The sequence below is a fragment of the Tinamus guttatus genome, unplaced genomic scaffold, assembly GCF_059628265.1.
Source record: "Tinamus guttatus ecotype Peru unplaced genomic scaffold, ASM5962826v1 Tinamus_guttatus_pri_ptg000434l, whole genome shotgun sequence".
NCBI classification, from domain to species: Eukaryota; Metazoa; Chordata; class Aves; order Tinamiformes; family Tinamidae; genus Tinamus; species Tinamus guttatus.
In genome coordinates, this window is record NW_028288968.1 from 1,629,842 (window position 1) to 2,202,715 (window position 572,874).

Genomic DNA, 572,874 nt, shown 5'->3' on the forward strand with positions numbered 1-572,874 from the left:
ATAAACTGGGGGAAAAGGCGAGGCCGCCATGGCGCCCGCGCGCCGCCGCCTCAGAGCCGCCCGCCGGAGACTACAACTCCCACGAGGCCCCGCGGCGCCCCCGCGCGCCGCACAGCAGCTTGCTGCCTCCTTGCCCCGCCCCTCCGCCGCGCTTCTATTGGGTGGCAGCGCCGGTGCCGCTGGGTTCTCTCTGCTGATTGGTCGCACCGCTGCCAGCAGGGGTGTTCTCCCTGCCGCTGTGAGGGAGGGGGGCTTGCAAGATGGCGGCGGGCGAGGCGGCCGGGCGCTACCGGAGCTCCATGGGCAGGAGCAAGGACCCCTCGGGGCTGCTCATCTCCGTGATCAGGTAGGGGCGGCCCCGCGGCGCAGCCCCCTCGCCTGCCGCCGCCGCGGGACGGGGCCGCAGCGCCTCGCCCTTCCCCGGGCCCTTCCCCGGCGGGAGCGGCCGCTCCGTGGTGGCCCCGGCGCTGAAGGAGCGAGGCCCGCCCGTGGCTGCGGTGTCATCCCGGGCCAACCCAGCGCGGATCTCTGCTCCAGCTCTGCCCCTGCGCTGGAAAGTTCCCTGGAGTCCCGAAGTGCAAGTTTTTCCCCTTTTGAGGATATGATGGGGGAAAATGCTGTCTCAAAAGTACTTTATGGCCTTACAGGGGGTTAAAAGGTCAAGAAAGCTGTGTCTGGTCATGTCTGACCTGTTAATGTTTCTTTAGTCTTACTCCCGCTTTCCTTTAGAAGGTAATACTGCGATAGGCTTTGGAGCCTAGCAAGCACCTGCCTTCTCTTTGCTGGTTTTCTGCTCTGCCTTACTGAAATACTGTTAAATACCCTTAAATACTGCTCATAGCCAGCAAAGAGATGGCTGCTTTCCCACACTAAAGCTCTGAAGAGCTTCCCATGGGCTTGCTCTGCACACTTGCTGCCCAAGGCCACGTTGCTACTGTACCTTAAACTTCCAGTGCTGCATCCATGTCTTTCCAAGATTCTGTAGTCACTGTGCTCCTCCAAAGAAATATAAAATAATTCTGTATTAGCATGTGTTCCAAGCGGATATTAGAATCATTTATGATTGAGAATGTTTGGTTTAAAACCCTGTTCATCATAGTTTTGGAAAGTCCTTTTGGTCTCGCAAAGCTTGAAGTAGGTAGCGGCTCTGAGAAAGGCTGCTGTTTCACAGATGGGCCTGGCATTGACTTAATGTTTTCATGCTTGTGACTTTAATAAGTTGGTCACAGGAGGTAGCAAAGAATCACGCCAAGAAAAAAGAAACAAAGTGATGCGCAGGTTGTGACTTTCTTTTCCATCTCAAGTATGTGCAGTTCATGAGTTTTGTAACAAAAATGGAAATAAAACCCAACTTGTTTAGTTTTGGAGTTATATAGTTAAGGTGAACTGTTTTGCAGATGAAGAAACACGTATATAGTTGGTATGACCTCATATAGACATAAGGCATTGCAGTAATGGTAACAGAGTTACACTAAGAGCATTTTGATAACTATTTATATTTTACATAGCCAATGGTGAAAGAAAGAGATGGGAAATCAATGGAATGTGCCCAAGTGTGTGGCTGCTAAAATGGAGCGTGTTCTTCTAAACTCTGTATCTGGGCCTGCCTGTATTGGGGTGTAACTGTTGGTGAATTCATGTGGATATGATCTCACATGGCAATGTTATTTCACATAAATACTTGTGGAAAACTGTAATCGTTTAGTCTTATAACCAGGATCCTTTGCTTTTCCTGGGTGATTGCAGTCTATTTTGGGGCAAGTACAAACCGTGCAGGTTTAAAAGGTGTCGTGCTTAGTGTTACTGTATCAGCCGGAGTCTGCATAACTTGGAGAGTTGTAGCCAGCTGATGCTCATTTACAAAACCTGCACTGAGTTGGTGACAGGGTGACTGATGCACGAGCATTGCTGCAGTGTGGAACTTACCTGGAGTGTCCCTGGAGTGTGAAGGGTGACTGCAGAAACTCCTATGAAGAAAAGAAGAAAGAAACGATGCTTAAATTAAGTTTTTTGGGGAAAAAAAAAAGCTTTGGGAAAAGATCACTGCTGTATTTTTCATAACTTGCTGAATTCTTTAAGATTACAGCATTTAATGATGCGTTGGATATCAGTGAGGTCAGTTTTTGATATCAGTAAGTAAGGATAATGAAAGTAGTTTTACTTTCTGCTTTTAGGAGTTTCTCTTTTGGTTCTCAAAACCTCAGGTTTGTGATTTCAATTTTTCAGGGTTTGTTTTATTTATTTGCATTTTTTTCTATAACTTTCAGCAAAACCTGAAGTAGTATTATAGGGCCTTTTTGTGAATCTAGATCTTTATTTTAACAAATCTAAACTTGTAATTACATTTATAATAAAAAAATGAGAGTGAATTAATATTACAGTGTTCTCCAAATAAAATATCATGTTTGTCTAATTATCTTTGGCTTAGGGGCACTGATACCTTGGGTGATTTAGGTTCCAAAATTTTGATATAATGATGAACTTATCAACTTCATGAAATTAGAATTATTCAATACACCAGCTTGATAACTAGAAACGCAGAATGTAATTAGACTTTGGTTTGGATCTAAAGTTTTTTGTGGTTTTTGAAGTGTAGTGTCGAGTTAGACCACGAAAATTTGGAAGTACAACTGATTTCAAAGGAAGGAAGAGCTATTGGTTTAGCGTATTTCTTGCATATTTTGCATTTTTGACAACTTTCTTTCCACAGCGTTTGTGCATAGATTCTCCTGCCAGTTCTGCCAATTGTTGTGGTTTTATGCTTGAATTTTCCTGTTTATTTGAAGGACTATTTATGTGCCTTTTGTTCCTGTGTGAAAGGCCTGTGAAAAGAAACAATGTATGAGACTAGTAAGACTCTGTGCAACTGCTGTAAACAGACAAAACCAGAGGGGTTTCTTCAAATATTATGATAGTTTTACTCAATTATAGCAAAGACGGGATGTTTTCAAAAAGAAACCCTGTTTAGGTCAATAATATCCATACAGCATATTTGTCTATAAAATGATTTGAAAACTGATGACTGACTGCATTTTAGGTAGGACTTTATTAATAAAAAGGGGTAAATTTTGATATTTACTCATGCTAAGTAGTTTTCTCTTCATGAGGCTAAATAATTTCCTCGGATATTAGATGTAGGGAATTGCAGCTCCTCTGACTTCTCTAGGACTTCCAAGGAGCAAAAGAGTTTCAGTGGGTAGTAGTAATAGTTTTATTTGGGGATGGTTCCTTGCAAATCAATGGAGAAATAATATTTTTGTACAAGTTGAGGCACTGGCCTTTTCCATTAGGAAGGCCCATGGCACACAGGTCAGTGCAGTAGTGAGTGTGACGCTGCAATGTTGGCTGTTTCTCTGTCACACCAACTGGCCACACAGTTTCAGAAAGGAGTGTGAGAGAGTTTCTGAGATCACCAAACCCACCCTAACACTCTGAAACTCTGTCTCGTACAGCTTAGAAATCCTGTGTCATTCTCCATCTCTGAGGTATTTTCAGCAGCCTGGTATGCAGATAACTCTGAAATGAAGGAAGACCCAACAGGAAAGGTGGTGTCCCTTTCACTCCCTATGAATTGCCAGTTTATCTTGTTGTGTTGGGGATATATTTGTTCTTTGGAAGGTGTTTCCTGTGAGAAAAACCTTTTTGTACCGATTGTATTTGCGCCTTTACATTCCCACTTTCCAAACATGTACTGTTTCCTTGAAGTATGAGAAGGTTCCTTGAAGTTCCTTAAATACAAGATGTTTTGCCAGGTGGTGATGCTGACCAGGAGCTTTTGTTGTACAAGTCTAATACCAGTCACGTGGGCCTCGATACCATCTCTTTAAAAGTAGTGCAGACCCTGGAGAAAATTCTGGTCCTCTGCTGGAGGGCAACTCGGGGAATATTTTTATCCTTCCAAGGACAAGCATGTGTATGTATATTGATTTTTCTCAACCTTTTGTTTTGCTGGTAGCCCATGGAAGCAGCTTTTGTACTCTGAAACAAGCAACCTGGCATTTAGCAAATGCTATTTTTTTTTTGAGAGAGAGAGAGATCTTGTCACATTTTTAATTGGTGGATGTGTCTGCCTTTTATTTATCGTTAGGCATTTTTCTTTCCAATTAAAGGCTGCTATTTTATAAGACTGGCCTTTAATAGCTGCTTTAATTGGGAGAAAACAAACTTTAGCAGTGACTCCATAAGACCTTATTGAAATCTTTGTGCCAGGCTTTCACGGTGGCAAACACACACAAGACAGATGTCAAGGAGAACTAAAAGTGAGGCAAGATATATAGTGCATTACCCACTTTTATGTCTGCAGAAGTTCAAATTACAGGCAAAAACCTGAACGTATTTTATTTTTTCTTCACATGTGGAATTTTTCTTCTTCGTTGTAATGGTTTTTGACCATTATTTTCATTACATTTATGGTGAACTTTGTTAAATGGATTCTTACTAATGACCTAGCATTTGATCTTCTCTTTCTGTCTAAAGCAATAGAGCTGATGTTCCACCTTGTAATGTATAACGAGAAAGACAGATATATAGCTATTGCCCTCACTGTTACATTTGGGAAATAGCTGCTGCAAGAAATAAAGCCGAGTTATTCTGATCCGTAGGTACTGTAATGGTCTCTTAAAACCACTTTTATTGCTAATGGTGTCTTGCAATGCTTTGAAAGTAACAGTTCTTCTACAAGACAAGTAGCTTGGAAATTCGCTGCGAACAAGGTTTATATGGAATACTATGGTTTTAAGCTATTAATTTTCCTGAAATGATGTCAGGGCACTTGTGTAGAGTGTATGCATATTCAGTAAGTGTTGTGTTGTAGCTCAGATACAGGCACTTGTTTATTGTTAAAAAGCAACAATATGTGAAGGCTTAGAATGAGACCTTATCTTGTTAAAACTCTAGGTACTTATTTTTCAGCTTTCATTTTAGCTCCGCAGAATGCAGTGTACAGAGGTGGAGTTTAGCCTCCCCTTGTAAAACAAGGAAGCAAAAATAGTCGGTTTTATTAATAAACAGTTGCAAGTTCTGCGGCTTTCACTCTTGCAAAGAGCCTCCCACAGTGCGTTGGTCCAGTGCAGTGCCCAAACCTCTGAGCTAATAACAAGTTTCCAAAGTCATTTCTTATTTCGTGGAGAGCTGCAGTTTTGCCACGGGTGGTGCGTGAGCTGAAGGGTGGGCTGCTGGCATGGTGGCTCCTGAAGGCTGCTTATCTTCTAATGCTCTGGAAAATATCAATATTTAGAGCTTAAACTTTTTCTTGAGGGTGTGGGAATTCGTGCAAAAGCAAAGCTGGCTCTTTGCATCTAAGGTTAATTTAAAAAAAAAAAATACTGATTCACTACCTGTGTCTATCAGAATTGTTCTGCAAGACGGTGCTTGTGTTGCTCGCCTGAGGACTGACAGCATAACTGGAATTTTCTGAATCTCTCCACTGTCTGGCACAAATTTTCCAAGATGGAAAGTAGTTTGCAGTGGTGGGTTTGGGTTTTGCATGTGCAGGGAGCTGGTTCTCTCATCTTAGCGTTTGGCTGATGCAGCTAGCTGAAGAAGTCAGATGCATCCTCTGTGCTGGCATGGGGAAATTTGATTAAAGGCTGCTTAATTTGGCAAAACAAAGAAAGTTCTGATGATATTTATTTAAACAGCTGAAGGCTGCTCTGCCTTTTCACTAAAGCTATTGTGTGCAAATCTGCAAATCCTCCATAATGAAAAGATCATCAATTTCTGTTGAAAATGTTCTGAGCAACTGTGTAAGCAGCATGAAAGATTAATAGAATGTAATCAGAGGAGGGAAATGTTTTAAAATGCATTGTTTGTTTTGTGTGTTTAACAACAGTTTGAGGAGTCAGTTCTCTTTCTTGTGGTGAAAGAGGGAATTATTTATTTTCATTTGCAAATCTGAGACCTGCGTATCTGGAAGCTGGGTACCCTGTGCGCCCCTTGATGAGGATGGAGAGCACAGACCTTAGGATTTCACCTCCTTTATGAAAAGAGGAAGATCCTTTGTAATTTTATAGTCTGTTCTCATACTAGAGTTTAATACTTCATTTTCCTTGTCTGTGGAGTTGTAGCGTGTGGTTTTTGGCTACCTCCTGTCCAGCATTTCATTGTCTCCCTGAATTGCATGGTTTCTCTCTTGAACGTTTTGATACATTTCCTCAAATGAAAATTTTGTAGGAGCAATCCACTAACCCCTGAAAATAATGATAGAATGTTTAGTTACCAGCTAAATGTTTCTACCAGCTTAAAATGTTAAATACACTCTAGGAAGAAGAAAAAAAAAATCAAAAGGTGTCAGACTGTTTTTTATTTCATAAGGAAGCAACTTTTTTGCGATGATTTCAATAAGACTCTGTGGGGATTTCAAAACAGGTATTATCAGACTGCATTTTGAGGTTAAATAGTGCTGCAAGCTGTAGATCACCCCATTTGGGACTTAAACTAAAGACAACAGTTTTCAATTATAAAATTCAAATAAGTCTGTTTAATGAAGCTCTGGAAAATTATAGAGCAGGATAGACAGTGGGCTGGAATACAGCTCTTCTGCTCCTGGGATGCTGCACCAAATTTATTCCTTGTGCCCTGTTGAAGTGCAGCTACTTACGGGATATCACCCGCTGGCACACGGGCCATGGCACAACATGGGATACAAGAAAATACTCTTAACTGCTACAGACAATATTTTTCTCCTTATACTTTTATGTCCACAAAAATAAGGATTTTTTGGGGGAAAGAGAAGGGAATTTTAGCTATTTTATTGTTTCCTTTCTTAATGTTTCATTTTGTTCTAATTAGCTCACTGTCTAAATAAAGATAGATAAAGGAAGATACTGAATAAAGTGTCGCTGGTAAAGATCATCAGAATGGGTAGCGGGCATTAGGTGCTGAGGTTTCCTACCCCCAGGAACTTTGCGTTCCTGATCTGGGTCTCCATGGGCAGCTCTGTGGTTGCCCTCCAGATGTGAGGGCAGTGCAGGTGCCCACTAAGGTTTAACCTGGGAGAGTCAAGCAAATACTGTAATTGGCTGTTGTCATGGTCATCCAGCAGAAGCCTTTTGAAAAATAACTCGATTCTAATAATGTTTTTCTTTTCCTTTTCAACACAGAAGTCCCCTAGGAATGTTGCAGCTGTTTCCTGCATAGAGGAACTTGGTCTTTCTAGGCATCCACAGGGTTCTACTGAGATGATTTGTGCTGCTTCTGGCAACTCTTTTATTTTCTCCAGGAATCTTTTGTTGGTCACAAATTAGTTGCCTGTGTTGGCAAAGACTGTGCTATTTATTTATTTATTTATTTATTATTCTTTATCTCACAGAGGCTTTTCAAGATTTGATGCCTATTTTAGGTCATTGGTATAGTGTAAGTGGGAGGGTGGAACACCAACACCTCCTCTAAGCTTCCTGCCTAGCAGATGATTTTGATAATTGCAGTGCTGCATGATTTGTTTTACTGGTCACAGCGATGCAAACATATCTGCTACATCATGAAAATATTGAGGATAGTTTTTTGTAGTCTCATATGCAGTATTGAGTACTTTTATCTGCAGATTTCCAAGAAGAACAGTAAGAATTATTATTCTAACTTTATTTTCAGCTTAGCCAAAGTGAGCCAGGCTTTTCACAAGTTACAATTTCCCGACAAGGGGTGGATCCACTTGTATCCCTTGAACTTCAGGTTTTGCCCAAGGTTACAGTCTGGCTAAGAGGTTTCTTTACACAGCACGATTTCTGATCCTGCAATCTTTCTCCTTGCTTAAAACAACCCCAGTGGGTCTCCCAAGTTGGCCACACTTGCAAATTGTCCTTAGCTCTCACCAAAGAAGCTTTAAGCCAAGCTGTGTTCTGTGTGTGTAGATACCACAGGCTCACTGTGTCGTCATAGGATCAAATCTGTTTTGAAGTGAGGAGCTGGTGGGTTTAACAAGGTGTGTGATGCAGTGCAGAGCAAGGTGTATGTGCAGGTGGCACAAAGTTTACTGGGAAATGCTGGGAAAATTGGAGATTTACCTTCTCACATCAGTGCTTCAGCACATGGTTCAGTTACACTTAAGTGCTCATCTTCCTCATCAGGTAAAAATGTTTAAAGTTGATTTGCTCGGTATTTTTTTTCCCTTTTGGTGTAATGAGCGTTTTTATTTGAGTAAGCAACACAGAGCAGGATCCTCACTGAAGACAGGTGAACTGCATGCTTAAAGAAACCTGATCTAGAAATAATGGAAGATTCCTCCTGAATTTCCAGATTGCAGCTGTTCATCCTCTCACGTTCTCCTCTAACAGCAAATGTTTGCATGTTTGTCTGCTCTGATTTTGGGAGACGGAGCATGTGGGGCTCTACAGGAACTTTCTAATGCTGCAAACCCACAGCAGCAGTGAAAAGCAGCAGGGCCTAAATGCTCCTCTGTTGCAAATGGGGTCTCGTATCCCCACAAGAACTGCCTGACCTCTTGCAGGTGCTAAATTAACATTAATTTTCTAAACTGAATATTTGCAGGCTCACTATCAGCTTTTTTCCTTGTTGAATATAAAATATGCACAGAAACATGATAACCGACTATAGCGGCTGCTCAGACTGACCTCCCAAAGGCTTTTTTGCACCAGGATCTCCCAGTACAAGCACCACTTCAAAACTGCCCGTGTGAATCTCAGTCTGCCCGAGCTCGGTCATACAGGGACTGAGCAGACTTGTGCGTTTAATTCGCATCTTGGCTTATTTTGTGGTGTTTGGTGGGTGTAGATGAGCTGTGCGCACATGGGGCAGCATGGATATTATACCGAATACTCACCCAAGTTCCTTGGAGCTGGGGTCTGTGCTGTTAGACCTGTTGTGGGTTTGGAGAGCAGCTGAAGCTCGGAATCGCCCCGGTTCGAAGGCAGGTGCATTTCCTCATAGCTCGCAGCCCATCCTCTCTGTCCATCACTGCTTTGCTCCCGGAGCTGCCTGTTGTGCCGTGTGATGTGGAGCACAATGGCTCTATTTTCTTCTGTTGCTGCTGAATAGCTTGGTAAACATTGTGTTCCTTCAGTTCACAGCAATGAAAGAAATTTATTATCTTGTGTTATGGGCTGTTTTCTTCTAAATCATCCCTGTTTATGCCTCTTTTCTTTTTCTGCATGGTTTCAATGCTGAAGAGTTGGCAACCTTTTTCTTCCTCCTTTTTCTTTCTCACTCACCCCACAAAAGAAAGCGGCTGCAGCGCACGGCGGGACAGAGCTTACGGAGGCGATGGGCTTGTGTAGCAGCTCTGAAGTCCAGTACCCTGGTTCTTGGTCAGGGCTGTTAAAAATACTGACTTGTCAAAGCAAAAAGAAATGGCCAACACTGTTTGTTGTGTGCGAGTAACTTGGATTACAGTTTATGGAGTCAGTTGGTGCTAGTTAGCTGCTGTTGACACTGTTTAATGTAATTTCCTCTCTCCCTGCTTAATGTGTTGTATGTTCAAAGAACTGTAAATTCTTTCTACCATAAATAACCCTATAGGCTGCAGCATTTTCTGTGCTCCAGAAATGAGACTTGGTGTGACTTTCTTGAAGCTGCTTAGTGTTCTAGTAGCAGAAGTATCTTGTTTTGTGGCTGAGAGAAAAACATTGAGTCTCTGAAGTCCTAGGAGGAAAAAAAAAAAAAATTAGTGACTCCAGTAGGTTCTGTGGCTGTTTCTAAATACTGTGTTGGGCTGTTTGTAGATGAACAGTCATAAAATTCTGGGTCCTGGTGTGTCTGAAGTGCCCTGTTCCTTCTTCTATAGCGCTGGGGTAGGAGGATTCTTCTGGAGCCAGGGATTCCTCCAGCATTCCAGGACATTGCTGAAATGCTAGAGATGGGAATTGAATTTGATCAAAAAAAAATATATTTACCTTTGGTAAACAAATACTTCTTTCCTTGAGGAGCTGTTGTAGTGAGTGGATTAAGGTTTTAAGCATCTTGCTGAATGATGGTGCTTGAGGACTCCCTTGAAGTCTCTCTATCTATTGCCTGTGCTAGTTATTTGACTTGTGTGCTGAAAAACAGAGATGAAAAATATCTGCGATAGAAAGATCAAATTCTACTGAAATGAATAATCCTAATGGACTTTTTTTTTATTAATCTAATTCCAGTGTAGATTCATGGACCTTGGGGGAAGTAAACAAGATTTGGTTTCTTCTTGTATGAAATATGTTGTACATCCCATGATAAAAACGTTTCAGAGATCTTCTCTGATCATCTTCCGTCCCATCTACCTTATGTGGAAGGGACTCTGGAGAATGAAGCATTTTGCGTTTGATGTAATCTGTGTTTTTAACTATGTAAAATCAGAAGTCAATGAGATCTGGCTCAATGAATTTTTGCTCTACCGTAGCATAAAACTGTCTCTTAACAGACTAACATCCAGTTGGAATTATTCTAATCCTATTGAGCTCTTGCTAATGAGAGAGACATCTGCAGCCATCCAGCTGCCAAGTGTAAATTACAGGTATCTCACAGGAGGGGCGGGTTCTCGTTTAGAAAAACCAAAATGAAAAATCAAGCGAGCTGAGCAGGGAACCCGACTGAAGATCCTCACTGAGTTCATACCCTATGCAGACGTGGTACCCAGATTGCTGCATCTTATTTTTGTCATGTATTTTAAATGCTTTTGCTCTGCAGGAGGTTTTAAAAAGCTGATGTATATTTATCATTGTGTCATAATCTGCTCGTGCTTGTTACTCCCCCTTCAAAGTTCTCCCTGCAAAGTTCCTTTCCCAATTTTCATCATTTCTACTTGGCAAACAGCGTGTTGACTTTTCTTCTTCCTTGCCACACGTTTTAATAGAACTGAAGCAAGCAAAGATGCCCTTGGCTTACTTTTCTGCAGTGTTAGCAAGAACATGTACAATCTCCGGAATATTAAGTATTCCTTGCCTCGCTTTTTGCTGCGCAGAGCTAGACCAGCTCCCGCACCAAGGGGCGTAGATGAGGAATTCAGGTGTACAAGCTAATGTTTCAAATTCAAAGTGACTTTGCTGTGCTGTGGAGTTACAGCTGCTCCTAGTCTGCAATGATTTAATGTCATTTTGAAGGAGGGAAATATTGGAATTATTGGAGTAGGGAGAATGCAGTCTGTTAGGTTTGGTTTAAGTAGGTAAAATGAGGGTGTAGCCAATGAATGCAGCAACTTGGGAAGAACAGGAGCAGAATGGTCCTAGTAGTGGCTGTGAACAGTTGTAAGTACTGGTAGTTCTTGCAGATGCATCCTGGAAATTGGTACGTTATAGACGTGGTGGAAACAGAGGCAAAGTTTTAATCTTTTCCCTAAATAATAGATTAAAAAAAAAAATAAAGAATAGGAAAAACCAGAAAAGGCATTCTCAGTTTTCTGGCATGCTCATTTCTGGCGTTTTGACTTGAAATGACATCATTTTGTCTTATTTATGTATTGCCATTCAAAACCATTAAAAAAAAAGGGCTAGCCTTTCTCTAAGTGCTGTTTGCGACGTCTTAAGTACGTGGGCATGGGATGGATCACTTGTGTCTCCTCTTCTGTTCCCTGGCTGTCAGTGCACGTTCCTGTAATGACTGGAAATAACCAAGTCCTAAAATGGAAAACAGACCCTTCTGAAACACCATATTTTTTCAGTAAAGGAAATAAAAAGTGGTCTCTGATGTTGATTCTTTTTTTTTCCCTAAGATCTTCCATGTGACTTTTATTGTCTCTATAGAGGAATCATCTACAGATATTTAAGGCAAACTCGTGCTGGGGCTTGTGTGGGGAAATTTTTAGGCTTGAGTTCTTTGTTACACAAAGAATTAGTTAGATCTTCTGGCATAGTAAGTGGTCCCTTAATGCAGAGTAAAAGATACTAAATTTAGCTAAGTTTTCTGGGGAAAAATAGGTGTGATATTTTTTGTGATGCTTGATTCCGCAATATTTTTCCCCAAACAGGTAATTACAGAAAACTACAGATTCCCACTGCAGGTATTAAGTCTAGAAAGTTTTCCCAGCTGCCCCATCCAACAGAGCCAGCTGGAAATCTTGGAGCAGAGCAGTCGACTTGGTCTGGAGCTTCCACTGGATTCCAGGGAAGCAGCAGGCTGGGATCGTAGCCTAGAAATATATTAATTTAAGAGTCTAATGCTCTTGTCCTTGGGGAGTGCAAGTCTCTAGGATGCATGAAGCAGTTCTGCAGCACAGTCCACAACTCTTCTGAGGAAGTTACACTTTTAAAAAATGATCTGTTGATTTTCACAAGTGCCACTAGTCCTAATACTGCATGATTGAGTGAAGAACTGGTGTGCATTAATATTAACTTCTCGGTGCTTTCTGCAAACCTCACTCATGTCCCCTGGGAGCTTTTTCTTACACTGTTGCGTCTCGACCTTCTTGGTGTCACCTCAGAGAACGACTTCTTCTCCATGGCCCTTTTTAGATGCCTTCTACGGGAGACCATGTGCCCGTTACCCAACATATGGGCACAGTAAGTTTTACACAGCAGAAAGTGCTTCCTTTCTCTCCTTCTCAGTATCCTTTCTGATGAGAACCAACATCTTTTGAGGACCCTAGGCTGCTTCTGCATGTTACCTTAAGTTCTCAGAAAACTGTAAACATGGAGAAAGACGTAACTGTACAGCCGACATGCCTAAAATGAGGTTGGATGGAGCTGGACTTTGATCCCTCTGTATTTCTGTTTCTTGATATGCACCAGTAGTGTTTTCATGCTCCTGGCTGGATTATGGATTTAGGGAGAGGTCTTTGGAGCTTAGAGGGTAGTGCTCACCAAAACAGCCTATTTCCTCTAAAGCTTGATTCTCTCGGAGGTGATTCCACCTGTTTACTGTGCATATAAGTGGAAAAATAACAAAGTGGCGATTGAAACTAATGTTTAGTTGGTTTCTGAAGCTCTGGTTGTAACCTCTAATTGCTGGCTGTGCAAATGTCTAGTGGCTTTAAACTTTTTATTTTCCCATTTTTTTTTCATTTGATGCAATTGCAAGGTCAAAAACAACTGAGCAGCACAGTTATAACCTGCATAAAAATCTGAATATGTCAGGAATTTGCTGAAAAGCCTCAGTTGGAGAGGAGCTTTAAAGATGTTTGCAGTATCCTCTGACAGAACAGGATCTTAGTCTTCCAGAAAAAAATCTTTAGCTGTTGTTTCATCCTGCCATTCCAGACAAGTAAGTCTTGAATGGGGTTGGTAGACCAAGAATTTTGAGCTTTTGTTTATTTTTTTTAATTGAACTAAAATTTTCGAATCCCTGAAATAGGCCCGTTTTGTTCAGCTTCCGTATTGTCTGTACCGATCCGTGATTCTCCTGCAATCCATAACTCAGGTTAGAGAGAATCGATGTTTTCTTTAATCACCGAGACGAGCAATATTGTTTAGTTTCAAGCCCAAACAATGTGTCGCTTCCTTAAAAGAGAAATGCATTAACGTCTAGTGTGTAACCATGTCAAAGAAAATTCCTCGAGGAAAGATAAGCAGTTTTGCACAAATACAGCATGTTCCCCTGCAGGAACTCCTAATGAAGCCAGATTTGCTATTGAACAAAGAATTTAACTTCCTATTAATGTTACAGAATGAACCCAAACTTCACTGTGTCTCACAAGTACTGTATATTTAATACTGTGGTGTTAACTCCATGGTTAATTTTGCTTTCTAACACATTTCCAGGCGTTATTTTGGGAGTGTTTGCATGACCTCTGCGAACACAGTGCTGGAGTGCTTCGGAAGTACTCTGTGTAATCACAGCTTGCTTGTTTGAGCCAGTCCCCGTTATATCCCAGGTGAGAAAGAGAAACTGGGGCAGAAGGACACAGATCTGTCTCCTTAGCCTATTCTGCTGAAATACAGAGCTATTTACATTAGCTTAAGCAGAATTTAGGGCTCTGCAGTCCGAGCTCTGGGTAATTCATGCTCTGCTCTTCAGGTAGCAGTCTGCAGTGTAGGAGAGCTGTAAGGCTATGTCAGAAGTCTGCGGTCCAGCAGAGGCTTTAATCCAGATTTCTTAATGCCAAGCATGTTTTCTAACTGCTGTGCCACTGCTCTTGCTTTTGTTGCAGACCCTTTTTTGCATGATATTAAGGTTCTTACCATGTAGTACATAATAAAAATACCCCTTTTTATGGGAGCCTGAATTAAGACACAGCTAAGACTTTCGGAGGCATTAAAAAAAACACATAATGGCAATAGAAAGCAATCTCATTTCTGTAGGTATCATGAAACACGGCACTTAAAATACCAAGTTTTATGCCCCAGAGGAAGCTGCAGTACCAGTCTGAGGTCTGGCTGGGGTCTTGGTGCTGTAGGTTCTTGGAGCAAGAAGACAAGCCCTGTAAAACGTGCAGTATTTGGGAGAGGCAAGGACGAAGCGAGGAGTCTGTCCTCGTAGTCTGATGCACAGCAAAGGAAAGAGGATCTCTTCTCATCTCCATGTGGTATCTGCTAAGGCCTCCTGCCACCGCCATACGAGAGTGAAAGGGAGTGTGAAAATTGTTTAACATAACACAGAACTAGAGAACAGTGAGCGCTGGCCCCGATCTCTGGAGATCATCGGGTCCAAGCCTGTCACTCAAGCAGGGGCATCCAGAGCAGGTCCCCCAGGAGATGCACCACGTGGCTGCTTCATCCTGGGTCGGGACACCTTGTGACTTCAACTCCTCAGTCCTCCTTTGCAGCCGAGTAGGACAAGTGTCCTCCCATCTTGCCATGTTCCATATGGCGGGACAGATTTCCCTGCTCACTTGAGTGTTCTTAGCTGCTCTTTTTAGGATCACGATCCTCTGCGAAATGGCGCTTTTTTTGTTGTTTTGTTTTGAAGATGGAGCCCTTGAGTAGGTGGCACAGCCTGCTGTTTCCCTTGGAAGGGAGGAATAGCCGTGAAGTGGAAATTTCAGTTACATCTCTATTGCCTTGCCGAGAGAGGGGAGCATTTCTTGTGTAAATATGAGGTTTTCATTTATTGGAGAGCTTTTCCACTTGAGTTCTTGCTTCTTTCTGTATAGTACTTCAGAATTCAATAAACTCTATAAAATAGCAGCCTTTTTTGATGTCCCACTGATTGTCAAAGAAGATACTCTTGACTAAAACCATAAGAAAATATATTTCTGGCCTTTGGTGATTTAATTTTCACTGATATGCAAGTAATTATATCTTTCTGATCATTATTGTAGATGACAGGTCACAGTTACTCCAAGAAAACTTGACATTTTCTTGCTTCCATGACTGCTGGAGATGCTGATTTCAGCTTGATTGGGGCCTAAAATGAAGGCCAAGGCGGAGGGTGAAGGGAGAGGGAGCAAGAAAGAGGAATTTGGCCTTGATCCGTAGGTAAATCTGAGAAATCTGCAGTAGTTGCAAGAAACTTTTCTTGATTTACTGAATTTTCAAGTATGCCTTGTTGAAATCTCCAATTGCGTTGATTCAAAACAAAAACACCCTACACCATTTGCATTAGATGATCTTACTTGGAGGTTAAGGAAAGAAGCATGAGGGAGGAACACGATGCTTCTTCCCTCTACTGGGGGCATTTTGGAAAGCAGATTGAGTGCTGCAAGGAATAAGCAGGTTTATACTGTGTTTTCCTATGTACCTGTATTATTCCTGGTGTACTTCTAGTAGGTGAGTAGTAGCAACTACAGAACTCCTAGTGGTTGCAAAGGTCTCTCAGTCTGAAATATTAAGTTTAAAGCTGAAATTCTGAATCAACAGATATGTTTCAGGTGTTACATTAGCCCATATTAAAGGGTGTCTGGAAGTAGAGTAGCTAATTGATAACTTTTCATAAATTTGTGGTGTAGTAAAAGAGCTCTGAAACATTCGAAAAACCAAGGATTCAATAAAAAGCTTGTGATTTGGGGGGGTTGCTTTTTCAAAGTGCGTTGCTCTCTACTAAATATTGAGCAGGCACATTTCCTAGAAATAATGCCCCTCAGTGAAGACCAATAATAGGGCTTGTAGGCAACTTCAGACTATTCCAATCTTCGTAATCCTTTTTGTCCTCAGGACCCTCTCTACCAGCGACGATGTCCAGGACCGCGAGACCGAGAAGGGCCGCCTGGAAGAAGCTTACGAGAAGTGCGACCGGGACCTGGACGAGCTCATCGTGCAGCACTACACCGAGCTCACCACGGCCATCCGCACCTACCAGAGCATCACGGAGCGCATCACCAACTCGCGCAACAAGATCAAGCAGGTGACCACTAACTCTGTTTGCGTGGCCCCCTTTGCATCCAGCATCTAGGTGCTCTTCCAGACATGTAGGGTGAGCAGGTACCAGGTTGTGCAGTTCTTGCCTCTTTTCCATGTTTATTTTTAGCTTACTCATATTAGGATGACGTGAGGACAAGGGGTCACGGGTGCAAGTTGAAGCCCAGGCAGCTCCATGTCCATGTGAGGAAGAACTTCCTTGGTGTGAGGGTGCCAGAGCCCTGGCACAGGCTGCCCAGAGAGGCTGTGGAGGCTCCTTCTCTGGAGATGTCCAACCCGCCTGGATGCCACCCTGTGCCCTGTGCTCTGGGTGTCCCTGCTGGAGCAGGGGCTGCACTGGGTGATCCCTAGAGGTCCCTGCCAACCTCAGCCATTCTGGGATTCTGGGATTTCACCTTTCAAGCTGTATTTTTCCCTTCTTTTTCCAGCTGCTTGTAATCAATGTGAACTGAACTAAAAATTGAATCGAGAAAACACTTTTAGCCACCAGCTATGAAACAGCTGCTTTTTGTGTCTGTCCTGACGTGGCTACAAGTAGATCTGGTACTAAAACAGTGGTCCCGGGCTATGTCTAGTTTTCCATAGGGTCTCTGCAGTTTGAGAACGCAAGCAATTAATAAGTAAAATGAGAGGTGGATACAAAGAGCAAAGCTTTGTGTTCCTTTCTGTTCGTTTGTTCTCTGGGCATGTTGCTGTTGGGTTTCTGAAGTCTAGGGGCTGCTAACCTAACGCCTGTGCATTTAATCTGTTAAGGTCTTTATATGTTGGCTTCCAACTACCTCTTAAATAGATAGTCGGGGTGACTCATCAGCCTGCTTTTTATTTTTCCACAGCGAATATGAATTTTGGTGCCTTTTCCTTGTGCAGCTCTGTTGTGTGACTGTGCATGAACTCTGTGCCGCTAGATCTTGCTGCATTTCGAGTGCTCACACTTGAGTCCTGTGCCAATAAATAACTCGGGTCCTCTTTGTGGGCTTGCTCCATCTGCTTGCTCTCTGCAGCAAGAGATGATTCTTTTGTCTCCTGTTTATCATTTATTTCCTCTGCGGTTCGGTGTACCTAAACTTTGCAAACCAGGTTCAAAAACATATATATATTTTTAATTTTTGTTTTTCCGGGCTCGGTGCTTTAGGAGCAATAGGCTGCCACCATTCTGGGAATGTACCCTGACCCTTCTGGCTTTTGAAATCCATTTAGCATTTTCAAAAGAGAGTGAGGCCATTCTGACTCTTACCAGGGTAAGAGTTCCTTTTAGGATTTATGCACAAAGCTCAGCAATTGGAAAGCAAAGATCAATTGCACTGAATTTGAAGTAACCTGTCCTGTAACCTCTTTTCATCCAGTTTACTAAGCTTTACAGAGGTCAAAACCAGCATGTACAGGTGAGACCTTTTGGTCTCACCTAGGGGAATGACTGTAAGAGGGTGAAGGACCTTTTGATACTTAAATTTTCTTATTAGTTTTGATCCATGGACATAGAAGTAACTTTGACCTAACCTCACGAGAGGCACCAGATCTGTCTTGTCACCAATCTGTATTATAATATTGAGTCCCTTTTGATGTTCCCCTCTTGTGGGAGGTGGATGATCACATAGGCGTCATCCTGGATTAGGAATCACTTTTGCAGCAGTGGTAGATACATGTAAAAATCTGAATTATCTGCCTTTTCTTTGCATTCAGTTCTTCTACGTGTTTTTTTTGGGAAAGCCTTACTGAGGCGCTGAAAAACTGGATTATTAAGGAAAAGCAACTGGACTTGCCAAATTCTATTGATTTACAGTTTGGTCCTTTCCTCAACTCCCTAATGCAGATAGAGTTGATCTGATTGCAAAGTCAGAATAGTGTGAGGCTCCCTCTAGCTCTGTGGTTTTGTGGGTTTTTTCGCTTGTTCTATTTGAAACAAAAATACTTCTGGCAATGCTAGTGTCCCTAATCTGGAAAAAAAAAAAAAGATTTATATTCAATTATTAACAGGTAGAAATGAAAAATACTGTGTTAGTCAAAACAAACTTTTGGGTCACCTTTCTATTTTGTCACAGGGGAACATTTCAGTCCCCTGCCAGGGATGGCTTTGAATGTGTCTCGGACCAAATTTTGCACTGTGTAGCAGCAGTCAAGTGGTGACGATGTGCGCTGGGTCCATGAAACATTTTAAATTAAGATAAAGAATAGAGCTGAAGTCTGAAACACACTCTGGTTTTTAGCCTGCTTCTGCCTTTGTAGCAAGTTCTGCCGCTCTCACATTGGCTTTTCCGTTGGCTGGGAACTTGCTGAGTTTCATGGTTTCTTTCGGGAAAGACATTGCAGAACGTTGTGTTATTAAACTGTAATCTCAGTTGCTTCCAACTCTTGATGGAGTCTGGCTTATGAGGCTGTTCTTAAGCACTGTGTCTTGGTCTGTGTTTCGGTGCTTTGCAAAGTGCCTTTAGATGGACAGGGTAGGGCTGTTGAAGCGCTTTAAAGACCCAGTGTTTAAAGTTGAATTGAAGGGCCTGCTTTGAGTCTCTCCCCATGTGCAATTCAGTGAGAGTTCAGCTGACAAAAGGTTAGACCCTGAGTATTCCTAGCTTATCATGGAAACAAGAGCCGTGCGAAAGCAATGTGTGAAGTTGTGTTAATTGCTTTCGTATTTTAATATGTGGTTATTGGTTTGCATTCTACAGGAGAAGCTAGGTTGTACTGACCTTCTGGTAGGATATTTGGAGAAATTAAAAGCAGGCAACGTGGATTTGGTCTAGAGAATGGCAAAGAAAATTCCTTGATGCTTCTCCTTAGGGTGGGATGGGACAGCATGGGCTTTGCCTGTTTTTCCAAGTACTGTGATGGCTTCCGTGTCTGATGGAATTGCTGAGATGAACTATATCTTAACTGCTGTTCTGGTGAATCCTGATTTCATGCCAGCAAAACTGGTGTTGCCTGAGGTAGTGAACACTATTGGGTAGTCAGGTTTTGTTAAAATGAACTCGAAACTTGGAGAAAGGGCTAGGAAATGTGGTATGGGATGGAACAGGCAGATGGAAAACGTTTACAAGAGGCAAGTTAGCAATGACTTATTTGCTTTTACTGAACAAGGTTGTTGCTGGATACCTAAATACTGAATTTAGAGCTGGAAAAACTGCAGTAGAGTCTTTGGTTGTGGTTAGTAGCAACATACATTTTTTTCATGTTATGATATTCCAGTTAAATTCTCACTGGCAGTATAAAGTTGAACTAAAATGCATTTCCTTTCAAAAGCAGTTCCTGTTTGTATTTTGTTGTTTTCCTATTTGTACGTACTGTATGACTGCTCCTATATCAAGGAATAACCAGACAGTGCATTCGGATTTGACTATTGCCTTGTGCTGCTTTTGTAATTCCTCATATTGAATGTTGGAGTAAACTGATTTGTTACCGATTCCAGTACGAGGAACAGATTAACTGATCCTTGGATGTGCTGCTCGTAGGTGAAGGAGAATCTGCTGTCGTGCAAGATGCTGCTGCACTGCAAGCGGGACGAGCTGCGCAAGCTGTGGATCGAAGGGATCGAGCACAAGCACGTCCTGAATTTGCTGGACGAGATAGAAAACATCAAGCAAGTGCCCCAGAAGCTGGAACAGTGCATGGCCAGCAAGCACTACCTCAATGCGACGGACATGCTGGTAAGATGTGGTGCCTCGTGCTGGGCAGCTGCCCCCCAGAAACACACTCGTTATCTGTCTGATCATTTCCAGGCAGATGTGCTGGTGTTTTTGCCTTTTTTCCTTAGTTTTTTCTCCTCTGTCTTGTTCTGTCACCCATTGCTTTCCCATCCTGGAATTTCCATTTATGCCTTTTCTCTACTTGCTCTTTTCTGACATGAATTTGGGGTCACTCTTATCCTGTTTCATTATTTCTTGTTTGTATTTTCTCCTTTTTGAAACGATCCTCACTTGTTTACTTTGTCCCGATCCTGATTCTTTCCATAACCAGATGGTTCCGCATCCATTTGGCCTGTGCATAGGATTTCTTCCTGCTTTTGCAACCTGGTGTTTTTCTCTCTACTGACTTTCTGTGAACACTTTCTCTGATCTCTCTGCTTCTTTTTAAACATCCTCTTGACTGCATTTTCTATGCTACATCATCTAAACTCACTGTCCTTTATTTAGAATGACTTTCCCAGACACCTGCTTCGATCATCATGTTTCTCCATATCCTAGTAATTGCCTCAAAGCTAACTCACTTTGTGGAAGAACAATTCCATTTTTGTCCTATTTCATCTCCCAAAAATATGGTCACAAGTTTGGTCAACTATTCAGAGAGACTGTTTTTTTTTCTCTACTCTTCAGCTCTGTTCACCTTCTTTTCCTCTGTTTATCAGAATTCTTGATCCTTTCTTGATATTTCCAGCTCTTTCTCTCATCTTTCTCCTTCTCTTCAAGTGATTCTCTTGTTTCTTGTCATTTCCGTTTCTCTTACTCCACACCTTTCAATTTCAGTCTTGTGTTGGAGAGGGAAGTTTCTTAAACCTCTCTAATAATTGCCCTTTTCTTTCTTCTGTTCTCTCTAAACTCACTAAACATGCTTCCTTGCCAGTCTTTAGTTTTTTCCTTCTGGAAACTGCCTTATACCAGTAACTAAAGTCTTTTGAAGTGAAAGTTAACGAAAAAGGGATACGTTTAATATTCTGTATTTCTTTTTCAGATAATCCCTTGTCAGAAATCTTTTCATTGCCTTTTTTTCTTTTTATTATGGTCAACTTTGCTGTCCTTTGTATTTCTGTGCCTGTTTGCTTCTTTTTACCAAGTCGTTATTGAGCAGGATCAAGAGCTGGTAATCCTAGTGTTGTCATTCCTAGGGTGAATAATCTCCCTTAATTCCCTTCTTTCTGGCTTCACTCATTTTACCTTAAATGTGACTTTCTAAAACTTGATTTTTCCCACTTTCCTGTGAAATATCTTCAACAGTTGATACCCATTTTGGTGATGGCTGAAGTAACCCTGTGTGGATTTTTTTGTTGCTGTTATAATCTCTTGCCTGAGTTCAGCCATTCTTCACCTTCCTGTTCTCTTCTGTTGCTCATGCTTATTTTTCATGCTACATCTAGTGTGATCATATTTCTGTAATTTAGTCACAATGTTCCCTTTCTTCCTTTCTAAAATCATCTTCCAGGAACCCTCTCAATCTTATTCTTCTTAGATTCTCCCTTTCCTTCTAATTTTGTCTAACTATTGTCTTACATTTTCCCACCTAATTGTAAGGATTAACAGCAATGGCAATCCACATGTTATCCAATTGGTGCTTCCTTTTCCTAATCAAGATCATGTGCCAAATAGCTAGTAAAGAATAGTTGCAGAAAGGCCAAGTAGTCTGATTTAGCAGTATTTTGGAGGGACAAAAAAGGTCAGAAGGAAAATTCCAGAGGAATAATTAATTTTATGTCTGGATTATAGAGTATTACTGTTAAAAGTCAAGTGTATCAGTAACTTACCTGCATTTGGAGCTTTTTAATGGTTAGAATTTGCTGTGGACTCATTAGTTTTTGCCATTTTCTGCTAAGGCTGCCTCTGCCATGCTGTGATGTTGTAATCCCTCACTCACTGCTGGCTAATTCCCCTCTCCTCTCTGCTCTGAACATTGTGTAAAATAATTCTTAAACTGTCAGGGATGCTGGGTGTTTATAGCTCTCTGTCCTTTTGTTTCCTTCCTCAAGGTAAACAGCTGCTCATGGCTTATAAAAAGCCCAAAATGATCTGACAAGGAGCTTGGATCCCTCACGTTGAAATTGGAGCACTGATTAATAACGTTGCCTGTAGCTTTGTGATACGTACAGGCAAAATTAGACCTTTGCAGTCATCGTGTTGGGCCGGTGCAAGCCCACTAATGGCATAATTTCTGGTTGCTGCATCGCCTTTCTGCAGTCTGTCCTTTGTATTCCACTCACATTAATTGAAGTAATTTTGCCACTGAAGCGTGTTTCAAACCTCTGCATTTAAATTGAAATTTTAATTCCCTTATTGTTTGGAAAAGACAGCTGAAGATGGCTTGTTACAGGTTTCATTATCACTCAAAACACTCCAGCTGCTGGTTCTAATGTGCAATGACTGAGTAATGCTGGAAAGAATTATTAATATAAGAATGGCAGCTTTCCCCAGTGAACAAGATGCAAAGGTATTTCGTGACAGCTTATATTTATATGAAGTTTTTTTTTTTAAAAAAAAGCCCGTTTTCATTTTTTTTTAATTATTATTTATTTATTTTATTGTATTTCTGATTCAAAATCCACCAAGAGTAACACAAATGAGCTTTCAATATGATCTGTCCAAGTTCTGGCATCTTTATAATATTCACTGCTGTTAAGCAGGGGCAATAGGATCAGTTTTGCTGTAATTGCAGCTTATGGAGCCTGTGATTAAAAGAATCTGCTTCAAATCTTATTTGAATTATGAATCCTTGGAGGAATTATGGGATCCAGAACACATCCAACCCCTGTCAAGACCAAATAATTCTCCATTAGCTTCAATTTTGAAATCAAGAATTGGAGTAATTTTGATCTGAGGCTAGAGGAGAATGTGGTGTGTGAAGAAGGTGCGTGCGGGGTGGGCACTGGGGATGGGGTCGGAAGGAATCCCACATGGAGAAGACACATTAGGAATGGGCACACTCATCCAAAGCACATCCTGAAGTCATTCCCGAGGCCTCGTGTTTCAGCAAACATCTGGGAAAATCATTATGGCCAAGTTCGTGTCCGATTTCCCCCACTATTGGGTAAGCAGCAGTAAGTTAATTAACTCCAGCAGTGCAGAGGCCTGTGGTGTTGATCTAGCTGCTCAGGCTCTGCTGTTGACCCATGAGCTACCCATAGGGAGGGATTAATATTTTCCATTTGTTTAAATAAACCAAGAGATTAAATGCTAAAAACAGTGGAAGAAGGAAGTGTTGTTGAATCAAGTAATTAAAGGTCATGTCATAATACAACTGCACGAAAATTGCTTAGGCTGCTTTCTTTGCATTTCCTGGCTTTTAAATGTCTAGTTCTGCAATTTTAATGAACTAATATTACTTTGGCAAAATATACAGAGGTTTTTTCTTACTCTTTTTTAAATCTTTTAAATCTAAGAGACTGTGAAGGAAATTCCAATGAGGATGGAGCTTATTAGATCAGGTAATAAAACAGAGTGAAGCCGCAGCAGGACATCAGTGAGGAAGGAGTGAGGGTGGCTTCTGTAGCCAGCTGCTTTTTTTGTATGTATTTGTGGGGCTTTTTTGTTATTTTTTTTTTTTTATTAGGAGAGTATAAAGCAAAAAATCATTAGTATAGGCCCCTCTGTCTGGTGTTCCCTTTAGTTTGACCTCACATTTAGTCCTGTTAGAGTGAGGGACGGGTGTGCATCTCTTCTCATGGGAGCATCCTTCTCCTTCAGTGGTGCACAGCTTTGGCCCAAGAAATAAAAAGCTGACATGGCAGAAATTTGTTTCTCATAAAAGTTGGCCAAGAAACCCTCCAGCACCTGCTTTTCTTTATTTTTTTCCTTTTTATCCAATGTTAAGGACTTCTGTTTTCAGAACATGCCACTTCTCCCTTTCTGCTCTCTAATAGTGAGTAACAACATTGGGCTTGGATTCAAAGCAGCAGGTTAAAAGGTTGAGAAGTTTCCCCAGGAGCAAAAATCCCTGTGCATGTGCCCATGCACATGTATTCACCTTCTCCCTTCCCATCCCGTGCTCCAGATCTTCAACTCAATAACATTCCCCACCTTTCTGTGTGTTTTATGCTAATGTCCTATAGGGGATTAACACTTTTCCAGGGTGTTTATTACCCTGGACATGGTTATTGAGACGAGTTTGCTTTTCCTCATGGGAGATTGTGACCTGTTGCTTTCCTCAGTGTGGTATTTGGAGAGGCTTTCAATTCAAAAATACCGTGTAGGGAGCGTATTTCTTACAGGAAAAGTAGTCTGGAATATGACATTTAAAACAAAATCACAACCCAATTCTCAGTATACGTTTTATTTACTGTTGCCTTTCCGCTTGAACAATGAAAATCAATAAGAACAAACTTTCATTTTGTTTCTGCACTTACTGCACTAGTGGGAGGCAGGTACTGCTTTGGGACAGTTATATTTAGGAATTAACATCTTAAGTGAAAATAGGAGATTCCTGCCTGGCTTGCGATTCTGCAGATATGGTTTAATATAAAATTTAAATGTTGGCCTCACTTTAACATCTCTTTCTTTTGTGTTACAAAAATAGTAATATTTTTCCCTGAAGCCTTTCTCCAGAGAACCCAGCGTCTTCTCAGTGCTGACGCTGTTGATTTTAAAAAGCCTTTCAGGAACCAGCATTAAGGGCTCGTGTCTTGCTTCAGACAACACCGATGTGTCCAAGTCTGTGATTAGAGGACCTGATTTTTTACTGGTTTTAAATGAGGGGCGGACTGCACAATTTCTGATAGCTTTATGGATATAGTGCAGCAAAAAAAGCAAGCAGATTTGTTTCCATGAGGTTGATATGTGGATAAGGTATTTCTAGGGACTTGCACACAAATCTGGAAGCCGTGAGCTTTGGTTCCTTCTGTGCAGCCCTGAAAATGCTGCACCTTCACCCAGGTGCTAAGCAGATGATTAATATTATTCTTTTGCCTCAAAGAAGCATTGGAAGGCTTAAATCATTAATTTTGGTGGGTGATTACAGTTCCTTGCATGAAAAGCATTGGTGCTGCGTATTGTTAGAACATTTTTCACCGAATTTGTTTGTCCTTTTTTTTTTTTTTTTTTTTCTTACTTCTCTTTTCTGATCTTTCTTTTTAAGGAAACATGCCAGGCTAGGCTTAAAACCATTCAAAAGTGGAGGTTTTCTTCCCCTTTTTAATTGTCTTATCACTTTTTCCTTAATATACTTATCAATAACTCTATCTCATTCCTTTTTAATGGAATTCCCATTATCCAAGGCAGTCTGCTGCATTAAGCTGTTAGCTTCATTTGCATTGCCACGTGCTTGACCTCAGCCCCTCGGCTCTTCGTTAATGCACCAACAAGCACTGATACCTCTCGGGAGTCCTAACGTGTGGCTCTTAGCTCAACTAATAACAACCACTCATTTAAGCTGATGAAAGTTTATTAAATAAGAAAACAAGCTGTAATGAAGGGAGACTCGAGGTGTCCAGCATTGAGGGTGAGAGCTGCAGCCGCGCCGTGGGCGCTCCATGTAAGTCTGTGAATTGAGGCTGGTACTGTTGGGAAGGAGCATTTCTGCATGTTAAATTAAATGTTTAAGCTCTTTGCTGGAGGCTGTTGCTGTTTTGTGATGGGCCCTTTCTTGGGGGGCCCTCCAGGCAGCTCTGGGGTTTGGTGGTTTCGTTTCGACTTCCTTTTTCGTTGATGAACCTGCCACTGTTACATAGCTTCAGGTTAATGTTTCTTTTGCCATTGAGATGGCGAATTTCAGGTGTGATTACCTTTATGATAAAACTATTTTATGGATTTTGCTGACTTTGCTTTACTGAGATAAATACCCTTTTTTTTTTTTTTTTTTTTTTTTTTACTTGCTTAAAATTTGTGTTCGAGTACAGCTCATGGTTTTTCCAGTGATCACTCGTCTTTCCATGGACCTCGTTCTGCCCATAGTAACCTAGTAAAGCACATGCTGAGATCTACTGGAGATCCAATGGGTAATGGAACAATATAAAACATAAATCTCTAGATGACCTTGATTGCATTATTAAATGCAGCTTTAAAGCTAGTGAATGGTGGGTTGAGAGGTGGAATAGATTTAGCTTTTACTAAAGCATTTGAAACACTTGGGGTGGTTTTAGCCCAGAAGTTTTGCACAGAAGTTGACTGATACTATGGCTGCTGAATTGGCATGATGCTACCAAATAACTTTGAAAATTGTCTTGATGGAAGAAAAAATGTTAAGTGAACAGAGAGGAAGACTTGTGCTGAACAGCTCATGAATGACTGACACAACATGTTAGTAAATTAACAGGCACAGAGCTAATGAAAAGAAGTTAAAAATTCTTGTAACACCAGAGAGATGGGACACAGGGAGTTTGGAGGGCTTGAAACAGCATCTTGAAAACTGCAGGGAATGAATGTGGAAAACTGCAGGCTGGTATGAAATGAAAACAAAAGATTCCTACGTTCTGCTTTAATGCATTAGGACCCTCTTGTTTGAGATATCGTTCAGGTAGAGACCGTTGGGAAGGAAGCAATCTGAGTCTCGGAAAAATACACTTTCCTAATGTCAGTTGGATCTAAAGGAGGGTGAGTTAAATCAGAGACAAAGAAATATGGAAATAAGAAGCAGAAAGGAATTTACCCTCAAATTTGCCCTGTTGCTTTTTGAAGCGATGTAAACATTTGGCTTTAGCAGCATCCCTTGGTGATGAGCTGGGAATGATGAACGGAAAGCAGCTCAGGCAAGTCCATGCTGTGGATAGACACTTGGTGGCTTTGTGCAACTCATTTGGCTGTTGAGATGGCTCAAGTTCTGCGTTGGAGCCCAGGTGACCAAGTTGGGGCCTCCTCTGCTCCTGTGCGGCGCTTTGGGTTTCGACACTGCTACGAAGGCTCCGAGGGACTGCAGCAAGAGGACAAGGAAGTGAAATGAGTGATGGGCGACAGGGCGAGGGAAAACTCCAAAGAACTCCATTTATGTAGCTGACACAAAGAGCAGTGAGCGAGGAACATAGTTCTATAAATATTTTGTAGTTCGTGGAGGAAAGTAATTAGTTAAGGTGGGTCATTGCTATTTACATAAGTGCTTAGGAAAAACAGAGTGGTTGTGTTTTCCCTTCATGTGTTTACAACAGGTTTGTCTGTGTGTTTTCATAAAATAGCAGCAGTGCTTTTAGCAGTAAAACATACCCGAGTAGGATGTGGGGAATAAGGAAAGCAGTGCTTTGAGGTATGGAAAGCACTGCATCATCTTGTCTCTATATGTATTTTATAACATTCACATTTCTAAGCAAATTGTAAGACTGAGGAACTCGGGGTTGGTTGATTTAGAAGGTAACTTGTGGAAATCAGTTTGCTGGAGCTTGGTTCTTTAGAAAACCCTCTTCTGCCCTGGTAAGGCAATAGGGATGAACTGTATCCTTCCTTCCTCTTCGTGTACATGGTTTTCCTCAGAATTGGGTGCTCTGCTCTCTACCAGCTGCCTTCAAATGGCCACATTTCTGTAACGAAACATGTAAATTGCCCTGTCCTGTAGCAATTTGGTATCAGGGAATTCTCAAATCCTGGATTTCTTAAATGCATCCTGAGTGCCAGTTTTTCATGTGGTTGGTTATTTGGATGCCTGCTCTGCCTTCAAAGGCAGCAGCTGTTCAGCTTCCTCCTAATTCACCTTGCCACCGGAATATTGAGCAAATTCACAGGTGAAATACAGCTTTACTTGATAAAGACCTGCGTCAAGCTTTTAATTAAGAAATATGAGTGCAATTTCAGAGTAGGCTTAGTCAGTTATTTGTTAATTATATCCAGCACTGGAGATTCAAAACCTCAACAACCTCCTGCTTTATGGACGTTGTCCCCTTCTCCCCACGCTCCATGGGAAGCGCAGGGGATCTGTGGGCAAAACAGCCTTGACTTGGGGAACTTGTGCTTAATGTTTTGCTAGTTAATACAAACTTCTGATCACTGGTGTGGATATAGAGGTAGGGGGGAAAAAGACTCAGGTAGACACCTTTCCTCCTCCTCCTCTTGAAATTATCACCCGTTACATTATTTGAATAGACACCATCATTTTTAGCTACTCCCTTTTAAATGTCAACACGATCTTCATCCATCCAGCTGGGCAGCTGAAATCCTCTAGGCTGCTGCTGTTTATTTGCAGTTTTAATCCGAGCGTGTTCTTTTTCCCCTTTTGTTATACTGTTTGTATATGACTTTTATATTTATTTTATATTTTTCAAATTGTGACCTATAACATCGTTTTCTTTTAACCTTTCTCAGCTTCATGTTTTCTTTTCCATACAGAGAACAGGCTGTTATCCCGAGTGCGAAGTCATCCTGTTTCCTAATCTGAGCAGCCATTACTCTGTTTCTCTTTTTTTTCCTTTTCCTCCCTGAAGAGGAGCTGGTTGAGGGGGTTCATTTTATTTCTGCTCAGAGACTTCCAGGAATTGTGGAGGTCTAGAATTAAAAATGCGTCTCCTTCCTTCACACTTCCCAACAACGCTGTTCTGAAGCCTAAAATATTCTTGAAAAGACTTTTAAGGAAACATGTAGCTTAAATTGCAAGCAGACTGGGGAAACTTTGGCCAAAATTGGAAGGAAGAAGAGTTTTCACAAGTACGTTGCTAGCACTTGGTGTATAGTGTATTCCAGAATGCTAAATTAAGCCCCTCCAAACTGGCTGGCAGACAAGTGTTTGACTACTTTTTAAAGCAATTAAGCTCTGTGTGTTCCCCCTTTAAACAAGCTGCAGAATGTTCTGTGCCACAATTATTTTCCCATAAACTTGTGCTTTTTAGGTGATGCTTCTCTCTCTCTCTCTCTCTCTCTTTTTTTTTTTTTCTTTTTTTTCCCCATTGATCCTTATATATCTTAAGGCCTCTGCTTATAATTGTACTTTACAGATAAACAAAGTTTAACTTCAGAAGTGTCTACTGGGTCAGCTACCCCAAGGTCTGTTGTAATAGAGGTCATATTATTCATCCAGGTAGGGCTCTCAGTGGGAAGTCTGGACTTTTTTAAGATTAAATTAAAAAAAACAGGAGGGGAGGAATACCTACCACTTTCTCTGGCACTATTTGCCCTCAGAAAATGTCTTTTAGTGAGGAAGAGATTGGAGTTATTGGTTGCCTTCCCCTTCCAGCTCTTCTGTCTCTTCTCCCTACTCCTAGCAAAAGCAAAACGTTGGGGAGATCTCCGTGTGCGGGTACCCAGCCACGGTGCACCCCTTCCCCATCACCTCTGGATTTTCATTTAGGAGGAAGAGAGGGACTTAGAGATGGAAGAGAAACTTAAGGCTCCTCAAGCACTTTGGCTGGGAACTCAACCCGCCTGTATCTCTTCTGCCTGTCTAACTTTCAGGTTCTCCCAAAAAAGCTGCTATTCCGTTGTAAGTCTTAATGGGAATCCGGTAGTGAAGTGAAAATGCTTCCCCTCTATAAACAGTTCTGTGTTTATTAGTGCTTTTTTTTAGTGTGAATAATACATAATGTATAATAGGACTAATGGGGAAAAAAAAAAAACCTAGGAGACTACTTTGAAGATGTAGTCTAAGCTGAGGATGAGAAGGGAGAAAAGTCTAATTAAATGTGATAGTTTCATGTTCTGTGACATCCTTAATCTTCATTATCCAACTCCAGGCCTGCTCCTGCAGTCTGCAAAAGCAAAATGAATTGAATTTGAGGCTGTTCTGCAGAGTTTCTCTCGGTTGCACGTGGTTGTTACTGCCACTGAACTGCATGGCCCACATACTCTCTTGCAAGAGGTTCTGCCTTATTTGCAGCAGTATCTACAAAAATAAAGACCCAGAAATAAGAGGTTTGTTGTAGAAATAAAGATTCTCTTTAATTAGAATAACCACTGCTGGCCTGCAGAACAGCAGTACAGTTTTAAGGAATATTTGTGTTGTGCTGCTCCAGGTTTTTACCTTGTTCTGGTCTGCACTGGAAGTGGTCCCTCACTCCGCTATCTTCTTAGCAAAGCTTGAGGTGAGAAAAGATGAGGACAACTAGCTCCTCTGAGCTGTGTTGGGTCACTGTCAGGTACACTTGGACTTTATTTAAAGCTAAATAGTCTCCACTAGCATTTCCATGTGTTCAGCAGAGCCAATATTATTATTGCCCTTGCTCTTCACCTAGTGCTTCCCCTTCGTGTACATCCACGTGAGTTAACTCTTCATCTCTCACTTTTGGATCAGAGCATGCCAATGGTAACTTGGTTATTTGCTAAAAACAAGCAGCAGAGTTGCAAGAACTGCTCCTTCCCAGCATGCTGGAGTGAAACATAAATCTGTTTTTTTTCAGAGTATTTTTCACATCTATCTTAAGACTGTTTTTAATTTTGTGCCTGCTTTGTAGACGTCTCTGCATCATTTTTAGTTGCTTAGGTTCCTGCTCTATGGTAAGTTAAACAGCACACAAATTACAAAAAAAAAAAAAAAAAAAAAAACCCCATGAGATGGACATTTTTTCTAACTGAAATATAATGTAGGGCACTGTTCTATAGCTTGGTTCTTGCCAGTGCTTAACACATCATTATGCAAATGAAATTACATGAGGGGAAACCTGCTTTCATGCAGTGTCACTTCCATGAACTTGGACGGAGCCTCTGGTTATTTTCCAAACCCAAACTGTTCTGAACGTAAGAGCTTCTCTCTTGAGCTCCCTCTCAATAATTGGTGGTATTGGGAAATAAAATATGGGAACGGAAAACAGTGGTTAAATGGGGGTTTGTTGGAGTGGGGCTGCATTAAGGAGCATCCCCAGCCCTTTGGGAAGGGCCATTTCTTAAGGATGCAGCTTCCAGCTTTTCCAGCTGTCAATACCGAGTGTCCCAAAGGCTATTAAAAAATGCAACCCAAGCCCCTGAAAGTGCTGCTGTTTCTGGAGGAAGAAAATTCAGTAGATACCTTTTTTTTTTTTTTTAATTAGCATAGGAAGTGGTTGCAATTTTGTTTGTTTTTCTGAAGGCCTCTTTGAGAGCTGTCTCTTGATTTTAATGATCAGTTTTGAGAATAACTAACTCAAACTGGGAATTAGCAAACAGCTGAGTGAACTGAGCCGCCCATGGAAACTGTAGTTTTTCACTGCATGGGTTTTAGCTGCTATTTTCCTGTATGTCTTGGAACGTTTACTTCACACCTTTTTCTTCTTCATTCCCCATTCTTTTCTTCTTTCCTTGCTGTACTTTGATGTCTGGGCTTCCCAGTTTGATAAGCATTGGTGCTGATTTTGGTGGTGCCTTGGTGAAGGGATCTCCAGCTGTTGTGGCTGTGAAGCACCTTCATGACCAGGACTTGGGGGTTCATTCCACTTGCCCAAGCAAGAACATAAAACTATTCCTCATTCTTACTTCTACCAACTGCCAGCTCTGGTCATTCATGAAGAGAAGTGGATTTTGCAGTTAGCAGGGGCTTGGCAACGTTCTTCAGGCAGAAGGAAGTACAGTTTCCTCCTAGACACTACGTTTTGCATTCAAAAACTTGACTGACTCAAAGCTATTTTCAGGGTCATTCTTGACTCCAAGCAAGCCAAATAACTCAGTGCTGATCTATGTTCTTCCACTATCGTTAATATTTACTGCTGTTGAGGGACCAGACCTTAGCTTGGCTGTCTGCTGACTGTATCTCCTTGCTTTGCATTTTTATGCTTAGCTGACAGGTTCACTACCAACTTAAATCCTGACATGTAAGCAAATGTCTTGTTTCGGTAATAATATCTTGGATTATGAGGGGAATTAATTTTCAAAATAACCCTTTAAATCTCACTTTCTGTTTGTGCTAAGGGTGATGGTCAGTGAAACCAGACAGCTTTTACTGTAGTGACTGCTTTCCTTTTTAAGGTATAAGTGGAAATTAGTTAGGTCTTTCATTCTAGTGCCAGGTAGATGTCAGCTGGTTGACACTGGAGCGTGTTGGCACATGAACTATGGCCAGGTTATTGTTGCATGCCCAGATTCCTGCCTGTTGGTCTGTAATTTCTGTAAAATTTTTCCTCCCAATTTGACACGTAATAATTAAAATTTTTAAAAAATATGTAAATAAAAGTTCTATAGATTTGAAAAGTACTTTCATGTAGCAGTAGTACTATGAACTAGCAGGAAGGTTCATTAATCTGCTGAGATGGTTTAAATTGTGTAGCTACATGATCCAGCACTTATGTAGGCCAGATGACGAGGAGTCCTAACCTTTTTCAGGTATGACATAATATCACTTCAGGCAAATAAAACTTAAGCCATTTTTCCTCATTTCCAGAAATGAGAGTCATGTTTTGCTGATATTGCTGTAGTGAAAAGAATAAGGATATCTGAACATTGTTGCTGGTGTCTTTTCCCAGCATTTTTCCACTTGATAATCCTCTTTTTGTGTGCTTTGATTTTTACCTAACAGTGTTTAAAATAGCTCGCTTTATACTTAATGTTCAAAATGTTTGAAGAATGCTCATTAAATGAGTTGTTTGGGTCTCTGATCCCTTCTGTAAGTTGGCTTTTCTTGTGGGAATATAAACCAAGAAATACGTAAACTTTTTCTACTCTAAAATGGTGTTTGGATAGAGTTGTCGGGGTGTTCAGACATTGCTCTAAAGAGAGGAAAAAAATCTGGAGGTATTTGGAAAGACCAGAAGAGAGGAGTGTTAATCAAAGATGAAACGAGTTAAAAATTGTCATGTGTCTTCCAGGTGTCAGCAGTGGACTCCTTGGAGGGTCCCCTTCTCCAGGTGGAGGGTCTGAGTGACCTGAGGCTGGAGCTTCACAGCAAGAAGATGAACATGCACTTGGTCCTCATAGATGAGCTGCACCGTCATCTTTACATCAAATCAACTAACCGAGTGGGACCACGCAGCAAGGAGAAAGGGAGAATCAGGTTGGTTCAGTGTGATTTATTGGAGGCTAAGAAGGGAAGAAGGCAACACTTCCCCCTTCACAGGCAGAAAATGCCACTGACTTTATGCCTCGTCCTTTCATTTTTGGGTAGGTTGGCAAGCAGCTTCCTAGCACTCATGGCTGTGAAGAACATAAAAAAACAAAATATGTTGATATGCTTTTGAGCGTGAGAACATTCTGTTCCAGTTCTGCCTTTGCTTAGTGATTCTGTTGGGTATTTTTGCTGCTTCCCACAGGATTACGGCAAGGTCGGTTCCTCTCAGCAGGCTTTTCCTTCTGTGTTGCATTCACCTGCCCTACGAATGCCCTGATCAGGATGGCTAAGGTGAAGCAAAGGGAAGAACCTGGGGAAGAATTGCTCATCTTATCTAGCAAGTTGGCCAGGTCTAAAAGACTTGTAGCTAAGCACAAGGTTCCTAGTCAGAGCCTGCTCTGTTCAGGTGTCTGTGACAAAGATGCTGAAGGGACTGGAGCATCTGTGGTGTGAGGAAAGAGTGAGCGAGCGGGGCCTGTCCAGCCTGGAGAGGAGAAGGCTGAGAGGGATCTGAGCAACATGGACAAACACCTGAGGGGAGAGTGTAGGGAGGATGGGGCCAAACTCTTGTGTGTGGTGGCCAGGGACAGGACAAGGGCTCATGGGTGCAAGTTGAAGCCCAGGCAGCTCCATGTCCATGTGAGGAAGAACTTCCTTGGTGTGAGGGTGCCAGAGCCCTGGCACAGGCTGCCCAGAGGGGCTGTGGAGGCTCCTTCTCTGGAGATGTCCAACCCGCCTGGATGCCACCCTGTGCCCCGTGCTCTGGGTGTCCCTGCTGGAGCAGGGGCTGCACTGGGTGATCCCTAGAGGTCCCTGCCAACCTCAACCATTCTGGGATTCTGTGTGATTTTGTCTGGACAGTGTTGGCTTTATTGGGAGTGTTTTTAAGGTGTTGAGACTCCTTATCTGGTTGGTGCTTCTCATCAGTAGAAATTCACTTCAAGTACGTTGGGTCTCGTCTGGCAAATTCTAAGTTTGAGGGGAATAGAAAAGTTGGTGGGAAGAAAGGGTAGAAAAAAGCTTAGGACTGTAATCTTTGCAGAGTAGGGAAGGTAATAAGGGCAGGGAGCAGAGAGGAGACATTATCATATTATAGAGGTGCAGAGAAAAGATAATTTAACATTTTATTATGAGGAGAAATAAAGCGCTAACTCGAAATAACAGGAGAGATAGTAAGTTGCATTAAAAAAATTTAGGAAAGAAAGTACTGATTGAAGTTACAAGTTCTGGAAAGGAGGGTTGTTAGCAAGTCCTCGGTCTCTTTCTTACTCATCCTTTTAATTAAAAAAGACAAAAACTTTGCTGTACCTAAAGTGCATATTTGCTAATTAACTTGCAGTTTCGTATGCCTGCTACAGGGACCCTTATCTTTTCCTTGTTTTCTCTCTTTGTTTTTTCCACATTCCCTGTTGTGCACCATTGATATTTTGTAATCTGAACTCCTGGATCAAGAACAGCCTCATTGCTTCATTTTAGCCTAGACTGGGGAGCAGGATGCAGTTAGGATAGAAATTATTTGTTAGGTTCTCTCCAAGTGTGTTGTATTTACCGTTGCTGGGTTGGAGGGCCCAGGCAATCCCTTTCCATTTGGGATTGTGGATGTGTAGAGGATGTGTGTGGTTCTGCCGCAGGCCGGTAAGATTAGCCCTCGACTGTGCAGGGTTTGGGAAGTGTTCTGACTTCTAAGGGAACTTCTCAACGTCATTATCGGAGCGTTCTCCGCTTCCTCAAAAAAAGAATTTCTTGCTTGTGTTCCCCTGCCACGTTCAGCTTTCTGCCTTTCATGTGCGGCCGGGGCAGCATGACGCATCCTTGGCACATAACACTGTGAATTCCTTATGGAAACAACCAAGTGGAAAGCGTTTCCTGTCAGAGTATGAACGTCCCTTTAGAGAGCGATGTGTGTAGGTGTGTGCAGAGCAGGAGTTTGAAGGGCAGAGAAAGGATGGAGGCCTTCAGTGAAGGATTAAGTGGTTAATGGAACCACTCAACGTGTGGTTTCTCCTCCTATTAAATTTGAGAGTCTGTGGGTGTCCAGAGTTTGTCTTTAATCTCTGTGTTGCTTCATCATTGCTTTGTGGATCTTCGCCTTCCCCCTCAAAAATATGTATGTCCATCCACTTACATATATCCATCCGTGGGCTTGTGCTTTAATTTAGATTTGGTAAATCTTTAGCATCTAAACTTCTCCTGTTTATATCTCTGTCTTTATTGCTTAGACTCTCAAGTTCAACAAATAAATGCTCTTCTAATGCACCAAGATTGCAAATAATAATAAATGGTTTGCTTTGCTGTTTTTGCTCCTGCACAGTTCCCTTGTGAAAGATGCCTCTTCTGTACCTCTCATGGATGTTTCTAACTTGTCTACACCCCGAAAGTTCCTTGACACCTCCCAGTTTGGCACTCCTGGAAGCTCCAGCAGTGAGTACTTCATCACATGCATTCCTACTATATGTAATTCTTTACATCTCCAGATGTTCTTGCATACAGTAATAGGCATTGATCCTCTTTTTGTAGACAAGAGATGATGAGAGGTCCCGAGACAGAAAAGATACCAAGTGATTTCCCCATAAAACATGGGAATGGCTTAGCCAGGGGTAGAAATGCAGAAGCATTTTGTTGGATTGGAGCCAAAAGGTCAACATTTTTCCTTGTGGAGACTTGGAAAATCTGATGAAAGGTCTGTCTAAACACAAGGTTATCCTTGTGCTGATCTTTGTATATCTGTTACATCGATGGATGTTAATAGGTGAAATGCCCAGCCTCACTACCTCTCCTGTATGAGGATCTGAAAATACTGCACAGGTGGGGAATTAAGACTTTTATTGTTTCACGGGATTAAAAAGTGGGGTTTTGTTTAACACAGGAATAAAGACCTAAAAATGACCTCCATATAACTATATGGAGGTTACTCCACCTCCATATAACCTCCAAAAAACTTCAAACATTAGTGCATTTTCCCTCTTCTTCCCATGGGGTCAATCTTTCCTTCCCTTTTTATCTTTAATTCTTTTGTCCATTTTGTGTCTGCTTGTTTCTGGTTTTCTCCTGCCACATTGGCTTCCCAGTCTTAAACCCTTGGGCTTTATTCTTTTCTGGTTTTACTCTTGTACTGTCTACTATTGTCTACTATTGTCTACTATTACTGATTATTTTCCACCTAGAATGTTAATCCTCTCTATAATATACGTATACATATACATATGTATGTGTGTATTTTTTAGAAGTCTTTTGGAGCTGATAGGGATGTCCTGTGTCTTTAGAGGGGAATAGACTGCAGGAGATGTAGCTACTGAAGAGTGGAAATCCTACCCTTTCTTTCTTGGTTGTTTTAGTGTTTTCTTGTTTGATTTATATATATATATATATATATATTTTCTTGTTTGATTTATATATATATATATGTATATATATATATATATATGTATATGTGTGTGTGTATATATAAATATATATACACATACACACGTGTATCTATATATATACACACATATATATATGTGTATATATACGTATATAAAAATTAATTACTAGCATAATAACCTTAAACAGACTTTGAAAATGTTTTTATTGGCACTTTCCACCTTTTGAAGACTTTCACACCTGGCCTTTTCTTACCACATCTGAGGTTGGCGCTGGTTCGTTATTATCCGAAGCTGCCCGAGAAGCCTCGTTTCTATCAGTGGAACCAGCAACCAGTGGAAATCTATTTGTAAAGATGAATACTTATTCTAGTGCGGTGTAGCCAGCCACTGAAGTTTTATCTGCAAAGGAAAGTCTGAAGAAATCCTACTTTTTACATAGTCTAGGGCTTCACAAGCACTGATGCCCGTCAACCTGTTTAGGTGCTGCCTCTTGAGCAGAGGCCGGTTCAGGTGCTGTTTTCCAGTGGAAAAGTCTTGTGCTGACCTAGCTCTGACTGCCTGTGATGGTCTCACCCACCAGGATCATGACAGTGACAGCAACAGGAAAAAACTGTGGTGTTCAGTAGAGGGACTTAACAGTCTTTGGTTACAGAAGCCTTCAAGGATGCAGAACCACAAATGTTCGACTTTGGTTTTGAATTAACAAAACTTCTTGGAGGTGGAATTAAATTAATTTCCAGGTTTTGATAAAATGTATCCAGAATGAGTTAAAAATAAGTCTGGACTACCCACATGTACACATTTTTCTAAGATAATTTCTGTAAATTGTGAGTGATTTTGAGTTACATGAGGCAGGAAGGTAACCTGGCATGTGGAGGATGTCTCTCCTGTAGACAGAGTGCAAAGTGCAAGGTAACTTGGTTAGATTCCCTTTTGTTTTGACACAGAGAAGCCTAAGACGTTTTTCTACTATCTCTTATTTACAGGCGAATATGGGACCCTTAATTAATATATTATCTCAGGTTAGAGTAGGGAGGTTTGGGGTTTGTTTATTCTAGCCCGTTCAGAGACCTGTTCTTACACAAATAGTAAGACTGTATTTTTAGAATGGATTTTCCTTTCTTTTTATTTTGGTGGTTCCCTTTGCAACGTGCTAGACGCTGTTTACGTGTGTAGTAAGAGAAGGCTGATTTTTAGGAGCTCGTGCTAGCAGAGCAAGAAGTGGAACTAGCATTCCTATATGTTTTGTGACTCATTTGAGACTTCCCTGAATCTGCAAATTCGAACGTTAAGTGCTTGAAGCAGTATTGATGGTGTTACAGATCACTTAACTATAAACCAGCGAAACTTAAGATAATTTATACCATGTTTGAATGAAGGTTCTAGGGTACACGCAGCAAGGAAGACCACAGCGACGTCTAAGAGCTGGACTGTCTCGGAGCATAAAATAGCACAGCCTTAGATCCCAAATGCCTGGAAATAAGGACCCCGATGGCCTCATCCGGAATCACTAGAAATTCGTATAGGTCAGTTGAGGATCCATCCTCAAACTTCTTGTTTCTGCAGATCTGTTCTTGCTGTTCATGCCCAAAACACTACAGCGATCTCTTACCTCCCTCCTCCTTTCTACCCTTCTGCAAAGTGCTGGGCAGATGTCCCTCAAACTGGGAAAGATGCAGGATGGAACAGATAACATTTGATTAGTATAAAATATGCGTATGGTTTTGCGTCAAGTGCACAATGTACTTATGTATATTTTCTCCCAGATAATTTTATTTAAAAGCAACCTTTTCCAGGATTACAGAACTAGCAGAAAATTTAAAACTTATGCGTATGCATAACAAAAGCTGTTTCTGCCTTTTAGTCATTTAAGTTCTTTGGCTTTTTATTGAGGAAACAAAAAAGTGGCCATGCATATTAATGCGTGTCGTTATAAAGCACTGACTCATTCGACCCATCTGAGCAAAGAAGATGCCAAGATTTGGAGTCCCTTTCTGCATTCCCTTCCCAGGGGAGATGCTGCCCTGTGCTGTAGAATCTTTATAAGGAATTTAAAGCAGATCCTGCAGCTCTTAGGATAAACAAAACCTTCGGTAACGTTCACCTGAGGATTGTAGGTACGGCGGCGATTCACCAGGAATAATTTTTCCCTTTCTGTCGGTTCGGAGTAATAAATTCACTTCTAAGTTTTATTCTTCTGCTTGGACTTTTTGTACTCTGAGGAGTATTTATGAAGGTTCCTGTGTTGCCAGGGCCTTCCTGGAGCCATAAAATGTGCTCACCCAGTGTTACCAGCAGGGCCAAGAGCTCTGTTGAGTGAAAAGGTTGGGGTGATTCTTCACAGGCACTCAACAAAGCACGAGCTGAGGGGGTAACGAGGAATATTGCTGTTGACAGGATAGGTAAATTTTTATCCTATATGGAGCAGATGGTACATTCAGTCACCTGTGCATCCCAGCTGTAAGAGGAAAATGTGACTTGTAGGTCTGATGGTTCCAGGCTCTGTTTCATTAATAACGTAAGTGTATCTGTGTTGGCCAAAAAGCACGAAGACCTGTGAAGTTACCTGTGAAATACCTCATGGAACCACAGGTTTAAGGGCCCACTTTAAAGGTGGTTGTGAAAATGCCAGTGTAGGATTCTGTTTATTGTCACAATTGCCTTTTTTAAGCTTCTTTGTTCCTATTACCCTCACCTGGGGATCTGATAGACCAGCTGGGTGACTTTCTCCATCATCATTAGTACTGAAAGCTAAATGATCCCCTCACTAAACCCCAGTTGTCCCGTTAGCCATTTGCCATTTGCATAAATCCAAGCGAGAACTTAACTGGCAGGTGATGGGAATCCCACAGTGAGTCTAATTCCTTCCCTCCTCCATCATTGCAAAGCTGCATAAAAAAGTCAGTTTCTTTCTGATTGCCTTGAGGTATATTTTTATCCAGAGGCTATTGAGAGGCAGCCTGTAGTGTAGTTTAAGGAGGTTTTTTCAACAGCACAACCAACACAAAAGCCTCTGGCGTAGCATGAAGAAATCCATGCTCTCTCTTACCGGCCCTCGCCAATGGATCGTGTTCTGGCTCGATGGTAAGTGAAGATTCACGTGGTTTATTTGTGTGCCCCCTTTTGGGAAGGGCAAATCAAGGAGACTGTCCACGTGAGGAAAGCCCTTAGGTCTGTCTTCCTGTAGAATTGCTTTAGGTTTTCTTATGTGCAGTTGCCAAAGAGATTACAGAACTCGCATGTGTTTTTTTGTTTGGAGACTCAGTTTTCATGTGGGCCTGTGTCAGGAGGAGGTTGAACATGGGGGCTCATGAAGTCGGCCTATATAATTCCCTCCCAAGAAATGCTGTGGTGGATTTGGGAGAGTAGCCATGTCCAATGAAAACGTCCCTGTTTTGAGAGCTAATGTCCTAGAAATTGTAGGTGGAGCTGCGTGAACAGCAATTTTTGAAAAACAAAATTTGCCTTTGGCTGAGAGGATATTCATCTCTGAGACCCATTTTCTTTTCAACTTGGCAATAAAGCAGATAAAATGGTCAAAATCTCGTAAAGGACTTAATTTTTAAATAACTGTCCATTTGTTGTCTCCGTAACAGGCAACAAACAAGGGTTCAGCACCAGAAATCAGCAGCTGAAGTTCCCTCAAATCTCAAATTATGCCTTTGGGACGCTATGAACTTGCATCCTGTTCTCTAAAAGGATTGAAAGAAGGAAGGGTATAATCTGGAGAGACATAAATCATGAAAAATAGTACATAAAATTTTACTAGTTGCCCATAAAAGCTCCCAGCTAATGAAATCTTCTGTAATAAGTAGCAGCAAATTTTGGCCATTCATTGGAATGAAAAACAAGACCCAAGAGCTGTTTCTGTAGCTCTGCTTAAATGAGTTATCAACGGTGACTTTTCTGGGGGTCAGACTGGAGCTATTAAAGTGCCTCTTGCAGCAGGGTTCGTTCTGGGGGAATGGCAGCCATACCAATTAGGGCACCATCAATTGGAGCAGACGTTTTTATAGGGCATCATCAAAGCACGGAGCCGTCGGGGAAAATTCCATCTTCGTAACTGTGGAGGTTAGTGGAGGTGGTGAATCAATGATGAACATGATGCGACGTTCTAGTGATTTACATTTAATGTGGATTTTGATTGCTTAAGCACAGTTGTGTGTTTTCACATGCACAGCTCCCTTCTGGAAAAGGGAGTATTTCATTGCAGAGGATGTTGCAAAGAGTGCTCCAAGCAGAGAGCTTGAGGTCGTTGTCTTGGGAAGCTACTGAGAAACCAAGTTTGAGTTCAACCTTGAATGGTGTTCACAGTCATTTGATGTCATCTTTGGATAGAATTAAGCTGTAAGAACCCCTTCAGATCAGGAAGTGATGCTGAAAGCTAGCTGGCCAAGGAGCACAGTTTAGCTATAAGCATTTAAGTTATATATCGTGCTGATCCTCAAAAGCCTCAGTCCAATGACTAGACTTTAGGCAGCCTGAACCTGCTACTGGTTTGCGTGGGCAAAGAGTTTACATGGTACAAGGCTTCATAGCAAGGATGGGACAGTAAAGCAGCATGTTGAGGCTGTTTTTGACATCGCACTTAAAATGTAAGTTTAAAGGTATGAGTATGGGGGAGAAGAGGAAGGAAATATTAATAATTTACATTTTAAATTATTCATCGACATCACATTTTCTATCCCCTATAAGAATATAACAAAAATGGATGTTACTAGAAGTCCCGTGGATTTTTTTTCTTGGCATTTTCCAGGTTTATTATTTTGTGGGTAATATGAAGCTGTTTTTAATTAAAAAGTAGGTTATTTTTCCCCTTGTACTCTTTGATGAACCAGAAAGGAGAAGAGGTTAATCAAATCTAATAGCAAACGCCCAATTTACAGTAATTAAATTATTCTTTGCATGTTTACCATGATTATTTTTATTAATTTTTCATGACTTCTGTAGGTAAAGTGTGCTCATGGAATGAACAATGATCTCACCTCTTTAAAGGAATGTGTATTTTATGGCTAGCAATGGATGAAGGTAGAAAGCTGGGAATAGAGTCTTGACAGTCTTGGACTTGTGGCTTGATGCGAATGAATGGCAAATGGCCAAGTTACACTGAAACAGAGAATTAAAGATAGCTGAAACTTTCAGTCCTGAAAGCCCAGCTGCAGGGGCCTCCTCCTTCATCTGTGGGGCTCCTCTGCCCATGCAGAATAATACATGGGACTGCAATTTTAATGATGAAATTCTGTTTAAATAGGTGTCTACTTGATGCCTTTTTCCGAAGAGGGTAAGGGGCAAGGGGAGCCTTGTGGTCAGATAACTCCTTGATGGCATTAAATGTTTGAAGGGGGTGCCTATGGTGGGGAAAAACAGGGTAAGAGGAGCATTTCCAGTTGCAGGGGTTGGGATCTTGAAGGTTCTGAAGACAAATGGGGCCCCAGAGCTCTCTAGGATGTCCAATAAGCAGAACGGGTGGGAACCAGGTCCCTACTGTTCTACCAAAGGATCAGATGGAGCAGAATTTATAACGAGTGCATTGCTGCTGGATGCAGAAGTGTTCACTGTACTTGTTTGAGATGTGAATCGAGGTCCTGGCTTGCTAAGGGAGGTCAACATTGGCTTGCCCTCTTTGCAAATACACATTTTCATCCCAGATTGCTGCCTCTAGTTCCCTCAAAAGCAGTCCTGACATTTGGATACAGTGCTACTACTTCCCTCTCTGCTTCTCTTTGTGTGATATTAATAATCTGTAGCCCACCTAGAAAGGGGCCACAACGTAATGCTGGGAACTGCTATCTGAAAGGTTGTTTGGTCAAGGTTCAACGCATCAGACTCATAACTGCATGGGTTTTTTTATGGAAACAGTAACTCAAAGCTTTCCTTCCTCTGGCGTGTCCAGTGTTGTCGCGTCGGCAGCGATCGTTCCACAGAGCTCGTGTTTGTGTGCTGTGGTGTTTGGAGCCGAGCAGGCAGGAGAGGAGAGCTCCATGCAGGGCTGCCTGTTCATCCTGCTGGCCTGTTCAAGAGCTATTAAGGTTCCTGTGTGTTCTAAGCATCACCTATATTATTGTTGCTTTTGCTTAATCACAGCATTCTGGGTGTCTCCACGTGGTTATCTAACCCATGAAGTACCCAAAATTACATTTTTAAATGGATTTTCTTTATGACCTAGCGAGGTCTGTCCTTACTTCGCCACGTTGCTGCTGCTCTTGGTTGCTATCATGCCAAATCCCTAGCAATTTCAGCTAGGGATGCCCCCTTTGGGCTTAGGTTGCCCGAGGGAACCAAATCTCTGCTGGAGAGGCTGCTGCGAGCTCCCGCAGAAACAGGCAGGATCTGTTGATGCGTATGGACTCTTAGGGACGTTGTTTCCTCCGTTCCAATGTCAACTTTGGTCTTTGGTTCTGAGTGTCAGGTCTTTAGGCAGCTCTGGGGCTGCCTGCTCCTCCTGACTGCCATTTTCCATTCCTGCCGTGTCATTTGAATCCTTCTGGTGGATCGCTTGATGTTTGTTAGGTTCTTGGATGACTTTAGATGTTTTGATTGAAGTTTAAGGAGGAAATCTGTTGAGCAGCAGGAGCCATGCGAGTCATCTGCCACCCAACAGCCCTCATGGGAGTTGGGCACCAGCAGGATGAGGCAGCGGGTGGGTTGCAGTTCCCATGTCAGGCCCAGCTCTGGTGAGTGGCAGAGCTCCATGATCCACTCTTTGTGCAGGTTGTCCACGTCCTGCTGCCAACAAGCCGCACGACTGCGGGTCTTTCAAGATGCTTTGGTTGGGTTTGCCTTGAAGACATTGACTTCCTGGTAGGGAAGCCACCTAGCAGCAGAATTTGTCTTTTCATGGCCCGGTTACTCCAGGAGGGCCCTGGCCACAATATCCTTTCTAATTTTTCCAGCTTTTCTTTTCTAGAAGCCTTGCTCACAGATTTGAGTAACTTCATCAAGCCCTTGACAGACGTAATAAAGCAGAACAGGATAACATCAAGCCATCCCTCACTTTGGCAGTGGAAACTTTGCCGAATCCATCAGCAGTCTGTTGAGCTAGATAGTGTTCATAATGAAAATCCCTGTCGTGGGAAGAGCTCTGCGAAGAAAAAGAACTGGCTGGGGATTCAGGGCTTGGAGCCCTCTTAATGTGCAGCCACGTTCTGCCCTCACGGGTGTCTGACTTGCTGCAGGCTGCCACAGTTCCCTAGTTGAGTTTTGAAGAGGTCAAATTTGCAGGTTGTTGTATTTATGTAGAGAACAAGCCCCAAGCAAACACAACCACCCAAAAATCCAAGTGCTGATGGTTTCTTGCTTTACTCCTTGGTCACTCAAAGGAGCAGGAGTCCGATGAACACAGATGGGTTTTGTATACTGTTTCTATATGGTGTAAAGTGTTGTTTTGTATTATTTAAGCCTTGGATTATGTCTTTTAAAATGTATTCCAGTGCGAGAAACGAGTCTCCTGGAAATTAAGGAAGATGCAGACCTGGATCCGGAGGAGAACAGCACTGTCTTCATGGGCATCCTCATCAAAGGGCTGGCCAAGCTGAAAAAAATCCCTGAAACTGTGAAAGCCATCCAGGATCGCCTAGAGCAAGAGCTCAAGCAGATTGTCAAGCGCTCCACGACGCAGGTGGCAGACAACGGTTACCAGAGAGGGGAGAGTCTTTCGCAGGAAAATCAGCCCAGGTAAGGAGGTCTCAAGCAGTGAAACTTGCTGCAGGAGTAAGTCTTCGGGGAAGGTGTGCTATCTGTTGGTTGCCGTATAAAGGAATGCCTAAAATCTTTAAATAGCAGAAACTGGAAATGGTTATGTTTTCAGAAATGCATCTCCTGGAAAGGCTGATGTTCCTTGAGCACCTGAAGTGCGTGGGGATTAAGGAAGTGCATCCCAAAATGGGAGGTATTTCTGCTTCTCAGCTAAGAGTGTGGAAAAGGGAGATATTCTCTTCAGGGTCAAAGCATAGAAGAAATTCTTTTGGCTGAACAGATGTGTTTAAAATGCTGATCGAAGTTGGAAGCACGAAAGAAGCCAGCATAGCTTTACTATAAGAAATAAATAATATTAAAAAAGCTTGGTGCCACAACAAATACCAATTGCTGCCTTGTGTTGCATTCAGTCATGACTTTACACTGGTGGTAATGCCTAAGGAATTTAAAGTTCATATGTAATATGACTTGGAAAGAGTCAGTTCAGTTATTTGAAGTTCAGCGGATACAGGAGCAGGGTTTTGAAATCATCTGTGTAACCAGTGACATTGGTAAATATATGGCTAAGCTTCTAATTGATTTGCAGCCACATCTACATTAGTAGCAAGGGACCTGAGAATTAAATTTCTGCTCTTTTTTAACAATAGCCTTCAGGATTTTCTAGAACTGTTTTGCTGGAAACAAAGCTCTTTATCACTTTAATCTGAAATCTTAAAATGTGATACTGCATGTTACAATGAGCACTGTCCAGAAAAGAAAATCCCCAAACAAAAATGTGCTTCTTCACTGTGTGGAAACTTGGCAGTGGAAAATCTCTCCCAGGGCAAACTTTAGCTGGGTGAGCACTTCTTTGTTTTTCAATTTCTATCATTGCTGTGGAAAAAAAAATCCCGTTTTGAAGAGTTCATAGAGTTCTGGTGCTGATATCTCAGGGAAATTGGAACAAGCTTTTTGAGTGGGTCTGAAGACAGGATTTTAGTCCCCAGTGCCAAGATGGAGCATAACTTGTATCTGCTACCTGTTCTGTGAATCAGTCTGGAGAGGCCACGTGGCCAGAGGCTGCAGGTTAAAATAGATAAATTGAGTCAGGTCACGTTTTAATGATGTTAGCCTGCCCCAGAGGGCTGGGTGAAGCGCAAAGAGCTGTAACAGGGTTTGATGTGGCATTAGTAGGGCTTCCATGAGCCCTATGGCAAATGTCTCGAATTCTTGTTGAGTAAGGAGATAATTAGAACTGTTTCTAAACCAGAATTGCTTATGAGGTTGCAGTAAGCAGGTGAATCCATTTATATGGACAGAACGGAGAAGAATAATTTACAGTATGGAAACGTATCCCGCCCCTTGAATTAGCCCCCATTTTAAGTCCCAACTAAATGACTTTTTTCCTCATCTCCAAAACAAAACAAAAAACGAACAGAAAGGGTCTCCTCCTGTGCCACAAAAACTCTGCAAGACCCCAGATGTGAGCCTCAGTGCAGCTCCCAGATCTGCTTAACTATTTATTAGCCACAATACTTGCCTGACCTCAGTATTTGGCAAGTAAACTGCTTTTCAGTTGGCCTTAACCACGTGTGAATCATAGAATCATAGAATCCTTAAGATTGGACGGGACCTCCAGGGATCATCTAGAATGGCTTAGTCTCCTTCATATCACTGTGCAGCCACAGTACTTTGAAGGATATCCATGAAAACTCTGAAATTTTGTAAATAAAATGACTAATAAAAGCTGACAGAGAAGCCTGAAGCTTCATATTGAAGCTTCTGCTGGACAACTTGTACTCGGATCATTACGGATGCACCGCACAAGATCCATTCGGTTCTTCTTTGCTCTCTGGTGGCTCCCAAAGGTTGGTTCATGTGTTTCCTCTATGGAAAGGATGATGTCTCCATCCCCTTGAAGTCTGCTAACCTGCTTGTGGAGGTCCTGGTGCGATTCCTTCATGGAACTTGCAAAAAAATACATAGAGTCCCCTCGTTCTGTGCCGGAGAACTTGGCCAGGTGAGTTTCAGGGCTGGTAATGACCATCTGGATTCCAAAATGGTCACTCATTTGGGTGATTGCCTTCTACACTTGTGTATCAAGACATTTTGAAATATTGCTCCAAGTTTCTCAGGTCAAAAGATATAGATGTATATAGCTCTTAGGGTGTAATATATCTTACACACTGTTCTGCCATGGGCATCTTGTCCTGGGCCTCTAGATTCTATAATCCTCTCCTGGAAAAACAGTCTAGTTGGAGAGCTACTGTGGAATTGGGAAGGCTCCCTCACTGAATTGGACTCCAGGTGACAAATGATGGCACTGCCACATCTGAAGGATCTTCCTGGAATGACAGAATGATACTTTGCACTCATGAGGCCCCAAAGGGATGACTTGCATGTCACTGTGGTGCACCTGATTTTTAGGTTTTCTTTTCAGTGGTGCAAGGAAATGGGAGCGTGTCCTCATGAAACGTAGTCCCAGGTGCTTTTAGCAGGAATAGCAGGGGGGCTGCACTATAGATGTTCTGATCATATGGTAAAACTTCTGTACTGTGAGGGTAACCGAGCTCTGCAACAGGTTGCCCAGAGAAATTGTGGAGATAATCAACATCCTTCTTGGAGTCTCCTTCTCTGGAGATCTTCCAAACCCCCTTGGACGCAGTCCTGTTGCACGTGCTCTAGGTGACCCTGCATGTGCAGGGAGGTTGGACTAGATGATCTCTAAAGGTCCCTTCCAACCTTCACCATTCTATGATTCTATGATACTCAAGAGCTGCCTGGATCCAGTCCTGGGCAAGGTGACCCTGCCTGCGTCAGGGGCTGGACAATCTCCAGAGGTCCCTGCCAACCTCCACTGTTCTGTCACTGTGGTGGTTCTTCGGAAGAAGCCTAACTGAACACCAGATGTTTATCTGCAGGCATAGATTGCTATGAATATCAGCCCTCCTTGATGTGAGTGTTTACTCCTGTGAAACAGGAATGATGTGAGGGATTAAGACCCAGTAGAAAGTGGTGATTAAATGTAGGAATTGCTGTTGACTTGATATCGAGTGGCTTGTTAGGACACGTGTATAGAAGTCATTACGTTGGGTGGTGGGACCCTCTAGGGTCCTCCATAGAGGAGGTCGTGCTGCAGTGCTTTGGAGTGAATCCTGGTGTGTGTCAGTGAATTTGGGGGCAGCTTTTGAGTTATGGAAGGTTATTGCCTTTAGAAGACTAGGAATCTGGAAGCATGTTTACCCAAAGTCCAAATTTAGGGCAAGATTTTGGCTGGAATAACTTGTCTTTATTTTAGTTGAAAATCTGGCCCATGAGGAGCTGTCGTGCTACCCATTCCCAGTGTTAGGATTCAATGCAGTATTTCATTTGAATTGAGAATTACTTGCCTTTTTACCAAATCTGGAGGCTGTAAAATCAATACAAAAAACTCTGTTTGTGCCAACACCTTGACCAGGCAAAGGATGTTCTTGTGGGTGAAACTCCTGAGTTGTGATTAGCCACCTCGGTGAAGTGTCAGCGGTTGCTCTGCATCAAGATGTTCTTTCCTCCTGGGACAACAGGAGCTGCTTCTGAGTCTCTCAATGTGTTTCGCATATTTTGTGGCTAAGGGTTTGTGAGCCTGCTGTGACAAATGGCCTCAGCCAGGCTCCTGTCATTGTGTGTGTGTGTGTGTGTCCTGCTTGGGTCACTCGGTGCCACAACCTGTACACATAAAATCCAAGTCCTTTTGTGCCACTCGGCTTTCTAGGCTGCCAGTCGCATCCTGGCTCTGTGTCTCGGTCGGGTCAACTTGTTCCAAAAATACCCTAATGGATTCAGAAGATATTTAGAGAAAAGGGAGTGAGGACAAGAGAGGAGACACTGGAGAAGCTGAAAAGAGAAGTGGAAAAAGGTGTTGGTTTAGAGTGGAGATTGTAAAGTGCTGGTAGTGAGATACAGTGAAGGATGCTTTGGGGAAAGGTTTCCCTTCTGCCAATCTGGAACATGAGAACAGGAAAACATTAGCAATTGAGAACAAATAACTTTTTTAGTGTAATACTTAAGTTTACTGCCTATTACTGTTACTAAAGAACTTAAGTTTACTTAATAACTATTTAAGAACAATAAACCAAACTCTTCAAATTGTGCAACTAGTTCAGTTTGACAAAGTCATGCATTCCTAGGACGACTAAATTTGCATTAGTAGTGTGGGATTTTAATGGAAATAGTGCCTACACCGATGAATTTTCTCAAGAGCATATGCTTAATTTGATCACATAAGACATGTTTATAATTAAAGCTGTCTTTGGTGGCCCACCCAAAGCTAGATACCAGTTCCTCCAACTGGAGCCTAGCAATTTTCCCAGATTCTTGTACATCTGGGTTCCTCCTTTGGTTTTCTGGCTTCGGTGGCACCAGCCTCATGTCCTAGCTGCTTCTCTACCCATTCATGCAGAGACTGTCAGAGCAAAAGCTCTCCAGCACCCTTGAATAGGGTGAAGATAATTGCAACGTGCAGCTGTGGCTGCATCGTGGCCCATCTCCTCCTATAACTTGTACCATTAGTCAGCACTAGTAAAGGGGCAGCGTTTTTCAGGGAATGGGGAAGATTTGTGGCTCTTCCCACAGGCGTAACTTCATGGCTTGATTTTTTGAACATGTTATTAGAATTTATTAAAAACAAAAAGTGGTGAAGAATGACTTTTCTTCCACACTGGACTTCATATATTGAAATTAACTACTGTTAATATTGATAGTAGCAGTCTTTTCTGCTTTAGCATAGATAGCTACTATTCTGCTTTCTTTAACATCTTCGTGATGTTAAATCCTTCATAATAATCATTTCATAATCCAGAATCAATATCTTATATGTGGTTTGTGTGTGTGGTTCCACCACTCATTTTTTCTGGGGAGAAGCAGGTAATTTCTCTCTGTTTGTTGCTCTGTCTGGGGGTTTGGTCAGCCCTCAGATAATCATGATATCAAATTGCTAATTGTAGTAGCTAATGCAGCTAACCTGTCCTTGTTTCTCCTGTCTACTCAAGTGGAACCCACTAAAAATCAGAAACTCAGATACACAGTACAAAGGAAAATCCTCAGAAATATTTAGGTAGTAAATTTAAGCTGGTTTCAGCTGAAAGAGGTCACCAAAATGCCATAGACTTGCTGTGTTATACCCAGTATCCCTCTCAAAACAGGGTATAACATCAAAATCTTCTGAATCTGACCCACTGCTCAGATGTGCTACATGACATAGGGTTTGCAATGTGCTCTGATAACTGAGCAGAGGTTGTCTTGGTGCTTTATAGGTTGCTCCTGGAACTGCTCGAGCTTCTCTTTGACAAGTTCAACGCTGTGGCTGCTGCTCACGCCGTCGTCCTCATGCACCTGCAGCAGACGGTGGCGTCTCCTTCCAGCCAGCACGATGGTGATATCAAGCTCTATGACATGGTCGATGTGTGGGTGAAGATCCAAGACGTCTTGCAGGTAAGGAGCCTTCAAGCGGCCAAACTTTCAGCTTGACAGCTGTTAGAGCCAGAATACCACAGAAAAGAGTGTTGTCACGCTCGAGGGAGAGCTGTGCTGCAATTAGACTTTATTGAGGTAAGTGACCACATTTATTACAGACAAACTCCAGAGAGCTTCAGTACCATTCACAAACTTTCTGTGGTTTCTTCCTTATGGCCCATGGAAAGGTGGTTCCTGTTTTCTACCAAGGGGTTTATCTGGACACTTTCAAACAGTAGAGATTTTTGTTCTGTGCTGCTGTGTCATGCCAGTCTTATAAAGTGTCCCAGCTCCAATGGCCTGCTGTCTCCTGTAATTAAGCCTGAGTTACAGCTGGTTGAGATGACTGCACTGAGGCTGCTGCCACTGGGTTTTCAGGGAAGTCTTATGTGATTCTTGATGCTAAAGCTGTGCATTGCTTAGGGAATATTCTGGTACCAGGCCTAGCACTTTAGCATGAGAGTCTCTTGCAAGCAACAGAGCTATCGTCTGTCATGTGTGCCCTCATGGAGATGTATACGTTATTGTGGGCATTTTTAGTTTCTTTGTGTGTTTTTTTGCGGGGAGGAGATGTTTGTTTACTTATTTATTTGGAATTACCTTAGTATATAGTGCACAGATGTACATCTCGCCCAGTGTTTGATGGAGGAGGTCAAAGAAATGAGCTTGGCATTATTTACAAGTGGGGACAAGATTTATGATGGTGACTTCACCTCTGGCCTGTTCCTGAAATCTGCTCTCTGGCTCCTACACTGACCTGCTTTTTCATTACATGGGCCAGGTCTGCTTTCTTTTTACTCTAAAGACTTGTCTGACTGCACAATAATGTACTTTTATTTTTTTTAATGGATATGGCCAATTTTGAGCATGCAGTATATTTAGGTACTTCTTGGAAATGGCAAATATGACATGGTCAATGTGTCCTTTGAATATGTTCACTGTCTCCTTACCCACAAATCTGCCTAATTAAAGGAGTTAGTGATTTATTCCTGGTCAGTCTTCTCCCTGCATAGATATGCATTTTCTACTTGGTCTTGCAAAAAAAATTCAAGATTGGGACTCCATGGACAGAGGTTAATGGTGTTTCTAAACAAAGTAATGCCATAGAATTGAAGCTGACGAGCTCTATTAAAGGTAAGAATTAAATTTAGGAACATGAGGAAGAGGCTCAGCATAAAATATCTTCTTACTCCAACCATGTTACCATCATCCATGAGATCCAGAAAAACTTTAGGGCCTTGGTGACTTCTGCAAATCTCACTCTAGGAAGAGGAGGCCTGGGAGTAAGAAATCCTCTAGGATGTTATCTACAGCGAGGCAGAATCCCAAGGCAAGTAATTTCCCCTTATCAGTGAGAGTTTGTGAAGGTCTCATTCCTCACGAGTGGGGAAGTCAGGAGGGAATTACGCCAGCTCTTGCAGACACTGATAAAACTCTGTACCAGGAGCATGTGTAGCTGCGTACGGAGACACTAAATGTCTTTTCTGCACTAGGAAGGAAGTATTTGGTCAAGTTTCTCTTGTACAAAAACCTAACAAACAAAATGCAGCAACTCACCTGTCTGTAAGGATTTCATTGCTACTGGTCTGGCGTCAAAGATGTCAGTTATAAAAGCTTCCAAAGAAGAGTCACTGATAGCTTTTTCAATGCACAAAAAAGCAGCACTTTAAACTCTCTAATCTCCTGCTGTTTTAGGGTAAGGAGATGAGCATTGACTGCCACGGAAAAGAGACAATTTTCCCATTCTCTCTTCAGAATCTTGTGGGTTTTCTCTTTTAGTTTCCTAGGAGTGGATTTCAAATTTCTGACTTTTTAGTACAGGAAAACCTTTGAGTCGAGGGCTAAATTATTTCTATCCTGTTTCTGGAATAAGATTTTTTTTTTTTTTTTCGAGGGGAGACCTTACATTTGTTGCAGGAGGAGCAGACTCAGTTTTACAGGTATTTGTTTAATGTGACAGAGGTTGGGGGAAGAAGAAATTTCTGAGGAAGTGGGTTAGTGGCAGACTGCATCAGAAAATGCTGCAGTGTATGCAGATTGTAAAGAAGGAAATTTATTCATGCTGCTACAGTATCTCCTGACTCCGATTCCCATGGATAAGCTCTTTCACATGTATATTGTGCAGCTCTGCGTGTGGAATATGTTATAGCTAGGTTTATCTCTTTATATTTCCATACATAAATAATAACGTGCCCTCGCAGTGGGTCGTAGATCGTCCTTTGTGGAAAATGTGAGAAAGTTGTTTGGAGCAGCCTCTTTTTTGCTGTTTTTTTCTCTGGATTTGTGAATATTTTCTAGTGATAGCATGAAGCACCGTGATGCAGCGTTAGGTAGGTGGCACAGAGTTGTGCCCTGTTAAGGTATTGAACATACAGATTCATTGTGTTTTGATGTTCTGTGAGTGTGCAAGTGCTCAACTCATCAGAACAAAAACGGAGCAACCTTTTAGAGCTGAGTGCCAGAGTGCTAGAAAACCTAAAAACCCCAAACTTTTACCAGCTCGTTTGCCTTTTTTAGCCCTGTCTTTGGATACCACGATGAGAGCGGGACGTCCGTCCGCGCTGCGTAACGGCAGCGTTTGCTCGGTGTCCTCAGAAGCGTCACCTTTCCAGGGCCAGGAGGATGACCCTGGCACTGCTGTCAGTGCAATGCCCTGCTGCTGCTGCTGCTAGAGACATTGCCCAACACCTGGGACAGGGGTGGTTCACGTTGGATGTTAGGAAGCATTTCTCCATGGAAGGGGTGGTGAAGCTTCGGAACAGGCTGCCCAGGGAAGTGCTGGAGTCACCGTCCCTGGCAGCGCTCAAGCACCCTTTGGATGAGGTGCCTGGGGACATGGGTCAGCCGGCAGGGCGGGGATGGGTTTGTGGTTGGACTTGATGACCTTCACGGTCCTTTCCAACCATAATGGTTCTCTAACATCTCCACATGCAGCTTGCAGGAGGGATGGTCTCCTGGATTCAGTTCCAGGTACTACCGTGCACCTCCAAGGAAGAGATCTTGTTTCTTTATGGAACAGTGGTATTTGTAACTGACGGATCTTGGCTTTTGAAGAACAGCCTATAGCTGTTTTGTTGCCTTTTTTAGGAAGACAAAGGCACGTTTAGCCCCCTTGAGTCCTCACGGAAAGCTGCAGAGGGTTTGTTTCCACAGCAGAGCAAAGCCGGCTCCGCTGCCCTCCCCTTTCTTCCCCCTCCATCCAGGGTGCCTCCTTTTTTCTGGCAGTGTAGTTCACGCTGCAGGGCAATAAATTAAATAGGAGGAGATGGTTTGACTAAAAAAGGCTCATGTTTTCTGCTGGCTGCATCTTCTGCCTGCTCAGGTCCCTGGACGTGGGGTGCTTCAGTGCTGACCCAGAGGGACGAGGGGGAGCAAGGAGGGAAGGTACCAACTCATGCCAAGGCAACAATTGGCTCTTGCTTTTGCCTCGGGGCTCAGCACGGGCCTGGCACAATCGCAAAGTGCTCAGGAAGATGGTTTTTGGTGTTAAGAGCAGGGGCTTCGGAGTGATACTGAATAGCTCTGCCGTCATCGTGCTGCTTCTGGCTGCCCGGATAAACAAACGTGCATCCCGGGACAGGTACCCACATCTCTCTCTGCCGAGGCTCCCTGTTTAAAGCATGAACAAACTACTGGGAGACACTGCTGGCATTTGCAAGGTGAAACAAGGTTCTTGGAAGCGCCACATTAGCGTTAACGTGCCCTAAACGTTGGCTGAAATGTCCGTGCAGAAGGTGAAACCCCTAGAGCACGCGCGGAGCTCGATGATAAATGTTCAGAACCAAAGAGGCTTTTCTTCAGAAAGCCCCTTTACGCAAACCAGCGGTGTTGTGGTGGCCCTCAAGATAACGTGTCTGTCGGACTTTTTGATCCCCGTGAAATGGTCCTTAGCACGTGGAACTGGAGCTGGTTCATCTCATTAATGTCCCCCCATTTACCCAGGGTGGGTGACGTGGAAGCGCTTTGCCTGCAGCATTTGTAAAACACCATCCCAGTCAAACTGGGATGTGTGAGAAGGGGAGAGAGACTACATGAGACTCTCCAGGATGCTGATATTTAAAATTGCAGTTTAAATAATTACAGACTCTGCCACTTGGTACTTTTTTTCCCTGTTTCTTCCCTGAAATGCACTCAGTGCATGTACTGTTCCAGCGCAGCTATAAGTGCCACAGAACTTACATTTTGTGGAAATCTGTGCTACTAAGAGCACGAAGCTCTGAGATGAAGTTCATGGTCTGAGATGAGTGTTACCTTTGTTGAATTGAGGAATGGACAAGGCAATTTTGCGGGCAGGTATTACTTTAAATATTGCTCTTACTAAACTTGCTTTGGGAAGGGATGCAATGTCCTGCGTCCCCTTGGTTTGAAAATACTTTATAGACTTGTGCCAGCTTGTTTCAGTCCTCCTTGCACAGTGCAGAGCAAATAATTTAACTCCTTTCTTGGGAAACTGCACTAGATGAGCAGGGTGCCACTGCAGAAGGTTGCATGACTGCTCCTGTGTTACAGCTTTTATTTTCAGAGTGATTTTTTTTTTTATAATCCCAGAGCTGTTGATCCAGTGTGTTTCATAAACACTAACATTTACTTTAAAGTTCAAAGAGATAAAGCCCTGCATAAAAATGAATTGTTTGGATAATGTACGGTGACTCGCAGAAGAGGTCACTGAGCTTCCTGTTGGGGAGATTTAAAGGAGATTAGCTTGTTTAATGAAATGTTTGCAGGTATGCGAGCAAGAAGGGAAAAAATACCTTACCCTCCTCTGCTCAGGCTGTAGAGCCTCGAGCTGCTCCGTGCTCAAAGGGCTTTTCATTTCAGATGGACTTTTATTCTTTTCTCTTTAAATAGTGGAACAAGCTTATCAAGATACAATTTTAAGGTTGCTTCTTTTGGAGTTTAGGCCTAAATATTTAAGTAGCTAAATTTACCTAAGTGAGCTAAAAGCATATTCGTGCTTTTTGCCTGAGAGATTATGTTCTAATGGAGGAAAAAGGTGAAAAAATACTTGCAAAGAGCCTCATCATTAGGTAATTTCCAAGTCATCTCTCTCAGTTGCTAGGTTGAGGGAAAGTCTTGTCTGAAGAAAATATGGAGATGCAGAGCAGGGTAATGACTTGCTCCCTACTTGGATATTTGACAGCTTGAATGAGAGCGGTGCCTTTTGAAGCCTTGCACGCTGATCAAATGCTTTCTGGTGTGTATAGTTTGGGAGCACTGGATTTCTTTTTTTCCAGCCCTTTTTCCAGCTGCGTCACCTGGAAGTCTGTCTTCCACACGCTGAAAGGTGACAGGGGATGACGAAGAAGATTGTGAAGAGGCCCTTGCCCTCGATGTGACGTCTTTGTTTCAGATTGCCAGCAGGAATCTGGCTATTTTATATAAATGTATGAAACTTCCAGCCTGTAAGGTACTGCTCAGTGTTCAGCTTCCAACTTTAATTAATGAGACAGTGTAGAAGAAACGGAGGCAGAGCTGGAGGTTTGGGCAGAATCTGAGCCATTTTCCTACATTCTTAGAGTTACTTGTTAGGCCTGATGTGCCTTTTTTGGTTGCTATCAGTGTCCACTGCTCTTTATTCATGCTGTCAGCTTGAATTAGGAGCGGCTGCGAGTAATTCATCAGCATTTGTAGACATGTTTTATAGGACTATAAAACCACGTCGTCTTTGATGTGCTGAGCTTATTCACACGTAGTCCCTGTGTGACTCGCTTTAAAGTCACTGAGACGTACTCTTACCAGCATCATAAAAATCCTGGGAACAGAAAAGGCCAAATGCTCATCATGTCCTCGCTGCAAGGAGCCTAATCTGACAGCGGTGCATGTGGGACTCATGCAGGCAAATTCCTGCTAATGCTAGAGAGTTGCTGTGATATCCTAGGGAAATGTTTGGAAACTGGTTTGCTTGAAAGCCTTTCCGCTCCTGGGCTGTGTGCTTGTCGTGTTTAACGTGCGTGACACTTGCAGAACAGGGAGGAAAAATCCTATTTTTTTTCCAGCTTTTGCTGTTTCTTTCCTGCTATGAAAGTGAAAGATCTTTTTATGGGTGGACCCTGCTTTTTAGTTTTCCCGCTACAGTAATTATTTGCAATGTAGGGAACTTCTGAATTGCTTTAGTTAGTGGACAACAGAAAATTAAGAAGGAAATGTCACTCTTCCGCCTCACTTTGCTCACAGCCAGCCAGGGTACAGCTGGGCTCCTAGCAGTGAACCCAGGGCAGTGAGGCCACTGGAGGGAACAAGCTCAGTTATCAGCTGCCACACGTGCATGCATTGTGTTCAGAAGGACATATATGAATGTAACTTTCTTCTTTTCCTCCCTTTTCATTCTGCAAGGCATGTGTTTATGCTCACGCACACACATTCCTCTCTCCTCTCAGCCTTGCTCCAGGGCCAGCAGAGAAGGTGCCGAACTGATGGAGATCTGCCTGCGAGGACCACCCTGTGTGTGCAGGGGGACAGGAGCAGCTCCTGGGCAACCTGAGAGGCAAGTGTGAGCCCACAGGGAGACCAGCTGTCCCTGCTGCAGCTCTGGACACACAAGTGACACTTGGAAATAGGTTGTGTATCACTGTAGCACACACAAACACTTTAGGAACATCTTCACAGCAGGCTTTTCATCACCAAAGACCCTTAGTCGTCTAATCTCTCCAGGGTGATGCTGCTCTGTATTTTACACGTGGGGAAGCGGATGTGTGAAGGAGGAGAGGAAGCTGAAATGGTTGCAAGCAGCTCTTCTTCCTGGTGCCCACTTTGAGGCAGTGAAACGGGGGCAGAGGATGTTGCGTGGGGTTTTCTAGTAAGTGTTTCTGACGTTACAGATATCAGCCCTGCTGAAAATCAGGATATGAATTTGCAGAGCTCCCAACACTCAAGAATTTGAACATGATTGTTACGCTGAAAATCTTGAGCTCTGGTATTTTATCCATCTTGTACATTCTTTTTGGTTGCTTTGTTGATCAGCTGCCTTTCGGAGTGGCTTTATTTAGGAACTTGGCAAATAGCTTGCAGGCATTTTTGAATAATATGTCATCAGGTTTATATATGCGTAACCTTTTAATGGGTCGTGCCCACTGTGATTAAAGGTAATGAAGACTTGAGTCTCAAGTGGCTGGACTGCTACTCTGTTTAGGGTATGTGCGGGGCTGGGAGGACGACTTAGTGAGAAAGCATTTAAACACAAAATCAACCTGCATATTTCCATTTAATTACCAAGTTCATGTTTATTCTTTGGCTTAAGCAACTTTTGCTATCAAAGGATTTTACCGAGTTAGTAAGAAACACCCAGCAGCAAGAGAACATAGTCTCCCTGTCCATAGGTGCTGTGCAAACGTGTAGGTACAACCCAGCAGCAAGTGCTCGAGGAGCTACCAGTGACTCGTGGCCTGAGAGAGGCTGAAGAACACGAAGCCTGTAACCTTCATGGTAAATGACAACCCGACTTCCAGTGAGACCAACCAAACAGCTCTCACCCCCAAATCCTTTCCTAACACTCAGATATTCTGGTCAGAGCATCGCGGGTCTGCGTTTTTGGACATCTCAACATGCATTCGTAAAAAAAAATCTGTCTTATTTTGTAGGAAATCAGCATGGGAGAAACTATCCCATCTCCATATTCCAGTAGGTGAAGTGAGAAAGAAATTGGAACTACTTTTTTTCATACCTTTCTTTTCGCTTGTTCTCTTTGTGGGAAGTGCTGGCATAGCACTAACAAAATGCCAGTACGACATAGGCTCCAAAACACCCAGTTCTCTATTAAACATGTTCTGATATTATTTTTTAAAAGAAGGGAAAAAGGTACTATTTTAAAATTTAAATTAGAAAAAATGAATTTGGGTTCCTAAAGGGAACAGTCTGCAATCCCTTTCGCTTTTGGTTGGTTTTAGACTCTTTGGAGAAGGTGATGGATTTACTGATCAATAACTCTAGTTGAAGCTCCTGGTACATAAGTGTAAATGGGCCTGTTGATTGGACTCTCTTGTGATTTGCACCACCAAAAATCCAGTTTCAATGTGAGGTATGCACTTCTCTGCCTTATGAAGTGAGATGCTGATTTGCCTGATAATTTAATGGTTATTTCTCTAACCGGATAGCATGTAAATCTAGGTATTTTGACTGGCCGAGAGCCAGCAGTAGCTAATGGAAATTCAGGTAGGGATTTGCATAAATTTGAACCAACTTTACAGTGTTTATTCAAAGACCCTTTTCCCAATAGATTGCACTCTTTGGGAATCCCAGCCCGTATGCCTACACGGAATGTGGCTACCAAGGCAGGATTTACAGAGATTGAGGAAAAAATCAGCTGGATGGCAGCAGAACTCAAATCCTGGACTTGTGGGAACAGGAAAAGGGGGTTGATTTGGTCAGTACTACTTAGCTTGGAGTAAACTGTTATTGTGACTGGGAATTCTTTCCATGTTGGCCTGGCTGCTACATCAGAGTGAATGCAGAAGGGGGCAAGTGATGCTGGTGGTTTCTTAGTAGGCCTGGTAGCCCAAGAAAGTGGTTTTGAAAATAGAAATAATTTCAGTTAGTGAATATGCCCTCCCTCTGTTTGCGCTTCGCCTTTGCTTCTGGCAAAATTTTCAAGTGCAGCCATTGAACAGCCATGAACGGACCCGGTCGCAAAGTCTGAAGATCTTGGAGAAGAATCATCTTTTTTTTCTTAAATTTTCATTGGATTTTGTAATGTTTTATTCACAACTTGAAGGCTGTTCTTCGAAATCTGATCCCTAGAAGACTACTGCATCGTCAAGAATTCAGCTGAGGATCTTCTGTTACCACTTGGTTTTCTCCGAGTAGTAAAAATGGTATTGATGGCACTTTCTTTTTACAGTCACCATCTTCTATCCGCAGAAAATCTCTTGTATCTTTGAGAAGGAGCAGCTCAAAAGTGTGTCTGTCTCTACTAGACCTGCCTTTTTTGCCAGCTTTGTGTGTCGAGTTCCACGTCCATCCTTGTCAAGGTCTGCGCACGTCGGAGCCGGTGACATCTCGTGCATCAGTTGGCCGTGCAGGTTTGCTCATGGAGATCCAGCCCACTAAACTTGGCAAATGACAACACAGAACTTCAATTTTGTCTTATGAACTAGCTTGTTGTATTAATTAATGATCAGTTATGTCTCAAAGTTGCCAAGTTGTTGAAGTCTCCGGTTTCGTGCGGCAGCTGCAGGCGGTGGTGACCCTGTGGGGCATTGGTGGTGGCCCATGGACGTGCCCTTTGCTTCTCTCTTCTTGGGTCTTCAGCTGTGCACTCTGTGTCAAATTTTGCAATGCTGAAGACTCCTTTGAAGAACAGGCAAGACCCCTCTATCTATAAAAATGCACAATACATATAAAAGTAGCAGCATGTGGATTCTGGGACAAATACTAACTGCTGTTCTTAAGCAAATGACTGGAAAAGACATTAACCGTGTCCGTGCTAGGAACTGTGGAAACCCATTTTCACCTGATAAAATGGGGAATGAGGGAATTAGTTAATTAAATGGGGCCTGTATACAGTTGTTCTACCCTTAGTATGTAATTAAATGCCTCGTAAAGCTCTTTGGGGTCCACATTTACTGAAAGAGCATGAAGAAACGTGCGATTGAGGGTGCACTCAGTGAAGCTGTGAGCTGGAACTTGATTAAAATAATAATAAAATGTGTTGCATTGTTAATTCATTCTTTCCAGCAATAAAAGCCGGAGTCCCTCTGCTTTCCATTTATAGGATAGACTTGAGAAAACATCAAAGAGCAGCAGCAGGAGAAGGGAATGAAAAATACATGTGTGCTCAGTGCAGATGCTGTGGTTTTGAGTGATGTGGCTTTGGTGGTTGTGTTTACTTGGGCATTGCCTTTTATTTTTTAGTACGAAAGTGAAACTTAGTGTCACTGATTTCTTTTTAGCATGCTTGTTGTGAGTGAAATGTTGTTTCCCAGAGCATTTTTTAAATGGAAACCTTCATGGTGACCATATTATTCCTTGCTGTGTAGTCATGGCTGAGAAGCCCAGTTGATTTCTATAAAAATAACTTTGAAACTATGTACAGCTTAGTATTAATTTTTCTGTAGGTTTTATGGAGCCACCCGACGAATTTCTGGAATGGACAAGGTTTTCCACAGGAGCCAAAGGCAGTTAGGATCTAACTCCCTTTGCAGTCCTGTGGGGTTTTGGCATCTAATTGCTTTAGACTCTATCGAAAATCCCAGATCTAATTTTGTATTATAATGTCATGATTTTAGAGGTGTGTGTGGGGAACTTCCAAGAAAAACAACATTTTATGTAACTCTATTTTCCTTTATTGGACAGAGGAGCGGCTTGCCTGGCCATGCTCATAGCTGAGTCCTTGTGTGCAGCTGCCTTAAGAGGTGGTTGGTAGGAAGGAGCAAGGACGGTTGGTTGGAAGGACGGTTTAGAGGAGCCTGGGTGGAAGCATGAAGGAAGAGGAAGGTTTTTTTGGTGGTGATGTGGGTATTTTTTCTCTCTTGTGAGGTCCATCCTATGACCCTGGTGCAAGTCCCAAGACGGAAGTGGGAGCAGGATCCATTCCAGCTGCAGAAAGGTTAATCATGTCCTTAATTTTCCCTCCTAGGCTAAGCAGTAGGAAGTTGTCGCATATGAAAAGCAGAATAATCCAAATCAGTTCAACCTCCCGGCAGGATGGTAAATAGATAAATTGGAGGATCCCTTCAGCAAAATATCCCAAACTTTTCCCTTTTTACTTGCAAAAAGGGCAATGAAATGAAGGGGTGGATGTACACACGATTAGCTTGGGCGCAGGAAAAGGACAATCCCACTTAATTGCAGTGAGTTTCTCAGCCGCGTTACCTGCCACGGTGATAAACGATGGGGCCTCTGAGTCGTTCCCCCATGCTAAGCTCTGGGTAAAGTGCCTTAATTCATTGTGGTGTCTTTCCTTTCCAGCCCACCTTCGTCCGAATGGTGGAAAAAATAAGATGTTACCCCAGATGTGTGGAGGTGAGGACTGTGTGGCTGCCGTGCTTGGAAAACTCCTGTGCTCTAACCAAGTGCTGCGAGTGGCTCCCTCTTAATATGTGTGGATACTTGTATTTAACTAGTGATTTAACTAGGGTTGTCCTTGGCTTTGTCTGCAGTCTCAGATGGGTCTGAACTCTCCAGTTCCATCTGTGCAAGGCAGTAGCCTAGGTCCATGGTTTTGGTATGTGCTCCTTAAACCTACGTTGCTTGTAGCTCTTTCACTATTGTGCAAGGACCAGCAGTCCTATAGTTTTTGTATCTATTTTCACTCTAGAAGCACCAACTTTTTCCTCTCTGCTGTGAGGATTCAGTTGGATGCTTTTGGAAAGGACATCCCCTTTTCCAAGGGGACAGGCAGAAGTGGAAGGTTTCTTAGGCATTCAACTCAACATAATCCATGCTGGGTTCTTCCCATTTCCTCCCACCCTTTCAGTTCTTCATCACTTAACATCTGTTATTATTAGGCAGTAGATTCATAAATGCATTTCAGGTCATCCCCTCATTTGGTTTCTGTGCCACCACGCTCTTAAAATAACTAGCAATAAGTATTAAAGGGGATGGGACACATGCATCAACAGTGACATTATGAAAATCATCTTCATTGCACAGCCAGGTTTTGTTTCTGCTCCTGGTAATGGAAAACAGCATGTTGCAGTCTGAATTTTATAGTTCTGGTTCAGCTTTGTTTTGGGGGGCAGTTTTGAAGAGAAAGACATCTCTGGCTAACTTGGTGCTTGATTTGGTTTCAGAGCTGACTGTAGGATCAGCAATCAGTTAGAACAGTTCAAATAAACCTCTGATTTTCTTTGTGCTTTTAATAATTATTATTTTCTGATTTTTACATCTTAAAATCTTGGGGTTATTTGGAAGGATGAATAAAGCTTCCACATCTCTAGGTAAGTGTTGCTTTGCTGTATCTTAGTAGACTCAGGCTGAGATGGGATTTGTAAAAATTTGTACTGTGCTTTACAATTGAGTCTTTCCTTAATTATAACCACCCATGTGATTCCTTTAAAATCCATGTTGTTGCAAGTTCGAGGCTGGTTGTTTTATTCCTGCCCCCCTTTCATAGCAACAATTCTCATGGCAAAATGTCCTTTGGCTTCATATTCTTCAGAGATTGAGTCTGAAAAACCTTCTTTGTTACTTACGCTTCATATTTACCACTCTGCCTATATTCCTTGTACTTATATACACGACACTTTCCGAAAACTAGTTCAATATTAATCTGAAAGTTTATTCTGACAGGCTTCAGTGTCTCCTGTAACAGAAGCAGAGCGATTTCCTCCTCCTTACGGTTCCTCCACCCAAACACGTATTGACCTTTTCTGCAAAGTCATTTCAATGAAAATCCAAACATCAACCACCCAAGTGAAGCTGTGAATGAGATGGAGACTGATCTCTAGGGTCAGAAACCTGCGTCTGCCCTTGGAGAGGTCTCTGCTGGCCTCTTGTATCTGCCACCAGTGTCATTTTAAGGCCACGGGTTCAGGTTGAGGTGGGTGTTGGACATTCCCCTCTCTTGCCTTTGGTTTTTGCATGGAGTTGTATAATTAACAACTTCTGTAAAAGTTGTTCTTCTTTAAAGCCTGTTCCAGGGCCCTGGCACCCTCATAGGAAAGAAGTCCATCCCCACATGGAGATGGAACTGCCTGGGTTTCAATTTATACCCATGACCCCTTATCCTGTCACTGGCCACCACCAAGAAGAGTTTGAGCCCATCTTCTTTACATATTAATTCATTTTTTTTCCCTTGCCTGGGGAACAAGAAAGCAAGAACTCAATTTTAAAAGCTAAATATAAAGAGCCATTAAATGGCCCCTATAGCGTCAACCACGCTGCAAAATAGACAGTGCAGAGGCAGCATTAGGTGAGCAGATGGATGTATTTCTCAAGGTAGTTGTTCAAAGTAGCCCTGATTTACCAATACCAAAATAACCTCTCTGTTTTTATTCTGCACAGCAGCCTGCTCTGCAAAAGTAATTTAGGCTTGGGGTAAACTGCTTAAGTTATGTGCAACCGTGTGTGTCCTTGGCAAGGCAAGAACAGGGGCGTGGGGGTTTTTAAGTGGGGCCTCTTTGTGTTTTATTTTTAATCTTAGAATAACCTGCTGCTCCTCTGTATCGCAGCACGGTTTCATCACGTATATGCAGTACCGTTTGTAACCCTTCCAGCTTTAAATGCAGAGAGGCAGTTTAATGGAAATACGATTAGAATCCTGATTTTGAGTGGGAAACCCTCCCTAGTCGAAGGGGAGTGGAAAAGCAAGGGTAATTTTTGAAAAATGTTATGAAATTGCTGCTATCTTGTGGACAAGAGACCTTTTGAAATGCTGCTCTTCTGCTTTCCCGTTCCTTTCAGTACGAATAGAGTTTTTCACTCCACCAGCTTTCCTGTCACCTCGTATCCGAGCTTTCCACTTGCTGAAGCTTTATCTTTTCACGATAGTCCTGGCCAAGGTATTGAAAAGATGAGACTTCTTGAAGGAGCGTAGGATATTTAAAGATACTGTTGTGAGGGCAGAATTGGAGCTTTTGGAGCTCTGCTCGGCCTGTGTCACTGTTCTGGAAAAGGCTCTGCATGGGATGGCAAGAGCTGCCAGGGAAACCCTTGTGCCATGCTCCCAGCAGCTGGAAGAGCCCTTCATTCATTTTATTCCCAGTGCCAACGTCAGGATCTTGGGAATTGTGTCCATATGATGCCAGGTGAGGAGGAAAAATGGGGCAAGGAAGACTGATCGTTGGGAATAAACATGGCCTGTTCTTGCATGTGTTGGGCCATAACTGAAATCCTCTTCGGGCTTGCTAAAACTTCTGGTTCCGCTGGCCGTGTTTGCAACATAAAACCAAACGGCAGCAGCCCCTCGGCGAGATCCTGATGATCCCAACATTTAAGCCCCCGCTTAATTGGGCAGGCGCAGGTAGCCCGGCCAGCCTGGGAGACCACACTTGGGTAAGTGCTGGGCGAGCAGAATCACTTAATGATTCTGAAAAGGTTTCCACAAAGTGTTGTTAAACCTCAGCAGTGCTAACGCTCATCTTTTTTTTTTTTTCTCCCCAGTCTTGACAGTGGTTCATTAATTAATGGCATCCTCACCATCCCTTCTGACATGAAATTAAGCCCAGGATTTTAGTTTCTTCTCAGCTGAGCTGACTCTGCTTTCGATCTTCATTAGGATGGTCCCATTGCCCCAGTTGGTGGCCTTGGCCTACAAGGAGCCTTCGGCTTCGAGACCCCCTTCTCTTCCTCACCTGCCTTGTTCTGCCCCCGGGGTTCCCCATCTCCCCTCTGCATCCGATGAGCTCTTCCCTCCTTCCCAACCTGTCCATCCTTTCATGATCAACGCTGCAAACCTGTTCATACCGTAGTGGTTTGGCTCCGCTTTACATACGTCCAAGGCCTGGCTCATGGCCTTGCTGCCATACCTCCCAAAATGCATGTTGCAAACCACAAAATGCTCCAAAATCCATGTTGCAAACAGCTCTACAGTAGCAGGCAACTCCCTGCTGCTGCTGGTCGCTTGCATCGTTCTCTCAAGGAGCAAGAATATCTTGTATTTCAATCTCAAACGTAAGTTCTGTAAATCTCCCCGTTACTCCCTGGGGTTAACGGGCGCTTTAGGCTCCTCTTGCCTGACATGGCACTTGCAGCAGCCGTTAGAGATGCAGCCTTGGACAAACTGCTTGGGTGAAGGAGGATGGGTAGTTTGCCTTAAAATATGTGCCGAGCTGAGGGCTGTAAAGGCTCTTGTATTGAATATTTGCATTCACCAGTATTTCATTTATGTAGGCCCTTCATTTTGTTCTGGAGATTCCATGTCCTTTTAGATCATTATTTTCTTCTCTCTGGTTGATAAAACAAATTGCCATTTTATTTTTGAGTGTCAGGTGGATGCAGAGTCTGTTTAGTAGCTATTTTGTTCCTTGTTTTTTTTTCATTCCCCAAACTCCTGGCTTTCCGGGACTTACTCTTTTGATCCTCCTTGCTTCTGCATTATTTTCTGGAACGTTTCCTATTGATTTTCCATGGTGATGATTTTTCTCTTCCGAACACAGTTATGAAGAATTGAAAGTAATTTGGCCAGGGAAGGTTTTGTGCTTCCAAAGATCTAAGGGACCATTTAAAGTCTTTTCTGTAATCAGATTTGAAGAGGTTTGATATTCTTGTTTTGCTGAGTTGCCAATTTATTAAGATCGATTCATGCATTCCTTCCTCATTTGGAGGCTCTGTTTTTTGCAACACAGGAAAATTGATTTTTTAATCAGGAAAATTCTTCAAAATCGTAAAATATATTTAGTATTCTGGTGTGGGTGTCCTTTACCAATCCTCCACTAAAAGCAAAGGATTCGGAGAACTCATTATGGATAAATTGGTCATTGTCTTCTCAGTGAAAGCCTTCATGTACGGACCCTAGGGAGAACATTGTGACGTGGATGGATATTTATGAAGGAATATTGATCTTCTAGGTCTGAATTGTTAAGTGATTAATCTATTCCGTGGCATAATTTGAATGCGCTCACTCCAGAATTCACATCAAAACTTGAATGCGTTCTGGTTAAATGCATCGTTCACAACACAGAGCTAATAATTTAGAAATTATCCATCATTATCTGCTTTTTAGACTCATTGAGCAGCGCTTGGGCGCAGCCTTCGAGGATGCTGCCCGGGTGGAGATGCCGGTGTCGTCAGTGAGGTCCTGCTCCAGGTCCCGATCCGCTCCGTGAGTGCTCGGCCCCAATCCAGGGAAGCAATTAAACGTATGGCTCGAGCAGGACTGTGCTGCTTTAAAGCCAAGCTGGTGCCTAAGTGCTTTGCTGGCTTGTGGCCAGCCTGCCCAGCACCTTGCAGGGCAAAGTTGCCCTTTTTGTAATCAATTCAGGGGAAGCCTCTTCCAGAAGGTGATGGGAGCACATTTCTATGAGCTTTACAGGGAAATAACCCAGAATCTCCAAAATTCAGGGTGGTTCAAGGGAGTTTGGTGTGTTTACTGCATGTCCCTGTCACTTGTCTGGACCTGGGGACAACGAATAAGGTTGTCATTTCTATTCTGCTGTTTGCTGACTTAGGCAGTGCGATCCTTGGATAACAGTCCATTATCCATTTAACAAAATCCATCGTGTTGGGGATTAAAACTGTCACCCCTCTGGAAGCAGAAGCTTGGGAATCCCGCTGGAGCCAGGCACCTGTGTCGGTGCTGCAGGAATAACAACATCATTTTCCCCTTTGCTTTCAGCCTCACGGATATCCGTGTGCAGTGAAAACGGGGACGGGATTTTTAGGCCGGAGGCATCTCCTTGCTCCAAGAAGTTGTCTGTGCTCCCGCATTACCCTCATCCGAGCTCCCGTGGAGCTCCTGTTCCCCTAAGTAAATCTCCCCAAAACCCCAGTGCAGCCTGAAGCCCAGGGACACCAGACAAGGCGTTGGAGGAGAAACACCCACGTTGTTGAGCAACAAGTCTTCAATTAAAAAAAAAAAAGGGGGAAAAAAAAAAGTTAAAGACTTTCTACTTTCATTTTTTTTAACTTTTTTTCTCTCCAAACTGAAGGATTCTCTCCCCAGAATGGAAGATTTTTTAGCCCAGAGGTTACTGAGTTTCCATGACATTCATTTCTGCTGCGCTTCAGACGTTCTCAACTTAAAAAGCTGACTTGGAGCATGGTACAGGTGGTGGCAGTTTGATTGAAACGAAGCATTTTGCAGAAAAAAACTCGCTGCAGAATGTAAGTAGCAATTAAAGAAGGCCTAAGACATCTTCCTTCTAATAAAATCTGAGACGAGACTGCTCGGTGACCTAGCAGATTAAGAGCACAGACTGAAGGGTATTTTGTTTGCTTATTATTTTTTTAGAGAGAGAAAGATGAGGTTTTTATTTAAAGAAAAAATGAATAATGAGCCCTTTCAGCAAATATAAATTAAATATGCAGTCTTAAAGGTAGTGGGAAAAATGGTGAATTCTAATGCTTTTTTTTTTTGTATTTTTACAAATGAAAGTGTCTAGACTAGGCATGAGTCTTTAGTCACAGAAGCAGATGAACTGCGTATTGTGTGGATGCATCTAACTGTCATAGTTAATTCAAGGAGAAGTATTTTCTTATCCCTTTGAAAATTGGGTAAGGATAGAAGTCAAATATTTGCCTTCAGTAGTAGAGTAAATATTTGCTGTCGTAGCGTCTCCATCAGTGTACAAACCACTCGCAAAGAACAACATATTGCAGGAAGGAGGGTGCCTGAAATTACACAAAAATAAAGCTGAAGCAACTGAATGAGAAATAGGTACCAAATAAGACTGAGTTAAATAATAAATTAGGTGGTTGGGTTCCTTGTGATAGAGAAAACCAAGGTAGAGGGTGCATTATGCCAAGGTGGTACAATAGCAAATGTCAGTGGAAATGTGCAAAGCTGTTTGCAGACTCTCCCCGAAAGGCAGACGCTTTGTAGGAGGTGCAGGAACATGTCTTCATCTAAAGGATTTCTCTGACTAGTGAGATAAAAATTCAGAGTGGGGAGGACCACATAACGAGACAAAAATATTTTACTAAGTGTATGAGCATGTTTTACTGGGTGGTGGATTGAGGAACAGAAATGGAGTGTATTTTGGGGGGAAAAAATCAGATACCAGTGCATTTTAAGAAATATATAGGAGCCTGTGCCCTCTGATGATTGTTATTTAAGTTGGTTAAGTGGAAGAGTCAGGCTGGACGTGAAATGGTGAAATAGCCCTATTACTTAGGAAACATTCCTGAGAAACTAAATGTTTTTTCTGAAAGCAGTTATTGTTTTTGATATGGCAGGAGAGGGAACTATCTGCTGATTAAAGAATGCAGAGGATTTGGAGAGAACTTTGTAACTAATTTGAGTTCAAAGGGAGGATGTCTTGAGACTTTTTCACAGGGAGGAAAAGTATGAAGTCAATGAGATGCCAGGGGAAAAAAAAAGAGCAATAACAACCAGGGAGAAGTGATCATGATGGAAAAAGGTTAACTGAAGACCACAAATAAGCACAAAAACCACAAGGCTCAGCAGAAAACAGAGAGGTCTGGGTGTGAAGACAGCAAATCTTTGCAGGTTAGTTGGGATAAGCAGAGACTGAACTTGAAAGGCATCTAAACAAGCTGGCAATGTGTATTGAAGGGTAAAATAAAATTATTTGTGCAGCTTCCTTGGTTTTAAATGAGCCAGACGGGAAGGTGGGTGTTATTTTAGAAAGCTCAGTTGCAGCCCGCTCGTAATGTGCAAAATGTGGGCAAAACTAACAGGATGCCGGGGTGCATGAGGAGGGCATATCAAATTAAATGTGATATTGGCTTTGGAGCAATCAATGCTGCAAGCCTCATCTGTAGTGCTCTGCCCTGAATAGTCTGCGTTCGTCTTAAAGGATATTGCAGAACTAGAAGGGATTAGGAGAAGGGCAGTGGGAATCATAGCACTCATACAAATTTCTAGATGAAGAAAGATTAAAAAAAAAAAAACAGGTTTGTTTACCTTAGGGAGAAAATAAATAAGAAGTAACAAGATAAAATAGTGGGTGGGATAGGAAGCGTAGGCAGCAGCTCCTGTTTTTTCCTGCTCTGGTTTCACGAAAGAGAAGCTTCTAAGGGAGTTAAGAGGCAGGGAATAAAAGATAGTTAAAAAGTAGTAAGATTTACATGGACCTATAATTAAACCGAGGATTTGTTGCTTGAATCAGAGCTCCCTTTGCAAAGATCCATGATCATCATTTATTATCTCTTTATGGGTTAAAAATGTCCTGAGGAACTTGGGCGCTTGGATAGGTCTTGGGTCATAAAATATATATTGTAACAGACCTTGTTTGCAACAGGAATAGTGTGGGCAAATTAGGCAAATTAATGTAACTTGTTATCTACCCGTACTTGATAAATGTTAAAGTAAATAGAGAAATTGCATCCGTATATTTAAGATGTTTCTCCATGCATGGACTTTCATCTGAGTCTGTGTATTCTCTCTCTCCTTACTATCCATCCCTCTTCAATACCATAAATACATTTGAGTCTTGAGGAATCAATACTGGAGTTAAAAATGGGATACATCTATTGAAGAAAATGCAGCGAAACCCAGCGTTGCAGGACCTGTAACTTAATGACTGAATCATTCTTAATGTTAGATTTGCACATACCTTCTTTAATGCCTCTTGACAGACTTGACTTGAATAGAGATAAGTTGATTTTCAGCAAGGAGGGGGGAGTATTGCACTCTTCATAATCTTAATTCTGGAAGGTTAATGCTGAATTAAGTTTGACAGAAGTGGCCAACATGAATCTGGAGCAAGAAGAGGAAAGAAAAATATTAAAAAATGGAGGACTGAAAAAAAGGCACTGGGATATGCAATATATTGTAGCAAAAGCTGAAAAAATACAGTTTGGATTTGGTGTCTGAGTGAGAGCTGTGCTTTTGTGCTGTCTGTGTTTCAGTCCCTAAACCCGAGAGCCCCTTCCTAGGTGACATTTGACTGACAGATAAAAGCTGAGCTTTGGAGCCTTCTTTGGTGAAGATACCTTGCCAGGTAGCGAGATAAAGTGCCTGTGAGCTGAAGATTTGTGTGATAATAAATGTAGGGAGAAGAGCGCGGCGGCGGGTGACCGCGGCGTGGGGAGAGCTTCAGCCAGAGCTTGTCCTGTGTGGGATGGAGCGAGCCGGGCTCCTCGCACCCCGCTGTTAGGGAGCAGGAAAGGAAACGAGTTCTGGGTCGTGCTGGAAATGCAGGAGCGCGCTCGGATCTTCCCAGACAGCTCGAGAGGAGGAGCCTCGGGTACAAACTGCAAGAATGGTGGATAAAAGTGAAAGCAACCATGGGACCACTCTTTGTACAGCTCAGTACTTTAAAGGTGGATGTTGTTTTATAGCTTGAAAACATGCAGTGCTGCTCAAATTCATTGATTTTTTTTTTCAATATCTACATGTATTTCTGGTCTTCACCTCATTTTTCTTAATTACACATTATCTGCACCTCTGGTTCTCCTGCAACAGTAGTGACGGCCCCCAGGTGTAAGCAAGGATCCTGCTGGGCTGTCACCAGCTCTTCTCCAGTCTCCCATGTCTGTTAGGAACCCTGCTGAATTTGTGGAGGATTTCTGGGGTTTATTTTTGTTTGTTTCTGTTTTTTCCCCTTCTTTGGGTCACCTTCATTATTCTGCCTTCAGCTCTGGGTTAATCCCAGTGCAAGATGGTACGAGGAGAGGGCGAGTTGCTCTTGCTGGGTGCCAAGCATGAGCTGTCACTGCTTTAATTTCCTTGTGCAAGCAGCAGGCAGGGCTCGTGGAGGAGGGAGAAGCCGTGGGCGGCCTCTGGCCTGGTGGCAGGAAGCCTTCTGCTGGCATCTCGTGGGCTTTAGCTCGTAACCAGCTTGGGAATGGTGACGTAGATGGAACCGGAACGGGTGGGATGAGCAACTGGGGGGTGAAGTGAGGAGTGATGAAGGCTCCGTTACTACGGGATTCATCTAAGGGCTTCCTCGAGTGCTCTCTGGGCTTTGGTGGTCTTCAATACTTTTGTTAATGGCTTAATGCACTAGCAGGTCATTAAAGGTGAGGATGGAAGAAGGGGCTTGGCAGTGTTTTGGGAGACGTGATTAGATGTGATTAAGCTAAAAGACCAGCTGCAATTGCAAACTTGGTAATTTCCAGGTGTACCAAGTGAATGGTTGGCCATGTGTCTAGAAAACACATCCCCAAGATGACTTATGGGGTTCAGTGGTCACAGACTGCTCAAGGGCCAAGTATCGCACTGTGGAGTGCGAGGGGAGCACGACCTGGATGGAGAGTTGGAAAAAATCCTGCTCCACTCATTGGTGAAAGGAGTTCAGACTGAGTCCGGTTTGGTCCAGGCTGGACCGTGGTTTCCAAGGAAGGAGTTGAGCAATTGGAGAGAATTCAAGGACAACCTAGGATTGTTCGAGGAGAAAATGACTTGAGGGACAAATGGAACCAACCCCTTCGTGTAGAAATGGGAAGACACAAGGCGTGGGGAGAGCTGTGGCTTTTAAATACAGCAAGAACATGGAAAAGAGGAGGGGAATCATCCGTGTTTCAGGACATGAGAGGGTAGGAAGTACTGGGCTTAAAGACTGTCAAGGGAGACTTAAATGTTTCTTGTGTTAATGTCTAATCTAATGGCCACTGTATGAGGCAGTGGATGATTTAGGAATATTACATGTCACTTCGCGTGCCTAAAAACTCCCAAACATCTGTCAGGCATGAGCAAAACTGGTTCTTTGGGGCATGGGGACAGAGCAGGTGGTCTCCTAAGGTCTCTCCCTAGACTGTTCTCTGAAATTCCAGGGAAAGCCCTGGGATTATCGCTCTGCCCTCGAGAGCGATAGCTGGAAAGCCAGAGCCCCCATCCACAGCCCCCTGGATATCGGAGCGTTGCGGGCTCCCCCTTGGATCAACACGGTGAAAGGAAACATGGAATTAAAGCAAGGGGGAAGGGCGCGTGGTGGGTTGAACTCCGCACTTCTGATTTAAGTGCCAGAATTAAAATCAGCAGCTCCCTGTGTGGTCTCCTTATTTGTAAGACTTCAAGTGACATTAAAATTGGATTAGTAATGAGCTTTCGGTTGAAGGACCAGTATTAAAATCAAGGGAATCTGAAGGAGGGAGTAGTTTCCATGTAAAATCCTCATTTTATAGCAGCAAACAGTTTGTTTACATGGCTGTGAGCAGAGCTGCATCTTCTTCCCGTTAAAAGCTTTCTCCTCCCAGCTCTGCAGCAGCCTCTTCTTGATTATAAATTATTTACACCCGGGCTGTGATGCATTAAAAATTGGGAAAAATAAAGGTATATATTAGTCTTCCGTCTGTGACCGTTAGGATCGGGGGGAAGAGCAGCAGACTAATGAAAGGGAATAGCGAAGCACTCGGGAGCGGCGGCTCCTCCGTGACGGTGATTGCAGGGCTGCACGTTGGTAAAGCGCGCGACAGCTCTTGGAGCTGGCCCTGTTGCTCTTTCTTGCTTCTCCAGCACCCTCCTTGCTCAGGCTTGGCTCGTCCTGACTTTTTTGCCTTTCCCAAGGCCACGGATAGGGTGTTCTCTCCTCAAGGCTGGTTTTGGCTCTTCTCGGCAGGACTGAGAGGCTCCGGCCGTGATCCAAGCCCTCCTGTCCCACCACAGAGCAGCTGCTTGGCCAAAACCGCGTCCGTCTGGTGGCCCTTGATTGAGGCAAAAGGTGGAGGAGAGCGGCGTGGTTGAACAAAAACCATCCTCTGGGCTCTTTGGTTCCTCATCCAGGAACTTATTTCCATCCCATGCAACTCCTAGGCCACCCTTTTTATCACTTGCAGTTACAAGAGACAGATCTCCTTGGCACGTTGTCCAGTTGAGGGCCGAAACACCCGAGCAAGTTCTGCAGCTTTCTCCTTCCATCCTTTTTCTCTCATTTCTATCAGTTTCTGTGGCCTGTTTCTTTTTTCTTTTTTTTTCTTTTTTTTTTTCCACTTTTATTTATTTATCTATTTTTACTTATTTAGCAAATTCTGCTCTCAGGAAGCCGTGTGCACTAAAAAGGGGTAGGGAGAGCCCTTTTAAGCATCATCTTCCTTAGCCATTGAAGATAGACTGGTGTCACACATCAAAACCCAGGTACCTCTCCTAGCTGCCAATGTTATTAGCTCGCAGAAGTCAGTAAACTTTCAGACTCCCTCGTGAGTCACAAATGTCTTAAAAATAAAACCCTCACAAGTAATTACCTGAAATGCAGACGAGCTAATACGGGGTTTGTCTGTTCATTTCTGCCATCATTTCTTAACAGCTCTTGTCTGTGGTCGGATACCGTTCCGTACTTTATTTTTTTAGTATGTGTATGTGTTAAATGAGCTGTGGCATAACTTGACACACGGATTCTCCGCGGCGCCTGGAACCTGTTGGATTTCCATGTGAACATAAAGACGCTGGTGATGGCAGGTAGCGCTTTGAACAGCAGGGCCGAATTCAACAGCCTGCCTTTCCGCAGCGCTCGGGAAGCCCGAGAAGGTGGGATTCGCTGCAGAAGGGGCTGCTTTTCCTTGGAGGAAGCCGCAGGGATGCGGGCAGGGATGCGAGGCGGCTGCCACAGCCATCTGCTTCCTCCTGGCTCCACCCTGTGGCATCAACCTGCCACTTCCCTGCGCGTTGCGGTGACTCCTGCTCGCCCAGGGCTTCGTGGCGGTGGCTTTTCGAAGGACTAAGGTGCTCCACAAACCCCCTCTGCCTTCACCGTCCTGGATATCGCAGCTTGTGGCCTGCTTTCCTCCGTGCCCATCCCTCCCTCTGGCGTTGCCCAGGTCTCACCGTGCACCAGGAAAGCGAATGTTCCTGGAGGCCAAGCTGGACCCTGGAAGCAACGATGCAGCCCTCCCAGCCAGGGTGTATTGCATGGATTTTTTTCAGTTTTCAACATAAAAAACAAATCCCCCATCTCCATTGCACAATTGCACCCTCAAGAATCAGTTCATTAAAATGCAAGGGTCTGATACTACCCTTAGGATGTCAGTGAAAGCTGCTATCACAGCAGCAAGGACCAAGCTCCAGGATTCCTGCTGTGGAAAAGATGGGTGGATTCATGCCCTGATTCTCAAGAAATGAGAGGACATTTGCAGAGCTGCTTCTGTAAGAAAAAGGCTGGACAAAGTTGTCAGGGTTTTCGTTGGGAGGCTCTTTCTGAGCAAAAGTACTAGATTATCATTTGCTTTAGAGAATATCAAAATGCAGAAATTTTTCTTTCTGTTTTTTTTTTTTTTTGAGCTTTTAGCTTTAAAATGGATTGCTACTGCTCTTGCATTTATCCTGTCCTTTGGCAACCTGCAGGAAGGCTTTTCCTGCTTTTCCTGGTGGGAACGTGGTTGCATGGGAGATCAGAAGCCACTAAGGGACTCCAGGAGCGCTTGGACTCCTCCGCGTAACTGAAAGCCAGGAATGTGGGTCTCGCTGGAGAAAACTTACCTAAAATTTTATCTGGGCTGAACACTTGCCCGGTCAAATGCATTTCAGCAAGGTGCAGGGCTTGTTCCCGGCCGAGAAACGCTTTGGGAGTGGAGCTTTGGGTCGAGCGCGTCGTGATTTGGAGGCCGTGGATGGGATTGCAGCAAGGAGCCCTCATGGGCCGTAGCTGACGGTGTTTTTGTGAGCAGTGGAGTGGCAGATACTCCCGTCTGGGGGCACGGAAATACCAGAGCTCACGTGGTTTTACCTTTCTGTGGTCGCCTGGCCCTTCTTGCTGTAATCCCAGTGCTTCTGCTCTGTGTCCAGAGTAAGAAACCCCTGCAAGGGCACATCCCTCCTTGAAGCTAGTGATGCTTTTTTCCTAATGCCGCTGGTTCCTGATATCATGCGATGCCGGCGTTGCTGCTTAACTCCACTTGCTGAGCTCCTGAAAGGGACAGAGGGACGTCCAGGAGTCTCCTGGAGTGGGACACGCTCGGGACCTTTGTCACCTGTGGGACACTGGCTTTGGTGGCCTGGACCTCATGTGGAGCTGCAGGCAAGGAAGGAGGGACAGCGATCCCGAAGGGACCTGAAAAGGAAGGGAGGGCTCGTGCACAAGAGCTTTGTGCAATTTCATTTTGTTTTTTCCTCCTTTTCCCCCCCAAACCTTGAAAATGGGAATCTTCTCTATGCCATGAGCTCCCCCCTCTGGCATCAGTCTATCAGCAGTAACTTCTAAGACCCTGCAGCTTCTCCAGAACCCTCCCTTTCCCTAGAAGAAGTTGAGGGCCACTTTGTGATCAAGCCTCTGAACGAGGGCAACCCCAGCACGCGGCCGGGATGGAAAACGGGGCTTATTGTAAGGGCGACAAAGAGGGTCTCTGCTTCTGATGTCCTTCAAAGGCGCCAGCAGCCGGGTGGCTGCTGGGCTGGTGTCAAAGGGGACCGTGCCCTTTCATCCCATCGTGGGGGCCTGATCCCCTCGAAGCCCCGTTTGCTGGCCCTGTCCTTAGCTGCTCTTTTGTGCAAACCTTTTCACCCGACTGATTTTGTGGGCTGCTTCCTTCTTCGCGGGTGGAGATGCGGATCAGGAAACGCTCACCTGTGTCTAAGGTATCAGGGAAAGGGTTTTTGGTAGCTCGTTATACAGAGCTGTTTGATACTGCACCGTATTCCTGAAAGAGCCTGTGAAAGCAATAAGGTCTTAATTTCTTCAACTTAATTTTGACAGAGGTTAGAAGATTGGGAAAAGCTGCTGATTTACACGTTCTGTAAGTTCATGCAGCTTCGTAGCCCTCTTGCTACATCTGCTTAAGCCGTTTATAAATAGTAGAGCAACAGCACTAGGTTTAGCTATAGCAGATTTGCTTTTTAAACTTTCCTTAATCCTCTTTTACTCCTCCAGATTCGCAGCCCTAGTGGGTAAATCGCTGTAACAGCTCCTGCTCCAGCTGTGCATTAGCAGAGGTGGGTGGAAGTTTCCTTCTCTCCCTCCTTTTCTCAAGTCACAGCGACTGAGTGTTTAGTTGGACCGCAAGAAGAAGAAGCAACTGGTATCTCTTTAATTAACTGGTATCTCTTTAATTAACTTTCCTTGTTCCTAACATCATCCCTTTCCTCTTGTTTTACAGTACTTAAAGGCAGAGCCTGTCTCTGCAGTTTCCATTGCTGAATTTCTCTTTTTTTTTGCCCCTGTGCCTGTATTTTTGTGACTGAGTTGTCTATCCTATGCAGCATTGCTCTAGTGAACTGGTGGTTGCTTTACTGGAAAAGTCTTTCCTCCTAGGATTCGGGCTAAATGCTAAAAAAGTGCTTCAACCCTGATCTCCCCTATTAAGGATGAATTCTATGAGAAGTGAGCGCAGTTTGGCGTCTGGTTATACCAATATTCAGATCCTCCTAGTCCTTAGTCTCTGTGAATTGCCATGCACCGTAGGGTATGAAGATATGTGCTAGTTTGCTTGTGTTCATAGAATCATAGAATGCTTAAGGTTGGAAGGGACCTCTAGAGATGGGGCAAAGGGCCGGATCCTGCCCGGACCTGGCAGTTTTAGAGCCACAAAACTCCCAGGACTCGTGGCTTGGCGCTAGCGGAGGATTCGGGACATGTTTCTTCCATCCGGGTGTTTCTTCCGCGGAGACTCCAGGCGTTTTCCGCTGCCCGGCGCCGCAGGGATATTGCACCTTTTTGTCAAGTGCCTGATTAAGTTTGACATTTGAAAATAGAACTTCACGCCGAAATAAGTACTGTACTTCTGCGTATTTAATTAAGATGTTTAGTTCCTGTCAAGTCTGGTAGTTTCTCTTTCCTGTTAAGGGCAATCCGTCTTCGACTGCAGGAATTTCAGAAACCTGTACTTAACCTTTAATCGTCGTTCCATTTACATAGAAATCTGATTAACAACTTTTAAAGTTCAGGAGCTGCGAGTAAATGCAATTAAAGCCCTTTTGGAGGCTGTTATTAAGAGCTGGCATTTAATGAAGACCGAGGGCACGCTGCTGTTCCCGACGCCGCTGTAGCGGGATGTCTTCAGCAATTAGCTGACGGCCCCAAATACACGGAGGCTGCTGTTCCATCCCGGAGTTAACACGGCTGGTATTTAAACAGCGTGTTCCCCCTCCTAGATGTATAGCTACGTACCAAGGATATAAATATCTGGGTTCATAGCTGTACGCGTGCATAGAGAGGGATGGTTTGTTAGCGATCCTAGGAGATATAAGTTGTTGTCCAGAGTCCAACAGGGTTAACTTGCCAAAACTGATTTTTTTTTCCAGCCAAGCCATGTGTAATATTAAGCCCAAACCCCACGGGCTGTTTCAACGGGTGCTGTAGTGGTGCTGCAGAGGCAGCCTCAGCTTCATGGAATCACAGAATCCCAGAATGCTGAAGGTTGGAAGGGACCTCTAGAGATCATCTAGTCCAACCCCCTGCACACGCAGGGTCACCTAGAGCACGTGGCACAGGGTGGCATCCAGGCAGGTTTGGAAGATCTCCAGAGAAGGAGACTCCACAACCTCTCTGGGCAGCCTGTTCCAGTGCTCTGGCACCCTCACTGTTGGGAAATTTTTCCTTAAGTTCCTGTGGAACTTTTGGTGTTTCAGTTTCCGGCCGTTTCCTCTAGTTGTGTCGGTGGCCACCAGTGAAAAGAGGCCGGCCCCATCCTCCTCACTGCCTCCCTTGAGGTACTTCTAGACACTGCTCAGGTCCCCTCTCAGCCTTCTCTTCTCCAGCTGAACAGGCCCAGCTCCCTCAGCCTCTCCTCATAGGGCAGATGTTCCAGGCCCCTGATCATCCTTGTAGCCCTGCGCTGGCCTCTCTCCAGCAGCTCCACATCCCTCTTGTCCTATGGGGCCCAGAACTGGACACAATACTCCAGTTGTGGCCTCACCAGGGCTGAGTAGAGGGGCAGGATCACCTCCCTCGACCTGCTGGAGACGCTCCTCTTAATGCTCCCCAGGATCCCATTGGCCTTTTTGGCCATGAGGGCACCCTGCTGCCTCATGGTCAACTTGTTGTCCACCTGACACCCAGGTCCCTCTCTGCAGAGCTGCTCTCCAGAAGGTCGGTCCCCAGCCTGTAGTGGTGTCTTTGCTATGCAAACATGCCCCAAAACTCTGCATTTTGTCCAAGGAAGTGAAGAATCCTGAGTGACACCCCCAACAGTGCCACAACCCCCGTCGTCCTGTCCTGGTGCTGAGGGCCGGCACCGTGAGCAGGGAGCAGCCTCGTTACTCCAGTCGTTGCTTTTAGCATAATCTCTATTTGCAGAACGAGGACGTGTCAGGAGAAAATTAAACGCCGTCCGTTTGTTTTATGACCCAGTTATTCGAGTCGACTCTTCACAGCTTAAATAAATTTACCATCACTATTTGTCCCTCCCGTTAAAATAAATAAAGCAGCCGAACCACAAGGAAAAAGGAGGGAAAAAAAAGACAGATTGTCTCCCTTTTGCAAAGGGAAAATAAGTGAGTTTCAGCAAAGGCATCGTGAGGCTTTCTGCATCAACCCGAGGCCAAGCTTTGGAGGAGCCCTCCTGATGGGACACGAAAGCCCTTGGGGCAGCTTGCAGCCAGCCTGGGGAGGTAAGACGAGGAGCAGCAGCTCTCCTGTGCAGCGCAGCTTAGAGCAGCTCTCAAAAAGTTGCATTTTCTAAAGCAATTTGGGGGTTTGTGACGTCGCCTCCCTCCCAGGAGGCAGAAGAGCAGCCCCAGAGCTGCGCTAATGGTGGCGCTAATTGCTGATTAGCATCGCTAATGAACGCGGCGGCAGGGGCACCCTTAGCTAAACCGTGCTGTGGGTTTTGCCGCTTCCCCCAAAAGGAAAAAAGCAAACAACAAGCAAAGTTTGCTTCCAATAATGATAAATTGGGCAATGCCTTGCAAGAATTAGTTCTCGAAGGGGTTTTATTATTGCCTTCTGCTTAAATTAATTTCACGGGCAATGAGGATTAGATAAAGCAGGTTGTACAGCATTAAAAAAATGCTTTATTCTTTCAACTTCCTATTGCTTTGTCCACAGTAGGTGCGTTTGGGCCCTGTTCTCCCGAGTTGACTGCTTAGCACCACTCATGCAGAAAGCTCGGTGGTCATAAAGTGCTATTGAACCTCTTTTTGTTATATTTTGTAATGACTGCAGCCCCTCAATAAGAAACTCGATACTGAAAATTGTGGGGTGGTTAGTTATAGACTAGGCTCCCGCTGAATCGCGCTGCTTTCCTTGCCTTATTTTGGGGCTTTGCTAGTAGTTACCTCCACTCTCCAGAGTCGGAGGAAGGGCATCTTTTTTTCTACATATTCTACACATAAAGAAGTGCATGGCACAGTAGTGCATCCTACTTGGAATCCCAGGTATCCTCAGGATTCATTTACAGTTGCCCTTGTTTCCCCGAAGTCATCTGTGGTCGGATATCATCATTTTGGGGTTGTTGTGTCCTTCCCAACGCCCACATTGTCACCAGGTGCTTCCCCGTTGAGCTGGGGAAGCTGTGGTAAAATTTGTCTGCTGTGGGAAGGGCTCCAGGGAAGCAGGACGAGAGGTTTCCCCCAGGACAAGGCTGTCTACCCAACACAAGCGTCGATGACGGCTGGTTTCAACCCTGTGTTTTGGAGGAAGTGGCGATTGAAGGAGATGGGCAGCAACGACGCTTTGAACATCCGTGGTTCTTTCATCCATGGTTCCTCCATCCGTGCTTCCTCCATCCATGGTTCCTCCGTCCATGGTTCCTTCCAGCACCCCAAGAGCCAGCACAGGGTGGCCAGGGCTTAGGGATGATCAGGCCAAGGGGAACCCCTGTGATCTTCTTGTCTGACCTCTTGCATGACTCAAGCCGTGGTCGTTTCTTGAATTAGTTTCTATCGGAATGAGGGCGCTTCCTTCTGAAAGGCATCCAGCCTTGACTGGGATGGAGAGAGGCAGTGATGGAGAAATCGCTGTAACCTTGGGTTCGAGACGATAATGACGCTCTCCAAACGCATGTCTAACTGCTAGTCAAAGCCTTCCCAGCTCCAGCTTTCCCCAGGCTTTGGGTTTTTTTATAAATTCATTAGCGAGGGCTTTTTCCGTCAGTCCTGTGCAGTGTTATGGGCTCGCGGACTGATCTAATAACCCCCGAGCCTGCTCTTTGCTAAGCTGATAAGACCGAGCTCCCGATTCTTGGCGTTGTGCTCCCAGTCTTGCCTTCCAGCCTTTTAATAACCCTCGTGCTGCCTCTCGCCTCCTCTTGCTGTGTTCGTGGGTGCCAGGTTTCGCACACCCTTCTGCCTGGGAAGGCCGAAATTTTCACTCCTGTCAGATTTAGCCATTTTTCATTAGTTAATTCATTTCTGTTGCCACAGTGGTAAACTCTCTGCTATTAATTACCTTCAATGTGCCCCAATCTCTGGGAGCTGCTGCTTTATCCAGTGGGCCCACAGCTTTTCCCTTCCTTCTTTCACCTTAAGCATAGAAATCTACCTCTGGTGATGCTGAAATTGCTTGATGGCAGTTTACCCCCCAAATTAATATTTTTTTTTTGTGTGTTAATAGTCTGTTCTCATTACTATTTATTGTTCTTCTCCTTTCTCCCTGAAAATAGAGACAGGAACAAGTCATACATGTGCTTCATTTCTCTGATGAAGCTTCTTTAATAATGACTGCTTTCAGAAACAGGATGGACCAAAGTTAAGATGAAAATTAGAAGATCTCTAACGAATAAAAGAGAGAAAAAAAAATCTGGATTAGGCTTTCACTTGAAATAGAGAAGACAAAAAGGGAGAAAATAAAAAAACAGGATTTGTGGGACTTTGCGTAATTTGGCGTTGGCGATTTCCATGCATCCTAGTTGGGTGTCACGGATCTTTGCGCTAGCCTGCTGATTTTTCCTTAGTGGATGCTGTGTGACTCTTGCTTTGGCTTTGTTCTCAGATGCTTTGTGGAAATATAACCCTGTCTTTCCCAATTTATTTAAAACTAAACTTGTCATCTCATAAAAACGCCAGTTAGCCAGGATCTGTTTTCTGTAAATCCATCTTGATGGACATTAATTGTGTTATTATTCTTCAGTTCTTTCTTAACAGAGTCTTCCATCATCTGTTACTTTGTCTCAGATCGATACAAAGTTGGGAGGCCGGTAATTGCCTTGGTCATTCCATTTGCCCTTGTGCTGGTCTGGGGACTGGGTTACCTTTCATTTCATCTTCTCCCAGAATCCCAGAACAGTTGAGGTTGGAAGGGACCTGTAGGGATCACCCGGTGCAGCCCCTGCTCCAGCAGGGACACCCAGAGCACGGGGCACAGGGTGGCATCCAGGCGGGTTGGACATCTCCAGAGAAGGAGCCTCCACAGCCTCTCTGGGCAGCCTGTGCCAGGGCTCTGGCACCCTCACACCAAGGAAGTTCTTCCTCACATGGACATGGAGCTGCCTGGGCTTCAACTTGCACCCATGAGCCCTTGTCCTGTCCCTGGCCACCACCCACAAGAGTTTGGCCCCATCCTCCCTACACTCTCCCCTCAGGTGTTTGTCCATGTTGCTCAGATCCCTCTCAGCCTTCTCCTCTCCAGGCTGGACAGGCCCCGCTCGCTCACTCTTTCCTCACACCACAGATGCTCCAGTCCCTTCAGCATCTTGGTGGCTCTGCGCTGGCCCCTCTCTGGCAGCTCCACGTCCCTCTGGTCCTGGGGAGCCCAGAGCTGCCCCCGATGCTCCAGGTGCCTCCCCAGGGCTGAGCAGAGGGGCAGGATCCCTCCCTGGCCCTGCTGGCCCCGCTCCTCCTGCTGCAGCCAGGAGCCCATTGGCCTTCTTGGCCACGAGGGCCCGTTGCTGCCTCCTGGGTAACTTGGTGTCACCCAGGACTCCCAAATCCCTCTCTATGGAGCTGCTTTCCAGCAGATCAACCCCTAATCTGTACCGATGTCTGGGGTTGTTTCTCCTCAGGTGCCTCTCCTCAAAACCTCTCTAAGGTTTTGGAACCCCCAAAGCTCTGAACATTCACTGAAAATCAACGTTATGGCCTAGAGGGCTTTTTGGACAGGTTTAAAAACAGACATCCGTATTTTTCATGTAGCTCTGGAGTCATTTGTAGCTGCTGCTCAGCAGCTTCCCAAGTTCTCGTTGGGGTGCATCGGTGTTTGACTATTCAGTTGTCACTTCACTGTTGTTGCATATAAGGAAAATTTTGTGAATTATCTTCCAAAACGTATCAAAATTCAGATTTTTTTTTGCCATAAATGTCTTGGGACCTGCTTAGCTAACGCCTCTGTTTTTCTTGAGATCCTATTGCTGCTCAAGTCAGCCACCTTGAGGTAGAATTGTCTCAAAGAAGAATTAATGGCAGAATGGTAGTATTTTAGGAAGAGATCCTAGGTTTTTGAAACAGTCTCGTTTTTGTGCTACAGCAAGCAATTCACCCCACAGCATCCATCTTAACTGAGAATACGTGAAGACGTGAAATATCTTTGAACTGATGGCATGGAGCATTTTCCGAGCTCAGGCTGCACGTACTGATGGGACCTTTCAAAATCTGAGAATTCAGTTCGGCCTCCAAATCTACAAATATTGCCTTTTTAATAAAACATTTAATCTTAATTTTCCTTCCCAAAGGGTGGTGGGGTGAAGAGGGCTTCGTGCTCTCGCTTGCTTTGCTCACGTTGATGTAAATGTGCTACACGGATGGCAGGATTCAGCCACTGAGCAGCGAGGCAACAGGCCTCGTTGGAGATGAATGGGATGTTGCAAACTTTGCAGTCACTCATAAATCTTGCCCTACGTGTATGTGATTAATGTCTAACAGAGTTTTTGATTGATGGCTGAGCAACCACCACGAAAGCGTTATGGGACCAAATCATGAAATCCTTTACGTTACTGTTAAGGAAAGCTCCCGTTTGCTTTGATAGGCAGAAAAGTGCCTGGCTAGTCTTTTGTTTTAAGTGGATTTTGAAGTTCTAGCTTGCTGCAGCTTTTAATAAGTACATGATCAGGCCACAACTTCCCCTGCTGAATTAGGATGCTTATTAAAGTGCCATGGAAGGAGTGACAGCAGAGCAGCTGGGCACCTTGGGCCATCTTGGCCAAATAACTTGGAGTCCCTGTCTTCAAGCTGACTTGCTTCAAGCAAGTAGCTAGTGAGATTTTAAACCTGTCTCATGTTAATAGTGTCCCTTAAAAAGCAGAAGGGTTTTGCTGTGGTTGGGCTGTACATTGAGGACCTCTCCCTTAATGTACGACCAAAAGGGAGAGAAGTTATCATGGGTCTCCCCTGCTCGTAGAGGTAGTGATCTTGTTCTGAAGAAGCTCTGCAAGTGTTGACTATGGCACAGCAGAGCAAGATCCGACCTGGTGCCATTTCCACCGTCTCTGATTTTAGTAATTCGAGTAGGTGAGAAGAAATGGGAATACGGGAACACAGAGTTAATTGGTAAATTACTGTTAAAAATCATCACGGCGGTTGTTGTGCCTCTTACCAATAAGGGCGCGTTTCAAAAGCTTGGGCTCTGGTAAAGGGCTGAGGTCCTTTTAGGAGTTCAAATCAAGTTGTTTTTGTTCATATTTTTTCCAAGCCATCCTGAATTGTTTCTAATTAGGGGCATTATATCGTTTGCTTAGATGTTTATTCCTATGTAATTTGTTTACCGCACAGCCCTGGTGAATTCTACATTGTTGTTAGAGGTGAACACAATCGTAATAGTCTCCACATAGGTAAGATTTTATGAGAATAAGTGTTGAATTTCTGAAAGTTGTTTTTTAAGGGGGTTGTTTTTAATTTCATTGTCTCTCAAGATATAAATGAATACTTGGAATCTGTCGAATTGGTCAAGTGACGAGAAGTGTTTTTACCACGTTGGTGACATATAGGCCACTAGGATCTCGTTTCTGAAAATGAAGCTTGGGTTTTGGTGCTAATTGCAAACCTTAAACGTCTTTTATTACTTTTCCAGCCTTCAGCCCTCTAGAGTACACGAGGATCCTTGCTGTTCACGTTGTGTGGCGACACTGTTTTATTCCAAGCTTTACCTTCTTCTCCCTTCTGTTTGCAGATGCTGCTGACAGAATACCTGGATATGAAGAACACGCGCGCGGCCTCGGAGCCGTCCGCCCAGCTCAGCTACGCCAGCTCCGGCAGGGAATTCGCAGCCTTCTTTGCCAAGAAGAAACCACAGAGGCCGAAGAACCCCTTGTTCAAGTAAGTGCTGGCATGATGGTAACACCAAACTTTTGCTGTCTCTGGAACCTGGAGCATTGGACAACGCTGGTTGCTAGTAGAGTTTTGCAGTGTGGGCATGGGACAAACTTTCAGATGAAGACGTAATGGCCAAAGCTGAAGCCTCAGTAAGATCCCTGTTAAGGATTCATCCTTGTTGTTCGGCATGTAGCTCTCTCCGTGTCTCTTCTCAGGGCTGGGATCCCCTTATATTAGCTCCTATAATGTGTGCTGTAATACTTCATGCCTGTCTTTGTCCCAGTTAAAATCAAGTCGTGGTAAAGAGGATGATAAAGAGGGCTGGACAAAGAGAATTAAGATAACTGTGTAATTGCCAGATAGACTAAGCTGCTAATCCTATCACTAGTGCTTTTAATTTGGAGTGCTAACGGGGTTCAAAGTGGAAGGAATCAAGTGGTTGGGAGGGGAGTGTGAGGGAAAGGATGAGGCCAGGTGGGCAAGGCAGAGGTTTGGGGGAGCTAATCCGACATGCAAGGGCGAGGAGCATCACTGAGCAGCCGTGAAAACCTCTTGTGCTTCCCGCTCTCGCAGGATTAACTCCCTGTTATCACCTCCTCTTATTAGAAGGTTAAATGTGGTAGAGAGGATTCCCGAGGTGTCTCCTGACCGCCAGCCCAACCCCTGCTTGTTGCCCCCAGCCCTTTCTTATCACTCCCATGGCTTGGGAATTGCGCTCCGTGGATTTGCTCCGGCTTGCAGTTGTCTGGAGCCAGGCAGAGCCGCTCACCTCTTGTCACCAGCTCTGTTTTCCCCTGCATTTGCGCCGTTCGCGACAGAGGCGTGAGGACGTTCCGTGTCACCCCCGGCAATTTGAGCCTGTATATTAGTTTGTCAGCAGAGAGTGAAGACGGGTGTAATTGCTTAAAGTGAAGGGGCCTAACCTCGCAGGGAAGAACGTGTCCCTTAACCACTGCTGGCCGCGTCACCGAGGCGCTGCCGCCACCTCCGTGACAGCGGCGCTTATTGGGATCTCTCACTCGGTTATCGCTCTTCTGTCAGCTGTCACCGTATCTCTGGAAATCTCTGTCGAAATGGAATTTCTCAGCCCGCTGAGGGATGTACATGTTTGATGGAGTGTTATCCTCGTCTCCTCTCCCGTCTTCCGTGCTGTTCTCGCCCGGCTGCAGGGCTCTTTTTCTTGCCTTTCCATTAGCGATGGCCAAATCGGAAGCGCCGTCCACTTGTCATCAGCCTCTCCGCATTGCGGCCCCTCGCTGCCTGGGTCTCCTAGGGCAGGGCTCCACCTCGTGTTTTCCTCACGGATCAATGGAATGTGCTTGTCCCATGCTAACTTTTTGGAAGCTAATTTTATAAATACCAAGCACCGCTGCTGGGTGGGGGCCTGAACGGAGGAGCGTGAGCAGCAGGAAGAGTCCGGACTCCTGAATCGTGTCCGTTTGTCCAGAGATAGTAGCAAGAGGCTTTGGAAGAGACTGGGATTTGCAAGAGACTTTGAATCATTGTTTCCCTATCTTTAAAATGAGTAGACTTCTCAAAAGGAGAGTCCTGACGTGCAGGGTTGTTTCATGCTGTGTGTGTTTAGGTTGGGTTCGCAAGGCAGAAGTCAGGCTTGGAAAGGAGTGGATTGTATGAGCAGATGTTGAACACCCAGCACATTAGTCTCCATCTTGGCCTCAATTATTGTAATTACCTGTTAAAAATAGGTTTTCTTGTTGGGGGATCAGCACAGGGAAAGGAAGGGATTACACGAGCAGAGGAACTTATGGAAATACGAACTTGCTGCAAGAGCAGAGGAGGGGAAGATGGAGGAGTGAAGTGGATGGTTGGGGGAATGAGATGAACGGGAGAAGATCCAGCAACAAATGTCCATACAGTGAACCCAAGGAGTCATTTCAATCACTCTACCAAAATAACATTGGTGGCAGTGGGAGGAGCTCGAGGTTTATTGTTTTGCTTTGCCTTGACCTGAAGTTTCTGCTTTGGATCTCTGGGAAGAGATGGAGAAGATCCCTGGAGATCTCTGGGCCGTGGTGATAATGTTGCATTTAACATCTCGCTCTGGGCAAAAGGCAGCGCCTCATAAACACAGAGCCAGGAATTTATTGTTAGCTTAATTAAAGTGTTAGCTGCGTGTTGCGTTTTGATAGATTGTTATTAGTCTAGTTGCAATAACGCTAACGCACACGGTCCAAATTAATACAGAAGAGCCTCATTAATAATAGTACCCTAAAAAAAATCTTGCTCATGTCTCTATCGTTTTCTCTGTTTTGATGCTCGGTGTCCCCCTGGTTGGTTGTCGAGGCTGAAGGGAGTCAGTCCTCAGCAGAAGGGTGCGGGAAGGGGTCTCTGGCGAAGCACCAGCACCCGCAGGTCCTCACCACGAGTGTGATGTCCCCGGTGGGGTTTTCTCCTCCCCAGTCATGGGTCCAACCACCTCCGGCCACAGCCGGAGCAACCGGAGGCCCTGGGGTGTTGGGTCAACACGGGGCCTTCTTCTAGCAATGGTCAAAATTGCATTTTCGAGGTTACACAGATGGAAAACGTTTGTCTTTTCTTGCGCCACTGCTCGTGGAGGCTTGGAGCCACAGAATAAACGATCAATATTTTATTGCTCCTTAGTCTCCAGGAGAATATTAATTTTTCATCAGTGGCTGCATTGATATGCCAGCTAACCATGGAGAAAGCGTTAGTTCATGGCTTTGGGTGGGATTTGAGCAGCTTTGGGCCGTTGCTGCTGGGGAGCCTGTGTGCAGAGCTGCCCCGGTCCCAGGTGACCGAACAGGACACGTCGGTCATGGAGCTTTGCAGGGAACATGAGCTAAGGTCTGAAATGGCTCCAGCACACAGGGAAGCCCTGCTTGTTTAGAGGGAACTGGGGCTCCCAAGAAAGACACTTCTACAGCTGATTGACTGGAAACTTCATTATTATTTTTTTTTTAATTACAGGTTTGAGTCCTCCTCCCATGCGATTAGCATGAGCGCCTATTTGCGGGAGCAGAGAAGGGAGCTGTACAGCAGGAGCGGAGAGCTGCAAGGTGGGGGAATGGAGAGCGTGTGAGTTTGGCTAATTCCCTTCTGCACGAGCTGCGTGTGTTGTCCATGCTGTGTTAAAGAGCAAAGACCCTTCTGAGTTGCCACAACACTGGCTAAATGTCAACAGATTATAACCTGTGTTCATTTATTATTGTGGAGCAGCTGAACTTCTTGCTGTTCCCTCTGTACTTCCTGCAAAAGGTCCAGGTCTTAAAAGATACTCATAAGGGTTGGATGAAAGCGAGCTCACCTGCAGCATTGCTTTTGGGTACTTAGAAGTGCCCTCTGTCTGTCTGCTTCCTTATCTGCAATTTCTTTTTACGTGTTGGTGCCAAATGTGCTACTTCTGCTGGATTGTTTTACCATCTGAGCTCAGTCATCCCATTTGAAGGCCTGAGTTTCTATTCCGTGGATTAAGTGATCAAATTTTTGTACAACACTTAAAGGAGAAGGGTTTTTGTGCTAGCTTTTAATTGAGGATGTTTTAAATTTTCGATGGTTGTTTTTTTATACCAGTTAATTGAGGACGTATTTTAAAACAGCTCTTCCTGGGTCCAGGCCTTGTTCCCAACGGGCACAATCTGGATCACTCCAGATTGGCTCCTTATTGAACCAAGAGGGACCTCATGGTTCCTCTGGAGCGCTCTCCAGAGGGTGCCAAAGCTGGGGCCTGGGAGGCACAAAGGAGTAAAGGAATTGGGGAGGACAGGGACAAGATAATATCACCCTTTAGGGATGAATGGGAAGAGCTCAAACGTGATGCAATAAGTGACAAAAGAAATCCACGTAGGGAGTCCATGGGGACAATAGATGAGATGACTTTGCAAAGAAATCTTTGCCGTTTCACCATCAAGAAAAGTTTCCCTTTGAACTTTATGTTAAAAATGTGCTGCCGTCTCTCCCTATTATAAGTGGCAGCTCCCTTTTAGGGAGCTCATTAATCCTCCTGAATCCCAGGCCACAGCAAGATGTGCATTTTGATTTTTTTTTCTCTTTTTTTAACCCTTTTTGAAGGAAAATGCAATTTATTTGTTCAAGCGGGCGCCCAGAAGGCAGGCGCCTGCCCCGCCGTATCCACAGCCGTATCCACAGGGATGAGTTTTCAGAGGGTGCCTTGCTAGGGAAACTTTTCCTGAAAAGATCTTCAAAGAAACATATGTGTTTTAAAAAAAAGTTTGGCTCATGCTGTCTTCTTGAAAGCAGAATTTAATTAGAATAGTCTCCAAACGGCTGGAGATGGAGCGATGCTTTTGCTTTGGACTGGGATCGTGTGGGGCATAAGGCACACGTTACCCCTCCGCGGGGAAAGGGCCCTGCTGCAGGTGATTTAGAGGGGGAAGGATTAATTCTTGGGTCTTTTCCATGGAAATTGGAGGAGGACAACTGATACCTTGTGGTTTTTTTCCTCTAAGCTGGACCTACAAATTCTGTCTCCTTTTGGGCTGACGTAGGTTGTGGGCAGCAGGATGGTGTCAGAAGCAGCTTCTTCTCTGCAGAACAGAAACGATTGCTGTTGAACTTCCCATTTTTCTTCTTTTTCCCAAGAGCATGCATCTTGGCCATATTCTAGCTGGAAAATTTGCATTTTCCTCCATAAGAGCCCTCCTGCCATTTGTTTGCCTATGGTGTTCTTGATACCATCTTAATAAATAGGGTTTGATATTGCCTTAAATAATAGGGCGATATTTTAGAAGCAAGTTCTTGGCATCAACAGTGCAATGCCTGAAGCCTGGCTGACTCTTAACACTACTCCTGCGTTAGCCACGACGCGGTGCTTGGCGCTGTGAAGCTTTGTGGGTGACGGGCTGTGTTGCAGAAGAAGCCAAACCCGAGCTCATTTCATCTTTCCTTCCCATTCCATCCAGGGTGCCCCTTCATTGGGTGGTGTTTCCAAGGCCCAGGGCCGCAGCGGGTGCACGTCCCAGCAGGAACTGTGGCCTCAGAACGGCTGAGGGTGGCAGGGACCTCCAGGGATCACCCAGTGCAGCCCCTGCTCCAGCAGGGACACCCAGAGCACGGGGCACAGGGTGGCATCCAGGCGGGTTGGACATCTCCAGAGAAGGAGCCTCCACAGCCTCTCTGGGCAGCCTGTGCCAGGGCTCTGGCACCCTCACACCAAGGAAGTTCTTCCTCACGTGGACACGGAGCTGCCTGGGCTTCAACTTGCACCCATGAGCCCTTGTCCTGGCACTGGCCACTCCATGCAGCCACGTTGGATACTCATGGTCCCTGCAGGCTACAGCATGATGCCCTGCGAGAAATCACTGCTTGTGGGGATGCCCGTAGTGTGTCCAAGCCCTGGAAATGTTCACTTATTATCCTCATGCCTTCAGTGTTTGAGAAGTTGTGCCCTCCGTATTTCTTTCTTAAAGTGATTTATTCAGTTTTCATCCAGAACACTCTCGTGGAGGTGTCTGCTTCTTGCTGTTAAACCTCGTGAAAATTGGGAGTGAATTCCCTTTGCCTCACTTTTCTTAAGTCTGAGTTTGTCAGAGGTGCTTTTAAAATTCCGAAAACACTTTTAGAGTTTAACTTTCCCCTTGGTGGCTTTAGTAGAGTTTATAAACTTACATCTATTATATAAAGTCTAATATGTTTAAGGTGGCTAGCAGCTCAGCTGTGTTTGTTATATATAAGATTTTTTTTGCCAGCGATGACTTGTAGAAACATTTTTATTATTTCTGCATCTCTTAACATTGACCACGTCCATCTTCTGAATCGTAGTGGATCTTGGTGGAAGTTTGGCCCTCGCCTGAGTGGTTTGGGGGGAAGTCTGGGCTTTGGGTTACACGTCCATGAGCTGTTCCACCACCCTTGGTGCAAGGCTGGATGTTCCTGACTCGTGAGGCTCGCAGGAATTATTTCTATCCAAAAGGAACTTTGCTAATGGAGATTTTGCCGGCGCTGAGACACAACGTGGTGGCAGACGGTTCCCGAGCTGACAAGGCCTAAGGGCAGGTCTGGGGAAAACACGAGTGTTTGTGGGTGCTTCCAAATCCGCTTTGGGAAAAGCCCTTGGAGACGCTGGAGTCATTTAAGCGAAGGAGGGGATGATATTTGGCCTTGTGCTGCTCCCCGTGCCGGGCTCGGCAGCGGCATCGGGTCAGACGGGGAGACTCGGGCTCCCCTTTTTCTGCTTTCCGGTATTAATGCAGTCGTGCAGTGCAGCCCGTGTGAGCTCCCTGCTTATTTCCTCTGCGTGTGTTTTTTCTGCTTTAGCGGATTAGCTGCACTGTCTCTTCAAAGGCTATCCAATCAAGGAGGGGTTATTAAAACCGGGGTGCTTTATGACTGAGAATTAATTAGAGCCGCATTTTCATGCAAAACATCCAATTTTTTGATTAGCAATGGAGCAGGGCCGCAATTAACACTCTAGGAAGCTTAAATTTCCAGCATTTTGAATCTCAGGAAATGAGATTATCAAACCGGGGTCAGGCACTTGACAGAGAAAGGGGGATTACGTGTAAAAAAATAATTTGTTTCTTAATTTTTTTTTTTTTTGCCTCTGAGATTGTTATTAAAGCTGCAGTGAACCCGGGAGGAGGACGACAAGGGGGATGCCCAAAAGGGGAGGCAGGAGAAACCCTCTGATTCACTGTGCAAAGAGCTGCCCTCGTCCCAGCAGTCACACAAACCTGCCAGCCCGGGGTTTGCAGCAGCAGGTTTCAATGGGCTGGTTGGTCTTAGCCTCTTTAAATAGGTGCATTTGGGGGGGTTTTAGGTATTTTATGTATTTGTACCTTACAGGAGGAGAAGGGATGCTCTTAATGGACACACGGCTTCGTCTCTGCTCCTTCCAGCAAGGATGGGACCTGCACAACGGGCAAAGCTATTGCATCCTTTTCTGTGTTATTAAGGGATAAATTATTAAGGAAGCTCAGTCTGATCTTGCAGCATCAATTTATCCATAACAGGTTGGACCACGTCCAGGTATAGCAACATAGGCCTAAGTTGTGTTCTGCTCCCCTATTGTGGCCTTCCCAGTGCGATCTGATCTTCAACTCCAGCCCTTTTGTGTTTTGGAGCCTCTTTTAGGGCTACTAAATCCATCCTCAGCCTTGGCTTCAAGCTCTTCTTCCTTGAATCTTTGGCCCCGTGTTACTCTGCTCACAGCAGAACCAAGTGATTCCAGTACTGCACTGTGTAGACTGTCAGGTGTCACATTCTGCCTTTCCTCCTCCTTTAGTATGAAAAACACAACCACAAGGATGTCAGGATCCTGGAAATCAAAGCTGATGGGATCAGCTATGAGCTCCTTCCCCAGCTTTGATTTTCACTCTTCACGGCTCTTCCCACGTCAGCTCCTAGTGTGGAGGAACTGAACCATCCCGGGTTAATTCCATGAGTTACTTATGTTCCCAATACCTGTTAGGGAAAGCCCATAGGTTTTCATATATCTAATTGTCCCTAAATCAACTTTATCTGCATTGGTGAGTATCTTTCCTCCTTTTTCCTTCGTGTTATCCAATGCACATGTTTTTCTTACAAGATAAAGCCCGGGTCAAAATATTATAAATAATGTTTTCCTTTTCCAAAAGCTGGTGGAAACTTTTCATCAATAAAATATCTACGATACAGTCAATTAAGTGCTTGTTTCACTGCTCTGTAATAATTTATAGTTAGCTGGTGTGGAATTTGACTTGCCAAATGTGAAGCAGTCATCCTGTTCCTGTGGGACTGTTGGTGACCACATTGGCCAGAATTACAGTATATATCCTCAAAGAGATTTATATATTAAGAGTTCCTTCTAGAGAGATTGTTTCAGGTTGAACGTAGAATTCACTCTGAAGTTGATATTTTGCATTTTATAGCTCCATTATTTAAATCTGACGTGATAAATCCTGTGATCTAAGACGCTCCGAGGTGCTTGTGCTTTGTGTTGAAGTCTTGCTTACATGTGGTTTTTTGGGGAGTTTCAGCATCCTACAGAAATTTGCCCAGATTCATTCTTTATGCAAGTCAAATTCTTGTTTACTCGTCTGCGATTTCGGGAACTTTGTTTTCACAAAGTTAATTAGCAAAACAGTAAATACTGTGCAGAAACATTGCTTTTATTTCCCCTATTTGATAGACTTGCTAATCCTAATTTAGAAAAAGAGTGGAACTGAGTTGTCTGTGGAGACTGAGCTACTACAACTTGCTGTTTCTGCTGATTTTATGTTCCCCAAGCTGAGACCCCTCAAGAGAGTCATGAGATATCCCGAGGGCCTGGGGATGGCACCAGGTACCCCCAGGGTGAGGGTGGGCACAGGAGCAGTTGCTCTTGCCCTGCTTTAGAGGCAAAGATGAGTTTCATCTCTATCATCCTCATGCCCCTGCGCGGTATTTGAAGCCCCTTAAAATGTGAAACCATTATTTTTAATAATAATAAAAAATATATACCTGGGACAGCTCTATTAGCATTTAGATTTTCTCTCCTTTTTTTTTTTTTTCCTTCACTTTGACTGATGTCCATATACATTTTTTACACCGAAGATTTTTTTATCTTGGTAATGTTGAAATGCAACTTTGCGGTGCCGGAGGAGTGGGCAGCCCTCGAAAGCCCTGCTTTCCAGGGGGGTTAAAGCCATTTAGGTGAGCATGAATTAACATTTCCCTTGTCTCGCAAAGGTCACCCGTTAATTGAGATTCACCGCGTTCTGCCCCAAACCTGGGTTCCAGGAGACCTCTCCTCGCAGAGGAGGCACAAATTGGCAGCATAATCTCATCAGAGGCTTAGGTTATATGGTAATAAATCATTCAATTCGAAGCTAAAGAAGCTGCCACGGAGCATAAAACACACCAGATGCTTCAAAGACTCGTATGGCTTCGAGTTTGAGTAACAGTTGGGGGATCCGTAGATGTCTTAAATTTCGCTTAATAAGGACAAACTGTTGGGGGAAGAAAGTCATTCTTTCTTAATTAAAGGATGGAAATATTACTTATTTGGTTCTATGTTAGCTGCCATCCATTCTATCTATACCTTAAATATGAATTTAAGGTGTAATGTCACAATCCTGTAAATCTGTGTATGGTGTTTCAGAATTTATCGCAAAAACAATCGTATATCCATTGTGCCCTGCCTTTCCTAGAGGGATAAATGTGTGCTGAGAAGGTGATTCCCTTCTGCAGAATTAAGATGTAACGTTAATCAATAAAGTAACATGATTTACAATTACGAAGGCGCAGAGGCTAACAGTTTCTGAAGTGCTGCTAGGACTACGTGTGTAAATTCTTGTCAAAGTTTTTACTTAATGTGTCCTGTCATTATTAGAATATTTTATTATTTGAGAGTACCAGGAATAGGATATTTTTTTCCACGTGGGGGGTGTCGTAGGAGAAGGTTTTGCATCCAGTGATAATGTGAGTAAACAGGTAGGCAAAAGCATTTGTGTGGAGGCTGGAGATGGAGAGAGAGAAGTGCGTGTGAGAAGCACCAACACTTCTAAGCCTCGAATCGAGGCTTTTAAATCTCTATTTATTTATCCATTTATTTACTTATTTGCCCCCTCTTTTGGAGCTTGAAAAGAATGAAGCTTTTTGAAGATGCTTGGGTGCATCTTGGCAAAGGTTTGAGAGGACCGCCAAAGGGCGACCACCTTTAGGACACGTTATAGCACAGACCTGGCCCTTAGACTACGTCGCGCTCGTTCTGCTGTTCGTTGACTCAAAATCTGCTCCCTTTTCCCTTTCCCAATTCTCCCTCCGTTTTTTCCTTCTCTTTTCATAGCAGCTCAGCACATCAGGAGCTCCATCCCCTGTAAGGACCTGGCTGGTGAGCCGTTACCCCAACGTTGTGTTGGTTTTGATCAGAGGGGATAAGGGTATGTTTTCCATCTGCTCTGTTGTGACAGTGATCTTTCAAGCCACCAGACATGAAGTTGTAGCATTCCTCCAGTTTAACAGAGGAATATTACTGTTTTTCTTCTGTTACAAGGGCCATCAGGGGAGGAAGTGGTAGGAGGACATCATGTACATGTTGGATACATCTTTAAAGGGACACATTAACGGGGAGGCAATTGAATGACCGATCTAATGCTGGGGAGACTGTGTCTTCCTCCAAAACCGTGCCGGGATCAAGAGCTCTCCAGCTAAGACTGCTCTTCATGGGCTTCGTGATAGGGCCTGTTGTGGCCAACCGCTCTGCTCCTTTTTCTGGACATGCCCTGGGCCAGGGCACTGCATTAAACAAGGAGGAAAGTTGACTACAAGGTCTGCAGTGACACAGGTTAGTGCTGACCCCCTTCAATGGCAGCTTTGTCTGCCCTTCCTGTGGATTTCTGGGAATCTCGGAGTAATCTAAACATGCAAGATACATGGTGAAGCAGAAGGATATTTTGGAAGGGTTCTCGTCTTTCTGTTCTCACTGTCACCAAGCGTATGTGTTTTTAGACAAAACGAAAGTAATTTCTTTGCCTCCCTTTTCCCTGGAGCATTTTCTCCTGTTAAGACAGGAATTTTAGAGAGTCCCTGTGCTGCTCCCTCTTGACGTGGCTTTTCTGTTGGGCTATGGGTACTTTATCTCCCAAATTCCTCACCCAACCTCCTCCTACAAAGCCCTATTTTGACTTACGGTATTGGATCCCTTTTTGTCAGGGGTCCCCAGGTCCATCAAATGACTGGAGTTGTCCGTAACAGGATCCTTGGGCAGAATTGTTGTTGAAAAAGATGTCGAAACCAGATGTTTCTGGGTGTTTTCCCCATAAAAGACATTTACAGCTGTTTGAGGGACTGTGTTTCAGGTTTTCTGAAGAAGTACAGCCTAGTTCTTTTTTTTTTCCCTCTAAATATTGGGTATGGCAAATGCTTTCTGAAGAACTCATTAGTGTTTTCAAATTTCATTATAATTACTTAATCGCATAATAACAAAGACTCGATGCTCAGTAGCTGGGTTCTTTTGCGCGATATCAAAAATATTCCAAGTGACTGGGGCCTTGGCGCGCATCTGCGCTGCTCTTGGGGACTTCTAATTGTGCCTTAATTATTATTAGCAGCAATTGCAGGGGCTCCCTTGCAGGAGCGCTGTGTTCACTGCACCTCCGGGCTCCTGGAGATGTGTGAGCAAATGGAACAAGTGGCATTTTCTTTGTGTGATTAATGAATATGGGAGGGATTTCCAATGGCCTCTTCCATCAGCCTTAGCTGTCTATGTCTTTGATAATGGGAGATATGTGGATATTATGTGGATAAGCTCTAATTCCACTACTAATTGGTCGATAAGGTACTCGGTGCTTTTCCCTCTGCTAGGTAAGACGCCAGCTCAACTTGACCCAAAGTTGAGTAAGTGGCTCATGGCCTGTGTGTTTGAAAGGACAGCAAGAAGCCCAGGGTCCGTTGCCAGTCGTATGAAATAAGAATTAGTGGTTTTTTAGTTACTGCTGAAGTGTGAGAACCCAGCTGGCAAAAAAGTTATGTATTTTTAGCTAACGACTGCAGCACAAGCAGGCGAACTCGGCGGCGTGTAGGAGTTCAGGGCCTGCACTGTCAGATCCTTCCTATGGTGCCTCTACGTGCAAGGGAGTTACTAGAATTTAAAGAGTTCTTTTTCCAGTGTAACGTGCCCAAAGCAAGCAAAATCCACTTTGTTTCAACACATCCCTATTATTTTTTTTTTCCGTGTGTCTTTAGTTATCTCAGCCTGTTAGGACTGTGCAGTTTCTCTGTGACCTTGTGGAAGCCTAAAATAGAGATTTACTTGAGCAAACCCATCATTTTTAACATCCATGCTGTGCAAATATTGTTCAGAATTTGATGAGGAACTTTACAACTGGAGGAACCGTTATGAAAGACTGAGTTAGAAAAGATAAGAGTGCTCAATGTTATACTCCGAATGTCCTGGCGTTATCCATGTTTCCCCTCAGTGTCTCTGGGATGGATCTGAGCAGAGCATCGTTTCTGAAGGGTCTTCCAGAGAGCTTTAGGTGTGTTAAAATTGTGCTTGGAATAGAGCAAGGCTTGGGAAATCTAATAAGGAGCCTCTGCACTGAGTTTGTAATTGTGCCTGGAGCTTGGTTTTCATGGCTGGGTCGTTAATGTTAAAGTAGCTAAAGCCTTTTTGGAGGGTCAGGGCTTATATGCACTAGAGAAACGTCTTTCTTGTGAGATTTATAGATACGGGGAAAGGAGATGGGAGAGAAAAATCTGCAAAACTGTAAATTACCCTGCGATCATAAATCCTCACACCCTCTATGGCAACAACCTTATGTTGCCAGAATCCACTTAATTATTTTCATCATTACTTTTTTATTTTTCAAATCAATTCCTAAGTGGAGCAGGGTGCTGCAGCAGGCAAATATTAAGCAATTCACCAGCAGTGGCTTGTTGTACGATTCCCCTCTCCGGCGTAACCATCTAGGAGATATTTCTGAGCGCAGCCTCCAGCTCGGCAGCGAGATGCCAACGTGCATCCTGCAGCCTTTTGCTTTCTAATTAGAGCAGAAGTGCTTGGGACTCGATTAGTGCTAATAGCTGGCGCGGGGACGCGAAGGGGGACCACTGCATTGCCAGGTCCCTTTCTGGCCCCCTTTCTGCTCCCGTACTGGTTGTGTAAATACACATTTACTGTCCCTGTTTGGTGGCCTCAGTGCTGCCCTGGGTATTCCCAGTATCCGGAGGAGGAAGAAAAGCCCCCACAGAAGTCCAGACCCTGCAAGCGTCGCAGATAAGCAAAGAAAGTCAAATGTTTGTTGAGAGGTGTGATAAGGAGCTCCGCTGTATCCGAGTACCCCTTTGCATTGCTCTTGCAAACACAGATGTCTGGCTGTAATTTTTAGTTTCAATAGAGCAGTTTAGTGTTATTACATTAACCATCCCGGATTGAGCACTTATCTATCCTGTTGTATTGTGCTTGCAATTATATAGTGTCTTATTGCTCTTACATTCTCTCAGAGCCTGTTTGGAATATAGAGTAGTGTATTAAAGATAAAAGCCAAGGGTGGTTTTTATTGAGATTATTTACAGCGTTTTCTCTTGTTGATGTTTTAGGAGCTTATCTCATTTTTAAAAGTTCATATAATGGCTTTAGGGCTTTATCTTGGCTTGCACTGTAGTTAAATGCTTTATAGTCCTTCTTATTAATTATCCTCACAGATTTGATCCTTTCTCAGAGCTTTCAATTGCCCACTGTAATTGGCCTTCACCTTTACATGACAAAGACACCTGCCTAATTTCAGATGCTGTGATTGCGGAAAAAAAAAAGAAAATAAATGTTATTTTGTCCCATTGACAAAATACAAAAATAGGGACCTGAAATACAGCGAATATCTCTGTTTAAGGTAGGAGGAGATCAAGGGGCATCTGTGGTATCACGTTGGCTGTAGATACAAGAAGAAACATGAAGTGAGGGACTTGAATTGATGGCAGTGCCCTTGCCTGGTCTGTTCATGAAGGTCCGAGTGGTGGGAGAACGTGATAGACAAGTTCTGCTCTGAAGGTCTTCCCCAAAACACCCCTTCTCATGTGTCTTCTCTTACTTTTCACACCACTGTTCTTATGAAGCAGACATGAGGCAATAAATGTTAGTTTTCATATTGCCTTCCACTGGTTTAATAATGTATCTTCCGTTAGAGTTACTTATATTGACACTCGCGTTGGATGTTTTCGTTTTGCGGTTCCATTCTTTAGATGGAGCCATCACAACGTTCTGCTTGTGCCTGCTTGTTACAGCAGCTCTTCTAACAGCCAGTTATTCGGGTGTTTATTTTGTAAGTCTGTTTTCTCCTATGTTCCACTAAGCCGTGCTCTCCGTGCGACACCTTTGAGACCTGTGCTCTTCTCATGATATGCTGGCTTTTACAGAAATGTGTGCATTTCAGGCACTTTTGGATATACAGTAACGGTTACCTGCATTAGGGACAAAGCTTTATACTTTCACGGTTAACAGAGCGTGGAAAACACAACTTGGACACGGTCCGGAAAGGCCTAGGTAAGAGAACTGCCGTTTAGTTTCTATTTCACATGGAGCCTGAGTTGACTGAGAAATTCTCAAATGATTTTTCATGGGGGGAAGAGTTGCTATTGGGTGACTGCTTTGACGCTGGAAAGTCTTTGGCTTGCGTCTAAGTGATAGCTCTTGAGTTGGCCTCACCTCATCCATACTGATATATGCTGTGCTTCAAGGAGTGCTGGAAGGGCACAGTGCTCATGTCACCACACCGGGGTGATCTGCTATAATATATTTAAGGTTTTAAGTCAATCCTTGCCAGCGCTCGCTTGCTAACAGCACCTGGCTGTTACGTTTCAGGATGTGAGGAGTCTGTGGAAGCTCCTGCTGGCCTTGGGCAGCACCATCCCAAAGGCAGCAGTGACTTTGTGGCCAAGATTCGGTGCTCCTGCTCTGCTAATTGCAAAATCATCTTTCCGAGCTCCTTATGGAGGAGCAGGTGAAAGTCATGATCAGTTCCTAAATTCGGGGCTTGCAGATGAAGTGTGTGTGACAGTTGCATATACAGCCCCGGTCCGATCTCCATGGGCTTTTTGGTGTCACCTTGGGGCAGATGCAGTTCTCTGGCTCACCGTAAGCAGAAAAACAGACTCCAAAGCTGGAAAAATGTGAATTTAGGAACTGCTTTATTAAATATTCAGATCCTCTAGAGATATTCTGAGAGCCCCATGAATCCTATAATAAAAGACCAGGGGGAAAAAAGAACTTGGAGATTTTAATTGTATTTTTTTGACTTGACTGCCATTTGCCATAATACCACAATCTATACTGACTTAACAGGGATCCTAATATTGCGTTAGTGTGATTTAACCATCAGACATTTGTTTTATTTCCTTTTCATTACTAGGAAGCTGCCCTAGGCTTTCTTTGCTGGCTGGTTAAGTAATGCAAAGCCCATCTCTAGTGGCTAAATGGAACCGATCTTTAAGCAAAATCCACTGTCGATTGTAGCAGGTGGGATTTTTGTTTGTTTGTTTGTTTCTTCAGTAAGGAAAATGCTTCATTTAATGCCATTTTGTCTATTTTTCAGTCCTTTTTCCCTTACTGAGTGTTGGAGCTTCTGAATCAGTCCAAAACGAGCCTAAGCCATGACTTACCCACCAAGAAAAGTCATCATAACTAAGCGAGGCCGTGCAATTGAATTAAATGCGAGGAAGGAAGATTGAAACCTCTTCCTCTTCAGCTTAATGTGCAGCTGATGCAAATGGCAGTGGCTAAGCAAATTAAAATACATTTTGATGAAAACGTGGCACGCAGGAATGATAGGTTTGATTGTCTCTATAGGAGTTAATGACGCGGATACGAAGCGGAGTGAGAGGATGGATGCGCTGGGTTCGAAACTGGGGAAATTAAGCGGGTTAATGTCAGGCCTTGCTGCAAGACTCCATTACTCGGAGCCCCGAATGCAGAATATTACAGTTTGCTAATGTGCTTAACCCGCTTAATGCTTTCTGATTTTGCATATGTGGAAAACAAAAATATGGAAGTATTTTGATTTCACTATTTTTTGCCTCTTCTCAAAGCACGGATGCCATCCTTTTTATTTATTTATATATAGCTGGCAGGGTATCAGAGAAGTATATTTAAGCCTAGTACAAAGTCAGTGGAGAGAGTTCTGTTTTGCTGGTGGGTTTTAGGCCTTCCCACACACCAGCGCAGAGCCACGAAGATCCTGAAGGGACTGGAGCATCTGTGGTGTGAGGAAAGAGTGAGCGAGCGGGGCCTGTCCAGCCTGGAGAGGAGAAGGCTGAGAGGGATCTGAGCAAAATGGACAAACACCTGAGGGGAGAGTGTAGGGAGGATGGGGCCAAACTCTTGTGGGTGGTGGCCAGGGACAGGACAAGGGCTCATGGGTGCAAGTTGAAGCCCAGGCAGCTCCATGTCCATGTGAGGAAGAACTTCCTTGGTGTGAGGGTGCCAGAGCCCTGGCACAGGCTGCCCAGAGAGGCTGTGGAGGCTCCTTCTCTGGAGATCTCCAACCCGCCTGGATGCCACCCTGTGCCCCGTGCTCTGGGTGTCCCTGCTGGAGCAGGGGCTGCACTGGGTGATCCCTAGAGGTCCCTTCCAACCTCAACCATTCTGGGAAAACCAGCTGGATGATGTTCAGTCTGGTGCCGAGGCTGTGAGCAGGAGAATGAGGCCATGTTGATCTTTCTTTGAACCTTCAGTTAGCTCCTGGCATAAATTACTCAGCAGTGAGCTCTGCTGCTGAAACACTCCTATAATTTTCTGATGTGGTTCATGACTTTGCACTCACGGAGCTTTTGAACGTCTGCAGTCCTAGTGCTGCTTCAGAGTCAAGCAGGAACTTTCCCATTGGCCGAGCTGTTGCCTTCTGCTTACTGTAGGTTAAACAGATTGGGAATTAAGGTGGGATTCTCTTGGTTTTCAGAGGAAGAGAAATCATCTTATTTCGTCTTCAGTTGTATTGATTCAGCATGACTAAGTGCCAAAACCAGGGACTGTATCGTTTTCTTGGGCAACATCAGTAATAATCAGAGTTCAGCGAACAACAGGACTGTTAAAGCTTTGCTGCTTTTGCATGAGTATTTCAATATTGGAAATGTTTTTCCCATTTCAAGTAGTTTTGGTCATCCTACATGGAGCAACACTGTGTCAGACACTGACCACTTTCCCTAGAGATCAGGGCTGATGAGAAGTCGTCTTCTCGTCGTGTTTTCCTTCACTTATTAGAGAGGTTGACAGTGTTGAATCCCAATCCGTTGCTTTGTTTTAAAAGATGCTTCTGTTTTATCTAACCTTGCGGATCCTTAAAGTTAACCTTAAATAACCCTGCCTATTAGTTTTAATTATTTCCGATTGCCATATGTCAACAGATTGTGGTTTGCTTTATTTCCTCACTTGCGTGCTAGCAAGATGCAATTGTGAGTGTTCCTCAGTGCATTTTCTTTGTGAATATACCTGTGCATCAGATAAATAGCTAGGTCACAGATGCTATTTATAATTTCTTAATTTTCTGAATACTGATACAGATATATCGTATTTGTATTTTGTCAGTATTATTCCTTCTGTTATGCAACTCCTCTTGCTGGGAACAAAAATAAGGTAAATAGATTTGGACTTACTGTTTCTTGTGCTGTTGGCCACAGTTGGCAACGACTTGGGTGAAACTGTAATCTTTGTATCCCCAAATTGCAGTGTGAACAAATGAAAACATAACTTTTACTCCATGCAGGCAGAAAGCAGTATTTTTAAAAGGGCTTGTTTTTTTGTCACTTAATGAAAGTTAAATAAGTGGATGGGAGTAAACCCTTGTAGCACGATTACAGTGCCAAACAGAATAGGCCTTTTTTAGTGTCTGGCTGCAAAGACATTCCTTTGAAAAGAGAATAAAACCCCATTTTTAATAAATAAGGCAAACTGCTGGTTGTCAAGAATTTAAAGTACGCACCAATGCTTCCAATAATACCAATATAAATACTTCCTTCTAGCCGTTAATTCCAGCCCTTATGCTGAGAGGCAGCCCTGGAGGCAGCTGCTCCCGTCTCCCGCTCAGCCCCGGTCACCTCCCGCTCCTGCCCTCGCCGGCTTTGGGATCCCAGCCCGGAAAAGCGGCCCCCTGCGCTCCCGCAGAGCAGATGGACAGAGGAGAAACCCTAAGCAACGTGGCACACACCATATTGAGAGCTGGAGGAAAACGAGCTTGTCTTCCAAGAGTGTCATGCGTTAGGACAAAATGCAGCTTTCCTTAAGCAGTTTTGCTGGCAAAGGGTTTTCTCCTGTCACCTTTTTCACTTCTTTGATCATCGAGTCCCTGGTTGCTCAATGAGTTCCTGGGAGCTGCGTGTGCTTTGACTGTGCTGTTTTCCACTCCCATTATGTACCTCCAAATGGACACTGGAATCCATTAGTTGACCGTGATCTTTGCTTTTCTCCACATACCAAAATGCCAGTTGGGGCTTTGGAGGCTCCCAGCAGAGCTTGTCTGCACGGGTGGTCAGTGCTGGGCTCTTGCAGGGATGTCCCTGGCTTTTGGAGCCCAGCTGCTCATCTTGGGCTAACGTTTTCACAGAACAGATCAGCTATGGAAAATTATTTCCACGTAATATTCCACCAAGACACCTCATTTTTTTTCACTTCTTGGAAACTTCAGGGTATCAAAGAAGAAAAAAAAAAAAAGAGATTTTTGTTCTTTGGTGCTAGCAAACATGGCTAATTTCTAAGGGACAATAACTATATTTGCTTGGATTTCTATTTGATGTTTACATCTGACTTTGTGGACACTTCTGATTGCATTTACTTCTCATTTTCTAAGGAGGGGCCATTTGGTGCTGTTAGTGTTATTGTATCATTCTCTTTTTATCTTCCATTTGAAATAGCTGTTTAATTAATAAAACAAAAACACCTAAGCCTTTAGAGTGCATATGCAGTATATCCTGGATTCCCTGCGGGAGAACTGAATGAGGGAAGAAGTTCCAACATCCCACAGCAGAAAAGTAAGACTAAAAAGCCCTGTCAAAGGCTCTCCATAAATAGTGCTGAGGAGAGGGGGAAGGAAAGGGAAGAAGAGCTTTCCTTCCTATTCCTTTCTCTTATAATCATCTGTACTGTAGCATCAGTTCAAACTGGAGGAGGGAAAAACAACCGCAGAGCTCTTCATTTTCTGTTTCTCAGACTTTCCTGATGGGGCATCTTGCTCAGCTGATCGCCCTGACAGCTCCTCATCCAGCAGATAAATGAGGGTTGGGTTATTTTTGTTTCACTCCAATGTGCTGTCTGTGATGCTGTTAATGCTTCATGGCAGGACACATTCCTGCTCCGTCTAATGCAGGGAATCACTGAAGTATCCAGGAGGCCCTAGAAGCAGATCTGAGCTAGGTGATTTTCTCTGCTTGTTAGCTTATATACAAAATGTAAAAAGGAATCTTCTTGCTTCAGAAATTCTGGAGGATGAAGCCAGGTATTCGTTGAGACAGCCAGCAGAGAGAGGCTTTGCAAATCGAAGGCCTAAGTAATGTATTTCTTAATCTTTTGTGTCCTCCCTGCTTGTGGAGATGACCCTGCTGCTCTTCTGAGTGGTCTGGTACAGCTCAGTTCACACCAACACATCCCTTTCCACCCTGTGGTTTCCTTTTGCTCTTGATAGGATAGTCAGTTGTCTGCTATAAACCATGATTGTAAAATGGTTTTCAGCAACTTGCACGTGAAGATTTGCAAAGCAAGAGTGACAGATGGACAAAAATAGGTAAGTCTAGCACACTTATCCATTCTAGTGGTGTTAATACTCCTAAATGAACTTAATGAGAGTCTTTGAGTATTGATAAAGAGGAATATAGCAGGGACTCCTTTAGACTCTTCCCAGATCAGTTTCGTGGCCCGTGGAAGTTCTCAGCTTCCAGCTGCCCCTTCCATCAATGGTTGGTTGGAAGAGAGGCTTGAGTAGGTCTCCAGTTCAGTCCCACTCTGGTGACAGCAGCAGACACACACTGGTTTTAAACCAAAATAAAATAATGCAGACCCAGAAAACAACTAAATACCTGTCCTTCTGACTGCCAATCTTCTACTACCTGCCTTGCTGTTATTTTGATCTGATGTGCCCTATGTTGCTGTAAATTCACAGGGATGCTGAGCTGTCCGTTGGCAAAGTCTTGTTCCATCTGCCTCTGGATATTTGCCTTTTAGTTTTCCTTGCTTACCTCTGCATGTATTGATGTGGGTTGCAAAGAATAACTGATTTGGGGCGAAAGAATCGCTTTAACACTTCCAAAACACCTGGTGATGGGATGCTGAACCTTCAGCAGTGACTTTAGCTGTCTCTTCTGCTGTTTAAAAACATGTTTCCATTTTATTCTTATGCCACTTGCTGTGACAAGTGCGAAGATGTTACTTAGTTCCACTTCAGCTCCTTTGTCAAGTAGGAGCCGTGGAGTCCAGTGCTGGAATCAAATTGGTATCAAACAATTTACTAATTACCTAGCTCCAAGCTTATCGAAGGGCACGTTTAGAAATATATTCTCCATGCCACTGAAAGCATGAGGGACCTTGCTGGGAAGCTCTATTTTTCCATTGACAATATTCAGTGCAGAGAAACGATTGCGTTATATGTGGCAGCAGTTTTTAAAACAGATTTCTGTCCCAGGTAGATCGGATGAACCAGGTCCATAAATTCATATCGCTCTAATTACCATCTTGGCTCTGCTCACCCCACATCCATTCCGGCCTGGTTTTAGTAGCTGCTATTGCAGGAACCGCTGGAGCTTGGATGTGAGGATTTATATCCCCAAAGCAGCTTGGAAACCCTGATTTCTGCTGTTCCAAGGCGTTAGCCTCCGACCCTGTGGATCCGTGATATATTAGCTGCTAAAAGCATCCTAGCACTGACACGTGCAGGGAAGGGACGTGGTAGAGCGATCGCGTTTTCACGTTGGGATGACAAGTGATTTTCAAACAGGGAAGTCCAGGGGATTATTGGGAGGTTTTCAAAGCTGGTAGCAGTGAAAAGAATGAGGAGAAGTGGCACCTGTGTTGGGGTGGTGGTGGTACACTCATGGTAGCAGGGTTTTCTTGTGGTTGAAGAGCCTGCAGAAATCACCAGGGCTGTGCAAGGCTACAAGGAAGCCTTATGGTTGTCAAGTCTTTAAAAACCTTCGAAATCCGACAAAACTAGTGGAGACTTAACTGCTTTCTGAGGCAGAGTTTGGGTTTGCTTGGTTGAAAGGCTGAAATAGAAATCAATGCAGGGTGTCACTGCGGTGGAGAGAGTGGCTCTTGGGGAGGGCTTTGGGCTTGGGACTTGAGGACCGATTCTGCTTCTGCCAGTGCCGGCGTCACACGTGGCATCAGGACCAGGACATGGTCCAGCCCCTGCACCCTTGTCCCGTCGATTCACCTTAATGTGTGTGGAAGAGTCCAACCCTAGGAACCCCATGAACACCCTTTCAGCAGCTTCATTTAACCGTCTGCTTCTGGCTTAGTGTTAACTTCCGAATTCGTAAAGGACTTTTTGGCCAAGGGGGAGCTGCGGCTGCATTTCAAGCCTGAAAACACTAATCCTGAATTTAAGCATCTTTATTAATATCGTGGTGGGAGTAGAAGCTTAGAGGCTTGCTGCCATGTTGAAGGGACAGCATGGAGCTAGTGGAGGGAACCTTTAAACGTTGCAAATTCTATGGTGTCTGCAATAAATACGGTTTAAAATCTGTAAAAATGAATCCCTTTACCAACTTCTAGAAAACAGCTCCCATCTTGCAGCAGCGCTTAGCAGTAATACAGTAGAGCACAAGGTGCCAAAGAGCAGTCGAGGCCGCTGACTCTGGTTTTGGAGGAACAAATTGGACAAGGTTCTTCGCTGCATCGGTACTGACCGATGGGGAGAGCTCCCGTTCTTGCTTCGCATTGCATGAGCCATTCAGGGCATGTGTGCCCCAAAAATTAGCCTCTTCATTCAGAAAACAATATTCAGGAGGCAAAAAAAGTGCTCCGCCTGGTCCGCCAGCGTGTGTCTGTGTGGAGGTTTTTGCATTATGTCGTTCTGAGCCTGTGATTACACCGGGGCCGCTGGAGAAGCTCTCGAATGCGGCAAGCACAAGTCTAATTATTTTGTTCACTAGAGGCAATAATTGGCTTGTTCAGAAGTAATGAGATAATTCAGATGTAAATTCATTTTTGAGAGGGGAATTTTAATAATGGATAATCTAGGAAATTATATCGTGAATGAAAGAATACTTTGTTTATAAAAGGAACACGGAATGTAACTACAGAAGGTTAGTGACGTTTCAACTAATTCACAGCTGGAAACTAAATCTGGAGATTGCTGTTGACTGCTGTATAAATGCTGTATGTTCTGAGATGTTAGCATCAGGCTTTTAACAAGACTATTATCCTATGAATATGCATCTTTGGCATTCCCAAAACTTTGCTAGGGACAAGATTGGTGCTTGAGGAGAGTAGAAAGTTGAAGTCTTTGAAGGAAGTTCATGAAGAACCTTGCTGCATGTGAACCTATGGAAATGGTTTTGTGACCGGGATATCCAGTTCTGAGCTGGTAATGTTTTTTGAAATTATTTTTCTTGAATTATTCTTAAGCACTCCTGTGACATTTCATAAGCCTTTTTGGTGGTTCTCTATGCGTTTCCCATGAGACACAATGTTGGACACAAGACTCCAGCTTTTGCAGAGGTGGCTTTGGCTCTGTTTCCAGATCCGGCATTGACTTGTTCTGAAGCCTCTCATATTTTATGGATTTACATAGAAGATGCGTTATGAGGTGACAGGCCTTCAAATGGGGGGAAGGCAATTTGCTGTTTAATGACCTTGTTGCACATCAGCACGTGGGTGACCTGCTGGCTGTCGATGGAACACGGACAGGAGGACAGAGGAACACCCAGCAGGTAGGGACCAACCTCAGAGAGTTCCCTCGAACTTCCAAAAAGCAGATTAAAGCAAAAATAAGTAGTTTTGTTTTCATAGGAGCAAAACAAAAATAGGTGAATTGAGCAGTGGGAAGAAGCTTTGAGACGATGCGGTGAAGGACACCCTGGGTTTAGTCTCAGAACTCTCTGTTTCGACTTTCCTTACTGTTTCTTCCCCCCGTGTTATCCTTTGCCTCACGCTCTTGTTTCTTGGTGCTTCAGAAGGGCTTGAGCTGCGAGTTAGATGTCAAGCCCCTCTGTTTTGTCCTGTGCTGAAGAGCCGGGGCTAATTTTAATCAAGCCCGAACTGTCATTCCGGTTCATCAATGTCACATTAACATCATTCCTGTTCATCAATGTCACATTAACAGTAAATCTGAACTCCCTGATTATTAAAGTGGATGGAAATCAGAGCTCTGTGTGTGGCCAAATAGCTACTCGTCAACTGGGTCTTTTGATGGGGCCTGATGGTTTAATGCAGGCCTTAATCAAGGGCTTGTTACTGTTTTCTCTGCTGGTTTTTATCCTCATGCCATTGAATTGCATGAACACGTGCACATATTCCCCATTTCTCTTTAACATAATTGATACCACAGCTCAATCAGAAGCCTGGGTTTAGGCTAAAGCACGATGCTCATATGAAGTGCCGAGGCCCTCAGTGTTAATGAGATGAAATATTTAAAGATCCCTTTGGAAGATTGAGAAGGTGGGCAATCATTAGAGAAGGAGGGAATGGGAACTCGTGTCCAGTGCCAGGAGCCGTTGTCCGAGCACCACGCGCTGTGTCCCTGGGGTCCATCTCCATGAGCAGCCCAGGTGGCAGCTGGTCATTGCTCCTACAGCTTCCCTCTTCTCTGTGCTCTATACCTGCCCGTACAGTGTTTCGGCTAAGGCCGATGAAGGTCTTCACTTGGACTCAATCTGTCCAGTGAACATCCTCGGACACAGTATTATGTAGAACCTAAACCAGATTTTTTTTTGTAGATTATAAGCATAAGTGCAGGGTGTTGTTAAATACTCCTACTGTTGCTATACATGGAATTATTCAGCATCCTCAGGCATTTCAGGGGAGGCCCTAGGGCATTTCAGGGGAGGCGCTTGGCCTGCCTGTGGGCCAACCATGCATCCTCTGAAGAAGAATTGGTCCTTTTCCCCTACACTTCTGTTGTATTGGCCTTAATTAATGATTGGTGTGTAGAAGTCTTGCAAAAGTGGAGGAAAGAAGACCATTGGGACACATCTGCCCTGTCAGAGTTAGGGTTAACCCTTAGTCATCTCCAATGGCAGCTCCAAGGAGTTTCCGTCCCCTTCAGGTGCCCTGGGACTTGGTTAAGGGTAATGTCACACCTCCAGCATCTGATTTCTTAGTTACATGCTCAAAGGCAGCATGAAAATGGAAGGAAAGTGCAGGCTCACTGTCCCACCAAGAAAGCAGGACCGCACGTGTGTTTTGGTGACGGCTGGTTCCTGTGCGTGGCCTTCGTTAGAAAGTCCTGGATTTAATTGGGAGTCTTAAACCAGAACGGCCTGGGGGATTCCTTAGGCTGAGGTCTTGCTTCCAGTGCTGGTGGAACCATCTCCTTAGGGCTTGGCTCAGTCCTTTGTTTCCTCCATTGCGTTTCTCCACGTTGGTTTGTGTGTAGCAGCGTATCCAAAATCCCAAGAGCGAGTTGCTTGTGAAGAGTTCAGGCTCTCCTGAGCTTGTCTGAGGAAGCAGATGGCAAAGGCTGGGGTATTGATGAAGCTCAGTAGGGCCTTGGAAGAAAATGAAAAGCAGGGTGGTGGGAAGAGACCTGGAGCTGGAGAACTTGCAGTTCTTGATGTAGGAACAAGCGACCATTCTGGACAGGTATTGCTGAGCTTGCTTTATGCTCTGAAGCTTCTCCTGGCATCCAGATCCCCAACAAAAATGAATTGCAGAAGCTGCTGGCAAAACCAGAAGGGCTTTGTCACACAGCCCCATCTCGCAAAAGGCCACAGGAGGTGAGGACATCGCGCTGGTGCCCTGCGAGTGTGAAGGCAGCCTGTAACTGCAAAGGTGGGTCTAACTCTAAAACTGGCTTCGCTCTGGGTTTTTTGATCACCCCCCAGCAATTTTAAGGCTCTCTATGTCCTGGAAAGCGTAAAAATGAGGGTGAATCTGCTGCCTTTTTTGTGCTGTGAGGAGCCAGGGACCTGTATTTCAATGCAAGGTGCTGCTCCCAAAGAACAATTGCTTTTGGGTGAGAAATGTGTGGCATGAGACTTCAGTTGAACCAGATTCCTCATATAATTTTCTGTCTTTGCATTCATGAAAGAATAGCGTTTGGCTGCGTGTCTCCTTTCCATTAAGCTGTATCAGAGTTTAAGTTCCATTTTTATTATTACATTTTCATATGGTAGGGAAAAATATGGATTTTGGGGGGATTATTAATCACTGAGTTGTTTGTGAAGATTTCCTAGAACGCGAGGGGAATGAGCGCAATGGTACAGTTTGCAGACAAGAATAATTTCAGCTGTTTAAACACAATTACATCTCTGCTCCCTAAGGAAAGTGTTGAAACAACATTGTAAGTTTAAGAACAGCTTCATTTTTATAAATATTTCTTTTAATTGCCGAGTTGAAGTTGTGTTTATTATCCAAAATTCCCAAGGCTTTTTGCATGCAGTTCAATCTCCTTAACAAAGGCACAATTTAGTTAACGTATATTCATCCTCCTGGTTATACTCTATTTTTCTAATCTCCCTTAAACTCATTTAGTTCCCGAGTTTCAATATTTTGTGCTAACTACCCTGTTTTTCCTTCTCTGCCAGCTTTACGAGTTAACAAAACTACAAGATAACAGAGCATTTTTCTTTAAAATGCTTCCTTCTATAGGAGATCTTGAAGTATTTTATAAATGTTACTAATTAATTATTGTAATCCATGTACAATGTATCTTAGCATTAAGACCGTTTTATAGAATATTAAAAGGAAGAGCCGAGAAAGGATTTTTTGTGCTTGGGTGTTCACCCATCCATGTTGCCCAAGGGCCTTTGATGAACCAGGCAAAATCCACAAGGATTCCCTGTGGGGCTTGAACTGCTTCCCGGGTTTGTTGGATGAGGTCGTCTCTTTTTCCCTAGGGATCCTGCTGCAGCAGGAGGAGCGGGGCCAGCAGGGCCAGGGAGGGATCCTGCCCCTCTGCTCAGCCCTGGGGAGGCACCTGGAGCATCGGGGGCAGCTCTGGGCTCCCCAGGACCAGAGGGACGTGGAGCTGCCAGAGAGGGGCCAGCGCAGAGCCACCAAGATGCTGAAGGGACTGGAGCATCTGTGGTGTGAGGAAAGAGTGAGCGAGCGGGGCCTGTCCAGCCTGGAGAGGAGAAGGCTGAGAGGGATCTGAGCAACATGGACAAACACCTGAGGGGAGAGTGTAGGGAGGACGGGGCCAAACTCTTGTGGGTGGTGGCCAGGGACAGGACAAGGGCTCATGGGTGCAAGTTGAAGCCCAGGCAGCTCCATGTCCATGTGAGGAAGAACTTCCTTGGTGTGAGGGTGCCAGAGCCCTGGCACAGGCTGCCCAGAGAGGCTGTGGAGGCTCCTTCTCTGGAGATGTCCAACCCGCCTGGATGCCACCCTGTGCCCCGTGCTCTGGGTGTCCCTGCTGGAGCAGGGGCTGCACTGGGTGATCCCTAGAGGTCCCTGCCAACCTCAACCGTTCTGGGATTCTGTGAGAGGATGGAATTGAAAGGAATCTCTGTCCTGTTTCCCAGCTGCAGCTGGCAGCATTCCCTGCTCTTGCTCCAGCACTTTGGGGTCCAGGTTTCCTGTATGGGGATTGCAGATCCCACATCCCAGAATAGTAGCAGAGGAGCGGGATGGTCCGAGCCACCTCGTAGTGTTGTCTTCTCCACCAGGTGACATTTCCCAGGTGTATCAGATGCAACAGGCCATGAACAGATGCGATATGACAGACTGCCCTGGTGTAACACATCGTTTTCTGAATTCCCTTTGAAACCTTTCCCAAAGGATTCAGCAGCATCATGACCTATTTTTGGTATCGCTGTCTTGAAAGAATCAAATGCTACTACTCGTTGCTAATCTGGGATCTGCCTTATATAAGAGCTACTAAAATAGTTGTGTAGGAGAAGTCAGAAGTTATGTTTGCTTCTTCTTCATTACTCCTCTGTTGCTCCGAATATGGTGCTGGGGGAACAGTTCAGGAGAAATCCATGTCACTGCTCAGGTAGCACCTTGGGATGCTACCAACTGTTCCACTCAATTCGAGGCCTGCGGCAGTTTCTTTAATTCCCTCTTTGTGCAGGAACCATTTCCCTAAATTCTCTCATTCCAACACCTTGATTTTTGGTGCGTGCCCATTTCATTTTTCTTTTTTTTTTTTCCTTCATCATTAGCAGGAATTTCTGAATACATCTCCTTGCCGCAAATTAAATGAGGTTACAGCTCAGTGTCCCTTCTGTACAAGAGCTTCAGCTCTGCTTTGTGTCTTTAATCTTTGAACTTTGGCTTTGTCCTTTCGCTTGTTGTTCGCCGAATGCTTTGGCACCAGGACAGAATTAAAAAGCACTTTAGTTGCTGCTGAATGGTAGGTGAAGTTGAACCCCCCTCTTGAAATGGAAATTAAAGCACCGTCTTTTTTGCATTCCTTTTCTTAAGCAACAGGATATTGATCCGCTGGGTTGAAGTCTTTAGAAAAGTGCCCTGTTATCTTCCCAGTTTATTTTTCTGGAGGAGCATGTCTTGGTTATCTTTGCATTTAGTGCTGTGAAAGAACATGGAGATCAGATTTAGGTTATTAGGGGGATAAATCTTGCCCTTCATTCCAGGCTTTCTTATTCTGCCTGTACCAGTGATAAAAACAAGGGGATCTGAGGCTGGGCTTTGTCTGGAAGTGGGGTTTTTTATCAGTGGAAAAGGTTCCTGTTAAATGCCTATTTGAGATTAAAGTGAGATGCACGAAAACCATTGATGTGCTAAACCCGAGCAAGTGAGTTTAGCTCCAGTTCTGAGTCTCAACGCGTCGTCTGCCGCTTTAGGTACCAATCTCTGTGCAAGATCTCCATGCAAGCGGGATGCCAAACCTTATGCATAGTTAGATCCCAAAGTTATCTGCTCCGGGAGTGCAGGGGGAGCCTGCGGAGCCTGCAGCGTTGGACCCGTTTCAGGCCTTGTCGTGGCTTTGCGGTGGCCACGGCCTCGTGGACGGTGTTGGCTGTGAGCACTTAGAATCATAGAATCACAGAATGCTTAGGGTTGGAAGGGACCTCCAGAGATCATCTAGTCCAACCCCCTGCACACGCAGGGTCACCTAGAGCACGTGGCACAGGACTGCGTCCAAGCGGGTTTGAAGATCTCCAGAGAAGGAGACTCCACAACCTCTCTGGGCAGCCTGTTCCAGCGCTCTGGCACCCTCACTGTTAAGAAATTTTTCCTTAAGTTCCTGGGGAACTTTTGGTGCTTCAGTTTGTGGCTGTTTCCTCTAGTTGTGTCGGTGGCCACCAGTGAAAAGAGGCCGGCCCATCCTCCTCACGGCCTCCCTTGAGGTACTTCTAGACACTGCTCAGGTCCCCTCTCAGCCTTCTCTTCTCCAGCTGAACAGGCCCAGCTCCCTCAGCCTCTCCTCATAGGGCAGATGTTCCAGGCCCCTGATCATCCTTGTGGCCCTGCACTGGCCTCTCTCCAGCAGCTCCACATCCCTCTTGTCCTGTGGAGCCCAGAACTGGACACAATACTCCAGATGTGGCCTCACCAGGGCTGAGTAGAGGGGCAGGATCCCCTCCCTCGACCTGCTGGAGACGCTCTTCTTAATGCACCCCAGGATATGCTGATAACAGCATATTAAAATCCTTAATGATTCGCTGCTCCCGCGCTCTGCCCCGCTCCGAAACGTTCCCATTAGTGCAAGAGTCAAAACCAGCTCCTGTACACACCACGTCTCCTGCAGTATTTCCAATCGCAAATGCGGCCGGGGCTTAAAATTGAAATTCTCGAGGTCAGCCAGAGAGAGAGGGAAAACACAGAGCCCCTGAGTTGTTGGGAGCTCCTGTCGCACGCGCATCGGGTGCCAAACCATATGGCCCTCCATATGGGCACTCGCTCTGCCTTGGCAGCACCTGCGGGCGGGTGGATTCTCCAGCGCTGCGTTTGCCCCGGAGGTAAAGCGAAGGGAGGACGGCAAAGCAGAGGCAGTGCTAAAGCTCCGCGGGTTTGTGGGGTTGCTGTTGTCGCAGGAATGACGAGGAGAAGGGAAAAATAAACAAGGGTGTTTAGTGAGTGGCAGTGATAGAGGAACGAGCGTTTCCAGCACCGCCTCTGCAGGAGTGAGGTGGGTCTCGGGAAAGATAAAATCCTGCCTGTTTTGACTGAGCTTCTGTGTGTTCGGATGCCTTTAAAAGCAGTAATGCTAACTGGCTTGAATGTGTCTTCATGGTTGAGAAATAATGAAAACCACTTACGGTTTTGAATAGCAAAGTAAGCAGTAGCAGTGCATCCTATGGATGATTTGCAATATTGCCACTCTGTCAAGGGAGCTGTCTTTAAAAGCAGATGCTTGTGCATAATTCTTGCTCCTTTTTGTGTTTTGAAGCTGCTGTGTTTGGATGGTGTAAAGCCGTGTGTTCACGTTGTGGTTATCCGCAAGGATATTTAGCTGAGCACCCGGGTGATGGGATGGGCAGGCACCTTCCCTGCGTCGCACGGGGCCTGCTTGGCACACAAGGCCAGGACCCCTTGTCCTGTCTTGGCACACGAGGGAAAAGAGTCATGATAAAACACCCCCGTGCCCATAAGTGCCCCCTCGGGCATCTCATCTTAAATCTTTAATCTTTTAAATCTTAAAGTCGGGTTCATTTAGACCCATGTATTAGGGACAAGCAACTTGCTGTTGTAATGGGAGAGCTTTTAGATGGCTTTGGGAGCTCTTACCAAAACTGCTTTTCGCTTCTCATAGGTAGAGAAAAAGTTACTGGTATTTTCAAAGCATCCAAGTTGTCTTTGGGTGTTGATGAGCGTTTTATCAAAGTGGTTGTCTTTGGGTGACGATGAGTGTTTTATGAAGGTGAGGCTCCAAGGATCTCTATAGCAGGGATTAGGCCCTTTCCAGTCCCACAGGGGCAGCTGTGACAACTGTGACGTTTTGGTTGACATTTTTAAGTAAGGAATCTGGAAATGGGCACTTTCAGCTGCAGACAGGAGCAAGCAAGTCAGCAAGTAACCCAGGAGGCAGGTCCTGATAGAACTTCTCTGTGTTGCCTCCGCGGCTTGGTGGGATCTTCTGTGCTTCTCCCTTCTGCTCAGATCAGGTGTTTTCAGGTAATTGAGACACTCTTCTTGGCTGGACATTCCCTACTGAGCAAAAGAGAAGTCCCACCAAATTAACTTCATTTTCATGTTGTTCTTTCCAACCAGTCTTCCAGATCCACGTCTGGGCCCCTTTCTCCTGTGCGGAGGCCGTTCAGCCTCCTCCCCGTGCCTGTGGGGACCGTGTTTTAATGCAAGAGCAGAGCTTGTGCATGGCATCTCCGGGATGTTTTAGCTCTCGTGATGGAAATAAACGCTGCATCTCGGTGGAAAGCACCGTGGCGTGCGCTGCTGCCCATCATTAAATCATTAAAACCCCGTTGGGCAGTTACCTGCACTCGTGAGCTCACCACCAGACGGGGCCTTCGTGAATCGACGTAGCTCTGAGGAAATGCAGGGCCCTGACAGATCACCCCGGCAGCACTTGCAAACAGCCAAGCTCTCGAATTCTTCTCCATAACGAGTTTTGTGCTGCCCCATAAAATATTCATGTTCAAATAGGTTCTAAACTAATGATCTGCGGGCGGCAGTCGCCGGCATTTGCTGGGAACTCGCCTGCAGTTAATGGCTTGCTACAAACCGGCCCTCCTGGCTGCTTCCTGGCACTGATTCTTATCCTAAATGGGATTTCCAGGTATATCCAGGGCTATTTCTTCCCATTTCCAAAAGGCACTCCTTGGTCTTCTTGGGGCACCGTATTTCTAAAGCCAGGTTACATATTTTGCAGGTGCCGTCGCCGTGTTTTTTGTCGCGTACAATAGTCTGACAAAACTGGCAGTATTAACTTGGAAAGTATTTAGAAATCTCTTCTGGTGAGTCTTCACATCTCACAGAAAAAAAGTAAATGCGCTCTAGGGCACCATTACTTCTTCCCATGTTATTCCCAATGAAACTCTTGTAATCTCCCTTTGAGAGATTCAGGTATTTATGATATATATTAAGGTGCAATCTGTGGTTGCCCCAAGTTGCCTGAAATTGCTTGTTTCGCTGTTCCTTTCTGTTGCTGTTTCGACCCGGTGTCACCAAAGGAAGGGTGTGAACTTGGGGGAGCAGGACGCTCTCCTGAGCTTCCTGCACCTGCAAGACCTCCTCGGAGCTCTGCAGCTTGTGCAACTTAAGCTTTGGTTTAACATAAATAATGAGGAGGGAAAAAGAAATACAGGAAACAGAGACTTGGAACTGCTGAGAAACCCAACTTACTGGCAGCTCAGCTGCTCCTAATGGATTTGCATCACTTGATGGACATCGACACAAACGTCAAATGATAAAAGGCCCCTCTCACCCCTCAATTGCCACAAAAGAGCAAGGGAAGCTTCGTTAAGATTTTTTTTCAGGTGATTTATTCATTCATCTTGTATGAATTTCAAATCTCTAAGGCTTCGGGGGGAGGTAGGTAGAACTAGCCACATGGTTAATTTATCTGGTTTCCGTGTAATGCAGCGATATGTGCACGGGGGGCACGGAGAGAAGGGTCTGTGACTGTACAGGGTGAAATAATGAAAGTTAAATGCAGTTTTACATCATGTAAATCAGAGCACGCTGAAACTTCTACTGCCATCAGCCCCTGTTACATCGCTGCTGAAGTTTGCACGTCTTCAATATTTATGAAATTAAGGAGTGGTGATTATTAAAGGGAAACTCTTCTCAGAGCAGTGCAGATTAGTGCATGGGTAATTTGTTTCTGGGTCTACTTGACTATATATATATATATGTATAAATTATTTTTTCCTTCAAACAATGCTTGGCTCATCCAAAAAGCAGTAAGTGGTGGGACTTGCATCCATCATTTGAGAAACCAGAGGACAGCACCCTTATTTTGAGACTTGGGAGACCAAAAATGCACCTCTTCCCCTTTGTGATTTTGTATTCCCGAGTGCACTTTTTTCATAAAGCCCTGGTTTCCCGTATGCACTCTCAGAAATGCACGTCCCTCTCGGAGCACTGCTAGCCTGATGCTTTCCTGCTCCATAAAAGATGATGAGTAGAAGGTAATAACTGCTCTAGTGATCATGGCTGTGTTTCCAGGTATTTGATCACCAGCGTATCAATGCTAACTTCTCCAACATCCTCTTGATTTGGGCAAAAATAACCCTGTCTTTTCAGAAGGAAGGCAATGAATGTTATCGTACCAAGAGATGAATGTGGATTTGGAATTCAGCTCATAGCAGCTACGCTACAGGTTTAGCCCCATTTTCTAGCAAATGAGTCCTGTCGTAAAGGAAATGAGTCCTTTCTGCTTGTTCTGTCCTCCCTCTTCTGCTTTGTTCAAAATCAGTCTTGATTTTGAACAGGTTTTTGGAAGAAGAAGTGAAATAGCATTTAGGTATCACTATTACAGGGGTCGGGCTTGATTTTTTCACATGTTGAATGTGCTCTACTAGAGTGCAAGCAGGTAGTTTTGGAGTGTTCAGCGTGGCTGAAATCCATCTAATGTGTGATTTTCCTCAAATCTCAGTTGGTTCCCTCACACACGCTTCCCCAAAAGGATTTTTTTTTTGATGTAAAATATGAAAACATATTCATTTACCCATGTATGACATGAAAACCATTTTGGGCATGTTTATAAGTCCTGCTTAGCCAAATAAAGCTGGACAGTTGTAGTCAGGAATTCAGTGTTCACACATGTTACAAGAGGCATACATGTTCTTTCCCCTTCCACCCCAAAATGATGATTTCCTTTTAGTCGGTTGAGGTTTTCTGTGTTTTTTTTCCTATGTTTGTTTGTTTGTTTTCCCATTAGCCTGACTTACTACAACCCTTAAATGCATCAGTGGCTGAATCCCCATCACTGTCTTGTTTCCACTAAGGTTCCAGCAGGAATAGTCCCGCGTTGGAGGCTCGTGGATGCTCCTTGGCATGGGATCGATATTTGTATATAGTGTTTAGGGTAGTGCAGGACATCGTGCATTTCAGTTCCCATACTGGCCTTCTTAAAGCAATCCAGAGCTGGATTTAATTGTTCTACCTCTTAAAAGGGCTTTCAACTTTCATTCCTTGAGTCATCCCTTTTCCCCTTGCTGATCCCTCGTGGCATAACCGAATACTTTCCTAATTAAATTTAATAATGGAAAGAATTACTAATGAGGCATGTTGTTCTGCTGGGAGGGAGCATGGTTGAGGCTGACACGAAAACAAAGGAAGAAAATATTGTGCAAATTCGGTGAAAGTTCTCCAGACTCATCCAAAGCACCCACAGGGAAGGGTTAAACATTGCATTAGATCTGCTCCACACTCACTGGAGTGAAAGGGACTTCCAAATTTTATCCTGAGAGCCTGCAAGAAAAGGAAGCTTTGTGTACCAAGTCCCAAGAGTTTTCAAGAAAGTGGATCAATTTGGTTCAATTGTGAGTGAGTGTTCTCTTGCGAACATCTGTGAACTGTTGAGTTTGATTGCCTTGCAGCTGGCTCTCCTTGTAGGCTGGAGGGTTTTTTTTTTCTTTCCTTTACTTTAGCAGCTCGTTTCTTTTTTCCCCTCTGGTTTCCTGGTGTCACTGGGTTTCTCGGCATGTTAGAAAGTAAATAACAACACACGTGCACACACGGCCCTTTCAAAAGCCCTGAAGTGGCCTTAGGTGGTGGCGCTTTCTTCCTGTAGGCAACGTCTTAGCGGTTGAGCGTTGATGGGCTCCAGCTGGCTGCGAGGAGGAGGATGAGTGTGTAGGATTTTCTGCATCCTAACCTTTGGGGTTTGTTTGTTTTCCACTTGTTCGTCCTGTTTTTGTTTCTTTTCTGGTGTTTTCTGTTGAGGTTTCGATTGTTTCAGAAGGGAAGTGTTGTGTAGGCAGAGTTGGGTGGTAGAATGTGACTTCGAAGAGCAAGAAGGAGAAAGGCAAACGCTTTGAGCTGATTTTGCTTTTTGTCTGGCTGAGATCTGACGGTCCATGTGTGGTATTTTTGACACCTTCCAGTCCCATAGAATAAATGTAGAAAAAAGAATGGGTTTGTTTGTAGGGCATTTTTTAATGGCCTCAATATTGTCCACTGGCAGGGATAGCACGATTAGGTGACAGTAAGAGGGCACAAAGTGTGACTAAGGCTAACTGTGGCTAACCTGCAGAAGATCTGTGAGTTCAGATGAGGTCCAAACCCGCCTGAATGGCCTAACTTGTTCTTTTTATTATTTCCCCCACCAAAGCCCTTCGTCTGTGCGTTAACTGTTTATTTATTTATTGCCATTTATTGAACTCTGAACATTCTGTAGACTGAGATCAGGGATCTTAAAATACATTAACAAATATATTGTTAAAATCACATTTTTTTGAATTCTGCAAAATCTGAACTAGGAAATTAAGTAGGAAGCACCTACCACTCTGAGAAGTAAAATCTTTATAGAGAAGATTTAAAACCAAATATATATTTATGTATAATATTTTAAAGAAAGAACACTCCCAAACACTTGATGAAACAGTTTGAGAAGTCCATGGTGTTGTTTTGCCAAAGTATTCACTGTTACGAAATGAAATCAAACTTCTCATGTGCATTTTGCAGGTTGGAATATAAAGACAAATAGAATATAATAACATATAAGGTATATTTAACTGACTTCTTTCCTGGAGGTTGATATTTCCAAGGTGGGATGCAGAGGGCTGCCCAGGTCACCAAGTTGAGTTCCCTCCCGTTTGCCGCCACATCTTTCGGGTCCGTTCCCAAACTCGTCAGCCTCCATCGTGGCAGTCGGTAGGATCCTCGTCCAGGCTGTTGCATTGGGAGGAAAATCCTCATCCTCGATGACAAGGAGCTGTTTTCCAGTTCCCGTCTGGAACTTGTTCAAGCCCAGTTTAACACCAGCTTGTTCTTCTGCCAGGAAGGATTAAGCCCTTGGTGAGAGGGACAAAGAGCAGCTGGTGCTTTTTCTTTAGGAGCATCAGGCGATGATAGAACCTGGGGTAGATGAACTGGACCCGAGGGGAAACTGGCAGTGCTTCAGTGGAAGAAAGCAGTTGGCAGACCTTGGTTGGGTTGGGTTGAGTTGGTCATGCTGGAAGACCATGGACCTAAGCAGTCACTCTTGGATGAGGTGGGATAGAAGTGACGTACCCAAGAGCTGCGTCACCGCGTTTGTTATTTACTCCGATCTCTTCCAAATCCCTCCCCGTCCCAAGCTGGAAGCTCACGCTTAATCTGAGGGCGTTTGGGTTGATCCCAGCTGGTGCCGGGGCACCCGGGAGGCTCCTCGCTCGGGTTCCGGTGAGGCAACCGGCGCGGCCCAGCGGCCGCTCGCGGTTTGGGAGCGTAACGGGGCGACGCACAGGAACCAAAGAGGACGAAAACAGGAGGAAGATGATCAATGCCAAGGGTGAAATAATGTTCTGCTTTAAAATCACTGCTTTATGGGCCATGCATTTCTTTTAATAGGAAAATAAACCAAGGAAAAGTCAGGGGGAAATGTCTTGTAAAAGCAGGCGGTGGTGAGGCCCAGGCTGATGAAATAAAGTTGAAAGGGAGATGAGAAGAGACTATGGGATGAAGAGAATAAAAATGATGCAGAAAGGTGGGAGAAGAGAGGTTGTGGGTGATGTGTGTAGGTGATTTTTGAGAATAAACCATGAACGCCGTGATATCAATGAAGGAGATGGAACCTTTTGGACAAGACAGCAAGGCCTGTCAATAACAACAAAATTCCTGTTTGGGTCTTGATCTCTTCTTGTGCATGTCTCGGTCGAATGCTCGATCTGGTTTTACATTAGTAAAGGAGAGTGGTGTAAGAGATGTCAAGAGAGAGCAAAAATTCTTAGGGGAAGAAAAAGGAAATATAGAAAGGAGACAGAGCCCAGAATAGATGCTCGGATGTTGCAGATTTCTGAAATCCATCTGAGCTCCTAATTCAAAAAGCTGAAATGAGAGAAAGAAGGTGTGCCAGTGGGTGAGAGAGAGAAACTGAGGTTATCCGGAGCAATACCTGGATTTCTTGGGATTAGTTTTAAATTTCTTACTGTGACAAAATGGATATTGTGATTTTTGAATATTTGGATACTGAAGAAAACGAAAAAGAAAAAAAAAAGTGTTTTAACTCTGATTTATTTCCTACAAGTGTCTGCTTTTGTGTCATTTCATTTAGATGGTTTTAATGTAGCATTTGTTTTCTAGCAGGACAGCATGGGGTAGAGGGTCTGGGAGATGACCTGATCCCTGGTAGAGCTTCCAGATGCCTTGAAGTGGGGAGGATATCGTGCTGCTTGGTGAATACCATTATTTTGGGTATAAATACATATCACTAGGAAGGGGGCTAGTGAAGAAAAAGATTGGCAGATTACCAGTTAGGAAAAAAAAAAAAAGGAAAAAGAAAAATAAGGAAAAAAAGTTCAAGATTGCTGAAATTCGTCAAAAAAACGGTTTGTTTGGAATGAATATATCTGTGGGCAAAGCAAACAAACACGCTGAGTACTGGAGGGGATGGGAAGCGCTGCCGTCGCAGCGGCCTTAACTCAAAGGAGGAGCCGGTGCCTCGACGCTTTGTCCTCGCCTTCCCTCTGTTCCAGTGGAATGAAAAGCTGATCCTCGGAGTCCTAACGACCACAGCTTTCTGGAAACGTGAAATTACCAGAGCTCATTAATGCTGGGCTCCATCATTCATCAAAGCGCTTCTTATGCCTCATGCTGGCTCCTTTTCTTTCCCACTCTTAATCTTTCTCTCATTATAACGATGTGCCTGCCCTTTGGACCTAGCTGCTTCCAAGGAACTGACGCCTGCAGGGATATTATTTGGTGCAGATTTGTTAACTCTTTAATAGTAGGAATGTAATGCGGGAGCCCGCGGTGGGAGAGCCACGGCTGCTGGAAGCAGCTCTGCAGAGGGAGCGTCGTGGCAAAGAGCAGGGTAATGAAGACCAGGGCAGTCGTGCACTGATGAGAAGAGATTATTTGTGCAGACACCCGATAAACTCCTAGTCTGGCTGCCAACCCATTGCACAAGTGCAATTAGAAGGTGTTTAAATGGGTGTTTTGGCCAAAAAAGCCCTGCTTAGAAAGGGATTTTCGACAGGGTTTTTGGAAATCCTGGTTGCTGTTTGAGCCGTGTTTTGCAGCGAGGGAATCTCTGACCTCTCTCTGTGGTGGCTGCCGGTTTCCTGATGTGCTTCCACCTTAGAATCCAGCTTCCACAAGCATGGATAAATCCAAGGCTCTTTGGAAATTAGCACTCGCAAGTTGTTTTAAAAGTCAACCCCGTAATACATGAGCCTGTGTAGAAGGTGCTACCTAAGAATCATTGGGAATGGTTAGGCCTACGTTATTCCGAGACCCGCCCGCTCCAATCCCGCTAACCACTGGAGAGGACCATGTTTGTCCTTCCTAGTCTGGATCCATCTGTTCTTGTCTTAAATTCCACTTGCATTGGAAACTCGGTGGGAATCATCTGTGTTTTTGTCATGCAGCGCCTGGCACGCTGGCATTGCCGTCGACATCTAGGCTCTGCTACTACTCAACTATCATTTTTAATTACTTAATTAGAAAGCATTCTATTTCTCATTTAGTATTTGCCTTAGTATTTGACAATATTTTGATAGCAGATGTTCATAGCTGGCGTGTCACAATAGTTGTCAAAAAAAAATTCCCTGCTGGCTTGCAAAGATGTTGTAATGAAGTTCTGCAGGAACAAGATTGGAAGAGACGCTATTTAGTATTGCAATTAATTGCCATTAAAATATACTAAACACACAAACGCGGGACTGGAGGGGATACTCGTGTTACCCAGTCTTGTGCTCTGCACCACACACATACTCATCAGGTTGGTTTGCATTTGTCCTTCTACGAGAAGTGGTCCAGAACATCACTGCTTTGACATTTGTAGCCATTACTTTGATCTCCTCTCTGGAGATCATGGTCAAGTTCCATTTCATGTTTTAAATATTGTCTTTAAGTGATTTCTCCTCTTCCCTGGTGTTTGCTTCCCTGATTTTTTTCTTTAATTATGCAGACTCCTCGTTTTCTCACGCAAGATGTGCTGTTCCTTCTCCTGGCATCCTGACAGCCTTGGTTCCTCCTCCTCTTTGAATTAGTATTCCAGATGATGTCTCACAAGTTACTCACATAATCTCCATGGTCCTTGCTGGTGCTAGTTCCTCTGCTGCCTCTTCACTCACATTTACTCTTATGGCTGCATCCTCTGGGTGTCTCCTTGTGCTTCTGTGATTGACCAATATGCTGGCATTTGTCCTCAGGAATTTCAAGCTGATTTGTCCCCAGGAATTTCAAGCTGTTCAGTCCCCACCTGGTCACCAAAATTGCTGGTACCTCAGTGCATTTTCAGTATGCAGTGTCAGGTTATGCTCTGCTCCTCCAGTTTGCAAGGGGAGCTGTGTCCAACTCTCCTATGTCCAACTTAGTTCATTATCCACCCCGCATTCATGTTCTCAACGTTGATCTTTTCTACCTTGGTGATATCTTCTGCAGAGTAGGATATGTTCCCTTGCCAAATAATCCATGAGAACTCCCACGTTGGATGAGATTTTTATTACAGGTTTGTTACAGGGAAGATAGATAAAATCAAGTCTGATACTGAAGGCTAAATGGTCATACTCGTTGTATGCCTAGTCTGCAGCCTTCACTCTTGAAATTATGGTGAAAAGCTGGACAAACATGGAGCAGGGCTAATTATGGCTGAAGGATCCAGAAAATACTCTTTACAGAGGCTTTAAAACCACCGTCTCTCTACTATCTCCAGAAAAAGAAATAAAGAGAAGATGAAATACATTCAAATGGAAAAAATACTGGATATGAAAGACTGTTTTTCTCTTTTTTTTTGGTGCCAAAGATGTAAGAAAAAACAGTAGCTTGAAGCTGAAGTGAGATATATTCAAACTAGGTGGAGTCTTTAACAGTAGGGGTGTTGGAGCTACAGCAGAGCTTTAAGGGAAAGGCAGGCTCTCTCTGAATCCTGCCTGGAGACTGTCTGGATATTTAGCTAGAAACAATGTATTGAGTAAAACTGAATGATCTCTTATACATACAGGGCCAGACTAAGTGTCCTAGTGACCCGCTGCAGCCCTAAACTCTGTAAATCCATTCGGCATCCCGAATTTCCGTCAGGAAAGGCTGAGGATGTTAGTGATGCTGGGCTTTGTAACTCCTTCAACCATTTGTTCTCTCATCTGCTCTGCTTTTTCTTTCCCCCTGCTACACAGCAGCTCAGAGCAGTGAGACGATACTCCAAAGCAGGGGGTAAAATCTGCACTCTTCCATCTTCTCATGGGAAGACCCCACTGCTCATGGGTGGCATTTTCAAAGCCCCTGCAGCAGGTCCATGCTAATCTTCTAGTGCAAACGGCTCACAGCATTAGCTTCTTTGATGCTCCTCAGGTGACTTGCCAAAAGCGCCGTAAACTCGCCCCAAGTTTTTATTGCCACCACCTTTAAGATCTGCGGAAAACTGGGAATGGGGCAATAACGTGTTTGTGATCATCTATAAAAATGCAACTCCTGCCCTGGGGAGCACCAGGGGATGGCTGGAAGATTTTGACTGATAGTTGCTACCTCGGCACTGCTCCCCTGCTCAGGTGGACCCGTCCCGTTGCCCATACAAACAACCTGCTCTCCTCTTCCTCAGCTTGATTCCTCTTGGCAGCCAGCCTGGGTGCAGTTGACAGATTATGTCTGAGAAGGGCTTGGGTAATTGCTCGTTCTGTTCAAGCTCTTGACTCTGTCAATGACAGATGGTCACGCTGAATGTTTAAAACGTCCAGGACCTCTGGATGATCCTTCAGTTTCCAAGCACCAAACTCAGCCAACATTTCTGTTCTCTATTAGGAGAAGAATTTAAAATATTTCTGTGAATACTATTTTTTCCCAAACACTTCAGGCATGCTTCTCTGAGTTTGTACTTTTCCCGAAACATTCTCTCTTGATTTTTTTTTTCCTTCTTATTAAAGAAAGTCTCAAGATGTTATTACAGACTGGCATAAGCAAGTGCCAACTGCTCCTGCAGACTTGCTAACAAATTTATTTTTGCCTGGGAATGGCACATATGGCCCAGAATGGAAATATTAGGGTCTGTAGACATTGTGAGGCCTGGCAGATAATGCCTTAGAAGAAATAGTATTTGAGTTAGTCATAAATTTCATTTTTATTTTTATGGCTGGAAAGAATTCTCTTTTTTTTTTTCCCTCTAAAGTGATGGTCTTCAGCCATCACTGCCCTGTGACAGTTCTAGAACTGTAAAAAGGAGGAGTCAGGAAAATAGCCATTTATTTATGACATCTTTTTAGTGCAGTTTAGTAGGTGCGAAGAGGGGAGGCCAGCTTATGTGACCAATCTGCATTTCATGGAGCACTAACTGCCTCCAAACCTTGGTTTTACATGGGTTGGCCGACTCAGAGTGAAAACTTGGCAGGCTCATTCTACAGAGCAGTGCATCCTTTTTACAAGGCTTGTAAAACCAACCTTAAATGAAGACATACCCACTCTTAAATGCTTATTTTTAGCTTTTTTCTTACAGGCGCTTTGAAATATCCATCACTTTTGGATTTTCCAGGTACCATCTTGATCCCACAAAGTCAGAAAGCAAAACAGCATCTTCTTGAGCTCTAATGGTTTTGTAAGGGTTTCTTCACCCACCTCTTCTTTTGATGCAATAGACGGGGTGACCTTGTGGCACAGTTTCCCCCAAAGTACAACTGGATCCATCTACCTTTTCTGCGTGTCCATAATATCAGGTACCTTGTGCTTGTCAAGAAGTCCTGGTAATCTTCAGAAACACCTCCAGGTTCTAGCAGGGAGCCCCTGCAGCAGCGGTGGCAGCGTCAGCAGGGAGCAGGACGGGCAGGTCTTTCCTGGTGCTGCTATTTTTGCCCTGCAAAGCGTTGCAGGGTCTGCTGTGATCATCTCCAGCCACTCGATTGCAGTGGATCAGATTTGTGCGTTCGTTCAGCTAACGCATGCAGCAAAGGGGCTTAAAATGAAAGTTGCAAGCTCTTCTGATGGCTCTCTGCATAATTGTCATATCTGCATAGGCGAGAAGGCAGCGGAAATGATTGCATCCAGCAGCCACGTCTAAAGGAGCGAAGGTTGTTTGGAAGATCTGGAGGGAGGGGACTGACGCAGCTAGGATGCATTTAAATCAAATCAGAACATTAATCAGCATCTTGTTATGGTTGCGTCGTTCGCTGGGGTTAATTAGGGGGAAAAAATTGTAACAGATGTAGGAATTTGGAAGGATAACTCAGTATGGCTGGACCAGAGGATGGGTGAGTTTCTCGCTGTCGGGACCAGCGCGCGGTGAGAGATGGAGGTGGCATCAAAGCTGGAGATGCCGCTGGCCAGGGCACCCTGGCAGCCCTCGCTGTTCTCCCACTCATCATCCATATTTGTGTGTGTGTGTTTGGGGCTTGGGTCTTTTTAAGAGTTGTTTGGCTCTCTTTCTCCCTGATTTCATTGATGAATAGTGTTAATCCAGGTCATTCTTTGCTTGGGATTTCCAGGATGCAGTTTTTTTAATTTCTTCATTTAGTGGGAAACTATTGGGTCAGGTGGAAGTCATTTTTTTCCATCTCTCCCCTCTGCTTTGTTTTTTATTTCCTTGATGCTAATTTTGGTGAGTGAAGGACTTCTTAGGTTTCAAAATGGTTTTTAATGAGTGTTTGGGTCCATAATGGAGTGCTTAAATCAGCAACTGCTGCAGAACCTCCATAATATCCTGCTGTTGGCAAGAGGAACCTGGAGGCAAGAGGAGCCTGGAACTAGACATGCCAAAATAAGCGTCCAGGTGGGAAAACTGAGGAATATTGTGTGTGTGTGTGTTTTCTCAACATTTCTCAGCTTTTCGTCTCCTTTGATCGGTTAGAAGTCCAGGGCTCGTCCCGCGCTCAGGAGTGCAGCATCACGGTGAGATGCTCCTTGGTAGCCAGGCACATCTGCATGGCCCAGGCCTCCTGTGTCCATGGGCACATCTGGAGAGCAGTGGGACGTGGGCAGGACTGTCCTGCTTCCTCTTCTGGAGCTTCCTCGGTACCTTTTGAGGTCCCTTTCTTTTGGTGCATCTCTGTGGCCGTATAGATGTGCTGTAACCCACTTCTGCTCGGATTCTTTAGCTAAAATGCTGAGTAAATCAACTGAAGAGTTTCATTGTTTTCTGCAAGACTCATATGTGTGATAGGATTATCAAAGGTAATAGTAGCCTTCAGGGGAGGAACTGATGTGTATAAAAATACCCATTTTGAAAAAAAACCCCTCAGTACAGGTGTTGAAGCGACATTCTGGGGAGCTGTTATTGCGATTCCAATTAGGACGGTGAAACCAGCCGTTCTGCTGCTCACCAGGAAACGTCGGAGCCTGCCAACTTCAGCAGCTCATGCAGACGTTGGCAAGACGGCACCGAAACGCAGCGGCTCTTGGCCTCTTTCCATGGCATCCTTCTTGGGAAGCTTTGTGTTGGAGAAGATTTGGGATCTCTGTGAGGAGCCCTGTGAACCCGCTCTGTGGAGCGACCGCCTCCAGGCCACTGTAGCTTCTCCAAATGACTTGATCTGCAGCTTGGGATCATCAATCGCGGCTTGATGGGCTCTGCCATAAAGTGAAGCTTCCAGCAAAAGCTGCTCCGTTTCAATACTCTACCCTTCCTTTCTTTAAAGTAATTGGAAGAATTGATTAATTTTTGGATGTTAGAAGGACGTACCCATCTGGCTTACCCACAGTCTACCATCGCGACCAAAGGCTGTCATGCTCAACCCACCTCTGACAAGTCAAGTGACACCCAACCAAGGTTAAAAAACAGATTTTTTTAACAACTTGCATCAGATTTAACACTTGCATCTAGGTGGCAAAATGGTTTTCTGTAGGAAATATTCCACATTGGAAGGCCACATTCAGGTGAGTCAACGGCCAACGTACATGAAAGTGCTTTTGAAGTCTCCCTTTCTCCAAGTTCTCTGCTGGTGTGGAGCAGATGCTCCCTTTCCACAGCAGTCCTCAATTTCACTAGATCATCTATTAATAAGTGAACTTGCTTGATTTTGAGTGCAGAAGTGGGTTTTGACCATTGCTTGAGTTTTTTTGCAATGTTAATAGATTTTTGTTGGGTGAAAGGTTGCCTTCTGTCAGCAGTTGTCCACTCCTATCTGCCGTCCCAAATTGTCCTTCACCGTCACTTGGAATCTCCAATTCCATGCGGGATCGTATTAAGCAAAAGGAGGAGAAGTTGTAGTGACCACTTTTCTCAAACGCTGCTCATATTTAATTGGGCTTCTGTATCCTGACGTCCTTTGCTGACCTCCGGGACTCTTGCTTTCTTGTCATGTCGTTCTTCAGAAATGTTTTAATGACTGCCGATCTTCAGAGTGACAGCGACGGCCACCGTGGTGGTGGTGAGGAAATAACGTGCCGAAACTGGGTAACCTTTGGCACGGGAGTAATAGAAAAAGGATGAAATCCAGTAGCGCTAAATGCAAGGTCATGCGCCTGGGGATTAATAAGAGAAATTTCAGCTCTCAACGAGGAGCTAATCAATTGGAAATGACAGAGGAGAAGAGCTCGTGCGGGTTGATTACAGAATGACTGCGAGCTGCCAAGGTGATGCAGCTCCGAGAAAGGCAAATGCAACCCCGCAGAGATTGGGAAGTATTAATGTCAGTGTCCCAGCTCTGATTAGATGTCATGTGAAATTCTGGATGTGGTTTCTGGCCACCCATATTAAAGAGGAGGGAAAAGAAAGACTGTCTCCCACTGCTTTCAAAAGTTGCCTGCAAGGGGATCCAACTGCTTTCAAAAGGCATCAGGCACCTGAAGGAGCAATTGGCTGGAGAGCGGTGTTGCCATATGGACAGATAGGAATAGGCCGGCCAGAAGGAAATTTAGTCTGGAAATTGGGAAAAGGGTTTTAGCAAGTAGAGAAATGAGGTCTTGAATATAGAAGACCTGAAACTTTTAGCATATATGAGCTTGAGGTAGGAATTATATGAGTTTGAGCTAGTTACGAAGGAGATTTTCAGATTTATCAGTTGAACTTGATGATCTTGGAAGTCCCTTCCAGCTTTTTTTGTCCTCATTTGGCTTTGGGTTTTTAGCTTGGTTTATATTTAAATAGGGGCATTTCAAAGCCATTTTTGGAAAGAACAATCCAAAGTTTTCAGTTGTTGGTCATAACTTTACAAGACAGCTCATGCTGTGGTCTGTCATAGAAACCAATATGTTTTTGTTGTTACTGGAACGTTTGTCAGGTCTGAGAAATGATGAAATCTTTAATAACTTTGTGCCTGCTTGAGTTCTCCTGGGCTCGTGCTAAATAGCAGGTGTTTGAGGTGCTGTTGAAATGAACTTGGAAACAGAAGATGTATCATACCAAAAAAACAAAAAGGAACCAAACCGAAAGCAAATAAAACATTCTCCAAAACCACCCAAATCAAGAGAGGGAGATTTCTTTGAAATAGTCCATAATTGCTGTGCCTGTAGCTTGGAAAATGTTGTCCACATTCAAGAGCGTTAGTGAGTCTGGAAGGAAGGAGGAAGAAAAACTCCCAAAGAACCAAGATTACATAAATAATGAAAGAGCTAAAAATGCTCTGGTTTTGTAATGTAGATGAAGGCAAAGTGTCATGACAGGAACACATTTACATATTAAAATTATTTAATTATCATATCTTGCCCTCTAAAGAAGTGAGCATGAATATGCATACGAACAATTAAAATATTAATGGCAGACTGATAGTTTGCTTTTCGGTCTCCGAACAGCCGTAAACAATTTTATTTACATACAATAAAGAGAGGGGAGGTTGGAAAGTCTTTGCCGTTTTGTTTTGGGGTCGCGTCTTGCCTCCCCGCAGGCCTTGGACGGGATCTTCCTGCAGTTGCTCCGTGGGAGGGTGTGACTGGAGACTTGTAGATCCTTCTGCTCCAATCCCAACCAAGCTGCCTCCAAGCAGAGCTGCTGGGTGCTCCCATGGGCTCGGAGCAGGTCCCGGTGGCAGGTGACCTGTTCCGGTACCAGGTCCAGTCTGTTCAGGTGTCACACGTACCTCTGCCTAGGCCATCTGGACCACACAGCTTCTTCATGCAGCTCTTGGCCGCTTCTGATGACGTTCAGCAGCTCCCGTTGTCCTCATGTCGTGTGTTCTCCTATGCCATGGCAGTGCGTGGGCTTTGGTATCCTCAAAGCACTTAGCTCACAGCCATCTTCTTGGCTTGAAATTAAGGAAACTGAAGTTTTAAGTGGTGTCTGAATGTGTGAGTGAATATTTCCAGCCAGTTAATAGTCCTAAAGAAAGGAATAAAAGTCTCAACATAGTAAAACGTAACAGTTGCTCCAAATTATCCAGCTCCCCCCTCCAGCTATCTTCTCTAATAATTCAATTTGCAGTGACTTTCTAATGAAGACCAATTCCTTAAAAGCAGAATAACCAGAATAGGAGGGGTTTGGTTTTGTTTTTAGTTCTTGATTTTTTGGAGAAAGAATGACCTCCCTTCCTTCCTGCCATACGTGTTTTGTGTTACGTGCATGGATGGTGTGCACAGAAGGCAGACCTCGTTTTCCTACCTGAATTCCCTTTGGAAGAGGCTTTGCTAGTGCTGCCGGGCATCCCCATGGATGAGATCCTTCTTCTCAACTCGACATGGAAACACATCCACTCCCCTCAACCTCTGCTTCAACAACAGCTTGTCCTTTTTTAAGGATATTATTACACAAGCACATTGAAAACCGTAGTGTTTCGTACAAACATGCTGGCTAGCAAGGAGTGGCACGCGCTTCCAGTTCTTATATCCTATTTTATTCTTATTATCCTATTTTTATAGCATTGAGGCTTAGGAAGAAGGTGTGGAGGAGAACTCGGTAGCCACAAGCACCCTCTGGGTTTCAGCAGGGAGAGCCACAGTGGCACCACGTAGGAAACGACCCGGTCCGACCGCAGAGAGGCAGGAAAGGTTCTGCAAGGGGTAAGAGAGAAAGGCACTGGGATATTTTAAAGAATCTCCCTGGTGAAATTCAGGAAAGAGAGAAAAAATAAAGACAATATTAGCTGATAAAGAGTTAAATGAAATCCTTGACAGCTCAGGCAGGAGGCTGCACAGACAGTCCTGCATTTGTTTTGAACTTTAAAAAAACAACAGTCTGATTAGTTGGAGCAGGTTTTCCCTGCGGGAAGACCATGCAGTGTGATTCCATTACAAAATATAGTGCTTGGAGATGAACTGAAGTTAGTCTATTTTTTTTTCTTTCCCCCCTCCACCCTAAGGGATTTGACATTTCTGTTTCTTGACATTTCTCTCATTGTGAGACTCGTTTCTTTGTGCCTTTTTTTTTTTTTTTTCCTTTTTTCCTCCCTGATGAAATTGTAACTGTCTCCTTGAAGCCCGGGATGTCTTTTCTTGGGGGTAGAGCTGGTAATGGTTTGAATTAGTTCAACAAGCAGATGGCTGTGAAAGCAGCGACACGGCGATGCTTAAATGTGTAGCATTGAGACGTGATCCATTGCAAAAGTAATAAAAAAAATAAAAAGTCTCTTAAACATGGAGCCTTTTAAAAGTGCCATTAAGAAAGCAAGTTATACAGCAAAAAGAGGTGCAGAAATAGGAACAGGTTTCTCAGTGCTCTGGCTTAGGGTGTGTTAAGTGTGTCAAAGCAGAAGCTGAGCACATTTTATTCCTGTAGCCCATTATTTTAAGAATAATGGATGTTTGTAGGATTTTTTTTTCCTGATTTCAACCGTTTCCCTCCACTGCTCTTTCCTGCACCCGTTGCAATAAGAGGCGCCGTGAGAGGCTGCGTTGCTGCTTCGCAGGGAGCAGAGCGGGTTACCCCGTTATTACTTGTTTTGCCCGTGGTGTGTAGCTTTATGAAGTAGTTTCACCAGTAAAGGTATTTTACCCTTTTTGGGGGGTAGTTCTTGGTAGTCCTTTGCTGCTGGAGATGGGAGACGAGTCCAAGTGCACCCACAGCCTCGGTGACAGGCTGAAAGCGAGTGCTTCCCAGCCGTGATCTGGCTACTCGAACACTTCATCTAGTCAAGGACTGCGATATATTTCTCAAATGTGTCCAGGGCCACCTGCAGTGAGAGGCATGATCTTCATGCCCAAATCCTATAATTTTCATTGCCTGGAAAAAAATGCCGGAAAACTGATCCTCACCCCTGCACCAGTCTGGAAGGTGCAGTGGGAAAACAGGCTCCCTCCAGCCACTGCCGCCGTCGGATGCGGCTCCCGCTTGCCGAGGAGGAGCTTTCCAAGCAGCTTCCCTGGCTTTTTGAAGCGGAGAGGCGAGGGCCACAGCAGAGGGGCACCTCTGAACTGCCGACTCCTGCACTCCTTTCAGGTGCAGAACAACTTCCATCTATTTTTAAAGAGCGGCTGGTGGATGTTCCAGACTGCACTGCTACGCGGAGCCTCAGGGTTCACATCTTAAGTTTCATGTCTAGGCAAGGAGTCTTAAGTTTCACGTATATAAAAACATACGGAAACATCTACGGAAAGGACAGGCCCTTCTTCCTCCTTGGGTTTGTTGTATTAGATTCAGCACGATTCTGACATCCTCCCTCCCGTGAAATTATTGCGTATTAAAGTTTCCCAGTTTTCCTTGTGCTAGCAGTGGCCTTGATTAAGCACAATTTTAGGGTCACACCCTAGAACAGCAGCAGTTGCAAACCCCTGGCTGTGTTGGAAAGAGTTGTGACTAAAGTGCTGGCTGTTTCCCTGCAATCACTAATGTCTTGAGTTAGAATCACAGAATCCCAGAATGGTGAAGGTTGGAAGGGACCTCTAGGGATCACCCAGTCCAACCCCTGCACACGCAGGGTCACCTAGAGCACGTGGCACAGGACTGCGTCCAAGCGGGTTTGAAGATCTCCAGAGAAGGAGACTCCACAACCTCTCTGGGCAGCCTGTTCCAGTGCTCTGGCACCCTCACTGTTAAAAAAAAAAATCCTTAAGTTCCCGTGGAACTTTTGGTGTTTCAGTTTCCGGCCGTTTCCTCTAGTTGTGTCGGTGGCCACCAGTGAAAAGAGGCCGCCCCATCCTCCTCACTGCCTCCCTTGAGGTACTTCTAGACACTGCTCAGGTCCCCTCTCAGCCTTCTCTTCTCCAGCTGAACAGGCCCAGCTCCCTCAGCCTCTCCTCATAGGGCAAATGTTCCAGGCCCTGGATCATCCTCGTAGCCCTGCGCTGGACTCTCTCCAGCAGCTCCACATCCCTCTTGTCCTGTGGAGCCCAGAACTGGACACAATACTCCAATGTTACCCATGTTTTGTCGGCGCTTGAATTGGGTGACGGCTCCTCGCGGGGGACGAGGAGGATGTCGGGGCGGCCTCCAGAGCAAACCCATTTGGCATTAAAACGCGAGAAGCAAAAGGGAAAAAAAGGAGCAAAATTAACCCGGGCGTCTCGAGTTTCCCGTCCCGCTGAATCAGACGCTTTTGAAAATCAAATTCATCTTTGAGTGGATTTCAGGCGAAACAAAGAGAAGGGGATGAGGAGGCAGCGAAACTCAGGGATTCCGGGTGAACGGGTTGAGAAATGCTGCCTGACAGGGCGTTCGGAGCGAGCCGGGCCTTCCCGGAGGAGCCGCTCGCTGCGTCCTGCGCACGGGGATGGCCGGGCTGCTCCCCGAGGAAACCCCCGTCGTTAGCGGGGAGCGTTCCGCACATTGCTGGAAAACCAATTAATTCGCGACGGAGGAGGGCGGCGGGAACCGAATTTAGGCCTGTTTGGCCGCATCTCCACGTGACGGGTTTGCAGCCTTGTCAAAACTTGTCAAAGATTGGCAAATTTATCTTCATTAGGGCTGCGGCATCGTTAGTGCAGAGAAAGGATAGGGCAGCTTTCTTGTACAGCGCTACCAGCATTAAAGCATCAGTCCCACTCATGGACAGATTGCAAATCCTCCGAATTTCCTTGTTTTCCTCTCTTAAGGCATAGCTGGGCCTCTTTGCAGAGTATTTTTAAAGTATTCTGCATTCCTTTGTTTATATTTGTATAATATCTTCTTGCAGAAGACTTTGTACTGCAACACTTTATACTGTTTTTAATCTCGTTTTATCTAGTAACAGCCACGATTTGGTCCTGCTTTAGAAGCAGGGGAGCAGAGGTGCAGCCTTGTCCCAGGTCATCCTGTTCATGAAGGCCTGGGCCGGGATCTGCGCTGTAACTCCTGCTTCCTACACCTAAAACGGCCGTGAGTTTTAAAGTATTAAAAAGGAAATTTGGGAGGCTTTCGAGACCAGATTTAAGCAGTTTGTAAGAATTCGAACAATAACTGACTGTGTGTCGGGACGGATCTTTGTCTTATTTCACTCGCTCTCTCTGCTCTCCTCTTTTTTTTTCCTGAATAGAAAACATGTCAGGAATATAAAATATTCAGACGGAGGCTGTTTGCCGCTGCAGGAGATAAGATGAAGAATGAAAGCTCTGAGAAGGAAATAGCTGCAGACTGAAGGCAGGGTGTAAGTGATCACAGTTCATTAGCTCGAGCATGTTTACCGGCTTGGGCTAAGGATTTATGCTGCAGCCCTGCTTTGGAAGGGCTTACATCTGTACGCCCCGGTTCTGGGGAAACGGGCAAAATTTGTAAATATGCAAGCTGACAAATCCATTAATCAAAACGCCTGCTGCTGAGCCTTGGCATAAGAAAAGGAGGAGGAGGAAAAGTATGCGTTTTAAGGAAATTTTGCAGCTGAAAGGAGGCTTTACATATGTGGCTGACACGCTGATCGAATGATAAAGTAGAGTTAAATTGAACCTCAACCTTTCGTACAGCCTGTGAGAGTGAAGGCACTCTACAGTTTTTCAAGGCAGATGGAGTGTGAGCAACTAATAAATCAGGTTTTGAAACATTAAAGAGCAACTTATTTAAATGCATATGGTGTTGGATCTCAGACACGACAGTATAGGAGAGAGTAAAAGGATTGGGCATGGGAACATCAGCAGAACAATGTGCAGCAGCTACGTGACTGCATCCAAACCACTTTCTCGTAATAAAATTCCAGCAGTGCTCAGGTTTTTGAGTGGGTCCCATCACCTTTCTGTTTAATGCAGAGGATGAGTCTGAGCAATGAACTTTCAAGCAACAAGAAAACTTTGCTGTTCCTTTTGCTCCATCCACATGGTTTCTCTAAAAGAAACGGTTAAAATTTCGATTTCCATCCCCAGCTTGAGCAAATGAACTGTGGAAACTGCTTCGAGGAACACGGTAGAGCCAGGCCTGAGGTCCGGGTGTGTAGCTGAGCTAAACGCAGCACGAGCTCTGGGTTGCATGGGGTGCATAAGCTGCCCTTTGGTTTCTGGCTTGGTTTTGGTGCTGTTAATAGCAATCTGTATCCTCATGGATGGGAACTCTACACCTCCACCAAATAAGTTGCCATCCTGTTGTCCTCGTGATCTACAAGGTTGTGAGGGAGCTCCCTTTGCATGGAGAGAGACAGTAGGGGACAGCATCGTCTCCCTGGCCTTTGGAAATGGCTTCTCCTTCACCGTGCTGTGAAGCCAGGTCTGCTCCCTGGATATTAACGTGAGCTACAGCGCTCATCCCTTCTTTCCCAGTTTTAGGATTCAAGAAAATAGGTTTAGAAGATGTCCACAGAGAGGAATATGGTGAAAATTTGCTAAGCTCTTTGACTGAAGCTGTCTGGAGCTCGTCAGGTCCTGACTGTCCTGTTACAACTACAGAGCAAAAGCTTGAAGTGTGTTTGGGGAGCTCTGCATCTGTCATAACCCCCAGGCAGAAGAGCCTTGTCCATGAGACAAACTCAGATTGACGTCAAGGAACCTTGACTTTCCCCAAAATATTTGTTGTTGTCCAGGGAAAGCTGGGTATGTTGGAAAGCTGCCCTGCAACCCCTGTTAGAGCTCCCAACTCCACCTCTGGGAGAACTGCTAAGGTTCCCATAAGGAACTATGACAGAAAGGAAATGGATTCCATAACGTTAAAGGCCCTCCTTATTTTCGCTGACATCTCCCCATTTTTCTGCTTAATTTCCACCCCACTGTTAAAGAAGAAAAGCATTTACACAGTAACAGAGCAATTCTACTTGGTCACAGCGGTGTTGGTGTCTCTTCTGCAGAGCTTAGTGCCTGTGACAAGTGATGGACAGACTGGAAGCCAGGAAGACTCAGCTGCCTTTGAGACATTAATCATTTTGGGGATCTTTTCCTAGTGTCACAAAGCGCTTGCCCCAAGGACCATCAGCCAGTGTTTTACAAGTAGTTAGCCCCTAATTCCCATTGATTTCTCATCTCCTCTAGTGCCAATGTTGTCTTGCCTCTGATCTCCATTAATAAAACCCCCAAGGCTTCAAAGATGGTGCTAGAGAATGTAAAATGTAAAAGGAGTCGCAGGAGGAAAAATGAACCTGTCCCTTGCTAACACAGGGAAGGAGAGCAAATCAAGAGGGTTCCCTGCAGCAGCTAATGGTGCTTGGTATATTTGGGTGGTTGTGGTTTCTGTCAAGACATGAAGACTGCCTACATGTTTGCAAAATGCACTTATTTACTGCCAAGCACAGGGGAAATCGTGGTGCCTGATAGGATTTGAGGTGTATCAGGACTGAAGCTCAAATGCTTTAAGACAGGTACAGCACTGAAGCAGTTAAGTAGGTAACACGGTACCGTGCTCTGCAGTGACATTGTAGAACACAAAATGAGTGTAAGAAATGTCATCTTTTTAAAGTGCTCTTATTAGACTGAGAGCTTTCGCTACTTTGTTCTTATATATAAAAAAAAACACTTTACTACTTACTATGAGAAGATTGACTTTAAAATTGACTGATTTTAAAAGGTGCGAAGAGCCTCCTACAAGATGCTGAGCTGCCTCCTCACCGATGTCTTCATGCCCTTCAAGAAGTATATGAAGAGCGAGGAGCGTGCGATTCCTCTTCAAATACGATATTGAAGAGAATAACTTCCATACAAGTCTCAGACCTTTATAGAGAAAATGATTTCAACAAAAAACTAACTAGAGGAAAAACAAGCAGTGTTAACTTCTTTGGGTTGTTTTTGATTATTTTAGTAGTAGAGAAGTTAACTCTACAAATGAGGAAGTTGGAGGATATGTCTCAGTATGACGGTCTTTGTCGCAAATGAGGATCAGACTTTTCCAATAGACTTGGCAGCTCTGATTAGAGGAGACCACCAGTATGACATTAATTGCAGAGTTAGGGGCTGCCCATAAACTTGCAGTGTTGCCCAAAGATTTATCCTTAAATGAGAAAATAAGACTTGTGTGATGTGAGGTAAATAACTTAAAACCTATCTTTGTTACTATGTCAGTATACAAAATATGTATTTGCAAAGTGCACACTGCTTATCTTTAGCATTTCTGTAATGTGCTTCAGTATGTTTTCCATTATCCGAGTACAGATATGCTGCAAATAAGTAACTTCGACTTGAGTTACGTCATTGCAGAAAGATCTTCTGAACCTGTCACTTGAAAAAAAATAAAAACGAAAGAATAACAAAATCTTTTCAATTTAGACTGGCTTTTAGTATTTGTGTTGTCTTAGTGGATCAGCACAACATAATCTGCCTGTGGAATGCAATGACCTGCTCAAGAGGAAATTTCAGAGTGTTGTCAAAGAGTTTGCAGTATGATTTACTGGCTTCTTCCTTTGCTCTTTATTTAATGGAAATATCTTCTCCTTCTTTATCACTTTTGCTACATGGAACAAGACACTTGTCTCTCCCTTCCCTGCAGTGTTCAGAAGATTCCTTGCGTTTCCCTGGCACAGGACAACTTGCCTGTCCTTGGTCAACCCAACCACCTTGAGATCCGCGTGTAGAGACCGGGGTGTTAGCAGTGACCGTGGGATATCGCGGGGAAAGTTTCTCCTATGTGGTAGTAGACAGAATGGAAACCTGGAGGCACTGTTGGTGTTTATTCAGGTTTGAAATGCGTGCACAGATTCTTGCTTTCTTGGTAATCGTATGTTTTTTCCTGCTGTAATGTGACATTTCAGGCTCCATTTCAGCTACGTTGCTAATGGGCCCGTCGCTGACTCCCACTCCCAGCGGCGCTGAGGTGGGCGCACGTCTCTGCTAGCTCGGCACAAGGATATCATTAGCGATGACAAATTTCTCCTCACCTCAAGTTTTCCCTTTTTATTTTTCTTTTGGGCTCGTAACTTACTACCAGTCAGATTAAATCAGCAAGCTGGAGCTCCTGAGAAGAAGCTGCTACAACAATAGTCCTTTGTGAGAGCCGTGAAACACGTAGGGTTTTTTTCCTTCTCTAGTGGTATGAAATGTGGCTATTGTAATTTTTGCCTTTAACTAAAAAAAAAAAAAAAAGTGAACAAGAGAGCTGTGTTGTGTGGTGGTGCTGACACAACACCGTGTACTCAATCCAAGTGGTCCTTGGAGGGCCGTGTTTGTTGCAGTGTTGAAGTTGAGTGAGAAGTTGAGTTAAAGTCTTCAGGACTCACTCAGATTTAGGCCCTATGGCTCCCATTCCCTCATGAATTCCCATGGTTTTCCCTCTTCCTTCATCTCCTACCTCTGCTTCTCTGGAGGTGAGATGGAGTCACTGGGTTCCTTCTTTGCAGACTGGGTGAATAATCATCTGTCATTCTGCCAGAAGAGCTCTTGATATGAGTCGATAAAGACACTAATCCCTTTTTTGTTTGTTTTGGAGACATCTGTTGGCTCTCCAAGCCCAGAACTTCCTCTCAGGTATCACCTGCTTATGAGATTGGCCAATATAGATGCACATTTGAGACCTTTATGTAGTCAGGAGACGTCTTCACTGGAGGTTTCCACGTCTCTGTGCAGGCAAAGCCGTTATAGCTCCCTCTTGCTCCAGCCTGAGCTTTTCTCCTCTTGGTATCATTGCAAACTTCTGCTCGGGGTGTTTTGGTCAGCGGCAGCATTGCTCGACCAGACTGTTTTTAATGTTGGGCGAGAGCAGCTTAGCTGAGAACCCAAGAGACCTAACGGCAATAGATCACTGATGTTAGAAACAACTGTTGTCATGTTGTGTTGCTATACACAGGGCATCATTGGGAAATAAGTTTATTTTTCACGGTAAGATATTTTGCTACAAACAAAATTACTTTTCATTGTAGTTTCTAGCTATGTGCAGCGCATTTATTATTATTAATTGAAAGCTAAGCACAGAAAAGATACAAAAAGCATGTTTTTCTCATAGCGCTGGTGTCCTCCTCTTCCCAAATCTTGCATAATGTGGTCGAGAAGGTAAGACAGATTGTTTGATTCCTTGCTCTGGAGTTCATCCCAGTCAATAATATTGATTAGTGCAGGGTGACTTGGTATAACAAGAATAACACCCCTTCCTTAATTTGCGCCTGTATTTCCCAGTTCGTGCTCAGTGGTTCATGCTTGGATGGATTCTTCAATAAGTCAGTCAGCGACAGACCTCACTGGAAATTGGACTGACATTAATAGGGGAAATGAATAATTTTCTTTTCCTAGAAGCTGTGTGTGTCTATTTTTTTTCTTCTGCCTTTGAATTTTGTCGCACTGTGACATTTTCGACTTGAACTGAAACCCCCAAATTTCTATTATTTTCTTAAAGGGTGACCTCTTTCTTCTTACAGTCAGTAAAGATTTATAAACTCTGTCGCGGATTGTTTCTTTGCACTTAGACAATCCTTTTATTGTTATAAAAAGTGTGAAATAGCTCAGTGTCCTGATTGCACCTTTGGTGGATAGTGTAGGTGCAAACATCTGTGGTTCCTATGGGTCATTCCTCTCTAACCCTCTTCCGAATCCAGACATGCAGAGTGGTCTTGTGACACGGCAGAACTGCATCCAAAATACGTTTGCTAATGTGTGTGAATGGAAATACCTGGATGAACAGCGTCAGCTGTGCAAGAGTCAAGGTCCTGACCAGTCCTAAGACTTTGTTCTGGGGTTGCAAACAGGAGGATCAATGAAATGAAGTCATGCAAGAGGTTTTTTTTTACGGATTCATTCACTTTGGAAAGGAGATTGGAGCCACTTGTTGCTTCTGATCATCTTTTCGCTCTTTCCAACTCAAGACATTCTCCTTATTTTAAAGTACACAGTTGTCAGGGTCAAAAAATTGATCTGTTGGTAGTGTTTTGCTTTCAAGTTCTTTGCCTCTTCCCTGCCTATAAAGCTGTTGTAATAATGTGATTAGGTCCTGTATTTATTATTAATCAATTGTTAGTGGAGAGGTCACGTGCCAAACCAAGATGACTTAGACATTGCTCTTGCCCAAGTTCATATTTTTATTTTTAACCCCCTCAAAAAACATTGATGTGGTTAATTGCCAGGTTAATTCGGCAGGTACTATCAGAAAGATGGTCAGTGCTTTGGGGATGGGGGCATGACCACATACACAGGCATGTTGTGGGCCGAATTGCTGCTGATTTCAAAATCAGAGAGGGTTTTTGCTGCTATTACACTTCCTTCTGAATAACGTGGGCTTAATGACAATTAAAAAGAACTTGTCTTCCAAGGAAGCAAAGGGTCGCATCATCCATCAGAGGTGCAAGTGCCTCCTGCTGAGCAGACCTCCATGAACCACAACTCTTGAAACCCTTTCCAAGCACTGTGGGCTTAAAAATAGGTATTACCCGCATCAACAAGACCTTGTCCTTCAGCTTGTGGGGTAGATATTCTTGGGCTTTTGAGCTTGTTTAAGCATGTGCCTGTGAAAGTTAAGAGCTATGGAGCTCAGATTTGGGCTCTTCCAAGGGCTGTTAAAGTCTTTTTGGCATCATGCTGGATGTCCTCATCTGTCATTGGGGTGGTGCTCAGAAGAACTATGAAGTTCAAACCTCTTAGTGATATCTGGACACCTCCCATCGGTGTGGTGGGTTTTGTGTTGGCACCTCATAGGTAGTAAATTGAACCTTGGACCAACTCAGAATAGTGTTTAATGCAGCTAGAAAACTCTTCTCCAACCCAAACTGGGTCCTGTACCCTAGGGGCTTTTCCCTTAATCTGCTTAATCAATCTTTCTGTAATATTGTTGCTAACTGGAAAGAGGAACCTAAACTATATAAATATTAACTATATTATTCCTACTACATTAGAAAAGCTTCCTCTGAGTGCAAGATGAGAAAGGTTGGTATCTTCAGGTTAATTACTGGTCTTTCACTAGGAATGAAGCATTTACAGGCAGACCATAGTGTTTAATTATCACTTATTATGTAAAAATCAATGCACATTCAGGTTTTATGAGACGGTTTGTTTTATATTCTTTTCAAGGAGGACCAGATGATAATTTAATTGAAGGCAGCGGATCCAAGTTCGTCTGCAAACCAGGAGCCAGGAACATTACCATCATCTTTCATCCTCTGCTCAGGTAAGGCTTCCTCCACATTTCTATAAATGTGAATAAGTGGAAGTCACCTACTTCATTAGCGGGCACGTCGCTGCTTCTGAGATAGCATCTCAGAGCAGGATGGGTGCACACCTGTATTTTGGGGCTTTGACGTAAAAATGGTCTTCACATGTGTAAAAAGCCATCGTTGGCCGAGCTTGTTGCAGACGTCTCCTTCAGAACTTGCTCCAGGTGGGATCTCTTGCCTACCTGACCAACAAACGACACAATTTCTTATTGACCCAGGGTGGGAGAAGTTCACACGTTATTTCTCGGGGTCATTTGTGACTCCTCGGGATTAAAACATGTGGAGGAAAACCACCCTAGTTCATTTGTGAAGCCCAAGTTGACTTTCTGATGAGGTGGCACCAGGCATTGGAGGAGTCTTCACAAGAGTGTGTGGTGTGGGGGCATGTTAAGACTTGTTATGTTCTTCGAGCTCCTTCCTTGCAAAAAGGCTACGTGCACCGTACGCCCTCCATGTATTGCGTAATGCCTGCAATAAATCGAAGAATTTTGTGAGCACATTTTGTTTTCCCCCCAATCTGTCTTAAAATGAAAGCAATGTTGACAACAAATGTATAAGCTGCTGGGTTTTTTTTTGGAAGGAAGCTATGCTGCTCATTTAGTGAACTAGTAATGATAATTACTTTGCAAGTAAACTTGTAAAAAATAACTTGCTAGAGCATAAATGATAGATTTCTGCTGTTTTATTATGAGAAGAGAGACAGTGGTTAGGATGCAGTATGTTAAATGAGAGGATTACTGTGATATGGTCATCTTTAAGGACTTAGGTATAAACAGATGGGGCTGTTGGGATACTGCTGTTTTTATTGACGAGGTGCTTTATATTGGTTTAAGAATGGGTGAAAATACTTTTTTTCTCTCTCCCTGTTCACTTTCCTGCTGTTTTTCTTTTCCCTTCTGCTGTTGCCATCAAACACGAGTACTATGTTTTAAATACCGATTTTCACAAACTTGAGTTTCATTCCTGACTTGCAAGGTAGACAGTGCAAATAGTGGGTTTCCTAAAAAAATCATTGCATCAAGATTAAGGTATCGGAGTACAAGATAATTTTCACAGCGACTATCTGCAACATCTTAGTCAATGCTTCGTCACATCAATACCAGCTTGAAGAGAAAGAAGATGCTTTGTGACTGAGTGAGGTGAGTTTGGATGCAGGTGAAAACTTTTAATTATAAAAAAAGAAAAGAACCCAAAAAACATGATGTTACCCCATGATAAGCAGGATAATGTTGTTGCAAGAGTCCAGGCTGCCGTAGTTTTAATGCACAATCCTAAACATTTCTGCATCTGCTGTAAATCAGTGCTGCCTTAGAGCAGGGCTGGGTTGGGGGATACTCGCAGTTTAATTCAGCACAGTGTGGAGGGTTGTAAGCAGACTGGCTCATGTCCATCAGTGTGAATTTATCTATTTATACATTTATTTAATTATTACTTCTGTAAGGTTCATCCCCTTAGTTGTGGTTGTGAATGTACTACTCAAAGGGTAACCTGCTTGGCAGGAAGGTGTGAATTTTTCCATAGTTATTTCTCAAAGTAAAATTGCATTTAACTCTGCAATTAATATACTAAAAAAAAAAAAAAACAGTCTTTTGCTGCCGCGTGCTTTGCTGTTGTCTTTCCAAAACCCATAGGAAAGCACAGGACAAACTCCTGCAGGCGATTTTCCAAGCTTTCTTTTCCTGGGATTCAGGCAGAGCAGTGCGGCAGATTGCATCCTTTGGGATGCAGCTCCCTAATTCCCACTGAGTTGAGATGCTCCCAACCTGGATTCATCCCTTGGGGTTTAACGCAACCACAGCACGCGTGGGAAGTGGATAGCGGTATTTTGGAAGGACAGTGGGTAAATTCCTGAGAGAATCCCTACAAAAACTAATTGCATTTACAAACCAATTAGGAATACACAGAATTTCTGTTAATTCCGTGCCATGGGCAGCATCGGATGTAGAAATTACTGAAAGGATCTGCAGCCCATCCAAACCCCGAGCGATGCCCGCGGTTGCATTCGCTCAGTGGTGACGCAGCAGATGGGGGAGCTTCTTATTTCTTGATTTCAGACGGCGTCAGTTCCTTTTCTTTACTGATACCATCATTTTTGCTTTCCTTCCACCTACATTAATGGGGATAAAAGAGCAATCGCTCTCTTATTAAATAAAATAGAGGCAACATCCTCCTTCACGGGAATAATCTCAGGCGATGGGAGTTTTCCATCACTGCCTGTTGATACCTACAGGCTCTTCCCCAGTCTCTCCCAGGCTGCTGCAACTCAAATTTCCACCTATCTGGAAGGGAGGGTGGTAACTAAGAAACTGTACCTCCCTGATACACCTTTTTATTAGTATTTGGACAGCTCTAATAACTAATTTGTTCTTAAATGATGCTGCAATATCTTGTAGTTGGGTGCTGCAAAATTAATGTTAGATAATATATAGAATGTACTGCTTTGGAAGCAGCAGGAATGTGCAAATTCAATTAGTTTGTTACTTATGTTTTAGCATAGTTTAAATTGTGTTACATGATACCCGGTGTGCTAAGGAAAGCATGTGCAAATTTAGCTGTCAAAAGGCAATGCATTAGTATTGAAGAGACAAAAGTCAGGCCATCTTGTGGCCCAAATAATGCTAAGAAATGAGAGACGTTGATTCTTAGCTCTTTGAAATGAAATGTTTGATTTCAGAGAAATTAATAAAACCCCTTAAATAGGTAACCACCTGTATTACAAGAATGCTGTTTCTTGAGTCTTGCAGTCTTGGCTAACAAGACCCTTACGGGTGCTGATGAGTGTTTTGTACCTGTCAATAACAGGAACGAGTGCTTCTTCTGGGTAAATCCTTACCTCCCTTTTTCTTCTCCTTTGACAAGCTTTGACAAGTCTGGCTAGCTGAATCATCAAGGCACATTTCAAAAATAAATAATTAAGAGCCCCTTGTTGTCCACGAAGGACATGGTGGGGAGGCAGTGGGGAACAGCTTGGCCTTTTGTGCCTGTTTTTATTATTTTTAAGGGCTTTAGCAGAGCTGACAAGTGTCTCTGCGTGCGCCTGATGAAAGATGACAGGTTAGAAGAACCCGAAGGTAAAACTGTTCATTTGCTATGATGAAGAATAAAGCGACCACCTCCTGTGCAAACCAAAGCTCTCCCCCACCATCCCCACCGAGTCGGGTGCGCTGATGTTCTTCATCCATCCATGCTTCATCCATGCGGGCTCTGAAGAGCCTCTACCGAATTTCACATCTCTCCAGCTCCACCTTTCCCTCAGGGGAGATGTCGACAGAAGGGACGTGTCAATTTGGAGGTTTGCAGAGACTTGTGCCAAATGGTTGGGAATGGTGTGAGTTCAGTTCCATAATAATAGCCTCTGGTCAGTGTTATGGTGGTCAAGGAAAAGAAAATACAAGGTCATTTAGTTGGTTTCTTAATGGGAGCATCATGGAAGCTCTTCATGTTCTCATGGAGTGAGGTTGAAGACCCACATGTTGCTGCACACTATTATGTTCATTATATTGTAAGTAGAGATTTATGACAGTTTAGTATGAGTTTTTGGGGACTTGCTTATATCTTTTGAGAGGCCACGCTTGAATGGCTGTACCCAAGAGTCGTCTACTGACAGGTCTCAAGAGGCACCAGCCATCCTGGTGCGGATGTGCTCCGCTGCCCCAAAGCCAAGGAGGAGCAGCAGATCTGGGTGCCGAAATGTGCAGAACCTGCTGATTTCCTGCTGTGGTGTGAGGAATCGTGGGGTTTCTTCCTCCTGGAGAAGCTGCTGCTGGACTGCAAGAGGGCTGGTTTTGGCTTCTCTGCCTTGTTGCGCCTTTTCAGCAATGTAACTTCTTGCAACCTGGATCTGTGTAGGAGATCCAATCAGACCAACCAACCTGGCATCTAAAAGACATGCTACCGTGGTAGAAAATGAATCATTGCAGGTATTACACACTGTTTTAACAGAGCCTCAGTTGGACTTTGATGGTAGACCTTCCTTGTTTTTGAGTCTGCTTGTCACTTTTGCACACTGTCAAATAGTCTGTTTGAGCACTTCCTTGGTGTCAGTCCACAGATGTTTCTTTATTCACTTAGTTTTGCTATATCTTTGCCATTTGTCATATAAATTGTGTTAAAAAACACAATTGCGTAAAGCCAAACTTCCGCTCAACCAGATCAGACGTTTATCATGTGGTGCTTGGACAACTTAATTCAAATTAGCTCATCAGACTAGGCATGACAAAGTCTTCTATTATGAAGCTCCCATGAGACCTGGCAATAGCAATGACGCTTCCTGAGGGTCCAAAATGAGAAGCTTTGACAAACCGGACCAAATATCTGAGATGTCTTATGATGTGGGATATGCCATGTAGCTTCAATGGAGGAGAAACGGCGGCTCCACGGCCTTCTGCAGCTGGCCTCTGCTGAGTTGTAGTAGTGCCAGATAGCAGTTCTTTTCACCATTTTTCTTCTACATTGATTTTAGAGACTTCTAAGTCCTCATAGATACTTAGTTAGGTCTAATTTAGCTTTTCTGATCTATTGCTTTCATGTTCTACTTCTCCCTATAGGTTGTCCCTGGATGCCATGCTGGGTTAGCTCCCTGGAATTCCTGCTGTTTGGTTCTCATTCTTGGTAACAAAATTCATAGCTTTCAGTATGAGTTCTTGCTAGCAGCTGAGGTTCAAAGTCCCATGTTCCTAGTTAGAAACCTGTCTGTCCCAAGTACCTGCCAGAAACACGGAATCACTTTTATGAGTATTACAATACTTTTTGTAGCCGGTGGGTGATGGTGGCGATGACTGAGATGTAGAAGCTGTCCTTGTGTGGGTTTTACAGGTGCCAGCAGATCTATGGAGTAGTCTTGAGAAGGAAAAGGAGAAATCTAAGGGAAAACCCTGAATTACAGGGATTTATTCAATGCCTTGGAGTATTTTGCTGGACCAAGTGTTCTAACTGAGAGTGCTGTCTTAACCATCAGCCAGCTCTTAACCATGCAGCCAGCCGAAAGCTCTAAAGACAGCTCAACTAGCACATTTTCCAAGCCTAAAATGGCGCATTAAAAAAAAAAAATTTTCCATAAGAGAATTTTAATATATCAAAAATTCCTTGTTTTTTTTTTAACTTGGACTCTGTTTCCAGGTAAAACCGCGTGGATTAGCTGATGTCTAGCTAATTGTAGGACTTTGCTAGGATGTGCTCATTTAAAACATCTCAGGTCAGTCGTAAATTATAAATCGCCCAGTGGTGCCTCGTTAGCAGGACAGGTGCAAGAATTTGATTGGAAATGGTGAGTAACCTTCCTTCGTTATTGGAAGGTCATTTTAGCAGATTGCAGATGAGATTGAAGGGAAAAAGCTGGTACAGGAGAAGCAGGAACCAATAATCATCAGGTTTTCCCCCACAATTTTTTTTCTGTCTGTTTTATGGACTATTCCACAGAAATTTCTAGGTGTTATATTCATTAAATTAGCAGTTAAATAAGGTTGAAATGCATGTTGTATGCATACAGGTTTTCAGATTTTCTTTATTCTTTCCTTTTTCCATCCTTCTACCAATTGCAAACTGGATGGGAGAAAAAGTACTTAGCAAAACAGGAAGAGGATAGGGGATCTGTTTGTTTAAGTACAGAATGACTAAAACTTGGAATGTTTTTTGAGGAACAAACACCAAGATCTGCTCCTACCGCTTCTGCTGTGGGACACCATGGAACTGTCCAAGCGCAAGGTAGGATTCTCCCATGCAGGAGTCGTGACATTGGGTTCTTCATGGATTTATGGAAACCTGTCCAGAAAGTAGCTTAGTGAGGACGTTATTAAAATCCCAAATGTAACGGGAACCTCAAGGAGGAATCCAGTGAGTGGTAAGTGCAGGTTGTAGCATGAGGCTGCTGTGGTGGTTCCCTTCGGGAGGGAACCGGGGTGCTCACAGCCCTGATCGCTCAAGTCGGGGCTCTGCTTTTTGTTTTAGCTCGATGGTTCTGGTTTAGTTTTTGCAAAGCTATTTGAAACCTTCTGATCTGCTGTTTAAAGTGCTGTGGTCTAGGGGAGAGTCCAGTGTGTTGCAGCTGTCTTCCCAAACAGAGCATCAAGGTGAGTTTTGATCCCCCGAGAGACAGCAAGAGGAAAAAGTGGAATTTCCAAAGTGCCATTTCTGTCTTTGATTTCCAAGAACGAGATTTAAAAAAAGCTCAAGTGCATATTTCAGTTATTGCCATGTTCAGTTGGATGAACAGAGCTAAAAATACTGCTTTTGAAGTAACTTCACCATTAAACTGCATTTTTTCATTTTGCTGACTTTTGCCATGGGAATTACAATGTGAGACCCACTTTTGTACCCCTCCTTTTTTTTTTTTTTCTTAATTCTCTTTAAATTCTCTCTATTTTTTTTAATAATTTTTTGGTTACTTTGGAGCCCAGGCTTTGAGAATATCAGCTTGATTAGCAGGAATTGCACAGGGTGTAACACCACCTCTGTAGCTCCTTTAGACTGAGGTCCTGGAGAACCATGGCACTGCGGGAATGATTTCAAGGGCACTGGAGAAATGTTGGCCCAAAGGACAGATAAATGTCACCGTCGGGCCCTGGTTGTACATGGAAACTCTGAACAGCTCTCAGAGCACAGTGCAAAATACAGCAAAATGCATTTGCTTCAGATGCTGAGTGGTAGTGCAGTAACATAGTCTCATTCAGCTGAGTTATTTAAAGATTATTATTTTGCATTTTTATTTCCTTTTTTTCTTATTGTAACAATTTCATCATTATTTATCAATATTATTATCTTTAAGGGGCTGTTTGGCTAGTGTGTTTGGAGTGTGACCCCAGCAAAATCAAGTAATGTCAAGTTTTAAGCTGCAAACAGCATCAGGGAAAAGCAGCACGTCTTCTCCACCCCCATCTCTGTTTTTTAAGCAAACAAGCTAAAAAAAGGAAATTAATATTCCTACTCTCTGCCCCCTGCATCCTTCATTTTTAACATTTAAAACAGAGCTTAAACTAGGAGGCAGTATGTTGGGAAGGACTGAAGAGGAAAGTAGTAGTTCACTGAACTAAAACCTACATAGCAATGACTTAATTCTGACAATGACTTAATTCTGACCATTCCTCAGGAGTTAACAGTTTTATTTGCAGTTTGGAGTAACCACTGTTTGTTTGGCCATTTACTTTCTATTTTTTTCTCCTTGACTTTTTGCTTGTTATTACTGACTTTAAAATGTAAATCTGAACAAATTCTTGGTCTTTGTGAGCTCATGATTTTCATTCCTCTGTCTCTGGGTCTTACCCCTAACTCCTTAAATGTTTTGAGCTTCATTTGAGTACATGGGCACCGTTCAACAGTCCTGTTCCCAGCGAAGATCCGCACAGTGAAATATCACTGGAATTTAATTTGTGGGAGAAATGGACCTTTAAATTCAGTTCTTGCTTGTGACGGCAGCAGCACGAGGTTTCGGGAGCCAAGTAGGACCACTTAAGGTCAATGCTTTGGTTCTGTTTGCAGCTTCAGCTTGGCAGGTTTCTATTTTTTTTTTGTTTTTATTTTTTCTTTTCCCTGCAGAAACACTGCAACAAATGTGACAAAACAGAGGATGCTAAAAGCTTCGCTTTCCACTCTTCGTAGTGGCTTAAGAACCAACGCTGGCAATAACACTTAGAACTAATGGAATGGTGCTACCAGGGCCCCTAAACGGTGCCGTGGTGCCTGGGAATGGGAAAACACATCTTTTTATTAAACTTTTATATCAGCTGCCTCCGAGGGCTTCTCACAGAGTAAAAAGACAAGAAAAACAAGGGCTCACAGGGCTACCTACTCTGTAAAACGCAATGAGGATCAGACATGGACCGAGGCTCTCAGTGGCTCTGATCATTTTGGGTGACTTTTTTCGGTTATCTCATTAGCTCTGCGGTAAGAGGAGAGTGTTTCTGAAGTGTATAGATAAAATATTAAAAAAAAACCAAAACACTTACACTCTGTAAGGCTTTGTGACATTGCTAAAACACACAGAATTCCCCCAGAAATGGCCTGTTCCTTGGTTTGGGGTCCTGTAGCACCTCTTTACACTTTCTGAATGGAAAGGAAGAATTGAGATTGCCTAGAAATAACACTAAATATGACAAGACTAAGCCAAGTGTCCCATGTGATTCTTTCTAGTAGGTCTGCAGATCTCGGGGGAAAAGTCACCTTCCTGCTTCCTGATGAAGACGAGTGACAGCAGTCGGGGAGAGCCACGGCCTGCCCCATGTCCCGGCAGCAAATAAACCCAGCACAGAAAATCAAACCTGCCACGTGGAGCAGGAAAGTTTCAATTCTCTGCCCATTAATATTGCAAAAGGAATGGCGTAAAATCATCCTCTTTGGGTTCATCCTTTTAAAGGTGGAGTCAAGGCTTCAGACTGGGTTTGTTTTCTCATTTTCCTGTTGGGGAATGTGCTGTTTGTCACTGTAATTCCATCCCTCTTGGTGAAGAGTGCATGACTGCTTTTAGCAAAATGGATTTGCTCTGAGCATCAGCCTGGGCGGAAATCATTAATCTGAGTCAAAAGCAAATTGTTGTTAAGAATTAATGCCTTGATAAGAATAAATTAATTGCAACAAATAAGTCCATGGTTAGTTGCTATAGTTTCTTTCTCTTACTCACACATGTCCTGTTTATGCAATGCTCTTCTGCCTCTATCTTTAGTTATTACTTCATCTTCTTCCTAGAGAGAATTCTGCCCAAATCCTCAAGATGCTTTGAGTATTTGGGGTTATTTTCTGTTTTTCCTTCATCCGGCTCAATCTTTCTTCCTGCAAGAGGTGCCAAACCCATCCTCCATGTGCTCCATCCATGCTGATAAAATAATTATTCCAACCTCAAAGACTCCGCTGCCCTTTTCCTGCAGTCCCAGACAGTCCCTTCTCGGTCCTGTGGCTACATTTGTTTAGCACATAATTCAGTGCACTTGTTGCCACAGGAAGAGTTGTGGCTGCTCCCACGAGATGCCGTGTGAAATGCTCCGTTTTCGGGATGCGACAGGTAGAGATCTGTCCCATGCATCCCCCAAGAGCCTCCCAAAGAAAAGGTTTGGCACCTCTCCCTATTGAAAAATAAACAGAAGTTGTCAAGGGCTGAGGACTATTGTTGGAGGAAGTAAAATGGGTGCTTATTATCGGTTTTAGATACGCCCAGGCCAATAGTTAAGTGTTTTTCCCTGGTTAGTTTGATGAAAGGCGGTAATGGATTTAATTGCTGGTTGTCATTTGTAATGCAGTATATGCAGTATTTGAGTTATTCTGATAATGTGTTGTAATTACCTACCATCAAGCGTTTTACAATGGCAAAAACATGATCTTTGAAGTAACGTAGCTAAGTTCTTTGAATTAAAGGCAATAGCTATTGAGAGTACAATATCATTTAAAAACATCAATCAAGTCAGTTAGGTAAACAAGATGAAGGGTTTTTTTTTTTTTTACTTCTTTCATAATTTTTTTTCTCTGCCCTTAATCCTTCCCAAACTCTTGGCAGAGTAAGCAGACTGCCTGAAAGGCTGATAAATAAAAGCTGTTTTGAAGTTTTGCATGCACGCCTCCAATCTGAAAAGCGCTGTGCCATCCAGAAAGCCTCCTTGTGTTTAACTCCAATGGGACAGCTCTTCATTTGAGCCGTGCAACCCCATCAACCAGGAGATGAAAGCTCTTTTGAGGAGCGCTGTCTGGAATTTGCCTTGGGAAATGGCCACGCTGCAGTTGGTAGCCGGGGTGAAGCTTTTGAAGAGGTCCCGGTTGGCCTTGACCACATCCATGCAGATGCAAACCAACTGTGTGATGTTGAGGTACCAAATTCGTGGACGTTGTTGCTTGGATTCTAAGCCTCGTCTGACAAAGAAAAGGAGAGCAAAAGAAACCTGGAGTCTAACAGAAGGACATATGGCTTCTTGTGACCTTCATGTCCTGTTGGAATCTGCATGTAGAACGCCCAAATTCTAGACAATGTGTGATCAGCCAAATTGAATTTTGATGAAACCATCTTCTGTGGTCCCGTAACCGCTGCAGAAGTCAGTTTATAATTCATTGCCACACTGCAGATTTGTAAGGATTAACACGAGTGAACTGTCACCTTTTCACATTCTTTCTTAATATAAAATAGAAGTGTCCCTCTAGGTTAGTCACACTCCACACCTATTCAGATATGAAATCTAATATTTGGGTAACAAAGCACCAAATGGAAGAGGAATTCAACCATGCATATGTATATTCTATAATTTTAGTATACTTCTTGATTGAGGGATTGAAGTTAATTAAAACTATGAGCATCTTTTTTTTTTCCACAGGGAATTGTGTGTTAATGTGCAGTCTTATGACGAGGTTCATGTCATTGGAAAACTGTGAAATTATGAGCCAGATTTTCCACTTGCCCATGGCATTTAAGAGTTGGTCTTTCTTTTAATTGCCAAAAAGAAAATAAAAAGACCAGTTGTATGACAATAATGACAGTTTTCTTCATATGAAAAGGAGATGAAATTAAATCTTTCTTAATGATTCCTTTAAATTCCTGAAGCGCAGGTAGATTTTATCTAAGACACATCTCATGTTGTGTGTTGGCTTTCTGAATTTTAAAAGCAATTTTAAATACGTTGTTTTCCTCTCCTTTTCATATAAACTCAAACTGGGATAACCAGGACTGACAGTAGATTTTTAGAGAGCCTAATAGGCGTAAATCCCTCTCTGGATGAGATTAGCATCAGGCACGAAGAACCTGGCTCGGGGAGAGGGAGGATGTCAGCGTTGCCAACGGGCACCTTCAAAGATTTCCCTGCGTCCGGTGGCAAGTCCCAGCAGCCCAACATGGACAAAAAAGTCAAATTGTCAAAAGCCATTAGTGCCTGTCACTTCATAGACCTTCACACTGGAGTTCCCCCTTTGGAACGATGTTTTTCTCCTTCTTCAAGTAAGTAGGACGATCAGATGGTGTACAGAAGCAGCTGAAAATTAACCCGTTTGGCGCTTTCCAGGAATCTTTCATTCCACGTTGTCTCTTACAACGTGAAGATTTGGCCTCTCCTTACAGGCGTCTCCTGCACATGTCTTTCAGTGGGTGGATTTTCCTTTTCCCTTTCTCCCAGTGACAAAGTTGTTCTGGCAAAACACCAGTAGATTCGTGGCAAACACCTTGGATCTCCTTTCTATCATGTCTTCTGTTCAAGGAACACGTTAAAGCTCCACTGTAAAACTAATTCTCTTCTTGCCAGTACATTTGCTCCTCCAACATACTCAACCTTTCCAGTGAAGCAAAAGTCTGAGAGACTCTTTTATATCTGTACAAAACATGTACTCTCTCTGAGATGAATGTTGGGAGCCTCATTTAATCTGTTGCTTCAAGATTCACAGATTCGAGGTGCTGCCACTACTTGAGGCTGTTGAAACCATGGTTCATACTGAGTTATTTTTATAGATGCTTTTTTTTTACAAGTAGTCATACAGAAATAGAAAGATTTCTGCTTAGTTCATATACATAGAGTCCTCAAGCTCTAAAGAATATATTACTAATAATTTGGTATCCTAATTAGATGCCTAATTATGTTATGTAATAGTACAGTCTTTGCCAATTTCTGATGGCTTTTACTGTACTTATCTTTGCTGTTCATATCATTTTAAGCATGTCTAAATTCTTCCTTTTCCTGTCTTGGGGGGCTTTCTGCCTTATTTATTTATTTATTTTGGAGACTGACATATAATTTACTCTAAAAATAATGAAGCAAGTAATACAGTGCCAGTTTTTGAAAGACATAAAACCAAGAAGTATCCTCTGGAGCACATGAACTGGAGACACGATGCAGTCGCAAGTGTCCTAAGTGGTTGTGGCCACATAGAGTGTTGATGTTGCAACTTTGGATTTTATAATAATAGGGACAGTATCATCCTGCAGAGCTCAGATTCACTGAGGAATGGGGAGAAAAAAAAGAGAAAAAAAAAAAGGAAAAACAAGAACATGAAAGTCGCCTTGGACTTGGCCTGAAGGTGCTTGTTTTGCAGTGCATCTTTTGACATTTTTCATAGCCGTGTCAGTACAATTTGGGGGGAAATTCCCACCTTGTGTGACAAGCCACCCCAGAGAGGCCAGTTTTGTCACAGGCCATTAATGTTCATCGTCACGAAGCGTAGCGTGGCCGTCTCCCCCGTAGGGAGCTCCATGGAGATCTGCGTAGGAGGGATAGCCAGGAGGCCGAGGGCTAGAGAGAGACGTGAAGATTCAAGCTCAGGGGTCGCCTCTGCCGCGCAGCGTCTCGCAGCAGCTCTTGGCCCAGAAGCAGCTCGCGAGGCAGGCGTGACCTGGGTGTCACTTTGCTTTGAGTGCAAAATGCCTGTTTTTTGGAAATAGATGAAGCCTGCATGCTTTAGGGGCAGGAGGTGGGGTTGGCTCATGTTGAGTTCAACGGTGCACGAGGGCAGGGATGTGCTCAGGTGGCAACCTCAGGCTTTCATGCTACCACTGCTTCCCTGGGGAACAGCAGAGCTGGGCAGCTGGAGAACTGCTGCCATTGCCAATTCTCTGTACTTCCATCTCAAGGCATGCTTATATATATAATTTTTTGTTTGTTCTGGTCAGCTACTTGCTGTCTGGCATCACATTTCCTCAAAATGCTGCCACCACTTTTGATGAGTTGCTCTTCATTTTGTGTTATCTTGCCGAGTTGTCTCACTTGCCTACTAGAATCAATGAAAACTTTGAAACAAAACCCAGGGCCTATCATATTCAAGATTGATTTTATTATATTAGCAGTCATTGTGGTAATGGGGTCCTGATAATAGCCCTTCTGCTCTGTTTTTCTGCGTCTGCAACAGGATGAATTTGACATACATTGAATTCTTCTCATGGTTGAGAGTCTTTATTCATTGATGGGCTACGAGAAGGTACGGAGCCTTTCTTAGTTCAAGAATCAAACCAGCTTTATCCTAAAGTCTTCAAGGAGCAGTGCCATGACGTGTGCATTGCAGAAGATCCCTTGGACTGTGTCATCAACCCTCAAGGAGCATTTGAGGCCCTTGCAGAGTAGAGGGATGGTTGCAGAGAGAACATTGCCCAGGAGACACAGAGCTCTGAGTTTCTCCTCTGGTCTGCTCCTGTTGTAGCAGGTCTGGAGCAGATCTGTGGTTAAATTTGCTTAAATTTCACAATTGCATGGAAAAGATAGTTCTAAAGACTAGTTCTCCTTATTCCCCTTCTGATTTTACTGATGCTCTTAAAGTAATATGATCCAGTCTTAAGTTCCGCTCCTCTTTTTAGTTGCCAGTCTGATCTTTGATGCTTTGGGGGTTTCTTATCCAGCCCTTCATCAACTTTCAAGTCTGTTGAGCTTTGCCTGTAGATATTGAGGCAAGTCAGCAAAATTTAGATATTGGTGGCATGTGGTGCGACAATTTAAGTGACCAGAAAGGACAGTTTCCTTTAAATATTCTCAGAACAACCCTGGTTAGCCTAAGAAAACAAGTTAATGTAACATGGCTTTAATTACTCTTTTTTTTAGCCAACATGTTCTTAATAAACTACCCTGATACTCAAAACTCAATAGGTAATGAAATTTGTACATTTTCTTTTAGTTTACTTATAACTTCCATGAGAAATTTACTCTTGCATTGTATATCAAATAGGTGGGAATATCAGTTCCCAGCCTTAAATTCCGTATACTGGTAAGTACAGCACAAATCTGCTTTTTCACTTCTGAATTGCACAGAAAGCTGAGAGCACCGTCTGATTCTCTGCTTATTAAAACTAATGTCAGAAAGGACATGACCTAATTATCTGATTTCCATTTCTCCCTCTACATGAAGCCTTTCAGGTTTGTGGGGTTTTTGTTTCTTTTTTAATGATTTTGTCAATCATCTTAGAATTTCCATAATTTCTGTCTTCATGGGAGAGGACAAAGAAGCAGGTATGTGTCTCATAATTATACGATGACATGCAAATAATGTCCCCTAGGTAAAGAATCAAAGATCCATTCTCACGACTTCACTGATACTGATAAACCCTAAGGAAACTTTGGTTAACCTCAGACTATGTCAGTCCCAGGGTTGCCTAATCATAACTTCTGAAACATTAGCAGCTATTTAGCTTTTGCCTCGAAGTTGCTAATCCCATTTCTCATCTCAGTGCTGCTTTTTTTGCCTCAACACCAAGTTGAAGCTCGTAGTTCAAGGGCAAAAAATAAAGCATTTTGATGGGCCTGTCTGGAAGGGGCTGGGTACCACAGACTGAAACGTTAATTGTATGCAAAGGACCTTTGGAAATTGAGAATTTGTGGCAGACCTAAAATTTTCTAATGAATCTAATAACGTTTAGGTCATCTGGAGATGCTGTGGATTTTCTTCCAGTATGCTGAGGTTGTGTGTAGTTATTCTGTACAGAGTAGAGCATATGAACCATGTTTATCCAGATCTGGCTTTTGGGCAATGAATTGCATATTTATAAGGTCTTCAAAAGATTAATACAGGAGACCTCATGAAAGCAAACGAACATTCAGCTTAGTTTTACTACATCATAATGTTTTCAGCATTCAGTGCCCTTTAAAATAAGAGCTTTCTATTTATTTATTATCTTTGTTTTTATTTATTTTATTCTTTTTTACCATTGAATGTGTTGTGTATCTAGTTATAATGGAACTTATGATCCATTTTCAAGACCACCAGCTATATTTTTAGAAAGTATTTAATTATACAGAAAGGTGTTTGTGGAGCAAGGGGAACTGAAATACATAGAAGAGGAAAAGGTAAAAATCTCAATTAAGCTTTTTAAGCTTTTTTATCTCTCTCTCTTAAGACAGTAGAACCGATAGCACTTGTGCTTTTCAGCTGTCACTACAACTCTCCGGTCAATGTTTGGAATATCCAGAAATACTAAATGATTCCAACTTCTAATTATTTTTTAGGCCTGAATAAATATATTTTAAGTGTCATGTTAAAGTAGGGTGCACAATTTTCATTTCCGTTGGCTGCGTTTCACAACAAGTCAGAAAAACAAGGCTGCTTTGGGGCAGAAGCTGCTCTCCAGCCCTGTAGACGTGGGGCACCAGCAAGTCTTACATTAATCGTGTCTGGATGAACCACGTCTTTGTGCTGCTCCTTCCCCTCCCTTTGAATCGCCCCTTGGAAATCTTCCAAGAGGAGATAATAGGGGCTGGGGCACGAGGATTTTAGGTCTGAGATCAAATTGTGCGTAGCCATTAACAGGCTGGTAGGACATAGGCTTTGAAAGGATTAACCGATTGTCAGAAAGGGCTGAAATGGCGGCATCGCCCTACGTCTGTCCTCTCCCCCGAAGAGCGGAGCGCCTCAAGCCTTTGAGGCATCGGTGGGATCTCCGCGCCGTCTGTTTTCTGCTTTACAAGCCCTGATTAGCAGGTGTAGCCAGTTCTGGACACCCTTTGTTGATGGTACATGTCGTCTTGGCCCGGCAACAATCGCTAAGTGATCAACAAAACTCACTCCCCGGTTGGGGACGGCGACGGCAGCAGTCACAGCCTGTCACTCGGCGACATGCGGGCGAAATCCTCCCACTCGGCCCTTTGTAAAGCTGGGCTTCAAAGAAGAGGGCAGTTCGAGCCCTGGCTTAAAACATGCTTGGATAACAAGTCTTCTCTTCCACCGGCTTCTCCGCCCTTGTGTATCCTGCGTAAATCCCTACCATTTCACAAGACTTTAGGGCATTTCTTATGTGTCTTTCCTTACCTGTCTGGCCATGCAGGTACAGCATGATGACATGGTCCATCACCGAGTTCCCTGTTCCTTTGCTGCCCCACCAGCGAGAGCAGGATAAAAGAGAGGAGAAACAAGCCCCACTTCAGCTAATTTGCCATTGGAAGAGTTGCAGATCCTCCTCTCTTTAATGTCAGGGCTGTCCTGCCGGGACCTTGTACTGAGATGGATGAGGTTCCCCCCGCCATCTGTTACAGGAAATACTGACCTGACCTTTGAAAAATTGTGTTAACATTTATAAATTTTGTTTCACTGTGTCAGAGGGGAGAGGTGGTTTCAGCTGGATGGGGAGCACTACCCACACGAGTGATGCCATCATCTTTTGAGTACCAACATGCTGCAAACTCCTCCCATCGTCATCTCATCTAGCCCTTTCCCATTCATCCTGTCTTTATTTACCCGTCTTTGTACTACAAGTTAATTTGATAAAGTGTTTTTTATAATATAATATATAAATATAATATAATCTGCCTTCTGTGGGGATCATCTAATATGCATCCTACAACTCTCTCTGAAGGGCAGCCTCTTTTATCATTGGCCATGGGATGGCTGTGGAATAACCTGTTCCCATCCTTCGGCTACAGAGAGAGCCTAGACAACTTAGACTTAGACATTAAACCTTGAGATATTGGAAAGAAAGCAGATAAATCCCACTTGTGTGGTCTAAATATGGTTTATTCCCTCAAATAGTGTTGGAGGGTAAATAGACATCCCAGTGACTAATCCTTGGGACAACAGCAACATTTGCTCAAACAGCATTTGCTATTGAGGTGAACACATTTCATAATTTCTTTAGGCATGAGAGAGCTTTAAATAGTCTGTGTGAGTATATATGTGCGAGTATATATTTTATAGGGGTAATTTGTGCAATTTTAAGTTAAGAATAATTAGAGAAAACCTCCTTGTTGCGTCACGGTAAGTCTAGTGCAACAGCGGGACCAAGATATCTCTGGGTCTGCAGGATTGCTTTGGGTCGGGTTGGTCTGGGGAAATCCAGAAGGATTTTGGGCCCTGGTCCCCCAAGGACCTGGCGATGTTGTTCACAGCTCTCCTGCTGGTGCCACCCGGGCCATCGGCACGGTGGTTGCCTTTGCCCCAGGAAGGTCGTGTTCCATGGGGACAGAATGTTTGGAGGTGGAAGCAGTTGTATCCCTGCCTAGGTTTCACCATGCTCCTCTTTCCTCCCAGTGTACAGGATTTTCGTCGCTGTTTCATACCTGCTGTCTAATAAGAACGGAAATTAATTTTCCAGGAACGCCACCAAAATGATGATTTTGGCCCTCTTGAGCAGCGGGTGCTAGAAACGAGCCAAGGAGGGGAGTTTTTTAGAGTGTCCCTGTCCTCTTCCGCGCATGTGAAATGTCTCTGTTGGTGACAGGGGAGCCTGGCTTTATTGCAGCCGTATTACAAGGAATGTTACCCATGTCTTTATAGAGTGCCTATTAGCAGCCTTTTCCTGATGTAAGAAACGGCTCCGGTATGCGAACGCGAGCCATTTCGATGAATACATTTAGCCCTTTAATGCTATTTATTTACTCCACGCGATAAAACATAATAAGATAAATAATGGGTCCCGCAGGAGCACGGGGTGCGTTGGTGATCATCCTCTCGGCAGGCGGACGAGCTCTGCTCGAGTGCAGGAATAATGATCAAAATATCGCAGCACTCCCTGGGATGCCATTTATATACCTGAGTCTAAGAAAGGGAGAATTACAATGCTCAGCAGCGCTGGGCTCTGAACGTAATGAGCCCGAGAGCAAGGAATGGACGGAGCCGTATTAGTTAAATCGGGAATTTGGAGGTCCCCATGGTGAGAGCCATGAGCCATCTCCTGACCCTGCGGTGGATGACCTGCCATTGGGTTCCCTTGGCGTTCTTCTCCATCAAGCAACATCAAGGGGTGGTTGAGGTGTTCTGCTGCTTTGGGATTGTGGTTTCAAAGTTCCCAAAACGAAGGCTAAAATGTGTTGGGATTTTTTGTCCTTATATATAGAAATATCGCAGCCTGAGAAGTCATAGTGAGCCAAGACCTAAATGTCCAAGACCTAGATGTCAAAGCTAAGATGGTTTCATGCAGGGCTGGCAAGAAATATTTTCTTGAGAGAGTTGGTAGGTGCTATCCCTGTCAGTCCTGAACCATGGTTGGTTTTTTAGGATGGCAAAAGATGGCATATTCCTAAAAGATGGCATTCCTAACAAAGTTGGGAGCATTGTTCATAGCATGCTTGGAAGGACCATGGGGATGGCGTAGACAGCAGCCCCGGTGCTGCTTCCTCTGGCCTTGCTTCTCAGCATAGCTTTCTACTCAGATGGAAATATCAAAGAATTTTGCGCTCTCTGTTTGGGCTTTAGGCACAGGGAGATTTAAAGAAAAAAACATGAATAATAGACTTGGTGAATAACAATTTTTAGAAAAATTGCACTCCTGATACTCTTGGTGTAGTTATGCTTTTCGCCTGAAAGTAGTAATAACCACTCTGGAAACTGTTCTCCCTATTTCTTGATCAAACAACTGAAAAGTGCAAAGATAAAATGCAGAATAAAATGGTAACGTGATAATGGAGTAATTTATGCTTCTCCTTTTAATGTACTTTATACACTGTCAATAATGCAGCACAACCCATACTTTAAAAAGGTGTGTATATATATATTTTGTAATCACTGGTCTCTGCACATTAACTTTAGCTGTTTAGCTGTTTAGTCTGGCCCAAATTTTGACTGTTTCACAGACTTTGCCTCTGCACTGTTTCCTTGGCACCACCTTGGAGAAGGTTGGATTTGGTGGGTACGTTCAGGCAAGGAAAATAACCCTATGCCAGAGCATAAGAGAAAATAGAGCCCAGCTTTGTCTGCCCCCCGTTTTGATTCCTCAGGGTTTGCAGGACGCCATAAAGTCTCCCTGCGTTCAACAGATCTCAGCAGAGCATTAGAGATGGTGGAAAATGAGGGGTGTTGGCTGAATTTCCCCTTGGCAGCAATATTTCTGTTTTCAGGTGCATGCATTTGCTTGTTTTCAGCAAAATATCAGCTTTTTCGGGGAGAAAACGCATGCAAACAGAAACGTGCAGGATAAAATTAATCCCCAAGAAAAAAACAACTTGAAAGATAATTTGTGACCGGTCGTAGTCATCAAACTGGGTTGACTCCACACGCAGCAGATGCACCACAGAAGAACGGGGATGATTTTGATGAGGCCCTCTTCCAAGCAGGCCCACACTTAAAGAAAACCGAATATCATTTACATATCATTCAGACGGTTGGAATTCCCAGGCGATCGCAGGAATATCTGTCTCCAATTCGGTTTCTTTTTCATTTTGGCTAAATAAATCCTTCCCTGTGAGCGAGAATAGAGCTTTCTGCCTCCTTTGCTATGCAGGAGCTATCTCACGTAACCTGTTCGTGCACATGAAAGGCCTTTTGCAGGAATAGCTGCAATTGGTTATTTCTTACGTGGGGGAGGATGGTATCAGCAAAGCCACCAGAGAGATCTCATGTACACTGCTCTGAATAAAAGCAGCCGGTTGCTGCCTAATGAAAGGAGAAATTGGAGACCCCCGTGCAGACTGATTGCAGTTACACGAATGCTTTTGCCAAGATTTCTACCTTCCTGGGCAAAATTTATTCTTTTTTTTTTCTCTGCAGAAAACCACTATTTCACTATTGCAAGAATTGTTTGGAGTAGAGAAAAGGGGACCAAAATCAACTTCTGGGCTAACCAAATTAGTCTGGGAGTGCAGTGCATTCCGTAGGTCGGTGAGGAGGACGAATAGAGAGCTGTGAAACTCCTTGCTTTACATGCATTTATTTAGAGAAAAAAAGACAGCTTTTTGTGGAGAAAAGGGACCATATTTCCCAGTTCTCCTCCTTCCTTACATTTCGTAGGTGACGCTGATAGTTCTCTAATATGTTCATGTCATCTGCTTCTCTTATCTCCCAGTTAACCACAGGAAAACACACTGTGCAGACCTCCAAAAACCATAAATATAGGACAGCAAGAGCTGTGCTACTCTCACCGAGGAGAAATTGGGTTAATTCCCCAGCTTTTCCTGCCCGGATCTGTAGAAGCTGGGATTAAGTGAAGGTCAGAGACCCATGTCAGAAAAAGGGGAAGCAGTTCGGGCCTGTACACAATTTTGGCCTATATGACCATCACGTTATGGAATATACCTGCTTGAGATGTAGAATATAAAGGGAGTGAGATATAACCAGCAGGAGAAGTTGGACTGATCAAACCCCTTTGTATGGACACAGCTGCTCCTATATGGCTGTGCAGTTATTCTCTGTCTCCCAGCATCTAATGTCTTCATAAATTTAACATTTTCAGGCTTTTTACCCCTATTTTTAAATTTAAAATTGCATCGCTTCAGGGCTGATGCTTCCTTGGGTAATATTATTGTTTCTAATATGCCACTGGCCATATGAATGCTTTGCAGCTTTGAAATCAATCTCTGCGTTCCGGCGTGCGTCTTGCTTACCCTTTTCCCCCCTTCGTGATTGATGTTAACTGAATAAGCTGCCAGCTATAGAAAAATCATTTTGTGCCATTGATTTGATTTAACTTTATATTCTGAAATACTTCACTTGGTTTAGGAAATTAGAATTTCACAAATCTGAAAACTGCTTCTTTTCACCTGATCTACAGCTCTGTGGATGCATAGGGGAGACAGATCTAGACCTTTCCTACTTGTGGCTTTCCAGGGGCTTTAGCTGCCCACAGAAACCCTAATTAGTGTTAAGAAGACCTGATTTTAATTAATCGTGCTTGGGAATAGCAGCCCTTGTTTCAATGTTTTCCCCTACCTTTAACTGGTACCTTCAATCTCAGCTTTCACTTACTTACATTACTTTGAGGTTCAGTTTGTTTTTAGGTGTTTTCCTCCTCCGTTTGCGCTAATATTCCATGACAGAGAGAAACTTTGGAGCCTTATTTGCTGAGGCAAGCAGCAAATTTTTATTTGTTGATGAAGAAAAAGCCAAAATGAAGAGATGGGCCTTGAGATCTTCCCTAAAAGTGAACAAAAGTAGCTCTGATGGATGAGCAAGGACATGAGATCCCAATTCAGACCCTCCTATGAAGTATCTGCTGGCATTGCTTTCCTCTTCCTAATTTAGGAAAATTCTCCAGGAATCACCGGTGCTGATTGCTCAGAAGAGGGAATAATCTTTGTGGTTGCAGGGCTGCAACTACTTCCATCTCCTGAGATGCAACCAACCTGGGAAAGGCTGGATGGAAGAGCGCTGTGCAGAACGGCAGAGGAAGAACCACTACAAATCCTTGGAAATATTCAGGATTCAGACAGGAGTGTAACCAGACCTTTCCACAACTTAGAAAAACAGAAAAGGAGATAGTAGCTATAGTGAGGAGAAAAGCGCAAGCCTGAATTGTAGCCACGAGCTCTGTGAAATGTGCTTGGAAGAAACTGTATTTTCATGTCTAGTGGGAAAATGCCCCTGTTTTTTACTGATGTCTCTGGCGTTTTTATTAACCAGGTTGCTCTGTAGCCCAGAAACCACAATCTTCCAGCTGCGTGTTTCTGTACATGCAAAAATACATGTATGTCCTACACTTTTGCTGAGTGGCAAACCAGAAACACAAGCCTACGTATCTCTGGTTACACCGTCCATGTGACAATTAAAGCTTTTTGAAGGCCGTTAGATAACCCACAGCTACTTCTTATATAAGGTGGAGTTTGATATCCAGAGTGCCTTTAGCTACTAGTTGAGTGAATTTGGACTTCAATATTGCCTCCTGTTTACTAACTCATGGTGGATTGACCTTGGAGTCAGATCCTTCTGGAGTTACAATAAATGTATTCCCGTGGAATTAAAGACATTTAGGCTAGCAGAGGATTGGGCCTGAGGGGCTCAAGAAGCCGCGTGTTGGATCCGGATCGATGTTGCATTACAATGAACAAGAAACACGTAATGCGGTTGAGTTCAGGAGACGACGTTTACACCGGGGTCACTTTGTACCACACAATTTTTCTAATATTTAACAGATAGGAAATTAATACCCCAGCAAATGGGAGGCGCAAAGGTGAAATCCTGTGATATGGCTTCAAATTGACATTCCTTCTTCTTCAGCAGTAGCTGCATCTTATCCTTTCCGTATTTTGTGTTTTGGCCTTATGAAGAAAACATTTCTATGAGGGAAAATAGATGAAGGGATATGTCCTTCTGGGCATAACTAGGTGAAAGAATCATTAGAATAACCAAGTTGTATACTTGAAGCTCTGGTGGTGGAGCCTGTTGACTCTCAATGGCTTTGCTTAGTCTTTCCAACTCTTCCAGCTAGCTCTGCCATGGCCGATCCATCTGATCTCTGATCTCCTTGTGGCTGGGAGATGCCACCAGAATATTTCCAGCAGGTTATTTTGTGCTTTGTGCTTTTTTATTTTCCTCTGTAGACCCTCTGCAATGTTTGTCCATGTATCATTACTGCAGGTGGCATAAAAGGCAATGATCTTCATTTATTTTCCATAAGAGAATTTTCAATGGAAACTAAAACCAGCTTTGGTACTTCATCAATATTGGAATTAATATCATAAAATGTGTGTGCCTGGTCTCGAAGTGTAAAACAAAGACATTTCAAAGCAAAATAATGTGTGCTTTTGGGTATATGTACATCATCACTGAAACCCTGCTTATTTGCAAAAAAACAAGAATTGCACCTTTTTATTTGCTGGCTTTATTTAGTGCAGTTTAAAAAACCAAAGTTGTTAAAGAATATCGTTTGTTAATGAACATTCGAGGCCATACGACCTGGGTAAAACTGTTCCCGCTCTATCCATGCTGCTTGTGGCTCGGGATTTGATCCCATGTAGCTTGGGAATGATCCGTGAAGCGAGCCCCATGGTGCACAACCTGGGGCATCCGCAGCTGGGCAGCTTCTAATAGCAGCATCGCGTTGGATCTGCACCGCGGTGAACCCTCAGGAGCAGCTTTGCAGGGCAACGAGGCTCTGTTTTTCCGCCTGCCTCCTTCATTTCGTGTTTCCGTGGCTTAATAACATCTCGGCGGCTCCTGCGGGAGAGAGAGGTATTTGGAAAAGGGAAGGAGGGAAAGGGCGGGCGGCAGCAAAACCGTCTCCCCGGGTGTTTTGCCGCGGGTCCCGGCGGATTCGCGCCGCTGCTTTGCATTAGCGGTGACAGTCGTGAGATGATTGCTCCTCCGCGGGGACCGGCGGCGAGCGGAGCGACGCTCCGTTCTCTTGCTCATTATTATTCTCCGTGCTAAGTGGCACGGTGACTGGGGAGCCAAAGGGCAGAGCTGAGCACTGGTTTTAAGCTAATAAAGTTGTACGGAGCCGGAGATGAAATTGCTGAGATGAAAGCTTGCTGCCAAGGCGGCTGCAAGCATCTGCTTGGCTTTTTAGTAAGCAAAAGCTGTATTATTGTCTGCGTTGGCTCTACTCAATCTGATGGAAAAATATTTACTTTTCCTTCTAGTAGCTGTCTTGAAATTCTGCGTAGGCAGCTTTGTCTTAGAAGGCGTTTTCCTCAGAGATCCCGGATTTCTGGTCTTATCCCTCTCCCCTGTCCAAAACCTGAAACTGTGGAGAAAGGGCCAGCTCTGAAGAATTAGGTGACCCTAGGAAAGCTCCCGATAATCCCTTCTCCTTGTGTAAACCAGCAGGATCTTCCCCTGGCACCCAATACCTGCCTCTCTTTTCGGCTTAGTTCAATAGTCCTGGTGTTGAGAACAGTCTTGGTTGGCTTCATCCCATCGTTCTTCACCCACATTGACGTGCATCTAGGTTGCCTGATGCGCCTTCTTTTCAACCCTTATAAGAAATGAGTAGTTTAATCCATGTCTGATGTCACAAAGCTTTATACCAGCTAATAAATCACCTCTCCCTGGTATCTATTTATTTATTTTTTATAAGTAGGCCCTGTTGCAGATTAGCAAATTGAGACAAAATGGCCAAATCTCGAGATCGGGAGGCTCGGCAGCAGCAGAAGCAAAACGAGCTCCAACATCTCGCCTGTCGGTGGGAAGTTGCCCCTGTGAAAGCACCAGTGATCTGAACCTGCTCGTCTGTGAAATATTCACTAAGAGAGGCAGTCCATTAAAATCAGGTTTTTATTTATGTATTAAAATCAGTTTTTTACTTATGTAGTTGCATTTTTCTGAAAGCGAAGTCATTCCCATTGTGGTAAATTGAGGGGAAAAAGTGCTTTAGTAATAAGCAAGATTTGACAGATTATAGTACCAGTTTTACAGATTATGATACTGATCTTCCAGTTTAAACTGGCAAATTTTGCTATAACTGCTATGCCGGTGCGGCATCATTTCAAATTTACATTACCTTGCACAAGAAAGGGATAATTTCAGGACAAGGGTTGAAATGCAGTGTAACATATGGTTTAACTCATGCTTTGCTATACGAGAAAGTAATTTCTGCCCAACTCGTGTTTCCATGAGATGATTTATTTCAAACCTGTGTTATTTATTTCAAACCCAAATACTGTATGAATGCGGTAGAGCTTATCTTCCCGGACTATTCTGCGCTCCCACAAACATTTTATTAATGTAGCACCCCAGGGATCTGAAAGTTCGTTTTTCCCAAGGCGCTAAAGGAGGAGCAATGAAGGAACAGCGCGTTACATCAGCACCTCTCCATGTGCACAGGTTTCACGTTATCGTTTTAATATCCCATATTGGAGTGTGGTATTTAAAGTAAATAGATACCCATTAATTTTACAAGCAGACAGAGTTTATGACTGCTTATTTTCTCTCTTATGGATGTAAGTGGCACAGAGGGGGTTAACCCAGCGTCTTTTTTTTTCCGTACCAGACTAGGGAATTTTCTTGTTCCAAGAAGTGCTGCAGAGAGCTGTGGGCATGGTCTCTCTGATGGAGCTGTGATACTGTGAGACGAAGGAGCATATGTACGTAGGACCTACCCAACCACACTAGTAACATATTCTGTAATTCACAGTAAGACACCAGTAACACCCAAAAAAGCAGTAAGGTCCCTGCTGCCCCAAGCAAGACTTCCCATGGGGGATGCTCCTGCGCTTTGGGGCTGCACGGGTTCCTTTGGGTGAGTTTCTGCAGGTCTAGATATCAGGAGAAAACTGTCCCAAAGCTTAACTTTTAATCCATCTGCTTCGCTCACGGGATCCTTAGGTTGCAGTTCCCTCTCTTCCCCTCTCCGCTGTTTTTGCGGGATTTTCAGTCAAGCTGCATGGACTTTCTTCCAAAAGTTCTCCATCCGGAGGAACCCCAGCCACATGTGGTAGGGCGGGAGACTTGTGGTGGCACCACCAGAGCTTCCCATCAGCTGAGCTTTGGTGATGCCCTTGGTGCACTGAGCTCAGCATCTGCCTCCAGGCAGCAGCACTTGCTTGGGTTAAGCTCTCCACAGCAAGAGAAGGGCTCTCAGTGCTGGTTATTCCTTGGGCACAACCTTCTGTTTTTCAGCATCTCTTTGAAAGTGTAAGAATGAAATGTTTTCTGTGTGTGTGTGTTATTAAGGAAGAGCTAAAACTCAGATCCAGTCGCAGTTCCAGAATCCCAACCTGAGGAATGAAACTGGTGCTGGCGATTTACTCTTGGCTATCTGTGTCTGGGCAGGTTTCCCTTCCTGGCACAATTTTAAGGCTCTTTTCAGACAGATAATTTATAAACTGTTTTAAAAAAAAATTACATTTCCTTCCCTTTCTGTTAAATCTGACCTGTTTTGGATTTTTAAGCTAACATTGACCTGTCTTGTCCCTCTGAACTAAGAAAAAATTGCCCGAGTTGCACACTTACAAACGTGTGAATGTGCACACCGTGGTCAGGGGGTTCTGAGGGTGAGGAGAAGCTCTCGACCTCTTGTTTATGTGGAGATGATGTAGCTGGGGGGCTCTGGGTGTGCTTGGACGAGCAATGCCCATGCTCGACGCTCAGGTTGATGCATTGATCACGAATTATTGTCTTTGCTAAGGCCTCGGGGGTCACTTTGCAAAGCCTGGGGTGTGGATATTCATTTTATAAGAACAGCCAAAGTGGGGTCTGCTTATATAAAGAATTAAAACTCAACCTAGACATATATCTTTGTGGAGATTCAAACAATGCAGCTCTTCAGATGCGCTTCCATCCCGGCCTTTTTCCAGTGTGGCAGTAGTGAGCAGCCCTGGAACGCAGCCCATCTCTATTTACAAACTTTTGTGGGTTTAAGAGGTTTGCAGGAAAAGATAAAATGGGAAAGGTTTGCCATTTCTATCCTGTGCCTTTCTAAAATTCATTCTGAAATGATATCCTGCAGCATGCACGGACGCAGAAATGAAATGCAGGGGACGGTGGTGAGGTTAAAACGACTCTTTCATTTCTTGTTTTGCGCCCTAGCACACAGCAGTGAAAGGGAATCATTACTGTATTAAATCTTTTAACTCCTCAACTTTATTCTTTGCTTGCTGCAGGTAACTAAATAGATTGCTGTGGTGAAAATCTTTATCGTGGCTTTGATAATGTACTACGTGCTAAGCTATAATGTAGGGGAATAAACACTTGTGACCTAGTGATCTAGCTCTTATCTATGGTGCGGTTTACAGGGGGGAAAAAAGTGTGTTGCTGGCATTAAATGCTCTCATCTTTATTCATTTATTTTGGGATGCTCCAGCCTAAGGGACTTGCCACGAGGAGCACTTGCAGAGCCTACGCTGGCCTACACCAGGCTCTAGAAGCAAGGATTTGTTTTAAGGTCCGTATAACACCGTTGTCCTCCTTCACTGGGAATGGTCTTCGTGCTAGAACAGTTGGATTGCTGTTGGCTGTAACTCTTGGCGAGTGCTAGGAGAAGTCTTGGTAGTTGCCAAGTCGATGCTGCTAATTCAGAAACCCTACCTAGACTGTTTCAATGCCACTTAAAGCCTGAATTGGCCAAACGAAGGTTGGTGACTCTCTCCGAGTGTTCCTGACAGCAGCAGGGCCTGGGAGCCGCCTCCCTGCAGCCGTTTGAGCTGCACTAACGGTAATTATTGCATTAACTTCTTTATGTTTGTTCATTCTTACCCTGAATTGAGAAATGAAGATTAGAGGCTCGTCCTTGATGAGGTTTGCAAATAGACAGGTGTCCTTAGAAAGACATTTAGGGCAATTATCTTAGAGCAGTTCTTTGCTGATGGAGAGAAAATACATTATTAAAAAATAAAAAGATAAGAAAGGTGGGGTGGTTATTTTGCTAATGTACTGTCATTTAGTATAGCTAATTTTCTATGCTAGCCATGATGTTGCTTTGCTGCACCTATTCTCTCCCGGTGCGCAAGCCAACCCTTACAGCCCCAGGCTAGTGTCTGCTCTCAGTCTACATTTAGATTGATTTTGCTGGCAGCAGGGGAATTGAGATTTTCACCTGAATGTTTTCTAGATGTGATTTTATCCAGGGAAATTTTCCCGGGTAGCTCTTTGCCTTTTTAAGGAAGCTACATACGTCTCTGTGAGGGCAGCTTGGGGCATCGCCGTGGCCGGTGAGCACGAAACGCGGTGGCAGCGGAGCGTATGGATCATTATGTCACACTTTGATCACGGGCCTGTGGCTCGCAAGAAGCAGATTGGACTAGCAGAGGTTCAAGACCTAACACAGAGCAAGGCCAAAGGTGCCGTGATCCCCCAGAAGGAGAGAATGAATCTTTGTGAATCTTTGCCAGGAGGCAGTAGCAATTTGTTTTCATGTCAGCTAAATAAGATGGAAATAGAAATTGCATTTTATTTGTTTCCTTTTATATTAGTGAGGCTGTCCGCTTGCCTTTAAGTCACTTTGGGAAGATCCCCAAGGGTCGACGCCTTGCAGCCTCCAGAGGCAACTCCCTGCTGCTCCATGGCCAAGAAGTCATCACTGCTTGAGGTCTGCGTAACAGCACAACGTCCTCATGAGCTGCCAGGGATCCCTGAGCTGCTGTTTGGCAAACAGATCAAACATGTTTTGTCAGGGCTCTCTGCCCTCCAAAGGAGGCATTAAATCTGGAGCATCTGGAGCTTTCTGTGAGAATCTGCTTGCTTTTCCCGTTCATAGCTTCATGCTGTCCATGTTGCAAAAACCCAAATTCTGCCTTATCCATCTTAGCTTCTCTGCTTTGCTAGTGAATATGCTTAAATTTCCTGTTTAACCTCTGTGCCGTTTTCCATGCTGGATCGTCCTCATTACAGTTCGTGCCAGCTCCACATTCATTTCCCTGTAAAGATGTAGAAATAACAATATCACAATATTGAGCAAGCTCATCCCCTCGCCCGTCCCTCATTCCTCTCCAGTTGGCAGCTGAAGGCTGAGGTGTTTTCAGGGGCACCCAAGGGGCACAGTGCATGACCATCTCTTTTCTCAAACAACTTGGTTGTCCTGAGCTATCAGATCACCTTCCCAAAGGTACCAGGGTGCAAGTCTTACAAGGTGGTGCACTAAATCTTGAAGGATGAAGTCAAAGAAGGACTCTGCACTTTTGAGGACCGGTCTGGTGTCTCTTCTGTTGTCTTAGCCCAATCTTCCTCATCTGTTTGTTCAATACGTGAACATGAAAAGTGTAAACGCCTTTGGCAGTGCAAGCGGTTTCTTACTTCTTGTGCCCCGTCTTCTGTTCTTTGTATTTCTATCGAGCTCTGCAAGGTAACAATATTATTCCCTCTTCAAATCCTGCCATCGAACTGCTTTGGATTTATTTACCAAGGTATCCACCCAGGCCTTTGGTGTCCACTCATCACAGGAGATCGGGAAGTGCCTGAGAAGTCCGTAGATGTTGGGGACGGGTAGCAAATGGGAGGACTGAAGAGGAGAGACTTTCTCCTGCTGTTTTAGATACAGAAGATCTGAGTGTTCAGCGTCTAAGCACTTTCCTCAAGTGCTTCAGGGAGGATTGGGATTTGTTTCTGCTGTTGTTTCTGTAATAAGAATTATTATGTTAGTCCGCGATCCATGTTTCATCATGATGAGGACCTGGAAAGCTGCTTGTCCAGTGTGTGTGTGTCCAGGAGGCCAGTGGCTTTTTCTTTAAGCCCTTGAAGACTAAAATACAAGTGCTCTAAAAAGGAGATTGGCTCCTGGGAAACTTTGCATGATTCTCTTCCTTCTGGAAACCTCTTTTTCACATTACCTGATCCATGTAGCCATCAGGTGATTCCTGCAGCAGCTTGTTTTGCTTTACAAAGTGGTCCTGAATGGAAAACCTTGTCATTTTGCAGGATGCTATTGGGGAGCTTTAAATACTTGCACAATTCCTAACTGGAGGAGTCATCAGTCTAACAACATGCTATCAAAAAAGGGGGATGGGAAAAAAAAAATGAGCCGTGTTGTTGATGAAACACTGGGGGATATGATATACAGCCAATGTATCTATTGAACAAAAGCAAGAGAAAATGAACTGTGTTATTTCTCACTCACTTATTCTGTCAGTGATTGAGGCATTTCAGAGCACAACTGGGAAAATAACAGGTTGCTTTCGCGACGGTAGAAGTTTAACAAATGCTCAGTCACTCATCCGGCGTCACTGGCATTGTCGGGGACAGCTTGAGCGCGCGGTGTCGGTGCCGCCTTCGCTCTTCTTACCGTACGCTCTTCACGTGCAGCCTCCTTGTGCTGGAGGACTGAACGGTCTACACGGAGACCTGTACTGTACTTGGGCTCAAGTGCAAGAGAGGATTTGGGGCTGGGCTGGAAGCCAGGGCTTGGTGGGAGGCCTTTGGTTTCATGGCCTCAGGGCTTGGCAGAACCTTTTTTGTGGACTTATTGCACTTGAAGGAGCTTCCTCTATGCTCTGTGGTGTGATACAGAGGTGTCCTTCTCTGGAGATTCTCAAAACCCTCCTGAACATGATGCTGTGCAACGTGCTCTAGGTGTCCGTGCTCATGCAGACGGATTGGACTAGATGGTCTCCAGAGGTCCTTTCCAACCTCAACCCTTCTGTGATTCCAAAGGCAGAAACACTTAATTAGTTGCTAATCATCTCCCAACTGGTTGAGTCTTCTGGCATTCAAAAGAGGACGGCCTATTTCTAGGAAGACTTTTATCAGAAGATCACGAAACACGTGGCAAGTTGGGCAAGTTTTGAATTTTGTCCCTTGTTTTTTGTGCCTGGAAAAGCAGAAGGGTGGGAGAAGTGTAAAATGCCCCACACAGCCAGAGGTAAAACGTGCATCTCCTGGCACCAAGCAAGAGAGCCGACCTCTATGGACCTTCTCTGTGGCCATGTGGCCGAAAGCTGCTCAAGTCTTTGAAGGCAATTGCTGCAATCAGAAAGAAATAACACTTTGATTTATGGCGTGTGTGAGAGTGAATGCGGTATGTGGCCTAAAACTGTTCAGGAGATGACCTTTTCTATCTATTTTTGAACATAATGCCCAAAGACGATTTTCTCCACCTTATCTCCTCTGGGCACTACCTGTTAATTTCTCACGTGCTTGCAGCAACACAGAAGCAGATTTTCTTTCTGAATGTGACTATTTAATGTAGAAAATGGTGTGACCTGGAGACTGCTTTGGCCACCATCCACGTGACGCTGTTGTCAGTCCTCAAGGCAGTGGAAGCAGCAGCAACAGCAGAGGCAAGTAAAGCAAACAAAAAAATGAGCAGATCATATTGAGCAATGGTCACCTTGATATCATCTTTCCCTAACCTGTTGGCACGGTACTGTTTTTACTTGCTTGCACTCTGATCATATCATAGGAGCTCCAGGTGCCTTCAGAAAAACCTCCTAAAAGCAGAAGTCTGTGCCCAAGCCACGTAACCGGTGTAGATCGATGCTCGCAGATATTGCAGCAGAGTCCGACCCAGTGGCCCAGCTCTTCAGCCCATCCTTGGCCATGTGTAAGTGAGTACGGACCTTCTCAAGATAAAAAATAACTATAATCCAATCTTCCAAGGCTTGCAGTCTTAATTTGTCCCATTATAAGAATAAATCTCCAAGCAAACACATACAGCCCAACTTGGAATTCATTTCCTTTGGGAAACATTGTCAGTTACTTAAAATCCAGGGCTTGCTCATATCAGTTGGGAAATGGCAGGAGCATCTCAGAGCATCTCATTGCTTCTGCAAACTCAATTTTTTTTTTCTACATTGATTGCCATAGATCCCTGAGAGGAATATCTTACATTGTTAGAAACATTTTCTTTTTTCCTTCCTTTTCTCTTGTTCTCATTTGTTTCGGATTCCTGTGGCTCGCTGCGTGCAAATCAATATAATAGTTGCTTGGTTCTGATTTAACATTTTTAGCTTTGGATGCAGACACTTAGTTATCTCCAAAAAAGCTGCTTCGCTCTCAGTAATTTGTCGACTTGTCGCTGATGCCTTGTGAGCACAGTTTGTACTTTTAACACTTTGCTCTTGGTTGCTTTCCCCTCTTTCATGGAACTTTCTCCGTCTTTGGTCTCTTTCTTGTATGTTTTTTTTACCCGAAGTAGAGTGGTGTAGAGCCAGTCTTCCAACATTCTTCCTTATGCAATAATTCCTGAGGATTTGCTCCATTCTGGAATATTCTTTGAAGCCAGTGATGCCACTTCTCTGGTCTTCTCTTCCCAAGAGTCGTCAGCAACAGATACTTCATGAGAAGGTTGGTAATTCCTTCTGCATAAAGCCAGAGCTTGGATTAGCTCAACTTTCTTTGCCTCAACTTTCTGTACCTCTTGGCCATGTTTTGGGTGCAAAGAGACCTCCACCCATGCAACCTCTGTAGCTGGGGGTTGTAACCTCAGGGCCATCAAGGTTCAAGCCCTAGTGTGGTCAGTCTTGCCTTGGCCAAGACTTGCCTTTTCCATAGCATCATTGGCTGGATCAGAGAAGCAGGAGCGTAGCGAAAGCAGCAACTGTCATCCGGACAACAGCGGCAACAACGGATGTGGTAACCTTTCATTTCCCATCCCATCAGATAAAGCAAAGCATAATCATCTCATCAGTTGAGGGAGAAGAGTTATGGACTTCCCTCTGATGTATTGTCTCTAGATCGCTTGCCTCATTTGTTACAGGTCGATATTTTGCCCACTTGATATGGAAGCCTTGCAGAACATGGGCATTTAATTCTGCAAGCAGTTCCATTGGCATTTCTTTAATAAACTCTCATAATTTATAGACTGTGTTTTACATCATCTCCTCATGCCCCCAGAGTTTGTTCTAGCCAGCTATGAAGAAATGAGCTATTGAGTTGTTACTCTTCTTGATTAAGTCAATAAAAACCATTTGTCTTGCTAAGTGAGTAGCTCCATTTGGCCTGTTGTGCAGTCCCCAGTTTCACAGTTTTGGGGGTGAAAAACAATATCCAAGATGATGATTAATTACCTGAAAATCACAACTGACCAGCCAGTTCTTCAGACCAGCTGTGCTTCCTAGTGCTTCTCCCTGTACTGTATGAAGACGCTGCAGTCAACACAACAGCTACAGCCGCAATTTCAAGGTGATGATCCATAACTATTACATGATGATTGCTCTGAATGCTAAGGAACATTTTGTTATTTTTAGAGGATATGAACTTTTTTATTAGTGAAAAATAAAAGGTGCAATGTGAAAGCTATCCAAGGGACAAGAGAGTAGTTAGATGAAGCAGTGTTTCTGTTTTAATGTCTGTGGCTCTTCAGCTGTGGTTTGAAGCACTGGGTTTTGGGGAAAGCTTGGTTTGGAAGTGATGGAGCTCCTCAAGCCATGCTTGAAGTGCTTGGGGATCCCACGCCACAACTACACCTGGCTCCCAGCTCTTCCCATGGGAATTGGACCAAGCCACAGGGAACGCAAGCTTGGCAAATGATAAAAACCTGTTGGGTAGTCGTACTCATTGGCCTGAGTCTTCATGTGCTGAATAACGGCTTTAACTTCAATAAAAAAGAGACTTACAGAAGCAGAAACTCTTCCAAGCCTGATGGCAGCAACCAGCAAGTCACAAAGATGTATTTTTCCGCTATGAACTGCTCTTTATTCCATTCGTAGTTCAGATCAGAGCTCCTACAAGTTGGTGGTTTTATCCAATTAGCTGGATAAAACTCGTGGTTCTATCCGTGAGCTGGTGTAGTACAAGGGATACCGTGCAGGCTACGTTCCTGCTGTTGAAGGACCGTTGAAGATCTAATCGTTTTTTCGTGTTCCCTAATTCTGCTCTTCACAAGGAGAAAAAGGCTATTGAACCTTAGCAGCAAGTCCCTTTGGTTCACTTGGGGCCTCACCCTTCTCATGGCTTCACAGCAGAATGTTGTCCAGGAGGTGCAAGCGTGGGATGTGAGCAGACACTCTTCAACACAGGAGAAGTTTCGGAAGGCAGAAGCGTTGCACCACATCCTTTAACTCTGGGGCATCTCTTCTGGTGGAATCTCCTGAATCCCGTCCGGACGGCGCTTGTCGCAGAGCCGGGATGTTCTTGCACTGGCAGCGTTTGCAGTCGCTGACGCGCGGAGCAGTGGAGCCCCAGGAGCTTCGTTTTAATCTCCAAAAACAGCGCCCGAGGACCGTCTTGCTTCCCCCTTGCCATGCTGAGCCCTGGCGAAGCGCCTTGGGCATCCAGCTCCCTCCCTGCCAGAGCAGCAGTGCTGAAATTCATCTCTAAATTGATAAAAAAAACTCGGTGTTTTTGCTCCTGTAGGAGATTTCCCATCGGATTACATTTTTACAGCTGTGTTGGACTAGCCTCTAGGCCTCTCTGCTTGCTGCATGAGCGGCGGAGTATTTAGCGGGTGTTGGATGGAGCAGCAACGGCCGTTAAATTGAGATAATTTTGTGTTTTCCCTGCCTAGGGCAGCTACAAAAGCCAGAGATGGAGACAGCGCCGTCGATGCAGCTCGTATTTCCATCCCCTATCGTGGCAGGGTCTGGCAGCCTGCACGGGCTATAGGAGAGGGTGTAGAGCAAATAAAGCAAACGAGGAGTGAGGGGAGAAGAGGAATTAGTCCAGTTTTCCACGTGGGAAAGGAAGATATTGGGTTTGACCGTGCAGAGCGCTGGCCAGCCCGGGCCTTGAGCTAGCAAACAACCCGAGCAGCCGCTGATCTTTAATTGCACTTCCATTATCCCGGCTTTAGGAGGGAAATGGGAGCTGAGGCCAAGTTTTCCAGGTCGTTCCTCCGCACCCACCAGCCTCGTTTGCTACCGTGTGGGCAGCGCGTTTGGAGGCAGCCCTGAAACCCCTTTGGAGCAAACGGTGCTGACTTCTGAAGGGAGCAAGCTGCATTTAGGTCCTTATGTGTCCTTATTGCTATTGCCTTCTAAGAAAGCTTCCAAATCTGCTTTTATCAATGCTGAAAACAGTGCAATAAGCAGAGGTGCAAACAGTGGAGCTATTAGAAACGTTTGGGGTATGCTGGAGCGTGAGGGAAAGGGGAGAGATCTATGGACTCTTATCATGTTGCTCATGTTTTTACAGAGCAATCGATGGAGATTTCTGCAGCACATCACGATGCAAAATGCCGCATAATATTCCACTCCCAAATTGTCCCAAATTGAGGCATTTGTAAGCCCAGCCAGCTTTGTTTAAATAATGGCTTTGCCACGTCGCCTGTCTCATTGATTGGGTTATTTCTGTGTGTCATAGCAAGAAATATGAATTTGTGTCAGCCTGAATTGTGAGTTTACATATATTATTTAAGAGCTGCTCTTAGCCTCTCCCTCTGTCAATCACCATCTACTTGGAGCCAGGTCTTTTTTCCTTTATTTTTTGCCAAGTCCAAGTTTACGTTTTTATTTTCTCAAGCAGCAACTTTAAACCAGGTGCTATTTTTGAAGCAACATTAATACTGATTAATAATTAAGGTTGATAGGAGTGTGTGCAGTCGTGTGCAGCACACCAATAGACCTGGAGCTGTGCACAGAGTTGAAAATAAGGGCTGGAAGAAGCAATTCGTTCATTTTTCCACCAAAAAAAGGATCAAATTCAGGTTGTGCACAGAGAGATCCAACCCGTGAGCGAGCAGGTGGGAGCTTGGGACCCGCTCTCTCTGCGTTCATCCTTTGCATAGTTTAAAATACTTCTTCCAAATTAATTTCAACAGCTAAGGGATTTGGGGGGGACCTGTGGTGTTGTTACTATGCAGTTCTCCTTGTAGGTTTGTAGGAGGTACTGGAGGCAGCTCACCAACTAGTCCAGAGGTCCTGCTTTTTTGCAATTTCTCTCAACCCTACAAATCACCAAAAATATCACCAAGGCAAAAAATTGACCATGCTGCTTTTATATGCACGAGGTGTGGAGTTGAGGTGAGTCTTGGCTAGTGAAGATAATCCCTACTATTACTCAAAAGGGTGCAATCAAGGGATTATATTTAAATGTATTGAGCAGTTTCAAAGCTCTTGGAAGCCACCGGGGAGAGAGAAACTTCTTTGGGGGCAGTTCAGGAGAATAGGAGAGTTGAGCCTGTCCGTGCTAACCAAGCCATGGTGCATGGTTCCCTAATGAGCTGCAAATCCAGCTCATAATAGTGTCAACTTTATCTACACTGGAGGCTTTCACTGTTGGATAAAGCAAGGAAAAAGACCCTGAGAAGAGTAAGTAACTCACAGGAGATATTCATTGATGGACTCATCGATGGGCATGTTGCCAGTCTTGTCCTTGTAGGTTTGTAGGAGGTACTGGAGGCAGCTCACCTGAGGCAGCTCAGACAAGTTTTAACCACACTTTCTTTAAGACTATTTATATATACTAAAACTAATTCTGGCTTCACTGAATCTCAGATTTTGGAACTCTCAAACCCAACCAGCACAGCAAATCACAGTTGAGATGAAGATTGTCTTCTCCTGCCTGCAACCTCAATGTTTCTTTGACCAACAGTGCTAGAAGGTGGGACGTGTTTTTGAAAGCAGCTTGCAAAGGTAACGCAAAAGAATCCTTTAATGATGGACCATCCCTGAGCTAGGGGCTATCTGTGGCTGTCATGAGGAATCACCTATCTCACAGCTGTGTTTTTGTTAGAAAAGCTGCACGCAGGATGAGCAAAATGAGCTACAAAGCCAGAGGTGATGCAGCCTGATGGCTTTCTCTATCACTTCCATAATGGAAATCTTCCCTGAGGCTCTCAGCTGAGCAGAATCAGGCCCAGAAATCAGTTTTGGATGGAGAATACCTTAGAAAAGGGAAAAATTATAAGAAATCGCTGCCTCTGAGCCACTGCTGCACACTTGCCTCTATCTAGCATTTGGAGATGCTTCGATAGCAGAGATTCTCTCTTTCTAATTGCAAACATCATAAAAATTCACTTCTTTTGAACTAAAAAGCACATTACGCTTTGCACAAGAGCAGGGTTCTGCAGGATAAACCTCCTGCCCAAATTCCTCCTTTGCTCTTTGCTTTAGTCTACCCTGTGGTTTCGCAGCATTTGCATTTGCTTCACTAATACAAACGAAACTGTTGCATTGGGGGCCTTTTTTGGAAGGGCAAAAAGTTTTAAGTTGACCAAAAAAGAAAAGTTAGTAATTGAGTTACATTTGAATTTAGCTTTGTTCTGTAACCAAACAGAAAAGGTCAATATTTTGTGAAACAAAGGGGAAAAAAAATCTTTATGGAAGAATTTCTGTATCTCAAAAATGTGTTTTAATGGTAAGCCATCCTAGTTAGGGCTGTGACCTGGGAAGACCTGGGGCAGCTGGATTTCTTCTCCTTTTTCCATTTGGTTTTGTGGTGCAGTGGAGACTGACTAGCTGCTTGGGCAAGGACAAATGATGTTTCTTACAACCTCATTAAATATATAGATATATGGATATATAGATATATAGAAATATAGATAAAACCAGAGGAGCAGTAAAAGAAGGCTGTGGAATCACATTTTATAACACGGCATTTAAATGACAGCAGCAATGGGAATCTTGCACCCCAGATAATGCCCCTTAGCTGTGCAGAGGTCCCAAGGACACATGGCAACGTTGGGAAGGGTTTTTTGCTCCTCTTTTCTCCTGGAGCAGTTTGTGCAACCCTGCGACCCTGGAAGGAGAGATTGAAATCTGGTTTTGTCTGATCTTGGGAACTGCCAAAGTTAACAGCTTTCAAAAATAAAACTAAGAAAGGGCTATTATGCAACCCCCATAATTGACATTCTGTCACAGCTCACATTTTATTTCTTTTCTTGAAATTCAATATATGGATTTTGATCTGAACCATTTACCAAGCGCTGGTGACTTGCTCCCTTTGGCTGATCGAAGATGAGCGTGTCGGGAGGGATGGGGAAGAAGGGCAGTATTTTTATTTATTCACTTGTGCATTATGTGAACTGAACCGTGTCCTAGGATGACTCCCATCAGCTGCACGGGTAGCGCTTGAAACCCTTCCCCGACTCCGGCCACCCTTACGGGTCACGTACGGTTTTCCAAGGAAAGACGAGGCTGAAATGACTTTCATCTTCTGGGGTCGTTATTGCATTAGGTGAGATGAGGGCATTTGATAGATTGAATCTTCCAGGAGGTTTAAATAAGAAGTGGCACATTTTAAATGAGATCTTTGGATGGACTGCACTTGATAATAATTTATTGGCCTTTCTGTGTGTGTGTGAATTTGAAACAATTGATATTCTCCGTGCACAGCCCTGGCTTCAGCACAGGGGTACAGACATTTGTCTTGGGCTCATTCTGACTGTGGGGAATGGAGAGATAAGATATTATACGTTATTTCTTTTTTTTTTTTTTTGGTCATACCCAAAACTGGTTATCCAGACCCAGAAACTTTCTTTGAAGCACACTGGAAACTCCCTTAAATTGGCTTGAAGTCCTCCCTCTGTGGTAGGAGCCATACTTACGTCTCATTTATTTAACATCACTAAGATCTTTCCTTGGTCTGTATCAACCTTTGTAGTCATCGTTGTGCTCAGATCCCTCAGCCAGCTTGGTCCTGTGGAAATTAAATCATTGGATGTTCCTCATCCTTGTCTGACCAGGGCCTCCCTGGCATACTTCTCCATCCCCTGAATTGTTGACACCAGGTGTCCTTAGGTTGTTGGCAAAAATGAAAGATATAAGAGAAACTGCAGATAGGAACTTACTATATTTGGAAATGGTAATGATTTGTTCATAGTCATATGTCACCACATTCAAAATTAATTCCAGAGAGTCATTGTTTTGCTTATAATTGCACTTACAAATCACTTTAGACTCAGGGCCTGTGGAAGTACCTTGTGGTTATTTTGACCTCCTGTCAAGGGTGTGTTTGAACAATATACGGCCAAATTCCGTGCTGGTTCAAAAGCCACAGTAGCTATGGTGGTGGCCCAGGGTAGAAATCAAGAGTTTTATCAACAGAATGAGTGGGATGAGTTGTTCAAGTTGAAACAGCTTTTTTTTTTCAGTTATTTGGCAATAAGGTCACATACAAGAGCTGGAAACATGGTAAAAACAGCATAGTTGGATAACTGCTTGGGTTAGGGTTTGGGGTTAAGAGTTTGGGGTGGTTTTGTTGTGGTGATGGTGGTTGGTTGAACGGCCTTTGTGGATTCTGCAGCAAGATATTACCAACCTTGTGCCTATCAAGGAGCTTCAAAGCAGGCTTTGCTAGATATGAAAGTGCAAGATACCGGTTTATCTGAAGATCAGCGAAGCCGGGAGGTTGCCTACAGTGAGCTTGGGATCAGGGCCAGGCAACACAGAGTTAATTATAATCATCACATTGCTAATGAACAACCCAAAACATCTCGTCCCTGTTGCTTTGTCCTTGATGAGTACACGGCTCCCACTCGCAATGAGCAGCGTGCTGCGGCCTGGGGAACACACAAATGTGCACGTTGCCCTCCAGCCTTCATATTTCCTTCTTTCTTCCCTTTTTTTGTCCTTTTCTATTCCTGAACCTTCAGCAGGATATCGCACTGTCTAATTGCATTTTGTTTTTCACGGGCTGCCGTTCGGATTGCAGCGGCACACGGTTCTGCGAGCTCTGTCGATACTAGTGTAGTCACAGGAGGCGATCAATAAGAAAAATTAAAAAGGAGTCATGGTAATTAGGCTAAAGCTGCTGCTTATGAGTTTTCGATAATTACTTTAGCTTCCTCCTTTTCTAGCATCTCAAGAAAATGGGGTCTGATTGAAGGAGTGGATCTTGCTTGACTGAGGACATGTCAAAATTCTGCCGAGCCAAGTGGGAAGTACAATTAGTGCTTTTTGTTTTTGCGCATAAAGGGGGCTTTTCAAGGAGGCAGGGAAAGAATAGCCTTGATTTTAGATGGTGCCAGCTAGCAGCTGTGCCATTCTGTCTTACCTGGTTGGCCTCATTTCCGAGCCCCCGACGTTCGCTCCCCTGGCACTGTCCCAAGGGCTCGTGGTGCTCAGCAGAGAGGTGAAAGCATGGAGGAGCGTGTTGCTCAGTTCCTCTTGACTTGGCTAAAGCTAAACTAAAGTTTCTGAGAATACTCATGTCCTACAATCATGGTCTGAAGCTCAGGAGAGATTCAATAAGTCCCGTTATTCAAGTAGTCTTGAATTCATCATGGTGGAGAAAGACCTCAGGTCTTCGTCGCTCCATCAGCAGAGGACTTTGAAGACTATGGAGGGCGTGTGGGGAGCCAGGTCCCACATCCAACATGCCCTAGGGAAGGGAAGAATGTGGAGGGCAGCATGTCCCAACCAGCTCCTGCCTCACTTGGAGAGCCAGCACCAACCTGGGAAGAAGGAGGACTTCACAGCTTGAAGACCATGGCGTATCTTAACTTGTCAGGTCTTCCCAACCCTACTGCAGCTCTTTTGAAACGTGATGATGGCCTGCAATAAAAATGGCACAAATTGATAAAAACAGATTGTTTTTGCACCGAGGGAAAGACTTTTTCACAAGTGAAGGACATCGCAGAGCATCCCACAGATGTCTCCCAAGGAAGATCCGTTTGAGCTTCAGCAAAGCACTGGAGTGGCCTTCGCATCCACACTGGTTTGACTGTGCTAAAAGCAGCCAAATAAGGAGCATCTGAGCAAAGTGTGAGACCTGGGATCCTCCCGGCTGCCAGGCGATTTCCTCAGCCCCTAGAAGCAGAGACTCTGTTTTCGCTGCTCCGCTTCAGTGTGTGAGAAGCGCTTAGACGTCCTTCCCTGGTCAGATTGGGTACGGTTTTCTACCTTAAACGCACACATTTGTAGTCACACAGATAGCGGGGAAAAAAAGTGTCATTATCTTGCACTGTCTTTGCTCTTTAGCAGAAATTGTCTTGTTACTCCGGGGTTCAAGACCGCAGATCGTGTTCATGAATCTCATTTTTGGAGCAGGTTGTACTCCAACAGCATCGCTGCACTGGAGAGAACAGAGCAGGATTTTTTTTTTTTCTTTTTTGTAATAGTTGAATTTATCACACTTTCTTTTACCCCCTTTCCAAAAGTTCTTTTTTTTTTTTTTTTTTTAACATGGGAAGTGTTGGAATTAATTTGGAAGTGCTAGTGAGGAGTACTGGTAGACACAGCTGCAAAAGCACTAGGACCTGCAAAAGCCCCCAAAGAGCTGTCAGCGCTTGGCTCTTGCTGGAGATTTTTCAGATTTTCCTCCCCCCGCCCCAAATGCACAGAAGCTTTTTGTCATTTCTCAAGATTCAAGGCAGCTTTTAAAATTGGGCGCTCTGCTCGTGCTGTGCTACCATATGGTGGTGACCAGGCTTTCCTGCTTGCTGTCACTCTCGCGACACGGAAGAGTCGTGGGGAAGGAGGCGGAATTGCTGCGTTGCAATAACTGCACATCCAAACTACGGCCCCCTCTCACCCTCCCTGTGCACTCACCAAGGCAGAGGCCACGAACGGGCTGAACGCTACAGAGGTGACATTCAAGATGTTGGGAGTCCCTCATTTGTAAGATTTTCACATAACTCCATCCCTCAGTTTCTTGCTTTCCTTTATCTGGCAGTTGTAATAATCAGTCAAAGCCTCTGAGCATTTAGGTGCTTTACAAAAGATTGTCCCCAGGACCTTTTAACTTAGGTATATGTAATTGAAGACAAAAGGTGACAAATAGGTGGATGTTGTCACCGCAGCTGCGCCATACGAAGAAATACTAGGTCAATATTTTGGCCACTGATCTTAGGATCCTAAAAGGTTCTCCCCCTTCCCTTTGAGATCTTCTTATCTTTATTTGCAGCAAACCATAAGACATAAGATTAAATGTCATTCTCTTCTGTAAAAATGTTTTTATTGCCAGGCACTTTCACATTTTTTTTCTGGCTTCTCCAGCAGTCCTGCAAGCCATGATTAACTCCAGCCTTGATGAACTCAATGCACTCAGAGAGATCTTGGTGAGGGAGAGAAGGGACATTTCTTAGGTCTTGCCATAGGGTTGGTTACAAGTTAGAACATGCTCCAAATCTATGCTCTTCCCGGGCAGTCAGTGACCAAGAGCTCTCCAGAACTGAATCACTGCAAAGGGCAGGATGACACTTCAGTCCATTTGGAATTGGCTTTTCTTCATTTTCATGGATGTAGCCAACGCACAGAGATGGGAGCAGAAGTAAAAAGGTTGTGCAAACTGAAGAGCATGATTTGACCCGGGCAAAGGCAGACTTGAGCTTGTTTGGTTTTAAAACCATCTGCGAGATGGAGTCAATTTGAAGGTAATCTTTCCACCTATATTAAACTAAGATAGCAATTCTTCTTGCTCAGTCAGATAAATGGAGAGCTTTCGCTCTGACCATAAAATCTGGTTCTCTGTGGAGTCTCCGCTATACATAATCAGATTACCCGGTAGTCATGAACCACAGAGAGGATAAAAGCTCTTGGATAATGCGGGTTACAAATATCACTCAAAAGGTAAGCTTTAATCCAGTAGTTCTGGGGAAAATAGTATGGCCTGAGTATGCAGGAGGTCAGGTAAGGTGTTTCTCTTGGTCTCTTAGAGCCTCGATCTGCAAATTTAGGTAAAGGAATAGGCATTTCTGAAGGAAACTTAGTTTGTCCTTGGAGCTGGTCCGTTATGGGGTGATATCTGTATCGTGGGGTGATATCCTGGATGATAAGCAAGACTAACCCAAGATTCCCAGCAGTGAGGGAGCCTGGCTATTTTAAGATGATAAAACAGGCCAAGAGTTATTTTCAACAGTAAGTCTAGGTCTTTGCTGGATTGAGTTACCTTGTCTTTGTTGGAAGTATCGTGTTTTAGAAGCTTGTAAGACCACAGTTGGTGGTGGTGACAATTTACAGGCACCCAGAGTTAATGAATTAGGTGTTTTGAGGCATAATAGAAGCTTAAAAAATCGCAAAATGGCACAAGCTTTTCTCAGTAAGACAAAAGATGAATCACAACTATCACCACTGCTTACTTTGTATACACCAGAGTGCAGTTAAAATTTTGTAGGCAATTAATTTTGAATTTTGCCAAGGTCCTGGAAGTCATTATGTCACTCTCATTTCTCAGGGAAATACCCAATAGCCTATTTCATTTTGTTCTTCAAATCTTTGAGGTGCAGTTCCCCAGCATTTCCTTGCTTTTCCGACTTGAAACCTGGAATACGCTCGTGCCAGGCAAAGGTGCTTTAAGGCATCTCAAATAGCACTGGTCATCCAAGCCTTGGTGAGTGAGTTGAGCTTCTAGCTCTTATGTAGCAACCTACCGTGTCTGAATCTGAAGCTAAATTTACTTCTGGTGACAATTTGGTATTTCTGAGCTAAATTCTCAGATACAGAGTTGGAAACAGTTGCAGAAGGAGAAAATAAAACAAGAGATCCTACTCTTGTGTGTCACTGAAGATCTTCAAGGTTGAACACAGTGATTGCCCTTTGTAACTAAGACTGTGTCTGGTTTAGCGAGGAATTCATCTCAATTTAGATAGATTAGTAGATTAAAACAGCTGGTGCTAAGGACCCTGCTGCTATTCTATGTGTGGTTTGAGAGTTTCGTTCTGAACTCTGTGTAGTCTGGTCTTCTGCATCAAACTTTCCTACCTCTCGTGCTTTGCAGATATCTGAAGGACCAAGCAGCGATCCAGTCCCTGGCGTTCTCATTAGCTGCGTGAATGTGTTTTGTGCAAAGCTTATAATTTAGTTTCTTGTAAAAGCGATCTGGCGTGTGCACACCCAAGTAGCAATGCGAGCAGGACCAGCGCACGGGGAAGGGGGACGCTGGGGGATTCACTTCAAAACCACATCATGCTAATGGGGACCCTGTGTCTGCCTCACTGCCTTTCAAAATGTGCCTCCTTTTGGAGTGGCTATTGGATGCAAATAAGGCTTCAAAGCCCACCTCAAGATGCTGCAATTTCCCTTTTAATTTAGTGGACAGCCTGATCGGCAGCTTTGTTGTGCTCTTTGCATTAGGCAGGACAGAGATGAGCTCTTTTAAGCTCATCTCCAGCGATTCCCCTTTGATGTGCAAAAAGGTTCTTGCAAGCCTTGTTCTCTTGTCATGTTTACCTTTTCAGACCGGGAAGGCAACCGAATTGCAGCCATACGCTGGCAGGAAAACGTTTTGCAAGTTGCCCACAACTGCCATCACACATCGCAGAGCAACAAAATTTGGGATTTAGGAACAGGGTTCCTGAGGGTGAGCTCCTCCGCACTGCACAGTTATCCAGGCATGCACACCCTTTCTGCACAGAGGTGAAGGAAATACGTGCTGGCCAGGACACTGCTGTGCATTAAAGACTTATCTGTTTTCCTTCGCTTGCCTTTTCCCACATGTGAATGTCCTCTTGCATCTTTGCCATGGGTTATGGCTCCTTCCACCCAACGCTGTTCAACAGACCCTTCAGGGACCTTTGCTTTGCCTGCAAATTAAAGCATGAAAATGTTTTGAAGGCCGTTTCATTCTCCTGCTTACCAAAGCCTCTCTGCTGTTGCTCCCATGGAGCATTTTCTTGCCTTTCTCCTTTGCCAACCAAGTGACGTTTATTAGCATTTGCATGGTTGTTACTTGTAATTTCATTGCTGTTCCTGACGCCTGCACGTTATAATTAAATCATTTCAGATTGTAGTTGCAGTGTGAAACAGCTGCAGCAAATTACAGTGGAAAACATATGCTGGAAATATGCAGCTCCAATTAGCTAAGTATGTGGGATGCAGAGGGGGCGAAAAACTCATGAAAACAGGAGGCCTGGAATAGGTTGCAGCTTCCCTGCCTCTGCTCTCTGCCTAGATGCTGGCTGTGGTCCTCATTAGTTGCACGAGGAAGGGAACAGCCTGACTCCTTGTGTTACATGTGACACAGCAGTTGTCCCGGGTCTTTTTGGTCCAGGCTTTTAGCTCTTCCATCCTCGTGCACAGAAAGGCTGGAAATGGGGTACAGCCGTTCCCAGCCTCTCAGTCAAAGCAACGCTGCGCATCACGGATGGGAACATGCCCTCGGCATCTCCCTTTCCTTGTTTGTGCCATTCCTGTGAAGAGAGGGATGGAAGAGAGGGGATAGAGCATTGCTCCAACCTGACCCACAGGCTGGTTGCTGCCACTTAATCCCGTCATTTTGGAATGATGCTCTATCCACCTTGGGATAACCGTGACTGTGACCCAACTGTATGCCTAGTTTCTTCCCTCTCTCCCATACTGACCTGGATACATAGACTGCAGTTGAAAATGTGCTTTTAAGTTGGAAAAAGCCGTACCTATGTCTGTGGGATTGGGACAAGCTGAGTTCAATGGCCAAGTGCTGCTCCTTGTCCCTTCCCTAATGTGGCATAGACAAGGTGCTGGCAGAGGCAGGACAGAGTCTCCGTGGCCTTGCTGCTTCCTGCCCGTTGTGTGGCTTTGGGGATGGCAACTTCACTTGCCTTTCCTTTCATTTGGGGGCCATTTCAGGGCTGTGTGTTGAAAATGGCTCCCCCAAGCCTAGAGGATCCTTTCTTGCTATCTTGGAAAGGGCATAAATAGGATTTGCCCCTGGTGCAGTGCAATACTTGCTGTTCTTCAGCATGCTTTATGATCGTGGATCTTGTGTAGCTGCAATACGAGCAGTGAAATAGCCCAGAAGTTAGGGTATTTGGGGTTTATCCACCACGCTGCTGTTGCATTTCCTTCATGATGTCTCTTTGCATGTTTCCATGGAAAACTGTGCAAACTGAGGGTTAAACTGCTGTGCTGCATGTTTATGCCATGGTCCTAGCTCGCACGCACTGTGCTTTCTCTGGTGAAAGCCGGGCTTTAGAGATGGATTTTTTTGGAACAAGAATTTGATGCTGCTGTAGATTATTGGACATAATAGCATTTGATGACTTTGATTAAGCAGCTCAAAACTCCTCCTTTAAGCCTCCTTTTGGGAGCTTTGGTGAAAGAAGAAAGAAAAGAAAGGAATGGTTTTAGAAGTGCAAGAGGAGGAGGAAGGTGCTAGTGCGCGTTAGCTGATCACAGGATGGCTCTGAGCCGCATGTGGTGCAGCTGTGAAAAAGGCAAATGCGATCTAGGAAACACTTGCATTAGAAAATTAATGAAGTATTAATTAGACGTGTTAACACTGTTACAGCAGACGCACTGGAAACCCTCCCTGCGATAACTGTGACCAGCTCTGATTACCCGTCTTCAAAAAAGGTGCCAAGAAGAGCTATTAGCAGGAACAGAAAGCGCCTTGGAGAGGAGCAAACTGGAAGGGGGTGCCCTGCTGCTTATAGCAAAGGCTGCCAAGAGATCCCTGCTGCCCTCAAGCACGTGCCACGGAGCAGGTGGAAGTCACAGGTCGGAGGGGACATATTAGTGCTAGTGGACAGGCACCTTCTCAAAGGGGCAATGAGGTCCTGTCTGGTGAGTCCAGCAAATTTATATCAATAAGACTATGCCCAATATCTTGGATATTGATTGTGCAGGATCAAAGCTTTCCTCATGCTTTCTTTTTAATATCTTTGTTCCTTAGAAGACTTAATTGATGCATTTTCATTTGAACCTGACCAACTTCCTTTAAGTTTTCCTTCATCACAAGCCGCCTGTTGTAAGTCACCTTGTTCCCTCTGCCACTGCAATATTCTTTGCTGTCAAAGTCTGAGAGTGCTTTGCAAAGAAGTTATTGACCATCAAAAGAGGGCTGTGACTCAAGTTTATGTATGTGGATTATGAGACGTCCATATTCAGTGAATGGATCCAGTTGTGAAGATACGGGAGTATGACGTGGAGAGGATGCTCTAGTGATCCAAGGAGACCTACCTAGAGAGACCTAGTTTGTTTTTTTAGGATTTTGTTTTATGTTTGGCTGTTGGTTTCCTTTGGTAACCTTAATCCATGGCTTGGTTTTCCAGTGAATAGTACTAATTCTCTTCTCCTTAAGTGATGCATGGGCTGCGTCGCACAAGGGTCTGGTCATGCAGCACCTCAGCTCTGCTGCTCGCACCCTTGATACCCGCAAAGTATCCGACCTCCCTGCAGTCACCAGCAGTTACCAGAAAGCAGTTAATCCTACTTTCTAAATTCATTTCTTAAAGCAAATTAATATCCCAGTTCGCCTTGTGATATCTTTTCCATTTCCTCTACCCTAAGAGTGGATTCCTTGGGTCCGGCATCATCTCCTGCCATTCCAGCGTTTCAGCTCCAGCCTTATTGGGATTCTGCAGACACAACGCAGCTGAAACAGCAATTTCCAGAGTCTTTGGCTTTCCGATAAGTGCGTCTATCTCTTGCTTTGGTTCTCCAGTGTGTTGTATCTCGGGATGCTTACATCCACGTACAGTAGCCGTTACTGTCAGCAGCTTTTTGCATTTTGTTAAATTGCCTCCAGATCCTCTGATTCCTTTAATCACAAAAGAAGATGCTGACATGATACGTGTGGCAATCAGCATGTGGAAAACAAGCTAAAAAGCAAGTGACGGCAGCTTGCTCGCCGCAGATGTCAACAGTTTTGACATGCGAGCGCTCCAGTTTTGACACGCACTAATGGAAAACATCCCGCTGGGGTAAAACACCGTTAGCACCTTGCGGAAAAACGCGGTGCCCGCGAGACCGGATCGCGCGGCGCGTTTCCCAAGTCCTCGCTCAGTGAGTTTGGTGCCACTGGGAAGTCTGGTCTTTGACTTTATCAGCTAGGGAAAAAAAAAGGAGGAAAAAAGATCCCCGCTAAATCACTGCACTCAAATCCTCTAGGCACAACGGCAATACAAATAATAAATTAAGAAATAATGAAGTGCAGAATAGCGGCGTTCAGCTCTAGGCTCCGAACGGAGCGGATAAGCCGTGAGTTTAACATTAAGGATAAATCCTTTGGGGCTTCAATCTTCGCTGGCTGTCGAGTGTCAGCAAAGAAATTAGCATTTTTGTTGTTGTTGTTTACCTCCGAAATTTAGGAAGAGCCAGCAAATGAACAAAAGATGCCCCAAGGAGCTCTCCTGGAAACAGTCCGCCCATTGCAAAGTCACACAGATGAATTGATGTAATTAGGCTCTATCGTACCCGTTCTGCCGCGACTCGTAAAAGATGTTAACTGATGCTGTTTGGGTATTGCAGATTTGTTTCAGAAGTGCCCATGTCTCCTCCCTACCTCCTAGGCCATAAAGAACTGTCCAAAACACAGAGCTTATGTGTACTTTGTTGTCCCCTCTCAATTCTCTATTTTTATTGATTAAAACTGTCTGTTCAGGGGCTGAATGTAGAGAAATGGAGCTCCACAGGGGAGAGCAGCAGGAGTCCTTTTTTTGCACGTTAATTCAAATCTCCTGTTTTCAAGTTCAAAAAAAATCTTCTGCTGATTTTCAGCTTGTAGTTTCTGTGTTGGAGTGGAATTTTTGAAGTGTTTTCAGATCAGTGTAAAACCCGTCAGCCAGCCCCTAGAAATGGACACCCCTCAAAAAATACATGTGAAACTCCTGCAAGATGCCTACTCAAATGTTCTTAAATGTTTATGGAAGAAAGAGTTTTCCTTTAAAATCTTGATTTCCTTCTAGGAATGCTAGATTGCTGACTATGATGTTTCCCCACCTTTGGAGGGGACCCACATGCAGGTTGTGGGGTGTTTCAAGAGTTGTTTTAGCAAAGTTCTAGAAGTACCTTGAGAAAACACCATGCCCATGATGGCATATTAGAAGATGAGATTGCAGGACCCCTGTTCACGTAGACTTGGTAGGATCATTGCGTAGGCACTGTGAAAACGCTGGGGAAATCCACGTTGCTCTTGGCATCCTACTGAAGAGTTTGTACCTGTGGGTCTGTATCAATGAACTGAAATGCAGGAAATAGGGCTTACATGTGAAACAAAGAAATCTTATGATGAGAGTCATCCAACGTTGGACCAGGTTGCCAAGAGAGGTTGTGGAGTCTTCATCCTTGGAGATATTCCATACCCAACTGGACATGGTCCTGGGCAGCCTGCTGTAGGTGACCCGGTTGGAGCAGGTTGGTTGGAGGCGATGATCTCCAGGGCACCCTTCCAACCCCAGCTGTTCTGTGACTTTTGTTTTTGTGGGTGACTTTGTGTCACTTTGCATTTTCACGGCTGTCAAAGCCAGATAAAAGGAAGGTGATGACAGGTCTGGCCTTGGATTCTGCTCCTTTAGGGGAACAGGATTTGTAACCTTTGTAACCTTTGTAACCCTGAAGGCCAGCACTGTTGATGAACATCAAATGTTCACATCCAGTTATGGAGGTCATGGAAGTGATTCCCCGGGATACATGCAGAATCATCACGTGTCTTTTCCCATGGAAATCCTGTAGAAGGAATGAAGTCAAAAACTTCTGAGATTCTGTGGCTTTTTGGGGATCTGCACGTGTCAGTTGGGTTGTGTAGGGCCTGGCTTGCAGCTCTTGTGCTCCGAATCTTCCAAAATTGCTCTGTAATCAGCACGCAAAAACTTTGAAGATGCCAAAAACAAGTTGCAAGACATGGTACAATTGCTTTGTAATGCGTCTTGTTATGCTGGCATATTTGTTTAATTAAATTCCATGCTAATTAGAGCCGTATGCACTTGTGTTAATTATTATTTGCTTAACACAATCAACAGTGTAATTCTTTTCGGAGAAGCAGCACACTTTCTAGTTAAATTAAATTACTGAATTTTTTGTGGGTGCTTTTGGGAAGAATGGTTGCTCCTTTTATTTTTTTAATGATGGTTTGCATTCCTTAACATGAATGAAATTCAATTTCAACACAGTAAAATGTAGCATAATATATTATATTTTTAATTGGTGATTAAGCAAAGGGAAGAAAATCTGTTTTGATTTGTGCCTCGTCATAAAGATGTATATTTTTCCTTACTGGATTGCAGAATTGCTTGGGTTTGCTATATATCACCCACCAAGGTCTATTTTCCATCTGACAAAACGAAGTACATTTGTTTTACTTGCCACAAGATTTTGGAAGATGCTTTCTCTTGCTAGAAAAATGTAACCCAGAGGAACTTTCAGCTCTTTACTTTGTTTTTTTATTAAAAAAAAATCAGTACTAAAAACTGTATTATACCACCAGGGACCTATTTCATTTTTTAATCCTGTGCCTATATCAGCTCTAATTCTGACCTGTGAATTTATATTTAGTCCATAAAATTGGAAGGAAAGCGGTAAGAGCTATTTTTATCATGCTCCATAAGGAAACTAATAACCAGGTTTTGAAGTGTTTTTGAAACTAGATGCTGCACAACATGGGTAGAGCTTTTTGTATACATACACCCACACGCATATGTGTTATCTTGCTATATATATTGTAGATGTAGAGCTCCAACCTCATAGCCTTGACTCTGGTTGGTAGTTTCTCATTTGAACAGTGAGCCACTGATCAATACAGCAAAACCCTGTTTAGCACTGGGCAACCATTGAACTGCAATATATGAATTTATTTATATTAAGCAGGAAGGGGGTATGAAAACAGCAGCTGAATGGGCTAATGTGGTAGGAGCAGATAAAAGCGATAATTCTTCTCAAGCAAGCTATAAACACGGTCCGGATTATTTTGCAAGATAGAAGGGATTTATTCTCATCCTGGGAAGGGCTGGGAATGTTTCTCTGCATTTTTTGGAAAGGAAACGTGCCATCGAGTGCGATCGGTATCGGCTCCAGCGGAAGAGCAGAGTGTTACTGAGCACAGGGGGCCTGTGCAATGAAGCAAGGTTCTCCCTCGCTCCTTCCATGAGTGGCTCGGGAGCAGCATCTTTCCTTCTTTGGCATTCACTGTCATTTTTCAGTTTACTACAAAATTGAGGGAAAGAAGAGTTACTCAATTTATACATTTTTTTAGCCTGTTCCACCCAAAAGCTACCCAATTGTATATATTTTAATCTTTCATTTTGAAGAAGCTGGCCTATGACTTGAGGTACCTTGGAAATAGAGTATTAAAACGAGCAGGGATTTCAGAAGAATCCTTGATAGCATTAATGAGAACTGCTGGAAATAACCACCTTTAAAAAGGAATGAGACTATTTCACTAGCATCTCATCATGAAGGAGAAATGAAGTAAATACAGTGAAAGATTTTTTTCTTTAGTGTAGACCTGCAAAACTTGCCCTCAGAAGGTCCCTGTGCAAGTTCCAGGGCATGGAGCAGCAAGGTCAAAACTTGCCATAGCCATCATGAGTCTATACATTAGTTGACTTAATTGCTGAGGTGGACATCCCAGCTGTCCCTGACACGTCACCAAACCCTCAGGAGGATTTCAAGCTTATTTCTCTTCAGTCAGAAGTCAGAAGAAGAAACTTTGCTGCCAGGGGCACCACATGTGAGTAAAGTTGAGGTGAATAACCGCATTTTGTAGGTTGTCCACTAAGAGCCATCACAAAACCCCAATCAAGCCTGCTCTGCCTGTGATTTTGTGTGGAGGTTGCTCAAATGGTCTTTGCTTAGCGGAGGAAGGGAAATATTCTAGGCCCAGAGGTTGTTGATAACTTAAGGACGATGGATACTTTAGTCTAGACAAGACGGAGGAATTAGGTATATTAGGAAGGCACCGTGTGTCAGGCTTTGCTTCAGTGGACATGAAAGGTTGGAGATTATGTTTTTTTTCAGGGAACAGAAACTAGAGAGGCAAGTAAAAGCCTAGGTTCTGCTTACCTTCCAGAACCCAAAAACATCAAGACAACTGTAGATTCTTCACCTGTTCTTAGACCCAAACCTTCTGGTTATATTTTCCATGCCTGAAACTTTCTTCCAGGTATTGAACTTCCTTAAATATCATTTTAACTGTCAAGCTTGGTTTAAATTTTGTTTTTTCCCTTTCTTTGACGTGATGTCAACACTTTTATCATAGAAAGGACATCAAGCAGCTCAGCTTTTAAAGAGAGGCTACTTACCAGGAAAGTTTTAGGCGTATTGCTTTCTCTGATGGACTCATAGGATCTTTATTTGCAGCATATAGTACTCTTGGCCTTGTTTTACAGATAGACCTGTCAGGTATCTTAGCTACTGATGGGAATCTGCACAGAGCAGGGACCTGAACCTGGGCCAGTGACAAGGAGGTACCTTCAAATCCCAGCTCTGGAAGCTAGAAAAGAGCCCTGGGTGTCTCTAAAGAGAGGCAGGAAGTTTGCAAAGCTCTGAAGAAAGACCAGATGCAACAGGTTTGTGTCTATCTTGGTGCTTTTTGAGACAAGTGCTAATCTAGAGAGATTGCAGATGTAGAAAACCAAGCTCTTTGGTTTCAATATCAGTCCTTGGGACCCTATAGGTACTTTTTTTTATATCAAGCCTTAACTACAGTGAAGTATTATATTTACAAATACCAAACCGAGATGTGGAGCAAGGGAGCTTCATGCCTTAGTGATTAATGGGCTCTCTGGTGTTCCCCGAGTTGTGTTTTCTCGGATACTGGCTCTTCCTTTCTGCCTGCAGGCTGGATTTGAATCTCATTCCCCTTCTAAAACCAACACCTGGAACGTGCCGCTGCGGTACAACACATTACACCAACCTGGGCATCTGGGGAGCATTGAACGTTTATATAAAACTACGAAGCTCATTTGGACGGACTTTTTGCATTTCTGCAAGGTGAAGGTTCAGTGTCTCCTCAGGCAAACGTGCAAGATGAAGATGGCTCATTTGTTGGGGAGGTGAATGGTTTGCCATCTATTTGGTCCCACACGATGCATGTCAGAGCCACTTAGGCAGAATTAGAGAAAATCTAGTTATTTGAGACAATGATCACATACACCCTTTAGATTACGGTAATGAGACTTTAACACTAGGAGCTATTTTCTGGGCATCTTTCGTTTCATTATCTCAACATCCTCTAATGACACTGTGTTTTGGTATATTTTCTACCTCTGGGAAAGAAAAACAGCTGAACTGAGAAATACTCACGGATTACATGTTTTTGAGCATTTCAAACTTGGTATCTTTGGCCTGCGCTCACGCCGGAGGTTATTTTCTAGCCTTTTACGTAGGGTTAGAATGAGTGTTCAGCTCCTCATTTTCTTTTGAGTCTGTGTTCTGTGGCTGGAAGGGGAAGGTCCTACAGAAATATCCTCATCTGTTAGTTAGACTGTACAGCTTTCAGCAAAAGTGAGGGATTTCTCTAAAAAATTAAACAGATGGAATAAAAACTCAGAGTGTGTGGGATTCTGGAATTAATATTCCCTATGTTGTAGAAATACCTGTGTTTCCTCCAGCAGGAGGAACCTTTAAGACTTAGCTGGGTTCCAACATCAAAATGCGCGTCGCAGCTGAATCGGGAATTGCTGCAACTTGTGTATAGGACAAAACAAAACCAAAACACTCCTTCCAAGAGGAACCTCTCTTAAAGCATGGGATTTCATCCTGTGACATATTTCAGGATTCATGCCTGCTTCCATGTCACCAGATCACACAGAATCACCGAATGGTTGAGGTTGGAAGGAACCTCAACACCAGTCATCTTCTAGCAGGTGACTTTGCACAGCCAAGAGGTAGGAGTCACCAGGAATTTAATGAAGAGGTTTCCATCCAGCTCTTGCACTGTGTTACCCCACACATGCGGTGCTGACAGAAACATGGATGGATTAATTTATACTTGCTCTAATTAATAAGAAAGAGAGCTAAGGTCTGCCCGTGCAGTGTACCAGTGAAAAAATAAGCTCCGCAAGTAATTGTCGTGGTTGTTTAAGTATAATTGTTTCATTAGTCATCTAATGGTTTTGCAGACAGCTTCCACTTTCATGTCATATTTGCCTTCTAATCCTTCTCTTGATGGCTGCCACACAAGAAGAAAGAAAAGCAACAGTCTTAGTCCATCATTTGTTCTAAATGCGAGTACCAAAGAGTAAAACAGATTCAGGAATGGGAAGGCAAAGGATGTTTAATAAGACACCAAAATTCATTCACCCGCTCGTTTCAAGGGGGTTTTTAATATTCTGGAGCTAAATTAGCGGATCCAGCATAGGCCTCAGGCTTTGACATGTGTTTTCTAATGACAGTTAATTAGAGGCTGTCGGCAGCAATCATAGGCTGTCATTCCTAATACACGTCTCGCAACGTGAAGGACAGAAGAGCTTCCTCCCCCCTCCTTGCCCTAATTGAAATCGGTTGCTAGAATTAACGACGAATATATGAGATGCTAGTTTGACAGCTAATGCAGACGTTCCCCCACGTGCCAGGAAGCAGGACTCTCAATCCTTCTGTGTGTGCAGGGTTTGTGTCTGGGTCTACCAGAGTGAGCACAGGGAAAAGGATGTGATTTCCTGGTAGCACCGAGGAGCATCTCTCCATCCCTGCCATCCTCAAGCTCTTGTAGAGGCATTACTTGACAAGGAGCCGTGGCGCGATCAGGAGATGCGTGGTGCTATGGATCTCCAGAGGTTCTCCTCTTCTCCTCCACCATTGGGTAGTCGTTATCTGAGAAGATTTGGGTCAAGCTCTTTAAAGGAGGTAATTCTGTTGTCTGAAATGTATTTTCTCCCAATCACACCTAAGCAATCCCTCACAAATAGGCACGCCGGTCAGTTTGGGTGTCTCTCATACATCGTGGTCACGCTCACAAAATGCAGTTCCCTGTCAAGTCATTCCATAGTTATTCCCTTTTGAGAAAGGTCTCACCATATTTGTAATAGTAAAGACTTGGGACTCCACCTTCAATGCCTGGAGTAGACTTTCCATGTAATCCAACAATGTACTAGTGCAGGTTTCCTGAAGATACTAGTTTCCATAGGTCACAGCATTTGAAACTAAATATTGAGAGGTATCTAGATACTGTTAGGAGTCATATAAAGAGCAATAATCAGCTTATGCTGATCCTGGCAGCATCACGGCGGGTAGCTAAGTGCTGTTCAGCTGTTACTTGGAGAATCAGGTGCAAATCAGTTGAGATTTAGCAACATTGCAAGGAAGAGAAGTCTCTGCTTGCATCTGGGTTAGAGCTGCAGATTGCTGCCCCTGTACGTGGACGGTTGGACCATGCTGTGTTTTCAAAGTTGATATTCTCAGATAACACAAGATATGGGACAGATCTGATTCAGGAGCTTAAAAAGCATCCTAGTGAAGCAGTAAATGCCAACCCTCCTTGCCTGTCACATATTGCTGGCCTTTGCCAGGTGACCAGGTGGCTCCACGAGCAGCCCCATGGTTTGGGAAGCCAAGGTGCTAGATCTCTTATTTTGCCCATCGTCTGGTCATATGAGCAAGACCGGTGACTACCGTACAGGAGCGGCGCATTGATGGACAAACAAAGCAAAGAGGCAGGACATCCCTTGACCTGGTCTGGAAACTGCAGAAACCTGTGGGGACCTCCAGATCTTCAGCTGTGGAAAAATGAGCTCTTCCTTCTATCTTGCATTTTCCCCATTGCCAAGGTCACCCTCTCATCCCAGATGTCTAATCTTGCTCTCTCACTCTTCCTACTATTGTACATCCAGCTACCAATGAGTTGTTCCACCAAACCCTGTTTTCATGTGTTTCATGCCCCACTTTCTGTTGTGGGATTCACAGATGTTTGTCTTGATGCTGAACTGATAAGTCTTCCCTGGGGAGAAGGGATTTGAGGACTTTGGACAGGATAGTTGGCCTAGCTGGATTCCTAAGCTCCAGGAACCATCCACGAAACCTGTTTTCAATTTTTATGTCACCTGAGGAAAGGTTGGAACTGTTGCTTCAAAGCAGTGATGCTGACAAGGGCTGCGTCTCTTCCTGTAATTGCTTTATCTAATCCCTCATTAGCTTGTAATACGGTTCCTGTCATGTCAGACTTTTTAATTTAAATAAAATGCTATCAATATTTTGCTTCTAACTTATCCCCATCCCAGCAGCTTCAGAGATTTATAAATAGATTGTTATGGCATTAATTAGGATTTCATGGTCAGGCCCTGTATCTCAGCAGAAATGATGTGACTTTGCCCCCACTGCACCTTCAGACAAGGAATCTACAAACATCCCTATCATGTCTCCTACTGCTTTAGAAGATTTGCTATAATAGAGGGATGATAAAGCAATCAAACAAATCCTATTTATGTGTCCCTGTGAGTATAATTCATGCATCCGTGAGCACCGTCAATGGAAAATTGCCTTTGGAGTTGAAACTTCCATTCCAGAGTCACGCTGTAAAGATAATTTTGGTTTTGTAGGATACAAACTTTTGCTTTTTCAAAACCATGAAATTTATAGCCAGTTGCCATTTCAGCACACAAACAAAATACTCAAATACAAAGTATTTAATGTCCTTGTCTATAAATTGATATCTTTTTAACAGCTTACTCAATGCTGCTGACTTGTACATCTTGTCCTGGCTTCTTAGTGTCTCAGACGTGCAATGCTTTGTGTGCAAGTTTCTTTTTCTGTAAACTTAAATAATGAAAATCATGATTGCCGATTGATTTGCTGGGAACTTACAATGTCAGTAGTTTTCTAGCGACTGCTACAATCCCTCCTTAGACAGTGTTGTCATCAGTTGTTTCTCTAGAGCCCACGAGTCAAGGGCTGACCGCAAAGACCGCCCAGGAAAGGTGGTGGTTCCTTATTCTGCTGCTGTAGAAGCACCAAAAACATGATTGCTTCCCTGGGAGCTCAATTTTGGAAAACTTCTGGGCCTTAAATGTGCTTTTTGAGTGTCTCATGACAGACTACCCCTAGTCTGAGGGACACTTTGGCTCTTGCTACTCTGTGCCCAAGAATCCTGCATTGGGAGAGGGACTTGGTCCTCCCATAGCCGAGCTGGGCATTGAGCAGAGAGTGATGGGCTGCCAACCTTTTATTTCCATCTTTATCAAATAGCCTTTCAGACCACATTTGAGATTTGGCCAAATATTGAAAAGAATTTTTTTTTCTCCAGTGTGTCAACTCTCATCAGCAGAGAAGAATTAATCATGTTAAGACTTACGGATCTAGGGATGGAATAATGGAATGGAAGCACGTTCTTTGAGAGCATGCAGTCTCTTGTATGACTTTAATCATCCTTTTTTTCCCTCTGTACTTAATTTTTGGGTCCTCTATTTCTTAAGGTCATAGAAAAAGAGGAAGGTGAAAGAAGAGAGCAGCGAAAAGGATAAAATATCAAGCATGTTATTTTTTAATTAACTTTTCTTGACTTCTTTCAGGCAGTGCGCTACAGTCAACATAAGGCTTTGTAAATGCAAAGAGTGATGAAGTTTCTTTTTGGATTGGGATCAAGTGTCAGTGTCTGTTTAATGTTGAATGTGTCTTCTGTTGAGCTATAAATCCTTTACCTTTCACTATGCTGCACTGTGATTCTCAGTGAATGAAAAGGGCAAGAAAAAATGCAAAAAGTTCTCTTTTCAATTACTTTTATCCAAAATTGGTTTTCTTGTTTGTAGGGTTTTGTATTTTTAACCAGACTGGACTTTTACCTTGTTTGTGTGCTGTTTTGTCCAGCTGCCAAAGAGCAGGATCGAGAAGATAGTGTGAGAATGGTGATTTTTTTGGTCTTGATCTGGAGATTCGAAAATCACAAAAGACAGCCTTCCTTTCCTGAGAGACCCTTAAATGCCTCTTGCACGCAGTTCTACCCCACTTTTTGAATATAATATCATGCCAGCCCTTTTGGCTGTTGTTTTCATTGCAGAAATGCAAGATGTAGTAAACACCTCTAGGTCCAGAAATCATTCTTGATTTTGCTGGCCAAAAACACCCTTTAGCCTAGCTAAGATTCCTGCATAGGTCTGGAATTCAGTTAGACTGATTTCCCTTACTGGCTCTTAAACTTTTTGTAGCTTGTGTTTTATCTGGGCATCCTTGAGCCATGCATGTCTTCAGTGACATTTAGGAGTGAAAACAGGGAAAACGGAGCTCCTTGATTCCTCTTTCCAGGCGCTTTTCTTCCTTCCCTGGCTGAGCCATATAGCAAAGCTTGCAGCTCCATCTGGAGAGCTGACAGCCGAGGCTGCTTCTCCAAAGGAGCTTCCCAAACTTCTTCCCTGAGTCTGCAATTGCACAACATCACCAGGTCTTGATTACGGCATCATTACGAGTTTATTCCAGCATCTGCTGGAAAAAGTTGGAAGGCTAAAGCATCCCATTAAAGGCAGGAGAGCGTTGGAGGTGCTCCAGGAGAGCTCCAGCAGCTCCAGGGTGTGGAGCTGCTCCAGGAGAGCTGGTGGGGACCTCCTTGAGCATGGTGCCTTGTAGGAAGAGCAGTAGGCTGGTAAGTAAGGGGGTCCTTTCAGGTCAGATTTGACCCCCAAAGTAGTTTTTTAAAAAAGCCAGTTGCAATCGGGGCTATGTATGTGTATATGGATATGTGCACGTCTGCCTTTGTCACCTCTGCATGCTTATTTTAAGCAGTATATATGTTTTAAGTGTTGCATACATATCAGGCAGTGCTCCAAAGCAAATAATTGTTTGTGCATGAGGGATAAGTGGTGGACTTGAACAGAAATCAAAGTTGAAACTGAAATTGATTTTCCTTTTTTTCTTTGCAAAAACAGAGAGAGAATTAAGCAGCCTAGAGTAGTGCTAAGTTGTTGTGTAGTTAATCTCTCAAACTCAATCGTCGTTGCTGACATCAGAAGCATAACTAAGGAAACGTGTATGTTGAGTGGGTTGCTCTCAATAAGACAGTGCTTCCTAGGCAGACAAAAGAAAAATTGCATTATGCAAAAAAAAAAAGAAAAAAGTGACAATATAGGCTATCAAATCCAGTTATCCTATTGAATGGATTCCCTACCTAAGTCCCCCAATTTATGTGTCACAGGAACAATTCATTTTAACCTCTGGTGAGAATGAAGTTTTTAGTTCTTTCTGTCTCTCTTTTCTTTTTAACTGCTCAAAATATTGATTCTCCAGACATAGTTTCTGGGCTCCTGTAAGGGAAAAGATACCCAGCCCATTTTCTGTCTGTCTTGGACCTTCTGGGCCAACAGAACTGAAGACTGATTTGCAAAGACCAAGCAGGTCTGTGTACATGGGAGGTGAAGACTAAGTCTACTGTATAGTTCACAGAATCCCAGAATGGTTGGAGGGTGGCAGGGACCTCTAGGGATCACCCAGTGCAGCCCCTGCTCCAGCAGGGACACCCAGAGCACGGGGCACAGGGTGGCATCCAGGCGGGTTGGACATCTCCAGAGAAGGAGCCTCCACAGCCTCTCTGGGCAGCCTGTGCCAGGGCTCTGGCACCCTCACACCAAGGAAGTTCTTCCTCACATGGACGTGGAGCTGCCTGGGCTTCGACTTGCACCCATGAGCCCTTGTCCTGTCCCTGGCCACCACCCACAAGTTTTGGCCCCATCCTCCCTACACTCTCCCCTCAGGTGTTTGTCCATGTTGCTCAGATCCCTCTCAGCCTTCTCCTCTCCAGGCTGGACAGGCCCCGCTCGCTCACTCTTTCCTCACACCACAGATGCTCCAGTCCCTTCAGCATCTTGGTGGCTCTGCGCTGGCCCCTCTCTGGCAGCTCCACGTCCCTCTGGTCCTGGGGAGCCCAGAGCTGCCCCCGATGCTCCAGGTGCCTCCCCAGGGCTGAGCAGAGGGGCAGGATCCCTCCCTGGCCCTGCTGGCCCCGCTCCTCCTGCTGCAGCCAGGAGCCCATTGGCCTTCTTGGCCACGAGGGCCCGTTGCTGCCTCCTGGGTAACCTGGTGTCACCCGGGACTCCCAAATCCCTCTCCAAGGAGCTGCTTTCCAGCAGGGCAACCCCTAGTGTGTACTGGTGCTCCTTTGGGGCTCCTTTAGCATGCAGGAGGGCACAACCATGCTTCAAATTCTTCATCTAAGCCTAGGTCAACCCCTTTTGCTCCTTCCCTTCCTTCATGGCCTTTTTTCCCATGGTCCTGTGAAGTAAATAGCTTCCAAGGACATCAGAGCATGTTCAGTAGCACCACATCCTGCCAGGTAGTGACCTGTGCTAGTCGAAGGATTCAATCATGTATTTTTTCGCTCTCCAGCTCCTGTCGGTTCCTTCCTCTCTTTGTAAAGCATCTCTCCTCCTCCCACCCAGCTCATCCACGACCGCCGCAGTCCAGGATGTTGTGAACGCTGTGTACTCTGCAGTCTAGAGGGAGATAAGCCCTGGTAATCTGCAGGAAAGGAGATGGAAAATCCAAAGATACCTTAATGTACTTCATATAGCGCTAAGTGAAGATTTAAGTTAAGATGTACCGTGTGCTGCTGCACTTTTATTGCCCCGCTCAAGATCAGATCCTCTCTGCGGATGCAGTGGGGAGATTATCCCTTGTAACTCTTAATTTTTTTAAAAAATGAAATGCAGCAGTTGAGCAACGCCAGAGATTATAGAGATGCCAGCAGAGAGAGGTGTCCTTATTTCCATCAGAAAGGAATAAGCCGCTTATTAGCATTGGGAGGGGGATCCTGCTCGGTTGTGTGCGTGTTGTGGCAACTTAAGGAACTTTTCATGGGAAATTGGGGCTGATGGACACTGAAAACTTAGCTCCTTAGGAGGAGACAGTGCTGCCCCAGACAGCAGTGAACACATACTGGAGCATAGTCTTATAATAGAAATAATCTTGTCAGATTGGAAATATGGATTAAAGAGAAAAGTTGGAGTGCAAATTGGCAATATTACGCTTTTTCAAAACAAGAGAATTCGGATGGAGATCTATGTCCAGGTTAGAAATGTGCCCAAAGAAGGAGTGAAATAACTGGAAGGAGTGAGGAGAAGGGTAGCAAGAAGAACATGAGCTTTTACATGCGACCTTAGGAGTAAGAGTGGAAAGATGAGGATGATTTATCCTTAAAAAAATAAAATAAAATAAAATAAAATAAAATAAAATAAAATAAAATAAAATAAAATAAAATAAAATAAAATAAAATAATATTGAGAGAGGAGAGGGGAAAAACTATTCATCAAATCCGGGAAAGGTTCCTGCAGGAAGGGTCTGTGTGAGCAGCGTGGATCTGAGCTTGGCTCTTCTTGCCAAGGAGACACCAGTCAACATCTTTTTACATCGGCTTTTGTGCAATATTTGGGAGGGAGCAAGGGGTATTGTACTTTTTTGTGGTCTTGATGCCTCCGGTTGATCAAAGTCAACTTAAAAATCTGAATACAAATCTGAGACAACTTAAAAATCTGAATACAAATGAAGAGTGTAAACGGCCTATTTTGTAATCCTTACAAATTTTAGATTGACTTCATTTGAGTCTGACTCATTCGTTAATATTGAGGACACCCGTGTTGTGTGTCAAGTCCTGCTGTAGTGTTGTGTGCGTAGCAGAGCTAGTAACAGCCTTTATTTTGAGAGAAGTGTTTAAGAAACAAATGATATCCCTATCCATACTTGATCTTCTAGGAACAATGTCTCTTTTATTTACCTTTTTTTTATTATGCTGCTAGGAGGGCTGCCTCCTCAGAACTGAATTCACCTGAGGTGGTGCCACTAAGCTGCAATGAAGGGTGAGAAGGAGCATCCCAAGGATTGATTCCCCCACCAGCCTTGACCAGTCATAAGGTATCATGACCCATTGAGGTCCATTAGCAGAGAGGTCCATGGACTAACAGTTTTGAAGCCCGAGTTGCAAGTTCACAGGAAGGTGTCCTGATCAAGTCGCAAATGGTGTCTGCTGTCGCAGGAATGTAAGGAAAGATTCTCATCTCTCCAGCTCTGCCTCCACCACCAGAGCTCCCAACTTGGTTCCCTTTCCTGGAAGCGTAAATTCCTGGATATTTTTGCAGAAAGATGAGACTTAAAGCTGCAGGGGGTGAAACAGAAAGGGCATCTTCTCAGTCAGAGTTTTCCATGTGAAGATCTCACTGGCAGAGTGCCTTAGCGTTTGCTTTCAAAAGCAAATTGTACTTCGGGACATCTTGATTTCTGGTGTTTTGCACTGAGTTCCCAGAAGCCTCATTCTCAAAATACGGAAGATTTAGGCACTTTGTGAAAGCAGGCCCTTTTTAAGGTGCCTTGTACATGACACCTCAGATCTCTGAAAATGTTTTTCTTTACAAGGAGGAATTTGGCAGCCCCCGCTTGAGTTATTATTCACACTGTTCAAGCACTTTTCACACTCTTTTGCAGAGAAAAAGATGAAATACAGAAAGCTGAAATGATTCACATGAGCTGCCTGAGCTGGAATAAGTATTATGCTCCTGATTCCTGCTCCTGCTCCTGCTCTTACAATAGAGGAAAAGAAAATTGGTGAAAAAAAATATCCCAAATAAAGCTGTTGTAACATCCACCCTTTTCAGGAACTCGTAGAGTCTTCATTGTTAGCCTTCCTTTAGTTGTACTTTTTACCCATTTTACCTATTTTTGATAATTGAAAAAGTGCGAGTTGCAAGAAAGGAATATGAAGAGAGTGAGCACAGTTTACAACGCAGTTAGCCAGCACGGATTTACCGGAAAATGCAGCCGTGTTTTGTAAGGCTGAATGATGTCTACTCGATTCTTAGTATTTTCTTCCACTTATTTCATCTTCCCGAGCTCACTGGACTCACTTTGAGATGATGTCCTGCCCTGCAGGGCTTTAATATGTTCAGTGACTTAAAGTTCAGACTCAATGCCTACCTCTGTTTCTGTAAGAAATATCCTTGTAAACTAGTAAATGTGGTTTTGTATTATTATTATTTTATTTATCACAAGATCTCTAGCTCCTCCAGGCTGGCCGTGACAGGAGCTGGTTGTCGCTGACCACCAGTGTCTGGTCTGGCCAGTGATGGGGAGAAGAGGGTTAAAACCAGCCCCAGGTGGACCCATGACTGGGCAGGAAGCAAAGCCACCATGGACATCCCACTCCTCTTGAAGAAGACCTCAGGGTGGTGATGACTTCCTTGGAAGCTCCTTCTCTTCACACCCTGTCAAGGCTGAAGCCATGAGCTATAACATCAGGAAGGACTTGGAGGGATGAGCATCACACTGGGGAAAAAGGAGTAGATATTAGTAAATCCTCACATATAGTAAACTTCAGGCTATTACAATTATTAATGAGGTTTTCCTTTATTAATTAGACAGTGTAGTATTATTGTAAACAGACTAATAAGAGCATTTTGCTGTATTTTGATAGTTGACAAACATATAAGGGGACTAACAGCTGATGGCACGTGTGTGCTGGTCCCTTTTGCCCATAACAACATTTCGAATGTGACACCATGAGCCAATACCAATGAGTAAAGATTGGAAGCCAGAAAGCTGCTATCCCATCTCAAGTGGAGCAGCACTGGCTGGGTTAAACATGGGTGAAAACCTTTTTCTACCAGCTCATCTGTCAGTGTTGACTCGTGGTAGCAGGAGAACAACATCATCTATGGAGCCACCATCAGCACGACCATGCGGTCAGCGTCTTGTCTTCATGGCATTGTGTGGAGAACGTCTGTCCAGCCTTGGTAGCATCTTGCCAGCATCTCGTGGCCCTGAGTTAAGAGCACAGCAAGGAGTGTTTTGAATAGACAGCCGGCATCCAGTTCTGCATTTGGGCATGAAGATAATTGTGTCCCACTCTAAAATGTTGGTCTCTCTAATCTGGTAATCTGTAATCCAGAATCTTGGTGCTCTTCAAACTGTTCTGACACCATCTTATACAATTACATGTTTATAAGACCAGCTGTTCCTTTGTATGCGCAGTATATGCGCAACTTAATTACAGGATAATAAAACTTCCACCATAAAAACATAAAGTGATGTGGACCAGAGTCAGAAAGTAGTTTTCCCAATGATAGCACAACCCGTGTATGTTTACCCGGTGGTTTCCAGCAGCTTTGCTTGCTTTATTAGACTAATAAATCACGTGCCTTTCCTAAGGATCGCTCTGTCTGGGGGCAGAAAGGATCTGTCTGGGGTACCACACATCATCTGCCAGCAGTTCCTTGTTTCCATTTTTTTAAGATTGGGGCTAAAGCATAAAATCATGTACAAATGGAGCTATGCGGGGAATTGGTTTAGTTAGTGTGATTTCTGGCGTCATAAATTGTGGAGGGCATTGAAGCGAGTGTCCTCACCCTTTGGAAAAGAGGGATGAGATCCGTAATGGAGATACACGGTGTAATTTGTCCAGTGCCTCCAGCAGCAGTTGTTGGATGAGGATCTGTTTCCTTCCTAACCATCAGTTACTGCCTTGGCCCAACCCCTGAATGCTGCCTGAGATGGATGATTGGAGGCAAGTCAAACTTATCTGGTTTTCATCTGTATTTGCTCTGGATGCTCGTTCTGTTCTCTGCAAACGTGTTCTGCAAGCATTTCTCATAAAACGAACCCAATGAGACTCAGCGCAGCCCTTCGGATAAATAGCAGTGGCTACTGAAATTGTGCTGCAATTTCACTTCCGTAAGTATCTTCAAGGGCATGTGGCAAACTTTGCATCATGCCTTTTTTTCCGCAGCGTTGGCTCGATAGACAAGGTGCCTGCTTATTAATGACTAGAGCCTGCAGCACAGCTGGTTCTTTGATCACTTTTTCTTGCCTTCCTAAATAGGGAAATTAGTGTGCCCCAATTGAGTTAAGTTTCTCTGCCAACTTCCTAATGAACGTGATTAGGGTGAAACTGCGTAGAGCTTTGCACAGCCTGCCTTGATTTGTCATCTAGATCTCAAATGTGCAATGTGTTTATGTTGGCTGCTGTTTGTTAGAGCATCTCTGTGTTCCCGTGCAAATAGCTGTAACTTATCAGTAGCTGTGGTTGGCACCAGATTCGGCAAGACGTTGAGCCTTCCTCTACGATGGTGTGTGCTTGGAGACAGTGAGAAGGTACAGTAGTTGTGCCAGGGTTGCACTTCGAAATTTGTTTATGTTCTTGCTTACTGGGAGGAATTAGCATTGTGGATAATATTGTCTCCTAATTTCAGCATGACTGGGGCTACAGAGCACAGCTAAAATCCAACCCAGTTCAATGGCAACGAGATTATGTCTCTCTGCACAAAAATCCGTAGGGATCCAGTTCTGATCCCTCTAGGTTGGTCCTGCTCAAGGCAGCAAAGTCATCGTTGCTTGGCTCTGTTTGATCCCTTAATTGATGAACGTCGGGAGCTGAATTCTCTGCAGCAGCTGGGGTGTCCTGGGAGGTCAGAGTGGAGATGCACAGAAGGAGCCAGCGCATCTCTTTGTGGGGCAACACAATTCTCTCTAGGGCTGTCAGGCTGTCGTCTTTCCCTGCTTCTCAATTCACTTTGCAGAGCAACAGGTATTCACTACAACAGCAAGCTTCAGGGGAGACTTCATATTTATTTACCTGATTGCTCCTAATTTTGATGTGGCCCTGGGCTTGCAGCGTTTGTGCTCAGAAGAAGGAAAAACAGGCAAAGATGGGCGTCCTACAGAATACAGATACTCCTTAATCAGTAAGGAACAGAACAATTTAGAAAAGATGGTGCTGCACTTAATGACTGTGTTTTTTTCCTCAAGCCAAGGCCATAAAATTGTTATCCTCATTAAAGAGCTGTAAAGTTGCCTGCTTGAAGTGGCTCAGCACACTCATGCCTGCTGCCTTCTAGTGCAGTCATCCCTGGCTGCAGCCCCATGTTTTTGATTCCTGGTGCCTTCAGGACACTATTGTCCATAATGAGATGGCAGAAGTAGATCCTCTTCAAGCTACCAAGGGAGCTTTTATGCTCAGTGATGAAGAAAGCAGAAGGGAAGCCCAAGTTGTTCCAACACAGGCTCCCTGGCTCTGAGTCCCTCATTAACAGATCAAACTTTTTGGTGGTCTGCATGTTTCAAGGTCTCCTTGGAAAGTCTTATGGTCTTGTTGCTAGACCTATTCCGTGCATGCGGCCTGTTCCCATGTGTTCAGCTATCGGCTCTGCTTTGCCAGTTTCCTTTTTTCCAAGATTCGCCTCTTTTATTTACCCCAGTATTTTGTGGAATCAAGTTTTCCTCACCAGGGAATCTGGCTTTTTCGGGACCACAGGACGTCCTTCTGGATTACTCACACTTTTTCCTATCCAAATTCTTGAGCTACATCACAGTATACATGGGAGTGATCTAGGAATTTGCTTTGTTCTTTATTTTTTGACAGAATTTATTTGAGTTAGACTTGTCTGCAAATGGGTCCTGCTGTATTTATAACTTCCCTTTCTGACTCCTTTCTCTTTGCAATTCCTTACCTCCACTTTGGCTACTAGACAGAAAACTTAGATTTCCTCACTGTCAAAATCCACCTCTTCTCAGGAGTTGCTCTTTACATGCGCAGTTACCTTAGTCGCAGGTGGCTGTTCATCTACACCTGATATGTTTCAAGGCCAAATCTTTGTTGAGACTGGTTTGAGCATCAGAAGGTGCCAAGGAAGGTTAAGTGGTGAGCACTGGGTAGGGCATTCCTTGGTGTATAGAAAGTCACTGCTCTGCTTAGACCTCCTGGTTGGTGGTTCCTTCTGGTGTGGATGGGACAGTGTTGTCAGTGTGTGAAGAGAGCAAGTCCATGAAAGAGTAGATTCATGAGATACCCAATCCCATAGGTGCCCCAGGTGGAAATCAAGCTTGCGATCTTTGGGACTGAGCTTTCCGTTTGCCCGGATGAGTTCTTGGAGGACCATCTGACTCAGCTGCTGGGCTGCACCCAGTAGGCACGTCGGTGGCCCCTCAGGCATCTGGGTGGAGGTGAAGGACCTGCCATCTCCCTGCTTAGTTAATGGTGTGTCAACGCATCCCGAATCGGAAGACATTGGCTTGGGAGACACAAAGCCGGTTATTAGACAGTTTGCTGATGGATTGGAAAAAGCAGGCAGAGGAGCAGAAGACTGCAGCAAAGCGAATGCAGTTCCGTGTTGTTGCAAGCGCTCGCCACGCGCAATTCGCGCCCTCCAAAACCTCGGCCTGCCTGGAGTTCTTCCGAGTTTCCATCCGCTCCAAATCCATCCTTGCCTTCTCATTACAAATCATTATAATGCAATCTAATAAAACAGTTTGCATAAAGATGGTGCCCATTTATAAAGCTGTCACCACAGCTACTCTATTAATAGAGCCATTTTAAAGATTTATAGGCAGCATATGTTACTTTTTACAGGGACCAGATTGAGAGCTGTGGGGTTTGAGCACGAAGAATGTGCCACCAGATCAGATTTAAAAATAATGCAAATAATAAGTTTATTTTCTAAAAGACTGTTGTGTTTGGAAGATGCAGATCTCTGTGCCGTTTCTTTTCTTTTATCACAGTATTTGAGAGATGGTCAACAAAGTGAATGCGCCGAGACAACAAAATAAATAAGGCTGAATAATAGGGAAAGTTAGAGTTAGCAAGGTTCCTATCTGCACTGACTCTAATGGGATGGCTGTATGTTTGGGCTCTGTCAACATCTCTGTCTTGCATGATGTTGGATTTTATATGCACTTAAGGAAACCTCCCAATATTTCTAAGAGGTAAGGAGGGATTTGTTTAGGATTGACGGGCAAATTTGTTCAAAATTATAATACCACTTAGGCAAACCCATGTTTCTACCCTGTGTTTTCTACCCTGTACAGTGCAAACTAGGCATTGGTAGTGAGGTCATGATGTGAAAAGCGAAGCGTTGGTCATACAGTGAGTTAAAACCAGAGCAGTGTCGGGATCACCCGGGTCTGTCCATTCCTGCCCAGCTCCACACACGAGCCAGTGCCTTTAAGCATCCGCGTGCCCCAGGTTCACGTAAAATAAATACGCTGCACAACTTCTATAGAGAGGGAGATTGATTGACCGTGGTGAGTACATTTATCTTCTGGCTTCTGCAGAATTGGATTTAAATTACAAATGGATCGACAGCGGGTAATTTAGTTCAGTGGTCATTTTGGATTATCATCTCCATCAATGAAGCAATAGTATAACGTGGAGGCAGCTGGCCAGCTCTGCTCGGCCTCGGTTGGGTTTTGGGCTGGTGGTTTGCAGATGCAGAGGTTTAAGAGTGCCCACTCAGAAGTGGTGTTAGTCTGAAGCCTTCCTCCAGGTCAGTGTAAAACTGAAGCCATCATCATCATCAGATGCTAAGTCATCAAAGCCGTGTTTGAGGTCATGGTGAGGTCTGAGTGACAGAGACATGTTCTTTGCTGTCCCCAAGATCGCGAGGTGGAAAGAACTGTTTTCTTGTGGTTAGCAAGTGGATAACACTGACCCACATTGACGTCAGAAGAGGTTTTGTCTTGGTGCTGTGGAGAAAAAAAATCCATTAGGCAACGTGTGGTAGGATCTTTAGGATTAGGTGTGGTAGGATCTTTAGGATCTTTAGGCTGAAGCTCTAATTTAATTCTCTTCTTTGATCTGATCTACAGGGCCTTCACAAACACACAGAAGCAGTTGCATGGAAAGTCATGTGTCTCAGGGGGAGGCAAGTGAAGTCCATGGGGCTGCTCTCATGAGGAGCCACAGACTTGCTTTGGTGGCCCATGTTGCGCTCACGCACTGAACCAACAAGGTGCTCCTGGGAAGAAGGTTTATGGCTTTCTCTGCAAACAAACTCCTCCAAAGCCCAAGGTCCTTCCACTATTTCCTAGCAGGAGCATTGAGAAGGAATTGTAGAGGCCAAACAACGACCTGTTTTGGTTGCAAAAGGCCAGCAAGGCTTCTTTGCTCAGTCTTTGAGTAAAGAAACATCAGGGGAACCTTGGTTGGTACCGGACACTGCTCTAACTCAGCTCTATACTTGCGCTTGCCTCACTGGCCCAGAGCTGTGGTTGGACTCGTGATTCTCTTTTCGGGACCATCTTCATCAAAGGCTGAACCAACGGGTCTCACACTCAAGTTACTCATCCCCTTGGGCCTGAAGGACAAGCAGCATTATTGTGTGTGCTCTCAGAGCATCCCTCTTGGGTTGCCCAACTCTATGAATGCCAAATTCAGGCCTGTGGCACCAGCAGTTGCCTTCTTTCATCTGCAGAAGGGGAAAAAACATCCTGCAAGGACACAACGCAGCATGAAGTGCAGTGTCTCCATTTCTGAGTGATGAAGCATAGCACCGTACAGTATATTTCCCCATATTTTGCCTGGGATGGTGGTGTTTATATCCATTTCACAGCTTTCCTTTTCTCAGTAATGGTTTTGAGTTATGCCAGCTTGTTCTGTATAAGATGAAAATAAAATGTGAGGAAGGAGACTTTTAAGCAGGTTCCCCAGACTCTGAAATGGAGCAGAAAAACGTTTTTGCTTGAGGCAGTGATGGTTAACCAAGATTTTTTGGAGACTGCCAGGGCTCAGATGCATCCTGAAGTAGCAAAACTTTGAGATCAGGCAAGAGAGAGGCATTTTGAAGCCTTAGATCTAAACACGTCTAGCTCTGCACCTTGCGGTCCAAATGCAAGCTGATATTTCCCTCTGGAGACATCCACAGAAATTGCACTTGTTCTGTCCTGAAATAAAGTGCTGACTCAGAAAGCAGTGGGTTTTGGGTGTTAGATGAGCCCGAAGCAGGGAATGTTTTTAGTACTAGTTGCTTGGTAAATTGTAATTTCTTTATGGACACAAATGCCTGTTGTCCAGAACAGCATCCGGGCAGCTCCAAAGCAAGGATGTATTTATTCTTCTATTACACCTGTATGGGAAGGAAAGATTATTTACCTGGATCTCCTGGATGAGCACCCAGAGCACAAAGAGATTCTTTAAGGCTCTGGGGTTTTTTTTATTATTTTTTATTAAAAAATAAAATAAAGTTCTGGACTTTCTCATAGGCCGGTGCCAAAGCTGACAGCAATATGGGGCATACCTAGAAGCCTTGAAACTACCCAAAACAGATATTTCATGTCAAAGACGGGTAGGTTTCTTTTTGGATGAGGCATTTCTGTTTGGGTAGGTGACCAAGGACTGAGGTGACCACTGGTGACAGGGAGGCCCATCAAAGTCCAGCCCATGTCTTCGTGCCATGAGCATCTACTCCAGCAAGTGCTACCAGGAAGCTGCATTAAGCAGAAACCTTGATATTTTATCAAAAAAATAATGCCCCAAAGTTGGTGTTTTCAGTTAACAGTTGTCATTTTTCTTAAATCTTACTTTCCTGGCTGTTTTCTACAGTATATTTTAAAATAGGAGGAAGCTAATGTCTTTTTTTACCTGCGGGGAAGCTGGTCAGATTTGAAATACAGCTAGCCTAGCTAAATCTCCAGTGAGCATCTTATAGCTGTTTATACTCTTTTAAAATGCATAATTTAAATATATACAGTTATAATTATTATTTTAATCATATTTTGGGTCACCTGGAGAAGAGCTTCCTTCCCGCTCTTGTCCCCTGCATGTAGCTGCCTCAAGACTGACTTCTTATGGAAGCTGCAGTGATATCGTGTGTACAGCCAAGATATTCATCACCTACACACTCCTCCAAGAAATATCAATTCAAGGGTAACTGATAATGTAAGCAAAATAACTCCCTGTGGTGTAAGTTTTATGCAAAAATACTGTGTGTTCTGTTACTTTAGTACCCACCTGATTGATCTTCAGTGACGGATGATCTCTGGACTGGTTGCCACGGTGGATGTTATAATTTAATTGAATTTACTCTATGATATCCATGTGTAATAACTGGTACCTTTGGGCACCGCAGGAGCATCTCTGTATCTCACTTTGGCAGAGAAGAGAGGAGAGGATGGAGTAATCTGAGGAATGAATCAAAAATAAGTTTTAATCCACCTTAGTCCAATTTATTCGAGCTAGATAATTTTGGGGACCATAACTGAAACAAGTGCTTCAAAGCAAGCTAGCCACAAGAAGGGCACCCGTGGCACCAGCTTGGTTGGACGTAGTGCTTCACATCACCTCCCTGCTTGGCCACGTTGTCACCATGGCAGTAAATACAGATATGAGAGCTGTGCCTTGCTACTTGTCAAAGGGTTGGGTGGAAGAACGTAGCCTTTGACTATGCCATCTACCAACCATCTTCTAAAACCCTCTGTGTTTGGGTATATGGGCTTCCTACTCCACAAGTGGACAACCCAGGGTCTTCTAGGCATCTGTCTAAGCTTGAATGTGTCTTCAGAGCTCCAAGAACCTGAGTCTTTGGGTGTTTCCCCTCTGTTTTAGCTGCCTCGAGACTAGGCAGCTAGTTTGCAATTTACCACTCTGTCCATAATAGGGATCCAGTCCAAAGGATTTCTGATATTTCCCTGATATTTTCTCACTTTTTAAGCTTGCCAAAATGTTACTTCTGGCAACTTGAAGTTTTAATCACTAAGAGGTCAGGAGAACAGTTGAGGATCACAGAAAAATAAAACGAGCTGAAATGTAAATTTACGGTGAATATCTGTAAAAAAGTCTCACTAAGGTTTTGGAATATGTTTTTTTTTGGCTGCCATTCATTTGTTTGAGGAGAGAATTTCAGATGCTATTAACATCATCATTAAGAAGAAGAGAAGTTGATGTTAGGCACTTTGAATGACTTGTCTGCAGTTTCTTGTAATGTTATTTTGTAAGAAATCATGTAACGAGAAGACAGAAGAAAGCCGAGGGAAGGTGAGATTTGTAGGTTTCTAAATCAATCCATGTCACTTTTTTAGGTTTTATGTTTTTTATTATATGCTCTCAGCCTAGGCAAGACAGTCCTCATATGCAATTAAGTCGTGAGTTAGAATGGATTAAATTTTCTGAAATAGCTTGCCTTTTTTCCCCCCCCCTTTTTTTTTTAATCCAAATGACTGTCATTTACCAAAAGATACCTCATTTCACCGCGAGTGCTTTTCTGTCTAAGGGGAATGCTTAATTGTAGCCACAAATCACCTCAAATGCTTTCATAGGAAGATAAAACAAGTTAAAAATTGTGCACCACTTTGAAAATGCAGGCTCTGTATTCAATATGAGATGCAGATTTCTGGTTTTGGGGTTTTTTTGTTTATTTTTCCCCACCGTCTGTCCTCAAGAACTCCATCCCGGCCAGACTCTTTGTAGAAGTGTCCCCAGGAACATTGCTATCCCCATTAGGTGTTCAGATGATTCCCATTCCTATCTCCAGTGCCCAACACCACAATCCAGCAGCCCGCCTTGCTTTGCATTTTTATTCCAAGAAAGCATCTCAGCATTTTGCAGGTCGACAGCTATCGTGGTTATGTTAAATAAGTGTAATTGCTCAGCGTTAGGGGAATTTTCCCTCCTGAAGGTGCCATGTGACTCATTTTCACACATTTGGAGAATTCTCCCTGCAGTGTGTTAACCTTTATGGGTTTTTCTTCAGCTTTCGGGTGCCGGTGAGAGATGATTTTAAATGAGGTTGTTGATACTGTTTCAGAAACCGCTAGTAAATTACAACGGAATAGTCCTTTTTCTAGCAGAATAATCAAAGCAAATGGCATGTGAATCAAAGCAGTTCCTCCAAGGCCCTTCTTTACAGCCTGTTTTTACAGTGAGTTGTATCTTGAATTTCGCTCTTTGGAGAGTGAAAAGAAAATAGCAGAGGATAAAATGGTGCAGTGACAAAGCATTTTCCTCTCATGTTTTTCCCATAATTTAGATTTATGCACATGAGTGTATGTCCAAAAGCCCATTTGAAGAGTCCTTTGTGTGGCACGTGCCTCCTGTGCTGCTCTGCTTTGCTTTATTCAAATGCTGATATTGTCAATGCTTTTATTTTCAATGTATTTTTATAGGTGGCTCTGATCAAAATGTGATTTCTTACCATGTTTTGCATACAGATGTAAATATTGATATCTAGTCATGGGTTTTTGACATCTCGGTAGTTACATGGATGCCTTATATGAGTAAAATGGGAAAGTGCTCTCAAATTTATTTTAGATAAAGTGTTAAAACCCTTAGAAAGTTCAGGTTAAATCTGGGTAAGTTATTTCAAGGACACTAGGGAAATCTGGGAAGAGTGACTCGAATGGGCAACCAAGGATAAGAGCATAACTCTGTACTTAGGGGTGGTCTTTGCCAATGAAGATGTGGTGAGGACAAGTCAGCCTTGAGCCTTAGCAGAATAGAGATATTTTAACCCCAGCCCTCCTTCTTCAGGCTCTTTTGGTAAAGTAGTTGCACCTTCAAAGTATCAAATTTCTGTAGGGCCATTCCCTGTAAGAGATGTTCTGAGGTCCACACTGAGTCTCTCTTTTCCTTTCCTCAAACACTTCTTGCAGTAGAGATCTTTTGATTAAACGAAGACTTCAGAAATTGTCTTTCATAACCATTATCATTTAATCAGGCTATCCTTGAGCATTCAAACTTGAGGTCTCTCTCATCAGTGTCCTGTACTCCATGCCTTGCACAGCTTCATTCTTAATAACTTTCTCCTGATATCAAGTTTAAATCTGCTTTCCTAAGCTCTTGCCCATTTACTCCTTATCACAAGTGTTGCTGAGCACTCATAAAATCCCTTGTCCCGGAGTCATTGCTATCTAACAGCTTCCATGTAATCTGTAATTACCTTCTGGTTTGTATCGAGTGAAATAAGGATACGCTCTTGATCCTCACCAGTATTAAATGAGCCTGTTGTCTTGTTTATGCCAAGAAATTAAGTTCTGTTAGACCATGCCAACCACCATGACTCAGTTCTCTAATGAAGATAAAGCCTGTGGGCGATTAAGGCACAGGTCTTTGGGAGGGATCTGAGATGGTGATTAATGGCACGTACGGGGAGTCAAAATTTCTTGATTATCCCTCTCTCTGACACTGACCTTTCCTATGGCCTTGTGCAAGCAATTTAGTTGCTAGTGTGGCAAACCCTTAGAAATACCATCAAGCTGTTTCAGGATAAGAAGTTACCCCAGGTCATCAAGTTACCCCTGATGCCTTCAGAGGTGTCTGACCAGCAGGAAACTCAAGTTTGCTGCTCACCTGTGGCCATTCTTCTAACGCAAGTTTTAGGTCACTTGTGTTGGCTTAGCAATTTTAAACATGCAATTAATATTTAAAAGTGTGAGTTGTCCCCTTTGCTGAAAATGCCTGTTCCAAATTCACGTCACTCTGTCTCACTTTTCCCATCTGACAGCGGTATAGTGCTATTTGTCTCCCTAGTGCAGGTGTTACAAGAGTTAACTCACTTTTTCCCCCCTATTTAAACATGTCCTGCAGATCAGAAGCACTGGGTAAGTAAACTTAGAGAGTACAGAATGTCGCAGATTTATCGGAAAGCATAAAAAGATGCAGCAAGTCAGAGCTGAGTGTGGTCCCATCAACCTTGACAGCGTTCCCGTAAGGACAGCAGTGGCTGTCACTGCAGAAGCCGGTGACATTAGGTCTATCATTTCAGAGATAAGCTCTGCTCTCCTCCCGGGTGACGCTGCAGTTTTCCTGCCTGGAAATGCCCATTCACGGTGTCGATCTGAAAAAGCTGTGGAACAGAAGTGCCACCTTCTGCCCTGCTCTCCACGCAGCGTCTTTCTTTGGAGAGGCAATTTTTAGGCTTTCTACCAGGGCTTCCTTGCAGAAGCAATCCCCGAATGTGGCGTTGGAGACTGATCGTTCCAGTTGATGCTGCAGAGGCTTTAAGGAGCAAATTCTTTAGACTGGAAAGGAATCATTCTGCCAAAATTGGCAGGAGCTCCTCAGCGAGCCCTCCAAAGGGAAGGTGCCTCTTCTGAAGCGCTGAACGTGGAGGCAGAAAATTACGGGCAATTAAGCAGCCCTCGTTGAAGTGTTTGGGAACATGGTTAGTGCTAAGGCATGTCTAATAAACGCTAACTGCCTCGGAGCTCTTAGAAACGTCTTAATTGCAAAAAAATCTTTCCTCTTGAGGAAAAAGTGGTTTTCAGGGATGCAGAAGGTTTTAGGGCAAATATTGGGAGATTCAGGTTCGAACACTTGCTTCCACTCCCTAATCTGCAAAACAAGGAGAAAAGTGCTCCCAACCTGACCGGGTTAAATAAAATACTAAAAATTGCAAGGCACTCACACGCAGTGATGAAGGTAATGTAAATGCCATACGCATTTTCTCCTTTTTGGACCAGAATATCTCAAACCACTATAACTCCTGATACTAAATTCCTATATTTTTTTTAATCTATACCAATTTGAAAGCAAAGCCAACTTTGTTGTCTCAGATATGAGATAAAGAAATAATGAGGTAATTTCTAAAAGAAACTCCTGTCTGGTAAGCAGATGGCACTACTAAAATAAAGATATTTTGCAGGAGGAGATGGCAAACATTTTGTGTTAAAATATTCCTGGAATCAGCATCCTGTTATGCATATGCAGGATGGGGATGGAGGTATAAAGCAATGAAGCATAATAAAGATATAATACGAGCATACATAACACAGCATGATACCGACGTAGTGCGTGGGCGTCACTTTGTTTGGTGACTTCTCCAGTCGGATCTCTCCAGTGCACCTCAAATAGGTCACTGTGATATTTGGATGGATAATGCAGGAATCGTGTGTGGACTCTGGATTCTTAGCCCTGGCCAGTGTTTGTCTTTCATAATTGACTGTTCTCCTCTTTCAGCAGTCAAGGCTTTCTCTCACCTCCTCTTGGCATTTTATATATATTTTAAAGGCCATTTTAAAGGCCTTTTCTGCTCTTCATGCCTCAGGTCACTGCAGTCTGCAGGGATCTCATCGCTGTTGGGGCTTGACTTTGACACGCAGGAACTAAAAATGCAGCACAGACCCTTTTAGAGCATCTCCAGCATTCATCTACATGGGATTCTTCCCTTTTTTGTGTTCCAGATTTATCCAAGAGATCGAGCATGCCATGGAGCTTGGCCCAAGCAAGCAGTGCCCTCTCCGCGAGTTCCTCACCATGTACATCAAGAACATCTTCCTCAATCAGGTCCTTGCCGAGATCAACAAGGAGATCGAAGGAGTCACGAAGGCATCTGATCCACTGAAAATACTGGCTAATGCAGATACCATGAAGGTCCTGGGTGTTCAGCGGCCCCTTCTGCAGGTAAGAGCTGAGCAACCTTCCTCCCTGTCTGTCTGTCCACAGCTGAGCTGTGTAGCTCATTGGGACCACCACAATTTGTCCCCATAGAGTCCATAACTATGGCTTATTCCAACATTTGCTTCTAGAACAGTCTTTTCTCCACTCAGTGCACTCATGTACATAAGTCCCCTATTGGAACAGCTTTCTTTCTTTTTAAGGTATAGTAAGGGCTAATAATAATAGGAATAAGTATATTTCTAATAGTAAATGTATATGTAACAGGTTCTCAAAGAACCTTCTAGCGTCATATTTAGTACAGAAGATTGAAAGGAGTGAACCAACCTGTGCTCTGATATGAGTCAGGATCTTTTAGACTTTCGAATTTGCTCCTCACATCTATAAAACGGGATCCTCAGGGATGAATAAGTATTTGTAATGAAAATAATGTGTGTCTCCGAAGATTTATACTGCACTTTCTATTTCCGTATTACTTACAGCTGTAATACATATATATATAATAGGTATTATTTGGATTTTTGTGGGTATAAACAGTTACAAATGCCGTGTCTATCTAAGTATGGGATGGTTCTTAGACAAGCAAAGCAAAATTGGATTCTGCAGGAAAACCTTAGAGCAGCAGACACGTTCTTTAGATGGTTTAGAGCATCTCCACAAGTTAAAATGATGTTTTGCAGCAGCAAATTCTGAACTGCGACCTTCACATCAGCTAGAAAAGCATTAATAGCCTTTTCCAAACTCTACTGCCTAACAGAGAAGAGGAAGAATACAGTCTATTAAAAATAATCACCACTGTGAAACTTGTTTTAGCCTTAATATTCACTGAGCATGCCCAACAGAAGACGAGAATAGGGCGTTTCTGCAAGAAAACTTGTTTCTGGGTGTCTCATGTTGAGACGTCTCATGAGCTGAAGGCCTGTTTGGTGGCATTTGTCTTTTTTTCCCTTGGAACTGCAAGAATATTGTAGGGCAGGTGTAAGATATGGTAGCAGAAATGCTGCAGCAGTGGTCATGAAATATCAGTGGAGTATTGGAGGCTCCATTGAAAGAGCAGAAGAAGTTGTGTAGACCAAGAAGTCCCATGCATGGCTGAGCTGGGATGGCAGGAGCACAGCAGAGAGCAGCTGCACTGCTGAAGAATCCTTATTACTGCAAGAGCCTAAGTGATAAGAAATGAGCCAAATCTGCTAGAGCCGTAGGAGGCCTCCAAGGCTTGACTTTCAGAACAGGATAGAAAGAAAAATAAATTTTAGGGCAGTTTAGAGCAAAAAAAATAGCTGAAGATTGAAACTATGAGTTAGGATAGAGGGCAAAATTGTACTTGTTCATAGTTTTAGGACTCCAGTGAAGGCGCTAACTCAAATTCATTCTGAGAGAAATAGAAGAAGAATTAGTATATTCTGTGCTGTATTTTGTACATTTTGCCTTTCTTCTGTTTTTTGCTTATGAGAATTAAAATGGATGAGGAAGAACCTAAAAGCAGCCTGCCCAGGAAACCAACCTATTGGGAGCTGGAAGTGCTTTATGGTAGCATTAACCCAAAAGCTTTGGATTGGGACGTACACCATTGGAATCTTATCAAGATAATGTAGATGGTTGCTTCATTTGCGGCCATGCAAATTTGTTATACCAATACATTTTCTTAAAGTACACTTGGGATTGAAGAAACAGAATGGCTTGGATTTTTATTGTCCAGTTCCTGTAATTTCTTTCTCGTGATGAATGGAAATCATTCTGAACTGAAATTATTCTTGGTCAAAATGTACATGGTCAAAAGGTCTGCTTGTTCCCAACATTATAGATGGGTAATTTTGTGAAAGAGAAGAAAAATTGCTGCCTCTCCGAACCAAGTCAACCAAATAGCTCCCTAAAATAATTCTATCGATTTTACTTTTTTTTTTTTTTTTTTAAAAAAAAGGGCTATTTCTGCATTGACGGTGCTGGCTGAAATCTTCACCGTATTCATAGCATGGGTGTGATGAAAATATAGCCTGATGTGAATGATCCTTGCACCCCTCCTGCAGCGCTGTGTCATTTCTTGCTGCCTTGTGTCATTTGTGGAGGAGTTCATGGTACAACCACCCCAGTCCTTCCCCTCCTGCAGATCTTTCTGAGATCCAATAGGAAAGAAGCCGGATCTGTGGCTTGAACACTCGAGTGTTTATCAGCAACCCTTGCCCAGGCTGGTAATAGGAGCTTTTGGATAACTATCAGCACATGTTTGAAATGAATTAGCTTGTAGATAAGAGATTTTATAGCACCCTCTGCTATCATATTCCTACAGATGAATCATCCACTTCTGTAAAGATTGTGCAAAAAAAAATGTTGTAGGGACTCGTTTTAAATATCTAACTAGGATGAAGGTCTTATTTTTCATTCTTCTGCCCTTAAATATAAGATATTGCAAATCCGTTCTCTTTAATGGTGACCGAATAAGCATGCAACTCATTTGTTCCAAAATTATTCCGTGCTAAACTTTGCACTGTAATTGTTTAAATCAATACTAAATTAGGCTACAAGCAGCTTGACAGCTCTTTATAGCCTATCTAGTGTGTTAGTACAGTTGATGTCAAGGTGATTAATCTTTCTGCTTGCTGGTCACTACTACTGTAGGCCTTGAAAACACGTTCCTGGTCTCTCTGCAGCCCAATGTGCTTCATGTTTTGCTCTTTCAAAGAGAGCATTGCAGCGGCATGGAGTTTCCTCCAAGCATCTCCAGTAGAGCCAATGGATTGAATTGAATTTTTCCCATTGAGAGGCATGTGACTTTATGAGGGAGCACCTATGGCTCGAGTGCCTGTATTTCAACCATCTTGCAGAGACACGGGGTCTGGAGCAGAATTAAGCACTTTTTTAGATGTTTACGTCTCCACGTAGCCTATCTGCTTCCATGGAACAAGCGGGAAAACTGAAATATCAGGAGGTTGAGACTGACTAACCAAGTCAGCAACATCGTTTCCTGTTGAACCCAGCACCTGAATCCTAATTTTCATTTGGAAACAGGAGACAAAATTCTCTCTCCTTGAGCGTCCGGCTCTCCCTACCCCATTAAGTATTTCTTTAGAAAACTGTTATGCTGGGGGTGCCTTTTATTGGGGTTATCGCCTTTTGCAGAAGCGTTTATGAAGCTCCCGTGTAGGCCGTCAGCAGCTCTCCAAGTGCTCCACTGAGGCTGATCATGGAGTTGTAAGTTATATAAAAGCAATTGCTAGCTGTAGGCAAACTGTTACAGAAGTGCTTCAATTTATTTTAAGAATCGCGTTTTACATGCCCGTTCCGGAAAGCCTAGATGGGAGATGGTTTTAAGTTGCATACAGACATAGAGGAACAGTTCCCCTTGCAGGCACAGTTGTTTTCTTCCTCTCCAGAAGTGGAAAAGCAAAGACAGGTTCCCCAGAACGTCCTGCCAATATATCCCATGTTTGACCCGATGGAAACTGTAGTTGCATGATTGAAAAGTGAGTGACCTGTTAATCTCTGCAGTCTTTTATATGTCTTTTATATAAGGAGGTGCAATCTTGTATAAGAGCCAACCAGAATCCATATAACACCCACTTTTTTTTTAGCACTAAATCCAGGATAATATTCCCAAGGGTTGACACCATGCTAGTTTTAGCTCCACTTTTTCACCTTGCCAAGTACGGTCATATGAGCATAATTTTTGGTTCATACCAGCCCAGATTAGGTTTGAACTTCTTAACTAGTGGTTTTCAAGATTTTAATAACGTCTTTCTTTGAATATTTACATACTCAGTGTCATGGAATTGTAACAATGTTGGTTGAGAGGAACCTATGGAGGGTGATCTCATCTAGCTGAACCTCCATCGCAGAGCCAAACTATGATCAACGTTACATCAGGGCATCTGTGACTATCTCTAGTGAGTCTTGAAAGCTTTGAGACATGGAAACTCTCCAATGACTCAAAAAAACTTTTTTCCTAGGTCTAATCTGAACTTCCCAGGTCGCAGTTTTTGGCCACTGTCCTTCAATGTTTCACATTTCTGATCTATAGAACAGACCAAGAGCCTTCACTTAAATCACATATTATTTTTTATTTAGGGACCTGCATAGCGTACAAGCAGTGCATCTAGTAAAGTATAGTAGATGTGAAGCACATCTCCTCATCCAGTGATCACAACCTCAGCACTCCTATTTATGGTTATATTTGCTTTCATGTTTAAATTATCCCAGCACTATTGGATACCTCCTTTTTTTGTGCTGTTAAGGTCAGTGTAGCCACAATGGCCTTGACAGTACCGGACATGAAAGTATCTATGGAGTATCAGTGAGTCTAATAAAAAGACATTATGGGAAAAGTGGACCAGTTAATAAAAAGATATCACCCCATCTTGTCTTTCTCAGCAATTACATTGTCCTTTTTCATCAGCAGATCTTAAATGTTTTCAAGAAGATCAATATTGTCATCCATATTTATCAAGCGACAAAGTGAAAATGTAATTTAACTGGTAAAACCTGCTATTCAAGGACTTTGTAATGCGGCTTTCTCTCTAAAACCGTGTCTTTGCAATGCCACCACCAACAGAGTTTTCAGGGTCCAAGAACAAATCCTTCAAGGTGAATCTGTATCATTAGTTCTGCTCGCTAAGGGTTGTGTGTAATGGACTTTCAGAGGTGATGGCCCTCTCTGCAGCAGCCTCTACTTCCACCCTCAAGCGTTGAGTTGGAGTTAAAGCATTGACCACTGCTCCAAGAATTGCAGCTTGCTGAGCTGCTGCCATCCCAAAATCCCTGCTGGGAATGGGGTCTAACTTTCCGTTTTCAGGGAGCGTTGGAGGGTGCCGGCCGGCAGCTGTCGGCTTCGATCCTTCTGCAGCAGGAACCCTCGGTGGACAAGCGGGCGAGACGTGATGGTTTATGACACATGTGCTGACCACGTCAGCGCTCTGTCAATCCGATCTTCAGAGCTGCCTTTTTTGACACATATTTGACTTTACCGGCTATCAGAGGCGTCTTCGGCTTTTAGTCCATGTAGGAAGAGCAGCCGGCAATCAACGGGGAGACAAATCGCCGGAAAACCAGGGGGATCAAATTAGTTAGGGAGCAGAAGTGGCATTAAGCCTCCAAGGTTACCCTGAGAGGGGTGTGAGGAGAGGACCTCTTGGCCTCTCCCTGTCTCCTGTCTCCCTCCTGGCTTTCCTAGTCGGATGAGTGGGATCCCAACCAAAGGGGAAGCAGAGCTGTTCTCCAGTTCTCGCACGCTAGAGACGGCCTGGCAAAATAGAGAGAAATCACAAAAGTCGTCGCCGTCTTCTTGGCCTTCAAGGTCAACATCTCATTCACAGGTCCTGCCCATGTAGCTTCACATCCCTGTGCAGCTACTTGATAGATCCTGGCTCCGTAGGTGCTGCAGCCATCAAAATGGGTGGATTTTTACCTCCTCTCTTCTGAGTTAATAGGTTTTTTTAAGGGCAAATAGAGGGACTCTGTGCACCGTCTGCTTCGTTCTTCCCACATCTTTTCCACTGATTGCTTATATTAATTAGCCAACCAACTTGACAGGCTGCTTTCACCAGTAATACTGCCCTTGTACATCTTCATTTGGCCACATCCACTGAGCCCACGTGGCTGCTCTGCAAACCAGCCTTGATATTTCCTGTGCCACATGCTGTAGGTGTCCCTGCTTAGCAGGGGGGTTGGACTAGATGATCCCAAGAGGTCCTTTCCAACCTCAGCCATTCTGTAATTCTGTGTGTCTGATATTTGTAAGTCTGGAGCACAAACCATTTGCCTTGGCCGTGCTCCCATTTATTGAATGATTAAGTGACATATTTCTCATTTGTAACCTTGAATGTGCCAAATCCTTGACAGGGAAGACCATGTCCACCATGTCGCTGGGATGCTGAGGCACATGTGAGTCTTCTTCTTAAAGGGTCATTTGGGAATGGAAGTGTCAAGGCTTGAATTTAGTAACCACAAAAGCAACATTTCACTCGACCTTCCTTCTTTCCTGCTGGCTCACCTTTCTCCCCTAGGTATTTCTTGCATTTAAATCAGTGATTTGATTTCTCTATGATCATTTCTATGACACACGACCCTATCCATCTGCAGTGTCCAGCTCTTAGCACTGTGCAGATACAAAAGCAAAGTGTGATAAACTGCACTTAAGGGCCCTAGATGTCATTCTGTACCCAAAAGGCCTCCAGGATTGTCTTCCACAACTCTGTTTTCACTAGGAAGATTTAACTGGGACTCAGTTGCCATGGGTTTTTTGAATGTCCCATTTGCAATAATGCAGAATTTTCTTCTCCTCATGGTTTGCTTCCTGAAAACCTAATGCAGTTCACACTGCAAACTCATGCAATGCACTTTATAGATAATCCAAGAGGAAAAACTTTCCCCCATTCTTGTTGGGCTCACCAAAAGCCACATTCCTCCTTTTTTCCCGCCTGGCATTTGAAGTCTGGCCTCGTTTCCCTTAGAAAGAATAATTTCCAATTTTTGAAATGTTTTCCTAATCAGAAGTGCTGCATGAGAAGAGGCACGGTGTTTTAAATAATTGATGGCTACTTTATTGAGTTCTCAGCACTAATTCATCCTCCTTTTGAAGCGCTCAGATGTCCAAAGGAGGATTCCTTTTTACGGCGCGTTCATCTTTTGAAGAAAAGTTCATTTTCATAATTGCATTTCTTTTTTTTTCTTTTTTCTTCTCTCTGCACTGTAGCTGCATGCTGGGAGGGGAGGGCTGACATACCTTGGAGCTCCAGCACGCTCTAAAATGCCGTTATTACTGCTTCGGTGGCTAATTTCCACGCCTGCCATCCTTTTGCCAAGGGTTAATTATACCTGCTTTAAAAGCATGTTTTGTAATGTGACACCCGACTCTTGGGAAAAGCAAATGGAAGATTCATCTGTTGTTTGAAAAGAGGGGAAAAGAGACCATTTTTTGGTCGGGACCATCCTTACGTCTACAATGCCCCGTTGGGTGGAAGGGTTGCAAAGAGGTGGACACAATTTGGGAAGATTGAGCGTGGTGTTTTGCCCCATGCAGCAATCCCAATTCTGGCTGGTATGGGCTTGATGCGACACTCACTGGGTCATTTAAGCAATTAGGATGTAGTTCCAACTGCAATGTCTGGAGAGCTTCAGTTTCCATAAAGTATGTTTATGCACAGAGCAGGAATAGCACAAAATGATGCAACTCCGTGTTTGTTAGAGTCCTGCCTCGGGCTCTGTTCTGTTTCTATTAATTAGATGCTGATTACAGCTGCTGGAAAAGCTGCAGACAGCAGAGACTTGAACAGCTTTGGGTTTGTAAAGATAGTATCCAAGATTGCCATCTTCGCTGACCTTGAAGTCAATGGAGTTGCAACGGATTTCTTCCAGTGCGGGCGAGATGCGATCTATCCCATTAACTCTCCATAATGTCTGTAGTCAGTCATTTTAAACATTAAAGGACAGGGAAAAAAGATACGTTCACTGAATCGCATCGGGCTCCTGTTTGCATTAACAACATCAGCCTCAATACCCTCTTGAGCTGCACACAATTAAAGCAAAAACAGGCTTGAAATCGAGGCAAATGATATGTTGAAGCCTGGAGGAGGCACTTCTGCAAAGGGCACGGAGATTTGTCTGCTCTGTTGTTTCCTACGGCGTTTCAGTTAAAGCAATTCCGTGTTCTTGTCGTGCATCCAGCCGCTGTGAGCAGGGACGATGCTTCTGCCCGTGGCAGAGGAATCCTGCACGCTCTGGATTGGGAACATTGCTTTGAAAAATCCACTCACAGATGAGCACAACCTCATCCTAGGACTCTTTGAAAACTACGTTGCATCCAGAACATGCATCTAAGTTGCAGCCATTGCATTTTTTTACAAAATAACCATCCGAAGCCACGTTTTTCTTTCTAAATCCCTTCTTCTCATTCCCACGTGAAAGGTATCAGCCAAGATTTACCCTTTTATTTTGTGCTGACATTGCCCCTTGATTTCCCACGAGGTTAGATTTATGTTTTCACATTCACGCTGATTCCCTTTAATCCTTGCTGTGTTTGGGGTTTGATTGGATTCGTAGTTCTTGCTAATGAATTTGTGTACATGGCCTCAGAGACGTGCCTGCTGATGACAGGCTCCCTGCTAAAGCTGGAGAACAGAGGAATCATGAAAAGCAAGAGCTCATCTAGGAGCTGGAGCATCATCCAAATTTAGGCCCTGGTGTTTCATCTGAACTTGAGAAATACTGGCAAAGCAAATAATAGAACTATATTTTATATGTGCAAGTCTCACCCCTTGGTGGGCTGCCACGAGCTTTGGGAAGGCAGGTGGGTTTTCCTACTTTTGCAGATGGAAAGATGGATACCCAAAGAGGAGTGCAGGAAGGGATGCTCATGAAAGTGTCCAAAGTCGTTCAAACAGGGACTAATGAAGCTGGGAATGTTCCCGTGGCCTCTGGATCATCCCTGCCTGTTCAAATCAGTGGACCATGCCACGTTTAAGAAATGTCCCCGCTCAGAGCAGCATCGCATGCTGCTGGGCACGATGAAGCTTTCCCTTCCCTCCGATGAATCATCTGTCAATAACTGCTGAAGGGGACAAGAATCAGGGCATACAATGACTGCCATCCCACGAAGCAGAAATAAATGTCTTCCAGACTATCCAGTAAATAAATAAATAACAGAGAGGAATAGCTTGAGAGCTTGAGATGAAGTGGTTGATGCTATGAAAATAAGGACACCCTTGACAAATGGACTTGGACAAGCAAGATCTACCCATAGTTGAGTGTAAGCCAACAAATAACTGGACCAAGTATGTTTTTTTTTTTCCTTAAAAATGAAATAATTTGGAAATGCTGGCAGGGTTTGTCAAGGCAGCAGAATTGCATGTAACTGAAATGGATTTCCTGCAGGTATGTAGGCACACACTGAAGTTTCTGTATCGTGGTAATGCAGCCTGAGCATCTTGTTGTTGCCCTTAGCGTGGTGCCACACAGCTGGGCTGAGCAGCTGCCAGAGACACTGGCTACCATCAAAAGCCCCCCTGCTAATTTTTATATTAATAAAATAATGACCGTCGCCAAGACCATGGCGATGGAGGTACAAGGAGGAGCCAGTTGAAGTCTTGAAAGAGGGCAGAAGGCTTTTCAAATCAAAATAGTGATTTGACGGTGAGTGCTTGCAAAATGGGACTTAATATGCTCAGGCAGGGATGTTTGGGTGCGTGGAAAGAGTGAGCTTCACAAATCTACTCTTATTTTTTCATATAATGGGAATACAAGCTCTGGAGCATTAAACAATCCAGCCTTGAAGAGGGGAAGGCGTTTATCAGTACCTTAGCTTTTGTTTTGTTCAGTGCTGCTCTCAGCCTGACATGTTTTCGTCTGTGTTTTTTAAAAGGAAAAAAGGGAAGAAATTGCCCTAATGGAGCAGAGAAGCACAAATCCCTTGATGATCGGCAGCTAAGTTAAGTTAATGTGCCCACTCGATTGCACTTGCAGCAGAAAGCTCAAGTTCAGCACATGGTGATGATGCCAGGCCTGCAGCAGCACAAAACCCTCCAAAAAGGGGTTAAATCCAAGTTGCTTTGTCTATTTATTGGAGTATGAGCTGGAACTTCACAGGCAGTGTGACTGTGGAAGGTGGTCCTCTTTATGGTGGTATAATCCCATGGACATTGAAGGCTTTGAGGATCTTCTGTTTGGGAATTTTCTCTTTTCTACAGTTATAGTAGGGCTGTTTCCTGCTGCTTGAGAAGTGACAGGTAACTCCATTAGCTTGTCCTGTGAATCCTCTCGTGAGCTGGCCCAAATATCACCATCCCCAGCATCTTCTTACCCTAGTTCCCTTTGCCTCATGTTGGGTGGAGGATTTGCTCATGCAATGATGAACCCCGTTGGTTGAGCCCCACTTCTGTGTCAGGCACCTTTCCCCCGAGTTACTGGAACTTCCCTTTCAGTAGGTTTGCATGGGTATCACCTTGGCTTTTTTAATTTAAAGCACATTTCCTCCATGTATCATTTGGCACTGATCCATATTTGAGTAATGAGAGAGGTTGTTTTCCCTCTGATGAGGAAAATTATTTTAAATGTTTTTCTCCTAATAAGTCAGCAAGTGTTGGAATGGAGGTAATGAAATAATGACGGGGGAGCATCTCCCCCTGAGTTTACAGCAGTGACAAAAAAGAAAGTGTCCTCTTTGACAGACTCCAGTTTTTGCTTCTAAGTTTTCCTATTATTCCCTTGATCTTTTGCTTTGCTCTTAATAATCGAGCACTTCTTGAAGGTTTAGGGTGGCCTTAGAGAAATACCCTTAAGTCTGGTCTTGCTGCACTATCCAGTACCACTGCGAACAGCTATGAGTGCCAGTCCTACGCTAGACCACTTGTATTCCCAGGAGGTGACACCCATCGTTACCTCTTCCTTCTCCTTTTCCTCCCCAAAACCCTCAACTGGGACCTAAACCCACTTATTCCGCTTATCCCTCCAGATCCCATGTGGAAATCTGGAGCTCAGCCACATCCCTTCATCTGTCTGTTCCCCACTGTGCTACTCTAGAGCCACCAATAGTGAAATCACCAACCCCAGGCTCCCTTCTCCTCCTGTCCTGGTCTTCTTTGCTTACCCTGAGTAGAAGGTGATGCTTTGGGGCCTTCCTTGGTGGCATCCAGTGGATTATTTGGGGGAATTCACAGTAGCTGCTGCTCAGAGCAAGGAGCCACTGCCAATCATCTGAACGGTGGCAACTGCCTGAATTAGAGGTGCAGTTCAAACCAGCATCTCCCTCAGGAAAGTTGGGAGCTGTCACGGGGTTGAAGGGATTCCCAGGACACCAGCTGCATGAGACTGTTTGGAAGAAGGTTTTGGTGGGGTTGTCATCCCCAAACAGCCCGTCCAAGAGGACTTTCAGCATCTTCTGCTTATTTCCTGCTGACCCTTCTCAGGTGGCTCTTTGATCTCAAAAGATGAAAATGGCTTCAAATGCAAGAAGAGAAGTGACCACAACATGTCTGGGATTGATTTATAGCAGTAGGATAAATCAAGGTGATTCATGGATTACTTCTCACATGCATGTTTTTAGTTGCATCATTTTTTGAAGCTTCAAGGAGATTGGAATGAGGATTGAGAATCAGCTCGTCTGGGGTGTTTTCACATCAAGGTGCTAACTTTGGGTCATGTGTGTTACTGGCAGAAAAAGGCTCTTTTCCCTGCCTCGTCTTCCGCCTCCCTGTATAAATATCAAGCAAGAGTAAATCCACAAGTGCTTGCTAGGGCCATATCCTGCAATAACTTAATAAAGGACGTTTATTATGAGCATTAGTTCATGCCCCAGGATTCTTTTTTTTTTTTTCAGGTAATTGCATAATAAAGCATTTGCATTTAGAAGTGGTTCATTTTGAATCACCTTTTTTCTGGTGAAAGCAGCAGTCACGGCACAAATCGAAGCATTTTTTACTTTTGTGATCAGCTCCCTTCGGCCCATGTTGGTGCTCTCTTTGCTTCCCCATCAAGCATTTTTTACTTTTGTGATCAGCTCCCTTCGGCCCATGTTGGTGCTCTCTTTGCTTCCCCATTGATTTATGATCACCTGTAGCCTCCAGCCTCCTTCCCGGTTTATTTTTGTGCACTGCGCTTTTATGAAAGGCAAAGGAAAATGGAAGTAGCAGCAAAACTTGAGACTATAATTGCTTTTTCAATCAATCTCAGATTGAGCTGCTGTGGGAAGAAAATGCAAGAATGTTTAAAAATATGTTTGTATTTCCAGTTTATTGCAGAAAAAAAAAGCCCAAATATGTTTTCGCTCTGTTCTAATACTCTTCTTATCCTTGGTGCTGCAAATTATTAAAAGGGTAGAGGGGAATATTTAGGTAAAACCATGAAAATTGGTCAATAAAAGCATGCTTTTCTCTGACCCTTTTGAGACTTTTGTGTACTTTGCTGTAAATGGATTAGTAGCATTTTTCTTGGCTGAATTTTATAAATTTAGCAGGAGATCTGTGGGGTCGCCGCATCGGCAAAAACCTCACTTTATTCAGACCTTTTCCAGGGCTTGCTGAGGTCCGAGAAGCAAAACATGAGGATTTGTCCCATTTGCAGTGTCTGCTTTGGGTATTGCCCACGTCAGGAGAGTGGGAGGTTGGTGCGAGTCCGCGATGAGCAGAGAGGTCTGCACAGTGCCCAGAGCTGGGAGCAAGACTGATTAAGGAATTATTTCTTGGTTTTGGTAACAGTATGAACTCAGTTATGGCTGTTAGAACACATTTTATTTTTATGACCTTCTTAGTGCTGATTTGGTATGTTTTCCTTTCAGTTCTTTGCATCTCATAAAAAGTATTTTTAAAAAGCATCCAATGTGAGTCCTGTTCCTATCGGCCTAGAGTAAGTTGTTGCTGGACTGCATGGTCCAATGGGGAGCAGTGTGATGAGAGGTCTCCCTCAGGTCATCACCTACAACAGCCCAGGTGGGGCCAGCCTGGACCATCATCTTCTCTAATAAACATGTGGCAGCAAACTGGGAGCAGATGCACAAGGAGATGAGATATCCCTTGGTCGTGTGATCAGTGGGGTAGAGGAGATGGCTGAGCCATCAGGTTTTAATCCACTCGCTCATCTCTGTTGGAGCCAGTGAGGGTTTTGAGAGGATCAGCGCTCCAACCTGGTAGGAGACAAGGCCGCTGCAGATCAGGAATGCCACATAACACATACCAGGTTATCTGAGTGATGTCCTTGCTGCCTGTGCGGTGGTCACTGAGCTTTTAAGAGAGGATTTTTGAGTTTTGTCTCCATCACTCAAGGATCAGGGGTGTTGGGGGTTGGCAGGGTCTGCTGTAAACACATAGGATGGGGAAAATCTTCCTTTTCCTCCGCCCTTGTCATGGTCTCTGGTCACTCAGATCTGTCCCCTCATGCCTTTCCCAACTGCATCAAGTCCATCTTGGTAGATGGGTTAAACACTGAGCCCCATCACAAAGGCTGCTGAGATGTTGCCTCACTCATCTCGTCCGTTGCTGGATCTAATCACACATCCTTGTGTGAGGGAGTTCCAGACTCTTGTTACCTGTCGAATGAAACGTTCAACTTTTTCATTTGGAGTACAGCCACGTGTGCAAATGCCTCTGCTTTTTCTCTCTAGGCTTTAGAAATCTAGGAAATAGAAGCAGAGCGGTGAGAGATACTTCTTGGATCATGAAGTCGCTATCCCTGCCATATGCACTGCGTCATACCATCACGTTTCATAAACATGTTAAGTCTAGCTTCAAAGCAGCCAGGATTTCTTTCCCCATAGCTCTGCTTTAAGGATGTGTAGAGTCCAGTTGCTTTCGTGCTTTACCATTCCCCTAATTCTTAGCCTAAATAATATTTATGGTTGTTTATCAGTCTTGAACTCAGCTTGCGGACGTGGTGCCTACTCATTCAGGTTGCTGAATTTGATCTGTCTACGTTTCGCCAAGTTTCCTTTGGGACTAACATGATGTAGATCGCTTGGTCCATCTACTCTGAGTTCCTTTTTGGAGCTCATTAATGATCTATGTTAAAGAGCAACAGATTTGGTAGAGAAGCTTGAGGCCGTTCTTCTCAATGCGATTTGGTCATTTGGCCTTAACTACTGATGGTCTCTCAGGCAGTTTTGGATGCAAAACTTTGCCTCTTGTTCTGTGACTTCTAGTAATCCTTTTTAGAGAGCGCAACTGTGAAACCTCCTCAGAGGTCTTTTTGGAGGTTTGTATTTATCTAACAGAAAGTTGAGCTGCTCTTCAAAGGACTTAGACATTATAAGCCATTTCCAGCTTCTTTGTCGCAAAGCATGGTCTTAGCAATCGTAAATTAGAAAGTCCTGCCACTTCAATCTAAGCAATCCTTCATCTTTTGTGAAGCTGAACTGCTTGCGACTGCTGCGAGTGCTTGACCTCAGCTGCCTTCATCCCCCAGGGTCCATCAGACAAGACTCTCCCACCTTTGAATTCCTCAAGCTGAACGTGAATAGGTGTGAGATGACTCCTGGGAGAAGGGGACGTGAGAGTGAGGAAGGGATTCATTTGACATTGGGTCATGGATGCGTTCATCGCATCCCACTTCTGCCTTTGCTTTGTAGGCCGGACTGTCTCTGGCCTACCCTTCTCTTGCTGTGCTCACAGCTTGGGAGCGAAGAAGAAAGGTCCGAGAGTGGTAAGTCATCATGAGAAGACATCTGCAGCTGCAGGATCCACTTCTCTCCTTGCTTTCTGTGAACTGATGCCTTGGGGAGGCAGCAAATATCGTTATGGTTCTCCTGCATATTGGACTCCAATGAGTATTTATTTGAACATTTGATATTTTCTGGTTCATCTCGTTATTTTCCCTTCATTGGCTGTTTCCCTGACCTTCTGTGTCTTTACTCCTCAGACAACGTCAAGCTGCTGTTTTAGGAGGTGGGATAATAGTCTCCTTTTCCTCTGCCCTTTTCCCCCGCACACGCTGTGGAAGAGGGTTTCAAACCCTCAGTTCTAATGAATGCTGTGGAAATCACTCCAAGTTAGGCTTCTTTTGACATGGATATTGCAGAACTTGGAATTTATGTATGGGGTTGGCTTCTTGGAAAGCAATCCGAGCTTAGCTCATGTCTTGGGGCATGAAAATTTCCTCCCCTTTGCAGACATGACACTCAGTAGCAACAGCCAATGGTTATGCTGAGAGAATGGTTGATCACTGAGCTTGTGAATATGTTCTGGCTAAAAAATATATATTTCTTAAAGCTAATTGGTCTGCTGTTTGGGAGAAATGCCTGGATTTTGTTATCACTGCCCCTCTGCATCAGATTCCCAGAGTCTTCGAGCATTGAGGAGTCATGGTTGCACAATGGGATCCAGTGAATCTCCTACCAAGAAAGAAATGGGGATGTTAACGTTTATTTTGGGGGACCAATTTGGTGATTGATACTACTGCTCTCTCACCCTGGGGAAGATGCTCCAAAAGTGCTTCTCCCACCTTAGGATAAAACAAGAAGACAACAACAACACAGATGAGCAGCTCAATAAATTAATCGGTCCTCAGACGCGGCGCGGCTACCGTTGCTTGCGGCAATGTCTTGATGCTTGCACTTCTTCGGCTCCCCGTGTCAGCACGGCATCGCTGTGGAGCTCTCGACAACATTTGAGAGACAAATTATCTCCATTCGGAGTTAATTTCTGTCTCCCAGCAGGGCTCTGCTGTGACCCTGCTGGGTTTGGAGATGCTGTTGCTTGGTTAATAGATGAATGTTTTGTGGCCGAGCGTGTCTGCGCTCTGCCGGTGCCAAGGCTGGCTTCTCCCTCGCCGTCTCTTTGCAGCCAGCATTGCTCAACCTAAATGGATTTATTCACAGGACAGGAGCTCGACTGTCATTAACACGGGGGAAATAACGGATGAGCAAACGCTAAAACAAAACGCTCATTCTGTGCCAGCCGTAACTGCCTGGGAGGTCTCTTAAAGACGTTCTGCAGGGAGCCATCTGCTCCAAAGGGGACATGGGGCTGTCAGGAAATGATACACACGTTCGAGGCGGGAAGGGAAGATCTATGGTGTCCTCCAGCCCGTTTCGAAGAGGGACTGCTCATTACCGCCTTGCCAGCGCCGGCTGGAAAGTGAGCAATGGCATCGCGGGTGTTATTAGACATCTCCTTAATGAGCTGACCCAGTCGGTCTTTCGTTGCTGAATTTGGTCTTTCTTATTTTTTCTCCTGCAACATGATTTAGGAGAAAAGAGATCTCCTTATTCATTGCCCTTTTGCTGAGTATCTGTGTTTTGAAACCATGATTTTGTGGTTGCGCAGCACTTTGTGTTGCTTTGCTACGAATGAAGTCCTGAATTATGAGAAGACGGTTGCTAAACTGCAGAGTAGTTCATATTTTGCTCATTGTAAGAAGCTCAAAAAAGGAAAAATATTCATCTTTTGGTGTGGGAAACTGTGAACTGCAATTGAAGGCTGTTGCTTCTTTGAGTTTGTTTCAGCTTGGGCTTATTTTGGGGTTGAAGTAGAGATTTGTGAACAGATCTTGATAAAATAACACAGCAGCATAGGGAATATGAGCCCTCCCTGTGAATGTTCCACCATGCTGTGGCTTTGCATGGAGCTGAGTAGAAGGAAGTCTTGCAGATGTGGTTGAAATCCCTTGGAAGTGCAGGAAATAGGAGTTGGGGAGCACGGAGCACAAACACGCTCTTGTGCTGGAGGGTCTGGTGGTTAGAGCATGGACCTCCACTGCAAGGCATCCAAATTGAAGTCCTTCTGCTGCTTGAATGGTCTGGGAGAAAATTCGTGCTCCTTCCTATTGGGTTCCCTACCACTGAGCCAGGTATAGCAAAGTTGGGTCTGCAAATAGGCACTTCAGCATGGGCTTGTTCTAGAGGAAATGATAAAGAGGTCCTCGATCTTGTTCCAGCTTGCCGGGGGAACCCTAAATTAGAAACATCAGAAGTTACTTGGAGGGAAAAAAAGTTGCCATCCTCACATCATCTCTTGCACTTTCTTGGCTTGCGTTGGGCAATGAATCCCCCTTATGATGATTTTTTTCTCCTGTACAGCAAAGATCACCCTTAGCCCTGCAGGGACTGAGCTGCAGAAATGGTGGCTTCCAGCAGCATCCTGGAATATTTTTGATTTCTCTTCCTGCTTCCTCCCTAATTCCCTTCTTTAGGAGAGAATTGTCTACAGGTTTACCCCAAACCCTTGCACAAAAAGAAAAAACAAGCTCCACTGTCCCTTTCATTTAACTGTCTTTTTGGCTGAATCAGGCTTTCCCATTTAAACCACGGTAAACCTGGCAATTATTTTAGCTGCCAATTTTAGCGTATTTTTGGATGTGGTGGTAGGAATCAAACCCATTGACTGGGCTCTTCTGCAGAGCTCTGCAGTCTCCCTGGGCTCCCCAAGGGTTCCTTGGGAGCATGCAGAGCACCTAACCATGTTAGCTAGAATTGAGTTAATGAAGATTAAGAGACTGGGGGGACAGAGCATGAAGTTCAGGGCTCCAAGGTGATCCTGGGTGACCTGTGCCTTTCCGGGTCCATCCTGGTTGGATGTCACCGTCTCAAAACCCACCAGTGATGTTGGTCTTGTCAGTCTACATGGTAATTGAGCCTTATACATGAGGCTATTTGACACTTATTCCAAATGCTGACAAATGGCCTCATATTTTTAGCAAGGTAACCCCTTTCTGTGGCAGAAACCCGGATTGGGTCAACTCCTAGGGCTGTGTGATGCTGAGTAGCCTGTACGTGTGGCTCATTAATTAATTTGGCCTTTTTATTTCGAGTGCTCTTGCACATTATGACTTTTTGCTAGTTCTCATTGAATTTAGATCATAATTTTTCTCTGTCCTGATAAGTTTTTACATCGACATCCACATATGTAGCATTAATCCAGTGCCACAGCATCTACTTTTTTGGCTCTGCCCGGGTAGACCGTTCTCCTTCCATCCTTCCTGGTTGCTTTTGTTTCTCCATAAGCAGTTAATGACATCTGTCAAGAGGAAAACCTTTGCTGATGTTGTCCTTAGGATAAAAAATACCATGTTGGGGATGTTGTATCATTATTTTTACATGCTTTGGCCCTTTCATTGTGTGATCTGTTTTATGTTCCGTCTGCATCAGGTGGCAGGATGGTCCTTGCCAAGCATTACAGGAAAACAAAAGAGGAGTCCAGATTTTTCATGACAATTTTTGCACACAAGTTAGGATACTATTTACTCACGTTGGCACCAGAACTTGAGAAACGTGATTTCAGCTGCCTCAAAGGTACCTAGTAAACAGGCAGGACTTCAATAAGTTGCATATCTAGGATTGATCTCAAAAATAATTGCTTAATTCAAAGCTCAGACAAGCCTGGATGTCGCTTCTGGAGAAGCCGTCGTCTCAGGCCGGCTGCCTCGGTTGTGCTCCCCATGTCCTTCCAGGAACATCTTTTCCTGCTCTTGGAGCATCCATGCACCCTTCTGCTCCTGGCAAGGCATTTTAAGTGGTTAAGTGCACTTTTAATCTTGGTACTCTTACATCAGGAAAAAAATAGATCTTAGTCTACTTAGTCTTAGTAGACTAAGTCTCCTACAGTATTCATAAAAATAGAGATGTGTCTTATTCCCTAAAGCAGCCTAAGCATATGAAAACATTTATTTTGGATAGATTCACAGAATTGATGTCCTGCTCATGATGAACATCTTTAATGTCATGGTCCACATTCAATCTGTATCAGGTTGCAGGCGGTTGATGATGTTGAGGTGTTACGACAGGGAGAGATACGTGCCCCTCAGCAGTAGAAAACAAATTGCCTCCTTGCCTTGAGTTTTCCTGTATTTGGGACCGTTGTTGTGCCAAATCCTAAAAAAAAAGAGACACTTCTAGGGATATTCAGAGGGGCTGAAAGTGTCAGGGACCATCTCTCGAACTCCTGAGCTGGAAACCATGCTCAGAATAACTGGATCTTGCTCCTTTTCATCACGCTCTCATGCAAATGTCTATTGATTAGTAAAGGAGGAGCCTGGTTGGCACTTGACACTTCTGTGTGATAAACAGTTATGCAGCAGTAAAGAGGGTATATTAAAGGGTAAAAGCTAATGACTTTTCTTGTGTATGCAACACATTAAAACCAGCAGGAAGCTCCAGCTATTTTATCATGCTGCTAATGTCCCTGACAACATTCACTGGGTGGGAGTGAATGAATGGAAAGCCATTTGGAGAAGTAAATTAAAATACCTTAAAAAATGTCTTTAATAATAGCTACAGAACTCAGCAGGAGGAGAGAAGGGAGAGATACAAAAGACCTATTAAGTTATCCAGTCCATCTCCCTGCCACAGCCATGGTGTTCCTTATCACACACTTACTAGTTTATCATTCCGGGTAGATTTAAATGTCTCAAGTGCCAGTGCCTCTGATGAGAGAGTAATCTACTGGCAAGAAGATTGGACTGTCACAAACGTTCCCCTGTGTGCAAGCTCATTTTTTCTTCTCCACTTGCCTCCTGTGTGGCACATGGAGGTGTGAAATGGGAATAAATGGAGGAAAATCCTCCTGCAAGTATTCACTTTGATCTTTCCTAAATTGCCCCGTTTCCTAGGGCATTTACTGCTGCTGTCCTCGATTTTTGAGGTAGCATCTCCTGGAACAGGTCCCATCCTCAAGCTCTCAAGGGGCTGAAGAAGGGAGGAAGATGTCCACAGGGGTCTTTGTTTGGAGACAGCCCTTGGCATGTGGCACACGGTGGCTTTGGGGAGAAGTGGCACATGTGAAGCAAGACGTTGCTGGTCAGGAGCCTTCCATAAGGCCCCACTTCTTCTCCAAGTACAATCCTCTGCAGTCACCTCTGCTTAGAACAGCCCAGTTCCTTTTTTGCAAGCTCTTGGGTGTGCTGCCTGTGAGGCGATGTGCTAAGAATTCCCTTTTGGGGGAATTTTGAAGAGTTGAATAATTAGCATCTGATTTTGCGTGCGAGATTTGCACTACTAATCCTGTAAAGAGCCACTGCACCCAGATGATTTTTGTTTCAGAGCTTCTGGGATGACAGGGGCTTTGCTGTTTGGTTGCTTTTAAGTATATCCCGGGTGTCTTTTACCATTGAATTTTTTTCAGATGAAAAGCAAAATAAATGGATCTGATCTGTGGTATAGTCAGCCAGAGGAATTCTCCCAGTAATTTCTAAATCAAGTCCATGGCTCTTTTAGAAAGCACCTGTGCTTGATTTCAAGCCTTTCCAGGATGCAGAGCCCAGCACATCCCACCATAAACTGTTCAAGTGGTTAATTCCCTTCACTGCTTAAAAATGTGTCCCACATTTCTCCTCTGGCCTGATCTAGCTTCAGCTTCCAGACACTGGATCTCCTTATGACTTCTTTTCTGTGGTTTGAAAAGGTTTAAATAGAATAAATAAGGAGCCTTATAAATATTCTAATGTCACAGCTGTTCAGGAGGTCAAGAAAAAATTTTTCCAGCTTTTCCTGTGCAAAGGTCTGAGCAGTAAAATATAATGATAACCAGCACATCCAATCGGAGCTGTCTCAAGCAGGCAGCTGAGCGGAGCACTTTGCATTGGAGAGGACCAGCGTTCACTTGTGAGGAGAGCAAAGCTGTGGTAGGATGTGGATTAACCATAACCCTTCACCTTATCAGCAGGTAGATGTCTAAGAGCAGGTCTGGAACTGCTGAACGTTGTCCAGGATCTGCTGCTCTTCCCTGGTGGCCTCGTGTGGGTCATGGGAGCCTCCTGCTGAACGGTCCCGCTCAGGGCTCTGCACCAAGGAGGACTGAGGTTTCCCAGGGATGGGAATTTCTCAGACAAAGTGGTCAAGAAGCTGTAATTAAAGAACGAGAAAATGCACAAAAAATACTGCAAGTCCAGATGTCAGTGTGCCTGGAATTTAACCATCGGTGGGCCTGGAAACGGTCCCGAACCCCCAGCTGCAGCTCAGCACTGAGAAGATGTTGAAGAGATGGGAAAAAACTTTAATCTCACCGATTAGAGCTTTAATTGCTGCTGTGCTCCATACAGCAGCTTTGTGAGTGTGAGGTTTCAGATATGGCCCGGCTTCAAAATTAGATTAGATTTTATTTCTTTCTTTCCCTTAGGTCCCATCCTGCAGTCATCTGGCGCCTTCCTCTGCCAAAACATCTTGAGGAGATTTATGAATCATGGGCAACAGTAGACTAATAATAGGCAACCTCTGGATTACGGCAGCCCCTACCTCCATCTGTTGGGTTTTCAGGAGCACGTTACGTGTGGTGGAGAGCCACGTTTCACGTGCAGGAGATATGAGAATGGGAAGAGTTTCAGCACTAAATGATCCTGGCCTAGAGGCTTAAGTGACTCTGTGTCTTCCTAATCGTTCCTGTGACCACGTGCCAGGGTGAAGGAGCTGGGAGAAAATGCACACGTGAGCCCACAAGGATCCCCAAATACTGCTGGGGAAGCAGCATCTTGGCTCTGATCCTATCTTGGGCAAATCTCCTCGTTTCTCTGCTCTTTTTTGCCCCATTTCTCAGCAGGGCAGTGTTACCTCCAAGTCTGCTTAGGCTTCTCCATCACTTGGGGCTTGGAAAACAGCATGAGCATAAGTCAACCTGCCCTGAAGCTGCATTAGCCAGGGCTACGGCTCAATGGAGAATCCAGGGCATATCAAGGGGTAACAGATGAATGTAAAACACCTGGAAAAGGAAAGCCACGGCATTGGTAATGAGTGGTGTTGCTCTCTTTAATCATGTTCCCTCCACAATCGCCTGTGGTCAGAAGTTCTCCAGAGGAAATTTTGTTTTCTTTGTATTAGCCTGAAAACCCCTTTCAAGCCTTCGCCCTGACAGGCTGCAAGAGTAACAAACTGCACCCTTGTCGTGAAGTTAGAACTCAACACCGTGCTGGTTTGCAGGTGTGAGGGGATGAATATTGTTCCAGGGATGAATTTCCTTGTTAGCATCTTTTTTTTTTTTTTTTTTAAAAAAAAGGCTCCATTGAAGTGTCTTGCCATAAAATTAGGCTTTGATCATACCCATTTGCTCTTAATGAATCCAGATGGGTTAGCAGCCACTGGATTGTACCTCTCTGATAATACATGCATTGCCTTTCATTTCCTCGCGCGGGCTCGCAGACGATGCCGGCTTGCTCTGGCTAACGAATCCAGCTGAATTAACGTGGCCTCCTGCATCCTAATTCATGGCATCCCAAGGGACGCATGCAGATGTGTCAGGATTGCTGTGCAAAAGGTTCAGATGTTGTGGAGAAATAGCCCCTACGTATCTGGTGCCATCGTCTTTCATATGGTAATCATCCTTTTCTTCTTCTTCTTTTTTAAGTTATGCAAGGAGCTTAGTATTCCTGTTAAATCAAAAGGCTTTATTCTAAAATCCAGATATTGGCAGGAGTTTAGCCGTGGTTTTAGTGCTGTAGGGAGGAGAAAGAAAACTGCAGAAACTCTGTAAACAAGCAGCAATGTTTTCTCTTTTAACGTGTGGCCATTTGATTTTTAAGCTGTTAAATTGTTTCCTCGGAGATTGAGGCACTTGATGAAACAGAAGCAGGGTGGATTACGCCTCGGGTTGATTCCTCTTTGGACATTGCCTGTCCAACCCATGGTATTTGCCTGGCAAGAGGATGCATGGAAGGATCCTTCCTCTTGCTAGCCAGAGCAGTTAATGCCATGGGGCCAGTGAAAATCCCAGCCAAGTTTTGCCAGTGATATCCTGGGGGATAATATGAACTGTGGTCACCCATGGAAAGTGGAGCCTCCAGGAGGACACTGTGGGATTTGAGTTGACACTGCACATCCTGCCCTCTCCAAGGATGCCATTAGAAACGTTCACGTCAGCAGCTTCAAGAGTCACTTCTTCCTCTCATGAGAGACAGTAAGTGGCCCAGTGGGCACCTTTTAGCTGTTCAAGCCATTGGTTGAGCAAACCAACCTCTGCTCAACCTCCTTGCTCTGATTTTGGTCCTTGTCTCCACTCAGCAACTGCGGGCGGCAGCTGCAGGTTGAAGGACATCAATGCCTTGAGGAGCTCCAACGCAATGAAGCAGTGATTATGGCCTGTCTCTGTCCCAGTGGGTCCAATCAATCAAATTTCTCCGAATTACACAATAATTTCCATACCCTGCTTGTCAGCCCAATGTGCATGATCCTACACCCCAGGGCAAGGTGCTGGATTGATGTCCCATTTTGGTGGGAGCGGGTGAGATTCCCCCTTTCTCTCTGGTGTGAATGCCATGTGCTAGGTGGTAATTGCAAAGGTCTTGGGCTATCCCTGAGTGCTAAATACTACTAATGAGCTGTGTGCTAACGAGCCCGTTGGTACTAAACCAGCAGTTGCTGCTGCTGCCACCTTCTCTGGGCCATCGTCCCGTTTGTTCGCCTGTGATGACTCTAGGCTACATGTTCTTTAGCGGTGCTTGCATCAAGCCCAGGGTGGGATTGACTATTTATGAAGGGAAAGATACTTGCAAGAGTAGGAGAAGCAGCATAAGAAAAAGAGCATCTGAGAGAGACCTTTGCCAAATTGCATTTTCGTTGGAGCAAAATAATGCTAAATTGCAGCTATGGAGGAGCAGGATTATGCATCAGGGTGATGGTACCACCCTTTAATCTGGACATTGCTACAGAAAAGGAAGTTGGGCTTGTAGGGACACTGCAGACACTCTGATTTTGGTTTTGATGAGCTTGTCCTCTGCAAACAACTGAGTGAATAAGTCCTCTTCCCATCCTGATTAATACACAGAAAAGGCTAAATTAATCCTTGGCAGAGCTCTGTTGAAGTCCCCGAAGTTTCCCCTGGGATAACTTGAGTGCAGAGTTTCTCAAAATTTGCAAGGGCTCTGTAAATCTGGGATGTTAGCAGACAGATGGGATCTCTTCTCCTTCAGGTTGTCTAAGTTCGTCAGTGTTTTCAGTTTGCAGACCTGCTGGTGTCTGCTTGTTTGCAGTATATCCTCTATTCTAGCAGGAGGGCTGCATGGCACTGCCTAAACCGCAGCCAGGAGCAGAAACCTGGGGTTTCCAAGAAGGGTTGTTGTCCTCAGCGCGTGCAATTTGTACTAACTTGAGCAGTGGCTACAGTCCTTAAAGGATACTCTAAAATCAGCAAGTCCAGCAGTACTGGTCAGATCGTCTGAAACACTAAAGGTTTGCAACTCCAACCAGAGAAGAAGGAAGGCAAAGGTTCGCAGTTCTAAAAATCAAGTTTTTTGAAGGTTGAGGTTTAGTAGAAGTTCTCAAACTTGAGTATCAGGCATGCAGAAAATGAAGGACTTGTTGAGCTTTGGAGCCACTCACTCCAAAGAGCCAAAATGTTTCAAACCTGATAAGCAGATCTCTAAGGCATTGTCTTCTATCTTGCATGATTTCTGCTTTTTCCTCTTTCATGCAGTTTTAGGGCAATCATAGGCTGGACTATTCCAGCATCTGCTCAGAGGCAGGGAGAATCAGCTGTACAGTAGCATCTGTGACACTAATTAAGAGGACATAAGGAGGCAGAATAAAATATGCACTGAACCCACTATTTGTACTTGTGCTTTTATTTTTTCTTTTTTACATATCGGTATGCACATGTAAATTCTGAATGAGCCCATTTAGTAGTTGTTTTGATGACTGTTTTTATGACGTGATTTCTTGTCTACTGACAATTACGATGAGAATCTGGCATCCATTAGCTAAAGCTCCCTGAGCAGTAAGTTTGGGACATTCCTAGTCCTCTGCAACCTAGACCTTGGGAGAGGTGGTTCTTCAACCCTTCATCAGTTAACGTTGCCCAAAATATTATTTGGATGCCTCTGTGTCTTTGGGGATCTGGGTTCACTATCCAGCATGGCAGCAGTGTGCTAATGGTGTGTCCTCACTCTGCCTTGGTGTCTTTCTTTTCCAGAGCACAGTAATTGTGGAGAAGACTGTTCAAGACCTTATGAACCTCATGCACGACTTGAGCGCCTATTCGGATCAGTTCCTCAACATGGTGTGCGTGAAGCTCCAAGAGTACAAGGACACCTGCACTCTTGCCTACAGGTACACCAAGTAACCCTGCTCACAGAGTAGAACAAATCACCTTTCTTTCATCACATTCAGGGGTTTTTGCCCTTTCACATTATGGTTTCTGCTCTTTCAGTGTGGGTGACAGTGGTAATAGCACTTGAAAACTATGGTGGCCTTTCTTTTAATCTGTTAAAAGTGATCTCAGCTGGGACATGGCAAGCACAAGGCATCATCTTTAATATAAAAAGTTGTCTATAGCAATCATGGAGCTCACATCCTTCAAAGTGAATGTTTGCATGAGATTTGAAAAAGCAGCTATATTTTGGTTGAGAGATTTGGGCATTCGAATCTCCTGGCAGTGTAGGAACTCTTCACCACCACACACCATAGAGGCGCTCTGGGTTTTGTGGGATTTTCCTAAAACTTTGCTTCAAAGGCTCATCAAACACATCCATCCCGTGTAACTGCTCCCCGGATGGCGCCGTGGCCGCTGGACACGGCCTGGTTCCGTAGGGTTTCCATGCAGGGAGCTGGGGTTGGATTCCTTCGGGCACTTGCCTTGTCAAAGGCTTCCTCGGTGGCTTTTAGTAAATAATCTGCTTTCTAAACATCTCAGTGGCCCCTCTGATAAATGACCTTCCCCAGAGGGAAGTGTGCCCCTTGCTGCAGGGATAAATACTTGGAGAGCAAGACGCTAACGAGGTTGCAGCAATGGGGGCTGTAATCACTTCGATACCTAATCCCCCTTAAGAGCTAATTGGGGCTGCTGATAGCAGGGGGAAAGGCTGAAAAGGCCCTGGTGCTTTCTGACCAAAAGCTTTAAGAAATTATCCCCTATTGCCTGATCTCGTTCAGGGGAAGCTTCGTCTGCTGAGTGGGGTCGTTATTATCAGTAATAACAGCACTAGCAATGAGCACATATGTGGGGCAAATGCTGTCCGAAAGCTGATGCAATTTTTTGGCTGCTCCTATGCTGTTGTCCAAAATCTTCATATTTTGTGTGAAACTTTATTGCCCAGAACCAAACAATAGAAGTAATTTCTTTTGCTTGAGTTTAGAGGTCCTTCCTCCCCTTCTTTCCTGCTACCAATCCTGGCTTTGGCACCTGCTGAGGAGTAATTAGGGCAGCCCTAATTTGGCAATACCCTGATTACAGCAGGAGGAAAAACAGGAAATGTTCTAGTTTTGCTGCTAGCAAATGACTGACTGAAATAGAAATCTATATCCATTTCAAATGAATCAGAGTGACGTAGCGGGGCCGGGAGCGATTCTGCACCCTTCGCTCATCCGTAAGGTGGCTGTGCCCTCTGCAGGGACTTCCCGTGCTGCCGTGCCTTGGTCCACGCACTCTCCTACTCTGGATCATGGTTTTCCCTCTGGTTTTAGAAGGACAAATCCTCATCTGGCCTCCAATTGATCGCGTGAGGGGAGGGATGATGGTTTAGAGCAGTCTGAAATCAGAAGAGACCCCGTGGAGCCTGGCCTGGCCAACAAGAAGAGCCGAGGCTCTTGGAGAAGGGAACATGAATCCTATCATCTCCCTTGGACACACAATAGGTATCAGCGTCTCCTCCAGAGTCCCAGCGTGGTCCTCACGTGCCACGGGCTGCTCTGGTGAGCTGCTACCAGCAATGGGATGTTGAGATAGTGACAGTTTTGGAGGACAGAGGAAGGGTTTGTGTAAGGTCCATGCCCAGCGTCCAGTCTTGCCTTGAGTCCCCAGTTCCTCGAGGAGAATACGAGCAAATCTGAATCAAAAATGTTCAAATGCAGCTCCTCAGAGCTGGAGAGCTCTTTGCAGTACAGATAACATGAAGGAATTCACAGACTTTTCATGTTTGATTTCCCTTTTGTCCTGGTTTCTCTAGTGAGTGCAAAGCAACTAATGAGGCTAGATGTGAATGGGTTAGATATTTATATACACAGTAACTATGAGTTTAGTGTTTTAATTGGTGACGAGTTTCAGAATCATGTTTAATCTGATCTAGACGAGATCAGGGAGGGATAAGGGAAAATCTAACCAACTCAAGGTAGCTGCCCTTAATTTGAATCTTTCTTTTTAGTTTCTCTCCAGCACCCTTCTCAGATGTACCTTGATGTCTTCAGCTCCAGAGCTAAGCTGTTTCCATATCCTTCTGCAATAATTTATCCCATGTTTAGTTATATTCATGGTAAAGCTGCATGTTCATATTTAGTTGCCTGACTTTGAGCCTCTGTCCTGTGTCCCCAACCCTTTTGTATAGATCTTTCTTCATGCTCCTATAGTCAACCAACCATCCTCTTGCAATCTGAAGAGTCTGAATAAAGGAATCAGTCATGCCAGTTGTTCTCTCTAGTCTGTAAAAAGAGATGGACATCTCCAGAGAGTGATTCTGCTTTATACAAATCTGGCTAAACCCTCTGGAGGTGCCCAGCTTACTCCATCAGTTATGAAGACAGTTATGGTAGTGCCTGGCCTCCTAGCTTAAGTATTTCTGATAAATTTGTACAATTAGGTGGGGTAAAACTGGGTGTAAATCTCTCTAAACCTTGCTAAAAAGGAAAGAAAACGTGGTTTCTGCTTTCCAGCCAGCAAAATAGAACTATTTTTTTTTAGTTCCTTTATATAGATAAGGAAATGAGCAGTAGAATCAAACAAGGTATTATGGGACATCTGCAGACACCTGGGGTTTCTTGAACCCAAGGGAACTGCTCTTGCTGCTTGGTTGAATACTCACTATTGGCATCTTCCCCTTTCTCACACTACCTTTTTGAGCCTTAAGTTGTCTTGTTGGTTCTCAAAGCTTTGGAGCTTTGGGGATGCAGGAATGAGTCCTCAGGCCATAAGGTATCTGGACCAGGTTGAGCACCTGCTTTTAAACTCTCATTATTGTGAGAAAACCTCACTATGGGAACCTGACCTTGGCACTGGGAAGATTAAAATTGATTCCTGAATACATTTGGCACCAAGCAAGAGTTTTAGGAAAAAGGTGTTTTCCTAAGAAAAAGCCTTGGCCGTGTGCAGGGACAGTCTCACTGTGCTGTGCAGGCAGTGATGCAGATGAGGAATGCTGGTGCTGGCAGGTGTTTGATGATCAAAACTTGCAGAGCTGTGGAGGGGACAACCTTCCTCACCCCTTCACCATCACCTGTGCAAGCATCACACCTCTTCCCTCTCCCGGGAGCTGGATGCCACCAGCCCCGCAGATGGCACTTTCCATGGCCAGTTGAGCTGTATATTAATGAGTAGCTTGTAGCACTGGTGGTAACAAGTATATCCTCGTTGAAGTGACAGGAGTAATTACATAGGGCTTGGAAGGGGCAAGGAAAGGTGTTTGAACGGAAGCATTGTGAGATATGTGCTAAAACATGTCATCGTGTCTTGCGATAATGCTCTTGAGGACCTGAATTAGGTTGGCATTGATAGGAAGTTACGGAGCTTGGAAACTGGCTGGTGTGCTAGAAACAAGGGGTTATGAGCAGGGATGGTGCAAGTGACGGAGAAAAACGGGTGTCTGATGATTCCACCCTCTTCAGCGTCTTCATTAATGAGGGGGTGGTTGGAGCTAAAACCAACACGTCAATAAAAATCAGGAAATACCGCAACCATGAGAAGAGTGAGGAAGTAATTCAAAGGCACCAACTTGGGGCAGTGTCTCAACACTGATTAAATCCAACCCTCTATTGATTTTGATGGAGAATTCCGCTCAGAGCCCCAAGGGCATGTGGTCCCAGGCGTGACATAACGCTAAGAAGCAAGAAAGACAGGAACAACATGGGCTAAGCTTGGAAATGATGACCCTGGAAAAGCAAGGACACCCCAAGCTCAGTCTGAATTTGCAAGTTGATACTGCAGCAAAACAGCTTCCTCTTTCTCCTTTCCTGACACCCACTCCACAAAGCAACGGGATTTGGGGTGGACATGGATATTACGCATCATAAAACCGGGAGCTGGCTCTGTCCTCTGTCCAGCTCCTCGGAAGACTCCCAAAGATGACATTCGTTCCCTGGGCTGCAGTAAGTCTGTAAATAATTGAAGAGTGCAAACAGTAAGAGCAGTAATGTACTGAGGCTGCTGCAGGGAAAATTACTGGACGTAATGGGTAGAAACTGAGTAAAGTAAAACATAGGCACACTGTCAGGATTGTTCCTTTTTTTTTTCTTGTCGAAGAGTTATATTTATTCAACTGTGAAATAGACTCCCAAGGGAAGGAGTCTATTACTGTAGTCATTTAAATTCAGCCTGGACAAAGCACTGACTAATGCAGTCCAGGGAACAGTTGTCCTGCCTCGGAAGAGAAATGGCCAGAAATCATTTAATTCATTTTTTTCTTTTTTTCTTTTTTTTTGTTTATTTTTTTTCTTCTGTCTTAGATGTCAAAGAGCATTTTTTTTCTTCTTTTTTTCTTAGTTTTCATGAGGGTGTTAGGTAGAACCTTCCTTTTTGCAAATGGAAAAACATTGGGTTCCTAATAGCAACAGAAGGCCAAATTGAAATTTTGATGCCGAGATCTTCTGTGGCTGGAAACAAACCTCATTCTTTTTGTTTGTGGCAGATTGAACATGAAATTTAAAAATAAGTAAAATTCATACGTAAGTGTATGTGACAAATTCATTTTCACAAATAGCGTGTACTTACTGAGCAGAGGCTGTTTTCTGGGTGGGTGAAAGAAATGATGGGTTGCTCAGTGCTGGTGGGAAAAGAAGCAATTTGCTCTGTTTCAAGACAGATCAGTGTCGGCTCGTGCCTTGATGCCCTTTTCACTGCACTCCCTTTTGAACCTTGTATGCTCAGTGTGTTGTTACTTTTATTTCTGTTCACTGACCGCGACATGGCTTTGAGGAAATTCAGAGTGAGGCTGGTTAATTCACATAACCCCCTATAAAGGTGCAGCCTCTTTAGTGTGGTCACCCTGCCCAAAATCAGAGTCTGAATGCTCCTGCCTGATCTGAGATTGATTTGCCATGGGCACCACGCTGGCTTGGATCCAGCAGCCTGGGAGAGAGCTCCACAGGTTGCAGATTGAGTTGGCACATCCTGAACCTGCACAGATAAATCCACACTGCATGACCCAGCAACTCCAAACTCTAGTTAAAAGATGCAGCATCAAGCCTCCAGGTCTCTTTGAAGGACAGAGTATCTACCTTCAATAGATTCTCCAACAGTTCTTCAATAGTAGTTGCAGAAATAGATCCACGCAGCATTGGCAGCTCTTCATGGGACACAGTAAAACCAAACTAGATGCCTTGTAGCCTTGGGAGCAAGGGATGCTGCATGTTTCAAGGGCAAACGCAGGTCTGGAGCCTTGTCTGTAGAAGGTCTGTAGAAGGACTTGCTCTGATCGGTCTTGTAGAGCATGGGGGAGATGCTGAGTCTTTTGTTCATTGACAGCTAAGCATCTCCTTAGGAAGAGGACCTGCTGACGCTTTTTCTTTTTGGTGCTTCCTTAACTGTCATTTCCCTTTGTAAGAGGTGGAAAAATACTTCCCAGATCCTTGCGGTCTACAGAACAAACCAAGACTAGGTGAGCACTTTCCACCTCAGCTCACCAGAACCAGTGAAATAGGAAATACCACTGAGGACTGGGCTGTATGCGCTGGTGGTCATTCAGGAGCAATCCTGACACAGAAATCACCGGCTTCTCCAAATGCAGCATCACTTTTGTCTCCTGGAATTGCCAGTGAGGATTTCATATTAGTTACACTGCCAAAAATGTGAAACGGGGAAAGTCTTCATAATTGGGATGTGTTGTGATCTTTGATTCAGTTTTGTCCATAAACACGATTGAGCTGAAATCTCTATTGTTAGATGTTTGGGATAGCTGGAGAGCAGATCAAGGGCCCTTCATTTCCTTTCATTGCTTCAGATGTCCTCCCCAAGTTGGGACACTTAGTTGCACTGAGTTGGTGGCTTCCACCCAGCCCTCACTGGGCAGGTTTCCACCTTGCAGTCACAATGCGATCGGCAGAGGCTGGCAGGCTCAGTTGAGATTGCAGAGACCAAATGAGCCAGAGAGAAACTACCTTCTCCCTCTACTATACACAGAATCACCATCTTTGTTATGCAAAAGTCAAATGACATCAAGAGAAGGGAGGATCTGGTGCCTTATCCCTTCAGGGACCTAATAAAGGTACATCTAGAGAGGTGAGTGTGAGAGGAGCTCACATTACATCCATGAGGTGTTGACTTCCTTTGCCCAGAAGATGACATTCTTTGTTGAATTGCTGTTTGGACCCGTTGATCACTGCAGTTTGCTTTGCGCATTTGTATGCGATAGGGATTTTATCGAATAATTGTGGGATCACATGGTGAGAACGATTTGCTCCACACTAATGTGCTTGCTGCTGGTTTCTCTAGGAGCATCGTGCAGTCGGATGAAAAGCTCGTCATCAGCGCCTCCTGGGCCAAGGACGACGATATCAGCAGGCTCCTGAAATCTCTGCCCAACTGGAGCAACATGGCTCAGCCCAAGCAATTGAGACCCAAGAGGGAGGAGGAGGAAGACTTCATAAGGTAAAATATTTCAGAGTTGAAGCTGTAATACAAAATAATGGTGTTTGTGTAGTTGTTGTGTCCCCAGGTGTGAGAGAGTGTTGAGACATGTGGTCTCTCCTTCAGAAACATAAGAAAGCCTATGTCCTCGTGCCACTAAGATATAGGCAGGCACCAGTTTTGGTGAACTGAGACTTCACTGTCCAAAGACTTTCTGTATGTTATTAGGATTCAGTTCTGTTGACTGTGCCAAGAACTCACTGGGAAAATTTATTGCTTCTGGGAGCTTTCTGGACTCCTGCTTATCAGTCCCTGTCCATCATGGACTGAGAGATAAACCTGCCTGAACTTCTTTGCTGTTCAAGAGAAAGGAGAAAGTGAAGCTCCTTCGGTGATCCAGCAAGTACAGAAGAGCAAGGCCATAGTTCAACACAGAGGTTTCAATGGCAGTGCCAGCTTGCTGCTTTCCTGCCCTTGCTGATTGTTCCTGCTTGCTCGGTGGTTCAGACACGGCTGATGATTGAAGAATTGTGTTGTGACCAGATCAGGAAGGTCAGAGAAAGAGAAAGAATAATTTTTAATTCAGGCAATTCCTTGCTCTGCTTCATGGTGCTGCCTTGACCATTCCGGCCAACAACACCGTGACCTGCTGGAAAGGCCAACTGGTTGTACTGGGCAGGAGTTCCTCGAGCTGTCACTGTCACCAGAGCTGTCCTGCGTTCGAGCCATGACCCAATGATGTTTCACCTGTGTCCCAAGCCCAGGAGCTGCGTAAAGAGAGCAGGAAGGTCACAGGTCTTGAAAAACAACATCAGCTGCAGAGGGGTTTCTTTCAGAGGCAGATTATTGTATCCAAACAAGGTTGTTTATGCCTATTTTTTAAGGGAAGTAAGAGCCTAAAACAACTTCTGAAGAGACAAATGGACAGATTGCCTTTCCCCACACACTGTAAATTCCTTAGTTTCTGAATCATTGGCGCATCGTGAAGAAAGCAGCCCTCTCTGTCACTCCAACAAGTCACAGAGCTGCCTGTGATTCCCATCACTATTCATCACTTCCTTGATTGGCATTTGGCTATAAAACTGTAGGAGTAAGTGAAGCTGTTGAAAATTAAAGTCTAATTTGCCTAGATTGTCATTTTACTTATTCATGTGAATTCAGGAACAATAACATAAAGATGACGCAGTCTAGGGAGAGGAACGACAGAGAGTGTAAAATATGTCTAGTCACAGAAGTGTTTGCTCATATTGGAGTGGGGATCATCAGCATGACAGTGGTTCGGAAATCTGTGGTGATGCTGGAAGAGAGAAGCATGCAAGAGCCTGTGAGGGCTTTGTGCTTAAGGCTTATTTGAGGTTTGTGGGTTCAGTCCTGGCCCCCATCTTCGCCTTTCTCCTCTGTTTCTTCTGCTCAGACTTGTTTGGGAATTTACCCAGCCCTTGGCATGAGCTGGGATGTCCGCCCAGACTGTGATTTCTGAACAATATGCTTGGAAAATACAGAGTTCCCATGGGGTAATGCTGGGCACTACGGGTTGAACTTCCCCTGGGAGTGTGAATTCCCAGGGAGACTTCAGCTGAGGGCCAAGCTCATGGTGCCTTTAGCAGAGCCAAAATCTTGATCCTAACATCCATTTCTTTCTGATGTTATTTTATCATCCATTCGTTGAAACATTTCCTCTGTATCAGGTATGTTAGAGTGGAAAGGCCTATTTGTCATCTATGAAATCTCTATGCCCTGTTCTGCTTCTTGTTTTCCACCTAGATATGAGGACAAATTTCTTTTCTTGGTTCTCTGTTTGCACAGAGCATCGTATTTTAAGCTCCAGTTCCTCAGAGTGCTGTTTGAATGCTCCTGTAGCATTAATTTAAATGATAATAATTGGCCTGGGCCCTTTTTAGCCATTGATGGTAAGCAACATGGCTTATAAAGTTCCTCGAGAATCCGTGCCATGCTTGAATAGGTCTCTCCTGCAAGCTTAAAAATAAAATTAATTGCTTGTCCTTTTTTTGGTCATCTTCTTTCTGCTTAAGCATATTTTATCAGACTTTCTCCTAATACAAAGTAACATGATTTCTTTGCTGCCGTTGCTTCTTTCTCTTCATCTTGGTATTGCTGATGAGTTGGGCAAGACGCTGCCGTAGCGTTCGCTGCCTGAACGTTGCCCAACCAGAGGGAAACGGGTCCTGAAGACACACGAATAAGGCTCCAGTCACTGTGATGAGAGGGTCTGGGAGAGCTCATTTCATCCTGTGTTTAACCATCCAAGATATCTGAAGGAACACCATCAGCTTGATGTATAGGTACCCATGTGTGTTCATAGACCTTGCCCTTCAGCTATCAGGGACAGGAGTTACTGCCCCTTCATTAAAAGGAAGGTTTAGAGCAACAAGAGGAGACAAGAGAAACGTGAAGATATCTTGGGAGGAAGGATGAGATCTCCTTTTTCTCTAAGGGAACATCTGTGGGAAGAGTTGAGGAAACTGCACTGAGCAGAACCTACTCCACAGTCCCTCCAGTGGCCCCTGGTGCAGGGAAGGGAGTGAGTCTTGTCAAAGAGGCCCAGTTGTTCTTGAAGAGCAAACTCATGTTTAAAGGGGAACAAAAGCTTTACATTAAACAAGTATTTTCCTTAACGGGCTCCAGAGGGCAAGCTGTGATTGAAGTCCTCTCAGCCATGCTCCATTTTTCATGCAAGGGAAGGAAACTGAAACATGGGAGTGTGTTCAGCCTGGACATAAACCAGCACTGACAGCTGCGCCTGAACTCCTCGGTAGCATCACTTTACAAATGCTGCTAAATTAAACACGTCCTGAAAGTTTAGCACTTCGTTTTGAACTGCAGCAGGAGGAGATGCCAGTGCCCTGTTTTCTTTCCCTTCCCCTCCCCAGGTTTCCTGTAACTCATTTGTTTAATTAGAGTGAAGACTCCAAGAGCGGTGCCTTTCCAAAAAAACTCATGCATATCTGCGTTGACAGTGATTGATTCTGTTGTCTTAACCTGCCACTATCTTCTTTTTTTTTTCTGCAAATAGATGTCAAAAGGCAGGGTAAGATGCTAACAGAATCTCCCCATTAATATTCCTGTGGGGTCGGCCAGACAAAGAGACCTGATTGAGCATATTATAGTAGCTCAAAACTTGGCAAGGGGCAAAAGGAATGAAAAGTCATGCCTCTATGCGTATAATTAGTTTTTAAAGCTCTGAAGGCTACTTGGCACCGGGGCGAGTGTGAAATATGCTGCCCTTATCGCTTTATAAAGGTTAGCCTTCAGTTCATTACTGAATCAGATATGTTGGTGATAAAACCCAAAGATGCATCATTTCCAGGTTTGCCTGTGACAAGGGAAAGAAATGTAAAAAAGGACTCGGGCTCTGGCCGCCCTTGAGTTACAGGTGAAATTCGTGGATGTCAGTGCTGCTCTGCAGCACGAGGGTGAGCAGGACTGCGGATCAGGAAGGGCTTGCTGGCCATCCCCGGGATTAAGTGGAGTTAGTTTGCAGCTTGCGCCGCAATGCAGCTCGTTCTGGTGGCAGATCTCAGCTCCCCAGTGTGTGTTAGGAGGAAGATGGAGTGATTTCATTTCTTCTCGCCTCTTGACACCAGCAAGCTCCCAAAGCGCCTAAATTTGCATCTGATTCTCAGGGTGAAGTTAATGGAGCCAGAAAAAAATTCTCAGCATCACCATGTACCGTATGACTTTTCCTTCCCTTGCTTCAGCTTTTTTGTTTCTTTTTTAATGAGGATAACCCTGCCCGCAGAAGGCACTGGTTGCCTGCTGCAGCCTTCGCTGCCCCTGCGCCTCCGTTTGCCTGCGGATCCTCACCAGCTCTGCATCAAAAGAAGGGGCCCTGTGCTAGCAATGAGGAAGGTGACCTAGAAGGACCACCAAATCCTCCCTTGACCTTTCTTCTAATCATTTAAAATGTCGTTGCTCGGGACAGTTACACTATCCCTGTGTCTTATTAGGGATGTCTCGTCTTCGCTGGGTTGATGCCGATGCTCTGACAATAGGGGCCTTGTCATCCGTTGTAGTTTAAGCCATCAATGCTCAAATGTTAGTGATTCTAGTTTAGTGTTGGGTGGGCTTTTCAAGGCATAATTTTGGCCAAGGAAGCAGTGCCACAGGCTGAGTTATCCCAGGGGAGGCAACTGCATGGAGAGCTTGAGCCGTTACCCAGTCCTGTGGAGCACACCCAAAATGAAGAGTTAAGGTAGCTTTACAAATATGTGTATTGAAACTGTATCCTGGGAACTGCTAACTCTCCAACACCTATGTGTCATGCAGCAAATGTCCTATGTGCTCTAGGAGAGGGCATGGTCCATTGGGACCTCCCAGGTTTGCCAGCAACGCTTTACAGTGACGGGGTTGCATCACCAGGGCTTCTTCTGAACGTGCCAGCAGCAAAGATACTCGTACACCCCCTGGTCTGCCCTTGGTGGCGCTTGAGCTCTACATGGCACCAGCAAGGATGCTGAGCTGCCCTTCCCACTAAGATGTGAGTGTAAAGATGTTCCTATCCAGCCAGAGCTCCGAAATGCCCCTAGTTCTGAACATTGCTGGCCTGAACTGAGTGACATCTCGAGAGCGATGCGGGCAGTGATAGTCTGTGCAAGCAGCGGGAGTGATCAAAGCCCTCCGCTCTCAACGGCAGTTGATTGCGTGCTGGAAATGCTCGAGAACGAGATCTCACCTCCTCTGCTTCTCATCGGGGGCCCAGCGCAGAGCTGGGGATGTGTAATTAAGTGTAGCTCTGTTCCAAACGCAGAGCTTTGGGTAGTCCTGGGAGCGGGATGCAGATTTAAAGGAGCTCGTGGTTCGAGGCATGTCTGCTGTCGCACTGAAGTGGTTTCGAAGGGCTCCCAGGAGCTCCTCCATGGAGCCTGCTCAAGGGCAGTCAACTCAACGGATGGCTCCTATGCTCCAGGCCTGATGACAGCTTGAATCGCTTCAGCTGCTTCCAAAGGGATCAGTGTGGTTTAAACCTCCCATCGTGTAGAGCAACAGCGTGTTGAGGCTTGCAGGGAATGATTTTCAGAATAGGGAATGAGCTGAGCCAATTTGCATTCTTAAGGCAAAAGCGTTGCTTTAAGGCCTTCAAATCCTTAACTTGGCTCCATGCAACGTTGATGTCAGCAGCAGCTCTGACTTCAGGTTCTGTTTTTGAGCAGAGACCACCAGCCAGACTCATCATTGCTTGTGACACCTCTCTGGACAGTCTGAAGGTATTAACAAAGGTCAAAAGAGCAGCTTTTAGTCAAAATCCAATTCTAGGTTGTCCCATCCGCTGCCTGGTAGGTGTTTTGTTGTGCTGCGTTTGGCACTTTCCATTATTTTTATTCTCTTTCGATCCTTGGCCTGTTGCATAGTTCTCTTCTGAATTGTTGATGTTCTACAGGAGGCGTTTCGCGTGTCCTTTTCCCTTATCTCTCCTTTCCCTTTTCAACTGTAAATTCTCTTTTTTCCCTGTCCCTTTCTCTTCAAAAACACATGGTCTTCCTCTCCCAGTTCTGAGACTCTGTTTATTGGATTCACAATATTTTAATAGGACAAATAGATGAGATTGAAGGCAGGCAGCAGGCTCTGTACACCTTTTCTTCTCCTCCCTTGGGACTATGAATCCAGGTCTGCTGCTGGTATGAGTCATATCTATTTGATAGCGGTCTGCTCCTTTCTATGAAAAGAGCTTCTGAAGTGCATTTTGGATCCTGCAGAAAAATACATTTACGTGTGCTCATCACGAGCACAACAGACACCAGGTCCTATTGCTGTTGAGAGGCTCATGGAGAGACACAGAGTTGAGTGAGCACCTGAATCTACACAGGGCATCTTCATACCTACCACGCAGAGGTGGGACCCGCAGAAGAAGTTTCCTTCTGCCAGCACTTGTCTTGGGAAGACAAAGAAATGTTAGCCATAGATTTGGGGATTTCTTATTTTTGTTCGTTTCATGGAGTTGGGGGTTATGTTCCTCTGGACCTGAATCCAGGAAGAATCTCACAGCTTTGGCTTCATTACACCTACAGACCGCATCTGCTGTTGAAACGAATGCAGCAATGCCTGGCTCTGCTCGGATACAGGGATTTTTTGGGTTAATATGGATGCCTCTAAAGTGCTTAGCAGCAATGAGGAAGGGAGGCAGGGGAGGGACGCAGAGATTCGGCTTTTCCACAAGGCTTTAACAACAGCTCCTGCTTTAACAAGATTTCCTATCTCTGAATCACATCATTAGAGCCACCCAATACACTCCTATAAGGCACTTGCTTGTCTGCTCTGATAAATTGCATCATCTAAACTTCACAAGACTGGAATATTCAAATAAATTTTTGAGGAATGGTTTTGCGTGATGTTACGACGTGCGACTGGCAATTAGTGGTGGTTGCTTTTCCGCGGTGCTCTGACCTCTCGGGAGAGATCTGGAGCTGCCAATGGTGCCGCTCCTCCGCAGGGATCCACAAGTTGTTGTCGAGCCTTTCTAAATCCCAGCAAACCTCAAAGCTGGGGCCTTCTTAGGATGGGCTCTACCTTAGGCTGGTGGTGTGAATTTATATCCACTGAGGGGCCATCAGCACTGCCGTGTCCTTTGGGCACTGAGAAGAACATCCTCACATTGCTGAATTTTTAAAATAGCTTCAGGTGTTGAGTCTTTGAGACAAGATCAGATCTTGGCAGAAAGCAACTGGGTTTGGGGTTACGGGTCTTGCTGCAGCGAAGCAGTGAATCCTTGGGCAGCAGTTGCCCACGTGGGTTGGTTTGTTTTGCTGCTGGCTGCATTTTTTGTGCTTTTTGAACAAACTCGAGAGCAACATGAGGCCACAGACCACCTTTTTCTTCCCTCTTTAGAAGTAGGAGCATAATAGCAATTTCTTCAAAATGGGAGATCTGCCTGCCATGGTAATTTCTATACACAGGTTTTAAATGCAGTCCTCAAGCAGGAATTCAGGCTCTGTGGCTCATTATATAGCTCGGGCAATGCAAGGACTTCTATGTGCTGCGATGTCCCCGCCTGTAAGTGGCCTTCAATGTACTCCCTTGGGGCTCCTCAAGAACAGGGCTTGAGTTTTGCCCCAATATGAAAGCTCCCACCAAGAAGCAGCTGGGCGGTGAAGAAGTGTGCTTGGATTTTCCTTATTCCCTGTGTAGTCGGTATGCAATATTAATCTCCTTGCTGAGCATGGGGTGTTCACACACCTGAAGGGCTCTCCAGGGAGTGGAGCGTTCCCTTTTGTTCAGGTTCTGCAAAGCTCTCCATTCTGAGCCGCTGCGTTGCGGTGTTTTCTCAACGTCTAAAATCTCCATCTTTCTCACTAGAAATGTCCATACGTGAGAGCTCACCCTAAGTCGTGGGGTGGCAGAGTCCCAAGGAAGCGTTGGGATTAGGATAGGATGGAAGTTGTGTTTTCAAAGCCATGGTAATTCATCCCAAGGACCCCCACAGAGCTGTCAGTATTAGGGACCTCAAAAACTAATAACATGATGTGACTGCAGATCTTTTCATACATGGAGGATTTATTTGCAAAATCTCTCTGCTCTCCCTGTCCAAAGTATACACTTACAGCTGCAACTGTGCCAAGAAAAGTATTGGCTGATAAACAGTATGGGAATCATAGGTCCAAGGATGCTATTTTAATGCAAGTATTCACAAGAAAAACATCAAGATTGCATGCTCTGCTGTCACTTCCTTACCTTTAAATGCTTAGCCTAGCAAACTTGGAGACAGAAATGCACCTAGTGAATGCTCTCTCAAGCAGGGATCCAGAACAACAGCAAAAAATTGTTTGCGAACAGCAAGTTTGAAATGCAATTCCTGGGCTCCAGCAGAACTCGACTGAGTTACCTTCTGAAACAAGAGTTTCTCGCTGCAGTTTGTCTGTGTTATGGATTGCAGCTTGCACAGAGCAGTGAAATAGGGGTTCTTCAGACCAAAATGTCTGTTAAAGAAAGCAATCAGATGTATTTGCTGTCCTTGTGATACCAGCTTGTGTTGCTGGTTTAGGATGAATGGCAGAATCTCATGCACCCCAGCAGTAGTTTAGGGTAGAGCATCATAGAGAGGACCTCATTTGTATTCCTCCCAGGTGTAAAAATGCAAAATGCACCCTGCTTTGCTTTCTATAGACTATTAATGTAACGGTTCCTCAAGTGGGAGGCTGCAAAGAGCTCCCTTATTTTCATGTGTTTTGTATGGATAAGTCACATTCAAGGAGGTAGAAACCAACGTGTCCTTTCCTACTTGCCCATCTGGGCAATGGATGCAGCTGCCCGCAGGATTTGATAACCTAAATCAAGAGAGGTTCAGCTGGGGACAAAAACATATCCTTGAGATGTCTTCTGCTCTCCAGGGACCAGAAAGAGTCCCCGTATGTTTGTTCCATGATGGAGCAAGGGGAGATGTTTCCTGCCTGCTGTGAAAGTCAAAGACAGGTTTTTATGTAAATAGATGAACATGCATTTCCAAGCAAAGAGTGATCAAACCCCAAATATGAGCTTGGGACACCTACTTTAATGTATTTGCCTTCAAAATCCTGTTTGGACTTCCAGTGAGCCACTTTGCCTTTCCTAGCTCATGGGCAGTATGAGGAAAAACATGGGCAATGAGCAGATTTGAATAACTCTTGCACTCCAAGCAAGAAACTTTATCCGAATCTCGTGGAAATACCCTTTTGGAAAAGCTTTCTAGGGATTTCCTGAAGCACAAAAAAGTTTTTATTATTTCAGATAGCCAGAATGGGTCAGAATTAACCTCATCTTATGGAGGAGCAGCTAAATTAACACTGCTGTATCCCTTTGAGGATGAAGACGTTCTTGTGGCTCAGTTCTCCAATGTAGCCAATAGAGAAGGTTCCTCCAAAACCACACTACCAAGGATATAGCCCTGAGGCAACATATTTTTCATTGTCAAGCAGAAGAAAATCCTCAAAGATATTTTTTTAATGAAGGTTATTTTTATTTTATGCTTCTAATGAATTCAGCCGAGCAATTTTAAACCATTTCAGCGTCGTTGTTTTCTTTCTCAAGTGACAGCGAAGTCCCACAAATCTAGTGAGATGCTGGCAATAAAAGTACTTAGCAAGTATATAAAATGCCACTGCTGGAGTTATTTTGCTGCAGCTCGTTGCAGCTATTATGCTCAGCAGCATGATTCCTCATTGTAAGTTCATAAAAGATCTAATGACGGGAAGTTGAGGTTTGCAAAGTTGAATGAAAGTGGAATGCAAATTTGTCACAAAAAGAGCAACTAATGATTGGAACCGTGTACAGAGGCCCCCGTGCCGTCACTTGGAGTCTTTCAATAAACTATTTCATCCAGAAGCTGTTGGAATTAGATGTAGGAAGCATTGCCTGGCATTCCCCATGCTGCACAAAAAGTCCTACCAGAGGAGAGCTGCTGCTGCAATTCATTTCTTAACCTGCAGAAGAGGGAAAAAATGCCGTGAAAATCCATCCAGGGCTTTTCCCTAGTAGCTCTTCACAGAGGTGAGTATTGGGGAAGCCTAATGTCAATGCAAATGCTGGAGCACGGCATCGGCTTGAGCATCTACAAACCTTGAAGAGAGTTTTTATTTCAGGTATTATGTACAAATCATCATTTGATGCAAAAACATTCATCTTGGTCATCCCTTTTCACCAGGTGCTGCATCCATACCGATAAAATAACGCACAGAGTAATACTCAGGGGCATTTTTTGTTGTCCTTTTGTCCTTTTAAGCCATCAGTTTTCGTGGAAATGTATGTTCTTTGGGAGTATATATGAACAAGATTGATTCAGGGGTTGGAAGGACTGACTCGCAAGGGAAGATTACAAGACCTGCATATGCAATACGTTATTTATGCATATTACACGGAGATGTGGAAAGCATCTGCAGGGCTCTGCAAGGTGTTAACGCCAACGGGAAGGGGCATTGCAGTTGGCTGGGCTGCAATTTGCAACTAAAGGGAGTAAAATTAAATTGAGAGCTTGTGAGCGAGAGGTGTTGCGAGCTGCAGAACTTTGCATTCTTTGTCACGAGGCATTTTGAAAACCCCAGCAGGCAAATTTCTGCAAACGACTCGCTGGGATGTTTTGGCACTGGCCAGTCTGATGCTGCCAGGGATGGGGCTGCTTCCTTGTCCCAGGGACCCGGCGCTCGAGTCACGTTGGGTGGTTTTGCTCTGTGTTTCAGGGCTGCTTTCGGCAAGGAGTCGGAGGTTCTTATCGGAAACCTGGGGGATAAGTTGATCCCTCAGCAGGAGATCCTGCGCGACGTCAGCGACCTGAAGGCCTTGGCCAACATGCACGAGAGCTTGGAGTGGTTGGCTGGACGCACCAAGGCGGCCTTCTCCAGCCTCTCAGCCACCCAGGGTAAGCAGCAACCGTGGGCAAAGGGCACCTTTGGGACAAAACCTAGATGATTAAAATGTAGTGGTGGGGGGGAACCTCCTCTCGTGCTTGATTTGAAAGGGATTTTCCATCTGTTGACAACGTTGGGTCCTACCAGCTTGCAGGTCACCCATAGCATCTCTGCTAGGCATGTTCAGCCCTTCAGGAGCACCTAAAGCAGAGCAGCCCGACCTCCTTCGCCCTGGTGAACACTATGATGGGACATCAGTTCTGGCTGCCTGGTGGGTGAGGATGCCAGGAGCATCACTCCCCTGGTTTAATAGCACAAAAGGCTTTTCCAGTAACATGCCACGTGCACCACGGTGGCAATGCAGTGGTGTAGACATTGCTGGGGCACCATTCATGGCAGTCGGCTGCGTTGGAAAGAGGCAGCATTGCCCAGAAGGCGACATCCTTGACCGAGTAGCCACCTCCGTGCCGTGGTAGCCACACTGCAGCCCATGGGCTGCTGCTAAAAGTGTGATTATTGCTCATCTCAGGAGCTGAAAACCGTCAGCTCATCCGCTCCATCCGCGCGCCGCTTGCTCGGAGCAGCAGCCTCAACAATCTTTTCTTCTCCTTACAAAGAACTCAGGGATACGCAGCCGGCCAGTTAACAGAATTGGCAGTCTGCCGAGGCATCTCTTTTCAAACAGGCTTTTACGTAATAGATAGGCTGCAAAATGCCAGGTCCTTTTATTCTGATCATTTAGGGGAAGAGTTTTGGGTGTATACCAAGAAACAAATGCTGTAGAGCTTCAGACAGCGCACACTGAATAGTGTGACAACTCTTAATCCATGTCCCTTAGCGCTGCTGCTGTTACGAACTCCTGGGGATTTTATTCCGGCGCAGCTGGCACAGGGCTGAGCTTTTCTTAGGGCTTGGTTCTCGCCTGCCTGCTGTGACGTTCCCCAAAGCTGCCATGTGCCAGACGCTGGCCCTGAGGACGTAACCGTAAATTTGTTCTAACGCTTTGCATTGCCCTAGGTCCCTCTAGTGTCACGTCGTGCATTTTACAAGCACGGAGCACCCTCTCTTTTCTCCATGCAGGCGATACGGATTATATTAAATGCAGCTGCTCCGGGCATGGAAGGAAGCATCTGTTTAATTGTAACGCGGTGCTGTAGATGAGGAGTAGAGAAGAAGAGCTGAACAAAGAAAAAACCTTGCTTAGCTTGGTAGGATACCTGGGTAAAAGGGGACATACTGAGGAGGGACTGCATTTTGGCCATTTCTAGCAGTGCTGTCACCCAAAAGCACATTTCAGTGGAGAATTCAGCATTGAAAATCACCTCAGTCTTGTTTTCCAAGAAGGTGATGGGGACATTTGTTGGTACTAAACAGAACAGTGGTCACTTTATATCTCAGCTATGGATAGCGCTTCTCTCTAGCTGAGTGGTAATCTTAAGGCAAATGCTCTTAAAATTCAATAGCGAAATTCCCAGAACTTTATTTTAGTTCCAGAGGGACTACTTTTGGATGAAGAGTTATGTTCTGTCACAATTGTCAGAATCAGACTCATCCTTGATAATTTCAGTTTTATCTGGACCTCAAAACCTCAATATTTTCCAAACATAAAAGGGCACACACTTGACTTCCAAGGTTCTGAGAGGATGCTACATGCAGCTGTGAATACTCATAAAAGTAGGAAGTGTAATATTTTATTTGGCAGCATCCTGCTGACAATAAAAATCCATCTTCCTTTGTAATAACTTTATACAGACACACTGAAATGGCTGTATACAAATGCCAGGAGTGTCGGAAACAAGAGGAAGAAGCATCGATGTTAGGAACTGATAGTGGCTGTTGACCTCGTGGTTATAAATGAAACCTGGTGGGATCTTCCTCATAAATGGAACATCAATAGAGCCGACCACGGTCTATATGGGAGAAAGAAAAAGCGGTGCCGAGGGGCACAGGTGGTGGTGTAAGTCAGAAGTATTTACAAATCCAGCAATGATATATGGAGGAGCACAGTTCTTTGGGGAGGAGAATACAAAGAATGAAGAACAGAGGGAAAATGAGATGAGCTGCCTGTGAGCTTCCCACCCGGACGAGGAGGAGAACGGCAACGCAAATGTGCCTGGGCTGTGCTGGGAGGAGAACGGAGCTAAAACCACCGAGTTTTGTTTCGAAGTCATGCAAAGTTAATGCGGGCTGCTCCACACTCCTCTTTGCTGGTTTGATCACCTGCATTTCTGAGCATCAGATTGCTGCCAGCCCCAGCATGTTAATGAGAATCAGGGCACGGGAAGGAAGAAAACTGGGCAAAAGTAGAGCTGAATGAAGGATTTCTTTTTTTGCTACCCTTTACTGTAGCTCCTCAAACTCAGATCCAGATTGCCCTGAGTGGCTTCCTCGACTCCCAGCCCTTCAAAAGTTGCTTGACCTCTTAGAATCATAGGATCATAGAATGCTCAAGGTTGGAAGGGACCTCTAGGGATCATCTAGTCCAACCCCCTGCACACGCAGGGTCACCTAGAGCACGTGGCACAGGACTGCGTCCAAGCGGGTTTGGAAGATCTCCAGAGAAGGGGACTCCACAACCTCTCTTAGACCATTCTTCAGTTGAGCACGACTTTGTTTTTAAGATGTGCAGGTGTGAAACCGAAGATTAGCCCATCTGGACTGCTAGGGTCTTCCTACACAAGCAGGAGGCCGTTACTGCCCCCCGCTCAGTGTTGGGAGCTGAACTGAGCTGTTGGGCAGCTGCTGCCTTCCCTTGAGCAACTCTATCATCTTCTGCTTTATTGTGTGTTGTTCTTTGGAATAAATGCTGCATTATGGTGTCTATGCCTGAACAAAAGCAGTAATCCCATTAGCTGGTAATAATCCCATTAACGGGCAGGGTTTTATTATCTGTGCACACTGCATGTTGGGCCAATGCATGATGAGGAAAAGAAAGAAGTAAGGAACCAACTTGAGCAACCAACTCAACTAGTACTCAACTGGACTCAACTGACTGGTGCTCCTTGTTACGATGACGACTCAATGTGCATCTTAACTACCTCACCCTTCAGTTTTGGTACCCGCTCTCCTGCACGCTGTGTCTCATTTCCTAGCCAAAGTGTGTTTTCCCAATATTTGGGGAGTTTTCTGCCCTTCTAATATGTGAGCAAGTGGCAGATAGAAAGCACATGCCCATTTTTGGGACCTTCATTTTCTAGAGGCTCACTGCTATCTTGGAACCTTGAAATTAAATCTTGGCCTCACTCAGTTGGGACCAGAATTATTGGTGCTTTGCCAGAAATACCCTATCATCTCCACCATGTCCATGGTGTAGTGGTGGTAGCTGCGCTGTCCATCCTTGGAGAAAGTCTACTGCTTTTTCCTTGACTGTAAATGGGCAACTTCTGGACATAGCTAAAATGTTAGGACACGGCGAGACAGACTTGGAGACGTATTGGATGTCTATTGGGAAACCTGCTAAAAAAAGAGGGTTTTTCTGGTTGGTTTTGTGGTTGGGCTGCCGAAGGCCCCCTTACTCCAAATAAAAATTCAATAACCTTTCACTGTGAATGTGCCACAATTATCACCCATTTAAAAACAGTCTTGCTAATAGAGTGTTTTATCATGCTGGGCAGTCTCAGCATTCTTCATTATTTAGTGTTTGCTAAGCTGATGGCTCTTCCCTGGCTCTCCCCTTATCTGCATTCCCTCAGAATTGGATTTTGTATTTTCCGAAGCACTCAGATATGACAAAGTCATTTTCTTCTTCTCTTGTCTTTTGAGGGAATACAAACTTCTTTTTAACAATAACCATTTCGGGATTAAAGTTGCAGGAAGTGGATGAATTAGCCAGGGAAGTCGAGAAAATTTTTAATAGGTTATATATGAAAAAGGGAGTGAGATTTCCTCTCCTCTTCCTCTGCTGCTCCACAGCTGTGCTGTACAGATGTGTTGCGCACACATCCTTTTCCCCTGCCTGAACTTCAGCCGTCTGAAACCCTCTGAATATTGAAAAAAAATATCATCCATCATTATGGATGATGAAGAAGTTGGGGCAATCTTTATATTTTTAAAGTGATTGCATTTTGTGGGTGGATAGAAAGATGGAAGATGAGCCATTAGTGCAGCGAGCTGTGGGTGCCCTTTGGAAGCCCTTTTGGCATCTTCTTGACTTTGGATGCTGCAGTCAGCAGCTCGCGCCCAGCTGAACGGAGCACTGTATTTAAAACATGAAGCCAGGCTGGTCTTCTCTTCTAGATGACTTTTTGGAAGCCAAGTGAAGTATCACTGAATCCCAGAATGGCTGAGGGTGGAAGGGACCTCTAGGGATCACCCAGTGCAGCCCCTGCTCCAGCAGGGACACCCAGAGCACGGGGCACAGGGTGGCATCCAGGCGGGTTGGACATCTCCAGAGAAGGAGCCTCCACAGCCTCTCTGGGCAGCCTGTGCCAGGGCTCTGGCACCCTCACACCAAGGAAGTTCTTCCTCACATGGACGTGGAGCTGCCTGGGTTTTAATTTATACCCATAAAGTATTTACATTTACAGTATGAGTTTGTGCATGTCTATTGATAAGTAGATAGGCTTGCATCTGTCCAAAGCTTTGCCAACTCCATTATCCTCACTTTCTGCTTCTCATCTTAAATGAAGAATTTTGGGGCAACCAAACCAAACTGAAGACTTATGGACTGTCCTCTTAAGGTTCAGCTTGGCCCTGCTCATGATTTTACACCCCAGATCCTCCGCATCCTCCCCAGTGTCCCTCAGATGTTGCCACAAGAACCGTTTAAAGAGAACCCATTGCCACAAAAACCCTGGAAAATGGCAAGATTCAAGGTCTTCTACGTGAGCCTGACTTCAGGCAGGCTTCAGGCTCCCCCCGTGCCTGCAGTGGCTGAAAGTTGAACTCTAGATATTTGATAAAAAAAATATTTGAAACACAGCAATTCTCCCGTAGCGCTAATACTTCCCATTGCCATATTTGACGCTAATCCAGCGGTTTCCACATTTGCAGCCTTCATCTCGGATGGGGTTATGAACCTGACAGGTTTCATTGCAGAAACTCGTAGAAGTGAAATCATGAGGACACCAGCAATAAAGCTGAGGAATCGCTGGCTCCATCCGTGGATGCTGGAGGGTAGAGAGAACTTGGCTGTGCCCTGCGAGCTGAGGTCTGTTAGGATTGCTATCAGAAGGTAATTTGGTCTGTCAGTGGGTTTTTAAGGTGTTATAAAATGCAGAAGTGTTTTCTGGGGATTCAGCAAGGAGAAGTTGCTGTGATTTGTGTTCTAACGAGGGCAGAGCTTGGCCCAAACTCAGTGTGAGGCGTCTGCAGTTCTTCCGGGCCTTTCCTAGAGATGAGCAATCCATATGGCAAGCTTCTTTTACCCTGGATGGCTCCAAAGCAGATGACCTTCTCCTATTCACAAGCAATTCCCCCCCGGAATCAAGGGATGACGTGAAGAAGATGCCATCACTGCTGCTTCTCCAGATGGGCACCATCACCTGCAGCCTTCCCAGTGAGATGGAGCTTAACCAAGAAGTGCAAGAGAAAAAATGCTTGGCTTTTAAGCAAATAGTGCAGATTACCTGTCATCACCTGGCTCTTCTTAATGCTCAGCATTTGCATTGCATTTTCCAGCCACAGATCTCAGAATACTTGGAAAAGGTAAGTGAAGGCCATTACAGGATGAGGGCCACTTAGCATCCCGCGTGTCATCCGTCCCTCTGCCTTGTGCCACAGGCCTCCTGCTACCAGAATAGGCTTCGATGGCTGATGCTGCAGCACTCGAGAAAGTGAGGTCTTTAAAATTGATGTTGGAGCCCCTTTATATCACTCTGCCGGAGTAAAGGGGCTATAATTTACAGTCACTTTAAGGCCCTTTTCTGCTGGCAAAGTGCCGCAAAGGGGCCTCAGTACAAAGGAAAATCAGGCCCGACGTGGTGTTAAAATTGATGCCTTTCATTTAGCAGTCAAGCCACGTTGCAGCAGTGAACTCGGCCGCGCTTGTGCTTAACCCCAGTGTGTCGAATGGACTGAATTCAGCTTTTAGATGTGGCTGTATTTCTCATAAGCTGGGGCTTGGGTTTTTCTTTTTTTTTCTTTTTTTTTTTTGCTGTCACTGACCATGTACATTTTGCAGTATCAGTTGCTTCTTTTCAGAGAGACCTTCTGTTAACAGACAGCCTTACTTAAAAGCCCAACTAAAGATGATCCACACAGGCCTGGTCTCATGCAGCTGCAGAACCAGTGAATTCTCTTGCCTCGTCTTGCCATGGCAAAAGTGCATTTCCTTGTAAAGCAGAAAAGCCTGCACATCTCTCCCTGATGCAAAACATCTGTCTTTAAGTTAAAAAGCTGCGTTTAGAGGGCTTGCATTATCTAATGATATTCTATGGCTTCAGTAGAACTTGTTCTAAATGGGCACTTTCCATCCTAGCTTCTTAAGCAGTCTCATCATCCCATTTTTTGTTATTTCACTTAAGTCAAGAGGCAGAACGGTGAGTGCTATGTTCTGTGAATGTTAAAAACTGAAAACTTGGTCGAGCCCCTTTCTCGGTCATTCGGAGCCTTCCTAACCTCTCTTTTCTTCATCTCAAGGCAGGGAGTGTGCACAGTCTGAAGGGAGATGCCCTTGTCCCATGCTGATCTCTTTCCTGCTCTGCCATCCAGACGGATGGGTCAACCTTCCATACTGGCAGAGAGCTGCTGAGCTCCTGAGGACACAGCAGCTGCTTTGATAGGGCCTGAGCTTTAAGAGATTGCTTTGATTTGTGTTATAATTTTGATGATAAAATTTCCTAGCTCAGATATGGGCCTGCTTTGCTGGATCCTAGGGATTAAAACCACATAGCCATCAGTCAACTAAGTTAATGAAGAGCTTTTGTTTTCTTGTGAAAGTCATCGCCCAGTGCCTTTCTTCTTTTCTCTTGAAGCTCTGCAGCAGAGCTGTCCTTATGGATTACTGGTTACTGCTTTCTCCAGCCTCGAAGCTCTACATCAAATATTTAATGGTTAGGAAAGGAGACGTTGTTTTTCTGACCATTTATGGTACTTCATCTCAGACAACAGGCTCACGGCTGCGACGCTGTCCCACGTGTTGATCTGGTGTGCGGGGTCAGCACGTAGCTTATTGTTGTGATTACACTAATTACTCTTGTTCCTGTATTCCTTTCCCCCCACCCAGCAGGCTTAAACACTGCGGGTTGTCGTGTAAATAAGTGACCTAATTAACAGTGATTTCATACCATTTTACACTGAGGATCCCTCATGAGCAATGCCAAGAAATCATGGTCTTGGTGGATATTCCTCCAAAGAGCCTGCTGTCTACACCAGCCCTCTGCACCTCTTGGTTCATGCATTAGGAGCTGTTTATCTCTTCTGAAGAAAATGTCTCATTGGTATCAAAGACTAATAGCAGTAGATCCGCATTCTTCTCCTTTGCTATAGGTAGCACCTTAGAGCGTGGATGGATCAAAATCATTTTCAAAACTAGGTGACAGGACTTGGACTTGTGGCCTCACCATTGACATCAGAAACTCTCCCACCATGTGTGGGCTAAATGTTTGGTCTCATCTAATTGGCATTTATCTTCTTGCAGGATTTGAAGCAAATGGATCTTAAATAAGCAGAAATCAGGGAGAAACAGTCTGTGTGCGAGTGCTGATGCAGAGCATAATGTTCTGCTGATGTAATGTGGTCTTTGCGATGTGCCCATCTCCTTTCCTGTGAGTAGGTCCAGCAATTTTCCCATTTGTCACCCTATTTCGACAACATCCATAGTTCCCTGGATTTTCAGATTCACATGTTTCTCTGTATCCTGCTGGAAGAGACTCATTCCTTCCTGTTTGTCTTCCAGCATAGATCTTCATGCTACTCATCCTGTTGTTTTGTAGACCAATCTACTTAAAAATGAACATCCTCCTAAAAACTGCCATGTTGAACTCAAAAAATAAAATAAAAAAAGACCCTTAAGGTATATACTTCCCTGTATTTATCTGCTTTATACTTTCCTCACCTTGTTCCCACCTCTTTGCAAAGAGCATCATAGCTCTTGGGCATCATGACACCACCTGACTTCAGCACTTCCCTTCCTTGTTCTCCTAGAGAGCTCAGAAGACTATGAGATTAAAATCCTTTTACAAATATATCCCTCTCAGGATGTCTCCTGTCCAGAGAAGTTTTGCAGCGATGCTAATCCAGCAAAAAAATGAATTTATGGTTTTGTGGGCATTTGTGTTTCCATGGGCACTTTCGTGGCATCTCAACAGGTTTCTAGTCCTATCCCCTTTTCTGGCCCACTTGACCACCTCCAGACACAGCATGCTCCAACCATTGAAATGCTATTAATTTTATGCTATGGGCGTTATTCTTAAGTCTCTGAAGCATTCTTTATTAACATGTAAGTTTAAATAGTCTCCATCAGTGCTAAGGACACAGGGCCTTTGCCAAAGCAGGTGGCCTTGAGAGTTTGGAATTTTCTTTCACTTGTTTTACTGATTCATTCACAAACGTTTACATCTGTCAATATTTCTTCTGTACTTCTTGAAATCACTGACAAAGCTGCTGCTGACTTTAGTAGGGAAAGAAATTAGCTTGGAGTGAACTGCTGGCTCCATGGGATTGATGGAAGTGTCTCCATTGGCTTTGCTGGAGCTGCAATTTTGCCCTGCGTTTAATAAGAGCCAAGTGAAGTGGGTGACTGGTTTTGCCTAGCCAAGCACAGAGAAGGGTGGGAAATGTTTAACAGGGCCCAAATACCTGCTGTAACTCAAAGGCAGATTAATGGATATTTGCTAAGCTTTCTAAATCAAGGCAGTTCTGCAGTTGCATAATTCAGCCCAAGAAGCAATATTTCTGAGAAGGGTAGGGAAGGGGAATGTTGCATCTGAAATTACTGAAAACAGGAAAATTTAACATGGAGGAGCCTTCTTAGCTGCATCACACTGGGAGAACCTACAGGGAGCTGCTTCCTTATTCAACGTCTACAACCGTGGTTGCTCTCCAAGGCCTGCCTGCAGCTGCACAATTTGCATCCCCCAGTGAAGAAAATCCTGCTCTGCAACCCACACGATGGATTTCAGTTCAGAGTTTTGTAAATGAATCAAGTCTTTTTTTTAAAAAAAAAAGGAAAAAAACAACACCCGTTGCAGATTTGAATGCAAAATACTCAAAGTGTTGGGCAAGCAAGACTTTCCATGTGTTATTGTAGGATGGAGCTAGACCCTCCCACTGCCTTTCTTCCTCCTGCCCCTTTAGCTCTCAGAGACAAGTTTTTCCCTGATAATCCCTCTCTCTCCAGCTACATATGTGCAAAAACTAGTGGAAAACAAACCACTTTTGGAGGAGTTACTGCCTTTTTAAAAGTGCTAATTTCCCTGTGAAATTTATGCCTGCCAGCAGAGGCAGACGAGGAGCTCCGCAGGCAGCTCTAACGAGACAATTCATTAACCAGCGCGTGTACACACGCCATAAAAAACATTAATTCACAAAATGAAAAACTAATAGAGTGTTTAGCCTCTTCTTTATCACTGCTGACAGGCTGTGCTCTCCTCATCATTAGTGTTTACTGAACTGATGGGGGCTGCAGCCTGGCCAGCTTATCACCACTCATCGCAGATGAGTTTGGTTGCTTTTTTCCAGCATGGCTGGGGCCATCCTCTCTCCTGCTCTTGAATTTTTCACCTGGTATTCAAAATAATAATAATAATAATAATAATAATAGTAATAGTAATAGCAATAGCAATAATAATAATAATAATAATAATAATAATAATAATAATAATGGTGGAAGGCAGATGACCAACTTGGGTGGCACTGTTTGGAGGTTTTGGGGCGTAAATTCTCTTTCCTTCCCTGTCTTTACCAGAACGCCAAGGATTTCCATCCCAAGTGGAAACCTTTGCTTTGAAGATATTCCAGTGTGATGCCAATCCCCCATGCTAGGGAAGAGGATTCATTAGGAGGAATTTGCTATGATTAATATTAGTGAGAAGCTCTCCCTGCCCCAGCTGACTATTTTCTGTGCTTGGCCTTTAGGCACTGGCCTAACTTTGCCCCTTCGGCACGGCGCAAGGCTTGGCCGTTGATCCCAGCAGAAGATAAGCCAGACTCAGCAAATGCCATCCTCCGTGTTCTGTTTGAAGGGGCCGGAGCTGTTAAAATTTGTCCTGGCTCCTTGGTATTTGCTTTGTTTCAGTGAGACCCGCCGTGCGTTGCCGTGTGCGTAGCGGTCGATACGGGCGGTGTGTACGCAGCCCCCGCGCGTTGGATGTTCTCCGTATCGCAGAGCGTTGCAGGGATAAAGGCCACCGGCTTCGCTCAAGGATGGGGCTGGGCTCCAGCTGTGGGACACACGGCTTAGTCCTGCACCAACTCTCATTGCCTCTTCGTATGTCCCCCAGCATTCGTCTCTACGCAGCTCTTGGAGACACGGAGTTGGGCGAGCTGGACCTCGGCGCTGACCTTGGGCACCTTCTGGTTGTCCTTTTCTTGCTCCTTAAATATGAACCAAAGGGAGCATTGAAAGATCCTTCCTCCATATAGCTCTGCCTCTGAACCCAAGACTAGATCCATCACGATGCATCCGGGTTAAGGACTGGGGTTCCTCCCGCTCTTGTCATCTGCTGGTTGGAAGCTGTAGGTGGGTGCAGGCGCTGCTTGACTCAAGAGTCTTGGCCCTGTTGCCCTCCAGGGTTGTCATTTCAGCAAAGCTGCGGGCAGGTATTAACGTATGCAAGGATGAGCATCCGTAAGATGATTAATAACATGAGATAACCTCCCCCAGAGGCCTGGAAAGGAAGCCACGTGGGCTGCAGACCTGCGTTGTGGTTTTCTTGAAGAGGACAACTGATACCATGATGGAAATTAAAGTGCTAGATGAAAGTCATTGGGCAAGTCGGTGGCACTTCCTTTCCCTGGAAATCTTGAGGGACGTCATTGCTCTTACTTTTCTCCATATTTAAAATCCATAAAGAGAACAATTTAGGTCAGAAGGAGCAAAACTGCAGTATCTGCATGAATATTTAAAGCAGTCTGCCACTGCTAAGAGCCCCAAAGGTTCAATCCACGCTTCTAACAAGGGAGGGGAAGATTCCTGTAACCAAAATCTAGCTTTGGTTGCTCAGTTCCTATAACTCTGAAAGGGATTTCATGAACTTTGGGAGGATCAAAATCCAATGCCAGATTTTATGGCTCGTTCCCTCCCTTTTCTATAGAGTTGCAGCTCTGAGATCCCCCAAACAGACCAATTTAGAGGTAGACAGTGAGTGATCTGTGCCTTAGAGCTTCAAACAGGGCTCGTGCAGCCAGAAAGCAGCCCAAGTGGCCGTACGAGGTTGCAGATAGTTGTTGTTGTTCATTATTTCTGTAGCACCACGGGTGTGCCGAGCGCTTTGCAAGGGGATGAAAAGAGAAGGCCCCTGCTCCGCGGCGAGCGTACGCTCCAAATTAGATGGAGCCTGCATCCCAAGAGCCGGGAGGGATCAAAGTGGGAGGAAAGATGTGTAAGCACGGAAAGAAAAGCGGCTCGAGAGCAGGGTGCTGGTAGTTATTCCCACCGAGAGCAAATCGTTTGAGTTGATTTGCTTTGTCTGCTTCTCTTTGGCTATTGAGGCTTTTTAATCTTCGGCATGTAGCGCGTATCCAGGTTTCCGTGGCTTCATCCTGACATCTCCATCGCCCTGCACGGAGGGGCCTGGAATTTCTCATGTTTCCTCTCGGTCGGGGGGGTCTCAGCAGACAAACAAGCCCCATTCCCAGCATTTAGCATCCCTCAGAAACCTTGCTGATTGTCACCTGGAGACCTAAGGAGCTTACAGCAATGGATAAAAACAGGTTATCCAAGTTCTGCACGCTGGAAACCGAAGCATGGAGAGAGAATGTGACACATCGGCGGTCCCCATAAGGGACCCGCTCAGAGACAAGAGGTAGCCCCGAGTCAGAGCATTGCAAGCACCTACCCCCCAGCAATTCCCTTTTGCATGCACATATCTGCAGTTGTTTCTGGGTTGCATCTTCTGGAAAAGAAGGCAAGAAGAAACTGAAGCTCAAGAACATGTGATGTGGCCCCTCACGTCACCCGTGGGGCAGCACGGGGCTCGCACACTGCATCTCTCTTTCCCAAATACAACTTTTCTCCCTGCAGGGCTGTAATATTTTGCTGTGGGTCTATCCCCCATCCCCCTGTAAAGCAAGAATGTGTCATCTGGTGGAAAAAAGCATTTTGCAAGTTTATTTTGTAGGTTCAGATTGCGCTGCAGTCCAGGCAGAGCCTGTAACCTTTGATGGATCTCTCTTCTAGCCCTGTTAAATCACTGAAACGTGGAGGCTGCTGCTGTTTTCGAGCAGGATGCAGCCGGGCAGGCTGCTGAAGGCCTCAGTTTCTTACGGAGACTCGTTTATGGCCAACGCTGCAGGTTTGGTTTGATATTCCTGGGGTTGAGGCATTTACATCCATCGATTTACAAGGCACGCGCTGTCAAGAGGCACCAGCATCACACAGGATTGCAAAACGACAGAAATCATTGGTGACAACTGGTGTGTTAGGCTTATTTTTCACAGGTTTGCTGGAATGAAACGCTCCTTCTCTTTCGAGTGAGATGTCTTGGCTGTGCTCACAGCAAGCTGGAAAAAAAACGAAAAGAACCCCCTCAAGCTAAACCACAGTTATTATGCAGCAGCCCGGGAAGCCCAGGGAAAGCAAATAAAATTAATATATTTAGGCTGCAAGACGGTAGGGACCTATGGAACAAGTTGTTGGCCACTGCGTACCCAGCCGCGGGGTATTTTGGCCCAGATGACTCGTGTTTGACTTGGCAGACATGGGCCAAGGTTGTTAAAAGGATGAGAAGGGGAAGAAGTGCTGGATGGCGGCCTGTCCTGCTAACCTGCTCCATTCCTCCTTCTCCTGTTCAGCTGGAGATGCCTCCACTGCCCTGTGGGCAAAGAACATGGAGTGTCTTCTGGGTTGTTAAATGTCCATGCGTTGCAGCACATAGATCATTGTCTGCCCAAAGGCCCTTTCCATATTTTTTTTCCCAAGGCTCCTCAATAGTTTAGGCTCTGGCTGTGTCATGCTGCTGCCATTCCTTCTCTGGGTTCCTATCATCAAGGATGATGGAGGTAAAACCATTCCGAGCGAATCCTAAGGAAACAGGATTTTCTCACTGCATGGCACAGCAGCGGAGCGGTCCTTTCCAGGTCGGCAAAGGAGGAAAAAGGAAAAGGAGGAAAAAGGGCAAAGGTTGGTGGCTTTTGCTGGAGAAATCACCAGGCAGTATGATGTGAGGGCTGTGGCAGGGCTCAGATAGTTTCAGGACGTCTCACTTGAAGGTTCTCTATCCTTTTCCTGCTCATCTGTTAGGATTTTTACCCTTTCCTCATGGAATTGGAGGTGTAAGGAAGAGCGTGGCCTCTGAAAGGCCTTTCTGATCTTGAAAACCAAATGTACACTTGGGTGTCCCCATCTGGCACGGGAGAAACCAGAGGACGTTCCCCAAGCCAGCACCTACCAGCTCGAGTCCTCCTCCTGCCCATAAGGTCTGTGGGCCCCCAGAAGGACTCGTGTGCTCGGGAGTTCAGCAAGCAGCAGATCATCACTGTCTCTCTCCTCTTATCCCCACTGACAAATATAATTGCAGCTTCACTCAAATTGTTGTAAATGGATTTTGGAGAGCAGAAAAATGCACACGCGTCTCTCCCTTGCAACCGAAACGAGACAAATCTTGTGTTTCGGTGGATGGTCCATCCATCTCCAATGCTTCCAAGGAGGCAGTGCTGGAGCAAGCTGCAGTGAACCCGCTCCAGGAGCTGGGTCAGTAGAAGTACAGGAATTTTATTATTAGTTGACCAAAAAGAGGTTTTTTTCCATCAGTAAGGGGGGCTTCATGCTGTTCACCGTGACCAAATAAGCACCCCTGGGGCAGCTGCTGCATCATGCAGAAGTTCTGCCACCCTCCGGTGACACAAGTGACAATTGGGAGCCTCAGAGCTCAGCGGTGGCAGCTGGACAAACATCCACTTCCCTCCCCGAGCACCTTCCCTCTTCACACGGTTATCTCGGGATAGAGGCTGTGCAAATAAGGCCATCTCCCCAGCCGATAATTCCTTTTCCTTTGTGGAGGAGACCTCAGCACCTCAGTTGTTAGGGAGAGCCTTGGAGCAGCATCTCCCTGTTTCGGGCCGGGGAGAATCCTCGTTATTTCCAGTCACCCTGAGCAGATTATTACCACCATTTTCCCCATTTCTTTCTCTTTTTTCCACATCAGGACAGTTAATTATGTTCGGCAGCACTTGCCAGGCTCTGAATTTCTTTATCCATTACAGTCTCTTTGTTAAAAGCAAAAAAAAGAAAAAATCAAAAAACTTCATAAATTTCTCTGTGATTGGAGGACAATTTCATCTGCGCACATTTTTCTCTCTTGTAATTCACGGTAAAATTAGATGCACAATTAGGTACTTGGCTTTGTGCAATCTTTTCCGTTTGCTTTGCTGCCTGCCTGTAATTGTCCCATGCTGTCTTATGTGTTTACCTCTATTTCCATTTGTTTTGCACAGAATCGAGTGGGACTTTTTAGTCCATCATTTCTTCTTTTCTTTTCCGGCGAGATTTGAAGGTGCACTTAATTTTGTGGGCGAATCCAAAGATCAGCAAGGTTCCTTTTTCAAAGCAGGGCTTTGGCTACACAAACAGCAGCAAGCAACATTTATTTAATCAGTCTGCGTCCAAATGGAAGTTTTATCGTCAGCAGCTCCTCGCTGATGGATAAGTCCATTGTGCCCGGAGTTGAGCTGGTGTCTGGCTAAGTGTTTGTCTGCTGTGTAGCTAACAGGAGTGGAAGAAAAGAGAATAAGAGCCATTTATTACTGCCAGCAGATAGCATATCTCCATTACTCAGGTTGATCACGGAACAACGATGAGCTCAAAATGTGACGAAACCATGAAAAAATAGCAGATAAAGCAGAGCAGAAGAGGTGGGGAAGCCTTGTAGCACCAGTCATACCTTGTTCTCAATTGCAGCTCTGGTTAGCTGTGTTGAAGGGGAATTAAATGGAAACTGGAAGTGGCGTGTGGAAGTGTTCATAGGGTGGAAAACCTGTATTAGAGGCATCAGTGAGAGCTAGCTGCCTTCTGCACCTCTTGGGAAGTTTCTGATTGCTCCATCAGAAATTAAATATCAGGGATAGGGCACTACTTAAAGAAAAATTCTGGCACATAAAGAGCCAGATACTAATATGAATGAATTTAGACTGGAAATTAGGATTTAATCTTTATCTTCACTGTTAGAGAGGCGAGGTTTTGAAGGAGCCACCGAGGGAAGAGGGTGGAAATCGGAACGATTCTCAGAACAGACAAGTTCCTATTGAAGACACGATGCTGGCAAGGGCTGGACTTGATGATCCAGGAGCTCCCTTGCAGTCATACTGCTTAATTCAAGAGGAAGATGCCCAAGTAGGGCTGCCTGATTTCAAACATTGCTAATCATCCTGTGCAGGAAGTCGTTTCTAAAGTGATGCTTCAACGAGGGCTTGAACTCAGATATTTGGGATAAGCTTCCTCTAATTAGGACAGAATATATGATAACAGCAGGTTTCTCTTATTATTGAAAATCTTTCTTTAGGTGGCAGTGATTTGTGTTGCAGGGGTGGTGGTTTCAGATTCAGGTCATATAGGTAAAAGCTGTAGGGTTATATCTTCATTGGCTCTGTTCCAAAAGAGCCAGTGGAGATTCATGGTGATTTATGCCAGTATTTTAAGGACTTCTCAATCTGGGATCAGGAAGACTCAAGATGGGGCTGTAACCAGCTTTGGTTTAAGTAAGGCTAAGAAAAACTGTGGGTGCTGTAGCACCCTCAGCCCACATCTCAGCTTCATCAGAGCCCACCAAGGTTTGAGATTCTCAAGAATGGATTTTTTTTTCAAGCATCTCAATGGGATGGACACAGACATGAGCCCTCCTTAGGTATATCTGAATAAGTTAGTCCTGCCTAGATCCTAATTTAGGATGGTGTGTGTAGGACAGCAATGCACAGGTCTTGAAGATGGGATGAATCACATGGTACCACCACCAAGATGTTCATGGGTGTGAGAATGGAGGCAGGGGTTGAAGGAGGGAGAAGGACGTGGGGCTTGTTCCATGCAACAGCGTTTAGCACCCAGCTTGTGATGTGGCCTTTTTCTCTGAATTTATCCTGTAAAATAGAAGTACTGGTTGTTTCCTGGCTCATAGTGGGATGGTGATCCATATTGATGAAAATGCATCTGCAGATGTTCCGATCACTGAATAAAAGGGTGTTTCTTTTTTGCAATCTCAGCTGTTCTCTGTGCACAACAGCACCTTGGTTCAGGTACAGCTTTGGAGATGAGCCCACGATCAACTTGTATCTTTTACCCATTCTTCAACCACTTCAGAGCCTAAAAGCTGTGTTTTTTTAACGAGAATGAGGGCAGGCAAAGAGATGAGATGATTCCCTTGAGATCATGTGAGCAAGTCTGTGGTGACCGAAAAGGAACATGTTTCCTCCGAGTACCATGCTGTGGCCCCTAAGCAGCATTTCTCTTGATCTAAGCAAAGCAAGATAAATGTCCCTGGAATCTGCAGCTACAGAAACACCCATCACATAGCGATGTCTTTCCAAGCAAATGTGTTCTGGTGGTTGATTAAACCCCTCAGATTCACTTTGGGATTTAATGAATTGCGGTTTGTTGCTTCATATACTCCCGGATTATAGACGTTACTGCTCAGCCAAAGCTGGGAGAGAACGTGTGTGTTTAGGATGGAAGCAGACAAGATGCTGTAGCTGCTGAAGCAGAGCTGTGCTGGTTAAATATGTCACAAATGTATCCTGTTTTCTCTTGCTAGCCCTGTCTCCTGGCCAGGATGGCCATGCCAGCGTGGAGCACCTTCCAGCGTACGAGCAGATCATGCAAAGCCTTAGTGAGCTGGCCAAGTCCTTTCAGGAGATGGCTGACCGCTGCCTGCTGGTTCTGCATTTGGAAGTCAGGTAAAAGCCCTGAGTGCAGGGACTGTGGGTGAGTTTTGGAGTCCATGGACTGAAGTTGTGTCCGGAGGCACCTTTACAGCACCTGGGGCAGATATATTTGCCTCCAGTAGCAGCTAAATGCAGGAGGGCGAGGGTCATTCCGGGAATGCCAGATCTCATCACCCTTGGACAACCAAAAATGAGGGGAAGGCACAAAGCCTAGACTGGGAGTTCATGGGGAGGCTGAGTCCAGCACCTGCTGCTCTTCAGCTGTTGTGAGGTCTCTGCTCTCGACTTGGTGCTCGATATCTGTCTTAAACATCACTAATAATTCATAGAATCATAGGATCATAGAATGCTCAAGGTTGGAAGGGACCTCTAGAGATCACCCAGTCCAACCCCTGCACACGCAGGGTCACCTAGAGCACGTGGCACAGGACTGCGTCCAAGCGGGTTTGAAGATCTCCAGAGAAGGAGACTCCACAACCTCTCTGGACAGCCTGTTCCAGTGCTCTGGCACCCTCACCATTAAGAAATTTTTCCTTAAGTTCCTGTGGAACTTTTGGTGCTTCAGTTTGTGGCCATTACCACTAGTTCTCTCGGTGGCCACCAGTGAAAAGAGGCATCTACATAAGGACCAGAGTAACTAGATTTCCCTCTCCCAGAAGATATTTGGCTCTCAGTGAGGTGGAAGTGACCTGGCTGTACAGGTGGTGACTGCTCTTCAAGCTCAGGATGTGCAGATCTCTCGGTCCTGACACGGGGGACGGCAGCACAGAAGAGCTGTTGCTCTTCCTTTGTCTCCTTGTGTGGCAGAGACGAGGAAAAATGAGTTTTCTGGTGCTTTGTTCTTAGAAAATTGCACAATGATGTTTTTATAGTCTACCAGGTGCCTGCGCATTTATCACCCATTGTGCTTTGGATTGCAAATAGGAGCTTTTCGTACTACTTTTTCAAATAGTAACAGAAACTGGGGAAGGGGGTGAACACCAGCTGGGTTTTTTAAAGGGCTGGATAATTTTATGATGTCTCTGACTACACATGCAAATATCAAAGGCAGCAAATCTCTTTCTTCAGGCTGCCAGCTGTCCACTGTGGGGCTCGAAGGACTCTTTTTTTCCTCTCCTGCATCATACTGGCCAGGTGTATTTTCATTGCTTCGCTTTCTCTGAAGCATCAAACATAAGCAAATGTCAGGGGCAGGCAGTGAGACCTGATGGACCATCAGTTTGCTCTGCTGTGACATGTCCTGAGCTGTATCACTTTGGCAGAGCTCTGGTGAAGTCAATATGTAGCTGTGAAAAAAATACACATTAGTTATTGTCAGCAGCCCTTCAACCCGCCATCCATCATCTGCCCACCACTTTATCATCGGCATCACACATGAGCTGAGGCTTGAAGGATTGGAGAAAGAGATTGTTAAGGTGTGGAAATGGAGCAGCTTTCCAGCTGGGATGTATTACTAGGTGATGCCGGAGCTGACCTGCACTTGTGGTGTCAGCAGCAGCCTGGACAGGTTCCTGCATGGGCTTCCCATCATGCTTGACCCTTGAATTGCAAGCAGAAGTAAATGCAAATGGGATTTGGGAAGCGTTTTGGCTGTCACTTTGGAGCTGAGCATTTCCTAGCTCCTCTAGTCTCCCGCTTCTCCCAGCCCCAGTCAGAAAAGGAGCAGGAGAAAGGAATGGTAATGGCCAGGAAAATCCCCCCAGATTTACCAGGCCCCGTTAGTCCCACTGCTTGCAACCACCTGGAGGAGCAGTGGGAAAATCACTGCCCTTTTGGCACCTGCAGCCTAAGAAAGCAAAAGCAAACAGCAAAGCACATCCGAAACTGCAGAATTATTGGCTCGTTCATGGCATTGCCAGGCCAGGCTTGGCACCATCCTGGAGCTGGTATCTGAGCGTGAGCTGGGTCCTCACTGACACCCTGGCTGAAGGCAAACAGAGCCGGCGCCTTGGTTTAGATCCACTTCTTTAGGTTAAACTTTTGGCACTTTCAGGTCATTAACCATTTCTTCTGTTGAATATGGAGGTCTCTTTACTACTGATTCTGTCCGCTGTAGTATTTTTTCTATAAAAAAAAAAGGCTTTATATAGAATTATACAGGGGCAGGCATGACGTGATATGAGTGAAATCCAAGTACTACAGAAATCTGAAGGAGTTTTGCTGTTGGAAACCTCATTTTCCTTCATAGGTTCTGGAGAAATGACTCAATACCCCAATTATGTTTTTATTTTTGTTTTGTTTTGGGTTTTTTTTTGCAGAGCACTAGTAGAGGATTTGAGTGCAGAGGATTTTTCCAATGATGGGAGGGCTCACTGCCTACAGACCTTCTACTGAGCAGGAACTGGAAAAGAAAATATTTGCAAGGGTGTTAAATCCCTGAGAATAGGCACAGCCTTGGCCTGTTAGTTATTATTTCGTGTCCCCTGACTCCCTCTTTTTGCCAGTTATACCTGTTGTTACAGTCCACAGAAGGAGATTCCACTCAATATTGAAGTGTTTGCTGAACCAGCCTGTGTGAGGTTGGAGAACCTGGTAAAAGGCACTTGGCATCTTACCAGTAAAAGTGTAGGTCACATCTAATGATGGAGGGTCCTTTGTCTTTATCTCCAAAGCTAAGACAGTGACATGTCACAAGGAGGATGCATTTAAGGCAGAAGTTACCTGCCATTCCTTAAAATCATGGTTATTTTTCATTTGGTGGAACATTAAAAGGAAATAAGAAGGCAGTACTTGGTACAAAGTGTGCATTCTGCTTGTTCTGACTTTTTTATTATTAGAAGAAGAAGAAAGATTTGCTTTGACTGGAGCTGTGCTCAGTAGCAACTGTGTGTCCCTACAATATCCTATATGTGTAGTTTTGCTGTTGAGCAAACAGCAGTGTGTTCAGAAGACCTAATGGCAAAGTCAAGTCAAGGTCAACAGAAACACTCTCACATCTGGAGGGAGAAATAAAAGACAAACCTGACTTCAGGAGCAGCCTCAGCCTCTTCTGAGGTGTGAAGGAAATGCTGCTCGTCAGATTCTGGCTAGCACATGAAGCTCTGGGTTAATTATTTAAAAAGTGTAGACCTTGATGGCTTTTATGATGGTAATGAAACAAACAGCCTTCACATCAAAGCAAGCAGAAGAACGTAGGAAAGTTCAGACATCCTGCAAGGATCTTGGAGCTGTTTGGTGGGTTGGGAGAAGGAGGTTTTGAGGTTGACATCAAGGCTGTAGTGCAAATTTTCCTTGCAGAGGAATGGCCTCTGCAGATCTCCTCCTCCTTACCAGTCTCAGCTGAGAAACCAAAGGCAAAGAGAGCAATTCAGACATATTCTGCTCCCTCCAAATCATTCAGTGATGCCTCTTGAGACCCATGCTTTGTGGTTGATGGATTTTCATGGCCTCCTCTGGGACCTCTGCAGGCTTTAGTGGATTTGAACATGTGGAATTGTCAAGTGGTTGCTGGCATTTTTGTTCATGACACAAAAAGCATTCTGCTGTGGGAGTTTTCCCATCTAGAACCATATTTTGTGTGTCACCTGCTGTCACTTTGTCATTTGTCACCTGCTTTGGGTTTGCTGTATTACAACATTTCTCTCTTCTGTCTCATAGGGTTCATTGCTTCCACTATCTCATCCCGCTGGCTAAGCAAGGGAACTACGCCATCATTGCCAACGTGGAGAGCATGGATTACGACCCCCTCGTGGTCCGGCTCAACAAGGACATCAGCGCTATCGAGGAAGCCATGAGCGCCAGCCTGCAGCAGCACAAGTTCCAGTACATCTTTGAAGGTCAGGCACTCATCATCTGTGGCTGCTGTTGTCACAGAGGAGGATGGGGCGGAGATGAAGGAGGTGCTCTACAGTGTTTGCTACTACCAAGAGTTTGGTTCAGGTTCAATGACTCCAGCCTTGGCCCAAAACTGAAAAATCTGTGTGGGTAAGACACAGCTTGATAAGTGAGTTCCATGGAAATGCAAAACCCTGTTGCCTCCACCCATTTCTGAGTGTGTGTGGCTGAATAGGAGACATGGGTTCGTGATGAAGTCAACTTAGTGAAAGCGATAAGTTGATAAACACGCAGCACAAGTTCTCCATGGGAAGCCATAGAGCGTGTGCATTTATTATGAGCACAGCTCTATTACAGCACAGTTTCTATCCAAAGTGTAGCCATTCCATTTCTAAAATTAAATTTAGAGAACATTAGCTGTTCTGATGTCTCATCTGTTCTGATTACCTTTGAGAATATAAATCACGTTTTGGTTCATCTCCCCTGTATTTATTTGTGGCGCTGACGCACACTTTTGTTGCCTGTGTGGCAGGATATCATTTTATGCCTTGGTTTTTCAAAGGCAGGAGAGGGTGGGGACTGGAGATGCTCCTGTATATTATGCCAGCAGGGATCAAGACTTTCCTGGCTTGCTTAACCTCACTGTGCACTGCTTACTGGTTCAAGAGAAGGTCTTCAGTATCTGTAAACCTTCCCCACGTATCCATATAGCCATCTGATGGTACAGTGTTTAGTCCACAAAGTGCTTGTGTTGAACAAAAATACTGGAAACCTTGCCAAAAGCATGAGTGGAAAATGCACTACCAAGGGACAATCACTTGGAGGTGGACAGAGCTGATCCTTCCTGACCTGAGTGATCACCAGCACATCGAAGACCCCTCTCCTACCAATTTGGTCTATGGTGTCTGCTCAACTTAAGCAAAACGGCTCTTCACAGAGACATAGGGACCACTAGGCCAGAAGATTGAAACACAGAGGTGCTTCCATGATCCGAACTGGTCAGAGATAAGTTGTACATGAAATGCATTGAAAGGCAGCCCGTATTTTCCCCCACAGGTTACTTTTTCTGCTATCATGCGCTGAGCATTTACCAGAAAAAAATATCACCTTTTTCCTTGATTATTGGTTGAAATGCTGCAATTTTGTAAGAGCAGTGATCCATCACCCTGATGGAGAGAGGGGGACCAAAAGAGTCATCATTTGAAGCTCCATTATAAATCTAGTGCTCCATACATTTCTGAGAAATCAGTGACCGTGTTAATGCAATTAGGAGTATTCATGGTTATATTTTTACTAATAAAGAAAACTTTGAGGAAAGACCTCTAGAAATGTTGAAATCTTTCACAGATAGGCCCTATATTTCCTATTCCAGACTGCATGCACTGCTTAACAATCCCATTCACTCTTCTTATAATGAATTATTGTCACTAAATGTCTTCCTCCTGTGACCTTTCTATTTGTTTTTAACCCTTCTCGCAGGCTTGGGGCACCTTATTTCCTGCATTCTTATCAACGGTGCCCACTACTTCAAGCGCATCAGTGAATCCGGCATCAAGAAGATGTGTAGGAACATCTTCATCCTGCAGCAGAACCTGACGAACATCACAATGTCCCGAGAAGCCGACCTGGACTTTGCAAGGTGAGCTGTGAATGTCATCGTATCAGTCACTGTTTGGATGTCCACATGTGCAGCCATGGCTCCTTTCAGAGGTTAAACCATCCGTTGTGCATTCAGCTGGATGGATGGATAAAATGAAATTAAAACAACTGAAGTGTCCATCATAGGGGTCCCTTTTGAAGTGTCCATCATAGGGGTCCCTTTCCCCCTTGTTGTACAGGAGAGGTTTAGCTGAGAGACCTTCTTCTGAAGGGTCTGAGCAGGGTCTGAGCTTAGCATCAGCTCAGCATGGAGATCCCACCAAAATATCTACCTGTTGGTGCAGTTCTCTGAAGACTTAGACGCAGGAAAGGAGAAGCTCTAGGTGTAGGAGTGGATGGAATTGAGACTAGGTGGATCTTGGGCCTGATAAGTTCTTCTTTGGCTACAAGCTGGTAATTTTTTGAAGGCTTAAGCTTACCGAAACAGTGTGCGTCAACCTAAGATCCAGATGTATCCCTTCAACTTCCACTGCTCTTGCTCTTAAAAATAATAGTGATATCAAAATAAAAACAAGACGTGTCAGCTTGCAAGTTCTTCACTCATCTTGCTACTTCATTTGCAGTGTATTGCCTAGATCTCTGAGGCAGTAACAGGTTCAGTAATGGGTACCTGAGCCAAAGGAAGAGCCTGGACGTTGCATTTTAAGGCATATAGGTCAAATGACACAGGTTTGCAGGATGCCTCAATTTGAACCAGTACAAACACTGGACATTGCTGGTGTCACTGTTTGGCCATTGCTCTTGGGGACTAAATTATGAGAGAAGCTTGACTGCTTCAGACAAGGGAAAGGAGGGTATGACTGAGTGCCTCATTTACTTGGGTTCTCATATGGGGAATGATCTCATTATTGAATTAGTCTGTTCATAATAACATTGACATGGGGAAGTTATGAATGCTGAGGCCTGAGGGAGGCAGAGAAAGAGAGAGAGATCCATTACTAACTCTCCAAGGAATATAATTCCCAAATTCAATCTTTCCCTTTTAAATGTTTTTTTTTTCCTTATTCAGTTGAAATTTTAAATAAATTAGCCCGGATTTTTGGCAGGCAGAACTAGCCTTGAGCATGTGCTAACCACAGCTGGCACCCAAGGAACGAAACGCTGACCAAGTGCTGCAGGAGGCTGGCAGAATAAGAGCAGCCCTTTTCTGCAGAGGTGTCTGTGTGTCGTAGGGATCGAGTAGCAGCGGAGCGGTGACTTCCAGTGCTGCAAAATTGGATGTGGGGTTCGAACGGACGGGCGAGGAGGGAACACACTCCTCCTTGCCCATCTCGCGCCGCTCTGGGAGGGACAATGTGCCAGACCAGCGGTTTTCAGGACATCAAACGTGGGTACCAGCCCTCTCCTTACACGAGTTACGTGGCAAACAGATCTCCTGTGCCCTGTTAGCTGCTTGGCCACCAGCACCGAGAGCTGTGGAGCTCACAAGCTACACCTGGGCCTTTTGCACAGCAGCAGCATCTACCTGATGGTTCCTGTCATGCACATTTCCTCCCATAATACAAATTGGACAATGTCTTTTTGTAGCTATTCCGACTGCCTGGCTTCCCTCTTCCTTTTGGGGCTGATTCCTGTGATATCAGAGTGTGTTTTATCCTTTTGTTCTTTGGATGACTCCTGAATGCTTATCGTGTGGATTCCCCTTTTACATAAACAAGTCCTCCCTTGCATCCGAACCCTGCCCTGCTCACCTGAATTTACAATTACCTGAGCAAGTTCTAATGTTACTCTGGGGATCCCAGTTACCAAGGTCTATTCAAACGATAAAATCAACATAACAGTTCACCCCCCGAAAGCATAAGATGAGATCAATGTAGGATAAAAGTGATTTGTATTTCTGTGATCGCTCTCATATATGAATCTTTAAGCGCTTTGTGCTGTAGCTATCAGTTTTTGCCTTTTTGAAGATGAAAACCAGAGAGCGAGTGGTTATTTTGCATTCACAAGCAGGGTCAGAGCTGGCTGAGAAGTGTTCACTTGCCCTCTCCTTTTCTCCCCTGCCCTCCTGCTAGCTGGGGTGGCCTTGCTGCCTTGCTTCCAGGTGGGACATAGCTGATCATCGCTATTTCTAGGTGATTTTACAGAGGTTATTTTAGAAGTGGGTGCAAGCCAGCTTGTAACACGCTGTGCCATCTCCGTTTCTGCTCTTAGCATCTGCCCTTATGCAAAAGAATTCAACATTTATTCCAATTTCTTTATGGAGCTTGTTTAAAAGAAGACTTAGGCTCTTATATAGGATCTTTTGGACAAGGAAAGACACACTATTTCCTTTTCCCCCTTTTCTCTGACTTTTATGGAGCTCCTTGTCCTCCAAGTAGGAGCTAAGTTGCATTCGAAGCCAACTGACTAAATGCTTGTCCCAGACGGGCAGTTTGGTACCCGTGTTGCTTCCTTACCCTCTTTGTATTTGCATGCCCAAAAGAGCAGGTCAAGGAGCAAAGTGTCACAGTTGACCATCAAGACATTGTTCTCCTTACAGTATGGCTTAGGTCTGGAGCAGGTACTAGACAGTCCTTTTCCAAAGGTGGAGGACAACAGGCTTTTGCACAATGTGCTGCTTTGGGAGTGCTGCCGCGCAAGGAGCAAGTTTGCTTCAGCTGAGCTTTGCTTAGAGGTTCTCACCTGAAGGTAGAGATCCCAGAATCCCAGAATGGTTGAGGTTGGCAGGGACCTCTAGGGATCACCCAGTGCAGCCCCTGCTCCAGCAGGGACACCCAGAGCACGGGGCACAGGGTGGCATCCAGGCGGGTTGGACATCTCCAGAGAAGGAGCCTCCACAGCCTCTCTGGGCAGCCTGTGCCAGGGCTCTGGCACCCTCACACCAAGGAAGTTCTTCCTCACATGGACGTGGAGCTGCCTGGGCTTCAACTTGCACCCATGAGCCCTTGTCCTGTCCCTGGCCACCACCCACAAGAGTTTGGCCCCATCCTCCCTACACTCTCCCCTCAGGTGTTTGTCCATGTAAAATGTACACGTACATGAGATGGGCAGGGAAAGTCAACAAGCGTCATGACTCACAGCATGAGCACGTTTCCATCGGGGGAAAAAGAAACTGCTAATTTCTATAGACTCTAGGAACGAGCTCTCCACTGGCAGGAGTAAAATACACAGGTTCTGACTGCTGAGATTTGTGCACTTCTGTGCATTGCAAAAGGGCATTTGCAGCATTTCTTGCTAATATTAATAGGTTTTCTCTTACGTGTGTGTACAGTATCTAGGGCAGCAGAAATGGAATCGGTTGTTAGGGCATTCACTGCCGTGTTAAAGAAAAAGCAATATTTTCTTCTTGTATGCATTATGCAGGCACATACTGCAAAGTCTGCGCTTGAGAATGGATTCCAGATGCCTCCAAATTTCTGAATTTTCAGACCCATCTGCCATGAGAGGGATAAAATCCAGCTATGAATTTGGATTCCAGTTCATCTCCTTTGTCTTCTGCTTCCTTTCCTGCCTCTCTTCTCCTTTACCCCCAGATAAACTTACATGTTTACCCAGAGATAAGTCAAGACTGGGCTGGGTTGCTGATTCAGCATTATTCAACATTATTCAAGTCTTAGATGCTCATTTTCCATTGGGGGGAAAGAAAAAAGGCACTGTCTTTCAGAGGCCTGACAGTGATAAAATTGCCTTATTTTCCAAAGTGAAATGTGTTGCTTGGGCAGGGAGCAATGATGAAATGTCTCCATTTCATAAAACACAACGTAATATTGGCCTGGTGAACAGCTGAACCTGAATGAATGGCTTTAAGTAGAGCTTCCTTATCATTATTAATATTATTATTGTTATTATGATTGCTATGTAGTCTTCATTAGTGGGTCGGAAAGGGTAGTTCAGTGCTTTATGGGTACGTTTGCACAGAAGCTGCATGGGAAGTCTCCAGGTAGCGCTTGCAGTGACCACCGTCGAACCAGGTTTAATCTCCACTTGTTGCTCTGTATTAATCGCTCCCGCTCTGTAAAATGTTCTCTGGCTGGGGGTCCTTCAACTGCAAAAAAAAAAAAAAAGAGAGAAAAACGACCCAAGCAGGGCTTAAGAGATTTCCATGGGAACATAGGGGAGCTTGTAAGATATGAGGGGGTTTTGGGGAGCACCTGGACTGTGAATCCATGTGAAAGAGCTCGGTTAAGGCAACTAAGGAGACACGGAGATCAGAAATGTCTTTCAGGAAGGTAGCGGAGCCTCTTCTTACATGGGAGCCTGATGAACAGGAACAAATGTTCCCACAGGGATCAGAAAACCTTGTTTTCCTGCTGCTAGGATGTTGGCAGGGCCCTTCCCTCTTTCCTAACAGAGGTGACACACACGTTGCAGCGCCGGCGCATCCCGGCCACCCCAGAGAAGCCCCCAGAAGTGGGAGCTGGAAGGAGCTGTCAGGATTCCAGGCATTTATTCACACATTGCCCATGAAAAAGCCCTTGAAGGGCAGCGCAGATGCCCCTGATGAAATGTTCCTGTCCATACACAAGGGCTGCCTTGAATTTCTATCGTTCGTGAGCGATAACGACCTGTGCTCCTACTTCCCAGCTAAATACAACTGCAGCTCCCGACCTCGGTCCCCTGCTGTGATGATGCTACGATGGACATGAGCTCGTTTGTGTTTTTATTTTCTTGGGGCAAATGGCTTCTCTGCACCCATACAGCCACCTGCAGACGGGAGACAGGAGAGTCGGGAGAGAATGGTCATCGTGTGGCTTGGGAGTGGGTAAGACCCAGCAAGGAGTTTGCAGAGACCACAGACCCTCCAGGCAAAGGAGGAGACAGCCCCTTTCCCCAGAATTTGCCTTCTGGGGCTGCACTTGAGGAGGGTAAGAGAAGAAAGACACGGGAGGAGTCAGAAGAATGAACTTTCTTTTGGATCCGTGTCCCACTCCTGCATCACATGCGGGGTCAGATACAGAGATGTGGGTGCTGAGACACCTGAGACATCGCACGAGGTGCAACGCGAAGAGAATAACGTGGGTTTGGGATGCAGCCTGTCTACCCCAGCTCCATTGTGAGCACTGATAAGCTCCCTATTTTTGCCAGTAAGCTTCGCCCAGCACAGGAGTGGATGGAAACGCTGCAGTTTTCGGAGCAGCTCAGTCAGTGACAAGAGGCAGCGGTGGCCTTGGGCCACAGTTGCACGGTGCAAACAGGTCCATTGCTTTTAGCACAAGCACCCATGGAGACAGCAGGGTCAGCCCAGCTTGGTCGACTCTTCTTGCGCTGAGATTATTGGAAAATGCCTGTTAACTTCAGGGGGGATGATCCCCAAACGGCAGCAGCAGGACTGTGGAAGGGGCTTCGTTTTGGAGCGCAGTTCTGCTAAGGATGCTGAGTTTGGGATTCAGGGCTACCTTCCTGCTGCGACTCTAAGGCAGGGGATTTTTTTGTTCAGTTGTGCAGGGGAAGGAGAGATTTCTGTCTCCCACCTGATGCACGAGGCTGTCCCCGGCAGCAGGAATAAGCAATAACTTGCTGCCATCTACTGGGGTTCTGTGTAGGGAAGGGCAAGCCTGAGTGCATGAAATCCCTCCGATATCCCCATGCCCGCAGAGCTCCTTCTTCTTTCTTTGGAGCAAGGAATGATATTTCTCTTTCAGGTTTTGCTCTTGACAGACACGTAAACAGCTGATTGCATAGTGCATGGGTTGGGCTCAGCTGCAGAGGGAAGAGGTGGAAAACTGAAACGAGTGAGGCCGAGGGCTTGTTTCCCATGAGGTATTAATCGCCAAATTCAGGATGATACGTGGAATCCGATATCATGGCAAAGAACACGATAGCTGAGGTCTAGCTGAAGGGAGGAGCAGCCATTGCCTGAAGAGCTGGATCCTCTTTGAGGTAACTCAGGACCTCTTCCACTGGTCAGGCATGAGAGTTTTGGGGTCCCTCCTGCTACAGAGTCACTTCCATCCCTAAAGAGCCGTGACACTCTCCCAAATGTCCAGTTGCCATTGCTGAGATCTCAAGATCAGGGTGACATATCGACATGTTAAGAGTTTGGGTTTTTTTTTTTTTTTTTTTTTTTTGTCTCCATGACATAAAAACAGATGGCTCCTGAGCATGCGCAGCACCCAGAGCTGGGTAACCGCACACATATGTATCCTATAATGCCTTAATGAGGGCTTGGCAGTCCTACAGATTGAAGCCCTTCCTTCTGCAGCCAGCTGCCAAGATGGGGACGCTGGTGTGGACATCCTGGGCTCACATCCATCTCCTTTCGATACAGTGTTGGAGGGAAGAATTCTTTGTTGGTCATAAAAACTAAATGTGGTAGCCCTGAGAATTCCTCTGTCCTCCCGGCGTGCCCACAGGTGCTCAGTGCTGCAGCAGGCAGAAGAGATCAACACTCTGCAGTACCAATTCTAGAAAGATCCTTCTGGAAACCAGGAACAGGCTCTGGAAGAAAAGCTTCCCCTTGGCAGGATGGGAGAGGCCTGTTAGCTCCATCGTGATGCTGGATCCACGTTGTCTATGATGTGTGAAGCATGCCCTCATTTAGGTTTTGCTGCTTTTAATTAACAAAGCTGCTTTAGTTTTCAATTAAGGACTGGGTTGCAACAAAATCCGCATTTTCTTTTCCTCTCTTTTCCCTCGTTTTCTCTCTTTGATCTCAGTGCAGGTTTAATTAGCTGTAATTAGTGATTTTGCTGCATTAACCGAAAATCCCAGCCATAGAGGATAAAGAAACACCCCTCAGCTTCCTGACTATCCTCTTCCTTCCTTCGTTTTCCCCCTGTGAACTGGGTGATCGGAGAGTGTGTTCCCATACATACAGCCAGACAGATGCTGCAAGGAGACGTTTATTTCAGAGAGGAGTTTGACCAGTCTGTGTCTTTGAACCAGAAATCACTTGTCCATGATGTTAAGGTCCATGACGATGTATAGGTAAATATATAATAGAGGTATTTCTTCTCTGGCACAACAACAAGCTTCTTTTTGGAGCCTGCTGTTTCCCAGTGCATTTAGAGAGGGCTTCTTTATGCTCCCTAGGGCTTTCTCTAGGATGCCACGTAGGACATGGGAGCTTTGTTTTGGCTGGGGCAGTAACACTGTGACCCCCAGCACATGGGAGCTGCTCCTGCCTTCATCTCACTGACCGCTCAGGGAGGTGAGTCTTGTGCAGAAAGGTTTATACTCAGCTCTATCCACAAGACGTCGGGCTACCAAAATGCCTAGCAGCAAGCCATGGCCTTCCAGCCACCGGTCCTGTCCTTCCTTCCCTTGCAGGGCAGCAATCCAGCTCCCGTTTGGCTTCTTGCATCAGCTCGTTGTCTCTTTTGGCAGGATCAGCTCCCCAGGCTGGTTCGCAGCGGGCCTTGCAGACAGCTGCGCTGGCACAACTGAAGCAAAGGGAACAAAAAGGGAAATGAGCTGTGATACTCGAAAATGATAGCGTTCCTGAAAGTGGGACTTTGCCATAAGTTGGGCTAAGACGTGATGGGTGAATTGCTCCATGCAGGAGCGGAGGGCAGAAGGGAGGAGCGAGTGTGTCCTTGTGCAGAAGGCATCATCACTCTTCTCTCTCTCCCTTCTTGGGCCATTTGGCCTCCCTGCAGTCAGAGGATGGAGAACTTTTGTTCTCAAGCTTGCCGAGTCGCACATTTCCTGTTTATTGGTTTAGTCTGGGAAATGCTTTGTCTGTTGCTGATTCTCTGTGTCAGGAAAAGCTCCAAAATGCCCTGATGGTGATTTACCAGCTGTTCCGAAGCGAAGAACCTGACTCTTGGGGGATGACATTTCTCGTGTTTGTCCTTAAGTAATTTTTGTGTAATGAGAGCACTTGAGCGCCTGAAGATGGAATGAGAGTGGCTTAACCACCAGGTAATGACAGCCCATCCCTCCCCTTCTCTGGTGGCTGCGTGGATTAGAAATTCCTCAAGGAGGGGATTTTGCTGGCTTTGTAATTAAAACACACACCAGGCGTTTCAGAGATACGGGGGCAGCCCAAGGAACGTGCGATCAAGCCCAACAAAGCCCACGTTGAATGTTCAGGTAGGTGCCGTGGCCCGCTGACGTTGGTGGGGTTGCCCATGCTGTATCTAGAGGTCCTCCACATCATGTCTCCAACTGAGCTGGTCGCCCTTGGTTCCCTTTACTGCAACGGGTGAGAAATGAGCACATTGAGATTCTCTGAATTGGTTCAAGTGCCTTGAGGTAAGTGGGCTCCTAAGAGCGCCTGTTGCTGCCTCACGAGGCTCTGCAGAGCCAAGGTGACCTGCTTGAGTGACATGATCCATGGCAGGCATCTGTGGTTAGGCAAGACAACCCACCTTAGGTGTCTGGGGTCAGGAGGTTGCTTGGCATGTGGCCACTCAACCTACAAATGCCTCAGCAGGATTTTGCACACAGGAACAGCCCCAAAATCACCAGATTAGGAGGCTGGATTCATTTGGCAGGTGCTACATTCCTAATGGCAGAACAGGCCACAGTGCATGAAGTCCCATAACATCCATCCTTCACCTGTGTCGCTCCGTAGAGCAAGGGAAGCATCTTAAAATACCAGTCTGGCCCTGGCACATGGCAGCCCCACTCAGGCTTCCCGCTGTTGACTCAAAGGTTTGATTTTCATCAGCCATTTCAGTGCTTCTTGGAGGCGCTTTTAATCTTCGCACAGTAACCTTTGGAGATGCAGGTTTTAGTGGCCTCCATAATGATTTTCACTGCCTGAATGTGGATGTCTGAGTTGTTCTGCGGAAAGAGATTAATTTAATTTTGCTAAACTGGAAATGGACTCAAAAACAGAGGGGCTTCATTGACTTTTGTTGCTTGGCGCGCTCGGGGTGTTGGTGAAGCGATCAGTGGAGACGAACTTCTCAGCCAGCAAAAGCCTCTGTTCATATTTCCAGGGACACAAGTTCAGGGAGCTGTGAATAAACAATTTTAAGAAATGTTTTTGGCTGCTAGACTTGGCCAGAGCACGTTCCTATAGTGCATTAAAAACATCAGGCTATATTCTTCTAGAAATGAATTACAAACAAATTCCTCATTTATCCCTGGGGTGACAGTCTTTTGCTGATAGGTGCTTTCTCGAGACTAATAAGTTTTGAATGTTGGTGGAAAAAAAAAAAATCAAAGTAATTACTTTATGTTCCCAAGCTCGTTATTTGTGTAGGTGCATGTGTGTTTATCTCCTTCTGTCATGCTGCATTGCTAATGTTAATTAAACGGAAAGGATTTTTCTTTTTAAAAGTTTTCTTCCTAATCTCTACTTTTAGTGACTTTGGCCTCGGTGAGGATCCTTTGGCAATGATCAGTTATTTATAGAGCTGCATTTGCTTTAAGTTGAAGTTTAGGGAAGTGCTGGCTGTCCAGCAGGAAGGAGATGTCATCGCCATGGGACACATTCCTGAGCCTGCTCCTTCCAGGAGCCCAACGGGCCAGCAAACACCAGGAGAGCTGGAGCTGGTAGCAGAAGTATGCAGGTTAGAAATTGCACAGAGGATGGGTGGGTGATGATCCTTCTAGCATGTGGCCTGCCATCTCATAGGAGGGTTGGCCTCCTCATTCCATCTCTAGATGGAATTCCGTAGGATTTTTTCCTTTTTATTAATATTACTGTTTTGCAATGGGTTGCTGTTGGGGGAAAAATGAGAAATGGGAAGAGAGGGGGCTGTTTTCCCTTTTATTTTAAGGTCATCATTGCAGTAGCAAAGAGCAGCACCTGCCAAACCAGCTACGCAGGCAGTAGGTAGGTCCAGTGGAGCCAGATCCTTGCACCTCACCTGGGAGCAGGAAGAGCTGGCCCGTGTTATGGGAAAGATTTGCCAGGAGAGGTGGAAGGAGTGGGAAGAAGAAGGCCATTTACACTCCGAAATTGCAGATAGGAATGTAGCCTGCCATGAAGAGGTGGGAGAAATCCAGAAACAGCTTTTAGAAATTCCTTTCTCCTCCTACCCTTACAAATGGGGTCCACCTGGGCGGTCATGCACTGAAGATGTGTTGGCCTGTTGGGAGCTTCCTGTTAGAGGAAGGACAGATGTTTTAGAAATGAAAATTGGCCTGAGACCAAAAAAAAAAAAAGCACCAGGAAAGGGGGGAACCACCAGCGTGTGAAGAACACCTATCCCAGGCATTTGTCTGCTGCTGAAATAAAGGTAAATACTGGATTGTCAGCTGGAAACGTCTCTCTATTGCCTAGCTCCAGCCTGCAAATGGAAGCAATTAGAAAAAATGTCCTGCCTCTTTCACAGCAGGCTGCTGCTTTCTGGCACGAGCCCCACCAGAAGCAGAGATGTGCCCAAGTCCTTGGGTCGCAGATTGGTTTGCCCTGCCAGGCAGATCTCATGAGAAACTGCAGTGCTCCGTGCCTGGGAATATGCTCAGAATCCCAGAATGGTTGAGATTGGCAGGGACCTCTAGGGATCACCCAGTGCAGCCCCTGCTCCAGCAGGGACACCCAGAGCACGGAGCACAGGGTGGCATCCAGGCGGGTTGGACATCTCCAGAGAAGGAGCCTCCACAGCCTCTCTGGGCAGCCTGTGCCAGGGCTCTGGCACCCTCACACCAAGGAAGTTCTTCCTCACATGGACATGGAGCTGCCTGGGGTTCAACTGCTCAGTATGCTCAGAAGTAAGAGATACTGGTGCCATGAGATACGTTTTCAGAAGTCACCCCTCATCACTTCTCTGTGCCACTGAAGTCATATCTTTCCCAGATCTGTTAGATAAAGCCAAGGTGTTCAGCCTTTTAACCCGTTGATTTAGTGGCATCAGGGCAGAAGGGTTTCACTAGGAAGGCAGAAGCCAATAGGGTCTAAATCATCAGTGTTGGCATCCCAAGGAGGCTGGCAGGGAAGGACAGGAGGGAGGAGAGAGGAACAGGTGGGAGGCAGCAATGGCCCAGAGCCAGTTTCTGCTAAAACAGGGGAAGGAAGAGGGAAAACGAGGCAAGAACACAAATGGCAGATCTGGAAAGACCAACAGGGTCAAGCCATGACATAGTGATAGGGTCAGGGCAGAGGATGGTGAGTAGGATCCAGTGCGGCTCCAGCCTTGAAACCATATCCAGAGCCAACCGTATCCTGCTCCTTTGAGTCATCTCGATGAGGAAGAGCCCCCAGACATGCAACACAGCCCTGTGGAGATAGGAACACTTCTTGTGCGTGCTCATGGCACGTGCCAGCTCATCATGTGCCGCACTGAACTGCTTCAGGCTTGCGTGCAGCTTGGGGACCTTGGGTTGGCCATGCCCCTCATGTTGCCATCTCAATGTGGTCTTCAGCCAGCACCAACCTATCTCCAACAAGCATCTTGTCATACTAAAACGGCTGAAACCGCTTCTTTTACATAGATTTGGCATGGGCAGGTCCTCTTCCCACATTTACTGTGGGATTCGCTTTCCAAAACAGTGCCCTTGGATAGCCAAGGTCGCTGGACACAGGTATGACACTGGGACCACAAGAGACACAACCCATTGGAATGGCCACACTAGACACTGGTATTTGGGCAGAGATATGTGCCTCCATTTCCCTCTACACTTAATTACTCTGTAGCCAGTGAGGACCTTATTTCATTCACTGTACCAATCTTTCGGTCTGTTTTGACATTCTATGGCCAAGCCAAGGCTAGTAGCGAGTCCTGTTGCCCAGCCTGGTGTCCTACACAAGATAGAAGGTTTTCCACCAGCAGAGCAATGCCAGGTAGTGCAACAAGCCCTGCTGTTCCTCGTGGATGTGCAGGTCATTCCAAGCAGTGTCTTCTACTTGGCAGATGCAGCTTGTAACTCCTGTGTGCACGACAGGGTATTGCCCTGATTTCTTATCCTGCATCACCCACTGAATCCAAGTTGGCCAAAGAGAGTTCAAATGCTAAGAGCTGATGGACTAATAATTAGGGTAGTAATTTGCCCTCCTTCTCGGCAACTATCTCACCTGGTGGATTCTCTATGGATTTCCACACTGCCTTTCTCTCGTGCAAGGGACCACAGATCAGCCCATCTTCTGGCCCTGGCCCTGGGCTCTCACCAAATTCTTGCTGTCTCTATGGAGCAAGTTGCTTTGCATGGTTGCCATTAATGAATTTTTAGCATCTTCTGACCACTGGAAGAGCAGCTTTCCTCTGCCTGAGCTTTCCTCCCTCTTCAACTCACTGCAGTTAAAAGTCCTGTTTTTGGTATTCAGCCACTGCATGAGCTTTCCTAGAAAAGGTTTGGTCCAGCTGAGTTGGACTCTGGATACTAAGGTGTGATCTTCATAAATGATCCTCTGACCTCCTTCCCCTGGTAAGAAGACGACGATGCTCCCAAATTGGAACTGGGCTTTTTGTAGCTAAATTGGGAAAGAACTGAGTAAACTGTGTGGTGGTTCTTCAGCTACGGTCTGCAGCTGGCCCCAGGGCACAGAAACACAGCAGCCGTAATGGGGAATGCAGATCCGGCCATTCCTGTTATCCCAGGTAGATCCTCTGGCGAGGCTGACGTTAAAAATTCTGACTCAAATGCAGAAAACATGGAGTTAAGGAGGTGAATTATTGATTGAGCGCAAGTATTCCCATATCTGACAGATGGAGACTGTCTGAGAACATTTTGCAGAGTGGCATCTGCACCGCGCCTGATTGGCGTCCCTGAACTTTCACACATCAGATGTAGAATATCAACACACAAACTCTGATATAGCAATTAAATGTGTCCTGTAATGAACCTGGGCTTCGTAGCCAAGAGAAATCTGTATGTTCAGGTAAAGATTGAAAACTTCACTTGTTTTTCTTTCAGAAGGCAGTAAAATAATTATACCCAGACCCCGTGTTTCAGTATGCACATATGAGATCAACATATATGGATGCGTGTCCTTGTCAGGAAATGATCTGCAACGTCTAATCTCTTCCTCAGATGTCACTGAAGGCTGTAAAGCTTGTCTTGAATTTTAAAATGTTCATTCCCGCTCTGAGATCAAATAATATAGAAAGGATGTGAAACTCAAGTGACATCTCACATCACGTAAGTGCGTTAACATCTAAAGCTGAAGTCTGTCCCTCAAGTGCTTATTTAAGTCACGTATCAGATGCATATTGCGCATTGTCATATGTGCAAAAAACAAAGCGAAGAGCAGGAGAAGTGCAAATAGTAGCAAGTTCCCTGCTCTCGTGAAGAACAGTTTTGTATTATGAAGAAGAAGCAATATGTAAAATATAGCTTTATTAGTGAGTAAAGTGCCTTTGTACTCTAGGTTGTTTTCATAAACCCAATGCAACTTGGTAAACGATGGTAATTTTTTGCCATCTGTTAACTGTCTGGTGCTGTCTGCGAAATTCTTTCTCCCTTTACTTGTGCTTTTTGTCTTTGGAGGGAGTTGGAAGGTTGAGACCAGTGGGGAAGACGGTGCTGGGAGGTTACTGAGGTGGTACCACGAGTGACAGCGCAGGGATGGCTTTTGAGTGGTTGTATCCATCCTTCACACACACCAAGGACTTCAGCCTGACCCCATAGTCTTGATGATTTTCGTTTCCTCCACCATAAAGGAATCATTTGACAATGCAGGGAAGGTTAGTGCTTTATGGTTTCTGAAGTGTCTTGGGGAGTATGAATGGGAACTGAGAAAGGAGGTTAATAAATCGGTACAAAAACCTACAGGTTCGGTTCTTACACAGTAGTTCTAGGCAGTTCTTTGAAGTTTTGTGGCATTAGAGGACGTTTCCCTGCAATGAGATGGAAGGAGTGGTTCAGGGGGACTTCCCTGGATTTGATGCCTGTGAACTACTCTATCAGTTTAGGAAAAGTGCTGAAGTTCTCCCCTCACTCCATGTGGACCGACCTTATTTCTAAGAGGTGCTGAGCTAAGGACTGCAGCTCCTAGATGCTTCATCAGGAAGCGATCAGCCTTGCTGTGGGTCCTGTCCTGTGGCCTCTGAGGCCATGGTAGGTGGCCTGAAGCCAGTTGGTTCAACCACACTGATCAGTGTGTCACCGAGGTTGCCTTGATGACGCTTTGATTGCAAGTGCCCTGGGTTTGTGCTGTCTTTCAGGACAGTGCAGATCCGCTGGCTCAAAAACGTTGAGGTGATTGAAGCTCAAATGGCCAGAAGAGGCCACAGATGTACCGCAGACAACAGCCTCAGTGCTTGCTGTGGCCAAAGTGAATGTTCTTCTTTGCAGGAACACGATCATTTAAAAGAAAACATTAAAACTGACCTTCTTGCTTAGCCTAGGAGAATAATATCTCAGGAAGGCTATGACTTCTCTGGAAACAACCACACCAGCTGTTATAGGGACGTCAGAGAGGGAGAGGAACCGTTTAAACTAGAATTACTGCTGCAAGAGCAGATGAGCGTCAGCTTGCGTAAATACATCGAGCTCCCAAATCGGAAGGTTTCTAAGCATCGGAGGCGCCGTGAACTGGCACACAAGGTGTGATGAAGTGTTCGTTTGGCCTGTGGCCAGCAGAGGAGGCTTGGAGCAGAGCGCTGGAGAGGTTTGGCAGGCTGTGGGTCTGAAATAACTTGCCATGAGGAGTCACGGGAGCCAAAAGTTGATTCAGTCTTAGAAGGGAGTTTGATGAAGTTACTAGCAGTGTTATACGGGCACGTCTGCTGGAAACTGAATTGTGAGAACTGAGGTGGCTCCTATGTCCTCCACCATTGCTTTCTGCACACCAATTTTGGCATCAGCATGGCCTCAAAAGGCTCCTTTTCCTAATTTTTGAGACCACTACAGGATAAAACTCAATGAACACAAGATGGCCAGAATGAAGCTGCAACCTGGGGGTTTCAAGGATTTTTGGCAGTTTGTGTGGCTCCAGTTAGCAGTTGAAGGGTCAAGTCCCCATCACCTTCTGCTACAGGTGGACCCAGCCTCGATGGATGTCACCGTTTCCTACAGCCGTTCGGGTGTTGCTGCTGTCTGTTGTGCTTAGGCTGCCCATTAGCAAGCAGATCCGATGGGATGTGGCCTTCACCCATGGGTAACTACCAAAGAGTCCTGGTGGGTTTTATTAAAGACAGATTAAAGACAATCCAACGTGCACCACTGCGCTGGGCTTCTGCATACAGTTCCAAACCTCTGGATCCTAAATAAGCCTGGGTTCTCACCACAGTAATTGTTGTTCCCAAAGGGTAGCTAAAATTGTATGATTTTTTGCTGACTGGAGCAGTCTTCATAGCGCTTCCCATCGAAGTGCTGACTCTCTCTTCTTAGGGCTACATTCATTTCCACCTCTCCTCTCATTTATGCATGAGGCAAGAGGGAAAAAAATTGTTTAATATTCTTTATAAACTGGCATATGGTTTAGATAATTTTTTTCTTTTTACTATATGCAGTAAAAATGCAAATGCGTGTGGCTTATTTGCAAATGCTGGCATTAATAACTGATATTTAAACAGGACGGATTAGCACTTCTACTGATATATTAAAAAGATTTTTTCCAATCATTTGCACACTCAAAATCAATTTTAATACAACATGTAAATTGAATTTAATTTTTTTATATAAAATTGCACTTATCTGCTTGAACCATTAAATTTACTATTTAATATGTACTTTCCAGCTCACTTGGTTAGAATTTCATTGCTCTTTATCTGTATAAATTTAATTAGCCTTGATATCATCAGTATATTATAGAACTAATTAAAGATTTAGATAAGTGCTGAGGGTGCTTATTTAATACCCTATAAAGTTCCATTTGGAGAACAAGAAATTCTGTCCTTCATTATGTCGGCCCGCGCGGGGCTGCAAGGAGTGTCTCTGACATTGTTTTTGAAAAATTATTTAATGGGTATTAATGGATTTATCCTTCCTTTGAAAAGCTGGGGAATTACCGGGTATCGTGGCACAGTCCAAGGGTGGTTGCAGTCGTTTGCACGATGGTTTTTAAATGAGATGTGAAGAACGGCGTTTACCTCCGTGTGACACCATCGGATGCGTGGAGATCTCTGTCACCTGTCCCCATCCAGGCAAAATTGTCCAAGTCATGAGCCAAGTAATTGTTTTTTATGATATGGATGGCTTTAGTTAGCAGAGCTTAATTTTTGCCTTCTTCAGTAAATGCACCCAGATTTCCTACCTGGCTCTGTGCCCTGGCTAGAGGTCTCTGCCCTGGAATGAGTGGCCCAAAAGAGGGTAAAGGACTAATCGAGCTGCCAGAACTTCCCATATCTGTTTTTCACCTTGGGCAAATTACTCGGCTCTCTGGGTGTAAAAAATGAAAAATAAAATAAAAAAGAAATAAAAGAAATGTTAATGCTCTCCTTGCAGATCACAGCCTTGATCTGCATGTTTATTAAAGGCTGTGATTTGCAGAGGTGCTGCAGGAGCGCCAAGTAGCATCATACTGTAAATTCACTTTTATTTCTTCCTTTTGCATTTTATTGTCTTTAGCGAGCCCATTTCACAGCTTGGATGTTTGCATATTTTAGCTTCCTAAGTGCATGCGCTTTATGTCCTTGACACTCTTGTCTTGTAGGGACACGGCTCTCGGTCGTCCACGTTTTCCATGCAGAATCATTCCATGCGGTGGCAGAGGAGCTGAGGGTGACTAGTGCAGCAACAACATCTGTAGTGTCAACACCTAAACCAGCGTGAATTCCCCCAAAGCCCTCTGAGTCCTTCTGGACGAATGAACATCATTTTCCCCAGAAGTGGTCCGAGTTAATTAAAAAATCAACACAAAAATTGAAAAAAAATGATCAGGATTTATGTTCCCCAGTGGAATCGTCTCCCAAGAGTAATGATATTCTCTGGTAGGTTTTAATGCTGCAATTATGTACAGGACTTGAAGAACACAGTTTAAGGCCAGTGGTTATTAACTGAGTATATGACACTGGTTTCTATACAGTTGCTTTTAGCTCCCAAGAGGGAAGAAGCAGGGCTCGTGCTTGTAGACTCTGGTGTGCTTTGAAATGCTGATCACTGACGAGTGTGTGCAAACATCATTGCAGTCTTTATGAGGTGTAGGAATTACAGTAATTGTTGGTTTCCACGAGTTTTCTTTTGCTTGCTTCTTCAAGTTTGTGAAATGGTGCATCCTCAGACTCATCTCCCAAGGCCATGCTCAACGCTGGCCTCATCTCTTTCCCTTTCCCACCTCAGCCCCTCGTGCTCCACAGGCAGAATAGCCCCAAAGGGCCCATTTCTTGGCTTTTCTTCTCTTCATTCAAATCTGTCCTCAAAATCCATTTTGTCTGAATTACCTGAATTGAAAATTGCTCCTTTTTTTTTTTCTCCTAACTCCCCTATTTTCACTAATTCAGCTTCTCCACATAGTTAAACATAACATTTCCACCAAGGTGTCATGTGTCAAAATCAAGTGACTTTACCCTTGCAGCTCTCGTCCTTTTTTCTCTTCACCTGCCTGTTCATTCTTATGTCTTACGGGTTTTTTTTTTCCCTAGATTTAGCTTCTCAGGGCTTCGTGCTTAATCTTTTTATTTCTTACTGGAGCACCTAAGACATTTTCGGGTGCTGTAAAAAAGGCTCCCGGATCTCCAGAAACAGGGGCAGATAAGGCAAGCAATATTTTATTTTATTCCTTCTGGATAACTCAGCAGCCAGATGGGAATTCTTGCCATGTGAACTGACACCTCTGTCCTTGCACCATTACAGGCTAGACATCTATCCATATAATGTATAGATAATTAAAGTGAGATACCCTGCTTCGAAACATCACAGTGTTCATCAGAAGGTCCTTCTTTTAAGAAGAGATCAAATCATTCTCAGGGAAATCAGAATTTAATTTTGAATTCACCTGACCGTCTTTTGAAAAACTTTCTTGTGCGCAGGCCCTGGGTTATAGGTTAGCATTAGCATTTAAATGGAGAATGGTATTAATAGCCCTCAGAGGAGCTTGTCTTATCCTGATTGCTTTTTCAGAGGTTTTTGCTATGTGAGAAAGCCTCTTTATTTTTCTCCAAGGATAGAGTTCAAGAGACCTCTTCTTTTTTGTTGTTGATATTATCCACAAAAAAATGCATCCTTGTTGAAATGGATTCATTGCTGGCAACTGAAAACAGTTGCACGTGTTGATTGGCGTCTTCTGTTTTGATTTCTCATTAGAGGTGTTTCCTTTGACCTGGAAACATTTCCACCTCTGATATTTGTCCTCCTGAATTTGTTCTTAGTACAAAGATGTTCTTCATGCGACCTCAGAATTTCATGGCCAGTAAAAGTCAAAATCAGCAGAAAGTGTTAATTGGTCTTTGGGCTTTGGATTGGGCATCATTTGCCCTCAGACGTGGCTTTTGTCCTCAAAAGCCTGCCTGAAGAATTCAAGGGACTGTTCAGATGCTTTGGACCAAATCTCATTGCCCTTAGTCAGAGGAGAATAGGTCATAGTCATCTAGGTTGGTTCATAGAATCATAGAATCACAGAATGGTGAAGGTTGGAAGGGACCTCTAGGGATCATCTAGTCCAACCCCTGCACACGCAGGGTCACCTAGAGCACGTGGCACAGGACTGCGTCCAAGCGGGTTTGAAGATCTCCAGAGAAGGAGACTCCACAACCTCTCTGGGCAGCCTGTTCCAGTGCTCTGGCACCCTCACTGTTGGGAAAATGTTCCTTAAGTTCCTGTGGAACTTTTGGTGTTTCAGTTTCTGGCCGTTTCTTCTAGTTCTGTCGGCGGCCACCAGTGAAAAGAGGCCAGCACCATCCTCTTCACTGCCTCTCTTGAGGCACTTGAGGTACTGGTTGACCACGAGGATGTGAGAGAAGGACTAATGCCATGAATGATCATAGAATCATAGAATCATGATCATATATCATCATATAATGAGCATTATAGTGGTGGAATTTTTAAAATCTTTGTCATACTTGCAATCAAAACTAGCTTAGCATCCTGTATTAACTGTAAAATGAGGATTTCCCTTATGGCATCACCTTCTATTCATCTTTGGATGCTTAAGTTCTCCCTGCTCTCCCAAAACAGGGCCATCAGCCCTGAAACTGAACATAAATGAAGGTATTGGCCAGGTTTTTACAATCCTAAAGAGCCAAGGGCTCAGGCTCAGATTAGTGTTTCCTTCTCCTTGCAAACCAGCAGTTGGTGTTCCCGTCAGCAATTTCTTGACTTCATTCTCAGGGGAGCAAAGATTTGTGCAATCAACTTGGACCCGTTCTCTTCTTACCCCAAACATCTCGTGGTTGAGAGCTGGTGGCTCTGACTGCTCAGGCAGGATTCATCACCTTACAGGTGCTTAGCTGCTCTCACGTGGAAGGAGACCAAAGGCCTGGGAAGGAAGCTGTGGTTCTTGGTTAGCTTCATTAATCCTCTATTATTATTTATTAACCTCTTTGTGAGATGATAGAGTCAACTTTTTGATAAATATTAATTCCTCTTCCCGGTTTTAAATCTCAAGATTAGAAACCAAAGCAGCTTGGCAGCATTTCACTGAAGAGAGATCTCCCTCGCTTGTCGTCCATTTATTTCCCCCACCTCTTCCCAACGTGCTTTCCTCAGCCTCTTCCTGATAATCAAAAGAGCATTTATAATGGCAGGGACAAATGCACTTCTGAAAGTAAAATGAAGAGCCTAAATAAAAAATCACAGAACAAGAGGCTCATCCCACTCGCTCTTTCATATTTCATTATTTGATAACATCAGAAGATGAGTCCATCAGAACTACTTGGGCAAAGGCAAACAGGAGTGCGTCTGATCAATATTTATTAATACTTTCAAAGACAAGGGAGGCAAAGTTGAGCAGACTTCGTAATGGAGTGAATAATCACTCATGCAAATGGAGTTTGGCCGAAGGCAATGCCATGCCAAAGCAGCAGGTTTTTAATTGTACTCAATTAAAAATGCATACCTCTCACTCGCTCATGGTCTCGTTCATCCTAATTTCTTTTTTATTTTGTAGGAAATTTTTAATTAAAAAATAATCTGATCTTGAACAGAGTGACAGGTGGATCCTGTGTTTGTTCTTCTGTAGTAATCCAGGATTTTGGGACGGGCTGAAAAGGAAGCAGCTGTGAGGACAGGGGGTAAAGACAGCCTCGCACTGCTGAGTATGGTGGTGGTCCGTGCTGGAACAGCAGTTTTAGTATCTCAGGAGAGGGAGGTAAACTTGGCTTGGTCACCTGGATGCCCACTGGTGGGTGGCCAGTCCCTGCACGTCACCATCACAGAGCCAGCAAGACAAAATAGGGAGAATTCCATAGGAGATGCTCAGAGATGTAGAATTATAGAATCATAGAATCGTCATGGTTGGGAAAGACCTTCACATGACCCGGAATGAGGCACCTCAATGTCACGGAAGCTGCTGAGATGCAGAGTCAGATGGCGAGAGGAGCTAAGGGGATGTGGGCCAGTCGGCTCTTCTCCTCCTGCTGAAAGAGAAAATCCAAGTAAGGCTCCTAGAAGGGATGGAAATGTGCTGGAAAGCTTCCTGAAGGACCCTTGTCTTGGAGGAACTGGAAATGCTTCATCACATTACGGGCAAAACAGGTAGCACAGCTCCAACCACAGGCTGCAGGTTTTCTACCCAGTACACGCTGCTTAATTTTGCTGATGTTTGAAATTTTCGAAGTTTAAGATGTGCCTCAAGGGGAAACAGTTAGAAACATTTGAGGTGCAACAGTTGGTGCATTTCTGAGCGTGTGGTTATGGGAAGGTGAAAGCAGGAGGGAGGCATTCTTGCTCTTTCTTGTGTTAACGTGGTCTGACACTTCGGGAAGGTCAAGGGTCCCAAGCCTTGGAGCAGAGGCTTGCCCTCTCTCAGAGGGAAATCACCCTGTCCCTTTGCCATCCTGCTGAAAATCTGGCCAGAAGTTTTTTGGCTTCTGGTCAAGGTAAAAAAAAATCTCCTTTTACATCAGCTCGGCATAAATTCTCTCAAGGTGAGCAATGTTTCCTTAATCCAAGTGTTTGTCCTGACAACTTTATTGGTTTTTTTTTCCTCCACATTGTGCACATAACTGTATTTGAGCTATTGGCAATATTCTCAAGTTAACCTAACACTAGATTTCTGACTATGCTGTGAAGCATCTCTATAAGTGCTCTAATCTTCCAAAATATTGAGGCCAACAGCAGCCTCTGGAACCTCTGGGGTTCAGTGAATGAGCCACACGTGAAGGTGCCAGAATGATGCTATGGGGCCCACTGCAGGCAGCTGCCATTCAAATTTAGGATATCGTTTTTTGCATGAGACCTGCTGGTTTTGTTTCTTATGTGCCTGCCTACTGACGACTCTTTCAAAACATCACTTTTTATTAAAAAATAAAAAACAGATTCGGCATGTGGCTTTCCAGAAGAGGGGGTCAGCCTTGCAAAAGAGCTACGTTGTGTGTTGTGAGACACAGACCTCATTCAGCACCAGCAGCACTGCAGTCCAAATGAGCAAGAGTCAGAAACTCTAAGGGCTGGACAGCAGTAAATCATATAAATGTCACGGGTTGGCACAGTGGTGTCTAGGGGACAACGAGCTGGTCCGTGGGTCACGCCGTTGGGTTCCTCTCGCAGACGCAGACCTGAAATCCGTAGGTGAAGCCGGGTGACACGGTGTTACCCAACGCTGGCAGCAAGCTTATGGCTGCAGGGCTTGTAGAGATGACCTGAATGCCATCTGCAAATAGCAGGGTGGTGTAAGGTCTCCTCATCCTTTTCTATCTACCTGCCTACTGATCTGTACAAGGAATCTTCCATCTTCTTCTTAACAGGTAGCAAGTCAGGAGGTCTGGGGGTTCCCTCAGCTCAAAAGTGCTGTTGCACAGTCAATAGCAAGTATGTTTCCAGGTAACTCAAGTGGTTTTTGTGGCCAAAGGAAATGTTCTCATTGGGATCGTCCCGTTGGTGGCAGCTTCTGAGGGGACCAATGAGTCCTTCTACCAGAGACCCATCTCCAGCTGCCCTAGGGCTGTCTGCAGCAGCTGTGAAGCTCAGCTGAGCTGGGCTGCAGCCCACCAGCTGCAGTTTCACGGTCGGCATCTCAAATACGTGTTGCCTAACAGCTTATTTGTTCTTTTCAGCTTATCGTTTGTCTCCAGAAGCTGCTTTTCATTCATTTCTGGTGCCTTCTATGTCTATCTTCCCTTGCGTAGGCACATTCCCATCTTTCCTGACTGCTCCCTCTGAATCCCGTGACTCCTTGGCCTCTGAAAGGGCTACAAGGATGATCAGGGACCTGGAACATCTGCCCTATGAGGAGAGGCTGAGAGAGCTGGGCCTGTTCAGCTGGAGAAGAGAAGGCTGAGAGGGGACCTGAGCAGTGTCTAGAAGTACCTCAAGGGAGGCAGTGAGGAGGATGGGGCGGCCTCTTTTCACTGGTGGCCACCAACACAACTAGAGGAAACAGCCACAAACTGAAACACCAAAAGTTCCACAGGAACTTAAGGAAAAATTTCTTGACAGTGAGGGTGCCAGAGCACTGGAACAGGCTGCCCAGAGAGGCTGTGGAGTCTCCTTCTCTGGAGATCTTCAAACCCGCTTGGACGCAGTCCTGTGCCACGTGCTCTAGGTGACCCTGTGTGCGCAGGGGTTGGACTACATGACCTCGAGAGGTCCCTTCCAACCTTCACCATTCTGTGGTTCTATGATTCTATGAAATGACCATTTTGGAGTCACCTCCCTTTACCTGCCCTCTGAGAGCAGTTAGGTTGGTGCAGGCTTTGAGTCACAGGAGCAAATTCACAGCATCAGACGTTGCCTTGAAGGACACGGAGGAGATGAAAGTGCAGGACTATGAGGTGCACCTGCAACTTGAGCCACTCCAAACAAGCGGTTTTGCCCCGGCTGGCTACGATCCTTGCTGCAGTGATTTGCAGTTTGCTGCATGTTGGGTGCTACGGAAAGGTACAGCAAAGGCAGGGAGCTTGCAGATTAAAGAAGAGGCATTTAATATGCAGCTTTCCCCTCGTTGCCCTGATTGCTCTTTTAATGCATTCAAGGATCACAGTCAGGAAGGGTGCTTATAACTTTTCATGGAGCCCCTGCTTATGGGTTTTATATAATTTATTCCACCAAGACCTTAGATTTCGGTCTGTCCTTGTGCTCCTAGAGGAGCCTGTGGGAGTGATGCAGGGGCAGCTCTTCAGGGCTGTGGCCATCTCTGCCTTGCCTTGCTCTGCAGCCACGGAAGGGCTGGAAGTGACCACAGGTGGTTGAAAGAAGCCCTTGCATGCAAGCAGATTGGGATCTTTCCATTCCTCTTTGCCTGAGCTGTTTCTCTATAAGGCTCTGTGGCATCTGAAGTTAGAAAGCTAATGAGTTCCTTTAGAAAAAGCGGTACCTTCCATCCAGCAGCTATCACTGATTTGCCTCTTCTACCCGGTATGTGGAGCCAGGGTGAAGAATCCAGCTCTGAGAATCGCCCCACTGCTTCCTTGGCCCCATAGCTCATCTGCCCTTGCAGCAGGTTGTTGTTCGAATCCCCTCTCTTGGAAATCCATTCATCCATTAAGCCACTTAATTTAAACCAGCCTGCTCTGCAGCCTCTTTATTATGCCATCACCTCAGATGAGCTTTTACTTATTAAAAGAGGCACCTAGGCTCCTGGCGTAAATTTTATTTTGCATTATTTCATATTCTTCTCTCAGACACCATGTGTTTCGGTGGTGGTGGCTGTCCCTGGAGTTTGGGGCTTGGAGCTCTTCCATGCTCTGTGTCAGCATCTCCCTGCAAGAGGGGTTTGCTAAGGACAAAACTCTGCTCCCCTTAACCCTTTGACTGCTTTCCTTTCCTGAAGGCTCCTGTCCTTACATACACAACTGCACAGCACCAAGCCTGTATATCTATATACGTCCGAATACTGCCAGCTACGTACTGTGACATTGTGGCTCACACCAACTTTTAGGGACCAGGATCCCTCAGTTCCCTGGATCTGAGTGAGTGGAGGGGAGCAGGGAGCAGGTACCGTATCCTCATGCTCTCTGTACAGCTCCTGACACAGTTTTCTCAGCTTGTAGCACTGTGGAATAAAAAGTAATAGTTGATAATGCTGTACAGAAAGGAAGGGCTGCAATTCTCACCAGAATGTGCTTTTTTGTTTGCTTGCTTTTCAGGCAGTATTACGAGATGCTCTACAACACAGCAGACGAGCTCTTAAACCTCGTGGTGGATCAAGGGGTGAAGTACACGGAGCTGGAATACATCTATGCCCTGAACTTACTGCACCGGAGCCAGACTGGGGTGGGAGACCAAACCACGCAGAACATGAGGCTGCAGAGGCTGAAGGAGATCATCTGTGAGCAAGCTGCCATCAAACAGGCCACCAAGGACAAGAAAATCACCACCGTGTAGGCTGCTCCCGCGCGTGTCTTTACCGAGCAGCAGCGGCCGTCAGGTTGCAGGTCCTAGGCTCTGCATTTCTGCTAAAATTAATGGCAAAAGCACGGATCTTCTGGGTGGCATAGTAGCAAGAAGGGAAATGCCACCTGAGGTTTGATTTGGGGGTTGCTTGGGGGGTTTAATGTGCTCTCATGCAGTGCTGCCTTGACGTGTTCTCCCAAGAGTGATGGCATCGCAGGAGGAGCCGTCATCCTGCGGCAGCGGGATGGGGAATTTGGCTTTGATCTATTGCCACTGCTTTGCCTTGAGACATAAGAGAAGCTGCGGGCTGGGTAAGGAGAAGAATTCATACGGGGTAGTGCAAGGTTTTCAGTGGAAGTTCAAACCACAATAAAGCAAAAGGCACCTGATGCACAAGTGCAGATCTGTTGATAGGGAGAGTGTGGGATTTTGGTGGTTTTCAGGCTCTTTCCATGGTGTTGCTACGTGGGAAGCCCGTTTCAGCTCTGCCAGTACTATTCTCTGTGATATTTTTCTGCTGTTTCTACTGTAAACAGCTCTAGTTGCTCATTCCTTTCATATAGTAGGAGGCAACATGGGACCATCTATTTCCACTGCTGTTTTTTCCGTAGGATGGAGCTGCATGGCATCAGTTTCTGTAGCTCATGCTGCACTGGATGATGTTGGATGTATGAGAAAATTGCAAATTTAGTAGCAGAGCTTAATTCTGTTTTTTCTGAATGTATCTTTTGAGTCATCCCCAGCTCAAAAGATACTAATCCCAATTGCCATTAAATGTACTGGCAGAATACATGGCCTTATGAAGCTCAGCACGGATGGCCAAGGAGGGCAGTGGGAGAGCAGACCCCAGCTCTGCAAGCTCTTCACTGCTGCTTCGGGCCCCACTTCTGCTCTGCCCTGAGTCTGATGAGGTGATGCTGACCCTTCAAGCCAAGAACACACTGCACACAGATTTTTAGGGTAAACCGCTAACCCAGCTGGGTTTCATACCCTGTGATAGGGGCTCTCTGATCTGTACAACTGCTTGTCCATCAGTCCCGAAGCTGCAAAATTAAAGTATATTTAGGGAATCCTCAAAGGCTCCTGTCTTTCCTTCCTTTATTTATTTATTTTTAAGAATTGTTATTCTCATGGTATTTTTGTCACTTGAAAAGATTCCCTTCCAGGTCCAAATTCATGCATTGTCCTCTGCAGTTACATCAGTATGGAAGTGAGCTTCTGAATCCTTCAATCTGACCACCTACCCCAGGCTGACTGATGGAGGAGTCTCTTATCCTCCATAGGAAAAGCAGAATCCAGTTGTTCTAGTTGTTAGGAATCTTCACCTGATTTTGAGCCTGGTTTTTATTTACGAACCCAGTGTTTCTTTCTGTCTACATTGGTCATTAACTACAGTAGTTGACCCCCATCTCTACAATGTTGTAAATGCCTTTACAACAATCTAGTGTAAATGCCTTTACACTAAATAAACCAAGTTCCTTCCGTTTCTTACTTGTCTCCATCTAAAGTCCTCTTAAGTAGCATGCTCAGATATCTTGCAGCACTAGATCCTAGGCCTGACCTGGTGCACTTAAGCCCTTTCCTTAAAGAAGGAGCCTTCCTCACTCCTCTGGTCCTTTGGCAAAGCAAAAGCAGCAGTGACAGAGGAACGTGGATGAGGCTGGAGAGCACTGTCATCATAACATGTTTGATGATCCGAGATGCACTGCAGCAAGGGGCCAGGTAAAGCAGGTTCTCCCTGGAGGATGGAAAAAAGAACTGCTTGGTACATATAAGGCACTGATTTTGGATTTATTGAGGTATACAGGGAATGTGTGAGGAGCTTTGCATTCAAACTGGGCCGCTGTGGGCTCAAGCCAGACTATTTTTGACTTTTTTCGTTCTTAAAACAATTGCTTAATGATCTGAGGCTCTGTCTCATCTCTACGTGGCTGATCTCAAGCTTTGCAGTCCCTGTGTTCCGCCCACTGAGCAGCTGTGCCAGTGGGTGCCGTGACAGCTTGCATGAAATCAAGACAATTTCAATCCTAGGACTGCCTTTTGTTCTGGAAACTAATTATTTCAAAGAGTTGTCTTTGAACTGTCCCTGCCACTGTCTATCATGCCACGGATGTGCAGTCTGCAGTGGTCTATGTGAGGAGGAATTTGCTGGCATGGCACAAGCCCACCACGGCATGGCCATGGAGAAAGGACACACAGTGACATGTAAGGACTTACCTGGACCTTGGTGAACGGTTGAGGGTGGCAGGGACCTCTAGGGATCACCCAGTGCAGCCCCTGCTCCAGCAGGGACACCCAGAGCACGGGGCACAGGGTGGCATCCAGGCGGGTTGGACATCTCCAGAGAAGGAGCCTCCACAGCCTCTCTGGGCAGCCTGTGCCAGGGCTCTGGCACCCTCACACCAAGGAAGTTCTTCCTCACATGGACATGGAGCTGCCTGGGCTTCAACTTGCACCCATGAGCCCTTGTCCTGTCACTGGCCACCACCCAGAAGAGTGAATATTTTGCAGGCAAGGGAAGAACGGTAGCGATGTTTGCCCGAAGGCACAAAGGTTTGAGCAGCGTGTGGCATCTACGAATCCAGGCCATGAGCACCTCACTTCAGCTGCCCATTGGCATAGTGTGCACAGGCTTCCTCATTGCATCGCAAGAAGATACTGCCAAAATTAATTCTCATTAGCCCTAGCAAATCATCAGGCATCTATATAGGCTGGTAGTCTTCATTTCCACATAGCAGCCACCAAGCTGGTGCGGTCCAAACCACACAGCTTGTTGCTGATGGTGGTGATGTTGATGGCCCTCATGGTCTTGCACATTTCTGGACAGCTCTGGGTGTCCTGAGTTCATCAGTTTTGCAGACTCAAGCTCAAGACAACCACTGGGCTCCTGAACTTACTGACCCTTGGAATACTCATATGCTGCTTTCTCAGCGTTCACTTTCCTTCAGCCTGTTGTTATCTGGTAGCTCTTCCTCCATCCCAGGCTACCCAAGGAACCCACCGACACAAACTCACATGGGAAGGGCACGTGTGACACACTCACACCCAAAGGTGGCTTCCCAAATGGGACAAACCTCAGAAGAGGTTTTCTCAGCCGTGCAAGCAAGAGATTTGAGCTCTGCACAGCAGCAGAGCGTGACTCGCCCCACTTTACCCCAAAGTAGGGTCCTGACACCACAAATATCTTCTGCATCTGTCCTGCTCCCTGCACCACCTCCTGCCTGCGATGATTCTGCATTCCTGGTGCAGCCCCACAGAGACACGATGGGGTAAGGACGAGGCCATGGATTTGGTGTCGTAATGCAACACAAAATGCTGTCAGCTCCACCAGCAGCTAGTGAGTAATCGCTTTATGGATGTGGCCCCGTGGTGCTTAAGGAGACAAGGAAATACTCCTCCAGACCGCAAAGTGAAATATTTTCATGGGGGCTGTAAAAGTTCACGAGGGTTTCACAATTTCCTCTTTACAGCATCGTAATCTTTACTGGGTTTTAATTATCGCGCTGTTTTGAAGCCTGCGCCAGACACAATAGCAGACGTGGAAAATAAAGGAAATTGCTCTGGTTCTTCCACAGTTGGGTATCAGTTCGAGCTCTTCGTCTCCTGAGAGCTTCCTGCATCTTGACAGCCTCTCGGTTAAGGTAACTTATCTGTTTAACGAAAATACACATACGGGTATATAGGTATGTGTGCTTATGTATATATACATACACGTGTGAAGCCGCCAGGGAATTCGTGGTGTGGTTCCCCTCTTAAGCTGCCACATATGTGATGAATGCAGCCGTTCAGAGACAGCCCTGCCTGCAAACTTTTGCAGAGACCTCCTTCCACCCAGCCTCTCCTTTTGCCTTTTATTGGCTGCGCTCTTATTTTATTAGCACAGGTCATAATTGCAATTTTCATTTTCAACGTGGCACATGGCAATAAAGGGGAGGGCACTCCGAGAGCAGGGGAGAACTGCCAAGAGGAAATTAGCATCCCAGGAATGTCCATTGTATTGCTCTTGGATACGGGGGAGGGTTTTCATGTAGGGAAGTCATTTACGGAGTGGAGTCATGGAGAAGTCCCAGGAATGACCAGTGGCTCCTTGCCCACTGATCCTTATTCCGGGGGTCACTGTCCAGAATGGGAACATAAAGTGACAGCCAAGCTCAGTCCATCTCTGCAGCCCATCTTGTCCACCCCATCCGAAGCCAGCTGTGCCCTGCAGCTCAGCTTTCACCTTTTGTGCATCAAATGGAGACGCGTGCTCAGAAATGAAGCATTTTATTTTATTTTCTGTTCCTTCTTTTGCTGATTGGATCTAACAACTCAGCCAGGAAGGAGGAAAAAAAAGGGAATTGAGGTAGCCGTGGCCAGCATATAATCATTAAATTTGCTTTTGGATGACCTACATGAAATTCATCAGGAGCGATTTATTGGGAAGTTCATTGCATCCGTGTTCATTATTTAGTCTGTTAGGCTTAGGCGCCGTGGCAATCAGGGGAGAAAATTGGACTGTTAGGGCCTTGGACTTCAGAGTTTGTAATTTCCTCCAGCGAGCTGCAGCATGAAATATATTTGGCACCGACAAATCGCTCCCTCCACCGCTGCGGTTCCGCGTGCTCATCCGGGCACCGTTGTGTTCCTGGCAATTAGGGAGATGAAAGCGGCTCTGAGGGGAAGAAGGGAGGGAAGTGGCTGGAGTCCTGACCCCAGGGCTGAACCCTTCCAAAGGCTTTCGATGAACTTCGAGCTCGTTTTATTTCTTGACGCTCCCGCTGAGTTGGGGCAAAGCTGCAGATCTGGCTCCTTGGAAGCGCCCCTGCATCCCAGGACTGTCGCACCCAGGCGATCACAGGCCTGAGCTGAGCAGCACAGGGGCAAAAATCCCAGGAATCTACAAGAAAAAGGAGACAAACAGCAGAGGCTGATGGCAAATGGGTGGTTTGTGTTAGAAAGTTGGTGTTTTCTGTTCTTTGACGATGCAAGAAGATCCAGGATGAAATCCCTCACCTATAATTGCGAGCAAGGCAAGGAGCTAAGGAGAGAGGGTGACCTGGGCTTTCCCCAAGGGAATTCGAATTAATTTGGGGAATTTGGCTGGGCTCCCGGTGGGATGAATGGCGAAACATGAACTCAGCCACAGGGCTAAGCCAAGCTGGGACTACACTAACACCTCTTCCCCATCACCATGGAAAACAGAGCTGGCAAACCCGGGTTAAGTGGGATTTCAGCTGTATGCACGCTGCCTTTCACAGTCCCTTCCTCATCAGGAGCATCTTGGCAGCATTTCAAGTTTCCCCTTTCACGCTGCATCGTGCTGGGACCTTTTATTGCCCGGTGCTTCTAGGTGAATCACCGAGTGACTTTGCATGAAGCTTTTGCAACTGCAAAGTGCTATCGAAGTGCTAGGGCTGCCCATAAATCCGCTTTGCATGTGGCGTGTGTTTGGGAGCTGATTGTTTTTATAATTGAATTGTAAATCAATGTATTTAAGGCCAACGTTCACTGTTAACACTTCTGAGTATGAAATGCTCCTTCTGTCGATACTGGGAAGGTTTTATTAGGATAATAACTGCTGATTTAGAGCTTCAGCTCTGAATTATTATTATTATTTAATCAATTCGGTGCTTCTTGTTCCAGAGCCAGAAGAATTTGGGGAATGGTTCACACCAAGCCAAGCACAGGTGTGAAGAACTACTTTCTTCCTATGAGAGAAGCTATGTTGGTTGTGTTGTAAGTTGCTCTTTCTCTTACCTTGTTGCCTACCAGCCAGCCAGCCAGCCTCATTCCCCTCATTGAACATCATTCCTACGGTTTTATCCTTTCCTGGTGTATCAAGAAATCCCCCTTCCCACACAAGGAACAAGAATGTGTCAGACCAGGCTATGAAAAACTGAGCTGTTGCTCATTAATCACTGAGAAGCCCCGGCATTTAGGTGAACTGTAAGAGTTCCTCATCTGCATGATTAGCTCTTTCCCAGCTGATTACAGAAGAAGGGCACTCTTTGTACAGCTCTTGTTTTTTTTTAATGATTCTTTAAACATGAGTAGATTAACCTGAAAGTGCTGGGCAACCAGAGATAAGCGCTTGTGCCATCCTCCCTGCTTCTTATAGCAGGCGAAGAGGCCACGTTACTGGAAACAGAGGTTGCACTTCACTCCATCCATGCCTCCTTATGGCAACAGAAATATTCCTTGTGCAAGTCTGCTGCAAAATTGCCTTCCCGGATTTTGACTGATTTATTGATCCAGGAAAACTTGGAAAAGAGATGCAGAAGAGCAAGGCAGGCAGCTCCTGTCCTCCTAAACAGGACAGGAGTCAAATAGTTAATAAATTAGCTGCATGAAAACCTAAACATGGCACCTCCCTGGAAGCATGTGCATAATTTCCAAATGCTCTTCTAAACACACATGGCAGCAAAGGCACCATGACAAAAAATCCACAACTTCATGCAGGGTCCATGAGCTCCAAGCCCTCTCCATGGAGGTGACTTGTGCCTACCAGCAATGGCTCAAGGACGCAGCAAAGGTTGGAAGGATGGGAATAATGTTTTGGGGGCTGGAAACGCTAAAAATCACTAGGAAAAAATGTAGTGCCTGCACAAGACCTTGGAGAAGCTGGAGCTAAAATGCAACCAGCAGCTGCTGGGGTCACAGAGGGATGAAGAGAAAACAGAGGGAAGTGCACAGATCCGAGGGGATGAAAATGGATAAGCACCAAGACCTGAAACTTGTTTTACCCAGGATTTATATTTAGATAAATCGGACTTTGGAAAGTGCTCTGGGCTCTTCCAGCCTAAAGAAGTGCTCCAGAACATCCCACCAGTCCGCTCAGCATTAACCATGGTGTCTCTTTTTTTAATTGCCCTATTCAGGAACAATCTGTCTCTAGCCCTAAATACATAAGGCTGATTCCACTCCAACTGCACCCACGGAGAGAGGGGTCTTAAAAGAGCCATTTCGTCCCAGAGCACGTGAGCAGCCCTGCACTGCCAGCCCAAACAGATGGGGCAGGTGGGGACAGGGAAGGAAGACGTGTGTGTTTCTGAGGTTTTAATAAACCCCTCTCCTGTCTGAATCATCACAAATCCCAGTGGAAGGGCAAGCGTTTTCCAGATGGTGGGAAATAAACTCTGGGAGACTTCCACACAGAGAACTCATTAGCCCTGCTGGCTCTGCTCCAAGATCCACAGCAGCCCCCATGCACTGTGTTCGGGCCTGCCCTTTTTTTTCCCTATCATCTGTTCCCACAAAGTTCACCGACAGAACTAGTGGTAATGGCCACAAACTGAAGCACCAAAAGTTCCACAGGAACTTAAGGAAACATTTTTTAACAGTGAGGGTGCCAGAGCACTGGAACAGGCTGCCCAGAGAGGCTGTGGAGTCTCCTTCTCTGGAGATCTTCAAACTCGCTTGGACGCAGTCCTGTGCCACGTGCTCTAGGTGACCCTGCGTGTGCAGGGGGGTTGGACTAGATGATCTCTAGAGGTCCCTTCTAACCTTAAGCATTCTATGATTCTATGATTCTATGAAAGTCTCCAGCCCCTTCTTACATGGAGAAGCTGCCCAGCTAGCTGTTAATTTCATTACGTGAGGCCTCTTGGAGAGCTTGGAGCTTCAGCGAGTGCCTCCCAGCAAATCCACTGCGTGTTAATCGGAGCATCATCACCTTCCTTCACCTCCTCCTTCAGCCTCCCTCTCGTGCAGGGTCCAGGGAAGGCTTCCAACCTGCAAAGGACACAAAAATGTACATATATACACACAGGCAGTGGGATTTAAGGCCAGCCAGGTCCAGAGATTAACCATATGCTTTGCATAGGTGGCTGTAATGTTCTCTGACTTACCCTGGTGCCTGGAGAGTGGTAGGTACCTCCGGGGGTAATGCAGCTCACCTTCAATAGGTGTTGAAAAGGCCTGATTTTCTCCACTGCCTCTAGAAACCTGCTCAGATTTAGCAATATAAATATGATAATATAGATATATTACATTTAATATATTTATAATATAAAGATGTGCAATATTAAAGGTGACAAATCCTGCCCTGAGGCCTCAACGCTTTGCTGTGTGGCTATGATGAGGTTCATGAGAACATGTATGGATCTGGAGAACATAAAAGGAGAAACTTATTGATGACCAGGCCGTCATCAGGCTGGATAAATACCCAGATCTGCTCCCTTGCACAAGGAATCCCACATGCAGCACCTGGATATCTGCTCCTAAACAGGAGAGGCATCACCATATGTGAAATACTCCTTTCCTGGTTTAAAATACAACTTAGGCAGTCAACTTTCCTTAAGTGTTCATCAGCCTCTTTGGCTAATGGCCAGTGATGTTGTCCCACTCCACTCATGTGCAAAGTGCAATAGAAAACACTGTGTTTTTGAGGAAGGGAATATACTTGGCTTCATGAAAGTTAGAAAAAAAATAAGGCAGCCCAATAGGGATCAATTAACCACTCTCCTCAAGTAGCACCCACTTAGTTTTGTAGCTCTGGTAAATCAAAAGTTGCTCTGTTAGGTCAGAACAAACCCAAAAGACTCTCAAATCAACCCTGTTTTCCAAATAGGATCCATCCTTCCCTTTCCTTTTTTTCCATCCTTTTTTGAGGATCCTAAGGCCTTGTGTTTGCTGCCATTCCCTGAGCGCAGTTCCTAGACACGGACCATCTGGATGGAGAAGAGCCTTCCCAGGGCAGTCCCCGTGCCCTGCGGGCTCACGGAGGAGGCACAGGGTGCTTAGTGGAAACGGAGTAAATCTCATTAAGGGTTTTAACATTTACAGCCAGCAAGATAATGAAGGGAGGTAATTTGGGGGAGCTTTATTGCAGTTATTATAATGTTTCCCTGGAGCACAGAGATAAAAGTCAGTGGATGGTGTCCATAAGGACTTTTTATACCTTTTTTTTTTAAATGGCTTGGGTTTGGGGTCAGACAGAGTATTAGCAGATGTCCTAACAGAGCTTCTCTTCCTCCCTCCCTTTTATTTATGGCTGTGCTTTCTCATTTTACCCCATTTTATAGTATAAGCACACTAGGTAAACCACAGATACACTGGGAATTGGGGAGACATAAAATGAGGGCAAATAAATAGCCCAAATTCTTTTTTTTTTTTCCATTTTTTTTAAAAGCTTTGCACATAATGAATTTGTGGATCTCATTGCCACAGGGCATGACCAACCCCAAGGGGTGACTGTGCACAACGCAAGGAATCACAGAACACATTTGCACAAACGCCTAATATCTTGAGCATCTTTGCTGAGAGTTTCTATGAAGAGGAGATTTGGCATCTGTAAGGCACTTTGTGGTCAAAAAAAGTTTCGTGTTTACCATTTTATTCTTATGAGAGCTTTTGTTATTATTATTATTTCTTCCTTTGAAACACAGTGTGGCAAGCTTCTCATTTCACCAGCAGATATATATGTGCGTGTGTGTTTATATATATATATATATATATATATATAATTTTTTTTTAAAAAAATATTTTTACATAGGCTTTTTCATTTTGTTTTAAGGAAACACATTACTACTACATTTTAAGCAGCCCCCAAATCATCACCTGGACAGGTGGCCGAGCTTCCCAGGGTGAATGACCAAAGTAACCAGCCCTCCCTTTAACCTCCCAGACAAAAACACCAATAACCAGAACTGGCCACTGGCCAAAAGAGCCAGCAGAAAACAGTCAGCCATGCCATGGGCTCCTTGCACGGCCCTTATATGGAGCCGCTGAGCAAAGCCCGTTTGGGTTTGCGGATGGATGCCTCTGCCCTCAAAGTTGTTCGTTTGCTTCGTGTCACAGAAATGGCGCCTGCCCCCTCCTGCGGGGAGGACTACAACTCCCGGCATGCTCTGCGAACTGACTGCTGGGGGCGTGCGCGGCCCCTTGTGGGAAACTACAACTCCCAGGCTGCACTGCTCCGCCAGGCGTTTTCCTATTGGCTGGTTGTGCCGGATGGCGCGAAGTCCGTCTCCCCACAGGGCGGCGCCTCGGCCGTCTCCACGGCGACGGGAGAGTAAACAAGATGGCGGCGGCCTGGCCTGAGGGGTGACAGGGGCCGGGCTCCGTCCTCGCTCCTTCTCACACAGCCCATGGCTGAGGGCGAGGAGAAGCGGGGAGAGGGCGTCGCCATGGAGCTGTCTCCCCCTCCTCAGGTGCCCCTGCAGCATCCCTCTTCCCAGAAGGACAGCCCAGAAAGGCATCAGGATGAGGCTGGCCTCCAACAGCCACAGCTCAACCTGCCTCCACAAGAGGACGAGGAGGATGAGGAAGATGAGGAAGAGGAGGAAGAGGAGCCGGTGGAGGTTCAGCTCAGTGCCCCATGCAGCTGTCTGGGGAGGGGGATGTCCATGGGGGAAGGGCCCTTTTCCCCTTCTGTGGGTGCAAGGGGCAGAAGGGAGCAGTGATGAGGGCACAAAGTGATGGGTCCTCATTCCCATCCAAAGCAGGAACAAAACTGAGGCCGGGTCAGTCTCTGTTTCTCCCTACTCCCCATCTCAGCCTTTCCTTAGGGTCCCTTCCCATCCCTGTGGTAGCCAGGGTGCTTCCAGGTCTCTCTCCTCACTGTGCCAAGCCTAGGGATACGCTGGCAAATGAATTGCCAAATTAAACCTCCTGGTCCTGCATGTGTCCAACCTTGGGCCTCAGTAAGTCCCTGGGTACAAGTGAATTTGTTCTGCCTGCTCTGCTGGGCTCTAAAGTGCCCAGTGTCACAACATTATCGCTTAATATTTTTACCTAGTGGAAATATATCCATGCTCTCCATTTGCTGTAACACGTAGGTGTTAAGATCTGGATGATTACGCTTGAAAAATTATTTATCTTGGTCCCTAGATTAGAGCTCGTTGTGTGACTTCTCCCAACTCATAGGAATTTCACAAGCCATTGGTTTATTTTCTCATTAAACCTACGCACTGGTTCATTAGTGCCATCTGTCAACTAGCCTCTTTGGCAAAGACTTTCCTCTGAAGAGCAGCACGAGCTGCTCATGCTGAAAAAAAGAATTAAAGGGCCACCAGGAACATGGATGTGTGCGTGTGGGGGTACAGCGCTGGAGATGTGTTACTGGCAATTTGCTGCGGTGTTAACATCCATAATCAATGGGAGGGTCATGGCTCAGTATCCCAGAGAACAAGTCCTGCTTAAGCCACAAGGTTAAGCAAAGAAACAGAAAATGTTGAAAAAAAGCTGACCTCAGCCTTTCAGGAAACTTTCTAAATATTTAGTTTTAGAATTTTAGAGTTTATTTAGAATTAGTACAAAACATGTTCCTGTTAATCTCTTCTGAGGACTATACTTATCTTTTTTTTTTTTTTTTTTTTTTTTCTCCTGTGGTGTCTGGCCTTAGCAGGGTGTTGGACCACTGACAGGAGTAATTGAGGTCATTTTTTAAACCCCATTCTGAGTTATATTCCAAGTTTCCCCTGAATCCACCTTTTTTGATATTTTCTAGGATCAGTTTGATGGAGTGTTGGATGAAGACATTGTGGCTGAGGGTCTGCACAAACTGGGACGCTCTGCCCCTGGTATCGACTATGTTTATCTTCATCTGTCCCTTCCAGTAAGTACAAGCAACATTACTGTAAAATGCTGCTCTGATGATAGGTTTCCCCTTTTTGACTGCAAATAACAGATCTGGCCAAAAAAAAAAAAAAAAAAAAGAAAAATCAGGAGGCAGATTCTGTTTCTACCTGTCAATTCTGTTTCTTATACATGGGGCCTCTGACAAGACACAGCATGGCTTCTGTTGACAACTGCTATGTCTGTAGTGGTTTGTGTTATTTTTTTTCTTTTTTTTTTTTCACTTCTTATTGGCAACAGCAATAAGATTTTTCCTTACCTTATCAGCTGTGAAAATGAGTCTTCTTATTTTGGTGAGTTGGAGCAAAAAGAGAGGAACAAGACGGAGAATGCCACATTCAGCGTCTATTGGGTGGAAAGTTAAAATTAAGTCTAGTTAAAGATGAATCCCTGTAGGCCTCTCTTTTTTTTATGCAGTCTTATTGTGTGTGTGTAGCACTTCCCTACCTGTAGTTCTTTTTCAGGTTGCATTTTAAATTCTGCTTTTGACGTTTCTCCATTCGTGACTGGGCTACAGGCCTGACCTCTCTCTCTGTATGTGTCATCCTGTTCTGGAGCATTAAGAGGGGGCTGGAGGAAGCTTCAGGCACCTCTTCAGGGTCTCTTGCTAGTGTGTGTCCCTTGGAAGAGCAGGCTGAGGTTATACAGGTAGTTATTAAAGTCCCTTTGCTCTGTATTTCCAGGGTCGTAATCTAAGTGACATTAACATTCTCTCCAGATACGTTCACCTACAGAAGTTGGAACTTTCATATAATAAAATTAATGGTATGTAGTAAATACACTTATAAATTCTTGGGTTGTGAAATCGTTGAAGATGCGAAATGCGGTGTACCATGTAGCTTTAATATCACAAAGGCTGGTCTACATCTTAATGGTGCAAGTACTTCTGCTCTACAGAGTGAGGCGATGGCTACATCTTCCTGAGAATGACACGTGAATTGCTCTTACATCTGCACCAGCATATGCTGCTCCATGGGATTGTGAAGATTATTGTCCAGTTTATTATCAAAAAGTAAAATGCAAACAAGCATGTTAGTGCAAGGTTAATTGAGATTTTAACACATGCATATGTCAGAACGTTTGAAGTTATGCCTGGTATGGTTTTGTTAGTCTTAGGCTTTCATTTGGCAAGGCTTCCCATAGATGATAAAATGTAAGAAATTGTGTCCTGAATTTAGAATAGTCACAAACAGAAACCGAGATAAAACCCATCTTCCATTTTTTTCTCTCTCTCACTCTCTTGTACTCCTTTCCCCCGATTCATTTACATCATAAAGAATAAGTTTTGGTGGCAACATGTTGCTTCATTTCATTCTTTTTTTTTCATTTCATTTGAAGTACTGGAATCAAATGAATAACAAAACTATTGTAAGGCAGGATATCTTTCTGCTCATTTTGCTAACAGGTTTTCTGTGAAGGCTATGCCTGAGCAGAGAAGGGACTTTTCCATAGCAACTGATCATTTTGTCTTCACTAAAGTCCTAAATCCTTCTCCAATAATTAATAAATTAGGATAGAGGTATTTTTTCTATCATTTTAGAAGTAGCTAGAATAGAAAATTACATTTTGGCTTATGGAGCAATCAGTTTGTATAATGGGGATTTAAAGTATAATTCTAAGGCTCGCTCCCAAAGTTTTAAAAACCTTCTTTTTTTCTGTTAGAACATGTTAATTATCTGACTTCAGTATTTTAAATGTTTCTTTCTGCCGCTGTGATCCAAAATTGATTCTTGATTGCTAGTGGACATTATCATATTTTCACACAATAATATCTGCATTTACCTATGAATTCTTATGCTATGTTTGGCATTTTGCTTTGTTGTTAGATCTTTCGTGTATCAGTCAGATGCCTTACTTACTGGAACTGAATGCTTCCAACAACAATTTGACTACATATTTTGTATTTAAGCCACCTAAAAATCTCAAGGTAAGTTGTAAGAAATACATTTTGTTAGGATTAAATTCAAGGTGGTTCTCAAAAAGAACTTTAGATTTTGTATTTGGATATGTGCAAAAGCTTAATTTTATGCTTTCTTTATGCTTTTTTTCTTACTTCATTGATATTTTAATACTTCTTTTCAATGTTTTGGTAACTTATATTGCACATTTGGGTCCTTTTTTCTCATTCTGAACCCCAGCATGCCCTGGCAAAGTGTATTGTACAGCTGACTGCTCTAGCCAGAGGTAGCATTGGCCAAGTGGTTTTTTTCCTGCAGAATTAATCAAACCTTTCATATTGACTGGCACCTTACAAATTGACCCACCTTACAAATTGACTGGCAGCAATTACAATAGTGCAACATATATTTAAAATGTAGCCATATGCTAGTCTTCTTTTTGATGCTCTTTTCATATAACTCACTTTGGGTTATAAGAAGCAGGAGGTTGTTTCAAAATACTATCCTAATTTATTTCTTTGTCTTCCCCATTGTTTTTTTACAATATATGTGTGCATAATTGCCAGCACTGTTCATGACAATATTATTGGAAAAAGGAACAGCTTTGGAACTTTCCAAAATTCAACTGGAAAAAGGAGCCTTTCTGCCTTTCTGTTTGTCTCACCCACTATTAGTATTAATGATCTTCTTACTTCTTCCACACCCTTGATCAGATGTTTAATGTTACAGCTGTTTAGGTTCAGAAACCATCTGTAAAGGGAAAAGACAGAAAGTAACTTTGTCTTTTTTTTTTCTTTCTTTAGGAAGTAGATTTTTCATGCAATCAAATACCTAAAATGCAAGATTTATCAGCATACCAGTCACTTACTAAACTCTTATTGGACTGTATCCTTTATGGAAACCTGAATGGGAGAAAAATTGCTTGTTTACTTTTTGAAGACTGTTTGTTTCAAACAGGTGCATGTTTTCTTTGTGTTTTTTTATGTCAGGTTTTTATATAAAAGCAGCATCACAGCTGTAATTCTAATGGTGAAACCAATCTTAATTTAATAAAGCGTGCATGATGTTAAAGGTGTTTGTGTATATATGTAAGGTGATAGCCTATAGAGGAACACACCACCCCTCCTTTGCATCCTGTAAAACTAAAGGAGTGATAGGTCACACTGTCTTCACATGTCAAAGGTAAGGAACAAATGCAGACCTCTCCATAACCCCTTCCACTGGGATGTGAAATGTGTTTTAACTCCTTGAGCAGCCAGATGTCGTATTTTTATGAGTTATGAGATAAACTGCAACAGTAATCAAAAGAAAAATGCCAATATTTGTATATAGGAAAGGTTAATAGGAAATCAACTTGGAACAGTAAGCTTCCTTAAATGGCAAAATGCGTGTGGTTTAATCTTAGACATAGCTGAGGACCTATAAAGGGCCCACAAACCCATTAAATGATAGTGAAGAGAATCTTTAACTGACATAAGACTTCCTGGAGGATGTTGTTGTCTGCACACATGGAGGGAAGTTGTTGCTCTCGCTGTGGTACCCTCTTTTGAGAACGAGAAACATTGTTCTGGTGGAAGTCAGATAAAGAGGCGAATTGCAATTTTTTTTCAGTCACTTGTAGTCTCCCTGAAGTTTCCCTTGTGCTTTTTTAAAAGGTCTTCTGTAATTTCACATCGACACGCTGCCTTACTTACAGTCCCTTCCTGAAGGCTTATTTGCCTTTTCTCTTTGCCTCAGAAATTATACCCTGACTTTTTTTTGCTCTGAAAAAAGAGAAGACAGTAGAATGTTGCAGCAATTTTTTTCTGTCTCTTGTCCTTGAAGTAGCCCATTATCAAAGGATATTAATACAACGTCTTTTTCATGTAGGAACAGATAATGCTTCTGCAGAGCATCTAGATTACATTGTTCACACGTTCTACAAGGCATACAGGTGACACGATTCTTGTCAGAAAATTGTGATGTGGCTCTAGCTCTTTGCAAGTCTAATTTTCAATTGCAAAGCAAAAACCACATGACAGAAAGAAAAGGCAGAAAAGATCAGAGGTTTGGATTGTGGGTGACTGTGGTTTGAATGCAGCAGCATTTCTTCATTTGCACTGATTCCAGCAAGATGGGCAGAACAACTGTTCCATGCGCACAACTGCAATAGGACCCTCTAAAACTGAGAATTTAGAAGTGCAGAATTTAGAATAGCAAAGTGGAACTGTTCCTAGCCTGTGTCAAGCACTCCTCACAGGATACATGACAGACCAAACAAGCTGTTCTTTGTAATCATAAATGAATTAACTATTTTAAATAGCATCCAATGGTGGAAATGTTTGGCATGTATTAGCTCAGTGACAGTAACTAAACATTTCTTCCCATATTTAAGTGAATTATGATGCAGATGGTAAGGTCACTGTAAGTTTTTCTGACAGGTGCAGACAAAAATATACCTGACAGGATTATAAATTAATTTTCAAGGAAGAAACTGCCCAAACCAAACAAGGAGGCAGCTTGGGCAATAATATCTGACAAAGCATTAGAGTGGCCCATTAAGAGGCTAAAATTGATTGTTAGTTCTTAGTGCTGAGCAATTTGCTGCATCATGTTGATGCTTAAACCTCCTGGACTCAGAACATGCTGGTATATATAAATGAGATTAAAAAAAAAGTCATTCGCTGCTGTTTACTGGCAGCAAATGACTTTTTGTTATAATCTCATTTATATTGACCCAAATTGTTTGTTCACTCAAATTTTCCCTCTCAGTTGGAAGAGGAACAGGCCTGTTTTCTGAATGCAGATCAATGAATATCTGTCAAATATTAGTGTTTTCAGATGGTTTTGGCTTCTTTTTTAAATGCCTTAGCCTAGTGTGAGGCTCATTTCTCATCCTCTCCTTATCCGTCTAGGCCTGTGAGTGTAGAGCTTAGTACGAGTGTAAAATTAAGTCCCATGTAAGAGTGCAATCAGGCAAAAACTGTGTTAAAGATGATTATATTTGTCCTGGCTAAGCTTGTATTTGGGTTGGATTTGCAATACCATTCAGAGTGAGAGAAGAATAACTGATAATTTGTCCACAGCTTAGTAAGTCTAGAAATTTTAGTGAAAACTCAGTTGTCCCTTTTGGAAAGTAGAGTTCATTCTCTCAAGTCAGTTAAAAGAAAATTGTTTTCTTCTCTCTCGGTGCATTTCTCTGTGTGCCATGCATGCTGTGCTTAAAGGCGTTCTGGTGGGCTGTTTTTCCAAATATTTTTCTTGTTTTTAATGTATGTGTTTCCAGTCTGGACACTTAAAATAGGGGTGGATTTCTTCTTACCTAATTTCAGTCACCAAACAATCTAGTACCCAGAGTTGTCAAAGTTTGTTTTCAGTTCGGTGGAGGGAGACAGGTACATCTGAAATTCATCCTGAGCGATCTGAGACAGGTAGGTTGTCAAAGGAAATGTGCATTTCTTTAAGGAATCTTTATAGTTATGTTAAGCAGGTGTTTGTCCAGAAAAATCCTACCTATTTTAAGTGGTATTTTTGATTTTAAGGTTAATGTAAGGGACACTTTCCCCCTTCCAATAACCAGTACAGAACAGGTCTAACTTGGAGTGTAGTAATCCCACCTGATACTACTGCCCTCTATTACTTGGGAAAATTCTAGATAATATTTGGAGGCCAAGGTAATTTTGCAGCTGTGTTAAGTACTCCATAAAGGTAAAAAGGTGGTTGCACATTTTAGTCATTTGCCTGTATTAAACAACTGAGCTAACACGGTTAGTGCCTCATTAAATCTGAAGACATTTTGGCTTGAGTGACTACTTTTCCCTCAGCACCACAAAAAGTTGCCTCCGTACAAAAAGGAGGCAGATGCTTCAGAATAGGGGAGGATATATGAGCAGCTGGGGTTTAAAATTCCTTGCCATAAACATTTCATGTCCAGCTCTTGATGCTCCAGCTGCATTGGCTAATTTAGCTACTAGTTATTGCTAATATTTTTATTTATTTATTTTTACTTGATTATTTTTTTTTTACTTGGTTATTTTCCTTGACTGCAGAAACCTCTCTATAGTTAATAACATAGAGGAGATAAGAGGACTAGAGAAGTGCCATAGTCTGATTCATCTTAGCTTGTCACACAACAGACTCACTGCAATCAGTGGCCTTGAAAACTTACCTATCAAAATACTGAATTTGGTAAGGAAGAATCAATTCCTGTTGTTTTCCTGTCTGTCTTTTATCAATATATTAGTGCCTTAATGAATGCATACATAATTGCATAATAAATTTTCAAAATGTGTTTAATATTGAACATGGAGAAATTTTAATTATTACAAAATCACAGAATGAAATCATTAGTTAGAAGGGTGTCCTGGAGGTTGTCTGGTCCAGAACCAACCAAGTTGCATGGGGTCTTGCATAGCTGAATTTGAATTTCTCCAAATATATTTTGCGTTTGCTATAGATAGGCTTTGTCACTATGCAAGAAGTTACATTATCCATGCTGTGCAATTCCCACAGTACAAAAAAAAAATCTACACAAAGTTGTGTTCATGATAGCAGTGAGCAAAGGTACAAGAGGGAAAAGTGAAGACTGAGTAGGCTACATTCATTTTAGAAAACGAGTGGAGTTTGTGCGAACTTCATGTATTATTAAAGAATCTGTAATGAGCCTGAAAGCTTTGTATTGCGGCTTTGCAGCAAAATTACATTTTTTTTTTCCTCAAAATATAACATATCAGAGTTACATTTCTAGATTCATGGTGGCATTTCTCTCCTCTGGTTTCACGAGTCTGCAGAGTAGACACCTCCATCCAAGGTAGGTGTTCTCTGCTGCCTCCAAAGCCAAGGGAGTGGAACGGCCCCTTGGAGCACTGCGTCCTTCTGATCCACCTGCAAACATCTCTGTCAACACCAGAAGCATCAGGCCTGGTTCTCTGCTGACTACGAAGACAGAAATAACTAGGTGAAATGTAGACCTCTCTCTTGTTGCCTGTGCTTGGCTGGATGTGTCATGCTCTTTGACAAGGCTTGGGAAGTCCTTTATCTCAGTGTTCCCCAGCTCTATGCTTGTAAATTCTCCTTAATAATACCTACTCTTACTTTAAAAATCATTTTCGACACACTTAATGGGAAGGACTATCAATAGAGAGGTTGCTGCTGTTAGGATCACAGGGAAAAATATTTTTAGTGCAATTGAATTGCTATAAAATACAATAATCTACTTTTTAATAGATTTTACCCTGTAATAATCATTCTAAAAGTATTTAATTAGCTTTTAGAACCATAGAATATGAAAACACTGCATAGAAATATGCTCATATTTGCAACAAGTACATTTAAGCACATATATAAATATTTTATGTAAAGCAAATCCCTTACTTAAGAATAGAAATGTTCTGTTTCAATCCTATAAATTTTTTAAAGCTTTTTATCGGTGCTGTAGTAATTGATATAGAGAAGAATATGTTACAGTCTGTACCCATCAAAACCTGCTTGTCCCTTGTAGTTTTTACTGTTTGTCTTCAGTATTCAGGAAAAAATAATCATCACGTGGACAGTAGTGTGTTTTCAGTAATATATTCAGATAGCGTTCATTATTATATTCTAATATATTTATATTTCAGTTATATAATGTCTTCAGCGGTCTTTGCTTATGCGTTTAGCCATAAAACTGAATTCTGCCTCACTTTTTAGTGGATAAGATTAACTCAGATTGACAAAATCACTTATCAAAGTTTTGAAATTCTGGGTCTCGATCTCCTCATCTGTTACAGGCCTAATAATTCTTCCAGGATTGAGTTGAGCAGAGAGGAACCTCCCGAGGTTCAACAAGGCCAAGTGCAGGGTCCAGCACCTGAGCAGGAATAACCCCAGACATCGGTACAGATTAGGGGTTGTCCTGCTGGAAAGCAGCTCCATAGAGAGGGATTTGGGAGTCCTGGGTGACACCAAGTTACCCAGGAGGCAGCAACGGGCCCTCGTGGCCAAGAAGGCCAAAGGGCTCCTGGCTGCAGCAGGAGGAGCGGGACCAGCAGGGCCAGGGAGGGATCCTGCCCCTCTGCTCAGCCCTGGGGAGGCACCTGGAGCATCGGGGGCAGCTCTGGGCTCCCCAGGACCAGAGGGACGTGGAGCTGCCAGAGAGGGGCCAGCGCAGAGCCACCAAGATGCTGAAGGGACTGGAGCATCTGTGGTGTGAGGAAAGAGTGAGCGAGCGGGGCCTGTCCAGCCTGGAGAGGAGAAGGCTGAGAGGGATCTGAGCAACATGGACAAACACCTGAGGGGAGAGTGTAGGGAGGATGGGGCCAAACTCTTGTGGGTGGTGGCCAGGGACAGGACAAGGGCTCATGGGTGCAAGTTGAAGCCCAGGCAGCTCCATGTCCATGTGAGGAAGAACTTCCTTGGTGTGAGGGTGCCAGAGCCCTGGCACAGGCTGCCCAGAGAGGCTGTGGAGGCTCCTTCTCTGGAGATGTCCAACCCGCCTGGATGCCACCCTGTGCCCCGTGCTCTGGGTGTCCCTGCTGGAGCAGGGGCTGCACTGGGTGGTCCCTGGAGGTCCCTTCCAACCTCCAACCATTCTGGGATTCATTCTGTGATTCTGTGGTTATCTGTTTTGTAAAATGCTTTGGAGTTAACAGCTGAGTCTTTCTGATACAAACATGCTCCTCACTTTTGAGTCTTACATACTGATATGATTATACACACAACCACTTGTCCTTTTTAATTAGCTAAGTAGACAGTCATGTAGGAAATTATGTAAATAGATAGATTTTCGCGTAACATTTTCTTTCACTAATTAGAGTAAGATACAGTTTCTCATTTTTCATGGGAGCAGATCATACCCCCTCTCTTCACACTGATTCAACTTTCTTTTCCAGCCCCTTGAGACTTTTGATTGAAAGGAGAGTGAGGTCAGGAGTTTGGATTGAAAGGCTTCTGAAACTGTAAATCCTGCCTAGCTACACTAAAAAAACCTCAATTCTGCTTGTGTTTGCGAAAAATAGCAAGCACAGCTCTAATGAACTGGACTCTTAGGAATTTTATGCTTTGAAAAAGAGGATTTCAAACCAAATACCTTTGTTCACAGAATTCTGTGTGCACCTATTGCAACCAGAGCTCTGAGCTGTATCTTATTAAACAGAGGTCTAACAAAAAACAGGAAGAGGAAAGAGAGCTTCAATGCTATTAATAACCCTAATTAAACATTTAAAAGTCAGGAAAAATGTCAAGGACAGGCAACTGAATTAACATTAGAGTCAGATGCTTTATTTATTTCAATAGTTCCTAAATATTTATTAATAGAATATGAGGCTTCTAAGCTTCCAGCACAAGGTGATGCTGATGGAAGAATATAACCCACAAGGTTATGTGGAGAGAACCACGTTGAGAGGCCATCTGGGTATGTGTTGTCACAGGGACAAAGATTAGTACAGACTCTACCTATTTGGAGTTGATTATAGGAGTAAGTAGATGATTTGTGAGGCTCTGAGAGATGAAGCCATCTGCTGTCCACTTAGAAATGCAGGTCTTGCCTCTTGTACCCTCTCTGGAAAGAACGTAAACCAATGACAGGTTACAAGTTTTCAAAACCTGAGGTCTTTTTTTGTGTTAAGAGTCTCAATGAACTTAAAGGAGTTTTCTGGGAAATATTTCTGTGCCTGTTGTAACTGACAGTATGTAAAGTCTGCCTTCATTGAGCACTGAGATGAACTGACACAGTCTAGAGATAATTTTGTAGATTGCCCACAAGAAGACTGTACTATATTGTTCTGTCTTTATATTTTCATAATTTATTCCATAATCATAAGTGTAAATATAACTTTATGATTACAGAGTGAATTTACATGTATGTATGTATATATATTCCAGATTTTTATGTGCATATATATTTTCTAAATTTTGAATTTGTCAAGGGGCAAGGGGAGCCTCTAGCCAGAATCAGCTTTGAAAAAAGCAGAGCTCTTTATTTCACTACCATTTTTTGTAGTCAGTTGAGGTGCGTTGAAGACAAGTTAATCAGTTAATCTCAAGGTAAAAGTGGAGCTAAAGCATAAAAGGCCTATTTGTAATAGGATTCTTAATTATAAAGTGATTAGAGAGGAGGATGTCTCTACTTGTCTTTCCCTGAAATGTTGCTTCACACCTGTAAAACTTTATAAAGATTTTTTTTATGGTCTTTTTGTGTTCTTAGAGTTCTAACTTCATTGAGAAGATAACTGGTTTGGAAAGCCTGAAAGCTGTACAGAATCTGGACCTATCTAGCAATAAAATAACTAGTTTAGAAGGTATGGAGGGACATGATCTACTAGAGGTGATCAATCTAGAGGATAACCAGGTAACATACTAATACTAAGCTCAATGTTTTTCTAAGAGTGCATCCATTTTTTTTCTTTCCCCCCAAAATTCCAGCCTCTTGAAGGTTTAATCAAAAAAAACCCTACAGCAATAGAAAAGATGACATTTTTTCCTTTAGTGTTTCGCTTCAGTGCTGCTTCACATATTGACTAAAACTGTACTCTCAGGTCTCATTTAACATCTTAGAAGGGTTTATCTTTGGGTAGGTATCACTTCTGGAGCGTTTAGTGCTTACACAGGTGAAGAACTGACAGTGCTCCCTCGAGTGGATACAGTGGGGATGAGTGTGCAGATTTTTAAGCTTGATTATCCTTGAGGTTCTTTACTTATATCCCAGCTTTTTTACTGCCAAGCCCCAGGAGAGTTTGGTAATAGCTCTCAGCCCAGTTTCATGACCACAGATTTTTCTTAACTCTGTCAGAAACTACCTGCCATGCAGAACTGAATGTACTCTAATATAAAGTGACTTTTGTTATGCAGCAGAATGTTTACTGGAACTATAATGACATACTCCAACTCATCTGTGTTTGAATTTTGAAAGCCAATACCTAATCCTTTAGATACTGAGCTTCCAGAGTCTTTAACCAAAGAAAAGATCGTCAATTCATGAATCATTTTGACATCAAAGGCAAATCTGCATATGAGAAATCTAAGAAAATAAGAGATAACAATGTAAGCCAAGAATCGAACATTTTCTGTCATTTTCCTCCTTTCAAGATTCATTTACAAGAATTAATACAATGCACAGAATATTTTTTCTCACACTGTGTTGAGGCTGACATTTAAAGGTGCATCAATGTTCAAAATTGCACTAGACAGGAAACCAACTAATAGTAGGGTTGTCATTAGCATTAATAATGCCACTTCCACTGCCTCGTGTAGTTTCCACTGTTCCTTATAGCAAGCGAAAGCTATTAATTTTGCCTCATCAAAATTTGTCTCTTTTAATGATGTTATTGAAACTACTTAATGAGTAACCGCTTTTTCACTCTTTTTGTCTACGGAATAACTTAAAGACTGTATTAGTAACACTTGTTAAACGTCACGTTTTCATTTCATCTGCTTGGAAAAGCTGCATTAAGCCACTCTAGCAGTGGTGGGAGTGGTGTCAGTGGGTTGGCGTCCTTGGAGGCCTGTGTGGATGAGATTTTCTGCAGGTCTCCAAAGAGTTTTCTGAAATTTTGAACAGAAATTTGAAGTTTTGAAGTTTTCTGAGGTTTTCTGGAGAGTTGGCTGGGAAAAGACGTAGGACAGAACAGTCATTTTTCCTTGTCTCCATGGAAGGACAGGGAATGTGCAAGGTGGAGTTGCCCCTCAGTCTGGAACCACCCCACATGCTGCCATTTGACCCAGCCTGTTACTTATTTTCTTTTTAGTATTGCCACTAAATCATCATGTGGGACATGGTGCCTGTTCTCTGGGCTTTAGCATGTACATCATGACCCACTAAAAATATCCAAAATTTAATAGCAGCACTAAATCAGCATGGGTAAGGCAAACACGAAGTCTATGATAAATTAAAATGTCCAAAATCAAAAGGTGTGTGATGTTTTTTTTTACTCTCATATAAAGAGAGAACCAAAATGTTAGATCAGGATTTGATACAGAAGGTTTGTTGAGCTTTGGCGGAACATTTTGGATAGGAAGGAAATTTTTCTAACCATCACAGAATGATCAGAAATACTTCAGTTCACTACCACCCACAACAATCTTAAAATGCCTTTTTTTTTTTCTGTTCAAAAATGGGCTTGATATATTCATCTCTCATATATAAGTTCATTGATTTCCAAATGTGGCTTTCCAAAATCCATCCAAATGACATTTTAGCTAGTTAGAACTTTTCGTTACCTCAAAATGCATATTGGATAGAGTATGGTTGAGGTTTATATATTTAAACACCTTATTTAATATGTCTGAAAGTTAAGGATTGAAGTCTCCCAGGCTCAGGCATTGTTGATGGAAGGAAAACAGGTATATCTACAAGACAGTTCATCCCAGGCTAGCACAGATCAGATGATGTCTGGATCTGCCTCTCTCCACTGATTAGAAAGGCTGGTTAAGTGGCTGGCTTGGGCTAACTTGAAATCAGGCAAGTTAATTCCCTGTGGTGCATTTTGCTTTTGTTGGTCCATCATGAGGGCCTCTGGTGTGACTTTGAGCGTGCAAATTTGTTTGAATCTCACCTAACTTTGAATGCTGATCTGATAAGCCTGGGAGGGCAGCCAAGTAGGGTCTCCTCTCTGGCTACATGAGACCTTTGGTGGGTGCATCACCCTCTGCACCTGCAGGGAGAGAAGAACAACGGTGCTGATGCTCCTCAGCCCAAGGCCACAAGTTAGGCAGGATGAACTAGAGCTCCGGTGAAAATAAGCTATTTTTTTCCCTAGGAGAACTTTCTCCTTTTGCTCAACTGGAGCACAAATGTAACTGCAGAATTGCCTCACTTAGGCACAGCTGCCACATAAAAGCTAAACGTGGCATTTGAAAGAACTGGAGAAACGCAGGTGATTTAAAGTGACTGTCTGTGCTACACTGCTTCTCCAGCTGACATCCTGCCTTTTGTGACTAGAAGTGCCTTATTGAATGCAGTTAACATGTATACCCATTTTGTGAGTATAATGATTTTTTTTATGTCCAGATTTTAAGACTAGGGCATAAAAAGCTTCTTTTCCCCCATAGTTATCATGGATTCTGTTGCTGCTGATTTATGCTCTGTTTCTGTCACTAATTAGATTGCTGAGCTGGGCGAGCTTGAATATATTGAAGATCTGCCTCTCCTCAGAGTTTTAAATCTGTTAAAAAATCCTGTACAGGTAAGGAAAAAGGAAAGAGGAAGCCAAAAATAAGAACCTAAAACTGCAGTTTGGGGTCAGACCATTCCATTGAGCCTAATTTATTCTCTCTGAGCGTAACAGGTTTTCTCAGAGAATAAGAACAAGAAACAAGGCAACTATGGGTGAGGGTTCCCAAATCCTGGTTCCCCTATCATATAATTCCCAACTTTGTCAGGGAAATTCCTGAACCAAAGCTGCATTTGAATCATTGTGTTTAATATCCATCTGATAGATGCATGAATTTGTTTAATTCCATTTGTGAATCCATTTATACTTTGTATACACATTATGTCCTGTTTTAATAATGCAGTGTCTGGGAAAGGATGTCCCTCTCATTTACTTTACAGGTCCATACTTCATTGCTCATGGGAAGAGCTCAAAGTAACTCAGTAGTGACTGAATTTATTACTTCTTAAAACAAAAATGACTCTGGAATATGAATATTCTTTATTTTTTCTTTAGCATTTTTCTCAGTCCTATTTTAAGGCTCCCATAATATTACCCAGTTAATGAATTTAGCTTATGAATTTAGTTAATGAATTTATGAATCTTTTTTTTTATCAATCATAACCTATTTACAACTATCAGAGATATTGACTTTGACTCTGCGTTTATAAATTGTCCTGAATGATGCCAGAGGTCGAAGATGATTCTATCCTGACTTTTGCAGTATTTTCAATTATACTTGAACTTTACAGTGATCTGCAATGTCAGAGGGGAGAAAAATGTTAAAGGTTTAACTTGTTCCTGTTTCAAGGTAAGTTGCCAGTTTTTATATTGGCTTTCTTGAGAATATTACTTTCTTCTTCAGTGGCGTACACTAAAAATAACATGAAAAATACCTGAAACAGGCTGTGTGTTCCTGCCCCTCCATAATGTGACAGCCTTTTCATTTTTAGATGACCTTCTCCCAAGCAGTTTGATCATGATTTAAGGTTACATATGCCTTTTTTCTTTCAATTATGGTTTTAGTAACTGATAAAAATATAAGCAAAAATCATTTCAAGGCAACTACCTGAATTTCATTGGTTTAACAGGTCCTTACTTTTCTCAGAACTAATAAGTTTCATGAATTATCAGTGTCAGTTTTTATTTGATTTTTAATTATTCTTTTTTATTGTCTCTGACCTAAAGCCAATATACGGAAGAATTCAAAATGCAAATTCTCTTCTAAGGTTCCTGGAGTACCTCTAAGGTTAGAAGTATTAATCACAGTTTATTACTTAATCCCAGTAGAGATAATAAAGTTAAAGTTCTCCAACAGTCTAACTTGGTGTTCAAGTAGGTGGTGGTTTTTAAGGTGATTTTTCCTCTCTCAACCTTTTGGCCAACGTCATTGCAGGCTTTTGAGCAAGTGTTAGTTTTTGTTGCAGAAGCAACTAGATTCTGGTGTCAGGGAATGGGCAGTTTGTACCATGTATTGACATTCAGCAAGGTAAAAAGCCTTTTATGTTGCAGTGTTAAGGTCAATTTAATTCCAGGGAGCTGAAATTAAATATTAGGTTGATGGAGCTGAATACTTCCAGTCAAAGTGCAAACTTTGTCCTTCAGGAGCAAACGGATTATTGGCTCTTGGTGATTTTCATGTTGCTTCAGCTAACAGAACTGGATTGCAAGAAGCTTTCAGTGAAAGAAAAGGTATGTAAACACTGCATCCTTCTGGAATTTTGCTAAATAAGGAATGAAAACACAAGCAACTTCCCTGAAGCTATATATGCAAAAGAGATTTGTTGTAATGTGAGTGTCACAAATCTCACATAATTTAGACACCATGACAAATTCAATGAAGATTTTGATGAAGAAATATTGCTTAGCAGTCTTAGAAGGCCCTGGTTCCTAGTTTAGACCCATTAGCTGTATCCATGAAATGCTATGAAGTGGTAACCCCTATGCCACTTCTCAAATACTGGTGTTAGTTTCTCAGTGTTCTATGCTGCAGAGTAGATTCTGCCTGGTATAACTGCTCATTTCCAGTTCCATTCTATACAGTTTTCACTGTAAAATCCTTTCCCAAGAAATAACTGCTGGGACTGGTTACAGAAAGTTCCTGTTGGAACGGAAGCTTTGTACTCTTTCCATAATTTGTTTGCAATATATATTACTTGGGACCAAGCCATGTCAGAACTATTGGGATTAGTATTTGCCAGTTGGGGCTGAATTTCTAGGGAAATAGCCTTGTAAAATGATTTAAATAAAATTAATCAGGCCTAACTTTACTTGCAAGAGTATTAGGAGTCTTCTTTAAGGCCCAGCTCTAGCTATATACACATACAGACAGAGGATGATGCCAGACTGTAATTTATTCCATCTATCTGAGATGTTGATTTTATTCTGTCTTATGTGACAGGCTGGTTTCCTTCCAATAAAAATTTAATATATTCAGGAAACCTCTCTTTCTCCATAAGCTATCAAAGAGAGCCTAGATGACTAGTCTAGACTACCACTTTACTTCTGGGTGGTTAAAGCCATTTCAGAAAATCCTCTCCTTGGGTTATTTTAGGACTCCAGCCTCATAAATTCTCTTGTCAGACTGAACTTGGAGTCAGCAACCGTTCTCCCTCCCTGAAGCACACAATGGATGTACATTGATGTTCTAGTTTAGATGGGAAGTGGAGTTTTGAAGTGAATCTCCACGTTGTAGAGAATGATTCCTGTTGCAGAATAGCCTTACAGCTCCTTTTGGACTGAAATAGACAGGATAATGTGCTCCAGGATGCACCTAATGTGCTCCTAGGCACTAATTCAGACCACAGAACTGGTCTACAGCTAGAGGGAAATAAGCTGCCTTCCCCCAAAAGATAGATAGCGTGGACATTATGCCCTGAGTACTAAACATTTTGCTTTAAAGATCTTCTCCTATCACACTCTGCTACTTGCTAATGTGGACCTGACCTCAGAGTTTACAGCAATATTTTCCACTAGCGTCAGCGGGTTGATATTTCATGGTTTACGTGAAGTGAGCTAGTAGTTCTTAGCCTATTTCTGAAGGGTAGTACTAATCATAGAAAATACAGCCCGTTACAGGTCAGTTTTCTCCATAAAACCTTCCCCAGAATAGGGGAAGGGTGTCCGTGGGGTCTTAGTTTGATGCCTCTTCCCTGGAAAGACAGAAACACGTTTTCAGGAGGAATTTGCAGTTTGCTTGCTTCCTTCACGCCTGTTCTTTTCCTCTTCCGAGGAATAATTGAAGGCCATCAGTCCCCATGGATTTTAGTTTGGCATCTTCCACCAGCGCTGAGAGGAGGCAAGTTAATGAATAATTAAAAACCTCAGGAATATTACTTTGCATCTTACGCGGCATCCTGTTTTCCTTCCAATAAAAGGTTGAATATATTAAAGATGGTGAGCTCCTTCTGGCTGCCTTCCATCCAGCTATCAAATTGCTTAAATCTCCTGAAAAGATTTATGTAGAGAAATCCTTATAAGCAAGCCAGACACAAAAACTGACCCTCATAAATATGAATCCATCATTACTCATAGTGATCCGAGTAGCATATTGAAGCTGGAAACAATTACATCACTGTTCTTCTCTTTTCTTTTTGCCCCTGCCCTCTGGAAACAGGTTGCTGCTGTGAATAAATATGATCCTCCTCCAGAAGTTGTTGCTGCTAAAGATCATCTGACTCATGTTATGTATAGCATGATGCAGCCTCAGAGGATTTTTGACAGGTAACCTTTCCTTCACTTCACATCCACTCCTGAGGGTGGCACTCAAGTAAAGCAGAATATGTTGACATATTTAGAGGGACATTTTTATGTCCCTCTCCCACCCTGAAATGAATCTAAAGAAGAGCAGGCATTCTGTAGCACGCTGTTGGCAGTCTGAAAATTAGGCAAATCTTGTTTGCTTGAATTGATTATGAAATGAAGTTAGTTGTTCACCTCTAAACTCGGAGACAGATTGCCCACAGCTCCATTTCTTTTAAACAATCTGTTGAAACAGATGGCCATTTGCACCATAAATGGAAGATGCAAAATTTCTGTCAATACCCAAAGGCACTTTCAATCTCTAGAGGGAGAAGAGAGCTGTAAAATATTTCTTCCTAGTCTATTTACTCCTTCTCTTCACACTGTTGGCATCCCATTGTGAGCAAAATGGTTTTATTTTTTGGCTTTGGGGCACGTTTTGTATTCCTAAAGCCAAATTTTCAAGTTTGTGCTTAACAAAGTCAGTTACTTCTGCCTGTGGAGGAGATGATGTTGACTGTCGCTCAAAGCACAGAAGGGAGAGGCAAATCCATATTGCTTTTCCAGCATCACCTTTTTAATGCCAGGTGGCTTCTCTGTGTCTCATTTCTCTTCTCTAAAATGGAAATCACCACACTTTGCTGCCCTGCAGATGTGTTATCATACTCGTTTGATAGATATTTGGAAAGTATTTGACGAACTCTCATAGAAAATGCTATGAAATATGCATGATTTATTATTATTTTAACAACTTATAGTATATATGGAGATCAACTTTTATACCCCAGATCCTGTTTTAGCATCTTTTTGGACATCTTGATTCATAACAGAGGAAGCTGATTTAAGGTCCACAATTTTTGTAACTCAGAAATTTACATTTTTTTGGATTTAATTGTTGAGAATCTTGTGGTGTTTCTGGGCTTGACGACAAAAAATAGGAACCATCTCATCGGTTCTGATAGTTCTGAGAATTTTCAACAGGCAATGAGAAAAAAATGAAAAGAGCAAAGGGAAAATCTGAACCATTATTTACTGTTTGTAGTTGTTTTACCCAAAGGTATGGATTTCTTCCAATACAGCCATAAGCCCAATTTGAGTATTTGTTTATTGAATTGTGGGTGGGTATCACTATTGCTGCAAAGAAACAATTCTGCCTTCTATCAGAAGACTGTATTCAAGAACAGGTAAAGACGTGGACCAGCATTTTTGACATTAGCCAAAAATGTAAATATTGCTGTGAATGTTTGACCGAGCTCAGCCAGAAAAGCACCCAACACAGTCATTACCAAAGTCTTCCTAATGATAACATGTTGCAGTCTTCTACACCATGAAATGCTTATTGGAACCAGATTGCTAATTCATTTGCATTTTTGTTTTTTGCTGAGATTATAATTAATTCTGTTTTAATAATATCTGTATTAAAAATTAAACTTGAAAGCAAAGCAAAAAGTGATGCTGTTGCATCCTCTGCAGTCAGAAAAATCAGTGTTAAGTTTCTCATGTCGTTCCCTTTGTATACCCTGTGATCCTATCTCTAATTACATGAAAACCACTGAACAATATTATGTATATTTTTCCCTACTATAAAGGCATGTGATGTTTAAAAAGGTGACTTGATAACTGCTGCACAAGGAACAGAAGTTTAAGGGCTCTTCAGTCTATTGGGCAAATAAACGATGAGATTTGGTATCTTCCAGCTGAAGATAAATCCATTCAGAGAAAAAATAGGACACGGTTATTTTTAACAATGAAGGTAATTAAGCAGCCTAACCATTTACCAAGGGTACCAAAGATCCTGCACTACTGGAGCATTTTTTAATTACAGTATGTTCTAGTGAACTCCAGATATAAGAGTTGATACAAGAACTAACTCAGGGAAATCCTGTGGTCGGTGTGCTAAAGAGGGCCCAACTAAATGATCTCACTAATCCCTCCTGGCCTTGAAATCTATTAATCTTGCACAGCACTGAATTATTGCACTTGCCAAAGGCAAAGAAAGCAGAAAGCTGCACACTAAGTGAACCAAAGATGCTGTATTTTACAAGAGACAGCTTGCAAGGTGTAGGAAGAGCAAAACTTTCAGTTTATCTTTTGAGAAACATTAAGTTGTAATGCAAGATGGTATTACTAGGAATGCTCCCCATGTTCTTCCAATGAAATAATAAATCCAAGGAACGGAAGGCCATGTTCCTCTATTTTAGCACTGGGAAATTATTAAAGAAATTAGAATTCCAAGTACAATCAAGAATTCTAAGTATACTCATGTCAAGCAATGATATATTTTATCGTTCCTGGAGATGACAGTTCTCTGTAAAAGAAATGATTAGAGAGGGAATTCTGCAATTTGCAAGCAAATCACAGGTTCTGTGCAGCTGGAAGGAATATATTAACACTGTGTTCAAGGTAAGGGTCCTGTCATCTCAAGCTGACCTTAGCTTCCTCAGCCACACAGGGCAGGGTCTTGAGGAGAAATGAGGACCTTCCTTCTATGCCTTGATAATTGTGAATCGACAGTCATTAAAGCTGTTCCACAGATTTCCTGTCCTTAAACTAGTTCATTTATAATTATGCACTTGCTGTAGTATCCCCAGCTGGCGCTGGTATCTCTTGCAGTCATGTTTTGTTGAACTGGTCTTTTTCTAACTGTGAGTGACAGAAAATGAAAAGACAGTAAAAATAGTTCAAAGGTGTTTCTTAAATTGAACAGCAGGTAACAACCTAACAGATTTAGGTAAGTGCTGTAAAAAATAGTTTTTACCTTCTCCAATATTTTTAATATATTTTGCTAACATTCCCTCATGTTTGATAAATATCACCATCCAGCCCAGTAAGTATAAAGCCTTAAATCTCCCAAGATTTTGCTACCATATATGTGTTTTAAAATAGTGTAATGGATGGAAGAGTGGACCGAGATTTGGGTTTCATTTCACAGTTTAGTAACAGCATATATAGCCCTGAGCCGCTCACCTAATTTATTAGGTATTTCTGCTGCTTATTTCTTGAGTGAGCACACAACTTCCCTACTCCACAGGAGAATTAGGAGGCTAAATTACATTATTATCTTAGTGCTTCTAAAGCATCAGGTCCCATTATATACAGATAATCAAGTAGAAAATAGAGCTGTTTTGCTGACCTGAACCTGCAGTAGGAGTGAGGCTGTTACTTCCAACTACTTTTCCTTCATGCTTGAGTAGGATAGTTATCATTATTGCATGTGGAGTTAGTGGCTTATTTCTTTTGCTTCTCTTACAAACCCTCTTTTCTGGAATTTATATTCACCTGTTTCAAATCACATTAAATTGAAGATTAATGCACACCTGATTTTTTCCCACTTTAAAATTTAAATTGAGATAAAACTATTTACTGGTTTCAAAAAATGTCTTTTTGAAATTATTTCAGCTATTCTGCCACATTATCAAATGACATAATCTTAAAGTCGAGCTGCAATGTGAAAGTGAGATCCCAAAGTTACTTTCCATTTTTAGATGCCAAAATAAATTACTTGCCTTTCAAAAGTGCAGAAATGCCTTTTACTCTAGTTTTTACACGCAGAGTGGAAATTTGGGGATCTAATCATCTGCTCAGCAGGGAAAAAATGGGGTCCAAGTGAAGCCTTTATATATCTGTAGCACTCTGTATTCTTTTATTGCAGTGTTAGTTGTGTTTGGTGGAGTTTTAAGGTATTAGTGGTACAGAATTGAGGAGTGCTTTGCAAACTGCTCCCTTGTTGTGGCAGAGCCGTGGAAGGCAGAGCGATTGCACAGGATTCGGTTCAGGTTCATGCCACGCTCATTATCCTGGTCATTAAAATATTATCTTCTCTGCAGGAGAATTGGAAGACTCCTAAGCAAATCCCAGCAGCGCAATAACTGCAGAGGGAGCTTTAGAAAAGAATATAAATCGGAGAAGATTATACTGCACATAACACGATTCCTTTGGCAGAAGAGACCCTGGGGTCTTTAACGCAGTGTTTTATGCTATTTTTATGTTTAGGGCATATCAAACTGAGCACTCTCCTCTCCTGGCTCCTGCTTGTGCTCTGAACAACGTGAGTGGTGTGACAGGCAGATGAGATGAGTTCAAATGATGATGAAGTCTCTGCAGAGCAAAAGTCTCTGCAGAAAAAAAAGTCTCTGCAGAGACTTTATACAAAGTTCCTGAAGGCTTCGCTTGTAGCTAACGTTAATGGCTCCTTGTTTTCTTTTCTTGTAGCACTTTACCTAGTCTTGATGCTCCTTACCCCATGCTCGTGTTGGTTGGCCCTCTGGCTTGCGGTAAGAGAGAGCTTACCCATAAGATCTGCAGACAATACAACAATTTCTTCAGATATGGGTAAGTTTACACTATAAATTTAAAAGAGCACAAACTGATCATGGCTAAAATTGCTTTTTTTTTTAAGGTAAAAGTTAAAGATCACAAACAAATTTCATTGCTGCCCAATTTATCCGTTTCCAGAGCTAGACTGCCTGAGGTCATCAAATATCTTCTAAAAAACCCTTTAAATTGTTGTGTTCTTTTCAGAGGTGAAGAGCAAACACACTTAGTGCTTCTTTTATTGATCTGTTCTAGCTATGCTCACACTTTCCCCCTCAACCTGAGTATCTCTTTCTGTATATACACCTTTTTCTTAATTTTCGCACCATACCTGCACGCAAGCACCTCAGCATGCAGATGCAGGTTGCATCCAGAAGCCAGGAAAGGAGCAAGTGCAGTTGCTGGCCCAGTTTATTATCCTGTGAGTGATACGACAGAAGCAATTTTTTATTACACAGTTATTTACTCATTTTCTTATTGAAAAGGTAAGTGGCAAGAAACTAACTCTGAGGGTATTTACATGCGAAAGAGATTCCCTTGCCTCCTAGCACCTTGGTCTGCTTTTCGATGTGAGTTTGGTTCTAGCCACCTTCTCCAACTGAATATTCCATAGTGAAGAAGACAACTTTTATTTCTGTGTGCTCTCTACTTGGATTATAGCTACCTGCTAGATTAAATCATCAGACTAGCACGCGGAAAATGACGTTTTAACAAAAAAATCTGTGAAGATTATGTGACCGGAAAAAAAAATACACCTTTCTCTAAAGCAAGTCTGACGTTTTGAAAGACTTATTGAAAACCAGTTGGAATTTTCTGGGAGATGCATGTTATTTTTAGGAGCATTGTTTTTATACCGTGTGTTTTATTTCCTAACAGTTTCATGCATGAGAAAGAGGAAAAGAGGAGAGAAACAGAATCTTAACGGAGCAGAAAATTGCAACCATAAAGCAAAGTTGTATTTTAATTATTCAGTGGAGATTTAAGCAATTTTATGGCTTACACTTTTAAATTTCGAACATTCCACTCATTAAAAATGTATTTCATGCAAGATACCATAGCGGTTTGAATGTAAACATGGCCTTGTAATTAAAAAGGGTTGTAATGTTTAAAACTGTTTCAAAAATAATGTGAAATTGGACCCTCAAACCATCTGGTTAGCGCTCAGGAGTGACCTTTAAAGCTGGGTGCATTTATAATATCGTAAAGAAAATAAGGCCTTTGAAGTGAAATTTTATAGAGTCCATGTGTAGAGCACAGTGCTCTCATTTGCCACAGCTCACTGGCTTAAAAAAATAAAGAAGTGGCACTGTCTAGTGTTTTGCTAGTTAAGATCTGTTGACTTCTGAATTATAAACTGCATTTCTTAAGTCATTATTAACTCAGCTACCTTAAATAAACAAACAGAAAAAAAAATACATGCGTGTCATCGCTGGAAAATTTTATTTGGAAAGTCTCAGAAAACAAGAAAAACAAGGAAATTGTTTATATTGTTAGAAGTCCATCAGGATGGACTGTGGTGCAGGGAACAGGAGAAAGCACTAAATAGGTGTTTTCAGTGCAGCATCGTGGTCAAACAAAAAGGAAAAAAATTCATTGCTTTTGGCTTAAAAAGTGCTGCCACTTTAGGAATTTACCTGCCTCTTTAGGTACTAGTTGCAGTGTAGAGCTCACTTGCCTTGCTCCAGACTTGCCTTGCTCTGAAGAGGCTTCTTTTTGTTCCATACTCCCCTATTTGCATCTTTAACCACTAAACCCAGTTTCCCTGTCTGGTTCTTATTTGCCTTTTCAAAAAGTATTAAAAATTAGAAATGTACCGATGTGGGCAAGCCCATTGGGTGGTACATTTTTTGCCATGTTTTCCAGAATGATGTAACAGAATTCCAAGAGGATTTTTTGTTTGTTTGTGTTTTTCAGTATTTTGTCCTAATAGAAAGCTCAGATATCTGGGTTTTATCCTACTGCCCTTATGTGGTGGCTTTTTCCTGCATTGTAGGAATCTTATCTACACTTATCTCCCTAATTTTGGGGTAGTGTCCACCCTTATTATTAGGGCTCCTTTTAAAAATTGTTTTCTTTTTTTTTATATCTCTTAAACTCACAGTTCAGCCTAACTTCCAGCTTCCTCTTCCATATTTAGGATTCTTCTTCACATCATCCATAAGCTGACAAAACTGGAAAAAAATGGTTTCATCATTTCTCTATTACAGAGTGCTGGGACAGCTTCAGTTCAGGCTATCCTGGGTTGGAAAGGGATTTATAGCCAAAACGTAATGCTACATTTAAACTTTTTTTTTTTTTTGTATTTATTCGTTAATCTTTCAAATATGCAGCATTAACGGTATGATTTGCACCTCTTTGTAGTTCTCATATTTCTTTTCTCCTTAAAAATAAAATGATTTATAGAATGCTCCCCTTTCCCCCCCTCTCCTATTCCATAGCTTCTTCTGTGATTGAAAACAGGTTATTTCTTTATTATACCATATATCTTCCAGTCCCTGTCATACCACCAGGGCAGCTTACTTTGGCGAAGAAAACCGACTTGATTACTACTTCGTTTCTCAAGAAGCATTTGACAAAATGTTAAACATGGTAAGTACTGGGCTAACATCCTAGTGGGCCTATTTCCTACAGTCAGAGTGAACTCAACTGCTCTGTCCACGGCTGATTTCTTCCCTTTTTAAAGTTTATGCCTGTGATTTCATGCTCACTCACAGCTATATGGCTTAGGTGCACTGAATGTGCAGGCTGTCTTTTATTGAGTGTGTTTATATGCATATACACAGTAAGTGGGCACAGTGGTCAGCAGGAATCTTTTAAACAATGTTGTAATGCAAAAAAATCAACTTATTTGCACATGCAAATAGCTAGTGTGGATGCAGAGAAGGAAAATCCTTGAAATAACTGCTATGGCTTTTTTCTTCCCCTGTCAACACAGCAGGCCTGCAGGGAATGCAGTCTTTCCTATTTGAGCAAATTCCCCCTAAAGGCAGTCGGCTTCTTTCTGAAGACACTGTGCTTCCAAGCTGCTGGTTCTCTGATGCCTTTTGCTGCCTGCAATACAATTTGGGCTTGGAAAACCAGAGTAGGGCTCATTTATTTGCCCATATGTAAACAGGGGAGCCAACAGAGTCTTCAGCAAGTGATCTCTAACCTTCAGGCCTGGTTACCTGCTCTTCTCTGAAAATTCTGTGCCTCCTTATCACTGATGATACTCACTATTTTGAATTTCAGGGGAAATTTTTAGCAACTTTTAAATACAGTGGCTATTATTATGGACTTGGAAGAGATACGATCGAATCAATTGCCAGAGAGGGTCTTGCAACCTGTGTCCACCTAGAAATAGAGGTGAGGATTCTTTATTGCTTAACCATTTTGGAAAAATATCCCAGGGAGGGGAGGAATTTGTGTTGTCTGACTAAGGGCTTGTTTCAGCTGCGTAGATGCAGACATTTAATAACTTAAGAGATGTCCTACAGCACCAAATCCAAAAAATCCAAAAAAAATGGGTCTTCCTGAGGTCTTGCAACATATCTACCAGAAGTGGATGTCTTGGATGCCCTAGTATGGATCAAATGGAGCAATGGAGGATGCATGGAGCCCTGAGGCCACGGTTTGGGCAGAGCTGTTCAAATCTGCAAGCTATGAGGGTTGCTTTGCTCCATCTGAGGTTTATCAGGTGCACATGCACAGATGGCAAAATCTCAGAGGTCTTGCCTAGGAAATTAGGTCACAAACAGAGTGTCAAAACTCATTCACTTGAATCCCAAAAGAATGAGAATTAACCTTTTAGCTAATTTTCTAATTATATAATTCTCATTATCTTAGAGGGACTGAGATTTACTAGCTAAGGGCTGAGGTGACAAAAAGAAAAGGCACTCTTCCTTCCAAACTCCTTCAACATAAGCTTCATCATTATGAGTTTCCAAAGTGAGACACTACAGAATGTCCCGTGTGTGATGCCAGTTTTTACTGGGTTTCACTACATTCTTTGGGCTCAGCCTTACCTCAGTGGGATTGCTGCAAATCCAAGGATCCTGCTGCGCTCCTGGATTAGGAATTAGCAGAGTGAAAAAGGGAGTGTGGGGGACTGTGATGCTACCTCAGGACCCTGCACTGGGCATCCATGGTTAAGGGGGATAACTAAGGAAACAGAAGCAAAAATTGATAATCAATTTAATTACTTTTAGGTTTATTATTTTTGTGAAAATGATGCTCAAAAAACCCGCTATCAGGTCAAAGCCGTAGTGTTCCTGAGGAGCATTTGTCCCATCTGACCCAGATAAACGTGCACCCATTTATTGGCTTGCATATAAATGTACAAATAACTGAATGGTAGCTCCTTTCCCAAAGGATCAGCAATTTAGTGGTGGAATCCTGCTCGAGTGCCTGTTACTTACCCGGTATTAAACAGCAATTCATTAACTTGAGCTCTGTGCAGTTACTTTTCCTCTGTCTTGTCAAAGCTGTGAATCATCCTCAGTCTGTCCTGATTGAAACAGGTATCGAATGTGTTTGTTGTCTTGCCAAACAGATCCTGAATTTTCAAGGGAAGACAAATAGGAGAAGATGAAATACCATGGAGCAAGGTGCCTTTTAAAGCACTGAATTCTTCCCAAAGTCCATGTGTTATTAAATAATTTAGGAGAAAGAACTTACTGGAACTCCATGTTTATTCATGAGATTAGCTCAGCCGCATGGGGAGTGACCAAAACTTTAACTGGGTTTTAGACAACTAAAAATTTCCTTTGTTGCTCAAGTTTCAAGACCTCATAGTAATTATACACAGTCTTGAAGGGCTGTGTGTTCTGCTAGCAGATGAGAAACAATAATAGTGAATTATGTATCGAATAGAAGTTATCCAAGACCGTTATCTTGTACTAAGCTCATAACAAATGTGACTATTAAGCACTATTAAAGGAAATGTTAATTATGGTCCATGGGCTGAGACCAAAAAAAAAAAAAAAAAAAGACCTGTGTATTCCTTTTAATCTAGAGTATAATTTTCACTGGTAAAGGGGTCAGATACCAATTTTGAACAGTCAAATCTTGCTGAGTCTTCGCTTGTCAACGAAGCTGCTACGATTCAGGCACACTCTGTGTGTATGAAAAAGTTGGTGTTCGTGGTACAACTTGAGGTGAAGGTGTTATTAGGGTTGAACATATTGGGGCTCCTTTCAACTGCTTGTCTGACCTCTGACTTGACCACAGGCTTAGCTCAAGGCACGTGGTTGTATATCCAAATACTAAGTTTTCAAGGCCCCAAATTCTCCCTTTTTTTTTTCACCAAAAATACGGTTTTCCTCCGAATTGCCCCCTGAGATTTTCAAAGGTTCAGATTAGTTTCATGATTAACACGCTGCAAATGGGGTAAAAGAAAAAGTCAGCCAACTAGTGCTTTTTTGCATGACTTTGCTTGTATCTGACTGTATTTTTAAAATGTTTTGGAGAGCACCAGGTTTATATTTGTTATAAATGTGTTATATATTATGTTATTCTGTTACATACATAGCGGATTCATCGTACTATGAGGTGGTACAAGGGAGAGCTATCAGAAATACAAGATTGGTACCAGGTGGGAGATGAAGAATGCCCTCACCTCATATCTCTGCTGAGGAACTTATATAAGTATTGGGAGGTGTGCATATATATATACACACACACACATATATATATACAGTCTGCGTGTATATATATATATATACATATATATATATATATATGTTATACCTTTGCAAGCTGCTTCAGGAAAATAAAATACATCTGTATTGCAATGAATTTGCTCATTTCCACTCAAAAATATACCAGTTGAGAAGAAAATTCTCTGTTTGTTCATTCTGAAAAGCCAAGGACTGAAGTGATGATGTAGGAAGTTGATGTAGGTAAGTTGTAAGGGCTGTAGTGGTACAGGAGTGCAACTCGTTGGTACTCACAGGTTGTGATGCAGGAGAAGAGATGGCAAAGAAGAAAAAGCAGTTAACTGCTGGATATGTGAAGTGTATGAAGACAATGAATTAAGTTATTCTATTTTTATACAACACTTTCCACGTGTAGACTGTGGAGTCCCTCACCTTTAACTTGGCTCCCCGGTGAATTTGATGCCAGACCTTGAGAAGTGTAGACTTATATTCAGGTTTCCAGTACTGCTTTTGTGGTTTGTGATAAATGCAAAGTTGACCTGATCACACCTACATGTTCCATAGGCACTCGCTTTCAGGAACAACAAAAAAGGATTGTTTTCTGTTTAATTTTAAAGGGTGTGCGTAGTCTGAAAAATAGCTACTTTGAGCCCAGATATATCCTGTTAATACCAATGAGCAAAGAAAAATATGAGGGGCATCTACGAAGAAAGGGATTATTCAGCAGGCCAGAGATCGAAGAGGCAGTCTCCCGAGTGGACATGTACATCCAAATAAATCAGGATTTGCCAGGATACTTTGATGCAGTAATTAACACAGGTGAGTTAATACTCCTTCCTACTACAGATCTGAATTGTTGGATGTCGAGCTCTTCAGCCCTCTTTGGCATTGGGGATGGGAGGTGGTGGAGAGGAATCGTCTTCTAGTTCTTTCTTTGACTGCCCTTTCATGAAAGTGGTTTTGTGGTTCACCACCTGTGGTGGTGAAACATATTTCATAGTGGTGTGAAATACAGTATTTCTAGCTATTATTAAGAGCAAATGGAACTTACAATTTTAATATACAATATTAAATGAATAATATACAGTAAACCAAAGTGCAAGAGGGGAAGGTTTAGGCTGAATGTGAAAACTTAGAAGTGAGCTGAAGTTCAGATTATTTTCTTGAATTTGCTATTTATGAGGATTGTACTCCCAAAGAAATGAGCTGAATGAGTTAGGAATATATTTGTGTCTCAAGCTGCTGTGATTCTGTAACTCTGTGCTGATGAAAGCTTGTTCTTTTGTTATATGTTCTTTTTCTGCACCGTGAAATGCATGTCCCTGCCTGCAGATGAACTGGATGAGGCCTTCACAGAGCTGAATTCCCTCATAAAGGAGTACCTGGGTCTGGAACCACCTGCAGTTTTTGATAGCTCTCCAGACTTGAACAGCAATGCAGTAACAGGTATTGTGTCCTAGCACAAGGAATCATAGAATCATCAGTAAAGTAATCCCATTTACTCATTACAAGGCTTAAAATCTGTGAGCGAGGCCCTAATGGATCTGCCTCCCTGTGATGGGTCTCCTGGGCTGCCCCATCCCTGGGATGGGGATCTTTAATGAGCTCTTTCCAGGGGCTTTTCCCTGCTGTGTGTCCCAAAGTGACAACGTGAAGACAAGTGTGTTGTGTGACCCTTCTGGGACACCCTCAGACCAAAGATCTCCCTCTCATTGGGGATGAATCCCAGGCCAAAACATGAGGAGTTATATGAAAAACAGCATAGGAAGGTGGGTGAAGGCAACTGACTCCAAATTCCTTTTGACCCCTAGGATTGTTGTTAGGGCTAGGGCTGATTGTGCAGCCAGCATAATCTGGATCAGGGAATGATTCCCACCGAAATAACCCCCCAAAACTAAAAAAAGAAAGAAATATTTTCAGACAGATCCATTCCCAGATCAGATGCATCAGATGATAGCTATATAATTGACTCGAGGAAGCAGTAGTGTAAGAGAAGAGGTGCATGATTGCTTATGGAAAAAACAAAGTAAACTGCTCTTGTCAGAGGGAGCACACCCTAAAGGAGTTAAAAATACTCATGAGAATTCAGCTGTAACCATTATATTTACACTGAACAGGACAGGTTACCAGCTGGGCTGAAAGGAAAATGTAGTCTCTAGGATACCGAGTAAAAGAAATAAGAAACAGATATTATTGTAGTAAGATATTGCACAGCACAGACTGAGAAAAAACTCATTTATATGAACACCCTCCATGGTTGACAGTTGTCTTGGTTAGATCCGCTGCAACAGGAGGGTAATTAGTTTCCTAAGTAGCAAAGAGCCAATATTCGTGCCCTTCTACATGGCTCAGAAGGCTGCAAATAAAGTAGCTGAAGGGAGGGCAAAAATCTCTCCAAGTGTTAATGAAGGATAGTGTAAAATTCATCACTTCATTATTTCAAGTAATTTTATATCCTGCAAGAACTAATAAATGCTGATTTCCCAATGGAGAAGCAAAAGCTTCTACACATATTGTGGCATCTCAGTGCTGCAGCCATGGGGACCTCTCTGAAGATTCTTATTTAATCTTAATCTATGTAGATTTTATTTTCATTTCCAGAGCTTGCATGTTTGTTTGAAATAGGGATGAATGGATTTTGAAAAAGAAGACTTATTTGCCTTATTTACTAAGGTAAATAATTTTATAATAAAAAAATAATAATAATCTTGCTACTTCTTTGTCTTAAAATCACTGGAGACATTTTATCCTAAGAGGCAAAGCCAACCACCAAACCCTAACTAGATTATCAGGGAAGAAGGAAAGGAGGGAAGGTTAAAGACAAAAGATTTGTATATAAGCACAGTATTTTTGAATATATATATATATATATATATATATATGTACCTGGAATTCCTTTAAGGACTGTGCTCATAATCCTCAGCAATTCTGAGTTCTTTCAGTGAGTGATTTGTCACTGGTTACAGAGACTTCATTAATAGTATCAGTTTGGGTAGTTCTGTTGTCCATGAAATAACTTTTAAATTTCCAATGCACCATTAAATTCATTTAGAGCTTCACTTATAGGTGTTTAAATAAATTTAACCATCCTCTTTCTAGAGATCATCTCCTTTTATGAACTGCATGGAATAATTTATTTCTAAAAAGTTGCCTCAAGGTTGTCTTTAATACGGACATTTTTAGTGAGATAGCAGCAAAGGGAAGATTGGTTGTGTGAGATCATGATAGGTTGTTAATTCTTCTTTTAATGAACTGCTGTGCAAGATCCTTTGCTCGTGCGTGGAGTAAAGATACTGGGAGAAAACAGATAAGCTGTTTTCGTAAAAACTTTTAATAGCAGAAATATAACACATTCCAGAGGTGATAATACTTTGTAGTTTTGCTAGCAGCTTTCACCCTAGGATTTGGGTGTTTTGGGGCTACAACTATCATCTCGCAGCAGGCCTGGGATGTGCATGTTACTAATTGCATCCTACAAATGAGGAAGGGGGCACTTGTGTTAAAAAGGGGTTATTTGTGATGCTGGGATCAGCAATCCCAGCACCGTCTTGGCTGTGCTCGGCTCTGCACCCCGGAGGGGTTGGATTCTGTGGGTTATTTGCAGTCTGCTCAGCAATCTCCTCTCATCTGCTTCATCTGATCTTCTGGCAGCTCCAAACCAGCCGTTTCTAATGGCCAGGCTGAAGTCATGTGCTGAATGTGAAACTTTATATAAACGCATATATATATATATATATATATATATATATATATATATAAACCACCTGTAGAATATGAATGTGCACATAAACTGGGGGTCTGTTGGCTTCTCATCCGCCCCCTCTGCGGGTGTTATGTGACTTCTAGGCTGTCAGCTCCTCAGGACAAGTGCTTTGATATGGCACACAGTAAAATGAAACTGTTCTTATGACTGGATTTTTCCAAAAATTGCCATGCACCACTATTCATAAGATTTTTTTTTGCAACTTGAGTTAATATTTAGATGTAATTTTATAGACTAAACCCTAATCCCCTTGTATAGGGATTTTAGGGATTTTTCTATCTTGAAGAAGTGTTTTTGGAAAAAAGGAGTGAGTTACTAGTGTCCAGCTCTTTGGCTTAGTTGTGTGTTTGATTACTTGCAAGCTGCAAAGGTATTTGGATTTGTGTCCATAGAAAATCAGATACGTAACAGAAGAAAAGGCTCTAACTCCCCATCAGATTCCAGGAGCTCTGAGGAGGTCAAAGCTTCTAAACAGGTTGGTTTTGGTTAGCCTAGAGGTCATAGCATGGTCCCCAAAACAAATTCATTTACACACAAAGTTAAGCATCTCTTCCTAGTCCAATAAGGTAGGTTTTAAGGGGTGGGATTCAGATATCTCACAGCTTTCAGTTACCTAAGTAGTTAGGGAGATTAAATGTCTTTTATCTGCAAAGTGCTTTGAAGATTTTAAAAGTTTTTTGATGGAACTGAGTAGTTGACATTGATTATAATTTTCATTATAATGTAATCTTTTGCAAAGAAAAAAATATCTGTGGAAAATGTCGTGTTTCTTTTAGGATTTGTGCTGTTTGTAAGCAGTGTGCCATGCAGAATATTTGTGTTGATAAGGACCTTTCCCCAACTAGGTTCAAGAATGAGGTTCCTACAAGATCAGAGGTTGTCACCCAGTGGAGTAATTGCCAGGACTGCTGAGTCTTCGTCTGCCAATGAATTCTTGGACTCTTCTGCCAGAAGCTACTCAGCAAGCATCTCAGATGGATTTGCTCCACCACTGGCCCCCGTGGTAAGGAGAATTAGCTCTAACCTCAGAATGGAAATGATAAGTCCAAAACAGATGTGTGTCATCAGACCCTTCTTTATCCAGAGCAATCTGATTGCCCTTCTCTGGACTTCTTTAATTTTGTCTTTAATTTTGTGAGTTAAAGGCAGATTGATGAGAATGATGCAAGTAAATTCAGCTGAGGGGACAAGCTTTCCTGCTTAACTTCACTCCAGAATAAATCCAGAGTTAATTTTAATGGATTTCATCTGATTGTGTGCTGGTGTAAAGGAGCTAAAGATCATCTCTCTTGTGTTTCAAAAAGATAGGAAAAATACCCTATTCAGAGTAGAGAGGGAGATGCAGTTAACAGGAATATGAGGACCGCTAATAAACATCATCTTGTGACAGTGGAAAAGCTACTTCAGTTGAGTGTCTCAGAGTGTTTTTGCTACTCACAACTACCAAAGATGACATTTAAGCACATTTGTCACCTGCTTTTCCTTTCTCAATCTGCGCATGCAACAACGTGCCTGGATTTCAAATAACCTCTTTCAACTTTCCCTCTTGTCTTTAGCAGTCTGTTCCCCAAAGATATTCGTTCTTGAAGGCACTGGGGCATGTGGGGCTATGAAACAGATGTGCCTAATGCTCCTCTCCGATGATAACAACAAGAAAAAGGAAAATAAAACAAAAATGACATCTTTAAGTTGTGTCTCTCCCATACGAGTCCTACCTGACATGACTTGCTAGACACTTTTGCCACTCTTGCTGTGTTTAAAACTACCTCTCTTGTTTAGAGTTTGTGTAAAAGCAGAGTAAGAGAAGCCCCCCATCTTTTCCTGGCCTTTAAAAAGGCTCTGCTCTGTGTGCAGAAACATGACAGCAAATCAGCTTTCATAGGTGGGGAACCTCCCATCTTTCTAATTTCTCCCATTATGAAATACTTTTATTTTCAAGCCATGCAGAATTTGGAAAGTGTCACGAGTGTGACTCTTTTTCATGATTCTTTCAAGGAAAATTTGGTCAGTTTAAGGTGAGAGGGCCAGAATTTTTCTTACCGTGGTAGTTTTGTGTCTCCCCTTCTTTCCCAGCAATTCATTTTTCTCACTTTTTATTCCATCTGCTTATTTTTATTTGGAAAGTTTATGTTTTGTCAAGTCAGAGAGAAGTGGTTTATGATGAAGGAGACTATAATTTACCTTGTGTTTAAGTTACACAGTGTCTGCAAGGTTCTCTTTCTTATGAGTCTCCTTGTTCAGTGCCATTAATACCTTTTATTTATTTACTGCACTAAGTTCTCAGTGCATTTTTACATGTGAATAACTTTTTACAGCATCAGCTGAAGTGTCAATGTAGTAAAACCTTCAAGGAGAAACACAGGTATCTTTTTCACCATATTTAATATGAAGAATATAAATATATGTGTCCTTAAAGTAAAATCTTGGCTAAATTGTTACATTTGGGACTGCAAATGACTTTTTTGTGCATGCTTTTGACACCCAAGTAGTATGATATTACTGCAATAACCAAATTTCAGTCCTATCATGTGGAAAAGGGAATAAGAATATGCTGTGAATTACCCAAGAGCAAGATGAGAGGCAGGTTCTGTTGCATGGAGAAAGAAGGTAAATCTGCTCCCCTGCTGCCTTATCCCATGCTGAGCATGTCAACACTGCACCAGTTTCATATAGTTGTACTTAACTATACAGCATATGAGCACAAAGGAGTTTTTATGTGTAATCTGCAGAGAGAAAAAGGGGACAGAACTGCATCTTTATGGAAAGAAAACAAAACAAAGTACAAGCTCAATGAGCATGGGAGCCTGAATAGTGAAGGAAAGGGAAGTAGTTGCCATGGCCATAATGTGAACACTCAGCAGATTAGTTGTATTCTCTTGTTCATGTCTACGGACAGATGTGTCATCTGTCTATCCAGCTGTTTACAAAGCAGTATTTAGTAATTTTTCTCTGTGATTTAACACATTGGGGTTTTTTTAGGCATGTTGTAGCTCTGGATTTGTCCTATCCGAGTAATTACTCTGTGCTAAAGCACCTGTTAAATAGCAGGTCCTTAAAACTCAGGATCACATTTTCCAATCTGCTGAGATATGTATTGTACAAAGTCCTTTTAACTAAGTGGAATTGGGAAAAGGTAATTACCCCTCTAACAGGACAATATTGATTGAGGTAGTGTTGGTAAGGCAGGTTTCCTGCATGGCTGGAATAAGGAGGCAAAGGCAGATATTGAAGATGCAACAGAGGCAAATTCTACTATAGTCAGTTGACTATTGGTGAAAAGGAACTTAAAAAACACCATAACTAGAATTATTCCTGCTCTAATATGCTGTGAGGTTGGGATGCATCAAGAGCAGTTCCCCATAATCATTCCTTCCTGCTACACCCTGTTACATTTTGACTTTTACAAGAAATGAGGGCTTTACTGAAGATGAAGCCAGTGAAACAATGCTATTTTTCAGCAAGATTTCAGATGCAAATTCAGTTTGTCTAGATTGGTTAATCATATTTACCACATTGTAAGTTAGCTCTGCTCTTTCCCTAGAATATATAACACACGTCCTCTAGAGTCTTAACAAAAAAGAAGAACGTCACAGCCAATTAAGTTACCCTGTGGGCTTTCAAGTTACTGTCTAAAAGTTTTGCTTATTTTTTATCAGGAGGAAGCTTCTCTCCAGAGACGTCACTCTGCCACACGCCAGGCTCTGTCAGGGAAGGCCCCCAGTGCGTATGTCCAGCTGTTTCAAAGGTAACGTGGAGTGGGTTTTGCAGCAAAAATGAAAAATACCTGCTTTATATCTCTTCTCCACTGCTCTTGAAGATGAATAATTAGAAAGCAACAGGGGTTGCAGATCTCCCAGGCAGCTCTCCTTTCTATCATGTTTCAATCCATCCCCACAAATAGATTGCACAACACAGTCTGTCTTTTGACTTGAGTATGCATCAGTCTCAAAGCAGAAATGTATGAAGCAGCACCATCCACAAGTAACTTGTCTAAAACTGTGAAATTATTATGTATTTTTTTTCTCTGAGGGAGCAGAAAAGGATCCATTTTCTAGCAGCTCACAGTCCTGCACTTGTTTTTCAAAGCTACTAGCAATTAGCTTTGGAAAATCATGGCCTTGCTCAGCACAAGGTTTTTTGCTTCAGTACATCTTACTGTGGATATTTCTACTTAAAGCAGAATTTCTGAGCGCTGACTCCAATTTTTTTTTAGGAAAATGGATCCTATCTTGATGTCCTCTCCTTCTTCCTCACACTCCCAGCCCCACCAAATGATGTTAAAAGTCTATAAATCTCAATGTACCTCCTTTAATTGGTCTTTTATATAGCCCTCCCTTCCCCTGGTAAACACTGGTGTAAATCTTTCTCATTTTAATTCTCATTTGCTTGTTTTTCCTACCTGTCCTGAAAGGACTTGCAGTGTTGACATTTAAAATATCATATGGGCCTATAAATCAGCACTCATCGGAATGAGTAGAACAGTTCACATCTTGCAGCACTTATTTAAGGCTTGCACAGATGCAGGCAACAATTACACAAGCCAGATGTTTTGAAATAAATCTCTCCAATGACAAAGGCTGGAGACTGACTCTTTAAAATGAAAACTCTTGGTGAACCTCCTCACCCAGCACAGGAGAATTTACAGAAAGACAGAAGTGTCCTGTCCTTCTCCACGTTGTTCCTGGACTGTGACACTTCGCTGCCCAGCATATTGTGGTAACCTGAAATTGGAGCCCATTTGTGTTAATTCTTTATGCTGTGGGATTTCAGGATCTACTAAATAATGAGGTTCAACCTTTGATATTTTTGCAGATTAAGACCTTCATGAGAGGGAGGCTATCTGAGGCCAGTAGCCCTTCTGCTCTCTTCCTTCAATTCAATCTTTGTGAGGCAATTACTGCCTCCCTCCCACTCTGAGTTAATTAATATGTCTCTGTACTTTAAAATCTGCTACACTGAACTGTCTCTAGAGAAATCAATGGCAGAAGCTTCTAGGCAGACATGCATATTATGATATATTTTCCTCTTTTTTTAGTGCAGAGATTTTAAGTCCATTCTTTAAGTTCTGAAGGAGCCAAACTTTTCTTTCCATTCATTCATTTTAAATTCTGTTCTAATGAGAGGAAAAACAGAAATGCGTGTTTTCTCGTTAGATGTTTTGGGTTTATTTTGTGTGGCAGAGTGAACAGTTCATCTGAGCCCGCCTTAGCCTGGTGCTTTTTGCTCCCTTTATTCCGCCGCACTCATTCCGTGGAAGCCGATTTTGGAGTTAAGTATCAGACCCTTTTGGCAGAGCTGTCAGGCAGGTGAGAGCAGCTCCTGTCACCTCCAATCAGCATTTGCAATTCCCAAGCCTCGGGGGATAGATGGAATTGGAGGCAAGAGGAGACAACACACCATTCCATGGAAGAAGTCAAGAAATGCCATAAATATGAATGTTATAAAGTATTTGACTCGGCAGAAGAAAACCCAGTAGGTTATTTAGTCCAGTGCAGCGGCTAGTGCATAGATACCCTATAGAGCATTTTGTTTGTACAGGTTCTAATTGTTTTAAGCAGTTATTAGAAGGGGATTTTCACCTTGGAATAGCTCTCCTGTGGTTTGATGGATCACTCTTTCAATAAAGAGTCACAGACCTGGGTCATGCTCAAGTTGCAGTAGCTTTTCATCTTCCTTTGCAAGTCCCTCTCAAATAACTAGTCTTGGTATAAATTCTCTCCAATTTGTTAATTAGCTGTCAAAACTGCTAATTTTTGCCAGAGTGCTTCAAGTGCCACTACCACAACTGCTGGCAAAGTCACTGTGGCCTCCTTCTTGGGCATGCACTGTCTGTCCACATGTTGCTCAAAAACTGCTCTGACCCTCCCATGTCATCTTATTGCATTAAAATTCCAAGGTAGACTCTCTTCTCAGTCTTATATCTGCATCTGTCTTGGTTTTGTTGTTTACTAGATTACTCTCCCCTGTGGGATATCCATACTTAAAGTAATTTTTCTCTGTGTGTTTGATATTTGGAGGTTTTCTTTCCCTTTTTATTTGGCTCCACAAATTGACAGAAGTCATCCCTATTTGAAATCTGGTTTTAGAAAAGGTCTTGCTTTCTATTCTTGTTTTAATCTTAACAGCATTTTTTTTCCTGATGATTTTCGCTTAGAACATAATACGGCTTTTTCTTTATTCTCATTGTCAGTGGCTCTGCATAAAGCATCTCATCCACTTAATCACTCTGCTGACAATCTGTTTCTGTAAAAATATGACTCTGTTCACTGATAACACATCTGGCCTTGTAGGGGCTTGTAGCTGATGAACCTTGATGCTGTGGGCTTGCTTCTGTGGCAATCTGCTCTGGGGTTATTGCTCCTTTAGCAGAGCTGGCAAAAAAAGAGAAAAGGAAGAAAAAATACCCCTGCTTTGGTCACTCCTAATGCAAAGACTCATTTTTAACCTAAGCTACCAGGGAAAGAATTTGGACTTGATTGAAGATGTTGACCTGTGAGGATGAAAGCCCTATTTCAATCAGGAGTAAATCTAAATTCTGTGAAATTTATAGAACTGATGCCCAAAAAGATATATACAAAAAATGTACCAAAGGTAATAACTATTTTAAATTCCCTGTGTATGAGTAAATATTAAAAGATTCTTTAATGCTTAATCTAAGTCATGACGTGTTTTAACACAAGCTGAAATATATTGCTCAGTTTTCCTGAGTCTGCCCTAGAAGTCTTGAAGAGTTGTGTCAAACAAGTATCTACATCGTTTTATTTATTGCAGCCCCACGGGGTTATCTACATAAATTCAGCTTCTTAAATCCAAATTACTGAAAATCCAGCCTCTCTATTTTTTGCCTGTGGCTGTGTGCAGGTGTAATTAAAATAATTTTGATGTTTTATTGCCTAATATAATGTAGGGGCAACATTTGGTAGCTGAAAGTAATCGCACTAGTTGTCTGCGTGTTTGAGGGCAATAAATAAGGGGCTGGGTTGAGGTCTCAGTCAGAGCAGGTCTTTAGCTAATGATTATCTTGTTGATTTAATCTGAATGTTGCTGAAAGAAACTAGATTGAGTGAGAACAGGGTTCATTTAAAGAGGATTTGCAGCCTGCTGTCTTGCTTTTCTGATTTGGGGAAAATTCATGTACTTTACAGCTTCACCAGTGCTTTCTGCCAGAGATGGGGAGAAATAAGAGGATGCATTGGCAACCTGTGGTTTCTGCACGCTCTTCTCCTTGGATTTACCTGCTCTCTTTGGTTGTTTTTGCAGTCGTGTGGTTGTATATATGTCCTGCAGAGCTCCTATTTCGACCAGCCTCTACTTCAATGTAATTTTGCTTTTTGCTTTTATTTTTATGCTCCTTTTAATGTCAGAATGAAGACATTGTTCTGAAATACTTGGTCTTTTCACAGGGTTTCATTTGACTTTTACCCAGACATTTGACTTAGTAGCTGCCATGTGGATTCTAAGAACAGATCATGGTGCTGAATGCAAATCTTTGCCCACTCTCCCATGGTCACCAAGTCCTTACAGGAACGACCTTCAGTCACCATTTCACATTTCTGCTTTGCCTCTTTCACCTTGCCAGGCTGTGTATTTCTGTACTTTATATTGAGTAGAGATCTTTGTTAGGGCATCTTCTTTTATTATTTTTTCATTATTTTCACAATGCTGCTTTACAAGAAATGTTTTCTGAGAGCCCTCAGCAGCTCTGAGAGGCATCAGTGCAATAAAACCCTTTCTCCCATATAATCAGCCTGGATTTCGATCCGAGCTGATAATGACCAAACACCATTATCACCCCTTGAGAACTTAGACTAGGAAAACTCTACTTACAAGTATTAAAAAGAGAGTGAAACTGAAGGAAGGAAAATGTAAAGATAAGTAGTAGAAAAACCTTGCTCCAAGTTTTGTGTATTGGGTGAGGAAAGGATTTCCAAGGAAGCGTGGGGAAAGCTTCATCACTGGAGCACCAGAAGACCAACAAGGGGGAACAGCTCTGCTTTGACAAGATGGGGAGGTGTGAAAAGACAATGTTCCTGTGAAGGGTGTTGGTGACATAGCTCTGATACAAGAGGTCGATGCTGCAACCTGCAGTTCATTGTGTCAATGAGGAGCTCTCATGTCTAGCACTCATCAAGGCTGTTTGTGTCTGGTTTTAGCTCTCCAATTCCAGGCTATAAATAAAGCGGTGTCGATGCTGCCGTTACCAGGAACATTATTTTTTTTCTTGAGATGTTATGAGTGGTGGTGACAGAAGGTGTGAAGCTGAAACTTGTCACCTTGTGAGTTAACCACAAGGGCTGCAATTAATCTCACCTAGTTTGGGGTGTCTTTAATGTGAATGTCTCCATCTAAACAAATTCCCCTACGCTCCCCTGTCTCACTGGCTTCATCCAGCCTGCTTCAGACCTCTACTTAAGCTTGAGTTTACTCATGTTGTAACTGAGACTCTTCATCTCCATTGACTGTAAAAAGAGCCTAGATTAGTTCCCCCAGTATCTCCTGTTGGAGATAACTCCCCTCTCCATCTGAACTGGTCTTGTAAACTCACTTCAGGCAAAATGAGCCATATCAACATGGCCAGTTTAAAAGTAGATCTTTGCTATCCAAATTTATTTGGACTGAAAAAAAGAAGGGTTTAGTAGGATGAACCATGTGGCCAACAGATCAGAGGGGTGAGTAGCCTCCATTGTAGGTAGTGAAGAGCAGGAGAGGGTAGACTGGAAGTGGTTCCCTCTTTAATAAAGCAGCTGCAACAGAAAAGACAAAGAAAACAAGAAAAAAATAGAAAAGACTAACACAAAAAATATTCCATCTAATTGCAAAAATTCAAAAATTTAGGCCCTTCTCTTTGTTCAAGAGATGCCAGTGAATTCTCCAGCTGCTCAAACGCTTGTCAGCTTCTCTATAAGCATCTGAGGGATAAAGAAGCTTCTGGATTTGATTTCCCTGTGACTGACTTTGCTCTGTAGAGTTGGCACCATGCAGCTCTGAAAAGCACTCTGCAACACTCTGAAGGACATGAGCTAAGCACCGACGATGCTGTTATGGTATCTAGATGCATGTAGCACGCACCTCATTTTCTTTATGTGTCATTCCAGGCCCTTGGCAGTCACTCCAGCACCAGGCAGCTCCCATCAACAACTCCTGGAGCCAACAACACAGGTTCCTCCATCTTCAGGAGGAGGGACCCAAGAGCAGAGCTTCACCCTTACCCACCCTGAGAGCCGGTGAGTTGAGTTTCTGAGGGAACAGATTATCACTGGGTGGAACAAGTTAATGTGCAAGACCTAAAACTATTTTCCAAGCTAATGCAGTTGTCTCATCTGTTGCAGCAACAGCCTTATTAAACATGTGTCGCTGCCTCATAAAACAAAGTCTTGTCATTCGTGGCAATGGGTTCATTTAGATGCCATAATTCACACAAATAGAAAGCATTTCAAGAGCTGTCTTTCACAGGGGTGTTTGAAGGAAGACAATGATGAAAGAAACTTGTCAAAGTATGGAAAAGCAGATTGTGAGTGATAACCATTTTAGGCAGATTTACCAGAAGTTTCTTATACTGATGTCAGAATGATTTCTCATTCTCTCTTTAGAGAATCACCATAGTTACTGCTGAATACCATTTGAGAGGCTCAAGGTAGTTTCATGATCTTCAAATTCTGATCTTGTCCACAGTGACAACAGACCCCATAAGAATCCTGAGCTCTCTAGTACCTTTTTTCTTCCCTTCCTGTCTTGGTCACTGTTGGTGCTGTGCTTCCTATCTTGGCCAGCATCTCTGCTCTGCTCAGCACTGCTGAATATCCTCATTTATATGTGTCCCAGCTCTCAAGTGTCAAGGGATCATAGAATCATTATAGTTGGAAAAGACCTTCAAGATCATCGAGTCCAACCGCAGTGGGAAGACCACTGCTATCTCATTTAAAGATTTAATGAGGTGAGGCTAGAAGATTTGAAGGGGCAACATCTTCAATGTCTTTTAGGCCTTCAGCAATGGAGGGGGTTGCAACCTGCCCCAATTCATGACCTCTGCAGGTCCAAATTGCCACCTATAAGGTGGCTGTGACTCACTCCAATGGTCCCGTTTCCTATGGACAGCTCTGGCTGCCAGCAAGTCTGCCCGCTCTCATGGCAAGTGCTCCAGTGGCCTTTCCATGAGGAATGCTGGATAAGCTTTCCTCCCCTGTTCTGGCCATCTGTTGTGATCACATATCCAGATGGGATACGCAGAGGCAGCAAGATGCCACACAACATGGCCTGGTGAACAGAAAATGTCAGATTCCCCCATCCAGGATGGAAAAAGGGTTGTGCTCGTGGCCTTGCCATGAGCCAGCTCAGTTCAACGTTCCTCACTGTCCTGTGCACGAAGCTCATCTGAAACCTGCAGCTTAGAATGAGCTCGTGTCCGTGCTCTGTGTTTGCTGGAAAATGTGGATTTCATCATGGCTTCAGGCCCATGATTGATACCTAATTCTGTACAGCTCAGGGGCATTTCCAGCTGTATGTAAACATATCATACTAGGTATTTTTCATGCATATATTTTCATATCTTTCAAAAATCACTCTTTTAAATAGCTCCCAAGCTCGCAGTTTGACACATATATAGTTTGATACATAGCTGGAACCAATGGAAATTGCTAAACGTCCATATACTCTTTAACAAAGGTTTCAACCCATTCACTTGACAGCTGATCCGTTAAGCAAATTCTTAGATAAACTCACTGCTGAAAAAAGAAAAAATCTCACCGTTCCCCTTGCGTCCTGGAGAGACCTCCCGTCCTCTCTGTGTGATGTACTACCTGCCACTGTAATTACAAGTACTTAATTAGCATGCTGTAAAAAGCTTGGAACCACAGGCCTCTGCAGATCCATTTGTCCCGGGTTTTTGTGCCACGCTGGAGTGTGCTGAAGGGGAACAAAGTGAACATATGAGAGAAGCAGAGTGCATAATAGGTTGCAGGGGGATTATGCATCATCTGTCCTTCCCAGCAAGAGGCAAGACCTATAACTCAAACGAGTGTGAAACTGTGATGAGTTGTAAAGGTCTCCCCCTTGGCAGATGGGAATAAATATGTCTTTACACTCCACCACGCTTTGGTGTTTTGACTTTAGCAGTGTTTTCGTTTAGTGCCGTTAATAACGGAGTGGAAAAGCAACTGTGAGGAGAGAAAAAGCAAACTGCTAATCTGATTCTTTTTTGTGTGTGCATGCGTCAGGCCTACAGCAAAATTATAGTCATGTTGTCAAGTCCTTTTGAAAGGGGAGTAAGGAAAGCTTAGAAGAAATTTGTTTATCATCTTCACGGAACTGTTGTGTAGAGATATTTAAAATATTTGTGGAAAAAGAAAAAACCAACCCACACTTCTGAAACTTCTCAGTAAAATGTGTAGCAATGTTGTTTGTCTGAATATTGAGGTGACTTAATCTTTTTTTCCCTTTTCTCCTCATTTATATGCTTTCAATATTTGGAGTGGAAGAAAGTGTAAACTAAAAAGAAACACCAAGGGGTAAGAGCATGAAGTAAATTGTTGACCTCCAGGCACAGCCAAGGAAGCAAATACTGTTTTTCAGGTTCAAGGACGCAAATTACCCTGCGATCTTATGGGGCAACTTTGTGTCTAGACCTCAAATTATTTGCGTGATTTTTCACATCTTATTTTTCCTGAGTTCACAAAAGAAAATGTCCTGCCACTTTCCAGTAACTTTTGAAGTTCTCTGATGGTGGCTAAGCTGTCTCCCACATAAAAGTCTGGATTTATTTTATTTTATTTTATTTTATTTTATTTTATTTTATTTTATTTTATTGCTTGAAGCCCCATTTGCTCTCAGTCATAGGCTCAACCAATAAATCATTGCTTTTGGCAAGCAGCAGTCTTTTAGGGCAGTATATCTTGCAACTGCACTTTAAACTGTTCTTTTAAGTGTACTCTGAAACTGTTCCTACACCTTCAGTATTTGCAGTTTTGGTGGTGGAGTCAGAAGATCATCATTTACTAGTGCATTTATCAGAGAACTATCTCAAATATTTAATTGCAAGCCCTCATTCCTGCCAAATGTCATCATAGGAATATTACCCATTAGCTGAAATACGATGCCATCGTGTGGAATGGCACATGTTAGGCTTTGGCAGTCTAGTCCAAGCCTAATCTAAACACAACCTGCAGCAGGATAGTGTTTTAATCCTCAAATCATTACTAATACAGTCAATATTTGGTGCACATTTATCTCCTTAATCCATGGAGTACATTTGTCCCCTTTGAAGCTTTTATTTACTTTTGATTTTCATTTCTTTTCCATTTTGCAGATTGGGACACTTGAGGGGATGGGAAAACCTTCAAGTCAGGACACAGCCAGGCCTCCTCCCCCTGTAATAATTCTCTTTCCCCATGCTTGGGTCTCCAGGGAAGGACTAGAGCTGGGTTATCAGAGCTGGGTTATCAGAGCTCATTGCAAATCACCTGCCAGTAGCAGGTTCTAATGAAGGAGATTTTCCCAAAGCACCAAGAAGAGGTAGATTTTCAGCTCCTCTGCCCCACATTTCCCAAACGCCTTGGATATCAAGATGGTGTAGACCTCAAAAACTCAATTTTCCTGTTATTTCTGGTATTTTTTTCTTATTCTGCATCATTTTACAAGAACCTCCATTAAATGTTTCCTGTGAGGTTTGTACTTGAAGGCCCCAGTAAGCACTGAGGTGAGTATTGAGGTGAGTGCTGCCTCCTCATGAGGCTTATTCAGAATCACAGCTTAGCTAAGACCAAAACAGCAGGGAGGCATTTAGTGGAACATCTCCTCTTCCTCCTGCATTATTTATAGTTGCTATCACAACTACTATACTATAACCATATAATAATTTAAACTGGGGGAAATGTGCTGGTCTAGTGCCACAAGGAAATGTGGGTTACACTTGCAAGGCTCTGCTTGTCATTAGAGCTTACACTGTTTCTGCACATGGAAGAAGGTACTCCATTAAAAGCACCTTCTCCTCCTGAGGTTATTATATTTATATTTATATTTATATTTATATTTATATTTATATTTATATTTATATTTATATTTATATTTATATTTATATTTATATTTATGTTTTGCCTTTTACCCAAATAAAAATATTGTGAAGTGTTCCCCTAGCAACTAGCATGGCATTGCCGGAGATATCTACTGTAACACTGAGTTTTTAGCACTCTCCAAGTGGTTTTCTGGGGAGCTTTCTGCTGAAAACCTTCGGATGCTGGGTTTGGAGACCCTGCTTTCCTGGAATCATGCCTAGAAGTCCACAGAGGGTTAATTCCAACCATGAGATACTTATTGTTCACCTTTCTTAGCAGGCAAATGCACAAATATGTGTGTCCTAAAGCAAAAACAAGAGCAGTCAGCCTTCCAGAAATTCACATAGATATTTTTGAGAGGAGTCCAAGCTGCTCTTTATGCCCAGCCTGAATTTACTGCTCCTAGTAATTGCTTTTCCCCGTTGTAATTACGGCTATAGGTACTGCAGGCAGCTCAAATGAGATTACAGCTCAAGTTAAGCACTTGGCTGCAGCAACTTCAGTGCTTGGTGATGAGCACCCTTGGACGCAGCAGAGCTCCGAGAAAGGCACTCAGTCTATTACAGGAAATAATCGTTCTGGCTTTAAAGGCAACTGCATCTACTGATACGATAATTATCTGTATTTTTAAAGGGAGTACCTGGCTATTTTCTCTCACTATTCATGATACCATCTTCTTATAGCTTACATTTATTAAAATACTACTGAAATACTGTTGGTCTTCTCCCTAGAAAGCTGTAATCATAGTAATCTTACAAGCTAAAATGCTCCTTGCAGGAATTTGGGGGTGAAGTTCTTTGGCCTGCATCATAGATAAGATCAGAGTGGATAAAACTTGTAATTCCTCCCAGACTCACAAATCTATTAATGAGCATTTGTCTCGCCTAGACTGGAGCAACCCTTTCTGTTTGAAGGTAGACATGAAATGCCTTAAGCACTGCTGCAGAAATATATTATGGTTTTACGTTAAATAGATATTTATTGATCTCTCTATGTTAATCAAGGCCTTTTTTCCTTACTTTTCCGTAAGTAAATTCAACATAGGACCTAGTTGGCAGCAGGAAGCCTTTATCATGGCCAAGCAAGCTGCAAGAATAATCATTATTGTTGTCCAGTTCACACATACCTGCCTTGATCTCAAGGCCCCTGGCTGCTCAGGCTTTGAGTTTGGTTTCTCATTTTTTGCAGGAGACCCAAAGGGTGAGAGGTTCTGTGGACACTGCTCACTGGTAAATGGCTGCTCATGGTCCACATTGTCACCGAAATGCTAGGGAAACATTTGAACATTTCTCCAAATGAATGTAGAATCCCCTGTGCTGGGGACTGTGCAAACACAGAGGGAAGTAAGAAAGTCCTTTGACTAAATTTATTTTAATATAGACAAAACTGATGAAGGGAAATGTTGCTCTAAAGAAGTATTGAAACAGATCAAGAAGTGTATTTATGCAAGAACCTGTTGTCTCCTAAGTTTTCCATGGAGAATAGGACTTGCAGTGACTCCTGTTGAGGCAACTCACTATGTCTGTGGTACTAAACTCTAATTAGAAGCTAATCAGGTAACTAATAACTAGACCTTAGACTAGACTTTTCAATCACTTGCTAAGAGAGAACCTTGTAATGCCGAACTGTAGAATTTGGAAACAAGAAGTTCAGAGCTGTGATCCCAGATCTGAGGTTGATTGATCGGGTGACGTGAACCATTTTGTTGTATCTGTCTGTGACTGATTAATTAGACCAAGACATAAAGTGAAAACAAAGAGGGGTAGTAATTGCGTTTGCCACTGCCAAAGGTTTTAGGGGAATTGTAATGCGTGAAAGTTTTTGTAGTTGATTAATACTGCAGTTTATATGTGACTTTTGATTGGTTTATGTGACCACAACAACGTCAGTAATATTGTCAGGTCAGACTTGCTGCATATGCCTTTTTATTGCTATTTTAAAGCATAAATCATTTTCTTCTCCCAGTGACAGAGAGTCTGGCCCTGCTAGTGGGCTATTACCAGTCTCATCATCTGCTGCAGAAGCTTTGCTTGTTCAGACCCCCCTTCCCCACGCTCAGCTCGCCGATGAAGACGAAGGTGAGCAACAAGAGCCAAGAGGAGCTGAAAACGGAGCAGAAAGATTGAAAGGTTTGGACGTTATTTCAAAATAATGGCTTTGCTCAGGCCGTGTGTCACACTTACTCTGATGACAGCAACCTTATTGAGGTGTAGGGCAGCTTCTTCATGCTTCTGAAAGCAGCTCACAGTAATAATCAGCAATTTTATGACATGGTAGAATAATTTGGCAGTGTGCACAATATAGCGGATTTCTCATGAAGTTCTGGAGAAAACAAAACGGTGACTGTTTATTTAGGCATAAAGTTACTCTTCCTTTCATATTAAGTTAGTCACTAGACTACCTGAAGATACTTTATCTTCTTTTATCTTCTTTTTCTTTTCCCCACAAAACACTCGTTTTCAATAAAGACATGCTTTTTTTTGACTTTTCATTGGAATAACCCCCTACTAATGAGTGTTTGTTCCCTTCTTTATTAATAATTTCTGCAGAGACCGAGCTCCCTGGTGACAATCGCCCGAGAAGATCCAAGTCCAAGGCTGGCTCTTCCCGTGTGCCTCAACTCGCCAACCGTCCAGGCTCCAACTCCAAACCTGTTCTACCTCCAATCCCATCTGGGCGGAAGAGGAACAACCCTTGACAGCTGCTACGAGCCAAACCTGTGTCTTCATCGTGTTGAGTCTTTCTGACTAACAGGAATACTGATTTGGATATGATTTCTCCTCATCAAAGAAGAGTCTGTCAAAGATTATCTCTAAATCCATTCCTGATTAACTCTGAATTGCTCTTCCCTCTCCAAAAAAAGTTATTTATTTATAACTTTATTAAAAAGTAATTTCTGCATTTCCCAAAGCTAGAAGTTATTTCCCCAGGTGCTCTTAGCTGGGAAATGGCATAGATTTTTTCCTGACAGCCACATCTTATCCAGTAACTTATTTTTCCCTCCTCTTCCCATTTCACAGTTTTAATTGCGGTGTGAAAGTATGATGGCCTCTGATAATATTGTCTATATTGCAAAACTTGTGAGTTATTCTGATTTTCTGAAAGGTTTAGAGTTAAGGTGGGAGTGAAAGCTGCCTCCAAAACCTTTTTAATAAACGTAGTTTTTTAAGAGACATAGTTCTTTGACTTGCACATGTACTTAAACCAACAACCTAGCGAAGACCTTCAGAAAAAGAAATATTAATTGCTGACTACTCACAGAAGCTGCAAATACTCTGAAGATTTGATTTTCTGTACGTAGAGCAGAACACTGACAAATAAATAAAACTCTTGAATTGATGTTTGTCCTGATTAATTTGTATTCCTGTCTATTTACAGAACAGAGAGTAAGGCCCTTGGCCTGAGGAGCTTCCACTGAGGAGGTCTGTTTGCTTTTATATCGTAGCATGGGCCCTTTGCATGCTCAGAAGAGGACGTGCCTGGTTGCCACAGTGTGGAGTAACATCTGCAGCTCTGGTTTGCCTCATTGGGAAGTTCAGAGTGTGGCCAAGGGTTTTCCTTGTTTAAATGGGATGAACTGAGCAAAGCAACACGGTGAGTAACGGATGGATTCCAACAGCCTGACCTGAAATTCCAAGTAAACCTATAAAACAGCCCAGCTTTTTATTAAGCAGTTTCCTTTTCACACAGCAGCTGAACACGTGCCCAAGCTGAGGAAGACCAGCCCCTCCGCAGCTCCGGTTTTGATCGCTGATTTTGGCAGCCCAAGGAGCAAGGATGGATGCCCGGTGGCCCGGGTTCAGGAGGAGCTCGAGCAGACGACGCTCCCGTTTGCATCTCAGGGGGTTTCCCCAAGACGTTTTGGCAAGGTGGGTGCCCAGCTATTATCATAGAATCATAGAATGCTGAAGGTTGGAAGGGACCTCTAGAGATCCTCTAGTCCAACCCCGTGCACACGCAGGGTCACCTAGAGCACGTGGCACAGGACTGCGTCCAAGCGGGTTTGAAGATCTCCAGAGAAGGAGACTCCACAACCTCCCTGGGCAGCCTGTTCCAGTGCTCTGGCACCCTCACTGTTGGGAAATTTTTCCTTAAGTTCCTGTGGAACTTTTGGTGTTTCAGTTTGTGGCCGTTTCCTCTAGTTCTGTCGGTGGCCACCAGTGAAAATAGGCCAGCACCATCCTCCTCACTGCCTCCCTTGAGGTACTTCTAGACACTGCTCAGGTCCCCTCTCAGCCTTCTCTTCTCCAGCTGAACAGGCCCAGCTCCCTCAGCCTCTCCTCATAGGGCAGATGTTCCAGGCCCCTGATCATCCTCATAGCCCTTTCAGAGGCCAAGGAGTCACGGGATTCAGAGGGATTTCCTCTAGTTGTGTTGGTGGCCACCACTGAAAAGAGACCTGCACCAATTACCACCAAGCACCAAGAGACCAGCACCTCAATTCCCCATTGAGGAGCTGCCCAGCCAGTCCCACAGGGCTCCTCGTGGCTCTTGTCCCCACTCAAGGAGGTCTCCGCTTTGTGTTTGTGGTCTGGATACAGTCTGACGCTCTGTTGGCAAAAGGAAAAACACAGGAGACGGAGCCTCCTCATTTAGGTGGTGAAATAATTCCCCACATTGCAACAACCAACAGAAACGGGGACTTTATTCCATAATGCCCGAGTTAGGGTCCCTGCAGGGGTCTGCAAAGCTGCGAGGTGGCAGCTCAGCCCCATCAGTATCTTCTTCCTTTGGTTTTCATTCCCCAAACCAAGGCTATTTCCATATTCAGCTCCAATCCTACACCATTCCCATGGAATATTTTCTCCTTTCTATTTAGAACAGAGCAAAACATTACAAATTATCCTTGAATCGCACTGCTGGGCCTGCGAGATCTGCCTCTGCTTGAGGGCTGTAACTGCAGAAGCCCTTGTGCAATCTGGCCCAACGAGCCTGGCCACTCCAACTACTCATATTTACAGGAAGAGTCTCAAATGCTAAACCCTCCCAGGTAGGAATCACCCCTATAGCTGGATTACATAGTGCAGAACATACAGGATAAACAGGTTCCTTTATGAGGTCCCTCAAGGAATCTCCGTTGCGTTGACCTGTGCTGGGTCTGGTGCTCTCCAGGACCAGGAACATCCAACCAAGTTTGAAAGCAGAAGGTGCCTTGGAGTTGCCAGGATGAAGTGTTTGCATTTCATTTAGCAGATTGCGGAGCTTCGCAGTTCGTCGTTTTTTAATTTAGAGCATTTATTTTTGGCGGCAAGCACAGAACTCCTAACTTGGTGCCTATATATTTATAAACTGGCAGATAAGAGCAGGGCTGTTTGGGGGAGCCCTGTTTTTATTGGCAGGGAGCGTGTTTGCGTTTCGGCAGGGTAACACCTAAGTTACTCGTCGTCAAACAAGTCTCCAAGTCTTGAATTTTGCAGAGGGGAGTAAAGCAAGCTGTTTAATTTCCCTTTTTTAAAAAATTAATCATTCAACATGCAATAAAACCCATGGCTACATAGTAGCCCTGTGTTACAGACTGGCAAATTGAGGCAGGGCGATATTCCAGTTATTCCCTTATCTCCTGGTGTCCTTGAGGAGCTGTCCCATGGTTTTGGTCCAAGAGCCCTTCTCCTGGCTGGGACCTGCTGGGGACAGCAGCTCGAAACCAGTACAGCAACATTTGTAATTAATTTTATTTTTAAAAGAATGTGTCGGGCGAACAGATGGGGAGTAGTCGCTGCTGGTGACCAAGGGGTTGTTCATCCCTCTGAGGGGTGCGGATCCCTCTCCAGATATCCCTCTCCCGGCTCCCTCCGCTGCTCCCGCGGGACCGCAGCTAATTGCAAGTGCTGCATAAGGCGCTGCTAATTTGGCAGCTGTCAAGGCCAATTATAATGTTTTTTCCACCAGCGCTGGGAGGGGGGGCGAGGAGACGCCGTTTGCTGTCGTTTCCCCCGTTTTCCACATTTCCCGACTCAAGGGACAACCGTCTCCCACCCGCACGGAAGCAGAGACCCGTGTGGGGCCAAGAGGTCCGCATGGCTCCATGGGGCTGCACTTGGGTCCCCCAAACACGGGTCCATTTAACACTTGTCATTTCCACAGGGCCAAGCAGAGTCGCCCACTCGCTCCTGTGGCGCTGGACGCTCACCCAAGCGGTTCCTGATCCTGGATGAGACCCCACGGCGAATCTCCATCCTTGGCCGTAGCCTTTCGGTAACCCCCGCAAAATATTTCAAGCTCCTGAGCTATTTTTTGCCCTCTCCTCTGCGGCAGAGGGAGAGGAGCCCTCGTCACCAGGGCTCAGCCTCATTTTCCAGGCAGGTTCCTATGTTTTTATCACTCAGGCTCTTCCCCGCTCACACTTCAGAGCAAGTAGAAGCATGAAGATGGAAAACAACATCCAGCCTGGAGGCACCAAGGCTCCGTGGTAGGTTACCCTGTCCCGCGGAGGCGTGAGGATGATGCAGAGTCTGAGCTAACCGGGGTGCAGCCCCCAGCACCTGCTCTTTTACCCACCAACTCCTCCCTTTGCCAAGAGCCCCTAGAAACGACTCGTTTTGGCCGTTAAAATGAGGGAGAAAATGCCAAGAGTTGGAGAGGAGGCACAAGGAGAAGCTGGGGGTGCAGGGGCCCATGTACCCGTCCCTCCTCACCCTCCCTTCTTCAGAAGGGGTAAAAATAAAACACCGGGTATTTCCAGCAAACTTTGGAGAGCCATGGGAGCAGCAACGAGGGCCAGCAGCCTGCACGGGCCTGGGCTGGGCTTGGGGCAAAAGAAATTGTGTCCCCCAAGCACTCCCAGATATCCCATGTCAGGAAATCTGCCCTCCTGTGAACCCAGTGAAATGTTAAGGTGCAAACTGCAGCCTGAGGGCTCAGCTGGAGTCTGCCCCGGCGTCACGCACCGCCCAGCTCCCGTGTCCCCGTGGCCGGACACCTCCTTGGGGACTGTTTGCCCAGGCCCCCCTTGTTGCCAGCATCTGGAAATGATGCCAACACAAATCAACAGGAACCTGTAGCTTCCCAACGGTGGCAGGGGCTGGAAACGATCGAGTTGTCCCTCTCAGCCCAGCGAGGAAGGGCCATTCCCACCTCCTTGCACCTTAAAGGCAGGAGAAGCTTCGTGTTGACTTCATCCTTCCAAGGACCTTCATCCAACCGCCACTGGCAAGGAGTAAAAGGAGAAACAAGAGCGGGACGCTTGGAAGCGGAGGCAGGTTTATTTGATTAACAAAAACAAATAAACAAACAAACAGAAACTAACCCAAAAGCTCTGGCAATGCAGAGGGCTGGCCCAAAAGCATTCGCATCATTGTGGTGACCATTAAACCCCCAAACAAGCCAGAAGGGCCACAGCGAGTGCAGGGGACCTGGCTGCAAATTCGTGTTTTGGCTAAGGGGGCACTTCTGCACGGACCCGTCCTCCAACAGCAGGGAGGGAATCGCTGCCGCTGCCTTTAGCGGTGATAAATACCCAAAACCACGGAGATTGCACCGTCAATAGTTAAAAAATACAAAAAATAACCCAGTGTAGAGAATTGGTTCAAGGGAAAACCAAGTACAGCAGGAAAAAAAGGAAACCAAAGAACAAACCTACCAGCATCACCCAGAGCAGGGACAGGCAGCAGCTCAGATGGCACCAGGGATTCGCTGGGATGATGCAGCCTGCTCAGCTCGTGCTTGGCCAAATCCCTGCCCCGAGCTGCCCAAATTGCCACCTCAGCTGGACACGGCTCCTGCTTTCGGGATACGCTCGTGTTTTAAGCGTTGAGGACCCCCATTTATTAGTGCCCCTGACTCAGCTGCTGCCCTGGGGAAGTAGCTTCGCCCCTGCATTGGGGACCAAGATGTGGATAAAGGTTTTGCATCTGGTTGGGTCTTCCCCAGACCCAGTGACATGGCTGGGGGCAGCTGCTGGGGAACAGTCCCCGCTCCTAGAAAATCCTTGGAAATATCCCATTTGTGACACTCAAAAATGCAGGAGGTTTTACAGGAAACATCGAAAGCAGATGGGAAAAACCCTCCCAGACCTGCTGCCGGTTTTAGCATTTCCAGGCAGGACTGAAATTACAGGCAGGAAACGCCGAGGCTGGAAGCCACCGTCCTCCCTTGTCCAAACTCAACGGTCCCAAACGGGTCCGACAGCGCCGGACACGGCGGCTGAGCAGGGCTGGGGTCGTGATGGTGACAACGAGGCGCTCCAGGGAAAGCAGGAGAGCGGAAAACTCAACCATGGGCTCCCTTTTCTGCTCTATTCCCCCTGCCACAAGTGAAGCAAACGGCTAAGGAGCGGGAGAAGAAAACGAACTGGGGTGGACCTGGTTCCTTCCTCTTAGAGAAGTCAAAATAACCCCCAATAGCAGCAGAAAGAGGCTCAGTTCTGCCGGATTTCCTTAAGTTTCCAAGCACCAGCCACACACAGAGGACGGTGTGTCCCTGGGGGAATCACAGGGAAGGGCCACTGTCCCCTTGAGAAGGAAAGGGACACGGCGGCATTTTCTGTCCCCACCACATGACCCTTTTTTGGTTTCCCTGGTCAACCAGCAGGCCTGGGATTTCCAGTGTAACTAGGAACCTGCTGCAGCCACTGCAGCATCCAGAGGTTCCCTGGGGCTCAGCTACCCCCAGCAGCAACCTGGATTCTCACGGACGGCACCGAATGGGCTCAGGGTCCATCTCGCCAGAGCCGGGAGGATGGACAACAGCACCAGGACAGGGCTGGGCTCCTCACGGAGAGCTGGGTCAGCCTTTGCATTATATAATAAAGGGTTATTAAAAGAAAAAGAAAAAAAAAGTGGGAGCGAGAGGGATTGCATTAAAAAGAATGCCATCTTACAAAAATAGCCATCACCTCCCTCCTCGATCCGTACGCACTGATCCCTGGTGGGGGCTTCCCGGGCGCTTGGCACAGCCAGCGCCTCCCCTGCATTATAAAAACACCCCTCGTGGGGGGCTCCCCTGCTGCTCAACTCCATAAAACGTTAAAAAGGTCCCTGCGGAGAGTCCCCGGGCGCTACTCCTGCTTGGGCCTCTTCCTCGCGCGCGCCAGGAGCGGCCCGAGGCTGTTCCAGACCTCCGTGTACATGAGGGTGCCCACGAAGACAAAGAAGGTGCCCAGCCAGTGCCAGGCCGTGAAGGGGTTGCGGAAGTAGAGGATGGAGAAGATGAGGCTGACGAACTTGCGCAGCGTCACCACCAGCGTGACCGTGAGCGAGGTGCACTCCGTGGTGAGGATGAAGACGCCCCGGATGCAGACGTATCTGGGCGGCAGAGGCAAGGGAGCAACGGGAGAGTTCACAGCACCCCGGAACGGCTGAGGGTGGCAGGGACCTCTAGGGATCACTCAGTGCAGCCCCTGCTCCAGCAGGGACACCCAGAGCACGGGGCACAGGGTGGCATCCAGGCAGGTTGGACATCTCCAGAGAAGGAGCCTCCACAGCCTCTCTGGGCAGCCTGTGCCAGGGCTCTGGCACCCTCACACCAAGGAAGTTCTTGAATGTGTACCACAAAACCCCACACGAGATCAAGCTGGAGTGTCCGAGCTCTCTCCACGTGGCAGCACTAACCCTTTTTCTACTCACCTTGCCCAACCCTGGGAGAAATTCCCTCTTAGTTTCAGAGGGAATAAAAATCCCTTCTGCTCACCTTGACACCACAAGCAGCAGCAGTGCAAAACTCAGGTTTACTCTAAATCTCCCCTGATCCCCTAGAGCTGCGGCACTTTGATACCACCTAGTTGCTTAGCTTAGCTGCTCCACTAGCAGATTTCAGCCATCCTGGAAAAAATAGAAGCCCCCGGTTAAATTCCACTCTGCTTTCACCAGGAGTAACAGGAAATCAGCTCCCAAGCCCGGGGAAGGCTCAGGGCCCTCGTCCCCTGCCCGAGGTGTGCAGGAAAGGATACTGAGTGATGACGTTCATGAGGAGGTAGAACCACATGATTGGCAGGGTCACCCCGATCAGTGGGACCTGAAATGGCTCTGTGGGGAGAAAAAGAAGTGAGAAACCCACATCCAGCCTGGGATCGACTTCCAGCAGTGCTGAGACTGTGCCACGTGGTCCCCTGCAAAGAGAAGTCCCAGGAGACCAAACCATCAATTCCTGCCCTAGAGAGATCAGCCAGGTGAGAGCCCCGGGCTTCCATGGACAGAGAGGAACTCAAAATGCAAAGCCCTGGAGATGGGAGGCCTTCAACAGCAACAGGTTGATGCTGCAGGCACAGCTCCCTGGGGGACACTACGTCTGCGTGGGCTAAGGGGAGGTGCAAGGAGGCTGAAAGTGCCTCTCTCCTGCTGAGGACGGGCCACAGCCTGTGACACACTGAAGTTCCATGAGGTTTCTGCTGAATTTGCTGACTGAAATGTGGGTGCATTTTGATTTTGCTGCAGACTGAGCGTTACCTTGTTCTTACTACAATAAATGACAAATACCAGAGATGTAGATGTTCCAGCATGGGCTTCTGCGAGGAGGAAGGGAAGAAGTAGGCTAAGGAAAAGGACTTAAAAAGAAAAGCTCTGTCTTGTGTCAGGACTTTCCCCGTGCCAAAACAGGATGAAGGAACCACACAGTTCTGAGCTGCTTGGAGAGGCTCCCGGGGCCAGCCTGGGAGAGCCTGTGCAGCACAAACAAAACTCAAACCACCGGGTCAGTGTCCTCACCCAGAGCTGAGGTTCTGCTTCTGTCACTCCTCTTCTTGAGCTAGCATGTTCCTTTCCCCAAGAGTCCCCTGTCTCATGTTTTCATTAGGTTTTTCTAGAGGAGGAGGGTTAACTTGCTAGAAATACTGTGCAAGGCTATTAATGAACAGGCTCAAGTGACCTATGCTGGCATCTGGCCATGCAGAAGACACTGGACAGTGTCCTCAGGGCAGTGGGTTTTTTCTTTCTGCCGATGCAAAGGGCTTGAACATCCAGAGGCAACAGTGTGAGCTAGACAACTACTTCCCTGCGGGCTTCCTAGAGCATTTCCCAGGGAGAGAAAAGGTAGGAGAGGAGGGATCCCTGTGGGCAACACTCACCAGATTGGCTGAAGAGAACTGCGTGGTGGTAGATGTTCGGGGCGAGGAGGAGAAAGCCTGGGAGCGGCAACGCGTGCTGGAGAGAAAGAAAATCAGGAGTAACATTATGGAACGCTTCCCACCTGGGGAATCCCTCCTCACACAGCCGCGTGGATGAGGACACACTTCCCTGCTCAGGCATTGCCACGGGTCATCCTTGGCATTCCTGCCAGGAAGGTGACACCAAACCACTCATTCTCTCCAAGGAGCAAAAGATGGGATCAAGAGGAGGAGCCCAGCTTTCCTCCTGCAACACAGCTCAGTGTCTCTCTCCCCCTTTTAGCTTTTACTGTGAAGCTCTCTCCTTCCTGCAGGTCTCCTCCACACAAAGCACCATTTTAGAGAAATCAGCTGGAAGGGGCTTGGTGGAGTAACTACAATGGATTCAGAACACCAAGACTTCTAGCAGTAAGTTTAAAAATCACTACATGGGCTGCAGCTCCTTAGGAAACTTCTTGGAGTTGGGAAAGCCCATGGAGCTGAAGCTGTTCTGGTCTGAAGCAGCTCCCAGGGCTGTGTATGAGGCCTCGATGGCTGGGCTGGGGGAAAAGACTCTATTTGCAGCTGGGTCTGTCCAGTGAAAGCAAGAGAAGATATGGAGACTTACATTGTAAAACAGGGCCTCTTTGGAGTGCTTCCCAAACTGCTTATACAGCGTCTCCTGGAAAATCCCCATCCTGGCAGACATGAGGAGGGCGAAGGTGAGTGCAGCGATTCCTGGAACAGAAACACCTCAGATCAGCCAGCTCAGGGACTCCCACAATTGAGCCTTTGGTGAAAGAAAACGGTGAGAGGAGTAAGAACATCCCAAGCTGGTAAGATGGGGGAACACTCAGAAGGGCCTCGGGACATAGGTGCCTTCTTACAAAGATTTCTGTGCCCAAGAGATGCCTGTAAATATCATCTCTTAAACACGAGAACTCAGGCCTGGCAGGCAGGCTGGCTTGCTGCCTAGGCAAAGAGATTATCACAAATACAGTTATTTGTTATTTTTGTTATAACATCAAGCTCATGTGCCCCCAAACCATAAATAAATGCAGGATGGAGGTATGAAAATAAGAGGTAAGTGCCAGTTTGTAGAGATTCCTTCATGAAATACTTGGCTGAACGTAGGCTTCAGCCCCTCTCCCTCACTGCAGCACATCTCATAGCACGAGATACATCAGGCAGGGCTGGTTCTGTACAGAGAAATCAATCTGATGTCTGCAAACACACGGGTCAAACTTGTGTCTGATGTAAGTGTACAAGGTTGGGCTATTAAAATGGTGGCTTCTTAAAAGACAAAACCCATCCTGACTTCAGCTGAGGATGAGATGAGCTTGTCAGGACACTATTTCATGATTATCTGCACAGAGAAGTTGCTTTCCTGCCTGTGCAGAGATGGGAATGCCTCACATCAGGGCTGTGCTGGCAGTATGGGGCAGAGTTTACTCTTAATGCTACAATTTTCCATTTGTTGCTGGGAAGTATTTTGCAAAACTGTAGTTTTATTCTGTTACTTAGTTACTGCCTGATAGAAACACTCCAGCTGCTACATTCAACTTGCTGAAATGGAAGGAATTCACAAAGCCACCAAGTGCCCCAGAAACACAATTCTTTGCAAACCAAAGTCCATCAGATGCTCAGCACAACTTAACCTCAGCTCTGGGGCTCCCGCTGCAGTCTGCTTAGCACAACCCGCAGCCAAGGGGCAGCCCTCCAAGAGCAGAGTCCTGGCTGCAGCCGTGGCACTCACGCACCTAGCAGCCACCACAGGAACGCCCAGAGCCCGTCCTCTTCGCTTAAACCGGAGTCAGATGCCTGGGGGAGACACATCAGAGAGTCACCGCGAGCCACCGCGTCCCACAGTTCATCCCCAAGCTGCCCTGGTCGGGTAAATAAACCAGAATTCTGGCTTGTGGTTGAGATGTTGAGGCAACCACCCTGTAGATGCTACTAGCCAAGAGGAAAATGCTGGGTAATGTGACTTGGCTCAACTCTCTCTGTGGCTCAGGGCAAGTTACACTGCTCACATTTACCATTAAAAAGCCAGTCACAACTCTGAGCACTGCATCAAATCCCCGTGCCTGCTGAGAATTAATACAGACCTTCCTTGGATACCCCAGGAGTATAAGCAGCTATTAAATGATGAGGTTTAAAAGGTCTGGCAGCCTTGCTTCACTTCCAAACTCTCAACGCTGGTTTAAGTGAAACCAGTTTTCACTCGACCGCTGTTTTATGTTACTTTTCTATCTGTAGTTGTCAAAGTCGGGGTGTGTGGGCTGACCCAAGAAAAGCCCAGGCTGGTGCTACACACAGATTTCCATCACTCCCTCCTGTTCTCCAAGCACTTGCACTTCAAGGGTCACAGAAAGTCCCACTGGGTAACAACAGGCTGGAAAATTCTAGCTTGAACCCTGACAGTTTATTCTGTGATAAAGAAGTTTTAAGGTTTTGTCTACTATTACTGCAACACATCAGAATAAGGGCAAGAAAAAAAAAACAGCTGGCAGCTGTTATCGTGTGGGGGAAAAAAATCATGGTTCGTTTTCAGCAAAAAGCAGAGTAACATGGGGTAAAAGGCACTGTAATTAAGTTAAATCACGGTCATGTGTGAGGCACGCCTCCCTACAGGTAAATGAAGCAGCCAGGAAGAAGTGCTGGTGGGGAGCAGATCTGGAGAGGTCTTGCCTCTCCACTAACAGTCACTCAGAGGCAGTTACTGATGAAGATGCCCAGGACAGCTCTTCCTCCCTTTAAGGTTCGTGGCTGTGTCCTCAGGCCCTTTTTATTCTTACCACTTGCTTCGCAGACATGAAAGTGCAGGTGAAGATCCCCACGGACACCAGGGCTATGGATGCGTATTTAGAGATGCTGTATCTGCACAGGGGGAGAGCAGAGATGTCAGGGACATGGCCCCACCTCACCTTGTTCCTTCACTACTCCCTGCATGTGGATTTTGCTCCACTGAGCCAGGATGAACCTCCTTGGTCCATATTGTCTTCAATGAAGGAGCGAGGGGTGGTGGGAGAGCAGAAGAGGAAATTACTCAGGTCTAGTCCATGTCTTAACCATTTCTTCCCACATTTTCTGTGCTGCATCTTCCCCACCAATAAAGCCAGGATATTTAATGGGAAAAGGAAGTCACTCAACAACAGCAAAGACTAAATCAGTGGCAGAGCTTTCAGGGATGAAACCAAAAAGGTGCCTGCGATTTACCTTTTTTTCAAAATGATGATGCCTAGAGCCATGCTTGCTATGAGAGACCCCTGGAAAAGGAGAAGAGAGAGGAGGAGAAACAAAACAAAAGGTCAGTGTGAAACTTCTATGGACTGGGGCTCCTGCCAAGGAAAAAGAGCATAATTGATACAATTAACACAAAACCAGCAGCAAAACACCAGGACAGGAGCATGGAGATGGGCAGGGTCAGGGGAATGTCATTTCAGCTAGGAAAAAGGGACAAGTCAAGCTTGAGGACAAAGAAGATGGAGCAAAATCGCTTGGTCACGAGGTCTCCTCCTTTCCTGGATCCAGTGTGTGCTACAGACCACTGTGCAGCCAAATCCCCACGATTTTAACTGGGAGCAGCAGTGCAGCTCTGCAGATTGCCTGCAGGACACTTGTGGGCTGCTATACAGGAGCCATCCCTCACGGTTAAAGTGGAACTGGGCTCTAGAGTGTTGTCTGTTTTTCCTCTTTCTAAACTATCTTGATTTCATGTATCTAAATCCCACGGTGCACTGTGGGACAGCAGCCACCAGCCCAGCAGATCTCTTGAACTCAGCTGTTATTTCCAAAAGCCAAACTCCGTTTTCTTTGATTTTAAAAGATATTTTAGCCAGACAGTTGCCTGCAAACACTTGAGTGAAGATGTGTTTTCAATAGCAGCTTCCAGAGCAGAGGTCCATGTGGTAATAGCACAGGTGGAAGTCACCTACACTATGACATGAACCACCTGGTTTAGCTATAAGATGGGAAAACTGCATCCCTGTGGTCAGCAATTCAGCCCATCCAGGGCTGATGGCCCAAGTTTGGGATGGGTTTTGTCATCGTTACTTCCTCATCACATTGGAAAAAGTGAAGCCTGTTCGAGCTTCAGTTTCCTCATCCACGTAGGGACATTAAGGGAATAACTTCCAAGGTCAACACTGGAAATGAGACCCAGAGCAAAGTTGCTCTTCTCCATAATTTAGTTTTTGTATGGGATTGTGGTGTCCACACAGGATGAGGGGATGCAGGAAGAGCACACGAAGGGCCATCACACGAGGATGGAAAGGACAGCGTGGCAGTACTCACTGATCTGAAGATCATGTGCAGGGGCATGGCGATATTTAAGTTCAGGGCATAGTTATTCACCACGCTCACTGTGAAGAACATAGCCACCATGATGAGATAGTACCTGAAACACAAAAGCAGGGGGTGGTTGGCGTGGCTGGGCACAGGCTATCCATGTGCTGGGAACACCCTGGAAGCTGCAAGGACAGGCCTGGAGCTGCGGCTCACCTCGCTTTGGCTCTGTGACAAGGACTAAGAGGGAAAGCAGTCCCCTTGTGCATGCAGCAGGGAAGTCCTTGAAAGGGGACGTGAACAGACCTGCACCAGCTCAGCTCATGCTCATCCCAGAGAGGGAAAAAAAAAAAAAAAAAAGAGGATACCAGGATTTCTTAGCATGGACTTCCTGCAGACACCTCTTTCCTAAGGACTGTGGTGCAAGACAAGGCTTGTTTTGACAAGATTCAGTTTCTGACAGCAGGCAGGAGTGGAAGGAGAGACCATTTAAATCTGTCCTGAACTTCCACAGTTGCAGCCCTAGGCCACAGGGCCAAACTGGCTCTGCAAGGGGGAGCTCCCTGGAGAGACAAGGAGCCCTTAGAATGCACCGTGCAAAGCACAGCCGTGCTCCTTGGGTAGGAGAGTGTCTGAGGGCAATTTCCTCTCAAGTATTATCAATAAGTGAGGAATTCATATTTTTACTAGGCGTGACAGGTTCTCAATGAGGCTTCGCGGATGCTGCAGAACGGATGGGATTTAGACAGGATAAATGATAAGCCGTTTTATTAAACGCTTCTTGAGATAACAGATAGCCAGTCAATTTGTGCCTAGCAAAAGCTTTTACATCAGCTGTACCTTATTGGTATGGCCCGCTGCTTCCTCCCAAAGTTGGCTTCGAAGATGAAGCCTTCCACCGCGATAAAGAAGAACTGGGAGAAGGTCACGATGTTCCCACATCCTGGAAACTGCCTGTGGGTGGCAAGAAGAAAGCATAAGTGCAATGCCAAGGAACACGGATACTGCACCGGGCTGCAGTGAGAAGAGGTGAGAGGTTCACATTCCCAGAGCATCAACCTGCGTGGCCTTTGCTACTGTCTAAATCCAGGTTTTCATGCCTGGTATTGAGCTTTTCAAACTCCACCAGGTGCTGAAAGCAACACGAGAGGTCCAGCTTCCACAAAGAGGCCCTGCAGTCTGGGCATCTTCCTCCTGCTGGAAGCAGCACTGCAGTTTTCACTGCCTTGCTGGCAGAAACAGCATCACCTCTGAGCAAACCAGCCTCAGGTGATTGCTCTGGGGGAAGAGCAACGACTCACGAGGTGCAGGCAGCCTGCAACAGCTGGACATTAAACACACTCTTCCTGCACGTAACTATTCCGAGCAGGCACGAGCACCACCTTCATCCTAAGGAGCTTACGGGAAGGAGAGGAGGATTTCCTGGGAGGGATGGGGCTGTTGTGTGTCAGCAATCACCCACAGAAAGTTGTAATCATCTGCACATGGAGATAGAGGAATTTGAGCCCCACTCTCAGCACTCTTGCATGTGGTTTGCTCACCCAAAACGCAGTCACAAGTGGTTACAGGTCGGTTCCAAAGCTGCTTTTGCAGAACGCAAGGTGAGACACTGGAGAACAGGAGGACCAAATTGTGCAGTGGCAACCTGGTCTCCTCCAAAATCCCTGTCATCCCTTGGTCTGAAGGGCTCTGGAAGATGCAGAGCTGCCCAGGTGCTCACAGGTAGCCCCCATCCCTGGCTGCCACCAAAAAGCACCCGGAAAGGCCAGGGTCTCCCTGCACTTCCCATGGGACAGGCACAAACCCAGGTCCCTCCTTTATCCACCTGGCAATTTTCACAACCTTTTCCAAAGTTCAATTATCTATGAGATTTCAAGCCTTACTGTGCAATTTAGATAGAAAGTTGCTTGAGGCAAGAGAGGAGATATTGAAAGGGCAACAGAAGCCAGACCGCAGGATTGTAAACCTTATCTCCATAGGAAAACATAAAGCCAACGTAAACTTGGAACAGACCGAGATCATACATTAGTTTTATTGTTCTCACAAGGAGTTTGATCTTTGCGTTCAGTTTCTCGCTGTACCTATGACCTCACATTATCAGCAAAGCATTGCCACAGGTTATGTGTTGAGGGATAATGAAAAGACAAACAAAAAAGAAAAACAGGCTGCATCCGCCCCTGGCTTCGACTTAAAATCCAAACACCTCGACAGGCTTAAAAGGAACAGACAGGGAGTCTGGAGGTATCAACCAAGAACGGCTTCAACTGTAGCCTCTGGAAGCAACGTAGAAATCCTACTAGGATTCATCCTGCCTCCCAGGACTGAGTTGCCCGGACTGTTCATGATGGAGCAGCCGGAGAGGGGCTCAGAAGGGAGCAAATAAAATAGCTCAACTTCTGCACATCGCTTTGGGAACAGCTAAGGCACCATCCTCTCCTTGAGACCAAGTTCAGCACATCCCGGTCACTGGATCCACTGGCGTGGATGGATTTCCATCCATGCCTGCAAATAGCTCTGCTTTTCATGGAGAATTCCTGAGACAGCCCCTACCCACCTTGCAGAAGAGCAGATGAGACCCACTATGCGGGGCCTCAACCATCTCCATGGAAGACAGCTCCTGAGGACACAGCTTCAGAAGGCAAACTGCAAAACACTGGTTTTCCAAGCACTCCTTCCTAAGGATCCACCCTGCTACACTTACAGGGAGCAAACCTGTTTTTTTGGTCTGCTTTAAATCTCTTTCATAGGAATTTAAGCCCATTCTTTCTTGTCCTGTCTTCAGAGGCCAACACATCAATTTATTTCCTCTTATGTGCAGCCACTTTCCACACATTTGAAGTCTTTTTTCTTTCCTCTGGCATCTCTAGACTAAACAGTCCTCATTCCTTCACTCTTTCCTCGTAAATCCCGAGGGAATTTCTTCCAATCACCTGCGCTCTTCCTCACTAACCTCTCTTTGCCTGGTCACTGCCTTTTGTGTGATCCTGCTCCAGGAGCACAGGACTTCCCTCATCAAGGGCAGATTCCTCTTCCAGAGGGGCCTTTCACTCCACACAGCACCAGGACACACAGAAATACCAACCGTTTTCCCTGTTTCAGGACTGAAGGTGAACAGGGTAAGGGAGGAGCACAGGAATTCCTCAAGCGAAGGAGAAGAAAAGCAGCTTCCTTCCTAAATATCTGCAAATGGATTCCTGGGATTTGTTCCTCAAAACCTGGGGTTTAGCCACTTAATTCACCCCTTAGAGTGTGGCTCCCTTCTATTTTAAGGAGGAGGTGGCAAAGCCATTCAGAAGCCCATAAAATAGCTTTAAATGGATGCTTGGAATCACAAAAGTCACCTAAAATCTGGTGGGAATCCTTGCTCCCTGCAATCCGCTGGCTCGGCCACCACGGGAAGGTCACCCTGCCACGCGGGTGACATTCCCGTGGACCACGCAGCCCCACGGCTCCTCCTGTGGGTTTTTCCTTTGGGAATGCGCTTTTTCCTGTGGGATTGTGGATTTTTTTCCTTTGGGATTTCAAAGGTTACTGGGTGGCATCTGGCTGAGGCGGGGAATGGCGTTTTGAGGACAACCCGCTGCTATTAGCAGGCCCAGGAGATCCCAGCCGTGGTGCTGCCGCCTGGCTCCACCAGAAGGCCCAAACCCAGCAGAAGGAACCCCCAAAATATCTACAAAAAATAAGGATCGGTGTCCCCCAAGTGCCTATGTTGGGGGTCAGGTCACAGCTGGGCCCCCACAGCCCCATATGCTGCCAGGGGCCCCTCACAGGCCCCTGGGGGCTGTAACCCCCTTCGGGACCAGCCTCAGCCTCACATCTCCCCCTCCGAATCCTCTCGGGGACCCCAAAAATCCCTTGGGATGCCAGCAACCCTCACAGGCCCAGAGGGCCTCCCCATCCCCGCGCCTCCCACACCCTATTCCTGACCCTATTCCCGCCCCCTCCAGCCCTATTCCTGCCCCCTAAGCCCCATTCCTACCCCCCAGGCCCGCTCTCCCGTCCCTCACCTGACCAGGAGCTCCAGGAACACCACGTTGCTGCAGCAGCCGCCGAACACCAGCCCCACCGCCACGGCCGGGTGCATGGTGCCGCCCCGAGTAGGGAGGCGGCAGCGGCGTCCCGGGCCACCAGCACCGCATCCCGCTCCCCGGGCCGCCCTCACGGCCCCGGCCCCGCCGCCCCCGCTTCCTCCCCGGGCGCAGTAGTTCGTTCCCCGCCCGCCGCCCGTTCAGCGCCACCGCTGCGCGGGCCTCGCGCGGACTACAACTCCCGGCAGCCCCCGGGCCGCCTCCCACCTCCCCCTCCCAGGCGGCGCCCCGCGCGGGGCATGCTGGGGGTTGTAGTTCTCTGTGTGTCAGCGCCCGGTGGGCAGGTAATGGCGGCGCAGGGCGCTGAGGCGGCGCCAACGGCGCTTCCCTGCCGAGGAGCAGCCCCTCGCTCCCGTGCCCGGCAAAAAGATGGATTTAAATAGTGAAATCCCGCTGTTTAAGTGTGAAATCCGGCTTGCAGGCCCGCCTCAGGCACCCCATGCACCCAAGGCAATTCCACACCAACCGCTCAAGGAGCAGCAAGGGGGAAACAACGGGACAAATAAGTGGTCAAAAAGTGGGATTTTCTTGTTGTTGTTGCTTTGTTTTTAACTACAGGAAAATGCCTCAGGAAAGCTTGGAGGGTTACAGGTAGAAACACAGGGACCTTTCAGTGAGGGTGACCCAGGGTGGCCCTGGTGGCGCCTCCAGAGCTCCTGACTTGGGACATGTCCCCCAGGAGGACAACGTGAGTGCCAGGAAATGGTGTTTTGGAGCCCCAGCTGAAACATTTTGCTGAAACCTTGTCCTGGAGTTGGCCGAAGTTTGTGCTTCTCCGATTTCACAAAGCGCTTTGGCATTTCCCGACCTCGATCCGGGGAGGAAGCCTTCAGCTAACTTCTTCAGGCTTCCCATCAGGTCCTTTCGAATGATTTATACATTATTAAAAAGTACCATGGCTCATTAGCAACAAACAAAGGGAATATCTGTGTCTTGCCGGTGCTCTCAGATGTCTCCAGGGGTTTTTCTACTTCCACATCCTCAGCTGCCACCCGGGTCAAAATGATGGATTTTTCCGTAATCTTTTGCTACGTTGGGTGCTCACATCTCCTCCTTTCATTTGCTTTCTTTGTGCTTCAAAGGGGTGGGTGCTGAAGCGGTTTTCAGCCACCGTGACTGTGCTGCACCCTGGTTACTACATGCATTAAGCTACTGAACACGTTGCTTCTTTTGAACTCCTCTAGTGCACCAGTAAAAACCACAATCTTGGCTCATAAAGCACCTGAAGCCTTTCCTTGTAGCCAGGCATCTGGAGGAGGGCAGTCCTGGCTGGTCTAACAGACACTTAACATCCTTTCTAGTGTTATAATTTACGAGGAAACTTCAGGGATGAATTGTCTGGCTGAGGAGAGTGCCCCAAAAAATGCATACACGGAATTATATTAACATTTAAAAATATCATTCCAAAAGCCGGTTCAAAAGGAGTTCGCCTAAGTTGTACAAGCACAAACCCAGTGTGAACATCTGATAAGTAACAGCGATTTATCAGCCCTGTCTTTCTACCAGGAGCCAGTTTTATGCTTGCTGACGATGGAGCGGAGTTTTCTTGCATAGCATGAATGGACAGCAATGTTCTTGAGGCCGTAGACCTGCAGTGTTGATGGTCAAGGGACACAGACAAGATGAAATAATATAACCTGAAAATTAAATAAACCTCCAGCTACAGGGTAAAAGCTTTTCTTATGTGCCAAAGACTTATCCGTTTTCTTTTTTTCCAACAACATCAGATACTTTAATAAAAGTTATTGCTTCTACCTGCAAACATCATATTACGTCTGCCAGCATTATTATGATCTTCTTCTGAGATGGCTAAAATAAAGTAAAATGTGTTTTCACATCATGGAAACACTGGGGAGTCTCTTTTTGCCCCCAAAGCAGGCTTATGATGGGGGGTCTTCGCTAGTATAAATCTGCAGCACTGCAATGTTTGAATAAGTCCTGGCAGCATTCGGGTTCCTGGCTTCTGAAAAGCAAAATTGTGGACTCTTAATTCGCTGAGTTTGTGTTGACTTACTGAATACATCAGATTCTTTCAGCTCTGTTTGGGAACGGCAACGTATGCTGGAAAAGGGAGTTTAGGAATCTAAATTTGTTTTGCATTTTGCCACTTTTCCCAGCTCCAACATATGGTCAAGTCTTGATTCCCCTAAGGGTTGTAGATTTTTGATCTTGGTTTTGGGAACCAATCCAGGGATGGGGAAACGCAGAGCTGTGAGTTACAGCATGAAAAGTTCTGTTGTTCCATTTCCAGAAAAGTGGGGTTTTGAGTATATTAGGCATGGCAAAAATCAACAAAAACCTTGGACTTTGACATCATTACACAGGCAAAAAGCTTGATCCCAAAGGTGTGCTTTCCAGGAAAGACTGTTCCACTCCTTTCTTTTCTAATTCATGACTTCGTTTTCTGATCATTAAACCAATCATATTCTCAGTAGATGGGAAGTAAAGCAATCAAACTGATTTTGTCTGTTTTCATAGTCAATGTGCTCGTGGCAGCAGGGCCAGGGAGGGATCCTGCCCCTCTGCTCAGCCCTGGGGAGGCACCTGGAGCATCGGGGGCAGCTCTGGGCTCCCCAGGACCAGAGGGACGTGGAGCTGCCAGAGAGGGGCCAGCGCAGAGCCACCAAGATGCTGAAGGGACTGGAGCATCTGTGGTGTGAGGAAAGAGTGAGCGAGCGGGGCCTGTCCAGCCTGGAGAGGAGAAGGCTGAGAGGGATCTGAGCAACATGGACAAACACCTGAGGGGAGAGTGTAGGGAGGATGGGGCCAAACTCTTGTGGGTGGTGGCCAGGGACAGGACAAGGGCTCATGGGTGCAAGGTGAACCCCAGGCAGCTCCATGTCCACGTGAGGAAGAACTTCCTTGGTGTGAGGGTGCCAGAGCCCTGGCACAGGCTGCCCAGAGAGGCTGTGGAGGCTCCTTCTCTGGAGATGTCCAACCCGCCTGGATGCCACCCTGTGCCCCGTGCTCTGGGTGTCCCTGCTGGAGCAGGGGCTGCACTGGGTGATCCCTAGAGGTCCCTGCCAACCTCAGCTGTTCTGGGATTCTGTGGCTTCAGCAGACTTGGCTAGTCATTTGGTACTGAAAGGTGCAAACAGAGCAAGCTGAAGACAAACCAGGTTCCTAACTGCACAAACTACAACTTAAAATAACTCATTACTTCATCTTAGCAGGTTTGACCTTCTTCCATTCCCTCCTGTCATCGTGGGTGCTACAGGTGAAGAGAAACCCCTTGTTATACAGAGCTGCCGTAAGTGGAGGCATTGACAGGTACAGGTGTGAGCTGGTGGATCTGAGATCCACCTTGCCCTTCTTTGCGTCTTCTTTGCATCTTCTGTCTGTCTATACAGTAAATTGTTGATTTAAACCTCTCTTCTCCCAACCAGCAGTGGTGTGTCTGCAGAAATGGAGAATGATGGTGATGTCACTGTGATCATGATGACGATGACAACATTTTTCATTGTGGATGTTCCAAAGAAGGGATTAAAAACCAGCAAATTTGGCTTTCCCCAGTCCGCATGGGCCTGCGTTTCTGTGTTCAGGGCTTTTCCAAAGGATGAGAAGGCTGATGAAGCGACCAGTTGTTGAGTATTGAGCAGTGATGATGAAGTCTCTGCCTTCTAGCTGGCATCTGACATGGCCTGGATGTTCACAGTTGTTCACTCTTCGGAGTTTTCTCAAGGTGAGAGATGAAATGAGATGTCTCCTGCTGGATTATATGGCTCTGAGCACCCTCAAAGTGGGATTTGGGAGAAGGGTACTAGGCTCAGGTTATAGAAGGGTTGAGTAACTCCATGACTAGCATGTAGGAAGATACGTGGTCACCTACTGTTGTGAAGTCCCTGGAGGTGCTTCCTAAGATCTGGTCTTTTATGAATTGAGATACCTCATCTGGCTGCTCTCTCTTCCATTTGTGGTCTTGATCCTGGCTGAATCTGTCCTGCTGCTTTTCTTACTAAAAGATACAGAGGTCCTATGGTACGTGGCTGTGCTGACTGGACCCAGCTCATTTTCTCTTCCAGGCAATTGTTCCCAATAACTGATTTCCCTGGAATGTAAAGAAGAGATTTAAGATTTTGAGCTAATGACAGCTCTGACAGTTTGGGGAAGGGACTTGCAGGGAGTGAGCTGGGTCTGTTTCCACCACTTTTCATAACAAGCTTGTTCCCTGAAATAGCATGCAGGCAAAAGAGCAAAGTGTGTTTAGCAGGATAGTAACCGTCTGAGAGACTTGAAGTGCTGAGAGTTGAGCTCTTGCTGTCAGAGAAATTGTTGCCCTCACATCTTCATCACCCTTGAGCAAATATTTGCCTCCTATGACAATATTGTTGACCTGAGCACCTCTCAGTGCAAACCCTTGTAGCTTAACCAATCTTAGAAAAAATTTAGCTGGATTCTGATATGAACCAGGAGCATTCAGACTGGGGGTGAAACTATGCAGAAGTGGGGTCTTCATTTGCCCCCGTTTTGCCAACACAAACTCCTCATTCAGCATCCTCAGACCTAACAGCTCTTTTCCTCAACAAATTATTATTATCAACCCCATTTTATAAAGAGGACAGTTAAGCTACAGGGACAGGCAGAGACAAAGGCATGTGAGTTGGGGAAAGGGAACAGATCCTCGGAGCTGGATTTCTCTCAGCAAGTTCTACATATCTGCACCGTAGGTGTATGTGGCTGTGGGAGTCACCTTGGTCTGTCTTTGCGGGGGGAAAATGGCAAGGAATAGATCCTTTTTCTCCTTCCAAAACCTGAAATCCTCTAACCTGGGTATCACTGAGTACTTTTAGGAAAGACAGTTCTCCTGGAGCAGCCCACTTGGCCAGAAGACACCGTCTTGTCACTGCAGCTCTCCTAAATTTTCCATCTCAGCTCCCCAGTCTTTGTTTTGGGAACCAGCGTCACAAGAAATTTGGTGAGTTCTCCTTCATTTTCACCGGCTTCAGCTGAGATGTCTCCAGCTCCTGGACTTCTACAGCTTCAGAGTAGAGTCCTTTGCTTCTCTGTCAGATAGTTCTTTGTGGGAGGCAGCTTAAAATTTCCCTTTATGATAATATATAACTTCAAATAAATTAACTACAATAAAGCACCGGTGTATTTTAGGTGCATTACAAGGAACAGGTCTCCTTAAACTGCCACATTCCTGAGATTTACATGTTCCATCAACTTCCAGGTCCCCCAGATATTCCTCCCACTCGCTCCTCAGTACATATTTTCCCAGCAATTTCAATTATTTGCTGAAAGTTTGGCATCTCAGCAACTTACAGAGTCTCACCTTACATCTCAGAAATGATCCCTGTTTCTCTAGGCGGATCAGGAGCCATTCCTGTTGTCTCAAACATTTGATTTTCTGTGGGGTACATGAGCTTGTTTCCTCCCTTGCAGGTGTTTCTCTGACCTACGCAGTGCCTGCTCCCTTGCTGGACTAAGGCAGCAGTGCAACCCTAACAAAATGAAGATATAAGAAACCCTTGTGCTGATGGTCCACGTTTTCCCTTTTTATCTCCCCCTTGTCACTTCTTAAGCTCATTTCTTTTTTCTTCTTTTCTTTTTTTCCCCCTCTGCCAAGTTTTATTTGGGTGGGTTCCAGCACAGAGCTACTTGATCAGGCAGCCCTAATGCTGGAGCTGCCTGTGTGTGTTACTACTTGTCAAAAATGGCAAAAGCTAAAAACTCCAGGCATATTTTGGGGGAGGGAGACGGGGGGAAATTGCAAATAGCTTCATTTTTTAAAATCTCTCCCCCCTTCCTCCTCCTCATTCCTTAGGGTTGTTAAACTTGACATCTCTGGAAATGAGCTGGAAGAGCCTCCACCTGAAGCACTCGCCTCCTTTGAGAATCTCCCACATTGGATATGTCCCTCAGTGCTCCAGGCAGGTGAGCATGACTTTCCAGTGATGATTGATGGGATCTCATAGAAAGATTCTTTCAAATAAAATAGCACAGATGCACGCAAGGAGGAGGAAAAGAAAGATTTTTTTTTACTGTTTTTTTCTTTACCCTGAAAGTGGTCTGTTTTTGCAACAAGATGGCTGAGCAGTCATAAAGTGTTGCAGACCCATGGCCATAGTGATAACTGCTGTATAATTTAAGGGAGCATGTGTCTGTATCCATTACAGGTATTTATATTATATTATATTATATTATATTATATTATATTATATTGTAATATTAGTATATTATATTATTTTCAAGTAAGTGCAATATGTCTACCCTTGAGGGAAAGAGCGATTCAGGATCTTCCAAACTCACAGGTGGTCAAGAACAATGTTTCAGGTTTGCTCTGAAGACCACCGAGGATATCTAGAAATGTGTATGAAACAACAAAGAAATCAGCCTGTCAAACCCCGTTTATTGAATATACAGATAGTCCCCACAGGCAATTCCTTTCCTCTTTGGTTAAGTCTCATCCAAAAGCTGGAAACAAAACCTACTGGGAAGTTGCTCCAAGGTACTTTCTGAGAGAGCTGGAGACCCTTTTCTACGCTAAATATCTACCATCTGAAATTCCTGTCTAATTCTCATCCATCTGTTCCTGGGCATTGCTTTTCCTTCCCTTTCTCTACTTTTGCTGTCTCCAGAAGTGCATTGAGAGGCCAGACAAGGTGTCCAGGGTCTGCCCCCTTTGTTACTCCACTTCTGTTTCACCTTCTTTTGCGCCTGTTGTTGGGGGATTTGTGGAATATAATTGCACAGTATTGGGCACTACTTCCACTCTTAAAAGTGTCAGATCTGATACATTTCCCCCTGTTTCCAAGGTAATGGGAGATTTTCTCTCTGATAGGGACCTGCAGGAGGAGGTGACAGAAGAGAGAGACTCAAAATAGCGATGGGCTTCGGTCTAGGTAAGATCAGCTGTAGGACTTCGTGGGATGTCTGAATCCATACCTTTAACCTCAGGTGGGTTAGTGTGTTATTCTTACCCTCTGGCCGGGTAAGAATGATTTAATAACTACTAAATAATTAATTCATCGGTGCAAAACTTTGATATAGCAGAGTGTAAATGGGACCAGAAGAAATCATAGGAGATGGTGTCATTCCTGCGGTGCAAGGGAGGTGGACTCAGGGACCAGACACGACTCTTCCAGCTGTAACATTTTTCCCCACCGTGTGTCAAGCACGAGGGGCTCCGAGTGCCTGGGAAGCTTCTCTGCCAACGGAGGAGGATAGAAACAGAGATTTCTATTTAGCAATGTTTTTGTTGACGGCTCTGCCTGGTGGGGCCTGCTCTGTATCACAGCTTCTGTAGAGACTCCACAGCCCTCCAGCAACCCCCCTGCCTCTCCCACAAGGCTTTTTTAGCAAAGTCTGTTCCTCTTCATGCTGAATCGGATTAGGAGCTCTCATGATCCATCACCACCTTCCTGCAGACTGCCAGTAACCTCGAGTCACTGCAGAGCATCACAAATGAACACTTCTATTACGTGTTTAACAGGGAGAGAAATTGGGGGGACAGTGTAAGAGCTTGTGTTCATCCACCTCTGCTCCTGATGGTCCTCTGCAGCTCCATCCCGTTTGGAGGGTAGATACATAAACATGCCCTGGGCATCAGAGGATGTCTGCATAACGCGTTGGTTACCCGGGCTCTACATAGAGAATTCTAGTACAAGCTCTTTATTTCTCCCTCCTTGTCTTAAATACTGAAGATCAGCTTGGTACCTGGAGGAAATGATAAAAAAAGCAAATCATAGATACATTTAGGAAAGAAAATAGCTTTATTTTTGTCAAGGCAGTCCAAGGGATTTTGGAAATTGAGGGCACAGTGAAGAAGAGCGGGTTTTAGGCTCAGGGACTGAAAATGTGTGTTCCTCCAGCAGGACTCACTCACTGCCCGGGGCAGTTTGCAGCCTCTGTGCAAGAGCCGATTGCTCTGGGATGTTCCTTCTGCATAGAAGACTCTGCAAGTGTCTACAAGTCGCTTCTCCTCAAAATATGGTAGAAAACGTTTCGGTTCGTGTGTGTTGTCCAGCCACGACACAGAGTCTACAGCCTGCCAGGAGGGATTTGGGAATGTGATGGTTCATTGGGACCAGCGTGTGCTGAGATGCTCTGCCTCTTGTCCCCATGACATCATCTATAGTCTTGGGAGGTTATTTCCTCCCCTCTCTTGATTCCCTTTCATAGAACTTTCTCCAGGTCCAACCTGACAAAAAGATGTCAGGGTCTCAGCCCCTATTAGACCCAAGAGAATCCACTGGAGGCTGAGAAAAGGGACTGGGAAACCTCTCACTCTTTTTCTTTCTGTGGCGCGAAGAAAACTCACTTTATTTGCTCCCTCGCCAGGAATTTTTCCGTGCCTGGGTCCTGAGTTCACTTGTGTGGGTGAAGGTAATAAAAAGGGGCCACAAGGAGTCTAGACAGAGGTGGCCTCCTGAAGACCATCAATCTTCATTAAACAGAGCGCAGCCTTTGGGAGATGAGCTAAGAGAGGAGCCATCTCTGGGTAGCACCACTTTAACCCTTCAGCTAGCAGTACAGCAGCTGCTCCTATCTTTTTTTTTTCACCAGAACAAACAAATTGAGATTTATTTCCTCTTTTGACAGGGCATTTATGGCTGGGATTTTGTGCTGACAAAACATGCTGGGTGTAACAGCCTCCAGCTGAGGAGGGGAGAATTGGGAGGATGGTTTGGAGGCCATGGGGAAAGTTGGAGGGGGCTTCTCAGCCCACCCCAGTTGTGCATGAATTCCAGTCTGCTCCTTGTCTCCAGGTCTCCGCTGCAGTTGTCCTCCATGGAAAGCTCTTTGCTGTCCTTTATGAAGACTCGAGTCCTAACCGTTATCCATGACCGGTGCGAGAGGCTGCTAAGCTCATGACTCTTGGAGCAACAGCAGGATTTCCTCTGGAAATCAGGAAAATCCTGCAGGATTTTCTCTGCTACCAAGGTCTATCTGAGAGGGTGCTGATGTCTGCCAGGCTGTGGAGGTTTCCACAAGCTCTGAGGATTTGCATTTAGTGCTGGCCCAACATTAGAAAGTCCAGACCAAGATCTAGGTTGAACTGTTTGGAGACACTTAAGTGGATTTTTTGGGTTTCTTTAGTCTCTGCATGAGCATAATGTTGTTCAGCTTGCACTATAGGTGCTTAAATGTTATCTCTATATAACATTTGTATATGTGTATGTATATGTGGACATCTGTATATGTATATTCAGACGTCCACAAACACAGAGAAGACAACAGGGGTATAGATGAAGCAAAGTTTTCCCCCCTTTTTTAAAAAAAGTTGTCAGCCTTTCTTCATATGCAAGAGCTGAGTGGCAACAAGTGAAACCATCAGGATGCAGGTTCAGAGCAGCCCGACGGGCACAGGTCCATGCACTAGATCCAGGACCTACTACTACAGCTCTCATGTTTTTCTTCTTATTTTTACTTGCCACATCTGCTCTCTTGGAATAGATATTCCCCTGGCTCCAGCTGCAGCTTTCAGACAGAGTGAGAGTCAACAGGGTTGGCTCTCAGCTATCTTAGTTTTCCCAGAGCCTGCAGGATTTTCCATGTGTCCTCCAGAGGGGCTGGAGTTTTTGTCTTCCCTCTTTATGCTCCATCTCAATCTTTGTTGAGGCTTCAGAGGAAGAAGCAGCCTGAAATGCATTACAGGTGCATGGGTTGATGTCTTTCAGATGCTCCCCTTTTATTTTGTCTCCTATTGACAAGGTAAGTGAAAATAGAAGAGTGACTGGAGTCCCTGTGGGTCACAGGCCAGGCACTTTGGAAATGGTCACTGGAGTAATAAAGTGAGGAGATGAGATAATGTGGCTCTCATTTTGATTCAGACTATTGCAAAAAATATTGCACAGAGAGAAAGAGAGGGTTAGTCTGTATCTTGTTATTGCCTCTTGCTGGAGTTTTATGCCATGACCTTCTAATGAATTTTCAATTTGATAAATCCTGCTTTTAGCAAAATGTATTTGGAGAAAAAGGCAAGAATGAGGAGATGATAGCCGTGAGGTCTACTAAACAGTCTTTGGGAAGCTGGGATTCATGAGATGCATGGTGAATATGAGGCACATTATGGGATAATTGCCCCCCCTCTTCCATCTGGCATTAGATCTGTTCCTATTCCTTAATATTTACTGGGCAAATTTGCTGTGCGTTACCAAGGAGTGGTGGGAGGCCAAGGAAGATGATGCCCCATCCGTGAGCCTCTCCCTTCAGCCGAGGGCTCTTGGCCATGTGGAGAGCTTGCTTTGTGACATGCGGTTTTATCCTGTCCCCACTTCCCTCTCCTTTAAGGTAACACTCCCAGCTTGATGATCTCTCATGGCGAGGGGCTTTTATTCCTCTTTTCATTTCCGTTTAATTCCCTGCAGTGCAGCCATAGCTGGTTCTTCATGGGAGCATAAAGATGTCAAGAGCCATTCAGTGACCGCGGCAATGGCTTCATTACAGAGGACATCCGTTCTCTATTCAAGAAACTTAAACAAGATGGAAAGAAACCCCTTATTCTCTTTCTTCTCTGTTTCTTTTCTTAGTTTTGGCACATAATTCACAATGAAGTGGGATTTGACTGCACGCAGGTGTGAGGCAACATTAATCTTGGCTGGTGGGTTCTGGCTTCCTTTCAGGCTCCTCATTAGTCTCTGCATTAAGACACCACCACCTCTGTTCTGGTTAATCTATTTTCTTGACACTGGATGTTGCCAGTGTCCTGGGAAGCTCTTCCCTCTGCTTATGGGAGTGCAGCATCTGTCTGTCCACTTAATATCTGATTTTCAGCCCCCCTTGCCAGGTTAGATATCAGCAGATCAATCACTTGGGGTTTACTGTTACCTTTAAGTACTTCCACAGGGGAGTCACGTTGCAGGTTTCTATGTGCAGGAGTGGAATAAAAATGCCAGCCCAGGTGAAAGGGGAGGAATTGCTCCTTCTGAGAGACATCTTGAGTGAATGCAGCTATGTCAGGAATCTGCAGTGCTTTGCAGCTCCCTTTCACTCCTGGAAAAATGAATGCTGGTGAGCAGAACTACCCAGCCTGGTTATCCAAGCACCTGGGCTTCCTTTCACTAGTTCTACACCGAAGGCTCCTCTTTTCTCACATTACACAAGCACAAGTGACTCTATCAGAGTTGCTGGAATTTCAGTGTATCTGGAAATAGTGGTGCGTGACCATTATTATTATTTTATTATTATTTTGGTATATAAAATGTTATATATTGTTATATACATCTTGTCATATGACAATATTATTATAAAATATGTTTATTCCTTTTAAGTTTGCCCTCCAGATTGTCTATACTGCTGGAACTTGCGTAAAATTCAGCTGAAACCAAGGAACTGAATTTTTAGAAAATCAGCTTGAAATATGATCAAGTATCTGAGAGAACTGGGCAATGCACCCTGCTGCCTTCCAGCCTTAGACTGATGATAATGAATTTTAGCCTGACGGGTCCATTTTTGAGTGAGCAGACATCATTCATGCCAGCATCTGTCAACGATGGCGAGGGGATCTCCTTCAGCCACCACATTCGTTTTGAGTTCTTGAAAGGTAAGGTTGAACCATCAGAGCTGTCACTCACATTTGCTAGGAATCTAACCTGGATGGTCTTGGTAATGGGTCTGTATCCGTCTGAGATGTTTACCCCCTGCTCTTCTGTTCTCCTAGTTTCTATCGTTTTCAAGACCCATGGAGCTTTGTGGATGGTGGGAGCTGAAAGACAGAAACTTCCTGGACTTGTAGGATCATGCAAGCTTGGGACAAGACTTGGTGTCAAGTGTGTTCACACCGTCTTGCTAATGGGTAGGTAAGTAGAAGGGTGTAGACCATGGCCGTCTGTAGACTGTAACCACGTCTTCACCTGGTGATAAACACTGACTACGGCAGTTTTAGGGCAGAGGTCCCTAACAGAGGGCAGAACACTGGGGAAAGACTAAATACTGCCTTTACATGCCACTAAAATGCCCCTGTAATCTTGTGACGTTACTTTTCACTTCTGTGTTCCAGGTTTCTGACATCTGCTGTGTCCAGTTGTCTGATGTGACAGTGAACTGGGCTACCATACAGTGCCAGTAATTGGAGCAGGATGTGTGACCAGTACCACAGAGTAACTTTCAGTAACTTTTTGTTTAGAGAATTTTTTTTTTTTTAATCTTAAGGCATTTTCTCTCTCCAGCATGGGCACATGTGCCTTCCACACTGTGGGATGTAACAGAGCAAGTGGTTGCAAATTCCTCTGGAATTTAATAAGGCAGATTTCCAGTGGACAATGCTCCAAGTGGTGTTGTCTTCACTGTTGAGCTTTCTCTTGTATCTGGCTTCTCCGGGGCTGGCATGCTGATTTTTCCTGCAGCTGGGATGTTTTTAAAGTGATGGACTGAGACAGACTCTCTCCTCTCCCTGACTGCTGCTTTCTGTGAAACTCGTAGGGATTTGGTTGGTGGTGGTCAGAATATGGCAAGGGAAAGCCAAAAAGGGACACACACTCAGTGCTCTAGAGCAGGTTGAATGAGGGTGGACCAAAAGCTCACAGGGTAATTGCCATCTCCTGCTGGTCTCCCTGCTGGAAGTTGTCTTTCTGCCTCTTCTACACACATTTTCCCCCTGGCTTTGCTTCCAAGACCTGCCATGTCCAAAAGGATGTCTCTGACAGTGGCAAAGGAGACTTGTTGTTTCTCTGTCTCGGGAGCCAATCTCCCAGGACTGGCTCCCACTTCATGCTCTGCAGCCCAGTCTATCTCATACTGTGGCAGAGCAGCCTCCCTTCTGCTTTGGGCCCCATGGGTTGGCCACAGGCAGGGCCATTCGTGATGATCTGACTTGAGGCCAAAAGAGAGGTTGCATCTGGCTTTGATGCTGCATCTTCTCCTCCCGCTAAAACTTCATCTCTTCTGTTTCTGCTAGAGAGACCTTAAAGCCTGACCTATCTCTTAGCCTTGGATCAAGTTCTTCAATACTAGTGAAGGGCATGAGCAGCAACACCTTCGAGGTGCCTTTACCCACCAAGTGAGATTTTAGCTCTCTTCCCCTTCCAGTGGCCAATATCCCCCCAGTATCAGATATTAGGGGTCATTCTTCTGTGGCCCACTCATACAGGATGTGTCTTATCCACCAAATTCACTTCACAGGGGGCATCACATAGATGAGAAACGCTAATGGATTTTAGTTGTGAGCAGAGATGAATCGGAGGTCCAGAGTGGAGATATTCCATAACCTTTGGAAGCCCCCAGAGCCGTGCTACAGTGGCTATAATAGCCTGACCCTAAGCAGAAAGGTGGTGAGAAGAAAGCCTATGCAGGCTGCGTTTTGATCACTACCTGTTGAAAATGTCTCCAGCTAACGTGTGACCTGGCACAGGCTGGAAGTGGTTGATTTGGTTCATGTGCTGCAAACAATGCAGGGGGAAGATGGGAGATATTAAAACGTTGAACCTTATACTCTGGGCTAGTTTTTGTTCTCTGCTTTCGCCTGTGATCTTGACTCACCTCCCCTTGCTGTGTTTTGCTGTGGAAAATGGGGTGTGTTGCTCTGCAATGAGATGATTTCAAACATCTGGGGCCTCCAGCTCCCTCCCTCTCAGAGAGACAGCTGCAGGAAGGGATTACCAAGAAAGCTGGCAGAGGAATGGTAGATTTCTTGGTGTTGGTGATGAGTGAAGTGGAATATGAGCAGTTGAACCTGGTGTAAGCTACTGGGGGTGGGAGGCAGATCTCAAATGCTTCCAAATACCATGGGATCACATCCTCGGTGGGTGAAATCCACCCAATATCTGCTGGTTGCAATCGGGATCCACCAGTCAATGGATGCTTGACCAAATACTGAACTCTACACTTGAAGAGCATTCCTGTCTGGAACTAGACACAGAAGGCTCAAGAGCCTTGGGGAATCTGTGTCCTGAACCTGCTCTGACCTTCTGTCCCACCTCTGGACCTAACGTAGGAAAGAGCCCATCAGGCAGAATTGTGTCTCCTTTCTAGGTCTGGAGATGGCAAAGGTTTGGCTCAATTTAGGAGCACTTCTCAGTGGTAGTTCTGCCATGGGAGTAGACCATGGCTGTTGGATCTGGATAGCTATGGAGCAGGGAGGTGTGTACTGAAGCTTTAGGAGTAGATCAGGTCAAATGTGGGGTAGATCCTCGCCAGAATAGCTCCATGGGAGCTTTTTGCAGCAGAGATGCTCTTACCAAAAGTATGTACAGCACAAGGCACAGCAATATTCTGGTCTCTACATGCAGCCGTTAGAGAGGCAATGAAATGAAGCTGGAGGAGGACACGGGTGAAGAGAGCTGTTCTCAGACATCCCCATTATCCAAATCAGTTTTAGATCCCTGCGTGGCATTTCATTCCTGTTCACTTCTTATCAGAAATGTCTTACACCCCAAGGAAAGGCATTTTGGTTTTGGCCCCATGGTGTTGGTGATAGCTGCTGTATCACCATAACTGCTCTGGACTTGGACCAAAAAGAGACTGCCCTTCTTTGCTGTGCTGGTGACAGAGAGCCTTCCACACATGCTCTTTTGGTGGCATCTCCCCCTTGCAGTGGAGGACAGAGCTGAGATGTTAAGGCAAGAGAAGGCTGGAGAGAGTCCAGTGCAGGGCTGTGAGGATGATCAGGGGCCTGGAACATCTGCCCTATGAGGAGAGGCTGAGGGAGCTGGGCCTGTTCAGCTGGAGAAGAGAAGGCTGAAAGGGGGACCTGAGCAGTGTCTAGAAGTACCTCAAGGGAGGCAGTGAGGAGGATGGGGCGGCCTCTTTTCAGTGGTGGCCACCGACAGAACTAGAGGAAACAGCCGCAAACTGAAGCACCAAAAGTTCCACAGGAACTTAAGGAAAAGTTTTTTAACAGTGAAGGTACCAGAGCACTGGAACAGGCTGCCCAGAGAGGTTGTGGAGTCTCCTTCTCTGGAGATCTTCCAAACCCGCTTGGACACAGTCCTGTGCCACGTGCTCTAGGTGACCCTGCGTGTGCAGGGGGGTTGGATTAGATGACCTCTAGAGGTCCCTTCCAACCGTCAGCATTCTGTGATCCTATGATTCTATGATTCTGATAAATCCACACAACTCGATGCTGTGTGGATTTGCCAGCTCTGCTCTGGATGGAATCAAGTTGCATGAGTTTGAGGGTAAATCCAGCTGCTGTCTCCATCCTACAGGGACTGGCCTCTCACTTCCCCATCCTTCTCCAAGGTGTGTGTCAAGACAGGGAGATATATGACCTTTCCAACCACTTCCATCCACATGCCCTAGCACAGCCCTTTCGGGCAAGAGGGAACTCTGAGATCTGAGAGAGATGAGGTGTTTAATACTGCTGCATGAAATGTGCGGTTTGACAGGGAAGATAAATGGACTCGCTGAGCAACATTAAATGTAAAAAAGCCCAGGAGCTCCTCTGTCTCTCCCCTAGTCTCCAAATCGAGTTTGGAAGCTGTAATTTTAGTCTGGCTTGGGACAGGTATGGATGGAAATACTGTCAAGTCCAGGCAGTGTCTGCTGCTTGAGGGAGAAGGAGCTCGTGTACAATTTGATCTCTGTGAATGGGAAGCCCTGGGCTGGGATAGGGCATACGAGCTCATGCCTCCTTTTCAAAAAATACACATAAAAAAGTAAAAAAAAAAACAAACTCCCACAAAATGGACAGGAAGGGGTGGCTACTCAACAGGGTGACCCTTGCATTGGTGCCCTGGGTGAGGGTCTTGACCCCCTTTCGCTAAAACTGAGTCTTCTGCCTACCTCCAGGCATCCAAAACTGGGACTGGGGCCCACAGAGGTCATGAGATTTATCTTAAAAATCATGTTCTTTTAGAAATAGATGGTGATCTTTAATACTGCAGAGCATGAGGCTCAAGAGTACAGAGGTTCCAAAGGAAAAGCACTGATGAATGTGGAGTGCTGTGTAGGTGCTTCCTGAGAGAATAATTTTCCTTTATTTGTTTTTCAGTTATTTAAGCTTGAAGTATTGTATTGGATAGAAGAATTTATTGCATGTTTTTCTTTTCCAGGAAAAAATGGAATGTTTCAAGCTGTGCCCCATCCACATTTCTTTGGGGAAACTCTCATTTGCAGGCAGGGAACTTCTGAAATGGCTCCGAACTCAAAATCCCTCCAGGGAACAGGGCAGGACACAACTGGATGAAGAGGCTGCAAACCCTGCTGCTGCAGGGCACGTGTCCACGTGTGACACCACTAGCAGACCAGTTCCCAGCCCAGCTTATCCAGGGCCAGGATGCTTTAAAGCAGATGAACTCATAGCCCTTCCTCTGTATCTAAAAGCTAACACATTTTCCCTCACATATATACAGGCCTAGGAGCATTTCCTTGGTGAATGACTTCCCTTCTGGTTATACATGGTATTTTGTTAAACCATCATAATTCACTCGTGGAGCTAAGCTCTTAATCTCCCCCACTTTTATGAAATCTGCAGCGTACAGCTATTTAACACTCTCTTGCTGAAGAAACACTAAATTCCTGCATATTTAAAGCAGATAATGTTATAGTGCATGTGGACAGAGACAAGGGTACATTTTGAGTTTTGAGCTTAGTCTCTGCACTTCATTGTCTGGCTGGTGCTTATAGGCTTAACTTACAGGTACTTATGGGCTTAACTATAGTAAGGTTTTGAAGGCATTTCTTTGGTTTATTTCATCCTTTATTTAGTAAAAAATAAGGGAAGAGGCAAATTTTGAATGCGGGTTTAACTAACTATTGCAAATGACTTGCAATAAAATGCCGCACGTGACTTTATTCTATTACAAAAGCAGGATAGGCAAAATTGCTGCTGAATTGTAAGCAAAGGGTCACCCTGCTCTGCAATTACTGTGGTCCCTAATGCACTGAATTGCAAATAATATCCGTTCCTAGAGCGTAATACTATCTGGCTCTGCCTGCCAGACTAAAATGAGCTCATAGAGCAAGCAGGCTGAGAAAACAGCTTTCAGGAGAGATGAGAAAATGGGCTTAATCTCCAGCCTGAGTGGGAAAGTAATCAGCCTCAGTTCCTTAACTCTGCGAGGAAGACCTTTGTACAACAGCAAGGGGCAAAGGTACCACTTGCTAATAGTGCTGTGTTAACAGCTTCACTGCTGGATGTTGCTGTGTTGCAGGGGGATGTTTCCAAGAGCCGTTAGATTTAGGAAAATTTGGGAAATTTTTGGTCTCTGGTGAAGCAAAGGACTAAGGTGGAGCACTGGAAAGAAAGAGGCATCATAGCAAAGTGCAAATATGAGCATTTGCTAAAGCTTCCAGCTCCTGGAGCCCCACATTTTGTCTCACCTCTGCCATGTATCCACAAAATGTAGGTATTGATGGAAGGAAGATTCCTAAGAGAAGAGTTCCTCTGGGGAGCTCAGGCTGGGGGCCTGCATCTAGGAAGGATTGATTTCCCTGTCACAGCCTCAAAAATAGGTTTGGAAATGACAGGTGGAAATATATCACAGGGATAAGATTTTAAATGTTTCGCCTCTTCCATTTTTATCCCCGATTTGTCCTGTCCTCATGGTGGAGCCACTCAACCCAAAAGGCAGAGCCGACAGTAACTCAGCTCTTAGACTTCTACTGAAACGGGATGAGTCCAGACCCTACTTGCACAGTCAGGCAGCATAGGTGGTCTCTGTGCCATGGTGCACAGGTGTCTCAAAAGAGCAAATGCTGCTGAGTGTCCCTTTTGGGCACGTTTGTCCCCATCGGTCCATCCTTTGACACCTTTTCTTGCACCTGCTTGGGCTCTGTCCGAATTGCGATGCAGCTCTACACCAGTATCCCCCAGTTAGCTCTGAGGAGAAACAGCCCCTATTTCTGCGATGATGAATCATATAGAGAGGGAACATTTAAAATTGTTTGCCATACATCCTGGCACACGGTAAGGATCACTGCTTTGGGAAGTGCTGGTCTCATAGCAGCCCTCCTTCTGCTAATCCGTCTGTGCCCGCTTGTCCTGATGCCCCACGGTGCCTGAGCTCAGTTCCACGCTGGTGATCAAATGCTGCCCTGGAAATAGGTCCAGTCATTACCTCTCATTCTTTAATTACATTTCCAACAAGCTGAAACAATCCTCTTTCTCTCAAAAACCAAGTCACTGCTTTAAGGGGGGCTGCTCTTGGCTCTCTTGGGCAACAGTTTGATCCTTCTTGTCGCTACTTGCATTCTTGCGGCGAAATGAGGAAATCTTGACTTGATAAAAAATAGAAGGGCAAAAAGAGTCTCCAGGGACAGCTAGGTAAAACTGCTGAGGTCCAAAGGAGCTACTTCATGTAATCATGTAATGGTTTACAGTGGGATTTGATGATCTTGAAGGTCTTTTCCATAATTCCATAATGATGCCATAATTCTGTGATAATTGCATTCGTACATGTTTGCGTATTTGTTCTCTCTAATTGAGAGTAATTCTTACCCTGGTGTTTATCAATTAGAGACTGCAATGTGCTTTCTAAGGGAGCCCAATATTCCTGTCTTTGCCCCATCCCTGGAGAAATCAAGGTGCAGCCTTATGGAACTGTCTGCAGACCCATGGATGCTGTGATCCAGCAGGAGAAAGGCAAGGAGAGGAGCCCCTTCATCCCACACCGAGAATCAGTCTAACTTCACATCCTGCTTCCCACTGCGTCTCCTGGTTTCTGCTCTTCATCCCTTTCCCACAGCCCTCAGAAGGTGCCAGGGAGATGGAGGGAGAGGGTCACATGCAGTGTCACCTCCAGTGAGGTCGCTATGAACTCACTGTGTGGTTGCTGTGAGGTCAGGGAGCTCCTCAGGTTTCCAGGACACATTTTTCAGTCTAGGTGGAAATTCTAACGTTAACATTTGGCTCATGTCCAAAAGTGCATGGACATTTCCAACCCATAGATGGTCAGCTGTGGACATACGTCTCTTCTGTCTGTGCTGTGCTGTGCTGGCTAGCAACATTAGCACTCCTAGTAAGCTTAAATAATAATTCTTTGTTGTCCAGGCAGGTTTTGAAAGAGAAGGGTTAAAATTTACTCCTATGAGTAGCTCCTCTGAGAGACTGGGACAAACAGGACTGGTGAAAAGCAGCTGGGAGTGGTTCCAGATAACGGCTTCCCCAGGGGTGGATGAATGAGGATGTGAGGTGAGATGCAGCTGCCCTGGGTATGGGCACCGTCATGGAGCTGTAGGTCTCTTAGTTCTCTAGATGATGTTGGTGAGGCCACCAGGTGCCTCTGGGGTAGTTGGCTTTTCACTTGCAGAAGTCCTGGTTTACTTCATGTCTTGGTGTGATCTCATGTTTTGTAGGCGACTTGTTCTCCTCAAGGTCAGCTCTTCTCCTTTTTTATGTCCTTCTTTGCCTGTTTTTTGTCAGCCCTTCTCTCTGCCAGAGGAGTTGAGGGGAAAATGAGGAATAGGTTGCTTCCATTCACGTGCTTCTTAAAATGATCTGGCTTTGCAGAACTTCAAAGGAGTATGAAAGGAGTGACCAAGGAGAGGATAGAGCATCCCACAAGGCTATACCTGCTTCATCCAGTAGGGACCAGCAATCAGTTCTAGAGCTCCCTGAACTCCATAAGAAAGATAGATAGATGCCTTCACTGAAGATGGGCTTTATTCACAAGGCAGAGCAAGCTATGGTGTGGCTTAGGTAAATATCCTTCTTTCTGAAATAAAGGCAGGAGAGCAAAGCAAGTAGGACACTACCAAGAAGAGCCAGCCATCTGTGGTCACACGCACATTAAGGTCTTGTGTTGGCCTTGGCTCTTCTCTCAGAGTGCTTGGAAGAGGGTGGTTCTTGTTAGAGTTGCTTAGATGGCAACTAAGTCGAATAAAGTCACATTGACTTGAATAATGTCAAACTTGGCAGTGCCTTGAGGGATTTGCAAAGATAGTTCATGCAAGAACAGTGATGTGGTAGACAAATTGGAATGAAGTTGTGAGATCTGCAAGGGGTAGGATGGGAGAAAGCAAGAAAGACAGCTGGGAGGTTAATTTGGGACCAGGGAGAAAGTTACTCCTGTGATTTTAGAGATGGGTTTATTATGGCAAAGTGAAGTGGGAGTGATGAGAAAAATCCTGGGAACTGGATATCCTCAGGGTGAACTGGTCTGAATGAGACCTGGTGTAGCATATTTGCTCAAGGTCTGTGTGGCTTTCAGGAACCTCATCCGGGCTCTCAGCTCCTATGAGGGCACCACTGCATCTGCAAAGGTCCCATCACTGCTTTCCAGCTCACAAGGGAAAATGGGCTCATTTCCTTCCTGTAGATTTTCTGCAGCAAAAGGTGGTTGGGGCTTAGCTTATAAAGATCAGAAAACATTACTGAAGGTTTCCTGGCTTTTATCTGATAAATTATGTGTAGGCGCTGAGACGTTTTGCTAAATATTAAGCCTGAACTTCAGAAAATAGAGAGTCTTTGCTCTCCAGAACGGTTGGCATTAAGGCAAGCAATGACTGCACATGAATGATCCTCTTTGTTTGCCTTGCCTTACTTCCAGTTGATTGCTTTAAAGTATTGCTGATTGCTTGAGTAGCTGAGGAGCCTCTCTTGGAAATCTACCAAATATGCTTCAGCTCAGTTTATTTTTATGATTTGCATTTGGCTTAGGGTTGAGGTGTGTGCTTTTTTTCTTTCTTTCTTTCTTCTTTTTTCTTCCCTAAAACAACTAAGAAACCAAATTCATTCTTCACCCTCACTGTGTCCCTTTGATGGGGACTATTTGGCTCTAGGGTTTGGTAACAAGATACCAAGTCGTTCAGCTCTGTGTGTTGAGTCGACTCGCGTCACATTCATCTACTGCTCAATAACCTAACCTGAAACTACCGTGTGACCAGTGTCTTGGAGACAGGTAGCCCAGGACACAGTGGGATTATGGGCTAAGGGGGGCCTCTCCTTGACATCCCGGTCTCCACCCCAACACTGGGGTGGAGATGATGGGGTACCTTGGTTTCTGTTCATTGCTCAGAGTGGTCCTCTTTGTGCATTAGGAGATTTGAACACAGTGGGATTATGGGCTAAGGGGGGCCTCTCCTTGACATCCCCAACACTGAGGTGGAGATGATGGGGTACCTTGGTTTCTGTTCATTGCTCAGAGCAGTCCTCTTCGTGCATTAGAAGAGTTGAGTGTGGACATGGTGCAGTTGCCTGCAGAGGTCCCTGGGCTGGTGGTGAGCAAATGGGGTTGAGAATGGGAGAGGGCATCTGCATTGGTGTGGTGAACGGTGATGAGAGTTAGTCCAGGGCAGAGCTGTGCTCACCAAGCAGTGCTGAGATCTCAGCTAGTGCCTACACACAGCACGTGGATGAATGAGGTGGTGCAAGTTTGGGAGTCCCTTCCGTAGTCATGTCCTGCTTGAAAAAACCCACTTATAGGTACAATTCCCTACACACTAGTCAAAGTCAGCCAAGGGTCTCATTCAACTCATGTTGAGTGTGGACTTGTGCATCCAAACACTCAAACTCATCTCTTTTCAGGTGTGATAACTACGTGTTTCATGGACATGGGGCTTATCTGCCTGCCGCGTGATTGTCATCTTCTTGTTCTATCTGTTGTAGCCTAATAGCTTGTTTAGGCTGGAAGGGATCTTTTAACCTGGTTGCCTGAAGGAACCAGGTCTATCTGATCAAGGTGATGTGTTGGTGTGCGGATATCTCTGCCTAAGAAATCCCAGTCTGTCATGGTTGTGATTGAGGAGAAAATCCAACAAATGAGGGACAGCTCAAAACTTGGTATGGCTAAGAAGAAGCTGCCGTAAATGGTGTGACCGTACATCGCAGCGTGTTTGCTCTTCACCAGACAACTGAGCAGCTGACCACGAGGTCTGGATCTGTAGTAAAGCCAGTCTCATCAACAACATGATTCTCAGGATAGCTTGTGGGTGAGACTAACATCCATCATGCTGCAAAATGCCTTATTGCTAGTCATCCTGGAGACAGTGAAGGGCAAGAGAAGCCATGGATTGTTGTTGGGAGAACTTAGGTTTTTACTGAGCAAGAAGATAGACATGTCCAGGAAAAGCCTTGGACTGGGCTCGGTGGCCTGGGGTTGCTCCAAGCACCTCTCGGTGGCAATCGGAGCCCACTCTTGTTGAAAATGCATTTAAGCTGCATGGCACAAACTTCTCCTGATTGCCCCTCTCCAGGGATATGAATAGATATAATCACCGAACACAGATACAATTACAATTAAGCTCATTCAGCCTGATAACAAGGCATTCAGGGATTTAGGAGCTTTATGTGGTTTAATTAGGTTCAGTTGTTAAGCCTGAGCCTTGTGGAGTGCTCTACTTCTTAAGCCTGAAATCTACAGGCAGTCCTGCTCCTTGAAACTATAGTGTTATCCTGAAGAGCTTTGAGTTAGGAATATTCTGAACTGGGGAGAAAAGAAACAAATGTGTGTACATATGCACACAAGGTGGTTAATTCCAGGAATACTTTGCTGGAGTAGGGAAGTGTCAGCCTGAGAGCTTTCCATGCAGTCCTGGTGATGGAGAGGAAAAAGCTACACTGTTAAGCCTCAACTCCTTAAAACAGGGGGTGATTTATAATTTAAATACATTTTAGCAGCTGTTTGGGACTACTCTGGTTTTTATTAACAGGCCTGTGATAGTTATGAGATGGAGCCTCCCTGGGACCTCTCGGGTCAGGATGGGGTTGGGATTTGCTTGTGCCACTTGGCTCCTGTTGACCCTGGGGACTCGTGTCTCCCTCTCCCACCCTGTCTTTGATGTCCTGGGTCTGTTCATCTCCTCGTGCTGCTGGGATGGGCAGCACCAACCATGGTGAGACCTGCTCCTCAGCAGCTTGCAGCATCTCTTCCCATCCCAAAGCAGCAGGAGGTACCGGGATGCACCTCCCTCCCTGCTAGCACACTGGGCACCACAAAATAGCCACCAGTGTGGAAAGAAGCTCTGGTGATCCCTACCTTGAGCAGCTCAACTGCTTGCAATGTGTGGGCATGAGAGATGTAATTCTGACACATCTCACACATCTGACACATTAGGCTTCTGAGCCTAAATTTCCCATATTTCAGTGCTTTGGCTCCGTGCTGGAAGCTCTATGGATGTCTGGAGATGGTTTTTCACCCTCCTGTTGGGATGTGGTTGGGTGCAGCAACCCCGGTTTTGATGGGGACGGTGCAGGAGATGGTCTGAGCTGGGAGCCAAAGGCTCCAGTGACCCAGTTGGGGTCCTCTCTCCCAGAACTACCAGTCCCTGTCCTCTGGTGTGTCACCCGTTCCCTGCCCGTCTCTCCCAGAGCCTCCCGGTCATCCCACCATCTCCATGCCTAGAGGTCAAGTGTGGCACTCATGTCCCTTCCAGGGTCATTTCCCAAATGCGCAAACCCAAGGGCTGAGCTCCCATCACCATTCCCATTTCCGTGCCATGGTTTCTTGCCATCCACACGGATGCCCGGAGAAGCTTGCAGAGCTCTTGACTGCTGTGACCTGAGACAAATGAAGTGCCACCACCGCTTCTGGAGATGTTTCCATGTACGTCTCTCAGCCCAGCACACCCATAGCACCATCAGACCCCTGTGTTTGAATCTTATATATTCCTATAGGCACTTTGGGACATGGTTTAGCAGGCGTGATGTTGAAGGGTTTGTGGTTGGGCTTGAGGATCTTGAAGGACTCTTCCAGCCATAATGATTATATGAGTCTATTTCGATACCCTCTTCTTCTTTTCAGTAGCACTCCCTAAAACCTAAAGCTCAGCCTAAATCCTTTGGTTCCTGGAATAACGGGGACCACCAGCCCCTTCCCTGGTGTCCGGTGTTTGGGTGCTGGATCACCCCCCAGTTATTCCAGCATCATTAGGTAAGGATTTCCCCCCCCTCCCTTTTTCCCTGCTCTCACATTCCCACCGGGGAAGCCGGACCCCCCCATCGGCCGCTCCGCTTCCAGCTGCCGGTCGGGAGACGGAGGTGACCGCGCGGAAGGGAGGGAGGGAGAGGCCCGGGGCAGCCCCTCCTCCCTCCTCATAACTTCCCCGGAGCGCGCGGGGAGTTTCGGCAGCCCGCGCGGCGCACGGCCGCGACCGGGACCGTCGCCCTCGGGACCGTCGCTTCGCCCAGGTAAGCAGTGCCGGCTACCCCGAGTTGGCCAACGCGTGTCCGTCTGTCTGTCCAACCATGGAGCAAGAGGGCTCTGGTTTTGTGGGTTTCTCTGCTCGCTCCCATGCGCATTCCGCGCTCTCCGGTTGCTGCCCTGGAAGTGCCGGAGATGCCCAAAATCCGTCTGTAGTCTAAATTTTGGGGTGAATTTGCTCTTCCCATGGCAGGAGGTTTCTCAGGGGCTATCTTAGAGGCAGGGAACAGTTGTAAAGAAGTGCTCTTGTGTAGAGCGCAGGTTGTTTTTTCCAAGGTTTCCTGCTCTTTCGCATTCTTGGTACTCCCTTTGCTCCTGGGGGGCTCCAAGTGCTGCAGTGGGCAGGATTCAACCCCAATAAACACCTTATTTGCAATAAGGAGCTATATTTTTCTTCTAAGCTGTTTATTCAACTGGATTCTGTAAAGCGGGTGCTGGTAAACCAGCAAGTGCTGAAAGCGAGTTTTGCATCAAAGATACAAAAACAGAGCAGACAACCACCACCCCATCCCGGGGCCAGTTGTTACTCCTGTTTCCCACCCCAAAATGAATATTTCAGTGGATTATGGAAAAAAATGCGGGAAGGGTTGGTGTGAGGCCATTCCTGGCTGGGGAAGTCAGCCTGTTTCAGGGCAGATAAGTAATGTACTTTTGGGCTGGATTCTGCTTCCTTACAACGGTGTCAGACCGCAGGGATATAACAAACTTAGCACAGAAAAATTGCAGTGAATCCCATGACCACTTGGGTGCAAACTATGTCCATGCAGCCACAAACTGTGGGTCCTGTCCTGCTCCAGCAGTGAGTAACAGCCCAGGTTTTCCTGCCTCAGTAGCACCAGAATTTCTATCGATTGAGATCCTTAGTGTTAATTAGAAGTCCACCCATTCCTGCTTCCTCCCGTAGCCACAGAAAGGAAACCTCGTGGGGAGCCGTGGTGACTAGCAATGTCCTTTGGCTGCTATCCACTGTAGGCCCAAGATAATGTAATCTTTCCTTTTTCTGATGATCAATAATTGCAAGAAGATGCCTTTCTTCCAAGAAAAGAAGAAAACTGGCCACTGGGCAAGCTGGTCGTGTGACTTTTATAGGGTGCAGTCAGCCCTGCTGTTGTCCCTCCCTTCCTAAGGCTTCTTTGCTAAGTGGTGGTCAATGTTCAGTCTCCGTCCTCACTTTTCCCAGTCCAGCTGACCTTGTTACCTTTAAGATTGGGTTAGTTGGTGTTGTAGCTTTCTGCTAGCCACAATCTGCTGTGGTTTCTAAGCTATGAAGAAGGTGGGTGAGGACCCAGTGCAAGTTTCTTCAAGCTTTGGGAGCACATGGCATTGAATTGGATGTGCCCATCTCACACTGCCCAAGACTAGGGATGCCCGGGGTGGCAATTTATCCCCAAGGACTGTTTGAATGGCAGCTACTAGGAGACGTGAGATGGGGACCATCTGGTTATTGAGGTGATGGCTTGTGAGAAGCATGTGGTAGAGGGAGGAGAGGACGTGTGTATCTGAGCAACAAACCATCTGAGGGATGCTGAGCACCCCATCAACAGGGCAGCCCAGGTGGCTCAGACAGAAGGGCCGGTCTCCATGCCAGGATGTTCATATTTCTCACTGGAGCAGCTCTTTTGGCTCTCCCTGGTTTTAAATATTGATGCACTGGGGTTTTACTCCAAAAAAAAAAAAAAAAAAAAGAGTTTGCATAGGAGGTTGTCTGTTTTGGTAGCGTTATTTTGTTTATTTCTCCCCTGCCCCACATCGTATCCTTCCCAAACCTGGATTGTCCCATGTTTCAACTGTTCTCACATAGGTCTTCCTGCTTCAGATAGTGTCTCTCCACTGGGTTTGTTCCTCTGACCAAGGGCCAAGTTGTACATCCCGGGAAAGATCAGAGCTGAGTCTGTGTGGTGTCCCCAGATGCCAGTTTTCTTAGCAAAAAAAGTTGTGTGGCAAATGTCAGTCAATGGAGAGCCAATGGGAAAGTCCTAATGAAGGGTGTCCTCTTCCCACCGGGCTGGAGCTGTTGGTGGCTCCTGTCCCTCCATTCTCCTGGAGAGAGACACAACCTCTCTGTGCCCTCCTTGGTCTCCTGTTAATTCCAGCTAGTGGACAACAGAAAGAGGAGAAATGCAGCAAATCAAAAACAGATGTTTCCCATTTCCAGATGCCCCCTTCTTCTGTTCCACAGGTTCTCCCAGGCCACGGTGCAGCCGTGGTGTCTCCTCCTGTATAGGAAAGGTCACCCAGTCACTGCCCAAACCTTGGCAGAGGGAAGCAGGCCTGGAAAACACTGCTGAAGGGAACCAGAGCAAAGATTGTCATGCAGGAGCCTTTCAGATCTGTGCTTTGGAAAAGGAGACGGGGGCTGGAGTTTGCATTGATGAGAAACCCTATCCAGCAAGCAGGGAAAGGATTAATGACTGTCACTGCAGGATGGGGTTGTTTTCTGGGATGAGTCCTGCAGTGCCAAGGGTAAAAGGGGGACACCGTGTTCATCCTGGCTGTCATCATTGAGTGGAAGGAAGGCAATAAGGACACTCATATAACGAGTTGGTCACCAAGGGCTCCAGCTCAGGGGCTGGGAAGTCCCGCAGAGCATCCTCAAATCCTCCTTCCCCCGTGTCTTGATGGAGGGCAGACCCATCAGCAGCTTTGGGGACGGTGGGAGGAAGAGCGGGGTGTCTGAAATGGGTTTAGCCGTGTCCACGGGAGCCTCATTTTCCCCCAGAGCATCCTGCTGGTGCGAGTGTCCCTGCGTCACCACAACACCCTGGTGGCAGGGGCCAAATTGTGGCCTTGCGCTGAGGACATTTCGCTTTCCATGAAGGTTTCTCTGCTGCCTTGGCCTGACCCTCCTGTTTGCACAACTCGCCTATCCCCATCCACCTTGGGCGCCAGCAGGTCATGAACTGATTGGGTTCTGTTTGCACAGTCAGTCCCTAAAAGCCCCATCTGCCTGGATGGATATGGGGAGCCGGTTCTCTCTTCCTTAACCATTAACGTATTTTTATGGCGGGTGTAAAATATGCTTGTGCCAGACGGTGGGTTTGTACAGAGGTAAAAAATAGCAGAAAGTAAAGAAGGTAAATTAGGCCAGTGCTGTCTGATGTCCACAGAGAGCTCTGTCTGTCAAAACAGCTTTGCTTCAAAGCCATGGCAACCTATGGAGAGGGACACAGCACGAGGTGGCCAGTCCCCGGGGACCTCCATGGGGCTGCCCACGATGGGTGGGCATGGAAGGCCTGATTGCTGAGGCCAGGCTGCCTCCGTGGGCCCTGACGTGGTTGGTCATGGTCATGGGCATGAGCCAGGGCCATGCAGGGCCTGCATGCAGGATGGGATGGGTTCTCCTTCCTCCTGATACTCGCACTCCCAGACCTTGCTGAGCAAAGAGGCCCAGCGAAATGGTCCAGCAAAAGCAGGGACTGGCCTCTAGAATTTATCCTGCAACAAAACACAGGGGCCCCTGATCCCTGGGGATGCAGGACTTCAGACTGGCATCTTTGTCCTCTTTGTACCCCTTCCCGGTCCCCGCTGTCCTGCCAAGGGGCACTTTGCAATACGAATAGCCTGGAGACCAGCCAGCCCGAGCGCGAGCCACCTGAGAATGCAGATCTGGCCGCCAGCCAAGGGCTCAATCTGTTGATCAATTGACTTCCTAACCCTTCCTCCCTTCCCAGCCTCCAAATCTATTGCTTTCGTGTCTGCAATATCAGCCTGCCCGCCTGGAAATACTGCCTTTGATTCCACCAATACCTAATTCTGCAGGGCAGACCTTTCCCTTCCACCATGGGAATGCGCTTAATGAGCCTTGAGAAGGCCCCGGGCAGCAATAAGAGAAAGAAGATGCAACAATCCTTAAAGCTGTGAGCCCTGGGAAGCAGCTTTGGAGAGAGGAAGGAGGGAACTTACTGCAGAGCTGAGTAGTAAACGGGACAGAGAGGGTAGGAAGAAGCTAAATTGGGTTTGGAGGTGTTACCTGTTTCTGGAGATGTGTGTGATGTGTTTGACTTATTTTATACTAGTCTTGTAGCTTCTTGACTTTTTTTAAATAGAATGTGATCATTCTTAGCTGGTGTCTATCTAGGTCCTGCTATCACAGGTGTATTAGGAGGCCAGTGGAGTCAAGATAGAGACTTTTATTTCATGTGGACCTCTGGAGTGTTTCCAAGCAAAATGTCCTTCAGTTATCCACCCCAAACCTTCATTCATCTCTCAGGATTTCTTGCAATGGAGATTAGGGCAGGCAGCAAACCCTGCTTTGCTGTCTGCAGAGCTGCATGTGCAGAATCATCAACCCTTGGAGAGGAAGGAAAAAAAGTGCGTGCAATTGCAGGCAGCTCTGCTGGTTGGAGACAATGTTCACAGCCAGCACCCAACCATAGTGTTCAATTTGGAAAGGCTTCTAGCCTTAGTTAAGGTATTTTTGCTAACATTAATGTGAAAACCTGATGTTTGGGGATTCGCTGGAGTGTGGAGGAAAGAAAAGGAAGGTCTACCTCTCATTCCAGGTATTTTTCAGCTTTTCTCCTTGGTGTGTCTAAGCTGAAACACTCCATCCAGTGCTCCTAGATACTGCTTGGATAGTTTCTGCAGGAGATAGAAAATCAGCTGGATGCAACTCCGCAAGTTGCCACATAACAGGGGAAGAGGTATCACCCGCCAGGTCCCTCCAGCTTCTTGGCTTCACCTCGTCATCAGCCTTGCTGTCCTCTTGCCAGTGGCCTCTGGCCACAGCCCCAAGGAGGTCCCTCCTCCTCAAAGCTTCCCAGTTACCTTCCCATTTCCATAGGGTCCAAATCCTAACCTGTGCCCTGCTGCCTCCTGAATTGTGGATGTGTGACCCTGGTGGTACCTTTAACATCTGGCCCCCATCTCCTTGTTGAAATAGGAGCTCTAGGGTCCAAACCTCGAGTTGGTGGGAGTTGGTGGGGTGAACAAACCCTGCATGTTCAGCTGGAAAATAGTCTTCCTCCACCTCTGATTTCATCTTCTCTTCCTGAGCAATCTCAGATTTCCCTCCTTCCTCCACATCCTCTTTCTTAAACATTACCAGACAATAATAACCCCTTTGCACCAGGAAATCAATGGTATTTATTAAGGAAAAAATAAAAATCACCAAAAAAACACTTTCTCAAAGATCTTCCCTCTGGGAAAGGAGGGGAATCATTCACCTGTTCTGCAAGGAGCAGCGGTTTCTGCTCACATTGCTCTTCAAACACACTCCACAGTGCAATATGTGGGCAAAAATACTCCTGGAAAATAGTTTCTTTGCCTCAAAAATCGTCCTGATTCACACATATCACCAGTGTCTGCACCTTCTGCCATGGGGGTGCCTATGGTATAATTGCCAATACCTGTCTTGGGCTAGTGAGAGACCTCCTGGCTTTAAGCCTGAGCCTGGTGCTCTCTCTTGCTTTGGGCTTGATTTGAACTCTGGTTTTCAGGCTGATTTTTCTCTCTGCTTGCAGAGGGAGCATGTCCTGTCTGCAGATCAGTCCCTCAAGCTGCTACATGACCCTCTGCATTTCAGGAGTGTGTTTAGAGATACCAACGAGGCAACATATTCTTTTTTATATATAAAAAACAGCTTAAATTTTAGAGATTCAGAGAGAAATCAGTTACCAAAAGCCCCTACTAAATCCATTTTTTTAAAAAAAAGAGTAAACTTTGGATCCTGTAAGTTTATTTCTATTGACCCAGTGCTTAACCAGGTCTTTCTTCCTATCCAAATCTTCTGTTTTCCTTGAAGTTTGAGAATGACTTCAATGTCCCTGCAGCAAACGATGTCTAAGCACAGGAGAGGGGCAGCCCCCTGACCAGATATTACCATGTAGACATTTCAAAGCCAAAGGGATTTGGCTCCAAAATCCTCCTCCAGTTAATTATGAATACATTTGCTTGCAAAACGGATGAAACCTGTGACACCAGCTGTGGCATCTTCATCCTGTCTCCCAGGCTTTGGCTGGGATAATAACATGCTGGTTTAGGATGCGCCTTGGATTTATTCCCCATCCTTTACCACCTTTCTGGCAGAGCATCAAGTCTTGCTTTTTGTTTAAGTCTTGCCACCAAAATTCAATGGTTTGAGTCTGCCTTTTGTTTTTGGACACAGGCTGTCCCTCATTTCCCTCATCTGGGTGTCCTTCAGAGCAGTACATGGATATGGTGGGATTTCATGACCTGCTAACTCAAGTGCCATCAATAGCTGGAGCCTTCCCCATACCTTTTTCTGTTTCCACATCCAGAAGTTCCTGTTATTTCCCTATTCAGGCCAGTCTGAAGGTTTCCACTGTGCACCTCAGCACAATCTATTTGGGGGCCTGAGACCCTTTTCCATAGGATTCCAACCCATATCCCAGCGGCACAGGGGTATTATTTGTCCTTCTTTCCCCCAGAACGATGCTCTCCCTCATCCACTCATCCTGGGACCCACAGACACTTGTCCCCTATGCTGATCCCACCACACACATGCACAGCAGCTTCGATTTGCTCCAGGGATCTGCTGGTAGGAAGGAGAAGCAGTGCTGGGTGGAAGAAGGAATCAAGAGAGCATCCTTCTCCACTCCCTTCTCCAGGAGAAGTAAAACATGGCATGGAGGTGGCCAATGTGACTGCAGCAATGATAAGTGCAGTCGCTTGTGTCCTGAGAGAGGTAATTTTGAAATACATTGAAAACCACAAGTGGCCACGAAACGAAGCACCCGCGACATGAGAAGGACCTAAGAGCTTTCCCCAAGCAGGAGCTACCTGAACTCCTCCACGAGCAGCGGGGCCTGGGTTGGTGCTATCAGGTTTGCTAAGGTGAGAGCCGTAGCTGAAGCTTTGCCTGCAGCTGGAGTCTTCATGAGGAGATGCCTCCTGTGGATTCTTTGCTGCTGCTGGGTAAGGTTGCTCTCATCCTGCAACATTTCAGAGGGACACACAAATAGGATCTCTTCCTTCTTTCCACAGGGTTATTTTCAAGATGTCTGTAAAAGAATAATGTTTCTGAGCCTGTTTTCCTCTGTCAGATTTGGTAGAAATTATCTAAATTGGGCTACAATGAAAAATGCCTATAAAAATCAGCATCGGCACCTCATGAGGAAATAGTCTCAGGTCCACCAGAGCTTTCTGATGCAGGAGATGAGATCTTGCTGGGTTGTGAGATGGAAGGTCTTGCTGGTTGTGTGATGGAGAAAGTGCCCTGGCTGGTTGTAGGGAAGTGGGTTTCCATGGATCCTTGGAGAAGGCTGCTCAACACATACCCAGGTGTGGAGCCATAATTTATTTTTAGTGTGCAATAGGAGTAGTTAGTGGGTGGATGGAGCTAGCAGCAGCATCTGGCACATGAGATCCTGGGGCAGGAGCGAGGCCACAGGCATCCAGGGGGACCTTCAGGCAAACCAAGGCAGGAGCTGCTCAGATGAACCTACAGATCCAGTGGGTCCCATCCCTGAACTTGCTGATGGGGGTTATTTATTTATCCTAAAATACGTTGGAAAAAGAAATAAAAATTTGTTATAAATATATACACAAGGAGACTAACAGGAGGGGAGCAATCCAGTTCTTAGCATTACTGCCAGCATATCACAGAATCACAGAATATAAGTCCTGCTTTATTGCTCTTATCCCGTTACATCTTTCTAGGCTTCCTACAGCTCTGTTATCTGATCCTGGCTGGTCCATCAACTTTATGGTGTTGGGAGGCAATTTGTTCAAGGTAGTGTAAAATCTGGAGAAGTTGCCCCAATAAATTATTTACTGGGGCAGTAAAAGATCAAGGAAATTGCTAGGATTCCAGGCAAAGCCCTGACTTTTATGGAGGTCATTTCCCTGCCCCTACCAGGTTTCTCTTGAGCTCTCTATAATTGTTTAATAACACTTTGATAGGGGCTGATGGCAGCCAAGGACTGCGGAGATCAGCTCTGAGACCTGCTGGATTCATGTTGGCTGATATTTGATGGATCGTGATGGCATCCAAGGACTGGAAGTGAGCAAAGCTGCCCTAGACTACAGTAGTGAAGAGAAAGGCAACCTCCCTCCAACCTTTTGGCCAGAAAGAGGACATGGGTCTGCAGTGGGACCCACATTACTTGGGAGACCCCACAGCCCCACTGCAAAGTGCCCATCTCAGATGTGTAATCCGGCCTCGCTGAGATCCCCAAGCTGCCAGGATGGGAACTGAAGGGAATTTGTTGGGATCAGGGCTGGTATTCCCCAGCACCTGGATGTAGCAGAGCAGCTCTTCACGCTGATATAAATGGCCCACAGTGCCCTTCCCTGGCCAGGGCTGGGTATTTTATACCTAACTGATCCAAATGGATCTCGGAAGGAACCAAGAGGGGAAGAAATAAGAGAGAAAATGATTTATTTTCTTTTTGAGGTCTTGGGATAATGTTCTTGATTTGAGATCAGCTGCAAACTGGATATACTGCTGTCATATGCCAAGGCCTACATCTGTGATGCATCAGCAGCAGCTGAGTGGGTTTGCACCACAGGTGAACATTTGCATCTCACTGCTAAAAGGCAGAGCTGCTTTAACTCACATTTGATTTATGCATATTTCTAAATTCAAAAAGTTCAATGTGTCCAAAAATTCAACACATAATAGCCCAGCATGTTTGCACACATGCATATATGAATCTGGATTATGATTCCCTCTTTGTTGGGTTCTTCTTTCCTTTGCAATGTAGCTTCAAGGAGCTCATCATCTGAACTGGAGCCTTTTGCACCTGTGGAGTCTTTGCATTTACAGACATTAACATTTGATGACCAAAGGGCCGTGGTTCCCCATGCTTTTCTTTGCCCCTGTACAGTCATCTAGGATTTACTCCTAATGTCACTGCTTTCCTATGGCTGGATAGAAGCATCTTTATGTGACTTTTTTTTTTTTTTACTCTATTTGTTCAGTGTTGGAGCATTAAAAAATATCAGGTGTGAAAAGGAAATGAAGAATCACATATCAAATGTTTATCTGTGCTTTGGCTTAGCTGCCTGAAGCTACAGCAGAAACTCAGACCTAGTCTTTGTTGCCTCATTTTTCTTTATTTTATGCACTTGTGTGTGAACCTGGGCAAATGGCCAAGATTCAGATTTGTTTTACTTTCTGTCCTTTCTCACTTGCTGTCTCTATATCATTTGCTGTGAGGATTTCTGTCAGGACATCTGCATAACTGGACTAGATGATCTCTAGAGGTCCCTTCCAACCCTAAGCGTTCTATGATGATTCTATGATTCTATGATAACCCTGCCCCGTGGGTTACCATCCTGGCTGGTCACACAAGGAGGCTGATATTCTGTAGGATGATGTTGGCACCTATTTTGTTCTCTCATGGAGGCATCTTAGAGAGATCTTTGTCTCCTTTGAGGATAAATCAAAATTTCTTTGGAATTTCAGAGAAAGAGGGATATTTTTGTTACTACTTCAGCTTTTCAGAATTTTTTTTTCCACACATTCTGGGTTCAGTGTGTCCCAAAGTTTTAAGAAACAGGGAAAACACCCTTGATTTAAGTCAGGAATGGGGAAGAGGAGGTTAGAAAAGTCACGTCTGGAAAGGCAGGCTGTATCAGTTAGCCTAAATGCAGCATAAAGGCTCAAGTCTACGTACAAACCGCAAAGGGTCTATCTGGAGAGCAGAGGTGTGTGCAAGGCGCTGGGGATCACGATTCCTGCCCTGTTCATAGAATCATAGAATCCCAGAATGGTGAAGGTTGGAAGGGACCTCTAGGGATCACCCAGTCCAACCCCTGCACACGCAGGGTCACCTAGAGCACGTGGCACAGGACTGCGTCCAAGCAGGTTTGAAGATCTCCAGAGAAGGAGACTCCACAACCTCTCTGGGCAGCCTGTTCCAGTGCTCTGGCACCCTCACTGTTGAGAAATTTTTCCTTAGGTTCCTGTGGAACTTTTGGTGCTTCAGTTTGTGGCCATTACCTCTAGTTGTGTCGGTGGCCACCAGTGAAAAGAGGCCGGCCCCATCCTCCTCACTGCCTCCCTTGAGGTACTTCTAGACACTGCTCAGGTCCCCTCTCAACCTTCTCTTCTCCAGCTGAACAGGCCCAGCTCCCTCAGCCTCTCCTCATAGGGCAGATGTTCCAGGCCCCTGATCATCCTCGTAGCCCTGCGCTGGCCTCTCTCCAGCAGCTCCACATCCCTCTTGTCCTGTGGGGCCCAGAACTGGACACAAGGCCTGGAAGGTGGCACAACAGCCCAGGATCTGCCTGGTGCACAGAGAAGAGCAGCAAGCCAAGAAAGAGGCTGTGTTTGCAAAGGACTTCTAATACATGAGCAACCAATGAAGGTGCTCATTGCCTTGCAATTGAAAAAAAAAAAAAAGGCAATTGGAGCTCGTTAATTTACTGCCTACCCTCCAGATGTGGGTGCTTTCCTTAATTAGCCAGGCTGGATTGATGATGCCACCCAAGGTGATGAGGGATAAATCATCACCTAGGAAGTATAGAAGTATGAGGCACAGGAGGAAGAGGAAGGAAAAAGGTTTATTTTGGAGAATACTGACATTGAAGTAAGGATCTCTGCAGGAGCAATCTGCAAAGCGGTACCGTTTCATTAATGCTAACTAAAAAATATAGATGAAGAGTTTAGCACCATCCTGCTCCACGCTGCCTATGCTCCTGCCCTGAGTTGCTTATTAAATGTGAAAGGGGATGGTGTAAGCTCTGTATTGCAAGGAAGACATGAGGGGTGACCCTGCCAAAAGTTTTAACATAACAATTGTAGAAAAGCTGAGGTTAAAACCTAGATTTTTTTTTTTGCATCTCAGCTCTGCACTTCTCTGGCTTGGTTTCCTATAGGCTTGTTTGCTCTTTAGTTAAGTTGTTTTTTTGTTTGTTTGTTTTGAATGTTTTAAAAAAACTGAGTTTGGTTGTGGGTTTTTTGTTTGTTTATTTTTGGTTGTTTTTATCCTTGGCTTTGAAGCCATCTTCTCTGCAACTAATGGCAGCATCACACCATGGTTTTGACAGGAGGCGAAAAGGAAGGGCACGCCACGGGACAGCTCTGCTGCACAGCAGAGATCGCAATGACATCCAGGGACATCAAGTAATGAGGAGAAGCAAGAGGGGAACCAAGAAACTGAAAACATGTTAAGCAGCAGAGCTGCCTGCTAGGAAAACTGGCCCTGAAGTGTCCAGAGATGAGCGTAGCTACATGATGTGCAGGGTGACAGTAGTCACGGTGGCCCTGGCTGTGCATGGTGCTGCATAGGCACTTGTTGGGTCACTCCGGTGGATTGAGCTTCATTTTTTCCTCACATGGGGATTCATTTTGGTTAAATTAGTGCCTGGGAGCTCAACTTAATTTTCCTAAAGAAACCCAGTCTATAATGCAATGTGATTTTTGAAGTTGTGTATTATTAAGGAAAGAGAAATCCAGCACTGGCAAAAAGCCAGGCTGGACAGTGAGCTTGTCTTCTCGAACCTTTGTAACTTCCATCCTGGAAGTAATCTGTGTCTCTCAGAAATCTGCTCAGCCTGAAACAGGCAGGTGAAACTTAGGGCAGAAGAACCTTTATTGCCCATTGAAAAGGAATAAAACCCCTTCTGGCTATGCTACTCCTGCTGCAGTTATTGCTTCATAGAAGGAAGTTATTGCTTTGCAGAGGGAGACTCCGGTAGCCCTAATGAGCTGTCAGCGTTGGTTTGAGTTTGCTAAACTGTCCATGGGTAGAAATCAAGCCCTCGGGTCCCTCTGGCTGCTGCATGCTGATAGTTTGGGTTTCCAAGGGTGGCCAATGCATGTCTGTTCATCGTAGGTTTAGGAACCCCAAGGTTTGCTGTGAAGTGGGTTAAGGCAGAACTGACTGCAGAGTGCGGGTGGCTGCTGTCTGCAATGATCTTCTAGTGAGACTCACAGACAGGAGGCCCAGAGATGTCTCCTTGAGTATTTGAGGTTGTAGCTGCCTTCATTTCCTTTGCAAAGGTAACGTTCACCTTTGGGCTTTAAGTGCCCTGGCCATTGCTGCCTGCAGAGGAGACTATTAGGGCAAGATGCCAGGGCACAAAACTGTGTTGTTCCCCCTTGCCAGCCTCAGCAAAGAACCAGAGGGTTTAAAGGGTTCACAGACTCTAGTGCTAAGCCAAGATGAGCTTTGGTAGTTGGAGAAGAGCTTCCCTTGCCACCGCGGATGGGTAGGAACATCCCGTTAGGATGACATGCATTAAAGTGCCTTTTCTCTGACAGATGCATGGCTCTCCAGGCTGCACGCTCACTCCAGGAACCGAGGAGGAGTTTCTTCTCAAAGAATAGGAAAATGCTGCGTGCCCAGCTCCTTGCCTTGGCGGTGGCCATGGCACAGTACAGAGTCGCGGCCGCTCATGAAGGTATGAGACTGGTGGTGTCCTGCAAATGTAGCAGCTGGGGATGGTGCTGAGAGAGAGCAAGGAAGGAAAGGCCTCTTCTGAGCACTGCTTTTTGCCCATGTCATGCAGGTACAGTCAAGGTGAGGCTGCAGTGTTGATGCCTCTGATCTTTACGCTAAGGTCCCTCTTGGCTGGGAGCAACTGGATAACAGAGTATCTACGGCTGGCCCCAAAAGGGAGACAGATCTGACCTGATACACCAGGGTTTAAGGGGAAATCAGGGCTCTACTCAACCTTGGCTGCTTCAGAGGAAGATGGGGAGACAAGGAAAACCTTCTCTCTCTTGATCTTCATCTAATCTCTAAGATGTTTCCCCCCATGGCTCATGTTTGTGAGCCTGAAACAGGCAGGAGCCAAAAGGACCCCAGAGAAGCAGCCGAGTGGAGTTAGGACATGGTCTGGTCCATGACTCTGTGATTCTTGGAGAATGAGAAGGAAATATATTGGGTTGGTTTTGTGGAAAGGGCCCATTACCTCCAAATCTGCTCCTTGTGTCCAGCCGAGGGAGATAAATCAGAGTTTACAGGATTATCATGAGGCTCAGTGTGAACCAAGGGGTCCTTCCTCTTTGATTTAATCTGCAGGAAGCCACCCCCAGGCTTTGACGGTGCCTGGCGTAAATTCAGTGAATTCAACAAGGAGTTAATAGAAGCTTTGGATCAGCTACAAAATTAACTTGATTAAATTCCTGTCCGTCAATTAAGCCAATATATTTGACTATAATGCTATTTAATTCGGAGCTGGGAACAGTGCAATAAATCAACGTTTACAGATGTCTCTGGCAAACCTGTGATTGATGAAACGTGGTAATTTTGGAGGTGCATGGAAAATTTCAAATAAAATCATATCCCCCTGTGATTAATATAGCTGTCTGTGTTGGTATTTTCTCCAGAAGGTACCAATCCAAATATGTGTAATATCACATGTTTCCGATGACAGCTTCAGTACCTGATCCAAGTAGCAGAACGTGCTCAGGTTTCATTGCCAAGCTGGGTCCCCTCTGGAGAGGTGCTGAGCACTGACTCAGCATCTCAATGAATGGGCTCTGGTTGTTCCTTTCTATAAGAAGGGGCACCATCCTGGCCCTTCTAATCCCATGGAGCCCTTGCAGCTCATTTGGTTTTCCCTTCATTGCCTGGGATGCAATGAGGAAAGGAGCTTTGTGCTGGGTGGGCGAGAATTCCAGGGGCCAGGCATGGATGGAGGGGATTGGGATGTGGAGATGCTCCCCACAAGCAGCAAAGACCCAAATCCTATGAATATCAATGGCATTTTGAGATGATTTCCAGATCTGGGACAAAAATGCAGATCTCCCAAAAAGAAATCTCCTTCTGCCTTGAAAAACTACAAGAGATGAGTGATTTAGGGAGAGCTGGTGGATACTTCCTTGTTGATACTTCCTTGTAGATACTACCTTGTTGAGCCTTTATTAGGATTTTCTCCTGATAACACAGATTGCAGCTACCTGTGAGGCTGCCATACAATTTCCTTTAGTTTTGAGGAAACTTTGGTCAGAGCCAACTACTGGCCTGGCCTTTCCTGAAGTCCTTCTGGAGAATCGGGGACATCAAGGTCCAAGACAGAGAAAAATAGGAAATTCAAAATAGTCAGAAGCAGGGAACAGAGATTATGGTGAGTAGTTGTTAGCAGCTGAGTTGCCTCCAAGACACCCCTGACATGTCAGCTGAAAAGCACTTACGGAGGGTTGAGAAAGGAAGGGAAATATCAACTGATAGCTCCAGGGAGGAAAATTGAAATAATTGTCCCCCATTTTTTTGTCAAGGGAAAGTGCTTTGTATTCCCAGTCGGGAACTAGTTAAATTGAAAAGAGCCAGTCGTTACTTTTCTGCAGCAAACAGAACTGTTAAATCATGAGGAGCTCAATGTCAGAGGCGTGGAGGAAGAAGAGAGCAAAAACCTTGGGTAACAAAGACCTGTGAACAGGCTTCCATCTGCAGCTGGTAAACAATTCTCTGTCCCATTATGTGGCCAAAGAAGATTGAGATGGAAGAGGCAGCAACAAAGCATGATCTGAGGAAACACGGACTGCATCTTCCAAACGTCCTGGGAATCAACTCTACCTGCTTATAGGAACAGGGTAATAGTCAAGTAAATTGGAGAGGCTGAGCTCAAATGGACTGCCCATTGCAGCAGATGGGTGCAAGAAGAAGGAACTTCGCACTTCCAGGTCCTCTGTGGGCTTGATCTCTAGGAAAACGGCTACAATATGCTTTGTGTTATGAGTGCCTGCGTAATGAAATTACTGAATGTACAATATCCGCACGTACAGATGAATGAAGCAAAACAAAATCTACCTATGTCCCCAAAAGCAGCTGAAACCTGGGGAAAACCCCCACCCCACCACATCTCTTGAGCCTCAAAAGGGCAAATTGGAGCAATTGCTCCAGCCCTGGCAGGTGCAGGTTGGGTCCCTAAACCCACAGCTGAAAATCAAGACGGGAGCCAGGTGAAATCCAAGGCAGTAGTGACACAGAATGAAAAGAAAAAAAAAAAAAGGAAAAGTGGAGCGGTCCAAGGTGTAAACCTGTTTTCCTTGCTCTAATAAAGCTCTTTGTTCTGCGCCAGAAGGAAGTTAGTGAGCGGTGATAACAGTCCCTACATCTGCATTTGGCTGGAAGAGCAGGCTGTGGCTGGAAGAGCAGGCTGGATTCCCCTTGGGAATGATGTGCAGCCCATCATGGAAGGACCCTTCATCCAAGGCTGTTTGAAGAGCCCCATCCAAGCAAGCTGGGATGCCAGTCCAAGACCCATGAGCATCTCCTGAGATAACAACCCAATGCACCTCCTGGCCTTTGCAAGTGGCCCAGCAAGGACAAAGTGTGGGATCAAGCCCAGATTTTTTGAGCTAGTCTGTGATACCCAAAGTCCTGCTCCTGTAGTTAGTATGGTCTACTTTGCAGCAACCCTGCAATAATAATTGAGCACCTATCTGCAACAAAGGGTAATACCAAAAGAAAAATCAGTTTTGAGCTTCCTATTTACAGCCTTCTATTTGAGTGTCCCTAAAAGACACCAGATTTTTGCCCATGAAATACAGTTACTGAAGTCTTAAAGAAAATGGAATTCAATTAAAAGAGACTGAGCACTTTATAAAGGGAAATGTGCTTTCATGATCGTTAAACAATTTTCCCTGTACACTTGTCCCTTCCCCGTCAGCTGTCATCAGATTGGCTCTGGTTTGTAAGGGAAAAACACTCAAACCAATCATTCTTGCATGTGAAATCTCTTTGGTGCTCTGGCTGCCTGGCAAGAGGTGAGTATTGCAGAGCTGAGTGACCAGAGTGTCTCGAGCTCTCTGTACGAGACTGGAATTGCTCATGACATTGTAAAAGTGACTGAGCACAAGGCATTTGGTGCAGAGGACCTGGGCCAACCCCTTGCACCTCTCCATTCAGTTGCAAAATCTCTCCTAGCAGTTGCTGGGAGAGCTCTGGAGCTCCAATAGTGAGCAGCCCAGGGTGCCATATGGTGTCTATGCCCTGAAAATAGCTTGCAAATGAGAAGAAAGTGGGGTTAATCACCTTCGTTCCTATGTGGAAGACTGCAGAGCTTGGCTGTCTTTACCAGGATAGAACCTAGTTGTTCCTGGGGTTGGGGCTGCACTTCAAAACAACCCAATAAATCACTTGCACAATGGGGATTTCTCTCTGCTAATGCCTTTTTCTAGCTTCTCATTAGGGGCATCCAACAACTTGATAAATGAAGTTTATCTCAGGTAAATGGGCAGTGCTTATATTGACAGGCTCCACTTTCTTTTCTTGTTGACTCTCGGGGCTCAAGTCTCCTTTCTCCTTGGTATGTTTATCACTTTACTAGTTTTGGTGACTTGTGACTGGCCCCAGTGAAAGGGAGACCATAGTCACCACATGAGGGTGGTTGCAAGTACAAAAATCACCAGTTGCTTATCCAGCTCCTCAGTTACAGTTCTGCAACAGTAGTTTTTAATCTGATTTCAAGTGGGTGACAGCCCCATGAATAGGAAAGGATTCACTTCACTTAGTAGCAGACATCTCTAATGTCTGCATTTGAATGAGTTGTCTGGGCTCTGTTTATGGCTGGGAGGTCTCAGTAATAGATGGTTGGAGGTGAATCGCTCTTGAGGGGTGTGTTTCATTCTGTTGTCCCCAAGGAGAAATTGGGACAGCCAGCTCAGGTGTCAATGTCTGCCTCTGGCCAAATGAACACTCCTGGGTGCCTGGCTCTTCTTCTGGAAGGCCCATATTTACCCACTTCATTTGGCCTAGGCAAGGTGTCTCTCCCTTAGCTGAACTATCGCTGGGGTTCACACGGGTTTATCTCACTAAGGGTTGATTGCACGGTGTGGACTTAGCCTTCCTGTCCATCTTCTCCTTCAGTGTGCAGGACGGTGGAGGTGGCGGACATTCTATTCCTTGTGGGGCAGACCCAGAGCTCTGGGACAGAGAGTACTCGGTTGGTCAAAGACTTCATCTCCAACGTGGCCCACTCTTTTGAGAACGTGGTGATGGGCAAAGGAGGCGTTCGGCTGGGGGTGGTGCTCTACGAGGAGAAACCAAGGTAGGTCAGTCCATCATTCTCCACTAGCATGTGGGTTTCTAAGGCCTTAGTCCTTCCAGGCCAAGGAGTGTGAGATTTAACGCAGCCACAAGAAATTCCCCACTGTCCAATTTTAGATATTATTTTAAGGGAAGAAGCCTTTGTGCTCATATCCTGAATTAACTACTGTGTAGAGGGCTTCTTGTCTACCCTTGAGCCTGGTGTTACCACTGAGGTATCAAAGTGATTGCTGATCATTACCATTAAGGATGTATTCTTTCCATATCAATAGAGTTCCCATACTCTTTATTCACCATCCTATTTCTCATTCCCAGGATGAGTATCGAGCTGACGGATTATGTCACCATTGAAGAAATGCTGGTGGCAATTCAGGATCTCTCGTTCAAAGGAGGCAGCTTAAGAACTGGGTCTGCTCTGGCATTTGTGGCTCGTGCCGTGTTTCACCCTACGACGCTGAGGGAGGATGCAGCAAGGGTAAGTCACCTTCCATGATGTCTTCACTAGGGTGGTCCTCTGAAGCCATTAGACTTTTGTCGTTGTTGTTGCGTGTTTTTTTTTTGATTTCATAGAATCATAGAATGGTGAAGGTTGGAAGGGACTTCTAGAGGTCATCTAGTCCAACCCCTGCACACGCAGGGTCACCTAGAGCACATGGCACAGGACTGCGTCCAAGCGGGGTTGAAGATCTCCAGGGAAGGAGATTCCACAACCTCTCTGGGCAGCCTGTTCCAGTGCTCTGGCACCCTCACTGTTAAAATTTTTTTTCCTTAAGTTCCTGTGGTACTTTTGGTGCTTCAGTTTGTTGCCATTACCTCTATTTGGAATTGAGGTACCTCAGGTAGGAGCTCATTTCAGGTTGACTGGCTAAACTTCTAGAAACCCTTCTCGCTCTCCACTTACTGCACAGAGCCCCAGTGCTCCTGCCTTGGTGCTTCCAGCTGAACACGTGGATTCAGGGCACGCGCTGTGTAAGCAAAAAGAACAGGTTCATGCTGTCAGGCACAGTAATGGCCTCAGGACATGATTTAGACATGACAGAGAGACAAGTCCTGGCGTCTGTGCCTCCTCTGTGTGAATGCTGCTGCTGTTGCTAATGGATTGCATACGTCCACTCCCCTTATGCAGTGTGGCAGTACAATTAACATCTTATTTAAGCAGCAGACATATTGCAGTATCTACCTGCAGAGATATTGCTGGGTCACCTGTTTCCTCAGATCATATTTAATTTTTTTTCATCATTTTCAAGGGATTCTTAATTCTGAGAATACTAAAAAGAAGGCACTGCTTTCTAGTTTGCTTGGCAGACCTGTAAGAGGGAGTTTGCTCTGCTCTGCTAGCAAGCAACCTTGAAATCAATAAGGAAGGAGTAGATGCACCTAATTCGTGGAGTCTGAAATTACTATAGCCAGGTTTCACCTCCCGTTCTCGCATGGCCAGGCACAGACCTTCCATGTTTGCAGCTTGGTGCTGCAGCTTCCCTCCTGCTCTGAGATCCTCCATGCCAGATGTGATCTACTTCACCCATGTGGTCAGTGTGGTGTGATCTGGTTCGGATAATGAAGCAGGAGGGAAAACATGATGCTACAGGCGGATATGGTAGCTACCTGCTTCCAGGTGTTGCAGTGGGATCCCTTTTAATTTTGAGAAGGGTAACTGAGATGTAGAGGTTATCAAAAGATTTGTTTTTGAGTGCTTTTCCTTTTAGAGGGATGAGCCATAGATGTGAAAATACTGCACTTGTCTTTGCGAACTCCTCATATTGTGCTCTTCCATCATATGGATCCAACTCCAACTCTTTGCAGATACTTATTTTGATCACAGATGGTAAATCGGGTGATTCGTTTGAAGATGAAGCCCTCGTTCTGCGGAACAGTGGAGTGACAGTGTTTGCTGTAGGTAGGTATTGACACACTAAGGTAGTTGCAGCACTGCTACCAAATACTTGTGTGCACCAACATAAAAGTTATGCAGGGAAAGAGTCTCAATGCAGAAAAGTGTCCATCTCTAAATGCTGTGCACAACCCCAAGCTTAGGCACTAGCAGCTACTGCACATAGAGGGAAATTGCATCTGTGCTATGCTGGAATTTGTTGTTGTTGTCAATAGCTGATTTATTCAGTGGCAATCTGCAGTTTTGCATCTGTCAAAACTACTTACAAATTCAGAAGGAGTTCAATAAATAGTTCCATAAAAGTCTAAATGTTTGGATGTGACATTTTCAAAAACGAAATGTTCTTATTTTTGAAGGTTTCTGTTAATGGGGTTTGAAATCCAACTTCAGCAATGCTAAAAATGTCCATTAGAATATTTCCATGGGCAGAAAAAAAAAAAAAAAAGCTTCCAAAAGGTAGCTACAGTCATTTATTACAAGTCAAACCTAGCACTTAAAAAAGAAGTTTAGGGAAGAAGAAGGGGTGAGGAAGACAGGGAGATGCCATTATGGAAAGCAAACAAGTCCTTTTGGATCAATGTAAGATGAAATTGAGGGTTGATTTTTTTTTCTTTTTGTCAAACTCAACAAAAACAAACAAAAAACAGGCTGCACATAACTCTCATCAGCCTCCCAGGGACTCATCCCCTGCTCAGTCCAGAAGGCAGGAATGTTTCTGTATGGAATAGGAAACAGAAAGACCGGATCCTGCCCTGTGCCCATTCTCTCCCAAGCCCAAGCAGCCCGGTCACAACCGAATCCCCTGGGACCATCCCTACATGTCTATGGAGACACCTAGACCTTTTTTTCCTCTGAGAGAAGATATTTCATCAGCTCTATCACTGCTTGTTCAGCTTGGGGCTCCATTCCTTGTTTCCTCCTTTACGTTGGGCAGCATGACTGCAAAGCTGCTGTTTGCTCTAGGCAATGTCTGGTTTATGACACTGATGGGCCCTGATGCTCCTCTTTCTTTTCCTCATCTCTTTGTCTAGGAATTAGGGATGCTGGTAAGAATGAACTGAACAAAATAGCTTCTGAGCCTACTGAAGAGCATGTGCTTTATGCTGACGATTTCCACCTGCTCCACAACGTGGCTCCCAAACTCTCTCGGAGACTCTGTTTCACTGCCTCAGAGCCACCACAGCCCATCAAGCAAACTGAGCAAGGTGGGTCTCTCTTTATCCTGCTTTCCACCTGCTAGAACCATCTCCTTCTCTGTCCCTGGAAGTGCCAGCCATACTATGGAGATGGACCTTGTGTGCCCCCTCTGTTCAGTACAAGGGACCTTTCTGAGGTGGATGGTCCTAGAGGACCAATGAGCTCATGAAGGACCCATTGCTTGGGGGAATAGTCCTGCATATGTTGCCTGTGTCTGTCTCCATGGTCCATCTGGTCATGCAGGATCCTGAATCCTTCGCTGCCCATTCAGCCAAGGGCAGGAGTTGTCACCAGGACATTGTTCTGCCTCCTGGTCACGCTCATGATGGGGCTGTCATAGTGAACTATGGCAGCACAGCTCAGGGTCTCAGGGAGGACTCTATTGCTTGGAGGGAGCAGCCAAAAAGACCTCCACAGAAACCTAGATCTCTCCCCACATACAGATGTTGCAGTAAACCTGAAGGGGTGGCAATGAATTCCTGCCTTAGGCACACAAACTTATGAGAAAATGAGTTGAAAGCTAGAGGCAAGGATTGGAAGAATGTCATCCACTGGCACAAATCCTAAGTCCCCAGAGGGTCTGTTTTTCTTTCTCTGTTCTTCAGCACTGAGCACTTTGGAGCTTCCTTTTTTTTTCTTCATCCAGAGTTTAAGGTCTGGTGGCAATGAAGAGGAATGTAGAGAGGAACTGATGCCCTATGCATAAGGCAGGTTTTCAGAAGGGAGTGTTACCAGAACTCGTTTTGTTTTCCCTTCTTGTGCTCTCCAGCACTTGGCCAAAAGAAAATCTGTTTGAGTGTCTGTGCTCTGCAAACAGATCAGTGCTGCTTGTTCCCTCTTGGGCTAATTGAGGGACATTTATACCCAAGGCTGCTTGTGCAACGAATGTGGTGATCTCATTAACGAAGGGTTTGCACATATCCAGCACTGGCTTGATCACTAGTGCCACAAATCAAAGACCTTTCCTTTCACCTCTTGCAGCACAGATCATCGGTCCCCGGGACTTGCTTGTCAGTGAACACAGCCACAGCTCGCTGAGGCTAACATGGATGCCAGCTACAGGCAAAGTGACGGGGTACCATGTCCACCTACAGCCTTTGCTTCCCTCGGGACAGCTGCTTTTGGAGCACCAGCGGCAGGTAGAGTTGCGTTGCTGCTGCGGATCCCCTGGATTGAGAGGGATTCCAGTGTTACCAGCCAGTTCTCTGCTGTTGCCACAGCCAATGTCAGGAGATAACAGGAGATGATCATCTCCCTTCACCATCCCACTCACAGCCCAGTGGATCGGCATGAATTCCTGAAGCCGTGACCTGGAGTGGTGTGTGCTATTGGGGTGATAAAGCTGCTGGAGAAAAAGAGCAGGTGGGAAATAATATTATAGACTAGATGCCACTGCTAATTTTGGCATTGCTGTGGTAGTGAGGCATTTTTTGGAGGTAAGATGAGGAAGGATGGGAGGTGAATATAGTTCCTCTCTCACAGGGTCTTTTGGGACTGACAAGGAGCATGCTCCAGCTTAACTAGTAGCATCCCCTGTTCCTCCATGGTCATACTTGAATGACATGTCCAGGACCAGGGCTCTTGATAAGATTTCTGTGTATTTTGGTTTGGGATTTGTCAGGCCTTTGGTGAGGGATATCACAATGTTTGTCAGTTTGCTCAGGATCTGCTTTGTTACTGCATAAAGTTTCAGAGCAAGATCAAAGGATGGAAGATTTTGGCCTAAAGCTTTGATTTCTAATAATAGGACAAAGCTATGAAAGCATAAAATAATAAGATTAAGATTATTCATTTTATTAACTATTAAGATTGTATTTAACAGGAATGAATTTCCTTGGCTGTTTCAGAATCTCATAGGAATATAGTGAAAACACAGAAGTTGCATGTCCACCTCTCTTTTTCTTGGATTAGGTTAGAATCTCTTTCCATTAGCTTAAAACAAGCTTTTTTATGTAAGATGGCTGCTTTTCCCCCATTTTCCATAAGGTGGAGCTTGGAGAACTGCTTCACCCCTTTTGATTTCGTGGGGTCTTTCCTAGACTCTCCCATGAAACCTGCCCTTGACTGCCCTGTGCAGCACAACCTCTCTCCAACTTGTCTGCACCTGGATCAGGGCACAAGCACTGAGGAGCCCTGAAGAGTCACTGCCACGTCCATTGTGAACATGGGTTTCATTTGAGGATTGCAATATTCTGAATCGGTGCCTTTTAAGAGCTTGTTGCTACTCATGGAAGCTAACCTGTGTCAGAGAAGCATGGTGCTTGCGACCTATTGCAAACATGATGGTCTTCTACTGTCATGGAGGTGACATTATGTCCTTTGTTCATGCATGTGACAGATTGTGGTGGATAGTGACAAAGGCACTGTGCTGGTCACCGATCTCAAACCCAACACTAAGTACATCTTCACGGTGCAGGCTGTCTATGCAGACGCTCTTGGGAAGATGGCAACTGTCAAGGGTAGAACAAGTGAGTGCCTGTCCTGCGATCATCCCTGCATGTTCCTTGTCTGTGCAGGCCCAGAAAGAATCCCTGAAGCTATACATGTAGGGAGCCAGGGGTGACGGGGGAAGGAGGATCATCTCCTGTCCAGATGTCCATGGCAAATCATGTGTGAGCGCGTGCAGAGTGAGGCTGTGTAGAGATGTTGGAGTCTGGGGTGTGTGTGTGACGTGTGTGTGGTTCCTATCACCTGATTTAATCACAGAATCCCAAAATGGTTGAGGTTGGAAGGGACCTCTAGAGATCACCTAGTCCAACCTCCCTGCTCGGAATTTATGAATCCAGACTAGGGTTCAGTAACTCCTACATACCTAGAATAAAAGAAGCTCTTGGAGACAGCAATTTTATAAACATACATATTGTTTGTAAATGGATGGTCTGAAAGCTTTGGGTTGGCAGTAGGGTTTCATTTCAGGCAAGGAGAAGATCAAGATTTTATGGTGAGGGCTATTAGGAAATGCCCCAAATAGTGATCTCTGATCCTGTGGAATGAGCTGGATCTCCTCCAGGTTGCAGTGTGCTTTGCCAAATTTCTTTGCTATCATATCACTAATGAGAAGGTTGTTGGAATCAAAGGGCCAACTTTCCTCTAGACTGAAGATCTGTTGACACTGGGTCAGATATAGTGGGTAGAGCAGGTTTAGATTCAGAAGTTTCCGTCCTGCTGTTGTTTAAGAGGTGCACTAATTCTGCTGCTCTGTTTTGCATGAAGCACCGTGTCTGCTTTGCCTGAGGGGCTTTGAAGAGAATTACTCCTTTCTTCATTTTTTTTGGTTTCTTTTCTTTTCTTTCCTCGTGGTGTCTAAATTGTTAGTCTTCTTGAAGGAAGATCTCAGACAGGATGAATAAGTAAAGAGCCTCAATAGGGTTGACTCATATGTACTTGCCAAGAATAAGATGGAATGTCTTTATGGGTGGAAATAAAATCATTTGATCTCTGCTCTTAATGTCCCCAACATGAAGCCAGAGGCGGAAGCTATAAATCTGTCTGCCATGGGTGGCTGGATTGAAATGGGCTCCTCTTTGTGAGAGTTGCATCCATGGGCACAAGTAGCATTTGATTCATTCGTCCTTGCTCAGTCTGCCTGAAAATGCAGCAGAGTGTTCTCTGTTTGTAGGACAATGCCTTGTGGGTAGATATTTCATGATCCCCAGCACCATCCAATGAGGAAGTCAACAAGCACCCTGCCAAAGGGAGGGTTCAGTCTTTCATGTGGTACATTCGTACAATAATGTCCCATAAATTTCTCCATCATTTTTGTACCCCAAAGCACCTATCCCTCCAGTCACTAATTTCCGTGTGATAGAAGAAGGACTTTTTAGCTTGAAGGTGGCTTGGACACCTCCCCTGGGCAAGCTGGAAGGCTACAAGATCTACATTCCTAGAGGTGAGTTGAGATTTTAAGTTTTATTTGAATTTTCTTTAAAATGAGCAATGTCCTGAGAGCAGAAAAGGTGATATTCTATCTAGGGCCTTACAGCATCATTTAAGTACAGGGATCGTGGCATTATCTTGGAGCAGACCAGCCTTTTCCAGTCAGTGTGGTTCCTCCAGTTGAGATTAGGAGCATCCTTTGAAGGACTTTCTTGTGAAGGACAGGAAACGGTTGATGCCATGGAGGTCTTGTACCCATTTGCACTGTTACATCCAGATCCGCTACAGATTTTGTTCATATTCAAGTGCTTAGGTGTGAACATGAGATAAGGCCAAGCTTTTGATACGCCTCACACACTCGTCTTGGTGATCTGCAAGACTGGGGACTATGTGGACATGTCAAACCTAACCTACAGCATGAGCCTCAGCAAAAGTACATAGGTTGGAGACCTTCAACCATGCATTCAAACCAACTTCTGTGCATGCTCTTCGCCCTGTTGTGATGACATTGCCATGAGCTTAGACCTCAGGCATGGGGAAGGCAATGGTACTGTGCTTCACTGTCACTTCCCTCCCTGTTTTTTCAGCCAATAAACCCGGAATGACTTACGAGCAAGTTCTGCAGGGTGACACCGCTTCCCACGTGCTGGACAACTTGCAGGAGGATAGGGAGTATAGCATCAGCATCTACGCCGTGTACCCTGAGGGGCCAAGCCAGCCCGTGTCTGCCATGGGAAGAACATGTAAGAGGTTTGACCCATCTGCTGTGTTATTGCACCGAGCAATGTGCTCACAGCCTTTGCCACTGAGAATCTCCCACAATTTGCAGAGCCGTTTAGGGTTACCAGGTAGCTCATTCAGAACTTTTGCTTTAAGGAGAACTTGAGCAGATTGCAGTGGCCAAGGATTTTCTGCCACCCGTGAGCCTACCCGTGTGTTTTCCATAAGAAACCTTCCCCGATTGGCTGCCTACTCCTTCTTCCCTGTCTGCCCCACATGCTGCTGCCTTCCTCACTCCTCATGTTCACACCTCGGACCTCAATATCTCCAAACATTGGTCCTGGAGAGCAAAGGTCATAGATTTGTGCATTTTCCTCACTGCTGCTAGACCAGAGAGCTGTCTCATACAAGAAACCTCCAGCCTGCCAGGCAGTGCAGGAGCCCTTAAAAATCCCTCTCCTGCTGGCAGATGGGCTGGAGGAACAGAGATGTAGGGATGGCAGCCAGCAAAGTCATCATCTGGCAAGCAGGTGCACTGAAAGCTTTGTTCCCTGTCCTCCTTCCAGTGAAACTCCTGCCTGTAAAAAGCATCTTGCTGCAGAACGCGACGACTGACACCCTCCAGGCCAGGTGGAGTCTAGTTCATGGAGCGAGTGGCTACAGGCTCACCTGGATGTCGGCAGGTAGAGTCCTGGGAAACAGGGAGATGTCCATGCATTGATGGCTGGAGAGCTGGGAAGAGCTACGCGATGCATCCTGGATGCTGCTGGGTGCACTGATGTCTTCTGAGACAGCAGCGTGTCCAAAAAAAGGCTGGAGGGAGCTAGGCCTCTTGGTCCATGAGAATGGAGTTTTCTGCACAGGGTGGTTAGTTAGCAGCCTGTAACAGAGAGCCTTTTTGTGGAGTTTTATGGGTAAATTGCAAAAATGCAGTTTGGTCTGCACAAAGTGGGCCAGCCTTTAGCCAGCCTTATTAGCATGGGCTTAGTGCCAGCTTTACTGCATTTGTGTAGCCCAGGAAAGGGTTAATAGCTGGAGTGCAGCTAGAAGAGCACTCTGCAGAGCAGCACATCCCACAGCTTCCATGGACCTGGGGTTACCTCTTGTCAGGGGCACTGGGGTCCAGATGATGGAGTGTAATGGTTGATTTTGTCATTGCAGCTGCAAGACTGGACTTGGAAATGCAGCATCTCATAATACATCTAAATGCTTAGTGCAATTTTGATGCTGGAAGACAGGTCTGCATTTTGCAGCTGGAGTTTTTCCTTTTCCCTTAGCCTAAACATATTTTCACTGCTGGTATGGGGGAGTGTAAGTTAGAAATTCAGGTTTGATGGCATGTTTTGGCCTTGGGAGATGGATGTTTCTGTGATTCAAAGAGAAGGCAGGATGTCAGGACACCTGGACTCCATCATAGACTTGGAGTAAATAGCACACGCTCCTCTGGCTCAGCTCCCTTGCTTATGAAACAGAGACATCTCCCACCAGGGGAAGTGGGAGGTTAGCTGGAGAACAGCCCTGAAGGTCACCAGGAGGGAAAAATCTTTATGGGGATGATATAACGCTGGTTTTATTGCTTTGTAATGAACCAGTAATGAATGGCTCTCAGAAAATGTATGTGTATATATCAAGATACACCCCAAACTCAGCTGTTTTCCCAGGCCTTGTTCTATATCCCAGCTTGAACATGAGCACACGAGGGCTCTACTGAGGGCAAGGAGCACTCAAGGGACACCCCTTCTGGAGGGGACAGAGCTCGTGGTGCCTGCAGGGTCCTGCTCCCATGGTCCAGGACGGGGTCAGGCTTTACAGGTGACGTTGAGGCCGAGATGAGTGTCTATGGGTAACGCAGCCTTGCTGGATATCAGTGAGTCACAGTGTTTCTCTTTGTCCGGCTTTCCCTGGTACCTGGCTCTACGGTGAGGGGCAAGGGGGTCTCACATGCCTTTACCCCATGCTGTTATGCACAGATTATCATGACTTCTTGGCCTTTTCTCCCTGCATACAGGGGTTTTGAGGAAGAAAAAACTCACCCTATGCCCATCCCTGGGCAGCCATGGCAAGACCTGGAGGAGCTTGTTTTATTCTTCTCTGACTTCTAGGACAGAGGGTAGATAAAAATAAATGAGTGGCTGATGTGGAGAGAAGATCCATGTGTGGGGTGGGAGAGGAGGAAGCAGCACAGAGTGCTGCTAGAGCTGAAGACGGGGACATGGCACCCTCCAGTGACCAAACTGCAGATGGCAGCAGCCCTGGAGCAGAGATGCACAGAAAAGGATTAACCCTGAGAAAATGTCTCATACGGGGGAAGGTCCGTCATGTCCTACAGGGAAGGTAGAGGCTGGACAGCACAGCTCCGGCACTGAGTCACACAGTGTTGGGCAGAGTAGGGACCATCTCATGGTACTGCTCGCAATATCTGCATGCAGACATTTATGCGTTGCTGACTTCATTTTCTTTGGCCTGCAAAAATCTAAGGTGCCTTGGTCTGTTGGCAATTGCTGAGGCCTACTCGAGAAGCCAGGTGTGATTTCTAACCCTATAGAAACCAGCATCTTGGCCAAGATTTGTGCGTAGTGTACTGGTGTCCCTGTGGTCCTTGCCTTGAGGATGTTACAAGCACATACACAAGCCAGGAAGAAGACATGCTATTTAATCTCATTTAACCAAGGTGGAATGGAGTAGAGACACCTGTGAAGGCAGAAATCCAGCCCTGTCACCCAATTACATGTAAAACATCCTCCTCATTTCTCTCAAGACCAAGTTATATGTCTGGGCGATGAGCTCAAAGTTATAGTTGTTGCTGTGTAGTCTTTGGATGGTCATTTGTGCAATGGCAGATGGCCCTTCTTAGTCTGAGCCAAGGGAGCTTATCCACTGTTCCCTTCTGCAGAGGGCACCATCCAGGATGTGAATCTCAGCAACACCTACAGCTACTACATGATCCAAGGGTTGCAGCCCGGCACAGAATACACCGTAACCATCAACCCCATCTTCGGAGATATCGAGGGACCGGTGGTGAGCAGAAAAGCAACCACAGGTATTTGCTCTGCAGCAGGGATGAGAGAGAGGGAACCAATGCAGAGGACATGGTCCAGGGATGAGGTTGTGCCAGGTCCTTGTGGAAAGATCTGCTGGAGAAAGAGCTGAGACTGAGATAGGGCCCAGATGTGGGGATGGGCTATGAGTTAGGGGAGAGAAGCGGTCTCAAACTGGAGAGAAAAGACAGGGAGGAGTAGGGTCCATATTCCATATTCCCGGAACACCGGAAAAGGCTCCTGTTCTAACTTTGTGGCTAGCACTAAGGCAACAAAAGCGATAGGCTTAACTTTAGAGTTTTTAAAGATTGAGGGTGAACACAGTGAATCTGCTGAAGTTGGGTTGCTCTGGCATTGGGATGTTCTTTCAGTATTTTCCCCTAAGTCCTTTCCTCTGTATATAACCAGACACCTGTTTGGAGCTTGTTCTGTCTCCCATATGGGGCTCCTGCCCATATTTGCTTTGCGGCCATGTCCCACTGTAGAGTGGCAATGCCACACCAAGGGACGGGGAGCCAGTGCAGACACAGTGATCAGAAACATATAGACTCCATTAACAGTGCTGGAAAGGTGCCAAATGTGGAAGGGAAGAGAATATTTGGATGGAGAAAGCCACCATAATGTGAGGCCTCTTCCTGGGCAAGTGTGGCTTCACGTGCAGGTCAGGAGGCAGAGAAATTGCCAGTCTTCCCACTTCTCTTTGCCCTCATCTCCACTGGGGAAGGCCAGTTGTTTCTGTCTCTTCTGTGGAAGTGGCTGCACTGTCCTGCATCATTGCACCACCAAATAACTCTTGCTGGGCACCGCGGTGCCCTAGAGCCCCAGCCAAGATCACAATTGGTTTGTGGTCAACAGATGGATTGCAGAAATCCCTTGGCTTGCTGTCTCTTACAAGCCAGGCTCTCTGCTCTCGGAGCCAGTGTCATTTGGAGTCAACACCCTGTCTGTTGTCTGATGGGACCTTGATGCAACTTGGCAACTCTGTTCTCTCGTAGTCGCATCGAGCACTGTCCAGATGCTGAAAGTGACGGAGATATCCATCAACAGCGCTCTGGTCTCCTGGGACTCCGTTGCTGGGGCCACGGGGTACAGAGTGGCTTGGGGTCCTACACCAGGTGAGAGCCCAGTCTCCTCCAGCCTGCATCACCCACACTTTCTCCCAGGGAGAGAAGCAACTGGAAATGTCAGGGGATTGCAGATGTAGGGATAGGTGATCTGAGCAGCCTGTCCCAACTTAAGGGCATGAACTGAAACCAGATGTTTCTTCTGGACCTGAGCTAGTGTCAGCAGTACCTCCAAACTGACCCTAATGCTGGGCATGTCCCAGTTGGTGCAAGAGACCTTCACCACCCTGCCCCAGTCCTCAGTAAAGAGGTGAGGGTGAGCCAGTACAAGGGCTTTGGATCTCCCTAGGGATGCTGAGGAGGGTCAGAGCACATGCTGGAATAGCCCCTGGACTGAGTTATGGAGGAAGTCTGGCAAGACCCTAGATGTGACCCTCAGGGAGACTCTCTCTTGCCCAGTGTATTAGGTAACTCTCGGTTGCCCAAACACACATGTGTACATGCACACACATGTCCCAGAACAGAGCTTCACCCAGTTCGGGTCAGACTGCAGGGTGACCATGTGTCTTTCCCAGTAAGCAACAGTGCTGTTTTCCAGGCTCCTCAGTCTTCATCCTTTTCTATTTTATTTTTCCCTACCTCCCAAAGAATTCTTTGGCAAAGACCGTCCTCGGCAGCTGGCTCTCAACAAGTCGATCACAACCTACCAACTCCGAAACCTGGCCCACGACACCGAGTATGTGATTTCCCTCTATGTGCTCTTCGGCTCAGTGGAAGGACCAGGGATCACAACCTCAGCCAGGACATGTGAGTATGGGCAGAGTGTTCAAGCAGGTATCATGGAATATAAACGTGCATGGTTAAAAGCCATATGTCAACCATCCTGCACCTCTCTCCTTCTTCTGAGACAGGGAGAGATGGTGGTCTAACCAACGGATGGAGTATTCCCATCCATGGCAAACCATTGTCCACCCATTTCAGAGTTAGTGGAGCTTCAGGAGGAAGTGTGGCAATGCTAAACATGACAATAAGAAAGCAGAAGTAAGACTTGTACAGTGCCAGGTGCATCCTCAGAGAGGTTTAAAGGTGGCAAAAGGTGACTAGTCACATTGGAATTTAGTATGTGGATAACGGACTGATCTATGTGAAGAGCAGGCACAGGTGAATACCGATGTTCAGCACCTGTGAGAGTTCTGGGTGGATGTTCTGGGTGCTAAGGACAAGGTGAAGGCAAATGTCTCTGGAACTCACAACTACCTGCATCCCAGAACTGCTTGTCGGGGGCTCTCAGAGTTGCTCCTACCTTGAACCAAAGCATAAAACACACCTTGGTAGTAAGCATAAAACACTCCTTGATGTGGCTAGAGTATACAACACTCCTACCTTGAGCTAGACACTCATAAAACACAATGATGCGCACACCTGGCACTCCTGGGGACTCAGATCTCAAGCAGTGCAAACCAGTGTCTGTCTATATGAGGACAATGTGACACAGGGGATGAGCAGAGATTCAATTTCTGAACCTTTTCCACAATTTTGTCCTTGTTATACTACCCACAGGGAGCCCTGATGGACAGTAGTCAGGGCTCTGTCTAATGCTGTTCTCACTTTGCAGATCCTTTGGGCTATGTCTCCCATTTCAAGGTGACGTCCTACACCAGCACAAGCATCTCCCTGTCATGGAGTGCCACAGCAGATGCCACCAAGTTCAAAGTCACTTGGAGCCCTGTGGGAGCAGGCAAAGGTGAGCAGAGAAGTGTACATGCATGTTTGAGACAGACCCATGCCTATGGTCAAGGACATGGGAGGTACTTTTCCAATCGTCTGGTCTACTGATGTGCATTAGAAGGATGCATTGCTCCATCCATGCTGCTTTAATCACATAATTGGTGAATTGCAAGTGTATATGTGGTTTATATGACCAGAAGGGTATTGGTAGCACCTTGTAGTGCTTGCATGGACCTCCTGGACTGCAAGGAATTTGCACTGCCTGGGTATTCACCAAATGCTGGTTCTGTAACACTTCTCAGTTGAAGGCTCCAATGTGTAAAATGGAGGCTCACAAAACTGTGGCAGGTCCCACAATCCTGACAGTCCCCAGGACTACTGATCCCCGTACCTGGCATAAGAAAAGAGATCTCACTCTTAAGAAATATAGGCCAGGCTGCACCCACTGGTTTTAGTTTCTTCCCTCCTTGTATTCACGTTCCTGTATTTTTGAAGATAACCCCCAAAGCTCTGAAACAGCAGCACAGCAAGGAATGGCTGTTTCTCTTGGAGGAGATGCCACCAGCCTCACTGGAGAACTACCAGCTCTGAAGTATTCTCTCCTTGCAGAAAAGCAGGTTGTCAAGACTCAGTACCTGGGCAGCAGAGTGCTGGCATATCAGATTGAGCACTTGCTGCCCGACACCTTGTACAAAGTCAGCATTCGGGCTGTCTTCAGCAAGACCAAGGGGCCGGAGGTGACCCTGACTCACCGCACAGGTATGTGCTAGTGGGAAGAGCTCCTCAATGTGCAGACATCAAGGCTGGAATCATGAACATGTGCATCGCACTAGAGACCTGCTGACCATGCTGCATGAGTAGCCGCCATAACTGGCAGCAATAGTCCCTGGCAGGTTCCTGATGGTGTAGCTAGCAGCACAGGTGTAGACACATCCTGCTGGCCTGTTAAACAGCCTTGACACACATAGACAACCCTGGGTATACTAACACACTGCCCAGTCCTGTTTATCCCTAGTGGGCTTAGGAAGGTAGGTCCTGAAGCCTATGGGCTTCGGAACTAGACTCGGTCATGAACTTGGCCCTGTAGGACTTGGGCTGTTACTTCTGACATCTCATTCTGGTTGATTTTTGCACCATGTCTTGCAGACTCCAAACCCATCCAGACTGTCCGAGATCTAAGGCTTATTGATACCGGCATAAATAGTTTGAAGGTGTCTTGGATGAGGCTTCCTGGTGTAACTCACTATAAGATATCCTGGGTCCCACTCCACGGTAAGCATCCTGCTCATACCTCATATCAGGTATCATATGAGGATAGAGTTCAGAGATCCTCGTAAATGGGAGATTAGTGCAAGTCATCTCTTTTCCCAAAGATTCATTGGGGTAGGTGGAGACTGTGATTTGAGAAATTCCATGAATATATCAAAAGGGACAAGCTGAAGCCCTGAAAATTAACCAGGTTTTAATCTATAATAAAGGCATTAATCATTTTTAGCCATAGCTGGCATCTGGGAACTGGTCTCCCTTGCAGCAATATATGTTATGCCTTTGTGACCAGATCTTTTGGTTACCTTGATATCCCCATATGAAAACTGAGCTCATAATACTCCTCCCTTGCCAGTTCCCCTAAGACCTGTGTGGGAAAATTGCTGTTACAATTATTAATAGCAATTGCCCTGCCCTTGCTACATAACAGTATTTTTTGGAATGTCTGCTGTCAGGTGGCTTGGAAACCTCCCAGCTGGTTGGAGCAGAGACTGTCTCTTACACCATACCCAAGCTGAAGGAGAGCACCACCTACAACATCAGCGTGTCTGCAATGACGGAGGGACGAGAAGGAAGCCCGATGCTCCTCACCACCAAAACCTGTGAGTACAGACTGCAGGGTGGGACAAGAGCGTCTCCAGTCTAGTGCTTGTGGGGACATCTCCCTCCAAGGAACAGTGACAGGACGTAGGAATGGAAGAGGAGTGATGCTGGTTCTTGCACACCTTACTGCTTCTCAGATCCCACCAGTGTGGCAGAAAATGTTTGTTTTCTGGGGCCTCTTTCCCCTCATCCTACAGCAAAGTAGGCAGAAGGTCTCTGAAACTGGTTTCAATCCAAAGTATGTTTGCCTTGCATGCACATCTTTGCACCTTGGGCTAGATATGATGTGAGAGATTCACCAGGGGATGGAGCCATGGACAGACTGTGTTCATTGGCACAAGGATGTGCTTCATTCTTGTAATTCCTTTCTGGAGATTTTGCCATTGATTTCAGTAAGGTCAAAATTTTTATCTTCTGAAAGGATGCAGCGCTTCCTTTTAGATGGCCAAGCTCTCAACAGTAGCTTCTACCTACTCTCCCTATGCTTTGCCTGCAACAACATCAAGAAGAAGTCACTGTTTCTTTTTCTCTTTCCAACAGTGGATTTACCCAAAGTAGCTGAGTTCACAGTGCAGGAGGCTGCAGAGACCAGCATTTTGTTGACCTGGACGGCTGTTTCTGGAGCATCGGCGTACTTATTAACGTGGCGCTTGTCCTCAGGTATCAGTTCCTTGGTGGGGGAAGGAAGGCTCTGTAATTTGGACCTCTCCTGTGTGAGCTGCCACATCACCACGCAGATTTGAGGCTGGAGCATGTAGTTTAGCAAGGGGTTCCATGAGCAAACACCTGGGAACTGGGAATTTCCTATGGGGTCATGCCTTGCAGAGTTTAAGCAGGGTCTTGTTGGTTGAAGCTTCTCCACAATGTTCCCATCTCATGTGGACTCTCTGATGTGACTCTTTAATGGACTCCATAAGCCTCTGCACAGTCCCCATTATGGGCTTCGCTTACTATTTTTCCACAATTTTTAGTATATAACTCTCACCAATTGCTCTTAACATCCCCTTTTCAATTTGTGATCCATATTCATGCCATTATTCCTTTTTGCTCTAAGCAGGACTGGTTTTGCAATCAATGACAGCTTATTTCTTATCCATTTAAAAGCTTTACTATTTAGAGAAGAGCTTTCAAAACTTTCCCAATCACTACTCACAATTTTTAGTCTATGCATCTTTTTTTTTTCCGATGGATTTTTCTCTATGGGGTTTGCATCTTTTTAAGCATCAGCTATAGCATTTTTTCTGGACTGGACCTCAATCAGTTTTGATGTAACAGGTTGCCTCTCATCATTACTTCTGGCATTAACTTTTTGCTAGTGATCAGTTCATCTCCACAGGCCAGTAAAGGATATGGATCTGACACAGCAGTCCCCTGCAAGGCTTTTTGAGTTACCAGATTTTCAACTTTATTTTTTTTTTAATTCTAAGGGCATTTTGGTATTGACAGCATAAAACTCCCAGAATATGTCACTCAGGATAAAGTCGCTTGTGATAACATCTTTCTTTTTTTCTTTGCTCTACACATTATGGATAGGTGATTAGGGAACTCAACTTTCAGGTCTCTAGGGTGCTTTAAGTGATCTAATGCAACTGTTCCCCTCCTGTGCTGTGCTGTTAAGGATCGATCCATAAGTATTCAGAGTCATTGGTTTCAGAGTCATCAGGGGCTCAGAAATGGATAATGCCACACTTGACAGCCCCGCTGTGCTCTCACTCCATCCATCCTTCTGAAATAGTTTTATAACTATTGATATAACATTCCAATCAAATGAATCTTGCCACCATGTTTCAGTAATACCAGCAAAGTCAGGTATATGCCCATATACGAGTATTTCCAATTTCTCTTGTTTAATTAATCAGCTTGACAGCTTTAGCAATTAAGAATTTTGTATCTTTATGTTTCTTGATGCCCCGATTAATATTTGTTTTCAGCAACTTGATGTTTTTGCTGAATGAATGCTTTTCATTGCCCATTTCTCTTGCCCACTTTTACACTCATGTAGTGCCATTTTCTCTGCCCTATCCTTGCCAGCTTGTCCTATAAAAGACTTGTTCACCTCCTACTCAGCTGGAGTCATCCAGCTACTGTGCCTACTGTTCACAAAACCAAACCCATCCATCTCAACAGGCCTCCATTCAGACCCAGTGTTCCTCCTTCATGCAACAGGAGGGCCTTGTAGAAGTTCAGCTGGATGCTGAAATCCTCTTTCTTCTTTCTACCTCTTGTTGACTCTGCTAGGACCACCAAAGCTACGGTGTTGGTGTCCGCAACAATCAGTGTTCAGAAGACTTTTTAATTTTGCAGTTGCTCCTTAAGCATTACCATCTACTGCCCTCCTGTCTCTTGCTAAACATTGATATCACTCTTCTTAGAAAACCATTGCCATTGAAGAGCATCTTCCTTCTTCAGTGGTTTCAGGTCTCTCCTGGTGTTTTCTTCCCAACCCTATGGGTTGTGCTGAGCATCCAGCCCTGAACTTCTACCTCAGTCCCCCAGCAGTCTTCTGCATGACCCAGAGTATGAGTGTGGTAACCACACTGCTTTTCATTATGTGAAATCCCCTGTGTCCTTTACTGCCTGGTGGTATCAGGCTATGATCCATCCATCTGTCTGTCTGTCTTGACCAGCGAAGCAAGGCTGCCCACTGCTTTTGTGTGTGCTAGTTAAAAGTGATTTTAGCTACACAGTTGTGTGACTACAAAGGAACAAAGTAGCTGAACTTTCCTTATTTACACTGATTTTTTTTCCTTAGAACTACGTTTTTATTTTTACAGGGAAAATGCTACTTTAGAATGAACAGGCACAAATTTCACTTTGAATAACATCAAAATTCACCATTCAGTATTTCCAAAATAAAATGCTTTTGAAATGTCAAAACATCATTATGATGTTTTCACAGATGTCATTATTTTAAATCAAAACTATTTTTCTGGTGCGATTAGCTTTCTCAAATAAATTTGCTTCTGTTTCTCAGGAAACTTTCTCTTCCTTAAGAAACAAGAATCTTGGTTTTATATATGATCAGCCCTGCAAACCATAATTAATGTTCCTTCATTGGGATATCACAGAACTAAGCCTTGGACACTACCTGGAACCAATGCCCTCTGCAACCACTAGTACAAATTCCCATTTTGTGTTCCTGTTCCTTTGACTGAGAACATTTTTGGCAGATATTAATCAGCCATTTAATAAGTGTGGGAGTTACACTGAGCCCCTCTCTCTCCAAATAGCTAATGTATGTTTCTTCCTTTGTTTTTTTGCAGGTTCTGACCTTTCCCTGCAACTGTTGACAGCAGCTTCTGGGTCATATCGGGTGACAGGTCTGCACTCCAAAGAGACATACTTATTTTCTATAAGGCCAGTCTTTGGAGAGACGGAGGGACCAGAGACAACACTCATTGGGAATACAGGTATAAAGACTAGATGCTTAAGTTGCAATTTCTCTTAGGTAACTGCTATTGCGATTTATTCCTTGACTTCCCTACCATTTTCATGCTTTGCAAGGTAGTATCCTAGCTAAAAAGGGTTTAGTGAACATGGTTTTTGATTGTCTCTTACAGAGGAACCTCACAGATATTCAGCTATGCCAGTCTCTCCTGTTACTTCAGCAAAAGAACCTGCTATGAGATCCCTCTCCACAGCTTTTAGCAGTGCAATAACCACCTCCCTTCCACCGAGCACCAATGCAACATTAAAACCAACCCCAGAAACTCTAATACCAACCACCATAGTGTCTGCACCACTGACTACTCTGCCTGGGCCAAGTGAGTGTGTATCCACGTGTGATTCAAGGACAGTGATCAAAACCACTAGGTCTCTGGACATCACAGTCTGCTCTCATCTCAGGAGCCAAAACTAGTTAGTCTTCATTTGCTGAGTATTAAATAACTATTTAGCTTGCTCAGCCAAATGTAGGCTGCAAGAGTGGGCCTGAATGTCATTTAGAAGTATGTTTGGTGGGCTATCGTCAGGACTGGAGAAGTGTCTATTCTTTAGGCCAGCCCTCACCAAGGGAAGTGTCTACAAGGATGCTTAAACTAGAAGTTAATAAGTTGCTAGTGCTAGTCTTTTTAAGGAGTGAGCTTCTGGAACAGTCCTCCTGTGGGAATTTGGGGAAGGAAAAGACCTATGTCCTTTCAAGATGGAATTTTTATCTGCTCATGTGAAAGAGTTATTTATGACATGGTGTGATGGGGGAGTGTTTAAATCTGAGATAAGGGAATTTCAAGATCAGTGTTCCTTTGGATGGTCCATCAAGGCTAAGTGGTAGGTGGATGTGGTGCTAGTGACGCAGGAGATAGTACTTTCCCCTTAGTGATGATAGTCCTGAAAGCCAAGAAGGAATTATTAGACCTCTTATTGTACTAGAAACTACCCATGAGCCAAAGCTCCTGAGGTTCCCCATGAGGAGTTGATGAAAGGGAAAACACAAAACCTGTGCAGCATAGATGGGAGAGGGTGCTGCCTACTCACTAACACTTGAGGACACAAGACATATTTGTGCTTGGGGTTGTTTCCTTGTGAGGAACACAGTGAAATGTGGTTCTGCTGTTAGACTCCATGACTTGAGGAAATCCTCTCTTCCCTCTGCAGTTTGTGGCAAGTTCAAAGCCGATATTGCATTCCTGGTGGATGAGTCCTCAAGTATTGGCCAGAGCAATTTCAATAAAGTGAAAGACTTTCTCTTCCGGATCATATCCTATTTCCCTAAGATTGGGCCTGAAGGGGCACAGGCAAGAATTTATTACTTTCTTTCCCAAAAGTGTTTTCTATACATTTGTTCCCCTTTTGTTCATCCTTGCATAACAAAGAGTTTTCTAGCTCATGTTTTGTCATTCATAGAGGTGAAGTATCTTGCTGAAAGCCCTGTCAGACTTATATGGCCTATCAAAGACAAAAATAAGAATCTCCTAACTTCCACCTTGGCTCCCAGCTCATTTGAGCTTATTTCCATTTCTTGGTTATTTTTCCAAGACCAAGACATCAAGAGTAAAGCAAATCCTGAACCTGTTAAAATGCAGTGTTTCAGCCTGCCTAGGTTATGGAGGCCAGGTATGTGTCAGCATCCCGTTTCTGACTCAGTTGTGGGTGAAGCTATGGATATCCCACTCCAAGACCAAAAATCTCCCTTCAGGGCCCTATTTCTGCCTGTATCCAGACTGCTAATGGGAGGAGAGCCAGGTGGGTGCCCAGGTGGGAGATGCAGCACATTCCTTCAGCTGCTTTTTCTTGACAAGCAGAATCCAGACCATGCAGTGAAACACTTCAAGGGTAGCTGCAACCTGCAGAATTAACTGTCAGTCTGGCAAGGCGAATGGCAATGCTCAGTAGACATATTAGCAAAGATAATTTGTATTTAAGGATCCATTAGCCCATCTGATATCTGAACCACCCTCTTGAAATGGGGACTTACGTTGCTTTGTTTCAGTTGATTGAGAAATGAGGAGTCCCCTGCACTCTTCATTTGCAGATAATGTGCAAGATTTAAGCAGGTGATGACGTTGTCCTGGTTTAACAGATAATTCTGGTCAGATGAAGATACTTCAGTATAGTTGGCTATCATATGAACTTCATCTTTTTTAGCCTGGCCTCTTCTTTGGCAGGTTGCTTTAGCACAGTACAGCGAGGAGCCCAGAGCTGTGTTCCACTTTGACCAGCACAAGGACCGCAACAGTGTTCTGAGAGCCGTCAAGGGACTGCGTTATGCTGGAGGCAACACAAAAACTGGTACGTGTGTGTCAACCCACACTTGTGCTGTAGACCTTCCTGGCTCAGGAATGAAGCTGAAGTTCAAGGATGCATTTGTCTGAGCATTTTGAAACCATTTGGCTATACCCACTATGAGTAGAAAGTTATGGCCCAAAGTTCTTAACCCTTTCAGTTTGAAGGTTTTTCATGATCTTTCAGAAGAAATTTAAAAACAGAAATTGAGTGTTTTGTGGGATTTTTTCCTAAAATACTAGGGAAATGTTTCAATTCTCCTGAATATATTTCTTTTTTTTCTTCCCTTTCAAAGCTACCTGCTGAACTCAACCTGAACCATTTCAGTCAACTCAATTCATTGTTGTCTCCCCTCAAAAAGTTTTGTCTTGCTGTAGGAACTACTTTCTATTTATAGGGCTACACTGAATGCCTCAATTTGCCAAGCTGTGGAGTGGAACCCCCAGTCCACAGCCCCTACCACCTGCAGAGCTAATATATTTAGGCAGGTCTCTCTACCTTTGCTCAGGTCGTGGTATAGCCTACATGCTAAAGGAGTTATTTCAGTCCTCCAGAGGCATGAGACCAGCTTCCCCTCATGTGTTGGTGCTTGTGACCGATGGGCGATCCCAAGATGATGTGTTGCCACCAGCCAGAATAGCCCATGCTTTAGGTAAGAATTCCCCTGTTGTGTTTCCCTAAGGTCTTGGTTGTCCTTCAAATTCAACCAAATTGAATTCCCAGGGTATAGTGAGTGGTATATTGAATGATTTGTGCACTTCAAATGTGTTTTTGCTTCTCTTCACTCCTTCATCTTTTCTATTTTCATTCCAAGCCAGAGTGTCTTGGTTTTGCTAGAATTCACACACGCTGGTTTAGGTGAGTTGTCTCTTAGCTGCTGGAATATGTATTACCACCAAGGAACATCAACAGGAGGAGTATGATAATGAGTTTGCAAACTCTGATCCCGAACATTTTTCCGTTAAGGAAGCCGTGTGTTTCAGGGATCCACATCATTGCTGTGGGTGTCTCCGGAGCTGACCCCATTGAGCTGAACACCATCCTGCTGCAGCAGAACCTCCAGAACGTTTTCTACATCAGCACATTTGATGACTTCCCCCATATCATTCAAGAGCTGATAGAAGTCATTTGTTCTGATCTGCAGTCTCCAGGGGCCCAGACACTGCCTGAGGAGGTGAGCTGCTTCACAGAGCTTTGAATAAAAGTCATTTGGCTTTGATTGGCAGAGGTCATGCACAAGGGCAGTCACTTACTCTGAGCCACTTTCAAAGCAAGAAGGGCAAAATGTCAGGATATTGGGTCCAGTCCTGACCTCACTTACTGTTCAAATCCAGAAATGAAGAACAAAACCTTTGAAATCAAAGAAGTAAAACAGGGGAATATAGAATACAGTTCTGAAGATGTTGTTACATACGGCTAATGTGGGTGTAAAGCACTTGAACATATATGATTTCAGTGACCTCTTCCAACTCTGATCCGTGGATCACTGGTAAAATGACGAGCTTGTTTGCAGAGTATCTCAAACAGTGGTATTTTATAGCTATTTTGATTGAAAGGCTGGTGATATAAATGCACAAAGACCTCTTGATGTCTGCTGAGGGTTGATGGTGGTGTCCAGCCCCAGAATACAGAGGATCACTAATCTAACCCCAATTCCCTGCTGTAGGTTCCCAGTCACAAAACAGACAAGCAATTGGCATTTGATAACACAGAGAGCAAGGTACTGGTCCCTGATCCGCCTTCAGCTGAACCATACGTCCAAAGAGGAGAGGAAACTTGTGGTCCCTGGTGTTTGAAGGTGAGATTTAGTTCACTGATGTCTGTTCTGTCCAGGTCAATTCTCACATCTACGCTTTATTCAGTGCACTTGTATCACCTTCAAGGTCTTTAACTTTGGAAGTTGTGTTCGTATTTGGGGAGATCGTTCTAGGACCTGCCACTTCTGCATGGGATATGCAGCAGCCTCCTATGCTCTTGTCTAGCGAGCCAGTAGATTCCATGTAGATTCCATGTAGATTCCAGTAGATTCCACAGCTATTCCATGGATCCTCCATCGTATCTGCCAGGCCCACACAGGCAGCCTAGATGTCCTACAGCATTTCAGATAGCTTTAGATTCCAACATGTGAGCCACTGAACGGAGCCCTGAACTTCCTTACTGTAGAATTAAAACATTGGGAGGCAATTCTACCCACCTACCAAGCAGCAAGACATAGATAATGAAGAATAGTAGTGCCCACGTATCCCTAACTCATAAGAGGATGTGAGGACACATTTTTTTTTGCCCATTCTAAGGGAAATTCAGTCTTTCCAAGTAGTTTCCTGGATTAGAGTCAGCTTTGTGAGGTATTCTGCATATCTGTAATTCCTTGGTGTGTCACTAGCTTCCTGGATGGCCCTGAATAAATCACTCAGGTGTTCTAGCTTCATTTGAGCAAAAAAGTGTCTCCACAGTAGTAAGTAATAGAGGGCAGTTTGATCAACAAGGTGTAGGTCATGATTCAGTTCATAGCTAGGTGCCTACACTAGCAGCTAATTAGACAGATAGGGGTGTTTATGATGGTGGCTGCCTAAAATGAGATGAATGTCACCGCTATTGTCCATGGATGGTTGAACTGGCTCTTTATCTCACTCCTACCAACTTCCTCTCCGTACTTTCTCCCATAAGAGAGAAAATTTGCACTGAAATCACCTTTGAGTCTTGGTAAACATATAACCAAGAGCGTTTACCATCTCTCTGAGCCAAAGATGAGATCCTAAACTGCAGCTATAACAAGGGGAAAACTGCTTGAAACATCAGTATGTTCCCTGACAATATTTCTTCCCCATGCTGCTCTCTGTTCTTCATCCTTTTCTTCCAATTTCAGTGCAATCTGAAGACACTATAAGTAATACACAATCTCAGAAGGATGTTAAAGGATCTGAGAATACAAATAGGTCTCCTGCAGGGTCAGCCTTACCCCTTGCTTCCTTTGCATTGATCAGGGAGGGTGCTAATCTTTGTTCTGAAGTCTCTTTGGTTTGGGTTTATTTGTTGTCCTATGGTGGGTCATAATTCCCTAAACATTTGTTCAATTTTCTTTTTGCTTTCAAGGACTTAAGAGTCTCACTGGCTCGTGGAGGTTATGACCCATACAGCTTTACTACCAAAGGAGAGAAAGGAGAGAGGGTGAGTCTGTTCACCTCAACCAATCACTTGTTAATTTACAATTAAAAAAATATATATATTAGCAAGGTAGAGATCTATCCAAGAATCTTAGAGCTTATAAAACTTGTCTGCATGTGAAAAATCCGGTATTTCTACTTTTCCTCCAGAAAAAGCCTAAAACCAAACGATACAGGTTTAGTCTTCTGCATGAGATGGAAAATTGCACTGTACAGGAATTTAGGACTCTGTGCAGCAACACACAAAACTAAGGTTGCCCAAAGCTGTTCAGGTCTGGAGCAGTAACTCACAAACTCTTGCTTTCCATATTCTTAGGGCCTACCTGGGAAGGATGGTATTCCTGGGCTGCCAGGCAGACCGGGACGGACAGGTCCTCCTGGTCCCCCTGGGCTCAAGGTATATATCTGCTTTAACAAACACTGTAAAAAATGGCATGGAACAGAGAAGTGGACATGGCTCTGAAATCTTTCTTTCTCCTGGTTTGTAGGGTCTCCCTGGCATCCAGGGTAATATGGTGAGTATTTGGAATGCAGCAAAGATCCCCCACAAACTCTGTTGGCTGTTTTTCCAAGATCTGCCTCTCCTGCCAGCCAGGACTCTCACCACTAGCTGCGAACTTGACTCAGTACCAGAACTGTTGTCCAGGTTTCCTTCTGTTCAGAAACCTGGAGCATAATGCAACACACCACTGGCATATTCCTAGCCAAGTAGCCATCACTGAATGGAAAAAGGAAAAAAAAAAGGAAAAAAAAAAAAAGGAAAAAAAGGAAAAAAAAAAAGAACTGCAAACTCTGCCTGCATTTATATATTAGTCTAGCCCCAGTCCATTATACACTTCATCACCAGTAGCATCATTTGCTCACTGACATGCCATACACTAATTAAGCTTCTGACAGTTTCACAAAGCTTTTCATGCCATAGCTTGGAAAGCACTCAACTAGCTAACCCAGCTAAACCTCTTGTTTTCACTAGAAGTACCCCCATATTGTGGATTTTACTGGAGACAGTATGGCTTTACCCACTAGATCAGTGGTCAGCTGTGAAAATGTTCCTCACCTACTTACACCAGCTCCCTGGTAATAGACATTTGTGTTTGACAAGGTAAATCACCCTCTAGACCCTGAGGACTTTTGAGAAGGGCTCTCAGGTGGAGACACAACATTTGAATGTCATAATCCTCAGCTGAACCCCCATCCTTTGGGCTCCATTCAGTTGCTTCAAAAGGGTCCTCAGATGTCACTTGGAATGTCCTGTTATCTCATCTAAACTCCAGCTTATACTATAAAACAGTATATAGATCTTCTGTAAACCCTGTGTTGTGTCTACCAGTCCAGCATCTTCCATACTTGAGGATACCTCAGACATCCCTGGACATCTCTTACTTGCATCCATCACGAGGGAGGGATTTATCACACATTGTTACATGGGTGACACCTGCATGAGTACCTCAGTGTTGGGACCAAAATCAGTTAGTTATTTAAAGAAAGCTATTTGCATAACTGCTTAACAGTGAATGACATATTTTTACAGGTATGTCTGTAACTTGAACGTTTCACAACAGTGGTATTACAGGCGCTTTGTTGTTTAGTGGTGCATGATCTATTTTTAATTCCAGGGATCTCCTGGCTATCCAGGACCAGCGGGGCCAAAAGGAGACAGAGTGAGTTGCATTCCTGGGTTTCATTGGGGAAAAGCCATCGTAATGCTCTCGCCTCTTATTTCCAAGTGCTTGCACAGCAGCCACTGCTGAATGTGAATTTCTGAGCTGTATGTTACTAGCCCTGTACAGCTATCAGCCCTGGAGGAGTCTTTCTTCAGTTTTGCTAGGAGGCATCTTAAGTTTTCATGGAGAAAACTGGCCAGTCCCTATCTCAGAGCCTTGGCACAACTCACTTGGTTATTTGCACAAGGAGGTAGCGCTCTGTTGGGTCATTCTTCATTTTAAGAGCTGCTGATGTTAACAAGCCTGTTTGTACACATTTAGGATGGAGAAAGGCACGGTTTCATGATCTGATATGGGCTTCCCAGGAGAAGTTGTCCTATCCTGTCATTTTTGTGTGGCTGTTTTTGGTACCTCCACAACAGACATGCAGCAAATAGGTGGTTTGGGTTTGCAGCACAGGGAGGCTCCTGCTTTGCACAGGTTGTTTGTTCTCAAAGTTCTCTGATCCTGCAACTGCACCTAAGTCATGAACTAACTAAGTCATGAAATCAACTAAGTCAACTAAGTCATGAAACTACCTCTTGGTGCTTGGACCTCCCAACATACCTGAGCATGGACTCTTCTTTCCCATGCAGGGTGAACCAGGCTATGTCTTTGGTGGAGTGGAGGTGATTCCTGGTCAGAACGGGCAACCTGGTCCTCCTGTGAGTATCGTACCCCAGGAGTGATGGACCCTTGGCCTGCTCAATGTGTATGGAGCAGAGCAGTGAAAGGGCAATAAGAGAGCATGACCCTCTCTCTCCTGGTTTTTGTTGTTTCAGGGACAGAAAGGGCAGCCAGGGGTTCCTGGGGTAGCAGGACCACCAGGTTTACTGGGGCCACGGGGACCACCAGGCATGTCCATCAAGGTGAGTGAGGTTATTTGCAGCCCCAGCAAGCGGGGCACCAAATTTCTGCAAATTTGTTTCCTACCATGAGGGCCCAGCTGTTCAACCACAACTCAAAATGTCAGCAGAAATTAATGATGGAATTTGAAAAAGTTACCATCAGGCTTGTCTGATGTGGGTCACATTCAGTGATTACTAAAATTTTTCCAGCTTTGGGTCTCTATGGGTTGTCAGCACCTAGATTGAAATATCCAGAATCACTTTAAAAGAATGGATTTGTGCTTTTTCACCAAGTGTCACCAAGCAGAGATCAAAGGTCCTAAACTCCCCTCCTCTTCCTTAAGGGGAGTTTGGATATCAGATTTCACAGGTTGAGGAGTCTGGAGTGTGAGAGATAGCAGACACTTCCACCAAAGCTCTGCTTTAGCCTGAGGGGTAGAGGATTTTGGTCTCTGGAAGAGCTTTAGCTGGAACTAAATTTAGAAAGAAACCCCTCCTTTTTGCTGTCATTTGGTAGGAAATGACAGAGGGAAAAGCCCAAGGACTGCAGCCTCATGCATGTATGCAGGAATGCTTGCAAGCTTCTGCACTGAAAGGTGCTTGCTGCTGTTGGGCATCTTCAAGGAGGAAAGTGGGGAAAGACTGTATGAGGATCTGCTTCTCCTTGCTCCAAGGCTCTATGGCAATGCTGTGTCCTTTGCATTTCAGGGTGAACCAGGGAATTCGGGTGTCAGGGTGAGTACCTGGACGTGGTGACAAGCCTGGTTTTTTATTCCTAAGCTGCCCAGTAGTCTCTGGTTTGGGTCCTTGCCAGGTGCCCCTTGCAGACCGCGGTGCTGGGACACGTGGTAAGACTGTCCTGTGCTTCATGCAGGGTCCTCGTGGCAGGAATGGTCTCAAGGGCGACAAAGGAGGTGTGGGAGAGCCGGTGAGTTATCTGAAGCCCAAGGAGAGCCACGAGCCACTGTTAGTGGTGGGAAAACACCGTTGACCTTGGGACGCCAGCTGCCAAGGAGGGTGGTCATGTAGGGATGTGTCTATTGACATCTCTCATCAGCCACCACCTTGGGATGCTTCACTGCTGACAAGCCCTTCCTGCTGCATCTGGCAGATTAAGCAGGGCCAATTAGGCATTTCTCACTTTGTCAACTCCGTCCTGCTGACCTGTCATTCAAGAGTTATCAAAGGGAAATGTCAGAGACTCAGCAAAGACATGCGATAGCAGTCGTTTGTTTTGCAAAAATCAAGCCCATGCTCTTCCTCGGAGCACAGAGCAAAATGACTGCGGGAAGAGCATCCATCTCCACACTCCCAGCTGCAATATACCCCCTGGTTTAGTCAATCATTTTGGCAGATGATAGCAAGTGCTGCCTGAGGAAGGCTGCTCCAAAGAGCCATGCCTTAGCCTGGCTTTTTATGAAATATGTCTTTCTGAGATAGTCATTTTCCTTGAGCTCAGTTAGATGATGAGTAGAGCCCTGCTTCCTTCTCCTATCTCAGGAGGTGCGTGGAAGAATTAGCACAGGTCCAGAGGCGGGCAAGAAGGCAGATTGAAAGTATGGGACATTAAATGGACCAAGATGGGGTGGCCAAGCCAGACAAAATGAAATAGATCTTCACAGAAGGAATTCCACAGGGATGCTTTGGATATAAGAGGTTTGAGTCCAAAGGAAGTTGAGAAAGAAAAAGAAATGCGTTGATGGCTGCTAAGGATAAAGAAATCATATCTGGTTCAGGAAGTTCCTGAATTAGAAATAGTTCAAGCCTGTGATGTTATGCAAGAATTATGTACATGTCCTGTTCTTGTGTCCTTCCCAAGGTGCCTAATACGGTCTACCATCAGAGACAGGTACTTTCATGTTGTGTTCATGATGCTGCAGAGCTATATCCAACCAACTATTTTCCTTATTTAGGATTTTAGTTTCAACTTCAGCAGTACACCCCATCATAGCCCTAAAGAGTACTGGAGAAGGCACCCACTTCCAAACCAGCATGGGCACCCAGCTTCTGTATTTCCATCAAACAAACAAACATATCTTTACTTTATTATCCCAAGTAAGACCAGTGTTCCATAGCCTCTTTGGGAGTGAAAACTCAACTTGGGAACACATGATGATCTCTAGAAATCCCCAGTTGCAAAGGAACTGGTAAGATGGGCCCATCAGGATATACAATTTTCTGCTTGTGTTTCTGCACACTTAAAAGTAAACATTGAAGTTCGATCATTAACAAACAGGTGGGAAGGAAGAGATGTGATGAGGTCTCTTTCTTTGCAGGGGAAGCCTGGCTTGCCAGGCCCCGTGGGGCTAGATGGTGTTCCTGGACTGCCTGGACCAAGAGGAGAAAAGGTCATTACACATATCAGATGCTTGCAGGATCCATCAGTCCAAGGAGGGAGCTGATAATATCTGAGATGAAGTATCAGTAGGATAGATTCAGTGCAAATAGAGAGATGCAGAGATTTTTCCCCCCATTCTGCTGTGCTCCCTGCTCATACAGATGCTTTCTCCTACATGCTGCCTGTCCTCTGGATGGGGCTGCTTCTCTCATCCCCCCATCCTACTTCAATGGCTGAAAACACACAGGCCCTTTCTTTACTGCTCCCTCCTCCAAGTTATTTGCACCTTGCTTGAAAGTTACTGGCTAAGCATATTCCTTTGCAAATGGCCACAGAACAGATTTCTCCAGCTTTGCAGGACAGTTAGGAGCAGAGCTATAATGCCAGTGGTGGGGTGGGTCATTCCCTACTCTACAATTTTTGTGCCTTCCTGGCATGGGGTCTGCTTTTCCAAGTGCAATGCTGTGCTTATCTTGCAGGGGCTGGCAGGAATGGGCATTCCTGGCATTGCTGGCTTGAAGGGAGAAGAAGGACAACAGGTAGGTTGGCATTTTTTCAGCAAGTTTTGCAGCAAAAGACCCCCAGGTGGGCTCAATGTTTCTTCAATCTCCTCCAGTGCCCCTTCTCTAGGTTTTCCTCGGAGGATGTGCGTCCTGTGGTTACAAATGGGAAGGGAGAGAGGAGGGAAGACTTTGGGTCTTGAAGTCTGAGCTTTTGCTCTTCTTTCTGTTTTGTAGGGGGTAATGGGTCCTCCAGGAGTGCCAGGACCAAAGGTGGGTACTGGAAGATATTTACGCTGTACGTGAGTCTCTGTGCTACTACTCAGGTGCCACGGACAGCATCTAGCTCTAATGATCATCTCAGGCTGCAGGAACGTGACCTCTTTACTCAAAAACAGTCAGTCTCAGCAGTCGTTGAACTGGGGAACTTGTTGCTGCAGGATGTTGCAGAGACCTGGAATGATAGCAAGATGCAGCATTTTAATAAGTTAATAAATGACATTTTTGTGGCTGGTAAGGCTCTGCAGAGCTGCAGCAGCTCAGAGCAGATGTGTTTTGGAAGGATTATGGAACCTCATGCACCAGGGCTTGGACTCACCTCTGATGCTATTTGGGATGAGGAGTGAAAATTCGAGGAGCAGATTATCTCATGCCTTACCAGCACCATCCTCTGAACCATCGGAGCACAGGTTTATTCCCACCTCAGCACTGTCCTGGTTTGGCTATGAGAAGAGCAACAGTTTAGGACCGGGTTATATAGTTCTTTACATGCTCATTCTCAACATAACTCAGGATATACTCTCTGAATTACTGTTAAAGGCCAAATGCATCCATATGCACCACTGATTTATTTCATTTCTACTAAACTTCAAAAATATTAATAATGACCCAGAAAAGAAACTATCTTCACACTTCTAGAAGAAGGGGAGAATGATAGAAAGAAGGAAAAAAAAATCATTCAGCCTGAAAACTAAGTATTTTGCTCCCCTTTGCAGTGGTGCTATTTTATTTAATGTAAGGAAAGAGGATTTCAAATCCCATTGAGCTCTTTGCCAGTCAGAACAGCCAGTTTGCTGCTCATGTCTTGCTACTTGCAAGAGTCACAACCTCCCTGAGGTGTCCAGTCCTGGTTTGGTGCACATCAAAGTGGGTTTGTGGAATTCCATGGGCTCTCTTGGAGAAGGACTGAAGCCTGGCAGGGTGCTCAGGGTCGAGGTAGCTGCTGATGTTGGTAAGGAGCTTTCTGAGGTGACTTCCCAGGATGCAGGAGGTGATCACAGCTGCTCTCTCTCATTCAGTGGTGGCCACTGATAGGACTAGAAGAAATGGCCGGAAACTGAAGCACCAAAAGTTCCACAGGAACTTAAGGAAAAATTTCTTAACAGTGAGGGTGCCAGAGCACTGGAACAGGCTGCCCAGAGAGGTTGTGGAGTCTCCTTCTCTGGAGATCTTCCAAACCCGCTTGGACGCAGTCCTGTGCCACGTGCTCTAGGTGACCCTACGTGTGCAGGGGGGTTGGACTATATGATCTCTAGAGGTCCCTTCCAACCCTAAGCATTCTGTGATTCTATGATTCTATGATTCTATGATTCTATGATTTAGGGTGAGCTAGGACCACCTGGGGAAGGAGGATCAATTAGCCCAAGGGTACGGCTCAAACTGACTGAAACCAGGAAGGCTTAAAAAAAAAACCCTGTAAATATAGACACAGGCAGGTGTACATAGAGTAACTGGGTCTGGGTTTGCATCTCACCTGGCTGCTCTTGGTTATGTTCAACCTCTGAGCTCAGACAGGACCCAGCTCTCACCTCCTCACCTGTCCTTTGCCTATGCTGTAAACTCCTAAGCCTTTTCCAAGAGATCATCCCATCTTAACATCTCAAGCTTCCTTGAAAGAAACAGTCTGATCAAGCTCAGGACAGTCCATACCTGTGTGTATATACAGACATGTACGTATATATTTTAAAAACACCTATATATGTCCAAATAACTATAGATGAACTAGTTACAAAATAATTATATAATATATAACTACACTGTATTGTATGATACATGTGTTTTCATATTGTATGTTATATCTGAAATACAAATAATATGATCATACAAAATGTTCTAACATATTATAGGTATTATATAAATATACATTTATACTGGATACAGATGCATGCATTGTATATATAATACATTATATACTGTATATGATACATGAATAACAATATCTGTTTATTTATTTACTTATTTGCTTTCCCCCTTCCCTCATACTCTCCCATGAAGGGAGCCTTCTTCTGCAGAGCATGGGGCATTTGTGCCTTCAGCTCCAAGTGTTTTTGCCAGTGGAGCCTTGTCCTCACTAAAGGATCTTCTGTTTTCCAGGGTAACAGAGGACAAGTTGGAGTTAAAGGGGAAAAGGTGAGAACGGGAAGCACGGGAGCGCAGAGCAGGAGAGAACACGGGCCTGGTTCTGCCCTTCATTATAGGAAATTAGGCTGTCTGTGTTCCTCAAGTCAGAGCGACAGGTTCAAGGCCTATTCTACCTGATAGAAATCAGATCCTATCTGGTTTAATTCCTGTTCTATTTGCTAGGAAGGGAGCATGGACCCTCAGTATCAAGTGTAAACCCTAAGCCAGGCAATGCCAGCAGCTGGTTTGGATACTCTGCCTACCTCATTGTGATGGTGGAGGGATGTCCAGGGTCTGGTAGTATTTGATCAGTCTTAGTTGCCTTGATTTTACATACTGAGATAGGTGCTTCAGGACCTGTTGGAATGTAGAGACCAAGGGTTGAAGCACTGACCTGGCTTGGTAGCTCCCATGCATCTCAAGGCTGTCTTCACTTCTCATGCTTGCGAGGAGAGCAAGGAGAAGGGAGACAAAAGGGCCTCGAAGTATTAGTGGAAGTTATTTTGCAAGTGGCCTGCAGAGTTGCCCTGCAAGTAGTAGAAGGAGCCGTTGAGTCCTCACTCTGGGTAGGAGAAGAGCAGGGCATGTTGCCAAATTCTGCTTGGCTGTTGCTAGAAGGCACAAGTAGGCTCGGCCCAAGAGTCCACCACTTTTCCTTCCTCTCAGGCCCATCTTTGATGGTTTATCTCGGGCAAAGCATTAGATCTACCACTCTGTGCTTAGTCTCCTGACAGATGGCAGCTAAGCTAGAGATCTCTAGCCTAGAGATCTAGAGATCTGTATCTAGATGTGGGGATTCCTGTCTCACACAAGAGCAGGCTCACAGGGCTGTCTCATAGTCAGCAAAAACATGGACTGAAGAGCTGCTTTTTTCCTTATATCAAGCTGGGAGCCTTTCATTACAGCAGGGACATAGCACAGACAAAAAATGCTGGTAGAAATTATTTTTCAATGTCTTACAGGGACTCCCAGGACCTCCGGGGCAGAAGGGAGACCAAGTAAGTCAAGCAGTAAGAGCAATGTGTGCCACCAGCTTGGGTGCAGGTGTCCAGACTGGGCAGAACCAAACTTTTGTGTGATAATTGGGTTCCTGCAAGTGCAGCTGCATATGTGTGCATGGGATTTTGCAGAGAAGAAACCAGCAGGAAGTCACTTGAGATTTCCACCTTTCCCATGAAACAACAAGCAGTTAGTTTGCAGGTTTCATCGATCAAACAATAAAGGAGGGTCTGCAAATTTTATTCTTCCATCTGGTTTCAAGTGATATCAGTCAAATAGTCAAAGGAATACTTTTACCCCAAGCACCCTGCATCGCCTCTCTAGTTTGCTCATGCTTCTGAGTTGAGTATTCGTTTGGTTTAAGGAATGGGTGGCAAAGAGCAAGGAACTGAAATTTTTAATTGCCCAGATTGCACATTTTATTTCCTCTTGTCTTGCAGGGAAACCCAGGATTTCCAGGTGCTCCAGCTACAGGGGTAATTATGACTGGACTACAGCCCTCCTGTCACCTTCCCTATATACAGGGTCAAGGACAGCAAAGCACAAAGCTGTCAGAACAGAACAGAAGTTCTTCATCTGTTCCAAGTCCACAGCAGTCATCTGCCAACTACCCCTTGCATGAGAGTGATCTTCCAGTCCCATCCCTAGATCAAGCTGGTGGGATTTCACAGATTTCACTGGGTTTATGGTGTGTCTTGTAGCTCTTTCTGGCATTTTATGATCCAGTGCAGCGATCGGGTTTCCTATTCCATAACAAGGTTGAGATTATCTTGCTTTAGAACAGGGTGATATGAATCCTTGTTTGGAAGGGTAGTCATTTTCCAACAAAAATAGAGGTCTTCTGTCATTTCATTTTATCCTCAGGTTTTGGGACCTCCAGGCAAGAAAGGTGTCAGGGTAAGTCCATTAATTAGCACTGCTTGAAACTTAAATGAAGTCTTTGCAGAATGAGAGCTTTGTAGAAGTCAGGGCTGGACAACCTTTCACTACCTTAGTCATGTAAGTCTAATGAGAGATTGAAGAGAAGACAGATTGGAGAAGCAGCAATAATCCTGGCCTTCTGATATTTATTCTGCTTTTATTAATAGGAAAATCACACATGCAATTCACCCCTTCTCCCCATTCCCAAATGTTAAATGAAACACAGGGCAGTTGCATATTCTTTTTTCCTGTTATTTTCTATGTAATCCCGAGCAATGGGGAAATCTGGGGGTTCCAGACGCTGATTTTAGAAGCTAGAGATCACTGAAGCAAAGCTGCAGCCCACTCATAGAAGTGACTTAAAGTCCGACAGTAGCAGAGGTTGGAAGGGACTTCTGGAGTGAAGTCTGCTCAAAACTGGGCCAGCTTCAAAGCTGCATCAGGCTGCCCCAGGGCCTTGTGTAGTCACCTTATGAGCATCTCCATGGATGGAGATTTCCCCACCTCTCTGGGCCCCTGTCACAACATCTGACTCACTTTACTAGAGGAAATTGAGTTTTTCTTAGATCATTGATATCTCTGAGACAAAGTTGTTCCCTGGCTGCGTTGTTCATATTGGACATCGTTATAGCATGATTGATACAGTTCACTTTTACAGAGGCTTTGTGATGCTACCTGCCCTGCAGTAATTTTTCGTTAATTCACTTAGCTTTTTTGCCTTCTGCTCTTTTAACTACTGGCATTCAGGACAAGGATTTATTTACATCCTTTCCTCTGGGCTCAGATGTTTGCAGTTCACTTCTGTCATTTTCTAAGGTCACTTCTGGACCAGACAAGCGTCCACTCGTGACTTGCATCTTCCCTCATGCAATTTGCCAGCACTGCCAGTGCCTCCAAGCATTCTGCACTGGGGAACAGTAGGAATGGGGCTGGGGTGAGCAGAGACTTCTGTGAGAGCCTCCCTTTGTCCAGAACAGATTCTCCAGACTGCTTCATACTGGTTATCAGAAGCTTGTCTCTTCTTCTAGGCTGGCTGCATAAAGAAAAGCTTCAATATAAATTTCAGGATGGATGGTTAGGGAGATTTCTCAAGGGGACAGTTTTCAGAATGGATTGAAAATGCAAAATGCAGATCTAGAGAGCTATGTGAACAGGGCTTGACCTCTCTGCATGATATTATTAGCTCTGGGGTTGTCTGTATTCACAGGGGGAGCCTGGACCAACAGGAGCCCAAGGACCACAAGGAAACAAAGGGCAACAAGGAAACAAAGGAGAGAAGGTAACGCACTTGCTTTTCTCAGCATGTCCTTTATGGGTAGGAGGTTATTTTTGTTCATGTCCACCAAGGAAGCTCTGAGGTAGACTGGCTTCATTCCTAAGTCATGTTATCAAGGAGCATCCTCGTTCTGCAATCCAAGTGGGGACTTGTGGTCACATGGAGAAATCAAAGGCTTCTTGAAGGGATGTCAGTGAGAAGTGCTGAGGTGCTAATGCTCAGCTTACTCTACTGCCTGCCATTGATGAAAATACCTAGAATCTGCTCCATGCTTTCCTGCTAGCTTCAGACATGGAGATTTATGCCTTCAGCTTTGAAGCTACTCCAGGAACACGCTATATCCCCCCCATGCATCTTGCTCAGCGCAAAACACAGTGCTGGTAACTACTTCACATCTACTATGCCATGGGTGGAAAGCAGAGTGGCTCTTGTAGGTTTGCAAAGTGGTGGCCGCTAGCGAGGTGGGGACCCAGAGCATGGTGCATGAAAGCCTTCCAGGGTGAGTTATCAAGTGGAGCAGGGTCGTGCCCCTGCAGCTTGTGCAAATCAATGGAAGAATTGCTTCCAAGATATGCAGAACAAGCTGGCAGATGAGGGCAATATGGGGCTTAGCTTTGGCTTTAGCTCTGTCATACTTAAGGGTTCAGGGAGAAAAAGATTGCCAGGTGTTGCGTTGAGACATGCATTGTTGTTTTTCCCAGGGAAGTCCAGGTTTCGGTATTCCTGGACAACCTGGGCTGAAAGGAGACCCGGGTGACAGGGTAAGTGTGGCAACATGCTGGGCATGGAAAGGGGAGGGCAAAGAAGGCAGATAGGGATGCTCAGGGCCAAAATCTAAGGACCAGGAAGGGTCTACCCTATAATGCTGAGAGATGATCCCTTGTGAGTCTGGAAGAAAGCACTGCAAGTCAACGCTCAACTTGTAACTGTGAACAGCAGAGCCAATAAAGCCCATTTCCAGGGGCTTTGTGGCTTAAATGTGAACTGGACCTTTATCTTCTTGACTTTCGTTTCTAAGAAGGTGCAAGCTTCTAGTGGCTTTCATATGAGTTCCTTGATGTCTAAGTGTTGAGCTAATGTTTGGTGCTCCCTTCTGTGCCAGTGTTAATTGTGTCTTTCACTTTAATCCAGAAAAATCTTGCACAATATGACATCTTTGAGATTCCCCACTCCTCTGTCAAGCTTAATCATAAAACTATGAGTGATTTCAAAAGCAAGGAAACCACTGGGGAGAAAAATGCATCCAAACTGAATGTACTTACAGGAGCACACCTTGTAGGACACCAAATGCTCTCCCCTCCTCTGCATCATACTACAGTGTTTTGGTTTCTAATACCTACAACCAAAGAGCAGCATTGCAGCCATGAGTCTGATATTTACAGCCTTTAGACAGGACAGAGAACCCTCATCTGAAATGATTTTGCCTCTATTGTTCTTGCATGAGACTAATGGTTTGTATTTCTGCAGGGAAACGTAGGTTTGTCTGGCAAATCTGGTCAAAAGGTGAGAACATGCGGTGATTGCAGTGTATAAAGCAATGTCACAAAAATGCTGTGCCAATGAGAGTTTTGCAGTGTAAAGAGTATTATCTTTGCTATGAGGTAGTGTTAAAATATGGGAAAGGATCAAAAGTTGAAAGGTCTGAAGAAATCTTACTTTGCAGGAGTCTGTGTATGATGTGCCAGTGTCCTGCACATGGTTACACCAAAGGCTAAAGATGCCTCTTTGCACTGTACTTTTGTCTCTGCAGAGACTGTTTAGACTTGAATTTTGATGGTGCAGGGAAGTCTAGAGAATGCCTGTGCACGTCTGAGTCATTTTGGAGAAATGATGTCTTAGAAAATTCTGCAAACTCTCGTTTCTAGGATTCCTTCTAGCAAATTATTCAGAAGTGGCCAAAAAAGAAACACAGAAAACATCGCAAATGTGGTGTTTGTTCAGAGACTCTGCCTCCCTGCACATGTTTCTCAAGCAATGTTTCTCCCTAGATGGGTCTGAAGAGACACATAGATTTGGGCAATGCCACAATATGTGGCCCAGTGAACCGAATATTTAACCTACGTTTTCTTTGTGGGCAAGGAGAGATTAGGTATGAAAAGAGAGAAAAGGGAATGCAACCAAGACAGAAAGCAGTAAGAGGTATTTTGTTTTGGGAGACAGCATGGTGTGGTGGCTGTGTGATGAGGAAGGTGGCTTGTGCAAACCCAAACTGAAAAAGGTACTTATCTGTGAGAGCTTAACTCATTCAACCCTCTCCAATAAGAGGCCATCTCACCTGAGCTGCACAGCTTCTTGGAGGCAGAAGGTCTCCCAACAGTCTGTCCTGCAGTGCCGCTAAGACTCAGGACAGTCTATGTTTGAATGGAGCTAAATGCTTTCCAACCCAGTCCACTGAGCAGATACCCTGAGCACTGCTCTACCCCACACAGGGTAGATGCTCTGAGCCCAAGGTACAGTCAGGATTGTGGAAGAAATGACATAGCCGCGTGGTCTGGCATGCTGTCTGAATCTGTCCCTTCATAGAGGACCTAGAATCATAGAATCATTATGGTTGGACCTTTAAGGTCATTGAGTCCAACTGTAAAGCCTTCAACACCATGCCTACTAAACTATGTCCCTAAGTGCCTCATCTGCACGTTTCTTGAGTACTACCAGGGATGATGACTCCACCACTTCCCTGGGCAGCCTCTTCCAATGCTTCACCACTTTTTCCGTGATCTTCCTCCATTCTTCCTGATGTATAACCTGAACTTCCCCTCGAGCAACTTGGGGCAATTTCCTCATACTGCATGTAACCTAAAATATGTAGGCTATCAAATGCATAAGAAGAAATTAACTATTGTTTTGCTCTTTTTTTAGGGAGAAATAGGTCTGAAGGGAGAGAAGGGTGAACAAGGATTACCTGGGAAACCAGGCGAGACTGGACTAAGAGGTAAAGATGTAAGTAGAAACTAAGAATCCTGTAAGATGGCCGTTCTGAACCACAGCAGCAATGTGCACCAAGCTAACCACCCTAGGTTATGCCCTTGCAATAGTAAGTAGGAACAAGTGTCAAGATAGAACTGTTTCAAAACCATCTTCATCTCACCCAGGGCTTTTATTTTCTTATTTTTGCCTTTGGTTTATGCCTTTTCAAAGGAAAAAAAAAAAGAAAAAGAAAAAAAATCTACTCTGTTATTACTGTTATTAGGTACTCTGTCATCGTTATTAATTGACTCACCATCCAGACACTGCAATTTATGTGCCTTCATTTTGGAAAGAATTTAAAAGGAGAGCAGTAACTTGCATGATTTGGTCTGTGTTTGGGCCATGAGGGCAAGCATCTGCAATGCAATGCCACCTTTCCCTAGGGAGATTTCCTGGCCTTGGATTCAGGAAATTCTCGTATTGCAGTTTGTTGGGAGCTCAGATTTGGATAGAATATGCCTGGAGGTTGCTTTTCTCTGAAGATGCCCCTTCCAGTGAAGGACAGAGATTTTCCTCCTTGGTTTACTATTTTTTGAGCTGTTGTACTCACTCCATTTCTTTTCGCTTCTCTAATGATTTTTGTAGGGTCCACTAGGACTCCCAGGATGGCCTGGAGAGCAGGGGATAAAAGGAGATACAGGACAACCTGGAAAGGATGTAAGACAATAACTAAAGGAACAGCTAAGAGAGGGAATAGTGCAATACCAGTCAAATAGAGGATCATACTTCTCCCCCTTTGTAGTCTGCAAGTCACAGAAAGCTCCACTCTCTGCTAGGTCAGGGTTCTCCTCTCCAAATGAAGGAGTAGAAGTAATTCTCTCTTCCTGTCTGACTACTAAAACACAAGTTAAGTGACAGGGCTGCGCATTGGAGGTTTCCAAGTGGGCAAAACTTCCCCAGGCTCACACTGCTGAAACAGAAATGCTTCCTTCTTTGAAGAAGGACGTGAAATGATGCACTTACACTGTGTCTGTCTGATCTTCCCCTAATAGCTTTGGGAAAATACTGCCTAACTTCAGCTAATTTGTCAGAGGGATAGAGATTCTCAAAGAAACAGCATTTCCACAAACCTTCTGAAATTGAGCAGCTGAGTAGGGGAGAGGGACTCCCTAATGAGTCCACCCACTGAGAAAGAGGCTAATAATCTCACCCCTTATTAAATATCAAGGAACTCACCAACAGGATGCATGTTGAAGTTCAGATTTCATTAGTTCAGCTGCTTGAAGATGGATTTGTTAGTCCATAGGATGCTCAGCTGGCAAGAAGAGGGGAGACTGCTGAGGCCCACTCCCCTGCTAGAACTTGTTCTCATCTTGCCTCTCTTTCTGCCTCCTAGGGAATCACTGGAAAGAAGGGAGAGAAGGGTGAATCTGTAGGTTTGCATGTTCACATTTATAACTTTGCATGAGAGAAAGTCTGTCGTGGGGCTGAAAATGCAGAATTTCACCACTCACTTTTCTTATGGATGTGTTGTATCCTCACAGGGTAAACCTGGGCTGCCTGGGACTCCTTGGAGTCTTGTGAGTAAGATGTACACTTTTGTTGACTGATATATTTGTTTGGTGGAAGGATACATCAAGATATATCACAAGTCCTGAGTACCACTGAGGAAACATCGCTAGAAATTACTGCTTGCAATAGGGTGTATAGAGCACTATGGCATGGGTTCTCCTGGCTTTATCACAGCAATGCACAGCAGGGCAGCCAGCATCTCTATGGAAATGTACATGCGTGGTTAATTCAATCTCGTCCCAAATGACTTGTTACTGGTGATGCAAAAAATCTGTGACATAAAAGAGAGTAAACCATAAATACAAACCTATCTGACACCTTTGGGCAATAATTGTTGTCTAATCAAGTCATCTGGGCACCTTGTATAGTCACAGCAGAGAGATGGATGTCTCCTAGGAAAAGAAGAGCTTAGATAGGTGGGAAATCTTATGCTCAGGATTTTCTTGTGCCTTTGCACTGAGTTTTCTGTTGGACAAGCGGCCTGACATCAGGATGAGTAAGAGTAAAAGAGAAAGCAATGATCATAGAAAGCTGGGATCTAAGAGATCTTGAAAGTTCATTTAGGATATCAGGAATTCAGTACATTAATGTGCAGACAGGTACTCTGGCATACAGCTCACCACATGTTCTTTGAAACCCACACCGTTTTGTTGTCCTAGCTCTATTTTCAGTTGCTATCTACTGGATCCCCGTCACTCATCTCTTCTGTATTTTGCACTATGGATATCCTGGCATATTTGGGAGTGTCATGTGGGAATACCAAACACCTTCTGTTCCCTTCAAAGCTGGGAGGAGTATTTTTGCTTCAGGATATGCCAAGATCCTTCTCTGCTAACACGTAGCCATCCGGGGCTCTGTGCCTATGAGTAAAGGCTAAGTGGGATAAAAGGCACATAGAGGAGGGAGCTTATATCAGAGATATTTCCTTCCCCTTTGAGAGCTACTTTTCTTCTGGTTTTGCAGGTGTCTTCTCTGGAGAACACCAGCATCCTGAAAGGTGACAAGGTAAGATTTCCTCCTTGCTGGAGAAGCTTTGTGTAGAAACTGAATATTTGCTTATTTTGCATTTGTTGTATATTTTGCAACACAAAGAATCAAAGCTATTCTGAGAAGCTCTGAGCAAGCTTTATACCATTGCCCTAGCTTCATTACTTTTATAAGTCAAAGTCTGCAAATGCAGCCCCAAACTCCCAAGTTCCTTAAGCAAATTCTCGCCATTCCCATGTGCAACAACAAAGATCCTCTAGGCACAATCCAGTGAATTGCTGTTGATGATGCTGGGGAAGTGTGGAGTTCAATTCTCCTTCCAGGGCTTTGTGTTTCTGCAGGGCAACCCAGAGTGAACATTTCTACTCAGGTATCGGTAAGAACCATTCAGAAACTTCAGTTTGCTGTGAGCCTGAGCGCTTTGCCAAAAGTCAATAAGATGATTTGGATGCTGGAATAACTGCAGTGAATTCCTCCAGAACAGCAGACCTATTGCTTTTATAGTAGCTCCCTTACTATAGCAATAGCTCTGCTTGTGGGTAGGTCTAGAGGAGGTTTTATCTAGCAGCAGCACTGAGATGGCTCACAGTGGGATGGATCCAGCACAAATGGAAATCCTAGTAATTCAAAACAGCAGAAAAGGATTTAGTCCGTCTTTTTTTCAGCACTGTGAAAAAAAAGACCACTGAACATAGTGCTCAACCCCTGATGACTACATGCCAGGGGCCAGTGTGTCCTGCTTGGGGCACACACAAGTTGTGATCTGTCTCTAAGCAGCTCCTTGGCCCCTTACTACACTCTGTTTAGCAAAGTAAACAGCAAGGGATCATCTTTGGCTGTGCCACACAGCATCTGTCTGGTGAAGGAAGAGAGGCAGAAACATGGCATAATCTATGTAATCTCTTTGTTAAAGAGAGTAGCCCAATGAGATGAGGAAGAATTTAATTACCCCCCTCTCCCTGATTTTAACAAAGTTTGTGAATTGTCCATTTGTTTTGTATGCCGTGCAGCAGGGGACAGGGGAGGAAATGAGCCAGCCAAGGAGGAGGCAGACCAGCCACAGCATCAATTTCTGCCTAAATTTGTCTGTACTGGATGGAAAGGCTGACACAGATGCTGTACAGCTAGGGCAGGTGCTTTGCAGGGACCTGAGCTTGGTTTGCTGATTTTCCCCCCAGCACTTGTGTGGGGATACCCAGCCTGGGTCACAGGCAAAGCTAATGGTGAACCACAAAAGCACAAGAACTACAGACAATATCTCTAGGGATCGATTCCATCTCCATGTCTCAGAGCACTCAGTCCCAAATTTTTCCATCTCGATTCTGTTGTTTCATTAGCCAAGCTGTCATGGCAGGGAAATTGAGGCAAAGTTTTGTAATACCAGTTATTATCCCAGAAGAGACAGCGGAACAAAAGAAAAAGCAGAAATGACACATAAGCCCATCTTTAGGTCCAAAGTAAAAGCAGCAAATTTCAAGTGAAGAGTAGAATTGCCCCAAATTTTAACTTAATGACATGAATCAATGAGATGGTTAAGAGAAAAGGCTGCTGGTCCTCATGGACATGAAAGGCAAGTTAACTTGGGACCAGTGCAAGGGAAACACCATAATGAACCGTGAAACCAGCTTCTCCCCTGAGAATTTTAGAGAGGGAGAAGAACTGGAGCTAATGTGTTCCTGATGCCTTACAGGGAGATCCTGGGAAGGATGGCTTGAAAGGCGAAAGAGGTCCTCCGGGCCCAAAGGTATGTGCCTAAATGCATGGAGGCATCTTTGTGTTGGTGCTATGGTGTTGGGCTGGCCAGAGAGGAAGAGCACTCATCTCAAATTTCTCATACCCCATCAAGGCATGATTTTTGAAGAAGAGCTTCTCATCTGGGCTCATTAATCTGTAGTGACAGTGATGCTTTTAAGCAGAAAAACGAGGCTCAGGAGCTAGAGACAAAATTAGTTCCTAAAATTCTGGGGATATTCCCCTCCTTTGCTCTCATCCTGCAAGCTAGACAGCAGATCGGAAAGGGATGGAAGGAGAAAAGGCTCCTGATACAACACCTATCTCAGCGTCTTTAGAGATGGGGCCAAATATTTCACCTGTCAGAGAGGAAAATGCTGCAGAAAGCTGCACCAGTAGGTGCAGGTTGATCTCCTACCCTAGACAGGATCCAGTTTTATCCATCTGCCTTTTGAATGGTCCAGGGCTGAGATCAGTACTGCTCTGAGCACTGAGTTTCTCCAGCTGTGCTGTGGGGCAGATGTACACCTTTCTGAAAGAAAAAGGCAATAGGAAAATAAGCAAAGAACAAACCCACAAGCAGCCCAGCATCTCCTTCACCTTGAAGGCTTTATCCAGAGCAGGGTGGAGATGACGAGGTTTAAGTGCATCCCATTCACAGTATGAGTGTGGGGAGCCCTGATCTCCCACCCCGAAGACCTTGGTCCCCATGTGGTCTCAAGGGACCCAACCCTATGGAAATGACAGGTTCAATGACAGCCAGCATGTTCTTGTAACGTGGCTCATTTGCCCTGCAGCATCTTGCATTCTCCTGCCTGGAGCATGGGACCATCGTGCGTTGGCAGCTGTCACCATCGGTGCCTTTCTGACGCCCTTCATTCCACCGGAATCTGTGCACAGGAACCAGATTTCAGTGAAATGAAGCCCATCAGAGAGGGAATTCAGCCTCTTGCCTCATCGCGTGCTTCTCGCCTTGCTGCTGGATCTCCTAGCTGCTAATTCAGCTTTTCAGCAGCAGCAACGGTAGCTCTTCTGGTATTTCATATCCCAGGGATGCCTTGATCCCTTTCCTCGGGAGCCGTGCTGCGCTGTACGAGTGCATCCAGCCAGCCCATCCATGGGACACTTGGTTAGGAGCCCTCCGATTTTGGAGATATTTGAACCGGACTGTGGTGCCACTGGCACCACAGCCACCTCCCATCATGAGAAGTGCAACCAGTGTCTGTGCCCATGAGAGAACTCCCCAGGGTGGGATTAAACCCCCTCCTTGATCAACAGGGCTTGTCCAGGGTCACAGAGACAGGTGGTAGCAAAGTAAGGGCTGGATACACAAACCCTGTTTGCAATGCTCTAAAGCCACCCTCCTTCAAGCTCCTCTTCTTCCTGCTCATCAGATTAATGACCTAATTAATGGCTAACGTTTTCTTGTTTGCTTGAAGGGAGATCCTGGTCCACCAGGCAAAGGAGTGGAAATGAAGGTAAATAAAGTGAAAATTGTATAGTGTATTATGTTGGGCCACCTCCCTTTCTGTCCAGGAGTAGGGACAGCAGAGGGGATTCATGGATGGCACAGGGAACTCTGGAGCTGAGCCTGTGTGTGCCCTCAGGCAGCCTCATCAGTCACGTTTGTGTGATATTGCCCCTGTTTTAGGCAACCTGGGAGTCCATCCTGGGATGAATTTTCTGCTTTTTAGGCAGGTTGGGCAGCCCTGTTATGAGTGGGAGATGGTACCCTGGTTATGCAGCTAAGAGATCACCTTGGATCCCTTTCAAAACAGAGATAAATAAACTATCCTCTGCAAATCCCCTATACTTGCACTGACATGGGAACCATAGCTGACCAGCTCAGATTTAACTGTGAAATGAATCCCTTCCCAAGCTGATTAATACTGATAAAACCCAAACGAGAAGATGCTCTGGAAAGAGCTAATCTGGGTGTTCACATCCAGAGTAGCACAGGATTGAATGCCTGAGCCATCTCCAAGGCATCATCAGTGTTTCCATGGATTGCTAAGGCAGTGGAGTCAGGTTGTAACTCAGAGGAGGGCTTTGCTCTGTTCTTCAAGGCATGTGCTTGAGTTCATGTTTATGCTCTTCATTTTTCATACAGGATCTGGAGAGGTTTTTTGAAGCAAATGGCATCAAGGTAGGTAATGCTTTGACATTCTTTCTTGACAAGGTGGCCTTGCTTCAGCATTCTCTCTGTACAGCCACCAAGAAGAGACCCACGTGAGCTCTGAGTGCTCTGGCTGCAGTCAATGGCCAAGACTTTTGCCTCTGGGAGCCCTCATAGGCAAAGATGTGCTCTCCAAAGGATGTCTGACTCTAACTTTGCATGTCCCAAGCTGTTAGACACTCATCTGACATCAGGACGTGCAATAGCTACCCATCTGTGGAACCCAGAGAAAAGTCATCATGACATAGACCAACTGCCTTAGTATATGAGCAGTGTGTAGCACAAAGGCCAGTTTGGGTTGTTGTTAAACTCCTAACACAGGTAATAGTGATGCTGTGATGCTGGGCTGGTGAAACTCTCGCTCTGCTCTTAAGGTTACCACCACACTCAGAGACTTCAATAATCTCAGCTTTTAGTATCTACCATGTAGGCACTTACTTACCAGGTAGGCTCCTCACTTTCAGGTCAGTTCTGGGGGGCCTGACCAAGGGAAGCTAAGGACTCTATCCAAAGATAGATATTTTATTCATGGTGGGGAAAGTTGCAGCATAAGCACCATTAACCTGCTCTCTATTCATTATAAAAAAATCATCTTCCTTCGATGGACACCTAAACGGTAGGCACTTGCATTTAAACCAGCTGTTGGCTGTCAAGGTGACCAAGTGACCTGTGAAACAGCAGCAAGTCACACTGGAAACACGTTGGCTTTCATATCAGGATGGCTGTGTTCACTCTTGGGTATCTCATGAGCAGCTGGGTGGCTCTGGATCATTGCTTGAATTTGTCCCCTGGTTGCAGCTGGCACTGCTGAAGGACCTCACCAATGCACTCCTGCAGAATGGACTGGAAGGGCTGATCCAGCAGCTGGGCAGCTGTAGGAAAAGCAAGGCATCCAAGAGGAAGCAGGAGGCTAAGCAAGTCCCTGACCACAGCGTGAGTATTTGTCTTCTTCATGGGGCAGGCAGACCTGAAGCAAAAGGAGAGAGGAGGAGGAGGAGACAGCAAAGCAAATGAATCATTGGAGGCTGGAGGGTTATCTGCTAAAAAGCAGTTTACAATGACTTGCAAACCCGGCAATAACAAGTTTTGAGCTAGAGGATGCTAATGGCTCACATCAACATCCTTAATCTAAAAGTTGAGCTAAGGCAGTCTTTCTTCAGAGTGAGTTTAGAGAAATTAAAGACTCAATTGACCACTCTTTTTGTGACTCCTTGTGACTCCTGAGCAGGAGACCCCTGACCCAACTGGTTGTTGCTGGAGTGTTGAGTGTGCTAGGGGAGAAAAGGGGCTGAGTGCAAGGGAAGTAACCGTGACCGTGGCCTCAAAAGCGAAGGGATGCAGGGCTAGCTGAGAAAGAAAGCCTGAAAGTGGTGGGCATTTGCTGGCTATTTGTTCCTTAGATATCCAGGGAAGAGGAGAAGGCCACCAAATGGGGCAGGGCATGCTGGATATCCAGGGGAAGTAGGGAGAAACAACTTAGGATGCAGCTTGTCACACACATATGACAAGCTCAGATTTGTCACAGCCACACTGACCTGCTATCTGTGTTGTTGCAGGATACATTTGATAGACCCCGTGATGCTGTGGCCAGCAAAGGGGTCAGCGAAGAAGCCCAAAATCAAGCTGTGGAGACTCAGTTTGGGATGCCGGTGTCTGGAGAGCAACTCACTAAGGTAAGAACAAGCAGCAGAGCAGACAAAATCCAGTTCATGTTGATCTGTGCTCCTGTCCATCTGCTGCAGCAGACCAGATATTAATATTAAAAGATTGCATATCTATCTGATGTCTGTGGGCTCCCAGTCCAGGCTCCAGTGATTCCTACTGCTAATATCTCTCCTCCCTTCTCTCCACCCAATGCCAGCTCCTCCTCCTCTTCTATATTACTGTCTGAGTAAAAATCAGCACAGGCTGTAGCAGTTTTCCAGCCATACCAGCCATACTGGTTTTATGCCAGAATGCTGCTAAACATACTCCGTAACTCCTCACTTCAAGGTTGACATCTAGATGTGTCTCTCCTGCGCAGGAAGGGATGGATCCAGTCCTGTTAGATTGGGTTCAGATTCCCCGAGAGAGGGACTGGCAGACAGTGTCACCTCGCAGACTTCATTTGCTTGAGTAATCAGGCTAGTAACTAGAGATAATTAGTCACATGATTCCTTTGCAATTGCAAGTTTGTAATTATGGGCATTAGGAATTCATTAGTGATGTTAAGGCTTAATATCTATGCTGTATCTGGGTTCTTCTGTGGCATAACACACCTCTGGCTGTATTCAGGCCATGTCTCATAGCTGCTGTTGTATTCATGGATCTTCAGTTGCCCATACAGATAGCTGCGATAGCCCTGTAGGGATAGTCCAGGCAGTAGTTCTCACAAGGTGACACTTTTCTAATTCTGTCTTTATGGCAGCCAAGAAGTGACTCACTGTCCATAAACCTTCCTACTCATTGGTAGGAAATGAGCACAAGAACTGTGGGGATGTTTGGAGTCAGCTGCCAAAGACCTTTTTTATCCTCAGTGGTTGCTTCAGTGACAGCCCAGTTGCTCAGGCACTTAGAGAGGGTTAGGCAGACTCATCCCTTCTCTGCTCCAGGCTCCTACCATAATCTCAGGTGAGATGTAGCTTTTCTTGATGACCCGTATGACAGCATTTTAGGTGCCTAAGGGGTGGGGAGGGCCACAGAGCTGCACAAACATCAGTAGGTGTGTTTGCACCAGAGGTCCCCAACCGAATATGTGCAAGCAACCCCTGCAACCAGCAGTGCTGAGATTTGGGTATAAAGACACAAAAAATGGCTCTGTTGGGCTTATTAGGGACTGTGTCATGGAAACTTGGCCCTACTATGTGTTAGATGAACAGATATTCTCCAGGAGACTGAGCTTTGCAGATATTAGCACTGTGTTACCAGTTCCAATCCTGGTAAGAAAAGAACCCTGGAACAAAGAGCGCCCTTTGGGCTGCAGATGAGTACAGGCAAAATGTTGGCCCCTTTTCTCCAGCCCAGACTCACTTTTGTTTTCATCTCAGCACTACTGCTTCTTCCCAGTTCCCTAAATCTGTCATAAAAGACTGGGGAGATACTGATGTGCTGCTGGGACTCCAGCCAGGCACTTGGAGATGGACACTAGAAAAAGAGCTAAAGCTGCTGAGAGTCACCCAGTAAATCCAAGCAGGGGTGTTTCACAGGGTCCAAAAAAAAAAAAAAAAAAAAAAACACATGCATTCAGAAATGATTAAATGGAAAGTGCTCTGGGTGCTCTGGAGGAGAATTTAGTTCTGTTAATTTAAGCCAGAAAGAATAATTTCACTGTTGTCTCCAGCAATGGCTTCTGACTCTTGAGGTGCTGATTTCCAGCACTGCTCAGCACTTGCAAATACCCTCTCTGTTAACCTGGAACAGCCTCTTTAGGCTGGATTTCACCTGGAGTTCCTTGCAGCCTGCCCCAGCCCATCCTCCTCAGCACTTGCCAAATGATGTGCAAGAAAGATCTCAGCAAACTGCCTCTCCAACCTGCCTCTTGTTCCAATCATCTCTGAATGTGCTGTTGAATAAACAGCAGTGCTGATAAAGCAGGATGGTGGGGATTTGCTTCAGAAAAACAAAAACTTTATTTTGTCTCCACAGGGTCCATCTGCTCCTGATCATGAACCAGAGTACCAGCCCATGGGTAACCGTTCTGAGAAAGTGATGGGGTTCTTAGAGAACCAGCCTGAGGAGAGAAGGAAAGACAGAAACTCAAGTGGATCAAACACTCCTCTCTGCAGTGTATGTAAATGCCTTTTCGGTGACTTTTGATTATGTTTCTGTATGTGACAATATAAAAGGTGCAAAGGGATAACATTTCCAAGAGACTGATTGGACAAAACCTTGCAAGTCTGTGAGTTTTGACCCTATCTCACCGAGTAAAAAACTAAGTTACAGAGAGCACAAGGGACTAATGAAAGTGTCTGCATGAATCAGTGTAACAGCTGGGAAAATGGTCTCCCCTTCCATCTTTTGCTCTGTTAATGTGTCACTCATTTGTGGACATCATCCTTTGCAGAGCTCAGCTGTGCCCTCACCACACTCTGAAGATGACCTGCAAGGTAACCAGCCCGTGGAGCTTCTTGAGCCCTTGGAGGAGAAGCTGGAAGGACAGCCAGAGCAGAAGGAAAGCAGCCATGTATGCCCTCCCCAGCAGTGCCAGGTGATAGACCAATGTGGAGATAAGTGATAGATAGATAGATAAGGGCTGTGGTGACCATCTCACACACCTGGCTGGTCTCGGGACCGTCTGCCCCGTTCCCCAGGAGGCCTCTGCTCCTGGGTGGTGAGGGGAGGTGAGGTTGACAGCCAGCCCTGTCCTCTGCATGCATGCAGGGCTGTGGGAACCCAACAGAGCCCTTGGCAAATGTGGGTGGTTAATTACCTACTTAAAAATCATATATATTTTTTTCTAATGTGAATAAGTTGGGCTTCAGCATGCATTCTATCTTTCACACTTGGTCAGCTGAACAGCCATTAGTAATCAGCTCTGTTTTAAAACACCAGGCTTCTAATATTCTACAGGCAATGCAGACCCCAGATAATTAATATAAGATACACTTACTGATAAGATTTTCCTTTCTACTGTTTACAAATGCTCAGTAATAATCCCTGGACCCTCAGGATGGCATCTTAAGTGCTGACATGTGCCCTTCGGAGCCCAGCTTTGGTACATCTTGCTGCATCCTTAAGGGATGGCCCCCCCTTAAAAAAGAGGATTTTAAGGTCTGAGTAGGAAACTAGTGTCTTCCAGCTCTTATAGATGCTGACAAGCGAACGTGCACTCTCTAGGCCATTTTATAAATGCAAATGCTTTTATCCGATTTAAATGCATTTAGGCACTGAGGTGCTTGTGTGAAGGAGGAAGCCCTGTTTTTGAGTAACCTGACAAAAATTTGCTTGCATTCCCTTCGCTTTAGCAACCTCCTTGCAAACTAAAACCACTCTGAACTGCAGAGAGAAGCTGGAACCACCTTTGCTGCAGCAGCCACAAGAGGGCTGTGCACACACACGCATGCACATGCACACACGTGCATGCATGTAAACTGCAGCTCTAGAGACGATGGTTCTGGGACTGAGCATCCATTGGATGCAGACCCAGCATGTTTAAGCTGGAAAGAGATTCCTTTTTGCTAGCATAGAGCCCAAACCCCCTCATTTCTCCCGGGATTAGGCTGCAGGTCTGTCCTGTTGCGGAGAGCTTCAGATGGAGCCATGGATTTGGGACACCCAAGTTCATGGTCCTCAGATGCAGCTCCTGGAGGACTGAGCTGTTTAGAATGGGGAGAGCTGCATCTGGGGACCATGAACTTGGGTGTCCCAAATCCGTGGCTCCATCTGAAGCTGCAGGCCATAGCCATGCAAGTGATTCCTCCTAAAGGAGACTCCTTGCAGCTTTGTATGGGTGCCTGCGTGGAGGGATTTAATGTCAGATCCCTTAGCAGACACAGCATCTCCCTCCTCGATGGAGAGGGAAGGACCCCTCTTTTTCAGGGAGCTAAATGCATCCAGGGACCTAGATGCAGTAGGGTAAGGGAATGGATTCACTTGGCCATGCTGAATGTCAGCAGCTCCCGCTGTGAGATCTTGGCAGAAAGCCCCATCCTCAGTAATCAGAGATGCGAACAATTCACTTCATCCCTCTATCCAACCCCAAGGGACAAAAACAAGACTCCTGTGTCCTGTTTGGGAGCCCACTGTCCTTTTTAAGGATGAGGAAGGTGCAGAGCCAAGCTACGGCATTGATCTGCAGGGGGATGCAGACTCATTTATCATGAGAGGCCTAAAGATCACAGGATTTTTAGTAGAACTAAAGGATGACCAAGAGGACTTGATTTCTGCGCAGAAGAGCTTTTCTCGGGGAATAAGCATAGAATGTTAAAGGGCTCCTTAATCTTGCGGCGAAAGGAAGAGTGAGAGCTGGAGAATGGAAACTGAAAGCTTACATTTCACATGAGAAATTAGAGATCAATCTGATTAACCCGGAGAGCAGGGCATAGAAAGCTGGGATGAGAAGGTCTCTCTATCCGTCTCCCTGTCTGCTGATGCCTGAGTTATCAGAACCAGCATACAGGCAGATGAGGCAATGTTTTGCCCTTTGATTTTATAGGAGATCATCTCCAGCTCTTTTGGGCTGGTTTTCCAAGGCTCTCTGGAATATTGCTTGCATTATCAATGCTGTCTGACAGTGGTGGTATGTTTAGTTGGTTGGTTTTAGTTATTGGTTTCTCCATCAAGGGAGGAATCATTGAAAAAATGAGCATCTGGGCAGCACCCTTGCTGCTCCCGTGTTCAGTGATCACTATGCTGGTAGAGGCAGCATCATTTGAAGAAGCCAGACAGGTCCCTGGTGGCTGCTGTATCCTGACAGAGCTTATCAGGGGAGCAAAACGAGCAGGGAAAATAGAGCCTGTTGTTTTCCCTTTAGCAGCAGCAGCTATCGTGAATTTTACCCATAGAAGGTTCAGGAGACCTTGGGGATAGGCAGCCTGAAATAGCCCAGGAGTTTGATCTCAGAAGTGTAATTTCTGCCTGGTCGGTGTTAATGGTGAAAGCAGATTAAAGGATAAAAAGAGAAAAACCAGGAAGGGACCTAGTGCAAGCACCTGAGTAAGAAGCAGTAGCCAGTTGCCTTCTCCATGGGTTCAATTCTTTGGTGTTTTGGACCCATCCTGCTGGCTCCTGCCTCCTCCATCTCCAGTGTCTGCAGCCCATCCCGATACAGCTGCAAGGAACATGAAGCTCTTCCACCTGCTCAGATTTCCTCCCAGGCATCTCGGTTCACGTTAGGGTCATTTTAATTCCAGGCAATCTGGCCCTCCAAGCCTAATTCTTTGTAAATTCCTGCCTAAAGCTTGCTTGGATCAATTTTCCTAAGCTTTCTGCCTCCTTTTTCACTCCCTTTCCCCCCACCTCTTTTCCAGTCTGCAGGACATTTTGGAAAAAAAAAAAAAAAAAAAAAAACACTAATAATTGACACTATTTTTACTCTAAGTAGTTTTTCCAGAGAGGTTTAGCAGAGCTGAACCTAGTCATTTTCCAAGTTAATTCAGATAAACCCCCTGATTGTATCTGTATATACAATGTGACTGGCACTTAATTTTTCTACCCAGTTTCTACTTTTCCCTTTCCTGTGTCTCTTTCTCTCTCTATCTTTACTTCCCTTTTTATTTCCATTTTCTCTATATATGTTTTTTCCCTTGTCCTTTCTCTCTTTTCTCCCTTCCTTTCCCTTTACACTGCTACCTTCTATCAGGATGTTGTCGCTTTAGAAAGCAGCAGCCTTTCTACTATTCGTCTCATTGCTGGCATCTCAAAGCAGGAAAATGCTGAAATTGCAGAGGAATTGCCGTGCGAAGGCCAGTTATTACCCCCAGCAATTTCCCATGCCCTCAGTAAATGAGAGTTTTTTGAGATCGAATATGTACGGGTCGCCATGCAAAAACTCCAAGAGAGGTCTTGGCAACCTGTGGGCTTGCCTGGCCACTGCTCTTCCCTTGGGAAGGTGTTTGTGCATGTGCAAATTGTACAGCAAGTGACGCCTGTTCTGCAGGGAAGCTGTGATCCAGGGCAAGACAGAGGCGCTCTGTACCCTGGATGCGCATAGGAACATGCAAGAAGTTGCATGGTAGCACCCAATCCACCCAAACCATCTCTACCTAAACCTGAGGGATGTTTTTCCAGCCCGTCCGCACAAATCGCCCGAGGTGGCTGCTTCTGAACAGTCCATGCCTTTCCTTGATCTTGTTTTCATCTCTTCTGTCTCTGTCCTTGCCATGTTTCAAGGAGCATTTCAATTTTAATTGGACCCCAAACAATTTTCCTTTACATATTTTGGTGGATCAGAAACTTCCCAGCCTCATTACTCACTAGGCGAAAGCATTGTCCAGCCAGTTAAATTCACCCAAACAGGACTCCCCATAGTCCTTACTTGTAGGCACATCCATCAAGAGACTGGTTGAGGACCACGGAGCAGCAGCCTCCAAAACCTTTGGACCTGGGATATACTGGGAAACACCCTATGGGTGCAGACAGCATCTACCTTTCCTCCTCTACAAGTCCAGGCAGAGTTTTATCTGAAATTTGCCTTTATTGAGCACCCCATCATCCTTGCAAGCCTAACACCTAGGGCTGGACTAACCAACATTTCTTTAAAGCACTTTGCTTAGGTTTTACCTTTCCTTAACTTTAACCTTCTAAATGTCTTGCCCATTATATCTAGGAAAAAATGAGATGAATTCAGGACTTTTTTTTTTTTCCTGCAAGTGCTCCCAAGAGCTACCTCCCCTGTGTGATCCAGGGAGTAATTGCTGTATATTGAGATATCCTGTTAATTCTAATAGCTAGGAATGTTAACACTTCCACAGCAGCAAGTAGATAATTCACGGTTGTTAACATGGAAAAGGCTAAGCATTTTAAAATTTTAATCTCAAAATTGCAACATTTTGACTGTGTGGTTTTTTTTGTGATTAAGCTAAGCTAATTGCACAGTGCTATATAAGGGATAGTACTAGTTGCTCAGATGGATGCCGCTTCCTTCTCATGCAGGAAAATGCAAATTCCAGGGATGATGGCTTTGCATTGCCAACACGCGTTAGAGCCAGGAGATCTGCAGAGCGTGAGAGGCACCCGGTAAAGAACCTGCTCCCCAACACGGCATTGGTTTGGTCTCTGCAAGAGCAGAGCCTTCAGCATGACCCAAGAGGGAGATGATGGTTCCTTGTTGGTTCTGTTGCAGGTTCATTCCCCTGGTGCCCCAGGAGGTGCAAGATTCCCATCTGGATATGCGGTGAGTGAAGACTGTACATCAGAGGGGTCTTTAGGTGCATGGATGTGAGGGAAACACTGGCTGTTTCTCTCTTGCTCAAAGCCATGATGAATCTGGAGGGGGGTAAAAGGTTGCCAATAAATGTTAATAAATAAAGCAAGAAGCAGCTGTAGGCAAAGCCATATTTCTTGGTAAAGGAGATTGTTCTCCCTGTGTTTGGCAAGGGCAACACATGCTACTTGGAAAAGAGAAGTGAGGAAAATCAAACATAATCAATGGGGGAACATAATAGCCTGATTCATGGAGAAAGCAGCATAACTGAAGGCTATCTTGTGTCTTGAGAACACAGAATATATTAGTATGGGTTTGCTTATGTTCAGAAGTGTATACATGTGCATGTGACTATAAAACTTAACATCTTGCAGGTCTGCACAGTTATATTACTTGCCTTAATACAACTTCCCATCATGGGTTGTGCAAAGCATTGGTTTTGCAAAATGTAAGATGGAAAGCCCAACCTCCACAAGTTATGAACGAGAATGAGTTATGAATGAGCAGATTTCTTCTGTGTTTGAACAAATTTCCTCTAAACCAATATGTGACCCTACCCCTACATTTGACCATAAGGAAGGTCCTGATGGACAGCAAGGAATTCGTATACAGTATGAGAAAAAGCACATTCTCATTGCTATCCATCACAGAGGTCAGAACTAAGACAGGTGTCAGGGCATTGCTCGCAATGTAGTGACTTGCTGTGCAACATCTCACTGCTCTGAGAGACTCTTTGAGGGATAACACATTTATTCAGTCATTCTCACACCATCCTCTCTTTGTTATTCCAATTCAAGACATACCCAGGCCCTCAGCGTTCCAGGAGAATTAAGGTACCTGTCCCAGAGCTCCCGTCACTGAAGCTGTGTCACTTAGGATGTGGCTGAGCCCGTTTGCTGCTGCTCAGCATCCCAGATGGATTCTGTATGTGTGTTTTTTTCTTGCAGAAGCAGGAAATAGGCCCAGTGGATCTACCCTCCCACATCCAAAAGGTCAGTGTTTTTATGTATCCTTTTAGTACAGATATATAAGAAAGAGGTCAAAATACAAATCTCACTTAGCCCCTATACAAACCTAACTGTCTTAAACATAGCAAGTTCTAAGCAGTGGAGTAAATGAAGTATCTGCTTTTTTTTGCTCTTAACTGTCTCTCGTTTTGCAAGATCTATGCTTGCACCACCGGGAATGTTACATGTTCAAAACACACCTGCCCAGCCTCCCTTCCCAGGTCTCACAGCTCTGGGAAGAATTGATTCATTCCCGGGTCAGTGTCATGTAGAGACTCAGGAATAAGGGGTAAAAATTGGCTGGCAATCAACCACTATGACCAGTTGTTGGCCAACGACAGAGGGATCCTCAATAGTTTGCTCCTCTGTGAACTTCTCCAGTCTCCCTCAAACTCATCTGCAGAGTCCTGGGAGAGGGACACATCAGTTTATCATTCATCTCTCTTCCTCATTCCACAATTTAGGTTTCCTATCTGTTCATTTTTGCTGTTTAGGGTAAGAGGGATGAGTTCAGGTCCCTGAGCTGGTTTGGGAGTGCAAGTGATGGAAGGGAGAGGGCCCTCCACAAACAGATATTTGCCAAAAAGTGGTGCAGGACCCAGAGCAGCACCAGCTTGATCCTGAGAGGGCAGGGGAAATTCCTTGCAGCTCTCCTACACATACATGCCTGTGACTGAAGGGGTTTCCTGATGTTTTCCAGGGAGAGAGGGGAGCTCCAGGAGCCCGTGGAAGCAAAGGAGAAAAGGTAGCTATCACTCCACAGACTCCAGTGAGTTTGGACAGGAGGTTTTGAACAGTTTGCAACTCGCACTGCTGCCTAAACCATCTCTAACAGCCCCATTAGCAGGGTCAGAGGGTGAGACTGCAAGAGGGCAACTCATTACCCCCACTGTCACGTTCCTCCTGCGGTGGTTGGGCTCCGATGGTTATGAGAAGGGCAAGGAAGCATGCAATATGCAAATACAAGGCAGATGAATCATTGACACAAGGTATTTTGGGCTGCAGATGGATGCTAAGAAGGTCTGGAAGAGAAGAAACAGTTGAGGACAGGCTAATGGGGTGTATGCTCAAGAAGCATGTCTTCAAATGCCTGTCATCTGCAGCATCCTGAGGACACATGCACGTGGGAAGAAATGGGAGAGGGGCGGGAGGTAAATAACAGATGGGACATTTTTGTCTTGCAGGGGCAACCTGGAGAGATGGGAGAACCTGGAGAAAAGGTGAGCTGTGGAATCGGGAGCTGCAGATAGAGCAGGATGGTGTTTCAAGCTAAGTGGCCCAAGTGGCCCTACCCACCCCGTCCCCATTTGGATCCTGTCACTATCTGCATCAGCCCCTTCTCCTTCACAGGAGCAGTGTGGCTCTGTGTTAGGGCATTTGGCTCTTCCTTGGTCACATAGTCGTTCCCACCTCCTCTGCAAAGGAGGCAAGAGGTGGAGGTCAGAGGCATCCCTGAGCTGCCACCTGCCCCACTCTGCTATGACCACGACAAGAAATCTTCACTCTAAAGTTATCATTCACATGACCTCTGCTCGTGGGAGGAATCACAGGCTTGGTAACTCTCTTTTCATTTCATAGGGACCCAAAGGAGACAGAGGTGAAAATGGTCAGAAGGTAAAGAACAACTTTAGTACCATGGTCATGGTCTTACACCATGAGAACTTGTCTTCTGCTCTCCCTCCATGGCTTCTCTCCTTTTCCTGTATCTCACTTAACCATCTCAGTGAGGTGCCCAGGTAACCTCCTTTCATCCTGAGATGTGGGCTCAGCATGGCTGGGATGGGTCACTCACTGGGAAAGCTGGATGAGGGATGTGTTGATTAGAGATGGACTCCAGCTGACTCACATGGACAGGACACCTACCTTATAACGAGTAATGTTAGAAGATACAAGTCTTACCCAGAGCCCTCTGACACTATATTCTGTAATATTCCCACAATCAATCTTCTGACTCTCCAAGAAAAGATCAGATCGTACTTATCACCATCTAGAGAAGATGCGATCGTGAGCAAGGACTCTGTAGTCCTCAATGTGTGATCTGCTCTGAGAGGGTTCAGCTGGATGTTTAACGAGCAGGATGAAGCAAACTCTGAGGTTGTCAAGTCCACGGTGGAAAGAGCGGGGTTGCTTTTTCCTGATCTTTTCTTCTCAGGGAGAACCAGGAATTGGGTTCAGAGGCCCCACTGGCCAGGCTGGGCCCCCTGGATACAAGGTAAGCCTTTCTTCTTGTTTAGATGGCTTCTCATGTGGGTTTTTTGGGGTCATTGTAATCCTTGCTGATCCTTCCACTACTAGGTTGTGTCGTGGAGCTGATTCAGACTGAAAAGATAAGCCACCAAAGCCAGACCCAACCTAAGATAGCCAAAACACCATCACATGTCAAACCACCTGGGTCTGAGACAGCTCTGTGTCCTGCAAGGGGCCATTTCAGAGCGGATGTTTCTTTTGGGTGCAGAGGATAAACATGGATGTTGAAAAAAAGAAAAGGGAATTACAGTCTTGGGAGAGGTGGGCTTCTGAGATCCTATGAGACACTGCAGGCAAGCAGGATTTGAATCACTACAGAGCACTGTGGGTCTGCAGATAAGGGGTCCTCACTTAGCAAGCAATGGTACAGCCCCTTCTTTTCAAGATCTAGGATCCCTGCTTTGGGGACAAGCAGGAGGCATTGGCTCCACTTGTGTGCAAGGATCTTGTGCATTCACAGAGACTCCCCAGGCTTCCTCCATGACCAATGGCACCTCCTGGGAGCAGTTAATCCTACCTAGGATCTGCATTGTCCAGAGCTGCTGATGTCTCCACAGTAAAGAAGATGCAGCTGGATATGGGATGAGCTTAGGCTGAGTAGGTTCCTCATGTAGACTTGCTAGATGGGCAGACCTATGAACTCCTGCACAAAAGAAAGTTAAATCAAGACAGAACAGGGATGGAAGAGACAGTGTTTTCATGGATGATTCATGTGATTCCTTGGCAACAGGGTGAGCCAGGGGCCCCAGGACCTCCAGGAGCCCAGGGCATCCAAGGCATTCGTGGCAACCCCGGCATCCCTGGATCTCAGGGGGAGAGAGGGACACCAGGTCTCCCTGGGGTGCCAGGACAGAAGGTAAGTGGAGTGTGGTGAGAGGAACCTGTGCTGCATCATGTTAACCTCCTCAATGTGAGAGTAATGATAGTCCTACTGAGACTGTCCTCATGGGTGTCTACTGCAGTTCAAGCAATCTCCTCCCTACGTCTCCAGGACCATAGCAGCTGAGCAGGGAAGCAGGTACAACGTTTGCACGTGCAAACTCACTCTCTCTCTGATAGTCTACGATAGTAGGGGCCTGAAGAGAGGCTTAAAGCCACACTCGTGTCCTGGGAGTCTGTGAGGCATTTGGAGCATCACTGGCAGCAAAAGCCAGGGTGACCCTTCCCTCGGATGTAGCTGCAGCCTCTTCTCAAGGCCTTAAGCAGATTAGCTGATTTTCTGCCCTAAGAGATCAGATAAGGGCAGTGGTTGTATCCTTCATACAGGCAAAACAGAACCACATTTTGCACTCTCTTCTCTACAAGGAAGAGGTCCACACGGGGACCAGCTCAGTCGCAGAACTTGTTGTACATGATATCACAGCATTTTTACAAGTTATTCCTTCAGTTTGCTGCCAGCCCAGGGAACATGTAGGAGCACAGATTTGTGCTTTCTAACTAGCTTGGAACTTCCCACCAGGGTGTTTTCCTTCTCAAAAAATTTTGTGTTCAAGGGGGAGCATGGTAAGAGGGGACGGAATGGATTCACCGGGCCAGCTGGACCTGCAGGATTCCCAGGAAAAGAGGTGACTTACACATCATCACTGTGTCTTTTGAGCTGTGGAAGCTTTGTGATACTCCCTCCATGCTACGGTCCTTCTTGTGGGGTGAGAGAAACATCTCCTGGTGCAAGGGGTCCCAATCCCTGGAAGGCTTCATGGGGAGGAGATAGCTGGGAGGCAAAGAAGAGATTCAGCCTGGAGTTGCAGGTGGAAGGGGAGAAGTTCTTTGGGAAAGGGATCTTAAGAGCATCCCTTGGCTGTTGGTTCCCACAACCCTCCCATTGCATAGGTCTCTTTGCTCCCCCTGCTTTCTGCGTCTGCATTCAGGCAGGGCTTCTTGGCCCTTTCTATGAGCCAGAGGGAGGTTGAGCCCTGGTGATTGGGCTGGGTGTACATTGACCCTTCCAGAGCACTGAGTGGGACAGGAGAGCTTGAAGGCCTTGCAAAGCCAGGTCCGCTTTTCTGATTTATTTTCCTTGTCCTGCAGGGCGTTCCCGGGGCACCTGGCCCCAAAGGCAACAAGGTGAGTGCCACACTGCCACAAGTAGCCACGATCTTGGGGTAGCAATGGGAGAGCCCTCTACCCTCCCTCGGCTCCTCATCCCCAACCCCATCCAGACGCTTCAACCCTCTTTCATCCTCATGCCCTCCTTCCTCAAGGTAGCTGGGGCGCATGGGGGTAAAATCTGAACACTGGTTTTTGATTTTGGCCTCCTTTGTGGATTCTCTGGTGTCTGGAGAGGAATGAGTGCCCCAGCCCTTTCCATTACTGGGAGGACCAGCAGTCCCACCAGCAGTAACATCAATCCTGAGTGGAAAGCAGGCACATGTAAGGTGCTGTGTGTGTGCTGCTCTCTGCTCTCCACCAGCAACTGCTAGAAGATGGGCACTGAAAGGCTATAGCACAGTGTGCTGCACATCGACCATGCATGGGATTCTCATCTTGTGCTCTTTGGTCTGAGGGTGCACAAGATTTCTTGCCAGCTGCTGGAAAGATGAGTATATCACTGGCTGTGAGCACTCTAAGCTCTGAGATGTCTATGGACTATTTGGAAGTGGCTGGTGTTGCCCAGTTTTGCCACCTTTGCTTCAGGGCATTAATTATATGGGGAGCAAGCAGTGATTTTGATCCAATAACCTTGAACCGAACTCGCTTTGCAAAATAATGATCTAGCAGAAAAGTGAGTCTTTCACCTCTTCCTATGTTAATCTCTTCCTAAAGTAATTAGCAATAAAGAGATACGGTGCCCTTGCTCCAACTGAGACCTCTGTTTGCTCTGCAGGGAGAAATTGGCTTCGGAGCAGCTGGCCCAAGAGGTCCCCCTGGCCTCCCTGGCCCTCGGGTAGGTGTGCAATTCCTCAGATACCCTGGAGCATTTCAGGTAGCTCCAGGCAACTGCATGGCCAAGTAGATCCTGACCCTTGACAGTATCAGTTGAGCATCCACATGAGAGCTCAGATACGCACGTCCCTACATCTGAGTGTCTTAATGTCAAGCTGAGTCCTACCAGCTTGGTCAAGAACTATCTTATTCTGAATGCTTTGAATTTGCTACCTGCAAGCTTGCCTCTTTAGGAATCCACCTCCCATGTATCCTTTATCCTCTCCCTTGGCCTTCTGGCAGAGGGAGCCCAGCTTGGTCCCTCATCCTTGGGGCAGCAACACCCATTTCCCCTCATCCTGTAGAAAAAAACTTTGGTTGAGAAACAAGGGAGACCCTCTTGAGTCACAAGGAGAGGCCATGCTTCAATTTCAACTGCTTCTATGGCTGTTTCACAAATAAACTGATTTTATGTTGCAATCTATTTAGATAAACTCCCCATCTGGCAGCAGAACTGTTCAGTGAGGCCCCTGAGACAAAACACTTAATGAGAATGTCAACAGCTGTGGAAGGTCTGGGGTAAACCTCAATGAAGTTTTATTATCTGAAGGAAATGATGAAATAATGTTTCTGCTCTTCTGGCTCCCGTATAAATCTAGAGTGAAGCACAGAATCTCAAATAACATTGGATTCCTATTTGAGATCAGAATTGGGCCTCACATGGAGGCAATGTCTACCTTGTATAAAACTCAGCTTCTTTGCCTAGTTCCTGCAGGGGAGGAGACCTGTGATTTCCTAGGATCACACTGTGATCTGCAGTTACTCTCCTAAATGAGAGGGAGACACTTTAGGCTCCAAATACTTTCTACAGTATCTGGAAACCACTGCCAGATGTGAAGATAGTGCTCACATTTGTCCCCAGAAAACACAGGTTACCATTGATCTGGTGCCTGGTGGCATCTTCTGAAAATCAATGGTGTGGGATTCCAGGTGAAATCCTGCCTGCTGTATTTATGATGCTGAGTCCTGTTGAAATAAGCACAGTAGCATGTTGAGGAAAGGATGGATGTGCAGGAAAGCTGTGGAGCCCTGTAATGGGGTGAAGGGAAAACTCCCCCTAATCTGGGAACAGCTCCAACATCTCCTCCCATCCCTCCGCCCCTGCATCCCACCAGTCTCCCTGCATAGGCAGATACAGATGGAGCTTGGGATGCACTGGACCATCCAGCTTCAGGGTCTCTCCATCCCAAGGGAGTGAAAGAGGCACCATTTTGGAGTGATTAATGCCATGTTAAATTAAGTCCTACTAATACTTGCTTCTCTCAGAAGTTGAAGAGGAAGCCCAAGAAAACAAGCGTTAGGCATTTACATATAAATATTAGCAATTAGGCAGGATGGTTCCTACCTCTGGTGGCCTGAAGATGCCCAGAGCATCCTTCCCTAAAAACTGAATGCGTTGTCTACCTGCAGTGATATGTTGAGAGCTCTTCAGGCTCTTTGATCCAGCTCCATAGGAGCACTAAGGCACCTAACCCAGTGAATGAGGCTGAACAATTCCTTTGAGGATCCTGTTGCCTCCAGTGAGGAGGTTTGCAGAGACAGGACTGCTTTTGATCCGCACTTCTGCTGGTAGCCATCACGACACCTCTCTTTGCTAACAGGGTGACGAGGGCATCGTGGGAGTTCAAGGCCCCGTCGGCATCGTGGTAAGTGTTAGCACAAGACAGAGCCAATTTGATGGTACAGAAAACAGTGGCTCACAGCTGGCAAAATACCTCCAGTTTAATGCTTTCAGTGAGAAATAGAGACTCCATGAGCCTGAATTCCAATGGGATTCGTGAACGTAAATCCTGTAGGTAGATATAAAACATAAGCTGTCATGCTGAGTGTAATTGCTTTATGCTCTTGTCCATTTGGCTGACTCATCTACGAGGCACATTTGAAGTCCTTCAAAATGAGCACTGCCTTTCTTTTCTTCTTTGTCATGTCTACTTGCTTGCATGAATTTCAGCCTTTCGTTCTGTTGTAAATTCTTTTCTTCCCTGCCTGGCGACTGAGTCAGGAAAGCCACAGATCACAACCAATACGTCTGCAAACATGTTTTGTTTATTATCTGTTATCATTAATAGAATCAAGCCATTATCATTAGCACAAAAGGCTTTTATGCAGCAATTCAGAAAGCCAAGAGAAACTGCAGTGCCTGGATTCATCCTTGGTCTCATACTTGAAGCCCTGCGTTGTGTCTGGGATACAACCATGGGTTGAAGCCAAGGGCAAATTGGCCTGGTATAATACAAATGTGCTGCCCCTTACATCTTCTCAGATTGCCCTTGGTGAGAAGAAGACTATAGGCTTCTGTGAGGATCCCTCAGAGCAGCAGCTTCTAGGTGGTTTAGCCTGACCTTCGAGACAGCTCTCCCCTGCTATTTGTCTTACAATGTTGTTTTATGTCCTTTGCAGGGTCCGAAAGGCCTCCCAGGTGTGAAAGGCGAAAGAGTAAGCCGTGGTCATCGTATCTATAAAATGCATAAGCGGAGTCCTCGGGAGAAGGGCACCTTTGCAGGGAAGCCTTTTGCTGGGGATGCCTCATGCTACTGGTGCCAAGACAGAGGGGATAATCCCACACTATTCCCTTGGGAAGGGAATTGAACCAGTATGTGTGGAAGCAAGAAGTGACTTTAGCAGCCCCATGTAAGAGATGGGCTGAGATAAGACTTGGGTGTCTATTATTCTGCATGCCTTGTTTTTTTTTGGAAGAAAACAGGATTTGAGACAGGGAAGGGTCCCTAGTATGCTCCAATCAATCCTCATGCATCACAGGGGGAGCAGGCCTTCAGGAACAGCTAACATTTTGTACACTTTTGATAGGGGATGCAAGCTTTCAGGCTGAAATTTGGGAAATCCACTATCATCTAGGATGCTTTTCTATCTGAGAAGTAGGCATAGCCCTATAGTGTGGAGAGGTTATGTTGAAATCTATTTCTAGCTCCACATTGTAGACACGCTGAGGACAGAGTCAGCCAAACCACCTCAGTCCCCTGGGTCTTTATTTTTTTGTCCATGTTCACATTCCAGTTGTGTACAATCTCCTGTGATAAACTAATTGCTGTGCAGAGTGTCTGGAGGATGTGGCTTCCAACTGTGATATATCTTAGTGGTTTGCATGCAAAGCAGGATGCTGAGCAACAGGGCAAGAGCAAGTAAAAAAGGGAATCACTCACTGTATTTTTTTTTTCCTGTGTTTAGGGTGATCGGGGACTTCTGGGACCCAAGGGAGAAAGAGTAAGGACATTCCAGGTTGTGACTTTCTGGGGAAGATGGGGTAAAAAAGGTTTACAGGATTTTATAATTATCAGTGGGCAGATGAAGGGATCTCTGAACAAGTCAGTGACCCAACAAGAGAGAGATGCAAATGTTAAATATATATATATATATATATGTTTTTGAATATCTGGGATAGTAGCAATTGTAAAGGATTCATATTGCCAACTGTGGATGAGTGTAGCCCATCCGGGATGGAGCTCTGAACCAGGATCACAGACAGCAGTGTGCAAAGACATCTCATCTAAGAAAGCTTCAAATCCCACCTCTGATCAGCAACGGGAACAGCATGGGAACATATGTCTGGATCAGGATGCCTTTACTAAGAAAATCTGGGGGATCTGAGGCAGTTGTGTCCAGGAGCAGCACTGTAAGAGGGATCACCCACAGGGAGGTTTCATTTTAAAATCACAAAATAATCCACAGTGGAATAGGCCCCTGGTCCAACCCCACTGAACTTCCAAGTCAGATCAGATTGCTCATTTGAAAATGTGAGCTTCTTTGCGCCCCTGTTTGGCCACCCCTATGAAGAAGAGTTTTTTCCTTACATCTAACAGGAGTTTCATTACAACTTGTTTCTGTAGCCATTTGTCCTTTCACTGGGCACCTCCAAGAAGAATCTGGATCCATCCTTTCTATAATTCCCATGTAGGCAGTGGAAGACTTAGAAGAAGACTTGCCCCCTTTCTTCTAGAGTTCCCCCACTGGTTTCCATCCATTTTGTTGAGTTTTTCCTTGTACTGGACACTGATCCAGATAAAGTTTGTCTCATCGATTTGAAGACATCCTGCCGTCATCAGCACCACCAACAACAAAAAGTAGTAATTTTGGCAGCTATTTTCTGGGGCATCGGAATGCTTCCTGCAAATTAAGGGAGGATGTGAAGGTATCCAATGACTCTGGGATAACCAGCTTGCCCCAGAGCACTCTGCAATCTTAAAGAGCCTGAGTTTGCTCATAGCAGATAATGCGAAAATAACTCGCAGAATGATTCTGGAAAGTGCTCCAGCCCTCACTACAGAAAAATGCTGAACTTCTGCCCAGTGTTTTTTAACTTCCTTCCTGGCCGAAATGACTTGTTAGAAAATGAGTTTTAGAAAACTAGCATGATGATTGTGCCTTTGAGTCATGCAGTATTAAATGATTAAGGCTGATTTGTCTCTGAGGAAACTACTTTCTAAAGGGACTCACTCCAGAGACAAATCAATTCTTAATCTGCTTTGTGAAGAGGCTCCAAAACCACTTTCCAACCTGAAGGAATGTGTAACGCCTTTTCTAAAGAACACCTTAATAAAAGATAAGGTGGAGTGCAAGATTAAAAACAGGAGGTGAGGGAGATAATTGACTTGGATTTGTTTCACCTGACGGCAGGTTAACTTTCTAACTCTCTCCTGATCAATATTGGAGGAACTGTGTGGATCTTGGTCCTATATCAGATCAAAGTCAGGATCTTTATACTCTTTTTTTTTTCTCCCTAAAATCTATTGAACTGAATTCTGTGTCCTTTAGAGACCCTCCAGAGCAAGAAAACAAGAGAGTACATAAAGCTAGAATTTAATCTGGGTCACATGGCGTTGAAGGTGGTTCTGTAAATTGCTAAAGTGATTGCTAATTTTGGGGCATTTGTGGTGTGTTTTTTGAGACTCGGTGGCACTGCACAGTCACCGAAAACACAGGGACATTTGCATCACTGGAGAGTGATGGTTTTAAAAGGCTCCTTTCCAAATGGGCTGGAACTGTCAGAGAAGACTAAAAAGGAGCATTACTGGCCTTCAAGGGGTTAATTTGTCTTTCTGAGTAGCCAAGAAAATTAATGCTGTATCCTGCTAACAGGAATAGCAAAGCATTGAGTGCCTGCTGCACTCGCCACCCAAATCAGAGCTAAAAATCTTCCAAAAGAGATTTTTCCCTTCTGCCTTCATGTCTTGCCCATAATAATCAGAGAATGAACCCCCTGGGTCTGTCCTGTATGCAGTGTCCCAGTTTTGAGGAATAATTTGCCTCTAAGTGTAGATGTTACCATCCTTTAGCTGGGTTAGGATGCAACAAAATGCGACATTCAGCCAAACAGAGCTACAAAAGGTTGCAAAAGGCGTAGGTAAAGAAAGCTTGTCTTAATCTGCTTAAATTAAGGTGAAAATGAAAAGGCCTCATCAGTTATCTGTGCAGACTTTCCTGCCATGTGCTCACCTTCTTCCGCATGCCCTGGGGGCTCAGTTTGCTTTTGGAGGGAGGCTTTTCCCCATGAAAAGGCTCATCCAAAACCACTGAGCGGACAAATATATTCAAAACAGATGTGTCCATGGGGTCACTGCATGCCCATGGCTACTGCTGCTCTCAGGATGGCAGAGTTTGGGAGTTTGACTCTCAAAAACTACCTCTAAGGGCCATTTCCTCTCACTTCACTCCAACCCGTCTGTGTAAATCAGGACAGTTCCGCTCACCGTCCCTCCTGTATCTAGCAAGTTTGGGAAAGGTGCAAAACTTGATATCCTGAGTGGCATGAGGTGAAGGAGTCAAGTTACCATGTCATATGAGAAATATTCCTATCCCTGACAGTCCCAGATCAGGAACTGAAGCTCAGGTTCTTGCTTTGACTCCATACATGACTCCATTTCCACCCATGACACCTTGTTTGGTGTCAAACCTCATATCTTTCATTTTTTGGGGGGTGTATTCATCATCAAATTTCAATTAAAAGGCAGTAAACCTAATGTTTTAGCCTGTTTTGAGGAGCATCTGTGTTTTCGCTGACTGAGTCTACATAGACCACAACTTGGGAAACGCTCTCCTTTATTACGGATGCTCGAATTACCCCTTTTTTTCTGTTTTGCCAGCCATATCATAAGTGGTTCCACCCAGCTGGACCCATGAATTTGTGGATCACCGTGTGTCCACATCTCTGCTGTCTCTCCATTCTCTAGGGGGAGCGCAGGACAATTTTTGGACCCCAAGGCTATAAAGGCAGTAAAGGAGACCCTGTAAGTTTGTGTCTCTTTGTCTTTTTAAACTGTCCCTTCCTCACTGCTGGTGGCGTCAGCTTGGTCTTTGCATGGGGTGTTCCAGTTTCCATCTGCTTTACTGATGCTTCCCAGTTATCCACGTCATCCACACCCTGGCTTGGGTTTCTAGGCGTTTATATGGCTCTGAGATGGAAGAATTGCTGCAGCCAGCTTCTACTTCAGAGGACTAGTTACAAAACCCAAGCAAGATGTGGCTCCTGGGGTGGCTGAGCTATATTTTTTAGGGCAAACTCCCTTGATAGAGGGGTTATTCCCTGGGATAAAACATTACAAGCCATTGGTCTGGTCTAGAGCCCATCCTGAGAGTGGGTCCTGCCAGGGAGCTGCAATCTCCTAATTTCTATCTTTCTTTCAGGGGGAGCAGGGTCTGCCAGGTTTTGATGGAGACAAAGGCGAGAAGGGAGAGGATGGACCCGTAGGAGATAAGGTATGAACCTCCTGGAAAGACTGAGATAGAGCAAAGGGTCACTTGTTGTGCATCTTTCTGAGGAAAGGACTAATATCCCAGCAAATATGCATCCTCCTTTCTCATATGCCTGCTAGGAAACAGGGTGCAATGTCCCACAGAAAAGGAGAGGATGCTGCTGGAGTGGGACTTGTGGACATGCTTCACACTCGCTTTACCTGATACCAAGCCTGCAGGATCCAGTAAAATTGGTGTCTGCAGTATAGGATCACTATGGGAAAAGTTTGCAGGCTCCACATCAATTGCTATAGCACTGTGACAGTCCCATATTTCCATCTCCCTCCAAGAAATGGCCATGTTTTTTTACACATTGAGCATTTTAGCATTTTTGCTTGATTTGAAAAGCTTGATTTGCTTTTCTGTTCTTGTTCAGAGCTACCCCTCATGCAGATCTGTCCCCACGTGCGTTGGGAGAGCAAGGCACCTGCTCTTCTCTCTTTGCTCTTTGAATGTATCCTGCAGAGTTTTCAGTTCACAGCCCATCACTTCGTTGGGAGGAATCATATAATTTTCTCTCTCTCAGATTGAATCACAAACTAATTCTCCATGTACTCATCATTCCTATTTTCATATCACGTTAATGCATTTTGCTCCAGAAATATGACCTTGTAATGGGCCTCGACTGAATAAACATAGGTGTCTACGATAGCAGATTCCCAATCTGAGCTAGATGCCCAGCTCCTCTTATTACCCATGACGATCTAATCTAAATAATCAATGTAGGATTGAGGTGGGAGTCACCTGACCCAAGATGGGCATCTCCTTTGTGATGGGACGAATCATGTCCCAACCACTAATGACCAGGCTGACTAAATTTCCAGTAACTATATGAATTCTGTTACAGGACAGCATGTTGTGTTTTTTACTGAGATGCTCTGCAGCTCGTGGCTTTCTTTCATAGCTGAGCACTGGCTGCTACATAGACCTTTGAGAATAAAGTCAGCTATAGAAACGCTGGTTTTGTCATGTAGCCATCTCCATTGGTTCCTTATTGGTCTTTCTTAGGAAGATCACCCTGAGAGCAGTAGATACCAGGGATGTATTTAACATGGAATTTCAATTTTTAGGGAATCAAAGGTGAGGCTGGCTCCAAGGGTGCCATGGGGCTTTTTGGGACAAGAGGACCAGTGGGACAGAAGGTGAGTAAGGTGAGCTCAAAGAGCCTCAAAAGCTGTGTTAGGGCATGCTCTGCAAGGACTGATGTGCAAAATCCTTTCACACTTTCCTCATGGAGTGGAATTCTGCATTCCCACTCTACCATTCCCAAGTAAAATGTTATGGGGCTGCCAGAAATCAGAAGTAACATTGCTTTGCCAGTTGAGCCATAAATATTTCTTTCGTTCTGTAAAGAAGCAGAGCACTCTGGTACCTTTCCTGGGCTCAAACTGCCATAAGGACTTGCAGAAATGTCAGCACGTGCAGTGTTCCTGTGCCTTATCTTCCACAGCAGAGACAAGCTGTAGGTATCTCCTTCCAGATACCAGATGGCTCTTCTTGCTAGGAAGACACAAGTGACTACGCAGTGGTTATTTGCCAAGTGGTGAACAGAAAGGAGATGCAGCTCTTTCCCCCAGCTAACTCTCCATCACTTTCTTTGCAGGGTGAGACAGGAGAACCAGGCCTGCCAGGTGCTGCTGTGAGTTGGAGCATCTTTCTCTACCTTTGCACGTCTTGAGTGCTGACATCGGGTTTGTGCCACTGACCACCTCTCCATGGCTGCCACGTCTTGTGTGTTGGCCATGGTGGGAGGCAATGCTGGCTCTGTGCTGCTCAGCAATGTCCACATCCAAAGGAATTTTGGTACAAAATCAGCCATGAGCAGGGATGGCCAGAGCCGGAGATGTGTTTTAATAGAGATTGGCCTTTTCCATCAGAGGACACCTGAAATACGCATTGAATTATTACTTTTTAATGCCTTTAATGTTTAAGGGGACACCAGTGAAGGAGTTTTCATGTCCAAATGTCTTCACAAGACTTGTGACCAGGTGTTGTATATCCCATGAGAAATGTATACATCCTTATGCAGCTGGACTGCAGGCTGAACTCAAGTGGCTGGTCATCGTGTTCAGTGTGTGCATGCTGCTGGCCAGAGGGAAAACATTATACTGAAGGACCTAGTAACCTCGGAGTTCACCCTGTTTTCTGGCAAACTGCAACTGAAAAAAATAAAAGCAATTTCAGCTTCATTGATACTCTTCGCAAAACCATTTAGGTGCCCCTGAACATCTCCATTTCATCTGATGGCAATTCGGATTGAAAAATGGCCCCGAAGATCTTCAAAGTACAAAGGTCTCCTTTGGTTTCTTTTCGCATGTGAGAGGAAGGAATAGGAGAGGAGGGAACACCAGAAGGCAGCTGGGATTTTTCTCAAGGCATGGAAATATGAGCGTGTTCCTTCCTCTTTGAAAAAAAAATAGATTTTTGACAAAGAAATGGTTTTATTGCAGTGAGAAGTATTGGTATTTTTCTAAGCTTTTCCCCAGTTATGCCTTTTTCTGCATGAACATTAAATTCTCAGCAACTAGCTGTTGCTAGGAAGGCTCCATGGCCGTTCAGTGCTGCCTGATGATCATGGGTTGGCAATTATTTACAAGCCTGTAATCCTGACCAGCAATTGTTCACAGAGAAATTATCCCCCTTCAGTTAAGTATTTCAAACCATGCTTAACTGTAAGCAACTTTTTAAGGGTTTTGCCAAGCGAGTGATGAAGGAGCTTTAACGTGCCATGAGAAATCTGCTTGCTAAGGTCCCATCCAGGATCACCACACAAAGTCCTTGGGTCAAGAGCATTTCTGGAATACCTTTGTAGCATACACCTGGATGCACAGAATCCGTAGTGTTAAAATACAGCAGAGCAGTGGTGGGTCATATGTGCTAGCTGAGTCTTCTGAGTGGCAGAGGCAGCACAGTTAGATTTCCCCAGGATTTTGCTATCCCAGTCGTCAATCTCATCATCCAGTTGTGTTTGGAAGATAGAGTATTTTCTTTTGGCAGTATGGGGATCAGAACATTATATAATTAACTACCAGAAACAAGTAATTTTGTCATTAATTGTGAAAAGTAATCTTCTTCAGTTAATATTAGGGGATTTTACTGGTGCAAGGAAGTCTATCCCTGCTGTGTTTGGAGCAAGACTGAGAAACAAAGCTTTGGCCTTTCATTAAACTTCTGTAATTGCAAAACTCAGCTCTGAGCTAGGGCTTTGACAGAAGAGCCATGATACACGACATCCTGCATGAAATTCAACTGGCTTCATGTTAGATAGCTGCCATGTTCACTTCTCACATCCACGCCAGCCAACCTCAGACTTGTTTTACAGTCAACTTCAAGGTCAGAGCATGAATCACATCATCTATTTCAGACACCACTGCTAGGGCAGGACATCTTGATGTGACTTGCTCTCAGCAAACCCAGGTTGACAGCGTCTAACTTTATCTTTCAAGTGTTCACAAATAGTTTGATTATTAAGCTGTCCAATCTAACAGTCCCCAAGCCCTCTTTTCCCCTCTTCTTGAGGAAAGGAACTGCTTGGGCAAGTCTGCCTGTATTCATGGTCTCAAAGATAGTGGTTCTCATTTTCCTTCCATTTTCTCTAATTCCATCCTTGATGTCAACAAACTGCAAACAGCTCATTGCAAAAATTTGCTGGTTGCTTTCTGTCCTGCTGAGTTACTTCCTAGATGATTTTGGGGGAAACAAACTACCACATATCACTTTGAATAATGTAGCCGCTTATAAAAAGTCTTATCCACTTTTTCCTGTTATGATCTGAGGACCTACAGGAGTCCCCAGCCAAGAAACAATGTTTGTGTGTTTTCCCTATAATCATTGCCCAGAGAATTTCAATGGATCTGGTTGACTTTACATCTGGACCTCAGAGCCACGGGTGCATTCTTGATATTCTGGGCACTTTGTCCTCTTTGCTCCTCTTCTCTAAAAGCACTGCACTTTTTACATTAATATTCCTGTCATGCTGCACCCTTTTATATTAATATTCCAGTCTGTGTTAGGACTGTTAAGCCATAAGATTGGTCATGTGTTAAGGCTTCCAGCTCCTATTCTTTATTTCCATAGTTCTTGCATTAATATGCAGACATTTAAAATGTGCAGCAGATTATTCTCTGATCCATTATTGTCCCCCTTTGGGGTCCGTAAGGTCCTATTATAAAAACCCATCTCCTCTTGCCTTGCCTTTACTCACACTTTTGGGTTGTCAAGCTCTATAACTGGATGTGTGCCCTGGCCTTCTCCATTCTGCTCTGCAGTCTTCCTCACTAGGTTCACAAGCTGGGGCTCAGAGATGTTCTCCCACCTTCTCTTGTGAGCTGGATCTCTGCCATCTATTCAGATATGTGGCTGTTCCCAGAGTGTCCCGTTTAAATTTGCCTGGAAGGATGGAAGACCCACCAGGCCCTTGGATCTACCACTATGGCTCTCAAAGTGATTTTTGATATGTTCAGTTCTTCAGAGCACATCCATCAAAGCTGAGTTTGGAAAAAGCCACCATCATATTGGTGAGGGGCAGAACGAAGAGAAATCCAACACCTTTTGGTCCATGCAGATTGTTATGGGATGATGTCTGCAAGGCACGAAAATGAAGTAACATGTCCCACGGCAAAGCAAGGAGGGAGAGCAAATCAGGGAATTCTGGTTAACCCTCAGATAACAACATGCTAGATGTGTCCAATGTAGACAGGCTGGTCTAGATACAGCAGAGAGTTAGGAAGGGAAAGAAGGACAGGCAAAACTTGTAGGTTGAGATTCCCAGCTACTTCACATGTATCATAGCATCAAATATTGAGCACTGACACCCAGGAGGTGGGCAATCCTTTAGCAAGGGTTGCCACCAACCCCATGACTAGGAAATGTATTGTCTGTTTGATTTATGTCTTCCCTGCTGCTCCAAACAGATTGATCCTTTGGAGGCGGACTAGTCGCACATCACATTTCCATCAGTAGGTTTCAAGCTTTCCCAATGTCACCAAGCTAATTCTCCAACTTGCTCCTTTTAGTGGAAATGATGGGTTAGTGCAGGCTCCTCCCAGACTCCAGCCCCAGGCCTTGCAGGAATTTGTGCCTGGAAGCAGAACTCTTCAGCTCTTCAAAGAAGTCTTTGCGTCACAGGACTTATGACTAAGCCTCTGCATTACTGTGCCTTCGCGGTACCTCGTGTCTTTGCAGTCAGATGAAGTCTGTTCCAGCAACACTTTCATAATAGAATCCAATAGCAAAAGCCATTTCCAGTACTCCACCAATAATTGTCTTTAAACAGCTGTTTTACTAGCTTTTATTGCCCTGCCTTTATTTGCCTGGAGAAACACAGTGTGCAAATCTCAGGGAATAGATTTTCATTTGGCTTCTTTCCCCTATTCTGTACCCAGACGTTTTCCTCCTCCTCATTCATTTTTTGCTGTTACTCTTTTTTCTCTTTTTCTTTCTGCCATTCCCTCTTGACCCTCTTCAACCACCATTTGCTTTTCCTAGGTGCCAATGACCTTGAAAAGCATCACCATTCTGGCACTCCCGATTGGGATTCTTGGTTAAAGGGGCTTCAAATTCAATCAACTGAAGGGGGAAAAGACCCCCCCTGTCATAAACAAACCTTACTATAAAACTTCTAGACTACAAGGCAAATCTCTTCAGTCTGTGACAGATGAAAGTCCTCCAGTGGTGAAATCAGATCTAGGCCAAAAACTTGCTTATATATCCTAGAGCTCTGAGCATACCCAAGGGATGGGGGCCCTGCAGGGATGTCAGTGTGGGGAATGCTAGGTGTCCCTGGTTGAGCAAGGGGGTTGGACTAGATGATCTCTAGAGGTCCCTTCCAACCTCAACATTCTGGGATTCTGTGAACACCTAATTCAGTATCACAACAGCGTTGGCATTGGAGGGCAGTGCTGAGTCCTGCTGCAACCTACTCGGAACCCCTGCAGGATCTGCACTGAGGTGAGCAGGGAATACTCAAGCCAATTGAGATGCCTCTAAATAGCATCAGAGTCCCTCAGGACCAGAGAGGGCTCAGGAATAGACTTTCTCCTACATCCCCTCTGATGAAGGTGTATAAATCCCTGGCCAGGTGGGTCTGTAGCTGTCTTGAAGCTATCTCAAACGTATCAAGCACTGTAAGGTGTCCTGGGCTCATGAGATTTAATCATCCACCCAAACGGTTTATTACACTCGAAGCAAGCAATCTGTCCTAGCAAACAGGGGTTTCTAGTTAGCTGGTTTGTTTTTATGGTCCATTTACTTCCTCTGCCGGAACTTCATATTGATCATGTCACTAGCTAGTTACTAAATAAATAAATGAAGTAAATAAAGAGTACGCACCAAATGTTTGCACCTGGTCACACAGGCAGCGCTCGAGGGAACATGGACTTTAACTGATCCAGACATGACTGACAGAGCCACGTAGGAGGACCCGTCCTTCTTTATAGCAGCTCTCAAATGCTGCTCTTGCTCTGAAGCTCGGGGAGAGGTTTGAAGAAGCAACATGTTCCCCAGAGGAAAAGCTGATCTTTTACCCCAAAAAGAAGAGGTAAAGGGCCTGTTCTTGCAGACCGACTGGCCAGCAGGGACAACGCTGTCCTATCTGTTCCTCTCCAGGTTGTTTGCTTGTCGCCGTGATTGTGTTTGCAGTACTCATTCCTCACTGAGAACAGGAGTAATTGGAGAGGTGATGCATCAGTGAACATGGAATTTAATTTTGCTTCTCTTTATGGCAGGGCACGGCAGGCCTGAATGGGAAGAACGGGAACAAAGGATCCAAAGGCGACAGAGGTCTTCAGGGACAAAAGGGGCAACCAGTGAGTAGTGAGCAAGAAGGTGTTTTTGGAAGACAGAAGGATGTTCTGTGCCTTTCTTCACAGTTTGTTTCTCCTCCTACTGCTATGTCCCTCATTACTGGAGTCAGGTTCTTGCTCAGGGTGAGTCTTTCCAAAAAAGACATGAAATTGTGCCTGGAGAAGTTTCTAATGTACATCCTGGACCAGTTCTAGGTGATTACAGTCTCTGGACATCTCTGCCTGTCAGCAGAAAATATCAGTCCATATCTCTTTAGCATCTTTTTCCGCCCCTTTTTACTACAAACACACCTCCAAAATGGCACGGTGGGAGCGTGTCTTCACCTCACGTGAGCTTCCAGAAAAAAAATGAAATATGTTGGTGTTTTTTTTCTTTTTTTTTTCTTTTAGCTCTCCCACCAAAGATAAATTAATAGAAGATTTAGGGAGGGAGCAGATGAGGAAGTTTTTACTTAAAGTAATGGACAGCCCCCAGATCATTCAGGTTGTGACTGAAGGACCCCAGTACCGTATCAGACTTTCTATTATAGATTCTAGTTTCAGATCAGACCAGCACAGCAGCTGAGAGAGACTAATGCCTCCAAAGTGCAAATCCTCACAGCTATTTCGACTCTGCTAATTCCTGAAACAGAGCAATGTTCCCCCCAAGACACAAGTCTTCAGGGCTTGTTCTTCAAACGATGCCCAGCAGAAGCTGCAGGCCCCGTGGTGACTCAGAGCAACATTTTCTCTTGCTTTGATCGCAGCCCTATAGCAATCATCCAACTTCTCTGAGCTCCACTCAGTGTCCCAGAGCTGGATATGTTTCTAGGGGCAAGGTGACCACCATCTATAATTCTGGTAGGAACCTCCAGTGGTTGTATGTACAATATAGATGCCAGGTGATGCTATTACCAGAGCTGTATTCTTAGTCTGACTGCACATGATATATTTGTCTGTTCTTTTCCTTTTCTGCAGGGAGAGAAAGGTGATCCTGGGATAACTGGTGATATTGGACGGAAAGGATCTAAGGTAGGGAGTGAACAAGACCCTGTGGAATGGAGGCTAGGACACAGTGGTGGGAAAACTCCAGCTCCAGCCTGGAATGAGTGGGGCAGATGGGAAAGGACACTGTGGGATGGGGAAAACCTTGCTAACAAGGTATCACTTTGTTGGGATTTACGCTGTGTGCCTAGAAGCGTCCCTCCTTTCTGCCCTAGCCTGGATTTCATATCACCACCTACTTGTGGTTTATCACCAGGGTTTACGAGGGCTCCCAGGACGTGTTGGAGCTCCAGGAGCCGCAGGAACCAAGGTGAGCTCAGCCCAGCTTTCCCTCCCACTTTGGATGCCCTATCTACTGTGGGAGGTGGCATTTCCCACTTGTTCCCAGCACAGCACCAAGCATGAAGAAACCACCCTAACGCTGGCAGGAGAAGTCAATCTGCACGGCTCAATCAGCTGTGTCTCCACTGAGCAGGGACATCCAAAGGGGTATGGAGAGACATTGCTGTGATGAGCAGGGAGCCAGTGACATGGAGGTCTTGAAGCTTGAAGAGCATCTTATGCTCATCTAGGGTAACCAAGAGCAGACTGTTTCTGCACTGGACCCACAGGACCTCTTGCCCAGTAACATAGCAACTGCCTGGACTCAATTTCCAGTTGCTGCTGGGCAAGATGCTTGGATACTCAGCACCACTGTCCCTTGATTTGTAAACAGAGATAATGGCCCTTAATGGCCTTTTTATGAGGGGTTTTGAAATGCTTAATAGGATATGAGAGAGCTCTTTGATAGCTGAACCAGTGGGATATGTTGTTGTTTTTATTGTTGTTGTTATTAATATTTTCCTTCATCATCCCTGGCTTACTGGGTAAATTAAGTACTGCTCAGTGAATGTCCCACCTACCCTCAGGTACGTGGGCGTAAAGTCTGGGCAGTCTGGAATTCATGAGACTATAGGACTTCGCCTATATTTAGGCTTTCTGTTGTGAGGATTGTCATCATCTTTCCCACACAGTTTCACTTATTCATCATGCCATTTTGGAGCCAATTTTCCCCATTTTGGGGGTTGTGCGTGCTTGGCTCCAACGGTTTGGCTATATCCCTGCTTCAAAAGGTCGTAGCACAGTGGTGATTTCACATGGCACAGATCAGACTGAGAAGGAAATGAATACTCATCCCAATCCCCACCCCCAGCATCTGCCCGATTTACAGCCTAGTTGTTACTTTTCCATCCGCAGGGAGAAATTGGCAGCCCTGGAAGACCAGGAATCCCAGGGTCAGATGGACCATACGGACCAAAGGTGAATATCCCAATCTGCCTACAAGTAGAGCTTGCATAAAAGTTTTGCAGATGCTGCCAATCCACCCCTCCAATATGCTTATTTCTTTCAGAGGGTTTATCTAAGCACAGACCCAGAACAGGTTATTCTGAATCTGTTTGCACAGTCCAACACAAATCTGTGTAAGGATGCTGCTGTCAGGCTGCTATCAGTATTAATAGCAGTGTTGATTTAATATTGATATGAATTTTAGTACTAACTGACGCTGCCTACAGTCATGTTTTTGTTCATCTGAAACATCAATGAAGTCAGAGCAACCTGCCCATAAAACTGCCTTTCTGTGCCAGTTTTGGCACATGCCTACAGCTGCCTCCATCCCTTCCACATGTGTCTGCTTTGCCAAAGCCATGTGGGGATGTCCCATCTAGGGGCTGCTGAGCCTCTGAGGAGCCCTGGGATATGGGGACCCTCTCCATGGGCAGAATTCTTATGTGGCGACCACAGCCTCAACCAGGGGAGGGAATGGAGGTTGGGGTGGATGTCTGCAGGTAGTGACCTCTTCAGTCACCTCTGCATCAATCATGATTTTCTCCTGACTCTTTCCAGGGCAGACAGGGAGAATCAGGTGATGATGGTGCCTCAGGAATTCCCGGGGAGAAAGGAGAAAAGGTTAGTGTCCTCCAGACTACATCGAGCTGCCATTTATAAAAGAATAAATTTCATATCCATCAGGCCAAGTTAACAAAATTATACACTCTTTACATTACAGGTACCCTTTCCAGTGGCCAAATGTCACCTGTCTAGAGCAGTAAGCCTGGCACTGCAGTTAGAAAGGGCATAAGAGGGGGGGATCTTCTTAGATTCACCTTCTGCTGATGCACTAAACCCCAGGAAGGTGCCTGCACACAGAGGCCTGTATTGATTTGATCCAAACGCTTGTAATGGAATTAGTTGGCCGAATATCTTCAACACCGATCTTGCGTTCTTGTATTCAGCTTCACAGCCTGGTCTACATCTGTTTTGGGGTCTTAAAGAGTTTGATGCTTTCATTGATAGCAGCTGTTCTGAGCTCCATCCCCTGATTCTCATCTGTGTCAAAAACTGAGAGTCTTCCCTTGTCAATCAACACTCCTTGCTCAGTAGCTCTCTGGCAGGGTGACAATATCTGTTCTCCCTCTGTCATGTCCCTGAGGACGAGGTCTCCCATTGCAAGGAGACTGGTTCTGGAGGGAAAGGAAAGAATACAGGGTCTTGCTTCTCCATGGTGAATCTCTCCCCTCAGCAAATCTCATGTTTAAATGTCCGCATCTGAGAAAAACATTCAAGCAGAAGTGTCATTTGTACTAAAGAGAGACATGAACTGTTGGGTAGGGGAATGCTTCACATCGCTCATCAAAGGGAGCATCTGTGCATAATACCCAGGCAACAGGCACCCTGTGGGCTCATTTTTAAGGGCTCAATGCTCTGGGGTGCTAGAAGGTCCGAGACAACCCCCCTGAAAAGCACAGTAATGCAAGTCTGTTGGATTTAGGTGGACAGGCTCTCCTTTTAGTCTACTTTAGAAATTCTCCTTCAGCTGAGTCTGAGAGGTCTTTCCCTCTGCCCTGTTTATTTGTAGCCTTCCCTGGTCCCAGCATCTCTAGGAGAAAGCTCAGCCATGCAGACAAGTGGGAAATTTATGGGTCTGCTCTTTGTAACTGCCTCTTCACACCCCAGATTCATTGACTTATCCAGGGCTAGAGACAAAAAGACTCTGTTTTCCTAAGAATGGAGACTGGATATTAGATGTGAAGTTACTGGGCATCACCCTGGAGAGGGGACATCCCTGTCACCAAGCAGTGAGGTGCTTTCTGCAGGACTAAAGGTCCGGAGAGCAAAGCAAAGTTGATCCATACCATCCTACCGATGCTAACGTTTCCTCAATACCACAAGAGCAGGCAACAATTAGTATTTTATGCACGATTATAGTATGCACAATTTCCCCTTATTGACAAATTCATGGAAGTATCTAAGTCATATTTGACGAGCCCATGTCTAAAGCCACTTGTGCTTGAAAAACTCTCTGAAAATCTCTTTTGGTGATTCCCAGGGGGCCAAAGGAGTTCCTGGCTTGGGAGGCTTCAAAGGACACATGGGATTGCCTGGGAAGACCGGAGCCACTGGGCCAGATGGACCTCAAGGGCCCCAGGGCCAACCAGGGCCACAGGTGAATACCTCGAGCTCTACAACAGCTACTAAATCCTGGAGTGATTTGGTGTGTAGAGGTAGGATGTGAATGTTAAGCTGTCATGTGCAGTCAGGGCCCCTTTAGCTGCTTAATAATCCTGGGATGAAGGAAAGGAGGCCCTGCAGCTATGGAAAATTTGGTAGCTTCCAGGAGATCTGGGTTTCACCTTACCATTTTAGTCATGTCATGTCTCAGTCAGCAAGCTGTGGACCTCACACGTGGGCAAATATATGTCCCCTCCACCCTCAGAACACTCATATGCCAGGGCTGAGAGAAGATAGTTGCAAAGACTGCCATTTCTCTGTGTGATCTTGGTCACCTTCATCCCTTGATGTATTTATCACTGGAGAACTTTTTTTTCCTTTCGTCTCTTTTTTACCTGTCTGTAATGGAAGATCTGACTTTTCAAGACGATCAAGAAAAGACAATCATTTCAAATCATCAGGGCATCAAGTGCACCCCTCCTATGGCTAATTAGCTTGAGACCAGGGTGCCATGGCTTCTGAAGGAGCTCATTGCTTTCAAACCTCACTTCTGGGATGTATTTAATAAGTGTTTTTGCATGCAAGACGTGCTGGGCACCTTTTGAAATGTAACTAAAAGACTTGTAAATGAGACCTGCTAATACTGTTTACGAGAAGGAACATGCTGCCTCCAGATCCTATGGTAATAGAGTGTCTTGCTGCTGCCAGCACAATGAAGTGGGGTGATACTAGAGATTAACACTAATCACCAGTCCTTAGATGGCATCCATTAAGTGAGGAAGAACTTTTCAAATAAAAGAGGACTAGAAATAAAAATATCCTTCCCAATTGTGCTAGTGGGGCTGGCTGTGTTTCAGGCTTAAAAAATTAACATTAAATGATCCAAGGGCGAAAGCAAAGATGAAGTTGGGGAACTAAAGATCAACTGCTTTCCATACATCAATCAGAGACTGTTTGGTTTTAATTCCTGTCAATGTGTAAATCTGGCATGTATTTTATATGTCATATTTTATCCCAGAGATGATGCATCCTTATATCTGTGTATGGATTTAACCCTTATATATCTCTGTGTGCGTTATATATGTATTTATATATGCATGTATATATATATATATATGTAGGCACAGGCTGTAAGAGTGTGTACACACATGTTTAAATCTTATGGAAGAAGTAATTAGGAAAGGGAAAATGCAGGTGGTGCAGCAAGGTTGCACTCTTGGGTCAAGTTGTCCTCAGAGGGATCATATTATTTTAAGGATTTGGCCTCAAGCAATCCAGGCAATGATGCAAAAGCAGAGAGAAGGGTATGGGTGTTCAAGGTTGCTCAGTACCCTGCTGTGCTTTTGAAGTGTCCCTGCAGGAATTCACAAATCATCTATGGATAATATTGGCAGATGGGATGGGGGGATCCCTTCTCACCTGGTTTGACATATGTGTGGTGTAGAATTTTCCTCCCCAAGCCACCATTGTCTTCGAATTGATAGCTGAGGGAGAAAATAGGCTCTTTTAGGAGATAATTCATCTGGTCTATTTCTTGTGTCTGCTCTGGGACGAGATGATTTTTTCGTTGACTTTCACCTCCTGCTTTCAAGTCAAAGAAACCCAGATGGGTAGCTCAGGTGGCAGTGTCCACATCACAGAGAGCAAAGATGGGATTCATCTGGTGTGAGCACTGTGTCTACATCTGCTTCTGGGCAGCTCGGCTCAAGCTCCCTCCTTAGTCCTTAGGAAGTGTCATTGGGTTGCCTACTCAGGTGCCTAAAATTGCACACAGGGCTGACAAATATTACAAAGGATGTATAGAAGGCCCATGCCCTTCTGGACCAGCAACATGAGTCTAAGTGGGCACCTTAGGGCATTACAAGCAGCACTGGACACAGTGTTCAAAGACCAGAAAGTCCCCTCCAAGGTAGGCGATATTGAGAGCATGATCCATCTTATCCTTTAGTAGATGCCTACATGTTTTCAGAGAAACTACACCCTGAAAGCCTATGGATTGCATTCTCTCTGCACAACTGAGGACCATTAGCTCTGGTAGAGGTGTGACCACACACATTCAAAGGTGAATGAGATAAATCTCACCTTATGCTAACTGGAAGCACTGGGTCAGCTCCTGGTCTCAGATGATCCTTCTACTGAAATTATGAAGAGAGAATATTCGTGAGACTGATCACGGTTGCATCCTACCCACTTATACACACGTTATGGGAAGACCAGAGAATTGGTGAACCATAGTGGATGAACTCAGTATGGGTTCATTGCATTCACCTGTTCTTTTCAGACCTTGTTATATCTCTCAGCAAGAGCTTTCTTGTACAGAAAAGAAGCATTAAGTCCTAGATCTCTGGAGTGAGGAGGGGGTATTTGAATACAGTTTCTAGACTCTACTGCTTTTCTTGACTAGACCTGCATTGCTGATGCAGAGAACACAGGCACCAGGTCACATGTAGATTTGCTCAAGCAAATACTCCGTTTTAGATACCTAAACCTGCGAGCTGTATCCCATTCAGTGCTTCATCACTGATAGGGTGGTTATAGGAAATACTGCCATGGATTCAGGTTGTCAAATGGCTGTAGGGATTACCTCCCTTCCCATCAGAACATGAGAAAACAGCCTAGATTGGGCTTCAAACCAGAGCAGCAGCTTTATTCTTCTTTTCCTGACCCCCCCCCCAGGCTGAATCTTGCAATGAAAAATCAAAAGAACCACCAAGAGGAGTGAGGAAGCAAAAATACAAGAGCTCCCCTCATGCATGTTTAAGCAGGCTGGAAGATTGAGATGAGAAGTTACAAGCATTGCATGCACAGAGCGCAATGCATGAGATGATGAATGGCTTTTGCTTGGACACTGATTAAAGAGACCCTGTGAGATGCTGCCTTCTTCCACCAACGCTGCTACTCATCTTTTCCCTAAATTAAAAGAGAAAGTCCCTGGGTCTGAACCACAGCAGTGAGGCCACTCTGATTTCTTATGTAAGAGGGTGTTATCCCGGTTTGCAAGCCTTTCTCCTCCTGCTGAGACTCAATTTCTTTATTTAGTGCCAGAACAGAGGGAGAGCTAGAGAGAGAAAAAAGACTTCTGCCCACACAACCTCGATCCTTTCCACAGGTTGGGTAGCAGGAAACTCCTCTGGGTTGCCCATTGGAGAGGCTGCAAAGGTAGCACCTCTGATCTGTAGCATCTGGGCTAGCGTCTGAGGTCTGAAGAGCTCTAAGTATCTTCTTCTGCTCATGCCCAGGCTGGAATTTGGGGAGAAAATGCCAACTTGTGGTGTAAGACATCTCTGGAGGTGCCTGCCTACTGCTAACTGAGCTCTGCTTCACCTCTCCAGGGTCCGCGAGGTAGAAGAGGGAGACCCCAGCTCTGCCTCAAGGGCCCCCCAGGCACGGAGGGGCAAAAGGGAGAAAAGGTCAGTGTGGAGATTGGCTCGTTTTAGAAGTTAGACGGGAAGACAAAACTCCTTTTGGCCTCATGTATTGAATGTAAAACTCACACACCTCCCTGCAGAGAGGCCTGGACCTCAGGCCAGGTTCGTGTCACATCTTCTCTGTCTGCTGCCTTGGGACAGCTGGTGGACGGCTCTCTGATCAGAGACTGCGAGTCCTCACCGGTTGTGCTCGCCATGAAATTGGGAGTCAAACAGTAATCCGGGATTCAGTACAAAGAGGGGATGCCCAGCCCTTTAATGCACACGGTGGAATACAAGAGCTGAATCTTGACATTGAAGCCTGCAACAAACTGGGTTTCAATGGTTCCCCCGCAGCCAGAATAACTCATGTTCTGGATAAATCTCCGCATGCAGCACGTCTCACCAACACTGACTCATGCACTTTTCACATCAGGTGGTGGCATTGCATTAGCTCCTTGTGTCAGCAGAGGGTAATATGATTTCTCCTGGCACTCTCGCCCCAGTAACTGAGCACAGATTGAGAAAAATGGTCATCACAGCTTCAATTTAGATTGTTCTTCCTGTGCTCCTTTTCCTTTTATTTTTTAAAGTATTCTTATTCGACAAACATTCTGTTTCCACCCAGATGGGGTGAGAATTTTTAATGATTGGAGTTTCCAGAGCTTCCCCCTGGAGGCCAGAACCTTTCCTCCCCTCCTCTGCCCAGTTCTTTGAGGTCACCTACAAATGCCAAAGAAACCTGACTTAACTGGTAGCTGGTAACATGCTGATAGTTTGGGTAGGGAAGAGCCTTGCTGTTTTCTGAATATCTAATTTAGAACAGTCACACAGCTCTTGAAACTCAGCAGCAAAGCATAAACTAGCCCACAAAATCTGAGCATCTGAACCCAGCAGTTGGTCACACACTTTTGTTCTTATCTCCCCGAGTTTCAATAAGTCCATTCCTTCCTGCTCAGCGAGCTATTTACAGATATGCCTTAAATTTATGAGAAAACATATAAGCATTTTCCCCATCTCGCTTTCTAGAGCATCTTTTTCTCCCTAAGGTGCACTTACTCTTGAAGCATTTAATGGTCAATGTGCTGAACTTTTGTAATGACTTAAGTGTTTTTAACAGGGTGAAAATGGCCCAACTGGCCAGAAGGGAGAAAAGGGAGATCCTGGTCTTTCTGTAAGTACTTCAGCCCAAGATCACATCCTATTACACAGACTTGAATAGAGAAAATAGGACAAACTGCCCCTAAGAGGTAGAGGGGAAGATGGAAATGCTGAGAAACAAATTAATGTGGCTGATATCCGGGAAATGAGAGTGTTGTTCATTACTGAGGGACATCAGACACACACAAGCTGGAGAGAGAGCAGTACAAAGAAGCAAGAGGCCAAATCCAAAGACCCAAACTTTGGGGCGCATTTCTCCTCTCCCATCCTCTCCATCAGTCTTCTAAGATCAGTGCCAATGCCGAAGGATTAAGCAATGATGGAGAAAGAGCAGTGGACAGAAATCTGCCTCACCAAGTCAACAAGAGTGATTAGAGACCTGGCATTACTGAAAAAGGTTCCGCCTTGCCTGCAGCGGTGGTAGAGCCACATTGGTCAAGACAAAGACCTGGATGCAGCTCCCGTAATGTTAGGGTATGTCTCCTGTTGCCTGAGCAGATGTGTTTAGTGCCCTTGGATTGACAGGAAGCAACACTTTCACCCTCCTGGTGCCTGGAGGCCAGACAGGATGAGCATGGGCATTGCAAGCAAAGTTGGGCAACTTACCCGCAGCTACCCCTACGTGGAGGCAACTTAAGTGAGCCCAACTACCAGCTAGTAAGTGTTAACAGCTGGGCAAGTTGTTTCAGCTCCCTTTACAAACAGAACTTTAGTCTAAACTGGTTGGTATCTCCATTAAGATAAAGTGAATTGCTCCCTAAACAACACTGATTGCAAGGGGAACTCAAGGTATGTAGACACACTCATCGAGGCAGATGAATGCAACCCCAAAAAACAAGGAGATCATTAGCTGTCACTCCAGAATAGCTCTCCCCATGCAGATTTTTTCATCCCTGCAAGGGGTACGACTACGTGAAATGCAGTAAGATGTCAGTCACTGCATATGAAAGAAGCTCAGCTGACCCTTGGTTGGCACAAGAGTGAAGGGATAGATGTCTTGATGTTAGCTGGTAAAGAGACAGAGGAGAGGAAGCACATGAGCTGCAACTAGCATCTAGTGCAACAGCCCATCTCCATGCCATATGATCTGAGCAGACTCTTTGCACAGATGCAGATGAGTTGGTCAAGATTCTCAGAGGTGACAGCTACTTGAGAGAGCATGACTCAAGGAACAGTGCCAAGAGCATGGGACACTCATAGGAGAGCCACTACTGAAGATCCTGGCTCCTCGGAGCAAGAAGAAAACAGTCACTAGGACATAGGTGTTGGAGGATAGCCTTGCAAAGAGATTTGCAAATCACTCATGAGCCTCAAGTCTTGAGCCTGTTACACCAGCTGTGTGTCTCTGCTCTCAGCCAAGTCAAAGCTGAGCTCTTTTCACTTTCTGATACATCTCAAACGGGGTAAACAGGGCTGGAAGGGGCCCAGACTGGAGGGAGATGGGGGTGCTTGGGTAGAAAATTGCTGCTAACCTGCTTCAATTTCCCCTGCTGCGGCCCAGGAGGAAGAAGTGAAGGAGATGGTCAGAAGTGAGATGAGCGGCAGATGCGGTAAGTCGGCTTGTGAGCTCCCCAGTTGCTGCACGGGGCACTGCTCTGACACCTGCCAGGGACTAAATTGGAGCAATTTGAGTGCCAGCACAAGCTCGCTTGCCAGAGCAAATATCACCCCATTAGCAGCAAATGGAGACACGTTGCCTCTCCATGCGCCGAGATGAGTTCAGGCTTCTGGGTCGCGAGGTCTCTGTTGTAGTCCTGCCTCATACTCCAGCTTTAATCCCTCTGTCTTCCCACTTCTGTGCTGGTTTTGTCAGCAAAGTTTTCCTCTCCGGCCATCTCAGTTTCTCTGGGGTTGTCAATTGGCTTTGGGCCAGAAGGGAAAGTTTGGAGCTATGTTTTTTTCCTAATGAAGACTCCAAGCAACCTTTTAATTCCTGACATCTTTCTGGTACTTCTTGACCCAAAGATCTCTCTCCTCTGACAGTGAATAATTTCTGATCAGGGCTATAACAGCAATAAAAAAAATGAAGGGGAAGATACATACAGGGATGGGTTTACTCCAGAGTCCCAACATCACAAGAGTTTTTAGGTTTTTGGCCTTGTTTTCCTTCCCCTGTGGTGGTCCAGCTTGCTGAGGGCAGACAGAGAGCTGCCCCACTCCTGCCCTACACCCTGATGTCTGGGGAGACATCTGAATATTGTTAAGTGAAAAATGGAAAACACCTGTGAAAATAATGACTTGACTGAAAATCCGATTTTCACAGGGGAAAAAAAAAAAAGAAATAGCAAACAAACTTTGACTGGCCTCAGCTGTATCCATTGCCTCCCCACAAATTTGCTGTTGATGACCAGTCTTATGCTTGCAGATTGCATGGGTGAATTAGGCAAGATGCTCGTGGAAAGGCTGCTAATTTCTAGGAAGCCTCAGAAATGCGTGCAAATTTGTGTGGCCGAGTAAAGGATGTTCTAGTTACCCCAAACAGTCTGAAATTCTGAATGAGAAGGTGCTGTTGAGAATAAGTGCTTTTTCCCTGATTCAGCATGGGCTGTCACACTGGATTCCCAACTCCTTTTGGACCCAGGCTCTAGGGAGGCTATTTCTTAAGGGGAATCTGAGAAAATTGACTTGAGAGGAAGGCCAAGAAGCATCCTATTTTCACACTGTACTGAAAAATAGGATCAACACTATATCTCACAAGGATTTTTGATAGCTGCCCATTAAAAACTGCAGCCACAGTAAAATCATTCCCTGCCCATGGAATGGATCCTGTTGTTCCATCAGTCCAATCCACAGGCACCTATAAGATCCTGCATCCAGCACTGCCAGTGAAATACCTTTAGACTCATGCTGCACAGAGATCTTATATTCTGTGTGTATATATACATATGCTTTTGAAACAGCTTTTCTGCTTTGGTCACCTATCCCACTGGACTATAGGTTTTGGCCAACAAAATGTCATCTTGTAACTTTCCTCCCATACTGTGTGCACTGATACTGATTTTGTTTACAGAATCCCAGAATCCCAGAATGGTTGGGTTGGAAGGGACCTCCAGGGATCACCCAGTGCAGCCCCTGCTCCAGCAGGGACACCCAGAGCACGGGGCACAGGGTGGCATCCAGGCGGGTTGGACATCTCCAGAGAAGGAGCCTCCACAGCCTCTCTGGGCAGCCTGTGCCAGGGCTCTGGCACCCTCACACCAAGGAAGTTCTTCCTCACATGGACATGGAGCTGCCCGGGCTTCAACTTGCACCCATGAGCCCTTGCCCTGTCCCTGGCCACCACCCACAAGAGTTTGTTTTAGCCACAATTATTTTTCAAAGCACAGCATCCTCTCCATCAAACTTTGTTCTGATGCCAGTCTTCATCACCACTAATCCAATGAATAAATCCACAGGCTTAGGAGCTGCTAAAATCAACAGGAAACGCCAAGGGTATTTTCAGTCTCAGCAACGCACAAAAAAGGATGGTGAAAGCTGGAAAGAATTGCTTAAAAGAGCTCAGAACATGACAACCTCAACAGTTTGGGGGGAGTCCTTCAAGGAACCAACTTCATTTATTACAGGTAAATGTTTTCTGCCTTTATTTCTGTGGCAGCTGGTGTCCCCTCTCCCAGAGCCTGCCATGAACCTCATGTTAAGTCCTTTACCCTGGGACTAAGTAGAAACCTAGAAGCAATGGGATTTCAGAGGAGGAATCCTGCACAGCCATCCTCCATGCTAGAAAGAGCTGGTCAGCAGATCAGAGATGAGGTGAGCTGATGGCCCTAGAAGGGGCAATGGATGAAGAAGAGCTTGTGTGGCCTCAGGCTGGGGAAGGATGTGCATGAGGCAAGCACCAGTTATGCGAGGTCAATGCTCAGCATCTGGGAACAAACACATACTCAAAGGTTGGAAGGAGCCAGCTGGCTTTAAGTTGTTTTGTCCTCCTCTGTGCAGCATGCCCTTTGCTTCCACAGTAACTTCTAGTAAGGCTTCCTACCAGCTAGAAATTACATCTCTGAGACCAAACTCTTGAGCTATTACAGACTATTTCTATCCAGGGCCTCATGAACCCTTTAATGGCCAAAGCTCATGATTATAGCTAATAGGAAAACAACTAGCTCTATTTCTCTTCCTTTCTGTTGCCTGAGAGAGAAGGGAGGAGAGAGAACTAGAGAGCAAGGCCAAGGTCCTACGCTGCAGATGTATATATACAGGCCAATTTGTGCAGGAACATCCGTGGGCTTGTGGAATATCTTCACACAGCGGCTACACCTACACAAGTCAACTGCCCATGATCAGCCACATACTTAACTATTATCAAATTTCCCAGTAAAATTTTGTGGCGGAGGCTCCATGACCAGCCTGCTATTTCCAGCAGCCCTTGACATTGCTGGCTCAAGGCTGTTCTGGGTAGCTCAGCTCTCAATTTTAGCCACTCCCTGGACACTATTTGCGCTCATCTGGACCCATATAAGCTGCCCTCTTCCAGCTTCGTCACATCTTCTAGGCCAGATCACAGCCACCCACAGTCTACTGCTTCTCTCTGAAGCAAGACCCACAGAACTCCTCCTCAGGGCTTGAATCTACTTAAGGGCAGTAGTGAAATTGTGGTGCAAAAGGGTTAGCAGGGAGGCCTAAGAAACTATGGGTTTGGAGGGCCTTCTACACTCCCTATTCAAACTTCTAGAAAGGACAGGATTCAAAAAGAGAGGAGTTCAGACTGATTTCTTGTTATTCAGCTACAGCTGTGACAAAATAAAGATTTCCTTGGGACTTCTGCAGTGTCTGCAATCCCTTCCATCTACTCTGATACAGCAGTCAAGATGTTTACACTCCAAGTTCATCACCAAGACAAAAAGAGTAGGGTAGAATGAATGGGCCTGCCTTTGGCATGGGTTGGAGGATGGTATTGGAGCTTCAGCTCAGAGAAATAGATATTCTTAGGTTGAGAGCTATCTCAGACCATCACACAGTGGGCTCTGGTCCTTCAGCAGTCCTGCAAGCCTCTGTGAAGGCCATGCAGGCAAGGGGCAGTGGCCAACAGGCCAGTCAGCACCAAAACCCCACCAATCATCACCAGTCAGCCCTCTGGTTGGCCAATGAGGACATGTGTTGGCCAATCAGGACCCAGGACAGCCAATGAACACACTTGACAGCCAATCAGCATGCAGGCTGGCTAATCAGTTTTGCGACTTTAGAAGCTACTTTAGAAGGAAAGTACCTGGCACATTCTTGCCACCTGATAAGCTGCAGTTTTGTGTACTTCTATACCCCAAAACTTACACAAGCTGTTGACCTACAGTTTATATATGCTGATCTTTATTATCTATGTTGGCCTTTTCCCTGAGCTTAGGGAAGAGCTTTAAGACAAACCCATTGACTTAAACCCCACCCCATCTTTTTCTTCTATCAACTTCTAAAGGCCAAATCCAACCCCCAAATACAGTTGAGCAGGGAATCTGACTCCGAACATTATCACCTCCCGCCAAGGAGCCGCCTGCTCTCACCTAATGTCTTTGCTGTACTTCGAAGAAAACATCATCCGTCTGGGTTTCAATTCACTTTATATTAAGGCGACGTTGGGGATATGGGTGATTTCAGATCGATGGAGTGTACCATATGTTATTGAATCACAGCGGCAGACGTCGCCAGCCGACAAGCCCATTAAAGTTGGGTCGGAGGCAGGAGGACTCATAAATCGCCCCGCTAAGTGATGAGTGTGGATAGACGCTCTAAATGTTAACAGGATTCTGCAATCGGAGGGTTATTACTACCAGATTACAATCGCTTCTGGCTTTTCAAACCTCGCAAATTTGCAGAACTCCAGTCTGACATTTATCTCCAGCAAACAGCCACAGATACTTCCCTTTTCTCTGACTAACACCCAACCTTCTTGGGCTGAGTTGTTTAACACCATTAAGACTTTTATTGCTGCTGATTTCCCCCCCATACCAATTGTTCTGTGACATTTATTAAGAACTTGTTAGGCCGCGGAAAGCCATGTAAGGCCCCAACAATCAATATTTAAATGACGGCTAATTTATTTGCGTGCCCTCATTACTCATGATTTTCATTTGCTTCCTCAGCAGCTTCCAGTGATAAGAAGATAATGGATCCCTCTCAGCACGAGCGCCACAAAGCCCGCAGTCAATTACCAGGTGAAATGTGCTGAATTAAATGACATTTAGGGAAGTCATTCCTGGGTAGGAAGGGCATTTTTGCATTGAGATCAAGGGGATGTGGTGGTGAAAGAGTTACATGAGCCAGGCGATAGAGTCTAAATCTCAGCTTTGTGCTCTTTATCGTAGCTTTAATGTAGCTGTTCTCTGGGAAGGACTCATCTGGGACTGATCTGGTGGAGAATGGTCTCATCCCATGTCAGTCAGTGGCAAAATATGCAGCAAGAGGCTCCCATGGCCAACACTCCTGCATGCTGCAAAGACCTTCCAGGAGCCAGAGGATTAAGTAGCCCCTCCAAGGCTCTGAGACCACAGTGATGGGCACCCCATGGGGACTTGGTGGGGTGGAGCCACAAGCAACCTTGTGCTTGTCCCATCTTTGGCTCCTACTGGGTTGGGTGGTTCCGCCTTCACTATGTGAGTCTCCTTGCATCAAGTGCCTTAATGTGGATAGCTGGGAGCTCCAGTGGCCTGACCAGGGGACCAGGAAAGAGCCAGGGTGACAGCGCAAGTGTTGGGTGCATCTGTGTCCTTGCAGCCTCCTGCCTGCAGCCGATGGACGAGGGCTCCTGCCAGCGATACGTGCTGCTCTGGTATTACCACCCGGAGGCAGATACCTGCCGGCCCTTCGTGTTTGGGGGATGCCGAGGGAACAGCAACCGTTTTGAAACCAAATGGAAGTGCGAGCAGCAGTGTAAAATGGCAGCAGGTAAGAGAGCCCAACCCTCCTCTTCCTCCAGCCTTTCCATATTTCTCCATATGGAAGTACACGCATTCTTTGGCTTGCATGGGGCAGCAGGGTATCACACATGTGGGACTAGGTGAGGAAGACAAGAAGTGGAAGCAAAAAAAACCCTCATCCATTTCCCAGCATCTTTGGAAGCAGTAGGGGTCATGAGGAGGCCCAAGGAAAGTCCTTGTTCACTGTGAACTTCTGGTGAGGGCAATGCAATAAATGCTGGTACCATGCCAAGGAAAGCAAGAGTGCTTGGGGCTGATTTACCCAAAGGGACTTCTCCAGAACGGGCTGCACACCTCTTATGGCTTTTAACATTTGCAGCTTCCCTGGGCAATCCGCTAACCTCCTGCGGATTCCTCCATCCCTTCCTCCAAGGGAGACCATTGCTCACTGAAGGGGTGCCTGTAGTTTGTAGTGTCTTTGCACCCTGGTCCCCCTCAGCACCCTTTGGGAGCTCCTCAATGCCTCTCCCTTGGACTCCTCTGACAACAAGCGTGACGACAGGTGGATCTGTGAGAGCAACAGATGAGCAGGGTCCACGTGGGACCAGGGCTGCAGCTACTGGGCCCTTCTGGTTTGCATGCCTTGGTTTCTGTCACCTCATGCCACATGCATGTGACAGGTGGATCTCAAACGAGGCCACCAGCAAGAGCTGATAGTGGGGCAGAGACACACTGTACTGGGAATGGTACGGTTGGACTTGATGATCTTACAGTTGGACTTAGTGATCTCAAAGGTCTTTTCCAACCATAATGATTCTAATAATGATTCTATGAACGGGCAAACACTTGACAGGGCTTGGGAGAGGAAGGAGTTGAAAATGAGATCCTTGGTGCTGGGCACTCAACACCCTTAAATCTTGTCATGTCTGAGGTGAGGCCAGTAGATGAGGAAGTTTTCAGTTAGGGTCCAGGATTCCATAGAAATTATGGCCAGCTTCAGAGCGCCCACCATGACCTCCAACAGAAACACTTTGGGGGGCTGAGGATTGCAGTGACTCAGGGGCTGGTGCCCTCTGAACCCCAAACTCCTTTGTTCAAATGTTTCTCTCATCTCTGCAGCCACCAGGGACTCCAGGCAGCGTCCGAAGCCCATGGAGCAGCACTGATCCAGATCAACCAGTGAGCAGTCCACAGAACATCCTGCCCACAGACCCAGGCCTCATCCAAGGGGTCACCGGACAAGGCTCGTTCTTGGAAGCACATCTGGGCTTCCATTCATGGTGTCAGTCTGCACAGCTCATCCTCCTCTCCGGAGGAAGCTTGGCCATTCACATCAGGGGAAATCAGCTCCTGCTGCTGCTGGCTCTGACAGTAATGTAAACATCACTGCTGCTGGGCATCATGTCAGCTGCCACTGATACAAGCTTTCCTAGAAGGAAACCTCTGGACCATAGGAGAAAATGATTTGTTCTCCAGAAAAAAAAAAAAAATCTAATGCGGTTCATTTGCTCTGTCTTTGAAGGCATTTAAGAAAGAGAAGGAAGCTAAAGGTGGAGATATGAGTCTCAGCTTGGGTTTCTTTCACAGTTTTTGTATCTGATTGGCTGGCGTTTAGACTCACCCCTGGAATATATAAGGTTAATACTGTTGCACTGGGTGCCCTGCTCTGCTCAAACCTTTCTGATAAGCCACGGACTTTGCACAGCCCAGGTTCTTGCTCTGCAAGTGTGACGGCCATGCAAATGTTCCTTTGCTCTTAGCTTGGTTTAGGACACACAGTGCCACTCTGGAGGGCAAAAATGCTCTTAGAGGAGCAAAGGTTGCTTTGGTCCTTCACTATCCAGGAATGAGGTTTTGTTTGCCCCTGTGCAGCCCTTCCAGCTGGCTCTCTAGTCTCTTCCTCTCACTCCCCTCTGCAAGGAGTTTGCATCACTTCTTGGGGAACCTGCTGGCCAGCTGAGCTGGTGAGATAAGTGCCCACATCTGGTGTATCTCCAGCTGTTTATCTGCTCTCCCTTTGTGGGGACAAACAGACACTGCTGAGCAAGACTCATCCCAAACCAGGCCAGCCGTACTGTGCCCTAGAAGTGTCCATTCCTTCTCCCTAGCCATAACGGGTGCTTGGAGCTAGCCCAGATTGGGACAACCCATCTGAATCGTTGTGACATGGGACACACAATCCCACTGCAGCGGGGACAGGACCTCCCAACCCTCTGCAGTATGGGAGGTCCAGGAGGACACCAAAGTTGGAGCCAATCTCCAGCACTGATGTTGTTTTCTCTCTTCCCTTGCTTCTGAGAACCAGACAGAGCAGCTGCGCTTGCAGGATTCAGATCGAGGAGCTGCCAGAAACACCGCGAGGACATCTCAGAGATTGGGCAAACCAGAGAACACAAAGAGGTGACAGATGTTGGTTCTGTGCGTGACGACTGTGATTACGAAAAGAAAACAAACCGGTATGATAAGAGGGAGGTGTCTGACTTCTCAGGAAAGCGGAAATTTTTCAGAGGATCATGACCACGCTACTCGGCCCATAAAACTACTGTGCAAAGCCAACTGACACCTATCCCTGAGTTTATTTTGTAAAATTAAAGTGTGTTAATGCTGTGTTGTATAATTCTAGTGATACACTCACTTGGCACCAGTAACTCTTTGAGAAAGATAGAGAGAAAGTGGTTGGGAATTTCCATTGCCTTGTGTCAAACAGGACAGATTGGTAGAGATCCAGCCCATGGCAGAAGTTCCGTGTCTAAAAATGATACCTGTCAGGTGAGATGTGGGTTCCTAACCTGCTCCGTCACAGGGGCTGCCCTGTGCACAAAGTCCCGTATGTGTGAAGCCCCAAGGTCTTATCAGCCCCTTCCACTCACCAGTCCAATGCCTGATGTGTGATCAGTAGGGCTGATTCAATATAGAGCATCCTCCACAGCATCCCCCCATAAACACTCCAAGATTTCTATAAACCGAGCCGTTCTTCGAGCCCATATAGACAATAAATGTGTTCATTAAAGAATTTGCATTGCATTGTGTCTTCAAGGATTGCACTGGGAATTTATTTTCTTCCTCCGAACAAATGTAATGGGAATTTAATGGTTAAATGGAGGGTTGTGGTGGGGTAAGATGGGCAAGGGAGACTGTTAGGAAATTATCAGCAAAATGTTATTAAAAGTCTGATTGCAAATACACTCTGTTGAGGCTGAGTTCTGATTTCCCTGGCCAAAGAGTGTCACTACCCACACTCAGTTGCCCAGGAGGCTTCATCATTGCTTTGGCAGCACAAGACCAGGAGGTGACAGAGGACCCTAGAAGGCCAAGACATGCTCCTGTCCTTGAAATTAACCCTCTTATGGGGTCATGCCCTTCATGTTTCCACCAACCAAACCAAGTGAACCCATGTCATCTCCTGCTGGGGATCAGTGAGTGGGATGGCCAAACCTTGATGGCCTAGTGGCCAAACCCATCAGCTATTAGAGCATCCCAACCCCCAGTTAACAAGGGTTAGGGCAAGGGTTAGCCCAAAACAGAGAAAGCTCTGCAGGACAGATGTTTTCTGGTAGAAACTACTGCTGGCCTTGCCTTGGTGTCCAAAGGATTGCTTCCAGCTCTTATTTGCAGACTGTTGTTCTCCATCTCTCTCATGTTGGTAGCATAGAGAGAAGCAGGACAACCCTGGACCATAATGTCCCAGGCTCCGAGAAGGGATTCAGCAGAATTTTTTGGCTTTTTATCCCCACAGCCATTTTTTTAAAAATCTTAGAAAAGATGGAATTTTGTAAACTGACCCATTTTGCAAATGCTGGAAATGAAACAAGTGCCATTTTCCGAATGACATTTGAATCCTCTCTTTTTCAAAATGATGTTTAATATCAAAACGTATTTTCAGCCAGAAAAGCATTCAGGTGTCACATCATAGCAAGAAAAATATTCTCTCAGAAAAGAAACAAAATGTTCCCAAGTGAGCAAAACATTTGTTCTGGCCTCATCCAAAAGAAAGGTCTCTGCATTTTCAGGTGAGGCCACAACATCGCCAAATGGGCTTTTTTTTTTTTTTTGCCTGGCAGCAGACAAAAACCCAAGTTTTCACACCTACATTGGGTGCCAACATGATAGCAGGGAGGTGAGGCCCCATCAACACATCATGGAACCAGGGCTAGGATTCACATCGGTTCAAGATGTCCTGGAGAAACCAAGTTGGCCATGAGATGGTGCCAGGTCTGTGAGATATCTCTGGAGCTTTAGGGCATCTCAGACGATGCTCAGGTCCATGTGCAAGGGTCAAGCCCAACTCACACAGAGATACATAACTCCCAGCACTGAACCCCAGCTCTTCTGTCAGCCCAGGACAGCAGAGGCCATCCAGGAGACCAAAGCATTTGCAACCAGAAAGAAAAGACTTTGTTCATAAACTGTGCTGAAAAAAGAAAAAGAAAATCACCATTAAAAATAAAACAGAGGCCTACTGGAGCAAATGACCTGCTGGTTCATTTATCACCAAAACTCTCTAAAACTGGGCCAAATCTCTAGCTCGCTGGGAGCTGCCTGAACTCAACTCCTATTTGTAAAGCAGCTGAAAGACTCAAGCAATGAAAACCAATATTGTGGATAAGTCTGTAAAATCAAACTGTTTGCTCCCTTGCTAGGTGTATTAAATGCAGCTTGAATTTCCCATCACTGTTTCTGGGAGCTTGGGTATAATGGGGAATTGATAACTTGATTTTTTTTTTTTAATAAATCTAGCCTTAAATGCTTGCTATTGATTTACCATCTAAACTGCTTTTGGCAGGGCCAAAATATTACCGGAATGGATCCTTGGCGTTTCCTTGGAAATGTCATGTCATGCTAATTGAGTTTCTTGAAATGATTTGATTGCATGATAGGGGGGACTTTCAGGGCAGAGAGATTTGCCAGCAAGCCAGCCACTTTCCAGACCTGGGGAGGTAGCACTGGTGTAAATAAGAAGCCAGAAGATTCCTGAACTCCGTAAGCTGGAGGGAAAAAAAAGGCCTGAATAAGCCAAAACCATCACTGCAAATGGCCAGTTCCAGGGATTTGAAGAGAGAGTGAAAAATGGGGTTTAAAGACAGCTTTAAAAGTCGGTGCAATGGCATTCAAAGGCTTCTAGAAACAAGCTTTAAAACTCCCTACAGTGGAGTTTAAAGGCATATAAAAACAGTTTTAAAAATCTCTAGGGACATTTTGAAGCAGAGGGCAACGGTGGTACCTGACAAAGACGTTTACAATTGCAACCTGACATCGGTGATGTCCCGTTAAGGGAGGAAAGCCTTGAAACCCTTCACTGCAGTGTGACAATCCTGTCCAAACCTCTGTCATTGCTGCCCTGTGCATTAGGGGCAAAACCAAGGCCATTTGCTTCCCCCCACGACTGCCCTAAAAAACATTGCCCCAAAAAGGTGCTCTGACCCACCTGGGGACCATATAAAAGCCCAAGAGAAACCACCAACGTATTTCTTGCATGACTCCCACTGGCCTCAACCAGCTGTTGTAGCCTCATTATTAGGAGCAGTCTCAACCCACGGAGGCAGGAGGAAGGAGATATTTTTACAGTTTGTTCTATGTAATATAAATAGTTTTTATTAGTAGCCTGCAACTAATAGTCAGCCTGCTGACAGGATGAACCTCTTGCAGGCACAGCTCCCGTGTGGATCCAGGTGCAGGACCACAATGCTCTTCCCTTCTCATTTTTCTTGATTTTACGTGATTCCTTCCAAAAGGAAGTGCAAGTCCCATACGCACAAGCATGAGCCATGGGCACGATAAATGCAAACACCTCCTTGGAAAACGGTTTCAGCCCCACTGAATGGGTGAGCAGGGAGCTGGCAATCCCCTCCTTGGCTGCCAATTGATTTTCCCCTCTTCAGTCAGTGACCATGAGCACCAGGTCCAACACAAGGTGATTTTGGTAAGGGTGGCCTCTGGACACCCATTGTTAAAACGAGGGGAGCAAGGACCTGGGGTGGTAGCACACCAAAAAGGGGAGAAGATCCTACATTTTCATGAGCTCAGCCACTCCTGCTGGAAAACCCTGAAATCCAGCATCTCTGGAAAAAAGTGACACCAATAATGGCATTTATCCTTAGGTTAGCCGTGTGTTTTGGGTGGCCATAAATCCCCTGTGGTCCTGCAGCAGCAGCAAGAGGCCTTGGGCCCGAGAAGGTTAAAAAATCATAGCAGCAGAGTAATAATTTGCATTGACTTCCCCCAGAACTCGTCATCATGTCTCTGCTGGAGTCCTACCACCCTGCATGAGGCCTTAGGGCTTTCCAAGCCCTTCAGCACCCACCTTATGAGCTCTGTGTGATGGTGTTGGTCTCCCCAGGGATGCTGTTTCTGGCTGGCCGTTCACCACAGAGCAGGACTTGACCCTCTATTTGGGTCCTCCCATCAAAAACACTTGTCCCGCCCAAAAACCAACGAGCTGCAGAATTTTGGCCTTTTTTTTTAATAATTATTTATTTTTCTTTCTTGCCTAGAAATCAACACCCAGCCCCACTCCTTTCTTCATAACACCCAGCTTTAGCACAGTATGGGCCAACAGCTTTTAAAAAGTCTCACTGCTCTTCAGGAGAAGACTTAACTTTCACAGAATCGAAAATTGTTGCTAAGACATGATTCTCCATGGGATCATGGAGCAGGGAAATGCACCGAGGAAGACTGATAGCGGCACTGCTGCTGTTTGCTGTGGGGCTACAGAATGACCAGAGCTGAGATCACATCAGGCAGTGTGCTGGGGACCACCATGTGGGCCTCTGGCCACCAGCAAATAAGCTGAGTCTTAGTAGTTATTGAAGATGGGATTGGAAGTAAACCAGCAAATCCCCTTTTGGACCTGCATGGAGGTACTGCTGGACCTTTTCAACCTTTTAGACCTGTAGTGTGTCCATGTCTGGCCTGCTCTATGCAATTCTGGCATCAGAAATGGTAAATAGGAGGGCTGCATTTCATATTTACATAGCCTTCCCATGCCAGGCAAAACTTTTTTGCTGGTATTTTGGGTCGGCTTTTTGCTTTCAAGGCTTCCGGTGTGATAGGACAGGAGTGGCTATGCCTTACTTCTCCCAGTGGTGGAATGCTTGTGGTGATGAAACTTTAATAAGATCCTCTTCAGCTGCCCACATTTAGTCTTAAATGATGATTCATGGAAGGAAATTGAGCTCCGTAACAGCGAGAACGGCTGCAGAGGGGTTGGAAGGTGTCCTGCTCCTGGAGAGACAGACGCACATGGGAGACCAGTGAGGACACTCTCAACAAAGCCTGCATTTTTCATAAGTTTGCTAATTTTCAGAGAAACTTCTGGGTAATTGAATCGTGTTTCTCTTAGCTACCAGTAGTGCCATGGTTCCCATGGATGCCCCAAGCTTTCCATAACCTTGCTCACACTCTCCTCTGGGTCATTATGGGCTATTTTATGCCATCACATCTCCAGTTTTGCAGCAAAATCTCCTCTTGGATCGCCTGTAACAGCACAAGGGATCTGCAAGCCGCAGTGCCTAACCAGTGACAGCTTAAGTGTTCTGGTTTGCTTTCAAAGTAGACTGATAGAGATGAACCAGATGGTTTGCCTTCTTTCATCTCTCTTTCTTAGTCACTGCCTACTCTTTCTTATTTTCCTCTAATAAAATCACCACGAAGACGCCATGTCTGGCGGGCGGATTTGCCTCCTGTCGGATGTTCCCCTCCACCAAGGCTTCCCAACAACAGAGCATTTTACTGGCAATAGCCATGGAAACACATCCTATCATTTGCTCTCAGTGCAGGAGATGGAGAGGGTATTCACCACCTGGCCCCAGCAGTGACTTGCTAGATGATGGAAAATGCATTCTCCTCCAAGCTCCAGACTCCTTGTTGGGAAGGCATCACTGTTCCCAAGAGCTGTGCAGTCTGCCCATTTTTATGGGTCATTTGGGCAGTTGGATTGACTTTTGAGGATCATATTGTGGTTATTTTGATTGCTTTTCACCTGCCACCTCTCCAGACCCGAACAGCTCTCAGCCCCGGGCAGGTTTTCAGCCACTGAGATGATGACTCTCCAGGCTGGTTGCCCAAGGAAAGTATTTTATTAAGTATTAAGTCTCCTGCTGTGCAGGCTGCTCCTCAGCCCTGTTCCCCTGAACCTTTGGGATCTTCTGCCTCAAAACTCAGCCAAACAGGGCCATGTTCAACCAAGCAAGCACCATGAAGATGAACCCCTTGGTGTAGGTGCCCAACCATGCTTGTGACCCTCCCATGCAAGAGTGTAACAGCAAGTTCTTCATTGCACTCACCAAGGAACCCAGATGGACGAGGACACCAAGAATCACCCCCTAATGCCCTATAGACCCTCCCAGCCTGAGTGAGCCACTTCCCAACATCCCTGAGTCACCTTGTTGCCGCTATCAGACAGATGGGCCCAGGGCTCTTTTGGGTCTTTCCTCACTGCCCTATTCCCAACCTTCTCCTCCACGTGGAGCATGCACAACCCGTGGGGATATGCTGATGCAATTGCAATGCAGAAGAAACTACTGCTCATCTGTTCTCCCTCCATTACATGCTCTCCTTTCACCGCAGGAGAGGCTTCAATGAGAGAGCACAGCAAGGAGCAGGCTGGTTGCCAAGGTTGAGGAGGCATCACTGGCATGAGTGTGGCTAAACCTTACCCAACCCCAATCTGAGCAGGGCATCGTATCCTTCTGTCCCTGCTTTTCTAAGAAAACCATGGTGAAAAAAATGATGGGTGATCAGATTGTCCTGGCTATATGAGTCCTGGCTCTCCATGAGCAGCAGAGACACATCTGGATTGCATAGCTCATCTTGATAGCAAAGCAAGGATAGCCATGGGCTACCTGGGGAGCAGGCACTTGCCTTGATTGATCTTGACAGTCTGAACATAGCTCAAAAAAGCAGGTCACGATGACCTGAGTCAGAGCACAGGGAGGTGGGGTGAAAGGGGAGCGCTCAAGACATTGCATTTTCAGCACGCAGGAAGCGCAACAGAGTAAGGCCAAGGGCCACTTCTTCAGGGCTTGTGTCACCAGGAATGCTCCAGAAAGGAAATCCAAGTTCGCTTTTCTGGTGGGGAAATCACACTGTGTCCAGCTGTTATATAGAGTGCGCTCAGCGCACTGGGCTGTCCATGGTCTGAGCCCAGCAGGGCTGAAGGGTCTCCTGAGCTTTCTGGACCTCAGCCAAAATCTACATACCTCAGGGAGCAAGAGGGTGCAAAACACATCCCTCTGGAAATGGGGTAGAGCAGAAAGCCCTCACCATCCACCACAGGCATGAAGCCTTCTTCTATGGGGAATCAAACCTGCTTGGTGGGACAACCAAATGAGAGACATGGATGTGCTACCTCTTTCAATGTTGTATTTCTGCTATTAACTCCTGTCTTCTCTGACCCTTGAACTCAAGTGCTTAGCACCACCCAAGTGTATTTTTTAAAAGCTTTTGACACCTTCTACCAAGTGTCAGGCCTTAACCTGTGCTAATGAAGCTAGGTGGTAACAGTGCTGACTTAAGCCCTTCTCACCCCGTGGATGTCAAGGAAAGGCAAGACAGATAACCTGAGAGTGAAAGGAGAGCTGAAGGTTTATGAGAATCAGCACTTGGGTATCTACAATGAGAGCAGGGGGAAATTATCTTTAATGGAGCTCTAACATGGTGCAGGGAGGAGGGAGCATGTTGAAAATAGTTCTCATAATGCTTCCGCACCAGTTGGTTGCAAAGGTGGAGCAGGCATCGCTGGTGTGAATGTAGCTAAACCTTACCCAACCCCAACTCAAGATGAAGGGTTTTCTTAGCTCCAGGAACCGTGCAGCCTTAAGGGAAAGCTCATCCCTTTGCAATAGATAAGTCTGGAGGAGTTTGCTGGAGGGAAAGATGAGAAAGGACTGCAAGCTACGTGGTGATCCTCCAACTTCTGCTGCTAGAGAGTCCCACACCTGGGTAGCTCAGATGGAATTTTCCCACCAAGGTTTTGTACTGGCATCTGCAGTACCTTCCCTTGCCCAGGAATACGACCAGAGAGCCCAGGGATTTGGATAAACAAATCACCTCAGGTTAAGGGAGAGAAATGGAAATTTCAGGTTGGGGGGTGAAAGCCTTGAGGAAAACGAAAAAGTGAGTGAATTGCTGAAGCAGTGGATCCAGACAGGTCTTAGTCAACAGCTGAATGTGATGGAGGGAAAATGCCCTACCCAGCATCGAAGCCAAGGGGGAGCTCCTCGTCACTGCCTCTCAGATCACAACTGGTACCTTCAGAAGATGGGTGGGAAGTTCAAAGGTGCTCATCCAAGAAGATCCAAGACTGTAGCTCTTTTCTTCCAAAGGAGCAGCTGTGACCTTCACTGGCATATGGTCTGAGGTCAAAAACTTCTTCTCATCCCAGCCTGGCACCCAACTCACTGTCACTACTGGATGCTCTCACCTCTTCATGACAGGGTTCAGAGGCATTTCCTCACTTTCCTTAGGAAAGTCCCTCCTCCGGGACAGCAGTCCCTGGCCAGAAGGTGGCACTTCAAGCAGAGACTCAGGTCCACGGGTGTCCCTCCGCAGTGCCGAGCACCCACCACCCTTCATGAGCCAAGATGCTGAAGGCACCATTCAGCCTCAGAGAGGAGCTCAATAGAGCGCTCAGGACCCAGACAAGATCTTGAAGCTGCCAGGAACCACCTGTGGGGACTCTGCTACCGTGTCTTGCAAAAAGGGTTCCCAACTGACCCCTACACTCGACTGACCCCTCAGCTGCAGTTAATGCAACATGGGGTAGACCTGTCCTCTGGTCGGACAGGGGGTCGGGGACTCCGCACCAGCTCAAGGACCCACTGAGATCTGAAAACTGAAGCAAGCATCTCAAAGGGTTGCAATTTTTTTTTACATTTAATATATCCTCACACCAAGTCTCCAGCTTCTAGGGGGAAGCTGTGGGGAGTGTCTATGTGTGTGCAGTCCTGCAAAGTCCCCATGTCGGCGACAACCCTGTTTCTTGGTGAGGCTCTCACCAGCCTGCTCAGCCTGTTGGGTTCAGAGGTCTTTTTCCCCCCTCCTTCTTATTTATTTTTTCAGAATGAGGACAGACACCGCAGCTCCGTGACGTTGCCAGCTCCTTCTGATTTCATTTTAATGAAATCATGTCCAAATGAAGGCTCCACGTCTGGAGTTACGACTTCAACCCCGTGATCACTCATTTTTATATATACACGAGGGAGGGGAAAAGCGTTTCCATAGAAAGAGGAAAAAAAAAAAAGCAAGAAAGAAAAAAAAAAAAAGCATCGCAGCCCTCTTAATAACAATAAAAGAAAAGCAAAGGTACGGAAGTTCGGGGGAACGGTCCTGATGCCTCTCTCCTTGGTGTGAGACAGCCACTCGCAGACGGAGCCTCTTCCCATCCCCATCACCGGAGACTCTCAGGTGAGTGCCTTGCCGGGGCTTCATTCGTTAAGCAACAGCCAGCTTCATCTGCACAAAGTTTAGATATTTCAGTTCTTTTCCTTGGGAGAACAGGGACCACATTTCTACGTGGAAAAAAAATATAGAAAGAAAAGGCAGGATAGGGAAAAGCAATTCAAGATAGTATATTGAGAGCCTTGGGTCCCTCAACGTGACCATTTGGGGAATTGGATCAGGCAGCTGAGGCTAGGTAGTGTGATAAGAGTTTGGAAATGCTCCCGGGAAAGCTAAAAGTGGGGATAAAAAAAAATATTGCTTTAAGGGAGAGGGGAAAATCAAGGCACAGCCCCCTCCCCACCAGCTCTGCTTTGATTCGGGCACCCCTGGGAAGAAGCAAGGCAGTTTGCACCCGCACTAGATGTGCACTAGCAAAGCAGAGGTGGCCTTGGGCAGAAAGAGTTTTAAAAGTCTACAGGTCTTGCCTGCCATTCTGTTTTATTTCAGACTTACTTTTTGATGGGGAAATATATATATATATAAAGTAGCTTAATCTAATGCCTTTGCCATGAAGGAGCCCATGATAAGCAGCAAAGAGTTTTGTCCACCGTGGGCTGGAGGTGCTTCAGCAGTGTGATTTGCTTCTCTCTTTTAAGGCTGAGAGGCAGATTTTCTGCAGCATTTCGGTGTAATGTCTGCAAATTGCCCACGAGCATCCCAGCAATTTCCCCTGGCAGCAAGCAGCACCTGCGGGTCACCCTTCAGTAGCAGGAGCAGATGTAGCTCCAGTCCCTTTGGATCAGCTGCACATCAGTTTTCTTCTCTTCCTGCTTAGGGAGAGGATCAGGGTGACCCAATTCTACCTTTTTCTCCACCTTTTTTTAATTCTTTTTCTTTCTTGGAAGTGGTCTGAAGTCCCCAGTGCCCTGCAACATGCCAGTACATGTTTTTTTGTCATGCAAAAAAAAAAAAAATCACTCTTTTGCTGCATGCTCAGGACAGCCAGCACATAACTCACACTGTGGGCACTGTGCTTCCTTGATGCTTTTCCTTAATTTCTTATTTTCCTTTTCTCCAGCATATCCATCATCTAGCTGAGGACTGGGAAATGCAAAGCTGGGGAGGGATGCAGGATGTGGGATGCAGGATGGGGTTTGCGGGATGCATTCCAGCTGTTTCCCCTCTTTGTGCTTCCACTCTTCTCGCTCAGCCCATGTTTCCCAAGGAGTTTTGCTGGGCAGGAAAGCTCCGTGTCCTGGTCGCAGCACTGGTCGGGTGGTGGCAAAGCAAGCAGGGAGAGTCGCTGCCCGGCACCGGTCTCAGCATCTCCGATCAGTTCCTTTCACTTCGGGCAGCTTCGGGAGCAATTGCTGCTCTGGTGCCAGTAGCTGCAGGGCAGGGGGAGGAAGGATGGCAATTTCTAGGTTCACAGAGGTTGAAATGCATTGGGGATAGAGTTAAGGTGATGGTTCTTAACCAGAGATAGGGCTGGTTTGGAGAGGAGCGAGCCAAAGAAGTGGGAGCTGAGCAGTGCGTGCAACGAGGGGTCCAAGTCCAAGCGACAGCAACGGGCAGAGTTAAGGTGATAGTGATGAGAGCGACCATGACCCAGCAGCAGAAGAGCAGGTGGAGAGTGACAGCTCCTTGGGGAAAAAGGGTTTTGATTTGATTCTGCATCAGCCTGAAGACACCCCCATTGAGCAGCCCCTCATGCAGGTCCTTAGGATCACTCAACCCAACAAGACTCTGCTCCCTGGGTGCAGCGGCTGCAAAGGGACGTGCAGGGATGATCCCAAGTGATGCAGCCAGCCAGGAGGCATCTGCAAGAGCTTCCCTGGAGCTCTCCCCTGTCTCCCACACTCCCATCACCCCAGACAAGGTCCCTGCATCCCTGGACGCTGTCCCCTAGCCCCGGCTTGCCGTGCGATGGACTTGCCACAAGATGGGGCCCGAAGATTGCGAATGCGAGCCCAGGTCCACACACTCTCCTTTGGGTAGTTCCCCCTCGATCTGGCCCTAGGGTTGCTCATCTGAGGGCAAAGAACCTCTGGAAAATTCGGTCTTGAACAGCCCCTTGGAGCAGATGAACAGGTAGACGGAGCGTTGGGCACAAGAGTCATAATCCTGATAAGTAAGAGATAAACCTGAGCACTTTACTCAGTGCTTCCCAGAGCCTGGAAATGGGGAAGTCTGGCAGAGCAGGTTTGCAGCAGACCCCAGGCCCAGGAAGAGCACTTATTCCAAGGTGGGGGGCATAAGGGGCAATACGGCTGTGCCACGAGGTGCCCTGAGAATCCAAGCAGGACTGCCCAGCAGAGCACATCCTTGGGAACACTGTGCCATCAAACAGGTCAGCCTGTCCTATGCCCAGAACAGAGGGGGCTCCTGGACCCTCTCCAAAGCTCCCTGGTCCAAGAGGGAGAAGGGGTGATGTGGGAGGTAAATACATCCCCTGTGTCATGGCACCAGGAGCACTGGGCTCTCCCTGACTCGTGGGCTCCAACTTGATGCAGGACAGGAAGGTGTGGAGGGCATGGAGAGGGGACCAGCCACACTCAAGGGGTGGCAGATTGCCCTGGCAGCTCTGGGGCTGGCTCTACCCCACACCTCGGATATGCCACGTGCACTTTTCAGGCCAGGTTGGGAGAGCGGGTGATTGCAGATGCACAGAGCAGAGAAGCATCTCTGGTGGCCTCAGGGTGACAGGAGAGGAGTTGGAAGGAAACCCTACATTTGCAGCCACGTTTGTGTCAGTAACATCCATGGCTACCCCATGGTGCTATGAGCAAGACAGGCAGGATGAGGGTCAGTGAGAGGAGGACAGGGAGGCTGCCCTGGCAGGGAGGTGTCCAGGTAGGAGAGGTCCTCCTACAGCAGGTAGCTCCATTTGGGCATAAAGGCCAAATCATCTCCTCCACGGAAATGCTCCAACACCCCATTTCCCCATGAGCACCCCAAAATGAGATGTTGTGGGTTGCTCCTGGAGCCCTAGCATGAAAAGGAGGCCCTAGGACACCTCAGTCCCACCAGTCCCATCACCTTCAGTTCTGGGAGGAGCACAGGGAAGACCAGGGTGCTCACAGGGAGGAGGATGATGTCGCTTCACACCAGCCCCAAGGGGCTCTCACGGCCACCTCTGTCCCTCCCTCCCTGTCTCCCACCATGCAGGCCACCAAGATGCCGCACACCAAGGTGCTGCTCCTCCTCGCCCTCCTCTGTGCCGCCGAGACCGGCCGGGCCCTCAAGCTCTACAATGCCGCCTCCATCTTCAGCTGCCTCAACGAGGCCCTCACTGAGGCCCAAAAGGGCCGCCCAGATGAGAATGATCTTCTGGACAAGCGCGGTTTGGACTACCCACCACCAGAGGAGGCATTCGAGGAGGAAGAGGAAGAGGAAGAAGCACTGGAGGAAGAGAAGGAGAAAAGGACGTTCCCGGGGGAAGGCCATTATAAATACGTCTCTCAAGCACAGGTGAAGGGGAAGACGTACCAAAACCGGGCCAAGAGCGACCGCCGCACCAAGGTCACCCTCTCTCTCGACGTCCCCACCAACATCATGAACATCCTCTTCAACATCGCCAAAGCCAAGAACATGAGGGCGAAGGCCGCAGCCAACGCACACCTCATGGCCCAGATCGGGAGGCGAAAGTGACCCAGGAGGGACTCGGAGCAGAAACAGCCACGTGGGGACAGCGGGGCCACCAACCAGCCCCACTCCCACTGGCCAGAGGGGACTGATGGCTGTGTATGATATCAGTGTTGTATATTTTTGACCCAGAGAGCTACCTAACTTTCAGGTGTCTTTTCTTCCTCCTTCTCTCCTTCCCTCTCTCCCCAGTCCTCCTTCACGCCCTGGACATTTCCACACATGGGGAAGAGGCTGGTTTCTGAAACAGGGCAAGGAGATGTGTCGCCTTGGGAAGGTCCCTATTAAAGCTATGATCTCTTGAGGTTTCCAATGCTTTGTTCTCCCATCACCTCCACTGGGTAGTCACTTGGGCCCTGTGGTCTGTTCAAACTTTCCCTCAACCCAGCCGTATGATTCCATCTCTGCCACCACTCAACCTCTGCTCCGTCCCAGCTCCTCCACACAACCTCATGTGTTGAGAAGGAAAAAGAGATATTGGTCAGGAGGACTGGAGAGAAATTTCCCAGTAACTCCCAGGTGAAGGATGCAGGAGACTCTTTAGCTTTTAAAGCCACTTTGCAACCACCCCTTCCCCTACACACCCTTAGCAGTCCCAGCCATGGCCCGGGCAGGGGTCTCATCCACATGGTCCATCACAAGCACGTCCAGGGGGCTGACAACCACAGCCCAAGGTGAGTGTGGAGCTCCAAGCATCACTGGTGCCTCCATGCCGTTGCTTTTCCCCCTTCCCCAGTGGACATCTGTGCAGATTGATGAACTCCAGCTCCCCAGGAACACCTCTTGCCAAGTGATCCGCACACACCCTAATCCTCTCCATCCACTCTCCATCCATGTCCCAGCTCTTTGAGCCCAAAAGCCTGTCCCTTTCCCTTGTGCTACTTGTTCCCTCCTCTATAACCCCTTTCCCTCCCAGTCCAGCCCAAGATGATCTTGGCCCCAAGCCCTGCATAGTAACAGTGGTGGGAGATGGAGAGGATCTTGACTCTTCCTCCCCAGGAGACATTTGCCAAGAGCAAGAAAGGAGCTTATGGCAGCCCCATACAGGTAGGACTTTATAGGGGAATGGTCTCTACTTGAAGAGTTCGTGAAGGGACCCACCAGTCAGCTGCAGGGAAGCAGCTAGAGCACCTCCTCTATGCTCCATGGCTTTCCAAAGAGGGACACCAGAGGAGGCAACATGGCTGATTTCAGTCCTTAACCCAATTCAGGTGGCCAAGGCTTCTAGGTGAGCTGTAGCCCAGGGGCATCACCGGGGTGACCTGAATTTAGCACTATCCATAGACTGGACTTAACACTGAAAGTGGATGTAAAATAAAGCGCCAGGCCCTCCAGCATCCTCCCATCATGTCACACTGCTCCAGCAGGCAACACACCTGCAGGGCCCCTGTGCATTGAGCCCCTCCTGCTTCTGCACCAGGGCAAGGATGGGCCAGGGAGGTCTTTCTAGAGCACCTAGAAATAGCAGCCTGGGTGGGAAGGAGCTGTGTGGTTAATCCTCTCCATTTCCATCCAGGATGGATGGATGGATTGATTATTACAGGTCCCTGCAGAGAGGTTCCTCTGGGACTGGGTAGTGCAGGAGGGAAAGACCTTCTCAAGTCCCTCTCCACACATCCACCCACCTTCCCAGGACCCGACTGGTCACATCATCCCAACCCAAAGCATCCAGCCTGGTCTGGAAGTGGTTTAGAGCACGGGGCTAGCTACAGGGAGCCCCATGGATAGCAAGCAGAGAGAAGCACGCGTGTCAGCTCACATCCAGACAGACAGAGTGGGAAGAGCAAAATCAGACCCATCTGGACACCCAGCCAGATACACACTCATCCCTGTGTGGGTTTGACATTCTGAGAGAGTGTCCCAGGGTCTCAGCGTTTCTAACACACACAGAAATTCCCTGCCACCCAGAGGGGCCTCAGCTGTTTTTCTCCCTGTTTTCCAGGCTGGGAACAGGCCTTTCCCCAGCAGCCAGGAGGATTTGCAGCAACCCTGGTTGTGGCCCAGTGGCCCCTGGTTGTGGCCCAGTGGCCCCATGATGCTACAGGAGGGAAAGCATTTGCTGGCTGCCACTTTTTCAGACAAAGTGAACATCTCAGCCCCATGTTATTGCCTAGAAATCAAAACATCCCATTCCTGGGGCTCACACATGGGTCTTGGTTTCACATCAACTAGTTCAGCCACCTTGAACATCCCTCCAGCATGTACTGGGGTAGTTTCACACCTCCTTATGGACTAAGTGGTGAGGAATTCGGGAGCATTTGCTCTCACACTATCTATATCCAGATCTGCAGGCAGTTCAGTTTTAGGCACTGTCTTGAAGCCAAAAATAAACAAATCTGGCTACTGCAAAGCTGCTCATTTGGCTCTGCTCACAGGAACGCATCCAGCCTGGCTTCCAGCGTGGGCCACCTGGCCCCACTCAGTGCTTGGCTCTCTGGCCCTATTGCAATCCCAGTCAGCAGCATCCACTTGGAGGATGCATCTTGTGTTGGGCGTGGACAAGCCCAAGGGTGTCTGCTGGCTCCAGGCTCTTCCCTGGACAGCCCAGCTGAGCAGGGGACAGCAGATACTAACACAAAAGGAGTGATGAAGAAAGCAGAAATCTTCCCACCCCAGCTGAATCCCCATGGGCAAGTCTGACCCGCATCCCACACCGGCTTTGACAAACCTTTCCAATATGAATACATCTTCCCAGCCTCTGCCAAGCACGATCACAAGCTGCTTGGAGGGGCTGAGATACAGACAAAGGTCACAGGAGCCAGATTTCCTGAGGAAGCTGGACTGAAACATGAGTGCTGAAATATCTATCAGCCACCACCTGGCTTTGGGAGCCAAGTGTGTTGGAAAGGAAGGAGCGGACAGTGATGCTATTTGGAGATTGCATGAGCAGTTCCATAAAAAACATTCACTGATTCAGTCACTCCTGCCATTTCATGCAGAATCCAGGGATGAAACCCAATTCCTTGATATTGCATTCAAGATGAAGGTTCCACTAGGCAGTCATGAGTAGATACACAGGACCCAGTCATGCTAGCTCCACTCTTTACCTTCTTCCACTGCTGGGTCCCATCCAGTTTCCTCCTAATCCTTCACCAGGGCAGACAGGTTTTCCCTGGCCTCCAGGAATTGTATCTTCCTTCTCCTCCACATAACAACCCACAAAAGCCCCCTTCTCACACCTTGTGGCAAACTGGAGATACCCCCAAGGCAGCAGGTCCAAGGTCTCTGAACACCATTCCAGGATTTAGGAGGTCCTAAACCCATCTTGAAGAGAAAGATCCCAAAGGAGAAGATACAGGCAGCATAACTCAATAGGCATTGACAATCTAGCTAGAAAGAAACCCTGCTATGCAACAAGAAGCCCACATTTGAATCTGTGAGATCTTGGCTACCCAACTTCCAGCTCAGACAGCAAACAGGATTGCCCCACCTCAAATACTCTGTTCAGTTTTGGGCGCCTCACTACAAGAAAGATATTGAGGTCCCAGAGCATGTCCAAAGTAGGACAACAAAGCCAGGGAATGAGCTAGAGCACAGACCTGGGGAAAAGCAGTTGAGAGAGGTGGGATAATTTTGTGTGGAGAAAAGGAGACTCAAGAGAGACTTTATCACTCTTTAGAACTACGTGAAAGAAGGTAGTAGTGAGGAAGGGGTCAGTCCCTTCTCCAGAAGGGCTACCAAGAGGACAAGAAGCCTCAAGTTGAGCCAGGGGACACCTCACTCAAAGTGACCTCCTCATGCAAGGCTTTTGGACTTGATTTTCCCAAAATCCCTTCCAACCTCAAGGGTTCTGTGGTGCCCTGCCTGCTCAAAATTGACCTGTTAGGGACCAGAACAGCATCCAACTCAAACCAGACAAGCCCCTGCACAGACAACGTTTCTGTCACAACAATAGGGCTGCTTTGGGATCCTCAGTGTTGGGCTAGCAAGTAGCTTATATTCATCAGTGCTTACTCATCCCCTAAGAGAACATTTGAAATGCAAGAAACAGCCTAGATTAAAGCCAGGGAACTCAGAGCAAAAAGAGAATCTTTATTCAAATACAAGAGATAGTTGCATAGAACGGTACCAGTACATTTCTAATTGAAGAGGTGCTCTTGGCAGGCACCAGGAACCTCTTCCCAAGCAGAAGATGACCGCAACCCAAAGCCAGGCACTTAGTCAGCTTCACTCTTGAATATACAGCAGTGTGAAAGCTCAGGACACACACGCTACAGAAGTGCATTAGGAGCACATAGACTATGCAAGCAGAAAAGGAGTAGTAGGTCAAAGAGTAGTGTCGCAATTCAGGACAATCCTGTGGCACCTCCAGGCACTTGGGACCAGTTGAGTCAGATGACAGAGTTTCTATTTGATCTGAGCTTTAACTTCTTCAAAAAGAGACACAAGTTTGCTAGTACTCATCATCAGTCTCCTCTTCACAATCAGCCGAGTCCCTGCCAACCTCCTCATAATCCTTCTCCAGAGCTGCCAGGTCTTCCCTGGCCTCCGAAAACTCCCCCTCCTCCATGCCCTCCCCCACGTACCAGTGCACGAAGGCCCTCTTGGCGTACATCAGGTCAAACTTGTGGTCCAGGCGGGCCCAGGCCTCCGCGATGGCCGTCGTGTTGCTCAGCATGCACACAGCTCGCTGCACCTTGGCCAGGTCTCCCCCGGGCACCACTGTGGGCGGCTGGTAGTTGATGCCCACCTTGAAGCCCGTGGGGCACCAGTCCACAAACTGGATGGAGCGACGCGTCTTGATGGCCGCGATGGCCGCGTTCACGTCCTTGGGCACCACGTCGCCGCGGTACAGCAGGCAGCAGGCCATGTACTTGCCCCGGCGCGGGTCGCATTTCACCATCTGGTTGGAGAACTCAAAGCAAGCATTGGTGATCTCCGGCACCGACAGCTGCTCGTGGTAGGCTTTCTCCGACGAGATGATGGGAGCATAGGTGGTGAGCGGGAAGTGTATCCGTGGGTAAGGCACCAGGTTGGTCTGGAACTCAGTCAGGTCGACATTCAAAGCACCGTCAAATCTCAGCGAGGCAGTGATGGAAGACACTATCTGCCCAATGAGCCTGTTGAGGCTGGTGTAGGTGGGACGCTCTATGTCCAGGTTGCGGTTGCAGATGTCATAGATGGCCTCGTTGTCCACCATGAAGGAGCAGTCCGAGTGCTCCAGGGTGGTGTGGGTGGTGAGGATGGAGTTGTAGGGCTCCACCACAGCTGTGGAGACCTGGGGAGCTGGATACACAGAGAACTCCAGCTTGGACTTCTTGCTGTACTCCACAGAGAGCCGCTCCATGAGGAGGGAGGTGAAGCCAGAGCCTGTGCCTCCCCCAAAGCTATGGAAGACCAGGAACCCTTGGAGACCATCACACTGGTCAGTCTGCAGCACCAAGGAAAGAGTCAGAAAACCAAGTTATTGACGTGACTCCAGTCTCACTGCACTTTTTAACCTCAAATGAGGCCTAAGGGCTGGGCTTCCCCATCAGCTTTAAGACCACACTGCTCTACTGCTCATATGCACCCTCCACTGCTCACCTGGCACTTTCTGTTAGACAGAGACAGAAACCTGGCACCTCTTAGAGACCTTGGTTTTAGCAGGAGAGAGGCCTGGGGACAGTTTGGCCTAGATGGCTTCTAGTATAATGAGCTGAGAACAGGAAAAGCTGTAAGGCCACTAAGAGGATATATCCAGAGCAAGACTCCTGGTGCTGGTATAACACTTCCAGATGTCTGTGTGCATGGAAAGCTTGTACTCCAAGGCCAAATGCATGGACATGAGACACCCAAGAGGAGACAACAGCCCAAAACTGGGAGGCCACATCACTGAGTTGAAACCAGGCACTTTAGGCACCCCTTTTCCCTCAAGTCCCAACCAGCAAGTTACTCCCCTCCCACCATGGCCATCCCATCCTGTTGTCCCAGCATTGACACACTCAACCCAGGAGACTTCCATGCAGCTGTGCCTATGCTGCCTCGCTCCATGGCCATGGAAGCCACCACCACAGAGCATTAGGAGCAAAGCCTCACGTGTGTTGTTACCATTTTACGAGCCCTCTCAGCAACAGAGTCAATGATCTCCTTCCCAATGGTGTAGTGGCCTCGGGCATAGTTGTTGGCAGCATCTTCCTTGCCACTGATGAGCTGTTCCGGGTGGAAGAGCGTGCGGTAGCTACCAGTCCTGATCTCATCTGCAAGAGGTTGGAAGCTCATGAGTGCCCTGGGCAGATCCACCACCACCTGCCAAGAGGCTTGCCCTCATTTGGGGAAATGCCCTTTCCCAGCAAAGCCAGCAACCTCCCCCACAGCTCTCAGAGCCAGCGCTGACATACGAGGCCCGAAAGCTTAGGGAGCTCCAACAAGAGGCCTGCACACCTTTCATGCCTTACCAATGACCGTGGGCTCCAGGTCCACAAATATTGCTCTGGGCACATGCTTCCCTGAGCCACTCTCACTGAAGAAGGTCCCAAAGGAAGAGTCTGCTGGCCCTGCAGAAGCCTCAGAGGAGATGGTGCCATCTGGCCTGATCCCATGCTCCAAACAATACAATTCCCAGCACGAATTGCCCATCTGCACTCCAGCTTGGCCAATGTGGACAGAAATACACTCCCTCTGCAAGGGGATGGCAGACACAAGGATGTTAGGAGAATGCCCACACCAGCACCTGAGGCTTTGCTGATGGAGAACACGGCAGACAGCACAGGAGCTCCCAGGCCACAGGACAAGAGCAGCATTTGCACAGCTCAGTGACAACAGGGACACTTCCTCCAGAGCAGGCACCCAGGAGCTGCAGAACTAGCAACAAGGGAGACTGCAACTTGCCTGAGGGGCTGATGCTTATGGCAAGGCAGGTGCAGAGGGACACACAGTGCAGGAGGTCCCCCTGCACCCCTTGGCTACCCTTGCCCTGCTCTGCAGGGCTGCTGCCAGCACAGCCTGCAAGGCAGATCAGCAAGACCAGGCACCACGAGCAGGAGAGGCTGCTCACGCTGCTCCTGCTCTGCCAGCCCTGCCTTGGTATCAGAGATGACCAGCAAGACCTTCTAAGGAAACTTTGCAGGACACAAGAGGCAGGTCTGGAAGTGCTTCAGCCTTTGCAATAGCTTACTCCTCCCCAGGCCAAGAAAAGCTGCTGGGCACCACACTTGCAAGCCCAGAGCAAGATCCCAAGCTCCCACCAGCACCCATTTTCCACCCCAAGACATCTTTCTTCAGACCTTACATACTTCTCAGCTCATTACTTCTTCCTCACCAAGCTGGAAGAAACAGAAAAATCTACCTCTAGCCTCACCCTCCTGCTGAGCTGCAAAGGACCAGCCAGAGCAGCTAAAGCTACTCAGAGAGAAAGCCCTCCTCAAGCCCCAACACCTCCTCACCATGATGGGGAACCACCTGAGCTCCTCACTGAAACCTCACCTCCTTCTCAGGGCATTTTATAGCAGGAGAGCTGGTCTCACCATTAAAGGGGCAGTGTGACCTCCTGCTGGCTCCTGCCCTTTTCTCCTGTGCACACCTGATAGCCAAGTCCTCTGAAGTTTCTGCTCTTAAAGAGGTAGCAATTTGGGGCAACCAACATACCTAGAAGAAATTGCTCCTAGAGGTCAGTTGGGTTGGGGTTTTTTTGTCTTTCAACCCCATACTTCAACCCCATACCTGTTAAACCATGTCCCTAAGAGCCTCATCTACACGTTTCCTGGACGCTACCAGGGATGATGACACCACCACTTCTCTCGGCAGCCTGTTCCAATTCATCACCACTTTTTCTGTATAGAATTTTTTCCTGATGTCTAACGTGAACTTTCCCTGGCTCAGCTTGACACCATTTCTTCTTAACCTATCAGTAGATATTTTTGGAGAAGAATTGACCCCTGCCTCACTACAACCTCCTTTCAGGTAGTTGTGGAGAGTGATAAGGTCTTCTCTGAGCGTTCTCCTCTCCAGACTAAATAATCTTGTAAATGGTCGTCACATAGACAAATCTGCAGTTGTCTGGGATGACCTGATTTCCAGAACAGAATAAGGAGCAGGGGAGAGTGTCACGTCAGGAAGGTTTCTATTAAATCTGTGATCTCTTGAGGCTTCCAATGCTTTGTTCTCCCATCACTTCCACTGGCTATTCGCTTGGATCCAGCTGGGCATTGTGGCCTGTCCAAAGTTTCCCTCAACCCAGCTATATGTTCCACCAACTTCTGCTCTGTCCCATCTCCCCACACAACCTCATGTGTTGGGAATGGAAAAGAAATATTGGTCAGAAAGACTGCAGAGAGACTTCCCAGTTCCTCCTGGGGGAAGGAGACCCTTCAGATTTAAAGCCACCTTGCAACCACCCCTTTCCCTACACATCCTTGGCAGTCTCAGCCAGCTCAGCTTTACCCGTGACCCAAGCAGGGATCACATCCACATGATCCATCACAAGCAGGTCCAGGGTGGTCCAGCCCTGATGACTGCAAAGAAGGCTTAAAAATAACCTCATCTTAAAGAAAACCCCTCAAAATAACCCAGATACTCCCTCAAGAAAAAAATTGAAGCTATTTTCCTGTTTTTACAGCAATTAATATTAGACACGCAGTGCCGTATTAGTGATTAAATGCCAAAGAAACCTCCAACCCTACACATCTTCAGGAGCAATTCCCTCTGAATTGCATGTTGATTACCCCATATTGCTACCTCTCTAGGAGCAGAAACTTCAGAGGACTTGGCTATCAGGTGTGCACAGGAGAAAAGGGCAGGAGCCAGCAGGAGGTCACACTGCCCCTTTAATGGTGAGACCAGCTCTCCTGCTATAAAATGCCCTGAGAAGGAGGTGAGGTTTCAGTGAGGAGCTCAGGTGGTTCCCCATCATGGTGAGGAGGTGTTGGGGCTTGAGGAGGGCTTTCTCTCTGAGTAACTTTAGCTGCTCTGGCTGGTCCTTTGCAGCTCAGCAGGAGGGTGAGGCTAGAGGTAGATTTTCTGTTTCTTCCAGCTTGGTGAGGAAGAAGTAATGAGCTGAGAAGTATGTAAGGTCTGAAGAAAGATGTCTTGGGGTGGAAAATGGGTGCTGGTGGGAGCTTAGGATCTTGCTCTGGGCTTGCAAGTGTGGTGCCCAGCAGCTTTTCTTGGCCTGGGGAGGAGTAAGCTATTGCAAAGGCTGAAGCACTTCCAGACCTGCCTCTTGTGTCCTGCAAAGTTTCCTTAGAAGGTCTTGCTGGTCATCTCTGATACCAAGGCAGGGCTGGGGTTTCTCCTCCTCTGCTTACAGCAGCTAGTTCATCAGGCCTGTGGCCCTGGGGTAGGGGGTTTGTTAAGGATGTCCTTGGGCTGCTTCTTGAGTAGGAAGAGGAATGTTTGGTGGTTAGTGTAGAGCTGATATGCCAAATGGCCCCTGTGTGGGGCAGGACCTTCTGCTTTGGTGTAGGATGTTGCCTTATGTTTGTGTGTGTGATTGGAGTGGCTGTGTTGGGTGTCTAGTGTGGTGTCCTGCCCAGGGGACTAGGGCAGAATAAGCCTTGGCTGAGCATATGAGACTCTTAGCTTAAATGTTCTGCAGGTGAGAGCTTCCTAAATGACTAGAGGAAAAAGTCACTTTCAACTCTTGGTTGATATCTCCTAGTCCAGTCTCTCTTTGAGTCCTGAAGTCTCATTTCAGCAGTCTCTTGATTCAAGGCATAGCTAAGCTGTTGCCTTCCTGAGACAAGGGGTCTCCTCCTCTGGTTCCACCCTAGTAGCTCCATGGGACAATGGCTGGCTCCCATATGGAGCATGTGAATGAGCAGGCTCTGTGTGTTCTTGCTTGTAGCCTCTCTAACAGTCTCCAGCTGGCTGTTCCTGCTCTTGGTGTAGGCAGAGAGGAGGCAAAAAGCTGACTTTGTTGCTCAGTCCCTCCCTGCCCATGTAAGAGCCCCAGAGGAACCACCTGGGAGGGCTTGGTGTGTCCTGCCTCCTGCCCAAGGCAGGGCTGGCAGAGCAGGAGCAGCGTGAGCAGCCTCTCCTGCTCGTGGTGCCTGGTCTTGCTGATCTGCCTTGCAGGCTGTGCTGGCAGCAGCCCTGCAGAGCAGGGCAAGGGTAGCCAAGGGGTGCAGGGGGACCTCCTGCCCTGTGTGTCCCTCTGCACCTGCCTTGCCATAAGCATCAGCCCCTCAGGCAAGTTGCAGTCTCCCTTGTTGCTAGTTCTGCAGCTCCTGGGTGCCTGCTCTGGGAGAAGTGTCCCTGTTGTCACTGAGCTGTGCAAATGCTGCTCTTGTCCTGTGGCCTGGGAGCTCCTGTGCTGTCTGCCGTGTTCTCCATCAGCAAAGCCTCAGGTGCTGGTGTGGGCATTCTCCTAACGTCCTTCTGTCTGCCATCCCCTTGCAGAGGGAGTGTATTTCTGTCCACATTGGCCAAGCTGGAGTGCAGATGGGCAATTCGTGCTGGGAATTGTATTGTTTGGAGCATGGGATCTGGCCAGATGGCACCATCTCCTCTGAGGCTTCTGCAGGGCCAGCAGACTCTTCCTTTGGGACGTTCTTCAGTGAGAGTGGCTCAGGGAAGCATGTGCCCAGAGCAATATTTGTGGACCTGGAGCCCACGGTCATTGGTAAGGCATGAAAGATGTGCAGGCCTCTTGTTGGAGCTCCCTAAGCTTTCGGGCCTCGTATGTCAGCGCTGGCTCTGAGAGCTGTGGGGGAGGTTGCTGGCTTTGCTGGGAAAGGGCATTTCCCCAAATGAGGGCAAGCCTCTTGGCAGGTGGTGGTGGATCTGCCCAGGGCACTCATGAGCTTCCAACCTCTTGCAGATGAGATCAGGACTGGTAGCTACCGCACGCTCTTCCACCCGGAACAGCTCATCAGTGGCAAGGAAGATGCTGCCAACAACTATGCCCGAGGCCACTACACCATTGGGAAGGAGATCATTGACTCTGTTGCTGAGAGGGCTCGTAAAATGGTAACAACACGCGTGCGGCTTTGCTCCTAATGCTCTGTGGTGGTGGCTTCCATGGCCATGGAGCGAGGCAGCATAGGCACAGCTGCATGGAAGTCTCCTGGGTTGAGTGTGTCACTGCTGGGACAACAGGATGGGATGGCCATGGTGGGAAGGGAGTAACTTGCTGGTTGGGACTTGAGGGAAAAGAAAGGGGTGCCTAAAGTGCCTGGTTTCAACTTAGTGATGTGGCCTCCCAGTTTTGGGCTGTTGTCTCCTCTCGGGTGTCTCATGTCCATGCATTTGGCCTTGGAGTACAAGCTTTCCATGCACACAGACATCTGGAAGTGTTATACCAGCACTAAGAGTCTTGCTCTGGATATATCCTCTTAGTGGCCTTACAGTTTTTCCTGTTCTCAGCTCATTATACTTGAAGCCATCTAGGCCAAACTGTCCACAGGCCTCTCTCCTGCTAAAACCAAGGTCTCTAAGAGGTGGCAGGTTTCTGTCTCTGTCTAACAGAAAGTGCCAGGTGAGCAGTGGAGGGTGCATATGAGCAGTAGAGCAGTGTGGTCTTAAAGCTGATGGGGAAGCCCAGCCCTTAAGCCTCATTTGAGGTTAAAAAGTGCAGTGAGACTGGAGTCACGTCAATAACTTGGTTTTGCTGACTCTTTCCTTGGTGCTGCAGACTGACCAGTGTGATGGTCTCCAAGGGTTCCTGGTCTTCCACAGCTTTGGGGGAGGCACAGGCTCTGGCTTCACCTCCCTCCTCATGGAGCGGCTCTCTGTGGAGTACAGCAAGAAGTCCAAGCTGGAGTTCTCTGTGTATCCAGCCCCACAGGTCTCCACAGCTGTGGTGGAGCCCTACAACTCCATCCTCACCACCCACACCACCCTGGAGCACTCGGACTGCTCCTTCATGGTGGACAACGAGGCCATCTATGACATCTGCAACCGCAACCTGGACATAGAGCGTCCCACCTACACCAGCCTCAACAGGCTCATTGGGCAGATAGTGTCTTCCATCACTGCCTCGCTGAGATTTGACGGTGCTCTGAACGTCGACCTGACTGAGTTCCAGACCAACCTGGTGCCTTACCCACGGATACACTTCCCCCTCACCACCTATGCTCCCATCATCTCGTCGGAGAAAGCTTACCACGAGCAGCTGTCAGTGCCAGAGATCACCAATGCTTGCTTTGAGTTCTCCAACCAGATGGTGAAATGCGACCCGCGCCGGGGCAAGTACATGGCCTGCTGCCTGCTCTACCGCGGCGACGTGGTGCCCAAGGACGTGAACGCGGCCATCGCAGCCATCAAGACGCGTCGCTCCATCCAGTTTGTGGACTGGTGCCCCACGGGCTTCAAGGTGGGCATCAACTACCAGCCGCCCACGGTGGTGCCCGGGGGAGACCTGGCCAAGGTGCAGCGAGCTGTGTGCATGCTGAGCAACACGACGGCCATCGCGGAGGCCTGGGCCCGCCTGGACCACAAGTTTGACCTGATGTACGCCAAGAGGGCCTTCGTGCACTGGTACGTGGGGGAGGGCATGGAGGAGGGGGAGTTTTCCGAGGCCAGGGAAGACCTGGCAGCTCTGGAGAAGGATTATGAGGAGGTTGGCAGGGACTTTGCAGAGGAGGAGTAAATCTTTTATCTCTGGGAAGGCAGCTGGCTTATAAAGCGTCTGATATTCTGGTTTGGCCATTCTCTCCAGAGAAGAGAATAGCAGGCTCTGTCTAAATATGGCTTGGAAACTCTGGCTTGGCCAGAAGTGACTTGTGGTTCAAAGCTTTTGTATGTATAGATGAAAATTTGTCCAATACATGATGTCCAGCAAAGCCTCTCCTTGTCCTGTCTTGTTGTTCCACCAACCTGACTCTCGGGGATCTCTTATATTTTGATGATCACTTCAATCCTACCCTGGGGCCTTCCCAGCCACTCTGATGTGGCTGTATCACTCCCTCTGGGAGTAGATCAGTCCCAGGCTGGGCAGGACCCTGTGATTTAGGGTGGCTGATGGTGATGTGACTCCTCTGCCCTGGGGAGAAGTGCCAAGATGAGCAGTGAGGACCTGTCCCATGGGGCCTCTGGCTGCCCCTGGCCTCTCATGTGCAGAGGTGCTGTCAGCTCTGGGTTTTCCATGCAGCTGGCTGCCCTGAGATGGAGCAGGATCAGGTTTCTCCCATCCCCTCCCTGTCCAGAGCCCTGCTAAAGCAATCCATGTAGGGCTGCCAGTGCTCAGTCTCCCTGGAAGTCTAATTGAAGTCTGGAAGGGGGAATTTGAATACTTCAGCTGTCTGTCAGCCCCCTGTAAAAGCATGTGACCCATAGCCAAGTTTGTTCCTGGCTATAAAGCAAGCAGTGGTCTCCTAATTAATTTTTTTCTTCTCTTGTGCTACTCAGTTAGCCCGAGGTAGGACTTCTCTAGGGCAGGATGCATGAATCCATGCAAAGGGCTAATGAGCTGAAAAAGGAGGGGGGGATTTAACTCAATCTTTGCAGATCTGCTCCGTGAACTGGAGCAGGTTATTTCTCCATCTGGGAGTCTCCTTCCCAGCAAGTGCTCCAAGAAAATGAGCTGGCTGAGATGCAGCAGAGACTCTGGATCTCGTGTCAGCCTGTAATTGAAAGGCTGACAATGTTGGCTCTGGGTTGCACTGGAGGAAAGTTTAAACAACCTGAGGCAAGGGTGGGGGGATCATTATACATTAAAGCCTGTCTGCACTCGCCATTACTCAGCTGGCTCCTGGGGGTGGCAACCTCCCAAGGTCAACAGAGCTCCCAGGGGCTGGCTCACCTTGAGCTGCCCTTGGCCTTGGGGAGCTAAGGAGCATAGGGGAGTGTGGCTGGTGGTGCAGAGACTATGGGAGAGACAATATGTTCTTGAGGGTCTTCCTTGAGGTTCCTGGTTCCTCCTGATGCAGCTTTGTGGTGGCACTTGGGCATGCTTGGCTGCAAAGGAGCTGCTTCAGGTGTTGAAGACCCCCAGGAGATCTCTATGCTTTCCCCAGCATAGAGAGGAGACGAAGCAGAAACAAAAGGCTCTGGGCAGGTGCAGGCAGCTTGGGCAGGTGCCTGTCCTGCTTGGATGAGGGACCAGGAGCAGAGTAAGGTTTGCTTTGGCTAGAAGCTGGCCCTTCAATTGCTTGCTTTTCTGGTCCAGGACTGGAGCAGTACGTGGGCTCCTGCCTCCCTGCAGGAGACACAGGCTAGAATGGCTGTCCTGGATCTCATGAGCTGCAGAAAACTCTGCTCGTGCCCTTGCAAGAGCAGCAGCATCCCTGCTATCTGAGGGCATGATGGCCCTCAGCTCAGCCCAGAGGGGATGACAGTGACATCCCAAGAACCCCGCTCCTGTGGGCTGCCCCACGTGTCATTATCTGCAGAGCTCAGGACTGGCCTTGCTGTGGCAGGAGGAGCTGAGCTGCAGCATGGCCTTGCAGCGGGCACTGCTTTGAGAAGCAGACCTGGGGGCTGTGCCACGTGGAGAGGGGACAAGGCATCCTTCATGACCATCAAGGAATGACTGCTCTTCCCTTTACACAAGGAAAACCTTTCCTTTCACTCCCTTACAAAGCTGCAGTCGTGGGAGGTGCTGGAGCAGGGCTGCACTGATGCATGTGCCAAAGTAATGGATTTCAGCAATAAATGACTGTTGAAATTACATCAGCCCCAGCAATGTGCTGATGGCTTTCCAAGCTGCCAGAGCACGGGGATCACGTTCCTTCCCTCCAAGCAACTCTCAGCCTGTGTCCACCCTGAGGAGACTGCACTGCACTCACGTTTGCTGAGGATTTAACCAAGGGCTTCCAGCCCTGGCCACCTGCAGAGAGTTAAACAACCTTGGAACGGTGGCAACCATGACTGGAAAGGTCCCTGCATGTTGACCATGGGAATGGAGTCATAAGTCCTTGCTTCTCTAGCAAGCATGGTCAAGTCATTAACAGCCCCAAATGGGGCAGTCACCCTGGGAGAGTTAAAGTCGGTGCTATGGGACATGGTGTAGGCACAGCCAGCTGGCAGCCCAGGACATGGCTTGGCCAAGTCTCCAGGAATGAAGGGGCTGGAAAGGCAACTGCCTGGGATAGGTGAGAGGAGATGCCCTCAGGCCAGCAGCTTTGGGTAGAGCTTGTCCCATGGTGGAGGGACACCAGGTATACCCCACCTCCAGGGCATCCATCACCACCACAGAGCTGGAGTTGAAGGAGAGAACCCATCACACGGGGCAGGAGCTGCTTTCTACCCCCCAGGACCAGCCTGAGAGGGGAGCCCCATACAGCCAGGTGAGCTGTGGGACAGGCCCCATGTTTTAGCATCAGAGATGTTCCTAAGACTCTACCTGCCCCCTGATCCTGCTGTTAAAATGTCCTCCTGGCTTTTGAAGCAATCAGCAGCCACCAGGGAGCTGCAGCTCCTTCCACCCTCTGCCTGGGCATGGTAATGCTTCTGCATCTTCACAACCCTCTAATCATCCCCAGGCACCAGCCAATGCATCACCCTGGAGAACATCCCACAATGCCCAGGGAAGAGGGTGGTCCTCTTCCTGAGACTCCAGATTCCTGGAAGCAGCACCTTATATCTTAAAAAACCAGAGCACGAGGAAGCTCTGTTTCTGCTTACAGCCACCAAGCACAGGTAGATCCAGGAATAGAGAGTAGACAGAGGGGTGCAGCATTGCCTCTAAGGCTATTGCCCTGAGGAGAGCCTAGAGTCCCAAGCAAGCATTGAGGCAAGCCTCTTGCCCATCCCCTAGGGCAAGGGAGTGTTTGTAAGCCCATCATAGCACCAGGAACTTCATGGTATTTCCTTCTCTGACCACCACACTGCTTGGAGAACCTCTGCCCCCCACCTGCAGGGTCCTGGTTTCATGTCCCCAGTAGCTGCAGACGCCCAAGAGCCCCTGCTCAGAGCCACTCTGCTGCCCCAGGCACCAGGATCCACTCAGGTAAAGCCAGGCCAGCACCTCCAGACTTCACCAGAGACCCACCAGGAAGGTGCTCCTGAGTCAGGTATCTGCTTCCCTGGAAGGACAATCCCTTCCAATTCCATCTGGACATGATCCGGAACACTGCTCTGCGTCATCTCCTCCTGCAAGAGGGCTGGACACCATGATCTCCAGGGATCCCTTCCAACCCCAAGGATTCTGTGATGCCCTGACTGCTCCTACCTGGCACCCAGCCATCCATGAACAGCATCCAGCTGGAGCCAGACAAGTCCCTGCACAACAGAGGACATTTCCCTCATAGCAGTAGCCCTGCTTTGGGATCCTCAGTGTTGGTCCAGCCAGAAGCACATCTTCAAATGCTATCTTAGAGAAAGGGCAAGTGGGAACTGTAAAGAAAAATCAAGACTAAAGTTATGACTTTGGAGAAAAAAAAAGTCTTTATTCAAAATGTTATTCAAATACAAAAGGCAGTTGCATAGAAGTGTACTGGTACATTTCTAATTGAAAAAGGTGCTTTTGCAGTAAGAGCCAGAGTAAAAATGTCATTTAAACCAAAGCAGGCAGCTTGCAACACTGCCCTGGACTACCAGGAGACTCTTCCCAAGCAGAAGATGACTCCAGCCCAAAGCCAGGCACTTAGTCAGCTTCACTCTTGGATACACAGCAGTGTGATAAAGCTCAAGACACCCATGCTACAGAAGTGCATTAGGAGCACATAGACTATGCAAGCAGAAAAGGAGTAGTAGGTCAAACAGTAGCGTGGCAGTTCAGGACAATCCTGTGGCACCTCCAGGCACTTGGGACCAGTTGAGTCAGATGACAGAGTTTGTTTGATCTGAGGTTCAATTTCTTCAAAAACAGGTGTTTCTTAGTACTCATCCTCATCAGCCTCCTCCTCTTCACCATCAGCCGAGTCCCTGCCAACCTCCTCATAATCCTTCTCCAGAGCTGCCAGGTCTTCCCTGGCCTCCGAAAACTCCCCCTCCTCCATGCCCTCCCCCACGTACCAGTGCACGAAGGCCCTCTTGGCGTACATCAGGTCAAACTTGTGGTCCAGGCGGGCCCAGGCCTCCGCGATGGCCGTCGTGTTGCTCAGCATGCACACAGCTCGCTGCACCTTGGCCAGGTCTCCCCCGGGCACCACCGTGGGCGGCTGGTAGTTGATGCCCACCTTGAAGCCCGTGGGGCACCAGTCCACAAACTGGATGGAGCGACGCGTCTTGATGGCCGCGATGGCCGCGTTCACGTCCTTGGGCACCACGTCGCCGCGGTACAGCAGGCAGCAGGCCATGTACTTGCCCCGGCGCGGGTCGCATTTCACCATCTGGTTGGAGAACTCAAAGCAAGCATTGGTGATCTCCGGCACCGATAGCTGCTCGTGGTAAGCTTTCTCCGACGAGATGATGGGAGCATAGGTGGTGAGCGGGAAGTGTATCCGTGGGTAAGGCACCAGGTTGGTCTGGAATTCAATCAAGTCGACGTTCAAGGCCCCGTTAAATCGCAGCGAGGCGGTGACAGATGAGACAATCTGCCCAATGAGCCTGTTGAGGTTGGTGTAGGTGGGACGCTCAATGTCCAGGTTGCGGTTGCAGATGTCATAGATGGCCTCGTTGTCCACCATGAAGGAGCAGTCCGAGTGCTCCAGGGTGGTGTGGGTGGTGAGGATGGAGTTGTAGGGCTCCACCACAGCTGTGGAGACCTGGGGAGCTGGATACACAGAGAACTCCAGCTTGGACTTCTTGCTGTACTCCACAGAGAGCCGCTCCATGAGGAGAGAGGTGAAGCCAGAGCCTGTGCCGCCCCCAAAGCTATGGAAGACGAGGAACCCTTGGAGACCACTGCACTGGTCAGCCTGCAGCAGAATAAGGCTTTTTAATTTATCTCAGCTGAATACTGGAGTAAGGAACCAATGTAATACAGGAAAAAAAAAAAAGAATATATCTGTTTGGAGCACTTATTAGCCAGGAGAGAATCATTCAAGCAAAGCCACAAACTCTAGCCATTGTCTTTCCAAGGGTGGATTCACTCAGTTAACTTTCCCACTAACCATCTTTTGATTAGACATATGCTAATCAATCAGAGGACTTCCATAGGTAGTTGAGCATAGCCAATTCCTTTAGAATTAATCTCTGCATTTGCATAACCAGAGTGTGGCTTCCCTATGGTCAAAAGTCCCTTTCTTCCATATTTTAGATGTAGCATTTTCTTGCTCCAGCCCATGACTCTGATACACAAGGACAGTTGCTTTAAGAACAGATATATCGTTTCTTAAGAACTCCTTTCTTTACCAACCCCCAAATCTAGCGACAATAGCAGCAGACCTTGAGCTCAGAGAGCGGAATTTCGCTTTTATTTTATTTTTTTATTTATTTTTTAACCCAGGCATTAACCCAAAATTTAATTGCATTATCCATGATGGGCTATTTTAAGGAAAATGCTTTCTTTTCCCTCTTACCATTTTACGGATTCTGCTGAGAACGGTGTCAATGATCTCCTTCCCAATGGTGTAGTGGCCACGGGCATAGTTGTTGGCAGCATCTTCCTTGCCACTGATGAGCTGCTCGGGGTGGAAGAGCGCGTGGTAGGTCCCAGTCCTGATCTCATCTACAAGGAGGAGCAGTCATGGAAAACAGCAGTTACTCTACCACACTAACAAACAGAACTCATAAACCCTGCAGGAACCCATGCAAAATGAGATTACAAACAAATTGATGGTCATGGTGTGATTAATTATACTGGGAATAATAAAAGGGGTTGGGAAAACACTGTCCAGACTATCAAGTTCATTACCTCCTCCACCTTCTTCCAGCTGCCACCTTGAGATCCTAATCTAATTTGGTTTGTAAAGATCTGTAACTTTATCACATGTAACTTGTGCTTCTTCTAGAGCATCTTGAGGTTGCTGGAAGCACTGTCTCCACCACCTGCTCTATGGCATGTTGAAGAGGAAACATCACCTCCTGTATTGACATTTCAGCTAGGCTCATCCCACCAAGCTCCAGGCATCTAGTGAACAGAGGCACTAGGAGCAGTTTCTCTGGGCTCTGCCCAGTCATTGAGGTTGATAGACACCTCCAAAGAGTCATTAAATCTACTCAGTCTCAACACTGGATACATTTCATATTCTGCTGGCTCACTCAGATTCCCAGTTTAATGCCTTGATAAGGTGCCTAGAAATTAAGTGGAACCAAAACAAAAGTCTGCATTCCTTCCATTAAATGAAATACTGAGTCACACATCCCAGACAGTAAGATAGGAGCAGACACATTCACCCACAGGAGAAGCCTAGGAGGCAGGAGCAGGATAATATGGAAGCAGGTGCCAGGGAGTTGTTTCCTCCAGCTTTCTGAGCAAAAGAGTTTGTTTTCTAGGAAGATATTCCAAATCAAATTAAAATGCCATGATTAGGTCACGCTTACAAAGACAATTAATGAAGTCCAGCTTCACTCCCTTTGGAAGGGAAAGTAGAAAGCTGCCAACAGCAAGACACCCATTTTCCACAGAACCATGGGACTGGTGGCACCTACATGCCCAGAGGTGCTTCAGAGGTAGCTTTAAAGCCAGCACTACCACATCAGGTCACAGACCCACATAATTCAGTCCAGAGCCAATTGTGGTTAATAAACCCAATAAACTTGACACTTGCTGAGGGTCCTGCTTGAGACAGCAGGTCACTCTTAAATGGAGGGATCAGCTGAAGACAAGACTGTGGGAAGAGCAATGGCACTTGCAGGTCCATTTGGAACTGCAAAGCCCATCCAGCTGCTGATGGCTGGAGACATTTTAACAGAGCAAAGGGACCTGCCAGGCAATGCAGGCAGCAACACAAGGCTCAGAAGTCAAGGAAGAAGACGCCACAACACCCATCTGCCCCGCTATTACCAATGACAGTGGGCTCCAAGTCTATGAACACGGCCCGGGGCACGTGCTTCCCAGACGCCGTCTCGCAGAAGAAGGTCTCGAAAGAAGAATCCACTTGTTCGGGCTCCGGCTCCACAGGTTTTGCCAGCTTGGGGCCAGGAATGGTCCCGTCTGCCTGGATGCCGTGTTCGAGGCAGTACAGCTCCCAGCAGGCGTTGCCCATCTGCACGCCAGCCTGCCCGATGTGGATGGAAATGCATTCCCTCTGGAAAGGGAAACGGCTGGTTAAGGAGATTTTTAGACATCCTGCAACTCAGCAGTAGCCCCCACAGCTCTCATTGGGGCCATTTGCTACTGGCAGATGATTAGGGAAACAGGAAACTTCCACCCACTGCCAGGAGCTGGAGCAAGGATCAGCCTCTGATCCATGGGGCTGCTGGACACAGCCCAGCCACGCACACAGCATCCCCAGGAAGGGCTTTTCCAACCCAAGGGAAGGAAGGAAGGAAGCAGGCGATGGGTTTGGTGCTGAGGCAGGAAGCAGCTGAGCGCTGCTGGCTCCTTCTTGCTCGTGCTCCACTGCCTCCACCTCGTCCCACACGATGGGTCCTAAGGAGATGGGGGCACAGGCCTCCCTGAGCCGGGCTCCGCATTAAACAGGGAAAAGCCGAACCTGGGAAATCCACAGCCGAGCTGGGAGTCACACCAGGAAACAAGGCTGGAAGAAACTGGTATTTGCCCGGGGCCCAAACGAGGGCAACACCCGAGGAGAGGCTTGGAGTCCCCTTTTAATCAGGTCACCCTCCAGGAGCCTGTAACTCCCTCCAGGGCAGGGCTGGAGGCACCTCCATCTTCTGGAGCCACGCTGGGGACTGTAGATGGCTGAACGCTTCCCTTGGTAATTGGTACCTCTGCCACCACCAAGATGAAAGCACCTCTGCAGCAAGGACAGGGACCCACGTCCCAGCATCCAAGCAGGGCTCCCCATTCCGGCCATGCACATGGCAGTGTGGCCTCCCAGGGACTCCAGGCACAGAGGGCATTTTCCAGGGCACTGAGAGGCAGCTCAGTTCAGGTCTCCTCTCTGCTGCTACCCACTCATCCTACTCCTTTTTGCTCCATGCTTCTGCTCACCCCAAGTCCTACCCAGAGCCAGGGGTCCCCATGAAGGAGCTTGCTCCAAGGAGTCCATCTCAGACAAGCGGGTGTCTCATGCCTCAAACATCCTCAACGCTCACAACCCTGGGCACAACTGACCTGCCAAAGCCACCCTGCCCTTTTCAGCTGAGCATCTACCACCAAAACGATGCTAGACCTGGTCTTGGGCACCAGCTGCTCATGGCAGTAGCAGGAGGCACCAGGAGAAGGAAGTAACACAACTTCTCCCCTCTTTTCCCTCCAAGCATTGAGGGGTCAAGACGTTCCTCAGCATTCAAGCAAGCTGAAGAACCACTGCGTGTCCAGTTCACCCACCGCAAACCAGATGCCGTGCAGAGGAGCGGGTGGACACCGACTCCAGCAGCCGCTTAATCCAGATCCAGGCCTGGAGTTCTCCTGGGGGTGGAGGCCACGCTGAAGCCCCCTCTCTCCCCGCTGATATTTGCGCTATTTGGGAAATGCTGCCTGCCATTTGCCCATCCCTCCCAGCAAAATGGTTGCAATAGCCGCGCTCGCCGGGACAGCTGCTCCACACGCTGCCCTCTCCCAGCTCCCCAGGCCCAGCACCTGCTCCGAGGGGCACGTCCAGCCCGGAGGCAATGGAAAAAAAATAGGGAAAAGACAAGGGGCCTGCAGGAACAGCAGGAGGAAAGCACAGCTCACGCTACGCAGTTCGCTCCCCTTCTCAAATACACTTGGAAGGGGTTTTTGATTTGATTTTTTTTTTAAATCCCAAATCTCCAACATTTGTATTTCATATCAGGACGGAGTGCATTTTGCAGACTCTGGCTATAGGCAGCCTATTGTTGTCCAGCTGATTTTCCCAATGGAAATACCGTGGAAATGGTTAACTGTTTTATCACCGAGGCAGACGCAAGAAGCCCCAGATAAAAAGAAGCAAGTTCAAAAGCTGGCTTGCCAAAGGCTACTTTGAAGTTTTCGCCCATTTGCAACATGCAAAGGGACACCAGCAGATTTTTTCCCAAAGAGTTGCTCTTTTGCATTCAAAATAAGGTGACAGTTGGGCTGTTCTTTGAGAAAAGTTTCAGCAAGATCAGCCAGCAGCGTTCAGGGCTGCAGGTTTTTTTAGTAACCAGATTGAGCCACTAAAGTTTCACAGCTGCAAACTCTTTAGAGCAAAGATGCAATGAAAAACCTAGAGCTGGAAAGGGGGGGAAAGAAATCTTTATTCCTTTAATATCTAATCCCAAGGGATTGTAGCAGACAAAGGCAACATGGCAGCTCACTCCTAAGGAAGAAACCCTGAGGTCTCTGCAAGTTGCACTAGTTCCCCTGGGGCAGTGCGAGAGTGGAAGTGCTAAAATCATGGAAAAGTGCCAGGAGTATCAAAGTTTAAAGTTTAATATGCCACGCAGTTGTGCATCTAGATACGCTGGCTCCCAGAAAAGTAAAACCCAACTTGCACTAAAGAGTCAAGCCCTTTGCAACTCCACGGTCCCATCCCAGGAGCTGCAAACCCCAGAGTGGAAAAAGCAGCAAGAGGCCACTGAAATCTCCCTTATCCAACTAAGTCCCTCATGTTTCCCTTATAAGGAGCAAACATCGATTCAATAAGTCGCAAGGTAATCAGCAATTAAACAAAACTGCTTGGAATTAACAGCCCCAAGAGGAAAGGAGAGGAAAAGAGCAAGCAATCTGTTCAGCTCGGTACACTTGGAAAACAATCTATATATTAAGTTGAGGCTAATATAAATATATGGCATGCTCTTACCATGATGAGAGTGGAGGCTTGCTAAGATCTAGGCAAAACAGCTGCTGCCCCTGCCTCTGCCTGCAACTTTATAGCACAGGAAGGCTTGACTCCACCTGAATATAAAGAGGCTTTCTGCTAGCTTAAAGGAGCAGAGCTCCTTTTCCTTTGCATCCCCAGACACAGCAAGGGTTGACATGATCTGCTAGTGTCCAGCTGGGGTAGTTCTTGTGATTTAACAGCTTGTGTGTGGTGCATTTTCCCTTTTTTTTTTTTTTCTAAGAGAGGTTCACCCCAAAGAAAAGCAGAAATACTGAACCTTGGGGAAGTCCGCTATGATGCACTTTATCCAGAAGACACAATCCTTCCCTTATCATCATCCAAAGCCAATGCATTATATCTTGCCTATTTTTAGACCTAATTCTGCAATTTTTGGTCTTTTGCCTCACGCCCTCGCTGACTTTTACAGGAACATGCTGCCCCTCCACTTGCCTTACCTGCTGGCCACCACTTTGCCCTAATGCCAAGAGCTGGCATAAAGACACTGTGCCAGCCCTACCCCGTCCTGCAAGCCTTAACCAACACAGCTCTGGATCTACCTTGAGGACTCCGTAAGGATCTGCATGGTGGATATCCAAAGGCATCTCCAGGGTGTATCTCTCCTCCCGGAGATGCACAGCAAAAGGACAAGAAGCAAAAAAGGGCAAGGGCAAAAGGGCAAGAAGCAGCGAGGGAAAAAATGACTCAGTTTAAGGGGGGAAAAAACAATCATGAAGGTGGTCGGACATTGGAGAGTGAAGCTGAAGATGGGGGAAACTTCATTCTTGAATATTTTTAAACCTCGCATGCGTGAAACTTTGAGCCAGCCCATCTAAGTAAGGTTCTTTGAGCAAAAGGTGAGCCAACATCTTCCACACATCCCCTGTCAACCTTGATTGTTCAGTGGCAGCTGCTTTCAGCACCACTGATGTTGTACAAGACTTTCTCACCCTCTCCATTATCACCTGGTCCTCCTTCTTCCCTGCTCTGGCCACTCATTCCCACTCAAGGTCTCTCCTGGGACTTCCCATCCTCTTGGCCATCCTGAAACCAGAGTTTTCACCACCGGTAAATCGACTGGGTATTTTAGGGGGCCAAATTAACATTCTTACTATGAACCCGCACGCATCAAAGTGGTTGGAAGAATATCAGAGGAACAGGGAGAAAGCTGCTGGCCTGATGGGCAAAGCCATGAGCTGACTTGTAGGAAATGCTGGAAAGAGTCTGGGGAAGAGCTTGGATCCCCTTGGATGTTGAACGCTGGGGCAGATGGGACCATTGCGTTGCTCCTGCTCAGGACTATACCATGGATTTAGGGAATGTGAGGCAAGGAGATTGGGTTCACAGCTATGTCTGCATTGAAAGTGGGGGAATTCAACACCTAATTGAGCTCAGCATGATTCTTCCCTCAGATCCAGCATCTACGAACGCAGTTGTCATCATCCTGGGCCCCAGACCTCTGGCTGGGAATAAAGGTGACCTGTGAGCACAGAGAAGCTACTCGTTTCCAGCCTAAACCAAGAACCACCCAAAACTCATGCACTGAGCCTGCCGGTCAGACAAGATCTTCTCTTTCTGAGACACATGTTCCTCCGTGGCAATAGAAGAAACCACGAACGTGGGCCACCATTCTCCAGGTACCCAGCCTTCAGTCAACCCCAAACTCCTTAATACTCCAAGCCCGAGATCTTGAGGCTGATTTCTTTCTTCCTTGGGAGATGGAAAGGCCAAGGAGAGGAGCGTTGTAGCGTGGTGGTGACAGCTCCGACCTGCCTGCGATCTGGGCTCCAAAGACATATTTAGAACTGCAGCAAGAAGACAGAGACCAACCCGCTGCGGCGGCTCCCAGCCTTTTTATAGACAGATCTCACAGCTGCTGCCTCCTCGTTCCTCCTGCATCCTAAATATTGCCTCCTTGGCTGCCCCTGTCCCCCTGTTGCTGGCCACACCAGGCAGCCTGGCACCAGCTGCAGCTGGCCCTGCTAGAGCAAGTCCTTACCGCAAGGATGCCGGTGGTGTCCCAGGAGAGACGCTGGACACGTGTCCTCGGATGGAGGGGACAGCTGATCTGTGGTCATCCCGCTCTGCGCAAGCACACGAATTACTATAAAAGAGGAGAGAAGAGAGAAGTTACCATTTTTTGCTGTGCTGTCTCAGAGGAGGGCACTAAAATTTCACCTTTTAGGCCTGACACTTGTTTTTGTGAGATGCCCCATAGAATCCAAAGGGCAGAGAAATGTTTAATTTAAACCAGCGTTGCTTTTTGCTGTTGCTGAAGCAGAGGAAAAAAAAAAAAAAAAAAAAGGAAGCAGGGAAAAAGTAGTTTCATTTAACTTCAGGCTGAACCAAAATGTGGGAAGTTTCGGTGTTTTTCTGGTTTGTTTGCTCCAGTGCAAAGAAAATAGTGATGCACATAACCCCAAAAACCACCATTTCAGGAATAATTTGCTCCCCTGTTTAATTCTTCACCTAGCTAATTTTGCTCCGTTTCACATGTGAACTTCTCTAGCACCAGCTGCCAGCCACTGGCTCTCATTATGCCTTTTTCTAAGGAGCAAAAGCTGCCAATTTTCCACACCCTCGTCCTCCCCAAGGCACTTGTTGTCTTTTCAAGCGAGTTTAGCACTGACCAAATACGCACAACAGCCCTGGAGATCTTCATCCTCCTCATCAGCCTCCAACAGCCAGATCCTGTTCTCCAGCAGGTCACCGTCCATCTCCCTTGTCCTCTGGAGGCATAAAGAGAAAAAGCCACTTATTCCACCAACATTTGACCTAGGTTCATCCCATCTAGTGCCAGTTCTCCCTCTCCTACGTTTTCTCCCATTCTCCTTCCTTAAGTTCTGCAGGGCTGACATTGAAGCACTGCTTCTGATAGTGGTTGTCCTTGATGTACCGTGTAGTGAGGCCCCAAGAGCATCTGTTACTGATAACCAGCAATGATTTATCCGAGCTTTGGCTTGCCCATCTCTAGCATTTCCCCATGTGTGTTTCGTCCATGCACGGCTGCGTTTTATACCGTTCCTTTTGGACCTTTCTACTTCTCACACAAGGAGGATACGAGTGGAGACTCCTCCTCTCCGTTCACTTCCATGGTTCTCTGTCCATCCAGCCGGATCCTTCACAATTTCTCCTCCAGACAAACACTGCACATCCCTGCAGCCTGAGACAGCCGAGCTGCTTGGATGAAGGGGGAACCTGCACAGAAAAGCGATTAAATTCTCAGCAAAAGGAAACTGCTAAGAAGGTGCTGTCAACTGAAGCATTCAGCCTCAGTAGCAGCCTTTAGCATGCACTATCATAATGCAAAAAAAAAAAAACCTACCTAAATAAATTATGGCCCCAAATGGTTACAAGATGTAAATTTTCATGTCAAGGCTATCAGAATGGGACATTTTGATATTCCAGTGTCTTCCTCCATCCCTTCCTCAGTTTTTGTTTCTACACAAAATCCTGGCAGTTTGAGTGGAAACACATATTTCCAGCAGAAATCCCCCAACCAGCTCTGCCTCGAAGCTATTCCAGCAGCCCAGGGTGGAGAAAATCCCATCTCTTCATCCGTGTCCACTCAGCTGGGCTTCTCCTTTGCTTCCCCCTTTGCTTGAGGGAGTCTTTGCAGCTCCTAGGCTGGAGCACTAGCAAGGATATATTTTTATTCGTTCTCCAGATGCAAAGACTTATTTCTACTCTGCTCTTTCTAATTGCTTTGGAAGTTGATGGATACGTGCTTTAAGGAAAAGCTGTCTTCTAAAGCAACCTGGAAAGAAATGGATTTATATCCTTTAAGGGGTTTGAGTGTGGCTGTAGTGTGGCAGACAGGGATCTTCTTCCCGGTGTCCTGCTCCCAACAGTGGCCACAAGCAGCTGCTTACAGCAAGGAGCCCTTCCCACGTGCGACTTGAGATGAATCATTGCTGTGATTAACCTCTGTGGTGCACAGAGACCTCCTGCAGGGCTGGAGAAAGGGGCCAAGAAGACAGACATCTTCTTGGCCATGTGAGGTCGTCTCATTTCTCCTCATATCCTTTCTCTCTTACGGAAAAGGATTGGCTGGGAGCCCCTGGAATCAAATTTTCCAAAGGACCTTGCAAAGCTGCGGTTAAAGAGACCCGTCCCCCTGTTGTACTGAGCAAAGAGGTTTTGAGCAAGAGTCCTCAACGCCGCAGACAACGTTGACAAATGGCAGACGATTCCAATGAGTTGCAGCTCATGGGGCTTTTCTGGACGTCCTGACTCTCTAGCAATGAAAAATCCCAGAATCCCAGAATGGCTGAGGGTGGAAGGGACCTCTAGGGATCACCCAGTGCAGCCCCTGCTCTGGCAGGGACACCCAGAGCACGGGGCACAGGGTGGCATCCAGGCGGGTTGGACATCTCCAGAGAAGGAGCCTCCACAGCCTCTCTGGGCAGCCTGTGCCAGGGCTCTGGCACCCTCACACCAAGGAATTTCTTCCTCACGTGGACATGGAGCTGCCTGGGCTTCAACTTGCACCCGTGACCCCTTGTCCTGTCCCTGGCCACCACCCACAAGAGTTTGGCCCCAAGAAGAGTTTGGACCCAACTCCCAAATATTCTCACAAATCCTGTGAAAACAATTAGCTTTAAGATGTAAAAGCAAAATACCTTTTTCCTTTACCTTCCAAAAAGATGAAATGTACTTCAAAAATATGCATAAGGGCCTCACTGTTAATAAAACCAACTTTTTGCACTGGCTGTCTCTCTGGCTAAGACAAGAAGACCAAGGAGGTCTAAAAGTAACATCTATACAAGATTCAAGGAGTGAGAATGGGAGAACAGAATGACTTGAACTATCCAGACTAATGTGCTTTTTTCTTTTTTTTGCCTTTTTTTTCCTTTTTTTTTTTTCCTGAAAGGAATTCATTCTGTGCGGTATGCAACAGTTGGGAAAGGCATCACTCAAGGCTTGCAACAGCTTGGCCAGCTTGGCTATCTCCTAAGCCTTCTGGAAGAGCTCTGAAACCTTTCACAAGTTGACTGTGTCACTTGGCAGAGTTACTGTTGTGGCTGCAAAGCACATGTATTATCTCGCTTAATGCTTGCTGACTAACTGGAACATAAGGGCAAATTTTTGTGTAGTTTTACAGCACTTATTTTCTAGGATTTTAAAGATGAACATATGAGGCAGCTTTTTTTTTTTCTGTTGTTTCGTTTGGTTTTAATGACTTGAAGTACCAATGGTGACACACACTCTAATCATGTGCAATTTATGGCCTAAGGTTTTATGGCTCCATAAATGTCTAAGCTTCCCCGAATCCCCCAGATGACGACTTTCAAAGTAGTGCAAGTGCTTAAATGAGCAACACGGCCAAGTGCATAAAATTCTACCAAATAACTCGACACTTTGAATCCTGAAAGAGATCGGTGTCAATGAAGCATGCTTTAATCTTTGCTTAATTAAGCCAGCTTGTTTGGGAACCACGAGTCCTTAATGCATGTGTTACTAATCCTCTGCTTAATCCCCCAAATCTTTCCAAAAGGCCATAGTCCTCGCTAAGCAGGCTATCGTTTAAGTCAATATAGTTGTTGCTACTCCTTTGCTGGAAGCTGGGAGGAGAAAGCCCAGCAGGCAAAATCCCTGCTTTGAATAAAGTCTCTTCTGGCCCCAATGATATGGAGCAAACTCAAATTGGATCTGTTCCCAGGGTGTAAAACACCTCGGACACTTCAGACGACTTGTGGTAATGCAGCCACAGGGGATCATTCCCATGACCAAGCTCCTCTGTATCCTTCTTTAGTTGAAGTTGACCAGAGAAGCAGCTGGAGCAGAGGAGCAGAGCTCTGGAGCCCACAGTCACCACAGAAACACCAAAAAATAGTGGGAATCTAATGGAAGAAAGAACACAGCGTCCTTCCCAAGAGGCTTGAAGATAGAAGATTGAAGATAGAAGGCCCTTAGCTAGATTGGCTTCTCACTTCTCCTAAACGTTTACGATGGGAGACCTGTGGCTCACAAGAGATCTACATCTCTTTTAAGATGTGACCCACACTTTGAGGTTCTCTCTCTCCTATCTCTGCTCTCCCATTGCTGGCAAGAAGAGTGTGGGTTCTGCAACAGTCCCTGGTCTTCCATGGCTTGGACCAGGCTGTGAGTCCCTTCCTTTAACTGTTCATCCAGGCCTGTCTGCAGGGAGATCCCACTCCCACATAAAGCTCCAAGGTGGCCTCCCACCCGTCCTGGAGCCCTCACAATGACCATCAAAAAGCCATCAACAGCATCAGCAACATGGATGCCCAACACCCCATTCCTGCCCACCACTGGGATGTGTGTTGTCCCGTCCCAACATGTCCTTGGGTGCCTTCAGTGCCTTCAGCGCTGGCTTCCCCGAGACAGACCAACATGCTGACTCTATCCCTGGATATTCTTCACCTTCATGATCTGCCTATAGCTTCAATATGACCCAAGCACGTCTCCATGTTGGAGACCACCAGGATCGGTGATGGATTCTCCAACCATCTAAGAAGTCCATGACCTGGGGATGGACTTCGTGGGGGAGCAAGGTCCCCACAGATGTGCCCATGGCCACTGCAGATGCCAAAGACAGGAGGCCCTAGAAGACCAGGAGCTTTTGAAGGCCAGGAGGAGACTTCAGGTCATGGTGGGCCATGGTCCAGCCACTTGTGCATTTGACGTGGCGTTGAAACAGTGACAACGTGAGGTAGGATAGGACTGATGGGGCGCATAGTCGTGTCTAACCCCTCGGTGGCCTCCTGTCTTTTGACCTAAAATTGCTTTTTTTTTTTTGGATCAAACTGCAGATTCTACCTTAGGCTAAAAAAAAAAAAAAAAACAGAAATAAAAACATCCCTGAAAATTTTGATTTATTGCTAAAACGCAGCCAAGCCAGTACGCATGTAGGGTGGGTTTTTTGTGGGTTTCGAAGCATTTCGCCCACTCGTGCCTCAGTTTCCCGCGCTGCCGCCGCGGTCCTCCGGCGCGGTCCTCCAAGGCTGCGGCGGCGGCGCGGGACGCCAGGGGGCGCCGCGCTGCGCGGGGCCGCTCCCGCCGCCCGCCGCGCGTCTCCTGGCAACGCGCCCGTCCTGCGCCGCTGATTGGCCGCGGGCGCCGCCGCCGCCATTTTCAAACGCCCCGGTTGCCGCCGCCGCCGCTGTCGCCGCCGCCGCCATTACCCGGCGGCCGTTTCCAGTCCGCGGCTCCTCCCGCTTCCCCTTCTCATGGAGGCCGAGCCCGCGAGCCAGAAGCTGCCGCGGCGGAGACGGGGCCGGGCCAGTGCCGGGGCCCGCGGCAGCCGCTCGCCGCCGGCCGACAGCACCCCCGGCGGGGCCGCCTCCTGCAGCCGGTAGGAGCCGCGATCCCTCCCCGCCGGTGTCCTGCCCCTTGCGCCCCTCAGACCGATGGAGACCCTCCTGCCTTATAACGGGGAGGGGGGCGCTTGCTGGCCTGCCTTATAAAGGGAACTACCCCTCCATAGTCTTATATAGGGGGAACCCCCCCCCCCCTCCCCGGTCTGTAGCAAAAGTGTTATTTATTTACATTATAAGAGCATTTATTTACATTAAAAGAGCCAGCAGGCCATAGGGAGCTCCTCATCCTGCTGCCTTTAAGGGGGACACCCCCTTACCAACTGATGACTGCAGGGGACCTACTCCCCTTCTATTTTATAAGGGGGGGACATCCCCTATGCTATAGGTGTCTTTGCTGCCCCCCTGCCTTATAAGCAGGTGCTCTCTAAGCTGTAAGAAACCCCTCGCCTTCCTATGCCATGTGGGTTCATGGATTTAGGGCATCCCTGGCTGCCCCATGGAGGGGGTTCCTTGCCCATTTCTATTCCATGAGTGTTTTTATAGAGGGAAGGAGTGGCCTGTGGGCTATAAGGGTTCCCTGCCTGTCCCAGTGGGGTGGGTGGCTGGTCGCATCTCTAGCCCTGAGTGCCAAGATCCCTTTGGGCTTTTGTGCAGGCACTTCCATCCTCTCCTGTAGCTTGTGGGGGTCTCCTGGCTGCCGGCCTCCTGTTTAGGGGAAAGAAAAGGGTCTTCCGTGCTCCCTAGGGTGGGTGTCAGTGCGACTGGAGGCTGGAGTGTCTCCTACCTGCTCCCTATGGAATACAACTGGGAGTGGGTGTCAGTTAAACCAGGGGCCTGAGGCTGCAGGGATGACCGGGCTGGACGGGTCCCCTTTTGCCATTGCCAGCTTGGCCTTTGGGGTTGCTGTAACTCTGTAAAGGAGGCCACGCTCTTAGCGTGGGGAGACTTGCTTCGACTCCAGGCTCAGCCTTGGCTTTTCCTCTGGTTTGTAATTACCCTCTTGTGCAGTTTATTGCAGCAGTTCTGATGTGTGGGGCTTGGAGACCTTTCCTAAGATCGCTCCATGAAGGAGACTCGCTCTTTGTGATAACCAGCAGCTCGTTTTTTTCCATGTTAACCCCCAAAACGTTACCTGGGTCTGCTTATAAGCAGATCCTACCCTATCAGTGATTGATCCATGAATAAACCATCTCCTCCTGACTCGAATCCAGACAAACCCAGGTGGATCAGAGGTGCCTTGGGGTTAGGAAGGGACTTTTCCGCTCATGCAGGAGGAAAGTGCCCTGCTCCCAGGGGAACACACCAAGCTCTGGAGATTTCCTTGGATATATGAATACCCTAAACTTAAATTAGGATGGTTGGCAGCTGGCTTAGGCCAGCAGAAGGGAGCACATCTGTAAAACTCCTGACCTGTCATCCTTCCCCCTTGCACACAAATACACATTCCTCTATCCTGATTTTTATTTATTATTCTTCTGTGCAACTGCAGTTTGCTTTTAGACCTTCTACACGGAGTAATCTATAGTGTCCCAAAAATAAAAATCCCTCAGTTCTGGCAAAGGGTTAGTCTTGCTGCACTCCGGTCTCTACCTCCAAGTGCTGCATGCGAGCTGAGCTTCTCTCTGGGATGTGACCAGGGCCTTTTCTTTACTCCTGTATTTTCTTGTCCCCACTCTCCATCCTTTACAGCCCAGCTTGGAAACTGCTTCTTGCTGCCTGGGTCATAGTAGCCAGAGATGCTCCTGGCTTCTTTCAGCCTCACCTGTGTCCTGCAGCTGGATGGGAGAGAGGGGACCTGGGCAGGGCCTTGTTTTGAGACCTGCTGAAATTCCCCAGAGGCTGGGATGGATTTTCCTTATTTGATGGCCTTAAATCAAAGCAAGTTAAACATCAATGTGCTTGGTTTCCATAATGGCTGGTTTTAGTAAGCACGGTGTGTTCTGCATGGCAGAATGCTTTAATGAACTTGAAAAAGTAAATGTTTTCATAGAAACACGCTGCAGTATCATCTTGCACTGCCGTAATTACCGCAGCTGAAAAGCGTAACATAATTAAAGGCTTCAGCAGCTTGGTGAGGTGATGAAACACGTTGGCTGTTTGTGGGATGGTCGCACATTCCTCTGCAAGGCTTGTCCGTGTGCAGAGGCTCGACAAAATGACGATAAAACTGCAAGAAGTTGACGCAGATAAGACGTGTGGGTATTAAACCTTCATCGAAGACTTTCTCACAGGCAGATTGATGCCAGCTCAGCACCTAGATGTGGTCTTTTGATGTAAGTAGAACAGTTCAAGAAGTCACTGGCTCAAGGCTTGATTGTAGTATAATAGAAAAATTTAATTAGTAAGGGAAATCGGGAGATCTCTGGTCCAACCCTTGCTCAAAGCAGCTTCAAACTCAGGGCAGTTTGCTCAGGGCCTTGTCCAGGTGAGTTTCCAATATCTCCAAGGATGGAGATTTCCCTGTCTCTTTGCGCCAGAGTCTGGCCACAATTATTAGATAAGCAAGTTTTTCAAAACAGGAATTTTCTGTGCTACAACTTGTACTTATTGCCTCTTTTTCCTTTGCTGCAAGTGCCCAAGAAGACTTCTTCATTCTCGCCGCTCCTTAGGCAGTTGCAGACAGAAATTGGATCCTGCCTTCGTGTTCTTTTCCCTGAGCAAACATCCTTCCAGTCCCTCCTTGTTCTCCCTGTGTTGCAGTTCCTAGGCCATTTTGGTAACCCTTGGATGGACTTGCTCCTGTTATTCATGTTTCTTGTCCTGGGAGGCTCCAAAGCGGACCCGATGCCCTCATGAGGTCCCACAAACTCGAAGCATCTTCCCTTGACCTGCTTGCTGTGGCTTTGCCAGCTCAAGGCCAGCCAGCTTGCTGCAAACCACTAATAACATTTAATTTAAATTGCTTGATCCCTTCGGTTCTGTTGGAAAAGTGTTAACTAGGGTAAAGGGAGAGAATAAACACCTGGAATATTTTTAACTTCCTCAACCAAATATGCAAAACTATCTTATTTCCAACTGGTCTTGTTGCAAAAGCCAATTCCTGAGCATTAAAATTGGCCAAATTTGCGTGAAGCTGGTACTGGGTCCCTGTTGTTTGTGATCGCCTCCAGCCCCCTGTCACAGACAGCACCTGTAGCTGGGACTCTGGGCTATGGCAGGCAGAGCTGGACTACCCAACCAGCTGGGAAGAGCTTTTCCAAGCCAAAAAAACAGGAATTTGGGGGTAGGGTTCAGCTGGGCATCCTGGAAAACTGCACACAGCACTTAAGCATTCCCTGCAATCTAAGCAAGCATTTCTGCACCAGAACTTAGACATATTTAAACATACACACAGTGATTATTTTTCTCCCTCCTCCAGTCGATTTGCCTTAATTCCTGCGAGTGTGAGCGCACGCCTGGGAAAGCCTTTTGTCTCCAGCCTTGAAATCCAACCCCGGAGGAGGAGCCCCCTGCCCACCAGTCTGGTTTTAGTCTAATACCTCCACAGGCAGAAAAGCAGCTCCAGTTACAGGGCTGAGGCCTCTGCCTGAAAGGGTCTGCGAATGCACAAAATACATTCAGCGATGTTTGAGGGCGAGGTAATGTCCTTTATTAGCCACGTCCTCTCCCAGGCACTGCCTTGCTCGTGCCCTCGCATGGCTGCAACATTCCTGAGCATTCTCAAATCTGCTTTTTCGGTGAGATTATTTTTTTAAAACATTCATTACCTCTTGTATAAAGCATCAAGTTTCACTTCTGTGATGTTGCAGATTCCTAGCGCTCCCAAAAGGGGGGTATGTGGCTTGGGAGGTGTGAAGGGATGTGGTTTGGACAGAGTATTTGTAGTCGGCCTCTTGCCTGCATAATCCCACAAAATTGTGCCTAAAAAAGGGGAGGAGGTGATTGGTAGCGTGCTGGAGACAATGACTTCATGCAGTTATGAACAGTGAATATTTCCTCTAATAGTTATGATTTGTGGCCTGCCATCAACATCTTAATATTTTATAATTTCTCCCTCCATCACTTCCGCCCTCATCAGCGATGCCACTAACTCTTGAATGACCAAGTGAATCAGGTTTGAGGTATGAACAGGAGAGGTAATTGCTCTGTTAAACAGAGGGAGAGGAAGCTAAAGATGTGCCCAGAGCAAGACAGTCCCGAGGGAGACAGAGGAATGGATTTACTGAGAAGATATTCTGCCGCCAGCTGATTTATGACCCAGAATCCACGTGCTTTCCCAGGTGCTGGGTGAGTTTTGATGAACCTCATGCCCCCAGTTCCAGAACATGGCAAAGAAACTGCAGGTTGGCCTCTGGGACAGAGCTTTTTTAAAAAAAAAAAAAAAAAAATCTTGTTTTGGGATTTGTTTACTTTGTAATCTTGTTTGTAGCTTCATAGTTAATCTGATTTCTGGAGGTGAAGCCAGGTAAAGCTGGCAGCTGAAGGATGTGTTATCTTTTCTGAGGGAACACACACAAATAAAAGAAAACATCGAGTCCTCCCTCTCACCCCAGACATGGTACCTGGGTTTGCATCTTGCTCTTGCAGCCTCTTTGCAGGCGTGGAGGCTTTGGAAAGGAGCTCCCTCCAGCAGGGAAGGCCCAGCACCTTGCTGGGAAAAGGCAGACACCCTCTAGCCCCAGCCAAAGTTGGAGCTTGCAAAACCATTTTTATCTTTTTTCCAGACTCAGCTTCTCTCCAATATCTAGAAACACTCTGCAGCTGCCATATGGCAGAAGCAGCAGTCGCACAGGGCTGGAGTGCTGCTCTGCTGGGCTTCAGAGGACAGAAAGGGACTGTCGTGTGTCCTGTTTGAGGTCTATCTCATTCCCCCTTTCCCAGCATCAGCACAGTGTGCCTTGCTAGTGCAGAACCACAGCTCTTCTTGCAAGCAGTGATCCCATAACTCAAATCCAGTGTTTTTTTCCCTCCTGTGATCTGCTGGCACCAGCGGTCCCAGACCTATAAAGAACGTGTGGCTCTGAAGACATCTGTGTTGCTTTGAGACGAGTTGTCCACAGTGGGAGAGGCTCAGACTGCTTGTACATATTCGTCTACTTGGGCATATTTAATTATAACTATCAGTCTTGTTAACTTTATATATAAGGATCAAAAGAAACTCAAGTTTTTATGTGCAGATATGAGTAGAAGGCAGAAGGATTTTTGTTTGTGAACTCCTGGCAAAAAGGCTGGTGTCATATTAAGTGCCTGAGGTAGTCTGAAGGGTGCAGGGGTGGTCCTGGTTCCATTCCCAACGCACTCATTGTGGCTGTTCTTGTCACTGTGTGGTCACACAGTGAACTGGGAGTTTTCCATTAAACCAGGACCCAAATGAGTGAAGTCTTGCAGTAGACCAGCCTCCTAATCATGAAACATCTGAAAGGAGACATTGAAAAACTCTACGTTTATCCAAGGAAAAAATAATCCTCCCTGAATACCCATTTGTTCTGCACCATCTGCTGCAAATTCAACTGGCTTGTATTATTCCCTACACAAATTTATCCCCTTTAAAGTCACTTGTTTGTTGGCCTGTGACCTGAAATTATCAAAGACCAAATGCTTTTCATGGCAGTGCCTCTTTCCTTTCTTCTCCCTAATTATGGCTTTTCTGAAATGAATGTTTGTTTGTTCTTGATGTCTGTGATTAAAGCCCATTTTCCATCAGACTTTCTTGAGCTGGTAAAATAGTAATGGACGAGTGCTAAGGTGTACTTTTCCTTCCCATTATCACATCAAAGTTGGCGCAAATGGAAACTTTTATTTCCCAGAAGCAGGTAGCTATTAAAATGTATCGCTTGGGCCTCCCTAAAAACTACAGTGTAGCTTTCACAAAACTTCCAGAGGCCCTTATATTATCACTGGGTTTTATTCCAAAAACGAGGCTGTGAGTGTCTGGGTCTGAGTGGGTTTGAGGCACAGGGGCTTTAAATGCCACCCCTTTTTGTAGAAACATCCCATGCATCTTCCTAACTGTCTGTCCCATCTTCTCCCGTGTTGCTGGTGTTTCTCAGGTCTCCTTTACCCGGGAGTTGCAAACATTTCATCAGCAAGGAGAGGACTAGGAACAAAGTATTCCCAAAACCAAGGGACTTCAGAATTAGAACAGTGAACTTGTAAGGTTGTGCGTGTTCTTCCTCTAAAGAGGGTTTTCCAGGGAAATGGGATCAGTCTAGTAGCTTTTTATGGTATTTCTGTAATTTTGAATATCTAAGGACCCACTAGAATCCAGTATGTTTTTCTATGTAGCAAACTGGAATGAAACGCTTTGCTATCAGCTGGCTAAAGTTATTTGTTGCCCCTTTATTTACAACGAAGGGGAGTTTTCAGCACTCTCAAAATGCCTTCGCATGAGTGTTGACTGCAGATAACCCCCGTCTCACTTGCTCTATGCTGATGACAGCCTGACTTGTTATTGTCTGGTAAAACAGAAGTCATGCTGCACTTACCAAATAATTATCTTCACTCACAAATCACTATCCTCACCATCAAATTACTTGAGCTTCGCTGTTATTGCTTCAATTAATACTTTCAGGGCAAGCTCATCACAAGTGCCTTGCAGAGTGCTCCTTCACATCAGTCTGCAACTCGGAGCAGATGAAGATAAGATATTACAGCTGAGCCCAGCCAACTCACCCTGCAAATCCAAAGGTTAGGACAGCACCTCGCCTGTAAACATGATCCCCTCATGATAAGAACGAGCCCTTTGGTGCTTTTAAACCCAGGGAAATAATCTGTGCATGTGCTGGAGGTACCTTCTTCACAGCGAGGGATGCTCTTAACCGAGGTGTCTCTTTTTGACTGCTCCTGCTTCTGACCTGGATATTTGGCATGGGCTGCTACGAGTCCACAGCAATGAGGAGGCTCAATGCGATGGGACTGATCAATCCCCCAAACTGGGGTCTCATAGAAAGAGTGACACGTAAAGACCTCAATAAAATGGGCCTTGCTGTTCTTAGGGGGAAAGACCAAGAAAACCAAACCGATCCTTGCAGTCCTGACCAGGGGACTGCCTCTAAATGGGCAGAATCATTTGGCTGGATACAGCAAATGGGAGGTTAGCCAGGCATCTGCATGGGTGATCTTAATTTTAGGAGGAGGCTCTGCATCTCTTGGTTGTATCCTGTGTATGATCTCGGATGTTTCAGGGGAAACTGAAATAACATGGAGATGTCTCTCCCAACAAACTGAAATCTGTAGTGCAAGAGATAACCGGTACAGACGGACAAGGGAATACAAGAAGAGAAGGAGGAATTTAAAGGAGCTGAAAAGACTTACGTAAAACTGAATGATTTTATCTCATTTCTTTCAAGTCTAAGGGGCAGCAAAGGTGAAAGCAGGAGCTGTGTGGTTAAAAGCACCGTGTGTGATGACAGTGCAGGGGAAACCTTTACCTGAGAGAAAGAGGGATGATGAGTATGCTGTGAGGCACCAGAAAATGAACTGGCAGATTGCTTGGTTCTTGGCAAGTATTTTTCCCTTATGTTAATCAAAGTGATATAAAATGCAAAGACTGATTTCACAATCTCCTCCTGCCCAGGTGGGCACGTTAGACTCTGATGAGCAACTCGCCTGTTGTTTATTGCATGTCATGTTCTTGACATGCACGTTTCCAGTTGGTAGCCAAGGGCTTTTCTTGGGGTGCCTGCTCTGTGGACACCTCAAAGCACCATGAACAGCTGTGATAGAGGAAGGTCCCACATCCATGGAGGGAAGGATCCTCTGGTAAACGTGGTGAGGTCCCGCAAGCATCATTAATCCTTGCTGTACAAGGTGAGGAAAACTAACATCTGCTCTCCACAGGGACAATATTTGGTGGGCTTAATAGGGCAGGGGCACGTCAGGGGACAAAATCGTTGTTAATATAAACCCTACCTTGTGATGAGCTATTTTTCAATTTGTGAAATTGTTTTGTGTAGGAGGGATGGGGTTGTGCATAGGCTTGAGAAGGCAGAGAGCCATAGCAGTGCAGCAGCCCTCTAAGGGAGAGACCCAAGTATCCCTGTAGAAGGAAAGGTTGGGAAGAAAAGAAGGGGCTAGGGATTATGAGCAAGAGGCAACTTGTTTGGGCTGAAGAAGAGACATTCACACGCCTGATGGGAGAAGAAGATGGTGCTGCTGTTTCAGCAGTGGTTAATTTGTGGACTATGGTCAACTGCTGCTGGTGGCTCAAGCTTTCTGAATGTCAGGGCCGTGTGCTCCTTTATTTGCCTCCTTTCTGTTCCTACCCAAGAGAGTGCTGGTGAATTCATACCCAACATCCTCCCGAACTCAGGACTTTCAGTTTCTCTTGTACGAGGCAGCTTTTCTTAATTACTTTTGGTTTCGGTTCTCTGGACAGCTCTTTCTCTTGCCAGAGTTATTCAAAGTGAAACTTAGAGCCATTAGGATTTGAAAGTGTTTCTTCTTTCTCTGGGCTGGGTTTTGGGAAGCATCTGCATGTGGAAGAACATGAGTGGTCTTTTCAGAAGCCCCCAGGTAGATGTTTTGCATCTGTTGAAGTCACCTTCAGCCCTTTGGAGGTAACAAATCTCACATGCTGAGCTGTATTTCATCTTCCAGATCACAGAACAGAGGTTTTCTTTGCTTTCCTACAACAGCATGGGCAGGAAGCTGCAGATCGACCCACAGGTCCTTCCACAGCAAGATAACAAACAAGCACAGATTTGGAAAATGCCCGAATAACTTGTATGACTGAAGGATCCCTGAGCAGAGGCTCCTCTTTGCTGGAGGATGGAAGGAGGAGACACTTGGGGGTGCCAGGTTAGAGGAGGAAAAATTCTTAGATTTTTACATGAGGTGATGACTGTGTTAGAGGTGGCATCTTCTGGATGGTGGTAGTGGCTCTTGCTGTCTTTGGTGGTAAACAAACAGATTTTGGGAGCCTATGACTCAAAGTACGTGCCCTGGGCATGCTGGGGGGAGGCAGTTTGCCCTCTACAACAGCAAATCTTGGAGGGACCTGGACCCTGGAAGGCTCCTTATGGCCATTAGTTGTACTGAGAAGTTCCATCCTTACAGACCAACTCGCTAATTTGCAAATCTTCCTTGCTGGACCTTCCAGCAATGCTTTTCTCCTAAATAATCACTAAGATTTAAAAGCAATGAATGCAAAGAGGAAAATGACCTCACCCAAACTGACGGCCAAATTCCCAGCAACTTCCCTGAAGTCAGGATTTTACCCAGAACAGCTTCATACAATGGCTTTATTTCAAGTGCTGGTCAGTTTGACAGCCACGGAAACCTGCTGTCTTGGCTGACTTCCAAGGATTTCCCCTCTGGATACTGGAAGAATTTCATCCTTACTGTTAATTCTTGTTTCATAGCTCTGTTTTCAGTTGGCTAAAGCTACTTTTTGCCTCCCCTATTTTCCCTTCACCTCTCTTCCTTTCTTATCAGATCTTCCAGTATATATTTTCACTTTAATTTCTGCATCAGCTTTAAATTTGCCCTCATCTTTGCCCTTGCTGAAGAAGCAGCAGGAAACAGAGTTTCTGGTAAGTGTCAAGTCACAGTGACAGCAAAACTTAGACAAAAACTTTCAGAAGGGGCAGCAGTAATAAAAGAATAGAATTAGTGAGAATAATACGTGGAAGGAAAAGCTTTTTTTTCAAAAGGAATACGATAGTGAGATGAGCAAGATGAGAAATGAGAGATTTTTATATAATTATTTTAATATTGATGAAGCTGTGCTTGATATTACTCTGTTACTGTAATGGCAGGGCCTGAAGTACAAGCTGAATGCAGGAAGGGCTTCATGTGCCTCTTGAGGTGCAGCTGAATGTAAATATGACAGCTCTGTATTAAAACAGAGGTGTAAAATACCCCGGTTTAGAAAAATGCATGTTTCCTCCTGGAAAAGTCTCCAGGCAGATCTTTCAATCTGAATTTGGCTGCGGAAACGGTGCCAATTTGGTGTTTTTTGGGTCGAGTTTGGTCTTGCAAGGGTCCCCATGGCCTCTCTATAGGGTTTCTGCTCCGTATCCACAGCGGAGCCTGGCCAGAGCTGTTGGAAAATGTGGAAAACCCAGTGGTCTCCTGGCTCCCCGCATCCTGGTGAGAGGGGAAGCACCTCATTAAAAGGTGCTCACGTAATTACAGGCAATTATCTGACCAGACCTTCAACTTTACCTGCAAATGGACAGGAAGGTGGGTTTCATCACAGGCCTCGGCTTCCTGCTATCCTGCTTTCTTTGGGCAATTTTTTTTAAGGGTTGACTTGCTTGGAATTCTTCCCAGAAATTAAAGCAAAGGCAGCGACCTTTCCAGCAGTCTAACTAGAAGGGAAAAGGCAAAAAAAAAAAAAAGGGTTATTTTGGACACAGAGGCAGAAATGGGTCTGTCTGGCCATGGTCTTGCTGTCCTGTCCCCTTTGAATGGTCTCACTGTTCCCCTCTCCTCTTGTTGTTAATCGTGGTGAGGCTACAAAAGCCAGTAAAGTCTGTGCTTTTGCACTTTGTTTTTTCTTTTAATGTAGTTAAAATTGCAAATCTGGGTGGGCCCCGGCTCGTGTGGAGGAGTAGCAAGAAACTTGGCTGAAGTTCCCTGCGTGTTTCAGCAAGTCCAAGGACAGACACGGCTCATTTTCCTCCTTGTGCTTGGATTCTCTGAGGTCTTTTCTTCACCCACCTCCGGGGCTGAGGGTAACAGTTCAGGTTGTGCAAAGTTGAGAGAAAGAGGCTTAAAAAGAGGCGTGTGGAGATTACCTGAGCCCTCGAGTCTGGGGGAAAGAGGCAAGAAGAGACTTGGGCTCTTCCCTTTTTCATGTATTTTCTTGGGCCATGGTTACTGCAAGCAGGTTTGTTTGCTGTGCTGGAACACACCTGAACATGAGACCTGAAGGATTAAAACATCTATATATAGATATATCCACAGATATATATATTGAAAGCATCTGTATAGATATATACACAAATATATATAATATTAGTTACTGCGTTTGAGCACTTGAGCAATGGCCACTTTGCTGCCGTGCCTGAAACATGGGAATTCTGGAATGGAAAAAAAAGGTCTGGTTCAGGCTGTGCCTTCTCTTGCCCTTCGGGAGCAACCGTGCCATGAAATCCTCTTCCTCTAGATGTCACCACGAGATTGGGAAACGCTTCTCTTTATCCCAAGGCCCAGGGCTGGTCGCGTTCATATGTCACTTGTGCTTTGAGCTTAATATTTGCAATAAATTGACCAGTCGAGCTACATTTGGGATTGATTTAGTTTTCCAGTCGAAGTTAGATGTTTCCCCGCCCTGCTCTGATGAAGGGAAATCATTTCTTGAACACTGCAGGCTGATTATTTTTTTCCCCCCCCCGTTTTCCCCACCGAATTGATAGTCTTTCCCGACACCTGCCTTCCAAGCAGGTCCTGTTCCAAAACCACATAAACAAAATCGGCTCCGAGGTGGGTTTAGGGGGGAGGAAAAGCACCTGAGCACGTTGAAGACGAGCACGCAAACATGTTTTGAGCGCTCTGGGCCCCAGCACGTGGGTGGGCTGCAGGAGGAAGGCGCCAAGCCTGGATTTTGAGTATTCATCACGTAGCTCTTCACTTAAAAGCCGTTCTGTGCTGTTGCCTGGGTGGTTCCAGCTCTGTTTTTGGCAGCCCTTTGTACCTTGGTCTTTGGTACCAGAGACGCCACAAGACTCTCTTGCACGTGGTTGCGAGCAGGGTGATTTTTTCCCCAAGGTCTCAATAATTTTTTAATTTATAATTGCTTCCCCACCATCCATGTCAGTAAAAGGAGCTGCCGTTTCAGCCTGCGCTGCGGACGGGCCGCTCTCCTGAGCGGGAGGTGAGTTGTGATGTGCAGCTCCTCGATGCACAGCAGCCTCAAACCCTCTCCTCCAAACCAGACCTACCCCCACGACGTCGTGTGGCGTTGCTCTTTATTTCAGCTAATGCATCTCCCACCCCGATTTTGGCATCGCTGTGATTTCTTACCCTACCCAAAGAGCCTCCTGGTCGCGTGTAGGCCTGTGGCAGTGCTGCTTTGTATACATAAGGGGGCAGATCTGAGATGAAGCCTTTTAATATTCAAGAAAATTGCTTTTAGAGGCAGTGATCTTTGTGCTAACTGCACAAAAAGGGTCTCTTGAAGGTGAATAGCTCCTCGCTGAGCTAAGGGGAACAGAACGCAGGGCTTCCCGCGCGCGTGTCCAGCCGGCTGCAGAGACCCCACGTTCTTCCCTCTTTATTTCCCTTGCACCACGAGATTTATTTTAAGCGTGGGCTGCTTGTTTGTTTTTAATAACTGGAAGGAGCTATAAAGCTTTTATTAAAACTCTGCTCCTGCTCTCTGTCATTAAGGCTTGAAAACAGACCTCGAGTGTATTTATAGCAGCGCCAGGGAAAGAGATTAGAGGCTCCTGTCTGAGCTCTCCTTTCCTTGTCACCAGGCTCGCTCATACGGCTTCCTTGGCCCCAAAGCAGCAACCTTTCCCTTCCAGCCTCCATAAAACGATCCCCGGAGGCTTCATTTTCCTTGTCTACTGCAATAACTACATTTTCCTCATTTCTTAATCCTTCGCCTGTACTGTTTTGTCTGCGTTTCAAGCTCTCTCCCTCTTTGCAGGCCTCTCGTTGCTCCGTTCCTTATTTGCTCTCGCCTCTAAAACCTCCTGTACGATCAGATATCCAAATGACAACGGAGCTATGTCATTCCTGCAAAGATAATCCGGGCTTTAGCCGGGGGCCTAACCTGGTCTTCACTGCCCTCCGTGCACAAGCTGAGGTCAATGGGCCCATTTGAGAGAAGTGAGAGGGTCCTGAAGCAGCCAGCACCCAAACCGAGCCGGAGTTGATCCTCCCCTTGTGCTTTCACCCCTTGGGGAAAAAACAGAGCGTTTTGGCACAAAAATTAGGATGTGCTTCTAAAAGACCCGCGTGCCTTGAGTGAATTTAATAAAACAGAATAAACCCTGGTGGAGACTGGTCTGTGTCAGCTCCGCAGGGCCTGATGTGTTCCCGGCTCGCGGGCTATCAGCATTAAGTGTGTTTACTTATTCCTACATTTAATAGGCAACGAATGAAAGGGGCCGCCCCTTCGGAGAGCAAGAAGCATTAAACAATCTCTCTTGCAAGAGCAAAGTACACCTTCAAGTCCTTGTAATGTTTAAATATTTAAAATATGAAGTCATTCGGTTCTGCCTTTACCACCCACCTACTAAGGTCTGTTTCTCTTACAGTCTTGCCCTGAAATTGTGTGGACGTTACGCTATCCATCCCCGCCCTGTAGCCATTTCCTGCCCAGCTCCTCGCTCTTTTTCTGGTTATTTTTTCCCATTTGTGACCCTTTTCTTGCCTTTCCTAAAGGTCCGTTTTCCTCTTTGGTGCCTCCACTCCTCAGCTTGTTCTGCTTGCCCAAATCTTATGCTCCCTGCCTGGGTTCAGCATTAACTATCTTCATCCTCCAAAGCACAAAAACACAGAGCAGCTTTTTATAGCCTTGCTGTAAATAGAAGGAGGTGAACTTGAACATAAGAAACCAAGGGCCTAATACATAAGAAACCAAGGGCTCTAATACATTTTTCCAACCAGATCCAAAGTGGGATGCGTGGGAAAGAGGAAGGACAGGCCTGATGCTGCCGAGGGTCTCCCGTTTCACCCCGATCTCGGCCCGTTTTCAACTTGTCAGGTTTGTGGCCTTTAACAGATCTCTCCCAAGCCCTCGGCCGGCCTCATCCTGCTCCCGCACGGATCTTGCATCCGTGCCTGCCCTTGGCGACGGGTCCCGCAGCTCGAGGCAGCCTCTCCGTGGGCAGGAAGGAGCTGGGCTGGGCTGGGTTTTATGGCTTCTTCTGCAGAACTGCACCACGTGTGAGGGCAAAGCCAGGCCTAGGTTACCGCGAGACGGAGCAACCTTGTTGTTTAACTGCTTTTTTCCTGAGAAAGCTCAAATAATCACGGATGCGGCGTTTAGCACGGACCGGTCCCCAGCCAAGCATACGATGCCTTCTTCCTCCTCCTCCTCCTCACGTCCGAGCACAAGGTGACACAGCCTTTCAAGGGGAGCAAACCGAGCTGACCGCAGCTCCTGCTTGTTTCACCACGGGTTGCCACGTAACTCCTTGCACCCTTTTCATTCACATCTCAGCCCTTAAGGCCTTTTAACGGGCATAACTGTAGCTGTAGGGGCTCCGGCTCCATATTTTGCATCAAAAAAAACACAGCTGAAGTGTTTGCATAGCTGCTTAGCATTAAATCAGAGAGGTTTGCGCCTGTCAGCGCTAAACGTATGTTTTCCCGCCGGTTCTCTCGTGATAGCTGCTAATATTTATTGCGTCGAGCTCGGTTCCCACAAGAGCTCAAAATATTCGTCTGGCCCTGAGCGGCCGCGCTGCTCCGCGCCTGGCACGGCCACGGGGTCGCTCCCATGGCTTCTGGGCACTCGGAATTCCTCCGTGCCGGCCGCTCTCCCCGGAGAGCGTTCAAAATAGGGATGGGAGCGGGGCGCGGGGGCTGGAGGGGGGTGACCCTGCGTGGAAACAGCGACGTTCCCAGTACAACCCGTTTCAGCTGAACTTAGAATATTTCCAGGCAGGGAGCAAAAAATAAGCAGGTTGCAAGAGCTGAAAGGTCGCGCGGAGCCCTCGTTTTGTGGGAGATGAGAGGCAGGGAAAGCTAAAGGGAGAGGGTCAATCATTCACTGAAGCATCTTGGGCCTTCACTGTGATACACAGACACGCTGCAACTTTTTCCGTGTCTCAGCGCGGAGCGTCCAGGAGCCGGCGGCTGTTTCCAGCATTTGCTTCCTTTCCCATTCCTCCCTGGACACGGTCCAGCCACCTAAACGCTCATGGTATCTCGTGCTTTATCACCTCATTGCTCTATAAGTTTCACATCTCTGCACTTAGAAGTCAGGTTTTACAGTTTTTTAAAGGATGGCCATTGCTCTGGCACATGGCACAATTGGGATGAAAATTCCTGAAGAGCAAATGAATTATTTAGGGTGAGCAGCGATTTCTCCAAGCAGGAGCCTCTGGAGACGCCTGCAATCAGCTGCACAGCTGGGATGACATGCTCGAGTGAGCCAAAAATGTTCTTTTAAATCTATTTCTTCTTAAAAAATAGACTATCGCTTGCCCTTGAGCTCTACCTAGAACTTTCTGTCTCTTAGGCTTGGTTCAGAAGATGGATTTCATCCAACGTCAGCCACCTAGAAGTTGATTGCTGAACGGTAAATCGCAAACAGGAATCCCTTAGAGCTGGTACAGAACAAGAGGCACCTCCAGGGCCAAGCGAGCCTGAAATATCCCCCAAAGGTGCTGCCCCATTTCTCCCTGCCGTCCCCCTTTCTGCGTTGAAATCAGGTCTGCAGAAACGCGAGTGCAACTAGCGCTGCGAGGGGGGCAGAACGGCCACACACACTTCTAGGGGTGCCTTTCGTTTTCTGTCTTTGGAGGGATAAAATCTTTCTCTTTGCAAGAGCAGATTATCGCCCTAATCCTCTCGCAGGTGAGAAGACAGTGGCAGAAGCAGAGCTGCCCATGCAGCTTTGCCCTTGAACCAGGGAGACGCCGGCTCCCTCGGCTTGCACGGATGGGCTTGTGGGAGCAGGAACCTGAGTCTCGGGGCACCGGAGACGCGTTGGCTCCAGCTCCACGGATTAAAGGTTCTCCCCTCGCCAGCCTCCCTTTGCTGCCTCTCACTGTAAATGTTTGCACAGCCGGGTTGCAAACGCAACCGCCGCAAACAACCGCCACAAAAGGCCCTTGTCGTGGGCCCGTCTCAGTACCCCACAGTGCGTCACTCGGGAAGGAGCCTTTGGAGATGCCGCCCCGGGCTCGGCCTCCGCTCCGATGCAATTGGAGCCAGTGGAAAAGGGATTGTGGGGACAGAGGAGCCCTTGAACATGTGCTGCCCCCAAATCCCTCGCTTTCCCTCGCGGACCAGCCTGTCTTCCAGCCTTGGCAGCAGCACTAGGGAGTCGGCGCTCGCCGCGACGGCCTCGGAGCAGAAACGCGGCCAGGGAGGGAAGTCTGAGGGCAGAGTGGAAGGAAGATGCTGGGGTCACAAGGGAAGTCTGCGGCGCAAAGATATCACTTCAACCCTCAGATGAAACTATTTGCTGCCGCGCTGGCTGCTGGGAGGCTGTTAATGTGCAGCTCTGCAGGTCGGGCTTGTGATTATTTAAGGATATCAGCGCGTGTTTAATCTCTTCAGGCCTTATCTGCTCGCGCTCAGCGCTGCCGGTGACTGCTTCTTCAGGCCAACGCCGTCGTATCCACCAATGCCCAAGAGGAGCAAACTCTGCTCCAGTGGAAAACTGCTCTTCCAGCCTGCGCCGAACTTCATAGAAGTATTTAAACAAAAACTACGGCCTCTTTATAGAATTTAAACCTGCCCCGAGTGTCTGAAAGCGCTTCCTTTAGAAGCAGGGGCTGTTCCAGCACAGAAGGACAAAATAATAGCTATTCCAGAGCGTCTGTCAGTACAAGGAGTTCTCGGATCAGCAGCAGCGCTGCCTCGTCCTGTCCAAGGGCGGATGGATGTAAGTGTTTTTGATCAGCACTTAACTCCGCCGCCGACTGCGTGTTCGGAGCCCGCCGGAGTCACTAATTGCACCCGCGCTGCAAAGCGCGAGGCCGGCGCTGCCAGAAATTATCGGAGCTTTCGGAACCGCAGCAGCAGGGAGCGAGCGCTGATTATTCCTCTCCCTGTGTAATTAGGGCCCTTCGCATCCCACTTCCTTTTGTGCCCTGCTATCTGCGGCGGCGTTAATGACGGAGAAGCAATTTGCAACCCGAACTGCTTGCAGAGTCCATCACCACCGTTTTCCTGCAACCCACAGAACCCTATCGAGTTTTTCTCTTGCTTTTCGATATTTAAAATGTCTGTCAATAGCGTTTTTCTCTTTTTTTTCTTCCTTCAAATAAGGCTTTTACCCCAGAGCTTTTCAAGATAAGGACCCACGACAAGCACTGCCCTAAGTGCCCTTAGTCAGCAGTTGTTTGCTCAGTGCTCGAGAGGCCTTTTCTAGTGCATCTGGCTATTGCTGGAGTGGAAACATTAACTATATTAAGACAGAAATTCTAGTTAAGAACAGCTTGCACTGAAAACAAAACACAACAAAAAAAAACATTGGGAGAAAGAGGGGAAGGAAACGAGGAATTGCTGCCCAGTCTGGAGAATGTATTTGGGAACTTCAGAAAGTCGAGGGAACTGCCAGATCAAAGCGTTTCTGCAGTTTCCTGGAGAAGTCGTCAAAAATAAGCTTAAAAAAATAAAATAAACCAGTGCAGACTGTCGAATGATGCTGACTGGGCGATGTGCATTTACAGTAAAAAAGGGAGAAAAAAAATGCTTCAAATAACATTAATGGGAAGCGGTTCTGCTCTGAGGAGTGAAGCTCTCCTGTGCTTTGTACCTCAGCCTGGCTAATGGAAATCTACCCCGGGACACTTGCTGCCTTTAGGATTGGTTTATCCCGAGTTCTCATTTATGCCTTTTTTTAATATCTCCTCAAACCTAAGCAGAAGTCCAAGCAAGAAACGTTTTGTTTGTAGGAAAGACAAAGAATAAAAAAGAGGCATAAGAAGAAATAGTGGAAATTATTGACAAAAACACTGGCTTTCTGTAAAATCCGAGGGAATATCTAGGCGGGTCCCTCACTGCTCTTCACTCCTCCCTTTTCTGCAGAAAAACCACCGGCCCTGGAGGGACTCATCATGCTCTGGGCTATGCTGTGAGGGCAAATGGAGCCTGCCCGTGCCATCCTGTGCTCTCCAGAGGATCCCGGTGTTTATTCAAGGAAGCCGGGGAACAATGAGCGTTTCCTTAGTCTGACTTCCAAGTGAAACAATCATACCTGCCCACCAGCCTTTATCAATATGTTATCTGCTAAATTGCCCAGGCTTCCTCTATTAAGGTCATTGGGGTCTCATCTCCTCCCTGCTATGTTGCCAAGCAGGTTTCTTGCACAGAAGTTCCCCAGTTTCCCCCAGCGGAGCTGAATTTTCAGGAGTAGCTGATTTTATAAGTCTGTTTGTGGACGGTACCTCAAGCCCATAATGACCCTCACTATTTGCAAGTTAAAAACAATTTGTAACTCCCTTCTCAATGGCCCATCAATGTGGCAATCCTCATTTAAACAGCTCGCTGCAGGATGTACTCTTGGCAGGACTGGCAGGACCATCGGTTGCTGGTAAGCAGCCTGGAACATTCATTTCTCCACGCGAGTGGAAGGTACCCAAACAGAAGAGTTTGTTCTTGCAGCCTCAGCGAGCTCGGCCCTCCCCTGCCCTCCATTTGCAGAACTTTGCTTGCTCGGAGCGTTGCCGCAGCGTTTCGCAGCTAGAAGGTTATTTTTGTGCCTCTGCGTAATCTCCTTCGTGACCCTGACTTTCTCCCTTACTTCAAAACAAGTTTCCAAGGCGCTTTCTGCTTCTCTGGAACCCTGTTAAGGTAAGGAGAAAGGCCGGGCCTCGTTGCTTGAGCACCTGCTCATCCTGCGGTAGCAAATGATGCTGGAGACAGTTGGACAAGAAGAAGATCTACCAGGACTGTGGTAGGAAATGATGCTGGAGACAGTTGGACAAGAAGAAGACCTACCAGGAAACCCCAGGGATGAGTGGACTCACTTTTGGCCTGGCTGTGTTTTGCAGCAAGGGTATCTATAGCCGTACAACAGAGCTACTGCACGTGCGCTGCAAACGCAGCTCTTTAGCTGCATCCAGCTGGCTTTGGAACAACATTTTGCTCTCCTCAGGTGCAAAAACCCAACATCCAGGCAGCTCTGCACTTGTCTCCATTCATCACGCCGTGTTTTGAGATGCGAGCGCCGCGGTGCCCCATCCCACTGCTCTGCTTTTCCTCACGCGTCGGCTGCGCCTCCCAGGAATTACTCCTAGGATCATCGCTGACCTTTCCTTCGGCAGCGCCGCCTGCGCATTCCTGCGGGAGCTCACAAGGCCCGTCCTGCTGAGCACGGCAGCCGTGAGTCATCCGCACGCACGTAACGCGCGTGCTCGGCACGCACATGGCTAAATTGGGCTCTGCAGCTTTGCAGGGCCTTGCGAGCTCTTGGATAGCAAGCAGCAGCCGGAGAGATGACGCAGGGAGGACAGCGATGACACTTGGAGATGACAGAGCTCCCTAAAAACCTTCCTTCCACTTAGCACGTGGGCCTGGTGCTGGCTGCTCTTTTGCAACTCCTGGCAGCTCCGTCAGAACTTGGACAGGTACTTTTTGATTTAGCACCGACGTCTGTTTTCTCCTCCGTGTGCTTGGCCAAAGACTTGGAAAGGAAGGAGGTTGTCTAAGATCTCTTAGCACCATGAAATGCTGCTTCCTGTCAACAAAAGATGATCAGAAAGTGTCCATCGTATGTAGATCTCAGCAACTTGTCCTCTAGAACGCGCACAAATTTCTGGAGCACCCTAGGTGCTCGTGGTAGGTCAGGGGGAGCAGCTTCAGATTTCTCCCTCATCCTCTCCTCTGGACTGAGCCCTCTCACTGGACCATGGGAGAGAAGGAAGGAGCAGCCTCCCTACAACCTGGTCTGTTCTCCCAGCAGACCCATGTGGGGCCCTGGGAGGACTGAGGGGAGTTTTACAGCTTGGGTGGATGCTTCTCCTTGCGACGTGCCCTTTGGCGTTGGAAGGGGCCTCTGGAGATTCCCTGCTCCAACTCTCCGCTCAAGTTGAGTCAAGGCAGGTTGCCCAGGACAGCATCTAGTTGGGTTTTGAGCATCTCCAATGATTTTATTCCATTTACCCCATAAAATCTCCATTTGGTTGGAATAAATGACGCAAATTCCTTCTGCGGCTTCTCTGTGCAGCTCCTGGCTGTGGTCACCTTGCTCCCGGCTGTGGTCACCTTGCTCCCGACAGGTAGCAGGACACAACCAGAGGAGGCACAAATGGTTGTGGCAGCTGCAGCATCTCCGGCCTGAGCTCGGGACAACCAGGAGCTGCTCTGAACCGAATCTGCAAGATTCGGATGATTCCAGGCCCCAACGCGGGACCACTGCTGTCAGCAATGAAGATTCAGGGATTAAATCTCTCCCGGGAAAGAATCATTCCCGACGGAGATGGAGGCTTGGGCCATTCTGGCAGCTCTTTATAGCTGTGCAGGGTGTGCTTTGCAGCATTCATTATCCATTAATTATCATTAATTATCTCTCTGCTTCTTTCTCTGTAGTCAAGGAAGGTTTAATCAAACTCATAAATTCTAGCCTGATGGGATAGAGGTTGGGTTTAAGCCACACAGATTTCTTATGAGAAAAATCTCCATTTTAAGGAAATCCCATCCACATTCCCTGATTTTCTTCCCAAGCGGCATGTGCTCTTAAAAATCCCAAAGAGCGTTTCCTTTGGGAAGTTTCTCCTCTGTCTAGCCGTGGGATTTGAGGTCGGATGGAGACCCAGTGTCACTCGCAAGCACCTTAGCAGAAGCCATAGCACAGGGATACGGAGGAAACGCGCTCACCGCGCAGTGCATGGAGCAGTTGCAGCATCGCAGCAGGCGCCCCATATCCCTTCCCACCTTCCTTCCGTTAAGGTTGTTCCATAAAACATTTATCTCGGTGCTCCGAGCTGGCAGAGCCGCATTTTCTGCGCGGCCGCCTTCTATTTTCCAAACACCAACCCGGAAAACCGCACCCTGCACAAACCTTTTCAACACAAACCCTTCCTCTCCCCTGATATGTGCAGTGGCTGACCTTCCCCATTGCCTTCTGAGGTGAATTTTCAGCAGCGCTAGAGCATAATTCCACCGAGAGTCGAAAGCTCTACATTCCCGGGTTATTTCCATGGGTTTGGAAATCCGGAGGGATCTTTGTCCGGAGAGGAAAGGTGCAGCTGGCGAGGGGATGTCTTTGCTGTCTGAGCTTGCGACAGCAAGGGAGAAACCTTCCCTACACAATGCAGCTGGCTGTCTTAAAAGCAAAAGAGCGGCCTGTTCACGTCTCAAACTCAACATGTGGAAACCCAACGACAGACAAAAATGCTCCTCTACGCCCCGGCCAGAATAAGCTTTAAAAAGTTGTTGCTGGAAACATACCTGAAGTCCAGCAGACGGTGAAGGCTGGAAGGCTGCTTGTTTGCTTAACTCAGGGCTCGTGCAGCCCTGGAGCTGCAAAGGGCCCTTCGGTGCCGCGGAGCGAGGGCTGCACAAGCGGCCCTTTGTGCGCGCTGCCTACTCCCGGGTTAACTTCCAAACGGGCTTCATGAAAGACCACAACTCAATTCCTGCTTGGAATTTTATGGGGAAGCTACAAGGCTGCATTATCAGAGGTGCAGAGCGTTGCCTGCTTCCCTTTCAGCTCCATTAACCTTGCAAAGCGAGCCCGCGATATTACGCTCTCTTAATTCGTCGCGTTATTTTTCTTAGCCTTCCTCTTGCTCAAGTTAATCCAATTGGCAGATGTGTGGTCAAAGGAAGGTTTTTCTCCAGGGCCCAGCGGGAGGTTTTCGCCGGCCTCCGTAGCACAGAGCCATTTATTGTACCAAAACCAGGATTTTTCATCTCACACCTGCAACGGGGGCACTGGGGAGGGGGCGACCAAGTCCTTTGGTCTCTCCTACCCAAAAACTGCTGTGCTACTGAGCCTGGTGTGCTAGAAGCTGAAGATCCAAAAGCAGTGCCTAACAGATGTAGTTTCTCACCAGCTGCAGCCACCCGTGTGTTATTTCCCTTCATTCTTTTTGTTTCTCTCTGTTCCCAGGTACCCTCTGAGACGGGGCAGTTCGTTCACGTTTCTCACTCCCGGGCCGCACTGGGACTTCACCTTGGTGAGTAGGACACGGGGAGGGTGCACAGAGCCAAGGAATGCAAACAAAGACCAGGAGGAGGAGGTGAAGGTCCAGCTCCCTGGAGGGGAAAGAAAACAAACACGTTCCTCTCTGCAAGGCTGGACAGATAGATCCTAAGCCCTTGGGCTTAAGAAGAGCGTCTCCAGCAGGTCAAGGGAGGGGATCCTGCCCCTCTGCTCAGCCCTGCTGAGGCCACATCTGGAGTATTGTGTCCAGTTCTGGGCCCCACAGGACAAGAGGGATGTGGAGCTGCTGGAGAGAGGCCAGCGCAGGACTACGAGGATGATCAGGGGCCTGGAACATCTGCCCTATGAGGAGAGGCTGAGGGAGCTGGGCCTGTTCAGCTGGAGAAGAGAAGGCTGAGAGGGGACCTGAGCAGTGTCTAGAAGTACCTCAAGGGAGGCAGTGAGGAGGATGGGGCCGGCCTCTTTGCACTGGTGGCCACCGACACAACTAGAGGAAACGGCCAGAAACTGAAACACCAAAAGTTCCACAGGAACTTAAGGAAAAAATTATTAACAGTGAGGGTGCCAGAGCACTGGAACAGGCTGCCCAGAGAGGTTGTGGAGTCTCCTTCTCTGGAGATCTTCAAACTCGCTTGGACGCAGTCCTGTGCCACGTGCTCTAGGTGACCCTGCGTGTGCAGGGGTTGGACTAGATGACCTCGAGAAGTCCCTTCCAACCTTGAGCATTCTGTGATTCTATGGGGCTCTTGAGCTTTAGCTGGAAGGTGCTTTTGCTTTTTCATTTATTTTTTCCCAGTGAGTACATGGCCTTACTGCTGCAAGCCTCATCCTCCTCTCTCCATCCTATAACTTGCATCCCTTACTTGAGACGTGGTTTGTATCTTCCTAAGCTGCCTCTGGGGCTGGTAGAGAAAGCTGGAGCACTCCGGAGAGCCGTTCAAGGACCTCTGTTGGGTTTCTGTTCAGAACTGCTCCTTCGTGTCCCCCTTTGCACACTGAGGACTGCAAGGTCAGCCCGGGGAGGTAGTTAGAGCCCACAACGTGTCCCCTCCCAAAGCTGC

The 572,874-nt window shown here is 45.4% G+C and overlaps 8 protein-coding genes across 9 annotated transcripts; 5 read left to right on the forward strand and 3 right to left on the reverse strand.

Moving 5' to 3' along the window:
* Nucleotides 1–243: 243 nt before the first annotated feature.
* On the forward strand, nt 244–301,915 carry EXOC4 (exocyst complex component 4). Its single transcript, XM_088531798.1, has 18 exons — nt 244–346; nt 15,951–16,140; nt 19,598–19,792; nt 32,464–32,648; nt 35,014–35,123; nt 43,498–43,741; nt 49,033–49,210; nt 82,636–82,781; nt 85,728–85,816; nt 138,487–138,583; nt 212,867–213,086; nt 237,380–237,516; nt 243,821–243,976; nt 254,119–254,297; nt 271,128–271,269; nt 274,855–275,033; nt 276,511–276,670; nt 300,591–301,915. The coding sequence occupies exons 1-18, from the start codon at nt 261–263 to the stop codon at nt 300,826–300,828; spliced, it is 2,931 nt and encodes a 976-aa protein (XP_088387924.1). The 5' UTR covers nt 244–260; the 3' UTR covers nt 300,829–301,915.
* Nucleotides 301,916–310,890: 8,975 nt separating this feature from the next.
* LRGUK (leucine rich repeats and guanylate kinase domain containing) lies at nt 310,891–358,822 on the forward strand. Its single transcript, XM_088531783.1, has 21 exons — nt 310,891–311,120; nt 312,269–312,376; nt 313,080–313,161; nt 314,223–314,323; nt 315,098–315,179; nt 318,337–318,461; nt 322,456–322,599; nt 325,352–325,432; nt 327,005–327,091; nt 329,016–329,122; nt 333,353–333,472; nt 335,947–336,043; nt 336,686–336,799; nt 339,708–339,909; nt 340,423–340,536; nt 343,699–343,856; nt 346,510–346,598; nt 351,949–352,077; nt 354,328–354,357; nt 357,865–358,028; nt 358,449–358,822. The coding sequence occupies exons 1-21, from the start codon at nt 310,908–310,910 to the stop codon at nt 358,595–358,597; spliced, it is 2,496 nt and encodes an 831-aa protein (XP_088387909.1). The 5' UTR covers nt 310,891–310,907; the 3' UTR covers nt 358,598–358,822.
* Nucleotides 358,823–364,668: 5,846 nt separating this feature from the next.
* SLC35B4 (solute carrier family 35 member B4) lies at nt 364,669–375,370 on the reverse strand. Its single transcript, XM_010211008.2, has 10 exons — nt 375,214–375,370; nt 372,044–372,157; nt 371,213–371,315; nt 370,136–370,185; nt 369,715–369,796; nt 368,677–368,737; nt 367,545–367,654; nt 366,899–366,974; nt 365,786–365,861; nt 364,669–365,141 (listed from the first exon to the last, which is right to left on the reverse strand). Exons 1-10 carry the CDS (start codon nt 375,288–375,290, stop codon nt 364,895–364,897), a joined length of 996 nt encoding a protein of 331 aa, XP_010209310.2. The 5' UTR covers nt 375,291–375,370; the 3' UTR covers nt 364,669–364,894.
* Nucleotides 375,371–411,499: 36,129 nt separating this feature from the next.
* On the forward strand, nt 411,500–507,758 carry LOC104567717 (uncharacterized). The gene is made up of 85 exons (XM_088531834.1): nt 411,500–411,569; nt 415,985–416,165; nt 416,480–416,639; nt 417,968–418,061; nt 419,087–419,260; nt 420,234–420,391; nt 421,591–421,720; nt 423,025–423,141; nt 423,716–423,871; nt 424,415–424,531; nt 426,742–426,888; nt 427,882–428,001; nt 428,599–428,757; nt 429,566–429,694; nt 430,288–430,437; nt 430,825–430,950; nt 431,400–431,546; nt 432,088–432,207; nt 434,811–434,957; nt 435,108–435,311; nt 436,141–436,280; nt 437,151–437,274; nt 437,777–437,920; nt 438,252–438,442; nt 438,935–439,066; nt 440,362–440,436; nt 440,749–440,829; nt 440,921–440,947; nt 442,049–442,093; nt 442,732–442,800; nt 442,918–443,004; nt 443,692–443,718; nt 443,858–443,911; nt 445,801–445,860; nt 446,059–446,094; nt 448,195–448,230; nt 449,184–449,219; nt 449,661–449,696; nt 450,085–450,117; nt 451,349–451,420; nt 452,119–452,178; nt 452,885–452,920; nt 454,277–454,357; nt 454,970–455,041; nt 455,721–455,756; nt 455,869–455,904; nt 456,860–456,901; nt 458,574–458,627; nt 460,054–460,092; nt 460,725–460,760; nt 461,589–461,723; nt 462,347–462,463; nt 464,415–464,555; nt 469,362–469,445; nt 469,552–469,602; nt 470,430–470,465; nt 470,580–470,624; nt 471,340–471,384; nt 471,824–471,859; nt 472,218–472,253; nt 472,792–472,851; nt 473,617–473,742; nt 474,380–474,451; nt 474,915–474,950; nt 475,711–475,770; nt 477,410–477,454; nt 478,209–478,244; nt 478,995–479,030; nt 481,994–482,050; nt 482,448–482,519; nt 483,626–483,697; nt 484,159–484,194; nt 489,281–489,361; nt 490,316–490,369; nt 490,599–490,652; nt 491,579–491,641; nt 492,227–492,289; nt 493,710–493,826; nt 497,164–497,241; nt 498,359–498,412; nt 499,901–499,949; nt 501,795–501,962; nt 504,468–504,539; nt 505,099–505,269; nt 507,568–507,758. Exons 1-85 carry the CDS (start codon nt 411,500–411,502, stop codon nt 507,756–507,758), a joined length of 7,452 nt encoding a protein of 2,483 aa, XP_088387960.1.
* An 8,528-nt stretch (nt 507,759–516,286) lies between these two features.
* Nucleotides 516,287–520,567, forward strand: UCN3 (urocortin 3). The gene is made up of 2 exons (XM_010218107.2): nt 516,287–516,644; nt 519,789–520,567. Exon 2 carries the CDS (start codon nt 519,798–519,800, stop codon nt 520,269–520,271), a length of 474 nt encoding a protein of 157 aa, XP_010216409.2. The 5' UTR covers nt 516,287–516,644; nt 519,789–519,797; the 3' UTR covers nt 520,272–520,567.
* Nucleotides 520,568–524,658: 4,091 nt separating this feature from the next.
* Nucleotides 524,659–527,643, reverse strand: LOC148593184 (tubulin alpha chain-like). 2 transcript variants are annotated; one of them, XM_088531811.1, is made up of 4 exons: nt 527,630–527,643; nt 526,643–526,865; nt 526,296–526,444; nt 524,659–525,636 (listed from the first exon to the last, which is right to left on the reverse strand). In XM_088531811.1, exons 1-4 carry the CDS (start codon nt 527,630–527,632, stop codon nt 524,659–524,661), a joined length of 1,353 nt encoding a protein of 450 aa, XP_088387937.1. In that variant the 5' UTR covers nt 527,633–527,643. The 2 variants fall into 2 exon arrangements, with proteins under 2 accessions (XP_088387937.1, XP_088387938.1); XM_088531812.1 differs by lacking the exon at nt 527,630–527,643 and adding an exon at nt 527,545–527,575.
* Nucleotides 527,644–530,582: 2,939 nt separating this feature from the next.
* LOC104578508 (tubulin alpha chain) lies at nt 530,583–532,773 on the forward strand. Its single transcript, XM_088531836.1, has 3 exons — nt 530,583–530,805; nt 531,004–531,152; nt 531,817–532,773. The coding sequence occupies exons 1-3, from the start codon at nt 530,625–530,627 to the stop codon at nt 532,771–532,773; spliced, it is 1,287 nt and encodes a 428-aa protein (XP_088387962.1). The 5' UTR covers nt 530,583–530,624.
* A 4,168-nt stretch (nt 532,774–536,941) lies between these two features.
* LOC104568151 (tubulin alpha-1D chain) lies at nt 536,942–540,196 on the reverse strand. Its single transcript, XM_010215039.2, has 3 exons — nt 539,956–540,196; nt 538,529–538,677; nt 536,942–537,925 (listed from the first exon to the last, which is right to left on the reverse strand). The coding sequence occupies exons 1-3, from the start codon at nt 540,155–540,157 to the stop codon at nt 536,942–536,944; spliced, it is 1,335 nt and encodes a 444-aa protein (XP_010213341.2). The 5' UTR covers nt 540,158–540,196.
* Between the last annotated feature and the right edge of the window lie 32,678 nt (nt 540,197–572,874).

What these genes read in the sequence shown, in the direction of transcription:
- EXOC4 (XM_088531798.1), top strand. Translation starts at nt 261, where the DNA reads ATGGCGGCGGGCGAGGCGGCCGGGCGCTACCGGAGCTCCATGGGCAGG. An exon ending in CCGAAGAACCCCTTGTTCAA is followed by an intron (nt 82,782 to 85,727) that starts GTAAGTGCTGGC and finishes TTTTAATTACAG; the next exon opens with GTTTGAGTCCTCCTCCCATG. An exon ending in CAGCCTCTCAGCCACCCAGG is followed by an intron (nt 254,298 to 271,127) that starts GTAAGCAGCAAC and finishes TTCTCTTGCTAG; the next exon opens with CCCTGTCTCCTGGCCAGGAT.
- LRGUK (XM_088531783.1), top strand. Translation starts at nt 310,908, where the DNA reads ATGGCTGAGGGCGAGGAGAAGCGGGGAGAGGGCGTCGCCATGGAGCTG. An exon ending in GTGTCCACCTAGAAATAGAG is followed by an intron (nt 336,800 to 339,707) that starts GTGAGGATTCTT and finishes TTAATTTTAAAG; the next exon opens with GGTGTGCGTAGTCTGAAAAA. An exon ending in TATGTCCAGCTGTTTCAAAG is followed by an intron (nt 346,599 to 351,948) that starts GTAACGTGGAGT and finishes GTGTCATTCCAG; the next exon opens with GCCCTTGGCAGTCACTCCAG.
- SLC35B4 (XM_010211008.2), bottom strand. Translation starts at nt 375,290, where the DNA reads ATGCACCCGGCCGTGGCGGTGGGGCTGGTGTTCGGCGGCTGCTGCAGC. An exon ending in CAGCGGGCCATACCAATAAG is followed by an intron (nt 371,316 to 372,043) that starts GTACAGCTGATG and finishes TTTGTGTTTCAG; the next exon opens with GTACTATCTCATCATGGTGG. An exon ending in AGTTCTCTTCAGCCAATCTG is followed by an intron (nt 365,862 to 366,898) that starts GTGAGTGTTGCC and finishes TTCTCCCCACAG; the next exon opens with AGCCATTTCAGGTCCCACTG.
- LOC104567717 (XM_088531834.1), top strand. Translation starts at nt 411,500, where the DNA reads ATGCTGCGTGCCCAGCTCCTTGCCTTGGCGGTGGCCATGGCACAGTAC. An exon ending in GAGGACCAGTGGGACAGAAG is followed by an intron (nt 483,698 to 484,158) that starts GTGAGTAAGGTG and finishes CTTTCTTTGCAG; the next exon opens with GGTGAGACAGGAGAACCAGG. An exon ending in AGCCCGCAGTCAATTACCAG is followed by an intron (nt 504,540 to 505,098) that starts GTGAAATGTGCT and finishes GTGTCCTTGCAG; the next exon opens with CCTCCTGCCTGCAGCCGATG.
- UCN3 (XM_010218107.2), top strand. Translation starts at nt 519,798, where the DNA reads ATGCCGCACACCAAGGTGCTGCTCCTCCTCGCCCTCCTCTGTGCCGCC.
- LOC148593184 (XM_088531811.1), bottom strand. An exon ending in CCTGGAGCCCACGGTCATTG is followed by an intron (nt 526,445 to 526,642) that starts GTAAGGCATGAA and finishes AACCTCTTGCAG; the next exon opens with ATGAGATCAGGACTGGTAGC. An exon ending in CTGAGAGGGCTCGTAAAATG is followed by an intron (nt 525,637 to 526,295) that starts GTAACAACACAC and finishes TTGGTGCTGCAG; the next exon opens with ACTGACCAGTGTGATGGTCT.
- LOC104578508 (XM_088531836.1), top strand. Translation starts at nt 530,625, where the DNA reads ATGGGCAATTCGTGCTGGGAATTGTATTGTTTGGAGCATGGGATCTGG. An exon ending in CCTGGAGCCCACGGTCATTG is followed by an intron (nt 530,806 to 531,003) that starts GTAAGGCATGAA and finishes AACCTCTTGCAG; the next exon opens with ATGAGATCAGGACTGGTAGC. An exon ending in CTGAGAGGGCTCGTAAAATG is followed by an intron (nt 531,153 to 531,816) that starts GTAACAACACGC and finishes TTGGTGCTGCAG; the next exon opens with ACTGACCAGTGTGATGGTCT.
- LOC104568151 (XM_010215039.2), bottom strand. Translation starts at nt 540,157, where the DNA reads ATGGGCAACGCCTGCTGGGAGCTGTACTGCCTCGAACACGGCATCCAG. An exon ending in CTTGGAGCCCACTGTCATTG is followed by an intron (nt 538,678 to 539,955) that starts GTAATAGCGGGG and finishes TCCTCCTTGTAG; the next exon opens with ATGAGATCAGGACTGGGACC. An exon ending in TCAGCAGAATCCGTAAAATG is followed by an intron (nt 537,926 to 538,528) that starts GTAAGAGGGAAA and finishes ATTCTGCTGCAG; the next exon opens with GCTGACCAGTGCAGTGGTCT.